The 576,716-nt window shown below is 42.8% G+C and overlaps 8 protein-coding genes and 1 long non-coding RNA gene across 22 annotated transcripts; 7 read left to right on the forward strand and 2 right to left on the reverse strand.

Annotated features, from left to right (window-relative positions):
- Positions 1-3,500: 3,500 nt before the first annotated feature.
- On the forward strand, positions 3,501-38,610 carry HBP1 (HMG-box transcription factor 1). The gene is made up of 11 exons (XM_054018610.1): positions 3,501-3,565; positions 11,390-11,582; positions 12,860-13,094; positions 14,355-14,487; positions 16,061-16,172; positions 16,263-16,375; positions 23,549-23,705; positions 25,226-25,370; positions 29,880-30,206; positions 36,014-36,155; positions 37,501-38,610. The coding sequence occupies exons 1-11, from the start codon at positions 3,551-3,553 to the stop codon at positions 37,516-37,518; spliced, it is 1,590 nt and encodes a 529-aa protein (XP_053874585.1). The 5' UTR covers positions 3,501-3,550; the 3' UTR covers positions 37,519-38,610.
- Positions 38,611-39,313: 703 nt separating this feature from the next.
- COG5 (component of oligomeric golgi complex 5) lies at positions 39,314-369,219 on the reverse strand. Its single transcript, XM_054018595.1, has 22 exons — positions 369,111-369,219; positions 367,610-367,749; positions 364,640-364,697; positions 352,585-352,639; positions 352,424-352,493; positions 344,195-344,315; positions 213,566-213,696; positions 134,860-135,025; positions 133,813-133,925; positions 133,638-133,715; positions 111,909-111,990; positions 109,037-109,241; positions 107,365-107,526; positions 105,583-105,682; positions 82,543-82,653; positions 80,659-80,721; positions 79,741-79,844; positions 76,520-76,757; positions 64,503-64,579; positions 63,832-63,958; positions 62,919-62,998; positions 39,314-39,588 (listed from the first exon to the last, which is right to left on the reverse strand). The coding sequence occupies exons 1-22, from the start codon at positions 369,214-369,216 to the stop codon at positions 39,474-39,476; spliced, it is 2,502 nt and encodes an 833-aa protein (XP_053874570.1). The 5' UTR covers positions 369,217-369,219; the 3' UTR covers positions 39,314-39,473.
- On the forward strand, positions 281,186-285,011 carry LOC128831876 (uncharacterized). Its single transcript, XR_008443863.1, has 2 exons — positions 281,186-283,537; positions 284,391-285,011. It is a non-coding gene; the product is annotated as an uncharacterized LOC128831876 (long non-coding RNA).
- Positions 311,317-320,729, forward strand: GPR22 (G protein-coupled receptor 22). Of its 3 annotated transcripts, none has more exons than XM_054018632.1 (3): positions 311,317-312,838; positions 313,898-314,960; positions 317,029-320,729. In XM_054018632.1, the coding sequence occupies exon 3, from the start codon at positions 317,053-317,055 to the stop codon at positions 318,352-318,354; it is 1,302 nt and encodes a 433-aa protein (XP_053874607.1). In that variant the 5' UTR covers positions 311,317-312,838; positions 313,898-314,960; positions 317,029-317,052; the 3' UTR covers positions 318,355-320,729. The 3 variants fall into 3 exon arrangements, with proteins under 3 accessions (XP_053874607.1, XP_053874614.1, XP_053874598.1); XM_054018639.1 differs by having other exon boundaries at positions 313,898-314,062; XM_054018623.1 differs by lacking the exon at positions 313,898-314,960.
- Positions 369,220-369,307: 88 nt separating the features above from the next.
- On the forward strand, positions 369,308-384,086 carry DUS4L (dihydrouridine synthase 4 like). 5 transcript variants are annotated; one of them, XM_054018659.1, is made up of 8 exons: positions 369,325-369,355; positions 370,006-370,178; positions 370,302-370,437; positions 370,722-370,843; positions 373,351-373,468; positions 375,199-375,321; positions 376,517-376,743; positions 379,749-384,086. In XM_054018659.1, the coding sequence occupies exons 3-8, from the start codon at positions 370,328-370,330 to the stop codon at positions 379,994-379,996; spliced, it is 948 nt and encodes a 315-aa protein (XP_053874634.1). In that variant the 5' UTR covers positions 369,325-369,355; positions 370,006-370,178; positions 370,302-370,327; the 3' UTR covers positions 379,997-384,086. The 5 variants fall into 5 exon arrangements, 4 of the variants coding, with proteins under 4 accessions (XP_053874642.1, XP_053874651.1, XP_053874634.1 ...); XM_054018652.1 differs by having other exon boundaries at positions 369,335-369,363; XR_008443862.1 differs by lacking the exon at positions 369,325-369,355 and adding an exon at positions 377,752-377,899 and having other exon boundaries at positions 369,455-370,178; positions 379,749-379,833.
- Positions 384,087-401,665: 17,579 nt separating this feature from the next.
- On the forward strand, positions 401,666-455,132 carry BCAP29 (B cell receptor associated protein 29). Of its 3 annotated transcripts, none has more exons than XM_054018713.1 (8): positions 401,666-401,804; positions 402,426-402,533; positions 413,544-413,644; positions 416,338-416,488; positions 421,313-421,448; positions 429,410-429,521; positions 450,460-450,560; positions 454,090-455,132. In XM_054018713.1, the coding sequence occupies exons 2-8, from the start codon at positions 402,442-402,444 to the stop codon at positions 454,126-454,128; spliced, it is 732 nt and encodes a 243-aa protein (XP_053874688.1). In that variant the 5' UTR covers positions 401,666-401,804; positions 402,426-402,441; the 3' UTR covers positions 454,129-455,132. The 3 variants fall into 3 exon arrangements, with proteins under 3 accessions (XP_053874688.1, XP_053874680.1, XP_053874670.1); XM_054018705.1 differs by lacking the exon at positions 401,666-401,804 and adding an exon at positions 401,815-401,904; XM_054018695.1 differs by lacking the exon at positions 401,666-401,804 and adding an exon at positions 401,851-401,938.
- A 6,857-nt stretch (positions 455,133-461,989) lies between these two features.
- Positions 461,990-494,703, forward strand: SLC26A4 (solute carrier family 26 member 4). The gene is made up of 20 exons (XM_054018746.1): positions 461,990-462,152; positions 463,871-464,010; positions 466,400-466,510; positions 466,967-467,151; positions 468,648-468,812; positions 472,022-472,174; positions 472,275-472,357; positions 473,728-473,875; positions 476,832-476,945; positions 477,583-477,660; positions 477,891-477,986; positions 479,791-479,897; positions 480,959-481,028; positions 482,518-482,610; positions 482,727-482,822; positions 487,529-487,759; positions 489,331-489,385; positions 489,729-489,874; positions 491,021-491,104; positions 492,198-494,703. The coding sequence occupies exons 1-20, from the start codon at positions 461,998-462,000 to the stop codon at positions 492,219-492,221; spliced, it is 2,334 nt and encodes a 777-aa protein (XP_053874721.1). The 5' UTR covers positions 461,990-461,997; the 3' UTR covers positions 492,222-494,703.
- A 3,747-nt stretch (positions 494,704-498,450) lies between these two features.
- CBLL1 (Cbl proto-oncogene like 1) lies at positions 498,451-513,328 on the forward strand. Of its 6 annotated transcripts, XM_054018788.1 has the most exons (7): positions 498,587-499,099; positions 503,805-503,836; positions 504,925-505,092; positions 505,500-505,600; positions 505,892-505,975; positions 508,610-508,683; positions 510,198-513,328. In XM_054018788.1, exons 3-7 carry the CDS (start codon positions 505,053-505,055, stop codon positions 511,237-511,239), a joined length of 1,341 nt encoding a protein of 446 aa, XP_053874763.1. In that variant the 5' UTR covers positions 498,587-499,099; positions 503,805-503,836; positions 504,925-505,052; the 3' UTR covers positions 511,240-513,328. The 6 variants fall into 6 exon arrangements, with proteins under 6 accessions (XP_053874735.1, XP_053874745.1, XP_053874763.1 ...); XM_054018760.1 differs by lacking the exons at positions 498,587-499,099; positions 503,805-503,836 and adding an exon at positions 498,451-498,492; XM_054018770.1 differs by lacking the exons at positions 498,587-499,099; positions 503,805-503,836 and adding an exon at positions 498,451-498,492 and having other exon boundaries at positions 505,503-505,600.
- Positions 513,329-526,809: 13,481 nt separating this feature from the next.
- Positions 526,810-549,859, reverse strand: SLC26A3 (solute carrier family 26 member 3). The gene is made up of 20 exons (XM_054016177.1): positions 549,729-549,859; positions 548,793-548,932; positions 548,545-548,655; positions 548,161-548,318; positions 546,791-546,955; positions 545,484-545,636; positions 542,984-543,066; positions 541,080-541,227; positions 540,833-540,946; positions 540,652-540,729; positions 538,965-539,060; positions 537,758-537,864; positions 537,067-537,136; positions 536,885-536,977; positions 534,893-534,988; positions 533,561-533,794; positions 532,460-532,514; positions 531,088-531,233; positions 528,494-528,559; positions 526,810-527,284 (listed from the first exon to the last, which is right to left on the reverse strand). The coding sequence occupies exons 1-20, from the start codon at positions 549,857-549,859 to the stop codon at positions 527,261-527,263; spliced, it is 2,268 nt and encodes a 755-aa protein (XP_053872152.1). The 3' UTR covers positions 526,810-527,260.
- Positions 549,860-576,716: the final 26,857 nt, after the last annotated feature.

Below are 576,716 nucleotides of genomic sequence, written 5' to 3' on the forward strand. Positions count from 1 at the left end.
GCTCTTGTTACCCCTGATTTCTCAGTGAACACTTTGGATAAGATTAATTGTAGCTTAAAGTTTCTATGAGCTCTTTTATGAAGCCTCTACCCACCGGAGGTCAGTAGGCTTTGGTTAACCAAAAATAGAACCGCTCTCTATAGAGCCGGCTGTGTGCACACCAATGTTCACAATAACTGAGGCATTTTACCAATATTCCCCCTTTCGCAATTCTCCACCAAAATGTTATACCAATAGAATAAAAACCAGCAGGATCTTATTAAGAGGGATAAGGCAAAGATGCCACATTTATTGTAAATATACTGATAAAGCAAAAGATAAAAGTAAACAACGTTGTTTGACTACTTATTTCTTATACATACACACATACACACACATATATATATATATATAGAGAGAGAGAGAGATTCATTCACACAATCATTCATTCAAGTTCTGTATAGGTGTTATAGTTACCAGCCTAGAAGTTGCTCATGCCAAGTTACTGGCCAGGTATCTTGGTCATGAGGATGGAGCCGAGTCTGTGTCAGGTGCACCTGATGCTCCTGGAGGCTGGCAGCAGAACCAGAGACTCAAAGTCATCAGTCTTTAGAGTCCCTTCTTATAGGAATTAATTCCTATGTTAGTCTATGGGAGCTGTTTCATCCTGCTGTTGCTGACTCAATCAGCAGATGGCACACATTCCTGTGGCTCCACACTGTCCAAAGTTTGTGTTTCTCATCCTTCCAGGTGATGGGGTGGGTCCCAGTTTACCCTCTGGGGGTTTCTGGTCATCCACTTGACACATTCTTCGGCCGGTGGATACTCCTTTTCTAGGCTGGCACCTCCCTAACCATCCATGTATATCAAGCATTCATCAGCATACATTCCATCCCTTAACCATATTTTAATTTATGGTCTCCACCACTTTCAGAGTGTGTGCTAATTCATTTGAGACTCCCGGCCCTTTAATCACAGAGGGTGGGGGTCTGTCCTAGGAGCAGTTGTGAAAGACACTTAACAGCTTATAGTGTTTGTTTACATTGTATAACAAAGTCAGTTAACTTGTTTGTAAGTTTTACATAGTAGTCACAGGATAGATATAATCAATGGTTTCTACAGACAGTAGCTTACAAGTTTTAACAGAAGACCCAAGAGATTTTTGTACTTGGTGAAACTGTTGGATTTTAAAGTGTGGGGGCCAAATTATGAAGGGGTCACTGTCACTTGGGGGAATCACTGTTAGTACCTTCTTTAATATCCCTACAAGGGGTGTGAATTTTTCACATTTTTCATAATATGTAGTTATACCAATATAGGTCTGTATTGTAGATCTGGCCTAAGTCTGAGAGTGATCCACTAATTAATGAAAGATAAGTGGACCAACATCTAAGTTGCATGCAGGGCCTGATCTGGTAGGCAGCTTCTGAAAATGTGGATAAATACTTAATAAGTGGGTGAGAGAATGATTCTGCAGTCCAGTGCTTAGGGTACCCATCTGGGCCGTGGGAGCCCCGGGCACCAATCATTCTTTCATTAGTTATCCAAAGTGGAACAGCTTTAAGAGAAGAGATTGAGAGAGACCCACATAAGAATATGCCATAGCTCAGTGGCTAGAGCACTCTCCCAAAAGGTGGGAAGACCTCTGTTCAAATTCTTTCTCTCCCTCTGCCCGAGGGGGGAAATTGAACCACATCTCAGGCAAATACTCTCTTGGCTAAAAGTTATAAGGTGGGGGGCAGCCAGGACTGTCTTTACCCGTACGTAGGGCTACCATATGTCCGGATTTCCCCGGACATGTCCGGCTTTTCGGTCTATAAATAGCCGTCTGGGGGGGATTTTTAAAAATCTAAAAATGTCAGGGATTTCCCCCCAGTCGGCTATTTATAGATAGAAAAGCAGCGGCCAAGCGCCACTGGGCAGCCAAAGCCCCTTCCTGGCTCCCCCCATCCCCTGCAGCCTTACCACACTGTCCGGCCCCGCAGCTGTCTTCCCCCTCCTCCCCTCCCCTGAACGCTCCGCCCCCTGCTCCTCCCCCTCCCCTGCTTCCCGCGAATCAGATCTTCGCGGGAAGTCTGAAAAGAAGCAGGGGCAAGCGGGAGGCAGCAGCAGGTAAGCTGGGGGGGGGGGGCGCGCAAGGAGAAGAGCTCCGGGGAGGCCTGGCCCTGGCCGAGCGGCGCCCGACTGCCCCAGCGGCTCGGGCCCCAGCAGCGCCGGCTGAGCACCTCCGGCCCGGCCCCAAGCCCCGCAACCCCGGCCCGAGCGCAGCCCGATTCCTGGGCTCGTTAAAGCCGGACCTGGTCAGGGGACAGGGAGGGGGCTGTGTAGGGCCCCAGAATAGCTAGGGACAGCCCTGGGAGCAGCCACCATCTCTTTTCCCTTTTGTGTATAATGAGGCAGCCACCTAGATCATTTTTGCAAGAATCACCTTAGATGCCTAATCTACCTGAGTTCAGGCACTGGGTTCTAGGGTGACCAGATATCCCGATTTTGTAGGGACAGTCCTGATATTTGGGGCTTTGTCTTATATAGGTACCAATTACCCGCCATCCCCATCCCGATTTTTCACCTTTGCTATCTGGTCACCCTACTGGGTTCCCATTTGTGGCTCATTAAGCAGACCTAGGTGCCTCCTGTAGCCTGGACACAGGCACCTGTCTTTATGAGCAGCTAGGACTTAGATCACAATGCTCTCATGCGCATCTCCCAGTAGCTAGCTTAAAATGGCTCTCTTCGATGCTAGGCATCTGTCTTTCCTCCCATATTGTACAAGGAACCTAGATGCCTACTTCAGGCTTTGGGGAGTGCAGTGGTGTTCCTGTGATTTTTTTGTTTTACACATCTAAAAGTTACGCAACACGTTGCAATGCCACAGTCCCTTTGTGGATTCCAACTCCATTGGTAGTTAGTTCTCTCCTCTCTTTGATAGCCGAGAGAGGGTCTTTAGAGCCTCAGTGCTTAACTTTTTCCACAAGGGCCCTCCCATCCCGTTTGGCACCATAAGAAAAGGCAGCATGCGCCTGCCTCCCATGAACCCGCTCTCCCCCCAGCCGGGGAGGCAGTGAGCAGCACTCTGGCTGGCTGCACTAGACCTAGGTGCTACTGCCCCTTCTGCTTAGTTTCTCTCTGCCTAGGCTAGAGCCACCCGCTAAGTCTCCTGGGTAAAGTTAACCAGAGGGGCAGATACACGTGTCCCTATGACTCTTGTTTACTATCAGCCGAGCGCTTCGCGGCGCATTTTGGGGCTTGTTGTCCAGCTGCCGCCTGTTTAGTAGCCCACGATGGAAAAAGAAACTACATCTCCCAGACTGCAGGGACTTCGCCACTGACCAATCGGAACGCGTCTTTAGGGTGATTGACGTGCCATTCTGTGCAATCGTCTGCGCAGGAAAGTCAAAACACACCCGCCCTTTGCGGTGGGATCTTGACGGGCAGGTCAAAAGGCCAATAGCAAGGGGCCGTGCCTTGAGTCGTGTCTGTCCTAGCCAATGAGGACGAATCCCATCGGGGGGGGGCGGGGTTTCATGGAGGGGGAGAGCGACCGGAGGGGGAATCTGCGGGGAATCTCGAAATGGCGACGGGTTTGGTAAGTGCTGAAAAGTTTTGGGCTGAGGCGAGAGGGGGCCAGGACGGGCGAGGGCGGCTGGGCTGGGGCAGGAGAGCAGGGACCGCTGTTGGGGGAGGCTGTTGGTTCGGCTCCCCGCCTCAGGGGCCGCCGGCTCGTTCCCCACCCAGCCGCGGGGTCCCGATTCGCGGGCTCCTGCCCAGGGCCGGGACTCGACTCCGCGCGACCCACATTCCGAATCGATGTGTCTGTCACGGGGGCGGGCGGGACCCTGAGCGCCCCCCGCCGGCGCTGCCGTGCAGGGGCCTCCGAGCGCAGCGACCACCCCGCGGGGAGCGCAGCGGGGCGCCACCGAAGTCCTGCGCAAGTTCGGCGTCCGGCTGCCTGTGCCAGCCCCCGCCGGAGGCGCGGAGCAGCGCTGTGTGGCCCCTGCACGGGGGGGCGATACCTGAACCGGAGGGGATCAAATCCGACAGACGGGCTGAGGGCCCCCGGGGAGCCCTAGTGCGGGTCCGCAGCCGCCGGAGGGGGGGGCGCGGGGCGACCCCACTCTCCCCATCCCCCACCAGGCTTGTTGTTACGCAGCTTGAATGAATGGGCCTTGCGCGCATGCGCCGTGCTGAGCAGAAGTTTATAAACAAGGGCAGCTTCCAGGCGCTGATCACATGACCGGGGGGGGGGGGGGGAGGGAGGGAGGATTGGCAGCTGCGGAGCCTGTTTCCTCCCTGCAGCCTGTGGCTAACAAACCCTCCAGCCAGGCCTTGGTCAGTCACCGCGCGACTCCCTGCGCTCGCCACTGCGGGGACAGCCTTACTGGCGTCGGCTTCTCTCAACCTGCCCACTGGGCTTGTGGTTCGTAGCCTACATCCAGGCTTCTTCGTCTTGTGAGTCAAGGACAGGCCTTTCTACTGCTGTGTGTTTGGACAGTGGCTGGCTGCAAGTGCTGCTGCAGTATAAATAAGAATAACCCCAAATCCCGTTCTGGAAGTTGGTGGTTGCCTAATGACCATGATCTAATTACATGTATTAGGGGCAAACAGAAGATAGTCCCGACCAGTAGTTTGTATAGCGCAGACCCTCCCCCCTCTTTATCTAGTCTAATTGAAACGGGCTAGATCAGATGATCAAAAATTCAGAGATAATCTGGAGAATGGGAACGTGAGAGGACGCGGTGCCATCTAGCGGCCCTGGGAGAGATGGCCTGCTTCTGGACCTGTGTGGGCTGAGGTGAATTATGAGCAAAATTTAGACAGAAGAATGTGAATGGAAATTGAGGGCCTTAAAAGAAAAAATTACTAGCTGGCTGAAAAGCTATAAATGCACAGGACTACTTTGGGTGGATGATAAGCAATGATTTCTTGGGGGAAAACAATTTTTGATGTTTGTATTTGAATTAAATACAGGTATAGAGTGTTAAACTAGCTTTTGACAGTAGCCTCTTCTGAAGGTGCAGAGAGATTATTTTCATTTTAGTTTATTCAAGTAGTTTAGGTCAGTGACTCGCAACCTTTCTAGACTACTGTACCCCTTTCAGTAATCGGATTTGTCTTGCATGCCCCTAAGTTTCACTGCACTTAAAAGCTATTTGCATACAAAATCAGGCATAAACATACAAACGTGTCTCAGCACTGAAAAATTGCTTATTTCTCATTTTTTACCATATAATTATAAAATAAATCTATTAGAATATAAATACTGTACTTACATTTGAGTGTATAGTAAGTATATAGAGAAGTATAAAGTCATTGTATGAAATTTTAGTTTGTACTGACTTCAACAGGCTACATAAAATGCGCTAGTGTAAAACTAGGCAAATATCTAGATGAGTTGATGTATCCCTGGAAGACCTCTGCCTATCCCCAGGGGTAGTTTACCTCTGGTTGAGAACCACTGGCTTAGATCAATGACTAGTTAATTCAAAGTTCGGAAACCAATTCAAAAGCTTGTTTTCCTCTTCCATCTGTGAATAAAAACAAGGTCTGAGAGAATGAGTTACCAGTTCTAAAATCTTGAAGAACATGGTGACCAGAAACAATCAGTTCAATTCACTAACTACAGATATTTCCTATTTGTTTAATAAACGAGTTAGTTTTATATGTAAAACATGTTTTCATAATTTTTTAATAAAATTTTATGTATCCAGTACAGCAAATGTAGTTTTATTTATCTTAAAAAACTATTTTAAAATGTTTCTGTGCATTTAATTGAGTTTTAATTCCCATCTAGATAGAGTTTGACACAAATCACAAGTAAAAAATTAATCGTCATCTAGGATGCATCATTCACTATTTTCTGACATGTAAAAAATTAAGAATCTGAATAAAAGTAAATTAAGTAGATTGCTCAAATTAATCTCTGTATATATATTTAGATATAGTTTTCTCCTGGTTAGCAAAAAAAAGCATGACATTTAGTGTGTATTTAGGTGCAAATCAACATGTTTTAATGGTTACCAACCAAAAAGAACTAACTTTTCTTTAGGAAAATAACTAAAAAGTACAATTGCAAAACAAGATTAAAATCAATTATTTAACTCAAGGTTTTCTGCTCGCTGATTTAAATTATGATTAAATTCAGTGATTTAAATCATTTTGATTTTAAATCAATCCACCCGGACAGTAGACGTTATTGAACATCCTCCTCAGTTATAATCAACTGAAAAATACTTCATCTTCCTTATATGATATGAATACTACCATCCTTCTTCTTTCCAAATATAGAACAGAAATATTTATTGTACGCTTCTGCCTTTTTTGCATCATTATGAACACTTCTACCATCTCAATTTAGTACTGAGCTTATACCATTGCTAGGATTTCTTTTGTTCCTGGTATACTTAAACTCCTTCTTGTACTTAGCCTTGCCAGCCATGGAATTTTTTCTTAGGTTTCCTTATCAACTTTACGCACTTCATAGCTTCTAAAATATGCAATTTGCTATCTATGTCTCCCTCTCTACATTTGTTATATATTGCTTTTTTATTTCAAACTGTTCCCTTTATATGTCCACTGAACCAGGCCATGATGGGCTATTAGCCAGGGTGGATTGATTCAAAAAGTAAAAGTTTTATAACAGTTATAACATGAGTTATCAACATCAGATGTCAACATATGTAAAGTAAATATTCTTAAATAAAACTTTAGGTTCTCAAGCAGCATTTTTCTTACTTTGCCTGTCTGTAAATTTTGATTATTGTAGTTGGAAATATTTTCTAATCAGTTTGTATGTGTGTGGTCAAATCAACATTTACTGGTAAAAATTGAATACTTCCAAGTCTAAAAATATGCTTAATCAAACACAAGTTATTGGGCTCAATGCAGGGATAATAGGATGAAATTTAGTGCCTGTGATACAGGAGGTCAGACAAGATGAATTAATGGTCCCTTCTGGCCTTAACATTTATGAAACTGTACTTCACACCTAGTCTCTTATCTAATATGTCTTCTAAAGCGTGGTGGTTCACTCGTACAAAAGTCAAAATGAAAACAGTGTCCCAGTCCTCAGAAGCTTATAGCATTTTTAATTTCTTGCAGTAGGTAGACATGCTCCCCTTTCCTGTCCAACTTCCTAAAGACTTCCAATGCCCCTTAAAATCTGGCCTATGAACTGCATGATCCTGGAGTAATTTGGGGGTTAAATAAAATGTATAAGCATGTACATGCAACTTTCATTTGGAGATAATTATGCTGTTATCCAATTCAAACAGGTAAGAGGATCCTATGTGTGGCATTTAAATGGTTTGTGTAGACTAGCACTTCTTTGACCCTCCTCAGAGAATAAAAGACAGCTTGTAGAATTGGATAATGCCATTGGAGTTCAGTATGTCTAATTCTAAAATACTCTGCATGCAGCATAATATATTGTTTTACTGGATTTTCTGAGACTTTGGCAGTTGGTTGAGGAAAAATAATGCTAAAAAGAAAACCACAGGATATAGTTTCACCCAAACATCCCGGCTCAATGTGGCTTTGGTAGATGTTGCTCATCTTTTGCCAGAAGTCTCACTAAACCCCATTTTTTGAATAGAGATACTTATCCATTTTAATAGAAGGTATATATCCCAATAAATAAACTCATTAATTGTTGTCAATTTCTTAAACATGAACAACTCAACTAATTTTTAAAAGTTGTGTTTATACAGTCATTCACATTGGTCTTTGTTGACCAAAGGAAATAAAATGTTGTTACAATGTTGTGCTACAATTCTGTATTTCTAGCAAATATATTTATCACAAACGTTTTTGAGCATGAAACTGAATTAAAAAGAAAACCATCTGTACTCTCAGGCTAATTACTGTTTATTCCATGGCAGTAACATCCTAGGGGAGAGAAAAAAGCATATGATGCCCAAATCAGACTTTAATCTACCAGGATAAAACATTGCAAAATGAACTTGGACCCATTTTTTTTCTTATTTGTCGAAGGCGTTTCTAGACTTTTGCATACGAGAGATTTTTGTCTGGTAAAATTGAGAGCTGGAAACATCAACTCATTTGCTGACTGGACCTCATGCACCCTGTACAGGTTGTATTGGTCATAGGCTTTGAATTTTATTAGGTAAATTTTATTATGAACTTAGCATTTGTTTTAGAGAAATATCTTCCCTGTGGAGCAACTAACTCCGTCATTTTGGCAGGGACAGAAAAATCAAGGAGAAAAAAACAAATCCATGGAAGAAGAGAAGGAGGAAGCAGAGAGAACACAAGGGACAGCAAAACTAGGTGGAAGGGAGGAAAAGAAGGGCATAGACAGAAAAGAAAGAACAGCCTCAAGAACGGATAGTACTCTGATTTGTTGTGATCCCTTCTCCACCTCCCCATGAAGGGCCAGACCCAGATGGAGGATGGGGAGAAAAAAGCCAGAAAGAAAATAGAATGAAGGAAGGAAATAGGGATGGTAAAATAAAAATGACATGATGCATGTAGCATTTAGATAATGATGTTTATGTACATAAATCACTTTCTTCATTTCACTGTGTAGTCCCCTGAAGAACGCCCAAAGCTCTGTTAGAACAAATTCTACTTTCAGCTACACAAGTCTGAGTTGAGTAATTAGATTATAAGTGACTTGGAAAATGTGACTGCATAGCTGAACAAATTTGGAGTGGGGAGCAAGGTGATGGCAAAATATTGATTAGGAGACTTGAGTCAAATTATTGCTTAATGCTAGACATAACTAGATCGACAAAGCAGGTATTTTTTTAAAATTGCATGCCACAGTAGCGATTCTCTCCCCCTTCCCCTCCCCCCCTTTTCTACCCCAGTTTGCCTTTTCAGGACTAAAATGTGTTGTGCAGCATAGATGTCTTTGAATTGATTTTTTCCATATATGAGTTCTTTTTAACCAAATTCAGGGTGTTGGCGCTTCCCAGCTGTGTGATATCAAATAATGGCTTGTCTACACTGGTAAAATCATGAGGCTGCTAATGGGTTCCTTAGACTAGCCAGATCTTTTAGAGGTGTTTAATCTCAATCATTCCACTAATAATCTGTCAACAGGTGTGTAGGACAGACCAAATAATTCAGTAGCAGAAGACCATTATTGGCATAAGTTGTCAAAAGACAGCTGTCATCTTGGACAGCTTTTGGTTTTGATCGTTATCATTGGGTTTGGCATTATTTATAAAGTACTCCTTTCTTCTTCTCCCTTCACATTGTATGAAAAAATGATTTTTTTCATATGATAAATCCTTCTAATTAAAGTCTAACAAATTGGTATTATGTACAAGATTCTATCGCTGAGCATTTGATTAAAGTATAGAGTTTTACTAAAATATGAGCATGCAGTTTTATAACTTTAAGTAGATGGTAGTAATCAGTAATCACAGCTAAAGCTATAGGCCATTTTCAGACATAGATGTCTAAAGTTAGGCATCCAGGCCCTGATCCGTCTGGTCCATATAGTTGATGAGCATTCATTTTGTTCACAGGTGAGATAGAATGAAGAAAACTGTTCCTCAGGGCAGCCTCCCTGAAACAAAGCATTCCACTATTCTGATGTTCTTCATTTCTACTGTCCTCATTGGAGATGCAGCAGGCCATGCTTTCAAGAAAATTCTTCCAATAGGAATACAAATACTAATTTTTACTGATAGCTTCTGTGTTTTCCTTTCTGTGACATTCGTGGTGAAACTGTTGTGGGGTTTGAACTGATGAGAGCTGAACAGCAGTAGTAATGTGCTTCCTTGCATTTTGCTATGAATAAGGGATAGCTATATGCCAAAGTATGAGGAGAAGTTTGGGAGTCCTTGATGCTGTTGACCACAAAGTGTTGCTGACAAGGATGTGGTTTCTAGTAAGGGTGGATAGTGTTGGTCATGTGGCTGTGCAATTTTTTAATAGTATTGTACAACTCTGATTGGAAAAAATGAAAAGACTCCCACTGACTCCAATGATAGCTGGATCAGGCCTTAAATGAAAGCTCCCCGTGGGCAGTTCTTGGCAATTGTTCTTCTGCTTCTGAAGTCCTTCTTATGCAGAATACCACGGGGCATTATTTTGCAATCCTTCTTGTTGAATGTATATGTGAGGCAATTAGAAGTCCTGTTTAGCTCTCCTCAGCTTGAAAGGACACAGATTCTACAGTAATATAAATAATAATAATAATAAATGGTGAAGGATACTCATGGCCCCAAAAGTGCCTCTGCCATCAGGTTTCCCCACTATAGAAAACATTAATGACTTAATAGACATGCAAAAACTGGCCATAAATGAAAATAAGACAAGTGTGCAATAGTGTCAGATCATTTAATTGTGGTAGCGGAAGTCTATTCGTAGTGTGGTTGTGGTTGATTTTCAAAGGAACAAATGGGAGAGTTAGGCTTAACTGTCCTGTATGCTTTTGAAAATCTTCCCTATTATTATTATTATTATTGTCGTTTTTTATTATTTATATTGTGATAGCATGTAGCAGCCTCTACCAGGTCAGGGCCCCATTGTTCTAGGCACTGTACATAGTAAATAACAGTCAGCCCAAAGAGTATATAATCTAGAAGACAGGGTGTGAGGTGGATGAAACAAGTTCATAGGAGGGTACGGTAACAAAAATAGGCTATTTTAGCACAGACTTGCTGCGTGCACAGTTGATAGCCAGTGAGTTACGGTAATCTCAACCACAACCTGCTTAACCATTATCAGATGGCAGTTTTCTATATACCTAGAGCAGAGGGAAGATAGTCTCACTTCTTAATAGATTATTTTTCAAATGATTATAGTGCATATGGGGTGCACATTTAGTTGTCTTGTGTCTTGGAATTTTCTTTGTCAGTTATCCATCTCTTTGTATTCTATTCTGTTATAAAACACCCATGATTACCTTTTCAGTAATACTTTTTGAAAGTAGTCACAAATTATGTTACAGTGGCTTTAGTCCATCATTACCTGAAAGACCAGTAAATAAACCAAATTATTATAGCTAAAAAAGAAAGTTTACTAATCTTTAGGAAACAGCAGTTGTGCAGAATAACCACCTCCTCCTCTCACAGTTGGTACTAACATTTAGTAGTATTCATAGATTCTAGGACTGGAAGGGACCTCAAGAGGTCATCGAGTCCAGTCCCCTGCCCTCATTCCTTTTATTTTAAATGTTACAGCACCAAGATTTTAGGAAATGAAGAAAGCAAGCTGTCTGTGTAATTAAAATGCGTAATGAAACTTACTAAAATTGGCTTTTTGTTCTCCACTACAACTAAGCATTTTGGTAATACAAGAAGTTAGATAAAAGTAGTAGATAAGATTTTGGATAAGGGAGGGCTTGGTGATAAGGCAACAATTTGTATGTGGAGCCACATGACACACCCAATATTTCATATTTTTTGTGTGTGTGTAATTTTGTGTCTTTTCAAAGTCAGAAAATTTGAAGCATCCTAACATGGTGTGGGAAGTGAAGACGAATCAAATGCCTAATGCAGTACAGAAACTCCTGTTTGTAGTGGACAAGAGAACTTCAGGGATGAGTGAGTCATTGGAGTTACTGAAATGTAATGAGAACCTGCCATCTTCTCCTGGATATGCATCCTGTGATGAGCACATGGAGCTTGGTAAAGAATTTAATAGCTTTCTAAAAGTTACATAAAGGGCCCAGTTCTGTAGTTGCTCCATGTGTGAAATTCCTATTGAAGTCCATGCAAGTTACACACATGGAGTAACAACAGAATCAGTCAAATTTTTCCTCTTTTTAGGTTTACTTCTGTTTTTATAAGTGCAGGAAATATGCATGGTACTATAGTTGATGTATCATGCCATCTTACAGTCCTAAGGCACAATGGTTTCCCTGTTTAGCCCATCCACCCCATTCACATACAAGCAGATGTTGACAGAAACTTGCTTTCTTAACTCTGGGCTGTAAGTTTCTGCTCACAACTTCCAGTGAAGTTCTTTTTGTTGGGGTAGAAGTACACAGACAAAGCTTCACATCTCGTCTCCCAGGTCCAAGTCCAAATGCAGATTCGGGCCTAGAGGAACATTTAGCTTCATTGCTATCCTGCTCAAGAAAAGCAGTATATAAATAATTGAATAATGTGTAATTAATAAAATATTCACATTCTATGAAGTTACACAGTAGTTCAGTACATGAAGTACAATAGTGTTATTAAATGACAGGAGTAGAGTGTATATTGACTCTATATTAAGAACTTAAATAACAAATGGGGGAGTCTGCTTTCGCAAGAATGTTTAATATGTAAAATGTGTAGGCTACTGGTCATATGTATGAATAACTGCTGCATTCATGGCTTCTGAAATATCTCTCTCCAGATTAGCTGTGAAACTTTGACAGAAATAGCCCTGGATGTTTATAGTTTTGTAGAGGCTTTCCTGTTAGAGCAGGTAGATTGTAGTGCTTGATATTCATTGAACATTTTAAGTGGTGTAGTGTAAAGACACAAAGTAACTTAATTTACTGATTCATCAGGCTCAGACGGATACTATTCCCCCCTCCCTCCCGCCCCCAAATGTTGGTCTAATGAAACCTTAAAAATACTGCATCTGCTATCGGAACCACTTTTGTATGTATTTATTTGTGTTCATAACTTGATCTCTGAAAGGATATGTTCAGTTTAATTTTTTATTAAAATTATTGCCTAAAAGTAAAAATAGGAGTTTAGAGAACCATTCTATAGGGTCCTATCTGCAGTCCTATATAAGTAATATAGATGTGATAAAGGAATTTGAGAAGCACAGATAATTGCTATTTAGAAGGTTTTTTTAAGTTACTGTGTCCCTTCTCCTTTTGTTCACCACAGATTCTTTTATCCACTATTGTTAAGTAAAATTCAGCCATGGAAATAAACATGATTTCTTGTGCACTTGTTTGTAGATGATCTTCCTGAACTACAGGCTGTTCAGACTGATACTACCCCATCTGCGCTCTTTCAGCTTGGTACAGATGTTTCACATCAAGAATATTCAAGGCCTTCATGGAACCAGCATACCTCGAATAACAATTCAGAAAGTGCTTATTCTTGTGAGAATGGGGTGAGCTGGTTGACAGAACTGGCAAACATAGCCACTAGTCCACAGAGTCCTCTCATGCAGTGTTCTTTTTATAACAGGTACAGGCATTCATTTTGATTTTTTTAGTTCTAAAATATGCAATATTGTTTATGGTGTTACAAACATTTCCTTTATTCCTCAGAGGACTCTGTGTCGCAACTGAAATTCTGAGCATTACTTATTTTAACCCTATTTTTGATCTTCCCATTCCTGCATGATAGCCACATTCCTTTCCCAGAATACAGCATGGGACTCCTTTTAGAGCCTATTGCAGCAGCTTTATAATTGTCTATATGGGATGAAGTTGAACAGTGCTAGGCAGTCTCTCACCACAAAGAGATCAGAATATACTCGTCCTGCTGTGCTGCTGTATGAAAGACTATAGGTATATCTGCGTTGCAATTGGGAGATGTGATTGTAGCATGTGCAGACATACCCAAACTAGCATTGATCTAGTTAGATCAAAGCATGCTTGAGTATGTCTACATGTGCTGCAATCATACCTCCCAGTTGCACTATTGACATAACCTTGTGTCACAAACAGTGGAAGCATAGCATGAGAGCCAACCAGACTTGTGGCAAAGGGTGCTTAGATTGAAAGCTGCTCTGCAGGTTTAGTTGGAATCTGGGGTGCTGGCGTGTTTCTTGTGGCTCTCCGGTCTATGCAGCACCGTCCTTCCACATGTGAGTGTGGGAATGAAGCAGCAGGAGAACTATGGCAATATATTGTATTTTTAGAATAACTTCTCATTTGGGTAAGGAATGATCTTGTCATTTTTTTAAAAACTTTCTGCATTGTTATTGCCATGCATACCTGGTTGTATTAGAAATTGGCTGAGATGCTAAGGAAAGGTATGAACCAAAGTCATAATTACAGGAGAAAAACTGAAAATAATTGTGTGATGAAAGTGTGAAGACTTTTATGGGGTATGGTAAATGAAGTGACTTACGGAGACAGATTGCCTAGTGACTGCATATATAGAAGCTTAAGAACCTAAGTTAAATCGCTAAACATGGGTATTAAATTGCTCCTACACAATGTGCTAAATGTCTGCCTATTTTGGATGTTCTGATTTAATGATAAATTCAACTGTGTGTAAGGGAAAGCTATGTGTGTATATGGCTGTGTGTAAAATGTGAACACAGGCAAGATGTTTATGCACAAAGTTTGGCTGTAGACAAAGAGTATTGTCTTTTAGATTGAAATTTATATATGAAAAATAATTGTAAAAGAAAATCTATTTAGAGTAATATTAGCATAATCTTGTGATGCCAAAATATCCAGTTTTATTTTAATAAAAGTTAATTTTTCATTGTAGATCATCTCCTGTTCATATAATAGCAACAAGCAAAAGTTTACATTCCTATGCACGTCCTCCACCAGGATCCTCGAAGAGTGATCCCAGCTTCTCTAAGCATCACTTAGATGAAACATCAGTCAGACATGAAAGGGTGAGTTGTCCTGAAATGCTTGTTAAAGTATGTGAAGAATCAGGACAGGCAGGCAAAAGTTTTCAGAAACAGAAGAAAGTACAAGAATAAAAATGTATACATTCCTAAAATCCTTCCTATTGTAAGCAAGGCTTTGGAGCGGAGCTGGAGCGCGGAGCAGTTCCGGAGCAGTGGAGCTGCAGGTTTTTGGCTGGAGCTGGAGCGGAGCAGGAGCACAGCTCCAAAGCCCTGATTATAAGGTTTTTTTAGCACCAGCATTGTGGCTGTACACGACACAAATATAAGTCTGTAATCTCTTTGGGTAACAATCTAAAACACATACAGAGTAGGTGTACTAGGAAATGCAGAGGAGGAAATAACAAGTTCTTGTTATTTAATTATTGTATTTTGAACCTACACGTGTTGATATTGTGAAAGAGGCGATGCCCCAGACCTTTAAAGATATGAACAAAGGACCAGCCTCAAGATTATGCTCTACACTGCCATTAGCGTCCCCGCTAATTTTTTACGTCCATGTGCGGAATGAATTTTGTTATGTGCACCAGTATGTGTGGGAAGGGGCTCAGGGCTGGGGCAGAGGGTTGGGGTGCAGGGGGGATGAGGGCTCTTGTTGGTGGTACAGGCTCTGGGAGGGCATGAGGGGATTGGGGTGTAGGAGGGGACTCAGGGCTAGGGCAGAGGGTTGGGTGCGGGCTCTGGGATGGGGCCAGGAATGAGGGGTTTGGGGTGCAGGCTGCCCCGGGGCTGCTGTGGGGAGAGAGGACTTCCTCTCTCCCCGGCCCTCTATCGCCACAGCAGCTCGGGGCTGGGTGAGAGGTGCCTCTCCCCGACTGCAGCAGCTCCAGTAGGACTGGGCCGGGGGAGGGCTCTCCCAAGCAGCTCCGGCAGGCCTGGGCTGGTGGCAGGGCTCCTCTCACCGGCAGCTCTGGCGGTGCTGGAAGGGGGCGGGGTGCCTCTCTCCAGTGGGGCTGGGCCGGGCTGAGGGAGGGGCTCCTCTCCTCAGCAGCTGTGGCGGGGCCGGGCCGAGGGAGGGGCACCTCTCCCCGCCTGCCTGCACGGCCTTGAGAGGTTGCTGTGCAGCTCTACAGAGAATATAGATTGCCATGTGTGCTTTTCAGCTCTAACTCCTGTCTGTTGGTCTTTAGGTCTGATCCTGTTCCCACTAAACTCTGTGGCAAAACTCTCATTGGCTTTAGTGGAAAGAGTATGACGCTCTGGAGACTGACAACACATTTAGCCACATTGTGGGATGATGGGATGCATTGGGTATTGCAGAAGTATTTCCTGTAGCTGACTGAGGAATGGAGTTGAAGGGTTGTGAAAAAAATGGTGTCTAGACCTTGGCCAGAAAGATGATGGCTCTGTTCCTCAAATAGACAAGCATGAAATTGAGCACCGGTTCAGATTGACTCCCCTTGCCTTGAGCCTTTGTATCCCTATTTCCAAGGAATCCTCATTTTACAATCCTCAGCTTGAAGTCAGTGTGTAAAAGTTAAGCACATGCGTAAATATTTTCAGAATTAGCCCTAAAGATATTTGTTAAATCATTTATATATTTTTGTTTTCTGAATAGGCAAGTAGTGAATCAGAGTCTGGTATTTTCTGCATGTCATCGCTTTCAGACGACGACGATCTAGGATGGTGCCACTCTTGGCCCTCAACTGTTTGGCACTGTTTTTTAAAAGGTAAAATAGCATTCATTGTAGGATCCTTTTTCTAATAACAGCTGCTTCTTTTGACAGAAACTTACTGACCTTTTTCTTTTCAAATATCAGGCACACGTTTATGCTTTCACAAAGGACACAACAAAGAATGGCAGACTGTTGAACATTTTGTTAGAGCTGAAGGCTGTGAAAATGAGGGCGATCTCCGAATGGGAACTTACAAGGTAGTCCTTTAATGTACTGAATCCTTTACAGTAACCGTAGTACAGTGCTTATATTGTGTGCAACATTACCCACGTCTTGTTGCATCCGAAGGGTTCTTTTTTGGTAGATGCAGCTGTGTGTTCTGCTTAGGTGTCTGTGTGCCCAGTGCACTGAAGCTGGATAATTTTGCCTAGCAGTACCCGTAGAAGACAGGTGCTCATAAACCCTCCCCTGGCTATATGAGTCAGCGCTGCCATGACCCCCCTCAGTTCCTTCTTATCATCTGTGGCTGGAGTCAGAGCTCTGTGTGGTTCACAACCTCTCTATTTCTTAGTGACTTTTTCTAGTTTGTATATAGTTAATTAGTATCCTTAGTATAGTGTTAGTTAAATTTCTTGTTAGTTAGCTTTAGTTGAAGTATTTTACTGGGGATGCCCTCACTAGGGTTTAAACATTATCTGTCATGTGGGGAAGCAATTCCTGTCAACAGTCTCCACACGCGGTGCTTGCTGTGCGTAGGCGAAGCCCATGTCAAGGAATGTTTGTTTGCAAATTGTTCACGACATGGATTCAGGTGGTGAGGGATCTTCGTCTAAAGCAGCACCTGCTTGAACAGTCCATGTGGCTTGCTTCAGCTCTGAGGCCTACATTGGATCAGAGGTTGCCTTTGGGTTCTGAGAGTGCTGTCTGGAGCTGGAGCAGACGGGGAAGTTGTTCCCCCTAAGGTGCGCCAAAGAAAAGATCACATAAGACCAATCGAGGCTGTTCAAGATCATCTGCGTCCTCCAGAAGGAGCGCAGACTAGCAGTGTGAATGCCAATGTGCAGATTGGAGCAGGTTCCGTCAACCACTCCTGGGTACCGTGCAGGGAGGTCAGAGAACCCCTTACCATTGACTACGGTTCCAGCCCCAGGGCATCCGTTGAGTCCGGTACCGACAAGGGCAATGCTGGCACTAACTGTTTCTGCGCCGGTGGCCTATCAAGTGGCTCCTCTGTTTTTCTGTCCTGAGATTGCCCTTGCTCCAGGCCTTTGCCAGGCTTGCGTTGTTTATAGCCCCGCTGGCTAGGCGGGCAGCTGAAACCTTTGGATCCATCGGCACAGCACCCCAGTGTTTCCCTTCTATAGTCAGTGGAAGTGGGGCTGGTGCCGGGCTCAGCATCAGGGAACTCCTTCAGCTCCCCTGCCATTAGTGCTGCACTCACCGCCCTCCACTTTGGCACCATCAGTGACCTTGGGACGTCTGCCAACTTTATGGTCAGCCATCGCTTCTAGCTCAGGAAACAATGGAGGCATATTTGGTGCTGGTTGTAACATTTCCACCATCAGCATCAGTTCCCTCTTCATTCTGGGCTATAAATGAGTCAGACCAGTTGCTCGCCCCCTCTGGGCTCGCTCCACCTTTATCTCCGGAAGCTCGGGATTCCTAGGTGTCCAGGTCGGTTTATTCCTTCTTTCCATTACCTAACCAGCATTGGGGGTGGAGTGCTATGGTTACCAGGATTGGTATGCGACTTGTGGTCAGGATGGGGCCCCTGGCCTGACACCTTCTGGCCTCCAGTGGCCATACCAGTGGCCTGTTCACCTAGTGGCCACCTGTTCGTACCAGTGGCCTCCCTGGAATCTGTGGGACGCTCCTTGGTTTCGGAGGTCCATCTCCTCATCTAACTCTAAAGCGAGATCACTGTTGATGTGCCACAGGCCCAGGCACCAGTGAACCTTCCCTTACAGAGCCTCCAGAGTCGTCCCATCCAGGTCTGACTATCCTGGATCAGGATCCAGCTCTGGCAGTTAATGGCTTCATCTTCATCCCTGGACAATTCCACGGTTCCTGGCTCTTCCTCTCCTTCAGTACCAGAGGATTTCAGGCATACCAGGACCTTTTGCGGCATGTGGCTGCTTCCCCGCATATTGAAGGAAGAATTCCTTCAGGAGAATACCCATAAGTTGTTGAATACTCTGCTGCTATCTGCTCCTTGGAGAGTTGCCCTCCCTATTAATGATGTACTCCTAGAGCCTGCTAGGGTTCTGTGGAGCAGTGGTTTTCTCAAATTTGTTTGATTGTGCTGCCCGCCCTTGTGTCTGTAGTAGTTTATGCCCCTCCACCCCCACAAGTATGTATATCAATAGATGTGGCGGCGGTGCTTCACTTGGACCAGTTTTTGCTTTGTTTTTCACTTGAGTTTTTTTTTCTTTCTGGTGCACGAATGAGCCAATGATCCATTGTAATAAGAGCAAAAGCAAAACCGCAATTGTGGTCTGTGCTTACGATTAAATGTGCACACTGTGTCATAGCAAATCAGTTAATGTACAGATAGCAATGACTTTGCATAATGCTATGCAAGCTTAACAGAAATCCGTCAAAATGCACAGCGCCATCTGAGGACCTGATATGTCTGGAGGAATTAGCTTTGCTAGTTATTCATTGCTGTGGGTAAAATGTGTGCAGTAAGGTTTTTTTCCCCCCCTAAATCTTCACCCCCTCCCCCCAATACATTCCAGCGGGGTCCACCACCCAGTCTGAGAACTTCTGCTCTGGAGCATGTTGGCTTCAGTACCTTCTATGAAGCGCATGGAGAAACGCTACTTTGTTCCAGTGCAGGGATTTCAGGTTTTGTACTCGCATAGGGCCCCAAATTCCCTGGTTGTAACCATAGTGAACAATAGAGCCCAGAAGGGCGGATTTAAGTCCACTTTCAAGGATGAGGACATTAAATGGATGGACCTGATGGGTAGGAAGATTTAATCTCCTTTTCTTGTAGATGCATATTGCTGTCCGAGTAAGACTTGTGAACTGGATGTCTGTGTCTTAAGTTTACAGACCAAGTGCCCAAAGCCTCCAGGGAAGAATTTTGGGTTTTTATTACCGAAGGCTGCTTGGTGGCTAAGACTTCATTGGAGTCCATGCTGGACATTGAGGATACTTTGGCCAGAGTGATGGCCTCAGCAGTGACCATGAGAAGGACATCCTGGCTGCAAAATTCGGGCATTGCTCCTGATGTGCAACAGATCATAGAGGATTTGCCCTTTGACAGCCAATATTCTGCACTCATTCAAGGACTCTAGGACTATTCTACCGTCCTTGGGGATGTATATCCCGGCAGTGCAGAGGCACCACTACAATGGGTGGCAGCAGCAGCAAAAGTATCATTCGTAGTACACATTTGGGCAGCCTTTTGTTTCCCTAGAAAGGAGCATAGGTCCCAGAGAGAGAAGGCATTCAGGTGTGGGGTTTGGCCAGTTGACATGCTTTGCCCTGCCCCCCTCTCCTCACCCCCCCAAGTGCCAACTTTCACTCTTCAGTCTGGAGCAGTGTTCCAGTTGTCGCTCCCTTCTCCCTGTCCCCTCCATTTGGGGACAAGCTAGCTTGCTTTCAAAATGCTTGGCGCTTGATCACCATTGTCAGGGGGTCTTAAGCACCATCAAATCAGGCTGTGCGCAGATTCACTCTCTTCTGGCTTTGGGAACAATGGAGGAGCTTCCTCCAGAACGCCACGGTCGGGGTTTCTATTCCCAGTACTTTCTGGTACCCAAATCCAAGGGAGAGGTAAGACCCTGTCTCAACCTTTGCAGCCTCAACAAATATGTCCGATACATAGAGTGACCATTTGGAACTTCGATTATCCTCCCTGTGCTGTCTCAAAACGACTGGTTTGTTGCTCTGGACATTCGTGGTTACGATTTTGCCAAGCCACAGAAAATTCTTTTGATTTGTTAGGGCTAAGCATCGTTTCCCTTTGGCCTCTCTTCTGCTCCTCAGGTTTTTACTAAATGGTGACTGTCCCTCCGGAGGAAAGGAATCCACATCTTCCCATATCTGAATGACTGGTTAATGAAGGACAGATCCAGAGAGGAAGACCTTTCTCATGTCAGCACTACACTGCGCCTCCTCGACCATCTGGGTCTCATCCTAAACATCTTGAGAGTATTTTTGCTGTATGACTTCATTCAGGCGATTCACCACTTTTGCCTTAGTCTGCAGTCTCAGCCTTCCATGAGAGTTGGATGAACCTGAGGCTCTTGGGCCACACATTTTCGTAGATGCAGGTGGCCCAGGTTGCAAAGTTGCATCTTTGCCCCCTTCAGATGTGACTCAGGACAGTTGACTATCCGATTCTTCACTTCTGGACTCCTTGCAGTGGTGGGCACTTCTGGAGAATGTTTGTCAGGGCATTCCCTTCATCTGGCCCTTACCAACCAGGTCTGTTCTCACCGATGCCTCCCTGATGGATTGGGGAGCACATCTGGGGTCGCTGGAAGTTCAAGGTCTGTGGTTGGAACAGGAGTCCTCACCATATATCAGCATTCTGGAGCTTCGGCCCATCTACAATGCATGTCACGCTTTTCTGGACTGTATCAGGGGCTCATGGGTCACATACTTACTGACAATACCACCATGTATTATATGAACAGGTAAGAAGGTGCATACTCCAGGATGCTCTGCCAAGAGGAAGTCAGGTTGTGACAGCTCTGCATTGAGGTGAGTATTGTTCCGATAGCCAACCACTTGCCCAGTGTCCAGAATCATCTTGCAGATCATCTCAGCAGGAATTTTTACTTGAGTCACAAGAAGTCCCTGAAGACAAGTATCCTCCACGTCATCTTTGCAGTGTGGGGCATTCTGACAATCAACCTGTTTGCTATGAGGGACAACAGGAAATGTGACCTGTTCTGCTCTCCAGGAGGCCTTAGTCCAGGCTCTCTGTCCAACGCTTTCCAGCTCAGCTGGCAGTCGGCTCCTGTACGTTTTTCCCTCAATCCCAGTCATCCCACAGGTCATCCTCGAGATGAAAGAGGACTAGGGCAAGCTAATTCTCATTGCCCCAGCGTGGCCAAGGCGGTTCTCTGATCTTTTCATGTTGTCAATTCAACCTCCCATACCCCTTCCTCTCCATCCCAATCTGGTCACACCTTATGTCCCCCACTCAGCTCCCTGCATCTCATGGCGTGGCTGCTTTCTGGCTGAGTGAGGAGGAAGTGCAGTGTTCGACAGCTGTTCCAGATCATATGAAGGGTCAAGTGGTCCCTTCACAGATTATCTCTAAATGGGTAACATCCTGTATCAAGACTGCATATGAAATAACTTCAGCTATGTCTCCTCAGTGAGTGTGAGCTCATTCTGCAAGAGCACAAGCAATGTCAGTAGCATTCCTTCGTGACATCTCAATATTGGAAATTTGCAGGACTGCTCCATGGTCGTCCATATGCACATTTATGAACCTTGATGCCATTATCACATCTTCCAGAGTAGATGCAGGTTTTGGTAGGGCAGTCCTGCAATTCTTGTTTAGGTAGACTCCGAACCCCACCTCCTGAGATCGGTACTGCTTTGACTCATCCAAGTGGAATATAAAGCTGCATCTACTCGAAGAATAAACTGTTACTTACTGTACCTGTGGTTCTCCCAGATGTAATGCAGATGTGTATTCCACAACCCACCCTTTGTCCCCTCTGCATTGGAGTACGGTCTTGGTGTTCAGTGCAAAGGAACTGAAGGGGGTCGAGGTGGCGCCGTCTCATACGGCCAGGGCAGGAGCTATGAGCATGAGGTGTAAGTGCCACCCCTTCCCCCCCGCCCCCCCCCATGGTGTGATAGATTTTTGTTACCAATCTGCCTGAGGCCACAGTTGATCAGGCTGGGGCCACAGGATCTTTTTTGGGGAGGAGATGACGAGGCACACCAAGTGTCTAAATTTTAAAGCCTTCTTGATAAAATAATAGCAAAGAGTGCTGGGAACGCTCCCACGTCACTCAGGGGAAGAAAGAAAGCATTAATGCCCCAAACCCTACCCACTTTCATACTCACACACGCACGACCCAGACTGGCCAAGTCTGGGTGTAATGTCAGAAGAAGAGGGGGGTGGGAAGGTGGAGGGGAGTGCTGTCCTGGGTCCAGGCCGTCCAAGGATCCGCTGTGCTCTCCAAGTTGCTTCAGCTCTCAGGAGGGTTTTAAGTCCTGGGCTCCTTTGGGGGGAGGGGTTCATTCTGCTCCTGGTGCTCTTTGTGCCAGTCCAAACCGGCTTTCTGTGGTCTCTTCAACTTTCCCCAAAACACACCGGTTTCAGGGCCGTGAGACAGTTCTGTTTGTTCCTGGCTGGCCTTCACCATCTCGCTCCTTTTCCTGGCCCCGCATTTTGTTCAACAACTTTCCTTTCTCACGGCTGGGCGGGATGGGGGTTGGACCCCCCCCCCCCACCTTCTGTCTTGGCAGGTAGCAGCTGGCCTTGGGTTGGAGTCAGCTTCTTATCTTCGGACTGAGCTTGCTAGCTGCAGTGTTGAGTTAACCTGTACTCTGCTTTCTTCTTTCTCCCCCTCCTCCCCTCCTTGGCCTCTCGTACTCCTGCAAAGGAATCTTCCACTCTCCACTCAGACACCTTTAACCCTCCCCAAAATGCTTTGTGATGCTTGCGACAGCGTTAGCAACCTATATGCATTCCGAAGAAGTGGGCTGTAGTCCACGAAAACTTATGCTCTAATAAATCTGTTAGTCTCTAAGGTGCCACAAGTACTCCTGTTCTTTTTGCGGATACAGACTAACACGGCTGCTACTCTGAAACCTGAGTGTTGATCTACCTTCCTAGGGGACTCCCTAAGGGGAGGGGGCCATTGGGTTGTGACAGTGGGTACTGCTAGGCAAAATTCTCTGGCTCTGGTGTGCTGTGCGTGCACACACCTAAGTGGAATACACGTCTGCATCACATCTCGAAGTACCACAGTTACAGTAACCATTTCTTGTAAAAGATGCATATTGAATCTGTCCAGTGCTTATCACTATAGTGTCTGAGCACCTGAACATAAAACAACTGAACATAGTACTTATAGATGTGTTCTGAATGTTGCATAATCTCTTATTAGCTTGTGGGGTTCTTCTAACTCTTTGGATGCTGGTATTTTTCAGTGTGCCAGAAAAATGATATGTTTGTAGTATCCACAGTATTAAATTTTTCTGAAGAATCTGAAGCATGGGGGGAGGGATAGCTCAGTGGTTTGAGCATTGGCCTGCTAAACTCAGGGTTGTGAGCTCAATCCTTGAGGGGGCCACTTAAGGATCTGGGGCAAAATCAGTACTTGGTCCTGCTAGTGAAGCCAGGGGGCTGGACTCAATGACCTTTCAAGGTCCCTTCCAGTTCTAGGAGATGAGATATCTCCATTAATTTATTTTTATTTATTTTATTTGTGTGTGTGTTTTTCTAGGACTATGGTTCTGATGGTTTGAAGTTGATATCTCATGAAGAAAGTATTTCATTTGGTGAGTCAGTATTGAAGTTGACATTTGATCCTGGTACAGTGGAAGATGGCTTGCTCACCGTAGAGTGCAGATTGGATCATCCATTTTATGTTAAAAATAAAGGTAGGAAAATATTGTATGTGTACAGCAAAACTCTCAGGAGTTATGTAATAAGTTCTTCTAAGACAGTATCTGTAAATCTCATAACCATCTCCCACAGTAGTTGAAAGCAGCAGTATTCCCCATTCACATTACTCTAAATTTGCTTGAAAGAAACACTGGAATTTGAACAATAAAGTTGGTAGAAATGTTGTATGTGTTGTCTCTTCTTGAAAGGTTTAGCAAATATGATAGAGAGCACAGAAAAGACAGAGAGAGAGAGCAAATAAGGGAGGCTACTTACACTTCCTATATCTAAATGTGACACTTAAGGCTTGGCTACACTTGCAAGTTAGAGCACATTAAATCAGCCCCAGGCGCCCTAACTCACGACCCGTCCACACTGGCAAGGCACTTAGAATGCCTGGACTCTGCAGCTGGAGTGCTCCTGGTAATCCACCTCCACGAGAAGCATAACACTTGCTGCGCCTTGGCTGAAACGCCCCAGCATCAGTGTGAACGAGGTGTTGCATTACTGCACTGTGATTGGCCTCCGGAAACGTCCCATAATCCCCTTAAGTCACGTGGCCACTCTTGTCATTGTTTTGGAATCGGCTGCAGGAATGCAGCTATGCCCTTTCAAAGCTCCTTTTCTGACAGCCAGCATGCGTATCTGCTCCTGGACAAAGCAACCATTAGTGTGGAATGCTGCTTGCTGTAAGTGTGAGAGAGAGAGGGGGTCTGCTGCTGTCTGAACTTACAAGACAGCATGCTGACATGCTCTCAGCCCCCCAAAAACCCACTCTCTCTCTCCTCACATACAAACACAACACACTCCTGTCACACTCCACCCTCCCCCCATTTGAAAAGCACATTGCAGCCACTTGCATGCTGGGATAGCTACCACAATGCACTGCTCTCTGTGGCATTGCAAGAGCTGCTAATGTGGCCATGCCAGTGCGCTTGAACCTGACAGTGTGAACACATGGCAGCGCTTTCCCTACTGCGCTCTCCGAGGGCTGGTTTAACTCACAGAGCTCTACATCTGCAAGTGTAGCCATACCCTTAAAGTTGGTAAAATGGTTACTTGGTTTGGTTTTCTGTTCTTTTTTTGCTTGGATAAAAAGCTTGTAAATGAAGTAAAAATGAACTATATCACATCAGTAATTACACAGGCAGAAGTTTCTGATTTTGCTTTTGGGGAAAAAGGTAAATAAAAACTTAATCTGGACTAATACACCGCTACCTCAATATAACGCCACCCAATATAACACGAATTCAGATATAACCTGGTAAAGCAGTGCTCCGGAGGGGCGGGGCTTTGCACTCCGGTGGATCAAAGCAAGTTCAATATAATGCGGTTTCACCTATAACACGGTAAGATTTTTTGGCTCCCGAGGTAGAGGTGAATTTTAAATCCAGTTTTGGGAAACCCAGTTTTTCTTTTGTGCTCTCTGCCAGGCGGGATTGGCAGTGATAGATCTCTGCCAAGACATCAGAGCTAGAGCTCACTAGGCTATTTGTCTAATTATTTACCCCTGCAGGTTGGTCGTCTTTCTATCCAAGCTTGACTGTGGTTCAGCATGGCATTCCATGCTGTGAAATGCATATTGGAGATACGTGTCTACCTCCAGGACACCCCGACGCCATTAACTTTGATGATTCAGGTGTTTTTGATACGTTTAAAAGGTAACTTCTGAATAAAATGGCTTCATTGCTTTTCTGAAGAAAAGTTGCATTAACCCTGTGGACATGTAAGTCTACTAATATGTGAAAGATGTGCCCCAGGAGGGAGAGGAATTGTTTATGATGGTACAAGAGGGTATAAATAGGAGAGTAAGACTTCAGGCAAAATGTCAGAAAACCTTTCTGATGGTGAAATCTGTTTGTCTATGGAATAGTCTCACAAAGAAAGTGGTGGCAGCCCCATTGCTTAGGACATTTCAAACTAGACCAGATAAAGCACTAGAAAATATACTGTATGGAAAAGTCCTACACTGGGTGAGGGAGTAGCGTGGGCTGGATAACCTAATATTTGCCATTACAGGGTGCATTAGTTGGCTATTGGCATATGCTTCATATACAGCCCACTGTCTTTAGCCATCCGAGCAGTTTCCCAGTAACCAAAGAACCAACCAATATGACATGGCTTTATTGCTCCTGGAAAATGGTTCCTTCATTTTAAATGTTGTCTGATCAGATTTTTGAGAATTCTGCAGAGAAGGAAGAGAGAAAATTGTTTTGATCAAACTGATTTTCCCATACTTCTTTCTTCCTAAATTCCCTAGCTGATTTGAACCCCATCTTTATCCCCATTACCCCAGCAGCTTCCCTTCCAGCGGCAGATTATGGTCCGGTGATCACTTTGATCTTTCAGTTTCTATTGGCACTGTCAAAGTTTCCTGTTCCATTTTTTTGGACTAATACTACTACTGAAAGGGCATCAGGATTGTTGGGGATGAAGGAAAAATAAAAAACTGCCTGTCCCCTGAGGCAACAGTTGTGGGCAGCAGGGCAGAGAAAGTTAAAAACAAAACACTCAAGGCCCCAGCTGTCCTGGGAGTGGGAAGATGGGGAAGCAGCAGGATCACTGGGAGACAGAAAGCTCCTTTCCACATTTCTCTGTCCCTCTTTGAGCTGGCAAACTAGGCTGTCAGCAGCTTACCCTACCCTCTTCCCCTTTTGCAGTTCTTTACTCTTCCAAGCAGATTTTGGACAATGACTATTTCCCATCCCAGAGCACTAAAGGGAGAGAAGAAATCCCCTCTGTAGACAAGCGAGTCACATGGTATCTGTCTGATGCTACTTTGATCGTCTGTTCAGAACAGCACTTCCAGCCTGTATCTCAGCCAGGAAGTACAGGCAGGTGATGGAAGTGCCCAATTCAATTTTAAAAATTGGGGTTTATGGATTATGCACATTTTTAAGTCAGTTTTGTGGTACAAGTTGGTGTTTTAGAGTGATAATTGAATGGCACCTCTTCTTTTTTTTTTTTTTTAAGGGCATAGGAACACTGTATTTTAGTCATTTATATTTTCCCCAGCTATGATCAACTAAAGGCCTTAGCACTTGAATGTCGCATAAGCAATTAAGAGTGTCCTGAAACGTGGTGGAATTAGGCAGTGTTGTTGTAGCCATGTTGGTCCCAGGATATTAGAGAGAGAAAGGTGGTTGAGATAATATCTTTTATTGGATCAACTTCTGTTTGTGAAAGAGTCGAGCTTACTCAGAGCTCTTCTTCAGGTCTGGGAAAGGTACTCAGAGTGTCACTGCTAAATACAAGGTGGAACAGATTGTTTAGCGTAAGTAGTTAACACCCTAAATGCCCCAATAGTAACTACGTGGGTGAAAGCAGAAAGTCATTACACTCTTGAATTAACTCACACAGGAAAAGGGTAAAAGTCAAAAACACCTTATCACCTGTGGGTGAACACTTTTCACAAAATGATGACTTTATACCTGGTTTCTCATTCCTCATCCTCAAAGGAAGCCCGCCCAACACTTTCAAAAGACAAGCCTGGGAGCTTAAATCCATAACTTCACTAGACACTAAAAATCATGGACTGAACAGAGACACTGGATTTATGGCTTATTACAGCAACCTGTAACCCACTAACAACCTTCCCCAGCTGTTTCCCTTCCACCCCTTCCTTTCTTCCCTGTGACTGAGGGGTGTTAACGGGCCACTTCACCTTGAATGGTCCCTTGAAATGTGTTAACTACTTATGCTAAACAATTTTTTCCACCTTGTATTTAGCAGTGACACTCTAAGGCCTTGTTTCAGAGTAGCAGCTGTGTTAGTCTGTATCTGCAAAAAGAAGAACAGGAGTACTTGTGGCACCTTAGAGACTAACAAATTTATTAGAGCATAAGCTTTCGTGGGCTTATGCTTATGCTCTAATAAATTTGTTAGTCTCTAAGGTGCCACAAGTACTCCTGTTCTTCTTTCTAAGGCCTTGGCTACACTTGCGAGTTACAGCGCTGTAACTCACTGACCGGCTACACTGGCAAGGCACGTACAGCGCTGTATCTCCCTGGGTACACGGCTGCAGGTACTCCACTTCCCCGAGAAGCATAAGAGATACAGCGGAGTGGCTACGACTCTCCCCAGTGAGTGTGTACCAGGAATCAACCTGCAGCGCTGTACTGATCACCTTGTCAAGTGGCCAATCCTCTCCATTGTTGTGACCGGCTGCAGGAATGCGGAAGTGCTGGTTTCAAAGCTCATACCACGGAGAAAAAACAAACAGTTTGCTGTTTGAGTGAGTGAATGAATGAGCAGGGGGCCCGGGAGTTCGGAACTTGCAAAATAGAGTGCTGACACGCTCCAAAAAGCACACTTTTCCCCCCCACACTCCCTGTCACACTCCACCCCACCCCACCCCCATTTTGAAAAGCACGTTGCAGCCACATGAATGCTGGGATAGCTGCCCATGATGCACCGCTCCCAACACAGCTGCAAATGTTGCAAGTGTAGCCACGCCACTGCGCTGGCAGCTGTCAGTGTGGACAGACTGCAGCGCTTTCCCTACTCAGCTGTACGAAGACAGGTTTACCTCACAGCACTGTACAGCTGCAAATGTAGCCAAGGCCTGAGTACCTTTCCCAGACCTGAAGAAGAGCTCTGTGTAAGCTACACTCTCTCAGTAACAGATTTTGGTCCAATAAAAGGTATTACCTCACCCACCTCATCTCGGTGGAATTCTCACACTTCTGCCACTAGAGGGTGGAAGATTATCATCTGTGAATTAAATCATGTACTGTATCAATTGAATTAAATCATGTATTGTATCTGTTAATTTTTCAATGAAAGTTGCTATATAAGTACAAAAGTATGCCTAAAGCAATTGTTTGTGAAGACATTGTTTATAATGTTAGTCTCTGTGAGTAGTGTGTTTTTATATTTGCTGTTAATATAAAAAATTATAAATGAACTACAGACTTTTTCTGGAAGGTTTATGGAGATGCTCTGTTTTTCATAATATTAAATACACTGAAGCATATTATGTATAATAAAATGTAAATGAGTAACACCTTTATATAGACTTCAGTCCTTCTTTAAGTGCAATTTTCAACACAACCTTAACGATGAAGTCACTACTGACTCTTCCATAATATGTATTATACAAAAGTCTGTATATATCTTAAATGCTATACTAAAACTTCACATAAATACTGATGGGGCTTAGTGAGGGCTCAGATTGAAGGGAAAAAAGTACTCTCCCAGATTTTGTCCACAAACCAAAGTCTTCCCACTTGCAACTTGAGAAACTAGAATCAGATGCCACTCACAGTAAATTGTGTAGAATAGATGTTCAAAATACGTTTAGCTATCTCTGCTGAGTACCACTGGCCTCCTTAGCTTAATTCTTCCTCATTGGGGTTTGAGTAAGGCATGTACATTAGTGATGTAGGAATCTAAGCGGTCATTTAAAAACAATTGTTTCTAGATGCCATGGTTGTAAGGAAAACCTTGAAAAGGTGAACTGATGCCGTGATCTTTGCCTGAGTCTGCTGACAGCCTCTGGCAGAAGGGGCCACTAAAGTCAGGGAGAAAGCTGCCAGGCCGTACATACGTTGCCAGAGCAGACCTGGCCCTTATTACCATGTGGTGAGCTTTGGTGTCCTGTTGGTTTCTGCAGGATTGGCTCCCACTGGTGGAGTTCAGATGCCCTCTGGACTCCACTTTTCCTCTCTGGTCTTTGGGCTCTGAGTCACTTTGTGGGTGAAGTAGTGGTTGTACTCTCCCATGTGCTATTCACTCAAGGTCCTCAAATGAGTTGTTACTGCCAGCAACCATCACAAACCAGGCCTTGAGTGCCTTGAGCGCTAACAGAGGCAAAAGCAGAAATAAAAGAAAGTTGTTCCAAAAGAAGGTGAAATGAGACCAGAACTACAACTGGCATACAAGGGGAGAGTCAGTAGTAAACAACAGCAGATCTTGGACAGTTGCCTCCCACCACCACATTGTGGTGCATCTACCAAAGTTGTTGACTAATCTCTGTACCAAGTCCAGACTAAGTACGTCACAGTTGGATGTATGCACGTTTTGGGTGAAGCACAAGAACTCTAAAAATGAACAGTGGAACAATTAATTAGGGATTGTTCAGGAATCAACATAGGTTTTAAAAGTAGAACCTGTAAATTTCATTCTAATTGATTTACTTTCTAATCAAGTGATGTATCTTTTCATTCTAGTTATGATTTTACACCAATGGATTCTTCTGCAGTTTATGTATTAAGCAGCATGGCTCGTCAGCGTCGCGCTTCTTTATCTTGTGGAGGATCGGGCAGTCAAGACTTTGAGAGATCAGAATGCAGTAAAAACTGTGTGGCTGATGGATCATCACAGCTTTCCTCCAGTTCTTTGTGTAGTAAAGCTGGCAAAAGCCACAGCTCAGGGACTGCAAGTACTATGAGTGCCACTTCTCCTAACAAATGCAAAAGACCAATGAATGCCTTCATGCTTTTTGCCAAAAAGTACAGAGTTGAATATACTCAGATGTATCCAGGGAAAGATAACAGGTAACAGTACTCAACTTCTTAGTTTTGACCATATAATTGATCTAGCAAAGTTTGCAAGTCCTATTTTTAAACTTATAGCAAATTAAGTTTCGCAAGTGAAATAAAATGTGTATGTATTGTTCCAAGAAACAAACTGAAAGCTGCTCACATAAGGCCAAACTTAAGAGGAGGCTTCAGACCTCAGTGAACTTGACAACTAGTGTCAGGGCAGAAACTGGTTTAATATCTACTTACTCTTACTGTACTTTATGTAGACTTGATCCTGCCTTCAGAAGCATTTCAGCAATGTTTGTGTGTGTGTGTGTGCAGTGCACACACACTTTGTACATTTTGGTAAGATTCGTTCAGGGGGGGAAAAGACTATGTTGTCCTTTCTGTGTTACAGTAGGGAAAGGGGATTTTTATATCTTGCCTCCCAGTCTCTGATTGTGTCTTGACATAAGATTGTAAGCTCTTTGGGGCAAGGAGTGTGTCTTTTTGCCTCTGTCTATACATCATCTAGAACAGTGTGGCCCTGAACCTTGATTAGGGTTTCTAAGTGTTGTTGTAATCCAAGCAATAATGTTTTAACTATTCCTATGCCATTCTTTTGTTTGCACTATAAAGCTTGAAAAATCCAGTTACCTAGTCACCAGTGGTGAGTAATAGGTAGCTATCCCTGGCAAGAAGGGTTAAATGGGTCTATGTTTTGATATGTGTGTAAATTTTATTTATTTATATATGTATATACACACACATACATACAAACAATTTATATATAATAAATGTTTAGACAAAGATATTGATTATATATAAATGTACATATCAGATATAAATAATATGTAAGTTTTATATCTGTATATGTACATAGCTATGTTTGTGCATATTATTTATAAAATGCTTGTGTTTTTATATACAAGTTCTGAAAAGAAATCTTTTGCCTTTATATGAGAATAGAATCATTTCTTATACATTACAGTACTAAACCTAGCAAAAACTAAAGGTAACAGAACTACAGAAATGTAAATTGAGAGGATTAATTGGCTGCCAGCTTATATACAAGATGATGGTGGAAATGCTTTGACCCAGAGTTAAGAAATTAAACCCTTCAGCACAAATAATCCCTCTGCTCTGCCATATGATAGAGTTCCATAATGGGTATGGAGTCACTTCAATGATGCATCTTTGCAAATGTGTCTGTCTTCAGATTCACTAAAACTATCACTGAGAAATCAAAACAGCCAATTAGAAAAACATAATATAATTTCATTTAAAATACTGGTTTCAAATGGAGCAAGCTGGAACTGCAGTTGGGTGAATTCCAAGGAAGTTTTAACATTTCCATTTGTAGACTTAGGCTGAGAAAAATAACTGAAGATTAACAAGTAACTGACATTCTGGAATGAAACACTTAGGGCCTCAATGGGAAATGCAGTGCATGGGAACACGGATATGCTTTTGTCTTTTAAAAAAACATAGTGCAGCATCAGTCATTAGCTTTGGGTTTATCGATTCTACAAACTTGTGACCAGCAAAACAGCCTTTAGGCAGACTAGTGGAGTGTTCACAAATTTGGATATGCAGAAGCAATCATATTTATTCAAATGTATACAACTGATCAGATCACTAAGAAAATTTTACAGTGTATGGTATGTTTAATTACAGCATAATCAAATCATTAATTTGTAAACTCAGGTTCTGACCTTCCATTGCAATAACAGCTATGCCATTTTTGTTTGTTTGTTTTGCTTACACACATTAAATAGCATATGTGAACTGGCTTTCCCAACTGGGTTACGTTTTTGGGGGTGGGGAAGGGGAACACAGTGTATCCAACCCATCAAAGGTTAGATTCATCAAGGAGCTTAGGCATGGGGATGTTCAGTGTCTCAACACCTAATTTTTAGGCACTTAGAAAATCAGTGAGATTCACAAAGCTTGAGTTAGGTGCTGAGGCTTCCTATAGAATGAATGGAGGAAGCTAGCTGCCTTAAATAGGATTCACAAAAGCCAGTGGACTAGTTGGCTCCCTGCCCAATGTAACCAATAGGAGTGTTTCTGCCTGACCCCAAGCTGGCGCGAGATGCCTCCCTCTGCTTGGGATTCTCAGTTGCAAAGCCTTTATTGGAGATAGGCACCTATGCTCTTTTTGCAAGCTGTCCCAGGGGAAGCAGGGAGGAGCTCTCTCATAACTTGTAGGCCCGGGCTCAGGGTAATTAAAGAGTTATAGGCTCAGAAGGACTAAAAGCTGGGTCTTCCACATCTTGGGTGGTTGCTCTAACCAACAGGCTAGAGAGTCATTCTTATGTGTTTGTGCGTGCTCTTTGGCACAATGACACTTTAATTAGTTAATCTAACAATGGAACACCTTCAACAGGAGAAATTGAGGGAAGCCAGCATCCAAATATCCCATAGTCTAGGGGTTAGGTCACTCACCTGACAAGGGGCAGATACCTGTTCAAATCCCTTCTCCCTCAGGCGGTGGGGATTTGAACCATGGTTTCCCAGGTCAATGCCCTAACCACTGGGCTAAAAGTTATGAGGGAGCTCCTCTGCCTCCTGCCCCACAGTTGCATTAGGCCAAGGAACATGTATCAGTCACTGGTTTATGGATCACACTGGGTGTAGGTGTCTGGCTGCCTAAAGCGAGGCAGCAGTGCACGTGCTCAGAGGCAGAAACAGCCAACTTTTACTGCAAAAACTTATGTGCCAAGTATGATTAGTGCATACAAGGTTTGGCAGAAGCTGAGCAGGGGGGTTTGTGAATACCTATGGGGCCTGATCCTGGAATGTAGGAACCTAAAAGGGCACTTAGACACCTAGGTCCTTTTGTGCCTTTAGCCCCAGTCTAATAAAATAGTGATCTGTGAAAACCCCAGTATCTAGGGCAACATCCATTTCATTCTAAGGCTTGAGCAGAATGCTCCTGATCCAAACCGGAGTTAAGATGATGCTTTAAGTGTTTCAGACGTCAGTAAGCTTGACAACCACCAGGGGTTTATTGCCATGTATCCATAAGTGGATTTTATCCTGTATGCAAAAAAATTGAAATAATTTTTGAGTGACATGTAAGTTTTGAAAGTGGAACATATCTGAAATACAGCCACTCGTCTTTAGTATAATTGATGGAAACAGATACATAGGTTCAGATAACTTTAAATGTGTAGCAGAAGCAAATTTAATGGCATGTTTAGTGCAGACTTTACAAGGACTAGATCCCAAATTTAGACCTGTAATAATTCCTTCCTCTTTTTAATTCATCATAAGTAACCATAGCTGTTTGGTTACATAATCAGATGCCTTACTAGAACTTCAAAAGGCCAGCAGATGCTTTTTGAGGCACCCTAAAGCCATGAGTGAGGGAACACAGGTTGCGGGGGAGGGGCAGTCTAGTGAGGGATGTAATTGGACAGGTTTGTGCATGAGTTACTGCTGTCTGTAGAAGAAATTTAGAAGAGGCTTAAAAGGTCATGGAACTTCACTAGCCAGATTTTTCATCAATCTCTGTACTAGTACTGGGTGGTGAGCAGCCATGCTCCATTTCCTCTTTCACATGAAGCTCTTACTTTTCCACCAGATTTGCTGAAGCTCAAAAACCATATAGATTCAATACCTGCGTGCGCAGCTTTGTCTCTTGGAGGTATCAGGTGTCTTGGGCATGAGAGTGTTTTACCGGGCTGCCCCGTACACATTTAAAAAAACTATTTAGGAAGGTTTAACAAGTTTATAACTCCTTGCCCTATAACTACCAGAGACAAAACAATAGTCATTATACCAGTAACCTTTGGTTTAGAGAAACATGGTAAAGTGCTAGAATCAAAAATATAGCGGTGGCAGGTTCCCCCCCAGAGGTCAGCTAGACTGTCCCCTCCGATGCTAAGACCAAGTATACCTAGACCAAAGCTATAAGCAAGTAATAATCATATAATGTTGTTGAATATTAATATTCAGTAGTCATGCCTGGGTTGTTAAATATGTGTAAGCAGCAATTTCATCCAGTTTAATAAAATGACCAGAAACAGCATGGGTAGAGTCAGGCTGCTCACCCATGCACATTTTCATGCCTTTGCACTGTAAATGGAAGGTCTGACCCCCTTTCTCATTGGCTAATAGCTAGACCTGTATTTAATGCCAAGGTCACTATTTGTAAATCAATTTTCCAGCTTCAGCAGGAGGAGAGGGCAGTATTTGAAACAAGAACTAACTTTTTTTTTAAACTGTAGTTTAGTTCCTTGAACTCTGGTTGGCTGAGATGTATATAATAACTGGTTCAGCAATCTCCATTTGCCCTAATTAAAGTGAGCTGCTGTAGCATGCTTCCCATACATTGGGGAATAGATAGAGCGTCAGTATCTATAGTTGGAAGCCCTGTAGCTTGAGGTGACGCCCTTTAACAAATTCTTCATTTAGCTGAGTCACAGCGTCCTCACTCCATAGCACTTGATGAGGTACCAGTACTAAATGGTCTGAGAGGGGCAGCTTTTGGTGCAATTGGACCATATCTTGAAACAGAGATATTTATGAAACATTCTAACTAAACTAGTGCATGTACCTGTAGAACTAACCCTGATTACTTAGAAATATGAACCCTATCATTGAAAGACACAAATTGACCTACCTGTGTGGATTTACCAGAGACAGACTAATGTATGAGCCTTTGGTCTCAGGAGTCTTCAAAGCATCTCGCAATACAGGCTTAGTGATTAGTAGAGATTAAATTGAGCTTCCATGTTGCTCCCTGGGTGCTGCGTAACCCATAGGGTTCTGGCTGTGATAGAACCTTTCAGAATTAGTTTGTCTCCTTGTTGGTGTGGAGCAGAGATGTGTGAAACTACCCAGACGTGCTTGACGTTGCTGTGCTTTTCCTGATTTTATTAGGGAGCCTGTAAACTGCTGTTTACGGTGAGCTTTTTTACTGATGTGTGTGTCACTGAGAATTCGAGGGGGAGATCATTCATCCCATGTTTTCATGAATCACTAATAAAACATTCTCCGTAATTTAAAGAGGATTTATTAAAATGGTGGGGCTGTGAATTGTATTTTGTCTGAACATCTAATCACCATCATTTTGGAAACAGTTAAGCAATATGGCACAATGAGGGGAGATGTTGTCCAATGGGCATAGGGCCTATTAGGTGTAAGGTAGACAAGTTTTTTTTCACATTAAGCTTTAGGAAATAATCAAGGGGCGAGTCATAACATGGTCCCTTACTGCTGTCCAGACTAGAACTTGTTCAAGAGCGTAACAGTCTGAGCTTCCCCTCCCCACACCGGCTAATAGTGGGGGAACTCTGAACTCATCTACCCAGTAGGTCAACCCGTCAACCACAGGGAATTCCATTCTAGTGCGTTTTCATTAAACAAAATCTTTTGTTCGGTTGCAGTCATAGCAAAATCACTAGCCTAATTATGAGGCAGCATCTTTTCAGCAAGTCCTACCATCTCATCCCATAAAATGAGGTGAAAGAGAACAATTTTGTAAATATTGTGTGGTTGTACATAACGGGTGACCAACCAGACCAACCAGACTCTTAACTTTCCCACTTTGTTAGATTACAGTATGTGATGTTCAAACTTACTTTTAAATGTCAAAATATGCCCTTCTAGCCTTACTCTGTTTAACAATAGCTGGGGTCTTCCCTGTGACTATTCAAAGAGACATAGGACAGTCAGAAATATGCTCACACACTGCAAAGAGGAAATTGTTCTTGTGTGCTTTCATGTCTAACATTTTCTTTCTGATGACAGCCTTTTACAAGAGACAAGAAATTTTGTGGGATTTATAAGAAATTCCTGCCTTGACCGTTCTGTAAACATTTATTTTGCAGAGCCATAAGTGTGATACTTGGTGACAGGTGGAAGAAAATGAAAAATGAAGAAAGACGGATGTACACGCTAGAAGCCAAGGCTTTGGCTGAAGAACAAAAACGTTTAAATCCTGACTGTTGGAAACGGAAACGAACAAATTCAGTATGTTTTGTCAAACACTCGACTGCATTACATAGTTTACAAATAAGTTCACACAGTCCCATGTTTTTTCTTTTTCTGCAGTATATAGTAATATAGTATAGTAGACCTCCTGCTCTCCTTTGTTGCACTAGCCCACATTTTCCTTTTGTTACTCTATAGCCTTTAACCTGCTGTTGCAGTTGCTGTCACAGTCTGTTCTGACTGGATGACAGAGGACAATTGTCCTGTTTCAAAGCTGATGCCACTGTGACTATGTATTGGGTGGAAGCCACTCACCCTCATGTTACTCCTTAAAAAAACCCACATGAATTCCCCTGGTCTGAAAAGTTTTTTCAAAGTCTATGGAGTCTGTAAGGACTTCGACTTCAAGAGCGTGAATGAGACAGCTTTCTCAGGAGCATATGCAAGTGTTGCTTTGGGGCTTAGACAGAAATGCTGCAAGAGCATGGTTGCTTCTCCACTTACTACTGTACATAGAGCCTTCAGTCCCTGGGCTGCAGAAAGCACCACCAAATCCCTGATGGTATCACCAGGCTGGCTGCTTGTATCTTTCTGGGCAATTTATCACTCTAGCAGCTACAATGGTAGAATTAAAATTAGAAATTGTGTAATAAGGCAACAAAACTTCATGTAATTCTATTAAAGCTTGCAGTAATCCATTATGGTTTAACTAAAGACTTCTATCTAGTAACTGTATTTTTCCCAGTAAGGTGGTCTTGGGAATCAATGTGAGATTGCCTGTGCCATTCTAGCCTTGGGCTGATAAGAGAGCTTAGTGTACATATGCTAGTCATGAGGACCAAATTAAACTCAGCTGCACCTGTGCATTTGAATTGAAATAAATGGATTGTGTGCATGGCCCTGAGAGCAACATTTCAGTCAGTCTTGGGTTGGCCTCAGCAAGGGGGAGAACTTGAACACACCCCTCCCTATGTGTTGAGATTTTTCCTGCTAATGCTTTTTGCGTGTGTAGCTACAATGGTGATGGACATCATAGAAATACCTAGGATGAACTACCCCCATGACAAAGCAGCTGTAGCTAGTGATTTGTGCAATTATTACACCTTGCTTGAGGTTCAGAGAGCAAACAAGCTGATTCAAGAAACTCTCCAAGTAACTATTTGGCTTCACCTGTTAGTCTAGGGCCAGAGTTAATTGTTAGCTCATTTTGCAACTACCCACATGTCAGCATGTTATTTTTTGCATGCACCTTGATCAGCAAATGCAAATATTTCTTTACGTTCTGTAAATAAATCTTTTTCACATCTCATATTACTTCTGCATCTGTATTTCTCTTTGATTTGTAATTGCTAACGTGGTTTCTCTTTTGTTACTGTTTTTACAGGGCTCACAACAACATTAAATCGGAATTTTACTGTTCTTAACTATATTTACAAAACGGCTGACACATGATGGAGAGATTTATGAAGATCAAGGTCTTACCATTTGTTGTGAATTTGTGAGACCACAAAATACTGGCATTATCAAGTCAGAAAATGATTTAACATGAGTGAGGATTTGCTTTTTGCAATAGAGCATTCAGTAAGCTAAAACTATCAACATTTTAAACCAAATTGCCTTATTTTTCTTCCAAACTTCATATATGTCTATCAGGTAATATAGGCTTGAAAATGGATATCCTGTGGTGCTAAGTAAATTAGGAAAAAGAAGAGGAGCTGTGTATAAATGTTTTATTTTTTAAAAATGTACAAAAAGGGGAATTTTAAAATATGTAACAGCTGTTTATACATTGATTTCTATTGCTGATTAATATGTATTGCACAAGCCATGTAATTAATTATGATTCTGGGAGCTGGGATTTCCTGAAATGGCAGAAAGCATTAGAGAACTCCTAGTCTGCCCCATGCCAACAAGCTACCAGATTGTGTGGTAAGTGGACAGTGTAGTGTACCATAGCAAGAGAGTTGCTTAGTGGGGTGCCACATATAAAAATTATATCCATGGTGTGATGTTTTTGCATCAGCTAACAATACTGTGAGCTATTATTTCCAATGGAAATAATGGCCTGGGCCAGGATGAAATGAATTAATAGCATTGCATTATCTCAAGAAAATATTGCAAATGATGATTGTCACCATTGTACTTTTAACTTTGTGTTTTGTCTCCTCTGCCACATAGTCTATGATTATATATTTTTTTGCCATAAAATATCTTTATGGTGGGGGCAAACTTTGCACTTATGTAGGTGCAACACTTGCACTTTACTTTTTTCCTCCAACTGTCTAAAATTAGGCCAGATACATTAAAATTACAGCTGCTTTTGCTGTAAACTTTTACAATCATGGCTGTTCGTTACTAAACAAGCAGTGTGGTTCTTTTTTAAGAATCACAGCTGCAAATTAATTGTTCATGATACATGTCTACAGGATGTTGCCCCTAAGATTTTTGCACACTATATTCTTGTATATTATTTCAAATAAATTTGTAAAACTTCTTGGTGGTGTTTTTTTTCATAAACTAAAGAAGACTAGTCATTAAGTCAGGCCTGCAGAAATACACATTTTAACTATTGCAAATCTGTATAAAGGCTTGTGTAGTTTCATAAAGAACCAAAGATGTAGAATATTTTTACTGCACACATCTTGTATGTTTGTTGCTTTTTAATTAGGAAGCTGCTTATTGAATTTTAAATATTGATTTCAAGATCAAACGATAGTAGATGCTCTTTATTACACTTGTAGCAAAAAGATAGAAAATCAAAATTACTTCAAAGCACTAACGATGCTGCAAAGAATCAACTCTACTTTATTTTGTAAATGAAATTTTTTTTTGTGATAAATAGTGCTTTTTACATGGAATGTTAGACAAACTGATCTAACTCTACTGAAGTTTAGAGCCCTTCATTCTAACATTATAAAAAAAAAGCTACCTTTCTGCATAACACTAATATTTAATCACGCTCTTTTTTGTGCCATATTTACAGGAAAATAGCTAAATGTGGAGGTATTATTTATTAGAATTCATTTACTGAAGAATATAGAACATTTGCGAAAGTCTTAATTTTTGTTTTTTACCTTCTAAATGCAGAAAGGATATTAGAAAATATTGTTCGAGAATAATTTTGTGTGAAATTATATTATTCTATTACAATAAAACATTTCCTACTGTTTAGACAAAGTTGAGGAATACAGAGTAGAAAAAGAAGATGTTAGAACCTTTATTAGACAGGGCCTTTTCTAATAGCACTTTTGAAAAGGATGGCATCTTCGAAAATAATTTATATTAACCCTATAAGCATTCATCTGTCAGTGCCCAATTAACAATACAGAATTTGAGTAGCATTGGGGTCGGATGCTGTTACTGAAGCGTAGACATTGCTTTCTTCAGCAGTTGAACCATTATGGGATAGACTGGTGCAAACTCCTTTCCTTCTCTTGTTCTTACCGACTGAACATAAGCTTCCAGTGCGCCTCTGAGTTAAAAAATAAAAATAAAAAAAATAGAGGATCATTTTCATTGTAAAGAAGTTAGATTAATTAATTAGTTAAGTCTATTAGAAGACAATTATTTGTGCAGCAAGATATTGGGACCCAAAGTAGATTTGCAAGCTAGAACCGGGAATACTAAAAAAGGTTCTTGACAGCATAAACACTGAACAGCCATCTCCGCTCTCTCGCTAAACCAATGTTTTCCCAAACTGTTGGAAGCTCAGCCCCTCCCCTCAAAAGTCAGGAAAATAAAATTAGTCACAACCAATCCTCCAATCCTGTGTGATGTTAGACATTTTCATTTATGATTCTTCACAATCCCATCCTCCCACACCCGTTTTGTGAAGATCTACTTCATCTCCTTTCAGCAGTGAAATAATTAGTGGCTGTTTCTGCCTCCCAGTGATTGCTTCAAGCTCTCTGTAAACTCAGGCAAGCATGAAGTGAATGTCTTCTTCTCAACCAGAACAGCTAACTATTTCTTTTTAATGAAAGACTCTGGAAAAAATTCGAGAAGGCTGTAGGTGGTGCCTCTCTGCTCCACCTTTTGGGAAATACCTCTTTTACTGATAACACATTTTCACATGTATGTGTGCATTTCTATTGGATTTTTCGTATGCAACTGTCATGCATGTTGCCAGGATAAGTATGTAGATTAAGGCCAGAAGAGATGATTATGATTATGTAGTCTGACCTGTGTAACACAAGCCATAGCTTTCACCCAATAATGGGGTTGAACTAGAGCATATCTGAAGACAGAACTGGGTCCTGTGGGCTTGATTTATCAAAGGTGGTTTATTAATATTAAATGGTATGCCCTAGTTTTTAAAATAAACTAGATTTTGATTTTTACTGTTAGACGAGAAAATTATTAACACTACTTAGTTGAGTATTTACCAGTAATTCAATTTACTGTCAGACTCCTCTTTTTCCATCCCACAAGAAAGACAGATGGAACAATAGTGCCAACTATCCAGTAGCAATAAAGTTGAGAGTGAGAATTTACCTCTAAGCTCCAGTCTGATCCTCCCTTTCCGTTAGACTTTACCATAGCAAAAAGGTAGAAAAGCTTAGAAAAATAAGCAGCAGTTCCCTTCCTCAGAGGGTGGATTAGGGAAGAGGAGCTGACAAACAGTTACTAGTAAATAATTTTCCCTTGTTATACATTTCTTTTCTCCGATTTAGTAAGAATCAACTCAAGGCCAGTTGGTTACAGCATGAACACTTTACCTGATAGTGCTATTAGCAAAATTCTGCCGAAAGGCAGGTTGAGCCGTCAGCAGGTCAAGCTTTGTGAATGAGTGAACGGCTGCCTTATTTCAGAAGCAAATGGCTTTGCCCTCACTGCCCAAGAAATACAACTGCCTCAGGGGATGAGGAAGGCTGCCCTGTTTGTAAACTAGGCAACAACCTCCTTTATCCATCTGTTGAGGACAGACTTAGCAGCTCTATTTTCTTTATAGCATCCCTCAAAACAAACCATTAGAATAACAAATTTTTTAGAATGCATTTAAAACCCACGGAATGCAGTTTTCTATTCTGAAACACAGCTGGGACAGGGCAAGAGGTAGAAATTAAAATAGGCTCACTGATACGGAATTCCTTGTTCACTTGTAATAAAGTCTAGGCCAGGGATTGGCAACCTTTGGCACACAGCCCATCGGGGAAATCTGCTGGCGGGCCGGGACGGTTTGTTTACCTGCAGTGTCCGCAGGTTTGGCCAATCGCAGCTCCTACTGGCCGCGGTTCGCTATTCCAGGCTGTGGCAAGCAGCATGGGCCAAGGGATGTGTTGGCCACCGCTTCCCGCAGCCCCCATTGGCCTGGAACAGAGAACCGCGGCCAGTGAGAGCTGTGATTGGCTGAACCTAAGAACACTGCAGGTAAACAAACCGTCCCGGCCCACCAGCGGATTTCCCTGATGGGCCGCGTGCCAAAGGTTGCTGATCCCTGGGCTAGAAGATGAACAACTATTTGTCAGGGAGGAGGGAGAGAAGCTGAGGAGGATGGGGAAGTTTTATTCCTCAACCCTCATAGCAGCCTTTAGGGTGATCCATTTGAGAGGGAACTTGCCTAAAGGCTCAAAGGGAGAGGAATCCCATTGAACAAGAGGGAAATCCTGCTGAGGAGTAAAATGGGCTATAATGGTTTCACAGCCCACTTTTAGTGTAGTTGATAGTGATGCTGAGGAGGTAGAAGGCTTCACATCCTATAAATACTGACCTGGACTGTCGATTAATCGCAGATAATTCACGCGTTTAACTAAAACGTTGAGTTATCTTAAGTGCCTATACACAAATGCAAGAAGCCTGGGAAACAAGCAGGGAGAACTGGAAGTCCTGGCACAGTCAGGGAACTATGATGTGATTGGAATAACAGAGACTTGGTGGGATAACTCACATGACTGGAGTACTGTCATGGATGGATATAAACTGTTCAGGAAGGACAGGCAGGGCAGAAAAGGTGGGGGAGTTGCGTTGTATGTAAGAGAGGAGCATGACTGCTCAGAGCTCCGGTATGATACTGCAGAAAAACCTGAGAGTCTTTGGATAAAGTTGAGAAGTGTGAGCAACAAGGGTGATGTCGTGGTTGGAGTCTGCTATAGACCACCAGACCAGGGGGACGAGGTGGACGAGGCTTTCTTCTGGCAACTAGCAGAAGTTGCTAGATCACAGGCCCTGGTTCTCATGGGAGACTTTAATCACCCTGATATCTGCTGGGAGAGCAATACAGCGGTGCACAGGCAATCCAGGAAATTTTTGGAAAGTGTAGGGGACAATTTCCTGGTGCAAGTGCTGGAGGAACCAACTAGGGGCAAAGCTTTTCTTGACCTGCTGCTCACAAACAGGGAAGAACTAGTAGGGGAAGCAAAAGTGGATGGGAACCTGGGAGGCAGTGACCATGAGATGGTCGAGTTCAGGATCCTGACACAAGGAAGAAAGGAGAGCAGCAGAATACGGACCCTGGACTTCAGAAAAGCAGACTTTGACTCCCTCAGGGAACAGATGGGCAGGATCCCCTGGGAGAATAACATGAAGGGCAAAGGGGTCCAGGAGAGCTGGCTGTATTTTAAAGAATCCTTATTGAGGTTGCAGGAACAAACCATCCCGATGTGTAGAAAGAATAGTAAATATGGCAGGCGACCAGCTTGGCTAAACAGTGTAATCCTTGCTGATCTTAAACGCAAAAAAGAGGCTTATAAGGAGTGGAAGATTGGACAAATGACCAGGGAGGAGTATAAAAATATTGCTCAGGCGTGCAGGAGTGAAATCAGGAAGGCCAAATCACACTTGGAGTTGCAGTTAGCAAGAGATGTTAAGAGTAACAAGAAGGGTTTCTTCAGGTATGTTAGCAACAAGAAGAAAATCAAGGAAAGTGTGGGCCCCTTACTGAATGAGGGAGGCAACCTAGTGACCGAGGATGTGGAAAAAGCTAATGTACTCAATGATTTTTTTGCCTCTGTCTTCACGCACAAGGTCAGCTCCCAGATTGCTGCACTGGGCAGTACAGCATGGGGAGAAGGTGGCCAACCCTCTGTGGAGAAAGAAGTGGTTCGGGACTATTTAGAAAAACTGGACGTGCACAAGTCCATGGGGCCGGATGCGCTGCATCCGAGGGTGCTAAAGGAGTTGGCGGGTGAGATTGCAGAGCCATTAGCCATTATTTTTGAAAACTCATGGCGATCGGGGGAGGTCCCAGATGACTGGAAAAAGGCTAATGTAGTGCCCATCTTTAAAAAAGGGAAGAAGGAGGATCCGGGGAACTACAGGCCAGTCAGCCTCACCTCAGTCCCTGGAAAAATCATGGAGCAGGTCCTCAAGGAATCAATTATGAAACATTTAGAGGAGAGGAAAGTGATCAGGAACAGTCAGCATGGATTCACGAAGGGGAAGTCGTGCCTGACTAACCTAATTGCCTTCTATGATGAGATAACTGGCTCTGTGGATGAGGGGAAAGCAGTGGATGTGTTATTTCTTGACTTTAGCAAAGCTTTTGATACTGTCTCCCACAGTATTCTTGCCACCAAGTTAAAGAAGTATGGGCTGGATGAATGGACTGTAAGGTGGATAGAAAGCTGGCTAGATCGTCGGGCTCAACGGGTAGTGATCAATGGCTCCATGTCTAGTTGGCAGCCGGTTTCAAGTGGAGTGCCCCAAGGGTCGGTCCTGGGGCCGGTTTTGTTTAATATCTTTATTAATGATCTGGAGGATGGTGTGGACTGCACTCTCAGCAAGTTTGCAGATGACACTAAACTAGGAGGCGTGGTAGATACACTAGAGGGTAGGGATCGGATACAGAGGGACCTAGACAAATTAGAGGATTGGGCAGAAAAAAACCTGATGAGGTTCAACAAGGACAAGTGCAGAGTCCTGCACTTAGGACGGAAGAATCCCATGCACTGCTACAGACTAGGGACCGAATGGCTAGGTAGCAGTTCTGCTGAAAAGGACCTAGGGGTCACAGTGGACGAGAAGCTGGATATGAGTCAACAGTGTGCTCTTGTTGCCAAGAAGGCTAACGGCATTTTGGGCTGTATAAGTAGGGGCATTGCCAGCAGATCGAGGAACGTGATCGTTCCCCTTTATTCGACATTGGTGAGGCCTCATCTGGAATACTGTGTCCAGTTTTGGTCCCCACACTACAAGAAGGATGTGGAAAAATTGGAAAGAGTCCAGCGGAGGGCAACAAAAATGATTAGGGGTCTGGAGCACATGACTTATGAGGAGAGGCTGAGAGAACTGGGATTGTTTAGTCTCCAGAAGAGAAGAATGAGGGGGGATTTGATAGCAGCCTTCAACTACCTGAAGGGGGGTTCCAAAGAGGATGGAGCTCGGCTGTTCTCAGTGGTGGCAGATGACAGAACAAGGAGCAATGGTCTCAAGCTGCAGTGGGGGAGGTCCAGGTTGGATATCAGGAAAAACTATTTCACTAGGAGGGTGGTGAAACACTGGAATGCGTTACCTAGGGAGGTGGTGGAGTCTCCTTCCTTGGAGGTTTTTAAGGCCCGGCTTGACAAAGCCCTGGCTGGGATGATTTAGCTGGGAATTGGTCCTGCTTTGAGCAGGGGGTTGGACTAGATGACCTCTTGAGGTCCCTTCCAACTCTGATATTCTATGATTCTATGATTCTATGATAAAAAATTAATCGTGATTAATGGCACTGTTAATAGAATACCAATTTACATTTATTAAATATATCGATTTCAATTACAACACAGATACAAAGTGTACAGTGCTCACTTTATATTATTTTTATTACAAATATTTGCACTGTAAAAATGATAAAAAATAGTATTTTTCAATTCACCTCATACAAGTACTGTGGTGCAATCTCTTTATCATGAAAGTGCAACTTACAAATGTAGGCTTTTTTTGTTACATAACAGCACTCAAAACCAAAACAATGTAAAACTCTTGTAGCTGGTGTCACAAGATATTTATGTGCCAGATGCACTAAAGATTCATATGCCTCTTCATGCTTCGGCCATCGTTCCAGAGGACACGCTTTAATTAATTAGAATGCAATTCAATTAATTGAGACTGAACTCCTAGGGGGAGAACTGTATGTCTACTGTTCTGTTTTACCTGCATTCTGCCGTATATTTCATGTTACAGCAGTCTCGGATGATGACCCAGCACATGTTCATTTTAAGAACACTTTCACTGCAAATTTGACAAAAGAAGATACCAATGTGAAATTTCTAAAGATAGCTACAGCACTTGACCCAAGATTTAAGAATCTGAAGTGCCTTCCAAAACCTGTGAGGGACAAAGTGTGGCGCATGCTTTCAGAAGTCTTAAAGAGCAACACTCTGATGCGGAAACTACAGAACCCAAATCACCAAAAAAGAAAATCAACCTTCTGCTAGTGGCATCTGACTCAGATGACGAAAATGAACATGTGTCGTTCCTCATTGCTTTGGATCATTATCGAGCAGAATCCATCATCAGCATGGACGCATGTCCCCTGGAATGGTGGTTGAAGCATCAAGGGCCATATGACTTGTTAGTGCATCTGGCATGTAAATATCTTGTGACGGCAGCTACAACAGTGTCATGCAAACTCCTGTTCTCACTTTCAGGTGACATTATAAACAAGAAGCAGGCAACATTATCTCCTGCAAATGTAAACAAACTTGTTTGTCTGAGCGATTGGCTGAACAAGAAGTAGGACTGAGTGGACTTGTAGGCTCAAGTATTACATTGTTTTATTTTTGAATGCAGGGTTTTGGGTTTTTTTGTACATAATTCTACATTTGTAAGTTCAACTTTCATGATAAAGAGATTGCAGTACAGTAGCTGAAGCAGGTGAATTGAAGAATACAATTTCTTTTGTTTTTCACAGTGCAAATATTGGTAATCAAAACAAAGTGAGCACTGTACACTTTGTATTCTATGTTGTAATTGAAATATATTTGAAAATGTAGAAAACATCCAAAAACATTTAAATAAATGGTATTCTATTATTGTTTAACTGCGAGATTAATTGTGCACTAAATCATAATTAATTTTTTTCACCACATGATTAATTTTTTTCATCGCTTAACAGCCCTAGTACTGACATTTCTGAAAGTCAAGGGCTCTAACTGAGCAAAGGCATAATGAGATCCGATAGTTGGAAGCTGAAGTGACAAATTCAGAGCAGAAATAAAACGATGAAGGCAATTAACCATTGGAACAGATTACCCAGGCCTGTTGTAGATTCTCCATCATTTGAAGTCTTTCAATCAAAAGAGGATGTCTTTCTAAAAGAGATGCTCTAGATTAACCAGAAGTCAAGGACTGGATGCAAGAATTGCTTGGTGAAATTCTACAACCTGGTCATGCAAGAGGTCAGACTAGATAATCATATTAAAGCCCTTCTGGCTTTAAATTCTATTGGTATAGAGAAAGTAAATTAGGAATTGTTATTGGCTCCTCCGAAATTAATAGGCAGCAGGTTTAAAACAAACAAAAGGAAGTATTTCATCACACAACACAGACAACCTGTGGAACTCCTTGCCAGAGGATGTTGAGAAGGCCAAGACTATAACAGGGTTAAAAATAAGAACTAGTTAAGTTCATGGAGGATAGGTCCATCAATGGCTATTAGCCAGGATGGGCCGGGATGGTGTCCCTAGCCTCTGTTTGCCAGAAGCTGCGAATGGGCGACTGGGGATGGATCACTTGATGATTACCTGTTCTGCACCGTGGCAGGCAAGCCAGAGGAAGTATAGCAAACCCATGCTGAGAGAGTGAGAGTGCTGCAGAGAAAGGCACAAAACGAAATCTGAGGGAAATCAGCACCAAGGAGCAGGGTATTAACTCACCTAGGGTATGTCTATACAGCAGCTGGGAGGTGTGATTCCCAGCATAGCTATACATACATGCAACTAGCTCTGCTTGTGCTAGCACTTAAAAATAGTCATGTGGCCATGGTAGCATGTGATGGCCCCTGGGTAGATACTCGAGTAGCCAGCCTGAGCCACTGCCCATGCCACAATGCCAGCACTGCTGTTTTCAGGTGCCAGCTCTGCTTGAGCTAGCTTGAGACATGTATGTCTACCCATGCTGGGAATCACACCTCCCAGCTGCTGTGCAGATATCGCCTTAGTCGCCTGAGAGAAACGCAGAAGCTAAACCATGAATCTAAACTCCCTCAACGAAGGTCAAAAATTGGGCATGGGGGTGAGCCCTACTGACAGCAATAAGCAGAAAGTTCTATTGAGAGAAGGAGACTGATCTGAAGCCTAGGGTCCTGCACTTACAGCTTGCTGGAGGGAAGGAAGAGAATCTGAGCACAGCACTGTAGCCCCTGAAGAGCTTGAGATTCAAGCCCTGCCAGGTGATCGCTGGGCTGCAGAGAGAGTCCAGTGCTTCATTTTATTTACACATCAAAGACCAGAGGGGGGTATTGTACTCTCAGTTGCTGGGCCTTTCACAGAAGGAGCTAGGTTTCCAAGAGCGGGACTTGCTAGCCAGCTAGGTTTGTGTATGGTCAAAGTACCTCATAGATAAGCTCTTGCTGCATTTTCCAACTCCTTGCAGATCAGAGGTCAACTAACAGTACCAGCGTCTTTCCTGTTGAAGCCATGAAATACACGAAGGCTAGGTCTACACTACCCGCCTGAATCGGCGGGTAGAAATCGATCTCTCGGGGATCGAATTATCGCGTCTCATCGGGACGCGACAATTGATCCCCGAATCGACGTTCTTACTCCACCACCGGAGGTGGGAGTAAGTGCCGTCGACGGGGAGCTGCGGAGGTCGATTTTGCCGCCGTCCTCACAGCGGGGTAAGTCGGCTCCGATAGGTCAAATTCAGCTACGCTATTTGCGTAGCTGAATTTGCGTATCTTAAATCGACCCCCCCTGTAGTGAAGACCTGCCCTCAGGCTGTTGAACATCACATACGCAGCCTTGGTATCCTCTTGACAATGTGGAAATCACCTAGAGTGGTATACACAGTGGTGAGCTGGAGCCGGTTCCCACCGGTTTGCGCGAACCAGTTAAATGTAGAAGCCCGTTTAGAACCGGTTGTCCTGGTTCTAAAAGGGCTTTTAAATTTAACAAAACCTCCAGCAGCTCCCTGCCCTGCCCCCGGCCCCAGCCCCCCTGGCTCTGGCTCCGCCTCTGCCTCCTCCCCTGAACGCTCCCCCTCCCGGCTTCCCGCAAATCAGCTGTTAGCGCAGGAAGCCTGGGAGGGCTGAGAAGGAAGCAGCAGCTTCCTGCAGGTGAGCTGGGGCAGGGGGCGTGAGGAGGGCTCCAGGCGCCGCATGGCTCTGGGCCGCCCCAGCCCTGACTCCAATTCCGGCCAGGCGGCGTGCCTCTGGCCCGGCCCCTGGCTCCAGCCCTGACTCTGGGCCGGCCCCCGGCCCCAACTTCGGGCCGGCCCCGCCCCTGACTCCGGACCGGCCAGTGGATCTGGCCCCTGGCCCCGACTCCGGGCCAGCCCCGCCTTTAGGCCGGCCAGCGGCTCTGGGCTGGCCCGCAGCTCCAGCCCGCGGCCCCGACTCCAATTCCGGGTCGGCTCTGGCCTGGGCTCTGGCCCGGGCCCCAGCTCCGGGACGGCCCCCGATTTTGGGCCGGCCCGTGGCTCCGGCCCCGACTCTGGGATGGCCCCCAATTCCGGCCCGGCGCCAGCAGCTCCCAGCCCTGACTCCGGGCGGCGTGGCCCCCATCTCCAGGCAGCGCGGTAAGGGGGGCAGGGAGCAGGTGTTGGATAGAGGGCGGGGGGGTGGATTATGGTCAGGACTCGGGGCAGTCAGAGGGCAGGGAACAGGGGAATTGAATGGGGACAAGGGTCCTGGGGGGGCAGTCAGGAAGGAGCAGGGGTGTTGGATGGGGCGGTGGGGGGCAGTCAGGGGCAGGGGACAGGGAGAAGGGGTGGTTGGATGGGGCAGGGGTCCCGGGGGGGCCATCAGGAATGAGAGGAGGGGTTAGATGGGGCGGTGGGGGGCAGTTAGGGGACAGGATGGGGCAGGGGTCCCGGGGGTGGGGATGGGGCAGGGGTTCCAGGGGGCGGAGGGGGGCTGTAGCAAGGCGGTGGGATACCCCACAGCCCCGCTGAGGGCCGAACCTCCCCTAATACCAACATGGACAGAGCCACAGGGTCCGGCACCCGCCCCTTAGAGGTCACGGCCCCGACCCAGAAGTATAAAAGCCCGCCTGCAGAGCTCAGTGGAGCCCACGGCGGCGGAGAGAGCAGACGTCTCTGGCCGAGCTCCCGCTTGGGAGACAGCCGCAGGCCGCAACCGGCCTGCTGACTTACCAGGCCTGCCGAGCCTACCTCTCGCCCGCTACCCTGAGGAGGACTGGCCAAGCCTACCCCGTGCCAGCTACCCCGAGGAGGAGCCAATGCACCCAGCACCCTGAGGAGCCGATGCTGGTGGAGAGCACCGAGGACACTAGGACGGCCCAGGTACCATACGAGGGGGAGTGTGGAAGTAGCCCGGGGGCAGCCGACCCCACTCTGGCTGCTACACTGCTAGAGCCGATGTCAGTGTGTTGCAGCCAGGATCCCCACTGACAGCAGTGGGTTTCCGCCGCTGCTGGGGCCCCGGGCTGGGACGCAGTGGAGTGGGAGGGCCTGCGTCCCCCCTGCCACCCACTCCTTGGGTGGCAGACTCCCCCTTTTCCCCTGGCCTAGAGAGGCTGGGACCTGCTACAAACTGACCCAGCCCCTGCTTAAAGGCCTGGGCTTCTGACTGACTATTTGCTTGCTGCCCCGCCCTGACCTAGGGCCTGGGCTGCTATAGACATTGTCTCAGCCACTGCTTAAGGGCCTGGGTTTTCCGAGCCACTGACTCAGCCCCTTTTTGAGGGTCGGAGCTCCAGACTGTGTGATTACTGCCCTGCCCTTATTGAGGGCTCGGGGCTCTTTTCTGACCTGTTGGCTCAGCCCCTGCTTACGGGCCTGAGCCCCCTAACTGTGTGTCCGTTGTCCCAGACCACCGCTTGGCCAGGACTGTTGGCGTACCAGAGCGAGGCGGTGGGATACCCCACAGCCCTGCTGAGGGCCGAATCTCGGCCAAGACTAGTACAGGGGCACAACCCCCTCGTGGGGTGAGGAGGAGGAGGGAACTGGTTGTTAATATTTTGGTAGCTCGTCACTGGGTATACATAATGCTGTATATCACACCACCATTGAAACAATCTACTTCGGATGGTTACTGAAAAAACCATGGCTTTCTGAAGAGGACTTTGATACATTAGGAAAAAAAGGAAGAAGCATGTAAGCAGGGAGATGTCCATGAAAGTAAATGGTTGAAATGCTTTTTCTGGGCCATGGTACAACGTGACTGAGATCTACATCAACTCCCTGGTCGATGAAGTAGAGGACGGCCTAGAGCACAACATTCTTGGTCTTGCCTACAAAGTTATCATGCACCTGGCTGGCAGCCATAAGCAGCCTTCTAATATTCTGATCACAAAACCAGATCCATTTCCCTGCCCCTCAGTAGATGAAGTCCTGGACCATGCATTCTCATCCCTGCACTATTCTGTCAAGCTATTGACTGAATGTTAGGACTTGCCACTCCACACACTAGAATAAAGATTGGTCAAGAAGTGGTCACCAACAAAACCATGCTGCCTTGCTTGTGGAGAAGCCATGGAATTTCAGTTCCGCCCTTCAAGGTTTCTAAGACTCTGCGTGCATTGTGGGCTTGAATGTCTCATGGCAGAAGATCAAGATCCAGAACCTCAGGGCTGGCCCACCAGCACAACCCCAGTCAAGCACCATGGGAAGTGTTGACGAATTCATCTGCTTACACTGCAGAGTGCGAACAGTTGCAGCAAACCAGATGTCCTCTGACAAATAGGTCTTGCTGCCTCCTGCATGAAGTCTGTCTCTCACTTATGGACACACAAAAGTTTCTGTGCTGAGACAACATTCAGGATCTACCGAAACTGCATACTGCCTGTACTGCTATACCTCTCAGAAACCTGGACTCTCTTACAGGCACCTTGGAGAGGCTAGCGGGATTCTATATGCACTGTCAGCATCAAATCCTGAACATACAGCGGTTTGACTTTGTAAGAAATGCCATTATCTCTGAGAGACCTGGCCCTCCTCCAGTCGCTCACTACATTAAAAAACAGCATTGCTTGCTCTTTGGCCAAGATGTACTAAAACACCCCAACACACCATCCTCTGAAACTCTCCATCGGTGTATGAAACTCTCCATCTTGACCCAGCCTGGCATTGTTTGTGGGGCTGCCCCAGAGATTTGTGGATTAGCAGGATAGACCCAGTTCTGGGAACTTAGCATCATATCAGGCATTGTAGAGGTGATCAATAGAAGTTACTGTGGCTGGTGCCATGGTCCTCAGTAGATTACACATTTTTGAGGGAGAAAATAGAGGAGAAGAAAGCACCACACAGTAAAAGGACAGCCTGAATGGAACATAGAGGGAGAGCAAATGAGGCACTGAACTGAGTAACCATGGAGCCTGGAGTAGTCCGTCACCACAGCTACTTGTGGTAACTCCTCTACAGAACACAGATAAGAAGGAAATGGTGGCTGGAGTACCAGGCAGTGCCTCCATTCCACTGCAGGGCTGGCGCCCCTACTGGAACCAATGGACTGAGTTTGGGAAAGTTCCTTCCCTGGTCATGCACAGGAGCACATCAGATGGACATAGGAGACAGAAGTGTTGAGAGTCTCTGTGTTAGGCTTAAAGGGGTAAAAAACAAGGGTGATGTCATGCTAGGAGTCTACTACAGGCCACCTAACCAGGTGGAAGAGGTGGATGAGGCTTTTTTTAAACAACTAACAAAATCATCCAAAGCCCAAGATTTGGTGGTGATGGGAGACTTCAACTATCCAAATATATGTTGGGAAAATAACACAGCAGGGCACAGACTATCCAACAAATTCTTGGACTGCATTGCAGACAACTTTTTATTTCTGAAGGTTGAAAAAGCTACTGGGGGGAAGCTTTTCTAGACTTTTGATTTTAACAAATAGGGAGGAACTTGTTGAGAATTTGAAAGTAGAAGGCAGCTTGGGTGAAAGTGATCATGAAATCATAGAGTTCGCAATTCTAAGGAAGGGTAGAAGGGAGAACAGCAAAATAGAGACAATGGATTTCAGGAAGGTGGATTTTGGTAAGCTCAGAGAGCTGATAGGTAAGGTCCCATGGGAATCAAGACTGAGGGGAAAAACAACTGAGGAGAGTTGGCAGTTTTTCAAAGGGACACTATTAAGGGTCCAAAAGCAAGCTATTCCGCTGGCTAAGAAAGACAGAAAATGTGGCAAAAGACCACCTTGGCTTAACCACGAGATCTTGCATGATCTAAAAAATAAAAAGGAGTCATATCAAAAATGGAAACTAGGACAGATTACAAAGGATGAATATAGGCAAACACCACAGGAATGCAGGGGCAAGATTAGAAAGGTAAAGGCACAAAATGAGCTCAAACTAGCTACAGGAATAAAGGGAAACAAGACGACTTTTTGTCAATATATTAGAAGCAAGAGGAAGACCAAAGACAGGGTAGGCCCACTGCTCAGTGAAGAGGGAGAAACAGTAACAGGAAACTTGGAAATGGTAGAGATGCTTAATGACTTCTTTGTTTTGGTCTTCACCGAGAAGTCTGAAGGAATGCCTAACATAGTGAATGCTACTGGGAATGGGGTAGGTTTAGCAGATAAAATAAAAAAAGAACAAGTTAAAAATCACTTAGAAAAGTTAGATGCCTGCAAGTCACCAGGGCCTGATGAAATGCATCCTAGAATACTCAAGGAGCTAATAGAGGAGGTATCTGAGCCTCTAGCTATTATCTTTGGAAAATCATGGGAGACGGGATAGATTCCAGAAGACTGGAAAAGGGCAAATATAGTGCCCATTTATAAAAAGGGAAATAAAAACAACCCAGGAAACTACAGACCAGTTAGTTTAACTTCTGTGTCAGGGAAGATAATGGAGCAAGTAATTAAAGAAATCATCTACAAACACTTGGAAGGTGGTAAGGTGATAGGGAATAGCCAGCATGGATTTGTAAAGAACAAATCATGTCAAACCAATCTGATAGATTTCTTTGATAGGATAACGAGTCTTGTGGATAAGGGAAAAGCTGTGGATGTGGTATAGCTAGACTTTAGTAAGGCATTTGATACGGTCTTGCATGATATTCTTATCGATAAACTAGGCAAATACAATTTAGATGGGGCTACTATAAGGTGGGTGCATAACTGGCTGCATAACCATACTGAGAGAGTTATTAATGGTTCCCAATCCTGCTGAAAAGGCATAACAAGTGGGGTTCCGCAGAGGTCTGTTTTGGGACCGGCTCTGTTCAACATCTTCATTAACGACTTAGATATTGGCATAGAAAGTACGCTTATTAAGTTTGCGGATGATACCAAACTGGGAGGGATTGCAACTGCTTTGGAGGACAGGGTCATAATTCAAAATGATCTGGACAAATTGGAGAAATGGCCTGAGGTAAACAGGATGAAGTTTAACAAAGACAAATGCAAAGTACTCCACTTAGGAAGGAACAATCAGTTTCACACATAGAGAATGGGAAGAGACTGTCTAGGAAGGAGTACGGCAGAAAGGGATCTAGGGGTTATAGTGGACCACAAGCTAAATGAGTCAACAGTGTGATGCTGTTGCAAAAAAAGCAAACGTGATTCTGGGATGTATTAACAGGTGTGTTGTGAGCAAGACACGAGAAGTCATTCTTCCGCTCTACTCTGCGCTGGTTCGGCCTCAGCTGGAGTATTGTGTCCAGTTCTGGGCACCGCATTTCAAGAAAGATGTGGAGAAATTGGAGAGGGTCCAGAGAAGAGCAACAAGAATGATTAAAGGTCTTGAGAACATGACCTATGAAGGAAGGCTGAAAGAATTGGGTTTGTTTAGTTTGGAAAAGAGAAGACAGAGGGGACATGATAGCAGTTTTCAGGTATCTAAAAGGGTGTCATAAGGAGGAGGGAGAAAACTTGTTCTCCATAGCCTCTAAGGATAGAACAAGAAGCAATGGGCTTAAACTGCAGCAAGAGAGGTCTAGGTTGGACATTAGGAAAAAGTTCCTAACTGTCAGGTTGGTTAAACACTGGAATAAATTGCCTAGGGAGGTTGTGGAATCTCCATCTCTGGAGATATTTAAGAATAAGTTAGATAAATGTCTATCAGGGATGGTCTAGACAGTATTTGGTCCTGCCATGCGGGCAGGGGACTGGACTCGATGACCTCTCGAGGTCCCTTCCAGTCCTTGAATCTATGAATCACCCAAGACTGAGGCTATGTTAAAAGGGTGTTAAGAGTGTATCTGAGACTCATATAACTTGGTTGTATTAAGAGCTTTCAAATGACCAGAGAACTGCAGGTGAATGAGCGCAGTAGAACTCCCTGAGGTGCTCATATGCTTTTATAGAACATGCTGCGTGTTCCATTTTTGTAACCATATACTAATGAGTCACCACATACCAACACATTCTGAACAGCCACTCAGACCATCTATATTCTCATATGCTAATACAGGAAGAGCGAGCCCTCTTCCCAATTAGAAAGCAGGCTGCAGGCATGTTAGCCAGTGATCAAATTATTCCACTCATTGAGCCAAACTAACGAGTGCCGGGATTTGGTCAACTTCCTGAACATTCTAAGCAGCCTCAGCTCTCATTCCCACTCTCCCCACTGGTGCTCCACAAAATTACAAGCCATCCACTGCCTGCAACAAGTGCACAAGAAGGATCACACAGGACTGCTGCTTCCACACATGGCTGGCATTGGGTTTGAGAACAGTGACGAGGCAGCTAGAAAGCTGCTGCTGGCTGCATCTCTAAGCAGCACTTCTAATGTGGCCTGTTGACCCCCTCTACACACAGTTTCAATAGCTGCAGCGCTGATTGGGAAGAGGCCAGTGTTGTCCCCATTCAGATTTTAAATGCCCTGGGGAGAAGGGGGAGAGGTAGAGGAGGAGGAGGAGGAGGAGGAGGAGGGAGTTGTTAAAATAACTATGCATTTGTTAAAAATGACTTCTGGTGGAAGTGAGGGGAGCCCAAATAAATCTGTTAGGCTTTAAGGTGCCACCAGACTCCTCGTTGTTTTTGTGGATACAGACTAACACAGCTACCCCTCTGCTGCTTAAGGAGCTGTGTGTTTGGGGCAGTGCATGCACATGCTACATGAGAAGCAGGGGTGTTCAAAGGCCTAGAGGTGATGAGGGGAAAAAAAACACTTCAGAAGAACGAGACACAAAATATTCATGTAAAATAGAGATGAACCGTTCTCCCCGGCAGCCAGGACCTTTTCATCACCCTGGACCCAATACACTCCCAAGGCGGGATCCTGGACTCTGAAGCCAGAGAAGGCATCTCTGGTGAGTGCACATTTGTAACTATAGTACAAGGATCAATTTGGAGCAGGCAAATCTACTGAGGGGGCTGCTGTGATCCAAGTAGCCAAGGCAATCATTGACCTTCTGCTAGCAAGGGTAGTGACTCTGGGAAATGTGCAGGTCATAGGGAACCCCATTGCAGCAAAGCCATCCACTATCTGTGGTGGGGCGATAGATGGAACACGTATCCCTATCTTGGCACCGGACCACCTTGCCAACCAGTACGTAAACCACAAGCGGTACTTCTCAATGGTGCTGCAATGGTCCTTGTAAACACCTCGCGCATTATCCTGCAGTATGTGCAGAACCTGGCTAAGAGACGGCAGCACAAGGACAATTGTGAGGAGGACATGGATACAGACATTCCTAAAAGCACAGGATGTGGCAATTGGGACATCATGGCAGCAGTAGGGCAGGTTGATACAGTGGAACGCCGATTCTGGGCCCAGCAAACAAGCATAGACTGGTGGGACTGCATAGAGTTGCAGATATGGGATGATTCCCAGTGGCTGCGAAACTTTTGCATGCGTAAGGCCACTTTCCTGGAATTTTGTGAGTTGCTTTCCCCCGCCCTGAAGCGCAGGAATACCAAGATGAGAGCTGCCCTGACAGTTGAGAAGCGAGTGGCGATAGCCCTGTGGAAGCTTGCAATGCCTGACGGCTAATGCTGGTATATCTTTTTTGAGATGAGGAGACCACATCTGTACGCAGTATTCAAGGTATGGGCGTACCATGGATTTATATAAGGGCAATAAAATATTCTCCGTCTTATTCTCTATCCCCTTTTTAATGATTCCTAACATCCTGTTTGCTTTTTTGACCGCCGGTGCACACTGAGTGGACATCTTCAGAGAACTATCCACGATGACTCCAAGATCTTTTTCCTGACTAGTTGTAGCTAAATTAGCCCCCAGCATATTGTAGGTTAGCTGAAGATGCATACAGTTAAAAAAAAACAGGACTGTTCATCATTTGGGATGCAGCAATTTTTAACTTAGGAACTAAACTTGGGGTGGCAGCTTCATTCCTCCTCGAAGGAAATTATGTAATTATAACTGTAGCATCTTGGCACAATGACATACAGCGATGGGTCCCTCAGCAATATTGATAATGATGGTAAGGTGCATGGCACACAGTGAACTCAGTCATTGAAGAACACTGTCAGATTTCACTCTTAACTTGCTGAGAGCACAAAATTGTGTCACTTCTTACAAAATGTTTAACTTATGCTGCCGAAAGAGAGGTTCCTTCCTGTCTAAATCTCTAGTTTTATTTACAGTATTATGAGACAGGTTACATCATCACATTATATAACTTACACCAGTCCTAACTTACAAAAACTAGTTTAGACAATGTGGCATAAAAAAGTTAAATAGTGATGCATCATTTTACCATGACAATTCTGTACCAGGAAGAGTAGATCAATTTATTCCTACCGAGCACATTGTAAAGATACTTGTAAATAAGGAGCAGTCAAAGAATTAGATCCTTTATGGGCTAAATGAATATCATGTAGCAGGCAGTACTGAAACAGAAACAGGATCATATTCATATAGAAATATGTCACTTGTGTATATTCCAAATGTTTAAGAAAAAGGAAGAAACCCTGTTTATATAATCTACAGAACCTGGTCTCTAAGGGATTAGACCCAATATTGCCCTATACTCAGCATCTTCAAATCTAATAAAGGACATAAAATCTGTTCATTAAGTCTTTTTCCATTTCAAAAGATCAGACGTGATACACATTACAGATCTCATTTGTAACAGCAGGCTACAGAAAGAGGGTTGGTGGGATGCTCTGCATATATTAATGTTTCATGAAAAATGCCATCAGATGTAAAAAAAAATCTAAGTTTAAGATGCCCTCCCACATAAAGAAGAAGAGAAGAGGATTTTAAAGCACCTATTAAATTACTTCACTTGCTTGCTCAAAAAGCAGCTTTCTTGGAATTCAGGACAAGCTGATTATATAAGACTAGATCTTTTTTTTATAAAACATTCTTTCAAAACATGAAGATTTATATCTAAATTAAAATAAATTAACAAAACTACGATCTGGATACTGTCCCTTAAAGGAATTTCAGTATATATCAATAAAATGGATTAATTAATTAATTTGTTAATGTTTATATACTTTGAATACTAAGGCCTCAATCCTGCCATCTGATTCACTCAGACAAACCCTTATTCAGACTGTAAGCTCCCTGGTGCAGAGACTATCTGTTTGTTCTGTGTTTGTGCAGTGCCTAGCACAATGGACTCATGCTCAATGACTGGGGTTCCTAAATACTCTAGTAATACAAATACTACTACTAATAATGTACATGGCCCCATAAAGGCACACGGATCACCATGAAAGATCAGATTACAGGATCAGGGCCATGAATTGCTTTACAAATAAGTATTATTGTTATTATTTTAAGAGCGAGTGCTATGTAAACTATAAGGCAAAGAGGAGATACCTATGGAAAATAGACTATTATGCCATAAAAATACACCAGTATGGCTCTAACTGTTTAATCAAAATATTACAAAAGCTATTATATGTAAACACAAAATAGTAGGAATAGGACTATATTTTATTAAAGCTTGCAAAATAAGTAGCTCAAATAATTGTGCTATAGTTCTGCCAACCAAAAACTAACTTATATCAAAGTATTTTTATGAACAAGCTTGTGTTGGTTGGGTGCTTTGCTTTTGTTTTTTTATACCATACACTTATCGGCAAATCAGGGCCAGTCGGTCTGCAATCTGATTGGCTGGTGCTAGGTTTGTCTGACTTAGCTGGAAATTTAAACAGTCCGTGCATGAAGAGGAAAACCAGTGTCTGTAACACAATACAACCTTGTGGACTGGTCACACTTTTGCACTTAATACCAGGGTGGACTAAATTAAGTTGTAACTCAGTTTCATGAATAATCTAATACTGAGGTTCACAAACTGATCTTTGCCACTGCTAATAGGAAGGGGGTCATTCTTGAGACAATTTCTCTATTAAGATATAGTCCACACTATGAAAATGTTTCAGAACTCTTGGTTCAATATCCTGGGCCACCTTTTGATCTCTATTACACCTGGTGTGACTACATTGGGTTCAGTGGAGTTAATAGGTTTACACAGTGTAAGTGGAATCAGAATTTGACCCATGACTGCAGCAGTTCAGAGCCTATAAAAGGCTCAATTTAACTTCCATTAAAGTCAATGGAAGGTCTACAGGAGCTGGATCTGACTTGATACTTTATTAAGTAATAAGAAACCTTGCTGAAAAGGGAGGGGTTTGATTTTTAAACTATAATAAAAGTATGTGGATCAACTAGTTTACAAAATACAATTTTAATGCCAATAACTCAGTCCCCAGGTATTACCCCAGGACCTAGGAAGACAAACAAGAAGGAATACAAAAATAGTTCATTAATAGCTATCAGCTGGCCATACTCACACTGTGCAGGGTTTAAAGTATTTAGTCACTCCATAGTGAACAGAAGGAACTAAGGATTTGATAACAAGCTGTGAAGAACCTGATAACCCTACTACAGTAATATTTAAAAAGCAGCTCTCGAGCAGCTGCAGTCATTACAAACTGAAATGGCAGTCAATGTACCATTTGTAAAGATGCACCAGAATTAATTTCCCACAAGTAATATTATACAATAAATTCTACATTACAAAGTAAAGGGACTACGAATTCTTCTAAAAACCATTACCCAGTGATAATCTGCAACAGTAATACATGCCCTTGGGATTACAAAATTCAAGTGTTTCAATTCTTCTTAGGCCTAGTCTATGATATGAAATTTAACCATGGCTTAACATGGTTTCAACAATCCCGTTAGCTGAACCAGGCCTGAAGGGGTTTAGCTGTAAATGCAGACAAGGAAAAACTATTATCAGCATAAAGTTAGCTAGCACAATTACTGAAATACTGTTCAGATACAGTTAAATGTCATCACATAGTTCAGATTTTAGCAGGGCTTCTACAATACTTATAGCTGGAACAAAATGCAATAGCAAGCCTGGCCACAGGCTTCCGTAGCCAGGGTCAACTGCCTTGTGTTCTTTCTGTTGGTTGCAAAGAAAGGGGCAGACTAATTTTAAGCGGGTTCTGTTGACTTTGAAAGCCCTTAATGGAGAGGCACCTCCTCCAAAAGCCTTGCCCTGGCTGGTGACAGTATAATAATACCATCTCCCCTGTAGGGCCTCACCATCACTCTATGGATCAGCAGGGAATCATGCTTTTGGCTGGTACTTTTGGTATGTAGCGTGCTCATCCTGGGCACCTATCTTCCCCATTTAAAAAAACACCAGCTTTTTGTCAGAGTAGTTTTTGTCTTGATTGCTCTTCCCCTGATGCTTTTATGATGATACACTGACTTGTTTATATTTTGCTCTGTTTTTATAATGTTTAACTGCATTATCGCGGACCCCCAGGGGTCTACAAATCCCAATTTGAGAAACACTGCCCTAGACGCTTTTGAAAATCTCATCTATACATAAAATCCCAGCCCCAATTAGGTCAATTGTCATTGACTTAAATGGATCCGAGATTTCACCCTAAGTGATCATCACCCCATAATGCTTCAGCAGTGGCGGGAGTGCTGTAGAACTACAACCTACCCTCAAGATTTCATGATTTTAGATAAAAGAAAACCTAATTTTTTTTTTAGCCAAACTGCATTATTACATTCATATCAGCCAATGTGTGACTTCAAAAGACTCCTCTATTTAAGACGTGAAGAGACATATTTTGCATATTTATTTTAGATGTTGAATACAAACATATAAGGCGGCCATACTGGGTCAGACCAATGGTCCATCTAGCCCAGTACCTGTCTTCTGATAATGCCGATGCCAGGTGCCCCAGAGGGAATGAACAGAACAGGCAATCATCAAGTGATCCATTCCCTGTGGTCCACGCCCAGCTTCTGGCAATCAGAGGCTGCTAGGGACACCCAGAGCATGGGGTTGCTTCCCTGCCCTTCTTGGCCAATAGCCATTGATGGACCTACCCTCCAACAACTTACTAGTTCTTTTTTGAACCCTGTCATAGTTCCCTGGCAACAAGTTCCACAGGTTGACTATGCGTTGTGTGAAGCAGTACTTCCTTTTGTTGGCTTTAAACCTGCTGCATATTAATTGAATTTGGTGACTCCTGGTTCTTGTGTTATATGAAGGAGTAAATAACATTTCCTTTTTCACTTTCTCCACACCATTCATGACTTCATAGACCTCTATCATATCCCTCCTTAGTTGTCTTTTTTCCAAGCTGAAAAGTCCCAGTCTTTTTAATTCATACAGAAGGTGTTCCATACTCTTAATCACATTTGTTGTCCTTCTCTGTACCCTTTCCAATTCTAATAAGTCTTTTTTGAGACAGGGCGACCAGAACTGCATGCAGTATTCAAGGTTTGGGTGTACCAAGGATTTATATAATGGCATTATGATATTTTCAGTCTTATTATCTATCCCTTTCCTAATGGTTCCTAATATTCTGTTAGCATTCTGACTGCCGTTGCACACTGAGAGGAACGATGCAGATAGAGTCACTTAGCATTTACATATTCTAAATGCAATCAAATATAATAAGGTGTAACATAGAAGAAAAGGAGAACAGTTTAATAGTTGTACACTAGTTTCCAAATTCTAATTCCAATTTTACGTGAGCCACCACATGACAATAACTCACAGATGCTTATGAAATAAATCTATACTAAAATACATCAACCAGCCATTCTCTTAAGTACCCTGTATCTGTTCTGTATGCTATCATTAGCTTAATGAAGTATAAATATTTACAGCAGACTTCTATTGACTATATATTTTAATTTCTGTTTAAAAAGGATAGGTAGATAAGTATTTCTTTTCAACACAAATATTGCTGGCTGAAATTTAAATGCCAGCCATTATAATTTCAGCAGAGGATTGGAATGTCCACGCACAAAAGTACACAGTCACAATGTTGCTTCCTAATCACATTGGGCTAGATTGTGAGCAGCCCTGCAAGAGGATTCCCTGCAGGGGCTAGGCACCTTAGTGCAGAGGTGGGAGCATTGTCCTGGCTAGCACCAATAGCAGTAAGAGACTCCCAAAAGGGGGCAAGGACAGGCAAGGCTACAGCCCCAGTACCCCTTCACGTGAATCAGTGGAGGTGGCGTAGCACAAAGAGCCAGCTCAACTGACATGCTCCTCCATCATGCATCCCTTGAAGCCCCAGGAGGGATTCTAGCTGCATTTGAAGTCCTGCAGGGCCGTGAAATGCAGCACTTCCCATCCCATCCTCCACTGAGCACAGGCTGCAGTGCCACTGTCAGGCCTTTGTAAGCATGTCATATGCAACGTAAACAAATCAAATGTTAACCTTTGCCCCTGAGTAGCATTTTATAATGAATCCAGTGTTCCAAAAGGACCCAAGGCTCAGATACTATGAAGTCACATGGTCAATTGTTTGCATGGTCTTGTCAAGAAAGAGTTATTTCCCAGTACTATTAGAGTTCTGAAAACACCTGCTACAAGGGACTCATCACTTGAAAGGTCCCATTGTGTCTGAATGTGTTTCAACTACCATTGCTGCACATAACTTTTAAGATTATTGGAACCGAAAAAGATCGGAGACTGAAAAGTACTCTTCTCTGTCTTTCCAATTTATTTTCTTTATGCACTTTTTGGACAGCATTTTGTACAGAATCAGTTTCACTGCTTCCCCATATAGTCAATTATATAGTCTATAATAATAGGTGAAAACAAGTCAGGGAGAGGACACAGGACTTATGACTTGTAGATTTTGTTAGCATGTTGGATAATTGATCCAGTGATGATCAATAGGTAGAAGCAAGTTTATAGAATAATCAGAAATATGTAGCTCCTTAGCTATGCACCGTTGTTGAATTTCTCTATTACATTTCTTAAAGGTCAACTGCAGGTTTTGAAAAAAACTGCAAAACTCTTTTCTAAGATTCTAAATCAGGAAAAAGTCCATAACTATTATGGGAAGATGTCATTAGTGCACTATATTAACAAAATCTGAGACAGTTACTACCTCCTATAGATCCTGAGCTGATGATTTCTCTGGCAGAATGAATGATACCACAACTATCATAAACAAAAGTTTTCCATTTTGAACACCTGTTTTAATTCCCTTTGTTTATGGCTGTGATGTCACTCGCTTCTAGCATCGGAAGCAGGAAGGCTGGAACCTAGATTTCTCAAGATATTAAGGAGGTAATTTTGTGAAAATATAGTGATTATTACATTCCTAAACCACTTTGTGTGCATTTTCCCTCTTTTAAAATTTAACTAAGGAGTATTTTGGGGTGGGTTTTTTTGGGGAAACTCTTTGCAGCTCACCTCTAAAGATGGGCAGAACGTGACACTCTTTGGAACAAATCCCCTACAGCTCACATCTTACTTCACAAGAGCAATCCTGGTTTTTCAGCTAAAATACTACTTCAGGTTAATACATCCAAACAGGAGAATAATTGTTTTTACCTTATGAGAATGAGTCTGTCCTTTTCAGATGGATGGTCATCAAGCCATTGGGAATAACGGGCAATGGACCATTCTGCTCTCTGATACACAGAAATATTGGCAAACCCATTAAACACTGGTATATAAAAGATATTTGCTATAATGTCAAAGAAATATGCACAATTGTCAGACACAAAGGCAAACTAAATTAAAGACAAGAGAAGCTGGTTCATCACTATCACAACTGCTAATCAGCAATAAAAATAAACAGTCTCTCATCCAGGGCCGGCGCAACCCATTAGGCGACCTAGGCCGTCGCCTAGGGCACTACAATTTGGGGAGCGGTGACTGCAGTGGTATTTCGGCAGTGGGACCTTCCGCCGCCTCTGTGGGGGGCGGCATTTTGGGGCGGGACCTTCCGCCGCCTAGGGCGGCAGAAAGACTGGTGGCGCTCCTACTCTCATCTAAGAAACCTTAGATGACACAAAGATGTAGATTCACTTAGAATTCTTACAGGGAATTTTTCCTCCATCTCCACTGAACGACAGATTTGAAGAATTTAACAACATAAAAGAAAACAACAAAACTCTTTTCATGGCCATATTTTAAGTTATGAATTGCTAGCTCTAAAATGAACACCAGGAAAACTCCTACATTTATCTGGAGAATAAAAAAAAAATTGTGAACCCAATTCAGTATAGCTTATCTGCAGGATGATTGGTTTTTTGTTTTTGTTTTTGACTTCTACAAACTAACCAAAATATAAAACCAGTGACCTGAGCATCCTCGCCACAAACTAATAATAACAGAACCAATAAACTGTATCCTGAATGTGGGTTCAAACAAAAGCTAATTAGAGCAGATGCACTGATGTATAGCAGAGTTAATCTATTAATGGAATATTTCAAAAAGGAAGATGGCTTGACCTGATTACCTGGAATGGTGATTTTAATTCAGGTGGTGATCTTGTAAATAAGAACTGAAGAATAATGCTGAATGGAATAATATCTCCCACAGCTGGACTATTGGCAATATGCTCACTAGTCTGGAACAGCAGTGGTCTGGAAAAAGCACAAGTTACACAATATAATCATGAAAAGAAAGGAAAAAGATACATCTTAGAATATTATTATTTATAGCGTGCCAATACTGTGCTAGGCCTTTTAGAGAGAGAATTATTTCTGCCTATGCATCTCATTTGTTTTTTGCCGCTTTGCATCATTGCTTTGTAATGCAGAATTTGGCAGGTGATCATTTGTACAAGAAGCGTATTATTTTAATTAAACAATCTCCCAACATTGCAATGCAAGTTCTATCTTTCTATGAAAACCCTCGGTCTGACTACACAGTTCATTATCATAAGAACTAACATCAAATACAATGCAAGAAGGTACAATTTAGCTGACATTAGCATGACAAAATTCACCAAATTGTAGTTACAGTATGAATAAAAATTAAAAGGAAAAACACTAATTTGTTGCTAATTTGCGTGTGAAGTTGCCAGAAGGTTTTTAATTAGAATCACAAGCAACAATAAGTAGGAAATTAATTTAATATTATTTGGCCACATTACCAATTGCTAGAGATCCTCTGATTGTAACTTACCTGAATGACCTCAACAGCCTATAAGACTTTCCTAGATCAGACACTCGCCTGCAGAGTGGGGCCACTGCTAACTCCATCTGAAGAATAAAAAGACTTTTACTTAAATCAAAATGTCCCCAAATGCAAAGCTCTGCATCTAATTGGTTTGTCTATAAACAATAAGTAGTGGTCGTGGGACGGGTCATCAGCATATCAATAATTGCCATGTTTGGCGTCAGGAAGAAATTTTCTCCACACGGCAGATTGACTGGGCCAGGGCTTTTTTGATCTCTTATTTGCAACACCACAACCATCATGCAGCAGGCAGTGGTTATGTTGGCTACAGACTTTCTGGTTCATGGAGCAATTATGTGAGAGATACAATGAACTTTCCCAATGAGTTTGGTGTGTTGTTTATCTCAATACGTTTCATCTTTACTGGTGGAGTAAAGTTCTCCCCGTATCCCACAATCTGGGCTAAGATTGGAAACAAAGGGGATAGTAGACAGACATTGGTGATCCTATTGATGGGGCCTTATTACTGGAAACAGATCTAGGGCTCCCTGACAAAAGTGGCTGATTCTCCTTCTGGTGAAAGGGCTTGTTAAGGGATTTATGATTGAAAACACACATCCCCACAAAAGACTTGGGCACAAGCCTACATGAATTAGAAGACGACTGCTGGGACCTATTGTCACTAACACACATTAAAGTGTGGTCATAGTCAAAAGAATGTCTCTGTAAAAGTGATAACTTCTTAACAATCTGCTCTGAGTGATCTCTGCTGCCTTCAGTAACAAAAATAAGGTAATTTTGTTTAAACACTTAGCACTGTGAAACTCTTACTGCCTTTGGAGAGTGAGCTAGTCTCTGTTCTGGTGTGTACATTGTTCACAGAGTACAGAGAACTGAGTTTCAGCTGCAGAATCTTGATTAATGGTGAGGATGTATAAGCCAAAAAGAACAAATTAACTTTCAGATTTTAGAGTTTAATAAAACAGAAGTTGAAAACACAATGTTTCTACACCTCTACCTCAATATAACGCTGTGCTTGGGAGCCAAAAAATCTTACCGTGTTATAGGTGAAACCGCGTTATATCGAACTTGCTTTGATCTGCCAGAGTGCACAGCCCCGTCCCCCTGAGCACTGCTTTACCGCGTTATATCTGAATTCGTGTTATATCGGGTCGCGTTATATCGAGGTAGAGGTGTATTAGTAAACTGAGAAAACATTGTATGGAGTCACTGAAATACAAATATGGAACCCCCACAATACCAATAAGTTGCAGCCAGAGCGCTTTTATCCAAACATGATGAATTTTCATTTTTGCCATTCGAGAAGGTGGAACTCAACAATAGTGGGATGGCAACTTAATTCTGTCTAAGTAAATTTTTAAATCACTAACTTAAAAGACTATTCAGATATCACACACTTGTATTTGACTTTCATTGGCTGATTCTTTCTATTTCCATGTAACATACAATTAAATTAAGGTTCAAAGGGGCAAAGCTAAAACTGAGTAGCCAGAGCAGGATAGTGCAAACAACCAGACACTATTTAAAGAACGGTTTCAGAGTAGCAGCCGTGTTAGTCTGTATCCGCAAAAAGAAGAACAGGAGTACTTGTGGCACCTTAGAGACTAACAAATTTATTAGAGCATAAGCTTTCGTGGACTACAGCCCACTTCTTCGGATGCATAGCTTATGCTCTAATAAATTTGTTAGTCTCTAAGGTGCCACAAGTACTCCTGTTCTTCTTTTTATTTAAAGAACATTACTGAACTAGCTTCACTGGTGGCAAGACATTTATAACAAGGCCTTTAATATTCTTGTTATTTCCAATCATGTACTGATATCTGAAACAGAACCATCAGATCATATGCTGACAAACAGATTTCATAAAGAACATTTAATTGTACATGCGGGATTCTTGGTTACTGTGAGCATGAGAGAACAAAGTAGGCATGGTAAACTGTGCTTATACTTTCAGACAGGTTCATTTCTCCATAGTGAAAATGATAAAAGAAAGCATGGCAGTTTTGATAGAATAAAGTAGTAATAACAGGGGGATTTTCAAAGGTCCAAATGACAGACATCTAACTCTCACTGAAAGTTAACAGGGTTAAGGGTGAGATTTCCCCAGCACATCTTTCCAGTTCCTGGGACTGGCTGGTGGTAGGAGAAAGCATCTGCCTTTCAATGAGAGAGCACCCTTAGGTGCTTTAGACAATTCCACCCTAGGCACCTAACTGCTGTTTGGACCTTTGAAAATCAAGATATATGGAGCAAACTGCTCCTTATGACAAGGAAGGGAACCAAACAAAGGTGACCTCATATTCCGCCTTTTCCTAACACATTTTCCCCCCAAAGTGGATTATAATGTGGAAAGATTTTAGTTGTACTTTTGTTTCCTACAGCAAAGCCAAACACTTACATTCATTAAAACAAATTTCAATTCTCTATATTATATAAGCTTTAGGAATGTCCCTAAATTCATATTTTTTGGTCTTAAGTATTTGAAAGAACATACTTTACTTTAGAATACTCTGTCCCTTAAATGTCAACCTTTATTCATTCTACTATTCATAATAATTCATTCTAATTATTACTATTGCCAGAACTAGACAAACTTAAAAGGCAGCAGATGGCTGCATCGTGAAACACTAGTTGCCAAAGAAATATTTCTTTGTAAGCTTGGAAGTCTACAGTAGACTCTAGAATTGAGTCATGCAAAGTGGGAATAGAGTGAAACTAATTTGGTAAAAATACACATAAACAACAAACTCAGATTCTCTAGATCTCCAGCACTACAGGGTCTGTACTGTACCTTGATGTATTCAGTTAAATTCAGAGGAGTAAAAGACTGTGCTTTTTAATTTGATTTTTTTATTTGTTAGACTGCATTAGATTCTTCAATGAGGAGTGTGTGAGCATATTTCTGCAATGAGGGGTGTGTCTCCTCATTCTTGTATTCACACTATGTCCAGTTTTTATATTTTAAATAAAGATTGCTGTTGGCCACGATAACAGGTGCTGGAGCAGGGCCTGTGAATAGTCTGGATGGCAGCAACACTCATTTCAGCCACTGAGGAAGGGCTTTTGTCAGAAGAGCTGCCCTTGGTCAATCCCAATACTTTTTTCAGGTGCTGGGATTGGCTGGTAGGAGAAAACATCTTTCTGTTTGTCCTACCAACAGCAGTTGTATCAATCTTCCTTCCTATAGCTGCTTATAGATACACCTTGTTTAGCTATAACAGATATATTATGATTTAAAGTTACTGTTTCCAATGTGCTGAGATGCACAGTTATACTGTATAATGCATTTGCAGGGCTTCGTGTATTTTGGGAGGGTCTGATCTCTTACACAGCAATGTGCTATGGACTTTAAAAACATAAGGATGGGGCACATTTTTGGTTCCTTCTTTTATTTTTTTCCCCAGGTCACAATTTTGGGAGGTCAGATGCCCAGATTAAATTAGCTTCACAGTTGGGGTTAAAATCAATGAGTATAAGCTGGTCTTGCAACCTTGTGAGAGCTGAGAGGTAGAGAAGATAGGCTTTCCCATGCATTAAGCACCAAACAAACATCCCAAGTCCATGGGGTCCACTCTCATGGATCTGCTAGCACAAGCTCTGGGAATTTCCTGGAGCAGAAGCTGGTATAGCTTGCAAGTCTGTTTAGGCCTTGAACAGTCAGGACCCTCAAATATGCGTGTTGAGAGGGATGTGGGATGCCAGTGATGGTACAAGACCTACCATTGCCTCCCAACCCTTTTAATGTTGGCCAAAATCCAGTGCTTTTAAAGTTTTATTTTGTTTTATGTAATTCAATAAACTTACAGATTCCTGGTCAACTTCTATATAAATTTATGTCTGATCTCAGAGACTCCTGCATGCTGTGAACATCTAACCCTTAAAAAGTCTGTTTTATATTACCCTCGCCCTGTGACCCTGTTGCAGCCCATGGCTATAGTTGGTCTATTATTTGTTGCACTATTCACTGGCTAGCTATATTGTAAAAAACGGTGTCACATGATTGTCTTGTCTGAGTGGATTATGTTCAGCAACCTAAAGGTGAAGTTAATACAACGCCCACATATAGCATGCATCTACTGATGAATGTTTTTAAACAATCTTCCATGGTGAAGTTGTTATTCAGTGACTACTGTGGAGTTTGCGAAACCTCTCATTACTAAAAGTTTCTTTTTTCAGCTGGAAAATATTAACATGAAAATATTTCAGCAACTACTTTTCCTCCTGCCTTAAAGAATTCCAAGTTTTCAAACATTACCTAAAAATGCTTTTCTTTAGCACTTGAGCAGCAGAGAATGTTGAAACAAATATTAGTGGCAGAGCAGAGGAAGAGGTTACCTACCTATAATGGAGGTTCTTTGAGATGTGTGGTCCCTATTTGTATTCCAGACGTGGTGCGCATGCCCACCATGCACCAGAGCCAGAAGTTTTTCAGCAGCACTGTCTGTTGACTCGCATGGTCGCCTTACATCACCACATGCTCCATGCGACATGCCCTCAGTTTCCCTCTTACCACTGCATAGAGAGTCCACAGCAGAATGGAAGGTGTGTGGGTATTGGAATACAAATAGGGACCACACCTCTCGAAGAACCTCCAGTTACAGGTAAGTAACTGTCTCTTCTTCCTCAAGTGATGGCCTCTATATGTATTCCAAATGCAGGTGAGTACAGAGCAGTGATCAGCTCTGAGATGGGTGCGAGGATGCAACGGATGCTGCAGGATGGCACATACTATGGTCATGTCTGTGGTTGCTCAGTGGTCGATGATGTAGCGCACTGTGAAGGTGTGGACAGAGCGCCATGTTGCCACATGGCAGATCTTGAGCCAGGGATGTCTGCCAGGGAAGCAGAGGTGGTCGCGTGCACCCATGTGGAGTGTTCCGTGATTCTGCTGGGCAGCGTCACATTGGAGCACGCATAGCATTCTGTAATGCACTTAGAGCTGCAACTGCATATGTGCTGCAAGGAGAGGGACTGTTCTCTCAACTGTTTTGCAATGGCTATGAAGAGGCATGGAGAGGCACAAATCCTATCCATATAGAAGGGTGCCCTCTGGACATCCAGGGAGTGCAGCGTCCTGTCCGCAAGAGTGCCGGGTGGTTTAGGATGCAAGACCAGGAGATGGGTGAACTGGTTGAAATGAAACTCGGAAATGACCTTTGGGAGGAACTTAGGGTGAAGACACAGGGAGACCTTGTCTTTATGGAAAACTGTATACAGGGGGTCAGCCATCATGGCTGCTAATTCACTGACCTGCCAGGCAGAGGTGATGGCCACCAGGAAGAGGACCTTCATGGATAGGTGGGCATGTGGCCCAGTAGATAGAATAGAGGCCTCAACCTTGTATGGAGGGATGGCCTTTAGTATGCCTCTTGTACAACACTACCGCCGTGGCGTACATAAACAGACAGGATAGCACCAGATCCCGATCACTCTGCATGGAGCCCATCCGCCTCTGGAACTGGTGTCTCTGCCACAACATCGTGCCCTATGCGGTATACCTCCCAAGGGTGCAGAACTTCATGGCAGACTCACTCAGCAGGTACCTCAAGGTGGGATGTGGGGACCAGCAGATCCGTCTGGCCTAGTGTCCAGGGCACATCTGGTTGTCGGCCAAACCGAGGAGGGGTATACGGAATGGACCACAGAGAATCCTGCCATGGCTGAGGAGCATGCACTGGTGGGCTATGGTGATCCTCAGTCATCGTGGGAGCCGGCGATGCCGGGAGATCTCGCTTCTGCTTCACCTTGCCCTCTCCCTGAGGGGGTGGCCCTGTGAGGTTATCATGTGACATCTCACCTGCCCAAGCCCGGCTTGGGGAGGAAACACAGTGCATCGCAGCAGTCTGCAACGGGGATCTGTTGCAGTGTTCATGAGATCCCTTGCGGCCACAGGCACCAACTTCTCCTGGCGCCGGTGGGTGCTCGCGCCCCGCTGCCCCAACTCCACCTCTGCCCCACCCCCATTCCAACCTCTTCCCCAAAGTCCCTGCCCCAACTCCACCCCCTCCCAGAACCTATTGGACTCCTTCCCCAAATCCCCACCCCAGCCCCGCCTCTTCCCCCGAGCGTGCCGCGTTCCCGCTCCTCCGCCCTTCTCCCACAGCTTGTTACACCGCAAAACAGCTGTTTCATGGCGGCAAACGCTGGGAGGAGAAGCAGGGACAGCGCGCTCAGGGGAAGAGGTGGAGGCGAGCTGGGGCAGGGGGGCAGCTTGGCTGCCGCCGGTGGGTGCAGAGCACCCACCAATTTTTCCCTGTGGGTGCTCCAGCTCCGGAGCACCCATGGAGCTGGCGCTTATGCTTGTGGCTCTCCTTGTGTGCCTTCTCACATCTTGGCAGTATTGATGGATCCAGGCATGAAGCCGAGGGTGTAGTGCTCACCGCTGGCGAGGGGCAGTGACTGTCGGCACTGATGGCTCGGGATCAGATTCCACATGAGGCCGGCGTGCCTCTGCCATGAGGAACTTGCAGAGCTGCAGAAGTCAAGCGTCACTGGTCCTTGATGAGTAGGACTTGCAGATATCGCAGCGGGCGACAAGGTACATCTTGCCCAGGCAGTAGAGACAACACGTGTGCTCGTCGCTCATGGACAATGAGCAAGGGCATAAGGTGCAGTTCTTGAACCCTGGGATGTGGGGCATAATCCCCCAAAGGGATCGGGGAGGCCCCATACGGGGCTACTATATACACTAACTAATTAATTTATTTACAGAAATAAGAAAATGGAAGCAGGAATAACTATCTACCTACAATGGACTGTCATTCTTGTAGAGGCTACAAGTGCGAAGAGAGGATTCTAACTTCAACCATGTGGTAAGAGGGAGACTAAGGGCACATTGCTCCGCACAGCCTCTTATAACCTCACAAGGAGCATGTGGTGATGTAAGGTGACCATGCAGGTCAACAGACACTGCTGCTGAAAAACTTCCAGCTCCAGCGCATGGTGTGGATGCGCACCACTTTTGGAATACAGATAGGGACTATCACTCAAAGAAGAATTCTAAATTATATGAAAAAAGCTGACCATGAAGGAATGTAGAATTGAATTTTCCCACCACATAACAATTCTAAAACAATAAGTATTTAAAGTAAATTTTTCAGCTGTGAAAACACCTCCAAGATACTGCACACTAAAAATAATTTCCTTCTTCTAGAAAGAGAGAGCATCAAACATTAAGTATACTTTAGTCCAACTAGTTTTTGCCTTTCTGCACTGCAACCCTGATTAAAGGTTAATGGTTCCTTAGCTTCCATCATAAGAGACGAGCAAGGAAGGATTTCTTGCATAAATAAAAATACTTTGCACTCATCTGGCCCCTTTTGATCCGAAGATCTTAAATCTCTTTACAAATGTTAATTAAGCTTCACCAGGCATGTGATATAACTAAATATACTAATAAATAACCATTTTACAGCTAAAGTGGGGCACAGAAAGGTTAAGTGTCTTTCAGTGTACCCATTTCCCACCCCACACAGGCTAACCAGTAGAAAAAAAGTATCTCGGTTGTACTAGTATTTACTAGCACTGACTTTGCAATAATCATTTATTTTATGGAACAGACACCATCTTTTTATTTGATTATTTCACTAAAGAGAGGGGCCATACTGTCCTCCTATTATTCAATTCTCCTTTAGAATAATTGGCTATGAAGATCACAGTGCATCCCCATCATTTCTAATGCCTGTGATAGGGTGCTTGGAGGGCCAGGTGGCCTAGTGATTAGTGCACCTGCCCTCCAATCCCTTGTTTCACTGTCAGAGGGGATGGTAGTGGTGCCTGGTTCCTGCCCCAGGCCAGGAGCATTTGGGCTTCCCCACTGCATCTAGGCCTTTGTCCTTTAGTAGGGCGTGGTAGGGGGACCTGGTCTTTCTCTCTCCACTGGGTCCCAGGTCAATACACTGTAGGAAGTAAACCCAGCAGGTTCCTCCCCATAGACAACCTAAATCTGCCACCCTGCTACTCCCCACTTATGTGCTACTTCAGTTTGGGACTTGGCCCCTATAGTCCAAACAGTGAATAGTTTCACAAAGTCCAAATGAGCAGGGCCTGCAAGACCTGCTGGTTCTCAAAGTGGAAGGTGGCCAGAGAAGACACTGCATAGTGGGTATGGCCCCTAGGCAGTATCTCTCAGGGTCCACTTTCTGTCTGACTTCATGAAGAAGGATTCTTCTCTCCTTCAGCCTGTCCACCATCCCTTTCCGGGGTTTCTGAGCTCCTTTTAACCCACTCCTCCAGGTAGAGCATGCTCATCAGGCCTGTAGGAGCAAGCCTACCTGGACCCAATACTGCCTTTAAAGCCCTTTGGACCCAGCATGTGGTTTCTATATACCCCACCACAGTGCCAAATTAGGATTTACTGGATGCAAGAATAAACTTTACAAAACAAGATGCAACCCCCACAAACTAATAGTTCCCTTGGACTTTCACCTACACTCAATTCCTGAAACTCTAGTTTAAATTACCGAATAACCGGTCATGACTTAAAATTGGTCTTTAATCTTATTAACAGAGTCTCCTTCCACACTGATTTAATACTCAAAACAATCTCTTAAACATTACGAATCTAGTCAAATCCTTTTTATGGGCTGCATAGCGATCTTAAAAATAAATACTGCTCCTTGTCTCCTATCTACGATGAGTATAATTCCATAATATCAATAAACTCCAGCTTCATTTGAACTACTAAATGCACAAAGACTTTCACAAAATTCTAAAGAAACCTTAGCAAAATGGAGTAATATCACTAGATGCATCAAAAGGTTTAAAACTAGCGTTGGTTGAAATTTTTCCATTAGAACATTTTTTTTCCAATCAGAAAATACTGATTCAACCAAATCAAAATGTTCCATGGGACAAGATACAGAATATAGAGAATGTCAGCCGAGTTTACGATGCCTGTAGCAACCCTTGGAGCATTGGACAAGAATTAGAAATACAATGAAACAAACAAAAACTGCACAATAAATAGAAGATTTATAGAACTATAACTACAATGAATCATAAAGGGATCAAGAAAAATTGGTTGCGCCAATAATGGTGGAAAACAATTGTAACCACTATGTTTGGGATGGCTATCTAACTAGTGTGGTCTCTTGTAAATGCTTCACCACGTATACGTACATAGCACTTAACTATGTTATATTATATCCTAAAGGGAAGGAAAATTTTGTCTGACTCCATCAGGTGATCAGTTTATGTTGTGTAGCATGAGGACTGATGGCCCTTGCAATTTTTAGCCTAGTTTGTGTCTGTGCAATTGTTATTTTTATTCTCATTAATGTTTACATTATTCCTTATGAGTTTAGAAACTTTATCTCAGCAGACTATCAATATCTATGCCCAAATATTGAGGTATCCTTGTTCCTTCCAAATAAATTCCAGAATATGTAGTGTTTAAATTTCGTTCTCTGCTTTACTGGCTCTATCAATCATTTAGAGTTGCATGCCATATAAAGGGCAATGTATGAGTCTAAAGCATATTTTTGAATCTAAGAGTGTCTAAGATCCATGGAGGTCACTGTAACCCGAGTGGCCTTGGTTTTGTTACAAAGTAACAAAACTCTTAGTAATGAGCAGGTCAAAAGGTTCTCCAGTGCCCAGCTGATACAACATTGGAAATATAAATGTCAAGAAAATGTCATCTAAGAGGGCTCGACTGACCCCAGAAAAACCACTTCCAATTTAACTAGTTCTAAAAGTGAAAGGAAAGCTTAGCAGCGCATCCAGGGTAGTGAATGATTTTTATTTTTTCAAAAACTCCACCTTAACCAAATACGTTGCTCCAGAAATGAACAGTAGTTAACTTATCAGTAGTCCCATTCTTGGATCTTGTGCAGATGGCTTCTATAAAAGTTCTAAGTCAGCATGAATTGCAGGCAATTCAACCCTCGAATGTTGTCACACTTTTAAATCATAGGAATTCCAATAAGTGGTACAATATAGGACAGTAATCCTGCATCATTGCAAATATTTTTAGGCATTAAGGTGCATCTTGAGTGTTACAGAACATTTCATGTTGATAGTGCTCATATCTGACAGCATGTCACACAATTAGCCAAAGTGCCAGAGAGCATCTATAATACACAATTTTATAACGCAACAATTTTATATGGCATTGTGGGGATTGTATAGAGGTTCTCAGTTCACTGGTGATATATATACTGGAGGACTTGAACTGACTGCTGATAAGTGGTAGGGCTGATCTTCCCCCCCGCTTGCAATGCTAACAGAAGGGAGAGATCCATACTAGAGTATCATTGCACCAAGCATTTTATTTTTACACTAAGTTTTCTATGGCCCAGTATATCAGATCGCCCCTGCCAGGCCTCCTCGCTAGCTGGGCTGGAAGCGCTGCCACCAGAAAAGCTGAACAGCAACTAAGCAGCAGCAGCAGGGGAGGCCCAGCCTACGACCAGCATCCAGCTATTTCTGGTTACAAGAACAACTTAAACAGGGAGAGGAGGTAGGGGGGAGGAAAGAGGAGAGGAAGGGAACACTAGACAGGGAAAGAGGAAGGACTCAGAACCAAGCAATTGTAGGTCTAGTTTAAAATCTTCTCCTGCAGCACAAAAGCACAAAGATCAGAGAACTCATCCCACTGCACATTCAGTAAATACAGATAACACAGTGGGAGACAGCGTGTAAACCCCCTCACACTGAGGTAACAACATACCACTGCCTTTTAGATAATAGGCAACTCTTACTGTAACCTGACTGATAAAAAAAGATGCATTTAGAAAGATAAAGAAAGGGGGTATTTTCATAATAATAATATATATTTATAAAGCACTCTATACTGTAACATCAGATATAAATACTTACTGAATTTAAGAAGTACATCAATATTTATGCAGGAGAAGGAATCAATTGTCCTCCTCGCCCCACATTTTAGGTCATTCTGACCCCTTTCCTGCTCCGACTGAAGTCAGTGGAAAATCTCCCATTAACTTCCTTGCTGAAGGATTGTGATGGTACAAACTAGTCGGTGAATCCAGGTGGTTTATTCAGCGGCATGTGGCTGAGGCATTTACACAGTTTAGCTTGATGAAGGGATGAGCCTTGAAGGCCACAAGACCTGGTCCCACCTGTTCCCTAGTAGTAGCCAATTCCACAATTAAGGGCTCTATATGAAACACTCTGTCACCAGCCTTCTTGGATTTGACCGTCAGCTATGTCAGCCAAGGCACCTGTTGAATGCAGCTGGAGGCAGAGGCTGTCTCTGAGATGTTTGGATCTTAAGCTGCACCTTAGAGCTTTGAAAATAAGGACCAATACCCTGAAACTGACCTAGAATTAGGATAACAAAGTGCTGAATATTTGTGTTATGTTCCCTAACAGGTTCACTTTCACTGTATTGCTATTAAGATGCTTTCATCTGAAAATAGGAAGTAGCTCACTGGAAACTGGAATTATCTACTTGATTGTGCTTAGTTCACCAGTCAAATATACATTAAGGCAAAAAATATGAAACAGAGAAATTGACTATGTCACCAGCAGAAACACAGACAACATTGTCATTCTTTCAGTATTCACAGTAAGATGCAGGCCTTTCACACTCTGTTTATGTTTATTTGTATGCTACAGTACAAACTAGGTCAGTCCATGACCATAATCAGTGCTGGCACTGTGGGACATAAAGCAATTAAGAAAGGAAAACCATCTTACAGGGAGGTGGCGTGGGGGGAGTGGTAGCAAATGATGGATCTAGCACTGAAGAATATTGTTCAGTATTAAACAGTTTCAAAATGCTGATGAATTTCAATGCACCTGTATAGGGTTTTACTGAAATTGCCTTATGATGAGAAGGGCCCTCATTGATTATTTAGAGGATAAATCTCTCAAGATTCAATTTCTCACAGGATGAAAACTTGCAGACCCAATTAAGTTGTATAGATAACAGGCAGCTTCAAAGGGGGGGAAAAGTGCTTATTTACCAAGTATCTACATGTTTCCATTAAAAGAGGGAAACAAACAAAACGGAAGCCAGCCCTGGTTAAATCTACCTGTGCAAAGTCAGCAGCAAGTCGCATTTTCCCACCTTCACCAAGGGGTCTCAGTAGACTGGCATTGCGAATAAAAAGTTCAATTGCTCTCTGAGCAATGGCTTCTGTGTTGTCAAAGACAAAGTCGAAACACTCGAAGTGTCTGAAGTAGTCGCTCATGACTCTTGCTATGAAGCCCTGTAGTTCTTTCATGTACAGAGAACAAGGGACATCTGGTTTTCCTGAGCTGGGTAATGATCTGCCAAAAATGTAAAAAAGATGCTAAATCCATTTTTATAATACAACTAAAAATTATTAAATTTCTTTTTAATTTTCTTCTTATCCCATGTAGTAATTTTCCTTGGTGGCATGAATTACAGCATCCTATTTCTGCTTGGAACAAAGGAGTGTGTAAATCCTCTGGGACTGCAGTCTAAAAGATCTCTCGATCTACCATTGCTACCATCAAGAGATAGAGGAAATCACCCCGTCCTATCCAGCTTGCAGGCCCTCCATCAGCCTGGAGTTTAAAGCTCTAAATCCGGCTCCCAAATTTAAGTGTCCCAGCTGTTTGTATAATATTCTAATAGATCACATAATATCAAGCTACATGTCACAAGGTTACTAGTGCAGTCTGTCCCAAGCCCAATCTCTGCAGAGAATTAGTCTCTTAGATTGTTCAAGTCCCACACCCAGGATTATAGGCACTCTCTTCTAATCAGTGAAGAAACAGAGCCCTGCAAGATATAGGACATGGTAATCAGTAATCGCTCTCTTTCTCTTTGAATTATAGCCAGGCTGTAGAGCCCTCCCAGACGTCAATGGGAGTTGAGAGCACATAACATCTTGCAGGATTTAGTCCAGTCTGAATCAAAAGATCAAACCAGAGAGTGTGCTAATGCCAGCAGCAGGAAAGGTTGCAGCAGGTAAAAAATATTGTAAAAGCCAAGTGGAAAAGCAAAAGGGAAAAACATCTTTGAAAAGATACTGTTTTCAACAGATTTTTTTTTTTTTTTTTTTTTTTAAAGAAAGGAGAATGGATGAACTGTAGCAAGATGTGCAGGGGAAGCAAATAGCACCCATTATGGCTCACCATTACTTGTGACTATGGAGCCTCTCACTCTAAGATAAATGGTGTCAGAGTGCACATACCCACCAGGACCAGGCTCTCATAGCAGGTCTCAAATATAGCTATGTCTGTCTTTGTGAAAGGCTTTCCAAACCAGGAGAGTCTGTTCAAAATCAACCTCCTCCTAAGAATGGTCATACTGGGACAGACCAATGGCCCATCTAGCCTGGTGCCGACATTGGCCAGTGCCAGATGGTTCAAAGGGAATGAACAGAACTGGGCAACTTTCAAGTCATCTATTCCTTGTCGCCCAGTTCCAGCATCTGACAATCAAAGGCTTAAGGTTACCCAGAGCATGGAATTGCAACTCTGACCATCTTGGCAAACAACCATTGATGGACCTATCCTCCAGGAATTTAACTTATTCTTTTTTGAATCCAGTTATAATTTTGGCCTTCACAACATCCCCCGGCAATGAGTTTCGCAGGTTGACTGTGTAGTGTGTGAAGAAGTACTTCCTTTTGTTTGTTTTAAACCTGCTGCCTATTTATTTCATTGGGTGACTTGTGGTATGTGAATGGAGTGAAGGAGTAAATAACACTTTGTATTCATTTCTCCACACCATTCATCATTTTACAGACATCTATCATATCCCCCCTCGGTCATCTCTTTTCCAAGCTGAAAAGTCTCAGTCTTTTTCTCTCTCCTCATACAGAAGCTGTTCCACACCCGTGATCATTTTTGTTGCCCTTCTCTGTACTTTTCCATTTCTAATATAACTTTTTTGAGACAGTGTAACCAGAACTGCATTCAGTATTCAAGGTGTGGGTGTACCATGAATTTATGATATTCACTGTCTTATTATCTATTCCAGGGATAGACAACCTATGGCACGCGTGCCAAAGGTGGCATGCGAACTGATTTTCAGTGGCACTCACACTGCCCGGGTCCTGGCCACCGGTCCGGGGGGCTCTGCATTTTGATTTAATTTTAAATTAAGCTTATTAAACATTTTAAAAACCTTATTTAATTTACATTTTTACTTATATATTATAGACTTATAGAAAGAGACCCTCTAAAAACATTAAAATGTATTACTGGCACGCGAAACCTTAAATTAGAGTGAATAAATGAAGACTAGGCACACAATCCCAACCCCTGATCTATTCCATTCTTATTGGTTCCAAACTTTGTTAGGTTTTTTGGCTGCCGCTGCATATTGAGCTCTGAATTTCATCTGTCATTTGTTGCCCAGTCACCCAGTTTTGTGAGATCCCTTTGTAACTCTTCATAGTCTGCTTTGAACTTAACTATCTTGAATAATTTTGTATTATCTGCATACTTTGTCACCTCACTGTTTACTATGTTTTCCAGATCATTTATAACTATGTTGGACAGCACTGGTCCCAGTTCAGATGACTGGGGGACACCACTATTTACCTCTCTCCATTGTAAAAACTGACCATTTAGTCCTACCCCTTGCTTCCTGCCTTTTAACCAGTTGCGATCCATTAGAGGAACTTCCCTCTTATTCCATGACTGCTTACTTTGCTTATACATTTTGTAATACAACTGGTCAAAAAATGAAAATGCGAAAATTTTAGAAATTTTGCAGCTTTCATTTTATAAGGTTCAAAACTGACCCCCATGATTGTTTTTTCAAAAATGTTCACTTAATTTTTTCATGGGAATTTTAATCTAAAACCTTACAGAAAATGTTATTGAAAACAGTTATCAGAATATTTTATTTACCAAAATCCATTTTTCAGTAAACAAATTTTGATAACCATTTCAGAGTTTATAATGTAGATAAAAATGTCTATGAAATTTTTAGATAAAAAAGCCACAAAGTTTTTTCTGAAAAACAAAACTGTTCACAAAAACTTTGGTTTTGAATAAAGCTCTTCTTACTTAAAAAACTGATTTTTTTTTTGACAAATTTTACTTTAAGATAGCCAAAATAAAAGGACAAAGGCAAGTGTGATATGATTTTGGCCACTCAATTCAATGGCCAGCCATGTTGCTGAGTTCTGTGCAAAAAGACAATCAAGTATCATGAGCTCCCAGACAAGTGATCCTGTTGCAAAGGCCACTGTGGTATTAACAGTATATTATGCATATAGAATATACTTTACCAAGACAATGCCATATTATGAAGATAGTAGCTGATTACCCAGAAAAATCTTCCTGATGCATAGTGATGATAATGGCCTCCACTGAGTCTCCTACCGAGTTCAGTAGGGGTTGCACAGCACTACCCATGAGATCATGGATTGTCTAAAATAAAGTGAGAGGACGAAATCAGTAATGAACAAAAAGTACATACACTGACACCACCAAAATATACTGATTTAAGATAAATTTAGTACAGACATTTGCCTCCTTTATGTTACCAGTGCTCTTTTATTCCACACTGGAAACATTTAAAGGAAAGGAAAATGGAAGTCTTACAACATTTAATTTGTTCAACCATTTCAGTAAGGTAGAAAAATAAAGGCCACTTTACTATTACTACTTTATTTCATAGTGGTGGTGCACTTTGACATCCCTTGTATATAAAGATACATATTTTAATGCAGACACGTAAGCCTATTATCCATTCCTGCTGTAGGCATGCCTCCTGTCCTCTACTTGTCATCATCACTCAAGTCAGGGAATATAGAGGGATGGGTCCAGACAGCCATCACCACAGAAACCCAGATGTACAAGGTTACTAATCACCCCGAGAGACAAAAGCACCAAACTGGTGAGGAAAGAGGGAGTGGAGGATCCAGTGCTTGTTGTGTGAAGATTGTAGGGAATTACATTTATTGTCAAAGCAGATGTATTGGTTCATCAGAATATCAGCACTCTCAAATACAAATACTACTTAAATCGAAATAGCCTACTCATCCACAAATAGTTACAGGAAGTACAAATTACAGATAATTTGAAATTAATGCATATTTTGGCCAGAAAGTAAGGTCTATATTGACAAAAAAAAATGCCAGAACAAGACAAAACTCACAAGTTAACTTACAGTACCCATTGTAAGTACGGCAAATACAACAAACGTTCGATCTAACTTTATAGCATGTTGACATTCAATTACCTTTAAGGCTGTAGCTATAGTTTGTTCAGCAGCTGCTGGGAATGAACTCTGGCTGGAAACTACCTAAAATATGTAAACAACTGTTAAAATAGTCAAAGCTTAGTGAATGATTAATGACCCCAGAATTTTGTTTGGACTGAAAACATATTTAGCTATTCCCATTACTGAAACACAAGTTGGCCATATTTATAAATAATGAACAAAATGTGTTATAGATGGACAAGATTTTAGAAGCTAGAAAATTCAACAATATGAAACCACTTTGTCAAAAAATACTTTTGTCCTTCTTACAGTATTTAACAGCACTTTGCAGCCCAAAAAGTTCAGCAGGTAAATCATAGTGACAAAATAATATTTTAATAAAAACATTCTGATTCTAGGGAGGGATTTTTGAAATGCAGCATCTACTTTTCAAGGGCAATCTGAAGATGCCAGCTTGTCACTGCAGTTATCCAGTCACAACATTTTTAAACTACGAAAAGTCTACGGGTTAAAAACAAAAACAATACCCAATTTGGTCCAAAATGAAGCATCTATATTTGCCAATGCTCCAAAATAATTATGGTTTACATGGTATGAAGAACACTGACATTTGAATACACCCGAATTCATTATCTGTCATTTTGCTTTCTTGATATGCAGTGAAGCCACATTCAGTTCCCACTGAAGCCAAAAGTCCGATTCCCATCAGTTCAACATCTGGATAGGCCTTTAATTTTTCCTTATGCCAAATATTCATTTTGAAATTTCTAATTTCCAAGACTTGTAGCTTGAAGTAAGAGACACACAACATGATAAAAGGTAAGTGGTCTGTTCTCCTACTGATGTGCGTGGGATTTATGGAGAGCTGTGCAACTGTAAATAATGGCAGGAATTCCTTGTAAGTTAAAATCCTACACTTTAAATAACTGCTCAAATCGCAGCTACAGTAGCATTTGGACCAGATGTCAAGGATCAAACCTGGAACATCCCACCAATTTCCTTACAGTTATCAATATGTTATATTTATCTCATTTAAAATAGTGTATTGACCATTAAATTCAAAGTTAAGAATGAATCACATCAGATCTCTCTCCAATATCAAAGCACACAAGATTCATTACATCAGAGTTAATCTACCATCTGTTTGCAAAACCCAGACAGGTTTTATATGCTTTTTGAATCTTTTTATTATTATTTTTTTCAAGTCAGCGTCCGCATTCATGATCATGTGTTTATTCAGACCAAGATTTTATCACGTTGAGCAGACACAGTTTGTTCTGGTTTATACTGACTGTGTAACCATACTGGGTCAGTAAACTTTATTGGATATGTCTACACTGCAATTAGATGCCCACGGGGCTAGGGCTAAGAGGCTGTTCAACTGCGGTATTCAGGTTTGGTTTGCAGCCCAAACTCTGGTACTCTCCCATCTCGCAGGTCTTAGCCCCTTAGCCTTTTTGCGTTGGAGGGTTTGGGAATATTTGTTCCATTCTAAATATTGTTCTATATCACTGAAAACCAAACTGTTTTTTATTAATTATTACAGCAAATTCAGTTGATAGTTTAGTCACCTAAATTCAAGAGAAAATCTATATTCTATTCAGTTCTTTGACAGTTTCCTAATTTACCACATCACAGGTAAAATGATACATAAGTACACAGACAAGCCAAAAATGTATGATGAAAAGCAGACATATGCGAATCCATCAAACAATATTCACTAGTTATAACACAAGCCTCATTTATGCACAAATCACAAACTTTGTTCTATGCTGCTGTTCAAATAATCTTTAAAAGGTATTTGTATAAGTTCTCATCAATGCAAGGCTGACTAAGCCTAAGAAAAAGCAAAGAATGTAATCAAAATTAATGGCAAGAAGTTAAGTATTGCTGAAAGCTTACCTTCAGCACTGATTGGTGTAACCTGTACAGTGAATTCACTACAGCCACATTCCTTCTCTGTCCTTCTGTAAGGGGTCCAATCACTTGGCTGGCATCTCCTTGGGTGGACAGCTGCATTAAGTAAATAAATAAGCAAGTGATTTTAAAAATAGTATTATCAGAATGTCAACTCCTTTCTCTTCAAATAAAGTGAGACCTAAAAAGTAAAATTAGTTAAGCTGAGTGTTGCCTTTACTATTCAAAGCGGACGAAGTAGTATGTCATTTGTAGAAGACAATATCTTCCATTTAACCCATGACATACCGTATAAATGCATACATATTACACACACACACCTACATATTACACACACACTCACTCAGCCCAGAGTCCCAGAAGACTTGTACAAGCAGGGAGCAAGGGCTCTCTCCTTCCTCTGCTTCTCCAACAGGTGCTGCCAAAGCAATCCACTTGGAGACACAGGCTCTCAGCAGTTTGCCCACTTCCATAAGCTGAGACAGTAATTAGAGTGACTTGTCAAAGGGCACACTGTAAGTGGCAAAACAGCAAATAGAATCGTCTCCCAGTTTCCTACTCTAACCACAAGCCAAGCTTCTCCTTTCAATGCAGATTTTTGTTGTAATATATGCTTTTAGAATGACATACACATTAGTAGTTCAAATAAAGAAATATAAATGTGATGAATTACAAAAAACAAGCAAAACAAAACAAAAAGAATAGGAGAGTGTGACAGAGTGCTGATTAGAAAGACTGCAGAATCAGCTCCCTGCCATGCCAGCCCCATTTAAGTGAATAAAGTGGCGCTGGCTGGAAAGAACCTGCCCTAATTGGGGAATGAGAGCCAGCTGACAGCCCAATTAGCCCAGGGCTATATAAGAGGCTGGGAAGAAGGAAGCCAGGGTGGTGGGACGGAGGAGAGTGAGGGAGTGCAGGCAGGGAGAAAGCCCTTCCCTCCCGGGTTCAGACACAAGGAACCCAGAGCTGTGTATGCTGTGAAGGTGGTGGGAGCACAAACTTGTAAATAAAGGCACCAGTGGTTCCTGAACCTGAGGGTCTCTGAGTGACTTTATCTGAGCATAATCGAGGCAGGAGCAGGAGGGCCAGCTGCACTCTGCTACAGAGAGATCATCATGTGCTATTCCTAACATTAAAGGGAGTCCTTGCATAAATCACCACAGAGCAAAATCAAAGTTTATTCCAAAATAGAGAACACTGTCCCTTCACATTTAAAGTACATGAAGAATGTTTTCTTGGTCATACAAATGATGCTGAAATCATAGTACAAGGATCAGACATATGACCATTTAACTATGGTCCCATAAGGATATCACAGGGAATGTTTACTATTTAAAATAAAGTCAAATTTGGAAACATAACTTGAAATTTTCTTATACACCCAGTAAGGTGCAGAAACACAACATTCTGTTAAAAGAACTACACTGGTTTAAGTTGATTGAGTGAATCTTAAAAAAAAAGACTGTCAAGCAATTACAGCAGGAATACTATTAATACAAAACTTCACTGAACTATGATTCTGTTATCATCTACATATATTCCAAGGCACAAGTTTATATTCAATTAAAGTCCCAGAGAAATAAGCCCAACGCTGAAGATTCTCCAGCAAGAAGGCATTAAAACCCCCGAACAAATAGTAAGTGACCTTTACTGAAATCTGTTCAAACAACCTATTCATAACTGCTCAGAAAATAGACAGTCAAAAATATATACATGAGTAAAAATTTTAATAACATTCTGAAAACATGTAGCACAAGCATAACAAGAGAATACTTCTTAAAGTGTTATAACACAATAAATCTTCATTAATGAAAGAATATTGCTTTAACTCATAGTTCTTCTAAGGATTTGAGCACTCAACATAAACATCAAAATAGCAAATGCATGCTGTAACAGGTTGACTTGCCTCTTTAAGGCCTTGGGCCAGCAACCCTAGTTAGGAAATAGCCACACTTGAACACGGTTCACCTGTTTCCCCTACAAAGGGCAGCAGGAAGCTGCAGAGAGAGAGGGATGCTCAGAGAGAAAAATACAATTACTTTTTTCGTAACGGGTGTTCTTTGAGATGTGTTGCTCATGTCCATTCCATTGTAGGTGTGTGTGGACCCCAATGCAGCAGTGCTGGAAGTTCTTTCCTCCGTGGTATCCATAGGGGACTAGCTTTGGTGACCTCTGGAGTGGCGCACATATGCCACAGTATAAGGGGCGCTGCCAGCAGGGCCGGCTCCAGGCACCAACTTCTCAAGCAGGTGCTTGGGGCGGCTGGTCGGGAGAGGGGCGGCAGGTCCAGATATTCGGCGGCAATTCGGCGGACGGTCCCTCACTCCGGCTCGGAGTGAAGGACCTCCCGCCAAATTGCCGCTGCAGATCGCGATTGCGATCGCGGCCGCGGTTTTTTTTTTTTTTTTTTGGTTTTGGCTGCTTGGGGCGGCCAAAACCCTGGAGCCGGCCCTGGCTGCCAGCTCCCCCCACCCTCAGTTCCTTCTTGCCAGATACTCCGACAATGGGGAATGAGGTCGGGTCATGGAACGCACATGAGCTACACATCTCGAAGAACACCAGTTACGAAAAAGTTAATTGCCTTTTCTTCTTCGAGTGCTTGCTGATGTCCATTTCATTGTAGGTGACTCCCAAAGCAGTACCACCGGAGGTGGGTAGGAGTTCATGGACATGTCGATTGCAACACTGCTCTGCCAAAGCCAACATTATCTCTGGCCTGCTGAGTGATAGCATAATGATTCGTGAACATGTGCACTGAGGACCATGTCGCAGCTCTGCGTATGTCCTGGATAGGGACCTGTGCCAGGAAAGCTGTCAAAGATGCTTGCGCCTTTGTCAAATGAGCCCTCACTGTTGGAGGGGGCACAGCCTGTGCTAACTTGTAGCAAGTGCGGATGCAGGTGGTGATCCAAGCTGAAATTCTCTGAGAGGACACTGGAAGACCACCTTTCATCCTGTCGGCTACTGCAAGAAAGAGCTGAGTCGACCTGCAGAAGGACTTGGTATACTCTAAGTAGAATGCCAATGCCCGCCTGACATCCAGAGTATGCAGGCACCTCTCCTCATTATTCGTGTGAGGCTTCAGATGTAACACGGGAAGGAAAATGTCCTGGTTGATGTGGAAGTGCAACACCACCTTCAGCAGGAAAGCTTGTAGAACACCGTATATGGGGGCTCTGAAGTAAGAGCTCTAATCTCGGAGACTCACCTTGCTGAGGTAATGGCTACAAGGAATGCGACCTTCTATGACAGGTGGGCAAGGGAACACGAAGCCATAGGCTCAAATGGAGTGCCCGTGAGCCTGGAAAGGACCAGGTTGAGGTCCCATTGAGGAACCGGATCCCAGACTGGTGGAAACAGTCTTTCAAGGCCTTTCAGGAACCTAGCCATCATGTCATATGAAAAAACCGACCTACCCTGGACTCGAGGGCGGAAGGCCAATGTGGCTGCCAGGTGAACCTTGATTGAGGAAAGGGGGAGGCCCTGATGCTTTAGGTAAAGCAGGTAATCTAGAATGCACTGCAGCAATGACTGGGTCAGGGAGATATTCTGCTCCACCACCCAGGAGGAGAACTGCGTCCACTTTGCCAGGTAAGTGGTTCTTGTCGAGAGCTTTCTGCTCTCCAGGAGAACCTGTTGCACCTGACAAGAGCAGGCCAACTCCTCTGGGTTCAGCCATGCAGCATCCAAGCCTTGAGGTGGAGTGACACGAGGTTCGGGTGCAGTAGCTGACCATGGTCCTGCAACAGAGGTCTGGGCGGATGGAAAGTGTCTGCGGGGACGCTACGGACAGGTCCATGAGCATGCCAAACCACTGCTGGTGTGGCCAAGCTGTGGCAATCATGATGACCCAGGCCTTGTTCCTCATGATCTTCAAGAGGACCTTGCTTATTAGCGGAATAGGTGGGAAGGCGTAAAGCAGGTTCCCTGACCAGGACAGGAGAAAGACATCGGAAAGTAAGCCTCTGCCAAGGCCTTGCAGGGAGCAGAACACATGACACTTCCCATTCTGTCTGGTGGTGAACAGGTCCATTCGGGGAGTCCCCCCCTCAGGAAGAGCATCCTGACAACCTCCAAGTGAAAAGACCATTCATGTGAGAGAAGAAGGACCTGCTGAGGCGATCTGCCAGCGTGTTCCTCATGCCAGGAGGGTGCGAGGCTTCCGGGTGGATCGCATGCTAGATGCAGAAGTCCCACAGACAGAGGGCCTCCTGGCACAGGACCAATGACCTGGCTCCTCCCTGTCTGTTGCCATAGAAAATGGAGGCCATGTTGTCCATCAGCACCTGCATCACCCGGTCGGAGAGGTGGGGAAGGAACACCATGCAAGCCAGCCGAATGGCCCTCAACTCCCTGACGTTTGTATGACGCGCAAGCTCTTCCCTGGACCACAGGCCCTGCGTGCACAGTGTGCCCAGATGCACCCCCCCGACCCGAGGTTAGATGCATCCGATATTAGTGAGACCATGGGCTGCGGGCTTGCGAACTGCACACCTTCCAGTACCATCACCGGGTCAGACCAACATTGCAGGGCAGTAAGTATCCATGGCAGGATTGTAAGGATCTTGTTCAGGTGATGTCTGGCCGGGGAGTAAACAAACACCAGCCATAACTGAAGAGGGCAAAGCCCGAGCCTCGCATGTCGAATGACATATGTGCAGGCAGCCATGTGCCCTAGAAGTCTGAAGCAAAGCCTGGCAGTGGTGAGCGGGTGGGCAGTGACACTTGCAATGGGCTCTGACATTGCCCTGAACCTTGCCTCCGGCAGAAAGGTTCTGGCGTGGGTCGAGTCTAGGACCGCTCCAATAAATTCTAGCCTTTGAACTGGAACCAATGTTGATTTTTGTTCGTTTATCAACAGGCCCAGTGCTTGGCAGGTGGCTCGTAACATCTCGATACTGTGCTGAACCTGTCCTTCCAATCAGCCCTTTATGAGCCAATCGTCGAGGTATGGGAAGATCTGAATACCTTGACATCTGAGGTAGACCACTACTACTGACATGCACTTTGTGAACACCCTTGGCGCCGAGGCTAAGCCAAAGGGAAGCACTGCACTGAACCAACCAGGAAACGCAGGAACCTCCTGTGGCCGGGGAACATTGAAATGTGGAAGTATGCAGCGTACCAGTCTCCGGGATTCGGGAACAGAATGATGGAGGCCAGAGAGACCATCCGGAACTTCAACTTCTTGAGATATTTGTTGAGGGTCTGCAGGTCTAGAATGGAGTGCAGGCCCCCTTTGGCCTTTGGGATAAAAAAGTAGTGGAAGTAAAACCCTTTTCCCCTTTGGTGCTCGGGGACTTCCTCCACCGCTCCCACCTATAGGAGGCTTTGCGCCTCCTGAATGTGGCAAATACTTATGAGAAGGGTCTCTGAAGAGGGATGAGGAAGAGGGGTAGAAGAGGGGTATAGAAATGAACTGGAGGGTATAACCTTTGCCACTGTGCTGAGGACAGGGCTCTGAACAGGGCTGGCTCCCAAATCTATGGAGCTGTTGCGGCTTAAATTCTTCCTCACCGGGCCTGGCATGTAGAGGCCCAGGGAGCACAATGTGGCCCTAGAATCTTTCAGGCCATGTAATTTAGCATCTGTTTGTTCTGAAAACAGGGCCAGGCTATCGAATGGGAGGTCCTGGATGGATTGTTGGACCTCCATTGAGAGACCCGACGACTGGAGCCAGGACACATGCCTCATCGAAATGGCCGAAGTCATGGTCCAGGCCGCAGAGTCCGCAGCAGCCGAGGCTGCCCGGAGGGCTGATCTGGTCACCGCCATGCCCTTGTCGAGGATAGCCAGGAATTCTTTCCTGGGCTCCTCCGGCAGCGAGTCCGCAAACTTAGCCATCAACTGCCATATATTGAAGTCATAGCAGCCGAGCAGGGCTTGATGGTTGGCACCCTCAGTTGGAGGCTTGAAATAGAATAAACTTTTCGACCAAATAGATCAAGCCTCCTTATTTTTCGGTGTTGAACCCAGTTGACCCTGCCTATCGCGCTCACTGGCCACGGATACCACTAGCAAGCTTGGGGCAGGGTGGGTATACAAATCCTCATATCCTTTAGCAGGAACAAAGTACACCTCTACCCTGACATAACATGAATTTGGATATAATGTGGTAAATCAGTGCTCCAGGGGGGCGGAGCTGCGCACTCCAGTGGATCAAAGCAAGTTCGATATAACGCGGTTTCACCTATAACACGGTAAGATTTGTTGGCTCCCGAGGACGGCGTTATATCGAGGTAGAGGTGTATTTTCTTTCTGTCCATTTGGTGATTGGGGGCAGGGAGGAGGGTGTCTGCCACAGGGCCTTAGTAATTTTTGCCACTTCCTCGTGCACTGGGGCCAATGGCTCTCGGTGCTGCGGCTCCGGTGACCTGTGGTGGCACTCAGCAGATCTTCGATGGTATCCCGGTGATCTACGCTTCAAGCTTAGAGAGCATTGCCACTCCGTAGACCTGGAGCGGGAGTGAGAGGATCAACATCTTGGAGACCACTGATGCATTCACGGCAATCCGTAACGGAGCTCTGACGGCCAATGACGGGGCTCTGGGGACCGACGTTTGGATTCTCCGGAATGGCGCCTTGAACTGGGGGACCGCTTGGACACTCCCGGCACTAAGGCTCTGGGGACTGGCGCGCCTCCGCAGGTCTGCGCCCAACCACCGGCATTCAATGCCCTGAGCCTGAAGAGTGCTGCCTAGAGTCAGGGGACCGACGCTGGTAACTCTGGCAGGTAAGCGAACCCGCATCCGGAGGTTAGTGGCGCTGTTCGGGCAAGCGCTTTGGGGCACTCCCCGGAGCGGGGAGTGGTGCCACACTGATGGAGAACGTTGGAAGGGGCCCATGGCAGGCTTACCCCTCGAACAGGGCACCTCCGAGGCTGGGACGAGGGCGGCTCCGGAAGGGACAATCTGTCCGTAGTGGCCTGAAAGGCGTCTGGTGTAGACGGCACCGCCAGGTGCTGAGAGTGTCTGCCACTACCCGGGGTGGTGGGCAGGTCTCGAGCCGAGCTCGACAGCTCGTCTGCCACTGGAGCCTGGCCACCAACCAGAGGCAATGAGCTGCCCCTTGCGGGACTTTATTCTCCTCCGGCTCTCTCCTTCGCTTTACGGGTTCCAGGAGAACATCCCCTACTGGCCCTTTCTCTGATTCTTAGTCGGTACCAGGGATGAGCGTCAGCATTGGTTGGATGTCGGTGCTGGCGGCGCACTCTGCACCGAGGCCGTGGTGCTTGGCGCAGAGTATGATGTCCTCAGCTCCAAGGCCTGTGCAAGGGCTGACTCCATAAGGAGCGCTTGGAAACGAATGTCCCGCTCCTTCTTGGTACGTGGCCTGAAGCTTTTACAAATGTGACACTTGTCGTTCATGTGGGCTTCCCCCAGGCATTTCAAACAGCTTCTATGGGGGTCGCTGACTGGCATGGACTTTTTGCAGCAGTCACAAGATTTGAAGCCTGTGGACCGGGGCATGCCCCATCCCAAGGCTAAGTCCCATATGGGACTATCTAACTATTTTCTACTAACACTAAGGGAACTATTACCTAAACTACTTAAAACAACTATATACAATCAAACTACCACTGTGGCGCTGTAGGAGAAGTAGCTTCCAGAAGCAAGAAGACATTCCAGCACCATCACTGGCGGTAAGAAGGAACTGAGGGTGGGGGGAAGCCAGTAGCATCTCTTATACCACGGCATACACGCAACACTCAAGAGGGCGCCAGAGCCAGTCCCCTAAGGATACATTGAGGGGAAAACTTCTGGCACCGGTGCACGTGGCGAGCACACACACCTACAATAGAATGGACATGAGCAAGCACTTGAAGAAGAACAAGCAGAGTCAATGGCTGATGGGAGTAAGTAGTCTCTAGTAGGGAACTTGGAGTTTTCAGAGAAACAGCTCTAGTCAGAGAAGGCCTAGAAGACCCCCAACAGGAAGTCTGGGGGTATGGACTAAATGGGGATTTGAGAACTTTAATTTTGAATATTTTGTGATACTAATAAATCTAGCCCAAGGGTTCTAAGTTGCTAAATATGCGAAGAGTTTGGGTAGAATTTAAATCTTTTGAAGGAGAGATTGAGGCAGGGCACAAGGGGGCATGAGGGAGGTGACCTACACGATGACACATGGTATGACTAAATTAGCCAGTATTTAACTAACATCCTACAAATATTAATTTTAGGCAACTTTTCATTCACATGCAAGTATGTAGTGATATAGCATTACAACTAGTCTGTCTTGAGTCCCTATCCACCACATTTCTTGCAACAAAATCAGTTCAATCCAAATTCTCCAGAATTAAGAGTCCATCTCAACTGAGGTTTCTCACATCTTCTCAAAGAGGAAAAAATGTACCTTCTCCTAATGCCTCAGAAATAGTCTGGCCCCCAAAAACTATCCTCAGACTAGCAGAAGTAAACTTGGTGCCTCAGATGTCGGCAGTTCTTTTCTTTCCTGATGAGAGTAACCATGTAATCTGGCTTCACTTCCATCTCACTCCCTGATATTTCAACTTCAAGAGACCTGACTGATTTTAAGAAATTTGCTCTGACAACAACATTTTCACAGATTAATAATAAAACAGACTTGTCTTGAGTTAAAGTGGTAAATCAGTGCGCTGAGGTTACGGTTTAGACTTTTACCAGCCATTTAGTGCTCAATCATCATCAACAAGGCAGGAAATGCAGCTAATCTGGAAAGAATAACAAACCTTCCAGTGAATGCATTTTTTTAGTCAGTTGTTATTAGACTTGCCCCGTCCAGCTGTGCTTGCTGGAGGATCAGCTGAGTCTTTTGAAGTAACTTTAAAATTGGACCCACACAGATAGAGAAAATTCTCTCTACCTGATGCAGTTTGGCTTTTAGACATTTTGAAACCACATGGCAATGGCTCCTCAGCTCTTGATGAAAGAACCTAACTTCAGGGAACTGATACAGGAAAAATAACCTTTCTGCAGGAACATGCAACTCATGCACTCAGCAACTGTTGTGCACAACTTGACAGACATCAACAAAAAATGCTTTAAAACAATATTTTTCTAAAATGATTTATTTTTTTAGTTCTTTCAGATAATCAACTTGATTTCAATAGAAGGATTTGCTGAGCCCTTGTAGATTGTAAACCACTATCAGTTTGAAGCACGGAGCTGGTAAATCTTTACCACAGTGAATAACATTTGAAACCCAGCTGTACTGGGTTCACTGAGGCTGCCTTTAGGGACACATGCTACGAGACAACTAAGATCCATTGGGGACATAAACCCCAACATTTGTAGCTTGGTATGAACTGTCAGCTGCTGTCTCCTGTCTATCCTTGCAGATACACCGGTGATTTCCAGGATCCTGTCCTGAGGCAGGAAGGCTTTGAGGGTTGATCTGTGTCTAGTGGGGCTTCTACATACTCCATTTGTTGCCAGATAAGTTGGGACTTTCAGTCATTTAACAGGACTCCAACATGCTTGTGATCACACAGACTGATTTTCTGAAACCCTCTGGGATGATGTCCTCGATCAGCCACTTTATTTATCTAGAGAAACACATGCACTACCATGTTATGCAGGTAGGCTATTATTATTACCACTAAGCATGTCATGAAAATACGTGGAGCAGATGCCAGACCAAAGAGCAAGAGAAGACTTTGGTAGTGCTGTTCCTCTTCAACACATCTTAGATACACGAGGCTATTTTCCAGGTAAGTGTCTGCAAGGTCCAAAGCATTTTGCCTGTTGCCTTCCTCTAGGACAGACATGATGCCTCCACCAGGGCAACCATATGGAACTCATCTTTGATCAGATCTTGATTCCATTCCCTAAGATCTAGGGTGCGCTAGAGCCTTCCCATCTTTTTGGCTACCTGAAATGATTTGTGTTGAAGCAGGTATCAGAGCTCTGAGAAAAAGCAGTTGCCAAAACAAAGGAGATACCAAAAAGTCGGAAGTGCCTAAGACAATAGGTAGAATATATGGTACAGCCACGTGGGACATAACTGGAAGGTAAGGTTTAAAAGGGAACCTAAAGGAAACATGAGAAGCAGTGCTGAGATGCAGAACAATGGGCAATGACCAACAAGAGGAGCACCTTTGCCATCATGGTCAAGAACTTGCTAGAACATTTAGAAAGCAGCATTTAGGCTCGTAGTTTGTGATGTAGTATGCCCATATGAACAACACTAGTGAAAGAATGTTAAAACTGGTGAAATGATTTTAGCTGTGCTAGCTGAAATTAGTACAACCTTGGGATGGCCTGAGCTGTTTTTAACAGAGTCTGATCTTGTCTTGCAAAAAATAAGGAGTATACTGATCAGAATGTTCCTAACTTTAAAGTGAGAGTCTTGTTATATGACCCAAATCGGTTCTGAATAACATAACGGTTTGGGGGAAAGAAGAGCTAGTGCCCATACAGCTGGGGCAGAAGGCTTCTTGAAAGAGACAATTAAAGATTCCTAGAAGAAACAGAAGGGAAACAAAATGTGAATGAGTGTGAGATTGAAATTAACAGGTGAGAGTCCAACAACTGTGCTAGCCAATACGTAGTCACAAAAACATTCAAAGAGAAAGCTAGGCTGGAAGTGAAAAGTTTTTTCTCAGACCTTATTCAGCAGAAGTTGAGGGCTGACAACTCAGTACTGGGTAAATCTGCCATTCACTAAAGAAGTCAGAGAAAGGCACTCTGTACTTTAAGACATCTGAGGGGATCTACCAGTTCCTGTGTGGAGCCCATGTCTACATACAGACAGGGAAAGCCATGCACCAGTGGCTGGGGACATGAACCAAGTCAAACCGAACATAAGCAGAGTATCCAGCCCTACATCTCCAGCTAACTGCCTTACCTTATTCCTGAGACTACCTTGGACAGAAGATAATGATTGTGGGGTCATACTTAAGTACTAAAAACCTAGTTCGAGTAACATCTAAGACTATCCTTCTTAGTATCCAGCCAAGAATTCTTTAAATACATAAAAACACAAAGTTGTAATCTGAAAGACACTGCAACCTGTGTGAGAAAAGACAGAATAACTGATAAATAACTTTTTACATTTTAATGGTGTACTTGAATAATGCAATAAGAAAATTTTGCCTAATTTGAGCCTTGGTTTCTGTAACTGATAACGAATGAAATGCTGCAAATTGAATGAAATGTGAATCTGCATTTTGGTAGGTTTTGTAGTGCAATGCAGGAACATACAGAATTGCATTATGTTGTCCTATGGGATTTTTTTAAATTAATTTCTTGCTTTTAACAGGTAGTAATGAAAAAAGAATTTAGTTTACTATGTGGGTGGAGTCTTGAGTTCTCTGTCTGGCACTATACTAAATGCTAACTAATTTGGACTTTTTCTGTAGGAAAAGTCAGCCTTCTGATAAAACTTTTCAAGAGTTTAGGACTTTGTTTAACTTGAATTTCAAGTGAATAATAGCCCCTACCATGTTTGACAGTGAGTCGGGAGGAGGGGCTAGCTTGCATTCTGTCTCGCTACCACTGCCCTCAAGGGTCAAAAAACCTGAGCAAAGAGGCACAGTCAGTCTCATATTAAAGAGCTAAGACCTTGAAGCAAGTATCTTCCACAGATGGTATTTTTACAGAACTCCATTTACTTTCTTTCTCCATCATAAACTACCTCTGAAAATCCCCTCTTTTAAAGAACTAACTAGTAGCATCATAATCTAGGAGGAGTGCTGAAGAGAGCTTAATCAAACTAAGACTGAAGCAGTGCCCTCCCAGCAGAGCATCTGATCTAGCTCTAGGATCAAGAGCATAATATTTTGTGAAAGCATGACTTGAACTCCAATTGTTCTTCTGATATTTTTCAAGAATAGACACATTCCTGATGGTCATGCTCTTACAGAATGAACTTAATCCATCCAGTACTTGGACTTCTGCTTGATCATAACAAGTTATTATAAAACACATAATCCATTTAGAAAGCTTCTGATTCAACAGGGCTAGGTCCTTCAATTTCTCCCCATAAACTATAAATAATTGGGAAGATTTACAATTAGGTTTAGTGATTGCAAAAGATGTCCTTTTATCATCTGATCTGTGTAATTTCACCCTGTGTAATTTCTCTGGCAAGAATAAAGAGTTTATTGGCATCAGTTTACCTATTTATAAGAAAATCTGCTGCCACTGAAAGCAAAAATTTTATGTGAGGTTTTAAATCATATTAACTTTGTTGAATACAGTATAAATAGAACTGGCCATAAGCATCTGCAACTCACTCTTTCTCCCAGCTGATGTTCTGGCCACAAAAAGAGCCATTAGCAAAAAGAGTAGGTAATCTCCCAGAGTTTTAAAAGGTAAAAGTTAAATTCAAGTGCCAAGGGTTTATGAGGTCCCAGACAAGTGAGAATAAGTTTTAGAGATCTAAAAATTTTTTAAAAGAGCTCATAACGAAAGAGTGAGAAGGGATCCAACAGCCTCAAATCCATAAATAACAATAGCTGCTATATGAATATATCGATGACAAAGATAACCCTGAATCTTTCAGAAACCACCAATATTCTAAGATATGGAGAACAGAACAAATCTCAGGTTTCTCCTAACAGTGTAAAAACTACAGTATAAGAAGTTTCTACTTCACCACATAGGATTCTCTTGTAGAAGGTCTGGATTCCCTAAGAAATGTTTTTACCCTTTCTACGGACTCAGAGCTTGGCTACACTTGCAAGTTAGAGTGCACAAAAGCTGCCCAGTGCGCTCTAACTCACTCCCCATCCACACTGGCAAGGCACGTAGAGCGCTCTGACTGCATGGCTATAGCGCTCCTGGTACTCCACCTTGGCAAGAGGAATAATGTCTGATGCGTCTTGGCTGAGATGCCCCAGCATCAGTGTGAATGAGGTGTTGCATTACTGCGCTCTGATTGACCTCTGGAAACGTCCCATAATGCCCTTATATCAAGTGGCCACTCTTGTAATTGTTTTTAACTTGGCTGTAGGAATGCGGATATGCCCTTTCAAAGCTCCGTTTCTGACAGCCGGCATGCTTATCTGCTCCGAGACAAAGCAAACATTACTTAGGAATGTTGCTTGCTGTCAGTGTGAGAGAGAGAGAGACGGTGGGGCGGGCGGTCTGAACTTACAAGACAGCATGTAGACACACTCTCAGTACCCCAAAAACCCACTCTCTCTCCCCCCACATACACACAACACACTTCCTGTCACACTCCACCCCACCCCCCACATTTGAAAAGCACGTTGCAGCCACTTGAATGCTGGGATAGCTGCCCATAATGCACTGCTCCCAATGCTGCTGTCAGTGCCACAAATGTGGCCAAGCCAGTGCACTTGCAGCTGTCACTGTGGACAGACTGCAGTGCTTTCCCTACTGCACTCTCTGAAGGCTGGTTTAACTCAAAGTGCTCTACATCTGCAAGTATAGCCAAGCCCTCAGAAACTTCAAGATACTGATAGGGAATCTAGCCCTCCTTTTGAGATGAGAGATCTGAAAATAATGGAAGAAAATTTATTTCTTGTACATGGCTAATGGATCTGAATACCGCACTGGCAAGAGTCACACTGGACCATTTAAAATCACCTGAGCTTTTTCTCAATTTATCTTAACATCTTTAGGACTGGAGGAAAGGAAAGGAAGGCAGATAGCAGCCTTCCTCTAATGGAAAAAGAAAACATTCCTCTCTAACTCCAGTTGTTTGCTTGCCCTGGAACAAAACTTCTTGGACAAGATATTCAGTAGTATCTAGTGGTTTTGGGTGCCCAAATGGTGAGACACATTGAAGAGACTCTGATTTTCATAAGATGTTTGGCACCCATCCTCTGAAAGTCAGCACCTTTAAGATATCTTGAAAAAAACAGGCACCCAAAAACTGAGGCACTCAAATTCACTAGTCACAATTGAAAATCTTGGCTCTTGCATTTGGTGTTTTGCCAGTCTGAGGTTTGCCCCATTGAACAAAAACAGAGAAAGCTATGGAGGAGTTCAGAGACAATTTGTGTTGATCCTGATACTTTTGACTAAAGCCATCTAATGAATTCTTCATACCTGCCAAATTAATCACTGAAGGATGAGTCCTGTTGTGATACACTATTCCCACAGGTGAATTTCCTCCAGCCTGCTTCTACTGGTTTCCTACACACTGGACTATTTAGAACCAAACTCCACAAGGCAGAGGAAGTGCAGAGACCCTCTACATAGCTGCTACATAGCCATCCCACCGAGGGCTACAAGACACAGAGAGCCTTTAAGCAGGACCAACAGAGTGGGGTGAATTCCACCAACACATAAAAAGCATAAGCAATTTATTTAATTACCATCTGTCTTTTTAAATGACTACTGATTCAGTCCATGCATTAATTCAATTTATAGTACTTCAATTACCATTTTTAAACTGAATAAGCAAATAAGCTTTACATTGTTAAGCTCTAACTTGCTATCTGGTGAGAGCTATTCCAAAATAATGAAAACTCCAAAGCCTCTGAAATAAAGTGATATACATTTAATCAAATGTACTTATTTAAATTCAGTGTGAATCATAGAGTTTAACTTGATATGAAACCAATCAAACCACATAATATGAAAAGCTACAAGCACTGTGTAATCATGCTGTTTTTCTACCTGTTAGCAAAACCACATGCTAGATTTAAAGTACAATTTTTAGTCCACTTTACCAGCAAGATAAAATGCAGTACATAGTACTCCAAGATGTTTAATGCCTAGTTAAACGTTTTCTGTATTTTAGCCAAGAGCCTCAAAAAATATTCCACATTTCTTATGTGAATCACGATCCAGCTAGCAAAGGAAAACATGAAGGAAATATATGAATATTTATCTCCTAATCTCTCTTTCTAAATCATTGCAAATTCAAATGAAAAACATACAAAATGTGAGTAAAGTTTTCAAAAGCACCTAAAGTTACTTAGGAGCACAAAACCTTGGGCTCTGAAATCACTTATCACATAGACACTTTTCAAAATGTTACCCATATGACTAATTACTCTTTCCTAATGGACCTCTGATTACTTCCAATTTAGGCCCATTGCTATCTTTAGCTTTTACTATTTTGCTAAATTAATAATCTTTACGACATTATTTTTAGTGTTAAATAGCTTGCCTGCGCATGATATTTGAGCCTGCATTATTTAATCCTTTTAATGTGACAAATATTGAATTCATGTTTGTGTGTTTTACCATTTAAATAGCAGAGATGCATGTTTTTCAATGACAGTCATGTCTTCCAATACTTATAATAGACATTATGGACTCTAAAAAAATAATATCTCAGACAAAAGTCGGGGGTGAGGGGAGAATAGTGCCTCATGGTACCGTTGGCTTGTGGCACAATCATTGACCAGTTGAAGCCTCCCCATAAATGTCACTTTTATTATTGTTTTTGACTGTTTGCAAACTCATTAAATTTCATTCTACATTCCAACAGTTCACAATATTCGACAGTGAGACAAGAGGACTCGATACATTTGCCTGGAACTGTCAGACAACTCTCATTGTTGGAAGATGTCCTGAATAATGATTCATCCTTAAACTGAAAAAGCACGATTCCATTCAATTCAATACCACACAATACAAGACATGGTTTAACTTTCATAAGACCACATAATAAAAGTGACAACCAGAAATTTATCTTATGTCATTATGTTAAGGGTCTAGCAATATTTCCATTACAAATAAAGTCTTTGATGGGCTCATAAATTTGCTCCAGCAAAAGGACCATTCTAAAACCAATAATTTTTCTGACACCATGGATCTTCACTTTTTGTGCAGAAAGATATTACCTTATATCATTATTGCATTGCCTAAATGTACCTTTGCTTAAACTTATGAATAAGTACTGATAGCTTAAACTGGTTATCAGCACAAACATGGATTCTGTAAATGCTCCACACCTCATCCGAACTATGAAGAAGTAATGAATAAGCCTTGCAAGTATCATCACATTCTGATGACACCTAGGAAACCACAGCACTTTTTATACAGGATCAAACTTATCTGCTCCCACCTGAATCAACAGAAAAACATTCCAGATCCAAAAATATGGCCAATGTCTTAATAGAACAACCCATGCACATACACTGAAATCTTACAGACTACCCTAGGGGTACTTAAAGGTAATTATTATAGGCCTATTTCAGGCCACATCAGTATTCTAGGAAGTCAGGAAATCAACACAGTACACACAAATGTGTAAAAGATAAAATCATCATAAAACAGTAAGAACTGAAATACATCCAATAGTTCAAAATTTTAAAGGAACCTCCACCTACAGTTTCACAACTGGAAACGGGCACAAAAGGAATAATTGGATAGTTATGTGTCCATTACATCATTAGCACTCACAAATTTGTTCCCACAAATGTTTGTTAATGTAAAATTCCAGGTGCAAAATCAGAGACCATTTTTAAAAACACAGATGCAATGTTTATGCAAAGTTGATGTTCTAGTAACCTCTGTAACTGCATCAAGATGTCAATAACCCAGGGTATAGAGGGCCTTACCAAACCCTTTGCTTTTGTTTAGACTTGTGGTTGAATGAGACTGGTGTGGACTGATCATCTGGCACAAGGAGGCCTCTGAACCCTCTGCCACCTATGAAAGGGTACTCTAGGCTGTCCCCCAAACACCCCAATGCATATAAGAGGTTTGGTGATAGGCCAAGGATGTGTTCTGAGATCCACAGCTGCAGTGTCTCTAAAACCCCAATGAAGAGGCTGTGAAGCTGATGGGCTGAATGAGCAAGAACTCTTTTGCCAATACAAGCTGCATCTCCACTAGAGGTATTTGCTGGCATAGCTATACTGGTAAACCCTTGTTAGTGTGGACAAGGCCTTAGACTTTTTTTCATTTCCCACAGAAGAAAACGGAATTGTGGTCCCCCTACAACAACATTTTTCAGTTTCACTAGTCTTGTTAGTTTTTTTCTCTCTCTCTCAAACTGTTTGACAGAAAAGGGGGAAGTAACAGGGAGTATCTATTAAGCTAGACACTTTCCACCCTATATCTTCCTAAACAGCAAAATCCTGACTGAACTCAGAGTTAAGGGTTCAAAAAAGCTCTTATTTCCATGAATTTACAAATACCCTGTTTTCTAAGAAACTACATAACTGAATAGTTTGAAAGTCAATCACTTGCACCAGGGTGTTTTTTATTCTCAACACTTTCTTTTTAAAAATCACACTTTCCTTTTACATTTTTGCTCTCCTTAATAATCTTAGTGGCTGAGCCACAATCTTCCATTACAAACTCTGGGTCAGTCACGGTTCTTTCATCATTGTAGATTCTGTATGAATACTTCTTGCATTCTCGGCTGTGAACAAAATAATCCACTGCACATATTTACCTCTTCATTCCCTTGATTCAACATGTCACACACTTTTTCCTATACAAATGACACTGTGAAATTCCATTTAAAGATGGTGTTGCTTTCTCGGTTCAGAATTTAAGCTGAAGTAATTGTTATTTTTGCATTCCACATTGGCTTTTTAGCATTTTCTTCCCTCAATCTCTTCTATGAAATGATATTTACACAATAAGTAAAAGCAGTGATCATTCTAGATTACGTTTAAAAAATTTAAACAAAAAGGAATAACAGAAGCCATTTTATTGGCTCTCACCCTCCCTGGAAGATAAATGAAGCCATAATTACCAAAGAATGAGAACTTTCTAAACTACATTAACTAGAGGCATATGCCACACCTTGTGACTACCAACTATTTGACTCAAGATAAACTGAAAAAATACTCAAGACTGAGATGAAGAATAAGATGCTAATTATCACAAAAGTTTCTGACGATGGATGAGTGGATATGCAGGAAGGTGGCTTCTACATTGATGCTCAGTAATTACTTTCTGGTTTTTTGACCATACTTTGAGACAAGATCAGCTTTTTTGCAGTAAATTTAAAAGATGAGACGATATTTTCTGGAGATGTATAAAAATGACCATATCCTCCTCAAGCTTAAAGGAAGAAAATAATTTGTTACGACCGGTTCTGAATGCTGGCCAGTAGGTCAAAGACATTTAAGAACAAGGTGTTAATGCTGCATACCTGTTAAAAATGGGAAATTGAAAACAAATCGCTGTTACTAGCAGCAAGGGCTTAATCAGTTGCAACAGTATTAAAGACCACATTTGAATCCACTTAGTAAAACCACCACAATGTGTTTCTTAAACTGGCAATCTTATTGGCAGCCTCAGTAAGGAGATCAGTGACAGAATGACTTTGAGACAAGATATACTCCTCACTCCAAGAGCTGGTATCTCTGGAGCAATACTGAAGTGCAATGGCAGGAAAATACACTGAGTCATACCTGTTCTGTGGGTAAATGAAGACTTCATTCAAGAACGGCAATAGTGAAATTGACTTTGAATTATATATTCTTGTTAATTTTAAAAAATGTATTTGGTGTTGAGATACTACAGTGATGGACACTCTAAAAATACCTTAAATGATAGACAGATAGCTGAGGAATATCTGTCCATCTGGATATTAAACTCACTAAAAATAGGACATTAAATTAAAGGAGGCATTAGGGTGCACTAGCATCCAATGCTACGTCAACCGTATTGGCATAAAAATGTGTTGGATTAAGGAAACCAATGTAACAGACTTACTATTCAAGATACCCATGCTATCAATCCAACAAGATTTTGAGTTGCCAAGTACTCATCAACACCCCAGAGTGTATAACCTGTGCTCTGTCCTGGGACTCAACTATGCAATGGTGTTAGAGATGTTGGTTGAAAACTGTGACTCAGTCACTTATGGCTGACATGGGCTACAGAAGGAAAGTTACATGTAGGGAGCATACCTCTGAAATATCCCTCATTTTGAGTGATGTTGCTTTTAGTTCCCATATTATATATGTTCCACAGAAACTTGGCATCTCCCTTACATTTACCATTTAACACCAGAAATAAAGAACTACTAAACTGAGGTTACAGAAAGAATTTTGTACTGAAGGATGGAATCCCGCAGCATTTTAGCTTTCCCACATGAATAATTTGTTTGTACCCCTCATTCTGGGCCTTTCTTTGACACATATTGTGTCCCACATTTGGGCATTGGCTATGATAGCAAGTGAAGTCCTGAAGCAAGTGAAGCAGTCACAAGGTTTTATTGCTTCACAGATTCTTAACTAACAGAGTTAAAAGACATGCACTAACATCAGAGCAACAGCACAGAACAGTTTTATTGCACAGCCTTGCCATAGACAAGACAGACACATTTTGCCAATCCTTTAAGTGAGATGCATAAGAGAAATTAGATCCTGCAGAAGTTGATAGCATAATTCTCTCCACCTGCCAAGAAAATCAAGTGGGTGAGTTGATTTTTACAACTCTGCCTCTGCATATTATTTTATTTGTTTGTTCATTGGTCAAAAGACAGCAGGCCAATTTGTACCTGACAGTTAAGTCTTGTGCAGGGGGAAGGCAGCAAGCCAGAGCCTCCATAGCATTGACAGCAAGATAGAAGGGGTAGCAGTGGGATTCTGATTTGAATTAATACCAGTGTCTGACAGGTTGATTGTGACTTTGGGGGGGAGAGGGGAATTGAAAGAGGTCCCTGGGTTCAAAAAGCATGAGAACCACATCTTCTCTAGGCAACTGAATTTTTATGCTCACAGTACAACACATTTTATCTATGTGCAATGGGTGGGTGTGTTAGTGTATTTTAATCCACCCACATGCACAGCTGAACAGAAATAGCACCGAAGTAAAAGAACATACAGTACTTACATTACCACTCACACACTGTGAACTAACTGAAATCATCACTCAAAATGAAGAAAGAATGGGGGGGGGGGGAAATCTATAAATACTCTAGGCAACAATCCTGCACTGGGGAAGGGGATAGACAAGATAACCCAACAGGTCTTTTCAATCTAATTTCTATAAAAATCTTTGGCTCTTGGGATTTACTTTTCTGCATTATCTAACATGTATACTGACAACGGTATGAATTTAGACCAGGGTTTCCCAAACGTACAAAGCTTTTGTCCTTTTCAGGGACAAATGTTTCACTACCCTTCTCCCCAAGACCTCTAGTTCTAACCATGAACACAAGAAACATGTCTAACTGCAATCAGACCAAAACACATAATTATGTTACCAAAAAGGAACTTTAATTATAAAGGAATTGCAACATTTTAAATACATTCAAAATTCAGTGCAGTAGATAAGCAGACTTGTTGGTGAAAATTGTGCCCCGGGAGGTCGAACTGAGGAAATACACTTCTGCTTCACTTTCAATCAACAGGTGATTGTGATACTTTCATTTTTTCACAACCAGCAAAAGAGAAACCTGACTTTCAGATAGGGTGACCAGATGTCCCGATTTCATAGGGACTGTCCCGATTTTTGGATCTTTTCCTTATATAGACTCCTATTACCCCTCACCCCTTGTCCAGATTTTTCACATTTGCTGTCTGGTCACCCTACTTGCAGAGAGTTAAGGACAAAGTGGGATGAGAACTTTCAAGGCTTCTGCTCCTAAAGCTGGGTTTTCCTCTTCCTTCAGAGAGAGCCAAAAGCTAAGTTCCTGGCTAGAGAAAGTCATGGCAGGGACATGTCGCTGGAGAGGCCTGTCACTGTGTCTTAGAAAAGTGCAGTTATTGCTGCCAACTCTACAGCATCTTATGAAGAGGTTGGTGAGTCACCTCTTTCCCTTCTGTGGGTCTGCAAGAAGTAATTCCATAGGTGGTTCTGAAATTCCCTGTGATACAGATTTATGAGTCCCTGATGGTTGCTAACCAGCTCCTCAGTTCCTTGAAGTCTAAAACAACAGGAAATGACTAAAAGTTTCCTCTCTGTGCTCAGGAAATACAACTACCAGATTTTCTGATTAACTTTCCTACTCTATTGTGCACAAACAGAAAATTCCTATTTCCAGCTCTGGAGAGAAGAGTTCAGATCATTTTAGTACCCAATAATGTCAGCCAGGCTGACTGAGTGTGCCGCCCAACATGAATTATATCAAAAGGTATTAGCAAGTGAAGATGGATGATCACTGTGGAAATCTGTACTTCTGCTCTTAATTCAGAGTCAATTAATTAATCTGTACTTCTGCTCTTAATTCATGTGAGACATCTCACAAGGAATTGCTCGTGAAGGAAACCCATGTCAACACAGAACAATGCAAAGAGTCAAGAATTTAGTGAAGTTCACTCCTTTAATTGCTTTATGAGTAAATCAGATCTCTTGATTTTTCAAGGTTTCCAGTTTGTTCCCCTAAAACTCCTCGGATTTATCTTCCCATGATGAATGCTCGGTTGCAAGATATAGCAACAAAGTTGAAGGCTTCATGCCCTCTCACCTAGCACTTCAGAACACAGTCTGGTTTCAAACTAATTGATGCAAAGCCACATATTAGCATACTTTTGCATTTTCTTTTTTTCCCTCTGAGTTGTCTTTGGAACAACATGCTGCTTTACTAGGCACAAAATGATCCATTTTCTGAATAACTCAGTCAGAAATGAGCTCCAACGAAGACTGGGCGGCGTGAAATATTGTCAGGGGAGGCACAGTGCCTGTTTGCAGCTGACATGTCTGGTGTCCAGATCAGTGATGTGGGCATAGGTATTTTGTGTTGTACATAGAATCATAGAATATTAAGGTTGGAAGAGAACTCAGGAGGTCATCTGGTCCAATCCCCTGCTCAAATCAGGACCAACCCCAACTATATCAGTAAGTGATATTGTTAATATGGCTTGTGCTGTATTGTAACAGTTAAATCCAGGCACACATACATAGGTACAAGTTTGCTGTTTTATTTGCAACCTACTTCTTGCACTAATATGCACTGACAATCTAGCTGGAGTTATAAAATCAGAACACAGTGGCTTTAAAGGGAGGTCCCATTACAGGGCTTTATGTTGTGTATCAATTTAAAAAATCATTTAAGTGTATTAATTATTTTCAAAATGTTAGATTTTCTTCATGACCTGCCATGGACCTCTCCCCTACCATGCCTCTTCACTCTCCTTGAGGTTGCCCAGCCCACACTTTGGGAAACCCTGATGTAAAGCATTCAGTAGAAATTGTCACTTGGCAACCAAAATATTTACCAATGCTTTTCAATTTTTTACAGCCCATTCAAGTACAGTACATGCCTGAAGGTAAACAGAACCCCAATAGCAGAGCTATTTTATAGTAAATTGCTGTGTAACAGTATCAGCAGGCATCCACTACCAAGTTTCTATTACTGAATGAACATTATAGTACAGTACTTGAATTTCAGTGAAATCTGATCCTGCCTTCAGAACTACAGCTGTTTAAGAAAATACCTCATTAACACATGTAAATAACCAAAACAGCCACTTACATTGTGTATAAAAGTTTTCCTATTGCAGGAAGAAGGTTTTTTAAAATTTAAACTGATGTTCGCAACAAAAGTATGAAAACACTGACATCAGAAATCATGGGGAAATTGTACATATATTTAAAAAAGCAAAATGGTTCCTATTACAATTCCAATCACTATACTTCCAAATGTTGGTTTCTTGCTGCTCTACTGTTCTGTTCAATTTCACGCTAGGTAGCAGTGCGTGGCAAATGGTCAGGAATGTGTGACATGACAGTAAACAAGCTCAAAACTGAGCACCATTTAAATACACATATGTGAAAAATATGCCCGAATTTTGATCCAAATAAGGGTCCCAAACTGAAATCTTTATTTGCATGTACTAGGATTTGAATATAACAAATAAGAGGTATTATATAACAGACAGACCATCAAGCGTTAGTAGCTATTACACTAAATTTTAATTATTTTAATTCCACTGCAAAACAACTAAAATCCTGAAATTTCAGTTTATAGTCAACAGGGCAAGTTCTGCTTTGACTTACATACACACAAATCCCACTGCAGTCAATGGGTCTCCATGGGTGTACCCAAGAGCAGAATTTAACTCAAAATGCATTCAATACAATGGAAAGTGTATTCAATAGTTTTATGTACTAGGATTCCGGTGCTGTTATTTTAATAAATCTGTGACAAAAAGAAAACATCATATCTTTAAAAACAACATTCTTTAGAAATTGAAAAATGACTTACAAGCTGCTCAGACTTTACACCATATAGTTGTATGGTCTTTGCCACATTTTTTGAAACAGCTAAACTGAGGTTTGGGTCCACAGCAGCCACATTTAGCTCACTAGAAACAAAGGTGATAGATATTAATTAAAACTAAATAGTCCAAATTGTAACAAATTAACTATTAATAACTAGTAACATGGTATGTCAACTTTGAGGAGAATAGTATATACAACCAAAATTCTATGAGGCACAATGGTTCAATTTACTGTTTAACAAATCTATTCAGGAATTTTATGAGCTGAGTGTATCACTTCCTATTCTGATGCTAAGAAAGAACTCACAGTGAGTAAACGTGGTACTGCAGCGTGTATGCTAAAATGATATTATTCCCCTTGGGTTCAAAGTATTGACTTCAATGCATTGCTTGGCAAGCAGAATTTGGTAGAGGCAAGCACAGAGTCATTCACCAATGAGGCTAGGGAGTAAACTATGCAGAGATTCCAAGGTGCTTTGTTTGTCACAACTAATAGGCTTTATTGTAAGCACAATATGCAGTACAAGGGACCCCAAAATAGATGGACGGCAACAAACTGAAGAAAACAACAAGAAATTATGGTCCAAATCACTCCCTGGGGAATCCCTGTCAGGAGGATGAGCGCTAACTCCTCAGCACTATTTCCCTCACGTTCCCAGAACCCCACAGACATCCATCTGCTAGGGCTCCATCTACAAGGCGCTCTGCAGAAATTTGGGGGCAAGAATAGAGATAGCTATCCAAGCAGCATTATCCTCCTATGGGTCATGCTGCCAGAGGTAATCCTCCAAGCACTGAGGGAGATGTGAGGATTCACAGAATTGGGAAGCCTCAACCTTAGAGAACTTCACAGGGCCCTAAACTTCACTAGCTAGACAACTCAGTTTTCCTGCCCTTTGTGAAGTTCCCCTACTTCCTCTGCAAGATGGGGCATCAGGGCCCATAAATATGTGCAGTACAGTCCAAACCAGCAATACCGAGTCAGGGAGCCGCAAGTGGCTCTTTGCAGCACATTATATTAAAACACTGTGTGGTTTACTGTGGCTCTTTTGGGTAATGTTGATTGCTAATTTGGCTCCTGAACCACTGAAGTCTGAGTATGACTGGTCCAAACCCTAAAATGAGATGAGCACCTGTAATTCCCACTGAAGTCAACAAGAGCAGTAAGAGTTCAACATTTTTCATAATATTAACACATCCAGTAAATTACATAGAATGCTATCTATTCATGCTAGTGTTTGGACCAGTCCTTGCTAAATAGACTAAAACACTGAAATCAGGGATTAATGAAAATGTTCCATTTGTGATTTAAACATTTCAATTTACTTTTTCTAACTGGGATATTCCTCTTCATCTACTATTCTTGTCATTTCATTCTTTATGCAACAGATTGTTTTAATCGGAGATTTAATTTATAGCCAAGCAAATATCATCTTCCCTTTGATACATTCAGAATAATGTAGTTGTAACACATTTACACTAGATTTAAAATGTCTCTTTTTTACTGCATTTTAAGCACAATCATGTGAATAACATTACTTATGTGCATGCTTGCAGAGAGCAGACCCCATATGAATATTTCAGAATTACTCCTGCACAACAAAATTCAAAAGATGAACCCTGATTTAATTTCAGTGCTAATAACTTCTATAATTAAAGGGGAATCAAACATTTACTGTTAATGAAGCTTCATTTCCAAAATTTTAATGTAGAAAATAAAAAGACATGGTGCAGATTACATGTTGCAATATATTACAACCACTTACCTTGCTATAGTTTTAATGATGCTGTCAAGTTCATCAGTGGAAGGAGGATTCCAACCCCCAGGGGGAAATACAAGGTTGATGGGGTCAAAGAGTCGAGATAATGACTTTGACAAATAAGCAGCTTCATAAGGTTGCAATGAGTCTTTCAAGGCTTTTTCTGAACTGTGGGCATAAAACAGCATTATCATTTTCTAAAGTTGAAATATATAGTAGCAAGTTGAGGCTGGGACTCCTCTGGAGCTTATAAACTCTGCAGGAGCCAGAACTATATGTACTGCCCAGGAGTTATTTTTTCCATTGAAGTAAATAACTGTTCAGTTAGCCTCCCTACATAGCCTCCCTGTGCACTAGCTCCCCCTGAGGCCTGTTGTATGAAACAACTTTGGTGTACCTAAATCATGTTATTCTTGAGATATACAACATTAGGAAAGTGTTCCAAAAGTGGGATCAGAGCCTTTGTTTGACACCACATATCTCATAACAGATGGCCTGAGCCCCACCCAGAATATGCTAAAAAATTCTCCTCTCACGTGGAGCTACCTGTATAAAACACCAGGGAGAAACGACCATTTTTGTGCTGGCTTCAATATTAAATTTTAAAACTACATTTAATATACTTCCATCATTACAATTCCGGTTAGTGAAAATGATTCAATAGTAGCTACTATGTAAACTCTACCAGGGGAATTATGACTTTTATACTTAGGAACGATAGGATAAATGTGTAGGGTGGGATTTTCAAAAGGGTTTAGCACTGACTTTTCTTGCTTTCACTGAAGCCAATGGCAAAACTCCCATTGACTTCAATCCGAGTATAGTTATGCCCATGCACAGCACTTTTAAAAATCTTATCCGACATATTTATCCTTTTGCTCATAAGTCATAATAGATTTATTCACCAGTGTCAAACCTAATCTTCTCCATATTTAACAGGAAAATCATGTACATTCTAGAATATAAAACAGATATGGTGAGAATCATTAGGAACTGAGTATCTGCCACTCTGTAGTGATTGTGGTACCACAAAATACAGGAAGACACTACAGTAATTGCATTTGCACCAGATAGGCAAATGGTGACTTTTAATAATTCCTATTTGCTGTCTACAGCTATACACAGATGTAAAGACAAAACTAGCTACAAAGTACTGACACAGATCAAAAACATGAACCTTAATGTGTCTTCATTTTATTTAAAACACACACACACACACACACACACACACACACACACACACACACACATATACACACACCATTTGATAGAAAGACTGCTGAAAAAGCCCTTAAAATTCTAGCTCTCCTGCAGAGGATTTCCTGCTTTGTGAAGCTGAAAAACCCTGAGTTCTTGTCTAAAAAAACTCCCTTGTTGCAGGATGGGTGCCGGCAAAGTGCATTAGAGGAGTGTGATTGGTAAAATGCTCTAATGTGTTGCACTTTAACTGCCCCAAGTAGACTCTGCTGGCGCACTCTGAAAGGTGCCTAGTTTATGTGCACAGGCACATTTTAAAGTATGCCAGCAGGGTCTACATGGGACAGTTAGAGCACAACACGTTAGAACACTTTACATATCACAGCCCTCCGGTGTGTTTTGCTGCACCATGCAGACAAGCCCTATGGCTCTAGGATTGTATAGTTATCTCGTTGGATACAGCAGTTTGTGCTAAACATACTCATAATCCTGTTTCTTTTGCATGAAAATGTCATGTGTATCTTCTTCCATCTGTTGCAGTTCAGCAAAGAGATCTGTATTTCCACTTGCATTAAAATTTCTTTGAATATTTTGACTGTATTGTTGTAGGCGCTTCCACAAGTCATTATAAAGTCTCAGTAATTTAGGGTATTCTCCTTCAAAAGCTTGCTTCAAAAACACAGAAGCTGTAAAACAAAACAATAAACAGCATTCATTATGATCTTCCAAACTAGCCTCTTTGATAAAAATGAATAACATGGATCTTAGCACTTAAATTGGTACATTCCTATACAATAAAACTGAAGTATTACTATATCTACAATTAATATCACTATCACAGTATATGCAAGTGACAAATATAAAAGTGTCTAAAACACTGTAATGCATCCCTCCACAATCTGAACCTTGAACATAAAAACCTTGCCTTGTACAATAATCATCTCAGCTTTGTTATATGGCATTTCATGACCAAATTATTATTTTATTACTGTTACTATTTATCAAGCGCAACAGTATGCTAAGTTGTATATATCTAAAGCATTTTTCAATGATAGTTTTGCAATGGAAAAATCTATACTTTTGTTTCATTTTCAAGGCACATATTTAAAGGGACACAGATAACTTGAAGTAGGCCCAAATCTTTAACAAACCTTAAAGTTATTGTTACAATCTGGTGGGAGAAGCTCTTCAGATTTAAATATCTGAAGTGTTCTGCTTTTACACATGCTACTTTTTTTTTAAAGAAGATTAAAAAACAACTGCACGTTTGTCAAATAAAGAATGATAACACGAGCTGTGTTATTTTCAGCCCTGGAAATCATGCCACAAAAAGTGGAAAGTGAAACAAATTTAGAACGGTTTAAAAAAAAAGGTTGATGATATCTGTGCTCTGACACCACCTGACTTTAGGGATTCCACCATCATGTTTTAGGTGAGTAGAAAATTGGCCCTTTAATATGGTGGCCTTCAGGGTCTGAACATATGCTTCAGTTCATCCATTCGCACCTTTACACTTCACCATCTGAACCATTCTTTTTACTCATATACATTTTTCATTTTAACCATTGTAAGGTCCATATTTTTTATTTCCATAGTAATTGGATATTTCATTGTGGTGAGCTGATGTCTGTAATAATTTTTCCCCACAGCACAAAAATAGGTGCTGGACTGTTATTCTTTTATTGTTTATACTTTGTCACACATTTATTTTCTTCTCTACGCCTAATGGCCCAGTCTTGCTCCCACTGACGCAAACATGAGTTTTATGATTTATGTCAGTGGGATCAAGATCTAGCCCCTACTCTACACATACAAAAGTAAAAAAACATAGCTGACTATTACAAGTTACTAAACATCTCCTATCCCTGGGGGCAGAAGTCAAGAAATTTGTTCGGCCTTGGTTTCCCCTAAAAAGGTATGGGCTTTTTGCTGTCCCATTTTATTTCACATGCTGCTTTAAAAGCCATTCTTCTTTTTAAAAACACTTTGGTGAAAAGTGCTTCTGCCTTTAGTTTAAAAAAAATATTCAAGACTTTTGGAGTTCTTTGCACTTTTCAATGTTAAATATGCAGTTTTCTGTAAACAAAAATATGTAAAAAAACCAAAATGACTACATATTGCATGCATCATTGCCTGAAAACTCACATATACTGAAAAAAACAGAACAGCATTTGCAGCATAAACATCCTACTTTCACCAAACTTTTATTTAAAAATAACTAACGAGTGTAAGTAGCAAAACAGTGGTGTTTTGATTAATAACTGTGTTCTAAATTGCTGACAGGATAGAAAAGTTACCTCAATGTTGAAATAAAAATTGTGCCTCTTGCTGTCACGGTTTTACAGTCTTAGGCCCTATCCTGCAAACACTTATGCACATGCTTAAGTTTAAGCACGAGACTCCTATATTTGCTGGATCATACGAACCTAGGTAACTGTGTTAAAGGTAACATATAAGACAATCTATAAAACAAAACAGTTTTTAATATAGTTGAATACATTTCCTTCAGGAATCACCAAGTTACTTAGCAACTCCTGAACAGAAACCAAGCAGCTACTTCCTCAAATTAATAATACTGCTATAGAACATCGTAGGCCCAATTTTTTAAAGGGATATCATAACGACTGAGCCCACAGAGATAAGCATATGCATGTTGCACCTCATTCGTATGTACAGTACCAAGATTGGGGATTTTCAAACTTCACATGAGTGTAAAGGGTATTTTTGTGACTGCATCCCAAGTACTTAACTTTGACAATTCAGCCAGTTGCATGTTGCACTGTTATTTACTGGCAACAATGTTTATGACTCTTCCTTGATTTAGCATGATATTTGTACAGCATATTTTGCATGTGTATTCAGAATACCTCACCAAGAATTACAAAAAAGCTCAGCTTTGCTTTAGGTACATAATGCAAGTGGCCAGATTTTCAAGATTGCTCAGCATCCAAGAGCACAATAATAAAATAATTGCTCTTTTAATTAGGTTAATGTTTATGGTTTTGGCTGACCTATTCACTTTTGGCCTCTGGAATTATAATCTGTTATTCCACAAATTTCCCCCCTTCACCATGCCATTGTCAAAAAAAGGATATTTTTATATTGGATGAGGAATGTTAAATAAAGCAAAGTACATATCTTCCTAAATGCACAATAAAAGTCTGGGGAAAAGTGTGATGATCATAAATACATCTATCCTCAGTTATGAAAATATATGTATGAAGAGTAACAGGAGAAACCACAGCTGCAGATCTGATAGCTGGAAATTACAAGCAAAGGTTTATTGAATTGACATATTTTCAAACTAACTCTAGAAGACATCACAAATCACACATGTTAAATACAACACTTACAGTCTGTTGCTATCTGAAATTGAGAGGAAAGAGTCTGAGTTACTGCAGTCCAAAATGTGTACAAAATATCTGACTGGCCTTCCTGGGCAGGGGGAAAAAAGAGAAGAAAAGTTCAAAATATGTCATAGGCATAAAAACTGCATATATTACATCACAGTGCATTTGCCAGAAAAAGATTCCCTGGCCATCCCAAGTGTTTTAATAAACTTCTACTTTGTATTTATTTTTTAGTACACAATATACAAAAAGCTGCAAAATATAAACATTATGGTCATCAGTAGGCAGGGACTAACTAGTGTGAGCAAACAAAAATAAATGCAGCCCTCAAATGCAGCCTTTTCCCTGGGTTTTGGAGGTCTCCTCTCAATGCACTTCTTGCTGGTAATGGGTCTTCTAGGGACAGGGCCGAGGGAGTGCAAAAATAGTCCAGAACCTCCAGAACCTAATGGGAACGAGAGAGCTATTCCCCCTCTCTCCTTGTGAAGCAGAGATCTATCCATACTAAAGCTTCTGAAGTATGATCACTCTGGTATAATTTCCAAGGGTTCCCATATGATAATTCAAACTAAGAGTTTGCAGTGAAACCTACAGTCCCCTCACCAGCAGGATTTGTTGCCAGGAGGGGATAGTGGTGTGCCCAGCTTCTGCCAGCAAGGCAGACAAGAAGGAGGGGAAGCAGGCATCGGTTCTGAAGTGATCAATACCTGGAGCTTTGGTGCCAAAGTGTCAATACCAGGCGATACATGAAGCTCTGAATGAGCTGGTACTGGGACATGGTACCTGGTGCCTGAGTGGGTGCCAGAGGGACCCTTCTTGGGCCATCCTTGTCTATGTCAGAATGAGAGGATTTCTACATTTTAGAGCTAGAACCCGGCAAAGATGACCTGGAACTGAGGGGAACAGCACTCCTTTCATCCACTGATCCCAGGCGTTTTATCAGTCACAGAGGAGGATTTCTGAGAGATATGACCCTCAGAATTATGAGCGGAAGAACAGTCAGGAGCACTTTGTGAAGACGACAATTCAGGATTTTCAGTCCCGACCATTCCAAAAAGGATCTCTCCAGCAAAGACAACTTCAAGTAAGCCTCTTTCACCTTGAGTGTTCTCTTGCAAGTGGCATATCTCTCAGGAACATGCCTTTTCCCAAATACCTGGTGTGCCCCATATTAAGGGGCAATACAGCCTCACAAGGAAGACAGCATTTAAAACCTGGGGTTCTTTATTCTCCCATAAAGGCTTGACCCAGTATCAGAGAAGTCTCAGAGAAAAAACATTTTTAAGGAAAAAATGAAACACTATGAAAGAAGTGATGAGTGAAGACTAAGGGTATGGTTACATTACATCTTATTTTGGCATAACTTATGTCGCTTGGGGAGATATATAAATCACAACCTGGAGTGACGGAAGTTACACTGACATAAGCATCGTTGTAGAAAGCACTAGGTCAGTGGAAGAGCTTCCCCTGCCAACACACCTTCTGCCACTCGCGGGGGCTGGAGTAGGTAAGCAGACTGGAGAGCTCTCTCCTGTTGGCTTAGAGTGGCTACATTAGAGAGCTCACAGCGGCAAAGTTGCATCGGTGCAGCTGTGCCACTGTAAACTCTCTAGTGTAGTTGTGCCCTAAATAAGTAACTATCTACAGGTATTCACAACTATTTACACACAAAAAGGAAATCATACAGTGAGTGAGAAGCTTGGACAGTCCGTAAGGGCTTGTTCGCACTTGACAGTTAATTTGGATTAAGGCAGGGTCTGAATTTAAAGCCAGCTATTCCTAAATAGCTCCATGTAGAGAGAAGCCCTGAATTCCACTTTGCAGGCACAGGCAGTAAAAAGGAACTGAAGGGTGGATGGGTGACTCCATCCTTTATGACTTTGGTGGGAGGCACGAGGACACTATGGATATGTCTACACAGCCAAGAAAAACCCAGGGCTGGCCCGTGTCAGCCGACTCAGGCTCACGGGGCTCTGGATACGGAGCTGTTTCATTGCTGTATAGACTACTGAGCTTGGACTGGAGCTGAGATCTGCGACCCTCCTACCTTGCGGGGTCATAAAGTCCAGGCTCCAGCCCAAGCCCAGAAGTCTATACAGCAATGAAATAGCTCTGCAGGCCAACCCCCATGAGCCCAAGTTGGCTGGCACGGGCCAGCCGTGGGTGTCTAGTTGCTGTGTAGGCATACCTTCAGGGCACATGCATGGCTCCAACAGATACTGCAGGCCAAAAGAATCTGAACTCCGCCAAGACTGTAATGCATATAGACAAGCATCTGAAGAAGCAGCTCAGAGTTGGGAACAAAATTATGTGACTTTTTTTGAATAATGAACAATTATGCAACTGCATAATTTCATCATGCAAACACAAGGGGTGCTGATTTATTTATTGTACATAAACTGTTGTAACAATAAATAATACAACAATAGATAAAGATATCACACGCTGTACCTTGCAAACAATCTACAGTAACTGTATAATGGACAATTCTAAAAATCATCAAAAAGTCCCATTTACGTGTTTTTATAATAGAGTTAGACAGCAAAGGGCTACATAATGGAGTTACCATAAGCCTTGAATAAGAGGCTATGCATAGTTGCACTGCTCCAGAATCAGACTCAGACATTCAAAATTCAGTTTCTGTTTCCTTTGCGCTCCAGGGGGCAGCGAGATGCTCCTGTCACATATGTGACACAGCTTACCAGCGTGGGAGAGGGATAGCTCAGTGGTTTGAGCATTGGCCTACTAAACCCAGGGTTGTGAGTTCAATCCTTGAAGGGGACCACTTAGGGATCTGGGGCAAAATCAGTACTTGGTCCTGCTAGTGAAGGCAGGGGGCTGGACTTAATGACCTTTCAGGGTTGCTTCCAGCTCTATGAGATAGGTATATCTCCATATATATGTATATTTTTTTACCTGCTCCTCCATGCCAGCTCACCCGTGTTAGCCCGTGCATAAGTGGGGTGGATTCCAGGGTCTACCCACTCCCAACCCATCTAACCCATCTACTCGGGAGAGGGAGTAGCAGCTCTATAACGGTTGCTTCCTCCCCTCTCCACAGACTGGTGATGCAGGTAGCCCACAGAGAGGAATAAGGATGTGTCTTATTCATCCATGTTGCCCAGTGTGGGTCAGTAGTCAGCTCATAATTCAGCATTAAGAAAATAAATTCTTGAACAGATATTCCAATTCTCAGATATAGATATGACTACGTTTGGGAGCCTTCATTTGTTTTGTCTGTTCTGCTCAACAGGAAGGACTTTTATGTATATAAATTAAGCAATTTACTTGATACTTATGTTTGCATTTTTGTAAAATGTTTAGTCCCCTTTTCTCTAGCAAGCAAAGATGACCGTTAATATTAAGTAATAATTCAAAAGCTGTAATGTATAAAAATGTCTTTGGTGTGTTTTAATTTGGTACAAAAGTATAAATGTCAAACTATTTACTTCCTCGTTTCACAGTTTTATATTTACCGTATGCAAACTGCTTTAAAATAATGGGTCTTTCACCACCACTGATACAGTAAATTAATTAGCTTTAAAATTCTCAATCCTAAATTGGAAAAAGATTGACAATGAAGTTTGTTAATTTAATTCTTAGTCTAAGTGAGTAAAAATTACTTTTAAATGGCTTCTTTTTACCGCAGTGACCACCACATAGACTTATAGACTTTAAAGTCAGAAGGGACCATCATCATCTAGTCTGACCTCCTGTGTACTGCAGTCCACAGACCCTCACCCACCCACTCCTCAATAGACTCTTAATCTCTGGGTGAGTTACTGAAGTCCTCAAATCATGATTTAAAGATTTTAAGTTACAGAAAATCCATCATTTATACTAGTTTAAACCTGCAAGCATGCCCCATGCTGTAGAGGAAGGATCTCTGCTAATCTGACACGGGGAAAAATTCCTTCCTGACCCCAAATATGGCGATCAGTTAGACCCTGAGCATGTGGGCAAGATCCACCAGCCAGACATTTGGGAAAGAATTCTATGTAGTAACTCAGAGCCTTCCACATCTAGTGTCCCATCACCAGTCATTGGAGATATTTTCTGCTAGCAGTCATAGATCAGCTAGATGCCGTTGTACGCAATCTCATCATGCCATCCCCTCCATGCACTTATCAAGCTCAGTATCTTTTGTTGGCTTTCTCAGCTGAGGGGCCACGGATTGAGTGGGGTTGGAGAAAGACAAGCCAGTGCAATGTTAGAGGTAGTCCTACAAGATCCTATTGTCCGATTCAGCTTGGTAAATCCTAGGCTGAAATAACATTTTTAGATATAGATATAGATATTTTGGTGCTGTCATTTGCACAACAGCCAACAGTATACCAATCAGGCATAGAGCCACCAGCTTCCATTTCTTCCTGTTGTGTCCCTCTGCCTTACGCAGGGGATGTATGGTGCTCATGGAATGAATCACGGCTATGTAGCAAATGAGGTTTTTACCTAAGATACCAAAATTCAATTGCATCCTATTAAAAATATAGGAAGAGAAACTGAGGAAAAATCTACATAGAGAATCCAAAGGGCATAATACTGCGACCAAAAGTTTACACTGATTTCACACCTACATTTAGAAAAAAAAACAGAAATGTATGCCCACTATAGGACCATTTTAGAACACAAACCTAACTATGGAGTCACTACCAGGCTTCCATAATACAGTAGAACCTCAGAGTTACGAACTGACTGGTCAACAACACACTTCCTTTGGAACCGAAAGTATGCAATCAGGCAGCAGAGACCAAAAAAAATAAAAAAGCAAATATTGTACAGTACAGTGCTGTGTTAAATTTAAACTACTAAAAAAAATAAAGGGGAAGTTTAAAAAAAAAAAAAAAAAAAGATGTGACAAGGTAAGGAAACTGTTTTTGTGCTTGTTTCATTTAAATTAAGATGACTAAAAGCAGCATTTTTCTTCTGCATAGTAAACTTCTAAAGCTGTTTTAACTTTTTGGGGAAAAAAAACAATGTTTTGTTCAGAGTGACGAATAACCTCCATTCCCAAGGTGTTCATAACTCTGAGGCTCTACTGTATAAGATATAGCGTATCACTAAATCCAACACTGAAATGAAATGAAATATAGCAACTGATTAAAAGTACATAGAGAACTATACAGCAGTTTATGGCACAAACTAGAGAACAGTTTATCCTACTCAAACTGCAGGGGGTATTGAAGTGGGCAGACTGTAGTTATCAAAACTGGTATCTGGACAAGACATCACAAATTCTCCGACTTGTGCAAGAAGTGCCACAAGATCTTCAATGACACAAGAATTCAGAAACCATTTAATTTTTGTTTTACCAAAAATCTACAATTTCTTTTCTTACAATATTGTTTTCTTACCTACTTGTTTGTGTCTGCTTTTCTTTTTTAAATGAGTGAAATCAAAGGAAAAAAATTAAATTATTAATTCAGTAGCTTAGAAAAAGACTATATAATACAATTATTCAGGTAAGGAGTTAATGGACATGCAAATATTTTTCTAAAAATAAGTTTAAGAAACAATTTGTCTGAATGCATTTCATTCAGAATGCTGCATTTTTAATCAAAAGTTATTTTCTTTAAAAGAGTAACATACAGTTACGGATCACAGAGACAATTCATATGTATTGTTTAAATAGATTATCATTTTTTAATCTTTTAGAAAGTAACCAACTCCACAAATTGGGCATGACTCAGAAGTGGGAAGGCTTTTTCTAGGTCAGCAAGAGAAAGACAACCCTGGGCCCCTTTAAGGATAGCCTCTCCCTGCCTTTTTTCAACCCCCCACTTGTGGGCAGTCAACTTCCTCATGCGTTGGGTTTGATGAGAGGGGCTCCTTGGCAGAACAAAAGTGTACAATTTAAGCTTATTGGCTCCCACGCACCCTGCAGTTGGGAAGAACACCCTCACCCCCACTGCTCCTTGGTAACTGGCATTAAAAGTAGGATTGGGGTTTGGGGCCTTGCTGTGGTCATCATGCTAGTAGCCTTTTTGGACTGGGAAAGAATTTTTCCCTCACTGCCAGATTTGGCTTGGGTGTTGTATGGTTTTCTTCCTTCCTCTTAGCAGCCCAGGCCCCCAGAGGATAGGTTAGGTTTTAAAATTTGTGTTGTTGCAAATTGGCAGGTGCCCAGAGCAGGTGCTTGTTCAATAGAGGGTCCGGTTCCCTGACAAACTAGAATGGAAGAGCAAACAGGAGAAGAGGTTACACTCCCAGAGCAGGCACTAGTTTAAATGTGGAATTTTCTTGAAAGTAGTATCCGAACAACCAAACACACACAACTTGCACAGGCCTCACTGCATCTGAGTCTCTCTGCAGCACATGCCAAACTCTCCTGCTGCTGCAACCACACTTGCTCCCCAGTGCTGTCCCTTTTGACCTCCTCAACAGATCTCCAATCCTTAAAGGGACAGAGCACTAATAACTATAACCTTGGCATTCCCTTCTGAGTGCTGCAAAGTCGTTTCCTAAAAGTGTGGGGAACTGGGTTGGGGCTTCTGTCTGACAGGGCAAGGAGATAATCCCTTTTCCTCAAACACTCAACCTTTGTACAGGGGGAAGGCAGTGGGGTCCCACCAATGGGACCAGGTTAAAGATGTGGAGAGGTGGGACTGAGGACAGCCCTCCTCCAGGTGGAATGGATTACAGAGGAGGGGGACCTGCATGGGATAAGTTATTGCCAGAGTGTTTCCCAGATGTGTTACTTAATAAAGTTATGGCCTAGTTAAACTACACTCCTGGCAATGTGTCTTCCTACAGCATATGTCAACCTGAACATTGCCAGGCCTGAATTTTACATACCACTAAGCACACAGTTAAGGTTCTTTTTATAAGAGGAAAATAATAGTGCGTGGGAGCAGAGTGGTTCTGACCACATTAGCTATGGAAGACAGAGCTGTGGAAGGAGGAGATATGCAAATAGATCTTGGAGGGACAATCCAAGCCAAAACTATAAAAAACCATTACTCAAGACACATACAGAATCAGCTTCATTAGATTACAAAGAACAACTTCTACAATGAAATGAACTGTCTACAGTGTATCATTATAGGTTTTCTAACATAAAATCCATTCCAGAACACAGATGTTAATATTTTTAATTAATTTATATACTGAAATTTAGAAACCAGGATTCCATTTCTTTCTTTGTTGAAAATTATACATGAGTGGAGAAAGTTAAACTACATACACCAGAAAAAAACCCTAATGCTTGCTTTGAAATCTAGTCACAGACAGATTAACATCTTGTGATACAATCCCTGTAGTAGAAGCAGCTGACAAGATGAGTAATGGACTGCATCCGATTATCTTCAGCTCCGTGGCAATCATTTTCCATCAGTTTCCTATCTCTTAACCAGCAAACCTGGAAGAAGGTCACCATTCTGTCAATTTCTTTTCTTTTCTTTCCCCAATGAGTAGGTTTTAAAAATGCAGGGAACACATGAATCTCTGTAAATTAAGAGGTCTGATTACATTACCATTGGCTGGTGTACAACTGGCTTACATGAACACTGCATGATTTGTCAAATTCCTTAAGTAATATAGTCTCCAAGAAGTAAATCATTGCATTAATGCATATAATACAGTGCAGTTCCCCTTTTCATGCAATCTATTCTTTTCTTTTTACAAAAAGAACTTTAACTGTATTTAATGGCATCTAAAATTCAGGGATAGTAATATTCAGGTCAACATACACCTCTACCCCAATATAACGCAACCCGATATAACATGAATTCGGATACAACGCAGTAAAGCAGTGCTCCGGGGGGGGGGGGGGGGGGGGGGGCCCTGCACACTCCGGTGGATCAAAGCAAGTTCGATATAACGCGGTTTCACCTATAACGCGGTAAGGTTTTTTTGGCTCCCGAGGACAGCGTTATATCGAGGTAGAGGTGTATTCATATATTTCTCATTATGGGACATATCTGAATCAAACTTTCAAAGCCTTATTCCTATCAACTGAAGAGCTATACATTGTCAGAGAACTGTATATGCATTCATTAAACAAGTAATTCCTGCATAAGCAATATTGTGGAAGGTTTACCATGAACTATACTGTATGCCAAACCAATTCTATATATTGAAAAGTTATTGTATTCTGAATATAAAAACACTGACTGTAACCTTCATCTATACAGTGGCTACTTTACACACCACCACTGGTGCCAAGAAACTCTAGTGCAGGCATAGCTGGCCAAGGGAGGGTCATCCCAGCATAGGAGGATCCTCCAGTGGTACAGGATCAATTTAGTGGCTCCTATGTAACCCCGGTAGTCAGTGTAAAAGGCATAACCAATGCTTCTCTGCATCTTGACAATCCCTAATTGTGGGACAACTGGAGTCACTGGCAAGCAACATAAATTAGAGGAGCTCTCCAACTGCTTTGGATTGGCCCAGTGCACAGTCAGTCAGGACTGACGAATTATAAAAGTACCTTTAAATGACACGTAGGCTACCACTACACTAGAGAACTTACAGTGCTGCAGTTGCCGCCGCTGTAAGCTCTCTAATGTAGCTGCTCTAAACCAACGGGAGAGAGCTCTCCCATCGGCTAAACTACTCCAGCTCTCCTGCCAACTTAGTGCTGTCCACACCGGTGCTTATGTCAGTGTAACTTATGTCGCTCGGGGGGATGCTTTATTCACGTTCTTGAGCAACGTAAGTTATGCCGACATAAGCTGTAGTGTAGACATAGCCCCAGACTACTAAATTACTTCTGAAAATGGGACATAGGCATTTTTGTAAATGTTATTCTTAGAGGTCTACATTCTCTTCTATTTCATCATATAAAGTCCAAGGAAAATTATCAGAAATTAGATTCCAGTTTCACCCCATTCCCTACCACTGCATTTTTCTCCCTCTTACACAATTTATAAATTAGACTCAGTCTCACAAACCTTCCTCGAATGAGTATTCCTTACTCATGTGAATACTTGCACTGAAGCCAATGGGACTCTGCATGAGTAGGGGGTTGCAGGATTGGGTCTTTTCTCAACAACACAGTTTACATTAGCACACACATTACACAGAAAAAGCTGGGGCATGGTGGGAACAACATTGGTTATGTTTAGGCCAAGAAACATAATATATAGTATGGGACAAATTCTGATCTCAAATACTTTGGAGTAACTAGTATGGGTCTTGCATCCACACATCTGATGGCAGAAGATGACTGTAAAAGGAGGTCTCTGTACCCTCAAGTATACTGTAACTTTCTGGTATGGGTCATGATTCAGCAAAGCACTACTGTCTCATTGTTCACCTGTACTCCCCCATCTGTCTGTATCAAACTGTTGTTTTTTGTCTTATACTTAAGAGTGTAACCTCTCCAGGGTGGGGACTGTCTTTTTGTTCTGTGTTTGTATAGCACCTAGCACAATAAGTTCCTGGTCTATGACTGGGATACAAACAATCACACACCACAAAAGCACATCCTTAACTTTAAGCATGTGCATAGTCCCATGTACTTCAACAGTATTTCTCAGATACTTTAAATTAAGCATGTGCTTACTTGCGTCATTAAATTGGGGTTATAATTAGCTATTACCATAAAGGCTTTTTCCACCTCTTATACTTTGATTTCACATGTTGCCTTGAAAATTACTGCCTTGGTATTACCCTTGTGTCCAGACAATATTATTGTGCATCTTCCTCCACATTAACTCGTTCTTCCCAGACGAACAAAGAATGCTACATCAGTGAAGAATAATTCCTCCTGGCACTGTCCCTCAGACAGTGGTAATTCATCTTACTGCCCAGCATGGCTGAGCCTCATAGGAGCCATAATCTGGACATTTACTAGGATATACTTAGGCTACATCTACACTTGAGATCTTACAGCGGCACAACTGTAGTGATGCAGCTGCACTGCTACAAGATCTTTCATGTAGCCACTCTATGCTGATTAAAAAAAGCTCTCCCGTCGACATAATTAAACCACCCCTAACGAGCAGCAGTAGCTATGTCTCCCGCTGACATAGCATTGTGCACACTACCACTTATGCTGGTGAAATTTATGTCACTCAGGGTGTTTTTTTTTTCCACACCTGTAACAGTCTTCTCTTGGGGAGCGTGTCCTAGCGCTCATGGCTGCAACTTCTGACTGCCAAGGGGGTTGTGGGAAGGAGAGCCCGGGCCCTCCCATTCCACTGGGCTCTGACCCAAAGCCCTTTGGGCTACCAGTAGTTTGGCAACCAAGGCTGTTTAAGACTGTCCTCCTTTGGCCTCTTCCTCTCGTCCATCCAGCCGTCCCCCCCCCCCCGCCCATGGGGTCAGCTTAGTCCAAGGCTTTCCCCTGGTGTGGAAACTGAAACCACAATAAGGACATCCACGTTCCACAAGATACTTCCCTCTCTGGGTGTCTCTGGGTTGGGTCCTCCCTTCCCTCAGGGATGGCCCCTTTGAGCAGCTGTTCGGAGTCTTAGGCGTCCCTCTGCTCTGCTGGAGCTTTGGGCTGCAAGTCTGCTCACCTCAGCTCTGCCACCCAAATGAGCTAATTCCCTGCCTTTTAATTCCTCCATCAGATGGAGCATTTGCATCAGGTGTGGCAGGCAGAGCTGGCTGAGCCCAAAATAATCCCTTAACACCTTGTTACCCAGTGTGTGGTTTGTACACCCCATCACAACACCCTTGAGCTACATAATTTTGCCGACATAAGGAGTAGTGCAGACATGGTCTTAGAGCAAGCAATACTGTAAATTAAGGTTATCTGAAGTAAATCTCTTTATTGTAAAACAAGATGATGGAGTCCTTCCCTGGAGACCGTACCTTGACACAGTGGGAAGTCCAATGACCCTGAGAGCTAAGCCAGTGGTAATTTAACTCCTCACAGTGTTACCCAAGCCAGACATGTCAAAATTAGTGACCAAACGAAAAGCTGTCCATATGTCCTCCAAGTTGGGGGTTGAGCGATAGGCCAACAACTTCCTTTGTAAAAATGTTGTGCTACAGAAATACAAGATAGCCATTCTGGCAAATAGCATGATAGAGAGGGATGGCAGGGCATTCTTCAGGTCCTAAGTCAGTGGTTCTAAACCAGGGGTACACGTACAGGGTCTTCCAGGGGTACATCGACTCATCTAGATATTTGTCTAGTTTTACAACAGGCTACATAAAAAGCACTAGTGAAGTCACTACAAATTCAAATTTCATACAATGATTTGTTTATACTGCTCTGTATACTATAAATTGAAATGTAAGTACAATATTTATATTCCAATTGATTTATTTGATAATTATATGGTAAAAGTGAGGAAGTAAGCAATTTTGCAGTAATAGTGTGCTGTGACATTTATGTATTTTTATGTCTGATTTTATAAATTTTTAAGTGAGGTGAAACTTGGGGGTACACAAGACAAATCAGACTCTTGAAAGGGGTACAGTAGTCTGGAAAGGTTGAGAACCACTGTTCTAAGTGACATGACAGCATGGGAAGGATTCAGATTCAGAAGATGGAGTATTAGTTTATATTTTAGTATGACAACAGAAACAATAAGAACATTTTAAAGATACAATATCTGGACATTATATAAAATTCTCCTTTTGACAGTCTTCATTATTACAATACAATGTATTGTAGATAGACTGAAATAAGTCTGTTCCTTTTATAGTTGGGAGTCATATTAGTATTGTAGTTGCTCAAATCAACTGCAAACTCCACATTTAGCTTAACGCTGCCTACTCAGAGGATTACAAGATTATTTTAGATGGTATGTACTGCAGGCTGGTAAAATCCAAGTGATAAAACTGCATTCCCACATGCTCTTATGAAACTGGCTTGATTCCATAGCTCAAAAAGTATAACCCATTTTTCAGTAGACAGCTTTTGAAGTGTCAATAAATTGCTGAACACCAGTGTCATAGAAGCAAAGATGTTTAAAGTTCTGCAGCCCCCACTACCATACAATAATATTAAGTATGACAAACTGATTTAAAGTTAGCTTTGAACACAAAATCAGAACAGCTTACCTAATTTAAAAAAAAAACATATATAAACTACTAATTAACTTTGACAATTACTGAAATGCAATCTCTAGAGCTCTGTTCTTAATATATCAAGTTAGTATTTTATATCAAATCCAGATTAAAGAAATGAGAATGAAAGAGTACCACTATATTCAGTATTAGAGGGTACCGAAAACATAAGATTTATTTTTTACGAGTTTGTCTTCATTACATCCTAAATAGCAGAGCCACTCATGACGTAAGTTCAGAACTTAATGAGTACAATAACCTCCCATCTGTGAATTATCAGATTTGGGTGTATTTAACATTGCTATTCTAACATCAAAATACTATACCCACTCTGATATGCTACTCCCAAGCAAGTTCACATTTCACAACCATCCCCCAACAACTTCTTTTTCCTGTGAAAACTTTGATATTTTGACTAGGATATGAAAAACATCTTTATTGTCAAGTCTCTTTGAAATGTAAAACAATACAGAGAATATAAGCTATTTTCTGCAGGCTCGTGGAATAAGGCTTTGCATACTGATGCACACAATGTTCTCCATCTGTAGTCAAAAGCCTGGCATACTGAAAGACAGATTTGAGAACATCACTCGGAAAACTGAAGATATTTAAAGTACAACCTAAATATTTTTTCCACCAATAAAGCAAGAGTGCAAGTGATTTAATAATTCTGTACAGCAAGACCTCATGGGACTGAACTAAGGAAAATCCATTTGCACTATTTCTATAGCAACATAATTGCCAAATGTTAGACTATGAACAAAAGCTATCATTTTCAGTAGTACAATTCATCAGTACAGAAACAGACTAATGCAAAACGTGTTCTGAATAAACCCTTGATATCTTCTACAGGTAATCAGGATTAAACTACAAAAAAGATTAGTGCATTTAAATTTCTGATGTTGTCTACATTATATATTGCAGGTAAATTTATTCAATAAACACCATCATGATTTTTTAAAAGAAATCTTTCTTTTACTGCAGGGCTTGGAATTTCATTACACTGAGTCTGATCACTTTAAGCCGAAGGTATAATGGTTTCTAGATTTCCAGCAGCGGTGCAAAATTAAAAAGGGTGTTTTTATGCAACTGAGAAAGTAATTAAAACTGTTTTTAAAATAAAACTTCCTGAACTAGAAAATAAAGGTTAAGAGTATATAGTTTTGAAACTCACCATTAGAACACTTAGGTGATTCCTAAGAAAATCTATTTCCAAGCAGTAAAAATAATAAGTTCTTAAATAATGTCCTGTGTCTTTTAAGTGCTTCAAAAACATTAATCCTCTCATACCTCTGAAAGATAAGTATAAACTGTAAAAAAATAAAATCTAATGCTTCAGAAAGTCAGTGGCCACCCAAGAGACTAACATTTTCTTGTACCCAGAAAACAGGTCCAGCATTGGCAGCAGTGTAAGATTTCCTACACTCTTCTAATATGCTTTCACCTTGATCTTGAGGGGGAAAAAAACAGTTACTTACCTTTCATAACTTGTTCTTCGAGATGTGTTGCTCATGTCCATTGCATTCTAGGTGTGTGAATGCCCACATGCACAGCTGTCAGAGATTTTTGCCTTGGCAGTATCCGTAGGGTTGGCAGTGGCACCCTCTGGAGTGCTGCACTTATGCATTGGTATATTAGGTACCGCCAGCCCTTCTTGCCAGCAACACTGACAGAGGGGTAGGAGTGCAGGTAATTGAATGGATATGAGCAACATATCTCGAAGAACAACAGTTACGAAAGGTAGGTAACCATTTTTTTTCTTCGAGTGCTTTTTTGTTGTTGCTTTGATTCCATTCTAGGTGACTCACAAGCAGTATCCATGGAGGTGGGCTCAGAGTTCACAGCCATGTGGCTTGCAACACTACTCTACCGAAACCAGCATCGTCTCGAGCCTACTGGGTAAGGGCATAACGAGACGTGAATGTGTGAATGGACGACCAGGTAGTGGTCCTGCAGATATCTTGAATTGGCAGTTGGGCTAGGAAGGCTGCCGCCAAGGCTTGCACCTTAGTTGAGTGGGTGGCTACAATCGCCGGTGGAGGTACTTTTGCCTGCTTATAACAAAACCAGATGCAGGTGGTAATCCATGATGAAATTCTCTGGGCAGACACCGAAAGATCTTTCATCCTGTCTACCATCACGACAAATAACTGTGTCAACTTCTGGAATGGCTTAGTCCTTTCAATGTAAAAGGCCAGTGCTCTCCTGATGTCCAGAGAGTGTAATCTATGCTCCGCCTCTGACTCATGAGGCTTTGGGAAGAAGATGGGCAAGAATATGTCCTGGCGCATATGAAACTGTGAAACAACCTTGGGCAGGAAAGCTGGGTGCAGCCTCAGCTGGACCTTGTCTTTGAAAAACGCCATATATGGCGGCTCCGAGGTTAGTGCCCTAATTTCAGAGACCCTGCGGGCACATATTATCACCACTAAGAATGAGACCTTCCAGGAGAGTAGAAGAAGAGAACAGGAAGCCAAGGGCTTGAAGCAGGGGCCCATGAGCTGCGCCAGCACAAGATTCAGGTCCCCAGAAGGGACTGGATCCCAGATATGGGGATAGAGTCATTCCAGACCTTTCAAAACACAGACCGTCATGTCATAAGCGAAGATCAACCTGCCCTAGAATGGAGGGTGAAAGGCTGAAATAGCAGTCAAGCGGTCCTTAATTGACGAAAGAGAAAAGCCCTGGAGCTTGAGATGCAGAAGGTAGTCCAGGATCAACTGCAGCGAGCCTGCTCAGGCCAAATACCCTGGTCCAAGGCCCAGCACGTGAATCATTTCCACTTAGCCAGGTAGGTCACACTGGTGGAGGGCTTCCTGCTGCCCAACAGGACTTGCTAGACATGGGCGGGACACTCCTGCTCTTGCACATTCAACCACGCAGCAGACAAGCTGTCAGGTGCAGCACTCACTGCCAAGTCTGGGTGCAGAAGACTGCCGTGTTCTGAGACAGCAGATCCGGCCAGAGCGTCAGCTGCAGTGTGGTCACCACCAAGAGGTCCAACAGAGTGCTGAACTAGTGTTGGCGAGGCCAAGCCAGGGCTATCAGTATTACCTTTGCCCTGTCTTGTTTGATCTTCATTAGAACCCTGTGGATTAATGGCACCAGCGGGAATGTGTACATCAGAGCCCCCGACCGTAGGAGTAAAAAGGCGTCTGACAGGGAGCCTCTCTTGATCCCCCAAATCGAGCAGAACACGTGGTATTTCCTGTTCTGAAAGACGCGAATAAGTCCACTCAGGGAGTTCCCCACTTCTGGAAGATCACACTGACCACACCCAGATGGAGTGACCATTCTTGGTGAGCTGAGAAGGATCTGTTGAGATGATTTGCTAACACGTTCCTGGTCTGGGGAGGTGCGCAGCCACGAGATAAATGGCATGCCGCACACAGAAGTCCCAGAGCCAGAGAGCTTCCTGGCAAAGGGCTGACGACCTGGCTCCGCCTTGCTTGTTGAAATAAAACATTGCGATGGCGTCATCCATCAGGCCCTGTACCATCTTGCCCTCCAGGTGGGACCGGAAAGCCTGGCAGGCCAAGTGAACCGCTCTGAGCTCCCTGACATTTATGTGGAGGGAGCGATCGTTCTGCGACCAGCAGCCTTGCATGCTGAACCCACCCAGGTGGGCTCCCCATCCCAGGTCCGAGGTATTGGAAACCAGGGTCACCATTGGGGACGGGGCCACGAAGGGAATGCCCTCCAGCACCGATCTGGGGTTCACCCACCATTCCAGGGACTAGATATGGTCCAGCACCCTGACTACCGGGTCTAGATCGTGCCTCTCGGGGGCGTGGACTGATGCCAGCCACACTTGCAGCGGCCAGAGATGGAGCCAGGCATGATGGACCACGTAAGTACATGCTGTCATGTGGCCTAACAACCTCAGGCAGGTGCGGGCGGTGGTGAGTGGGTGGTCCCTTATATGCGAGATCAAGCCCAACATGGCTTGGAAACGGGTCTCCAGAAGGAAGTCTCTGGCCCACGTGGAGTCGAAGACCGCACCTATGAACTCTATCCGTTGCACTAGTATGAGGGTCTATTTCTTTTCATTTATTAACAGGCCCAGGTCGTGACAGAACACACCAGATTGAGGCTCCTCTGCACCTGATTCCGAGATCTGCCATTGATGAGCCTGTCATCAAGATACGAATAGACCTGGACACCTCAGATAAGCAGCTACTGGCACTTTGTGTACACCCACGGGGCCAACGAGAGACCAAAGGATAGCGCCGTGAATTGGAAATGACACTAGCCCACCAAAAAACTGAGGAACCCTCTGTGTCCTTAAAAGATGGAAATATGAAATTAAGTGTCTTTCAAGTCAAGAGAAGCGTACCAGTCTACCGGATCCAGGGCAGGAATGAAGGAAGCCAGGGAGACCATGCGGAACTTCAACTTCTTGAGATATTTGTTGAGGCACCGCAGTTCCAGAATGGGTCTTAGGACCCCTTTTGTTTTCGGGATTAGGAAATAACAGGAGTAGAATCCTTTCCCTCTCATTTCCCGAGGGACCTCCTCCACTGCCCCCAGCTTCAGAAGGCTGTCGACCTCCTGAATGAGGAGTTCTCGTGAGAAGGGTCCCTGAAGAGGGACGGAAGGAGGGGTGGAAGAGAGGGACGGCTGAGAATTGCACGGTGTAGCCCAGAGATAATGCTGATAATGCATAGGCCTTTTACAGGCAGAATAGGGCTTAAAACCTGGGGACGGGGGCATGTCCCGTTCTGGGGTAAGTCCCCTGCCGGGACTTTACTAACTACTAACACTTAACACCTACTTACTCACTAACTACTGTAAACAAGTACATACAAAGAACAATAGCGAAGAGGTGAGAGAAAAAATGCTATCCGCTTGCAAAGCAAGGGGAAGGGAGAACCCAACCATCATGGGTGGTAAGAAGGAACTGAGAGGGCGTAGGACCACTAGCGCCTAATATACCAATGCATTAGCGCGGCATTCCAGAGGGCGCCACCGCCGACCCTACGGATACTGCTAAGGCAAAAATCTCCAACAAGTGTTCACATGGGCATGCACACACCTAGAAAGGAATCAACACTAGCAAGCACTCAAAGAAGAACCACATCTCAGGTTGAGGGATTAGTTCTATCTGCAAGTCTATCCAGTCCTTAGCTTCTCTAGTGAGACTGGCAAGAACAATAATTAATGCAAACAACGGTGGTGGTTTTGTTAAGTGTATTCTTGTTCACTAGGAACCAGACTGAAACTACCAACTCATTTCACGTTAGCTTTCACTCACCATCAAACCCAGCGAGCCACAGGGGAAGAGCAACACATGCCACTATCAGTCTCCTGAGTCAGCCACGCCCAACCCTCCCCCTCACTCCATCCCCCCAAGAAAAAACAAACAAAAAAACCATCTATTCTTAATGATGGTGCATTTTTAGACATTGTCCCACATAAAAATAAAAATAAAAATTAAATTTAAGGGAAAAGGAAAAAATTACGTTCAACACAATGTAGTTAGAATTTATTTCATATAAGCCCCTGAATCTGCAGTATAAATTTGTATTAAATTTACCTCCATGCAGGTACAAGAGTTTATTCAATTCCAGGATTGGGGCTTAGAATGCAAACACATTATACCTAAAGGCAGGGACTGTAGCTCCAATCCTGAAAACATTTATGTACATGCTTACCTTTAAGCACATGAGTATCCTCAATGAAGTCAATGGGCGTACTTGTGTTTAAAATTGAGTATTAAGTGTAAGATCAGGACTGATGTCTTTACTCATGTCTTGTACTGTGCCAGATACCATATCTGTACTTAACCAATTAGTAATAAATAATAATAATATTTAAGTAGTTTCTGTGCCCACTGGTGCTTCTAAAAAAAAATTTGCGGAAAAAATAGCAAAAAAATCATACCTATAGTAATTAAGGAAAAACTAAATAAAATTATATTTTCTCCAAACTCAAAGAAGGCAGTAATTCTACTGGCTTTTCAGTTTTTCCACTTGGGACCATTTGCAATTCTGTCAATAATGGAATGTGAAAACATTCACATCTGAAATGAAACAAGCTACATTTTTTTTGTCAATTTTGCAAAAAAATAAAAAATAAAAATGTTTTCAACAGTATTTTTGTGAAATGCAGATTTATTGTTGGTTTTTTAAAATTTATTTTTAACCCCTCCACCCTTCCCCCACATTCCTAGGCACTTTTGTGTAACTGAAATTTCACAATTCCAAAATTGACAATTAAATAAAATAGACTGCTTATACAACTCCAAAAATACCCACCAGGAAGTATGAGAAAAAAAGCCTTCCACAACATGCAAAAGAATAGCTCTTATGTGGCACTTTTAATCAGTTTCTCTTGAAGTGGTTAATGAAGGTGGCCAATATCATTATCCCCACCTTACACATGGGGAAACTATGGCACAGAGAGGGGAAGTGATCTGCCGAAGGTCACTCAGTATGCCAGTGGGAGCTGGGAATAGAACTCAAGTCTCCTGAATCCCAATCCAGTGCTCCAATAAATAAAATAAAATAATAATAATAAACCCCTTCAGCCCTTCGTCCACCCTCTTCCCAAAAAGTCAGGGGGAATGATGGCCTTTGCAGTCTAATTGGGTTGTTAACAAATCTGGGCACTAGCAGAGCAAAGGGAGGAAAGAAGAGCTGCTTATGGAGTGTTCTGTGATTGGCCCTCTCCTGTCTGAATGGAGGGAGCCCCATCTCAAGTGTGTCCACCCATCACAATTTCCAAAAACACAAAATGTTTTGTCATGCTGTTAAAACTGCTTTTCACTTTGTAATGCCACTAACTGAAATGTGTGAGAGTGGAGGATCTACCATATGTGAAGATCAGAGTTCAGTTTCAACTCTGTATCACAAGGAGCTCAATCAGAGTCTTACCTATATGATTAGGGAATGGGCTCTCATAAAAAGATAGGCCAGATACTGAAATCAATGTTAGCTTAGCTATGGGCCTCCACAGGAGCAGGATTAGTCACTAGCTATTGAAAGGGGAAAGAAATAGGGTAGAACAGTTGAAGTTACCTACGAGTTCTTTAAAGGTGAATCAAATCTATTTTTTAAATAAATACAAAATCATTATAAAGAACAGAATCATTAAGAGAACAAGCACAACAAATTAAATTATTTCAAAATGTATTTGTAATTTTAATGTTTAAACATCAGTTTTAAAATAAAAATTACTAATACATTTCAAAACAATAACATGTAAAATAAGTTTTTCATTCTTTTGCCTGAAAAGGCTGAGATTAACCCATCAAGATTCACTGAAAGAATATCTTGGCAGGTAAAAAAAAAACAGTTCACTTTTAGTTTCAATATTATTATTTGTCATTTTTAAGTCTACATATGTAGATGGAGGAGGGTAATGAACCAAAAAGCAACCAGTTTCCTTATTATTAAAGGGCGTGTGTTTATCAAGGCCGGGGTCACTTCTCTCATGTTTCTTCGGCTGGTGCCTATACTGCCATGGTTAGAACAAGAAAGCAGGTTGGAAAGGCAAAGTGGTAGTGCAGCTGCCACAGAAGATGACTAATAATAATGTTGACATCACTAATTGTAATTAGTACACAGAATGCAGAGTGGAATGTCATCTTCATATCATCTGGTGTGGGCATGCTGCCTTAGAAAATGGGTATAATGCTATTACATTTAGCTTGTTTAATTGTTTAGCTCAGTTTACTAATGAAACCGAACACAAAGAACATCCAACCTTCTCTCCCCTCTCTACATCCTTTTTCAGAGGACTTGAGGATGGTAATGCCAGCTGTGACCTGGTGGTGGCTCGGATTAGTATGAGCTATACAGTTTTCATGAGTCAGTGCAGTGATTATTTCTTACTGGCAATGTACATCGTAGTTCTTGCTCCCCCAGACAGCTGTCTGTACAGCTCAAACTGAGTGGATTTACATGGCTTCCCAAATTTTAGCTGTGACTAGTACTTGACTGCTTTTGGCTGAACACCATCAACACTGATTTGTGTGGCTTTGTTGCCTACACTCACCACATGATGCTGCACAGTACTTTTTCCCGTAGACCTCACACTGGGTGTTACCATGATAATGGCTAAGAAAAGCCCTGTATTGTACGGTATCAACCTGAGAAAGGAAGAAGTAAAAAAGCACCATACTATGCAGGATGAAGAGTTGCAAGAAGACCTGATACTGTATTAGCTATCTCATTCCCAGAATAAGAACTGTCCAGCTTTGTTTTATACTCCTCTATGCTGATCTCATAATTTACTGAAGAGGTTACTAATTGAGAAGGAGATATATATTTGTTTCTCCATGGTTATTATTTTTAAAATTCATTCTGGCACCATAGGCTCAGTCCCACATTATGAAATTAATGGGAGGGGAGGGTGTTCAGTACCTCAGAACAGAGGCTCAGCACTTTATGGATTAGAACACAGTATTTCATTTACTGGCCAGTCTTTCCCTAATTTAAGCCTACAAAATTCCTTCCATTCACTTGGGTATTCTTTAAACACTGAGATAAAGAAGTCTTCCCAGTCTCTCTCTCTCGCTCGCTCCCTGCCCAACCCCCTTTCCCTAAGCCTCCTCCGACGATTGGGAAAGCCCCCTCCTGGTCCAACAGCCACTCCTCAAAAGTAATGAGGGACACTGGGGATGGATCCAGGAGAGGGAGCTGCTACATATGGAAGATGGAAAGCTCATTTACATGAGTTCTCTTCGCATCCAAACTGCTCCACAACTTCCCAGTGTGCAGGACTGCTCCATTTGTTTGAAGGGTCATTTTCCTCTTTTAAGAGGTTGGCCTATTGCAGAGACAGTTTGTGAAGCCCAAGGGCCAATGGATAATTTTTGCAAGAGCAAGTTTTTAGTATGCAGAGATATTTACCTAAAGCTTATCCACTTCTTTGGGTTTAGAAAAAGAAAAAGAAAAGAAAGAAAGCTAGTCATTTCCTCTCAAGGAGATATTTCAAAGTGTCTGGCCACAGGGCAATGCTATACTCCGTGTATTTCAGAGTGGGCTTAAGTAATCGACAAGTAAGTTCACTGTGTTCAACCTTTATTATTTGATTTTACTGTTGAGAAAAATTTACATATGAATAATTTCCCAAAACCATTTCAAAAATTAAATCTGTATGAATTAATAAACCAGCCATATGCATAGAAAAGGAGATGTCTGCATGAAAACAGACAGTAAAACTTCTTTTGGTTTTGTTGTTTCCCATTTACTAACTCAGACAAAATGGCTTCAATATTGCTGTTCCTAGCCCTGAAGGAGACCATTAATCAAATTATTCCAAAGAAGACTAGAAAACAATACAAATGAATGGACAAGGATAGGTATTCATATCTGGGCCTTTGAAAGGAAAAAAACAGCCGTGATTATTTTTTCGGAGAAGAAATTGCCAAAAAGTAGAGAAACAGATGGCTGAGAACACTAGATACCACATGAAGACATATTTTCCTATGAAAACTAATGCACAACATTAATTACCCAAACTACACAGTATATTATGGGGTGACAATAATGATCACTAATAAAAACTGACAATGGTGTCTTATCGGTTCATTTAAAGAAAACTAACACAATTATTACAAGAAGACGTCTATGCCCTACAAATATACCCCACAGATCATAAACAGTCCATAAATGCACTTTTCTATGCTAGTCTGACTTTCACCACTGTCTCATTACTGAACTCTAAAACTGTAACTGAAAGGCTCCTCTCATCACATTTTCCTTAACAGAACCACTCACTGTCTTTGTAAGAACTTATTCGGGTAAATGAAAACTTTACCTTAACTATTTCCTCAATGAAACAGACATGTGAAACAGGGTCTCTCTTCTTTGTCAGTACTTTTTGCAAGTGCTGCACCTGTAAGAGAATTTGTTTTAAAGCTAATTTAGGTTTTCTAATGTGGTATATGCAAAAAATGCACTAATGTAGAAGAGGAAATATAGGGACTGAATACCTGTGCACAAGCTGCACAGATCTGATCCATGAGTTTCTCCATGTTTGTCCAGAGGGCTGCTCGGAAGGCTGCAGTGTTCCCTGGTGTTGGCATAACAGCTCGGCCAGGGCCACCTAAACATATTTTGAAGGCAACATATCAATCCATTTCAGGATTTAAAAATCAAGACCAACATTGTCAGCTGTGAGTGCCTAAATGAGGTTAAAACAAAAATCCATCTATAGGCACCTAAAGAAGTGGCCTGATTTTCAGAAGTGTTGAGCAGTCACAGACAGCTTGAAACAACAGCTTTGAGAGGTGTGAACAGCCCCAATCATCTCAATCAACTATTAACTCTGAAGTCTAGTGAGGATACTTTAAATGTCAGCATTATTATTAACTACTTCAGTGCTTCTCATCTCAGCAGAAACACAAAGCCAATGTACTTCTCCACTGTTGTAAGATGTACTGGCAGGGTGACATGGGACAACTAGTTGCTGTCAAGGATATAGGCACTCACCTGAACGCTTTTGCCTAAGGGTATTAGAATTACAAAAATAAGACATTCTTTTTAACTGAAGGAAATACCATTAAGCAACCTTCATCTTCCTTGAGAAGCCATATGCCATTATTATGGTTCTAACACAAAATTTGAATCCCAAACTGTGTTGTAGAGGCTTCAAATTAAAATCTGACATCTAAATCTGTTTTGCATTTGTGTTCTTCAATGCTCCATGGTACCACAGCTTAAAAAATAAGGGGAACTAAGTTTAATGATGCAGTGATCCCCCAAGTTAGAAACACTACTTTGAGATATTCCCATTTGACAAAAGTGTTTGAATACATTGGTCTGATTTGTTGCACTGCTTACAAGTAATATACCAGTCTCTGTGGTCCTCTCACAAATGCAAGTAAGGTAGAATCAGATTCCAGGAAACCTTAATGGTTTCCATGATGCATTCCAAAGAATGCTAAGCATTTTTCTCCCACATGACTCAGCACAATGCAATTCTGCCAAATGACCAGAAACTGTTATGCTGTAAATTAAATAACATGCCCATACTGTACCTCTTGTAACTGTCTGGGATGGCTGAGTCAAAACTTTGATATCCAAAGCATTATTGATGTTCTCCTCTAGAGATGCACAGTACCCATCCACTACATTAGAAATGGTATCCTTCAAAGTTCCAAGGTTGTGGAAAACCTGCAGCGCTGTTCCCACTTGAGTAGGATTCTAGGGAGATAAGGGGAAAATGTTAATCTCTAACTGTATAATGGTTTTATTTATCCATGATGAGATGTTATTTCAATATTAAAGTTAACGTTCTAGAGTTTGCTGTCTCATTTCATTTATCATCAGGTGATTGGTCTCCTTACAGGGGAACAGGACAGAGGAAAAAAAAGGAGAAAGGGTTGATTTACTTTGATGTTACTATCTCACTACTCAACAATGAGTTATACATAGGGCAGCATCAGAGGGAGAAGAGGAGAAAGGAAAGGAGATGAAAACAGTGATAATTATGGCAGGCTACCAGTTACAGATCCAATAGTTCTTGCATAGGAAAATTACTGTACAATATTGAGTATCACTGTATCTCGGCTATCTCCAGTTATGAGACAGTTAGTAATACTATAGTTTACATGTACCTGCTACACTTCTGTCTTTTAACTGTCAAACTGTTGATTAAACATTATCAGGGATTGAAAAATCTACTCCTCCACTCTCCCAGGGCAAGTAGGGAGCTTTCGTAGGTGAATGCCATCAATGTATTCAAAAATCTAAGCTTTCATTTTTAAAAATGAAGTTTCTTGCTCTTATGATTTTGACAATAAGTTTACAAATATGAACTGAGTGTGAACTAATGCCATGCTATCTTCCTAAGTCTGCAGACAGACAGCTCCAGTGCCTCTGTTGATGTTCAGAGCTTTCCCTAAATACAACAACGTGAAAACCAACCATAGTATTTTCAATGTCACTGCTGTGCTTCAGAATTCTTTGGTTAGGAATAAAACTGATAAAACCCCCTGCAGCCAAGGCAGGTACTGGAGCTATTCAGCTCAGGTTGGAGAACAAAAAAGTGGAGTCTTTGGGAAGGGTAGAGTATTGGAGACAGCCCCTCCTCTCCCCCGTCTCCCCCTCCCCACACAATGCTGCTTCTCCCTTCCTCCATTCATAGGAGACTGGTGGGTGGGGCTGCATATTTCAGATACCCAGTAGTGGGAGGTGGATCCAAAAATAGTTCCCTTCCATTCTATTTATTCCCAGTGCCCAGGGCTGGACTGAGGACAGCCAAGGCTCAGGACACCCCCCACCCCCCACATGGCCCCATGCAACTTGGCCCTACCCCTGTCCCTTCTTGGAATGGCAGTGGTAAGGCCACATAAGAGCAGTCATCTAGGAGACCACCACCACTCCTCTTTGGGCAGGCTGGATCTCCCCTTCCCAAGATCACTGTCATCGTCTGTCCCGGAGGAGGAGGGAGACTCAGCTACCACCCAACTGAACAAAGGATGATGGGGTGGTAGCAGTAAGGAGCTCCCTGCACAGACACATCCAGAGGAATGAGTTTCAAAATTCAGACTCCAATGAAATAAATGATGCAGTTCCTCCCTCTCAGAGCTATTGTTTCAGGTGCCTGCTGACCCAGGCAGACATCACTAAAGAAGATAATCTTGAAAATGTGGCTGACTATTTCTTCACAACCAGGAGGGCTGGAACCATAATTTTGAAAAACAAAAGCTGAGATTTTAATGTCAAATTACTCCTGGTGCTGAGGCCCCAGCAATGGGGGAGGGGGAAGGAAAGGGAGGAGGGGAGAGAAGCATTGACCATGAACAGGGGATCCCCACATCTTCATGGGTCTGTAGCTAGTAGGATTAGTCCTCTGACAATTAGATGTGTGGTAAAATTTCCAAGCCTTATGTGTGGGTGGGTTTGAGGGGGTGGGTGAGCGAGCAGGAGAAAATGAAAGACTGGTGGAAAAATAAGAAAAATGAAGCATGGCAAATACATATAGACAGATATTGGAGGCAGGGGGAGAACAAAGAGAGAAAACAATGTAGGAGGGTAGAGAATACAATAAATGGAAAAGGAAAGAGTGAGAATAAGAATGAAATAGACACTGAAGTCACTGATCTATAATAGGACTAAATGGACTAAAGATAGAAAGGAAAAGAAGGGAGTGATAGTAAGTAAGACTGAATAGTATTTGGTGAATAGGTTATTTGATTAATTTTACTAGTGATTGTTGAATAATTTATTCAACAATTTTTGTAGTATTAAACTTGTCCTATAGCTGGTTTAAATACTATTCATTTAATATATTATTCAAGGAATAAGATAATTATGTCTATTTGGGAAGGCTTTGGCAGGAAACTGCAAAGATTTGTAATACTTTTTAGCTGCTGGGTATGGTATATATTAATTATTGGGAGCCAGGGGACAGAACTACTGAAGTAGTCTGTTTTTTTTAAATACATCAAAGACCACCTAGAGCAAAGAGCTTCTTTATATGAAATGAATGTATAAATAAGTGTTTAACCAGCCATTTGCACTATGTTACATTTAAAAACGGTATAAAATAGAAACTTGATTGACAATGTTACAATTAAGTAAAAAGTCCAACAAACAGTACACAGCTCTCTTATTCCTTTAAACTGCTGGAGGTGTGGCCTTGGGGAGTCATGGCCACATAGGTATTTCACACAGGTATTTTATCCTGGGTAGCAGGAGTCAGGTAAAATATTCAAGCCCTGAAAATAATATACTAAAATCATTTTTTTCATTCATTTGCTTCACACAACACTCTTTTCCCTCCTCAAAAAGTACTCCACATTTTATTTTCCCCACGAGGGTTCAGAACACACAGCTGGGGCATCATTAATCCTAACTGAATTTTACTTTTTATGCATAGCTAGTTTCTAGGTTTAAGCATGAAAAGTACAAAAACTAGAGTCTCTTTTGGGAACAATTGTATTGTGGAGAGACAGAAATGTTGGAGGGCAAGGAAAATAAACAACAATTATACTAGCAGACTGGCATATACATCTCAGAATTACAGTGTTTAGCATAGATACATTATTCAATGGAAGCTGGAAAACAGTCTTGCAGACTTCCCACTGCCAACAAGTTTTGCTTTGGGGAAAAACAGGAGGGCAAAATTCTTCCATCTGAGAAACCATTAGGCATAGCTTCCAAATGTTTGTGGATCTGTTTGAGCAAAAAAAGCAGACCTACTTTTGCCAATGTCTTTACTATCACGAAGGTATATTCCCAAAGTACAAACTTGGCTACAGAAGTTTGCTGATCTATACTAAACACATGGTCACGCACAACCATATAGCTGGAATTACAGGGTGGTTATGTTCTTTCAAATGCCTTGTTCTGACCTGCAAACACAGAATGGACTCTTTGTATTATTTGAACATATGTGAATAGATAGATAGTTCTATTTGTCTACTATTAATCTATGTTTCTGCTGAGACATTATTGTCCTAACAGATAACAATAGACTATTTTGCAAGAGGTTATCCTAAAAACATTTACAAAAATGTTAAGTATCAGAGGGGTAGCCATGTTAGTCTGGATCTGTAAAAAGCAACAAAGAGTCCTGTGGCACCTTATAGACTAACAGATGTATTGGAGCATAAATCTGTTAGTCTATGAGGTGCCACAGGACTCTCTGTTGCTTTTTACAAAAATGTTATAACTTTAAAATAAATCACGGCTGCTGTAGCCAGAAAGTTCGGTAACAAATGCAAGTAGTACAGGCTACAGCATTTTATAGTACATCAGCAGCAAGGTAAAGCCTAATGTGCATGCCGCAGCAGTAAAGCAGGTGTTTACAAGTCTCATTTCACTGACTTACATAAACACAAAGCTTTAACCCCTCCAACATCTACAGAGCCGCAAAACTCCCACTTGAAACAGTCTTAAATAATGTTAGATGGCAGAAATTAAAGCCCTGAGTTGACCTAAGAACACCCCTTTCTATCCAAACTACTACTCCCTTTTTGGTGCTTCAGCATACCAAATATGGTAGACGTGCTGATCTAAAGTTAAGCTGAGTTATGAATACAGAAAAATCCCAGAAGCCATCAGTTAAACCTTTGAGCCAACTCCACACCTTAAAGAATGGTTCTATGGTGACAGATTTTAAAAAGTGACTGGGGATTTTGGGTGCCCAACTTGAGACACCTTGAAGTAGCCTGATTTACAGAGGATGGGTACTCAGAAATTTCTGAAAACAAGGCCCCTGCAAGGTGTCTCAAGTTGGGCACCCAAAAATTGAGGCATCCAAAATCAGTGGGTGCCTATGTATAAATAGCACTTACCTACCTACCAAGCAAATCTGCTCCCTGTGTGTACCAGTCGCAGTTGTTCACTTTAGTAACTAACATTAATTTTTACTGTTTTTCACTCCTGTTGGCACAGCAGAGCCAACAGTTAAGAGAGAAGTAAATGACACAGAATCGCCAGGAGATAATAAATATGAAACCCCATGATGATGTGTTTATGGTCATTTCTCAGACTAGAACCTCATTTTGTCACTCCTTTCCCTGTGGAGATAAGCCTGTGCAGCTCTGATGGTGAAATTTTGTTTGCAGTGTCAATTGCAAGGTCCTTAAACAAAACGATAGAGTTTACAACAGAAATTTCCGTAGCTGTTACCTCTCTCACACCTTAGTGTGGAATACAGTTTATTTTCTTTTGTTAACTGCCAACACAGCAGCTGACTACATTATGACTGTCAAACTGTAATGTTTATTAAAAACTCACCTAAAAAGTCACCTCTCTGGTTTACTAACTGAAGTATGATGGAGTTTGCCATAGTTAAGAAACATAGTTTAAGTTTACACAGGCACCTTTGACCAGGGGTTCATGAACTTCTTCACACAGTGTGGAATACATCTTAACAGAGATGATGTCATGGGCCTCCACCTCTCCTCTAAGTCATGATGGTGTTGGCCACCTTTACTATACATTCATGATCAAATAACATCCGTCTGCCAACTACAGCAATTGCTTACTTGAGAAAGCAAATTAGGAAAGTAGTGAATTCTTAAATGTCTTTTAAACCATATTCAGCAAATGGAAAGAGCAGAGGCAGCACCCTGTGACCAGGCAGTTCTCTGAGGAAGTGCTCCATGGATCACACTCTGGGACAGGGGTAGGCAACCTATGGCACGCGTGCCGAAGGCGGCACCCGAGCTGATTTTCAGTGGCACTCACACTGCCCGGGTTCTGGCCACCGGTCCAGGGGGCTCTGCATTTTAATTTAATTTTAAATGAAGCTTCTTTAACATTTTAAAAACCTTATTTACTTTACATACAACAAGTTATATATTGTAGACGTATAGAAAGAGACCTTCTAAAAACATTAAAATGTATTACTGCCATGTGAAACCTTAAAATTAGAGTGAATAAATAAAGACTCGGCACCCCACTTCTGAAAGGTTGCCGACCCCTGCTCTGGGAGCTTCTCACCCAAGGGAAGGAAGACTTAGCTAGACTAATTTACACACATCAGAAGGTTTTCTGCTTTACTTAGGAAAGTTCCACAAGTGACTTTGATTGAAGTTTTTATTATTTAGAAGAAGACAGATGACCCTGTTCAGAGAGGACTGTGGCAGGAATTCAGAGAAAGAGGGCTTTCATTGTAATCAGTTGTAAAACAGCTGACGTACTGTATATAAAATTTTATGTTTTCAATCTCTTACTAGCTAAGTGGCAAAATATTCACCCCTTCTCCAAAAGGAATAAAGATAATACAATACACATAAACAGAACTGGAAAACATAAAGGGCTTATTAAGTAAGTTCAACTAAAACAAGATCCATAATTAATAACAAATCATTATTCCACAATGCATCTATAACAAATTACTTGCCAACGTTCTGAACAAGAATAGCTACACATAATTCACACATAGCAAAATTCCACAGCATTTAAGACAACCAATATTAGAAAATAGTAACTGAGCCCTGGAATAGAAGACAAAAACTGGGAGAGCTAAATTAATTTAGAAAGCTAAGATGTTTTCTTGTGATTGAAACTAAATACATTTCAGATACAACCTTTCAGAATACTGTAAATGCTTTTGAAGGACAGTTTCCAGAATGAAACCTTACAATACTTTGGACATATACTTTAATATCAAATAACGCCATTTGATCCAAAACTTGCAATGATGAGAAGTATTTCAATTGCTTTTTTGCATCTGGTTCATAAAGGCAATTTTGCTTGCATGAAATACTATATGTAATTTCCATCACAACATGGCTTTACACAATCAGCTTAACAATTAATACAAGCCTCCTTTACACTTTTTATTACGATTCTAAATATGAGAACCATTTAGAAAGGAATTTTTAATATATTTTTAGTAACAATGGGACAGCCCAGCCTTCGTTCTGCAGCTGAAAATCTTCACTCAGCCCTCTAGTTACAATATTTAGTAATTCTCAACCTCCGTCTCAGCTTCTGCCACCATCCAGGGCACTACCTCCTCAGACAACACTGCCACCTCAGAATAATTCTGTTCTGGCAGGAGTATTTTTGTGTCCTTTCCATCAAAGTCCAAGAATACTGTTCCTACAAATACATGATCTCCACCAGTCTAGTGACTGGGGGTCCAGAGGTAGCTCCCAAAGCTATTCCAGTTGGCAATATGTTATTTTGCTTTCAAAACTAGTATATAACTAGAATAGCATCCAAACTCATGCCTAATGTTACTGTCGTTAGTGAGGATTAACAGTAGGACATAATTCTAACGTTAAGTTTGAAGGGGACAGGGTGTAACTAACTAATTTTTCTTTAAAGGAGACCCTTTTTTTTTTTTCTTTTTTGCTACAGCCACTGCTATAACAAAAGACAAAGAATACTAACAAAAAGTGGGGGGGAAATTCCAAAAGTGCTTGCAGCACTCATCAGAGGTGAAAAGCAAAATCCAATCTATTCCCAGTAGTGACAATGCCTTGTGGATCTAAATTACCTATTCAGTAATTCAGATACTATGGAGATAAGTGCTACAGAGAACTGTAAGAGAGACAAAAAGATAATGGAGCCTTCACTACCCACCGTTTACTCCTCATTTTCATAGCCCTCACTATGGCAAGTGGCTTTTGCAATTAAAAATGACAGCAGTAGTCTCCTTTTGGAGCCCACCAATCCACTTCCTTTAATCAGCCTGCAAGGGAGTATGCATACTTCAGTTAGCCAACCAGGGACTGGATTTCCTAGCCCTTGTCAATGTGAAGAGCAAGAGACCAAAAACTGTGAGAGAAATATAGTTATAAAGTAACTCATATAACTTCCAGAGTGGTGAAACATTCAAAATTGACCTTTTGGTCTGTAGATTAAAAGTAGCATTGTTAACTATTAAGATACATAGGAGAGGAGCATTATCCTGACAGGCAAAAAGTCCTCTCTTTAATGCATGTCGTAGTCAGACATCAAATACTTCTTTTGAATGTCTGGCAAGATTTTGGTTTTCTATGAACTTTCATTTCCTTCAGTAGTTTTTAATCTATATTTTTTTCCATTCATGCTGGGATAACTGAAATGACACAGCCATTAAAAATAATGTGACAACTTTAAAGAAAAAAATCAGCACAAAAATACAAAAAACAAACCAAACCAAAAATCACAGCAGCAAGGAGCCCCTGCTAAAGCTGGAATACAGGAGTTCAGGTAAGTGGGTTTGTAACTTTCATCCTGTATATGGCATGGTTCTTAAAGTTACTTTTTATTTATTTTAAACTAATTTAGAAAATCATGCTATATAGCAGGGGGAGATACAATTTACCTCTGCTCTTTCAAACCAGCTCTATGGGTTTCTTAAACAGCTGATGCATACTGGGCCATCACGGCAAAGCTAGGACTAGTAATTTGTAACTTTAGGGAATAGTTTAAATAATGGTAGCAAGGCATGTGATCAGAGGAGGATTAAGATTTCCTGGGGCGCTGGCCCAGAGCAAGTAGTGGGCCCCTCCCTACCCCTTCCACCTGCAGCCCCACCCCCATTCCACCCCCTTCTGCCTGCAGCCCCACCCCTCTCTGCCCCTTCCCTGGGACCAGCCTGCATTCCACCCAGGGTGTTCCCCATTCCGCCCCGCCCCCCACTGCAGCCCCGCAACCCCTTTTGCTCCTTTCCCCACCCCCCACTGCAGTCCCAAGACCGGAGAAGCTCTGTCCCCATGCCACTGCCCCAGGGCCGCAGCAGGGAGAAAGCTCTTCCAGTCCCAGAGCCGCTGCAGGGGTCTGGGTGCTGGGGCTTCCCCTGCCACCTCCTGCACTTCTGGGGGGGGAACAGGGTCAGGACAGGAGAGCTTGAGCGCAGGGGCTTGCCCTGCCACCCCGCGGCTTCTGCTGGGGACAGGTAGGGGGCACTGGAGGGGGCTTGCCCTGCTGCACCAGGGCTTCTTCCAGGGACAGGGGTTGGGGGGGGCTTCCCCTGTCCCGCAGCTGCTGCCAGGGATGGGGGCTGCTGGGGGGGGGGGAAATTCCCCATCTCATGGCTGCTGCCGGGGACAAGGTCGGGGGCTGCTGGAGGAGCTTCCCCCGCCCAGTGCTGGTGCTGTGGAGCGGGGTTGGGGTGCGTGGGTTTCCCCTGTCCCACCCACCTGGTGACTGAGGCTCTGGGCTTCCGCCAGCAGTGGCATATTTTTTCCAGGGGCGCACCAGATGGTCGGGGCCCCTGCACACAGGCCCCGAGGGACCAGTGGCTCATTCACCACTGCATGTGATTAGTCTTTAATTATTTAAATGCTGGACATCTGTCTAAGCATGATTAGTAAGGATATACAGTATACATTGGTGAAATTTCACAAATCCTAAAGCAATAGGCATCTTGTATCTAAGGCCGTGCGAATAACTGATTTTTTTGTTCACTAACTGACCCACCCCCCCAACAAAAAAAATTAGATTAATTTCAGGTCAACCGGAAATGAAATTTTTTCAAAGTGTTTTGTTCAACCCAAAACTAAATGTTTCATTATGTTTGAGCTTTTAAAAAAAATTATAAAACTTAAGTGAATTTCTAAATGAAGTAATTTTGAATAAAAAAAATCTAAACATTTAATTTCAAAAATATCAAAATGAAATGTTTTCATTTTTTCAGAAGTTGGGTGGGCTTTTCAACCTAAACAATTCAACAAATTCAATACAAATTCACGTGTTTTCATCAACTCGAATCTGCATTTTTCAGCAAAAAAAGTTTCATCTTAAAAATTTTGCCCAACTCCGCTCGCAACTGCCTTGTGACAGAGATTTAAGTAAATGATATTTAAAGGTGACCTTCAAATAAAGAGAAATTTGATAAAAGTGGAGCTATTGGAAAGTGAGGTTTCTTTCTGTTATCAGCGTTAAAAATCTGTGGGAAGGACAGTCTCAGCAGGATGAAAGAGGTACTAGCAACATTCATGCACGCATATTTCTCAAACTACAGCAGCGTTTCTCAAATGCGGCCACAAGCAGCTACCGGGGCTTTTCATGCAGCCACAGCCTCCTGGGCAGTGACGGGGGGCAAAGCAGTGGACCCTCCCCCAGGGTCAGCAGCAAGGATTGGGATCCGCCCCGCTCTGGAGCCACAAATGCCGGAGGAGTAGGCTTTAGCCCTGGAGTGGCAGGGAGCAGATCCAGCCATGCAGCTGTAGGCTCCAGCCCCAGCCATGAGGCGACAGGTTCCAGCCCCGGGCTCAACCCCGCATCGGTCCTGGCCACCGTCGCATGGCTGCAGGACTCCTATCCGTCAGCTCACCCCCCACCATCACCCCTGGCCCCTGCTGCCTTCCTACCCACCTCCTTATCCAGGACTTAATTTGTCCTCCAGCTTGCCAGTGCTGAGTAAGTCTGTTGTGAAAAGTTATATTTTATGTTAATATCACTTTTCACTTTCTCCCAGCTAGCTAGCAAGTCTGCTGCTGTGAAAAGTGATAAACATTCAAATATCACTTTTAACAGAAACAGACTTACTAGCTAGCAAATCTTAAAAAAAAAAAAAAAAAAGAAACAAAACAAAAAACCCAAGAACATGCAAAGTACCTTATCTGTTTCTATTCTGTTTAGGTCCAGTAAAGGATAGATACAACTGTACATTATTTTTATTATTGAGTCCGCAAATAAATCCCTACATAAATAAATTACACCTTTACCCCGATATAACGCGACCCAATATAACACGAATTCGGATATAACGCGGTAAAGCAGCGCTCCCGGGGCGCAGAGCTGCTCGCTCCGGCAGATCAAAGCAAGTTCGATATAACGCGGGAAGATTTTTTGGCTCCCGAGGACAGCATTATATCGGGGTAGAGGTGTACAATGATTTGGACATGTAGATGTGCATATTTATTGTTTTTCCTAAAGTTAATTAAGTATTTTAGGAAAAAATGTCAGAGCAGCCACCAGAAAGAGTTGGTGGCCGCACTCTGGGGCTACCAAAAAATTCATTGAGAGAACCCCTGGACTAGAGTACATCTGCAGATGTGACACACCTACAGATCATCTTTAGGAGCAGAGTTTGAACGTAGAAGAGAGTAAAAAATTGCAAATAAATTATTACAGTAAATCAGATCAAGACATGTTTATGTAGATAACAGACCTTACAAATACTAGTCAATTTCCATTAGGGTGGACTGACAAAAATGCATCATTTTTTAGCTGACAGGAAAGAAACTTACTTCTGAGGTTTATAATCAGATCAGTTTTGCAAGAAAGGTTGCTGTAAAAATGATGATGTTAGAGCCATTCCCTTTGGAAATAAAGCAAGTGCTTTTGCTACATATAAAGGTTTCATATTCAGAAAACACAAGTATCATGCACGTCTCCTAATCCACTTCACAGTAATGAACCAAGTGAGCTACAAACTATATATATACACATATATACACACCTACACACACACACAAATATATACAAATTAGACAACTATAAATGAATATGATCAGGCTAGTTAAAAATCCTAATCAGTGACTAAAGACAGATAATAAGGGACATAAGAAATACTAACCCCTTTGGGACAGAAGTTGGGATGTTCTAGATGCACAGTGCATTACTCAATAAAAGATTGTGTTATAACTGATGATGCAAAAGGGTTAAAGACTACACAAAGGAGGAGCATTTTTTCTAAATTAAATTCTAATACACAGAGGTAACAGATGAATTCAAGTTTTTAGAGAACCAAATCTGTTATTAAAAAGTTAAAATCTCTTTAGAGTGTTTGGGCACAAGATATAAAGACAAAGTTAATGCAAGCATACAGAAAGAATCAGAGTCGTAGGACTGGAAGAGATCTCGAGAGGTCATATAGTTTGGTCCCCTGCACTCATGGCAGGACTAAACATTATCCAAACCATCCTTGACAGGTGTTTGCTCTTAAATTCCACAACCTCCATAGGCAATTTATTCCAGTGTTTAACATCCCTGACAGGAAGTTTTTCCTAATGTCCAACCTAAACCGCCCTTGCTACAATTTAAGCCCATTGCTTCTTATCCTGTTCTCAGAGATGAAGGAGAATAATTTTTCTCCCTCCTCCTTCTCCTTGGAACAACCTTTTATGTACTTGAAATCTACCATCACATCCCCTCTCAGTCTTCTCTTCTCCAGACTAAACAAACCAAATTTTTTCAATCTTCCCTCATAGTTCATGTTTTCTAGACCTTTAATCATTTTTGCTGCTCTTCTTTGGACTTTCTCCAATTTGTCCATATCTCTCCAGAAATGTGGCACCCAAGAAATGGACATAATACTCCAGTTGAGGCCATATCACCGTGGAATAGAGTAGAAGAATTACTTCTTGTGTCTTGCTTACAACACTCCTGCTGTTACATCCCTGAATGATGTTTCCTTTTTTAGCAACAGTGTTACACTCTTGACTCATATTTAGTTTGTGATGCACTATGACCCCAGACCCTTTTACACAGTACTCCTTTCTAGGCAGTCATTTCCCATTTTGCATGTGTGCAACTTATTGTTCCTTCGTAAGCCAAGTACTTTGCATTTGTTCTTATTGAATTTCATCCTATTTACGTCAGACCATTTCTCCAGTTTGTTCAGATGATTTTGAATTTTAACCCTCTCCTCCAAAGCACTTGCAACCTCTCCCAGCTTGTTATTGTCTGCAAACTTTAGAAGTGTATCTCTATGCCATTATCTAAATCACTGATGAAGATATTGCACAGAACCAAAACTGATCCCTGCGGGACTCCACTCGATATGCCCTTCCAGCTTGACTGTGAATCACTGACAACTACTCTCTGGGAACAGTTTTCCTACCAGTTATGCACACACCTTATAGTAGCTCCATGTAGGTTGTATTTCCCTAGTTTTTTATGAGGAAGTTATGCGAGACAGTATCAAAAAGCCTTACTAAAGTGAAGATATACCCTATTGCTTCCCCCATTCACAAGGCTTGTTACCCTGTCAAAGAAAGCTATGAGGTTGGTTTGACACGATTGGTTCTTTACAAATACATGCTGACTGTTACTTATCACCTTATTATCTTCTAGGTGTTTGCAAATTGATTGCTTAATTATTTGCTCCATTATCTTTCCAGCTACTGAAGTTAAACTGACTGGTCTGTAATTCCCCAGGTTGTGCTTATCCCCCTATTTTTAGATTGGCACTATATTTGCCTTTTTTCAGTCCTCTAGAATCTCTCCTGGCTTCCATGACTTTTCATAGATAATTGCAAATGGCTCAGAGATCTCCTCAATCAGCTCTTTGAGTATTCTAGGATGTATTTCATCAGGCCCTGGTGACTGGAAGACAACTAACTTGTCCAAATAATTTTTAACTTGTTCTTTCCCTATTTTGGCTTTTGATCTTACCTCATTTTTACTAGCATTCACTATGTGAGATGTCCAATCGCTACTAAGCTTTTTGGTAAAAACAAACAAAAATATTATTTAGCATTTCTGCCTTTCCACATTTTTTGTTATTGTTTTCCCCCTAATTGAGTAACTGGCCTACCCTGTCCTTGGTCTTCCTCTTGCTTCTAATGTATTTGTAGAAATGAGGTTAGAAATTAAAAACGCTTTTAGCAAATCCCTCTAGACTTGAAATTGGTCAGCCCAGTATCATTATACTTGGGACACACTAGTAAATTACAGAGCACCACCACTATGAATAGTGATTCTAAACAAAATCATAAGAGCTATTTAAAGAGTTCAAACAAGTGCACACTTAGACAAAGTCAGCCACCTCAATTAGTGACAGTCAAAATGATTTCAGGGAACAAAATTCATTATTAAATTGCTGAAATTTTTAGGGTACCGGGTCAGAGTACATTGTCAGCTTATTATTTATTTGCAGATAAAACAGTTTATTAGAATAGCAGTTGAAGATGAAATTGCATTTCAGTAAAGTTCAGCTAGATCCCAAAGCCAATATTACACTCTTTTCACAAAGATTTCACATCTTTATAAAAAATTCTAAGTGTCAGAATGACTGGAAATGAACAGTTAAGGGGCCCACCTTATTTGCCACTGAAGTATAATCCTTCATTACTCACTAACATTCAACTTTAACTTTGCCCCCTAAAATTTGAAAAAAATATATGACAAATGGTCAAACTGACAGTTTACAAGAAGATAAAAATCCCATTTCCTATTCAAGGGATCTTTTTCCAATTATCAATTTTTTATTTTGATCCTTGCATATGTTTTTCCAAATATTGGGGGGCAAAGTTAAGTTGTCAAACTCTTGTACAGAAGGGAACATCAGTTTGAGGTGTTAGCTAGACTGCACGAAAGCACACTTTCAATCTGAATGTGTTTTTAACCAGTTGTTTTGTTTCTGAATTTCCCAAGTTTTTGAGTGAATACTAGAAGTTTAAACATAGTTGGTGTATAAGATCTACAGTAGAGGAATCCTTAAGTTTTAGTGGGACGCATTTGAAATTTGCACCAGCTTTTGGTATATGTAATTTCTCTTTTATTTGCAACGTTAAAAACATTAAGAAAATAGCAATAAGCCCCATCACCATCTCAACTTCTGGTCAGTATTTCCAATCCTCTGCCCCTTAGCATAACAGGAGTACGGCAATAGAAGCTCTCTCCAAAGATTATAGTTGAGAAAATTATATAGTAACAACAAATCACTAGAAAGCAAAGAAATAAGACTTTTCAGCACAACTAAAAAGCTTGCCAGAACACTTACTCCCTGTAACAGTGTCATCAGCATAACAGATGGTGAAGAGCTAATGGAACAGAAAGGCACCAAGAACTGTTGTAAAAAATTATTACATGAAAAATCAAGCAATATTCCAGAGTTTACCAAGTCTAAGGCTATAAACATGACAACCATTTTTTAAAAAAGGAGTCTTCTACCTTTAAAGACAGAGGCCAGTTAGTGCTCAAGAATTACAAAAGTATCTTAACAATATAACAATTGAACTCAGAGATTATGAATGCACAGGAGAGACCAGTTTGATAAATATTAACATGAAATAGTGAAATGATGGAATCGGACACAAATCAAACTTACTCAAGTGCTGCTCTCACCTCCCACACAACTTTACCAATTTTTAAAGCCCATATGAAAAAAATTCCAATTTAGCGTTTAATTTTGAGATTAAGTTTCTCTTTTAAAGATGTAGCTCTCATTTTCTGATGGAAGATAGAAGTAAGGCAGCAGTCTTAAGGTGCCACCATTGCCCTTCTGTTGGCCCGTCCCTGCAGTTGTAGATTGAAGTCCCATTACTGAAACACAGAGGTGGGAGAACAGAGGACAGGGCTGGGAACGTGGTGGCTGTCTGGCGCTGATGCCTGCTTGCTTTCTGCCCATGTCATCATTTAGGTACTCACTATAATCCCATAGTCAGTCAATTAGTGAAGGCTGGGCCATTTGAAGGTGAGAGAAGTTTTAAAATTAATGGCTAAAGAGGAATTAAAAACAAAAGTTTGGGGCTTAGTTACTTAACACTTTAAATGGGCACTGTCAACTTGATTTTTTCTAACTCATAACAATTTCCAGTTTCTGACAGGAGATCCTTTAAATAGTATGTCCTAAATATTTTTTTAAGTTTCTATTAAAATGATGAGGGTTTTTCCCTTCCCTTGTAGATGTTTATAAATATCTTTTCAGCAAGGGAGTAAGTGACTAACTGGCTGCACCGGTTACTGTATGCAAAGGAACTGATTTCTGGAAGGGGAGGTTACTTACCTGTAACTGAAAGTTCTTCAAGATGTGTGGTCCCTATCTGTATTCCACTGAGGGTTATGTGCATGCGCCATGCGCCCGGAGCTGCAGCTTTTCAAAATAGTAGTGTCCGTTGGCCCACGCATGTGCCCTTGCGTTGCCTTGTGGTTTCGCCTGAGGAAATAAAGGGTGGAACGGACCAACCACATCTTCAGTTCCTTCTCAACCACACATCTACCAGATCCGCAGCAGAGGAGAAGGAGGGTGGTATTGGAATATAGATAGGGACCACACATCTCGAAGAACCTTCACTTACAGGTAAGTAACCTCCCCTTCTTCTTTGAGTGATGGTCCCTATTGTATTCCACTGAGGGTGATTAACAAGTAGTACCTAAGTAGTGCGCGAGGAAAATGACGGAACCATGGAATGGAGAACTGCTGTGATAAACAAGGCATCTGTTGCAGAATCATGCACTGGAGCATAATGAGAAGAAAAGGTGTGTATTGAACTCCATATGGCTACCTTACGTATGTCCGCAAGGCACGTCGTGGAGCACGGCAGTACTTGATGCCTGCACTCTCATGGAATGGGCAGATATCCCATCTGGTGGGGACTGTCCCGATAGTTGATAGCAGAGCATAATGCACCCTGAGACCCACTTTGAGATTCTCAGGGTGGATATAGCACGCCCTTTAATTCTCTTGGCTATGGCAACGAATAGTCTAGGAGACTACAGGCTTCATCCACTGTAGGTGAAAGCAAAGGGAATGAAGCCGCTGTTCCTCATTTGAGGTGTGTGGTTTGGAAAAGAAGGCTGGCAAATGTGTGGGTTGGCTGAGGTGGAAGCGGGAAACCACTTTTGGCAGAAATTTGGGATGCAAGCACAGCAAAACTTTCTCTTTTTGAAATGTGGTGAAAGGGGTGTTTACCATCATGGGTCCCAGTTCGCCAACCCTCCTTGCAGAGCTGATAGCCACCAGGAAAGCAACTTTTATGGAAAGAAGAGAAAAGGAGCAGGAGGCCAGGGATTCAAAGGGAGAGTTCATTAATGACGTAAGGACTAGGGACAGATCCCATTGAGAAGCAACAGGCTGAATGGGTGGGTATTGACATACAAGGTCCTTCCAGAATCAAGCAGTCAAAGGGTGGATAAAAACCAAATGTTCCTCCACCTGAGGGTGGAAAGTAGTAATAGCTGCTGTGTGCACCCTGATGGAGTTGAGAGCAAGTCCCAAGGCCTTCAGATAGAGGAAATAGATCGAGTGCATCAGGATGTCAACATCCTCGGGGCAAGACCGTTCTGTTGAGTGGAGGAGGTGAAACACGCCCATTTAACTTGGATCAACCAGGATCATCTCATGAAGTCTTTCCTGTTACTGGAGAGGACATCACATACTGCCAATGAACATTCTAGTGCTAGCGGAGGTGTCCATCCAAAAACCAGGCTGTCACGTGAAGTGGTGAACAGAGAACAGGCAAACAGAGGGAGTTTGCCTGGGAACCATCAGAGAGGGGCTACAGTGAGTGCTGCATTGGGGGGCTGTGTTGTGAGCTGGTGGGGTGAGTATCTGAGTGTCTGTCTGCTGTGACCATTTCTTTGACTGGAGCTAGTTGCAGGAGCCATTTGACCGTGTTTGTTTGTTTGAAAAGTGTGAATTGGGAGTGCTTTGTTCCAGGTGGGCCTTAAGTGGTTGATTGGAGGGAAGGCTTTGAGCTGGGCCAATTGCTTAGAGCCAGCAGCCTTATAAAGAAGCAGCCAGTTGCGAACCAAGGGAGTTCCCACAGAGGGTTTTTTTTTGTTTTTGGCCTTTCAGGCTTCTGTGAACAGTAAATACAACACCTGAAGAGGCTCTTGGAAGGAAGACATTACGGATAATGAGCGATCAGCTCTTGTGACCTGCACAGGATGTGCCATGTTTGTCTTTCTCCCAGAGGACAGAAGTGACTTCATCTGTACAAAGTGCAAGCTGGTCTCCATATTAGAAGAGAAGGTATCAACCCTGTGTTGCATCAGAGAAAATGAAGATTTTCTGGAAAGAAGTCAGCGTTGGGTACTGCAGGCACAGCATGCTGAAGAATGTGAGAAGGCAGTGCAGAACGGGGAAGAAAATTGGCAGCATGTGACCTCCAGAAGATGAAAGAGGAAAATGGTTTGGAAGAGTCACCTGAGGAAAGGGATCAGAAGGAGACCCCATCGACCAGAAGGCAAGGGATGCATTGTCCTAGGGATGGGGGTTCCATGACCACCACTCCCAAGTGGAGGAGATGGGTCGGGGACTCCCTCCTAAGGGGGATGGAGTCATTCATCTACCATTCAGACCGGGAAACTCGGAAGTGTGCTGCTTGCCTGGAGCTAGAATCCAGGATGTGCCAGAGCGTCTGCCGAGATTGATCAAGCCCTCAAACCACTACCCCTTCCTACTTCTCCACATGGGCACCAACGATACTGCCAAGAATGACCATTGCAGACTATGTGGCTCTGGGAAGAAGGATAAAGGATTTGAGGCGCAAGTCGTATTCTTGTCCATCCTCCCTGTTGAATGAAAAGGCCCAGGTAGGAACCATTGAATTGTGGAGATAAATGTGTGGTTACGCAGATGGTGTCGGAGAGAGGGCTTTGGATTCTTCGACCATGGGATGTTGTTCCAGGAAGAAGGATTACTAGGAGGAGATGGAATCCAACTAAGAAGAGAGGGAAGAACATCTTCACAGGCAGGCTTGCTAACCTAGTCAGGAGGGCTTTAAACTAGGTTCGCCGGGGATGGTGATTTAAGCCCAGAAGTAAGTGAAGAAGTGGGATACCAGGAGGAAATACAAGGAGGACAGTACAACAGGGGAGGCTTCTTGATTCATAGTGAGAAAGTAGGGCAATTGGCTAGTCATCTTAGGTGCCTGTACACGAACACAAGAAGCCTGGGAAACAAGCAGGAAGAATTGGAAGACCTGGCACAGTGAAGGAACTATGATGTGATTGGAATAACAGAGACTTGGGTGGGGTAACTCACATGACTGGAGCACTGTCATGGATGGGTATAAATTGTTCAGGAAGGACAGGTGGGGGAGAAAAGGTGGAGGAGTCGCACTGTATGTAAGACAGCAGTATGATTGCTCAAGACTCCAATATGAAACTGAAGAAAAGCCTGTTGAGAGTCTTTGGGTTAAGTTTACAGGTGAGAGCAACACGGGTGATGTCATGGTGGGCATCTGCTATAGACCACTAGGCCAGGAGGATGAGGTAGACGAGGCTTTCTTCAGACAACTAACAAGTTTCCAGATCACAGGCCCTGGTTCTCATGGGGGACTTCAATCACCCTGATATCTGCTGGGAGAGCAATACAGCAGTGCACAGACAATCCAGGAAGTTTTTGGAGAGTGTTGGGGACAACTTCCTGGTGCAACTGCTGGAGGAACAAACTAGGGGCTGTGTTCCTCTTGACCTGCTGCTCACAAACGGGGAAGAATTGGTAGGGGAAGTAGAAGTGGGTGGCAACCTGGGCAGCAGTGACCATGAGATGGTCCAGTTCATGATCCTGACCAAAGGAAGAAAGGAGAGTAGCAGAATACGGACCCTGGACTTCAGAAAAGCAGACTTTGACTCCCTCAGGGAACTGATAGGCAGGATCCCCTGGGAGGCTAATATGAGGGGGAAAGGAGTCCAGGAAAGCTGGCTGTATTTTAAAGACGACTTATTGAGGGCGCAGGAACAAGCCATCCCGATGTGCAGAAAGAATAGCAAATATGGCAGGCGACCAGCTTGGCTTAACAGAGAAATCTTCAGTGAGCTTAAACACAAAAAAGAAACTTACAAGAAGTGGAAACTTGGACAGATGATAAGGGAGGAGTATAAGAATATTGCTCGAGCATGCAAGGGTGTAATCAGGAAGGCCAATGCACAATTGAAGTTGCAGCTAGCAAGGAATGGGTTTCTACAAGTATATATACAAGAAGGTGGTCAGGGAAAGTGTGGGCAGGGCCAGCTCCAGGCACCAGCTTACCAAGCAGGTGCTTGGGATGGCCACTTCGGAGAGGGGCGGCACGTCCAGCTGTTCGGCAGCAATTCGGCGGACGGTCCCTCACTCCTGCTCGGAGCGAAGGACCTCCCGCCAAATTGCCGCCGCAGATCGCGATCGCAGCTTTGTGTTTGTTCGGCTGCTTGGGGCGGCCAAAACCCTGGAGCCAGCCCTGAGTGTGGGACCCTTACTGAATGGGGGAGGCAACCTAGTGAGAGATGATGTGGAAAAAGCTGAAGTGCTCAATGCTTTTTTTGCCTCAGTCTTCACAGACAAGGTCAGTTCCTGGCTGCTGCACTGGGCAGCACAGTACGGGGAGGAGGTGTGCAGCCCTCAATGGTGAAAGAACAGTTTAAGGACTATTTAGAAAAGCTGGACATGCACAAGCCCATGGGGCCAGATCTAATGCATGCAAGGGTACTGAGGAAGTTGGCTGATGTGATTGCAGAGCCACTGGCCATAATCTTTGAAAACTCATGGTGATCGGGGGAGGTCCTGAATGATTGGAAAAAGGCAAATATAGTGTTCATCTTTAAAAAAGGGAAGAAGGAGAATCCAGGGAACTACAGACCAGTCAGCCTCACAGTATCAAGTGGAGTGCCCCAGGGGTCTGTCCTGGGGCGGGTTTTGTTCAACATCTTCGTTAATGATCTGGATGATGAGACGGATTGCAACCTCAGCAAGTTCGCAGATGACACTAAGCTGGCGGGGAGAGGTAGATATGCTGGAGGGTGGGGATAGGGTCCAGAGTCACCTAGACAAATTGGAGGATTGGGCTAAAAGAAATCTGATGAGGTTCAACAAGGACAAGTGCAGAGTCCTGCACTTAGGATGGAAGAATCCCATGCACTGCTACAGGCTGAGGACCAACTGGTTCTGCAGAAAAGGACCTGGGGATTACAGTGGATGAGAAGCTGGATATGAGTCAGCAGTGTTCCCTTGTTGCCAAGAAGGCTAACGGCATATTGTGCTGCATTGTAGGAGCAATGCCAGCAGATTAAGGGAAGTGATTATTCCCCTCTATTTGGCAGTGATGAGGCCACATCTGGAGTACTGAGTCCAGTTTTGGGCCCCCCACTACAGGAGGGTTGTGAACAAATTGGAAAGAGTCCAGCTAAGGGCAATGAAAATGATTAGGGGGCTGGGACACATGACTTATGAGTAGAGGCTGAGGGAACTGAGTTTATTTAGTCTGCAAAAAAAAGAGAGAGGAGGGATTTGATAGCAGCCTTCAACTATCTGAAGGGGGGTTACAAAGAGGATGGAGCTAGGCTGTTCTCAGTGGTGGCAGATAACAAAACAAGGAGCAATGGTCTCAAGGTGCACTGGGGGATGTCTAGGTTGGATATTAAAAAAAACTATTTCACTAGGAGGGTGCTGAAGCACTGGAATGGGTTACCTAGGAAAGTGGTGGAATCTTCCTCTTTAGAGGTTTTTTAAGGCCTGGCTTGACAAAGCCCAGACTGGGATGATTTAGTTGGGGTTGGTCCTGCTTTGAGCAGGGGGTCGGACTAGATGACCTCCGGAGGTCTCTTCCAACCCTAATCTTCTATGAGTCTATGATCTGAGGATTGGGGTGTCTAAGACTGCTATTGTGATGTGTGAGCAGTTCTGGAAATGTTGGGAGCGGGAGTGGAGGATGTTTCAACATGCAAAGAATCAGAAGAAGCCAGAACTGGTGAGGCCAGAATGAAGCAATCAGGATGACCATCGCACTCTTCCATCAGAGTTTGTGAAGGACTCGTGGCAAAAGTGGCAGAAGATGGAAGGCATAGTCGATCCAATCCAGCCAGTCAATAACCAAGGCATCACTCTGTGAGTCCTTCCCTTGAGGAGTACTGAATGCACTTGGTGTTGGTGTGAGATGCAAAGAGGTCCCTGACCAGAGTTCCCCATTGACCAAAAATGTCCGCAATTACCATGTCATGAAGTTCCCATTCGTGATTGGTTGCAAAGTTCCTTCTGAGAGCACCAACAATCTCGTTCTTGGTCCCTAGTAAGTAGGCTGCCACCAAGAAGATACAGTGTGCAAAGCACCATTTTCAGAGGCGCACTGCTTCCATGCACAGTGCTGGGGATCTTGTGCCTCCTTGTTTATTTATGTAGTAAACCATAGTAGTAAACCATGCCCAACATGATGAGAACATGACGAGAATGGATGGATGGTAAAAATGCATGGCATGCCTTGAATTTTGTCAAGACTGGTGAAGTAATAGTAAATCCGAAGAGGAGGACACTGTATTGGAAGTGTCGCGGACCCACCATGAACCTCAGGAACTGTCTGTGGGTCAAGTGGATGTAGCCATGGAAGCAAGCATCCTGCATATCGAGAGCTATAAACCACATGCCTTTTTATAGCGAGGGAGACCTGTGGAACTTTGGTTTGCGAATGGAACGGTTGAGGTGTCGGAGATCCAAGATTGGTCTCTATCCCCCTTTCATCTTGGGCAGCAGGAAATATTTGGAATAGAACCCTGTGCCCTGAAAGGCTGCAGGGACTGGTTCCACTGCTCCTCTCTGCAGGAGGGAGTTCACCTCTAGGGTAAGAATACTGTTGTGAGAGTGATCCCTGAAACGGGCTTGAAGCAGGTGGCGTGGAGGAGGTAGCATCATAAACTTGATTGTATAGCCATGTCAAATGACATCCAGGACCCACTTGTCCGTTTGTTATTGTGCTCCATGCTGGGAGAAAGAGTTTGAGACAGCCCTCTTCCTGACCTGTGGACCTTCAGACGCTTCTGTGGATGTTCGTATTCTTGCTGGTGATAGGAAATGGGAGTTCTATAGCACTGTGTAGGCAGCAGGTGGTAACATTTTCGTTTCAGCACTGGTGTATATATGTCTAGGAATTGCAGGGTGGCTCTATTCTTTCAGTGAGTGTAAGGAATCATCTGTCTTATGGTTGAAGAGATGTGGTTCATAAAGAGGGAGGTCCTCAATTGTGCTTTGTACCTCTCTAGAGAAGCCTGAGGAATGTAGACAGGATTCCCTCCTCATGACGATTCCAGTCACCATTGTACAGAAGCACATATCCAAGAATCAACCACAGCCTGAAGTATGGTCCTGGAGACCAACTTGCCCCTGCAAAATAGCTTGGAAAGCAGGCATGATCCTGCTGAGGTAATTTATCTTCAAAATCCGCCATCTGCCCATAGTTCAAAATGTCATATTTGGCATCCCCACTCCTCCCTCCCAGCGCTTACCGCCACTAAACAGCTGTAGCAAACTCTGGGAGGGAGGGGGGAGGAGCGGGAACATGGCGCACTCAGGGAGGAGGCAGGGAAGAGGTGGGGCTGGGGCAGGGATTTGGGGAAGGAGTCAAATAGGGGCAGGGGAGGGCAGAGTTGGGGCGGGGACTTTGGGGACAGGGTTGGAATGGGGGCGGGGCAGGGGTGGAGTCGGGGTGGGGCTGGAGGCAGAGGGGGGTGCCATTAGAAGTCGGGCCTATGTCAGTACCATCAGACCCTGGTTGACCAGCACATCATCCAACCCCAGTTCCGAACGAGTACTCCACGAAGGACAGGGTGGTTAGACGGGGATTCCTCCCGGGTTGAGCAAAACAGTTCTGAAGGCGAATATTGGGGCCACAAGCTCCAATATGGCCAATCTGGTTGATCCTGCTTTTGCTGGAGTGGTGCTCATGGATCCGGGTACCAGTGGCTACTGGGCTGAGGCAAGGGAGGGTACTGCCATGGTGCTGTCGGAACTCTCTGGTAATTATGCCTTCCGAATGGAAGCAGCAGACCATGCATAGTATCCGATTGCTCGGACTCAGAGGAATGAGTGGGCCATTAAAATTAATGGGAAAACACTGAAACAATCTGAAACTGAAAAGAAAACCCCAGTCTTGGAAAACTAAGACAGGAGGGAGTTTTTCCCACTTTGAATATCTATAGTGAGTGAAGAAGAAAAAAAACCTGAAAAATATTTTAAAAGGAAAGGGGCTTGAAGTTAAATCTTCCAGAAACTGAGAGACAATTATTTGGCGGGTGCTGTCCATGAAATGCAAGATCCCCTGTATGAGAGGGGGTATGCTGGGAAACTGTTAAGAGGCAATAGGTAACTTGTATTAGAAAAGGGATTTAATCTAATTTGAAAGTGTAAAGCCTAAGGTTGTGTCTTTCTTTTCTGTGTAACTTGTATGTATTTGCTCTCTCTTACTATTTCACTTTTGAATCTATGGTTTTTCAATTAAATAAAGCTTTTATTTATTTTTACCCAAGCAGGTCTCTGTTGAGTGCATAGAGTGTGGGTGTCAAAGTGAGCTGATAACTGGGGTGCTGTTCTCACACCTTTGGGGGTGACAAACCAGAAGGGAAAAGTCAAGAGTGTCTGTACTTAAGAACTTGGAGTAGAAAGATTTGGGTAGACTCAGGATTAGAAGGGCTCTAAGGATCACCCTGCCAGGAGTAACTAAGCTGGTGGAAGACAAAGTGAAACATTTATGCTTATGGACTGGCTGTTGGTGTCAGGGCTCTGAGTCACAGCAGCACAGTAATAAGGCACCCAAGGTTACAAGGCAGGTGATGACGGAACCCTTTGCTAGTCTGGGTGCTATGCCACTGATGTTTTGGGGATCGCCCAATATCCACAATGAAGAGAGAGTCTTACATAGCCTAAGAAACAGGGAACATTATCATTAGGTTTGTCTGCGGCTAACTAACAGCTGCAAGGTGGTGATGTGAGGTCTGTCCCTTTCTGATGCAATACCTTGTATAATATTGTATGCCACTTTAGGGCAACCCAAAGCATTAAAGCCCTGTTTTCTCACAAGAACACCACTAAACATGTGAGTAGTCCTACAGTGTGTCATTGTTCAACATATCAAGATGAAGCACTTATTCAGGAGGGGAGTAAGGAGGAATAAAAGATATGAAATCAGATTTTCAACCTGAGAAAAAAGCAAGAGGAATTACATTAGCTTCTCTGCATAAGATACATGCTTTGTCAGATTTTTGACTCTGCCATATGCAGATGTGGCCTAACAATGCCTGATATGTATTTCTCGGTTCACCTAATTACATTATTTCAGAACCTGTTAACAATCAACAGTCAACAGTACAAAACACAAATGGAATTAAGAGCCTGGAAAGGGCATTTAACAGCAACATATTATGTTATCAGGAGGGAGTCAACCTCACTCTAGTCTTAATTTTGAAGAGAGGCAGAGATACAAGAGTGCCAATTAAAATGATTGAGATAGATTACACAGAGATACAGATGAAGACAAAGGGTCAAATTCTGCTCAGCTTCACCTGTGCTACACCAGAGAATTAAGTGCAACTGAGAGAAGAATTTGACACCCATGGTTCATCTACTCATAGTTTGATCACAGATTTAACTAAATCTGCTTAGAAACTGACTTAATTAAATCGATGCAAACCATTTGTGTGGATACTCATTTTAGATGAAGACTGCCCTATTTCTATTTAGCTCAGAAGTTCTCAAACTGTGGATTGGGACCCCAAAATGGATTGCGACCCCCTTTGAATGGGGTCGCCGGGGCTGGCTTAGACTTGCTGGGACCCAGGGCTGAAGCCAAAGCCTGAGGGCTTCAGCCCTGGGCGGCAGGAGTGAGGTTGCAGGCCCCCTGCCTGGGAGTGAAGCCCTTGAGCTTCAGCTTTGACTCCCCTGCCTGGAGCAGTGGGGCTCGGGCTTTAGCCCCCCCTTCTGCCCCCCCAGGACAGTGGGGCTTGGGCAGGCTCAGGCTTCGGTCCCCCCTCCTGTGGTCGTGAAGTATTTTTTGTTGGCAGAAGGGGGTTGCGGTGCAATGAAGTTTGAGAACCCCAATTTAGCTTAAACTGGTTGTTTATTGAGGTTATTCCAGCTTAGCCCCCTAGTAGACACAGCCTATGGTGAGAGAAGGAGTTTTTCTGGTGCTGCAGGAACCCCCCTCCCCACCCGCATTTTAGCTATTGCTGACAGAAACACACTTCTGCCAACATAGCTGCATCTACACTGGGGTGTTGGCATAGCCACAGCTGTGTCTGTAGGGAGTGTGGTTTTAAATGTAGACCAAATCTTACTAAACTGATTTAGTTAAAGTAATGCAACTTTTTTATTTTGGACAAGTCCTCAGTGTCCATTCTCATCTTGGCACCATTACATCTAATCTTACTATAATCTTATCTGACTTTCTCTTCCTTCACTATTTTCCTTTCTTGATTTGCAATAAGTTCAAGCTCCTGTTCCTTACTTCACAACTCCACCATGCCAACATCTCATTTCATCCTTCACCCATTTTCACCCCCTGTAACCTTTTCCAATTGCACCTCTATCTATCCATCTCCCTCTCTCTCTCTCAACTTCACAGCTATTTTCAGTCCCTGCATTTAGAAGAATCTCCAGTTCCCACATTGCCATGCATCATCTTTGTCCTTTTTCAAATCTGACCTTACAGCACATTTTGTTATAAAGCCTCTCTCAATTAAACTCTTGACCAGTAGCACCCCATGCCTTTCTGTATTTGCCTGGTGATTTAATTATCATATTTGTCTGAATTATCCTTAAGCTTTACAGGCAGGTACCTTGTTCTTTTACATGTTAGCACATATTTCTGGACTTCACTCAGTTTTGAAGCATGCTCTGTGTTGCCCAATGCAGAAAGGAAGACATGTCCCTTGTCTTAAGGATTTTATAGCTTAAACAGATGGACAACACAGAACACAGCAGCAGACTAAAGCAGCAGCCTCTAATTGAAAACCTCCTCTTTCTGTGAAAAACTAAGATCAGTGTTACTAAACATTCCTATGTTTTCATGACTGATGTTCTGTTAGGAATATATCTAGCGTGACAATGTATGACATTTGATAATTGCTAAGGAGCCAAACTAACTCACATTTCAAAATGCCTTTCTTCAGTGTTCCAGGTAATGTCTTACATTTCACTAACCATCTATTACACGTTGTTAACAACAGATTGTAAGAATATGCTTCTGCAGATTCAATTGGCATTTTGCTTCACACTGGGTCTGATTGTGGAAAATCTAACTCATAAGCAGTGTGTGTGAAGTAACGTCTATAGAGGTACTCGTGTGAGTGTTTTGCAGGCTTGGGCCTTTTATTTTTAACTTTAAGATTCAAAAGAGTTCAGTTTTAATTCTCTCTATAGCAATATCTAGCTTTAAGCCAATCTTAAAACCAATCTCTCTAAAGGAAGCTCTAGTTTTAATATATTTTGGGCAATGTGCCAGATCAATGAAGATTAACCCTTCAGAAAGGTAAGCCTGGGACAAGGAATTAATACATTTAAATATCATTCAAAGGGTTCCTAGATAAAACCATCACTAAACAGATTACAAAGATTTTGGCAATTGACTGAAGTGATTATTCATACAAAAGTAAAGTAATATAAAAATTATGACCTTTCATTTATCACTTACTACTTTACCACAAAAAAGTTATATAAAAATCCTGTAGAAATTATACTATATTTACAAGAAGATCCATTTATAGAAGCTACTTATAAACCACTTTCTTACACTATCATAAAAATAGGAACAGAAATTATGGGATTTCCTGGACCTCAGTATAATAAATCCTTACAAATAAACACCGGAAAATGCAGGGCTATTTGTTGTATAGCATGGTAAAGTACAGTAAAGTACTTGCAAATACCCCATTATCCTGTCTGAGATTTTGGGCCTAATTCTGCATTTATGAGTCACAAACACCTACAGGAAATATATTTTTAAAAAATCAGTCACATAAACCATGTCTGTCAATCCATTTTCATTAACCATATACACAAGCTGGTAGCTGTGAAGAGTCTCACCTGTACAAAAACCACAGTACTGCAGATGGACACATTAGCCTGCCTATTGTACCACTATGTAGGACATATGCATTATGGAAGGCGAGAGGGTGGGGAGGATAAACCATTCTACAGCACAGCTGAAGGCAGACATGAAAGTCTGCATGATCCTATAATCTGTTTTTAATTCAACATGCACATTTCAATAAATGCAAACTGTCCCACCAGAGACGGTATGATCAGGATCCTTTCTACAATACAGTGAGTCTATCAACATTTCTATTATTTTCAGGGATTAATAACTCAGCAGTATAAAATTGAGTTTCAGCTGAAATGTGAAAGATCTCAGCTCCAGAACAGTTTAATTTAAAAAGAAAGTATCTATTCTGCCATTGATTAACTTAAACAGTGAAAAGAATGAATTTACTGATTTGAAATGATTTCTGCATCCTGACAAGTCCTTTTACAATTTTTAGACATGTTGATTTCCTCAATAAGGAAAGGTTTAAAAATTAGATTAATTCCTCCACTGATTTTTTTGTTTCCCAATTACACATAATTAATTGTTTCCCTGCATTTCTAACAGAAACCTGCTTGGCTGATTCATATCATTAAGACATTAATAAATCACCAGGGATGGATAGCATTCACCCAAGAAGTCTGAAGGAACTCAAATATGCAGAACTACCACCTGTGGTATGTAACCTATCATTTAAATCAGCTTCTGTACCAGATGACTGGACGCTAGCTAATATGACATCAACTTTTTAAAAAGGCTCCAGAGATGATCCTCACAATTACAGACCTAACTTCAGTACCAGGCAAACTGGCTGAAACTATAATAAAGAATAGAATGATCAGACATTTAGATTACTACAATTTGGTAGGGGAACCATCACCACAGTTTTTGTAAAGGAAAATCATGCCTCACTAATCTATTAAAATTCTTCAAGGGGGGGGGGGTCAACACACATATGGACAAGGGGAATCCAGTGGACTTTCACAAAGCCTTTGACTATGTCCCTCTGCAAAGTAAACAGTCATGGGATAAGAGGGAAGGTCCTCTCATGAATCAGTAACTGGTTAAAAGATACGAAACAAAGGGTAGGAATAAATGGTCAGTTTTCAGAATGGAGAGAAATAAATAGTGGTGTCCCCAGGGGTCTGTACTAGGACCAGTTCTATTCAACATATTCATAAATGATCTGGAAAAACAGGGAAACAGTGAAGCGGCAAAATTAGCAGATGATACAAAATTACTCAAGATAGTTCAGACCAAAGCAGATTACGAAGAGTTACAAAGGGATCTCACAAAACTGGGTGACTGGGCAACAATATGGCAGACAAAATTCAATGTTGATAAGTGCAAAATAATACACATTGGAAAACACAATCCCAACTATACATACATAATGATGGGATCTAAATTAGCTGCTACCACTCAAGAAAGAGATCTTAGAATCACTGTGGATAATATTCTGAAAACATCCGCTCAATGTGCAACATCAGTCAAAAAAGCTAACAGAATGTAAGGAACCATTACAAAAAGGATAGATAATAAGACAGAAAATATCATAATGCTACTATATAAATCCATGGTACACCCACACTTTGAATACTGCATGCAAAAAAGGCAACGGTACAGAGAAGAACAACAAAAATGATTATGGGTATGGAATAGCTTCTGTATGAGGGGAGATTAAAAAGACTAAGACTTTTTAGATTGAAAAAGAGACAACCACCAGGGGATATGATAAAGGTCTATAAAATCATGACTGGTGTGGAGAAAGTGAATAAGGAAGTATTATTTACTCTTTCACATAACACAAGAACTAGGTGTCTCCAATGAAATGAATAAGCAGCAGGCTTAAAACAAACAGAAGGAAGTACTTCTTCACACAACACACAATCAACTTGTGGAACTTGTTGCCGGGGATGTTGTGAAGGCTTCAAAAAAGGGATTCAAAAAAGAATTAGATACGTTCATGGAGGATAGGTCCATTAATGGCTATTAGCCAAGAAGGTCAGGGATGTAACCCCATGCTCAGTGTGTCTCTAGCCTCTGCTTGCTAGAAGCCGGGAGAGGACAATAGGGAATGGATCACTTGATTGCTTGTTCTGTTTATTCTCTTGCAAGAACCTGGCATTGGCCATTGTCAGAAGACAGGATACTGGGCTCGATGGAACATTGTTCTGACCCAGTATGGCCAGCCTTATGTTCCTATCTATGGGCTTGTCTACACTTGAAACACTACAGTGGTACACCTGCAACTGCACTGCTGTAGCACTACTGTGTGATACTACCTACACCAATAGGAGGGGTTCTCCTATCAGCATAGACAATCCACACCTCTGTGAGAAGTGGCAGCTAGGTCAAAAGAAGAATTCTACACTGGGGGTTAGATCAGCGTAACTAACCTCCTGCCCCAGTCCGAGCCCCCTTCTACACCCCAAGCCCTTCATCCCCAGCCCCACCCCAAAGCCCGCACCCCCAGCTGGAGCCCTCACCACCACCACCCCCGCACTCCAGCCCCAGCCCTGAGCCCCCTCTTAAACCCGAAATCCTTCATCCCTGGCCCCACCCCAGAGCCCGCACCCCCAGCCAGAGCCCTCACCCCCATCTTGCACCCCAACCTCCTGCCCCAGCCTGGTGAAAGTGAGTGAGGGTGGGGAAGAGCGAGCAACAGAGGAGGGGGCTAGAGTGGATGGGGTGGGGCCCCGGGAAAGGGCAGGGCAGGAGTGTTCGATTTTGTGCCATTAGAAAGTTGGCAACCCTACGTGAGACCCAATTCTGACAAAGAGTGAGGAAGGGCAGGGCCACACCATACCCACATCCCTTGGCAGGACAGTAAAGAAACTGGGGGGAGTAAAGGCCCTGGGGGTGCTGCTGTCTGGGCTGGGGGTGTGGCCTGTGGCTGGGCTCTAGAGGGAAGGGTGTGTTGGTGTCTGGGCTCAGGGTGCCCAGTGGATGGGCTCTGGGGGGAGGGAGGTGCTGGTGTCTGGGCCGGGGGGGTGCTCTGCAGCTAGACTCTGGGGAGGATGGGAGTACAGGTGTGGGGCCTCCGGGGGCCCCACACTGCCCCCTCCAACATCCCCCAACTGAAACTGAGTTGTCATAGGGGTTTCTTTAACTCTATTCCTTGGGGAATCTTTTATGCTGTTATCTGTATTGTTGACATACTTGTTGACGGGTATTTTGAAATAAATTACCAAAATAATTGAAACTGGAATGATTATATTGTGTTATTTTGATAAAGAAAATATCTTTATCTATCTATCTATATATATATAAAATAACATTTTAAAACATGTGCAGAATTTTTTGGCGCATAATTCCCCCAGGAGTAGCTCTTGCACATGGGTGTATTACTATATCTAAGCATATTGCCAAACAGTTATGGAAAGACACAAAGTAGGCATTACAAATGAATGCGATTGAAGGCTACGTACAGTACCTACAGAGCTTAGTAGTAATAATACCTAACCCCATTTCTATGGTCCTTTGCAAGTTCTAAGTCAGGAGTGAGCAAACTGTGGCCTACCAGCCCATTTAATCCGGACCTCGAGCTCTCACTGGGGAGTGGGGTTTGGGGCTTGCCCCACTCCCGCCAGGGAGAGGGGTAGAGGGCCATTCCGCGAGCATGTGCCGTGGCTCTGCGCAGCTCCCGGAACCAGCGGCATGTCCCCCCCTCTGGCTCCTATGCGTAGGGACAACTGGGGGCTCCACACACTGCCCCCACCCCAAGCGCCGCCCCGGGAACTGCAGTCAATGGGAGCTGCGGGAGCAGTGCCTGAGGATGAGGCAGCGCGCAGAGCCGCCTGGCCACGCCTCCGTGTAGGAGCCAGAGAGGGGGACATGCCTCTGCTTCCGGGAGCTGCTTGAGGTAAGCGCTTCCCAGAGCCCGCACCCCTGACCCCCTCCTGCTCCCCAACCCCCTGCCCCAGCCCAGAGCCCCCTCCCACACTCCGAACCCCTTGGTCCTAGACTGGAGCATCCTCCTGCAACCCAAGCCCCTTATCCCCAACCCCATCCCAGAGCCTGCACCCCCAGCCGGAGCTCTCACACACACACACACACCCAGTGCCCCAACCTCCTGCCCCAGCCTGGAGCCCCCTCAAATACCCTGAACTCCTCATTTCTGGACCCAACCCTGAGCCCTCACCCCCAGCCAGAGCCCTCACCCCCTCGTGCACCCCAAGCCCAATTTTGTGAGCATTCATGGCCCGCCATACAATTTCCATACTCAGATGTGGCCCTCGGGCCAAAAGTTTGACCTCCTCTGTTCTAAGTGCTTTAGAAATAATAACTAATTACATTTGAAAGATTTTTCATTAATATATGAGGCAGTATGGGGCACTGAATAGAGGACACAATTAGACATTAAAAGACCTGAGTCCAAATACAGGTTTTAACAATGACTTCCTGTGTGACCTTGTGCCACTATGCCTCAGTTTCTCCATCACTGAAGGGGCTAATGGTCCCCACCTATGTAAAGCACATTGAAATCTATTGATAACAAGAACAATATAATTGTAAATAACTTCACCAATTATTTTATTTTCAATTTCCAAATACTTCATCCCTTGAGAACAAAGGTGAGAAATTTTATCCAAACTGGCATTTTTAACAGTTAAAAACACCGCAAAATAGGACTTAATAATGAATGTACCCAATCAATCACAAGTATCGTGTCACTAGTGAAACATTATAATACATTAGGAAGGCAGTTTTGAGTTTCAAGGAAATAAATACATTGAGGGATACAAAGCAGAAAAGCAGAAACAATTTCCCCCCTCTCCATTGCAAAAGAAACTTAGGAATAATAAATATATCCCCTTCCTAGCGTCTTCCAATTCCTTTCTCCTTCCCTGACCCTACTGCAATAGTTGATGCTGGAATCTGGCAGGTAGTTTTACTTTTTAAATAGGTGATTATTCTCTTTGATTTGAAACACTTGTCATGACAGGTTTCCATAGTGCTTACCTGCAGCAGCCACTCCGTTCTAAAAATGTACCTTTGCAGAAAAAAAGGCCTAATTAAGTTGTGCAGTAGACTGCACCAGCAACACAGGCAGAGAAGCCAGGGAAAGGAGGAAACACATTTCAAACATGTTGGGATTTATTTTTTCCCCTAGTGCAAGTTGTAATTCACTAGGATAATGACAAGGTTATTCGTTATACCAGTCAAAGCAGGGTAATTCTTGGGCAAGAAATTACAGCTATACAGTAAACAAAACGTTTGGGGAATGGCAGCTTTTTCAATATTTTAAAGTCTATTTATACATTATGGAGAGGATGGGTGTTCCAGTGGCTAGAGCCTGGGCTCAGGAACCAGGTTCAATTCCCAGCTCTGACACAGATTTCCTATGTGACCTTGGGCAAGTCACTTAGTCTTGCTGTGCCTCAGTTCCCCATCTGTAAAATGGAGATCATAGTATTTCCCTACCTCACAGAAGCGTTGTGATGATAAATGCAATACAAATAGTGAGGGACTCAGATATTATGGTAATATGGACTATTTAAAGTACCCAAGATACACAGACAGACCAAACTCAGCTAAATCTTTATTGAATCCATTGATCTCTCACCTCCCGTGGGACTTAGGATTCCACAGAACAAATTGCACTTTTTCTAAATACTCCTGGCAAGAACATGCAGAGAACATAAAACTTGTATAGGGGACCTTTGGTAGATATGGGAATTGTGGAAGCAGAGAAAAGAACTGACAGAAGGGAACTGCAATGCATGATGGTTGTTAGCAAGAGTCAGGCTTCGTTAGCAAGAGACAGTCTTTGTTAGCAAGAGTCAAGCTAGCTGTGACCCTGATAACCCTGATAACGCGAGATTTGTAGAAGCGAGGATTGTGTGAGGATTGTGTGAGACGGGTGAGAAAGAGCTGTGTAAGAAGTCATTGTGACCTCAGTATAGATAAGGTGTAGAAGACCTTGTGTAGATAAGGTATAGAAACTAATTGTATGTAGGCAAGAGTCAAAACAAGTAAGGAAATGAGATATCAAGATGGCCTATGTATAAACAAAATGCAGCTGTCCCTCATTATTTCTGTAATGAAAGGTATAAATGCTTGCTGTAATTAGTTACCAGAGAGAGACCTGCTTGCTCTCTCCTCTGCACATGTGAGAGTTAATAATAAAGCCTCTGACTTGCTGTACCTAAACAAAATAGTGAGAACTCAGTTTTTCTCCGACAATTTGGGGGCTCGTCCGGGATGGCAACGCCCACTGAGGCAACGGCAGCTGCTACGGATCGTTCCCCTTCGAACCCCATGGCGCCACAATAGAGGTAAGAGACCTTTTGAAATCTCTATTGGGGTGTCGGAGGAGGACTGTCCGTGGGGCCGTCTGCCCCTGTTGGGCTCACGCCATCCGAACTTATTGACTGTGCAGCAAGGTCAGATGCTGAGCGGCGTAATAGGGGAATTGTTTGCCGCCCCCTGTAAGCATATGCTAGGTGCATAGGGTTTGCACCTGTATTGAGGAGTTGTTACTGCCTCAAGAGGGGTTTTTACCGCCTCAAGTGATGCATCAAGGTACTTGGGAATAGTACCTGGAGGTACTTAGGAGTAGTACCTGGTATAAGGCCTTGGTATGTGTGCATGTGTGTAGTCTGTGTGTGTGTGTGTGTACACAGTGTGAATTGAGTGTTACCGGAAGACGCCCAGAGTACTCTGCGAAGTCTTTTGGCTCGTGACCAGAACTACTCTAACGCAAGCCCGGTAACTAGAGGATCTTTTAGGAGATCCGACCCATGTAAGTTAACTCGGCCTGGCATCGTCCGGCGAGGAGGCTACCTGGGTCTAGGAGTGTGTGCACCCATCTTCCCTCCCCTTTTCCTCTCCGTGTGAGCCACTGACAGTCTGACCATCTCACTGGATGCAACAGAGTAAGCGGCGCTTTCTCTCTGAGATTAGCCGACGCTCTTTGCTGAAGGGAGGTGTAGGGGGTCATGGCTATCCTCGTTAGTCACTCCTGTGTGAATACCCTGTAGGGAGAGATCCTTAGTTTATGAGCCGCTAGCGCGGACAGGGCATCCTTCCCCCTTTGAGTGTGTGATTGGAAAATGAGTGGGGGACAGTCTAAGTCTTCCCTCTCACCCCCTAAGGGTACCCCAGCTTATTTCATGTACGTACATTATGGCCCGAAAACCTGCAGGTATTTAGATAATTGGAATCTTTACACGCGTGCAAATCCATCTAAACAATGTCCACTAGAAGGTACCTTTGATTTAGACAAACTTAAATACCTTAAAGAAACTCTGGCTTCACCAAAAGCCTCTGATACACAGTGGGAGCAATTTGTCTGTTGGTGGGAGGAAGCAACAAAGAGACTCCACGAGTCTCGAGTGCGGAGTCTAAAGGACTCCCAGGAAAAGTTAAAAGCCCAAGTGCAACATTTACAGCTTAAATGCAAGGCATCCAGCTGTTTAACCCCTAGAGCGATTCCTTCAGCTCCTGTGTATCCTAATCCCATTCAAGCAATTCCTTCTGCTCCCCTTTATCCCCAATTAGTTAGATCTGACAGTGAGGAGGAAACTGCTGAGGATATTTTAGATTTCTTCAGTAACATTCAGCAGCAGCAGCAGCCCGTGCTGCCTCCTCCCCCTGCACAGCATGGGTCTGCTAACGAATCTCACCCGGCAGTGCCAGTTTCACCACTGCATGTATCAGCTGCACACATTGTTCTCTCTTCCCCTGGGAGAGAAGCCTCCTCTTCACCACAAAGAGGTGATTCTGAGCCTCCCAGTAGCTCCCCTGATTCTAATCCCTCTGAGGAAAGTACCCGTTATCTTACTAGAAGTGTGGCACATGCACTCCAGGTTCCTTTAAGAGGCCTGGAACTATTTCTCAAATGCGTACTTTTCTTGGCATGACTGGGTACTGTAGACAATGGATTTTAGGCTATGCAACAATGATTAAACCCTTACAGGATCTGACTAAGTCAGGTACCCCTGAGCCTCTTCCTTGGTCTCCAGAGGCTGAACAAGCTTTTGTTGCTATCAAGCAAAGTCTGTCCAGTGCACCAGCCCTGGGACTTCCTGATTATGCTAAACCATTCACTCTTTTCTGTCATGAGCGTAATGGGTTTGCTTTGGCTGTATTAACGCAAAGGCACGGAGACAAACACCGTCCCATTGCTTATTACAGTACTGCCCTAGACGCTGTGGCAGCTGGATTTCCCCCTTGCCTGCATGCTGTAGCTGCAGCAGCTCTTGCTGTTCAGGTATCTGAATCTATTGTCTTAGGATCTCCTTTGATTGTTACTGTTCCTCATGCTGTGGCTGCTCTCTTGTTAAAATCTAAGACACAGCATCTATCCACTTCTCGTCTTACAAAATATGAGCTTGTCTTGTTGTCTTCATCTCATATTACTTTGGCTCGTTGCCCTGTTCTAAATCCTGCCTCCTTGTTGCCTGGGCCCAAAGACGGAGACCCACATGACTGTGTGTCTGTGACATCGGTTCTCTCTCGTCCAAGAGATGATTTACTAGATGTGCCTTTGCAAAATCCTGATCTTATTTACTTTGTAGATGGTTCGTGCTTGCGAGATTCTAAGGGCAAATTGGTTGCTGGTTATGCTGTGTGTTCTGCACATGCTGTTATTGAAAGTGCTTTCCTTCCTTCTGTGTTTTCTGCTCAAGTGGCCGAACTTGTGGCTTTAACTCGAGCCTGCATTCTCGCTCAGGATCAAGCAGTTACAATCTATACAGACTCTCGTTATGCTTTTGGAGTGGTACATGATTATGGGTTGCTCTGGAAGTATAGAGGTTTTCTTACATCCACTGGTTCTCCTATTAAGAACAGTCTGTATGTCTCTGCTCTTTTAGATGCTCTTTTATTGCCCAAAGCTATAGCTGTCGTGAAATGTACAGCTCACCAGACCCCTCATGATGAAGTTACCCGTGGAAATGCTTTGGCAGACTCTGCAGCCAAAGCAGCGGCCCTTTCTGCACCTCAGGCTGAATATACTTGTGCTTTGATTGAACAGCCTCCACTAGCCTCCCTTGAGGATCTGGCCAAGATCCAGGAAGCAGCACCGGCAGCTGAGAAACGTTTTTGGAGTGCTAATGGCTGTATTCTACACCCTGATCATCTTTGGCATGCCCCAGCTGGTCGCCTGGTTGCACCGAAGATGCTAATGCCCTATCTTGCTCGTGTATACCATGGAATGGCTCACGTGAGCAAAGGGGGGATGGTTGCTGCAGTTAACCGAGATTGGTGTGCATTCGGGTTCCCAGTCATTGCACATCACTACTGTCAACAATGTGTGATTTGTCAGCAGCATAACATTGGTAAAGCTGTTAAAGTTAGGCAGGCAGCTCACCCTCCCCCTTGGGGACCTTTCGTAAATATTCAGATTGATTTTATTCAACTGTCTAAATGTTGTGGCTATGAATATGTATTGGTTTTGGTGGATGTATTTTCAAATTGGGTTGAAGCTTTTCCCTGCAGGAAAGCAGATGCCAGGACTGTTGTGAAACTTCTGCTTAAAGATTTTGTACCACGATTTGGCATCCCTGTGAGTATCAACAGTGACCGTGGAACTCATTTTACTGGACAGATTGTAAAAGAGTTATGTGCAGCTTTGCAGACTCAACACAACCTTCACTGTCCCCACCATCCGCAGTCTGCTGGGACAGTGGAACGCCAGAATGGAATTCTGAAAAATAAACTGGCCAAGATTTGTGCTGAAACAAACTTGAAGTGGCCAGATGCCCTTCCTCTGGCACTAATGAGTATGAGGGCCACTCCCAATCGAAAGACTGGACTCAGCCCTCATGAGATTCTGACAGGGCGCCCGATGAGACTACCAACTGCGCCCCCACTGACCCTAGCTCAGATGGACATTCATTTAATGGATGACACAATGCTTAAGTATTGTCAGGCACTAATGAAATGTGTTAAGTCTTTCTATACACAGGTGAAAGAAGCACTACCCAAGGATCCTGTGCAGCCCTGCCACTCGCTGGAACCAGGAGACTGGGTCTACATAAAGGTCCATCAGCGAAAGACTGCCCTGGCTCCACGCTGGAAAGTTCCTTTCCAAGTCCTGCTAACTACCAACACTGCTGTGAAGTGCCAAGGACTGCCCACCTGGACCCATGCTTCACACTGCAAAAAGACCCCTCCGCCTGGAGAGGATTCTCCAGCTGCTGATCAGCCTATTTCTCCTGCTAACTCTGCTGTGCCTCCTGGACAGCAGGGAAAGAGGACAAGGTGAAGTGCTAGTAACCTCTCCCTTGTCCACTGACAGATCTACTGTGCCTTTGAATTCTTTTACAGGAATCACACCAGTACAGGGTGAAGTGCTAGTAACCTCTCCCCGGTATTATGGTGAATCACAACTGCTTTTGAAGAAGAAAAGAAGAAACACTCGCTCTGCTGAAACCACCAAAGTCCAGAACTTTCTAACTACAAAAGACATTAAGAACTGGCCCTGGTGGAAGAAACGAAGTATTGTTTATTGGCAAGGAGGGAACTGTGGGGAACGTTCCTGGGAATGTGGGGTCCAGTGGTGGGGTGGATTCTTTCCAGGATCAGGGCTTTGTGCTTATGGACAGGTACCTTCAGGATGCACTGCCCTCCCTAATTGGCTTTCAGATGATAAATATCAAAAACGCCTTGCCACTACAAAGACTACACCCACCACCACTAGTCCCTTGACCCTTGCCACCACCACTGTAACTTATCCAGATACAAACAGTACTACACATTCCAATGATGAGAAATTGGGCCAACTAGAGAAGGCCATAGGCCTTGTTTCTGGAGCACAACTAACCCAGGTACAGGCTGGAGTTGGTGAGTTACATGTTATCTCCGCCCTTAGTTTTATGACCCAGAAGTTACTGACAGAGATGGTATTGAATATCACTGAGGCTGGGAAGGCATTGCAGTGGGATCTAGCATGCTCAGAGATTCAGGATTTCTTGAATGACCAGCTAATGGCCATTCGGAATGATCTAGAGCACCAGGCTTGGCCCACTGCCCTTACAGACACGTCAGGAGTGCCATCTGACCTGTGGCCATGGAGACATACTTGGAAACTTTCTGGGTGGAAGTGTGGACGTTCTCAGTGCTCCTTCCAAGCATATGGACCGGTACAGGGGGTGTGGGCTCCCACATACCGTATCCTGCCAGGTCCATGGGGAGGATGCATATGGGATTGGGTAATTCATCGAGACATCTGGGAAATTAGACCACCTGGTATGCCCAATCGATTTTTAGTTAGTGCTCCTAGGATTACACCTGACATTTGGATGGGGTTAGGTAACCTGTGGACATTCTGGCCATTAGAATCCCCACAGCTTCAGTGTACACGTAAACTGAAGCCAGGAGAAGTCGTCACTGTCTATGACTACGTTTGCTGGGAGGGTAGGGGACAAGGAACTACCCTGACAGGACACTTACTCTTCCAAGCTAATGATAGCTGTGTGTATGTTAATGACACCGTATCCCAAGACATACATTTTAATCTCACTACCACTGCAGGCAATCATATCATTTACTGGCCTGCAGATAGAGTTTTTCAAGTAGCCCTTAGGTTCCAGATACCCTTTAATTGGACTAGCTTACTATCTGATAGATTTCAAAATTTGCTTTCATTGTTACCTGAGATTCAGAAAATCTCTGAGGTACAAGGGCAAATTCACATGCTTCAAAATGTATATCAAGTAGAAAAGTATGCCTTTCACACTGCTTATAGAGTATCTACCTTATGTACTAAATATGATGTATTGTGCTTTATGACAAAGGCTGTACAACAACCCCATTATAGTATTGCTATGGGAATGTTATTGCTTGTATTGTTATTAGTTAGTTTAGGATTATGTTATTGTTGTTGTAAAAGACGTAATAATAGTAATACCTTTCATGTTCATGCTAATCATGCATTATCATTGCATCCAATCAAAACCCCTAAGGTTGAAGCATCTAATTTAGAATCTGAAGTCCAGGACTTGATGCAAATAGAGATTTGAGAATGTTTGTTGTACTAGAAGTACAAAAGGGGGGGGTTGTGGAAGCAGAGAAAAGAACTGACAGAAGGGAACTGCAATGCATGATGGTTGTTAGCAAGAGTCAGGCTTCGTTAGCAAGAGACAGTCTTTGTTAGCAAGAGTCAAGCTAGCTGTGACCCTGATAACCCTGATAACGCGAGATTTGTAGAAGCGAGGATTGTGTGAGGATTGTGTGAGACGGGTGAGAAAGAGCTGTGTAAGAAGTCATTGTGACCTCAGTATAGATAAGGTGTAGAAGACCTTGTGTAGATAAGGTATAGAAACTAATTGTATGTAGGCAAGAGTCAAAACAAGTAAGGAAATGAGATATCAAGATGGCCTATGTATAAACAAAATGCAGCTGTCCCTCATTATTTCTGTAATGAAAGGTATAAATGCTTGCTGTAATTAGTTACCAGAGAGAGACCTGCTTGCTCTCTCCTCTGCACATGTGAGAGTTAATAATAAAGCCTCTGACTTGCTGTACCTAAACAAAATAGTGAGAACTCAGTTTTTCTCCGACAGAATGTTTAAGAGATTTTGGTCTCTGGTTCCCCTTACATCTGCATAAAATTTTAGTAATACAATATTTAAGTGATCTAGAAGTTGGTTACTGATTTATCAAAAATACAGCAACAAGTCATCAAATAAAATTTCTCAGAGTGGCACTATTGTTGTTTATAATATCCATCCATTAAACTCATTTGTAATGGAACTGGCACATGGAATTAATTCATGTATGACACCTGAAAAGTTTACTTGTAAAATTAGAGGATAACCTGCAGCTTTAAAAAAAAATAAAGAAGAAAACATCAGTGCTTAAAAACACATCTGAGCTTTTCTCCTAGTTCTACCCAATAATGGAGGCCATGGGGATTGTGAGAGGAAGAAGGAATTAAAATATATGCTGTGTGTAGGTTTATCTATCGTTTTTAGACCAGGGTGGACAAACTACGGCCCATGGGCCATATACAGTCCGCCAGCCGATTTAATCCAGCTCTTGAGCTCCTGCTGAGGAGCGGGGTCTGGGACTTGCCCCGTTCCCGTGCTCCAGCCAGGGAGCAGGGTCGGGGGTTGCTCCATGCACGTGCTGGGAACTGTAGCCAATGGGAGCTGCGGGGGCAGCACCTGTGGACGGGATGGTGCCTGCGGACGGGGCAGCGCGCATAGCCGCTTGGCCATGCCTCCGAGTAGGAGCCAGAGAGGGGGACATGCCGCTGCTTCCAGGAGCTGCTTGAGATAAGTGCCGCCCGGAGTCTGCAATCCTCTGCCCCAGCCCTGATCCCCTCCCACCCTCTGAACCCCTCGATCCGAGCCTGGAGCACCCTCCTGTACCCCAAACCCCTCAATCCCCAGCCCCATCCCAGAGCCTGCACCCCCAGTTGGAGCCCTCACACCCCTCTGCACCCCAAACTCCTGCCCCAGCCCTGAACTCCTCATTTCTGGCCCCAACCCAGAGCCCTCACTCCCTCCTGCACCCCAATCCCAATTTTGTGAGCATTCATTGCCCGCCATACAATTTCTGTACCAAGATGTGGCCCTCAGGCCAAAAAGCTTGCCCACCCCTGTTTTAGACCCTACCGGCCTAATACAATATTGGATAACCTATTTTTCTGATGAAATGAAACAAATATATTCTCCAAGTATCTGTAAACAATACATTAATAATTTAGTAGCTCTGACTGCATAATGAAGTAATTCTAATGTTCTGGCTGGAAACACCTCTTGGCTACAAACTAAAATGTCATTTAAACCATGGAAAGTTGCCAGAAGTAACTGATATTCAAGACTTCCCTAATTGCACAGTGGATCTGTTTACAGAAATCTTGAGTATTGCCCAGAAATAAATCTACAGCATATATCACTATTTTTTTTTTAACATAATCACATAAATCCCTGGGGTGTGTTATCCAGGTTTTTAACAATTATATGCTAAACAAGTAAATAGCTACTCCCAAAACAACCAATATTCTGCAGCACCAGTTCCAATACACTGCCACCATTGGATACAAAGAAAAGGTACAACACATGCTAACCTGAAAATTGGAGGAAGGCAGCAGATTTGCAGGACATTTGAAGGAAAATTACGACTTTTTCTTTGTGCTTCATAGAAATGCCTCATGCCACAGGAATCAGGAGAAATTAGATGAGTTACTTATATCTATATGTAGTATTATAGCCATTGTGTTATAAAATTTGAAGTAATTATTGCAAGTATAAATCATAGTTTAAATTTGAAAAGTGAGATACATTGTTGTGTAATATTTAAGATTTTATGAAGTTTATTTTTACAAAACATCTTATGTTGGTGAGTTGAAAGTATAAATGCCTAGACAGAAAAACTTGACTGTTTCCCTTTGAAGATTTTTAGGAGTGCCATATGAGAGCTTTTAAAAGGACACTTCACTCTACAGATGGGGATAGTAATTTCTTTTTGGTGCTAAGTCCTAGATCTTGCATAGCAATCTGTGCAAGGCAGCTCTTTACACTCACACAAAGTCCCTCTGAGTCAACGGTACTTCCCTGAGGGTACACAGCTCTTCCAGTGTGGATTGCTTTGAAGAGTCATGCCTTAAGTTAATAGCCTTTGTAAATACCAGCTAGTAGGATTTATGTATGTTAGGAAACGTTGATATTACCGTTAAATGCACACTAATTGTTTTACTTGGAGGTCTGGTCTACACGGGGTGGGGGGTGTCGATGTAAGATACGCAACTTCAGCTACAGGAATACCGTAGCTGAAGTCGTGATATCTTATTCTGACTTACCTCCCGTCCTCACGGCGCGGGATCAACGGCCGCGGCTCCTGCGTCAACTCCGCTACCGCCGCTCGTTCTGGTGGAGTTCCGGAATTGATGGGGAGTGTGTTCGGGGATCGATATATTGCATCTTAACAAGACGCGATATATCAATTCCCGATAAATCGATCGCTACCCGCCGATACAGCGGGTAGTCTGGACGTACCCGGAGAGTTGAATAATTCCACTAAGGAATTTATACTGGAAAGAGTCTTTTCTTGGAGATCATTCTCTATCTCAAAGAATATAAAAATCTTCCCTACTCTGATTAATAAAACAAAGTATTTTTCTAGCTGTCTAAACAGCAATTTCTTGGATGATACCCCTGTTTTAAGATTTCTCACTTCAAAAATGGATATTGAATGTTTATTTGGGGGGGGGGGGTTAAAATTTTTTTGCTTTTGTTTTTCTAAGTTATATACAGAAATTTTCTCTACAAGGCCTCTCCCTACCCCTTACTCATGCCATCTGGCTTCCTTCAGTGGCTTGTCCTACACAGCAAATCCATACCAGATTGACAAGACCTTGTGGGTAATCAGGATCCAGGGAAACAGGCAGCTAGAAGAGTCAGAATTTAAATTTGAAGCTTTATGACAGACCACATTGAATCCCTTCTGTTCCACCCGGAGAGAGCATATTGTTAAGCCCATCTACGTGTGAGTAGGGAATCAGACTGCCTTTAGAGAACTGCCTTCTACCCACATCAGTCTGCGTGAGCCATGTTGTGATGGTTATTGATATTGTTGTGAACTATTCCCAATACTTACCAACCTGGGGGATAAAAAACGGAACTTCAGAATCAGATGGTTGAGTTTGTTTATAGCAATGATACTCAGACCGAAGCTCCACAAGCTGCAAGTGGCTCTTTAATGTGTCTCTTGATGCTTTTTGCAGCACATGATATTAAAATCCCTTCTCTCTCAGCTCCATGGGAACTTCTTCTACGGCCCCTACCCGCAGGAGGGCTTGCACCTCCTGGATGAGAAGCTGCTCATGAGAAGGGTCCCTGAAGAGGGACGGGGAAGGGGGAGGGGGGGAAGAGAGATGAAGGAAACTGGAGGGTATACCCCACTGCTACTGTACGAGGACCCTTTGGTCCGTTGTTATGGCAGTCCAAGCAGGGAGGAAGGGCATTAAAGGGTTCAAAAATAAAAGGTGGGTTGGATCTTGGTTGCAGACTGGGAGGTTGCCCTCAAATGTCTCCTCAAAATGCCTGCCTATTTCTGGGCATGGCATGGCTAGAGCCAGACTGAGCCCCCTCCGCCGGCGCTTAACCCTGGCATTGCCTGTAGCAGTTGCTCTTTCTGTGGTAGGGCTCTGCTCTGGCCTGGCATGAACCTCTGTGTCTGCTGAGGTTTAAACCTTTTCCCTGCAGGGGCCGGAGTGTAAAGGCCCAGAGAACAAAGGGTGGACCTAGAGTCTTTCAGGCCATGTAACTTGCTGTCCGTTTTCTCCGCAAACAGGGCTGATCCATCGAACGGGAGGTCCTGGATGGACTGTTGGACCTTCGCGGAGAGGCTGGACGATTGCAATCACAATGCCCACTTCAACGGCACCGCTGATGCCATCACCCTGGCTGCGGAGTCGGCCGCATTTGATGCTGCCTGGAGGGAGGCTCTTACAATCGCCTTTCCCACAGGAAGCTAAGCAGGAGTTTAAGACCATACTGGACGAGGTGAGTCAGCAAACTTGGCTGTTGACTGCCATACATTAAAATGATACCTCCTGAGCAAAGCCTAGTGATTTGCTATGCGTAACTGTAGGTTGGCCATGGAATAATTTTTTCTGCCATACAGATTGAGCTGCTTTGCATCCTTGTTTTTGGGGGTCAAGTTGGTTTTGGGGGTTGAGCTGGTTTGCCCCTGCCCATTGGCAGCCAAGACAACTAAATACCCGGGGAAGGGATGTGTGTGTAAATATTCAAAACCCTTTGCAAGGATGTAGTATTTGTGTTCTGCCCTCTTAGAAATAGGAGGCAGGGAGGATGGGGTCTGCCACAAAACTTTTACAAGCTTCACCACCTCATAGTGGACAGGCAGGGTGACCTTTGCTGGAGCTGCCGCAGCCAAAACATCAAATAAGGAGTCTGCAGGCTCCGACATTTCTTCCGTCTCCAAGCCCAGGTTAGCAGCCTCCAGTTTAAGCAACTCCTGGTGTGCCTTCACATCGTCCTGCGGCACAGTGTGTGAAGGTCCTGCTACTGCCTCATCAGGCAATGAGGAGGAGGCGGCAAGCAGGGGGAGGGGAAGGGCAGGCTCCGTGTCCCCTGCCTGGGGTTCCATGTCAGGTAGAGGTTTCTGTGCCCTTGGACTGATCCCTCATCCGAGTCAGCGGGTGGGCAGGATACCATCGCTGACCACCTCTCTGATGCCCCTGAGATTGAGCGCTGCACCTGGGTCCCTATACTCTGGGGAAATGCCCAGAGATTACAGAATTACCAGGGCACTGCCCACTGGCCTTGTGACCACACATTTGCCACTGGGCCCTGGGGAAACCCCACTGGCTGTACAAGGAATGTCTGGCTTCTGGGCACCACCATCTTCTTGCTCTCAGAGCCCAAGGAGGAAGGGTCTTCCCTTGGTGACCAGGTCGGAGCCACCAAAGGATGTGCTTCCTCATTACGTCGGGAAGTCCCATGCCTGCCCTCTGGGGAGCACTACATTGACCCCTGTCACATGCCTGGCATCACTGTCCATAGGACTGGGAGTGCTCTGGGGAGCGATGCCTCCAGCTTTGGGGTTGGTGACGAGGCTCCGGTGACCAGGAGCGCAAGCTGGGTGTGGGCAAACGGTGCCGAGGTTCTGGGGACTGACAGCGCACCTCTGGGGCCCGGTGCTGAGGATCTGGGAACCAGTGCCAGGATTCTGGTGTTCAGTGCTGGAACTCAGGGAATGACCACGGGTCTCTGGTGACTGCAAATGCATCTCCAGAGGTTGCTGGCAAGGAGCTGGTGATCGGAATGGAACCGGAGTGTGGTGCCGCAGGGATGGGGATCTCCGCAGGGGCCCCATAGCAGGTTTTCCCCTAGACACAACTGTGAGTGGAGGGTCCCGGGGCCTATCTTCCCTGGGTGTAGGCGGCACCGGCAGGGAGAAAATGTCCTTCACCGCTTGGACAGCCTACGGCATGGTCGCACCACGAGGTACCGGGTGCCCCTACCACTCCCCAGAGAGGGAGGCAGGTCACGAGGTGGGCTGGATCTGTCAGGTGAGGCTGCTGCCTGGCTGCGTTCCGGTGAAGATGAGGTAGCCAGCATGGATTTGGCTCGTCTCTGCTTTTCCCCTTAGTCTTATGGGATCCTGGAGAGCACCCACTCCCAGTATGCTTTCTGTGCCTCTTGGGCGGGCACCAGTGATGGGGATCAGTGCCAGGAGGTAGTGGATGCTGGAGATGCACTTCTGACCGATGCCGAAGTGCTGAGCACCGAGTCTGAGTGGGTCGGCTCAAGGACTGACTCCATGAGGGGTGCTCAAAGTCATATGTCCCGTTCTTTCTTGGTCCGGGGCTTGAATCCCTTGTAGATGCGGTACTATCACGAATATGGGACTCTCCCAGACACTTTAAACAGCTCTGATGTGGATCGCTGACTGACATAGGCTTCTTACACTGCTCGCAAACACATGCATACCCCACTGCTGTCAGCAGAGGGACTTGTGTGTGCTCAAATCAATCAACAATGCTGGCAGCCTCATTAGCTCTCCTAGTGTCCCCGAGCCTCCTGGCAGCATGCACCAGATAACCCAAACTCGCAGTTTACCTTGTATGTCCTTGACTACTGAGATGCCCCCGGGGCCGGCTCTGGGTTTTTTGCTGCCCCAAGCAAAAAAAAAAGCCGGAGTGCCGCCGCCGAAACAAACAAACAAACAAAAAGCTGGAGTGCTGCCCCTTGAAAACTGCCACCTCAAGCATATGCTTGGGACACTGGTGCCTAGAGCCGGCCCTGGATGCCCCTATGTCTGGAGTTTTGATTCATAATCAGGTGCCCCTTCTACAGGGCCTCTACCCACTGGCCAAGCCTGGAAACCAACTACTTCCATTGAATGTGCCTGGGACAATGGTAGCACTAAGGACTCCAGTACATGTGATAACATACCATCAGTTAACATGAATGTTGTCTGCCTGCTCCTAGATGAAAGCAGACATGGCAGGATTTCATGGTAGGTCTCAAACTGGGACTCTAGAGTAAACAATGTCACCGATTTTAAAACTGGCTGCAGCTCTGTCACATGACGTCCAACATGGTTGTAAGTTCATATGATTCTTTACCCATCCTTGAGGGTGATACTGATTAAAGCTGCATAACCTTTTGTATCTTAATGGGAGTCCTGCTAATTATATTAACTTGTGCTTGTTCCAGTCCTCTTCCTTTAATTCCATCATGGTCATGGTCAGTACTTATGGCCAAGGGAACCTATTGGCAAAATGCAATATTAAGTCAGCATTATTCCTCCTTCCTGCTCATATTTGTAATTTTTTATTTTTGAGGGACATTTTCTTTCACTTTTATTTTGAAGAGACTAGAGTTGATGACCTATTCTGTATTGTGTTCAAATAATTTTATCTTTCTAGAATGAGTGGTACTGAAGCCCCACAGTATTTATGATTTCTTATGTTGGCAAGTTGGAGTGAGGTGAACCCCAGCTTCTTCTGGAATCATTCCAAAATGTGACAAGCAGATATGTGGTCCAATTTATCAGGAGAAGACAAAAGAGCCTTCTGCTTGCCTTGTTTAATTACCCTACTACCATTGCTCTAGGCGGTGATGAATCTCTGCTGACTAATCTTGTTTGCTGTCAGAGCATATAACATAACCCTGCAGCAGTTATAATACCCTATTGATCATCTGAACTTAGCCTGCTGAATCATTGCTCCACTAAGACCTTTAGGGTAATGTCAACAGTGCTGCTGGGAGCATGCCTCCCAGCATGGGCAGAGAGACATGCTAGCTCTGCTTAAGCTAGTGAGCTAAAAATTGCAGTCAGCGACATGGGCTAGCTGCCGGAGTACAACCCTGCCCAATCTCTTGGGTACATACTCAAGTAGCTAGCCCATACCGCAACATTCATTCTGCTATTTTTTGCACACCAGCTCAAGCAAACATAGCTCCTGTTTGTCTATCGAGGCCAGGAGGCACACACCCAGGTCCAGTGTAGCTATACTCTTTGTGCCTGCCTAGATGCAGCAACCTCAGGGACCAGAAAGCTATACTTTGGCGATAACTTGATGGTATAGGAGCAACTCTTAGAATTTACTGGCACTATTGATTGACTGAATGGGTCCTGGTCCTACAGGTCCACTTGAAAGCAGCAACGGGTCTAAAATTTGGCATATACTGAAATTCATCTGTTACAGATATTGCAACTGCTTGCAGTATCTTTGGGGACCATATGGTGTTCAGTTTACGTATCACTGTTTGCCAGGGATGGTATGCAACTCCAGTGGGGAAGGTTACCACCGCTCCTCCAGGAACTAAAAACAGTGGGGGATGATTATGACAAATCACTCAGGTTGTAAACACCTCCAGAGAGATACCACTCCCTCCAGGAAGGAGTCCATATACTGGTTCAACCTGTGTTTTACAGAGACCAACAGACAAAGAAAGGACTTTTGGCATAAAAAAGCTGAGTCTAAATTGACACAGGACCTTCTTTGGATTTAGCAAACAGACAGGACCTTCTGTCTTGGAAAGATTTTGGCTTACTAAGATCCGTTAAGACTGATGGGAAACCTCTGCTAAGCTTCTAGCATGTGTATAAGAACACTTGTTTTTATATATTTTCTCTGTAAAGCTTTTACTCTAAGAATAAATTTATTTTGCTTTGTGAATGTTGGTAACTGGTGTACATTGTTGTAGCCCCTAGAGAAAGGATAACAACAGGGTGCTGGACCCCAGTCAGATCTGCTGGGGAAATCACAGTGAGGCGCAGTAGGACTGCAAACCTAAACCCCTACCTGGAGGGAGAGAGACGCAGACCTCTGCCCAAGAGAGGTGATGGCTGGCAGCCTGAAAACTTAAGTGGGTGCCCTTGAGGAAGACCAGGAGTGTATGGGGAAGGAGGGGGGTGGTGTCAAAAGTGCAGTTAATACTGAAACTGTGATAATGGTAAAATAAGCTGAGCACTGTTCCTGAACTATGGTCTCTGGGGGGGATTATTTCAGGCTATTATCTTCCTCTTTGTAGTCATGATATGGATTGAAAATGTCTGGAATAAAATGATCCTGTTCTAGCTCAAATACCAGTAAAGAGGTGCACTTCACCAACAGGCAGTAGGGTAAATCTCCCAGGAAAACACATCTGATACAAGATTCATGTTTACGCGCCTAATATCTATTTTACATTACGGCACAATGCCAACAGTATTTTCAATGCTTTGTCTTGTTTCAAGTCTTAGACTTGAAAGCCAGAAATGATCCAGTGTTTGGTAGGACTCAGATGTGCACAATGATCAGTAACCCATAGGACCCTAACCCTACCCAACAAAATTTTCCAATCTGTTTTTGTTTAGAGTTCAGTCGAGTCTTCCCCTTAAATGACTGGCACCGAAGGAAAACATTATCCAGATTTTCTCAGACCTCAGCTGGTCCTGTCCAACATATCTTGGAAGCTTGTTAGTTTCATTTCACACTCGGACAGAGGATTTCCCAACCTTTGCAAGGATTTCCTGGTACAGAGTTCTAGACAGCTGGGTGCAATCTGGAGTTCCAAGACAAGACCCACATTGGACTATCATGCAGATTCACCCAACTGTGCTCACAGCTCTGGAACATTTGCACTTGCTGTTCTGAGGTTCTGAAATTTAAAGCCATTTTTATGCTAGCCCCTTTTAGAGAACTTGTAGTAGAACATTCTTGGGACTACTCCAAACAGATTCTTGTTTGGGACACCTGGTGGGCAGAAGGCACAGTTTAGTTTAGGTTGTATTTTTCTCAGAATGTGCAGGGCTGAAGCCTGAGGCCCTGAGCCCACCACCTGGGGCTGAAGCAGAAGCCTGAGCAACTTAGCTTCATAGGGAGGCCTGTGGCCCTGAGCAATTGCCCTGCTTGCTACCCCTTAGTGCCAGTCCTGGCTTTTATATGTAGAAAATAGTTCTTGTGGAACAGGTGGGCCATGGAGTTTTTATATCATGAGGTGGGGGAGGCTCAGAAAGAAAAAAGGTTGAGAACCCCGGGGCTAACGCACCTCTTTTGTGGCCCTTTCTTCATGAGGGTGGAGTCATTTGGGGGTTTCAGTTTGAGGCCTTAGAGGCCTTTGTCTACCTGAGTTTGAGGCCTTTGTCTACCTGAGCCTGTTAGGGCCATTGTTTAAGAAGACGAACATAGAGAAGTGGCTACATGCTGAGTACTAGTATGGAATTTCCAAGCCCAAATAATGTAATCAAGTTGCAGCTATTCACCTAAACCATAACTAAAGATCTTTATTCACTGGCAGTCTCAGTGTGCCAATTAAATTTTGACATCATGGGGAAATTAAAGCATGGTAAGAAGTATAGTTTTAATCTTTAAATCAAACCCAATGTCAAAAATATTTCTGCCTAGGATAATAACCCATACTAATTCTTTACTACAAGACACAGGAATTTCATAGAGCTAAATTAATGTGTCCTAAAATGAAGCCTATTGGTTATTTCCAATGTGTTCAGTCTTTTATGGATATAGGATTTTACTCTGCTGTACAGGTCATTCCTAGTTGTGGCATGAAAAATTATAAATTGTTATGCTTTTGAAAACCTCGGTTTAAAAAATTAGTTTTCAGGTAATTGTTAAATTGTTAAAAGTTCAAAAATTCAGAAATAAACCAAAATCTCCAGTATTAATCCAGCTTTTTGCACCTGCCATTCATGGTGTTCAAAGATGTTACTTGGTTTAATAAAAGTATTGTAATGCTATGTAAGCCAAGATGACAAGACCTACTCTAATTCAGACAAGATATGTGAATTTTCTAAAAAGGCATTTACAGCAAATAAATGAAAGTATGCTGTTCATGTATTCCTCCCCACACTTGTTTTTTTTTTTGTCCTTGACCACTCAGTATGATACATTGATAACTATTTTCACGTTATAGATAATAAAATACTTTATTTTTAAAAATATGCACAGCCGATGTCTTTGAGCACATTCTGCCATTCTGGATCAGACCCGAAGTCCATCTAGTCACTATCCAATCTTTGACAATGGCCTCACAGAAGGTGTAAGAACTACAGCTGATCAGAAATTTTCCAACTGAACATTTTTTGGTCAGAAAATACTGATCCATCGAAAGGGAAATGTTTCATGAAAACATGTCACCTTTGACGAAAATTTGTTTCAACACAAAAATTGAAAAAAAAAAGCATTTTGATAATGGAAATGTTGTGATTTTTCTACCTCAAAAGGACATTTTATTTAAATTGTTTTAATTTCTTATTATGTAATATAAAATGAAGTCAAAATTAGAATGAAACAAACCAGTTTGATTAACCCAAATCAAAATGTTTTTTTTTCATAATTTCAGTTTGCAAGAAATTAGTAATTTTTTTGGTTTTGTTCTGTTCAAGAATGAAAGAAAATTTTGAAATTACAAAACTCCTGCAAAAAATGTGGTTCCCACACAGCTCTAGTAAGAATCTGGAGGAACTTGGGAGTAATCTGCCACCTATAGGAGGTCTCAACCTAATTTTTAATAGTTAGAGATTGACTTAAAAACTCTGAAGCATAGGTTCAATATCCCTTCCAAAAATTATGGTATCTTTATGACAACTCTGGATATTCTTGTTACCCAAATAAATGCCTGGTCCCTTTTGGAAACTAGCTAAATTATTAGCATCAATGACTTCCTAGGGCAAAGAGTTCCAAGTCTAATTACATTTGTGTGAAGAAGTATTTCCTTTTATTAGTTTTTGAATTTTCCATCTTTCAGCTTCATTGATTGACCCCTTGTAATTGTGTTAAAGTGACAGGGAGAGAAGAATCCCACATTCTATGTTCTCTATCCTATTATTTTATATGCTTTTATTGTGTCCCCCCCCCCCTTATTAATATTTTTAAGGTATATAATTTCCATTTCAATCTTTTCAGTCTCTCTTCATATAAGACATTTTCTGTGCTCCTAATCTTTCTTGCCTCCTTTTCTGGACACCTGACATATATTTTTTGAAATGAGTGACCATACAGTATTCTAGACAAGGCTACATCTTTATTTATATAGTGACATAATATTTTCTGTGTTATTCTCCATCCTATTCCTTTTGTATCCTAACATCTTGTCTGCTTTTTTGACAGCTGCACACTGTAGATAGCTCATTGAAGACCTCTGCTCGATGACATCCTGGTCTCTTTTCTGAGTTAACACACTTAATTTAGAACTCTGTAAGGTATATGTGCAGTTTATATTTCCCCCCGCCCTTTATCAACACTGAATTTCATTTACTATTTTGCTGCTCATTCATGTAGCTTGTCTAGATGTCTCTGAAGTTCTTTGCAATTCTCTCTGGTCATGACTAAGGCTCCGTGTTTGTCATGGAGGTCACAGAAGTCACGGATTCCGTGACTTTCAGTGACCTCCATGTCTTCTGCAGTGGCCTGGGCGGATGGCCTGGAAGCTGCCTGAGCAGCTCGGGCAGCCCCTGCCCAGTCACACCAGCTGCTGCTGGGGCAGTCTCAGGCCTCCCGATCCCCAGCAGCAGGAGTTTGGGTGTGAAGGGGCTGAGGGCTGGAGTGCGGGGCAGTGCTTACCTGGAGGGGGGCTCCCCAGAAGAGTGACAGGGGCTCCCCTCCTTCAGCTCCTAGCTCCACGTGCTGCCTCCGCCCTCAGGCACCGCCGCTGCAGTTCCCATTGGCCGTGGTTCCCAGCCAATGGGAGCTGCAGAACTGGGGCTTGCAGCAGAACAGAGGCAGCACGCAAAGCTAGGAGTTGGAGGTCGCCGCTTCCCAGGAGCCAGGTATGGGACCTGTGCCAAGCTCCCCACCCCCCAAGCACCCGTGGCACACCCCCAGGCCCTGACCCCTGCCTAGCACCTGTGGCACACCCCCACCCCTGGGCCGTGCTGCCCCAGCACCTGCGGTGCCCCCAGGGCTGCCCGCCCCCAAGTTTTAGTTGGGGTATATAGTAAAAGTCATGGACAGGTCATGGGCCGTGAATTTTTGGTTACTGCCCATGACCTGTCCGTGACTTTTACTAAAAATACCCGTGACTAAAATGTAGCCTTTGCCATGACTTCTCTAAGCAATGTTGCAAATAGGGCGGTACGGTACACGATATGAGTAAGATATTTATAGCCGGTACTCCGTACTGGAAAGACAAAGGAGGAGCAGAACGGAGGGCCGCCCACTCCTTCAAAACTCTTAGATGTATACTATCAGGACCTGGTGACACATAGCTTTTTAAATTATCAATTTGTTTCAGGATCTCTTCTTCTGAAACCTCAATCTCTGAGAGTACCTCATATTTATTACCAGAAAAAAGTGGGTCTAGGGTAAGTATCTCTCCAACATTCTCTGCAGTGAAGATTGGTGTAAAAATAATTTAGCTTTACAACAATGTCCTTATCTTCCTTAATTGATCCTTTTAACCCCTGGTGATCTAACAGACCCATGAATTCTTTTGCAGGCTTTTTGTTATTGATATACTTGAAGAATTTGTTATTTGTTTTGACACCCTGATCTATTTCTCTCATATACTGAGTGCTGTAATGAATATAAATGAAATCCATGTAGAATAATTTTAAAAAATACAAAATTAGTTAACAGATTTCCCACTAATTTTAAAATAGCTCAACTTCAAAATGAGCTATAAGTAGAGATAAACATTACTATCATTACTCTCAAGAAAAAGTCTGAGTAATCAAATGGGCTTCACACCAAGGCTTGAAGGCAAACAGAGGCAGAGTCCACTGAACCAACAAGGAGAGTGAATTCCAGAACTGAGGCTTTGTCTACACTACAGAGTTTTGTTGACAAAAAGCAGCTTTTGTCGATAAAACAGTGAATGCATACACACTGTGATGCGACTTTTGGTGGGAAAATACCCTGTTTTGGCAACAAAATAAAACCATGCACCGACGAGTGCACAATTTTTGCGCAAAATTTTTGTTGACAAAGTGCCAGTATAGACACCATGCTTGACTTTATCGCTTTAATTGGCCTCCATGAGGTGTCCCTCAATGCCCATCCTGACCACTCTGGTCAGCAGTTTGAACTCCACTGCCCTGCAGCCAGGTAAACAACCATCCGCCCCTTCCGCTTAGAAGCCCTGGGAATTTTTGAAATTCCATTTTCTGTTAGCTCGGCATGAAGAGGTCTCATTGCATCTTCCCAGGTGACCATGGCGGCTTATCGCAGCAAACGCTCTCCAGCTTGGACCACTGCGGAGCTGCTGGAGCTGCTCAGTATATGGGAAGAGGAGACTGTGCAGTCCCAGCTGCGCTTGAGCTGTAGGAATTTTGATACCTACGGACAGATTTCTCAAGGCTTGTGTGAAAAGGGCTATGATTGGGACACACTGCAGTGCAGAGCAAAGATAAAGGACCTGAGACGAGGGAGACAAACCATTGCTCCAGTGCTGCACCTAAGACCTGCCAGTCCTAAAGGGAGCTGAACGCTATCCTTGGTGGCGACCCAACCTCCACTGCCAAGAGCCCCATGGATACTTCAGCAGGCCTGGAGGCAGTGGAAAGAGGACCTAACCCAGAGGACGAAGTCATTGATGAAGATGTGGAGTTAGACAACGATGTGACGCGCTCGGTGGGGTTGCCCGGTGGAGCAGGCAGCCAGGAACTGTTCACCACTCCAGAGGTGTTTAGCCAGTCTTAGCAGTTGCTCTTCAGCGAGCCAGAAGCAGGAGAGGATACAACTGGTACGTCACTGAGGTTTGTGTAGTGCGGACATGGGTTCAGGCTGCCTGTGTTTCTTTGTGCTGGACATTCCCCTGTGCAGCTAATCAATACAGCGGAACAGCATGCTGACGCACGCCAAGATCTCATGGGAATCCTTCAGAGCAGCGGTTTTCGGCCCGTGAGCCGCATGCAGACCATTTACCACACAGCTGCAGACCAGCTGTGTGCTAAAACAAATTCAAAATTTGCCACTCTGATCTGAAATGTGGCAGGGCTGGCTGAGGGGGAGAGAGCGTCTGGCAGCCTGCTGGAGCACTCCTGCCATGAGGGGGCTGGTGAGGGGTGCTCTGGGTACTGGGGGGGTGGAGTGCTGGGAACTAGGGGTTTGTGAGGGTGCTGCAGAACCCCCAGGTTTTAGCTTGCCCAGCCCTGCATGGCGGGGCCCCAGCTGCCTGGCCCCATGCCCAGGGCTCCGCTCCTGGCCCTAGTCAGCTGCACTGCAACCCTTGCCGAGTGCTCTTTTCCTCATGTAGAGCGCCCCACCCCCACCCAACACTCACCATGCTTTGGGTGTTCCCTGAGATGTGTACTTGCCAAGGGTCAGCGAGAAAGTGATTGTTATGTTGCAAAAAGTGTATTTAACTGAAATGTTTCAATGCTGTGTGTGAACTTAACAATCATGCTTCTGTGCATTGTTCCTTGTGATTTGGCAGATGTGTCCTTGAGAAACACCTCACACACACCAGCCGAGCATCTCTGCCAGATGAGAAAGCGCCCAAGAAGGAGCAAAGAAGACATGTTCCAGGAGGTACTGCACTTCTCCATTGCTGAGAAAAGGGAATACAAGGAGTGGAGGGAAGCCGAAAGGCAGGACAGAAAAGAAAATCATGGAGTTTGTTAAGGATGCTACTGAGCAGGTGATTAAAGTCATGGAGGAGCAAACGCAGATGCTGAAGTCCTTAATAGTGCTGCAGACTGAGCAGATGCATGGCCACACTCTCCTGCAGCACATTCAGAACTCTTTTCTGTGCCCCATACCCCAACTCCACCTGCACAGTCCTTTCCGCTTTCCAGGACTTCTCTGTTTCTCCTTCACTCCAGCCCCTCAAACAACTTTCAAAATGATAGTTGGACCTACACACAGCTCTGAAAGTCTGCCCTTCCCTGGTACCTCCTTTCCCACCAAGTGTCATATTGTGTGTGTGTGTGTGTGTGCGTGCGTTTCTTGTGCAATAAAAGCAAAGTTTTTGAACAGTAACATCTTTATTTGTTTCCTACAAACTGAGATAGCAGGCACCACCAATATATACTCAGACAGTTTAATAATTTGCTTACTGGAATGTAAGGCCCAAAATTTCACCATTGCTTCCTAGGAAAATTACATGTAATGTAACATTGCAGCACCAATCACAGATATACATTACTGGTTCTCATTTTCAAAGTGTTGCCTCAAAGCCTCCCTAATTGGAATTGCCTCGCTCTGGGCCCCTCTGATAGCCCTGGTATCTGGCTGCTCAAAATCTGCAGCCAAGTGGTCTGCCTCAACACTCCACCCTTGAGCAAATCTTTCACCCTTAGCTTCCCAAAGATTATGCAACGTACAACACGCAGCTATGACCATGGTATATTACCCTCATTGAGGTCTAACCTGCCATAAAGGTATCACCAGCATGCTTTAATGTGCCATGTTACCAGCTGTCCACATTTCCTGTGTAAGATTTCATGAGCCATGGCCCTAAGGGGTACGCAGGGTCTCCCAGGATCACTATAGGCATTTCAACATCCCCCACTGTAATCTTCTGGTCAGGAAAGAAAGTCCCTGCTTGTAGCTTGCTATACAGGCCGGTGTTCCTGAAGATGTGTGCGACATGCACCCTCCCGAAACACCCCACATTGATGTCAGTGAAACACCCACAGTGATCCACAAGCGCCATGGAGAAGTACCCCACCCTATTGATGTACTCTGTTGCAAGGTCATTCTGGTGCCAAAATTGGAATATGTGCACCATCTATTGTCCCTCCATAGTTATGGAAACCCATTTCTGCAAAGCCGTCCACTATTTCACACACATTTCCCAGAGTCAGGGTCCTTCGTAGCAGGATGTAATTAATTGCCCAGCACACTTGCATTAACACAGCCCCAATGGTCGACTTCCTGACTCCAAATTGATTCGCAACCGACCAGTAGCAGTATGGAGTTGCCAGCAACTGCCACATGCTTCTCTACCAATAGGTCTGCTCTTATTCTGGTGTCCTTGTACCGTAGTGCTGGGGCAAGCTCTGCACAGCTCCAGGAAGGTGGCTTTCCACATCCAAAAATTCTGTAGCCACTGCTCGTCATCCCAGACCTGCATGACGATACGATCTCACCATTCAGTGCTTGTTTCCCCAGCCCAAAAGCGACGGTCCACCAACTGCAGCTGTTCTGTGAATGTCAAAAGCAATCTAAAGTTGCTGCTATCCATATCACACAGCATGTCAGGCAACTGGGAGTTTTCTTCTGTTGAAACTTTGTGATTAGCTGCACTGCCATCCATGATGTCTTCATGACAGTTATCGGCGTATAGGAGAGCAGTGAAGGATCCATCACTTCTCACAAAGATGCCAGGGTGCACAGCAAACAAAGGCTGTGGGAAAATGCCACGAAAGAAAGCTGGAAGCCTATGGAATGCTGGGACAGAAAGCAATGCCTCATGGGACACTGGTTCTGGTACCAAGATGCGCCGCAATCCACTCCGCCTTTCCCCAAGACCTAGCCCACAGTGCATTGCTCACACTGTTGATGATAGTGCCCCAAGTGTGGACATGCTCTGCCGACAGACGGAGCGAGTGTGAACATGCAATGCTGATTTTTATTATAGCGCTTTTTGAGTGTCGACATAACTTTTGTCAACAAAACTCTTTAGCATAGACAAGGCCTATGTCTATATACGGACCTTACAGAGGCACAGCTGTACCACAGTAAGATCTCTTGTGCAGCATTCTATGCTCGCGGGAGATTAATTAAACCACCCCCAACAAGCAGCATTAGCTATGTCCCTCTTCTGCCGACATAGCGCTGTCCACACCAGCACTTTTGTCAGTGAAAGTTATGTTGGTCGGGGGGAGAGGGTTCACACCCTTGACTGACACATTTTGCTGACAAAAGTGCTAGTGTAGACAAAGCATGAGAGTCCAGCAATGAAAACACTCCACTACCAGCCCCTATATTCAACTCTACTGTTGTTCTAATCTATTGTCATGGATTAGAAAAATCCCAAAATATAAACAAGGATTTCAACTCTTGTGAAAATACACAAAGAGAACGTGGTATCTCCTGTAGATGGGACCTGAACAACATAGGGCTTGAATGGTAAATATTCTAAGAACACAGTAGTTGCCAAATAACATCAGATCCATGGTCAGTCTAGTTCAATATCCTGTCCTTAACCAGAGGCTTCTGAGAAGGTACATAATGGGCAATTCCCATAATGAACCATTATATAATAATGGCCTCACAAGAAATGTTTTCCTAACCTCCAGCAGACAGTGGTTGCTCATGAGGGTTATTTTATTTTATACTCCTATACAATCTAACTGTTGTTCAGGAATGATCTTTGAACTTTAACTGCTTGAGTTGGACGTTAACTGAGACTGGAGGCAGAGACCAGATGCACCACAGGGTAGAACCATTTGCTCACTGAGTGGAAGATGTTGGCCATCTCTTATGTCATTTTTGCTGACTGATTAATAGAGAAGCACTATTGTTGCCTGCAGAGATGGTTGCTCTGTCCTCCTAGCTGGAGCTGCCGAATTATGAATTGAAAAAACGCAGAAGGAAATGATTAAAGTTGAGTAGAAAAATAACACATTCACTAGCTAACATGTGAACCAGGCTTCACAAACACGTCTTTAATTTGTTATTGAAGGACTGGTTATATATTTTCAACTTATATGTGTGCCCAGCCTTATTTATTAAAAAATAAATTTATCCCCTGTTATATTGCTACAATTTTAATTACAGAAAACTGTTTTTAAGATACATTTTATTTATAGATGTTTTCTCTCTATATATAGGACTAATTCCTTTCTGAAACAAAAATTGTGAGGGTTTTTCTCCCAAAAATTAGTCAAATGAAAAATGTGTTATACTATTGCCTTTAATGAAAGATACAGGCACTACAGGAATTATTATTACACTTTGGTATATGTGAGACTTTAAGAATATATTCTAAATTTAGATGGTAGTAGGTATAAAAACGAATGTAGAAAGTATGCTGTATATTTTGTGTTAAAGACTACAAAAACTACATTATTACCAACTAACTTGAGCAAATACCAAGTAACTTGAGCTAAAATAAATTAAATTTTGGGGGTGTTTTTAAGGCAATAATGAATCAGACTTTATTGTGGCAGACTTTTAGAGTACCTCTGAGATTCAATTTCTATTTTTCAAGACTGTATCATCAAATAGCATAGAAAGATCATTAGTATAGTCATAAAGATATAAAGTAGGCACATGTGATTTTAAATGCAAAAGTTAAAATTTTAAATTTCATTGTGTGTACAGTTAAAATTGGGTAATATGTCATTTGTACAAAATGTTAGTCTAGTTTCTAGCCTCTCCAAAAACTTGAGTGATGCTATATTTAATCCGAATCAAAAAGTCTATTCACTCTCAACATTATTGGCTGATTCTGACAATTGCTTGGTGAATCAATGCAAGTTCCATGCATGATGCTCCATCATGATTAGGCACCATGTCAATACAATGTAGATTTAATTTATGAGCCACATACTTCTCACATTAAGATATTTGTGAAAACTCCCCTGATTTCAAAGGGAGCATGATAATGATCTAAACCAACAAAAGCCAAGAAATTTTCAATTAAAAGGATACTCCATTCTTCCTACATATGGAAAAATCACATATTGTTCCCAGCCTCTAAAGTATGATATGATAAGATCTCTGCTGCTGTGAATTGGTATAGCTCCACTGACGTGTGCTAGCTTACACCAGGAGAGAATTTGCCTCAGTAGGTGACTTCAAAAGAAAATATCAACATTAACTTTAAATTTCCTGATCTTTAATAAAGAAAAGCAAAAAGTAGAAATAAATATAGAAAAATCCTCTGCGACTGAATCCTTACCGACAGCCCAATTATGCAAGTGCACATGGCTAACTTTACTCACTTAGGGTATGTCTACACTACGAGAGTAGTTCGATTTTACTTAAAGCGAATTTGTGGAATCGATATTACAAAGTCGAACGTGTGTATCCACACTAAGGACAGTAATTCGACTTTGTGAGTCCACACTAACGGGGCAATTCTGTGGTCTGCATTATGCAGACCAGACTAGAGGATCATAAGGGCTCCCTATCTGGCCTCAAAAATCTCTTAATCTTATATGACATCATCATTTACAGTTTGCATTAAACCTGGCACAAACTGGAGTTAAAGATCTCATGAGCTAATGACGCTTTCCCACGACTATGAATAGAAAGAATATTGTTGAGTCTTCATGAAGAACCCTACTTTGGAACTATTAGTTTTGACTTGTACTGTTTTGTTGCTGATTGTATTTTATAGTACTACAACATATAGTTCTAATATGGGTACCCAACTGAAATCTAGGTTCTGTCCCTGAATTCTTCAAGTTATTGCTCTGTGAGAAATTAGTATGTAGGAATCATAATTTTATAGTTTGAACTATTTTAAAGACTTACTTTTTAAAAGCCAGACACACACAGGTTTTCTGCTTCAAAATCAAAACCTATCCAAGGAAAACTTGAATGACCTCAGTCCTTTATCCTGAGTGTTACATAAATGTGTCAGGTACAAAAGGAAAAACATTAAATGTCACCTGGGCCACCAACCACCACAAATGTATCAACTGCTACTGAAATCAGAAGACTGAACAGCTTTTCTTTTTATAACATAAAACTTGGTTTTATGCTATTCACCTCAGTTTTCATTTCTTACAATTACGAAGACTAACCACTGTAAATCAGTATCTTAATAAAAGAAAAGCAGCAAAGAAAAATAACAATCTGAGTATGTAATGAATTCTCAAGGAAAAACATCAGAAGAGTTCACCGCACAACAATATTTATAGAACCTCAAACAGAGTCTTTAATTAAGAAAAGTTTTTGCTGAATCTTGTTAAGAACTGAGATTAACGGATAGCAAGGATTAAGCTGTTCTCAATTAGATAGGTATACTGTACTATAAGTCTAGTAAGCACATTTTGCAATAATACCATAGTCCATATAAGTACAGTGAATTTTTGTATCGCCAAACCCCAAGTTAGTTGTTAAAGACATTTTAAGAACACATTAAAAAACAACAATGGCTACCAACTGTGTATTAGAATTTCAACAGAAAACACTAGTAAATGTTTGCATTGCTGTGTGCATCCTTCAATACTAAAGTAATTAGTGAAGACTTGTAAAAGACGTGCTATTATTTATCCAAGAAGCTTTGTCCTCAATCCCTAATCTCCTGCTAACTGCCATCTCCAATATTTGTTCTAAGGAACACATGGCCATCAGTCATCCCAACTAATGACCAACAGAACTACTGGAAATCAACAAGAAGAAGTATATGATTTGCTGACACACCTAGTATGTATCATATGCACAACAACAAACAAGTTGTGTCACGAATCTCAACTGAGGTCACAGGTCTGTCAGTCTTCTTCCCCAGAGAAAAATGTGAAGAAAGAAAAGATGGCAAAAACTTTCATTCATTTGTTGAGATGGTGATGTCAAGAACCACTCCTTTACTTCCAAAGTGTGGTTTAGAACAACCCTTTCATACCAACCCTGGGTCTGGGAGAAGTCACTGTAAGTTTACACACATGCATGAAGCAATAATTAAAAACTGCTATCTACCCTTAAAGCTCATCCTAACTATATAGCTCATTCAAAACCAGTCAACCAATAATAAAGCAGAGTTTGAAATATGAGCCAGCTCCATCGCTGTTTAAAAAGAATCCAGTTACAGTGGCAGAGAAATAAGCAGGCTGAAACAAAGAAGCCTCCATGATGAATTCCAAGATAAGTTATTTTTACACCAACAAATCCTCCCAAAATCAACTGTCAGGAAAAGACAATAATTTATGTTGGGATGTGTGCCTAGTGGTTAGAGCAGAGAAAATGGAATCAATAATCCTAGGTTTTGTTACTGGCTCTTCTATTGATTTGCTGCACAACTATAGCCAGCTCACAACTTCTCTTTGCCTTTATGCTTTTGCGAAATAGAGACTATAAATACCTACTTAACCCAACTGTTGAACGGGTTAATGTTTGTGAACCACTTTCTGAAAGATGTTATAAAAATGCAAAACATTATCGTGGTTGTTAATTTAAAATGCCTGTTCAGAATATAATGTGTGACATAATAGCCCCCATCATATTGGCAGCAGCAGCGGAAAACTAACTGCTCTCACTCAGACTAGGGAAAGCTGGGTAAAAACTGTGTATCAAGTATGTAATACTTTCAGAATACCTTGCTATTAATCCTTCCCTATGAGTTAGAAGAGATACGGTCTCCCTGGATTCCTCACACACACGAATGGTAGCTATATGCCCCACCTATATTCTTTTTGTATACAGAAAAATCTTACATTAGATTATTAATTTAATTGCAGTAGCCTTGGAACCCTAGTCATAAACCAGGACCCCACTTTGCCAGGCACTACACAAACAGAGAAGATCTCACAAAGGTTAACTTCCTGCTGCTTAAGTTTTTTTTTTTAAACGAGTATTACCTTGACTTCCCCAGATGGAATATTATAATGATCTGTGTAAACATTTAATTATGGTTGCCAAAAAGCAGACTGCATGCACTGCTCCCATTCCCTTCCATAAATGAATTGTCCGACACATCTGAAATGCCATCATTATAATATAGAACAGTACACATACAATAATGCCTAGCTCTTATATAGACAAAGATACAGATGATATTGCCATTTGAACTCCCTTCCATTAATTCATAGATTTTATATCATGTGCACATAGATCTTCATATGGATAAGTCACAAAACCTCTCCCATGGCTGTACATTCATCTCTCTCTCTCTCTCTCTCTCATCCCACCCACCCCTTCCACCACACTTAGTTTTAATGTATTGAATTATCCTCATAGCTTGTGGGATTTAGTAATATAAACTGTTGTTTTATGAACTGTTTGACATTTGTCTACTAGGTAAAAATATATTTAGCATTGTCTTGCTTCTTTATTATCTTTTGTCATAAACACAAATACCATGTTATGGTATACGTTTCTATAAAGTCTTTTTTGTTACATTAACTATTTGAAATACAACACGATCTGAATTACTGCCGAAAATGTTAAGAAAGAAAGTCATGGTTTCTCTAGTGTTGTACAATTTGTTCCAATGAGAAAACATTGATCTACACAGAGAAAGGTAGAGATGTAGCAGTGCCTAGGAAGAGTCTACCTAGTATACAATATATTTGCTAATAAATATTTAAAAGAGTATTTCCATATAGCAATAAATTTCCAGTTTCTGCAGTGTTTTGGTTTTGCTTTTGCTTTTTCTCTGGATCTGGGAAAACCTTTGTGTGTTACTGTAAAAATACAGTGCTGACACCACAGGAAATATGCATAGTGACTTCTAGAAGGGTGGTTCTTACTAAAACATAAAATATGTAATCTGAAAAGATAGTCTACCTCACTTGTGGTTTGCACATTTACAGTCCTTAAGTACAGGGGTTACATAGAGTAATACAGAAGTTAATGAACAGGACATTAGAAATTTATTCCAGCTATTCCAAGGCTCAAACACTCTATCATCAGTTCCTATGGAAACTAAAAGGATATTCTAGGTTAAATCAGTATCAGCTGATCATAGTGCAGAGAAATCTGTGGTTTATTTTAATCCATAGCTCAGAAGGTATAAATGCATTCTTAATGTTTCTTGCGGATTCTGAATTGCCCAAGCCTGGTAAGCAATTCAGTTCCATTAGATCATGCTTCAAGATAAACTGAACACTTTTCAGACCACAATAGTAATGGACAAATCTCATAAGGTTGGTCAAGCACTGTGAAGTTCACCATTCGAATGCTGAATATAGCTGTAATACATATTTAGAAGATGGTCTTTGGGTGCGGGATGAGTAATAATGTGTTTAAATTATTTATTTTACATGGTAGCTAACACGCTCTGAAGTTAAAGAAACAACCTTAGATTTACAGAAACCTCTTTTAGTAGTTCCTTGTATCAGATGTTGAAGGAGGTTGATTTTGGCAGTTCGAAAGGTTGTGTAACCCAAAACTAACACTGAAGATGAATAGTAAATTGAATAATGCAATATAAATAAGTACTGTTCTGCTAAAAAGAAAATAGTGCATGAGGATATAGGAAAGGTGGTAAAGATGTACAGCCAGCTGACTCTGGGTTCATCTACATAAACTGTGACTGTAAAACAGCAGATGCTAAATTGATTTAAGGCACTTAGTTCATCTGTTTTAATGTCAGCAGGGACCACTGCAATCACCTAGCTTACGTTCTGCATAACACAGGCCATTGGACTTGCATGACTTAATTCCTGATTCAGGTCCAAAATCACACAGTGATGACAAATTCACGACAACCCTTAGAAGTTTGTTCCAATGATTAATTACTCTCACTGTTAATATTAGTGCCTTACTTCTAGTGTGAATTTGTCTAGCCTCAAATTCCAGCCTTTCAATCTTGTTATACCTTCGCCTGCTAAACTGAAAAGCCCTCTATTATCAAATTCCTGTTCCCCATTTAGGTATTTATAATCCAATCAAATCACCCTTTAGCCCTCTCTTTGATAAGCTAAGTAGATCGAGTTCCTTGAGTCTTTCATGACAGGGCATGTTTCCCAACCCTTTAATCGTTCTGTGGCTCTTCATTGAACTCCCTTTAATTTTTCAACATCCTGCTGACACCAGAACTGGACACACTATTCCAAAAGAGCTTGCACCAGTGTCAAATACACAGGTAAAATGTTTCTTTGCTCTAAATAGTCTCTCTAATCCTATTCAATATTCCCCTTACATTATCTAACTGGGATGGCCCCACACACATTTTGCACTGAAATAACAAAAGGTGTGATTTAAAACAAATTTAATTAATTGGTGACAGTATAGACAAGCCATAAGTGACCCTATCCAATTCCTACTGAAGTCAATGGGAGTCTTTCCATTGACATTAATCTAATTAATGAGTTGCATCAAGCCTTTAATCGGGTTAAGGACCCAGTGCTTGAAGACAGTTAAGTTAAAATAACGGTTTCCTTTGAATTTAGTGGATAATGAGCATCACAAGCTTGTTTTTAAGACGAAGTGTTCTTTAGACTGAAATTCAAGTGACCATCATTTTGTGTTGTAAATCATAGACAAGGGTGGCAAACATGTCAGAGAAAGTTATGATGAACACCTGGATCATTTGACGGGATGTTGGCCAAAACCCTAATAACACAAAAGGATTTAATGTATTTGAGGAAGAAAGAACATGTATCCTCAACATGATAAAAGATGTTTTTTGTGGAATGTATTAGCTAGCACCTAGATTTCAACTTGACCAGCTAACACATGCTGAAATACAACTTGTTTTTCTCTAATGTGGCTAAGTCAGCTTCCACAGAGCCCCCTGTAGCCCACTGTGTCACTATTCACCCTGCCTCAGTGCTCTATCCACCTGAGGAAGACTCCCAGGCAGTAGTTTCTCTTGGCACCACCCAACTATGTTATGTTAACAAACTTAGACAATAGTCCCCCATGCAATATATACGGGGTCTTCTTCCCCTCCTGGGCTCAGATCTAATTTATTTCCCACTCTTCTCCAGAGTACTGATTCTCAGGGCTTTTCCCTCCTCTGAGAGTCTCCCTTCTTCTAGGGCCAGTCACAGGAGCCAGACTCCCTCTTCAGTCCTCTTCCAGGCTGTCTGCCCAGGAGTTACCCTTCTGCAGGGCGTACTATAGGAGCCAGCTGCCCTCCTCCAACTGAGTTCTCACGGCCTTTTGTGTTTTATGGGCATCCCTTTCCAAGCTGGGTCTAGTAACTGAACATGACCACATGATCCCTAGCCAATCAAGATCAGCTGATCCCACACGTCAGGCTAGACCCAACTCCCCTTAAAGGGCCAGACAGCTGATGACATGTATATTACAAAACAGAACTTGTTCATTAAAATAGGATGGATAACGTACTAAACACCTACCTTTTATCCTACACTTTTCCTTGACTAGGAAAAAGTTTGAGTTAAGGTGAGGCTTAACTATTCCCGGTTAGCTAATCCCAACCTATACTCAAATCACTTTTCCTAGAAAAACAAATCAACAGAGTCAAAGGAGTTAGACAACAGTTTGCAGCTGATAATACCTAGCACATTGCTTTCTATAGTTCTGACTCCCAACCTGTATAAACCAGGAAAATTAGGTGCATTTAGCAAACATGTTAATTAGCCTGTTTTTAAACCCCAGGTAGCATTTAGAGCAGACAGCTGTTTGGTGTTTAAAAATTGGTGAATTGGTTTTGGCCAACCCTAGGGTTGACTCTGTCTCACACTTTTTAAGCGCCAGTGTCTTTGACTACACTAGGTGCTAAGTAGTGTTTAAAAATGTATTAATTAACATGCTGTAGCTAACACACCTCATCGGCTAGTCTAGACAGCGCCCTAGCCTGAGCATGCCAGAGCTGTAGTGCACCACATTTGGAAAAGGCAAAAGATGTCCCACACATAACTAGTCCCGCCCTCGCCCTGCCATCCCTTTTTTAGTTAATGACAAGTGGCATTAATAGGTTGGGCATTAATAGGGAGTAGAGACTGCACTTCACAGTAGGACTCTGGCTAGTCACAAGACTGGAGTGCAAAGGAACAGGTGGATCAGAGCACTTTACACCCCTCTCACCCTTTCCACACATGCACAGGGACACTGTAAGCACATATACTTCTCACTCTGCTTCAAACAGCATACATCATGCGTGCACATACATGCACAAAATACCCTACTCCAGAGATTATTTATAACAAAGTAACAAACCTCAAACCTAAGCTTTCTCTCTGAGCTTGGCTGTCCCTAGGACATTCCCTGCAGGACCTCTCCTTACTAGGTTCTAATTTCCTCTGCCCAGATTGATACTCCAATCCTCCTAATATCTCTGCTGGAATTAACAACTTGCTGATATGACTGCACATTCATGCAAGGTTCAAGCACCTGACATTAGAATGACTTAAAAGACTTGACCTACATTCCTATGAAGTGTCATTGTGTACCACCTTATTACAGACACAAAAACTGAGATAGCTACTTTGTCAGGATCTCCTCCAGGGAACCAATTTAGCCAAATAACAGTGAAACGTAATGACTGCTGCTTAATGGGTACTATATTAGAAAAAGTTCTGACAGTGTTAAGGGATTAAATAATATTTAAATGAGGGTTAAACAGGTGTAAAATTCTGAACTCCACTCTTTTAAATAGTTATAGTCTTTTAAATAGAGTTGAAGTCCAATAAAGAAATATGTAATGTGAATGCCATTTTTAGTCTTGAATTTATATTCCATACAGCATTTTATTATAATTCAAATATTTTCAGATGTGTCATGAGAGTGGCATACACTCTTCATAAGGACAAGAGGTTGTCTTAATTTTGTGTTCTAATTAAGGGGATTCTATTGTATTCTTATACAAAATAAAGTGGAAAATTTATAATAGTTGCAATGTTAATTAGGGCAGATAAATGCATCATTGCAACAAGACCAAGTGACATTCTGCTATACATCACTCTGTATTGGGTGTAAGTAATAGAAACATGATATAATATGGTATCAATTATATAGGTACATGGTGATGTGAAGGCAAGAACAGCATGCAACTCATGGTTCATCCTCTGCCTAGGACTGAACATCAGTATGTGGAATATGGAACGCACTGCACTGCATGAGACTAGAGATGAAAAATAAAAGAGTCCACAGAAATTATAAAGGAAGTGTCTATAGCGTGATTAGTGAGACTATTTCTTCAAAGTGGTGCTTTCTCAAATCCTAGGTAATTTTCAGATACAATATCCATAGGATGACCAGACATCACATTTTTAAAGGGACAGTTCCGTATTTAAGCCCTCCTACAGGTGTTCCAACTTTTTCTTAAAAACAGGCAAATTGTCTCGTATTTTCAGTCTCCTCCCCCCACACACCCTATCAGTACTGGCGGGTCCTGCTGCTGGTTGGATCCCTGCTCGCTAGCTGCCTGCCCACCAGCAGTGAGTGGGGGGGGTCCAGTGGCCGACGATGGGGGTGAGCGCGCAAGGCTGGTGGTGGGGCAAAGTTGCAGCGCGCGGTGCCGGCCTGCTGATCCAGCATCACAGCCCCCGCTGCATGATAGCTGGACCTAGACACACAATCACCTTTATTTTTTTTTCTACAAATTTAGTTTGCAGGCATTACCAATACATGCACAGGCATTGTTATCATTGTCTTACAGGAATATAAGGCCCAAAATGACAACATTGCATCCTAGGAAAATTAACACCTCTGACAGAGATATACATTACTGGTGCTCAATGTCAAAGTGCTGCTTCAGAGCCTCTCTGATTCAAATTCCCCCCTCTGGGCACCTCTGACAGCCCTGGTATCTGACTGTTCAAAATCAGTGGTCAAGCAGTCTGCCTCAGCACTCCAGCCCTGAGCAAACCTTTCACCCTTAGCATCACAGAGATTATGCAACGTACGGCATGTGGCTATGACCATAGGAATATTATCTTCATTAAAGTCTAGCCTGACATAAAGGCAACACCAGCATGCCTTTAATGTGCCAAAGGCACTTTCCACAGTCATCCAGCACCTACTCAGCCTGTTGTTGAACAACTCCTTACGGCTGTCCATGTTTTCATGTAAGGTTTCATGAGCCACAGCTGTCAAGGTTACTTAGGGGCTCCCAGGATCATTATAGGCATTTCAGCATCCACTGTAATCTTCTGGTCTGGAAAGAAAGTCCCTGCTTGTAGCTTGCTTTACAGGCTAGTGTTCCTGAAGATGTGTGTGTCATACACCTTCCCAAAACACCCCAGAATGTCAGTGAAATGCCCACAGTGATCCACAAGCGCCTGCAACACCATGGAGAAGTACCCCACCCTATTGATGTACTCTGTCACAAGGTGGGTCTGGTGCCAAAATTGGAAAGTGTGCGCCATCTATTGCCATCCAGTTAGGGAACCCCATTTCTGCAAAGCTGTCCACTATTTCACGCCCATTTCCCAGAGTCATGGTCCTTCGCAGCAGGATGTGATTAATTGCCCTGCACGCTTGCATTAACGCAGCTCCAATGGTTGACTTCCCAACTCCAAATTGATTCGCAACCAACTGGTAGCAGTCTGGAATTGCCAACTTCCACACAGCGATCGACACACGCTTCTGTACCAATTGGGCAGCTCTCATTCTGGTGTCCTTGAGCCACAAGGTCTGGGGCGAGATCCGCACGCAATTCCAGGAAGATGGCTTTCTGCATCCGAAAGTTCTGAAAGAGCCACTGCTCTTCATCCCATACCTGCATGACAATACGATCCCACCATTCAGTGCTTGTTTCCTGAGCCCAAAAGCGATGGTCTACCCTATGCAGCTGCTCTGTGAATACCAAAAGCAATCTAAAGTTGCTCCTATGTCAGGCAACTGGGAGTCTTCTTCAGTCAGGAACTTGATGATTAACGGCACTGCCATCCACGATGTCTTCATGACAGTTAACAGAGCATAGGAGAGCAGTGCAGGATCCATCACTTCCCACAAAGATACCAGGGTGCACAGTAGAGAATGGCTGTTGCAAAAATGCCACAAAACAAAGCCAGAAGCCCATGGACTGCTGGGATACAAAGCAATGCACCACAGGACATTTAGCCAGGTCCCAAGATGTACCGCGATCTGCTCTGTCTTCCCACAATACCTACCGACAGAAGGTGTGGAGCTGGGCTGTGGGATAGGTACCCACATTGCAATGCTCACATTATCAATGATGGTGCCCTCACTGTGGACGCGATCTACCAATAGAGGGAGCAAGTGTGAACATGAGATTCTGATTTTTATTATGCCAACTTTTGTGTGTCACATCACTTTTGTCAATAAAAATTGGTAGTGTAGATATAGCCTTTGTTAATGTTGCTATTGATGATTAATTGATCTCATTCCCTGAGGCAGAAATGTAGCAGACTGCCTGCATACTGACATTGTTAATGTTCCTATTGTTAGTTAGCTGTTCCCATTCTCAGTCAATTCCCCCAGAAGCATAAAACCTGTAAAAGTTTTAAGGCCCCTACATTGCCAGAGTGATGTAAAGCCTTATAAATGACAGCATGGGAATCAGCTAGGAAGATCTTATGTGCTTTCTCACTTTTTTCCTGTGCCAAAGTAGCACAATGGGGTTAGATTACAGTGCAGGATTTATTTTACTTAGCCAATAAAATACTTTGAGGGCAAATAAAACATTTACCAGTCAATAAAATGTCAGGACAATCAGAACCAAGCACTTCCCAAAGTACGCGGCCAGGACCATAACAATGATTAGCAAAATTGTATGACTTTCATGTGTGAAAGTCTGAGCAATTTAAAATAACATTCCACTTTTTTTTTTTTTTTTTGGCTGTTTGGTGTTCTTTAATGTAGTTAAATGAAAATCCAGGATTATAACTGGAATGCAGAGTATTAGTTACTAAGCATTTGTAACTTAGTTTTCACATGTTTAGGAAATGCTGAATAGCTATTGTGTTTTTTTCTATATTGTAGTTTAAATAACTTACCAAAACAATTGAAACTTGTGTGATTATATTGCATTTTTTGACAAATAAAATTTGCAGAATTTGGGGGGGGGGGGGGGGGGATTGGCGCAGAATTTTGAATTTTTTTGGCGCCATATCCCCCCAGGAGTAAAAAGAGGAATAGAGTAAAGAATTCCTCTTTTTTGTGGGTTTTCTTCCCTTTCTTCCTTAATTTGTTTGGGTGTAGTTGGCAGAGGTGTTTTGGAGGGGTTTTTTGAGAAAAAACCATTATTATGAAAAGCTACAATGGTGTCATTTACATTCATTTAGATCAGAAAATAGTTATTTATTTTACATTTATTTATTGGATTCTCCTACATTATCACCAGTATCTGAATGCTTCACAAATATCAATGGATTTATTTTCACAGCATCCATGTGAGGTAGGAAAATACTATTATCTCCCTCTTATAGAGCAGGGACTGAGGCATAGACACATTACATAATATCCCCAAGGTCTCACATGATGTCTTCGCAGAGCAAGAACAAAACCAAGAACCCAAGAATAGTTTGTCTGCATCTCAGTCTAGGGTCTTAACTACAAAATAATTTTTCCCTAAGATGTACTGTCATTCTTCACTCCTATAAAAGGAAATTCCAGAGTCCCAAGACCTCTGCTAATGAAGGTTTCCCTCCCACTCTTAGTTTTTCGAATATTGTTGACAGTCCCAAAGTACCTAATGTGTGCAGGGTCCTGAAGCATCTCTTCTGTCTATAGAAAATCTAAACTAATAAGCTGTCCATAAAGGAAAAATTGCTAGAACTTCTGCACTTGCAAAAAGTTTTTTCCAGAAGCACACATGGACATACATGAATGGGATCAAAAAACAAATCAGGAAGTCATGGTCAAGGACACAACTATATTTAGATTACCCAAAACAAGACAGGAAAGATAACCTTATGGTTAAGGTGCAGGAATAAGAGTCAGAAATCCTGAGTTTCTTCCCAGCTCTACCTGGGCAAGTCACCTGACTTCTTGGTACCTCCGTTTTCCAATGGCAAAAAACAAACAAACAATATAGAGATACTACTATTAATTCTCTGACTCTCATGATTATTCACTGCTTGTAAAGCATCTGGAATTCCTCAAATCAAAGGCACTATGAAAGAGCTAAATGTCATTATCATCAGATGGCCCTGCCTGGTTTATTTTGCAAACTGAAGTTGTGAAGGATGCAGAGGACCACCCAGGTAGAAAGTTGCTCAGTCAAGTCCTGGTGCCATCTTACGGCCCAATCCTGCAACCCTAATATGAATAATTTCAATGACAGGTTGGTAGGGGACATACAGAACTGGGTCCACTCTGGATCTGAAATTTGTTTCAGGACTCAAAGTTCAGCAGGTGGAAGTTATACTTTTCTCATAGATTAACCACTGACTCCTTCAATTCAAAACTGAAGTGTATTTATGTGGGTTCTGGTGGGCTACCCTTGTATGTCGATGGAATCAATGTGTTTGCAGGCAGTCGTGAGAAAGAATATTGTTTAACCAAGCAACCACTCTATCAATGGCTTGGTAGCCATTATAATGATCTTTTGTCTATCTTTGTTGACAGTGCCCTGTTCATTGGCAACATTCTCGCAGGTCAACATAGTTTACTTCAGATGAACTGAGAGCAGAAAAAGCAAGAGTGACAGTGGTGAAAGTCTCATGCTGAGCCTGACCAATGCTAGTATTAAAACTTTTGAAATCTTATGCTATGTCTCTATAGGAAACAAAAGGTTTCTTCATCTCCATTATAACATCCACAATACTATGCACAGCAAAACTATTCCAGAAAGTTCACAAGTTGGTTAATCCTAGCTGGTACAGAGTAGAGATTTTCACTCTGAAGAATTTTCATGTTACTGAAATTATTCAGATCCCCATTGAGCAATATACTGCTGTGTAAAAAGAACAGTATCTCACGCAGACAATTCCAGGCTTTACTCACTAACGTTCAGCGTGTGTCACTGGCCTTGGATGTGCTGGGGATGCGTCAAGCCACAGCCTGAAAGTTGGACCAATATCCATTATTGATACAGATTGCTGATGTTTCCCTTCAGGAATGACAGGGTATCAGAATACCAGAAAGCTGTTGGGAGATCCCTGCTAAAGAAGCCAATTCTTGATGCTTGCAATTTTGCTAATTTTCAACCTGTTTCCAAACATCAGTTTCTGGTAAAAGGCCATTGAAAAGGTTTTGACAGGGCAGCAAGGGAGGTTCTTGAATCCTCACATTCCTTTGATATAGGTCAGTAAGGCCTGGGTATGGGATAGAAACTGCACTGATAAATTTTAACTGTGATCTCCCTCTGTCAGAGGATGACAAAGTGTGCATGATGATTCCTTAAGATCTGGCAGTAGTCTTTGATGTCACTGTTTGTGAGGTTTGCTTGTCTTTGTGACTCTTAGCAGGGATTGAGTGGCTCCATTTTTACCCTTCAGAAAGGACTCAGAGGACAACTGTGGGCAATTACTTCGCTATGCCAAGGGCCCCCTCATGCAGAGTACTGCCAGGGTCTATTTTTTTCTCCTGGAAAAAATATCCCCCCGAGATCAGGCTGTGGAATGAGTTCTCAAAGGGAATTCGGACTGAGGTCTTGGAGCAACCCCATGGTAGAAGCCTAGCTCCTCTGCGACCTTCACCTGCTGGGAAAGAAGATGGTGCTTCCCAGGAATCCAGCTTTGGGGTTCCAATTTTAAAATAAGCCTCCTTTTTCAGAGGTGTCCGATAAATGTGAAAACTCCATCTTCCCTCCCACAACTACAGAAAAGAAGGAGCTTTTGGTTTTTTCCCTTCAGAAGCTCCTGGATGCTGTGAGGGGGGATGCTCAGTTATCTACTTTTCTCCATGAGCTTTCTGGATGCTTATCTTTGCTGCTCCCTTTAGTCCCCTGGCTACTTCAACAAAAGGAAAGGAGAAAGTTTAAAGTTTTCCCACTACACAACCCTTCTTATCATCCACTATTTTGGGGTCCTTTGGCTTATAGCTTTTCCAAGAAACAGTATCAATAGCATGAATTTGATATTATTCTTGACAGGTTCACTACTGCTTAGGTTTCCATAGAACAGCTGCAGTGAAATTCATCAGTCTGGTAAATTTCACTCTGCTGTTGATTGGAAGATCTACAAGAAGTGGCAGAGGCAGTGGCGGTATCTGTTTGCAGACTCAGGAAGAAACAGTACATTACTTTATATTCAAGTCACATCTCTAAGGTCATCTTCATGGCCATAGAGGAATAGCTTAAATTCTGAAGAAGTTGATAGCTTATGCTCCCACATTAGCCACAGAAGAGAGAGATATCATTGTTTTTTATCCTACTCTTGGGAGGTGCTCAGATACAATGGTGATGTGGGCATCAAAATAAGATTAGGTTAGACAGACAGAAGATTGGAAAAACATCCTGCTCGACCCTAGCAAGGAGTGAATGGATTTGTCAAGCCCTGCTGCCAGTTAAGATCTCTATATCTTGCCACGGGTAGTAGGAATTATCTAAATGATTAAAGATAATAGCAGCAATTTCTTCACTGGACAGATAGTTGCTGAAATGTTAGAAGGGGAAGTTTCACCTTGTCATGTGCCTCATGCCATCATAAGTCAGGGTAGCTTCACATGGAGAATAGTACAATTCTAGGAGACAGGTGATGAATTTTTGGTGCTGTTACAATTCTTTTGCTTAAAAAGGTGACACCTATGTGTTTCTCATAGTTATAATTTTTTTACTCTCCCTTGCCTCATTTTCAGATGCATACTGATGAACTACTTGTAAGAGGGCTCATCAGAAGAAGGATGTCAATAAACTGGAGAGGGTTCAGAGAAGAGCTGCAAGAACAATTAAAGGATTAGAAAACATGGTTTATAGACAGACTCAATCTACTTAGTTTAACAAAGAGAAGATTAAGGAGTGACTTGATTACACTCTATAAATACCTACATGGGGAACAAATATTTAATATTTGGCTCTTCAATCATGATCCAATGGCTGGAACATAAAGCTAGACAAATTCAGACTGGAAATCATTTGTACATTTTTAACAATGAGAGAAACTAACCAGAGGAACAATTTACCAAGGATTGTGGAGGATTCTCCATCACTGACAATTTTTAAATCAAGATTGGATCTTTTTCCTAAATTATATGTTCTAGGAATTATTTTGGGGAAGTTCTATGGCCTATGTTACACAGGAGGTCAGACTAGATGATCACAGTCGTCCTTTCTGGCCTTGGAATCTATAAAACCTGGATTGTTTACATTAAAAAAAAAAAGAGCATTGAGTATTTGGCTTATAAAGGAGATGCATGGACTTTGCAAGCATATACATAAAAACACACACAGTCAAATTCTGGTCTTACCAGTCACAACTGCGTTCCTTTCAAAACGGGGGGAGAGGGGGAGAATCTAGAGATTTCTATTTCAAACACCACTCAAAATTATCCTCAGAATAATCTCAAAATACTATATGTCTGAATTAAGATCCTGAGAAATGATAGATTATCAACCTGTATCAAAACATCTGATCAAATCCTGTGTGTATTTTTCATAAATGTTTGAAGAGTGGAATTATATCTTCCTTTTTTATCACTTCCTTAAAAGAAATTAAATACTTTTTGTTTTGTAAATTTCAAACTGTCTTCTGATTTGGCTTCAAAATGAAAACTGTATAATGAACTGAGAATACAAGATTAAGTTCTAATTCCCATGGATCTTTAGTTGTTAGTTGGATACATGGAACAGGAGATGTTTACAATGCAGATTGCATTCAATAGAATGCCTTATCACCAGGTTATTGATGGATAATTTAACAAGCAATTTTTAATCATTTCCATGTGCAGTATATTGTGAGAAACAGAAAAATAATTGTCTCACACAATCATTAATTACAATTCTGTCCACAGTATCAACCCATTTCAACAGAAGCGCAAACCTTTTTCAAAATAGCATGTAGAATACAAATTAGAAATATAAAATGTTCTTTGCATATTAATTTGTATAATCTCAAACCTTTCAGATGTACAATAGTATTACTTTTTAATAATAAACACACATCTGCATATCTACTTAATAATTTTGCCTTCTTTGCCTCAGTCAGTGTGAATAAGCTTTAGCATATGTAAAGTACAGTAACAGACATGTAATTAAGTCTCCTTGTATTCACCTTGTGATTTATGTTCTTTAAGTTTCCAGCCCATTACATACAATTGTAAAGAAGCAGACCTCATTATAGACATTATCTAGCTAGCTTTTTAAAACATTATAGTTAAATTCCCTTCTCCCTCTGCAAGAATACTCAGAAATAAACTGTTCAGGAAATACCACTTCTGCAAAGGTTTTCATAATATGACTAGATACTTTGGCATAGTATGCTAAAGATACATTCAATACTTGCCACCTGGTCTTGAGAACAGAACAACATTCAAAATCAGCTAACTGAAAATACAAAGGGCTATAAATTCAACTCACACAGACATGAATCATGAAGGTTGCTAAGACAAAAAAAACATCTGTTTAATGTAGTAGGAACATAATCTAGAGTGTTTACTATTTAAAGAAAAATTCAGGACATAAAACCACAAACTACAACTACAGAATGTGTATATACACATCCAAATTATTCCGAAGTTATCACATTAGAAACTACAAATGCACTATCTTCAGCTGCACAGAGGCATGCCTGCTCAGAAAGGATCAAATAGAAAGTTGAGCTATTTCATGGCTTCTCTTATACAAAACACAAAAGAAAGAAGTAGGGAGAATCCCAACTCTCTTATGGTCAACATCCAGCCTTGAAATGTATGAAAAGTAAATATATCTGTCACATAAATACATACAACTACAATGATAAAAAGTTCTAAACAAAGACATAGTATCTGTTGTTCATCACTGTAATTCTATATTTCTCAGGACAATGGAAGGAAGCACAATCTTCTAAAGCAAATTATTCTCTTCATCAAGAAATCAGTGAAGCAAGCCAAGCAACATTTCATCATGACAGTTTCATCTTTCTTTTTCTTCTGATACAATTAAGCACTAATAAAGTTCTTCCAAACAATCCCCAGTTTGATTGGAAACTGGTCACTCGCTAAACCACAACAGGCATCTACTCTAATCATCTCTTGATTATCTTGATACAGTCTGAAACGTCTAATAAAACTATCAATTCTTCAAATGAAGTGAGACTAATTTTCCTGGGGTTTGTCAGCCCTGTGTTAGTATTTAAAATGAATAAAAAATTGTCAGATAAGGTCAAATCTGACATGTGAAAAGAACCCAAACTGAAAGGAGTAAACACTAATCTTAAAGATCTTTTTGCTATATTTACAATTAAGGCTGTCAATTAATCAGATAACTCACACAATTAATTCAAAAAAATTAATCGTGATTAATCACATTTTTAATCGCAGTGTTAAACAATAGAATACCAATTGAAATGTATTCAATATTTTTGGATGTTTTTCTACATTTTCAAATATATTTATTTCAATTGCAATACAGAATACAAACTGTACAGTGCTCACTTTATATTATTTTTTATTATAAATATTTGCACTGTAAAAATGATAAAAGAAATAGTATTTTGCAATTCACCTCATACAGGTACTGTAGCGCAATTTACAAATAGACTTTTTTTGTTACATAACTACACTCGAAAACAAAACAACCTAAAACTTTAGAGCCTACAAGTCCACTCAGTCCTACTTCTTGTTCAGCCAATCACTCAGGCAAACAAATTTGTTTACATTTGCAGGAGATAATGCTGCCCGCTTCTTGTTTACAATGTCACCTGAAAGTGAGAAAAAGCATTGGCATGGCACTGTTGTAGCCAGCGTTGCAAGATATTTACATGCCAGATGCGCTCAAGGTTCATATGTCCATTCATGCTTCAATCACCATTTCAGAGGACAATGCGTACATGCTAATGATGGGTTCTGCTCGATAATGATCCAATGCCGTAAGGACCAACGCATGTTCATTTTCATCCTCTGAGTCAGATACCACCAGCAGAAGATTGATTTTCTTTTTTGGTGGTTTGAGTTCTGTAGTTTCCGCATTGGAGTGTTGCCCTTTCAAGATTTCAGAAAGCATGCTCCACACCTTGTCCCTCAGATTTTGGAAGGAACTTCAGATTCTTAAATCTTGAGTCGAGTGCTGTAGCTATTTTTAGAAATCTCACATTGGTACCTTCTTTGTGTTTTGTCAAAACTGCAGTGAAAGTGTTCTTAAAACGAACAATGTGCTGGGTCATCACTGCTGTAACATGAAATATATGGCAGAATGCAGGTAAATCAGAGCAGGAGACATACAATTCTCCCCTAAGGAGTTCAGTCACAAATTTAATTAATGCATTTTTTTTTAATGAGTGTCATCAGCATGGAAGCATGTCCTCTGGAATGGTGGCCGAAGCACAAAGGGGCATACGAATGTTTAGCATATCTGGCACATAAAAACCTTGCAATGCAGGCTACAAAAGTGTCTTGCAAACGCCTGTTCTCACTTTCAGGTGACATTGTAAACAAGAAGCGGGCAGCATTATCTCCTGCAAATGTCAACAAACTTGTTTGTCTGAGAGATTGGCTGAACAAGAAGTAGGACTGAGTGGACTTGTAGGTTTTAAAGATTTACTGGTTTTATTTTTGAATGCAGTTATTTTTTGTACATAACTCTATATTTGTAAGTTCGACTTTCATGACAAAGAGATTGGACTTCAGTACTTGTATTAGGTGAATTGAAAAATGCTATTTCTTTTGTCTTTTTTACAGTGCAAATATTTGTAATAAAAATAAATATAAAGTGAGCACTGTACACTTTGTATTCTGTGTTATAATTGAAATGAATACATTTGAAAATGTAAAAACATCCAAAAATATTTAAATAAATGGCATCCTACTATTGTTTAATTGCGCAATTATTTTTTCTATTTGCTTGATAGCCCTATTTACAATAAAAAATTACTGCCTACTTCCTCTTAGGTATTGTTTTCAATAGGTTTTTTGCATTGGTGTAATACACACTAGGAAAGCCATACTGATAAAAGTCACAGTTCTGCTAAGACTCAGAGAGAGCTGAGTCCTGCAGGATAAGCTGAGGAGAGCCACTCTGCATTATGGGTTATATGGTAACAAGCCCTATAACCCTGGCAGTGGTTAACAGGTTATATGGTAAGAAGCCCTACAACCCCCACACTGGAAACAATTAAATGCCTGGTAAAGAAGAGCAGGGGCGATGGGCAGATAGAACTCCTCCCCTGTGTTAAAGTTTAAAAAAAAGATGCAGCCTGCCACTTAATTCCATGCTCTCATTTTGCTGCTGTGTCGACATCAAAACCTACCATAGACTGGCCTTAAGCAGGCAAGACATCTCAGTGTAAGTATAAGTATGAGACTCAGAGTGGTCTTTTTTAGCACTCCATTATCTAGCACAAACAAATATGGTAAAGGAGTATTGCATATAATTGATGGTCTCATTTGTTTTTTCTCCTTTTTCCTATTAACTTTCAATAGAATTCCTCCACTTTATATCTTCAAAGCAATTAAGCTTAAACCAAGTCTTTAACCCTTAAATGTCACTGAAAATGTAGGGAACATTCATGCTATTTTAACGTTTTTACTTATAATCGCATTCCTAATTTTTTAACATGACTAGAAAATTTTGTGGAAAAAAAAAAGCACACAAATGTCTTTTTCTAATATTCTTTGTTTCCCAAAGAATCCCAACTGACTAAAGAACTATATTAGACCAACATTCCACTTACGATAATTAAGGGGCTTTAAATTTAAAATAAAGGGTTATTTTAATTATAAAAATGTAAATTTATTTTAAAAATACTAAGGCAGGAAAATAGAAAAATGCAGAAAAAAGCATAGATGGTATTGTAAATAGTTAAATAACAACACATTTATTCAGGCCCTTTAAATTGCAGGTAATCAGATTTAGTATAAATGAATATAATTATGCACAATCATTCTGATACTCCTTAAAGTAGATTTTTATCTCAAAGTTTAAGATGTCTTTTAACGTTTTAATAGGAAAACTTCTGAATCAGTTCATTACACCAAAGCACAGCTAAATGGCAGCCGATTCTTTGCAATTCTCAGAAAATACATTTTTCAAATTCATTTGTAATGTTCAGTAACCTTCAATATAAAGCACAGAGCATTATGTTAATACAAAATATTTTCAATTAACAAACAATCCCCTTACCACAAAAAGAAGTTTGTTATTTTATGGTCTATAAAATATACATTTAATTTTTCTCAAGTTTTCAGGCCCTTATTCTGCAAAATCTTATTTTTGTGAGTAAACTTATTAATGCAATTAGCCCCATTAACTTTCTGTGAGAGTCCTTACGTGAGTAACAATTACTCAGATGAGTAAGATTTGTCAGGTTTGGTCTCTCAGTTTGACAAGCTTATAGTAAACAGAATAATTAGCTTCAAAGTTCCATATTTATCTTTGCTTTTGAAAATGAAAAAAAAAATGTATTTTACCTGAGTCTCTACCCCTTGTTCAAGTAAGCGTTTAGCCTGATTTTCAACCTCAAGTCGAGCTCTTGCAATAAAAAGCAGGTCATTTTCAATTACTTCTATTCCAGAGAGGTCTATCCCTTGCGAAAGATAATCTATAAAAGCAACAGAATTTAGGTAAAATTAAAAAATTCTGACATGTATGATCATGAAACATTTACAACATACAGGTATTTCTGACATTTTCACACGGTACTTGATGTAGCATGTATTCAAATAATTTATTGTATTAAACAAACTGAAAACCAAAGGAAAATTATTCACGAAGTGAGCATTACTACAGTAAATTCACTGCACTCATTTCATAGCTTTCCTGTAAACCCAGACATTTCCAAATACGTGGATATTATAATTGAAGTGCAGAAATCATGATTTAGTTTGCAGCCGATATGTCAAAGATGACAGAAAAATCTATTTTTAAATCAAAGAGGAAGGATGGTCAAATCTCTTTTCATTATTACAAGAGTGTTTATCTGTTGAAAAATAAAATGATGAGTGTTACAAAAGTCATCCTATATCCACAGTTTCCTTCTTTCTAATCCCATTTGAAAAAATGTCTCACCCAAATAAGGCATTTCCACATTTCTATTCTTTTATAGCTAACTTATCTAGAGGCCTGATCTTGATCCTCTAAGCAGATACAGGGCATTTTTATTTGTCTGTTCTAGTTCCCTTTGAGTACTTTCAAAAAAGAATACCAGGAAGACAACAAAAGCAAACATTGTATCATCAAGTCCTAATTTTACACTTTCCTTCCAGATTAGGCCATTATGAGTTTTCCATTTGGTGTGCGAAAATTGTTTCCTCCTGTTCACCAGTACTTCAGCAGATGATAACTGATCACTGCCAGTTGCTCTGTGGCACGGGTGCATACTACAAATGATACGGCAAACCATCTTTAACAATTTTACATCTAAATTAGGTGGAAAAAAATCTAATTTACACACATACACCCAGAATAATGCCCTAACAGATCATTTCTAATACAGATAGTACATATCATAGATACCAGGCAGATTATTTTTTAAAAGTATCTGAAGTATTCCCCTTTCTCTGTACACCCTGAAAACTCATATTGTGTGGCTTTCCAATACCCATAAACCGATTCACTGCCATCTCCCTCCCAAATTCATGCTGTCTTCCCTCCAAAACATTATGATATGCCTCCCTCAACTTATTTGTAGCCTTCTTTTCAAGCTGAGGGGAATGAAGGGAAAAGAGTAGGTTATCAGTATCTTCTCCCCTCCCATGCTGTACTCAGTGTTGGAATAGAGAAGGAAGCCATGCTATGCTAACGGCTGTCCTGGGCTCAGGAAGAAGTGGTCAGTGGAGCACCTATCCTGCTTTTCCTTCCATCAGGTACCCACATGGTACCAAAGCCGAGCAAGAAAGCATAGTTCAGCAGCCAGGGCAGCTCTCTCTTCCCTCCCTCCTATCTCCAAGAAGGGACAGCCTACCACAGGTGGGGCTGCTAAGTGTCTGCAGCCAAGTTGACAAACTGCTCCTGGCTCACAGAGGGTGTTGCTGCAAAGATTGCTGGCCAGTCCAGAGGAGATGATGAATAAGAATTAGGGAGCACAGCCCCTCCTGCCTGCAGATTTAAAAAGGCAGCACTCCATTGGGTTTCATCTGTAAATATTCAATTTTTTCCCCCCATGGAAACATATTCTGCAGATGTTGACGGCAGTGATTCTGGCAAACCCCTAAGAAAACTTCCTACTTGCCAAAGACAATTAGGAGAGTACATTTTTCAAGTCCTAAATAAAAACTACTGCCATTTCCTCACAAATCAGTCTTCAAATTAGGTTTCGTCATGCCAGCACAGTACATAGCATTTACAATACATCAGCAAATCAAATAAAAAATTGGTAGATCAGGGATGTTGCTACTGTGCTGAATTGGATACAATTACAAAAGAAGTCTTACAAATCCACACGCAGAAAGAGTAAGGAGAATACAAGTTGTATATGTTTATACAGTAAGATTTCTAAACTTAATATTGCTGAACTCTAGAGAAACATAAAAAGATATGAAAGTTGATCACTTTTTTCAATGCGAATTCTGTGGCAATAGCCTGGTTCTCATGTCTGCTTTACCCGAACATGATGCAATTTAAATATATTCACTGGAAATACCAAGCACACAGTGTAGCTAGCTAATCCGATACAAGGGCTAGGGATCACACTTGTACTTCTACTGTCTAAGCAATGAAGAAATAATAGAATGAAAATAAAGTCATTTTATCCTACAATAACTGAATATGTTGGCATGTTGTCTAATGGTCAGAAAGCAGCCTAGTATTTGGTAGCTTATGTGCGCACACAAAGTCAAATGATAAAGTTCTGAGCAAAAGCAAAGAAAATAGTTAAGGTGGGTTTTCCTTAAAATAAATAATCAAGGAATAATTGTGGTATAATACACCATAACCTACCAATCTGAAAATAATTGTTTTTTCATTGTAATTGACACTTAAAACTTTCTAATTTCTTAAAACTGTTATTAGAGAGACATAGTGGGTGAAGTAATATCTTTTTTTGGACCTGTGACACTCTTCACCCCATAATCACCATAGTGATATAATTATGACATGATTATGATGCATCTTGTACAAAATGCGTCCTGTAAAGTGTCAATAGAAAAGTTATGGCTTGCTGGATAGGATTATCCTATTTGTATGAATGTATCATTTTTGTATCTGGAGTTATGATTATTGACTATGTATTTGTATTTCAAATGTGCATGCACCTGATTAATACCCATAAAGCTTTACATACAGTCTGCCAGCACACTATGATTGGCCTATTCAAGTTGAATGGCACATCAACAAAGACAATGGGCCATGGAGAAAGCTTATCTTAACCTGATGAACTGTCAGTCAGCCTATGGATAATGGCTACCATGATTCATCAGAGCATGCAAGGGCTTGTGACCAGTTCACATGATACTGAATTCCATTTTGGTACCTGTATTCTTCCACAAACTGGACTGGGAACTTGGCTTGGAACAAAGGGATTCCCGCCATTTGGAATAAGCTATAAAAGGGGGAAGTGACATCATCAAGGGGCCTCACTCTCCACCTGGAAATACCAGAGGAACAAAGACTGAATTGGAGGAAGTTCTGGTCCCAGGCAGGAAAGAAGGAAACCTGCCTGTGTATGAAACCTTTGTGGACTGTTTATACTATTTAATACGGTGAGACACTGCTTAATTCAAATCCTATCTAGTATATTAGGATTAGATTGTGTTTTTGTTTATTTGCTAGGTAATCTACTTTGATCTGCTTACTATCACTTAAAATCTATCTTTCTGTAGTTAACAAATCTATTTTATATTTTTACCCAAAACAGTGTGGTTTGAGTGAAGTGCTTGGGGAAAAATCTCAGCTCAAGACCAAGAGCTGATGCACGTCAACTTTCCTTTGTAGAAGTGGCAGACTGGGTTACAACTCATATACTGGCCAGGCTTTTGACCAAGATAGGACGATACAGCTCCAGAGTCGGAGGCTGGGGAGTATTTTGGCTGGAGCCTCTCTCTTGTTGGTTCATGCAATGGCTGGCAGAGCATTCATGAACACAGCTGGGTATGGACCCTCCCTGTGGATGTTTGTGTGAGGGCAATCTTGGAGGGCTTTGCAGCTTGTCACAATGTCACAGTGTGAGAGGGAACCCAGATTGGTAAGACAGAGGGCACAGTGGTACCCCAGTTCCAGGTTGCATCCCTGGGGGGGAAGGGGTGGCTAGGGTGACCAGACGTCCCGATTTTGTAGGGACAGTTGCAATTTTTGGGTCTTTTTCTTATATAGGCTCCTATTACCCCTCACCCCCTGTCCCGATTTTTCACACTTGCTGTCTGGTCACCCTAGGGGTGGCCCGTCACAGGACCAACTTCTGTTGGTGAGAGACGACAGAAGTTGGTCCAATAAAATATCCTGGGACCGATATGGCTACAACACTACTTAAATTGTTATTATTTTAATTTATGATGTTATTATTTTAAATTCTTAAATTATTTCTTATGCATGGCATATATTATGGGATAATTTAATATAAAAGGACAAAACCGTCTTACTCCCATACATATTATGCAAACCTTAGTTTAAAAAAGTTGGGTTTTATTTTGACAGTAACTAAACTTCATGAGTGAAAACCTGGTCCTGTTAATGTCAATGAGAGTTTTGCCATTCATTTCAATGGAGACAGGATTTATTACATACATTTTAATTAGGGCTGTTGATTAATCACAGTTAACTCACGCGATTAACTCAAAAACATTTATCACAATTTACAAATTAATCGTGATGAATCGCCGTTTTAATTGCACTGTTAAACAACAGAATACTCATTGAAATTTATTTTGGTCTGCAGTGCTTTGGATCTTTATCGCACAGAACCAGTCGTCAGCATGGACGCATGTCCTCTGGAATGGTGGCTGAAGATTAAGGGACATATGAATCTTTAGCGCATCAAGCACGTAAATATCTTGCCACACCGGCTACAACAGTGCCATGCGAACGTCTGTTCTCACTTTCAGGTGACATTGTAAACAAGAAGTGGGCAGCATTATCTCCTGCAAATGAAAACAAACTTATTGTCTGAGTGACTGGTTGAACAAGAAATAGCACTGAGTGAACTTGTAGGCCTTAAAATTTTACATTGTTTTATTTTTTGAATGCAGATTTTGTGTGTGTGTGTGTGTGTATAATTCTGCATTTGTAAGTTCAACTTTCATGATAAAGAGATTGCACTACAGTACTTCCAATAGGGGAATTGAAAAATACTATTTGTTTTTTACAGCACAAATATTTGTAATCAAAAATAAATATAAAGTGATCACTGTACACTTAGTGTTCTGTGTTGTAACTGAAATAGATATATTTTAAAATGTAGAAAACAGCCAAAAATATTTAAGTAAATGATATTCTATTATTGTTTAACAGTGTGATTAATTGCGATTAATTTTTTCAATCACTTGACAGCCCTAATTTTTATGTTTTATACACTTTGGTCACTTGAACCCATGATCTGTTGTATGTCTAACACTTTCTTTAATACTTATAAACTGCATCTTAATTAATTTAGTTATGTTATTAAATGTATATTAAAAATCAACCGCACAAAACACAACTACAATATGATACTAAGTCCAGATTAAAGTGCATAAGTACATTTTATTTTATGGGCATCTTATTTTGGCTTTAAAACCAGGTCGGAACTCAATGGCAAGTTAATGATTTATTATTTATTTTTAATATCAAATGCTTTTTAGCCATAGATATTTCTCGTCTACTTTCAGAACTGGAAAGCATTTTTTATCAGTAAAAGCAGTTAATGTTTTTAGAGAAGCAGTATGGCTTAGTGGACTGGGATTGGGGACAGAAAATCCATTTTAATTCCCACTCTCCCACTGATTCACTATGTGATCTAGGGCAAATCTTTTAACCTTTTGGTTTCTCAATTTCCTCTTCTGCAAAATGGGGATAATCTTTACTTACCTTTCAGAAATGTTGGGAGAGTTTGCTTGTTAGTGCACTGCTTCTCAAACCTTTCATTTTGTGGAATATCTCTATAAATTAGAGACAGAAAAGATCTAGGAGGGGTGTTCTAGACCCTCTTCCTACCAATACAGGATTGTTCTGAACTGTACATTTATAGATGTTTTCTATAGAAAATAGTGCTTACATCACTTCCCCTCGAAGAATACTCAAAAGTCTAACAGATACACCTCTACCTCGATATAACGCTGTCCTCAGGAGCCAAAAAATCTTACTGTGTTATAGGTAAAACCACATTATATTGAAATTGCTTTGATCCATCGGAGTGTGCAGCCCCACCCCCCAGGAGCACTGCTTTACCGCATTCTATCCGAATTCGTGTTATATCTAGGTAGCTGTGTACCATGGTCAGGACATTGCCCCCATACCGCGCCCCACTCCAATATATACCTCTAGCTTTTTTTAAAAAAAAATATGACTCCACTGCTCTTCCTTACAATCACTGTACTATGCTAACTAATTAATTTGCCTCCTTGATGTTCATGCCCTAGAAATAATTAGATTTATGGCCTCACTTAGCAAAACTCTTTTAACCTTCCCTAATAAACCAGCCGCTCCAGCCCCCCTATATTTTGTGTTACTTTTATCAACTCATTTAACTCTAAGAATTTGTCTGACAATAACGTGCTCAAAACTGAACACAAAACATATCAGAAGTCACATGGGGAGTATTATTCCCCTGCACTGTGACACAATACAGCTGTATATGCAACCCAGCATAACAAACTTAAAACAAGACTTGTGTAGTGCCACACGATAAAGCTTGATAATGCAGAGAGAAAACCTACCCGATCAACACTGAATGTCTAATAGGTTTCAGTTTAACAAGGACTGGCTGACAAATACTTTTGTATGTGGGTGTGTGTTAAGAACTGAACAGAGAGAGGGACAGAGGACAGCAGAAAGGAACTCCTCCTGTAAAGGCTGCTAATGAAGTACTGTACACAATAGAGGTTTACAACATTGATTTTGCAGGGTGCAGCATGTCACTTTCCCCCAGATTACTGCCTACCAATTTTTTCTGTGAATATGCTGGCAAACCATAGGGTAACCTTGCTCCTGCATCCATTGAAGTCAATGGGCGTTTTGCTACTGATTTCAATAAGGCGAATGATACTCTTAAGGGTGAGGAAACTAAAGAGGTTCAGAATCTGTTCTCTGAAGCTGACACACCAAATTACTGCGTAACTTCAGGTAAAATGGGATAAAGGAGGCATGGTATAGCCAGGGCCCCTCATGCCTCACCATCACAGAACTTGCTGTGGATTCCTTTCATCGTAGGAAAGGAAGGAAGCACTACTGTGCTCCAGAAGCCAAGCTTTTGTTAAACAAAATTAAAATATGGCTCTGATCCTTGCTTCTCACAGGAAAGCCTGCAGAAGGGGCCAAAGGAGAGAAAGCTTCCCCTATTGTCTACTGCCCTTCCCAGAGAACCAACCACGGGGCTGACCACCAAACTGCCTGGATCGTCTTAACATATGATTGGAAGATATAAGCAGGAAGCCAGGGCCTCCTGTGGGAGAAAGTGTCCCTCTGCAGAAGCTCTGGCCCCAGTTGTTGACACCACACTACACCGGGACTGCACTTCCAGGACCCTTCCCTGGAGAGCCAGTTGGTAAGTAATAAAAATATTGTTTTCCCTCAGAGTTCCACTGGGCTGCTGGGTGGACGTGCATCCCAATTCCTGGTCCTCCCACTCTGACTCTGGCCCATAGCCCAGCCTCCACTCTTCATGTGGCCAAGGTGTCCTCTGTCCAGTCTGCATACTAAAGGTCACTGCCCCTTGCAGACCTTGACCTTGTGTTCCCTAGCCCTCAAACTTTGAAAATTCAAACTGAGCATAAACAGATGCACTAATGTCTTCTTGAGTCCACAGCCAGCCCAAACAGCAGCTCTGAGAAGTGTACCCTGTCCCAGTCATCTCAGTCAAGCGTGAATTCTGAAACCTAAAGATGGCAATGTAGAATGTCAGCTTAGGTACCTATTTCAGTGGTGCTCGTTTTAGAAAAAATCCAGATAGCATGCTTACCCCACAATTTCAAAATGCTCCCATGTCTCCCCAGGTGCCAGAAGTGAAAGCCAACCCCTGCCCAAATGCCAACACCTCCAACTTCCTCCCTGAAAACTTCTACAATGAAACTATGTATCGTTGTCAATATAAAGTTATGTGCAACATCAAAAACAGAAAGCCTGAGGACAATGCATTTCAATGGGACTCCAAAGCAGAAAGGTCAAAATGTGTGCAGGATTCGGGGCTAGATTAGCTGATGGAATTGTTTTTAGATTATTGCTGGTACTCTTACTGGTTGAGAAGGTCACATGACCTTTAAAAAGAAAAAGAAAACCTCAAGGGACAATGTCCCCACACTAGAAACATCTATAAGTGTTTTTCTGCCAGTGCTAAAAACAATGGAAACTGTAACATAGGCAGGAAATGTGCTTTGCCATCTAAACAGACAACATAGCTATAGACACATCTATCCCTTCTCTACAATAAAGCCTCTCCCACTGGTAGCACGAGCAGAGCTGAACTGGTGAAGAAAAACACTTAACTTTCTTAGCATAGGCAAAGCCAGATAGTAACAACAAACACAGCACATTTAGAATGTTTTTCCTAAAGGTAACAATGGTATATATACACATCTCAGCCTGGCAATTTTAGCTGATAGGAAAAAAATTTGTCCTGAAGAGTTTGAAAAGCTACCCCCAGTTACTTAATCCAGAGATTAACAAACCTTGAACTTGTGCTTCAGGCACTGTATCTCACTGTCAGTCATGTCTGCTCCCAATTTACAATCAATATCCATAGACTCACGGTCACAGAAGTTTGAGAAGAAGAGAACTATTAGTGGTTCAGTTTATTGCCCAAACAATATACAGAAAGAAAGGCTGGTCTTCCAGTGAAAGTAGTGGACTCAAGTGATCAGGGTTCAGTTCCTCTATGACCTAGCCCAAGTCATTTACTCTCTCTATACCTCAGTTCTCTATCTGTAAAATTAGGTTAATAATACTTCTTTTCTCTCATCCTTTAATTGTCTTGTCTGTTTAGATCAGGGGTAGGCAACCTATGGCACGCGTGCCGAAGGCGGCACGCGAGTTGATTTTCAGTGGCACTCACACTGCCCAGGTCCTGGCCACTGGTCCGGGGGGCTCTGCATTTTAATTTAATTTTAAATGAAGCTTCTTAAACATTTTAAAAACCTTATTTATTTTACATACAACAATAGTTTAGTTGTATATTATAGACTTATAGAAAGAGACCACCTAAAAACGTTAAAATTTATTACTGGCACGCGAAACCTTACATTAGAGTGAATAAATGAAGACTCGGCACACCACTTCTGAAAGGTTGCTGACCCCTGGTTTAGACTGTAAACTCATGTATACAAATGCAGCCCCAAACTAATTTTGGGCCTCTAAGGACTATTGTAATACCAATAAAAAATAAACAACACCACCACAGACTGGATGAGTGAACTCTTTGTTATTGATGATACATATTGAGCTTACTGTAATGTTTTAACACTGAGCATATATGAACATATTTTTGTCAGAGAGGTATTTGTAATAGTTTATGGAAAGTTGAAATTCTGTCTTAAAATTATAAGTTTGATGAACAATATACATAATGATTTATAAAAAACACAAATAAAAACCTTGCGTGTCCCATAATATGTTGACATTGCTAACCCAGTAAGTATCACACCTTATTAAGCTTGGAATGCACTGCTGGAAACATTTTGGGGACTTAAAATACAGACTACCTGATGAATCCCTTCATGAACAAAAATATTATATGCTAAAGAAAAATACACTGAGCACTAGGGATTAGTGACATTTATAATCTATATCAACCTGAGAAAGGGTTGGGACTTTAGGTCTCTTAAAGGAAGAGAGATTTTGGTCATTAGAATTCCAAATTTTCTTGGTTTACTAAATCTGAACAGCTTTTCTAATCTACCAAAAAAAGAGATGCTGCTTAATTATGTGCTTTCTTTAAACCAACATTTCCCAGATAGTTATATAACAGGAGTTTAGCTGAGCGAGATAACATGCTGTACTGATGTCAGGTTTATGTAGTAAAACAATATCCTGAGCCAAATAGCTGTTTTTGTAACTATTTAGATGACTCCAAAACTTGGAATCTTTCTATATTTGTGATTTCAGTTTCTGACCTCTAATGCTATCTGACAACCTCATATGATGAAGATATGGTGGGGAAAATGCAAGATTAAAACAAAACACTCATTGAGAGTTGTAAATAGAAAATCTACGAGCATAAAGACAGAATCCGTATGTGCTTCATACAAAGCACATAAGTGATGATGTACTTTATATTACAACTGTATTGATCTTGACCATTCACTAGAAGGGAGCAAACAGAAACGTACTAATAGCAATGGTGCAATAACAAAAGGAGAAACAGGAAAGCAAGAAGTAAACCAATATGATTAGATGACATGGCTTGAGAGCTTATTCAAGTCAAACAGAAATCCTTCAAAATTTGGATATGCAGCACCAGTAAAGCCAATAAGCAGGAGCCTAAAATTACAACATACAATATGGAAGAGGGAAATTAGAAGAGCTAAAATTGATTTTGAAGAGCAAATAGCTAAAAATGTAAAAACAACAGATTCTTTAGGTATGCCACTAGCGGGAAGTCTGTGAAATAATTGGTGGGTCTGCTGGATCAGCAAGGGTTAAAAGTAAAGACACTGCTGAAAATCAATAATTTTATATTATATATATATATAAATAAATGTGTGTGTGTGTGTGTGTGTATACACACACACAGACACGTCCTCCCCATCGACATGCACTGGACCTGCTCTTTTCTGGTAATAAAGATGAAGTTCTACGAGAGATTGAGGTATCAGAAGAGGAAGTGTTGGAGCAAAAATGATAATTTAAAAAGCAGTAAGTCACCTCATAGGCCCAGATGATATCCCCCAAGAGTTCTGACAGGGCTTAAGAATGAAGTGGCTGAGAAGCTAACAAAAATGTGAGAGTGCTTATTAAAACAGCTACTGAACCGGAGGGTTGGAGGATAGCAAACATTGTACCTATGTGACCCAGAGAATTTAGAGATCAGTAATCCTTACAGCTGGAACTGGCAAGTTGTTTGAAATAACAAAAACCGAATATTATATACTGCTATTTCAGATGTTTTAAGACTAATCAGCAGAATTTCCACACAGAAAAAATTGATTAAATTTTTTTGAATTTATTTAGAGCTCTAGAAGGCCTTTGACTAGGACCCTTGCAAGAAGCTACTAAAAAAGCTAAGTAGTCGTGAGTGTATTATAATGGATCAAAAACTGGCTAGGAGATAGAAAACAAAGGACAGGATTGTATGGTCAATTTTGATCATAGCAAAAAGTTAACAGCAGTGTGCCACAAGATTCTATACAAGGCCTAGTGTTTAATATATTTATTGACAATCTGGAAATGGGGGTGAGTAGCCAGGTAGCAAAATCGTCAGGTGGTACAAAGTTATTTAGGTTAGCCATGATTGGCGAGGACTATGAGGAACTTCAGAGAGACCAAAACAAGCTATGCAGCTGGGTAGCACAATAGTAAATATTCAATGTTGATAAATGTAAAGTAATGCATTTTGGAGAGAAAAAATTGAACTATTCATACACCTTATGAGGTTCTTAGTTAACTGTATTAACTCAGGAAAAGAATCTGTGTATTATTGTTGACAGTTGAATGAAGAGTTCTGCACAATGTGCAGTTGTAGTAAAAAAAAAGCTAACAATGTTAGAATGCATATGGAAATGGATGAAAAATAATATGGAGCATATTAAAATGCCATTATATAAATCAATGTTGTGGCATAATCTAGAATACTGCGTACAGTATTCGGTCATCCCATCTCAAAAAGAATTACAGCATTAGAGGGCATCCAGAAAAGGACAATGAATATATGAGGAAAAACTCTCATATGACGAGATTGAAAAGACTGGGATTGTTTACCTTAGAAAGGAGACAAGTAAGAGAGAACATGATAAAAATATGTAAAATAAATCAATAGTATAGAAAGGGCAGATCAGGAGCTTCTGTTCTCCCTGTCACATAACACAAAAACAAGGAGGTACTCAGTGAAATTAAATGGTTGCAAATTCAAAACTGATGAAAGGAAATACTTTTCCACAAAATGCATAATGAAGCTATAGACCTCAATGTCATCGGAAGCCATTGAGGCAAGAGTTTAGCAAAATTCCAAGAAGAACTGAACATTTATATGAAAAAGACTATTCAGTTATATTAGTTAATGTTTACAAATTTGGGAAGGGGTAATAAACCTCAGGCCTCAAACCAATCTTTAACTACAAGGATTAGGAGGAGATCAAATGTGGGGAGCAGATTACCCTACATCTACCCTACCCTACATCTGCCTACAGTGAGGTTTCTCGCACCTTCCACTGAAGCAACTGGTGCTGGCCACTGTTGGAGATGAGCTATTGGACCAGATGGACCATGGGTCTGTTCCAGTAGGGCAATTTTTTATGTTCCTAATAATAATGCTAAGTATAGGACTGGTTGCTGAAAGAGGAAGTTATTGTATGGTTAGTATTACAAACAGTATTTGATTTACGGTTCTGTCATATAGTTGAAACTCTTCAGGGCAAACAATATGTCAATCTCTGGAAGTACCATGTAAATTTATGGTGCTATGTAAGTTACTCCAAATAAGACAGATATCACAGTATGTTGGCATAATTTAGTTTACTACATAACAATTTCAAAAATGTAAATCCCGGGAACCGCACTGGACAATGATAGTAACTCCCGTGAATAATGGGCTTGAATAGTGGCCAGTAGTTTAATCAAGAATTGCAATAACATCAGTGCATTTTTACAGACTGATTTATTAGGAAAGAATTGTATTCTTTCGAGCAGTTAAACAGAAGAATATATTTTTTAGATATTTCAGCCTTAGCACACAATGCCTACGAGAAACAGCATTTCACTAGTGTACTGTAGAGACTTCGCTAATGGCATATTTGTTCATCAGCAGTACTACATATCTGCAAATTATGGGGAACCAGGATATAGAGTAGAAAATGAACAAAGGACGACATAACACATGAAAGCTTTGGGAACAACAGAGAGAACCACACATTAAAAAGCAACAACATGACTTAAAGTACTGTATTAAAGCTCGAGTCTAGTTGTCCTGTAGTCAGTCAGTTAAAATTATTGAAACTTTCATTATTCAGGTTAAAATTTTCCAGGCTTAGTCTCTTTCCAAAAGGTGAGTTTTCATTTGGAACTGTGAGCAAAAATAGTGCAGTCATTTTTAAGTATGAAAAAAAATTTTTTTAAAGAAGGACTTTCCTCATAAAATTCTTGCAGGTCCTCTCCGCTTTAAAACAGTTCTGCTGCTAAAACTTCTGTGCACAAATACTTGAAATATGGTATCAAAATACCCTCCTGCAACTAAAATGTGTAAGTGCTCCAATGAAAACTGGTTTTTGTTTGACCAAATTATCCTTTGAAAATTGCACTTCATGCATCCAATTGAGTTTTTAGTATTTTAGCAACATTTAGCATGGCAGTAGGGCTGGATTACTGGGGCTACACACTGCATGGGTTTGGCTGCTCCCCCTAGTGCTATGTGCTCTAGTCATAGTACCCCAGTAGAGGGTATGACAGCTGAGGCAGACTCAGGACAGTTTCTCACAGGTATTTCTAGTGGTGAGTGAGAGAGAGAGTATGTCAGTTGCTTAGGTCTCTGCCACCTGGAGCAGGATTTAAAGAAGATCTAGGGCATTTGTGACAAAACCAAACAGTTGGAAAATATACAATTCAATCTCAAACTGTAATTTGTACCAGTAATTAACCACATACACTTTATTCCACACTGTTAAATAGGTCCCTGCCATACACATTATTTTATCTTACCTGGCTGCTTCACTGTAGGGGAAAGACCTAAACTTGTCCTCATTGATATTAAAGAGCATCTAGACAAGGAGGAAATGGTTTTCTCCAGCATGGTGAAACAAATGGCTTTAGAAAACTCATATGTGTGGGGTAGGGGTTGTCATGCCTACCATACTCTTGGGTTTGTTTTTTTCTGTTTCCAAAATATGACTATCATTGGACTGAACAGAGAATTTATTTTATGTTATAAATATTTCCTACCTAGTACTGTTATCATCATCTATGACCAATCCCTCCCACAGTGGAAAGTTGTGCGTTTCTCACAGGAGGGTGCATTTCTGAGTTTATGCATGCATTAAAAGAACAAGAATAATATTGGGGGATGAGTGAGGAAAATTGATTATCTATTTTTAAGAGCATATGAAAATAGTGTTTTATGCATCTTGATGGAAGAGTTTATTCTTTTTGTTCTCTCAGTCTGGAAATCAGATGCCAGGCAGGATCTGGAACTGATGGAAATGAATTTACTTCTATTTTTATCATCATCACTGACTTGACAACGAGCACCATATTTTGGAGGCATTCCTGTGAAAATGCCATGATTCAGAAAATAGCTTAAAAGCATCAAGACAAACATTACTTAGGTCTAATTGCAAGTTATGCCTCAGAACTCCCACATTCACTTAGGCTAAAACAGAGGGGTTTGAACTTCTTTAGCTCCGCCCCCTTCCATTTTTTTCTAATACATGTAGATGCGTGACCTCATTGAACATTTATTACTTTCATTCACTGTACCAACCAGCTTCATATTCTTTTGCTAAGAGAGCTTTGGGGTTTTTTTCCTAACAGAGGCAGATCGGCTAGGAAATACCGCTTTTTTCCCCAGCCTTCCCTATCAGAATACTGCGTAACATACAGGATGGGAAATAAAACCCTTTAATATTATCCGTTTCTATGAGGTAACCCTGCTGGCACTGACTTATCCCAGCATCTTAAAAGGTGCTTCTGAAAAACAACAGGATACACATATATATAGCTTTATGAATGCACTAGGAAAACACATACACACAGTCATACAGAGTGTTTGTGTGCTAAGAGGGGGGCGGTGGTGATTGCATACTAGCACAAATTTATTTTAGTGTAAAAATCTGGCATTAAAATTATTTAATGTGTGAAACACATTAATTTGTTACTCCTTAAGGCTGGAGTAAGAGATATGGAATTACCGCTGGGAAAAAGAATTCCAGCCCCCCAAGGAGATCCCTAGCACATATCCCAGTTGTTCAGTCATTGACAGCTTACTATTTCATATATTTGAGGAACTGATATATGTGGGTACGATGCCCTCACTGTATGCTATGCAGTCTGTGATCCTGTACTTTTCCAAGCAAAAACAAACAACAGTTAATCTGCTTTGTAAAATTCTTTCTGTTCTACCACAAAGTCCAGGCACAATGTGTGAACTTTTTGATGTGCCATAGACACGATTAATATTATTATGGTGAAAGGATCTAATGGTTGCTGGCAGGTGAGTCTTGAATGCAAAGACAATCACTGATTTCATCAAAGCCAGTGGATGCACAAAGCACTTTCAGGCTCAACGGAAGGAGGAACAAGCTACGTTATGTAGGAAGAATAGCTGGGAGCTATGAGTCTACCACATGAAGCAATAGGCTGCGTGGCAGGTCAGAGCTGAGCCATGTGGACTGAGGGGTTTCCCAGGTTGCAACACACTGGTTAGGATACTGGTTTGCAGCCTGTGTGTGTGTGTGTGTTTTGGACAGAGAAAGCCTGGAGAGGACTTGCGAGCATGATTCTGAGAGGAAGAAGAGAGACAGGACAGATGTTGCTGGAGTGACAGATTTGGGGATTTCTGAGCAAGGAAACAGCCAGAAACAGAACTTTGTGTACATTTTTTCCTAAATAAATAACTTTTCACCAAGAATATAACTGACACATACTCCTGATTTCTTACTCTAATGGAGACAACCCAGTAAGGCCCTAAATTTTGGCTATCCACGGGGGCCAAAGGGACAACAATACATTCACACTGCAATAACCTTATTATGGTTAACAGCTGTAACTGAATGAGAAAAATGTGAAAAAGCAACTTTAGGAATTCTCAAATCTTTTCATAGTTTGAGCCACATTTTGCAAATGACAAGGGCAGAGAGATTAGATGCGGACAAGTGGCAGCAACTTTACTAAAACTTAAAAGGCAAATCAAAGTAACAACTATAGACAAGCCCATCTCTCACCCCAGCAACAAAAGAGGCAGTGAAAGAGTGACTGGTGCAGTTATACCACTGCATTGTTTCAGTCTGCTTGTATCCATTTGTTGTGTCTTGTCTTAGATTGTAAACCCTTTGGGACAGGGATCATCTTTTTGTTCCGTATTTGCACAGCACTTAGCATAATGGGGTTCTGGTCCATGACAAGGTCTCCTAGACACAATGGTAATATAAACAACAACAGAGGAAACAGCTGCCCCCAATGTGCTTACCCTACCTTTGATGCTCAAAGTTCAGATCACCCTTACTGTTCTGGGCCTTGCAAACCAGCTTCTATCTACAGTCTTGATGGGCTCATGCAATGTCATGGCTTAATCAAGGCCTGCAACCCTGCCAGTTTCCTTGCAAATCCAACCTCCTTTGGCACAAACAGTGGTCTGATGCCTAATTTACCCCTCAGCTTCCGGGGAGTTGGGAGACCCAGCCACCAATCCCAGTTACTCTAGCTCACCAATATTAAACTGACCCCAGTTACCAAGAAAAGTCACCCGTAATTTCAACCCTTTTGAAACACACCATACCATTAATTTAACTGAAGCACCTGAATACCCAAATGGAGAAGTTCATGCCCATGAAACACAATCCACACAATAATTTCAAAGTTCAAAAGGTATCTGTAACCCAAACAAACCTCAGATCCCTGTGATTATCTGATACACAGCACGTACCCTGTAAATATAGATGCATTTGACACAGCCAACGTAACCATTAGCATTTAAAGGAGGGAGTTTAGATATTTGTGGCGGCAGAGCAGGAAGAGGCCTTCTCCTGATGCTCCCAACAAAGGGAGTTTAGGTGCTCTCCTAATCCTGTAGTTCAGCATTAGCTGAGATGGTCAGCACTTTTTCATAAAGATATTATATGGAGGTATCCACCTCTCCTCTCATTCAGGATTGCATGCGTCACCTACTCACTCATTCATAGTCATGCAACATCACTGGGGCATCTACATCAATTTCTGAGATGGAAAAATAAAGTATTGATGTATTTTTGAGTTTCTTTTGTTAAGCATTTTGTCCTTTTTGAAAATGGATGTCTGTAGAAAAACGCTGTGAGCAAAGAGGAGTCAACACTGTGTGATCTGACATTTGCAGAGCAGAGTTTGGGAACCTTTGAAACAGAACATTAAATTTCTACTATTGTGATATTATGTGTAACAAAGTGTTCACCTCTCTTTTGCTATCCCGCTGCCTTTGAAAGAGTACACAAGGTTTAAGACCTAGAAAACTAAAATTCACTCCAGCTTTTTGAGAGAAAGAAAATCTTCAAGAATCGTGATCATCCAGGCATGCTCAACAGCTCCAAAACCATTTTGGTCTAGCTAAGACATTTTTCTGAGTTCTCCATGATGACAAATTACTGAGGAAAGATCTCCAACTCTGATGTCATCTAGTGACTGAATTAAACCTTTTTAAAAATTAAGTATATTTTCGGTCTACATCATGTAAACTCACAAGAATTAAAGAAAAAGTTGCAACACCAAAAGGCAAAAAATCAGATATGCAATACATCTCTAACATTTACATCGATAGCATAAGGCAAAACAAGATATTGTCATTTGCACTAATATATTTCTGTATCATCTGAAACATTTTACCCACCTTTGTAGCTTATATATGATCATGTTATATATTATTTCAAATACAATCAAAGATATCATCAGTTCATACTTGTGCCAGCATTCCACCACATTTTATTCTTCTAATTAAAGATTATTATTATCCATTAAAGATTCAAGATTAAAAAAACACTCCCTCCACAATCAACCCACTGTGGCTTCATTTACAGTAAAAGTGACAGCAATAATCTCAGGAGATAGCCAGATTTTCAAACTCATTCTGGAGTTATTTTAGAGATACTAGTGCTCTCCTGGAAGCTGAGTCAATGAACCCAAAATTAGAGCCTTCCAAATATCCCTCCAGGAATTCTTTGCAGGTATATAAAAGTCATATGCTTCACTGATCCACAGGTAAACCTAGTTGTCCCAACTGCCCTAAAACACACACATGTAAACAGACTTAATAGAAGTATGGATGCAAAGTCACGAACAGCATATGTGAGAGAACTAAGGAGGTAGCAAAGAGGGGGGATGAAAGAAAGAATTAGCAAAGAGGAAAAAAAGAGAGATAAGAGGCACCGGGGAAAATGGTAAGGGAATATATGAGAGGAGGAGGAAGAGATGGGAATGGCAGAAGAATAAATTAAAAATAAGGAAGAGAAATTGGGGATAGAGAAAAGAAAGAGTCGGAAATGGAAAACGATACAAAATCCCATCAGTATGTTCAGGCTGGACTTGTTAATTAGCAGGAATCATATAGTACATATCAATAATTTTCCACTTCAACAGTTCCCTCCCCTAACCAATTCAGTAGTGCGTTACTTACTAACCTATGCCCACTGCATTCCCACTCAAACTTCAGGAGAACATCCAAGACTGGGAAACAAAGGAACTGCCAAGCTTTTTATATAAATCTTCAAATTGCAAATACACATCACTCAGAATGTAACAAAAGTTCCTTGCAGAATATTTCTTAAATTCTAGCAGATGTACAATACACAATCCCTCCCTGAAACTATGCTTCATGTCAGTATGAAAGTAGCACAAAGTGGGGGGGGGCACTCACTTCTGCAGGAAATAACTGTATTAATGACATATTGCAGTCACATCATAAACTCATATCATAGCAATTATAATTTCCACCTAATTGGACTGCTCCATTGGCTGAAGAATGACTTCTTGTTTCAGGAAAGAGACAAGGGCTCATCTAAGCAAAGATATTTGCCACAGTGTTTTTGATTTACCAAAGCTCCTAGTATGACTAACTACTAAAAATAAGGAAATATTGCACGGTGTAATATATACTTACATGGTGGCCTGTCATGTGTCACCGGTCTTGAAACTAGGCATAGGGTTGCCAAGCAAGAGCCTTACCCTCTGTGCCACTGCACCGCAAGGTCAGATGAGGGAACTGCAGCTAACACTCAGGGGTGCTGGAACAATTTGTATAGTGGGGGTGCTTAAAGCCATTGAACCAAACTGTAAACCCTGTATATGATGGAAACCACTTCAAGCCGGGGGTGCAGTAGCACCTCCAGCATCCCTTGTTCCAGCACCTATGCTAACACCCCACGTCCAGAGGCTACATCTATTGACTCAACTGGGTCAGGTGACTAGTAGCAGACAGCTCATTGGACATGACCAGGCATAAAGCTTCCTGTTCCTGTCCCACCCCTTGTTTGAGCAACTAGTTGCCAGATCTGCTGCTGACCAGAGACCCTAAGACCAAGTTCCTGCTTCTTTGGCCTGGTTCTGCTCCTGTTTCCAATCCTTGTTCCTTTCCCTAATTCCAATGACTGATTCCTGCTTGACCCTTGGAGTGACTTCTGACTCTAGTTCCAGCAGAATCCTTGGCATGGCTACTGACACTAACCTTTGGTGTGGCTCCTCACTCTGATTCTGGATTGATCCTTCTTGTGAACTCCAACCGTGACCCAGCTCCCACCGCAGCTCTAACCAGGTCAGACCGCCCCGTTACAGGCCCTGACATTGGCCTGACAGTACCATTATTTGCATGGCTTTAAGCATTTTAAATTTATCATTTCACAGTCAAATGGCATTTTTGAGCAAACTTTGTATACGAGGCAAATATTAATATAAATTTCCATAAATTCTACACTGTGCTGAAACTAATGTAAACAATTATAAGAAAATGAAGGAAAACTTATGATCTATACCAAGATCTTCCAGAAATGTTAATAAATTCCCTTAATCTGTCCACTCTGAGACAGCAGGGAGATCAATGCAATTATTCTTGGTTCTAAATGTCATCAGATTTAATTACTAAGCAAAAATAAAACAAACAGGTACTTAATTGTTCAGTGCCTAATGAACTGCTACAGAAACAGGTATTGTCTAGGGGTTTAGGAACAAGATAGTTCAGTGGTTCCCAAACTTGTTCCACCGCTTGTGCAGGGAAAGCCCCTGGTGGGTCGGGCCGGTTTGCGTACTTGTCGCGTACACAGGTTTGGCCAATCGCGGCTCCCAGTGGCCTTGGTTCGCTGCTCCAGGCCAATGGGAGCTGCTGGAAGCGGCGCGGGCCGAGGGACATACTGGCCGCCGCTTCCAGCAGCTCCCATTGACCTGGAGCAGTGAACCGCAGCCAGTGGGAGTCGCAATTGGCCGAACCTGCAGATGCGGCAGGTACACAAACTGGCCCAGCCCGCCAGGGGCTTTCCCTGTAGAAGCAGCGGAACAAGTTTGGGAACCACTGAGATAGGGAATCAAGTTTTCCAGTCATAGTCATACCAACTATCTGCTGACTTGTGCAAGCCAGTTAACAAACACTCTGCCTTAGTTTCTCATCCGTAAAATAGGGATAACACTTACTGAACTACTACATTGAAAGGAAGAACAGGAGTACTTGTGGCACCTTAGAGACTAACAAATTTATAGAGCATAAGCTTTCGTGGACTACAGCCCACTTCTTCGGATGCATATAGAATGGAACATATAATGAGGAGATATATATACCCACATACAGAGAGCATAAACAGGTGGGAGTTGTCTTACCAACTCTGAGAGGCCAATTAATTAAGAGAAAAAAAACTTTTGAAGTGATAATCAAGCTAGCCGAGTACAGACAGTGTGATAAGAAGTGTGAGAGTACTTACAAGGGGAGATAGAGTCAACGTTTGTAATGGCTCAGCCATTCCCAGTCCTTATTCAAACCGGAGTTGATTGTGTCCAGTTTGCATATCAATTCTAGCTCTGCAGTCTCTCTTTGGAGTCTGTTTTTGAAGTTTTTCTGTTGTAATATAGCCACCCGCAGGTCTGTCACTGAATGACCAGACAGGTTAAAGTGTTCTCCCACTGGTTTTTGAGTATTTTGATTCCTGATGTCAGATTTGTGTCCATTAATTCTTTTGCGTAGAGACTGTCCGGTTTGGCCAATGTACATGGCAGAGGGGCATTGCTGGCACATGATGGCATATATCACATTGGTAGATGTGCAGGTGAACGAGCCCCTGATGGTATGGCTGATGTGATTACATTGAAAGGATAAGACTATATTTGTATAGCACTTTGAACATGAAAACCAATCTGAGTCAAATCCTGGTCAACTGAAGTCAATGACAAAAATTCCCACTAACTTCAATGGGACCAGGATTTGGCCTTATATAAATTGGAGTGAAATGGAACAGGGGTGTGTATTTGTCAATTCCACGGAAGTATGTGGTTCTCTAAAAATGAAAACACACACATGCTTATGTGCCTCGCTGAACCAGGGATATATTCAGATAAATTTGGGTGTGAAATGAATGTACATGGCCCATAGCAAACTAGGAGAGATGCTCATCTAAAATATTTTAATTCACAATGTCAATGACTAATGCCCTGTTCCTGCAAAGGCTTGGGAAATGTCTATACTACAAAGCCCATTCCTAAAAGGGTAGACACAGCATATGCTGTGGAGGAGGAGTTCTGCTGGCATAGTAATACCACTTCCCTGAACAATGTTAACTATGCTGACCGAAGCACTCTTTTGTCAGCATAGTTATATGTATAGTGGGGGTTTCGCCAGGACAGCTGTATTGGCTAAAGGGGGGGATTTTTTTCACACTCCTAGTTGACATAGCTATGCCAGCATAACTTTGAGGGCAGAGTAAGTTTAATACTCATCATTAAAAGTAAGCATGACGGTAAGTGTTTGCAGAATTGGGACCCAGGAATCTTCAATAACCTTAAAGTAGTGGCTGCTCACTTCTAGTTGTATTTCAACGGTTTCTTTTAGGAAAAAAAAAAATCTTTACATGATTCTTGTAAATCTCCTTTTCACGTAAGGATATACACACAAATGGATATTTTGGAAGATAGAGAGCCTGGTTCACCTCTAATTTACCTGAGTGTAAATCAGGAGTAACTTCAATTAAGTCAATGTTACATTGGTGTAAAACCATGTTACGTAAGTTCATAATCAGGTCACTATTGTAGATTTCTTAGTTTCAGAGGTTTCTGTTTACCAATTGCTAAAATACCCTGGTAACTGGTATAGTATAAGTCTAGATTAGATAATATCAGCTAAAGATTTCATGGGGTATAACTTTCTGATAGAATTAAATAAAAAGGATGAATCATATCATTATGTTGTCCTTGTATCAAAACTGTCACCATTTTCTGCTCTACACATCTAGTTATGACTTACATCCTACTTCTACCATTCTCCTCTCCTCATGGCTCTCTCTCTGTCTCTCTCCGTATACTTCCTTTTAACCCATACTCACTCTCATGCCTTCATCAAAACATTTAAAGCAGCAATTTATGTTCTGTAAATCAAGTTATGTTGGCCTCCTCAAGATTTTTTTAAAAATTTATGTCTTCAATAAAAAGAACACTTCATCTCCTCCCACATCTTGTGTGGCACATCACCAATAGCTTCCTGTAATTAGCTGCAGAATTACTCGATTTCACCAACTTTTCCGTTAACAGATGGTGCATACACTTTAGTCAGTCAGATTTACAGTACTTCAGCTACTTTTCGGCAGATTAAACTAACTGGCATTATCGACTGTTTCTGTTAGAGATATTTAAAACATTTTTGAAAATTTTAATTTTAAAAACAAATATGTGAAACTATCTTCTAAAGTAAAGGCATGAAAGTCTTTTACTCTCTGAGACCAACCTATGGCTGAAGTTCTCTTGGTTTCTTCTGGTCATAACTGAATACAACATTAATGTTGGGATTGATTTTTAAGAAACCTATGATGAACAACAGCTGATGTAACAGTAGTGTTCAGAATCTGATTATTTGCATTTGAAGTAAGTGCTGCAAGTGCTTCTCCTTTCAAATCCCAAGGTGGATATAAAGTTGATCAAGATTCTAAATCATAATAACCATCAGACACTTGTCAATGGCAGTCATTGACAAGAGTCACATTATTAATGCTTCAAATGTTCATTTCCAGTTTAAGTGGTTAATGCTGAAAAAACAAGGTAGCACATCTCATTCTCTCCCCCACCCCACACCAATATTTTTTTGCAGTAGCTACAAAGCAATAATATAGGTACAAATTTGTAAGACAAAAATCTTGTCCCTAGTGCTGAGCACAAATTACTGGGCTCTGTCTGGGAAGATCTGCAGGGACTACGGAAGCAGGAGAAGAAATCCTCCCCCCACCCCCCAAAAAGTGCCAACTCACTTTTAACAGCTCACAGACTTAAATTACTATTTGCGTGTGTGCATGCAAAAGAGAGAAATGGAGCCAGTAGATCAGCAGAGCTTTTCCTCGTCCCCCAAAATATCTCTCTGACTCTGATCAGGGAATTGTAGAATGGTATAGGGACCCACAAACCACTTACGCTGGCTCTCCAAGATCTGTTCCACCCACCACTGTGCTGCAGAAGCACATCAATTCCATTGTTTCAGGGCTTTTCATGCTCATGGATGTGGGGGACATGATTTTCTCCTAAGGAAAAACCACGTTCACACCCCTCTATATCCCATACCACTCACAATATACATTTCCTAATTTACGAGTGACCACAGATTAACATTTCACCCAAACATACAATTATCTTAACCATTGTGCTATATAATTATGGTTTTTTTAAGAGACATCGTTTCTCCTTTCATTAGGTTTAGCATGGTTCAGTATCAAAGCCCAATACTTTATAGGATAAGAATCATCACTCACTTACATTTTAATTTTATTATTGGGTACTGCAATAAGAGCTCACTATTAAAAAAATGTATTCTGTAGCTGAGAGTACATATTTATTATTTCCATTACCAAAACGTCTAGGTGCCCCAGTCATGGACTTGAATCCATGGAGCTAGGTGCTGTACAAACACAGAATAGAAAGATGATCTCTGCCTCAAAGAGTTTATAATTTAAGTATAATTTTATCACTAGTGATTAAAAAAGAGCCTTACTGAAAGAATATATTCATAATCAAGAAAACCACAAATGTAAGGAAGCTCTTCAATTGTTAAAGGCATAAATTGTTGATAAACAGGCTGAAATTAATCAAATGAATGATTATTTGAAACATAACTGTATGTATTCAGTTATATGTATTTTAGCAGCCGATTATGTCAAATATAATTGATACAAAAAGGTTGAATGGATCAAAAAATTTCCTGCTTCCAAACTGAAATATATATATGTTGTGTATACTGAAGTATGATAGTTATATAATTAAACATTTTAAAAATATATATGGGTTGATAATTTGGATTTCAAAGTGGTTCACATTAATTCTTGTGACTAACTACTTGATGCAACTCAAACGGTTAAAAAAAATGACAGTTTTTGTTAGTTTGTTTAGGGGATTTTGTTTTTTAAACACACTGCATAAAAAACCTGTGGATTCTAGAAAGAATTAAATGGTAACAAGAATGCCCTTTAGGTTAAAAAAAATGTATATTTTTACAGCATCAGTCCACCAATTGTTTATGGGGATTAGAAAGAATCTTCTTGTAGAGGTAAGTTATTCCATTATAATGTTTATTGAACTTCTCTCAAACATCTGATATTAGCCACTGTAAGAGATAGGCTAGTGAACTAAGCAGATCATTGTGCTGATCCAATATTGTAGTTCCTATGTACCTAACTGACAAAGCATGTCTTTTGCTACAAGAAAGCAAGAAAAATTTGTCCAAAGCAGAAAATTCATCAGAGTAAAATATCGGTCTTCAAGTTCATTCATGCTGCCGTACACAGGGGATTACTACTACTGAAAATTGGAATCGACAGGTAACAGCAGAAATGAGAATCTTATTTTATATTAAATATTTAAGACTCAATAACATTTGCAACTCTTATATAGCAAATGTTTTTGCTATCAAATAGGGACATCCCTGTTCAGAAGATAGGTATATAACCCACACAATCTAGTAAAGGTTTCTGAAGCCATTATTTCTATTGAAATGATAAAGAAGTACTCTATGGCTTACATGCACAATCAGCAAACAGACATGACATGACTTTGTGCAATATAAAAGCCTGACCTAAGCAGAAGCCACAACACTTTGTCATGTTGCTAAAAATAGCTCAATTGGCTTGTACAAGTAATGAAATATTAATTTCTAAAGCCAAAAAAAGGCATCAAAAAGTATGAATATTTTTGCCACTAAAACTTCACTAATGTTCTGACCACCTTTACCTGCTTCTTTTCCAACTGTGAACATTTGATGAGGGAGGTTTTATCTGTAAGAGTATTCGTGGAAAGTAAAAGCGCTGTATTGTGTGTACATGTGTGCATGACTATTCACAAGTGTATTTGTGCACAAGATGCCTCTGCAGCCAATCTAAAAGCTGTTTGTGGGCTGGAACGTTGAAGGGGAAGAAAGCAGAAGAGAAGGAAAAATAAACCCCCCAAACACACAATTGTTTAAAAAAATTAATTAAAAAATGAAAAGCATCGATGAGGTAGGTGCATGGCTGGAACTACCACCAGGAGAGATGTCAGAAGAATCTCTAATTTAGTAGTACATCAGACAGAGAAGCATGCCAAGTCATCCAACTGTATGCCTGAAGTGTCACCAGGAAGTAAAGAGAAGTAATAATCTCTCTTCTAGGATCTTGGCCCCTTTGAACCACCTTTCCAGGATGCCTACAGAGGTTTTCAGTTGTGCTGCATTCTCATGAGCTGCCACCACTGCCCAGCTCACTGAGCAAAGGGCTGCTTGAGTTCCCAGGCAATGGAGTTATTCTGAGCAATAGGCCAAGCAACAACATTACCTTCATCACATCCATTGTGGGAGAGGGCGGGGGGAGAGGCACATCTTGATGATATGAAAGACCTGCATGACCATGCTCACCCAGAATTGGGCTGATGTTGTGACTATGAGTGCGGGGGATCTTGAGCACCAAGACGAAAGTTAACAAGGCCATGTGTTGCTGGAAGCGCATGAACAGGCAATTCTGGAGGGCATACATCTACTGGCAATGCTCAAGGAGGCAGTGGAGGTGGGCCAGCATCTGTTGAGGCATTAGTGGAACAACACATAGAGCGGTACACCAGCTGCCTGGTGCACTGATGCAGTACCGCACTGAGGCACTGACCCAGCCTTGGACACATGAAACCCCAGCTCAGTTCTGGGCTCTTGAAGCACCAGGGTGATGTGTCTCTCTGAAAGGGATGCAAAGCTACTGCACTTTTCAGGTTTGGAACATTCTGAGCAGTTATAAAGAACTGTCAGTTGGCAGCAGTTTCAGGAATAGTGGGTGGAGAATGAATTTAGGAATGAAGTGGGCTGACTGCAGCTTATAACAAGAACCCTCTCACTGGTCTAACATGATTATTTTGCTATTACTTTACTGTTCTTGTTGATATTCTAATCCAATTAAAGACATTGTAGGTAATTAAAAAGCCATGATTGGCTGATTGGATTTGGGGAGACATTACACAGATAGTATTGGTAAATAAAATGACTTATTAGGACTGGCAGAGGCACGGGGAGCCTGACAAGAGACTGGTATAGCAGTGCCTTCAGAGAACTTGAATTAAAGCCACAGGGCCAGTGTGCAGCTCAGTCAGGGAGCTCCTTCACTAACTACAGCCTAAAGCAACTGACTGAAAGCCTCTAAACAGACCTGAGGCCCTGGCAACTAGCAATAGCAGTAGACGGGGAACTAATCTCAGCTACCAGTGCCTCAAAGTACCAATATCTTAGAGTTGTTGGAGTTCCTAGACTTTCTGTCACTAGAAGCTTCACACCAAAATCAGAATTCCATACTGAAGGTTTGATTTAAAAAAAAATCAGGTTTTTTTTTTTAAATGCTGCAGGTCTATGCTGTAGGGAATACTGGGAGAAATATTTGATTTTACAAACAGCTACTGTAAATTCTCTGGGACAAGGAGCAGAGTGGATAAAAAAATCTTTTTAACAAGTTTTAAAAATGGATTTTTTTTTGTTATTTAAATTAGATATAGTTTTTTTTAAATAACACTTAAAATTAAATGTGAAATTGACAACATACAAGATCTAACCTTATAATACTCTATTCAAAATATTTCAGTTAAATACCAAAAATATTAAGCAGTACGTTTGCTGCCAAGCTTTAAAACCACTGAACTGCTAGAAGTCACTGGATAAGCACCTGGAAGTGGTAAGCCAGAGTTTGACAGCAGGAGCCTCTTACGCAGGTGCAGAGAGAATATTTTCTTCATTTCAGTTTATTCAATTTAGTTCCGTTCAATGACTAGTTTAAAGTTAAGAAACAAATTAGGAGTTGACAATATAGGAAAGCTTGTTTCCCTCTTCTAAATTATGAATAAAAACCTGGCGCTAGAAGGTAAAATCTACTAGTTCTAAAATCCTGAAGGACACGGCAACCAGAAACAATCAGTTCAATTCACCATCTACAGATAATACTTCCCTTGTTTAATAAATCAGTTAGCTTTAAACGCAAACCATGTTTTGATAAACTTTTTTCTGATGTATCCAGCACCTTATAAGCTAGTCTTATTTAAAAAAAAAATTTAATTGAATTGACTTTCCATCCAAATAGAGCTTCACAAATCACCAGTAAAAAATGAATCATCTCAGTAAATGAGTCAGTCACCCTTCTCTAACATAATACAAAAGTAAAAACTAAATCTGAATAAATGTAAGTTAAGCTATATGGTTGCTTAAATAAATGTGTACAGATAGAGAGTATCCTCTTGGTTAGCAAAATAAACACAATTTAGTGTTAAGGCTATATTTAGTTGTAAGTCAACATGTTTTAATGGCTATTAACTACTAAGAATCAACCTTTCTTTAGGAAAAATAACTGAACAGTACCAATGCAAAATATGATTAAAATCAACAATTTAAATCAAGGATTCCTGTGTGCTGATTTAAATCAAAGCAACTTAAATCAATCCACTCTGACAAAGAGTGTGTCCCTACATGTTGGTAACAGTGCCTTGTACAACAGAGACCTGATTCTGACTGGAGACTCTAAGACTCTATTTGTAAACAAATAATAAACAATAGGACTGTGTAATAGGAATTGTGAAAAAAGTGTTTCTGAGTAATGAAAAATAATTTTACTCTGCAGAGTCTGATTAAGAATACTCCACTATAGTTATTCTGCTGATTTGGTGAGTGACTGCTGGGAATGAGTCAAGTATTGAAATGGCGCTAGGGAAAACAGGGATGTGCTGAAGGCCACAAACTCTCTAGGAGCAGTAGACATATACATAAAACTCTGTATCCACTAGCAGGAGATAAGACATAAAATTCTGTTTACTTTATGGAATTCCACTTCCTCACTTTCTGGTGCGGAATCACTGTAAAGAGAGGTACATAAAAATAGGCACACCCTTACAAATAAAACATCCAAGTGTTTGTATACCACTAGGAACAGGGAAAGGGCTTTGGTGGAATGCCTGGCACTGGGAGAAGGTCTGAACATAACTAGTGTTTCAGAAATAGAGTAGGAGAAAAATCAGATTGAGTATCACAAGCCCTGCAACAAGCTATACAGGAAAGTCAGATTAGTTACAAGGCTGAGGGGGGAAATCACACTACGTATAATGGAATACATACACTACTGAAAGAACATATCTGAGTGGAGACAGTCTTGAGTCAGAATCTGTAAGGACACAAAATCTGCATGGATACAAATAGTATTAACCAAAACACAAGAGTGCAGCTGAAACAGAAGTAGGGCTCAACTGATTTACAACTGGCCTTGACATTATGGAGAGAGATGTGGTATACACTGTACTAATGGACCTGGCAAAATCCATTACTGAAGCATAATGGCTTGTGACTGGAGGTCTGGAGAACCTGCCACACCCCCTTTCTACCTTACTTGTCTATTATGTCTGCAGCCAGTCCAGTGGAGACAGAACAGAGCCCTGTTAAAGCTGCTCCTCAGTAGGAACAGCAGGCTGTGTAAGAAAGAGGTACAGAAAAACCACACACAAGTTCAGCGTTTTGTTATCCCAACCTCCCTCACTTAACACTATGCAAGGGAAGAAGAAGCAATTTCCCCTTAAAAAAAAAAAAAACAACTACTGTTTCTTCACTAATGAATTGGAAAAAAAAAGCCACTATTTAACAAATGTTTTTGCTCAAATGATTGTGCAGCTGACTCTGCAGCAGGTAACTAAAAACTGAAAAATTTCCTGCCAGCATCACTGATCATGCTGGTACACAAAGCAGCAGAGAAAAATGAAGCATGTGGGTTTATGCTGCATAGGAGAAAATGGAAGTGCAGGGGTGTGTTCAACAGAAGAAGGAGAAGGAATCAGTATCTGCTAATCTTGAATGGGAAAATTAAAAAAGATGGCAGAACGTATTATGACCACATCTTTTTACTCTTAAATACTATTGGCTATTTTGAGGGAAGGGATAGGGAATTAGTAGTATGATTCTGTTTTACATGTTTAGAATATATTCATCATTTAGAAGTAAGGTCAAATATTGTACCTAAATTGAGTGGATCATTTTAACAGCGAACAGCACTTTTATCTTCAACATAAATCTGTAAAGATTTCAGTTTTAGCCCCCAAGGAAGCACTATAGTCACTTTTAAGAGTCATTTAGCAAAATTAATGAAAAATAGCCAGAAATCATGGCACAGGAGCAGAATATTTGAGTAATTCTACTACTTCCATATCTGCTAGGAGACACCTGTGTATTGAGCAACCATCCCATGATATTGCTATCCCAGGTCTGTTTGCAGATATATTTCTCCTTATTCTCTATAGCAGAGGGAGATAAACTACGGCCCATGGGCCACATCCAGCCAGCAGGACCCTTCCCTCTGGCCCCCGAGTTCCTGCCAGAGAGCAGGGTCAGGACAGGCTTGCAGAGGAGCCAGCCCAACTCCCCGGCTAGCTCCTGGCCTCTCCCCTTCTGCTCCTCTTCCTCCCTGTCACAGTTCCCAGAGCTCCTGGACAGCGTGGCTGCAGCTCCGGCCGAGCAGGACAGCTATAGCGCCGCCAGACCTGGTGCTCCAGGGCAGTGCGGTCAAGGGGCAGTGAGAGTTCTTGGGGGGCGGGGGCAAGGAGCAGAAGAAGTTGCAGGGGGCAGTCAAGGGGCCTGGGCCCTGCTGCCAGGGACAGGGACAGAGCAAGCCAAGGTCCCCTTCCACCCCCGTGCTTGGCCCCTGTTCCCAGCAGCCAAGCCCAGATAGGGAGCGAGCCCTGCCCAACTGCCAGATAGAGCAGCAAAACGAGCAGCGGAAATGCCCAGGGAAAAGGACTGAGCCCCCATTTCCCACACCCCACAGGTAATGTGGGGCAGGGAGAGCAGGGAGGATTGGATAGGGGGCAGGGGGATCCCAGGGGGGCGGTCAGGGGCTGGGGAGCAGGGGAGATTGCATAGGGGCTGGGGTCCCGGGGCTGGTCAGGGGATAGGGAACAGGGGGGATTGGATAGGGGATGGGCGTCCGGGGGGGGGGGGTCAGGGGGCAGAGAGGAGGGATGTTTGGATAGGATGCTGGAGTCCCAGGGGGCAGTCAGGGGTGGGGAGCAGGGGCCAAGCCACGCCTCGCTGTTTGGGGAGGCATAGCCTCCCCCAGACTTCCCTACCCAGCCCTCCATACAATTTCTGTACCCGATGTGGCCCTAGGGCCAAAACGTTTGCCCACCCCTGCTCTACAGTCCTCTCCTCTGCAGGTAATGAAGTAATGGCTCAAGCTGCTCTGATACCCCCCTACAGTAGGGTTACCATACGTCCGGATTTTCCCGGACATGTCCGGCTTTTGGGGGCTCAAATCCCCGTCCGGGGGGAAATCCCCAAAAGCCAGGCATGTCCGGGAAAATCGGGAGGGAGGGCTGGGCCGGGCGCGCGGTGCCGGGCCGGGGTTCAGGGGCGCAGTGCCGGGCCGGGAGCCGGGCCGCCGAGGGGGTGCGCTGGGCCAGGAGCCGGGGGGTCGGGCCCGGAGCCGGGCCGCCGGGGGGGGGTGCGCTGGGCCGCGGGGCCGGGCCGCCGGGGGGGTGCGCGGGGCCGGGGGGGTGCGCTGGGCCGCGGGGCCGGGGGGGTGCGCTGGGCCGCGGGGCCGGGCCGGGAGCCGGGCCGGGGGGCCGGGCCGCCGGGGGGGTGCGCTGGGCCGCGGGCCGGGAGCCGGGCCGCCGGGGGGGTGCGCTGGGCCGCGGGGTCGGGCCGCGGGGCCGGGGGGGTGCGCTGGGCCGCGGGGCCGGGAGCCGGGGGGTCGGGCCGGGAGCCGGGCCGCCGGGGGGTGCGCTGGGCCGCCGGGGCCGGGATCCGGGGGATGCGCTGGGCTGCCGGGGCCGGGATCCGGGGGGTGCGCTGGGCCGCCGGGGCCGGGCCGGGAGCCGGGCCGGGGGGCCGGGCCGCCGGGTGGGTGCGCTGGGCCGCGGGCCGGGAGCCGGGCCGCTGGGGGGGTGCGCTGGGCCGCGGGGTCGGGCCGCGGGGCCGGGGGGGTGCGCTGGGCCGCGGGGCCGGGAGCCGGGGGGTCGGGCCGGGAGCCGGGCCGCCAGGGGGGTGCGCTGGGCCGCCGGGGCCGGGATCCGGGGGATGCGCTGGGCCGCCGGGGCCGGGATCCGGGGGGTGCGCTGGGCCGCCGGGGCCGGGAGCCGGGGCCGGGAGCCGGGGGGGTGCGCTGGGCCGCCGGGGGCCGGCCGGCAGTGCTGGGCGGGCCGGGGGTGGTCGGCCGGGGGCCAGGGCCGGCACCCCAGGGCCCCAGCCGACCCAGGCTGGAGCCGCCGGGGGGGGGGGGGGGGGCAAGCCTGGGCCGCACCTCCTCCCCCCACACCCTCCTTACCTGCCCAGGCTTCCCGCGAATTAAATGTTCGCGGGAAGCAGTGGAGGGGGCGGAGACTTTGGGGAGGGGGCGGAGTTGGGGCGGGGGAGGGGGGGGTTAGGGGCGGGGCCAGGGCCCCGTGGAGTGTCCTCCTTTTGGAGGCACAAAATATGGTAACCCTACCCTACAGGAAAGTTGGCAGGACTGGCCCAGTAGTGGAGTTGCAAGCTGTTTACTTAGGATTGAGGAGGAGTTAGAGAACAGAGAAGGTTGAGCTCACCACTATCTTTTGTTGGACGAGGAGAGAGCAGGCAGCCATCAGTATTCCTAACCCCAGGCATTCAAAAATCATGAGTCAGGCTCCAAAAACCATGATATTGGCTTAAAAATCTTGCGATTTTAAAAAATAATAAATGATGCACTCTTTTTATTTGCCTTCTGGTTTCTGAACCTTTCAGGTGCACTCACTTTATGTTTTCAAACTTTCCTCTGCAACAAAGTACAAGTAAAGTCAAATGTACATTCTTTTTAAGGAAAGCTGAGATTCTCATGCAACTTCTTGATTCTAGCTGCTGAGGCATTAAGAAAAACTGCAAATACCACAAGATTTCCCATAAAAATCATGAGAGTTGGGGAACATTGAGCCATGGTGCAGCTACGGCACTGCTCCTCCCTCCTTTCCAGTAAAACAGATACCAGTTCCCCAGCTGGGTCAGAGCTGCAAGCTGATTTACAGGAAGGGAGAGGGCATACATTGTGAGGGACCTGTGCCCCAGAGCGCAAATGGAGACTGTAGTACCTGTGAGTACAAGTTGAGGATGGGGTGCACTATGGCAGCAGGTAAGTAGAATCATAGAATATCAGGGTTGGAAGGGACCTCAGGAGGTCATCTAGTCCAACCCCCTGCTCAAAGCAGGACCAATTCCCAACTAAATCATCCCAGCCTTTGTCAAGCCGGGCCTTAAAAACCTCCAAGGAAGGAGATTCCACCACCTCCCTAGGTAACGCATTCCAGTGCTTTACGACCCTCCTAGTGAAACAGTGTTTCCTAACCTCCCCCACTGCAACTTGAGACCATTGCTCCTTGTTCTGTCATCCGCCACCACTGAGAACAGCCGAGCTCCATCCTCTTTGGAACCCCCCTTCAGGTAGTTGAAAGCAGCTATCAAATCCCCCCTCCTTCTTCTCTTCTGCAGACTAAACAATCCCAGTTCCCTCAGCCTCTCCTCATAAGTCATGTGCTCCAGACCCCTAATCATTTTTGTTGCCCTCTGCTGGACTCTTTCCAATTTTTCCACATCCTTCTTGTAGTGTGGGGCCCAAAACTGGACACAGTACTCCAGATGAGGTCTCACCAATGTCGAATAAAGGGGAATGATCACGTTCCTCGATCTGCTAGCAATGCCCCTACTTATACAGCCCAAAATGCCATTAGTCTTCTTGGCAACAAGAGCACACTGTTGACTTATATCCAGCTTCTCGTCCACTGTGACCCCTAGGTCCTTTTCTGCAGAACTGCTACCTAGCCATTCGGTCCCTAGTCTGTAGCAGTGCATGGGATTCTTCCGTCCTAAGTGCAGGACTCTGCACTTGTCCTTGTTGAACCTCATCATGTTTTTTTTTGGCCCAATCCTCTCATTTGTCTAGGTCCCTCTGTATCCGATCCCTACCCTCCAGTGTATCTACCACTCCTCCCAGTTTAGTGTCATCTGCAAACTTGCTGAGGGTGCAGTCCACTCCATCCTCCAGATCATAAATAAAGATATTAAACAAAACCGGCCCCAGGACCGACCCTTGGGGCACTCCACTTGAAACCGGCTGCTAACTAGACATGGAGCCATTGATCACTACCCGTTGACCCCAACGATCTAGTCAGCTTTCTATCCACCTTACAGTCCATTCATCCAGCCCATACTTCTTTAACTTGGCAGCAAGAATACTGTGGGAGACCGTATCAAAAGCTTTGCTAAAGTCAAGGAATAACACATCCACTGCTTTCCCCTCATCCACAGAGCCAGTTATCTCATCATAGAAGGCAATTAGGTTAGTCAGGCACGACTTCCCCTTGGTGAATCCATGCTGAGGGTTCCTGATCACTTTCCTCTCCTCTAAGTGTTTCATAATTGATTCCTTGAGGACCTGCTCCATGATTTTTCCAGGGACTGAGGTGAGGCTGACTGGCCCGTAGTTCCTTGGATCCTCCTTCTTCCCTTTTTTAAAAGATGGGCACTACATTAGCCTTTTTCCAGTCATCCGGGACCTCCCCCGATCGCCATGAGTTTTCAAAAATAACGGCCAATGGCTCTGCAAATCTCATCCGCCAATTCCTTTAGCATCCTCGGATGCAGTGCATCCGGCCCCATGGACTTGTGCATGTCCAGTTTTTCTAAATAGTCCCTGTCAGGACTGAGATCCCCACTTTGAACTTTAGGGTACAAATGTAGGGGCCTGCATAAAAACTTCTAAGCTTAATTACCAGCTTAGCTCTGGTTCGGCTGCCACCATTTTCAATGGATTCCCTCCCTGGGAAACCTTGAAAAACCTTCACCAAATCCCTGGTGAAAACAAATCCAACCCCTTGGATTTAAAACAAGGGGAAATTAACCATTCCCCTCCTTCCTCCCACCAACTCCTGGTGAATCAAGATCCAAAACCCCTTTGGATCTAAAACAAGGAAAAAATCAATCAGGTTCTTAAAAAGAAGGTTTTTAATTAAAGAAAAAGGTAAAAATCATCTCTGTAAAATCAGTATGGAAATCAACCTTACAGGGTAATCAAACTTAAAGAGCTCAGAGGACTCCCCTCTAGTCTCAGGTTCAAAGTACAGCAAACAAAGAGAAACACTCTAGTAAAAGGTACATTTACAAGTTGAGAAAAACAAAGGAAAACTAACACGCCTTGCCTGGCTATTTACTTACAAGTTTGAAATAGGAGAGGCTTGTTTAGAAAGATGTGGAGAACCTGGATTGATGTCTGGTCCCTCTCAGTCCCCGAGAACGAACACACTCCCAAACAAAGAACACAAAACAAAAGCCTTCCCCCCCCCAAGATTTGAAAGTATCTTGTCCCCTTATTGGTCCTTTAGGTCAGATGCCAGCCAGGTTACCTGAGCTTCTTAACCCTTTACAGGGAAAAGGATTTTGGAGTCTCTGGCCAGGAGGGATTTATAGTACTGTACACAGGACAGCTATTACCCTTCCCTTTATAGTTATGACACGCCCCCCAAATCACAGATAGTGTTGGATGTTCGGTTCCACACTGGCTGTGATTTCTTCCTGGAGTTCTAGGAGAAAACAGAGTTAATAAGACACATGTACCTTTAGACATACTACTGATTATATAAAAACTAACAATATGTTTCATTCCAAAAACAATTGTTAACCAGTTAACTCTGGGAAACTTTCCCGGGAGAGTGCATCAGCCACTTTGTTAGAAGCTCCCGAAATGTGTTGTATTTCAAAATCAAAATCTTGGAGAGCTAAACTCCACCGAAGAAGTTTTTTGTTATTTCCCTTGGCGGTATGAAGCCACTGTAGCGCAGCATGGTCTGTTTGTAGTTGGAAACGCCGTCCCCAAACATATGGGCGTAGCTTTTCCAGCGCATACACAATGGCATAGCATTCCTTTTCGCTGATTGACCAATGGCTTTCCCTCTCAGACAGTTTCTTACTGAGAAATACGACAGGATGGAATTCTTGATCCGGTCCTTCCTGCATTAAAACTGCTCCCACGCCTCGCTCGGACGCATCTGTGGTTACTTGGAACGGTTTGTCAAAGTCTGGGGCCCTTAGCACAGGGTCAGACATGAGTGTTGCCTTAAGCTGGTTAAAGGCCTTTTGACACTCATTAGTCCACTGAACTGCATTTGGCTGTTTCTTTCTGGTTAGGTCTGTCAGCGGGGCGGCGATTTGGCTGTAGTGGGGTACAAATCGCCTATAATATCCAGCCAAGCCTAAGAAGGATTGGACCTGTTTCTTAGACTTTGGAACCGGCCACTTTTGGATAGCATCCACTTTGGCCTGTATGGGATTTATAGTTCCTTGACCCACCTGGTGCCCCAGGTAAGTCACTCTGTTTTGGCCTATTTGACACTTTATAGCCTTAACAGTTAGTCCTGCCTGCTGGATGCGCTCGAAAACTTTTTCCAGGTGCTCCATGTGCTCTGCCCATGAATCAGAAAAAATGGCCACATCATCGAGGTAGGCAACTGCAGATTCTCCCAATCCCGCTAGGAGACCATCTACAAGTCTTTGGAAGGTGGCGGGTGCATTTCGCAACCCGAAAGGGAGTACATTGAATTCATACACCCCTGCCTGGGTGACGAAGGCTGACCTTTCCTTAGCGGGTTCATCTAGTGGTACTTGCCAGTACCCCTTGGTTAAGTCTAAAGTAGAGATGAATTGGGCATGTCCCAATTTCTCCAATAGCTCATCTGTGCGTGGCATTGGATAGTTGTCAGGACGAGTTACAGCATTTAGCTTACGGTAGTCCACGCAAAAGCGTATTTCCCCATCTGGTTTGGGAACTAGAACCACTGGAGATGCCCATGCACTCTTAGAGGGGCGGATTATACCCATCTGTAGCATGTCCTGGATCTCCCTTTGTATAGCAGTTTTGGCATGAGGTGACTCCCGGTAGGGTGGGGTTCTAATAGGGTGAGCATTACCTGTGTCAATGGAGTGGTATGCCCGTTCGGTCCATCCTGGAGTGGCTGAGAAAATTGGTGCAAAGCTTGTGCACAGCTCCTTGATCTGCTGTCGCTGCAGACGTCCAAGGGTCATGGAGAGGTTCACCTCTTCCACGCCACCATCCTTTTTTCCTTCGTAGTAGACACCTTCAGGCCACTCCGCGTCATCTGTTTCCTGGGCTGTAAACTGGCAAACGTTTAATTCTCTGGAATAAAAGGGCTTAAGAGAATTAACATGGTATACTTTAGGCTTTATGTTGGAGGTGGGGGAGGCTATGAGATAGTTAACAGCTCCTAGGCGCTCCTGGACCGTGAATGGTCCTTCCCACGACGCTTCCATTTTATGGGCCTGGATTGCCTTTAAGACCATGACTTGGTCTCCTACTTTGAAGGACCGTTCTCTGGAATGTTTATCATACCAGGCCTTTTGCTCTTCCTGAGCATCCTTTAGGTTTTCTTTAGCAAGGGCCAAAGAATGTCGGAGGGTGTTTTGTAGGTTGCTTACAAAGTCTAGAATGTTTGTTCCTGGAGAAGGCGTAAACCCCTCCCATTGTTGCTTCACCAACTGTAATGGCCCCTTAACCTCCCGGCCATACACAAGTTCAAATGGTGAAAACCCTAAACTGGGATGTGGTACAGCCCTGTAGGCAAAAAGCAACTGCTGCAACACGAGGTCCCAATCATTGGCGTGTTCATTTACAAATTTACGTATCATGGCCCCCAAAGTTCCATTAAACCTCTCCACCAGGCCATTGGTTTCATGGTGGTAAGGGGTGGCAACCAAGTGATTCACCCCATGAGCTTCCCACAGGTTTTCCATGGTTCCTGCCAGGAAGTTAGTTCCCGAATCTGTAAGGATGTTGGAGGGCCAACCTACCCTGGCAAAAATGTCTGTTAATGCCTGGCACACACCTTTAGCCCTGGTGTTGCTTAAGGGTACTGCTTCCGGCCATCAGGTAGCAAAATCCATGAAAGTCAGTACGTACTGCTTTCCTCTGGGTGTCTTCTTTGGGAAAGGACCCAGAATATCCACAGCTACGTGCTGAAATGGGACCTCAATTATGGGTAGTGGCTGGAGAGGCGCTTTAACCTGGTCTTGGGGCTTTCCCACTCGTTGGCACACCTCACAAGACCGGACATAATTAGCAACGTCCTTGCCCATTCCCTCCCAGTGGAAGGACTTCCCCAACTGGTCTTTGGTTCCGTTCACCCCAGAATGGCCACTGGGATGATCATGGGCTAAGCTCAAGAGCTTTACCCGATACTTAGTGGGAACTACCAACTGCCTTTGAGGATGCCAGTCTTCCTGGTGCCCACCAGAAAGAGTCTCCTTGTATAAAAGTCCTTGTTCTACAACAAACCGGGATCGGTTAGAAGAGCTGAGAGGCGGTGGGGTGCTCCGCGCCGCCGCCCAAGCTTTCTGAAGGCTGTCATCTGCTTCCTGCTCGGCCTGGAACTGTTCCCTTGATGCTGGAGACATCAGTTCCTCCTTGGACTGTGGACTGGGGCTTGGTCCCTCTGGAAGCGATGCAGGTGCTGGGGCTGTTTCCATTGACTGTGAACCGCTGTCCGCTGGTGCACTATGTGGTATCTCAGGCTCTGGCTGAGCCTCTTGGGTAGGGTTATCTGCTGCTTCTGCCAGTTCAGGCTCGCTGGTGCCCTCTGGCGTTGGAGTTGTAGACGGGTTTGCAAGGGCTGGACTCAGGGCTGGCAATGGTTCTGGTGCTGGTTGCGTTGCCAGTTCCGGTTCTGGGACTGGCTTTGGCTGGGTCTCTGGGATTGGATCCACTACGGCTGTTGCAGTCGTTGGCAGAGGATCCAGTTCCACCACCTTTGTCTGGGTCTCCGGTAACACAGACGGGGCCCTGGTGGACGGCTCAGGAACAGGGATGGGGGTGAAAGCTTGCTTAGCCTGGCTGCGGGTGACTATTCCCACCCTCTTGGCTACCTTCACATGGTTGGCCAAATCTTCCCCCAGCAGCATGGGAATGGGATAATTGTCATAGACTGCAAAAGTCCACATTCCTGACCAGCCCTTGTACTGGACATGCAACGTGGCTGTAGGCAAGGTTACAGATTGTGACACGAAGGGTTGAATTGTCACTGTAGCCTCTGGGTTGATGAGTTTGGGGTCCACTAGGGATTGGTGGATAGTTGACACTTGAGCCCCAGTGTCCCTCCAAGCGGTAACCTTCCTTCCGCCCACTCTCAAGGTTTCCCTTCGCTCCGAGGGTATGAGAGAGGCATCTGGGTTTGGGGATCTTTGGTGTGATTGGGGTGTAATGAACTGTAATCGGTTGGGGTTCTTGGGGCAGTGAGCCTTTATATGTCCCAGTCCATTACATTTAAAACATCGCCCTGCTAAGGTATCACCGGGACGAGGTTGGTTGGTGGAGACTGGTGTGGTGGGGTGAGAAGGCGTCTGGGGTTTCCCTTGGGATGTGGGTGGGGCCTTGGGTTGTCCCCGGTGGTAAGGTTTTGTTTCGGCTTGCCCCTTCTGATATTCGCTCCAACTGCTACTAGTTTTTTTCTTTTCTGCCACCTCCACCCATTGGGCTCCAATCTCCCCCGCCTCAGTTACAGTTTTGGGCTTCCTATCTAGGATGTACCTTTCTATTTCCTCAGGAACACCCTCTAAAAACTGCTCCATTTTTACTAGGGAAAGCAGATCTTCCAGAGATTTAACATTTGCTCCTGATACCCAGGCATCACAATTTTTGTCAATGTGGTAGGCATGACGGGTAAATGACACATCCGGTTTCCACTTTAGGGCTCTGAACCGCCGACGGGCATGCTCGGGTGTTAGCCCCATTCTGAGTCTGGCCTTGTTTTTAAAAAGTTCATAACTGTTCATGTGTTCCTTAGGCATTTCAGCCGCCACCTCTGCTAAGGGTCCACTGAGCTGCGGCCTCAGCTCTACCATGTACTGGTCTGCAGTGATGCTGTATCCAAGGCAGGCCCTTTCAAAATTTTCTAAGAAGGCCTCAGTATCATCGCCTGCCTTGTAGGTGGGGAATCTTCTGGGATGGGAAGTGGTACCTGGAGGGGGGTTGTTAGCATTGGCTGGTGCATCCTGCTTAGCCTTTGCTACTTCCAGTTCATGCTTCCTTTCTTTTTCTCTCTCCTCCATCTCTTTCTCTTTCAGCTCCATAGTTCTCTTGTGAGCCTCCTCTTTGGCTTTTTCCAGCTCCATCTCTCTTTCATGGGCCTCCTTTTTGGCTTTTTCTTCTCTTTCTCTCTGCTCTGTCTCGAGTTTTGTTAATTGAAGCAGTCTCTGATGTTTTCTTTCATTTTCTTCTGCTTCTAGTTTGGCCAGTTCTATTTTGTTAGCTACTTCTTTGGTAGTCATTTTCCTGTTTTCTTGTGCTGGGTAACCCCCTTTGCAGTTGACAAACTGGGAAGCTCTCAGCTCTGGCTGCTGCAGAGTTAACAGTAACTTTCTAACTAGCTACTCCAGAGGATGTAAAAAGAAAAAAAAAAAACAATTCAGCTTGTAAATACCTTTTACCAGTCATTTGCTAATTGAACCCTTCTCTTAACAAAGGACCTGTAAAAAAAACTTAACACCTCTGCCTTCAGGCAAGGAGAGATAAGATATGCATCTATCTACTTCCAGCTTGGCTTTCCAAGCAGCTAGAAGGAAAAAAAAAATCACTGGCTTTTGGGTTTAAAATGATCCCACCGCTATTCACCATGTCAGGACTGAGATCCCCACTTTGAACTTTAGGGTACAAATGTAGGGGCCTGCATAAAAACTTCTAAGCTTAATTACCAGCTTAGCTCTGGTTCGGCTGCCACCATTTTCAATGGATTCCCTCCCTGGGAAACCTTGAAAAACCTTCACCAAATCCCTGGTGAAAACAAATCCAACCCCTTGGATTTAAAACAAGGGGAAATTAACCATTCCCCTCCTTCCTCCCACCAACTCCTGGTGAATCAAGATCCAAAACCCCTTTGGATCTAAAACAAGGAAAAAATCAATCAGGTTCTTAAAAAGAAGGTTTTTAATTAAAGAAAAAGGTAAAAATCATCTCTGTAAAATCAGTATGGAAATCAACCTTACAGGGTAATCAAACTTAAAGAGCTCAGAGGACTCCCCTCTAGTCTCAGGTTCAAAGTACAGCAAACAAAGAGAAACACTCTAGTAAAAGGTACATTTACAAGTTGAGAAAAACAAAGGAAAACTAACACGCCTTGCCTGGCTATTTACTTACAAGTTTGAAATAGGAGAGGCTTGTTTAGAAAGATGTGGAGAACCTGGATTGATGTCTGGTCCCTCTCAGTCCCCGAGAACGAACACACTCCCAAACAAAGAACACAAAACAAAAGCCTTCCCCCCCCAAGATTTGAAAGTATCTTGTCCCCTTATTGGTCCTTTAGGTCAGATGCCAGCCAGGTTACCTGAGCTTCTTAACCCTTTACAGGGAAAAGGATTTTGGAGTCTCTGGCCAGGAGGGATTTATAGTACTGTACACAGGACAGCTATTACCCTTCCCTTTATAGTTATGACAGTCCCGAACCACTTCTTTCTCCACAGAGGGCTGGTCACCTTCTCCCCATATTGTGCTGCCCAGTGCAGCAGTCTGGGAGCTGACCTTGTTCGTGAAGACAGAGGCAAAAAAAATCATTGAGTACATTAGCTTTTTCCACATCCTCGGTCACTAAGTTGCCTCCCTCATTCAGTAAGGGGCCCACACTTTCCTTGACTTTCTTCTTGTTGCTAACATACCTGAAGAAACCCTTCTTGTTACTCTTAACATCTCTTGCTAGCTGCAACTCCAAGTGTGATTTGGCCTTCCTGATTTCACTCCTGCATGCCTGAGCAATATTTTTATACTCCTCCCTGGTCATTTGTCCAATCTTCCACTTCTTGTAAGCTTCTTTTTTGCGTTTAAGATCAGCAAGGATTTCACTGTTTAGCCAAGCTAGTCGTCTGCCATATTTACTATTCTTTCCACACATCAGGATGGTTTGTTCCTGCAACCGCAATAAGGATTCTTTAAAATACAGCCAGCTCTCCTGGACCCCTTTGCCCTTCATGTTATTCTCCCAGGGGATCCTGCCCATCTGTTCCCTGAGGGAGTCAAAGTCTGCTTTTCTGAAGTCCAGGGTCCGTATTCTGCTGCTCTCCTTTCTTCCTTGTGTCAGGATCCTGAACTCGACCATCTCATGGTCATTGCCTCTCAGGTTCCCATCCACTTTTGCTTCCCCTACTAATTCTTCCCTGTTTGTGAGCAGCAGGTCAAGAAAAGCTCTGCCCCTAGTTGGTTCCTCCAGCAGTTGCACCAGGAAATTTTTCCCTACACTTTCCAAAAACTTCCTGGATTGTCTGTGCACCGCTGTATTGCTCTCCCAGCAGATATCAGGGTGATTAAAGTCTCCCATGAGAACCAGGGCCTGCGATCTAGCAACTTCTGCTAGTTGCCAGAAGAAAGCCTCGTCCACCTCATCCCCCTGGTCTGGTGGTCTATAGCAGACTCCAACCACAACATCACCCTTGTTGCTCACACTTCTCAACTTTATCCAGAGACTCTCAGGTTTTTCTGCAGTTTCATACCGGAGCTCTGAGCAGTCATACTCCTCTCTTACATACAACGCAACTCCCCCACCTTTTCTGCCCTGCCTGTCCTTCCTGAACAGTTTATATCCATCCATAACAGTACTCCAGTCATGTGAGTTATCCCACCAAGTCTCTGTTATTCCAATCGCATCATAGTTCCCTGACTGTGCCAGGACTTCCAGTTCTCCCTGCTTGTTTCCCAGGCTTCTTGCATTTGTGTATATGCACTTAAGATAACTCATTGATCGTCTCTCTTTCTCAGTATGAGACAGGAGTCCTCCCCTCTTGTGCTCTCCTGCTCGTGCTTCCTCCCAGGATCCCATTTCCCCACTTACCTCAGGGCTTTGGTCTCCTTCCCCCGGTGAACCTAGTTTAAAGCCCTCCTCACTAGGTTAGCCAGCCTGCTTACGAAGATGCTCTTCCCTCTCTTCATTAGGTGGAGCCCGTCTCTGCCTAGCACTCCTCCTTCTTGGAACACCATTCCATGGTCGAAGAATCCAAAGCCTTCTCTCCAACACCACCTGCGTAGCCATTCGTTGACTTCCACGATTCGACGGTCTCTACCCAGGCCTTTTCCTTGCACAGGGAGGATGGACGAGAACACCACTTGCGCCTCAAACTCCTTTATCCTTCTTCCCAGAGCCACGTAGTCTGCAGTGATCCACTCAAGGTCATTCTTGGCAGTATCATTGGTGCCCACGTGGAGAAGCAGGAAGGAGTAGTGATCCGAGGGCTTGATGAGTCTCGGCAGTCTGTCACATCGTGTATCCTAGCTCCTGGCAAGCAGCAGACCTCTCGGTTTTCCCGGTCGGGGCGGCAGATAGATGACTCAGTTCCCCTGAGGAGGGAGTCCCCGACCACCACCCTCCTCCTCCTCCTCCTCCTCCTCCTCTTGGGAGTGGTGGTTGTGGAACCCCCATCCCTAGGACAGTGCATCTAGGACAGTAGGTCTGAGAACAGTAGTACCTCACCTGCTGATTGCCTCCTCTTCAGCAGTCACCTCACAGCTCCACCCGCTGAAGTCGGGTCTTGATAAGGATCAGAGGAAGCCCACAGCGGTGACTGATTGGGAAGCCCGCAATCATGCAAGCAAAGAGAGGAGAAAATAATTCTACAAAGATGGATCAATATTTTTATAAGGGCTTTAGGACCAGCGGAGGGTTGCGTTCTCATGAATTATAGGATTTTCCTGTTCTTTTCCTCGCACCCTCCTAAGAAGAAAATATCCCAAAATTCAGAAGTACATGCACATGAGCTTCATGAACTGGGGACCTAGTACCCCCCAGGTCCAAGTTTGTTAGACTAATTCTCACTGGCAAATGTTTCCACAGGTTGACAACTATGCTTCTCTTTCACTGCACTGTGGAGATGCCTCATCCTATACCATGAGTAGCTTGCTACTATCTCTAGCTAGTGTCATTTTTACTTCAAAACAGGTGGTATGACTACAGAGCACAGCAAAAATCTGCCAAAGGTTTTGGCACATTCTGCTGAGTACTTGCTCATGATCTGTAAAATTATGCAGATCATTAACCTTACATAAATTCTAAGAAGCTGGGTCTTTCCAAACACATGCAGAATGCAGAGATTATCACTCCATAATACCATTGCCAAGGAAGGCAGCAAAGAAGGAACCACTAAACCTTCCTCCTGGCTACAGGTAAAGCGTAACTTATTTGCAATTACTGTAGAGGGTAAGAGGTTAGAAAAATAAAAAGGTTACCAAGGTTGAAGGGGCAGCAAAACCCACAATAAATTTCCAGTATGGCAGTAACTGCCTGCAGGAAGAATTGTTCTGTCTAGGTACTTATATGGCCTTCTACTCCATAGTATTTAAGCACTTACAATTAGGCCAGGGGAGAACCCATTTTTGGATAAAATAATAATGAGTTTGAAGGCAATGCTCATTAATTTTCAGTATGGATCAACATGCTAGATATGGCTAGAAAATCTTATTAGCAGTATGAACTTCCTGATAAGTTTTAACAATCCATTTGCTTACTAGTCTAATAAAAAGCAACCAAAATATTTTATGTGCAGAAGTGTGTGTGATTGTTTTGTTTTTGTCTGCATTTTACATTTTTAATACAAGCAAAAGCCCTTGTGTATATTAGAAAAAAAGTGCTTTTGCTGGTATACTTTATTTTGTTCAAGGAACCAGTATAAGCTATACCGGCAAAAGCGCGTTTTTTACTATTATAAATTGTGTCTAGAGGGAGTCTACCAGTACAGCTATACGAGCAAAACTTTTCTAGTGTACACTGGACTTAAGCTGAAGCTTTACTTTTGCATCTTAGAGTTGAAAGAGCACAACATCAAGCAGAGTATGCAATCACACTGCTCCACGATAAACATCTATTTATTTAAACTTCCAACCAAACACCTGGACCATGCATTGCTAAGCAAACAGAAGCTTAAGAATAAAGTACTATGCTATTCTGCAACATATTTTTGAAGATGGGCTACTGTTATCGTAGTAGACTTTAACGTCAGAAGGGACTATCATCATCATCATCTAGTCTGACTTCCTGCACATTGCAGGCCACAAAACCTCACCCACCCACTCTTGTAATAGACCCCAAATCTCTGGTTGAGTTATTGAAGTCCTCAAATCATGATTTAAAGACTTCATGTTACAGAGACTCCACCATTTACATGAGTTTAAACTTGCAAGTGACCCATGCCCCATCATGCAGAGGAAGGTGAAAAACCCACAGGGTGTCTGCCAATCTGACCCAGGGGAAAATTCCTTCCCAACCCCAAATATGGCAATCATTTAGACCCTGAGCATGTGGGCAGCCACACACCTGGGAAAAAGTTCTCTGTAGTAACTCAGAGCCCTCCCCATCTAGTGTCCCATCAGCAGCCAAGGGAGATATTTGCTGCTAACAGTTACAGGTTGCCTACAATGGCATGTAGCCTGTCTCATCATACCATCCCTTCCATAAACTTACCATGCTCAGTCTTGAAACCAGTTAGGTTTTTTCCCCACTACTCTGCTTGGAAGGCTGTTCCAGAACTTCACTTCTCTCATAGTTAGAAACCTTCATCTAATTTCAAGCCTAAACTTGTTGATGGCCAGTTTATATCCATTTGTTCTTGTGTCCACACTGACACTTAACTTAAATAACTCCTCTCCCTCTCTGGTATTTATCCATATGATATGTTTATAAAGAGCAGTCATATCTCCCCTCAGCCTTCTTTTGGTTTGTAGCTCTTCGCTGTCTGCCTGGGACTTAACTATCTTGAGTAGTTTTGTATCACCTGCACATTTTCCATCTCACTGTTTACCCATTTTTCCAGATCGTTTATGAATATGTTCATAGATTCAAGGACTGGAAGGGAGGTCGAGTCATCGAGAGGTCATCGAGTCCAGTCCCCTGCCCGCATGGCAGGACCAAATACTGTCTAGACCATCCCTGACAGACCTTTATCTAACCTACTCTTAAATATCTCCAGAGATGGAGATTCCACAACCTCCCTAGGCAATTTATTCCAGTGTTTAACCACCCTGACAGTTAGGAACTTTTTCCTAATGTCCAACCTAGACCTCCCTTGCTGCAGTTTAAGCCCATTGCTTCTTCTTCTATCCTTAGAGGCTAAGGTGAACAAATTTTCTCCCTCCTCCTTATGACACCCTTTTAGATAGCAGTTTTCAGGTATCATGTCCCCTCTCAGTCTTCTCTTTTCCAAACTAAACAAACCCAATTGTTGAATAGGACTGGACCCAGTACAGATCTCTGGAGAACACCACTATTTACTTCTCTCCATTCTGAAAACTGACCATTTATTCCTATACTTTGTTTCCTATCTTTTAACCAGTTACTGATTTATGAGAGGATCTTCCATCTTATCCCATGACAGCTTACTTTGCTTAAGAGCCTTTGGTGAGGGACCTTGTCAAAGGCTTTCTGAAAATCTAAGTATACTATATATCCCCTGAATTACCCTTGTCCACATGCTTGTTGACACCCTCAAAGAATTTTAACAGATTGGTGAGGCATGATTTCCCTTTACAAAAACCACGTTAACTCTTCCCCAACAAAACGTGTTCATCTATGTGTCTGATAATTCTGTTCTTTACTATAAGTTTCAACCATTGTTCCCGGTACTTAAGTTAGGCTTACTGACCTATAAGTGCCAGGATCGCCTCTCGAGCCTTTTTAAAAAATATTTGTGACGTTAGCTATCCTCCAGTTATTTGGTACAGAAGCTCATTTAAATGATAGGTTACATACCACAGTTAGTAGTTCTGCAATTTTACATTTGAGTTCCTTCAGAACTCTTGGGTGAATACCATCTGGTCCTGGTGACTTATTACTGTTTAGTTTATCAATTTGCTCCAAAACCTCCTCTAATGACACCTCAATCTGGGATAGTACCTCAGATTTGTCACCTAAAAAAGAATGGTTCAGGTTTGGGAATTTCCCTCACATCCTCGGCCGTGAAGACCAGTGCAAAGAATTCATTTAGTTTCTCCACAATGGCCTTATCGTCCTTGAGTGCTTCTTTAGCCTCTCAATCGTCCAGTGGCCTGACTGGTTATTTAGCAGGCTTAATGTTTCTGATGTACTTAAAAATGTTTTGCTTTTACTTTTTGAGTCTTTGGCTAGCTGTTCTTCAAATTCTTTTTCAGCCTTCCTAATTATATTTTTACACTTCACTTGCCAGTGTTTATGCTTCTTTCTATTTTCCTTAATAGGATTTAACTTCCACTTTTTAAAGGATGCTTCTTTGCCTCTCACTGCTTCTTTTGCTTTGTTGGTTACCCATGGTGGCACTTTTTTGGTCCCCTTACTATGTTTTTTAATTGGGGGTATACATTTAAGTTGAACCTATGCATCCAAAGAAGTGGGCTGTAGTCCACGAAAGCTTATGCTCTAATAAATTTGTTAGTCTCTAAGGTGCCACAAGTACTCCTGTTCTTTTTGCGGATACAGACTAACACGGCTGTTACTCTGAAACTTTATTATAGTGTCTTTAAAAAGTTTCCAGGCAGCTTGCTGGGATTTCACTTTTGACACTGTACCTTTTAATTTCTGTTTAACAAACTTCCTCATTTTTGTGTAGTTCCCCTTTCTGAAATTAAATGCTACCATGGTGGGCTGTTGTGGTGTTTTCCCCCCAAAGGGATGTTACATTTAATTATGTTATGGTCACTATTACTAAGCAGTTCAGCTATATTCACCTCTTGGACCAAATCTTCTGCTCCACTTAGGACTAAATCAAGAATTGCCTCTCTTCTTATGGGTTCCAGGATTAGCTGCTCCAAGAAGCAGTATTTTAAGGTATTAAGAAACTTCATCTCTGCATCCCGTCCTGAGGTGACATGCACCCAACATAGGGACAGTTGAAATCCCCTTTGAGTTTTTTATTTTTATAGCTTTGCTAATCTCCCTGACCGTTTCCTAAGGACTGCTCAAACAACATCATAGATTCTCCCTTTCTAGACAGCTCCAAACAGAAATGTGATTTTCAGTTTGGCCCAATCCCTTTCACAATGCTTTGTTCATGGATCTATTTGCCTTCTGCATTGCACAGTCCATAGGACTTCCATGAATTAATTCCTGTTTGTAAAAAAAAAAAAAAAAAAAAAGGTTCAATCTTGATTTAACAATTACAGTGACAGAGAATCCACCACCACGTTTGGTCAGTTGTTCCAACTATTAATTACCATAACTATTCAAAATTTGCACCTTGTTACAAGTCTGAATTTGTCTAGTTTCAACTTCCAGCCATTGGATCTTGTTAGAACTTCATCTGTTAAAGCGACGAGCCCCCTATTATAAAATTTCTATTCGACTGGTAGGTATGTTTAGACTGATCAAGTCACCCTTAGCCTTCTCTTTATTAAACTAAATAGACTGAGATACTGGAGTGTCTCACTGTAAGGCATGTTTTTCTATCCTTTAATCATTCTCATGGCTCTTCTCTTTCACACTCACCTCCCAACACATACTTGTATTATTATTGTTGTTGTGACTTCTTCATGCAATGCACATATATTCTCTGTAATTTTATTCTTTCAAAATGCTATTGTATTATTTTTTACTGGTCTTTGCATTTCATAATTTTTATTTCTCTCATGCTTAAATTTAATTATTTGAGTAGTGAGTTCTAAAATGCCTAACTGGAGTAATTATCCCTATGGTAACTTTTAAAAAAATATATATATATATCTCACATCTAGCTTTTTTGTTTCTGCTGGTGGCACACATCCGCACAATTGCCTCAATATTGGTGCACATAAAATTTGTTCTGCACGTAAGTGGAAAAAATTAGAGGGAACATTGATTGCCATACTTTATTTTTGCTTAGGATCGATGTCTCACTGAGAGGCTTATAATCACCCAGGTCATCCTGTTTACCTTTTTAAATATTGGCACATTAGCTTTTTTCCCGTCTTTTGGAACTTCCCCAGTGTTCAAAGACTTACTGAAAATCAACATGAATGATCCAGGGAGCCCCATGCATATAAGCTTACCTTTATGTTTTTTGAAGTGGAAAAAAATTAATATTTTTAACTGTTTACAAAATATACCAAAGAATACAAAAAAGAGAGTTAAGAGGAATCAATACTGCATCACTTCACAATGAAACTAAATAATCTACAGATCATGTTGTAACTCACGTTAGCATCAAATTCTCACCATTTTGTACAGCAATGGCACCTGTGTCTATTCTGTGTTCCACCGACTCAAAAATGTATCAATGTGTAAATGTTACATTTAAAATAATGTAGGTGGGTGCATAAGTACACTCTGGCAAAAATACACAGAAATTGAAAAGCTTGATATGGACAGTGCAAAATTCAGAAAAGTAATGAAGTTAGAAAAACATCAAATGAAAGATTATCCTTCTTTGGAAGGAATCCATTCCAGCAAGGAATTGAACTAGGGAACATTGAATTTAAAATGCAGTGGAGCTATTTAGGAGCTATTAAGCCAACATAAATTCTGATTATTCAGTTAATAACATATAGTGTCATTCTGTTTCAAACATCCAGCCATTGCTTCACATAATTTATTCACCCTAGGTTATAATTCTAAATCAGTTCTCTTCTTGAGATGTAGCTTTAAAATTATATAAGCTACTGCAGAGGTGAAAAGATGAAAGTTTAGGGGAGTTGTTATTATGTAGCACATGGGGTAGCAATAGACGGACCATGGACCAAATCCAGACTGCCAGATACTTTTGAATAGACCATGAAATTTTTTATTTACTACTTACTATTATTATTGTTGTATTATTGTCTCTGGAATCTGGGCCTTGACTATTCCTTGACAAAGAAATTTGGACCTTGACAAAAAATAATTGATCACCCCGATGAAGTGCTTACACCAATTAAAATTTCTTCATTCTGTAGAGGGTATGTTAAGTTCTTATAAGATTCTGAGGGCCACTCCTGCAAACATGTACACATAATTTTACTCACTGATGTAGTCTCGTTGACTCTAGTAGGGATACCACAAGAAATAAAGTTACTCACATGTATAGGTCTTTGGAGGGTTGGGCCTTTCGTCAAGTCTTGGTTTCAACAACACCAAGCACATATTTGAATATATTCAAATAAATGTAATGTCAAAATACTAAAGCAATACATCTTAGTATGCTGCTTGGAAGCAAAAAAATCCAACATGTTGTGCTACTTTCTTACCTTTCCAACTTTATTTTGAACCCTCGTTTCCTCAAGCAAGACAAAGGTCTGTAGTGCTTAATAAAGGACTATGTACATGACAAACAGTTCATTTTGAGATGTCTTACCACAAAAACATCTGAAAATTTTGTAAACAATGAGCATGTACTACACAATCCAAAAAGTATTTTCTCCAGAAAGTAATAAGGGACTGAAAAAAGGCGATTAGAATGAAAGTGACCTCTCAACTTTAATTCTAGCAACAACGAAATGATATTCCAATAAAGGAAAAGAATGACGAGAAAGAGAAAAGGGATCCTATGAAGCATCGATCAGGAATACTGAGCCTGCTAACAAGAGATAAGGCTATAAAGAGAAAGGTTAAGTCCAAGGCAGTCCCTGGGATGTAGCATAAGGGTGTGTGTGTGTGTGGGAGGGGTTATATTTACATAAAATTTTAATTATTAACAATTATTACATTAAATTGTAATTATTGTAATTAACTCCAGAATATAGAACACAAACCTCAAAATTACAATAACTCCCCTTCATAGAATAATGGTAACAAATTTTCAAGGGTAGTATTTTAGACCAATTTAACTGGGGAAAAACTAAATGAAATCTCTCTGAAGGAAAATAGGCTATACAGATGGAACTCTAGTACTGTGGGTTTTGCTTCTGGGAGATGCAGCCTGCACAAGATTCTATTATTTCATTACAAATCTGTTGTGTGGGGGGCGGAGGAAGAGTAACTGTGTTACAGAGATAAAAGAATGGCACAATTGTTGTAAGAACATCCAGTTTTCTCTATGTATTTCTATCCATCACCTTCAGTTTTCCATTTATTTTCCTCATTTATTGATTCTGACACTTTATCGAAGAAAAATTCTTTACCATTGTAGAGGACTGTAAGAATGACCCTTAACAGGACACTGCTAGTTTATTAACTGCAAGTGAATCATTAAATAGCCCTCAGTTTGAGAGGATGCAGAAAAACAAAGAAAGATGATCAACCTCCATCAGGAGAGAGAGGAGGACTGGCAGAAATAGCAGCTGTGCCACAGCTCAGATTGGATTTGTGTTGGCAGAACTGTGAAGTGAAGCCTGAAACATATTGTGCCTTGATCTATCCTGCCTCCTCAATAAAAGAGATCTAAGGAATTTAGCACTCATGTTTTCCCTTTCATTGAATATTTTATTTACCATGATTTATATACTATCAAATTTACAATGCCTGAAGTGCATCATTAAGTACATACTGTCCCTTAGAACACTGACATTTTCTAACACTTCACACTGATCTAGCATCTTTCATCTTGGTATCTCAAAGTGCTTCATAAACACTAATGTAACCGATATAGTGAATTTGATAACCCCATTACTATCTGAAAATTGTGCCTTGCGCCTATTGTAGTTACAGTAACACCTTTGATAACTAGAAAGTCAGTGAAGAAAAATATATTTTCAATTTGTTTAAACTGTACATTTGACAGCACTTCGTGCATAGTCAATTTCAGTAATCCTCTGCTCCCATAATCTATTAGCCAATTTCTCCCTTCCTGAAAAGGCCCTTAGAAACATCAACAAGGGAGGAAAAAGTCCTTATTTTTTTCTCAGGGACACTAGATCGATCGATCGATCATTAAGCTAATGAAGAGTGCTCTATCTAAAACTGAGATTTTAATAAAATCATTTTTTTTAAATTAGGTAAAATGTCTTTTTAAGCCTCACAGTCCTGTGAGTCAACTTCAGTATTTTCCATAGTAACATAATGAATGATTATGATCACATAATATATAAATATTCATCTCTCTCTCTCTCTCTCTCACATCAGTCATCTGAAAAAAATGAGGTAAACAGATGTGTTCAGTTGAAATCCCTTAAAAATAGGAGAAAGGAGTGGAGACAAAAAGGAAAAGGAGAGAAAATGCAAAGAGAAAAATGTAGAGAAAAAGAAGATAAGAAAAACAAAAATGGGTGAGGGCACTGAGGCATACAGAAAGAATACATCAGGAAGTGATACCAAGGGTAAAAATATTTGAGGTCTTATTATTTGGTGCCCTCACCTAGACGTGCAGAAGTACTACCAAATGTCTAGTTTGATAGTCCACTAGATAGAGCAGAATAGGTAATAATTTGCCTGTAATAATTGTTCTTTGCATGTACACTGTCCAATCTTAATTGCCACTCTTGGGTCCATGAATCTGTGAATGGGCTTGGCAAGAAACTTCCACAACTCAAAGCTTCAAAACTGAATGGAAAACTAAGATGTTAAGGCTGCCACTAGTTCTTCAGTGGTCAATTCCTTTGTGACTGAGGTCAGCAAAAAAGCTCCCTAGGATTGGGACTGCTGCTTTGATGCTCTCAATCCTCTCATGGTTGGTCTACACAGGAAAACTGACCAGAATAGCTATAGCTGAATAAATTAATCCGCAACAGTTATGCCGGTCAATTTCCCCATGTACACAAGCACTTGGAGACACCTCTCTGCATCACCTCCTAACTGTGATCTTTGTGTTGTGCTTCTCTTGTCTCCATTTCTTCAAAAATTTAAAATTTCTGTTTTGAATAGGTAGAAACAGAAAGCTTGTCAGCCATTCTTGGGTGAAGAGGGCTATAGAAGTTCCCTTCCTTCACACCCTGCAGAGCTCTACACAAGCTGCCAGATTACTTAACCCATCCATCACATGAGGGAAGAGGATTTGTACAAGCAGCAGCTTTACTGTAAAGAGTATTCTTTAAATGAATAAAAATAAACTACTCCATACTGGGGGGAAAAGACCCTGGTTAGTTCAAAGTGTATCCTGGAAGGCTCAACTTGTGAATAGAATATAAACTACAAAGTGAAACTGTAGAGCAAATACTGATCTAACCTACTCAAGGCATGATACAGTGGCTATACAACAGAGTAATTAAAAACACCAAAACATAAAATTATGTTAAAAGTTTCATCATCCAGGTGACTCACTCATAAATGTTACCCTTATCAATATATCAGCCTAGACATTCAACTAGAATAGCTAATATTCTGCTAGAAAAAGCAGTATGTTAGCCAGCCTCCCCCTCCCCCCCACCCCCCCACACACGCACACTAAATATAAGGGCTTTTTGTTTATTTACTTTTGGAAATTACACTAATAGGTAAAGGTTCTTCAATGCATGATATAAAGAAGCAACTTTGTTAATGGTATCAGCTTAAAGTGAAAGATACTAATTTAGATACTAATAATTAAGGGTTCTTTTCTGTAATAATTCACCGCCTTGCATCAAAGGTTGCATAAAGACTGTAAACAGAGAGGCTAGCATTACTTACATGCCATTTTCCCCCCCACACACACCTTCCCCTCCCCCCCCCCCTTTTAAAAAAAATAAGGGTCCAAGCTGTGGCTCTGCAAGGGAAACAAATTAGGAAAAAATAAATCTTTTCAGGTGATTTAAAAATGTAACCTGCAGCTGCACAGAATATTTCAAGTCAAGAAGTTTCTCTATTCAGAAGCTGAAGAAACACTCCTTTGCAACCACAGATGAAGGACAGAACCCACAATCCACACTCCTTATTTCCAAAAATAAAATTAGATACCCGTAGCCTATGATCAAAGAGAAATTTCCTGCTCTTTGTTAAAAGAGTTTTCTCTGCTCGTGGTTTTTTTAAACCATTGTTTCTTTAAAATCTGCCTTACCTGGCTGCAAAACCTCTTTCTGACTATCAGAAAGATAGCAGGGGCAGTCTGGAACCTTTTATATATTCTTATTATAGAATGAATACCTAAGATTACCTAAAGAAACATTCCACTTAAAAAATGTATTAAAAATGTCACTATATGAGTCCACACAAATTCTGATTTGCAAAATACATTTTTTCCCAGCTCTTTGAATACGTAAATATTTACAGACTTTGATCATCTATATCATTGTAAACTGGTAAAGAGAGAAAAACAAGTCATTCAAATGATACTGCCAGGGTATTTTTTCCATAATTTTAAAGCGGCACTCTGATGGATGAAGGGAAAGGAAAATCTTTTTCCCTACCAATTTTACCATTGTACAAAATGCTGTGTTTTGTAAAATTGCTCAGGAATAGTAGGCACTTGCATTTCTAAATAATCAATAATACTTAGCACTTACATAGTGATGTTCATCTTTAGATCTCAAAGCACTTTATTAAGAGGAGAGGTACCTCTCCCACAATTTTTTCCAAGGAAATCAACTTTCATTGGCCGAAAAGTGATGGAAACTCCTTGAAGAGTCTCAAGTGATTCATTTATAAAGTCAGATTCAAAGTTCACATAAAAGAGGTCACATCTAGGGTGAATACAGGAAACTACATTTACTAAATCAGCTGGGAGACAGGTGAAGCCAAAGGTGAGGTTGATGAGTGTTCCCAGGTAATAAAGAAGCACCTGTGGTATACCATTTTGAACCCAGCATCTATATGATCTGATAAGAACTACAAAATTTCTGATAGCTTACACTTTGAAAGTTCCAGCTGCCTAACCCTATACCAAAAAATGCCTCCACACAATAGCATAGTTAGAAGAAGGATTTTTGGAAGACAAAAGTAGCAGTAACATTTTCCATGATTGGTCAACTTTTTGAAGGTCTGCCTTTCAAAACCCAAGTGGACAATTTCAGTGATGCTGGATTTTGGAGAAGGATGAAGCCCAGTGCCTTTTTTCTAGATACTGAGGGAGGTCTCTGATTAGTTTTACTATTGTGCTCTACCCAAGGATGAGGAGGCTAATTTGGAGTTACCAGGATCAGAAGAGACCTGTCTTTTTGGATTTTCTAGGGAATTGTCAGTTCGGGGTGTCACCGGGAATGCATAAAGCAGGTTATCTTTCCAGCAACGGGACGGGGCAGCTGTAGCCAAAAGTCCTGGATCTGGACCTTTCAAGTCATACAGATGAATTTTAATTTTTCTGATGTTGCAAGGAGAGCAAACTGGGAAGAGTCATTCTGGAAAAACTGTTCAGAACCCACTCCCTTGGATTTAGTGGTTCTTGAATTGAACCGCTCATGTCTGAGATTCCATTTAGGTGGATCATCAAAGAGTTAATCTCAGTCTCTTCCCAACTGAACAGCAACATTGCTTGCTAATGAAGCAAATCATAGCTCTCCCCTTCAGTCGCTAAGATAGGCAACCTAAGAAATATTTTGAAAGCTTAACAAAAGGCAAGAGTACACCAAGTTAGATTGTACCAGAGCTGTACACATTTTTCTTACTGTGCAGACCAAACTCCCTGTACCACCATCTTCCTCCAGCATGCCCCCCATTTGAGCAGACCGGCATCAGTCATCAGAATCTCAGTGTGCCTTACAAAAATAAATGCCTTGCAGCAAAGGTCACCAACATAAAGAAGACTTAGCTTTTGTGGGCATACATCAATAATCCCAGTCATAGACTTTGGGAATGATGTCAGATGTGAAGCAGGAAAAAACAAAGTGGGTGCATACATAGTTTTGCCTAATGAGCTATGCCCAAATAAGACACCCCAGTTCCCAACAACTGCAGAAGCAACAAAATGACTTCTGAGTAATTTGGAAGCATTATGGACATTCGGTTGCTGGTTCTCAAACCTTTTCTCCTATAGAACAGTTTGTCCTTATCTTGCTTACACTTGAATATACAGATAGCTCACATTTTAAATAAAAATAGACATCTTTTTCCTAAGATTTTTATGAATCCATGCATCCTTAATGTGAATATTGCAACTGAGGTGGTAAAAATAAGTACCTCTGTGAATGGACATCTCTACCAGAATGTCAGCCAAATATGGGAAAAGGTGAATTCCCTTCTCCCTGAAATTTGTAATGACCAGACACCATTTTTGTGAAGACACTAAAGGCTGTGTATAAACCAAAAGGATCCTGATACTGATAATGCCAGTTCTTATGAAAAAAATCTGAAAAACATGTGTCAGATGGGCATTTAAAGAAAAGTATCGATGAAAATGATTGAAGTCTGATAATCTGCCATGGAAATATGAGACAAAATTAATATCAGCATTTCCATCCTGAGTGATATCTTTCTAATATATTTGCTGAGATGCTTCAAGATGAGGAGATGAAGGAGAAAGAAGAACTCAAATGGGACATTTCGATGAGAGTTCTGAAGTTGCTGAAAGGGGCATGAAGTGATACCAGCTGATGAACAGCACTTTCCATTCCTATTGCCAAAAAGATTCATTTTCAATACTTCAGAGGAGTTGCTGCTAATTCTGTGGTTGCAGCATAACACGAATCTTTCGCCACTCCAGACAGACCTGGAGTGCATGTGTTTACCAGGGGAGCAATATTTGGCAGTGGCAGTGATAATGGAATGGTTTCAGTTGAGTCCAACAGCCACAAGCTTCATAAAGGATGAGCCAATATGCTCTACTGATGGTGGACTGGAGCCCTGGCTCTGCTGGAGAGTCTGGAACATGGTTTGCTACAGGGCATTTTAAACATTCCCCCGCCTTGTCAGCAAGCTTGCAGTGACAGCAAGGAGCTTTGTTCTCCATCCTAACCTGTTTGGTTACCATTTTGTCCTCCCGATTGTGAAAGGAGACTTAACAAGCAACAGACGGCTTCCTCAAGCAAAACTGAAGTTGCCCAAAGAGACTGTATTCTGGCAGGATGAGAGACTGCATTGCTAGTCACAAATCCAGTTAAAAAGGAGGGGGAAAGCTTTTGTTACAAATTATTTTTTCTGCCCAGAGTGAGAAATTGTAGCTGTCTGCTCCTGCTGTAGAGGCAGAATATAGGGTTACCATATTTCAGCAAGAAAAAAAGAGGACGGGAGGAGCCCCGCCCTAGCCCCGCCCCTGCCCCTCCCACTTCCCGCCCCCCCAGAACCCCCAACCCTCCCCCCGTTCCTTGTCCCCTGACTGCCCCCTCCTGGGACCCCTGCCCCTAACTGCCCCCCAGGACTCCACTCCCTATCTAAGCCTCCCTGCCTCTTGTCCCCTGACTGCCCCAACCCTTATCCACACCCCCACCCCCAGACAGACCCCTGGGACTCCCACGCCCCATCCAACCACTCCCCACCCCCTGACAGCCCCCCCCAGAACTCCCAACCCATCTAAACCCCTCTGCTCCCTGTCCCCTGACTGCTCCGATCCATCTCCCCACCCCTGCCACCTGACAGCCCCCCCCAGAACTCCCAAACACTCCCCCCCTGCTCCTTGTCCCCTGACTGCCCCCTCCTGGGACCCCTGCTCCTAACTGCCCTCCAGAACCCCACCCCCTACCTAAGACTCCCTGTTCCTTGTCCCCTAACTGCCCCCTCCTAAGACCCCCCCCAACTGCCCCCCAGGACCCTACCCCCTACCTGTACCCTGACTGCCCAAAACTTTCTCCACTCCCCCCAAAAAGCCCCCCCCGTTTCTTGACTGCCACCTCCAGAACCTTCCTGCCCCCTGACCTCCTTACCCTGCTGCTCAGAACAGAGTGTTGGGCTCTGTGCAGCCGAGCCGGACACGTGGCTGAGCTCCCCAGCACAACAAAACCCGGTCCCTGGCCCTGCACAACAAAACCCGGTCTGGCCCTGCACAGTGCTGCCGGACTGGGCTGCAAGGGAGCTGCCGGCTCAGAATGCAGGGCGGATCCGGCTCCTCTACAGCTGCTCCTGAGTCCAGCCCGGGACTTCCCTGCAGCCCTCCCAGAATCCCGGACATTGTGAGTGCTTTACAAATTCCCCCCGGACGCTATTTTTAGCACAAAAAGGAGGACATGTCCGGGTAAATCCGGACGAATGGTAACCCTACAGAATACCTGGCCACACGATGGGTGGGTGAGCATTAGGAAAGGACAGTTACCTGTTCCGTAACTGGCGTTCTTCAAGATGTGTTGCTCAGGAGTATTCCACTATAGGTGTGTGTGCTCGCCATGTGTACTGGTGCCAGAAGTTTTTCCCTTAGCAGTATCCGTACTGGGGGAGCACCGCTACGACCCCTGGAGTGGCGCCGGTATATCGCGCCATAAAGGGGCCTGCATGCTCCCCCCACCCTCAGTTCCTTCTTGCCAGACAACTCCGACAGAGGGGAAGGAGGGTGGGACGTGGAATACACCTGAGCAACACATCTCGAAGAACGCCAGTTACGAACAGGTAACTGTCCTTTCTTCTTCGAGGGATTGCTTATGTGTATTCCACTATAGGTGACTCCAAGCTATACCTGATGGAGGCAGGTAGGAGTTTAAGACTAAAGTTTTAAGGTTACCCAGGCGGAGCACCACCCTACCAAACCCGGCGTCATCCCTTGCTTGGGAGACGATCGCATAGTGCGATGAGAAGGTGTGGACAGAGGTGTAGCAGCCCTACAGATGTCCTGAATAGGGACATGAGTCACATAGGCCGCATACGAGGCCTGGGCTCTTGTCGAATGAGCCTTCACAATAGGAGGCGGGGGAACACCTGCCAGGTTGTAACAGGTGCAAATGCACAAGGTGATCCAGCGGGAGATCTGCTGGGTGGACACCGGTCGTCCCCTCATGCGCTCGGCCGAAGCAATGAACAGCTGGGGAGACTTCCTAAACGGCCTGGTTCTGTCCAGATAAAAGGCCAGCGCTCTGCGCACGTCTAACATGTGCAGGCGGCGTTCGTCATTGGAGGAATGGGGCTTAGGACAGAGGATCGGGACGAAAATATCCTGATCCATGTGAAAAGCCAAGACAACCTTTGGCAAAAAGGCGGGGTGAGGGCGGAGCTGAACCTTGTCCTTATGGAAGACCGTATACGGCGGTTCAGAGGTCAGGGCCCTGAGCTCGGAGACCTGGCGGGCTGAGGTGATAGCTACTAAGAACGCCACCTTCCACGACAAGTGGGACCACGAACATGTGGCTAATGGGAGGCCCTGTGAGGTGGGAGAGTACCAGGTTTAGGTCCCAGAGAGGGACCGGGAGGTCTGGCGTAAGGGAATGCCCGATCTAACCCTTTCAGAAACCGGGCCATCATGTGATGAGAAAACACAGACAGGCCCTGCACCGGGGGGTGGAAAGCCAAAATGGCCGCCAGGTGCACCCTGATGGAGGAGGGCACCAGCCCTTGGATTCTAAGAGACAGGAGGTAATAGAGGACAAGCTGGATAGATGAGGAAGAGGGAGAGGAACCTCTATCCCTCACCCACATAGAGAACCTATACCACTTAGCCAGGTAGGTTCGACGCGTGGAGGGTTTCCTACTTTCCAGCAGGACCCTTCTCACATCCTCCGAACACCTCCCTTCCTCCTCATTCAACCATGGAGCAGCCACGCTGTCAGGTGGAGCGGGGCGAGGTTGGGGTGGAGGAGACGACCTTCCTCCTGCGAGAGGCGGTCCGGGCGGAGCGGCAGCCTGCGAGGGGGGGCTGCTAAGAGTTGCAGTAGGGTCCCATACCAATGTTGACTGGCCCAATCCGGGGCTATGAGGATAACCTGCGCCCCGTCCGACTTCACCTTCTGTAATCCCCCTAATAGGCAGGGTAAGGGCGGGAAGGCATACAACAGGGGCCCCGACCATGGGAGCAGGAACGCATCTGACATCGCCCCATCGCCCTCTCCCGCCCTGGAGCAGAATCGGGGACACTGGCGATTCTGGGTGGTGGCGAACAGGTCTACCTGGGGAGTACCCCACTGCAGGAAGATCCACCTGGCCACCTCCTTGTGCAGGGACCACTCGTGCTGTTCGAAGAAAGCCCTGCTCAGGCGGTCCGCGAGCGCATTGCTCTTGCCCGGCCGGTAAAAGGCCCGCAGGAGTATGTTGTGGGCTATGCAGAACTCCCACAGGAGCTGGGCTTCCTGGCAGAAGGCCCGGGAACGGGTGCCCCCCTGCTTGTTGACGTAATTCATGGCGGTCGTGTTTTCCGTGAGGACTCTTCCCTTGTATGTGGTGGCAAAAGGCCACGCACGCCAGGCGCACGGCCCTGAGCTCCCTGACGTTTATGTGCAGGGTCAGTTCCCTGGGCGACCACATACCCTGGGTCCTGAAGTCCCCCACGTGAGCTCCCCAGCCCAGATCCGAGGCATCCGACACTACATCTAGTGAGGGAGAGGGCTCTCGGAAGGGAATACCCCAGAGCATGTTGCTTGGGAAAGACCACCATTGAAGGTGTGCCACCACCGTTGGCGGCACCGTGACTACCTTGTCCAGGCCGTCCCTGGCCTGGGAGTACCAGGAGGCCAGACAAAGCTGAAGGGGACTCATCTGAAGCCTGGCATGTCACACCACATAGGTGCAAGCTGCCATGTGGCTTAGGATTTGCAAGCACACCTATGCCGTGGTTACCAGAAAGGCCATGACCAAGGTGATGAGAGCTTTGAGCGTCTCAAATCTGTCCCATGGGAGGGAGGCCGTGACCACCCAGGAATCTAGCAGTGCCCCTATAAAGCTTATGTGCTGAACGGGGATTAACGTGGATTTCTCCTCGTTTACCAGTAGGCGTAGAGCTGCGCAGGTGTCCAGCAGGAAACTCATCTGCTGCTGCACCAGAGACCAAGACCGGCCCTTGAGGAGCCAGTCGTCGAGGTAGGGGAAGATCTGCAGCCCTTTCCTTCTGAGGTGGGCCGCCACCACCGCCATACACTTTGTAAATACTCTTGGAACAGAAGAGAGGCCAAAGGGGAGGACCGTAAAGTGGAAGTGGTCCTGACCCACCAGGAAACGGAGGAAACGCCTTGACCCTCAAAAATGTGGATGTGAAAGTACGCATCCTGGAGGTCCAGCGCCGTAAACCAATCCCCCTGGTCTAGGGATGGAATAATAGAGGCCAAGGACATCATGCGGAATTTGCAACGAACCAGGAACTGGTTGAGATTCCGCAGGTCGAGGATAGGCTGAAACCCGCCCTTCGCCTTCGGGATGAGGAAATACCTGGAGTAAAAACCCCTGCCCTGGTATTCCCGAAGTTCCCTTTCCACCGCTCCCAGGAAGAGGAGGCGCTCTACCTCCTGGCGGAGGAGGAGGGCATGTTCCGGGATCCCGGCCGGCTGCCCGGACGGGGGACAGTTGGGAGAGGTTAAAACAAACTGCAGCCTGTAACCTTGGGAGATGGTGCTGAGGACCCATTGGTCCGACGTTATACAGGACCACTGCAGTCGGAAGGCCGATAAACGGTTCATAAAAGGCAACTTTATTAACTGGGTGGGGGGTGCACTGGCAACAGGCCTGGTGACGCCCCTCAACGAGTCAAAAACGCCATTTTCCTGGCAGTTTGGCCTTCAAGGCCCCAGGCCATGGGGCCGAACGGGATTGGCAGTGGGACCGATGCCTTTGTTCCCTCTGCCGCTTAGGCGGGGGTTCGTATCTGCCCCGAGCCGGAGGAGCAGAGGTTTGAGGCCTGGGCTTGTCCTTAGGGGGTGGGACGTAGAGGCCTAGCTTCTGCAGGGCGCTGCGGGAGTCCTTCATCCCGTGCAGATGGGTGTCTGTCTGTTCCGCAAATAGGGCCTTGCCATCAAACGGCAGATCCTGCATTATGGATTGGGACTCAACCGACAGCCCCGAGAGCGAGAGCCACGACGCCCGTTGCACGGAGACTGCGGAAGCCATCGAACAAGCAGCTGTGTCCGCTGCATCCGAAGCCACCTGGAGAGCTGCTTTGGCCGCGGCCGCACACTCGTCAATCAGAGCCCGAAACTCCTTTCCGTCCTTGTCCTGAAGAAGGGGCTCAAACTTGGGGAGGGATTCCCAGAAGTTAAACTTGTACTGGTTCAGCAGTGCCTGGTGGTTGGCCACTCTAAGCTGGAAACTTGCGGACGAATAAACCTTTTTTCCAAAGGTATCCAGTCTACGAGCGTCCTTGTCTTTTGGTGTGGGCGCGGACTGGCCATTCCACTCACAGTGGTGGACCGACTCTACCACCAAGGAGTTCAGAGCTGGGTTGGTGTATAGGTACTCGTGACCCCTTGTGGGGACGAAGTACTTCCTCTCGGCCTTCTTGGAAATGGGGCAAAGAGAGGCCGGGGTCTGCCAGAGGCCAGTGGTGATGTTGGCTACTCCCTGATGGAATGGGAGGGCCACACGCCCCGGTACCGAGGAGGCAAGGACATTGAATAGGGTATCGGAGGGGCTCCTCCATCTCCTTGGCCCAGAGCTCGAGGTTTGCTGCCACCCTCCTAAGCAGCTCCTGGTGTGCTTTGAAGTCCTCTTGTGAAGAGGGAGGCAGCACCGCAACTGAATCACCCTGCGCCAAAGAGGTGGATGGTGCGGTGCCTTCAGCAATCGACAGCATCGTAGACTCGATATCCAGGTCCAGTGCCGGAGTCTGTGCCAGGGGTTCGGCACCCACGGTCTGATCCCGGTGCCGGGGAGGTGACGCAGGGCGGCCCTGAGAGGCTCCCGCCATGGAGCGAGGACCCGGCTGCGCAGGTACCTGAGGCCACGGTGCCCACTGGCACCATTGTCCTTGCTAGGGAACGGCCTGGAAATGAGACGCATCGGGCGCCGGCAGGGCTTGTTGCTCCTGCGGCACGGCGCAGCCCGGCACGGCCCGGGGAGAGATGGCTGCGCGCCGACGCCGAAGTCCTGGAGGAGCACACGGTGCCGTAAGAACGACTGGAGCGGTCCCTATCATGACGGCACCTGCCCTGAGACTTCGACCTGGAGGAAGTCGAGAGGTAAATGTCCGAGGAGCTGTCTCTGGACTCCCTGCGGTGCCTATGTCCACGGCGCTTCGGTGCCGGGGACTCTCAGGACGCACCCCGAGCATGGCCTCTGTGATGGCGGTAGCTTGAGTGTGAGCGTCGGTGCCGACGGCGTCGAGACCTGTTCCTCTCAGACTGGCTGGAGGAGGAACGGCTCTGCCCCTTGTCACCTCCTCGACGGCATCCGAGACCGGAGGAGTGGGATCCGCTCACCGAAGAGCAGGGACGCAGAGTCAACGTGCATCACGGGGCTCTGCTCGGCACCTCGATCCAGGAAGGTACCTCGACTTCCGTCACCTCCGGGGAGGGCTGATGGGCGCCCAAAGGCGGCTTCCCACGGGATCGGTGGCCCGACTGAGGAAGCGCGCTCCCGGCACCGGAAGTGCTAGGATATCACACGTGGCCTGAGCTGCCTCCGGCGTCGAAGGCATGCGCACCTCAGGCGAAGCTCACGCGGACGGGACTGGACTACTTCGCTCAGTGCGAGTCGGAGGTCTATGTCCCGATGGGGATCATGGGCTGCCGAACTCGGGTCTGACCTCACCCCTCTCCTTCTCTCGGCGCCACTGAGTCTTCCCTTGTTTCTTAGCAGGGGAGCGGTGCTGGCTCGTCGACGGTGCCTCGCTGCGCCCCGAGGACGCAGTACCGGGCACGGAATCAGGACGGTGAACCAAAGGCGCTTTGCTACACGCCGAAGACGAGGTGCCCAGCGCGGGGTCAGCTCGACACGCTGGTGCCGGGGCCAATGCCGACTCCATTAGGAGAGCTCGGAGTCGGATCTCACGCTCCTTCTTTGTTCACGGCTTGAAGGAGCGGCAAATTTTACACTTCTCACTAATGTGAGCCTCGCCCAGACAGCGAAGACACTCAGCGTGTGGATCGCTTCTGGGCATGAAGTTGCGACAGGAGTCGCACGACTTGAAGCCTGAGCCACGGGGCATGCCCCGAGCCAGGCACTCGCGAAAGAAAGTTCAGCAAAGAAAGTTAGTGAAACAGGAAACCACTAAGGCTATAACGCTGCAGCCAAGGCTGAAGCAAGTTCCAACTACCTTCACTGGCGGCAAGAAGGAACTGAGGGTGGGGGGAGCACGCAGCCCCCTTTATGGCGCAATATACCGGCGCCACTCCAGGGGTCGCAGCGGTGCTCCCCCACTACGGATACTGCTAAGGGAAAAACTTCCGGCACCGGTGCACGTGGCGAGCACGCACACCTATAGTGGAATACACATGAGCAATCACTCGAAGAAGAACTGAATCTGTGACCTGTGATCAGCTTCAGACTGGTTCTGATCGCTGATGAGTGCAGGACTGCCTGTCAATGAGGCCTGCTAGCCATACACTTAAGTGAGAATATTCAATATTTGGTTTATCTTTTGACAATGTCCTTCATTATTCTGCTGGCAGTAAAATTCAAAAACAGACCAAACCATAACAAATAAATTCACACTTCTTTCAAATTACAATTAACAACTAAATTTACACTTGTTTCAAACCACTTTAATCATTTCACTAAGTCAATAACCAATAAAACTACCCTGAAGAAACATTGCTGCCAACTTCACAAGCAAGCAATAAAAACAGCATGTTCACTGGAATTAAAACTGCATTTCTTTCTATTTAGTTATTCATTCAACTGGTGCATTAGCCAAGACTCTGTACCAGAGATTAACATTAATTTACATCAGCTGGGTACATTTCTAAAAGGCAACTTTTAGAGTTTTAAACGTTCAAGTGGTGATGATTAATTCTGTTTCTTCAGTGTCTCACATCACTATTGAGCTCTGACTGTTCTCAGCAATTTCTTTTACAATTTATTTTTGACAACATATAAAGTTACAAATAAACACACAGAAGAGAAAAATAAACCAAAATCTCCACAACAATATCACGGAATATGGAATTGGCAACTAAAAACAAAGTTACAAAACAACAGATGAGCAATTTTCTATGGACCCTATGCAACCCACATCTGTCTCTGCAGCTGTTGGCCTGCTGAAGCTTTGGGACCAATTCCTCTCCCATGAATATCACTGGCAGACACCCCAGGGTACAGCTACACTGCATCTGGAAATAAGCCTCCCAGCCTAGGTCCACAGATTTGTGCTAGCTGGGCTCTAAAAATAGCTGTACAGAGGTTGTGGCTCACACTCTCAAGCCTGTCCCCTGACTACAGATCCTGAGCTCCAGCCCAAACTGCAACATCTACAACAGCTATTTTTAAAGTGCTAGAATGTGCCCCATTAACGAGAATCTAAGGACCCAGGCTTGCTCCCAGATGCAGTGTATATATGCCCACTTTGACTTCAGCAGGAGCAGGTCTGGGCCTCAAAGTGATTTTTGTAAAGGTGACTACCCACAGAGTTTGCGCAAGATTCTGAGAGAGCTTTTCTCTTCGTGCGGTGGCCATGTGCAACCACTCCTGGCATTACATGGCTTCTCAAAGGAGACTCATTACTAGCTTCTCCTTCAAAAATTTTTCCAAGACCTTGCATACTACAGATGTCAAACTGACAGGCCTGTAGTTACCCGGATCACTTTTTTTCCCTTTCTTAAAAATAGGAACTATGTTAGCAATTCTCCAGTCATACGGTACAACCCCTGAGTTTACAGATTCATTAAAAAGTCTTGCTAATGGGCTTGCAATTTCATGTGCCAGTTCTTTTAATATTCTTGGATGAAGATTATCTGGCCCCCGATTTAGTCCCATTAAGCTGTTCGAGTTTGGCTTCTACCTTGGATGTGGTAATATCTACCTCCATATCCTCATTCCCATTTGTCATCCTGCCATTATCCCTAAGCTCCTCATTAAAGACTGAGGCAAAGTATTTGTTTAGATATTGGGCCATGCCTAAATTATCCTTAACCTCCACTCCATCCTCAGTGTTTAGCGGTCCCATTTCTTCTTTCTTTGTTTTCTTCTTATTTATACGGCTATAGAACCTTTTACTATTGGATTTAATTCCCTTTGCAAGGTCCAACTCTACATGGCTTTTGGCCTTTCTCACTTTATCCCTACATATTCTGACCTCAATAAGATAGCTTTCCTTGCTGATCCCTCCCATTTTCCACTCCTTGTAGAATTTCTGCTTTTTCTTATCTCTCTGAGATGCTCATCCAGCTTGGTCTACACCACCTGCCTATGAATTTTTTCCCCTTTCTTGGGATGCAGGCTTCTGATAGTTTCTGCAATTCTGACTTGAAGTATTCCAGACCCCCTCCGCAAGTTCTTCAGTCCAATCCACTTCCCTAACTAATTTCCTTAATTTTTTTAAGTTAGCCCTTTTGAAATCAAAAACCCTAGTCACAGATCTATTTTTGTTTATCCTTCCATTTACTTTGAACTGAATTAGCTCATGATCGCTCGAACCAAGGTTGTCCCCTACAACTATTTCTTCTATGAGGTCTTCAATTCTCACCAAAACCAAATCTAAAATGGCATCCCCTCTTGTTGGTTGAGCAACTACGTGGTGAAGGAATCCATCAGCTATCTTATCCAGGAAAATCTGAGCCCTATTATTATTACTAGCACTTGTCCTCCAGTCTATATCTGGGAAGTTAAAGTCTCCCATGATCACACAATTCCCATTAGTATTTACTTCATTAAAAACATTAAAGAGGTCTCTATTCATATCCGAATCACATCCCAGTGGTCTATAGCACACCCCAAGCATTATCCCAGGGGAGGCTCTAGTAGCTTTCTTCCCCAATGTGATTTTTGCCCAGACAGACTCTGTCTTATCCATTCCATCACTTCTTATTTCTTTACAGTCTATATACAATGCTACTCTACCACCTTTGCCTTTATTTGCTTTTATTTCTATCTTTCCTAAACAGCACATACTCTTCAATACCTGTATTCCAGTCATGACTACTATTCCACCATGTTTCTGTTATCCCTATAATATCCCTATAATATCTGGTTTCACTTCCTGCAGCAGTAACTCTAGCTCCTCCATTTTGTTACCTAGGCTCCTCGAATTGATGTACAAACATCTTAATTTTTGCTGCTTGGCTTTGCTCACATTCTTTACCCGATTAGGCACAGACATTAGTGGGGCCATGAACCTCAAAGTTCACCACTCTCACTCTATGAGCAGCAGAATATTAATTTTGAAGGAAGGGGAAAGATTTGAAAGAGGCAGGAAAATGTGGAAGCAGAGAAAAGAACTGACAGAAGGGAACTGTAATGCATGACGTTTGTTAGCAAGAGTCAGGCTAACTGTAACCCTGATAACGCGAGATTTGTAGAAGCGAGGATTGTGTGAGGCGGGTGAGAAAGAGCTGTGTAAGAAGTTATGATGACCTCAGCATAGATAAAGTGTAGAAGACCTTGGGTAGATAAGGTATAGAAAATAATTGTATGTTGGCAAGAGTCAAAACAACTGAGGAAATGAGATATCAAGATGGCCTATGTATAAACAAAAATGCTGCTGTCCCTCATTATTTTTGTAATGAAAGGTATAAATGCTTGCTGTAATTAGTTATCAGTGAGAGACCTGTTTACCTCTCTCCCTCTGCACATGTGAGAGTTAATAAAACATCTGACTTGCTATACCTAAACAAATAGTGAGAACTCAGTTTTTCTCCGACAATTTGGGGGCTCGTCCGGGATGGCAACGCCCGCAGAGGCACCGGCAGCTGCTACGGATCGTTCCCCTTCGAACCCCATGGCGCCACAATAGAGGTAGGAGACCTTTTGAAATCTCTATTGGGGTGTCGGAGGAGGACTGTCCGTGGGGCCGTCTGCCCCTGTTGGGCTCACGCCATCCGAACTTATTGACTGTGCAGCAAGGTCAGATGCTGAGCGGCGTAATAGGGGAATTGTTTGCCGCCCCCTGTATGCATATGCTAGGTGCATAAGGTTTGCACCTGTGTTGAGGGGTTGTTACCGCCTCAAGAGGGGTTTTTACCGCCTCAAGTGATGCATCGAGGTACTTGGGAATAGTACCTGGAGGTACTCAGGAGTAGTACCTGGTATAAGGCCTTGGTGTGTGTGTGGTCTGTGTGTGTGTGTACACCAGTGTGAATTGAGTGTTACCGGAAGACGCCCAGAGTACTCTGCGAAGTCTTTTGGCTCGTGACCAGAACTACTCTAATGCAAGCCCGGTAACTAGAGGATCTTTTAGGAGATCCGACCCACGGTGGGCTAACTCGTCCTGGCATCGTCCGGCGAGGAGGCTACCTGGGTCTAGGAGTGTGTGAACCCATCTTCCCTCCCCTTTTCCTCTCCGTGTGAGCCACTGACAGTCTGATCATCTCACTGGATGCAACAGAGTAAGCGGCGCCGTCTCTCTGAGACTAGCCGACGCTCTTTGCTGAAGGGAGGTGTAGGAGGGTCGTGGCCATCCTCGTTAGTCTCTCCTGTGTGAATACCCTGTAGGGAGAGATCCTTAGTTTATGTGCCGCTAGCGCGGACAGGGCATCCTCCTCCCTGTGTGTGTGATTGGAAAATGGGTGGGGGACAGTCTAAGGATTCCCTCTCACCCACTAAGGGTACCCCAGCTTATTTCATGTACGTACATTATGGTACTAAAACCTGCAGGTATTTAGAGAATTGGAATCATTACACGCGTGAAAATTCATCTAAACAATGCCCACTAGAAGGTACCTTCAATCTAGATAAGATCATACATCTCAGAGGAGCTTTTAATCAAAAAAAAAGCCTCTGACACAAATGGGAGCAATTTGTCTATTGAGGAAAGGAACGGGTTAATTTGAAATTCAGCTTGGTCCAGAGATAAAGAGAAAGTTAATCTGCGTTCAAGGTCAAGAATCAATGCAGACCAGACTAAGTATAAAGAAAAACTGCTTTCGGCCCCAGCTGACTGTGAAAAAATATAGACATAGTCAAACCAAAGGCAATACAAGTTAAAGTGCTGAGATTACATTTGCAAAGCTTAACTGTCCAGTGAGATCCAACAGTCTGCCTTTGCGACCCTGGAGCTGGCGTGGTTTGGGGAAGCTGAAGAAGCCACAGGCAGCCGGCCTGGACTGGAATCACTGAAAAGACGCCCCAGGAGACCTCAGGGTGTAAAAGAACTGCCCTCCCAAGACAGGAAGCAAGTTGGAGATTGCACAGCACCTTCTCTGAACGTTATACACAGACGTGGCCAGTCTGGACGTACGTGTGTGAGTATGAAAGTGTGTCTACTCTCAGCCGCAGTAAGTCTGAGAACCGGAGAGGGATTTAGCATTCCTCTTTCCACCCCGGCTGACCGGGAAGGGTGTCAGGTGGATCTACCCCAGTCGTAGCAGGACTGGGCAACAGAGAAGTTGGAGAAAAGGGAAGAGTTGTGTACTTGATAACTAGAATTGAGCAATTAAGAGCATAGATCATGAACCAGGCAGCAACTCAAACCTACGCCCAGGGCAAGTTGCAAGCCTTGAGACAGGACTTCCAGGCAGAAAAGGAAGCACTGGCTAAGCAAGTACCGGTCCTTCAGGGACTTGTCAGAATTTAACCATTTGTGTTTGCATATGCTGTAAGAGCAGTGTGTTTGCCACAAGAGAAAATTGAATAGTTAAATGCCAATGGGCAATGCGTTTTGCCCAAGTGGCAAGCCTCACGGGGGAGGACTTGGGTAGCCTTGTGAGTAAGAAGATAAAGAGAAGAGACCAGGAAGGGTGGGGGCTAGTTAAGAAGCCCACCCTCCTATCTAAATTGGTAGTGAAAAAGCTGGTGCCCATGGAAGGGACGGTTCAGCGAGAAAAGCAGGATCGGGCCCAAGCGGGCAGGCAATAGATAGAGAGATTGGAGAACAGGTTGGAAACTTTGAGGGCATAGTGGAAGGAAAGGAGTAAGTAATTATAAGCATGGGGATTTCAAATCCCCAGGATAATAATTGAAATGGTAAAATGTGTGTAAGACAGAGTCTTTGTACCAAGGTGCAAGGCTCTCCTTTCTTCTGCAGAATAAAGCAACTCTTCCTTATCCCTGTCTGGCTGTTATTGGCTCTCAGCTAGGTGGACCCGATATTTTGGTGACAGTTAATGGCGACTCCGGTTAATGAATTTCTGTCTTATACATTTAGGTGTTAGGTGTGTGGATGGAACTGAGCCTCTCATTCGTAATTCCTCAGAGTGGAAGCCATCGCGTGCAATGAAGCTCTGAGGTTGAATTGGGATCCTTCTGTCCCGTCCCCTGTAGCGGTCAGTATTAGTAGAAATTCCTGTAATAGGATCCTATTAGGCCATAATTCCCTCTGTTCTCTGTGTAATTCTCTGTTAGAGTGTCAGCAGGCAGATGGGTGGGTCTCTGGTAAAACTCTCTAAGGATAGCCCTTTGGATTATATGTTAAGTAAATGGCCTTTACCCGGTGTTCAGGAAAGAATAAAGATTTGAATTTGTTTTTGGGTAACAAAATAGCAGATAAAAGATCTGGTAAAAAGAGAGAGAAGGACAGTGCCCCTGGCTCTGTGTGGTCGAACTGTCACTTTACTAGGGGTGCATGGAGATTTTGTAAGCACAAAAGAAACAGTTACACCTTGTGTAGAAATTGATGTGGCTAGTGTTGTGGAAATTGAATTGTGGATAGGATGTGCATTTTCCCCAGAACATGTGCAGTGTATATTGTAGCAGAGGTAAAAGAAATGCAAACCTACCAATATAGGTTGTGTTGTCTTTTTCAGATCACTGGGTGTTTGAAAGCAGGAGTTAGAAGTAAAAGGCAATCAAAAGTCTGGGAAAGTTAATTGTGACTTTTTACATAAGAATTTTTAAGCTGTGGATAGCTTTGGATCTGGAAGCAAGCCAGAAAGCATCTGTATTAATGCAATTTTCTAACTAATAAGGTAGAAGCCACTGAAACCTGGGCTGCCTATGAAACAAATACAAAGAAATATGGGGTAATTCCTCTGTTTTGTCTAAAATCAACAAGAGTATGTGTGTATATAAAGGAAATATTTTAAGCAATGACTGACTACCCAGAAGGGGTAGACCTCTGTTCTTTTGTCTTTCAGATCATCAGAGAAAACGGATGCCAGCTGAACAGCATTCAATGTACCATGCATTTACTGGTACAATAGGAATTATTTTTGTGTTCTTTGTCCTGTCTTGTGGTGTTTGTCTTGTGGCCAGAATTGTTGGGTTTAATATTTTCATAAGACAGTCTAGTTCAAAATTAAATAGAAGGGTTAAATCAAAAAAAGCAGATACTTGTTTTATTCAACTTGGAATACAAAAAGTGTTTGGATAAATCAGGAAAATGTGATATACTAAAGTGTAATACAGTTGCTTAAGTAAGAAAAAAAAACTTCATTGGCCAGATTTTTTTTTAATTGAAAAAAATTGTTGTTAAAATTTGCATACCAACAGTCTTTGGAAGCAAGGACATGGAAGGTTAACCCACTCCCCATATTGCCCATGGGATCCTTCTGGCTACCTCAGATTTCTAGCCAGAGGGCTGGGGAGGGAGGAAAGCTATTGGACACCTGAGGTTGTACTGAGTGGACTCCTCAAAAGTGGGTGTGCTTGTCCTGGTTTGTTGGTCCAAAGCTCTGTAATAAAGTTATTTTACTGGAAGGGTGTACATGGCATACATTGAATAATAAGACTAATGTACTGTATAATGGCAATGTGTATGTGTTCATTGTTGGGAAAAGGTGTATAAGTGAAGAGTGGAAGTTTCCTTTGTAGGTTAAAAGAAGCCAAGAAGGGGAGAAGGAAAAAGAACAGAATGAGTTAACTGAGAAAAAATAGCTAGCAAGCTCAGTCCAAAGATAAGATGCTGGCACCATCCAAGGACACTGCCCACAGCTAAGACTTGGCTGATAGCCAAGAAAAGGGGGGCCTGAATGTGCCGAAGCAACTATGAGATCTGCAAAACACTGCCAGGCATTAATGAAATGTGTTAAGTTTCTTTTCTCACAGATAAAAGAAGTGCTACCCAAAGACCCTAGCAGCCCTGCCATTCATTGAAACAAGGAGACTGAGTCTACGTAAAGTCTATCAACGAAAGACTGCTTTGGCTCCACACTGGAAAGGCCCTTTCCAAGTCCTGTTAACCACCACCACCACTGTGAAGTGCCAAGGACTACCTGCCTGGACCCATGCTTCTCACTGTAAAAAGACCCCTCCACCTCGGGAGGACTCTCCGACTGATGATAAGCCTATTTCTCCTTCTAGCTCTGCTGTGTCTTCTGGACAGCAGGAAAAAGAAAGAAAGAAAAAAAAAAAAAAGACAAGGTGAAGTGCTAGTAACCTCTCCCTTGTCCACTGACAGACCTACTGTGCCTCTGGATTTTTCTAGAAGAAGCAAAACCATTACAGGGTGATGTGCTAGTAACCTCTCCCCTGTATGATGCTAAACCACACTGTTTCAGGAAAAGAGAAGAAGGAACACTTGCTTCATTGAAACCACAAAGTCCAGGGATTCCTGACTACAAGAGACATTAAGAACTGACCCTGGTGAAGAAACAAAGAATTATACACTGGCAGGAAGAAACTTGTGGGACCCATGCTTGGGAATGTGGTATAGTACTACACCAAAAAGAAATGTATTAGGATATCAATGAACTGTGATTAACACTACACTAGGGACTGTTAAATTTTCATTACCCTTATCCAGTTTCCAGATTACCTCTACATACCCAATTGCTCACAGGGGGCTGCCATTAGATTAGCACAACAGAGGGCTTGGGTTATTTCTTCTAGAAAGAAGAGAGACTTGACCGGATCCCTGTGGGATGGGGCCAATAATGCAGTAGCAGTCTGGAATATTTTTAAGAACCAGGAACATGATGAGAAATTGGGCCAACTAGAGAAGGCCATAGGCCTTGTTTCTGGAGCACAACTAACCCAGGTACAGGCTGGAGTTGGTGAGTTACATGTTATTTCTGCCCTTAGTTCAATGACCCAGAAGTTGCTGACAGAGATGGTATTGAATATCACTGAGGCTGGGAAGGCATTGCAGTGGGATCTAGCATGCTCAGAGATTCAGGATTTCTTGAATGACCAGCTAATGGCCATTCGGAATGATCTAGAGCACCAGGCTTGGCCCACTGCCCTTACAGACACGTTAGGAGTACCATCTGATCTGTGGCCATGGAGACATACTTGGAAACTTTCTGGGTGGAAGTGTGGACGTTCTCAGTGCTCCTTCCAAGCATATGGACCGGTTCAGGGGGTGTGGGCTCCCACATACCGAATCCTGCCGGGTCCATGGGGAGGATGCATGTGGGATTGGGTAATTCACCGAGACATCTGGGAAATTAGACCTCCTGGTATGCCCAATCGATTTTTAGTCAGTGCTCCTGGGATTACATCTGACATTTGGGTGGGGTTAGGGAGACAATGGACATTTTGGCCGTTACAACCCCCACAGCTTCAGTGTATCCGTAAACTGAAGCCAGGAGAAGTTGTTACTCTTCATGACTACATTTGCTGGGAGGGTAGGGGACAAGGAACTACCCTGACAGGACACTTATTTTTTTAAGCTAATGATAGCTGTGTGTATGTTAAAGCCACTACATTGCAAGACATACATTTTAATCTCACTACCACTGCAGGCAATCATATCATTTATTGGCCTGCAGATAGAGTTTTTCAAGTAGCCCTTAGGTTCCAGATACCCTTTAATTGGACTAGCTTACTATCTGATAGATTTCAAAATTTGCTTTCATTGTTACCTGAGATTCAGAAAATCTCTGAGGTACAAGGGCAAATTCACATGCTTCAAAATGTATATCAAGTAGAAAAGTATGCCTTTCACACTGCTTATAGAGTAGCTACCTTATGTACTAAATATGATGTATTGTGCTTTATGACAAAGGCTGTACAACAACCCCATTATAGTATTGCTATGGGAATGTTATTGCTTGTATTGTTATTAGTTAGCTTAGGATTATGTTATTGTTGTTGTAAAAGACGTAATAATAGTAATACCTTTCATGTTCATGCTAATCATGCATTGTCATTGCATCCAATCAAAACCCCTAAGGTTGAAGCATCTGATTTAGAATCAGAAGTCCAGGACTTGATGCAAATAGAGATTTGAGAATGTTTGTTGTACTAGAAGTACAAAAGGGGGGGTTGTGGAAGCAGAGAAAAGAACTGACAGAAGGGAACTGTAATGCATGACGTTTGTTAGCAAGAGTCAGGCTAACTGTAACCCTGATAACGCGAGATTTGTAGAAGCGAGGATTGTGTGAGGCGGGTGAGAAAGAGCTGTGTAAGAAGTTATGATGACCTCAGCATAGATAAAGTGTAGAAGACCTTGGGTAGATAAGGTATAGAAAATAATTGTATGTTGGCAAGAGTCAAAACAACTGAGGAAATGAGATATCAAGATGGCCTATGTATAAACAAAAATGCTGCTGTCCCTCATTATTTTTGTAATGAAAGGTATAAATGCTTGCTGTAATTAGTTATCAGTGAGAGACCTGTTTACCTCTCTCCCTCTGCACATGTGAGAGTTAATAAAACATCTGACTTGCTATACCTAAACAAATAGTGAGAACTCAGTTTTTCTCCGACACTCTTATCATTTAAGAATGTTTCCACTTTGAAGCTATAGACACAATTACACCATCCCTAGGGAATCATGGCATAGGTGGGGGAGATGTGCTAAGTCTACATGGTACAGAACAAACACAGTAAAAATGTAAAGGAGCAGATTTCCCTTCTTTCTCAAAGCAGGTTCACTGTAGGGTGTTGGAGGGTTGCTATGCCACAACCAAATTACCTTAACCACAAACAGGTCCTCCTGCTATAGAGCCAACATTCACAGAATTCAGAGAACTGTCTAGGTATGTTTTGAACATTGGACATTAGGTTCAGCTTTTTTTTTTTTTTTTTTGAGATGATGCAAAATATCTTTATATCTTCTTTACACCAAGTTATTGTCAAACAAGGATGTTCTCAGAAGACAGTGTTCAGATACAAGAGTAGTATTTAACAATATAAAATGCTGAATTTCTTCTTTGACAATAACCTTACTTAGAAGGAATAACCGGGAAGTCTGTATCTACAGATATCATCATGACTACCCTGAATAGTGTATTTAAACTATTTCACTGCACAATTTTAATTTATTAAAGCTGTTTAGCTCACTCACTTCTGTAGTCTCAATTATTAGATCCCATAACTTCACTCTCCTTTGCTCATCTCTCTCAGCAAAAAGTCTATCTCACCAACTCCAATCCCTGGCTCATGGTACACAGCCATTTCCTCCTCCCATGCAACTAAATATAAAGTGATGCAAATGAGATCACTAATAAAAAGGGTCAGAAGAAAAGGGGAAATGGACCTATCCACAGGAGACTTTGAATACAGTAGTTAATGGACCATAGGATTGACATACAGAAGATATGTTTCTTAGAGAAAGTAATTACCACCCAGTCAGCACACCAAACAATAGATTATGATATGCTGAGTCATAAGAGTTTTTTAGTAAGATACAACCACAATGTACTGTACCTAAATTTCTATAGCCAGTTTGTGCAATTCAGAATGTTGGATTTTGATGTATGAATCCCTGTAAGACTTAGTTCCTGGGTATTTTAGAAAGTACCTCTCCCCTTACTTTATCTTGCCAGTTGATGTCAACTGGACTGTTGGAGCCAATGGCCTTTATATATGTACATCTGGAAGAAGGGCAGGCTCCAGGAAATTCAGTTCCCTCTTTGGCCCAAGAAAGCCTGTGTTTGATAAATTTCTAGGCTATTTACTCAGAGATGGGCAGATTCTATCTTTTGACACACTAGAAAATGCTTCAGAGCTTTACTATCATTTTTGGATAATTAAATTCACACTTTTTTAAATTATGCACAGTATTGTTGAGGGCCTACAGTAATTTAAACAGGCACCGTATGTGAGCTGGAAATAAAATTATATATGTGTACACACACACACACACACACACTTGTCATGTTGCCTATACACCACTGAGTTTGTCAGAAGGAAAAATTAAGTGGAAGGGTGTGACCTTACTTTTCCACTCAGGCTGAATTATTTATTAACACTAAAGCACTGAACTTGGCAGATGTCCTTTATTAATATCAGGTTGAAGAAAGAGAAATTTAAGCACAAACATGTAGTGAGCTCAAAAAAATAAAAGGTGACAAAATAAATCCATTTCCTGCATTTTCAAAAGGAAAGATGGGTCTTACTGTAAGACATGGAGCAGACCCAGGAGACCTCAATTAAATTCCTAGATCTGGCCTCGACTTCTTGTATGACCTTAGTCAAGCACTTCCTAACCTAATAGGGTACTGGCCTGTGAAGATAAATTAGTGAGTCTTTGGCCCGGTCTACAGTACGCGGTTATTTCGGAATTAGTCGAGTTAATTCGAAATAAAACTGATTCCGTTCACACGACCAAACCGTTTTTTGATTAAAAGGGCTCTTTAATCAGATTTCTGTACTCCACCTTGGCAAGCAGAATAGAGCTAAAAATCGAGATCGCAGTGCCGGGTTACAGGTCGAATTGCATCCACAGTACATTATTGGCCTCCAGGAGCTATCCCAGAATGCTCCCTTGTGACTGCTCTGGACAACACTCTCAACTCCGATGCACTAGCCAGGTAGGCAGTAAAAGCCCCGGGAACTTTTGAATTTCATTTCCTGTTTGGTCATCATCAGCACAGGTGACCATCAACACAGTCCACCATCAGAGGCAACCATGCAGAGTCCACCATCACAAGAGACCACGCAGTCCCGGATTCGCAGACGAGCTCCAGCATGGTCCGAACGGAAGGTACTGGATCTCATTGCATGTTGGGGAGACAAATCTGTTATTGCAGAACTACATTCCAAAAACAAACAAACAAAAAAAACCCTGCAAATACATACACTAATATCTCCAGGGCCATGATGGAAAGAGGCTACTCCAGGGACACACAGCAGCGTCGTACAAAAATCAAGGAGCTCAGGCAAGTGTACCAAAAAGCCAGGGAAGCTAACGGCTGCTCTGGGTCACAGCCCCATACATGCCGCTTCTACCGTGAGCGGCATGCAATTATGGGAGGTGACACCACCACTGTCAGAGGACACCTGCAAGGGGGGAGTTGCACGGAGTGAGGAGGAAGAGTCATTGGAGGACAAAGAGGAGGAGGACAGTGCACAGGCGGCAAGTGGGGAAATCCGTTTCCCCCCCTAGCCAGGAACTATTCTTAAAGCTGGAGCCAATAGCCTCCCCCCACTCCCAAGGCGGGCTCCCGGACCATGACCCTGGAGAAGGCACTTCTGATGAGTGAGAGCCCGATCAGAGACACGTGGTGTGGGGTGGAGAGAAACCCAGCCGTGCTGAGATTTTCACATTTAAAGGACTCATCCCTGCTCAGAGGCTCATCGGAGCCACGTGGTGGGTGCATGTGAAGCAATCATCCCAGAGAGCCCACAGGCCCTCCTTTTATGTAACAAACCCACCAGGCATTGCTTGCTATGGGAAAGGGGGCCCGGCAGTTTGAAAGCATTGAAATGAATGAGGAAGAAGCAGAACCCTGCATGCCCCTAGGGCTTACCATGGCTGCCTGCAAGCTGATTTCTGTTGCCCGGCCGAGTGCGATGGCTTACTCACACCAGAGTGGCAGGCCCTTCAGTATAAGAGGCAAAATGCAACCTTGTACAGAAAGAACATGTGCTGTGTACTATGAATTGCCAGTTTCACTGAGAAAAGTATCCCCTTTGTTCCCTAAAATGTATCTTTTAAAATACTACCCTCCCTTTTTCCCCTCCTGCAGGTGCGAATGTTTCAACGCGGCCCCTATCTACTCCGTCCCAGAGGCTGGTCCAGATTAGAAGGAAAAAACTAACTAGGGATGACATGTTCGCCGAACTCATGAAGTCCTCCCACACTGATAAGGCCCAGCTGAATGCGTGGAGGCAAACAATTGCGGAGTCCTGTAAAGCGTTAAATGAATATGAAGAGAGGAGGGACGCATGCGATGAAAGCAGGCAGGATACTATGGTCAAGCTCATGGGGGAGCAAACTGACAGGCTCCGCTGTATGGTGGATCTAATGCAGGAAAGGCAGCAAGACCACAGACTGCCGCTGCAGCCCCTGTATAACCGCCCTCCCTCCTCCCCAAGTTCCATAGCCTCCTCACCCAGATGCCCAAGAACACGGGGGGGGGGGGAGCTACAGGGACCCACACACTCAACCCCAGAGGATTGCACAAGCAGCAGAAAGCTGGCATATGCGAAAAAACGGTTATTCACCTTTTTATAACTGTTGTTCTTCGAGATGTGTTGTTCATGTCCATTCCAAGCCGGCGTGTGCGCACCGCGTGCACGCCAGCCAGAAGATTTTCCCCTAGCAGCGCCGTAGGGACGGCCTGTGTGCCCCCTGGAGTGGCGCCTATATAGGGGCCCGCCAACCCTCCACCCCCTCAGTTCCTTCTTACTGCCGATGACAGCTAGCTGGAACTTTGCTCACTCTTGTAGCAAGCCTAGCAGTGTCTCTATTAAGTGTATATAGTTCGTTTTTTTACTCATAGTTCAGAGTTAGTGTTAGTTGTAAACTAGTTAATAGCTGTTCGGGGGCTTCCCCCCAATGTAATCGTCGCCCCGTCCTGGGGCATGCCCGGGTCCCCAGGGTTTAAACTCTGCGTGGACTGAGGGAAGTTTATGCCGAAGAGTGATCCACACTCTTCCTGCTTGAGGTGCCTCAGGGAGAGCCACCAAAGAGACCGGTGCAGTATCTGCAAGGGGTTCCATCCCAGGACTCTTAAGGACAGAGAGCAGAGACTAAGGGTATGTCTACACTACGAAATTAGTTCGAATTTATAGAAGCCGGTTTTATTGAAATCGGTTGTATACAGCCGATTGTGTATGTCCACACAATAAAATGCTCTAGGTGCTCTAGTCGGCAGACCGCGTCCACAGTACGAGGCTAGCGTCGACTTCCGGAGCATTGCACTATGGGTAGCTATCCCACAGCTATCCCACAGTTCCCGCAGTCTCCGCCGCCCCTTGGAATTCTGGGTTGAGATCCCAATGCCCGGATGATGCAAAACAGTGTCGCGGGCGGTTCTGGGTACATGTCGTCAGGCCCCTCCCTCCCCCGTCACAGCAACGGCAGACAATAGATTCGCGCCCTTTTATCTGGGTTAGTTACCTGGGTTACCTGTGCAGACAACATGGAGCCCGCTCAGCACAGCTGAGCTCACCGTCACCATATATCCTCTTGGTGCCGGCAGACGTGGGACTGCATTGCTACACAGCAGCAGCTGCTAACTGCCTTTTGGCGGTAGACGGTGCAGTAGACTGGTAGCCTTCATCGGCGATCTGGGTGCTGGCAGCCGTGGGGCTTGCCTTTTGGCAGTAAATGGTGTATTATGACTGTTAGCCGGCCTATTACAAGTCGGGTCATCGCACATTAGCAGAGTCTTCCCTGAGCAGCAGCTCGTGCAATAGGCCTGAAGACCATCGTCATACACCGCCCCGTATTTGCTGCCAAGCACCCAGAAAGATGCCGAGGGCTATCAGTCACGCTGCACCGTCGTCTTAAGATGTAAAAAATAGATTTTCTCTGTATTCATTTGCTTCCCCCTCCCTCCGTCAAATCAACGGCCTGCTAAACCCAGGGTTTTCAGTTTAATCTTTGGGGGGGACCAGTCTGTGACAGTTGTTTGTGTCTCTCCCTGATGCACAGCCACCGTTCTTTATTTTAATTCCCTGTGCCTGTACGCCATGTCGTCACTCGGCCCCCCTCCCTCCTTCCCCTAGGCCGTCAGATACTACGTTTGCGCCACAGCTCGAGCCGCGAAGCGGTTCACGCCTTTTCTTTGAATTCTGGGTTGAGATCCCAATGCCCGGATGATGCAAAACAGTGTCGCGGGCGGTTCTGGGTACATGTCGTCAGGCCCCTCCCTCCCCCGTCACAGCAACGGCAGACAATAGATTCGCGCCTTTTTACCTGGGTTACCTGGGTTACCTGTGCAGACAACATGGAGCCCGCTCAGCACAGCTGAGCTCACCGTCACCATATGTCCTCTGGGTGCCGGCAGACGTGGGACTGCATTGCTACACAGCAGCAGCTGCTAACTGCCTTTTGGCAGTAGACGGTGTAGCATGAGTGATAGCCGTGGGGCTGGCAGCCGTAGGGCTGCATTGCACCAGCCCCTTCCAGGCGATGGTATATTATGACTGGTACCCGTCGTCGTCGTACTGGAGTGGCTGTCAATCATGGCCACCTGGGCAGACATGCTACTGTCTCGATGATGACGGTTACCAGTCATAATGTACTATTTTCTGCCAATTGCCCAATATTGTCTGCTAAGCACCCAGAAGAGGCCGAGGGCGATGCTGGGTGCTGGCGGACGTGGGGCTGGCAGACATGGGGCTGCATTGCTACACAGCAGCAGCCCCTTGCCTTTTGGCAGATGATGGTATATTATGATTGGTACCCATCATCATCATACTGGTATGGCTGTCACTCATGCTGCAGCGTCGGCTGCCACCTTAAGATGTAAAAAATAGATTTATTCTGTGTTCATTTGCTTCCCCTTCCTCCGTGAAATCAACGGCCTGCTAAGCCCAGGGTTTCCAGTTTAATCTTTGGGGGGACCATTCTGTGTGACAGTTGTTTGTGTTTCTCCCTGTTCCTGTACCTGTACGCCATGTCGTCACTTGGCCCTCCCTCCCTCCCTCCCTCCCTCCCGCCCTCCTTCTCCTGGTCCATCAGATACTACTTTCGCGCCTTTTTTCTGACCAGGCGCCATAGCTAGCACTGGGATCATGGAGCCCGCTCAGATCACCGCGGCAATTATGAGCACTATGAACACCACGCGCATTGTCCTGGAGTATATGCAGAGCCAGAACATGCCAAGGCGAAACCCGGACCAGGCGAGGAGGCGATTGCAGCACGGCGACGAGAGTGATGAGGAAATTGACATGGCCATAGACCTCTCACAAGGCACAGGCCCCAGCAATGTGGAAATCATGGTGTCACTGGGGCAGGTTGATACCGTGGAACGCCGATTCTGGGCCCGGGAAACAAGCACAGACTGGTGGGATCGCATCGTGCTGCAGGTATGGGACGATTCCCAGTGGCTGCGAAACTTTCGCATGCGTAAGGCCACTTTCATGGAACTTTGTGACTTGCTTTCCCCTGCCCTGAAGCGCCAGAATACCAAGATGAGAGCAGCCCTCACAGTTGAGAAGCGAGTGGCGATAGCCCTGTGGAAGCTTGCAACGCCAGACAGCTACCGGTCAGTCGGGAATCAATTTGGAGTGGGCAAATCTACGGTGGGGGCTGCTGTGATCCAATTTGCCAGGGCAATGAAAGACCTGGTGATAGCAAGGGTAGTGACTCTGGGCAACGTGCAGTCAATAGTGGATGGTTTTGCTGAAATGGGATTCCCAAACTGTGGCGGGGCCATAGACGGAACCCATATCCCTATCTTGTCACCGGAGCACCAAGCCACCGACTACGTAAACCGCAAGGGGTACTTTTCAATGCTGCTGCAAGCCCTGGTGGATCACAAGGGACGTTTCACCAACATCAACGTGGGATGGCCGGGAAAGGTACATGATGCTCGCGTCTTCAGGAACTCTGCTCTGTTTCGAAAGCTGGAGGAAGGGACTTTCTTCCCGGACCAGAAAGTGACCATTGGGGATGTTGAAATGCCTATCGTGATCCTTGGGGACCCAGCCTACCCCTTAATGCCATGGCTCATGAAGCCGTACACAGGCAGCCTGGACAGGAGTCAGGACCTGTTCAACTACAGGCTGAGCAAGTGCCGAATGGTGGTGGAATGTGCATTTGGACGTTTAAAAGCGCGCTGGCGCAGCTTACTGACTCGCTCAGACCTCAGCGAAAAGAATATCCCTATTGTTATTGCTGCTTGCTGTGCGCTCCACAATATCTGTGAGAGTAAGGGGGAGACCTTTATGGCGGGGTGGGAGGTTGAGGCAACTCGCCTGGCCGCTGATTACGCGCAGCCAGACACCAGGGCGGTTAGAGGAGCACAGCAGGGCGCGGTGCGCATCAGAGAAGCTTTGAAAACGAGTTTTGTGACTGGCCAGGCTACTGTGTGAAACTTCTGTTTGTTTCTCCTTGATGAACCCTCCAACCCCCCCCCCCCCCGACCCGGTTCACTCTACTTCCCTGTAAACCAACCACCCCACCCCACCCTCCCCTCCCCCTTGCAGAGGCAATAAAGTCATTGTTTTTTCACATTCATGCATTCTTTATTAGTTCCTTACAGAGGTAGGGGGATAATTGCCAAGGTAGCCTGGGATGGGTGGGGGAGGAGGGATGGAAAAGGACACACTGCATTTTAAAACTTTAACTCTTATTGAAGGCCAGCCTTCTGATGCTTTGGCGATCATCTGGGGTGGAGTGACTGGGTGGACGGAGGCCCCCCCACCGTGTTCTTGGGCGTCTGGGTGAGGAGGCTATGGAACTTGGGGAGGAGGGCTGTTGGTTACACAGGGGCTGTAGCGGCGGTCTCTGCTCCTGCTGCCTTTCCTGCAACTCAACCATACGCTCGAGCATATCACTTTGATGCTCCAGCAGACGGAGCATTGCCTCTTGCCGTCTGTCTGCAAGCTGACGCCACCTATCGTCTTCAGCCCGCCACTTGCTCTGTTCTTCCCGCGATTCAGCCCGCCACCTCTCCTCTCGTTCATATTGGGCTTTTCTCATCTCCGTCATTGACTGCCTCCACGCATTCTGCTGTGCTCTATCAGCCTGGGCGGACATCTGCAGCTCCGTGAACATCTCGTCCCTCGTCTTACGTTTTCTCTTTCTAATGTTCACGAGCCTCTGCGAAGGAGAAACATTTGCAGCTGGTGGAGGAGAAGGGAGAGGTGGTTAAAAAGGACACATTTTAGGGAACAATGGGTACACTCTTTCATTACAAGGTCGCATATTTCGGCTTGCAGGCAGCCATCGTAGGCCACAGTGTTTTGGCTTTTTTAACCTTCTTAACATGCGGGAAAGGTTGCAAACAGCAGCGCATTTCCCATATCAAGGATGAATTGGGTTGTCCATTTAAAATGGGGTTTCAATGTAAAAGGAGGGGGCTGCGGTTTCCCGGTTAACATGCGGCACAAACACAAGTAAACCACCCCCCCCCACACACACACACACGATTCTCTGGGATGATCACTTCACCCCTCCCCCCCACCGCGTGGTTAACAGCGGGGAACATTTCTGGTCAGAAGAGCAGGAACGGGCGCCTCTGAATGTCCCCCTTAATAAAATCACCCCATTTCAACCAGGAGAGCTTTCTGGAGATGTCCCTGGAGGATTTCCGCCCCATCCCCATACACGTTAACAGACTTGCTTGCTTTTTTTTTGTAATGTTTACAAATATTTACAAAGTTACACTCACCAGAGGTCTCCTGTGTGCCCTGAGGGTCTTGGGTGAGTTCGGGGGTTACTGGTTCCAGGTCCAGGGTCACAAACATATCCTGGCTGTTGGGGAAACCGGTTTCTCCGCTTCCTTGCTGCTGTGAGCTACCTACAGTACCTCCATCGTCATCTTCCTCGTTCCCCGAACCGTCTTCCCTGTGTGTTTCTCCAGTGAGAGAGTCATAGCACACGGTTGGGGTAGTGGTGGCTGCACCCCCTAGGATCGCATGCAGCTCCGCGTAGTAGCGGCAAGTTTGCGGCTCTGCCCCGGACCTTCCGTTTGCTTCTCTGGCTTTGTGGTAGGCTTGCCTTAGCTCCTTAATTTTCACGCGGCACTGCTGTGTGTCCCTGTTATGGCCTCGGTCCTTCATGGCCTTGGAGATCTTTTCTAATACTTTTCCATTTCTTTTACTGCTACGGAGTTCAGCTATCACTGCTTCATCTCCCCATATGGCGAGCAGATCTCGTACCTCCCGTTCGGTCCATGCTGGAGCTCTTTTGCGATCCTGGGAGGACTCCATGACGGTTACCTGTGCTGATGAGCTCTGCGTGGTCACCTGTGCTCTCCACGCTGGGCAAACAGGAAATGAAATTCAAACCTTCGCGGGTCTTTTCCTGTCTACCTGGTCAGTGCATCTGAGTTGAGAGCGCTGTCCAGAGCGGTCACAATGAAGCACTGTGGGATAGCTCCCGGAGGCCAATAACATCGAATTCCGTCCACACTACCCCAATTCCGACCCGCAAAGGCCGGTTTTATCGCTAATCCCCTCGTCGGAGGTGGTGTAAAGAAACCGGTTTAAAGGGCCCTTTAATTCGAAAGAAAGGGCCTCGTTGTGTGGACGTGTCCAGGCTTAATTCGGTTTAACGCTGCTAAAGTCGACCTAAACCCGTAGTGTAGACCAGGCCTTAGTGTGCTCCTGATGGAGGTGGCCTTATGGCCATACTCGGACCCTGAGCCTGTCGACCTGGCGCCCAGCACCTCATCCTCGGTGTTCAGTGGTCCAGCACCATTAGCAAGAGAGGAGGCCCGGTCTTTTGATTTGGTTTCTGGACTTGTCCTTCCCTCCTCCTCCACCCCCCTAACCCAATACCCCCATTCCACGGTCTACCTTCTGATTTCTCTCAATGTGTTGTGCAACAAATAATAAAGAATGGTTTTTAAACAATTGTGACTTTATTTCATTTCATATATATAGGGGGCGGGTAACTTCAAGAGAAACAAACACAACTGTCATACCATAGCCTGGCCAGTCATGAAACTGGCTTTCCAAGCTTCTCTGATGCGCAGCACGCCCTGCTGCACTCTTCTAATCGGCCTGTTGTCTGGCTGTGCGAAATTGGCCGCCAGGCGAGTTGCCTCAACCTTCCACCCCGCCATAAAAGTCCCCCCCTCCTTACTCTCACAGATATTACGGAGCACACAACAAGCAGCAATTACAATTGGAATATAGATTGTGCTGAGATCTAACCGAGTCAGTAAACTGCGCCAGCGCGCTTTCAAACGTCCAAAAGCACATTCTATCACCATTCTGCACTTGCTCAGCCTATAGTTGAACTGCTCCTTACTACTGTCCAGGGTGCCTGTGTATGGCTTCATGAGCCACGGCATTAAGGGGTAGGCTGGGTCCCCAAGGATAACTATAGGCATTTCAACATCCCCAACAGTAATTTTCTGGTCTGGGAAGTAGGTCCCTTCCTGCAGCTGTTCAAACAGACCAGAGTTCCTGAAGATGCGAGCGTCATGCACCTTTCCCAGCCATACCACATTGATGTTGGTGAAACATCCCTTGTGATCCACCAGTGCTTGCAGCACCATGGAAAAGTACCCCTTGCGGTTTACGTACTGGCCGCCCCGGTGTTCCAGGGCCAAGATAGAAATATGGGTTCCATCTATCGTCCCGCCGCAGTTAGGGAACCCCAGCGCATTAAAGCCATCCACAATGGTCTGCACATTTCCCAGAGTCACTTGATAGCAGCCGGTTAATGATTGCGCTGGTTACTTGCAGCATAGTAGCCCCCACAGTAGATTTGCCCACTCCAAACTGATTCCCGACTGACCGGTAGCTGTCAGGCATTGCAAGCTTCCACAGGGCTATGGCCACTCGCTTCTCAACTGTGAGGGCTGCTCTCATTTTGGTGTCCTTGCGCTTCAGGGCAGGGGACAGCAAGTCACAAAGTTCCATGAAAGTAGCCCTACGCATACCAGAGTTTCGCAGCCACTGGAAATCATCACATACCTGCAACACTATGCGGTCCCACCAGTCTGTGCTTGTTTCCCGGGCCCAGAATCAGAGTTCCATGGCATGAACTTGGCCCAGCGCCACCATGATCTCCCAATCGCCACATGCCGTGCTTCTAGGAACATCTGTGTCCATGTCCTCATCAGTATAATAATCGAGCTGTCGTCACTTCCTCGCCCGGTTTTGCAGGTACTGCACATACTGCTGGATAATGCGCGAGGTATTTACAATGGTCAAAACTGCAGCGGAAATCTGAGTGGGCTCCATGCTTGCCGCGCTATGGCGCCTTCACAGGTAATCCTGGAAAAGGGGCACAAAACGTAGGAGAGCAGAGTGGCAGCAGAATAGATGCTGTTTGGTTCATGATAGCCAAAAAAAGGTGGGAAATTATTGTCTTCTGTAGTTTTCACGGAGGCGGGAGCCCAGGACAGACAACATGGAGAAGCTCGGTAACGTGAGAAGAGCGGGAAAGCAGAGTTGGCGGCGGAAGCTGTGCTGCTTGGTTCACGATGGCCGAGCAGAGTTGGCAGCAAAAGCGATCGATGAGGAAGAGAATGAGTAGATACTTATAGAGATTACATAGAAAGACGAGAGGAAATGAGAGGTGGATTCATAGTACCAGGAGAGAAGCGGTGCACCATACTGCACTGTCTGCTGAAAGCAGTATTGCGTCTGCACGCCAAAAGGCGCAAAACAATTGTCTGCCATAGCTTTCACAGAGGGAGGAGCGACTGACGACACACACCCAGAAACACCTGGGAGAATGTTTTTGCCCCATCATGCACTGGGAGCTTAACCCAGAATTCCAATGGGCAGCAGGGACTGCGGGAACTGTGGGATAGCTACCCACAGTGCACCGCTCCGACATTTGATGCTAGCCTCGGTACTGTGGACGCACTCTGCCGAATTCACGCGCTTTAGTGGGGATACATAAGACCGAATGTATAAAATCGCTTCCGAAAATTCAAATAGAATAATTTCGTACTGTAGACGTACCCTTTGTAAGGTGCTCAGATATTATGGTGGAGGCCAAATAAGTAGACAGATTACTTAATTCAGAGAGTAAATCCATACCATCTCTTAATGTTCCAAATAGGAAAGGACAAAATTTCTGAATCTAGAGTATAGTATTACCAATGTGAAGGAAAGAAAGGAAGAATTAGTAATGGGTCAGGTCCCAGAGAACTATACCTTTCTTTTAAAAGGGGGGAAAAAAAGAGGGCTTGGGAAATTATAGACCAATGAGGCTAACGTCAATACCTGGAAAGATACTGGAACAAATTATTAAACAATCAATTTGTAAGCTCCGAGAGGATGGGAGGGGAGAGCGGTAGATATGCTATATCCTGATTTTAGTAAGGCTTTTGACAGTCTCACATGGCATTCTTATGAACAAACTAGGGAAATATGGTTTAGATTAAGTTACTATAAAGTAGATTAGGTAGCTGTAGAACTGGTTGAAAGACCATATTCAAACAATTATCAATGGTTCACTGTCAAACTAAGAGGGCGTATCTGGAGGGGGCCCGCAGTGGTCGGTACTGGGTCTGATACTATTCAATATTTTCATTCATGACTTCGGTAAGGGAGTGGAGAGTATGCTTATAAAATCTGCTTCTGACACTAAGCTGGGAGGGGTTGCAAGCACTTTGGAGGACAGGATTAGAGTTCAAAACGACCTTGACAAATTGGAGAATTCGTCTGAAATCAAAAAGATGTAATTCAATAATGACACGCACCAACTACTAAATTTAAGAAGGAAAACAAAGATACAAATACAGTAACTCCTCACTTAACGTTGTAGTTATGCTCCTGAAAAATGCGACTTTAAGTGAAATGATGTTAAGCGAATCCAATTTCCCCATAAGAATTAATGTAAATGGGAGGGGGTTAGGTTCCAGGGCAGCTTCCTATACTCTGCAAGCACTAGGGGCGGGGGGCTCAACCCTCAGCCCTCCCACTCCACCCCTTCCCCCAAGCCCCCACCCTTGACCCACCTCTTCTTCCCCCCCACCTCCTCCCCTTTTACTTTGCACACTGCGTCCTGGCTCCTCCCCTCCCCCCCCCCCGAGCGCCGCAAGCCAGCTGATTGGCACGTTCAGGAGGCAGGGGAGGGAGGTGGGAGGTACGCCGAGTCCTCGCCCTCCTTCTTGCCTGGGGCAATCAGCTGGCTTGCCGCGTTTGGGAGGCAGGGGAGGGAGGGGGAGCCTGCACTCCAAGTCCTCGCTCCTTCCCCTTCCCTCCTGCCTCCAAAATGCTGCAAGCCAGCTGATTGTCATGGGCAGGAGGAGAGGGAAGGAGGAGGAAGGCGCTGATCCACAAGGTCTGCCAGCAGGCGGGAGGCGCTGGGGGGGGCGGCGTAGGGAGGCTGCCAGCTGTGGAGAAACCAGGCAGCCAAACAACGTAAGAGTGGAGCATTGCACAACTTTAAATGAGCATGTTCCCTAATTAATCAGCAATGTAACAACGAAACAACTTTAACTGAGGAGTTACTGTAGAGACTAACTGGGTAGGCAGTAGTATTGCTGAAAAGAATCTGGGGGTTATGATGGAACAGAAACTGAGTATGAGTCAACAGTGTGATGCAGCTGCAAAAAAGGCTAATATTCTGGGGTGTAATAACAGGAGTGTCATTTGTAAGACATTGTCCCATTCTACTTGGCACTGGAGGCCTCACAGCTTGAGCACTCTGGCCAGTTCTGGGAACCACACTTTAGGGAAAGATGTGGGCTAACTGGAGAGAGTCCAGAGGACAACAATAATGGAAAAAAATTTAGAAAACCTGACCTCTGTGGAAAGGTTAAAAAACTGGGCATGTTTAGTCTTGAGAAAAGATGACTGAGGGAGGACCTAATATTAGTCTTAAAATATGTTAAGGGCTGTTATAAAGAGAATGGTGATTAATTGTGCTCCATGTCGACTGAAGGTAGGATAAGTAATAATGGGCTTAATCTGCACCAAAGGAGATTTACGTTAGAAATTAGGAAATAACTATCCTTACAGTTAGAAAATAAGTACTGGAATAGCTTACCAAGGGAGAGTATGGAATGTCTATCATCAGAGATTTTTAATAACTGGTTAGACAAATACCTGTCAGGAATGGTCTAGGTATTCTTGGTCTTGCATCAGTGCTGGGGGCTGGACTAGATAACCTCTCAAAGTCCCTCCCAGACCTATATTTCTATGAGTAAATTATTCTATATTCCACACAAATGAAAAATTTGATTATTCTGGACCTGAAATATAACATTTATCTGATTTCTATGATAACACCAACTTTTATTCCTCCCACCAAATATACTGTAACAGCTGCTTTACTTTAAATTTTCAAGATCATTAAAACTGGACTCTAGATTTGTATTAACTATACTAAGGAGCTTACATTAGCCCAGCCTTATTGTTATCACATTTCTTAAGTGTATATATGTTATTCTGAAAAATATTGCTAGTCCCTAAACCCATCAAGTTCTTAGATATAGATACACTTACAGACCACCAGGAAATACCCTGTTACAGTATCCTATAGTAGTCAAGATATATTTCTAATTATGATAATACTTTGATTATGGAAGAGAAGGGATTATGTTCACGAATTCTACAACCATTTCAATACAGTTAGGCTGCTGGCATTTTTTTCACATTGCCAACCAAACCAGTTTCCGACAATAAACGTATTATACATTAGGTGTCTACAGCAAACAAAATTTTTACAAGATAGCTTGAAGGCTATTTCACATAAAATGCGTCTTTACTGGAGACTACTTCCAGCCCATCCACATAAAGTTCTAAAATAGTAACCATAAGGGCAAAAACTCCTTTCCTCCCATTCCTTCCACATATAGATCAAATATATTAGTTTTAGTAAAGGGGAATTTAATTCTTCTTACATACAGTTGCCTCTTAGTATGGGCCATTTCAAAGACGATATCAGTGCTATTGCAGAATAAGTATACAAGCTACAATCTCTCCTGAAAGCATACAACATGAAAACTGGAGGACAAAGTTGGCCTGTTGTGAACATATGCATAGTTATCCTGAAGCCAGATGTATGTATGTGGTTTCTTAGCTTGGCTTTCTTTAAATGGGTGACTGGAATACTGTACTGTAGTTATAAGTATGATTACTTTAGAGAAGCCATACAGGGAAGGCATCCCAATTTTCCAGAGCACTTTTCATCAAGACATCCTGACCCGCTTTTGAAAATGCGGTGTCCTTTGTCACATGAAAAGAACACATGCAAAGTTATTTAAGTACTAACATTTGCACACAAATGACAATCAACTGCATGCACAAGTTTTAATACTTGAAAACTGCAAACAAAAAGAATGCTGAAAGCAGTCCATTTAAAAATTGTGCGCGCACACACACACACACACTAGTTACAGTATATAAACGTAGGGTCTACGTGAATGGACTCTAAGTGCACTTGTAAAGCAGAAAATAGCTCTCTTCGCCTACCACCTATTTTATTTTATTTTATTTTAATGTGGGGGGAGGGGTTGGATGCCTTGAAGGTTACTTTTCCTTTATGATTAAATCTTTCACCCATTCAAATGCTACCCTAATTGAAGGCAATGGGAATTTTGCCATGACTTCCCGTGAAAGTGGGATTTGGCCACAAACATCCCTCAACACTGATCTCCCTGAGTAAAAGTCTGTGGAAACTACTTTTTGGAGATTGAACAATTGTAGGGAAGTAATTCTGTGCAATGAGAAATTCATACTCAATGAAACCCCTCCCAACTCCAGAAGGGAGAATAGTCAATGTGTGTATTAAATATTATTACTGATCTCTAAATCCTAAGCAAGGTATGGGACCAGTGGGTGAAAGGAAGTAGGGAGGAAACAGTTGATTCTGGTACTTCATATGCTCTCATTGTCTACAAATCTATAGGTGTGTATGGTGTTTTTCACACAGATACAAGTCAACATAGAAGGTAGCATATTTCCCTTTAACTTAGAATATTTTTAAGAAAATTGTTTGAGATATTTTAACATACAAATAGCCCAGCTTAAATATGCATAGCACTACATTAAAACTGTATGATATATAATAAAGCTTAGTATAGTCTAAACTTAAGTATGTTGTTGTACTACAGCACATACATCAGTCTAGGCTACAGATTGTTCTGATAGACTAGAATAAAGGCTGAAGTTGAGACACTGCAATACCTTAGATCAATTTCCTTGCTTTTATGCATTTATCATAAGATTTTATTACTCATTCAATTCCTCACGTGTCTGTTTAGGGCACCTGTATAAACAGCTCAGGCATCATAATCTGCTTGAGCAACAGCATCATCACTCCAAAGATAATACTATGGTGGTGGGGGGAGAAGACAATTTACTGAGAATACTGAACATTTTAAAATGAAATATTAAATCATATGAGGAGATCGTACTCTATATACAGTACTGGGTATAAAGATGCTTCTGTTTCGGTTCTGAGAATACAATGTAAGATTATCACCGCTAACAAATAGAGATGAATGAGCTCCTAGATTAGAATTTAAATCTGGGCCGGTTTGACAGTTTTAATTACTTCTAATTATCATTCACAGAAAAAAAATCTTTGCCATCAATAAATTTTATTTTGTTGCCTGAAGGAAGGTATGGGATGCATTTGTCATTGACAGATATATGTAGAAACATTCTTAGTTACCATGGCTGATCACTGAACTTTTATTTGAAATCAGCATGTCTCCTGGATAAACTTTACACATACTCCAAAGCAAATCATATAAAGAAACGACAGAGAAAAAGAGGCCAATAGGACTTGGTTATCACTGCACCAGATTGTGATACCCTTACTTATGTTGAGTAGTACCTTACACCACAAGTCAGCTCACTGAAGTCAATGAGACTATCTGGAAAGTAACACACTCCTCATGCAAGTAAAGTGCATCACAATCTGGGGTAATCTGGGGCAGATGTGGTAATTAAAGACAAGTCTCTTGTGGCTTCTGAAAATGGCTAAAGGAATCTTTGCTGCTAGAGCTATTAGAAGGTGTATAACAGGAGCAGTTAACACATGGACTGCAGGCCAAATCTGGACCGCCAGATGCCTTTGAACGGACCCCAAAATCTTTTTATTTACTTACTATCATCATCATTGTTGTTTTTTATTATTATTTTCTCTAGAGTCTGGACCTTGACTCTACCAAGAAATTTGTCCCTTGACAAAAAATAATTGACTACCTTGGTATAAATGATAATTTATGCTTATACTAAGCAGAAAACTGGAGGAGGCAGCTTCCCATTCAGGACTGAGTCAGATATACCTAAGTACAGTTCCCTACTTGAAAAAAATATATATATATTTTTTAAATGTTGGCAATTCCTCTTGCAACCACTTGTTTGGTGGGGTCTCTAATAATAATTATTAAAGCTGATTTTAGTTTATGTAGGGGACTAGGAAGAGTGTTGTTTTTCTTATTGCAAAATAGCAAGTATCACAATGTAAGTACCTAAATTATTTTAATGGTCATCATACCCAAAACACGTTAAGGTGCTTGAAATATTCCAGTACATTGCTAAACAAAGAATTTGCACTTGCTTTGTAGTCTGTGGAAGATTTACTTTAGAAATTTCCAAGCATTGAGAAACTTGCACAAATCTTGTTCAAACACACAAAATGCTTAAATGAAATCACTGTAAAACAAACATCCTAGACTTTCAAATGTCGTGAAGTTTTTGCTCAGTTGAGCTCATTCTACAGCCAACACACATGCAAATGCTCTGTTTTATACTCTATCATTCAGCAAAAACAACAAGGAGTCCTTGTGGCACCTTAGAGACTAACAAACTAACTATTTGTTAGTCTCTACGGTTCCACAAGGATTCCTCATTGTTTTTGCTGATACAGACTAACATGGCTACCACTCTGAAACCTATCATTCAGCAGTACAGCTAAACATGAAAGGCTACAGAATACTGTCTTCCCCATATAGTATTAGAAGGGAGCAATTCCCACACACACGCACACACCTGGAAGCTGAGGTTGAGCAACAGCAGCTGTATTTTTATCTAGATTCATAACAGTTACATGCAACCTTCCAGAGCGCCAAGCGCTTTCACAATAATTAGAATTCACAATAATTAAAGTAGAGTTGTCAAGTCAGTACTGTAGAGTCCTTGACGAGAGAATGGAAAGCTCTCAATACCAGCCAAAGTGCTCAAAGTTAAAAAATAACAGTGGAAAAAATAAAATATCACATTTCATGGTCATTTTGTGTTTTTTAAAAGAAACAGTTTGTGAGCACACGTGCCCATGTCGCAGCACCAGCTACTAGTCTCAGGCATTTCTGCAGCTCCTGCCCCAGTTTCCCATCTCCCCAGAGTTCTTCAATACACAATCAAGGCCTGAGTCGTACAATAGCACCCCTTCTTTGGGACTAGCTTATTAACCTACAATAACTTAAAGACAATCTTTCTCTACCCTGCCTCTTGCTGGGTGCACATGTCCTGGGTCTGGCTGCTTCAAAACATAGTATCTCTTTCCAGTCTCCCTCCAGGCACAGCTTCTCCTTTCTGGGCAGGGTGACCAGATGTCCCAATTTTATAGGGACAGTCCCAATTTTTGGGTCTTTTTCCTATTACCCCTCCTATTACCCCCCACCCCATTCCTGATTTTTCACACTTGCTGTCTGGTCACCTTATTTCTGAGGCCTGTCTTCAACTGTCCCAATTAAACACCAAATCTCACACTCTCTTGCTGCTTCACTCATCCCCCTTTAGAGTCACAGGGTTACCTTGGCTCCCTATTCTGGGTCTGTAATCTCTAAACTTTCAGGCTGCTCCTTTCTGAAGACATACCAGACTTAGTCTCTCACAAGCTCAGCCCCAGCTCAGCCAACTGGTCATGGGCTGGCTCCAGCAGCACTCCCCCAATGCTCCTGACCCTGGCCATTTTCCCTCTCCTAGAAGGCTCTCAAGACCATTACGAAACCCAGGTGCCTTTCTTTTAATCACTCAGGTGATCAGTCCAGGAGTTCTGGCCCCAGCTCCCTCTTAAAGGGCCAGACACCCTGTGACACAGTCAATTTAACATTTTCTATGAAATCTGTAAAAATCGTAAAAATACATCCCAATAATCACTTGCATTTATATAGCAAAAACCCATCATTAATGTTTATAGGGATTTACCCATTTCTGAAAGGTAGTCTCTTCCAGAGTGGAATATGGAAGTCCTGAGTAGTAAAAAAACCTCAGTTTTACACAATGGAAGTGATTGGAGGCATGTAAGTACTTCCATAAAATGGAGAAGTTTCTGAAGATGTCTATTTGACAGACAGGAGACAGTCCAAAACTAATTGGTTAATTCAGGGGCGATGGAAACTCACTTTGAATGGAGGAGGAGGGGCAGGGGCTACCATTTGCGACTGGGGGTATGCAGCAAGGAGCCCAGCGTGCAGGGGAAGCTCAGGCAGTGCCCAGGGCTCTGGGTAGGGTCTCCCCTTGACCTTGGAGACATACAGTAGGCTGAGAAAGTGGAATGGCCAGGACAGTTACAGCAGAAAAGCATCCCCATGCTGGGCACCCAGAAGAGCCATGCATCTGACTCCCTGCTTTGTTGCTGCTTTTACACAATTGGCAGCGGCTCCTGCCCTTGAGAGGAAACAATCTCCTTCTGCCCCCAGTGCCCAAAATGACACAGCTCTGCTCAGTCACTGCTTCCCCGGCTCTGAGGGGGCAGGGCTAGAGAAGGAAGACTGCCTTATCTCACACCCTCCCCAGGTACAGAGGATATATTGTTGGGATGAAAATAGATCAGCCCACATAATATATACATTGTGGTGGCACTAGGCCCCCCTGACCACTCCCTGGTTCCACTGCCCCAGATCAACTGGCCAGTCAAATACTGTCAAAATCAACAAAAATGGTCAGATACTTTAAAGCACTAATTTATCAGAACAGTAACGACAGTAACAAAAAAGAGTAAGACTTCATTGTTTCCAACAGGCTTAGCCTTAGACAGATACTTATGCTTAATTACAAAAGCCAAGTTACTTAATTGAGTTATTTTAACTTAGAAAAAAGTAAAATGATGTTCTAAAAAAATAGAAAGAATGGCACCATGATCCAATCCAAGAAGTGGGCTACCGCTACGTCAGGGCATTCTTCTTTTACTATCTGACAATATTTTGCCGTGGTCAAATAGGCAGACAATTGACAAGCTTGTCAAGCCTAGGATTATGAATGCTTGATTTTACAACACTAATGCTCTTTGAATGTATTTTTTTATGTAATTTTCTAATTTAAAAGGAAAAAAAAAAAGAAAGAAAGAAACCCAGACCCAGAAATTCTCTCTTGTGGAACCAGCCTGGGTCATCAGCAGAGTTTGGACTACTAGATCAACAGCTCAGACACTACCACTTGAGATAATGGAATAACTAGTAGCAGCAGTAGACTGTCATCCTCTCTATGAACCAACAACTAAGAGGGAAGGAGGCATACATTTTGCCGCTGGTTTTCACAGATATTTATTTACAGCCGAGGAATGTAGAGACTCAAGACTCTTGGGTTCAGTTCCAGGTTTTGGAAAGGAGTGTGCTATAATAATTACAGACCTTGCTGCTCCTTTGCCCCCTGTATCTCTCTCTTCATACCTCTAATTCCTCTCCAGCCCACCCTAGCTCCTGGTCTCCCTTCCACTTTGCACCCCCACATACCTGAGTCCTGCCCTTTCTCCTAGCTCTTCTCCTATATACCATCCAACATCTTCCCTCCCGCTGACTTATGTTTCCCCCCACCCCATCCTCACCCCTTCACTCCTCCCCAGCCTCTGCAATACAACCCTCCTTCTCACTCCCTTCATATACAAGTCAGGTTATCTCCACCTCCTTCTCCATACTACCTGGGCTCCAGGACAAGAGGAAGGAAGGATTGTAACAGAGCACAAGAGAAACAGTCTTTGCATTCTCAATTCTAGTGCCAGCATCACAGCAGTCTCTAGCAGCCAGGAGGAGCAACTGCAGGAAAAAAGTCTCTGCACCCCAGGATGGAGCATGATCAGTGCAAATGGCATCTTCAGAGAATTTAACTATCAACATTGACAATCATTTACTGACCACATGTAAAGAATTTTCTTTCACATAACTTTGCCCAATTTAGATGAATTTTCATGCAGAGAACAAAAATAGCACCCCTGACACCAGCACAGCCACTCTCTCCTCCCCAAACAGTGCCAAATGTCAAGCCCTTTTTCCCCAGCAGGGAGGTATTAGAACTTGGTGAAACAGTTTAAAGATTTTTTTTTTTAAGATGACAAATCAATTTATTTTTCTCTAATCTCATTCCTACAAATGGCTGAGCCATTTTAGGTGAAAATTTTTCCAAAAAAATTATGCCTATGGTAGACATCCAGAATAGGAAATTTAGCCCGACTTATCCTTTGGCAAAGCTATAAGCAACTAAAAACAGGCTCTTATAATGGAAAACGTTAGTCAACCTTATCTATATCCAGCACTGCCAACTCCATCTATAATAATGACTAGTAGAGAAAGTAAATTGGGATGTTCTTATTCCCCACAGGGCGTTTTTTTCTTTGACCCCCTCCTTTTTCTGCTCTACACTTTTTTGGGGGTGGTATCATTCACTCACACTATTTCAACTACCATTTCTAAATTAATAGCTTGTAAAGCTCTCCATCCATGCACACCTGACCTCTCTCCTTACAATACCACTTCTCTGTAGATCTCTCTACAGCAAATTTAAGTTAGGACTGTCAAGCAATTAAAAAAATGAATCGCAATTAATCACACTGTTAAATAATAGAATACTATTTACATATTTTTTGATGTTTTCTACATTTTAAAATACATTGATTTTAGTTACAACACAGAATACAAAGTGTACAGCTCTCACTTTATATTCATTTCTGATTACAAATATTTGTACTGTAAAAAACAAAATAGTATTTTTCAAGTACTATAGTGCAATCTCTTTATCATGAAAATTGAACTTACAAATGTAGAATTATGTACAAAAAAACTGCATTCAAAATTAAAACAATGTAAAACTTTAGAGCCTATAAGTCCACTCAGTCCTATTTCTTGTTCAGCCAATCACTCAGACAAACAAGTTTGTTTACATTTGCAGGAAATAATGCTGCCTGCGTCTTGTTCAAAATGTCACCTGAAAGTGAGAACAGGTGTTTTCATGGCACTTTTGTAGCTGGCATCACAAGATATTTACATGCCAGATGTGCTAAAGATTCATATGTCCCTTCATGCTTCAACCATCATTCCAGAAGACGTGTCCATGCTGATAACAGGTTCTGCTTGATAACAATCCAAAGCATTGGAAACCAATGCATGTTCATTTTCATCCTCTGAGTAAGGTGCCACAAGCAGAAGGTTGATTTTCTTTTTTGGTGGTTTGGGTACTGTAGTTTCCGCATAGGAGTGTTGCTCGTTAAGGCTTTTGAAAGCATGCGCCACACCTCATTCCTCTCAAATTTTGGAAGACTCTTCAGATTCTTCAACCTTGAGTCGAGTGCTGTAGCTATTTTTAGAAATCTAATATTGGTACCTTCTTTGCATTTTGTCAAATATGCAGTGAAAGTGTTCTTAAAATGAATAACATGTGCTGAGTCATCATCAGAGAATACTATAACACGAGATATATGGCAGAATACAGGTAAAACAGAGCAGGAGACATACAATTCTCCCCCAAGGAGTTCAGTCACAAATTTAATTAACACATTTTTTTAACGAGCGCCATCAGCATGGAAGCATGTCCTCTGGAATGGTGGCCGAAGCATGAAAGAGCATATGAATGTTTAGAATATCTGGCATGCAAATACCTTGCATTGCCTGCTACAAAAGTCCCATGTGAATGCCTGTTCTCACTTTCAGATAACATTTTAAATAAGAAGTGGGCAGCATTATCTCCCATAAATGTAAACAAACTTGTCTGTCTTAGTGACTGGCTGAACAAGTAGTAGGACGGAGTGTACTTGTAGATTCTTAAGTTTCGCATTGTTTTGTTTTTGGGTGCAGTTATGTAACAAAAAATAGACATTTGTAAGTTGCACTTTCACGATAAAGAGTTTGCACTACAATACCAGTATATAGTGAATTGAAAAATACTATTTCTTTTATCATCTTTACAGTGCACATATTTGTAATAAAAATAATATAAAGTGAGCAGTGTCCACTTTGTATTGTGTTGTATTAGAAATCAATATATTTGAAAATGCAGAAAAAAATCCAAAAATATTTAATACATTTCAATTGGTATTCATTGTTTAACAGTGCAAATAACACTACGATTAATCACGATTAATTTTTTAAATAATTAATAATTTTGAGTTAATCATGTGAGTTAACTGCGATTAATCAACACCCTAATTTAAGCTTAATGTGATCAAAGCTGAACTCCTTATCTTCCCTCCCAACCCCTCTCTACTACACCAATGCTTTGTCACCACCACCACCATCCTCTGTCACTCAGGCCCATAACCTGGAGATCATGTTTGACTCCTCCTCCTCCTCCCTTGCCTCACACATCCAGGCTACATCAAAATCCTGATGTTTTTGTCTCCATAACAACTAAAATCCATCTTTTTTTTCCTCTCTCTCTCTCTATTCCTACAGCTAAAACGCCTCCATCCCCTCAACATCTTACATCTTTATCCAGCCTCTCCTGGAAGAGAGCTGAAATTGGAGTATCTATGGGAATTCATCTATTGAACTCAACAACAGGTCCCCAACACACCCTGAACTCTTCTGTAAGTGAAGCAAGTACATCTCTTGCACGTATTTTGTATGTAATTCACCTACTCCAAGAATCTGTTCTGTCATATGCAACTGTTCAAGAACAGTGCTGACGGAACTTGTGATCAGACTCTCATGGTCAACACGGCCCAGAGAAGTCAGAAGGAGCTGGGGCAAAGTCACAGAAGATGCTGTGCAGAATCTCTGGGTCCCACTGTAATCTTTGTCCACCTCAGTATTTTCTGAATGATCTTGCCCAGAGAAAAAAGTGGAAGAGTTCAAGTTACCTAAAGTGCCACAGATGTGACCACTTGAAAATTAGAAAGTTGCATCATCAGCCTACATTATATCAAAATAAATAAATACCACTGATGCTAATCTGAAACAAAATTAAATGCAAACATCTGAATTACACAACTGTATTTTTATATATGTACACAACAAGGGTACGGCAATTTTACAAAAATAAATACAATTAAAACTGCTAAACAGATAAAGCTGATATGCAATAGCTATATTTTAACATTCGATAATTTTTCAACTTTTTCAAGAATTACATCTATAGACATTCAGAATCATTCAAAAACATTTTGATGTGGAACATTAATAGCAATACATCATTTTAGAGTAAAAAATGCCTAAATTATCTCTGTTATCACAAGACAATATCCACTGAATATTATTTTGGGCCGCATAGCTTTAATTCACATCCTAAATTAATTTTAGCATTAGTCCTAATTTAGGAAGACAAGGAACTAGGTTATTCTCCTCCTCATTGTATGGATGTTAGCAACATTGTTTATACTAACAGAATAGAACAGCAAAATAAATTATAAATCTAAATATTTAAAAAGTGAAGACTACATAAAACAAAATTCCAGAAGGTCAAGGGCTCAGGAACAGAGGTAGAAAGAGTATGGAATGCAAGAAACAAAATATACACTGACAAAACATATGGTGCATTTACAAAAATTAGTCAAACATTTTTAAACAGGTTAGTATTTCCTTAAATTTAATTTATGTTGTCAAACTGCATAACTGTGCATGTACTGAACATGGTAATAGGATCTGGAAAAATCACTTTTTAGATTATGAACTAAATTGGGTTTTTACCCCCTCATAATAAACAATATGAACATTCTATGAGCATTCTAATTCAGATTATCATTATATTTATGTGGTGTCTACTTATCCTGAATATAATTTATTCAGATATAAAGATCTAAATGCTGACCTGCATATAAACATACTGGTTGAGTATGGTTCACAGAAAAGATGCAGCAGTTTTGTATCAGAGGTAGTCTTAGAACAAAGAACCTCAGAGACAGGATATATAACAAGACATACTCAAACAATTTGCTAGAGGCTTTTAAAGTAGTATACATTTCATCTAATTTTCCACCAGTGTTTTGTCATGTGGTACACATCGTACAATCAACAAAAGTAGAGAGAAATGGTAAAAATAAAACATATATGCCTAACATATTCCAGAATTATGCACAATTCATTTGTAAATGTAGCCTTTTTACAAAAGAATCCTTAAATAAAACAGAAAAAAAATCACTCCCATATATATGAAGCACAGTTTAAGCCAAACATCACTGACCAATCAAAATTAGTGAATGCACTGCATCTCTCTGCAGTGAAGAGAAGCGACAAGGTAGGCTGTCATTCTGCAAAAGCTGTCCATAGTAAGCTTTCCTCTGAGAAGTATTGCTGTTCCTTTTTAGAAAGGCTGAATCTAAATGTTGTCTCTGGAGACAAGAAGCCTTCAGTATGTTAAATTACTTTCATTATGTATTTTCAGATGCTTATTGATTCTACAATAGGACGAGTGGGAGACTGCAGCAGCCTCTAAAGCAGCACTACATGTTGTATACATTAGCAGTATGCTGAAACAATGGCACAACACAGGCACAAATTTTCATTAAGGTCATTTTTTGAAGAGATGCTTATGACACTCTTTCCCCTGTACTCTGCTAACAAGTGAACAAAATGAATCCCTCAAAACTGGAACTGCTTCATCTGCATCGAGAACTGATCAAATCCTTAGTGGAGGTAAGATATATTCCTTATTATGATATTCAGCAACAGCAGTGTTTAACAAACATATCTGAAGGAAAAAAAGATATCAGGTTCAACTTAAATTGAGCTTTTATCTTGTATTTCTTGCTTGACAATACTAATATTTTTCATTAAAAAAGTACAATTGTTAAAATGTTATTTTCTAAGGATACATTGTGGAATATTTAGAACTGTTTTGTTCATATAACGTAAAAACAGTGCATCTTAAGCTATAACAGTACTGCTAAAAATCCTTAATGCAGTCAGAAGATTCTTCTCAATACCATTTCCAAATATTGAGTCACATATGTTGTGAATGTATTCAAGTACTCCTTGAAAGACCATAGACTGTCTGCATTTTCTGATATACTTATTGCTTTTTGAAGGTTGAGTTACGTGACTAATCTCTGACTTATTCATGGGGGGGGGGGGGTCGGGAATGTTAGTTTTTGCAACTACCTTTTGTGTTACCCTAAAAACATTTAAATAATCTACATACTTCACCCAATGGAAATGTACTTGTAAAAATTTATTTGCACAATATTTTATATTTTATATATTCAAAGCAAGGAAATTCAAGGCCATGTGCAAATTAAACAAATGTATTCCCCATGAAGCAACTAAGGGTCAGTTAAATTAGTCATATGAAGACAAGAGGACACATAGTACGTGTAAGCTAGTTGCTCACAAGACCTGTAAAAATCATATTTTCTAGCTGCATTAGTAAATACTATCTTTTTGCCCAGTAATTTTTACTCTTGGCTTTTAACTCCACATTTAATATTTGCAAAATATGCAATCCATCCAACATATTTAATTTTAATAAGATGAAAAAGAGGGAAAGATTTTATTAGGAAATAGTGAAAATATGCTCACTGATTTTATATATCTTCTATAGGAATCAATTTTAGAGATCCATTTTAATTTACACATACTGCATAATTTTAATCAAATGATACCTTATAAATATATTCCTGAATAACTTTACTGAAAAATTATTAGAAGCAGCCCTATTTTTAACCTTTTTTTTTTTCCCCCCCTTTTTCTCACAAGGGCATGCCGCATCTAATTCAGTTTTACTACTGACAATATGAAGAATGCAATTGACTGGGCATCTTTCTAGCTGTCTGATCTACAAGCTACAGGATGTACTTATAATATAAACTCTTAAGAAATAAAGGAATTAGAATAAAACCATGGAACAGGTTCTATTTCTACGTAAGTGTTTAACACTTCAACAATATACATAGAAGATTAGTACATCTGCTCATATTTTCATGAAAAGAAGATTAATATAATGGTTTATTCCTAAAACAAAATGGTGAGCATTTCTTAAAAAGGGATTTATAATTTAAAACCAGATTTACGGAAACTACTGATTCAAGAAGAAACAATGAAACATGAATTCCCAAAAGGAGAATGTGCATACTTCATCAGCAAGCTAAACAAGGCTTTAATCAAGCTTTTTCTACACTACATATTAAGTCACTTCTTTGTCATAATGACTAATGGATATTTTTTCTCTTAATTTTATGACCTTTTATGTATTCTCCTTTAATGAAAATAAACCAAATTAAGCAGTCCATAGTTTCCATCAAAGCACATGAACTGGATTTTACAATGTAAAACAACTTATGTGACAAAGCCATCACTCTAAAGTAATGAGAAGTATTATAAAACCAAATGTGCAATTGTAACTAAAGGATGCCTAAATATATTTTTGAAGCCAGAAACTGGATGTCTCTGTTTTTATTTTCATTTATCCTGGAAAATAAAAATATGCTGCCATGAGATGCAAAGGGGGAATTTAATGTCACTTAAAAGAAGTTTTGTTTTTATTGGTGGCTTTAGAAAGCAGAACAAACAATATGCACTGGTCTCTAGAAATATTTCAGGAAATTAAGTCCTTTTGTTCAATCACAAAATTGTGCTCCTGAAGTGTGGGAACAAAAAAAAAAAAAAAAAAAGGAAACATTCTGCAAGGGATGAAATAGAGCACAGCTACAACTCAGCTGCCAGGTGAAATGCATGTCAAAATTCTGTCAGTGACACCATGTATCAATTTATGACAAGCTGCTACAGTGAGCTGAAAGGCCCTTGAGGCAACAGAAAACAGGTAGGTCAGAAGCTGCATGCACCCAACCTCTGTTTGACATTTACAAGGGAACAGAGCACTGTTCTTGAAATGTATTTTGTTAATTATCTTCCTATCTTGACATTTCTGCTTTTATTTAACTGCAAATCTATCTGATGTGACAAAGACCTGATGCTTAATCTGTTTGTTAGTAAAATCTGGCACATTTAAAATTTTCCATTTTCACAAGCTTTCAGCTAGCTTATTCTTACAGTTAAGATCATTGCTTGTTTTAGCAGAAATGACTCTAATCTTCTTCTGGCTTTTACCAGTTCAAGAGAATTCAATTTATCAAGTAACGCATTTGGAATCGTTTCCGTAATATGTCCATAGCTAATAAGACCACATACACAGAGGAAATAGTACTGTCCTGAAGCTATTTACAAACTTTCTTGAGGTTGCATAAAGTGAAAGTTGAACAAAGCTTTTGAAATATTTCTTGTTTCATTGCACACCTGAGGCTCATTCAAATTTTTTGTTTTTAAAAAGGCATGTAAAGTAGCTCTTGATGCATACAAAGAACCTTCATGATAAAAAGTTTGCAATTAACAGTACTGCACTATTGTGGCTTCTCAGAAGTGTAGGTAAATGTATTTGCATATTACATCAAGAGTGTGCATAATTCATACTTGCATTAAAAAAGCAACTCATTTTTATTCTCCCTAATGCCTTCCATTTACTGTATTTAGAGAAGAACGTGGTCTCCATTTAAATTAATCCTTATACCAAATATATTTTCATTTTAATTTTAGTGCTCAAAAGTGCTCAAAATTCCAAGGACCACCACACCAAAAGAAAAAAAAAAATATCCTTCCTTCCTTAGTTTATTTTATTTATTAATTTTGTTATAAAGCCATGGCTAGTTTTATACTCTGTTAAGAACACAAATGGTACAATGGCAGGCCTCTTAAGCAGATACTAAATTTCAATTTATTACCATTTGTAAGCCACAGAAGGTGCGGCCATAACATAAAAAAAAAAAAAAAAAAAAAAAAAAATCACACAGCAGTGATTAATGCTACATCACTGAGCCTTATTGCCTCAAAGCAGAGATAAACTTTCATTTCATGATGTAAAAAACAAACATAATACAAACAATCCTGTTGTGTCTGTCTCCTTAATTCCATCATCTAATTAGATTACAAATATAAATATGTTACTAAATACTCCTGATACACACAAGTCCATAAATCAAAGGGATAGTATTTCACCAATGTGGCTAATAGTAAAAGTATTTATATTTCCTGAAGTAAATATTTAAATCAGCATATGGAAATGCGATGCTTTGAAAATCTACTTCATTACAGATGAATAGTTTAAATGTAATTTTACAGTTGAAGTTATATATACAGTGACTTATAATATGAAAATATACATGCACATATAAATATACATATGCACACAGGCACACATATATAATATATGTGCACACAAAATTCTGAAAGAAAATTTAATGTATAAACATTTTAAAGTTTTATAAAATTTCAATGAACTCTGGAATTGCAAATCTTCTGTCAATCGCATTTTTACAAAAAAAGTTTTCAAAAGAAGGAGGTAAACAAACCTATGGAAGGGAAGATCTATTAAGTGATATTTCAATGGTTTACAAGCGACTCCCCTTCATTTTTCTGACCTCATTTTTCCTAAAAAGGTTTTTTAACATTACTTTACGTACTAAGTTTTAAATACATACGGACATTCTTTTAAAATGGCCCTAGACATGATAAAACGCAATGTACTAGTATAGCTTGTTCTACCACACGTGGCTCTCACAAAGGACACATCATAAACAAGGCCTTGTTTCTGTAAGCAAAGGCTTTTAACAAGTTTTTTGGGTTTTGTTTTGTTTTTTTTTTTTTACAATCATGTTTTGTTTTAAAAGTTGATGTTGTTCTAGATCCTCAGATTTCTTAGCCCAAATCATGCACAGATATAAATATATAAATGATTAGATTTTGATAGAATGAAATACTTGTTTTTTCTGTATTTATCTAAAATGATTTTAAACATGTCAGAATCAAATATATAACTATTTTCTCTCATCTTTTAGGACAAAAACAACTGCAACAAAAGAATGTGCTTCTCTCCCATTCCGGAAGTCAACATGCAGTCTGAATCTAACATTACAGTTCGAGATGCAATTGATGACATCAACACCAATATGTACCGAGCACTGTCATATCCATTAAGCTTTCAAGTTTCTCTCACTGGATTTCTGATGTTAGAAATTGTGTTGGGACTTGGCAGCAACCTCACCGTGTTGGTACTTTACTGCATGAAATCCAACTTAATCAATTCTGTCAGTAACATTATTACAATGAACCTTCATGTACTTGATGTAATAATTTGTGTGGGATGTATTCCTCTAACTATAGTTATTCTTCTGCTTTCACTGGAGAGTAACAGTGCTCTAATTTGCTGCTTCCATGAGGCTTGTGTTTCTTTTGCAAGTGTTGCGACCGCAATCAACGTTTTTGCTATCACTTTGGACCGATATGATATCTCTGTAAAACCTGCAAATCGAATTCTGACATTGGGAAGGGCTGTGATGTTAATGACATCAATATGGATTGTCTCTCTTTTCTCCTTCCTGATTCCCTTCATTGAAGTCAATTTTTTCAGTCTTCAAAGTGCAAGTACTTGGGAAAATAAAACTCTTTTGTGTGTCAGTGTAAATGAATACCACACTGAACTGGGAATGTACTACCATCTCCTAGTACAAATTCCAATATTTTTCTTCACCGTTCTAGTAATGCTAATTACATATACCAAAATACTCCAGGCTCTTAATATTCGAATAGGCACAAGATTTACAACAGGGCAAAAGAAAAAAGCCAGAAAGAAAAAGACTATTTCTTTGACCACACAACACGAGACTACTGATGTGTCACAAAGCAGTGGTGGGAGAAATGTAGTCTTTGGCGTAAGGACTTCAGTTTCAGTAATAATTGCCCTACGGCGAGCTGTAAAACGACATCGTGAACGACGGGAAAGACAAAAGAGAGTCTTCAGAATGTCCCTGTTGATTATTTCAACATTTCTTCTCTGTTGGACACCCATTTCTGTTTTAAACACTACAATTTTATGTCTGGGCCCAAGTGACCTTTTGGTAAAGCTGAGATTATGTTTTCTAGTTATGGCATACGGAACAACTATATTTCACCCTCTACTTTATGCATTCACTAGGCAAAAATTTCAGAAGGTCCTGAAAAGTAAAATGAAAAAACGAGTCGTTTCAATAGTGGAAGCAGATCCCATGCCGAATAATGCTGTAATACATAACTCATGGATAGAACCTAAAAGGAACAAACAGATTACTTTTGAAGACAATGAAGTAAGGCAGAAATGTTTAGTACCTCAGGTTGTCACTGACTAGATTTCAGTAAAGTATTCACCAAATCATCCAAGAGGAAATATATGAACAAACTGTAGAAAATACTGCCAAATAAGGGAAACTTTTTAAATATTGGCTAGACTGTAAATTTTCTATATATATATATATATATATATTATATAGATTAGGTCTTGTATATTCAATTTCTTCATTACTTAATATACATGTTGCATGGCAGTTTGTTAGCGTAATATCGTGTATATTTGTCAAAAAGATATTAATGTAAGTCATATTTTCTAAAAAATAAATAGCCTTAAAGCAGTGTACACTTTTAAAAACAAACATTTGTATGCCTGATTCTCTGTAAATATAAAAATATTTTTAAATAAGCCTTCCACTCCAGAAATACTTCATTTTCCAACAACATGCGAGATTAACAACTTGCACGATATAATATTTTAATTCTTATCTGTGGCCTCTGTTCTTCAGAAATAATCTGCAGCTTTGTGAAATCTGGAGATTTTGACTCCACGTTCAGATGACCTATTCATCTAGCCTGTAATGGCTCAGTGTGCACAACTGAAGCACATCCCTCAATTAACAAGGACTAAAACTATTACATTTTGGCAGTGGAAGCAATATTTTAAAGTTGAAGTTAGTCCAGAAATGGAAGAATAATTTTTAATGCAAAAAAGTTCTTATGTATACAAAAATTGTTTTTCTTTGTTTCCATACAATAATCTACACATCTTTGAATAATCCCATTCCCACCTCTTCTTCCACTGAAGGAAAGAAGATTAATTCAGGGCCCTGGAAGTAAAATGCAGTGAAATGGAGAAAATCCTATGTTCCAAGGTTGCCCAATAAATAAATAAATCAAAAACAGTTTATACAGAATTTGTTAGTCTGTTAGCGTTAAAGATTGATGTGATTTATTAGCTGGCCCTCCAAAATGTGAGGATCTCCAGGGGAGTCGCTACATATACAGTCAAATGTCTCAATTAAGCAGGATAGCATACTTTTCTCCTCCCTAAGTTTTCTAGTATCCTGTCTCTAGCATCCAGCACTATCCAGTCCTGATCACACAGTCATCTTGCCACACATCTATCTAAGACAGCTGTGGTAATATTCCTGGATCTACTTTTACTGTCATTATGCACTTGTACAGTTCCATTTCTTCTCCCTCCCTTTTCTCCGTCATCTTCAATCATCTCTTCAACTAAAATCCACATTTAAGAACCAAGAAACTGATAGAAGATTTCATCATATCTGGCACCAAATGCAAAAGTTAGGTATCGTGCTAATCAGATTGGTATAGTTGAAGGCTATTTGCTATCCAAGCTCTGAAGCCAGAAATTTGGAAGGAATAGCGCCCACATGCATCCCCTTGATTTGATAATGTTCCAGCAGTTAACTTCAAATGTATTAAGGAAAAGAAAAATCTATTTTACTTTTATTGTAGTATAATCACCTCTAACTGTGTATGAATTGCTGCCATTAACATAAGAATAACTCCTAATAATTAGTGTTAATGCAAGTTCCATGCATAAAAAGCAGAATATCCCCTCAACATGAGATTTTCTCTCTTGCAATATTGCGTATTTTCTTTTACCTAAAACTAACATGAACCTGGATGTATTCAGATGTACAGAGTAATATAAAAATCACTAAAAATCTCACTTTAAAGAAATCCAAGGCTATTTTCTCTCTAATTCATATCCTATACTTGCGTTGAGAGAGCTTAACTTCTTTTAGCAAAGTCCTGATGCACTCAGCCCAAGAACCAGCATGGAGACTGTTAGAAATCCATCCTCTTACTCCTTAAAGATCAACCACTTACAACAGATAGAACTTTCTCTAGGGAGGTTCTTTACATAAACTTTTCACATTTGTTTGAATAATATTCGAGCAGCTTTGGTATAAAAGCCAGCACATTACCACTCACTGTACTGGGCTGCACCCACTTAGAGGCCAAGTTTCATCCAAACTCATTACTTACCTGTCACCTAGAATGCTAAGTAAAAATCTACTTCTTATCCAAAACCAAATACAATAGCTCAGATTTTATGTACACCTATAGAGAGACACAAAAAGTTGTACGAATATTTTAAAATGTCTCTTTTTCATTTTCTGGAAGAAAACTATCATTTTAAAGTCACAATGTTCCTTTTTTTTGCAGATTACATCTTTCCACTCCTGCTACATCTAGCTATCTTGTACGCTCAAATATATGAAAGGGAGAGAACGGGACACTATTAAAATGTTAATATCACAACACGGTTTTTTACACTCAAATACGATATTTTTAAATAAAGACGTAATGTGTATTTTAAAAACTTGCAATCATCTGAATATGTAAATAAGCCTGTAATACCCCACGGACATATGGCGGAATTAAAACAGTTGTAAGAAAAGTTTTCACTTTCAAACGTACAAAGGGTTATTGACACTTTCAGAGTGCACTCTCTTTTTTTAAAGCTCAAAAACTTTAGAGCTCATTCATCATAAAGACAGCGTCAATGAACCGGAAAATGTCTTGCCGATAATTTCCCTTTTTCTAGCAGCATCTCCCACAATTCTTGATGTCTGGGCTGCTCTGGGCATTCTTGCAACTCATGGAGGTAGATTAGCATTTTGGTGCCACCCACTGGCCATGCCCCCTCTGCTTCCACTTGTGGCCAGATGAGTTATTTCAAAATTGTAAAAACTTGTATAACAATATTAGTAACAAATATTTCAGAGGTAACTGACCAACTAAGTTTAGTGGACCACAACAGGAAAAAAAAAAAAAAAAGGGACAAAGTAAAAATCTCACTCAGCATCTGACCTTATGAGCTAGTTAGGGTGGGTAGAACTGTGGAAGATGCATAAAAGGAATTATCAGTAAAAAAATTTCCATTCTACAGTCCAGCATCTTCCACAGTTCTTGAAGTTCTGGGAAGTAGAGAGCAATGAACAGATGTAGGGAAGGTTATAGAGAAGGTGGGAAGAAAAGGAAAACAGTATCCCTTCTCATTTATAACATTTGTTCAAAGGGCAAAAACCATGTCCCAATCACGGCCTGCACTAACTTCCTGCAATAAGACGCCTCTGCAGAGAACAGGAAATCTACCTTGTAGTGCTTGACCAGGTGGTTGCCTTACATGTTTCCACTATGGATGCACTAGTTCTTTCTGCCCATGAAGTCACCAGGGATCACGTTGAGTGTGCCCTGATCCCTTAAGGAACCAGAATCCTCAATGTCTTGTATGCTTCTTCAATACATAGTCTAATTCACCTAGTAATGGATGACTTGGAAGCTCTGGGTCCTTGGCATTTCCGGAGGAAGGATACAAACAGGGCACCCGATCTCCGAGTAGACTTTGTACATTTGAATCTAAAGCATGCCACTTCTCCTTGGTGGCCTGGGACAGAAAAAAGGGAGACCGACCTCTGGGGAAGCATGGAGGAAAGAGTTCACCTCTGGGATATACAATTCTGGAGTTCTGAGCACCACCTTGTCCTAATGAAACACACAGAAAAGCTCCTGCATAGGAAGCACTGACAGCTCCAAAACTCACCTGGCAGATGTGATGGCAATCAGAAAGCAAGACACTGATGTGAATGGTTCAAAGAGGTGGTTCATCAGGGCTCTCAGTACAAATGGCAGTCCCACTTGGGAAAGAGAGGCCTGATTGCTGGTTTGACTAATCAGACTGCTTTAAGGAATCAGGCTATGTGGGGGGGAAGGGAGAGGGGTATTCTGCCAAAGAACCCATGGATCCTGTGACTATCATGCTACAAAGGGCGGACACTTGACGTGCAATGGTGCTAGGTTGGGGACCTCTATCCAAGCCTTCTTGGAGAAATTTCAAGATCGCAGAACTCAAGGAATTCTGGCTATTTGCTTCATGTTCCTGGCACCAGCACAGAACTTGGTCCAGATAGAGGAGTATGCATTCAAGGTCAATACTCTTCTAGAATGCATTCTGATGACTTTGGAGGCCAGACCCAACAACACTAGCACTTCCCTTTCAACAGCCAGGCTGTTAAATGCAGATGGTTCCGATCCAGATGAAGAAGAGGACCATGTAAGAGGATGTCCTGTCTCTTTGGGAGCAGTACTGGAGGTCCTATTTCAGCTCAATTAGGTCCAAAACCCAGGCTCTCCTTGGCCAATGTGGGGTTACCAATATTATCGTCACCTGTTCATTTTATTTTCTGGACTACCTTCCCTAATGATAGGAAGATTGTAAACATACAGAGGAGGCCCTGAGGACATCAGTGCGATAGTGCATCTGTCCCCTTGGATTTGGGGTCCACCTCCCTGCTGAAGTACTGTGGTCTCTCCACGTTCAAGTGATTCATGAATAGATTGGTTGAGGGAAAGCCAAATAACTGGATGATTAACTTAAAAGCCTTCCTGATGCAGGCAACACTCAGTTATTCATCTTGATCAATCGGAGCAAGATCAGTAGGAGCTACCTTGAGGGATATATGAGAATGTACTATCCATCCAGTGCATGATTTCCATCACTTAGCTGTACAGCGTTGGGCTTCTTTTTCCTCTTGGTTGTTCACATAAGCAACCATCGTCATATTGTCTGACTGAATCAGAACGTGTAGCAACAGCTTGGCTGCTCTTAGTTCTAGATGGTTTATGCTGTCAGTCCGCCGGCTATCAGATGCCTGTTTTGGACCCCCAGTGAGCTTTCCAGCCCTCCAGGCTGGTGACAGTTGTGACAATCTGGAAGGCATAGAGGCTGACCACCATTTTAAAGGTGTTGATCATCTGTGCTGGAACCTTCACGTGATCCTTCATGCGTTTCAGAGAGTGCCCCCATATCTTTAAGATGAAGCCTTGAAGGGCCTGATGTGAGACTGTACCCATGGAGTGATCCCTATGTATGATACCAGGTTGTGGGGGCGAGGAATAGCTCAGTGGTTTGAGCATTGGCCTGCTAAACCCAGGGTTGTGAGTTCAATCCTTGAGGGGGCCACTTAGGGATCTGGGGCAAAATCAGTACTTGGTCCTGCTAGTGAAGGCAGGGGGCTGGACTGGATGACCTTTCAAGGTCCCTTCCAGTTCTAGGAGATGGGATATCTCCATTAATTTAATTTAATTTTTAATTTAGGTGGGGACTAGTGGCTGAAAGCTTAGTGGTTCTAGTTTCAGGCCTCTTGCAGTTCCAAAACAATTTGAGGAAGTCTTGAATCTTCTGGAACTTCTCTAAAAATGGATATATTCTTGCTATCAAGATATCTGTGTCCACTCCTAAGTGAGTTATTTTGGTCGATGGAATCAAGGAGATAATAATGGATAATAATGATATGGATAATAAAACCATGCATCTGCAGGAAATTCAACATCAGGGACATAGCTCTGTGTGTTGTTGCTGGGGATGGAGCTCTGATTAAAAGATGTCATCCAGGAGGGGTAAAGGTGGATTCCCTGTAACCTAAGTCTGGCTATGATTACCACCACCACCTTTGTAAAGACCTGCTGGGCTGAGGACAAGTCAAACTGGAGTGCCCGGTACTGACAATGCTTCGCACCACTAGCAAACCTCAGAAATCTGTAATGGCAGGGTCTGATAATTATGTGGAGATATATATCCACCAGATCCACTGAAGCTATAAAGACACTGTAGAGATTTCTTCATTTTCTTAATCCACTTGTTGAGCCTTCTGAGATCTAGAATGGTTGGATTCCCCATCATTCAGAAGTGTACAATGAAGATGGATTAGAACACTGATAATTTTTCTTCTGAGGGGATATTCTCTATTACTGCCATATCCAAGAGATGAGATATCTCATTCTGGAATAGATTGCACTTTACGGGATAATTCAAGATAGGAGACCAGATGAAGAACGGATGAAGTGGAGTCCGTAACTCGAGGGATCATCCCTGACTAACTATTTCCCTGGCTCATGGGTCCATGGTCAATGCAACCCATTTCTCCAGGAAATGGGAAATTGTGCCCCCTAGCTTTAGCTTCAGCTCCAGGCAGGGTTTTATCATACAGAGGCTTTGGGAGTGGCAGGGTTCGCTTGGGGCTTTCCTACAGAGCTACGGTTCCACAGCTTTTCTCTGGAGAACCTGTTGTCCTTTTGATAGTATTTCTCTGAGGATGAAGGCCAAAAGGAGCACCTTTGTCTGAAGGCTAGTCTGTACTCTCTCTCAAAGGCATGATGTGACAGTGGGAGGGACCATTTTGATTTTGCAGTATTGTCCACCACTATGTTGTCTAGCTTCTCTCTGAAAAGCAGGGCTCCTGTAAATTTGGAGACAGCACTTGCTTGGTGTGGCTATCCACTTTCCATGGACAGATCTATAGGTCCTGCCTGGTCACTGAGCTGGAGGCCATGGCTTTGGCTGAGAATCTCATTGTATCCAGTGAGATATTAACAACAATATGCTGTTGCCAGGGAAACTTTCTTTAACAGAGCTGAAGTCAGGGAAATCTCTACCCACAAGGGCTCTGTGATCTTCCAGCTAGGAGAGAGCTATGCCCTCGAAAAGCAAGTAGCTGCTAGGAACACCTGGAGGGAGGCTGAGGAGTCCACAAAGTCTTTTTTGAGAGAAGCCTCCATTTTTGTATTCCCTGGGGTCCTTAGGATAGAACTCCCCTTCTGAGGGGATAATCGTATCTTCTGCCAGGGACGCTATGGCAGTGTCAACCTTCAGTATCTCAGCAAAGCATCTGGCCACAAGCAGGAGCAGATGGCACATGCCAGCGTGGTGGTGCCAAAACACTAATCTGCCTCTGTGTGCTGCAAGAGTGAACAGTTAGCCCAGACATCAGGAATTGTGGGAGATGCTTGGCTGCAGTACAATACTTTATGGTATAAAGAAAGGGAGCATGGTCCAATAGTTAGCTCAAGGGAGGGACAAAGCAGGTCTACACTTAAGTGCAGCTGAACCACTGTAGCACTTAAGTGAAGATGCACCTACACTGACAGAAGAATGTCTCTCATCAGTGTAGTTAATCTCCCTCCACAAGATGCGGTAGCTATGTTGATGGGACAAGCTCTCCCATCAACATAGTGCTGTCTACACGGAGGGTTAGGTTGGTATAACTTCCTCATTCGGGAAAGTGGACTGTAAGTCTGTAATGTAGACCTGGCCTTAGCATCAGAGTCAAGTGTGTTCTGCTCCCATCTCTATTGCCAAATTTGCTGTGCGATTTCAAGCAAGTCATTTAAACTTCCTGTGTTTATGTTTCCTCATCTGAAAAATGTGAATAATGATACACTTTGATATCCTCACAAGAAAGGCACTATACAAAACCGCAAAGTATTAAGCATTTTACAGCCCTGTAAGTGTACATGCTTCTTTATAAAACATACCATAACACATGCGCTCCACAGAAAGCTTAAAATCTCAAAGACAAGACAAACCCTGGGGCAACAGTTCCAATAAGGAAAGTTTGTTCACAGATCATTGGGACTCTAGGAAGGGAAGAAGTCGATTTTAAGGAGGAATATGAAGGAAAAAAAGAGGGCAATGGAAGAACAAGAAGTTGGATGCTACTGCAACTGTTGGTGGCAGCATGAAAAAATAAAGCTAAAAGTGGGAGGAGACAAATGGAATATGAAATAAATATTATTGTACAGCGTGAAATTGGCTAGTACATTTTACACTCCCCTCACAAAAAGTCATTAGTTCAATTCAAATTCACACATCTTATCCTAAGGCAAGTAGGGTTAAAAGAGAAATAGAGAAAAAGTCTGAATAGGGATAGGAAATATTGGAGTCTCTAGGAGAACTAGCTTAGCCTTTAAGAACTAGCCCTTATTAAAACATTGACAGAGAAAATTACCATGTTTTAAATTTGTTTTCAAGATGACTAAAATACTGTCTAATGAAAGGTCACTACATGGTTGAACTCCTTAACTTTATTTACCAAGGCGTCTTCCCTCCCTGAATATTTAGGTAAACACACATACACACTTTTTATAAACACACAGAGGCACACACACTCTAAAACAAGAGTTCAACATTAATTTAGCAAGAAATTTAAATTTTAATTGATCTAATTTCTTTTAGATTACTTAAAAACAACATATTAAAGTAAAAATGGAATCTGGCATGAAGGCATTTTGCATGTGTACACATCATTTTTAAAGTTATTTTTAGCATGTAGAGAGCATATCTGCCATCTGAATAGACAGAATCACTGTGCTCTGTCAGACATTACTACAAAAAAAATTCTTATTCGAGATTTAGAATATACAAGATACATATTTACCTGGACAACTGGAATAGCTTTTTTGCTGTTAAGTAATGTGTGTATCACAACATGATGAAAATACATTGTTGTCTACAATTTTGTCAGACAGCAGAACAGTTGCATGGTTGAGTGTTCTCAGGTAAATATTTGTTTTCTGTGAACAATTCTGGTTTCCAACTCTCATTCCCTCTATTCTTTTTTCTTTAAAGACCTTATGGTTCATCTTTTTAAAATCTATGACATGTATGATAACATAGTATGTACATGAGAGTATTTCAATTTGAGTCTTGTCCTGGGGGAAAGATGCACTATGCACTTCTCAAAAGAACAGAGGCAATAACAGCAAGCAGGGATTTTCAGGCCTTCAGAAATCCTTCCTACCTTCTACCACCAGTGCTATACCAGAGCTACTGTCCTTTATATTGTCTTCTGTTCATCTTGTCAAACTTAAGGCATTCACTATCCACCTGATGATAAACATTCAGCTCCTCAGAGGAGTTGAATCCTTAAGTGATATGCTCTCTGTCAAAGTGAGCATGACTTGCACATAAAAACAAAAATCCCATATATAGCATCTTAACAACAAAATGTTAAGAGGTATAAACTGTATTATCAAGTTTCAGGTTAAGAACCTTTTTATCCCCCAAATTAACACTGGGTTAAAATGCCAAGAGTTCACTATCTATCCTAATAGTGACATCAACTGCACATTGTGTGTATTGCTTTATTTATCCACATCTGCAGGGAGGGGACTTCTCTTGTAGTTTTCCAGTCAAGAGGCTTCCTGTTTTGTTCCCCCACCATCGCCCAAGGGATACTGTCTGACTAACCTCAAATATACTTACTGCTTTGTGTCTCAGTATGTTCTTAATTACTACTCCCTAATCCAAAGTTTAAAACATCTAGATAAGAACTGTAACTGGGTTAGCACATTTTCTTTATTTTCATCTAGGTACTAAAGGGGCACTTAATTTCAGACAATTTTTTAAAGTTCTCTCTTTACTGGTTATTGTTACAACTAAACATGAAGATTACTGTAAATCAGGGGTAGGCAACCTATGGCGCGTGTGCCAAAGGTGGCACGTGACCTGATTTTCAGTGGCACTCACACTGCCCGGGTCGTGGCCACCGGTCCGAGGGATTCTGCATTTTAATTTACTTTTAAATGAAGCTTCTTAAACATTTTAAAAATCTTATTTACTTTACATACAACAATAGTTTGGTTATATATTATAGACTTATAGAAAGAGACCTTCTAAAAACGTTAAAATGTATTACTGGCACACGAAACCTTAAATTAGAGTGAATAAATGAAGACTCGGCACACCACTTCTGAAAGGTTGCTGACCCCTGCTATAAATGAAAGATCTGAGGGGGGCAACATTTTTTCTTGTGTCTGTCTATCCATTTTGTATATTGCCAGTTTTCTCAGTTCATAGAGGTCTTTCACACAGGCAAAAAAAAAAAAAAAAAAAAAGATGTTTTCCCACATCATAAAACCTCAAAATCTCTCAGATGCATATATAGGATCTGAAACTACTTAGCCTTTTAAAAAAAACTAGATTCCAAATGAAGAGTGTAAATGTATGAAATGTGTTATGTTTTCAGTATCCTTATGTTTATTTCTGCATTACCTTGTCTTAACAACTCTACACTTAGACACACTAATATGAACACTGCTATTGGCAGGCAGCATGTCCTTGTTTCTCTTATCAACTAGATTTAGGAAATACTCATTTGCTGTTCCGTTATCTCGCTATAATCTTTAACTTCCTACACTGCCTTGTAATGGTTTAACTTGATACTGCATCTGATAAACACCTCAATGTTATTGCTGGAACAACATCATTGCAGTAAAACTTGTCTTTTTGGCTGTGTCAGACTGCTATTCCCACAGCCATATTAGGCCAGTTTTGCTTTTAATTGTGCCAGGCTCTCCCACAGCCTGCCGTACATTTTGCATCATAAATTAAGCACTGGTAGTGGGGAAAAAATGCTTAATATCTGATGACAAATCTATTGCTTCACATAATGCTTAATGTATTGCTTCTTCATTACACCGTTATATTACTGTGCTGTTATACCATTCTCCTTCTTTCAACCCTGGTTTTAAAGATTTTCCAAACATCCGAGGGAGATATACAATGGAAAAGAAAAGGGAAGCTTCAGCTGTTGGGAAATTATCACCATCACCAGTGAGTATGAATACACTATCATCTACAAACCAACTGAAGTAAAGACATCAGAAGCAAGAAATTCAGTAGAATACTAGTCACACAATATGCATACCCTTGTGAAGCAAGAACTGAAAACAAATATAATAGCTTCAACCCTGAACAGGAAAGAAGGCATCACCTCTGCTAACAGCCGCTCATCCGAATCTAATGAATGACAACATCAACAACTAGAAAGGGAAAAAGGTAAAAAGACCTGATGAATTTTTTTTTCTTAAAGTGCTTTCTTATGCTCTGTGGTCTAACAGAAACAGTCTCAATACACTACATACCAGCCCCAAAGAAACTATCTGGTAGAAAAGAACTCATGAAAAATTAAGTGTATAGAAAACTTAATGTAACTATAATAACAATAAGATACACCCAGATGTGTCATTATGTTTCTTTGTTGCTGCTTCAGTCTTTAAACAAACGCTATTCACAAGACGTTACCATTTTCACTACAGGCAAGTGAACTCATTATAGAAAGAGATATATTGTACCTTAACAAATACAAACAGTGTCATCTAAATTATAAATGCATCTCTTCATAATCTGAAATTTGCATGGATAATTGTGTTAAGAAGATGTGATCATAAGGCGTACCATTCAGTGTTCCACCGCTTGCACCCATTATATAGGAATGAACATTTAGGTTTAATAATGTGTTACCAACTGTACAATTTAGTGCAAAATTACTACAAATTTTGATCCTATTATTTTACACTACTATAAATTATTTTTCAAACAGAAGTATACACCTTATCTGTAGTCTTACAAAAGCATGAAGATGACCACACAGAGAAGTCAGAGACTTCTTTAGAAAGATTCATGCAGACTTAGCAGCTTTTGCCAACTCTTGTTTAAAGTAAAGCTAACAATACAGAATTCAGACAAGGAGTTTAAATAAAAGGGAAACAAAAGTTGTATAATTTGGGGTTTATTGATTTTCTGAGACTTTGTTATGTTGCAATTTTGGGTTATATGTTTAAAAACACTGACTAAAGGCCAATAGCCTTCTATGATATGAATTAGAACAAATAAAGGTTTTTAAAGCCTTTGTCTGATATTGTAGACAACCTGCTATATAAAAGCCATTCCATTTATGTTCCCCAAACATTTGGAAGCTCCTTGTTTTAATAAGGTTAGGTGCTGTTCCGAAGTCAGAGAGTCTGCCTTTGACATATAAAGCATGTAACCAGATTGTATGCCTCTGGGCAGTGGAACACTGGAATTTGGCTGGTGGACAGATAAAAACAGACTAACTTACTTTTAATTGTAAAGGTTTTGCTTGTATGTTTGTTTTTGTCTTAAAATCTTTAAGAAACCTAATATGTTGATTAACTTTTGGAAGCTATAAGCCTGATGCCGCTGAACCAGACATGAAGAATTACAACCCCTGCTCTGAAGACAACCTGTTTATTTTTTAAAAAGCTATTTCAGACATCAGGAACTACAAAAATTTCCTTCCACGTGCTCATTAACTCATACCTCATATGGAATCACATTTATCCATCCTTTAGTTCAGGCACAGAGGACCTTCAAGAGACAACCAGGTCACTTTCAGTGTCTAACCAAGAAAGTATGTGGTTAGGTTTATTACATTTAGGATTAGTCTTTCGTCTTTTTTTTCCCCTCAGCTCGTTAGCTAGATCCTTTGAACCTGAATCTGCTCCCAGTGACGTCAATGGGAATTTTGCCACTGAAACTGATGGGAGCAGGATTGAGCTCTGATAAATGTTGACCCTCTTACGAGAGTTGGACCAAACAATTTTTTTTATTTGAAAAAGTATGACAGAATTTTACACACACACACACACACACACACACACACAGAGAGAGAGAGAGAGACCAGTATTTCAAAAGATTACAGCCTAAAAGCTAGACTGTGCTTTTAGATACTGCCATGTGCAAGGGGCAAAAAGTAGCTGTGCTGCCCCAGAAGGCAGCAAGAAAAGGGACCTGCTCCCCTTTGATTCCAGGGGCAAGAAGTCTTCTACTGCTCCTGACCAGTAAGAAGTTACTTCCCACCCTACTTTTCACATGCCCGTTCAGCATGCTAGCCAGTGCACTGGGAGCTGAGCAAAAATGCCCCTCAGAACTCTATTTACCAGCATGGGAGGAGGTGGCGGAGTAACATGCACTCAGAGCTTAACCACAGCCAGCTGACAGGATGCTGAACACATCTTGCCCTTAGCTGGACTGACCACAGAGTCATAGTAAGCATCATATCTGCCAGTTTGAGTATTCCCAATCATGTTTAAATACAAAACAATTTTCTAGTGTATAAGTTATTCACACATTCTTTGGCTGAAGTGTTGGGATTCACCAAAAGACATTTTTTTTCTATGCTGAAGGCATGTTTTCAACCAGATAAAACTGGAGAAGCAGCACCGTGAGTCTGTTTGAAAGAGACCATCACTAGGATGGCCTGGCAATTTTCCATTTATGTCCATAATTGATCAGGTTCCTTATGGGTTCTCACAGATTCATAGTTTAAGGTCTGAAGGGACCATTTGATCTAGTCTGTCCTCTTGTATATCACAGGGCATTAATTTTTACCCAGTTACTGTATTGAACCCAGTAACCTGTGTTTGACTAAAGCATAACTTGTGTTTGTGTAAAGCATGTCTTCCAGAAAGACATCTGTTCTTGATTTGAAGACATCAGGAGATAGCGAATCCATCACTTCCCTTGTTTCCAATGGTTAGTCATCCTTTACAATTAAAATAAATCAAAGATTTTTAACAGAATTTGTCTGGCTTTGGCTTCCAGCCCAATGGTTCTTGATATGTCTTACTCCACTATATTAGAGAGCCTTTTACCACCTGATATTTTCTCCCTGTGAAGGTACTTATGCACTGTAATCAAGTTACCTCTCAATCTTCTTTCTGATAAAGAGCTCAATCAGTTAGCTTAAGTCTCTCACTGTAAGGCATTTTCTCCAGGGCTCAACTAATATTTGTGGCTGTTTTATGCAAACACTTCTATTTCTCAATTTAATTTCTAAAATGTTGACACCAGAACCAGCATCAGTCTCAACTGTGCCGTATACAGAGGTAAAAATCAACTCCTTACTCTGACTCACTATTCCCACTGATATATCCAAAGGTCATGTTCGCCCGTTTTTCCACACCATTAAACTAATGTTTATGTTCAATTGCTTGTCCACTATGACCCCCAGATCCTCTTCAGAGTCTCTGATTTCCAGGATACAATCCGACTTTCTGTAGGTATGGCCTGCATTCTTTGTTCATACATGTATAACTTTGCATTTTGTTTGAATGGGCCCAGCTTACCAAGAGATCCTGATCGCTCTATATGACTGCCTGTCCTCATCGTTATTTACCACCCATCAACCTTTGTTTCATTCACAAAATTTTAATCAGCATCAATTTTATATTTTACCTCCAGATCATTGATGAAATTGTTGAACGTCAGACCTTCTACCAATCCCTATAAAACCCCACTAGAAACACCCCCAGTCAATGATGATTCTCCACTGACAACTAGTTTTTGAGATCTGTCAGCCAGCCAGTTCTTCATGCAATTAAGATGTGCTTATTGATATTTTATAGTGCTATTTTTAATCAGAATGTTGTGCAATACTAACTCAAATGCCTTACAAAAGTCTAAGTGCATTATATAATTATGCAATTACCTTTGCCAGGCAAATTTGTAATCTCAAAAGAATTAAATCAGGTTTGTTTGACAAGACCTATTTTCCATAAAGCCATGTTGACTGGCAATTATATTCCTATCTTTTAATTGTTTATCAATTGAATTCTGTATCAGCTTTTCTATTATTGCCTGGGATTGATGTCAGGCTAATTGGCCTGTAGTTCTCTATATCATTCCACTTGTCCTTTTTTAATATTGACACATTAGTACTCTTCCAATTTCTGGAATTTCCCCAGTATTTCAAGATTTATTAAAAAATTAATATCAGTGGGCCAAAGATCTCCTTGCCAACTCTTTTAGGACTCTTGGGTGCAAACTGTCCAGCAATGCCATTTTCAAAATGTTTATTCTCAGCAGATGTTAAACACCTTCCTTTGTTACAAATAGACCGGAAAATACTTCATCATCCTCTTGTAACACAAATACATCTCCCTCCTTCTTTCCAAATATAGAACAGAAATAATTATTGAATATTTCTGCCTGCTCTGCATCATCATCAATTTTACCATCTCCATCTAGTAATGGACCTATATCATTGCTAGGATTTCTTTTGTTCTAATATTACTTTTAACAATTCCTTATGGTCATTAGCACTGCCAGCCATGGATTTTCCCTGATGTCTTTAACTTCCTTTATCAATTTTCTACAGTTCATAACTTCTCATTTATATCAATTGCTATTTCCTCTGATTTTTGTTGCCGTCACCTAACCACTAAACCAGGATGGGGTTATAGCCAAAGTTATCCTCTTTCTTGATTGTGGAATTGTGGCTTTTTGCCCATCTAATAAATTCTTCTTATAAAAATCCCAATTTTCACTCACATTTTTCTATCTAATTTTTACCTCCTCTAATGGGTTGGCACCCACCTCTTGCATGCACCTTCTGGTCGAGTGCATGTGCCTGCAGTCTCTCAGTTTGTGGTGACCCCTGTCAATGGTTTCTCAGGCAGGTTTTCAGTGAGCGGCCAAGTCTCACACACTGCCTGTACGTGAAACAGAACAAACCCCTTCTGGGTTTGCAATCTAACTTGTCCTGGCCCTTTGATGGGCCATACCCCCCAGGGCTTCCTCCATGTCTCCACTGTCTTCCTGCAACCTTCCCTGTGCTCAGTCAGTCCCAGCAGCCAGCCAGGAGCTTTCTCTTGCTTGCCCAGGCCCTGCCAACACTGAGCTGTCCATGGTCCTGCTGCTCTTTCAGCAAGCCAGGAACACAGTTTTCTCTCTTCCAGCTCCAGGCAGCAACAGACTGACTCCGACCCTGAAGCTCCTTTTATGTGAGCCTGCAGGGCTCTGATTGGCTGCTCCCTGTAGCTTCTCTCTTTGGTTGCTTCCCTGGTAGGAGGACTTCTCTTCTGCTCCTCTCTACGACTGGATATCATAGGACCCTGAGGCCTCCAGGCCTAGTTCACCCCTTCACATCTCCCATTTTTTTCCCATAATTTTCCTCAGCTTTGATAATTTAGCCCTTTTTAAACACCAAGTTTAACTGGTTTTATTGATTGGGACTGTATTTTGTTTGCCCATATTGATCATTGGACCTTAGGCAAACACCAACTTCCAATTCAGTAGTCTCTCTCATGAGGTCCAAAATATGAATTTCCTCATGTTGGGTGAAATACCTTTTGTGTTAGAAAATCAAATTTCAGTAATGTCAATAATATCAAATTTCTTCTCATCAATTAGAATCTACTTGTTAGCCAGACACCTAGCACTGGTACATTAGCAAATGAAAAATTTCTTCTCTTCATATTTTTTGGTCGCATCAGTTCAATTTGTTCACTACATACTACGTTGTTTATAATGCATTTGCCTCCTTTGTGTCCTCCTGACTGCTCCAGCCAGTCTCCAATCAAGAATAGCCCCCTGCTCGTGAGATGCAAGCTGTCCCATTTGCACAACCCCCTCTCTCACTAGAATTTGGCCCAAGGTTCCATGGAACCAAAACCTTCAGCTTCACACCAATCATGCAGCCAACAGTTCACCTCTAGTACTTTCGGCCTTCTCTCACTTGTGTATTGCAAGATATTGTGGATCTCAAAGAACATCATTTGAATTTTCCTCTTCTTCAGCTCCCTTCCAAGCTCCACAAAGTCTTCTATAATCCACATAATTCCATGTAATGCTGTCTCATTGGCTCCAATGTGCATCACCACAAGCGGAGACTTGCCAAATGAATTAATAATCTTGTCCAATTTACAGTTACAGGTCATATTTTTGCTTCAGGAAGTGCACTCACTGCTGCACTGCCTTCAGAGCTGGGTTGCCAACCAGCAGCCATGGAGCCTCCTGGGAGGTTCCTGGAGATCTGTCTGACCTGGCCCAGGAGCGGCAGCTGCAGGGGAAAAGGAAGTCCCGTCCCTCCCCAGCACAGCCAGAACTAGCAGCTGAAGTCCAGCACACATTAGGCTTCCCCTCCCCTATAATAGCCAGATTTCACAGGGAAGATCAGATTTTACAGTTTGTGACTTGTTTTTCATGGCCGGAAATTTGGTAGGGCCCTAATTATAAAACACAACATTGTCTAGGCCAGTGTCCACATTTTCATCTATTATTCCAAGTACAATCATCTAAATGCCTGTCCTCCCCAACACACACACACTCCTCTCTTTCAGTAGATAAAAGGTTTCTGCTTAGTAATTTGAAAATTAAGAGTTTTGATGAATTGTTTCAGACTTTTCCCTACTGATCTTATTTGTTACAGTTTATTGGCAACTTACAAAATTTAAAAAGATTCTTTAAAAAAGACTTTTTGAAGGTTTACCATTAACCTCCATTTACAACCTGGGGATAATCCCTTTCCTTTTCTTCCCTTTCCTGTCTCCTCTCTCCCTGCACAGAACTATAGTCTTAATTCCTTCTCTCTCCTTTGTCGCATGTAGGTCTGGTTTACTCCAACTGACTTAGAAAGCTCTGGATTTAAAATTTTGACAGCTTGTCAAAACTTTAGAGCTTGTACAGTGCCTTCAGCACTTGACAAAAGATAAATCTTCCATTCTTGGACTAAAATTGAGACCCACCTCTTCATCTTATATCCATAATGATAAAGATTTATAAAATCACTGTGGCTATCTAGTTGCAAAATATTTTGCCAATGGACTCAAAAATAATTCACAGAGATCCCTAGTTAGATCCTACAACCACCACTCTGGCTCGAAGCCACTTTGAAGATTCTAATAATTGAAGTACTACACATCTTCTATCTGGTTAAACATGGGCATCCACGCCTTGGGGAATATTTATATTAATGGTTCTTTCAAATCCTTTGACACTCTCCAGTGTGAATATGGTTGCCCGGCTGCCAAGCATAGAAACACTTAAACTCAAACATTGTTTTAGAAAAAAATCTCGGGATAAAACTATAATAAGAGCCAATTTCATATGCCATCTGGGATACAATAATCCTCCAGATAGAAACTAGGCATTCATTAGCAGAAACACAGAAACAAGGGTTTTATATTATGTTTGTCTGTCAGATAAGGATTCTTTAAAAAAACAGCGAGAGGGGAATTTGATAATGACAGAAGTTTTACTTCAGAATGTCTGTAGCTATATATTCAATTACATTCACTATGTTTGATGAGTAGCCAAAAGAAACTCAAAAACTGTTCCCCTGAAATTAAGCTATTTACAGAATATTACTTTCTCTCGTTTAACATTGTGAATTTCTTCTCCATGTCCCTTATTTCCACCACTTTCTCTGCTCCTCATTTCTACTGCATCATTCACAACTCCTCTGTTTCAGTTGCCTAAAATGCCCCAGTTTTCTCCTTCATTTTGAGGGCCACACATCACTGGAACCACTGCTGACGTACAACCACTGCTGACGTACATCTAAGCTATTACTACAGTCACTAAAGGGTGTCATCAGGAAGCAAGTGGATATGCGATCATACTTTCCCACAGGGACGGAAGGTCCTGCAGACACAAGCACTACTAGCGTCTGATATCACAGATAGCACACAACAAAATGTAAATGCAACCTAACAAACTGTGACTGCAGTACCAGTGAAGCTCTCCACTACTGGTCTCACCCATCTCACCACAACTTGAAGACATCTCTTTACATCCCATTGCCTCCCTCTTCTCTTCTAGTATTTGTCTGTTCATTTCTGCTACCATTTCCTTGCTGAAGTCTTCATTATCGTCACACGTGAATCAGCGGTGTGATTTCTGAAGCTCCAGATTTTGTTCGGTTTGTACAGCATCTAGTAGAATGGGGTCTTGGTCCATGACTAGGGCTGCTACTTACTATATGGTAATACAAATAAATAATGATGAAGTAGCAGCATCTGGGGCCAGAGAAGGATGCAACATAGAGGATGCAGAGCCAGAGTTTTTCAGTAAGGCAGGGAACAATAGGAGGAGAGAGGAGACGGGAAGAAAGTAAAAATCCCTTCGCCCCACAAAAAGTGTGAAAATACACAACAGTAGTCTTCATTAGATTTACAACCATAGGGCAACAACTAAAAATACTGTGCCCGATACATTGAATGCTCTTTTAAATCCACTGTAATAAAATATTAACTTCTGACATGTTCTGTAAATTGGACATTAAGGCATTCCAACAACATAACCATTAAGATTCAATCTTTTTAGAGTAAAAAACAACTATTAAATCATGTCTTAAAATTTGACATAATACAGCGCTCTGATGAAGTCTTCATATTTGGGAATAAAACCCTATTGAATACACTGGATTTGAGCAAACAATCAAAGCATCTTAGAGCATCTATGAGAACCAAAAGCTTAATCCTGTGAAAAACAGATATCACAATCTTTTAGGGATGGAGTTGTGAGCAAGCGTCAAGAGCAGGGAAATGGAAACAAGGGTCAGAGTCAGAGGCCGGAGGCCAGAGCGAGAAGTGAGAGCTAAGTATACCAACTGAGGGCTTGTTTACACTTAAAATACTACTGCAGCTGTGCCACTGTAGTGCTTCAGTGAAGACACTACTTACGCTGACAGGAGGGGTTCTCCCATAGGCATACATAATCCACCTCCCCAAAAGGCAGAAGCTAGGGTCAATGGGTGAATTCTCCCATCAACCTAATGTGGTCTACACCGGGGGTCAGGTCATTTTAACTGCGTCATTCATGGGTGTGGATTTTTCATAACCCTGAGCGATGTAGTTATACCAACCTAATGTCTTAGTGTAGACCAGACCTAAGTATGAAAGCTCAATGATAAATTAAGTTGCTATATATACCTAATACAACAATTTAGGTCTTAATTATTCATGTGTTACTTGAATACTGATAAGTAGTACTTTGTGTATGGACAAACAAATTATTATTCATCACCATCCCCGAAAAGATTTAGATTTTTCAAAATATTTGGTATTCTTCCAAATACCAGTGGAGTCAGCTGCCTGAGAATTGAAAAACTAACCTGCAAGCAGTGCAAAGGAATTTAGAAATATGGCATTTGATTTCAGCTGTCCAGTGCCACCCTCCCCTATAATGAATATTGCTTAGCCTAATTACTTTTGACATAGTTTGTGGGTATTAAATTTTTGCAAAACGGAAGCAACATGGTGACCTATTCTGGAGTTAATTTGAATGTTAATCACATAATGAGTGCTTGAAACAAAAAGTACTTGGGTCAGAGAGGTGAACTAAAGCGGAAGGTCTTTCAGGAGTTTCTTTATCTATGATTTTATCTGCAAGAGCGATAAGGAAAGGCCTGTGCCTTTTCAATTTAATTTTCTAATCACAATGGTCAAAGACTCCAGCATGTTATTAGCCTGGCTCCCAGAGACCCAACTTCCCTGCAGTAAATTTAACATCAAGCAGTTTAATTTAAAAACCAAACAACCAATACATCACTGAGCTTTCCTGTTCATGCACAGGAAGGTTTTCTTACCCGATGATAATACTATTGCTTTGGTAAATTCTTATTTTATATTTTTATTCCCTCAGTAACAAGAAGTATTTTGTGCTCTACTGACTCTGCATATCTTTAAAAATTTCTAATTTCGAAGTTGTCTGTTTATTCCCAGTAAAGCAATTGATCCTCTTATAGAATTTATTTAGTGTACATGTCTTTTTATTTTCTTCTGCATTGAATCACAGCTAGAAGTTGTCACAGGACCTGGTTTTGTAGGAGTACCTGTCCACACTGCTTATACAACTACAACTGAGAACTTCATTCACTAAGACAGGGGTCGGCAACCTTTCAGAAGTGATGTGCCGAGTCTTCATTTATTCACTCTAATTTAAGGTTTCGCGTGCCAGTAATACATTTTAACGTTTTTAGAAGGTCTTTCTCTATAAGTCTATAATATATAGATTCATAGATTATAGGACTGGAAGGGACCTCGAGAGGTCATCGAGTCCAGTCCCCTGCTCGCATGGCAGGACCAAATACTGTCTAGACCATCCCTGATAGACATTTATCTAACCTACTCTTAAATATCTCCAGAGACGGAGATTCCACAACCTCCCTAGGCAATTTGTTCCAGTGTTTAACCACCCTGACAGTTAGGAACTTTTTCCTAATGTCCAACCTAGACCTCCCTTGCTGCAGTTTAAACCCATTGTTTCTGGTTCTATCCTTAGAGGCTAAGGTGAACAAGTTCTCTCCCTCCTCCTTATGACACCCTATTAGATACCTGAAAACTGCTATCATGTCCCCTCTCAGTCTTCTCTTTTCCAAACTAAACAAACCCAGTTCTTTCAGCCTTCCTTCATAGGTCATGTTCTCAAGACCTTTAATCATTCTTGTTGCTCTTCTTTGGACCCTTTCCAATTTCTCCACATCTTTTTTAAAATGCGGCGCCCAGAACTGGACACAATACTCCAGCTGAGGCCTAACCAGAGCAGAGTAGAGCGGAAGAATGACTTCTCGTGTCTTGCTCACAACACACCTGTTAATGCATCCCAGAATCATGTTTGCTTTTTTTGCAACAGCATCACACTGTTGACTCATATTTAGCTTGTGGTCCACTATAACCCCTAGATCCCTTTCTGCCGTACTCCTTCCTAGACAGTCTTTTCCCATTCTGTATGTGTGACACTGATTTTTCCTTCCTAAGTGGAGCACTTTGCATTTGTCTTTGTTAAACTTCATCCTGTTTAACTCAGACCATTTTTCCAATTTGTCCAGATCATTTTGAATTATGACCCTGTCCTCCAAAGTAGTTGCAATCCCTCCCAGTTTGGTATCATCCACAAACTTAACAAGCATACTTTCTATGCCAATATCTAAGTTGTTGATGAAGATATTGAACAGAGCCGGTCCCAAAACAGACCCCTGCGGAACCCCACTCGTTACGCCTTTCCAGCAGGATTGGGAACCATTAATAACAACTCTCCGAGTACGGTTATCCAGCCAGTTATGCACCCACCTTATAGTAGCCCCATCTAATTTGTATTTGCCTAGTTTATCGATAAGAATATCATGCGAGACCGTATCAAATGCCTTACTAAAGTCTAGGTATACCACATCCACCACTTCACCCTTATCCACAAGGCTCGTTATCCTATCAAAGAAAGCTATCAGATTGGTTTGACATGATTTGTTCTTCACAAATCCATGCTGGCTGTTCCCTATCACCTTACCACCTTCCAAGTGTTTGCAGATGATTTCCTTAATTACTTGCTCCATTATCTTCCCTGGCACAGAAGTTAAACTAACTGGTCTGTAGTTACCTGGGTTGTTTTTATTTCCATTTTTATAGATGGGCACTATATTTGCCCTTTTCCAGTCTTCTGGAATCTATCCCGTCTCCCATGACTTTCCAAAGATAATAGCTAGAGGCTCAGATACCTCCTCTATTAGCTCCTTGAGTATTCTAGGATGCATTTCATCAGGCCCTGGTGACTTGCAGGCATCTAACTTTTCTAAGTGATTTTTAACTTGTTCTTTTTTTATTTTATCTGCTAAACCTACCCCCTTCCCATTAGCATTCACTATGTTAGGCATTCCTTCAGACTTCTCGGTGAAGACCGAAACAAAGAAGTCATTAAGCATCTCTGCCATTTCCAAGTTTCCTGTTACTGTTTCTCCCTCTTCACTAAGCAGTGGGCCTACCCTGTCTTTGGTCTTCCTCTTGCTTCTAATGTATTGATAAAAAGTCTTCTTGTTTCCTTTTATTCCCGTAGCTAGTTTGAGCTCATTTTGTGCCTTTGCCTTTCTAATCTTGCCCCTGCATTCCTGTGTTGTTTGCCTATATTCATCCTTTGTAATCTGTCCTAGTTTCCATTTTTTATATGACTCCTATATAACTAAACTGTTGTTGTATGTAAAGTAAATAAGGTTTTTAAAATGTTTAAGAAGCATCATTTAAAATTAAATTAAAATGCAGAGCCCCCCGGACCATGTGAGTGCCACTGAAAATCAGCTCGTATGCCACCTTTGGCATGTGTGCCATAGGTTGCCTACCCCTGCACTAGGACATTGATATTTTTCCCATGCACTTCCCTAGTCCATGGTAGTAAATCCTGTCCAGCTAGAAGCAGGGAGGCTTTCCTTTTTAAAGCTTTGTAATAGGACTTGTTCAAATACCATGATGATAAATTGTTAAGACTGAACAAAGCCATGCTGACCCAGAGATATAAAATTAGCATGGAATAGAAGATCAGGACTCAACATCTTGTACAGAAATTATTCTTAAATATGAACTGATTAAAAACACTTCATTTTCCTTTTTTCCTCCATTATCTTTTTTGCATTGGTTTCCTGTTCTCAACAGGAAAACATTGCTGAATCAAATGATAACACCTGTAATAGCCTCTTGTTTTTTTGTCCATGGTGTACCCTTAGCTCAGTGACTTCTTAACTGCTATGGGCCACTAGTCAGATCCAATATGGCAATTTCTACGTACAAATACATATTACAGGGAATTTAGTATTTTGTAGATATCTAGAGAATCAATCTGTGCACACAAATTGGTAAAGAAAAATGACACTATATGCTATTTTAACTAAAGATCTTTTTTCATCCAATTTCAACATAGCATCTGATTGGTTGCTGTAGCTAAATAATCACAAAGAAATATTAGAAGAAACAGAAAATGTTTCAAAAAAGGGAGCATTTTTAATGATTCCTCCACAAAAAGATAGTAAATGCTTTACTTTTGAAGTTACATAGAAAATTCAGTTGTCCTATAAACGGTTTATTGTGCCAAATTTTGAGACTAAATCTAGTCATTCAAGTGCGAAAGATTTTAGACCTGTTTTAAGTGAAAATCTCAATACAACTTTAAATATGCAGTTGCTACTGACATCTCCATAGTAAAACTATACATCTCCTAATATGTCTTTGCTCTGCTTTGAAGTGCTGTGGAATACCATCACCTTAATAAAACCTTTCAAAGAGGAAAAAAATTATTTCTGGTTTTCCTCTGATAAAGAAGGAATTTTTTTAAATTATCTCCACCTAACATTTAGGACTTGCTTTTATTATTATGTTATTTTTTCTTCCCACTGAGTAATGATCTTTAAATCAAGACCAGCTGAAAACCTTCATAAAAGGAGACATCTGGTCTCAAATTCAGTGGTACAGTTGTTAGTTTGAATTAAGTAAAAAAAAAAACAAAAACATGAAATCAATGTTCTGTAAATGCTAAAACACAGAAATGGTCAGAAAAGCCTATGGGTATATTTAGTATCTAAGGACTCAGATGTGCAAATGCTATAGTGCACAGATTTAAAAATTTTATTAAGATGATGTTAAAAAAATAGTGAACAGAGTTTGAGCATAGAAGTTTCTGGTTATCAGGGAATAACATACAGATTATAGAGGGTGCAAAGTTTGGTTTAAGATAAGGTGGCATGAGGAATACATAATCTGCAATATCCCGGATTGGGGGTAAAAGGTTGATGGGTCAAAGTAGAGACATTGAGATATGAGGGTATGAAGTTCACAAAGTGGCTATGTTCAGGTGTGGATTATAATGAGTGGATATGATGATGGGGATGGATTGACCCTCATTTGGTGAGATTTAATGTTTAGGGAGTTTAACTACCCACTGTAGCAAGCACTTGGAGTGAAATCCTGGCTCTACTGAAGTCAAGGGGAGTTTTGTCATTGATTTCAATGGTGCCAGGATTCCACCCTCTGTCTGGTAGCAAGTGAGATTCATTACTTAACCAGGGCACACAATTCAAGTACCACACTTATGAAAGTCTATTAATACGTTTTCTCTAAGCATTAGGGAAAGATTGTAGTTTTTCAACATGAAATATGAGAACAGTGACACCTACGTGATTGTATTTATTATTTTTGTATTTATTATTTAGATTTCTGAAAGTCCTTTGACAAGGTCTTGCACATCACTTAAAGTAGTATAGAAAGATAGTAAGTGATACAGACAGAGAGCCTTAAAATAAAAAGTACAGAGCTAATACTCAGATGGTATAAACCATGGTAAATGTTAAAAAAAAAAACTTTTGAAAGCCAAATTAACACATTCATTTTAACTAATTATTTCATTCAAATTAATCCCACTAACTACTTGCTTAAGACCTGGTTAAAACAAAAGATGCATTGGTAAGATAATGGGTTTGTACTCTTCACTATTCTAACTTAGAACATTATGGCTGATACTTAAGCATTTTCATCCAATTGTTCTAACAAACAAACAAACAAACAAATAGACTTTCATTTGCATAATAGCATCTGTTAATTATAAAAAGACAATTATTATCTAATAATTTTTGATTAGAGTATGAAAAGATCAGCAATGACAAATATGCACAACAAACCTTAGGATAATTCTGAATGTTTAATTGTTCAGTCCTCCCACATTCTATTTTTAGAAGATGGAATTTGAATACCATTAAATCAAAGAAGAAATAACAACAGCTGCTAAGATTTTGTGTACAACAGCTATTACTAAGATCTGAGAGATTAAAATGACTTTCAGAAAGGCCACAGGTTTGGCTAATTATTTTTAAAGAAACAAAATACATTTAATTCAAAACATGATCTACTCTAAACCCAATGGAATAATGGCTTTCAAAAGCCAACATTATTGCTAAATAACCTTCCTTCTCTGCAGGTATTCCATGTAGTCACAGGCTGATATGAAATTAGCTACTCTAAATAAGTCTTTGCCCAACATGTAACTCATTATCAGAGGATTTCTCTTGTAATTAGTCAACTGTATCAAGGTAAGCCTCATGAAAAATGTATGTCTACATTACAATATAAGCCCAGGGTTCAAACTCAGACTCAAACCTAACACTCCTTCTGTCTACACACAAATCATGCTCCAGGGCTCGGACCCAGGTCCTAGAACCTTATGGGGGTGAAAGCAGGGACCTAGGGTTCAAGCTCTATTGCTTTGCAGTGTAGACACAGCCCCACTGGACTTGTGCTCTGGGAAATTGTCAAAAGTATCCCTCAGGTGCCAACTTCCTTTGTCCTTTGGATAGTCAAATTTTCCCACACTGCACCATCAACAAAGGGCTAGAGCTGCCACATTCTGGAAGGGAGTTAGGAAGTCTGTGACATGTGCCTTTGGACACGGGCCTACATAATGCAGTGTAGACATGGGAGCCCAAGGTTGTGATCCAGGGTTCAACAATTCCTAACCTAGGGTTGCAAGTGAGTGTAGATGCTCAATCCCTAAGTTAATAAACACAGAGTTTGCTAACTCGAGTTCTACAAACCTAGGGCTTACATTGCAGTATAAACTTGGTCTCTAATTCAGATCAGGAAATAGACAATTCTTTAATTTCATCTTAAAAAACAAAAAAACTATCAAAAACTAAAACTGCACTTCTCATGAGCAGAAACTTAAATGCCACTAAAATAACTAAGAGGACTCACCAAGTTCATTGAGACTCTGGGCAGCTTTTGTTATCTCTCTGCTTCCTCCTTGCAGCTGTCCTTGAAGTCTCTTACTTAGATACAAGATGCGTATTATTCTCCGCAGCAAGTCACAGGCTGCCTGTGTGGAAATTATGGCTTTAAGTGAATATTCAATGTTAGGTATATATAGATTTAGGCCCCAATCCTGGAAACTCTTGAGTATATGCTTGTAGTTAAATACAAAACACACAAACAAGCATTTGCAGAATCAGAGACCTAGTGGTTAGTTAGATGGACACTGATAAATAATGACAATTTTTTTATATATATTCTATGACTTTATACAACACTGCTCACTATTTGAACTATTAATGCTACTGTGCATGATGCTGTTCAAAAGCCTCTGATTTTATTTGCTATGCAAAAATGAAATATTAACACTTGATAAATAAGATGTGATGTAACTTATCAAGCCAATTTACCTTTATTTTGTATAATGTCTTTCACAGAAAACTTTACCCATGACAGTAAAAAGCAGAGACTGGCTTTTGTTCAGCTGATCTAAGTCTGACCAGAAGCAAAATAAAAAAACAAATATTGATTTTGTTTGTTTTGTTTTATCTCAGGAGATAATAAATCTTAAAGCTGACCAAAACAGTCAATATATGTATTGCCATGTACTCTCTGAATATCTGAAACACTCCATTTTGGGAAATAATTTTAGAATGGTTACTCTCAAACTCAGACCAGAAATAAGGCATAAAGTTGTAATGGGGAGAGTAATTAACAACTGAAACCATTTACCAAGGATCATAGTGGATTCTCCAGCACTGACAATATTAAAATCAAGTTTGGATGTTTTTCTAAAAGAAATGCTCTAGGAATTATTTTGTGGAAATTCTATGGCTTGTGTTATATAGCATGTCAGATTAGAGGATTATAATTGTCCCTTCTGGCCTTAGAATCTATGAAAACCTTTGTTCAGTCAATTGTTAAGTCAACTTAATTCATAATCTTGTAAAGTGTTTTGAGATTGGCTGGAAGGCACGAAGTAATATCCAAGTATATCTTATTCAGGAAACACAGTTGCATATGCTTTTGCTTTGCCTTTGTTAACATTGATCTAGGACACAATACTGTTGACTTCTGAGGCACTTATAATAGGTTCCTGGCTTTTTAACTGACTGTTCTCAGACAAATCTTGAGCCAGGTTTTCCTCTTCTAGGTAATAAAAAGCAGAAGGAGAAAGACCTTAAGAGGCACATCCAAGCCACAAGAGATCTATTTTCAGACAAGTTTTTAAATGAAATGGAGGGATCCAAGAAGGTTACTCCAGATGGTATGAGATGCAGAGGGGAAGGTTTTCTCACCAGCAGTGGTGAGATTGCATGAAACAACAGATAGGAGGTAGTACTAAAAAGTAGAGGAGTAAAAAAGCAACATGGAAGGTTTTAAAACAAAAGGAGAGCAATTATAAACTAGATATTGGGGAATCAGGTCAGTTCATATAGGTTTAGGTTGGTGGTGATCATGGCATATCGTACACGCAACATTCTGGGCCTGCTGAAATCTTAAGAAATAGGACTTAGAGATTCAGTGCAAGAAAAGACAAAGAAATGGTGTAGATTTCAGCAGAAATGGAATCCATGCAGTGAAAAACTACAAGGTTGTGGCAGTGGAAACTGTCAAATTTGCAAACATCAGAAACAAGTATGATAACAAAATTATGAATAATGGAGACACATAAGAGGTTTGTGAAGATGATGGAAGGTGGAGTGATTCTGGAGTATCTCTCTCTTGCTTAAGAGAGGATCTTCTGAGTCATTTAATTTAAGGAAGTCAAGATGAAATTAAGTTAAAAGTATTAAATATTTAATAAGTTAAGTAATTATCTGACAACACTGCAGAGTACATAATGTTTCGTAAATTGAAGTTTATTTAATTTCTTTGGAAATCAAACATGCAAGTACATATACATAGATACATACACCCACACAAATGAATGCATCATGTAAGAGAAAATCCAAAGTACTGCTTGTTAGTCACTCCCCACTCTGGATGCTAGCACAAAGTGACAAAAGCAAAGATATTTTCAGTTTAGTATCCTTCAACATCTAGACACAACAAGAAGAAAATGAAAGGGATGCCCCACTTGAACCCAGGCGATTGAAAACACAGTAAACCTCATCGCTTTTGGCACCACACGTCTTGAAGAGTAATTTTTTTTCAGTGTTGCCAGAGGACTTCCCCACATGACTCCCTTTAATGATAATGGAAGTCATGTGGGGATCATACTACTGTAACTTACTAAATGTTTGTAATTCATTTAATTTGCTTCTTTAATTAGAAAAATATTAATCACATATATTTCTATATTTTACAGTCTATGAACTAAATTTCAGCAACAGAAATGAAATAGCAGCTTTGTAGACTATAATGCGCTTCAAAAGTACAGTATGGTGCCAATATTTTGCTTTTTGACTTAACTAAAACTGAACATCCACAGAAAAATTCAGCCAGATGTGAACCCTAAGATCAGAAAATAACAATCTTTAGAAGATTGCTTATATTGCGTACTAAAAGCCTATTTCATTTTTATGAACTTATTAAGGCTACGTTTTAGTCATGGACAGGTCACGGGCAGTAAACAAAAATTCACAGGCCCATGACCTGTCCATGACTTTTACTAAAAAAACCTGCCAGGACTGAAAGTTGGGTGGGTGGCTGCAGGTGTTCGGGGGGCGGGGGGGGGACAGTGCAGGGGCGCTGCGGGTGCAGGGGGAGATGGCCTGTGACACCGCTGGTGCTCGGGAGGGGGCGGCACATAGACCAGGAGTGGGACCCCTGCTGGTGCTGGGGAGGAGGGTTGGCGGGGCTGGCAGGGGCTTCCTACCTGACTCCGCATCCCTGAAGCTCCTAGGCAGCAGAAGGGTCAGAGAAGGGGCCCCGCTGCTCCTGCTACAAGCGCTGGCCGCCACAGTTCCCATTGGCCGGGAACCGCAGCCAATGGGAGCTACGGGGATGGGGCCTGCAGGCACGGGCAGCACAAAGACCCTCCCCCCCTGGCCCCTCCGCCACCTAGGAGCTGCAGGGCCATGCCAGTGGGGCAGGGGAGCCCCCCAGCCCAAGTAAGCACCCTCACACACCTCCAACCTCCTGTCCCTAGCCCTGAGCCCCCTTCCACACTCCCAAACTGCTGCTGCTGGCCCAGGGGCTGCATGGCTGGGGTAGTCCCTGAGCCAGGATCAGCCGCTGCAGAGGTCACGGGAAGTCACAGAATCCGTGACAGACTCGCAGCCTTACTTATTATTCACTATTTCTCTCTCTCTCTCTCTCTCTCTCACACACACACACACACACACACACACAAAAACAGGTATAGCAATTGATCCCACAATGAATTATCAGACTGAAAAAATAAGTAATGGAAAAAGTTATATTTAGATATAAGAGCAAAAAAAAAGAAAACGTGAAAAAGTGTTAGTTCTGGAGTAGGCTGAAAATAAACCACCTACAATAATGGTTATCCTAATTTTGATAAAATATTCTCCCTATTATGATTACTTATGCCAAATTTTAGGTCAGAGAAAAGAATTCTTAAGAATGACAAATATGTAAACATTGCAGCTACAATGTATAATTTTACAAAAGCAATTTTACACTGATTTCTCCTACACCTTTCCTTTGACAGTGTTTTGTTCTACCCAAGTTAATAACTGTTAATATTTTAAAAGGTATTTATTCTTTTTACACTGATTAAAATGGGAGTTCCACTAGGTTATATATTTGGGGATTTCAGTGAAGAAAAATCTTAATTAACAGCTATGTAGTTCAGTGGTTTGAGTACAAATAAATGAATTGCTATATTCTTTTTATTCATATTTTCTATGGATTATATTATATTTATATGCTGAAATTTAAAGGCAGAACAAGTACTTCACACGTAAAGAACATCTGATTGACCATGTTCAAATAATATATAAGATATTGAGGTCTCCAAATATTTGGACTGACTAGTTCAACTGAAAGCAAAAAAAGAAGATTCTTTCTTCCTGGAACTGTTCCTGTACCAACATACTAATAGACAGGCATTAGCTGCTGTGGTTAAGGATTAAAAAAAAATCCAAGAACCTCTTATTTTCTAACCTCTTGAGCTAGTATTTAAATACTAAATGCTTTCATATTTTTTAACCAAGACCTTCCTCAGTAACCAGAGATTTGCCTATAGCTGTTCCAGTGCAAGACACAGCCCTATGAGCAATCAGAATATCTGACTTTTCTTAAGTGTTCTGCCATGTTCCCAGTTTTATTGTGTCCACCACCTTCTTGTCTTTAGAACAAATGTATTTAGTTTGTGTGTTCTTTACTGGAGAACTAAGTACAGAAATGGTTCTAATTTTTGTCTTGTTTTCTATATAAAATGTAAAATTCATACTATATGCAGTTTATCAGTTTATAAATGTGTGCTTGTTCAAAGGAGCTGTGGAAATGTTTGGTTAGGTAGGTCATTTTCTTTGCACTTTTCTTTCTAAGCTACATGTACTCATCCGCATATTTTAACGGTTAATCCCCTTTAGCTTGTGATATGCAAAGGCAAGACTAAGACCATGCTCAGAAGAGGATTTTATGATGTAAAGGAGGAAGCATGCTTTGTGATTCTGCTGAAGCCCCGGGAATTGTGGGGGCAGAGCAAGGCAAAGTATACCACAGCAACAAAGCAGAGAGGTTAGAAGTTTGACAATGATGTCATGAAGGGAGTGTTTATAAAGAGGTCTTTATACTTTAAAACAGGGGTTCTCAAACTGGGGGTCAGGACCCCTCAGGGGGTCGCGAGGTTATTACATGGGGGTCATGAGCTGTCAGCCTCCACCCCAAACCCCGCTTTGCCTCCAGCATTTATAATTGTGTTAAATATATAAAGAAGTGTTTTTAATTTATAAGGGGGGAGGGTGTCACACTCAGAGGCTTGCTATGTGAAAGGGATCACCAGTACAATAGTTTGAGAACCACTGCTTTAAAACACTTAAGGATAGCAGAATCCAGACCTATGCAGGCTGAGTAATACCTCCCTCTAAGAGTAGTCTCATAGAAATCAATGGGACTACTTGCAAAGTAAAGTACTACTTAATACGAGTAACAGTAGTAGAAACAAGCCCTTAAACATTCTGTGATTTAGCAAAGTCATTCTGCTGCAATTCCAAAAGGATTGAAACCTCAACTGTAGTGCTGTTTGCTTAGCTAAAAATCACACACTTATCAATTTGAAACTCGAAAGTGCAGTTCATAATAATATTGGAGATGGACAAAAAGCAAATGGACAGGAAGAAAAAGCAAAGGGGATAACAGCATCCATAACACAAGTAAATCTCTAGTTTTACAGATACATTCCTAGTTCATGCACCGAAGCTACTGTAAATGTGCAGAAACAGAAACTCAAATATTTAACAATAGTTCATTTACCTTTCAGGGTTTTGTGTTTTCAAACTATAAGCTGCATTTGCACATGGCAGCACCTCTCTCCAAGTTCTACTGTACTATTTTTCACTATTATAAAAACCCATTGTTAAGGTGTTTAACATCTACTAAAAAGTTTCCTTCCAGTCCCTCTCTCTTCACCAATATCTATATTCTCTGCAGGTTTCACTTATGTATTAAAGATGAAGATAACTGTGTGGGCAACATTTAGTACAATTGGCTGCACTTTGGCCATCCCTATATTAAATAAATTATTCCCCCAAACTCTTCATTAAATTGCAATTGCATTAAGGGAGAAATAACCTCAACAGAACAATACCAAAACATAAAGTTTGATATCAAACATAAGGAAATAGAGGTACAGGAGACCAAACAACCTGTACTCTGCCCTTGTATCCGCACCCACCTTCAGCCCAAATTAATATACACCATCCACCTAAACAGATACACCTTCAGCATTAAAATGAGCCACCCCACCCTATTATGCTGTCCTTCAATATATATTAACTAGGGCTGTCAATTAATGGCAGTTAACTCACATGATTAACTCAAAAAATTAATTGTGATTAATTGCAGTTTTACTCGCATTGTTAAATGATAGAAAACCAATTGAAATTTATTAAATATTTTAGGATGTTTTTCTACATTTTCAAATATATTTTGTTTTCAAATACAACACAATACAAAGTGTACACTGCTCACTTCATATTATTATTTTTTATTACAAATATTTGTACTGTAAATGATAAACATAAGAAATAAGTATTTTTCAATTCATTTCATACAAGTACTATAGTGCAATCCCTATCATGAAAGTGCAACTTACAAATGTAGATTTTTGTTACATAACTGCACTCAAAAACAAAACAATGCAAAACTTTACAGCCTACTAGTCCACTCAGTCCTACTTCTCATTCAGCCAATCGCTAAGACAAACAAGTTTGTTTACATTTATGGGGGATAATGCTGCCCACTTCTTATTTACAGTGTCACCAGAAAGTGAGAACAGGCATTTGCATGATACTTTTGTAGCCGGCACTGCAAGGTATTTACGTGCCAAATATGCAAAACATTTGTATGCCCCTTCACGCTTCGGCCACCATTCCAAAGGACATGCTTCCATGCTGATGATGCTAGTTTAAAAATAATGTGTTAAATAAATTTGTGACTGAACTCCTTGGGGAAGAACTGTATGTCTCTGGCTCTATTTTATCCGCATTCTGCCTTATATTTCATGTGATAGTAGTCTCGAATGATGACTCAGCACATGGTGTTCATTTTAAGAACACTTTCACTGCAGATCTGACAAAACGCAAAAAGGTACCAATGTGAGATTTCTAGATAGATACAGCACTCAACCCAAGGTTTAAGAATCTGAAGTGCCTTCCAAAATCTGAGAGGGAGGAAGTGTGGAGCATGCTTTCAGAAGTCTTAAAAAAGCAACACTCCGATGCGAAAACTACAGAACCCAAACCACCAAAAAAAAGGCAAATCAACCTTCTCCTAGTAGCATCTGACTCAGATGATGAAAATTAACATGTGTTGGTCTGCACTGCTTTGGACTGTTTTCCCCATCATCAGCGTGGACACTTATCCTCTGGAATGGTGGTTGAAGCATGAAAGGATATATGAATCTTTTAGTGCATCTGGCATTTAAATATCTTGTGACGCCAGCTACAACAGTGTCATGCAAACGCCTGTTCTCACTTTCAGGTGACATTTTGAACAAGACGTGGGCAGCATTATCGTCTGTAAATATAAACAAGCTTGTTTGTCTGAGCGACTGGCTGAACAAGAAATAGGACTGAGTGGACTTGTAGGCTCTAAAGTTTTATATTGTTTTATTTTTAATGCAGTTTTATTTGTATGTAATTCTACATTTGTAAGTTCAACTTTCATGATAAAGAGATTGCACTACAGTACTTGTATTAGGTGAATTGAAAAATACTATTTCTTTTGTTTTTTACAGTGCAAATATTTATCAGAAATAAATATAAAAGTGAGCACTGTACACTTTATATTCTGTGTTGTAAGTGAAATCAATATATTTGAACATGTAGAAAACATCCACAAATATTTAAATAAAGGGTATTCTATTATTGTTTAATCGCAATTACTTTTTTTAATCACTTGACAGCCCTAATATTAACTATAGCATATCTCCATAACAAATCTGATTGCTTATTTTCGCTTCTTTACAACTCCTCTAGCACTGACCTTCAGAATTAGAAAGTGGCAGCAACTGCAAGATGAGAATGGGAGAGGTTATATTTTCTATATTACTCCCAAAAACAGGGATGAGGCTAAAGGAAACAATTTTTTAAATCAATTAAATGAACAACATGGGGTTTAAGAGAACATGAAAGGAAGAGGTATTGGCTCTCTGAGGGGAAATACTGTTTCTAAAAAAGCATAGTTGGTTTCACTTGTGGGTCAGCAGACTCTAGAAGAGTTGACTCTCCCCTTCCATCCCCCATCGCCCCCACTACACTAATCTAATTACTACCAACTTTCGTCTCCTACTTTTCACAGTAAGGAAACTGAATTTTGCCTTGCAAAATGAAGCATTGCCCTTTTAACCCATAAATAGTTGCACCAATGCATTACAAGGATTTAAGTTCATTGAGGAATTGAAGTCTCTACCAAGATGTTTTTCTTCATATGGTAAGTGATTTAACTTTTTTTTTTTTTGAACAGTTTAAGAAATCTGGAAGCAAAATAATTATTTTGAAAAATAAAGCTAAAATAAGGTAAATTTATAATGTAATTTACCTGAAGCTTTGCCAGCTGTGCTGTGCGAGACACTATTTTGTTGTATGGATCAATGATTTTGGCTCTTATTCTATTAAGAAAGGAAATACTTTTTAGAAATGTAATATAGTGGAAAAGTTCAGAATTGATAAATACTTTTCATCACATAATGAAAGACATACCTGTCAACAGTACTTTGTAGAGCACTAATTCTAGTCTGCATCATTTGAAGGACACCTGTAAAAAGAAAGGCATTTTACATACAGTCAATTAGAGCATAACTCATCTGACAAAGTTGTAATTTTCCCACTTCCAATACATCTTTTTATATAAAGTGAAACACTGTATATTTAGAAATACACTGTACAGATCATAAGTCAACTAGTAGGTTATTTAAATGTATTAATCTATTATACACAATTTAGGGCCAGATCCTGAAGCTTTTTAGTCACAAGTAAGTCCCAAGAAAATCAGTGGGACTACCTTTAGATGAAGGTACACATTACTCCTGGGGGAATTCTGCGCATCCACGGATGCGCATAATTCATCTATCTTGCATAATTTTGTATTTCCACACATAAAAAACATTTTGCCTAAGAAGTGCTGCAGTTCAGCCTTTTGCCCACCACAGGATGCTGTGGCACCAGAACAGCTGGCATGAACACAGTTGGCTGTTCTAACATCACAGCAGGCTCTGGTGGGCAAAAGGCAGAACTGCAGCACTTAGGCAAAATGTTTTTTATGAGGGGAAATACAAAATTCTATGCCCAGTAGTGCAGAATTCCCGCAGCAGGAGAAGTTCATCACAGCACCTGCCCACGGAGCCAGGTTAGGACAAAATGGGGCACACAGGGTTGCTTGGGGGGGGCACAGACTGGGGTTCAGAATGGCTAGTGGGGGGACAGACTGGAGCATGGGCTCAGGAGCTAGTGGGGTGACAGCGATGAGCCCGGGGTTGAGGGAGGGAGGCTGCAGAGACCCAGGGGAATGAGGGGTGCTGGAACAGGGGCAGAAGTGCCTGACTAAATGGGAGAGGCTTGGGGTCAGCCAGGGTCTGAAAGGGGAGACTTCCCAACACCCATAACAATCCCACCCGCCCCCCAAGAAAAACCTCATACCCAACAGCCTCCAGGTTCTCTCCTAGGCTCCTTCCCTCTCCCTCACCTTTTCCGTTACCCCTGACTCCCCCAAGCCTGTGCTGCTTCTGACAGGTGCAGGAAATACAGTTCTGTATTGTAATTTAAATAAGTTACACAAAGTTCTGTATTAACATGCCTCATAAGGAATCTATTTGTCAAAAATACAAATGACCAGAATCTTTTTTTTTTTTGGTCTGTATTGTTACAGACATACTTGCTGACAGATATTTTGAAATAAATTATCAAAATAATTGTAACTGGCATTATATTGTTATTTTGACAAAATATGCAGAATGTTCAAATATTGCGTGCAGAATTTTTTATTTTTTTGGCGCAGAATTCCCCCAGGAGTAACACATCCACGATTAGTGAATTCGGTCCGTGGTTCAAGAATACCCTTGGATTCTTCGTAATACTAAGCTCTCAATAGCTACATCAGCAAGTAAGGCTCTTTCACCTTTGGTTGGCTAGAGGGGACTCCATCCCATCCCGGCAGACAATGGCCTGGCCTCAGTTATTTGCACATTCCACTATTCTTGGCTAGGTTACAGCAATGCCATATGACATGAAGTCGTCAGCACTCAGAAAACTCCAACTACTACAGAATACTGCAGGGCATCTCCTCAGCAACAGAGGCTACCACAAACACATCAGACCTGTCCTCTACTGTCTACACTGGCTTCCCATAGAAAATAGTCAAGTTCAAGGTCTCAATCCTTATCTTCAGGGCACTCCCTGGCTTAGGCCAGGGTATCTAAAAGACCCCTTAAATCTCTGGGATGAAGACTGTCATCAACAACTACACTCCTCTAGAACAACTGAACTCTACAATAAGAGCAAAGTTTGTCTGGGTAGGAGACAGAAATTTCTCTGGGGCTGGTCCGAGACCATGGAATGAACTCCTCCCGGAACTAAAGAGGATCGCAAACCTCACCACCTACTGCTCTAAGTGCAAGGTGCATTTCTTTGACCTTGCCTTCTCTAATACATAGCAACCTTTTAAAAAACCACCTTGCAGAACAAGACAGTCCACTGCATATGTTTCTTCCCCCTAAGGAGAGGATGAGAGCACAAACAACACGTGACAGAAGTGTAGTCATATTGCTTAATACACTATTGGAAGGTGCTCTGATACTACGGTGAGAAGTGCGGTACAAGAATCTATATAGAATACGGTGCTATTCAATGTGAGTAAAGATATCTCCATCTGAACCTTGCTGAAAATCAAATTATAAATCCTTCTAGACATGAAACCATAAAGGGCAAAATAAGTTTACTGATGCTTTAAAGTAACAACAGCTTCAAACGACAAAGAAAGAAGTCATATCCACGGCACCGTGACTCAACATATTTTCAGTTCTGAACAAAATCAGCATTTATAGTCTGCTGCACTCCAAGAACACAGTTTGATGCCCAGCACGGCTATTCAGATAACACAGTTAGAACACAACTGTGGGAGTCTGGGGTTTTGAACTTGTCATGCTTAGCATACAGATTTGCCATGTAACCAATACGCATGTTTGAACAATGGTAAGAGACAAGACACGTACAAAGGCAGAACTGACTTGGCATTGGCAAGAATACAGACAACCTGCAAAAATCATTAATTCAGAGAAGCCGATGCATAAGAGGAACCGAAAATCCAATCAAACAAGAACGAAGAACTGAAACATAAATGCCCAGGTTCAGGCTGCTTTAGTTAAGCGTAAGTCAACAATACCACTATGAGCTCCTGTTAAGTTGGCTACAGAAATTACCAGAAAAAGGCCACACAGGGATATATTTTTACTAACATGTTAGATAGCCATTTTAGCTGTTTCTTTTAAGAGGGCAAATAAAAAATTCTTGTTTGCAGATGTGTAGTTTATACCCTCTTCAAAACAAGAAAAGATTATAGAATAATTTAGCAGCAGGACATTACTCCTCAGTATTTTGTGTGTGTGTGTGTATATATTTTTAGTGTCAGGCAGGATATAAAGCAGGGGTGGGTAAACTTTTTGGCCTGAGGGCCACATCAGGGAATAGAAATTGTATGGCGGGCCATGAATGCTCACAAAATTGGGGTTGGGGAGCAGGAGGGGGTGAGGGCTCCAGTTGGGGGTACAGGCTCCAGGAGTGGGACCGGAAAAAAAAGAAATGAAATTAGAAATTAATGGAGATATCCCATCTCCTAGAACTGGAAGGGACCTTGAAAGGCCATTGAGTCCAGCCCCCTGCCTTCACTAGCAGGACCAAGTACTGATTTTGCCCCAGATCCCCAAGTGGCCCCCTCAAGGACTGAACGCACAACCCTGGGTTTAGCAGGCCAATGCTCAAACCACTGAGCTATCCCTCCCCCCCAAAGGTCATCGAGTCCAGCCTCCTGCCTTCACTAGCAGGACCAAGTACTGATTTTGTGGTAGTTCAGTGAGTTCAGGGTGCGGTAGAGGGCTCTGGGCGGGCACTCCAGCTAGGGGTGTGGACTCTGGGGTGGGGCTGGGGATGAGAGGTTTGGGGTGCAGGACGGTGCTCCGGGCTGGAATCGAGGGGTTTGGAGGGGGATCAGGGCTGCGGCAGGGGGTTGGGGTACAGGGGGAGACTCAGGGGTGCAGGCTCTGGGCAATGCTTACCTCAAGCAGCTCCCAGAAGCAGCGGCATGTCCCTTCTTCAGTTCCTACATGAAGGTGTAGCCAGGCACCACCCCTGCAGCTCCCATTGGCCACAGTTCCCAGCCAATGGGAGCTGCCAGGGCAGCGCTTGGGGCAAGGGAAGTGTGCAGAGCAGAGCCCCCTAGCTGCCCCTATGCGTAGGAGCCGGAGGGGGGCCATACCGCTGCTTCCGGGAGCTGCATGGAGTGGCCCCTGACCCTGTTGTCTGGCTGGAGTGCCAGAGCAGGGCAAGCCCCAGACCCTGTTCCCCAGCAGGAGCTCAAGGGCTGGATTAAAATGGCTGGCAGACCAGATCCAGCCCGCGGGCCGTACTTTGCCCACCCCAATCTAGATAGTACAGTATAAACTTCCACCATAGACCAGTGTAAACTGACAGAAGCCAAGCATTCTTCAGCACTTGTATAATTCACAGTGTATTGCAAGGTAAGGATAAACCAGGACCAAAACTCTGCAGAATTGACAAAGAAAGATGATGCTGGTCTGTCGCAGTTCCTCCAATATGGTGGCAAAGATGGGGATGTTCATGAATTCCTAGTTCTCCTACTGAGTTCGAAAGTTCCACAAAAACCACAGCTCTGTAGCACCTTATTAGCCCAATAGTTTATTATTATTATTATTTTAAAGCCAAAGCAAAACAAAGAAGTTCAAACAGAAACTGTCAACTTAAGCTTTTTACTTAACATTTATCTTTACATTGCAGTACAAAAAGAAATAATCAGAATGAACTGAAAAGGATGTAGAGGAATATTCAAGTACTCCCAACTCAAACTACTTAACTGTATAAACATAAAATACAATATTACACATTTTAACAAACAACCTTAAATCTGCCAGCCACCCTCCATCTCACAGGGATGCTCTTACTGTTCACAAATAGTAAATCTTCACACTTTTTTAGTCTTTGTTTACAAATGAATCCTCATATGTTGTATAAACATGTCAACTCTTCTCTCCTTCATGAATTGAGAAGTTCTAAATTGACTTGATGACTGGGATGTTCAAAGACCTGTAACATTTATTACAGTAGAGCAACAGTTCTGCTATAGTTAAGATCAGCTTTCTGTTTAAAGCTCGACTGTTCTAAGTGGTCTAAAATCCATATGGTTAATCGGCTTGCCTTGAAATGTGGTGTGCCTTAAAGGGGCAAAAGATACGGTCAGTAATCCAAATTTGGGATCCCCAAGATGCAGACTCCATCAAAAACAGCTTTTCTGAAATGTTGCACATTCTGACTTCCCCCCCTCCTCCCCACAGATAGAGATCAAACCAGGGCTCAGATCATCATACCAGGGTCTGAAATGCTCAATGGTTACCCCAACAGAGTGCATGGCACTCACCACCCTTTTGGAGGAAATCAAACTAAATAGTATTGAAAAAGAGTTTCTTTAGTTCATCATCATCATCATCACCACCACTTGTCGCTTCAAAGCCACAGCCAAGACCTGGTGTTGTCACTTATCTTGAATAGCTGTTCAGGAGAACGTGATGTTAACAGGGGGCACTTCATCAGGCTGTGTTCAAGTATTTGCCTAGATTCTCTACACTTACATTTGGGGTCATTCCTCAGCTTCCTCTTGGTCATATCACCAGTCTTTGCTATCTCAGCTCTTGCTCAATTTAGAGTACAACAGTGTTTTCCTTCAAGGTCAGTAGGGTGACCAGACAGCAAGTATGAAAAATCGGGACGGGGTGGGGGACAATAGAGCCTATATAAGAAAAAGGCCCAAGAATCGGGACTGTCCCTATAAAATCAGGACATCTGGTCACCCTAAAGGTCAGTACCTGGATGGAGTTCTTCTAAAGTAACCAGGCTCTTCAAGATCATTGGCATTTCCCACCATTTTGTTACTCAGTAGCCTTCCACACTGATATTCTCCAGTTAGGCACACTAAGATTTACATGCCTAATAGATGACACTGAGCATGTGCAGAGGGCTAACTATTTGGAAAACTACCTCTATATCATAGAAGATAGGAGGCTCTGAGAGTACATGACTGTCATCAAGTTCAAGCACTAAAAGTTCAAATCCAGGGTAGAAGTTAAACAACAGGCATAATGCTCCAATCTGCCCCTAAAAAGGGGGGATTTTTATTTTGGGGAAACTTAATCTGAGCATAGCAAAATACTGTATTCAGAAGGCATTGAAACAATTGGTTGTTGTAGTTTTAGAAAATAAACGACAAAAGCAAATGCTTGCTGGGAAGGAGGGTAATAAGGGGTGGAAGAGTAGATGGGAATAGGAGGAGAGGTTGCAGGGAGAGAGGAAGGATCACATGGAGAATAGGGCCACGGCACGTGTCTGTCCAACAGTCCCCTCCCATGTGTGTGCGTGCGTGCATCACTATTTGGAGGGCCCCAGTCCATCTACAGGGGTGTGACACCACATTTCCATGCCCCCCTCATGTGAACCAGGTTCTGGAGGGGGCTTCTTTACCTTGGGGAGTCTAACCCTTCTCCCTACCCCCTCCATGTGAGCTGAGGTTCCCTGCCACCTAGACATGTCTGAGCCCTGCTCCCTGATCAAGGATGCCAAATTCTGGGAGACCCACTGCTCATCTACAGAAGCGTGATCCTCCATCCCTGCCACCCCATGTGAGCCAGGGTCTGGGGAGGGAGATGGCACTTGGTGGGAAACTTAGAACAGGCATACTCAGAGCATACACCAACAACACACTGCTGAGACTGGGATGACGAGCAGGGAACAGGTTTGCTTGATACTCTCCAGCACTGGGGAGGGAGATGGCAGCATCCACTGACAGAAATGGAGCCGTTGACATGACCTGAAACAATCACTTTGAGACATGTAATCAGAATGGACAATGATAGACTCCTGAAAAAAGTTTTTTATGCAAGCTGACACTCAGAAAATGCAGGTATGGTCAACGAAAACACTTCAAAAACACCCATAAGCAGAATCTCACCTCATGCAACATAAATATTGATAACTTTAGACAGCCACAGACAGATCTGAACAGAGAGCAACTGCCAATAAAGGTTGTAAACACTTTGAGGAAGGCAGAGGTGAAAAAAATGATCAAAAAAGGAACAAGCCGCATGCCAGCTCCTTACTGGGAGCCTGCACATTCCTGTGTTGACAACTGTTCACAATTTTGCTCCTCATGGATCGGACTATACAGCCACATTGAGAACATACCTAATGCCACGACATCATCAGATCGGATAGCCATACATTCTCTTAGTATCAGAGGGGTAGCCGTGTTAGTCTGTATCCACAAAAACAAGGAGGAGTCCGGTGGCACCTTAAAGACTAACAGATTTATTTGGGCAAAAGCTTCCGTGGGTAAAAAAAACCACTTCTTCAGATGCATGGAGTGAAAATTACAGATACAGGCATAAATCTATATTGGCACATGCAGAGAAGGGAGTTTCCTTACAAGTGGAGAACCAATGTTGAAGGCCAATTTAGTCAGGGTGGATGTAGTCCACTCCCAATAATTGAGGAGGAGGTGTCAATACCAAGAGAGGGAAAATTGCTTTTGTAGTGAGCCAGCCACTCCCAGTCCCTATTCAAGCCCAAATTGATGGTGTTAAGTTTGCATCTCAGGCAATATAACCAAGGTAACATGTGACCTTCCACTAAGCTGCTGTCTGCGATGTGTGTATGCAGGAGAATAGGGCAGGAGACAGCAAGGAGCAGCTGCTTACATGTTAATGGCTTCTACAGTGCCATCTAATGGCTTAACAGGATGAGAAGGGGAGAGGGGCCCGGGGATGGTGGCGGTGGGGCTACATGTTGCAAAAAAGTGGTGGGGCAGGAGATGGAGAAAGAAGACTGGTGTATGTGTCTCTCTCATGTGGTTAGAGTTACTTTACCAACCATGTAATAAAACTGTCAAGATTTTAGGACAAACCATGGATGAGATTCCTCTCACCGGACACGTTAGCAACTACACAATGAAAACATTTCAAAGGACAACAATTACCGCATTCTACTGTAACAAAATGTAGACGGGTAGAAGGAAGGGGAAGGCACACTTAGGGAATCACACTGCTTAGTGGTTTGAGCATTGGCCTGCTAAACCCAGGGTTGTGAGTTCAATCCTTGAGGGGGCCACTGAGGGATCTGGGGCAAAAAAACAAACAAACAAACAAACAGTCAGGGACAGTACTAGGTCCTGCTAATGAAGGCAGGAGACTGGACTTGATAACCTTTCAAGGTCCCGTCCAGCGCTATGAGATAAGTATATCTCCACATATTTTTATTTTTTAACTCTGGTCTCCTAGTGGAAAGACCACTGACTAGGACTATTCCTAGCTCTGCTACCAGTCTGCTGGGTGACCCTGGGCAAGTCAAGTCACCCTTCTGTGCCTCAGTTTTCCCATCTGTAAAATTGGGATAATGATGTAAAGTTCTTTTAAATCTATTGATGAAAAGCACTATATAAAAGCTAGGTCTTCTGATTATTACCTAGCCTCAGTAGCACATTAGCTATAAGTCTAGGTGAGAACAATAACTGCCTAAAGGACCATTAATTCCTACCAACAAGCATTTCTCTTTCTGCTTAAAAAAATAAATAAAAAGGGAGGAAATTAAATTGCAAAAGATTTAGTTAATGCAGAGTTTAGCAGTGATAGCCTATGCCCCTTCAGAGTTCAGCAAAACTCACGCTTTTGAACCAGGAAATACAGAATTAAGGTAAATGTTCATGTAATCTTAACTCTCCCCTCTTAGAATGATACCCCAATATGCCCATAACACACCTTCCAACTCTACCTTTTCACTATAATGGACAGGTGCTACCTGCACATGCCTTATGCTCAGACACTGAAAACCACACTTGGGGGGGAAAAAAATTACAACCCCATCATGCTTGCACATAGGGTGCCACCTAAATCTATGAGCCACCTTTGAATTCCTGGCTCTCTCACCTTTTAAACGTTAGTCTATTAAAGTTTTCTTCTTAAAAAAGGTATTTGCAACCCTAACTCCACCTTACATGTTTTTATTCAGGAATTTAATGTTTTGTGGCAATAGGGGAAAAAATACCTCAGTGTAATGTTAGTGTATTTGCTTGGAAGCTGTGAGGTGGCCAAATTAGGCCTTTCAGTTTTTGCATGGCTAAAATTTCTCTCCCCCCACTAGCTCAATCCAGTCCACCCCATCGAACCATACCATTTGTCAAGCTGCACATTGTTTCCTAGGTTTTACCATCCATGTGCTCTGGAAGGTAGTAGAGGTAGGATACGAAGAAAAGTGTAGGGAAAAACAAACAAAAATTTAAAACAGAGACATGGAGAGGTTCACAGTCTTGCCTAAATGAATTTCCATGGGATGTAATGTGATCCAGACTAGAGTATAGGGAATGACAGTCAAGATTCTACTCTGATACAGACTTGCTGTAATGCCTTGGACAAATCATTCAACTTTTGTGGACAATGAGTTACTTCCCTATCTTACAGGGAGACCATTAGGCATAACTAATTTTTGCACCGCTCTGCAAAATCAGTGGACAAAAACCACAAGCCTTAATTATTAAGGCTATACAGGGTAGAAGTGCTGAAAATAGAATTTAGAAGCTTCTGGCTTTTTGCCCTCTGCTGAGTCCACTAGTCTATAGTGCCTCTATGCAGTGCCTTTCACCTATACCAGAGCTTATTAGGATATCCCCAGGGTATCTTTCAGGCTAGGCTTTCTTCATGTGATCCAAAGCAGCTATTGCAATTCATGGAGAGAGATTATATTGTTAAAGATTTTAATTCTATAATGAAATCTAGATTGAGTAATTAAGAATAACCACAAGCAACAGTTCTCATTAAGGCCAATTAAAATTAAACAAATTTGAAGTCCCTAGGCCAAGCCACTTTCCAGACTGACAAAGATTTTTTTAACTGTTTAAAATTAAAGTACTTTACTAACATCCCTCAAATATGCTGTATAATCCCAACCCCGACAAAGACCAAAAAGCCCCAGCTTTTTTTAAAAAAAGGTCTCTATGTAGATGAAGGAGAAAACTTAAATTTCAGGTGGGTTGACTGATAAAATTTTTATTTCATTGGCAGGGAGGGGGAGGAGGTAAAATGTTAAAAAAAGTAAAACCTTAACTTTGGGACTTTAAGGTTCGTACCTTTAAAAAAAATGTAAAATCAGAATTTGTTCTCCACTCCCATTACCCAAGTATCTGGCCCCATTTTGGTGTCTTAATATCTACATCCTATGAATCTATACCTAAGGCACGCCTACACACATGACCACTCAGGTTAGACACCCAAGTGGGTACGAATTCAGTGCCCAGGGAGCAGGAGGATGTGCAGCTTTGGGAATACTGACATGCAAGAACTAATGCACAGTTTCTCACTAAATGAGCGGGTGGGGAGGGGGAATAAATTAGAACAATCTTTATGAACACAATTCCAGCAACAGAGTCAAAGAGAGCAGCATATAGTACTATAAAGAAGGATGCAATTGCAATTACTGGTTATAGTTTGTAAGATAGACATTGAATTCAAAAGAAGGCAGCATGAACCAGGGGTTAGAGCACAGGACTGGAGTTGGGCAACCCAAACTCTGATGCCAGTTTTGAAACAGACACACTGTACGACTCGAACAAGCCATTTAACCTCTTCGTACTTTATTTTCATGAGTTTCAAAATGTGGGTAACTTATTATATATACTGAATAGGGGTGGTTCAAGGCTGAATTAATGTTTAAAGAACTTTGCCATCATAGAGCGAAGTCTCCAAGCAAGTTCTATTGTTAAGACTTCCCAATAAGAGTAGAGTGCCTTCAAAACCAAGCGTGGTTTTAGGGCATTTAAGTTCAACTGGGGACAAACTGCTACTAGGTGAGGAATTTAGAGTAGCAGCCGTGTTAGTCTGTATCCACAAGAAGTGGGCTGTAGTCCACGAAAGCTTATGCTCTAATAAATTTGTTAGTCTCTAAGGTGCCACAAGTACTCCTGTTCTTCTTTTTAGGTGAGGAATGTGACTGGGGGATGTTTATCAGTCCATTAATCAGACTATCAACACTTGCCCACTTCAATCATTTGAATGTGGAGTACAAACCATCTTCCTAAGCATTCATTTCCCTGGCAATTTAGAAAACACTAGCATTTTAAGGGTTGACACTGCTGAGCTCAGGAGAAGTGTTTAGCAATTTTGATACATAAGTCTGACAACTCATTTTTCTTCTTTTTTGGCAGAGACATTTCTCTGCTTGTCTGGCTGGCTGTAACACAGTAACTTTTGAAAACCACATCAGTTTAATTCCAAAATTTCAAGGAACGTTCTAGGCATCAGAGGCCAGAGCCCTTTTGATTTTGCTGAAAATTAGAAAACCAGAAGAGGAAAATGGGGGACACACATCCCCTGACATCCGGTTAGCACATTCATCAACTTTAACCAAGTCTATAATTGCTGAACTGGTTGAAAGCCTGTACTGAGAGAGTAGCTATCAATGGTTTGCTGTCAAACTGGGAGGTCATATCTAGTGGGGTCCTACAGGGATCAGTACCATTCAATATTTGCATTACATGTCTTGGATAAGGGAATGGAGAGTATGCTCATAAAATCTGCAAATGCCACCAAGCAAGACTGTTAGGAAGAAATTAGCAAGACTGTAAGGGCTAATGCAGTGGTTCTCCAACTTTTGTGTTGCTGACCCCTTTTATATAGGAAACCTCTGAATGCAACCCCCCCTTCTAAATTAAATACATATTTTTATATTTAACACCATTATAAATACTGAAGGTAAAGCAGGGTTTGGGGTGGAGGCTGACAGCTCGTGACCCCCATGTAATATCCTGACCCCAGTTTGAGAACCCCTGGGCTAATGGGACCCAAAATGTAATCTTAAAGTAAGTGAGAGTCTGAAACCTTATATCTATTTTGAAAAACCACATAATGACCAGTTTTTCATGCAGACATGATAGTTCCCAAATTAGGACTTTTGGGTCAGCAATTGGTATTATACCAGACCCCAATCAGTGGAGTCAAACTTCTGAATTTAATTTGGCAGCTTCTTACAACAAAAAGGAAGTGATGCAATTAAGACCACAAAATAACTACTTTGAGTTTTATTTGTAGATTAAATGACATTAGAAACATGTTGTCATGAATACTAACTTTGTGAATGGTGGAACATGTCGCTGTATGGTGTGTTAGTTGATAGACTGGAGGCTACTGTATGGAATTTTTAGAACAATGTGAGTTTTCAAGATACTTACAGAAACTTGATTGCATTATTTAAGTTGCTTAGAACATTCCTTCCATTAACAAATCTTTCTATAGTGTAATTACATTAAAAACGTATTAACAAAATACTCTCCTTACAGCTCCATCTGCTGACATTAAAGAAAACTGCCATGCGTTAATAAAGTAAGACCTCTGTCGAGTAACATTACTACTCAACAGTCTGATGCCACCTTAACTATGAAGCTATTAACAGTGTCTCCATTATACTAAAAATTAACCAGCATAAAATGAATTTATACCTTCCAGAGATCCAATCCCAGTTGCCTGTGCCAATAAGTCCTCATGTCTTGCAACCACCTGAAAAATGAGACCATCAATCATTATTTGCAAGGCTAATTCCAAAAATACAAACTCAGATTTTCTTTAAGCATATATCCATGAGTGGGCTTAGAAGAGAAAAGTAATTCTTAGGGTAGGAAGAATCCCTGAGTGATAAGAAACCTCTCTATTTTTTCCCCACCTGCTTTACAGACAAACCCCTCTACCTTGTAAACTCATTTGTGTCCATAATAAATTTTAAATCAGATGAGACTCTTCACAGTCAGCACCAAACTGATATAGTTTATGTTTTAAGGACACAAACATTTTATTAATATAAACTTTTTATTTATTCACTTATTTTTTTCTGAATTAATGTTCAGCATCTGGCCTAGCCAGGCAGATTACAGCAGATGATGTTTAAATTTACCCACCATCCAGTGATTAAACTTAGTCCTTGCCTTCTTCACATATTTAATTAAATCCTGGATTTTTCTAAACCCAGAATGCCAGTTGTGTCAAAATATGATATGTGGAAAAACATTTACAAGGGATAAATTGAGAAAAATTCAAATTTCTTATACAGTTGGGACATGAACAAATCATTTACACAAGTCTCTAGAAGAGAGAAGCTTCTAACTAGCCCAGTGTCACCACACCCTGTAAAGTATTTCCAGTTAATTCTACATTTAGGACAATCATCCTCTTAGATATGCACAAAAAGAAGAACAGGAGTACTTGTGGCACCTTAGAGACTAACAAATTTATTAGAGCATAAGCGATTCCTATGAGGAAAATCCCAGATTTACAGGTGTATTCTACACCTGATAGATATACATAGGGCCCTGCCAAATTCATGGCCATAAAAAATGCATCACAAACTGTATAACCTGATCTCTCCTCCCCCTCGATATCTGGCAAATTGTAGGGGAGGGGCAGGACTGGTGACATCCAGCCAAGGGTGCTACCCTGCTCTGAAGGCAGCGCCCCCACCAGCAGCAGCAGCAGCACAGAAGAAAGAGTGGCAAATCCTGCGATCCCCCACAACCTCTTTTTGGGTAGGGACCCCAACAGTTATAACACTGTGAAATTTCAGATGTAAACATCTGAAACCGTGAAATTGACTATTTTAAAAATCCTCTGACTGCGAAACTGACCAAAACAGACCATGAATTTAATAGGGCCCTAGACATAGATGCACTAGTGTTGGGAATGGCACTGGTTATGCAAACAAAGAACTACACCCCTTACATTTATAATTTTAGCTTTCTATTTATTACATTGTTTGCTAACTGCAACAATTATTGAATATTTCATATCATCCATTAGTACACAGTCTCTCTGTGTAGTTATTTTACACATGATCCCCACTTCAAGAAGCTCAGAAGCTATCTGAAAGTACCAAATAATCACTGTATCAGTTACCTGATCACTCAATAATGTAAATTTAGATTTGTCTTATGTTTATAACAGGTAACTTTTTAAAAACTGGTTCCCAATGAAAATGTCAGAAAGCAGAAGAGAGGAGGTAGTGCATCGAACAAGCACTGTGGTTAACTTTCTTGAAAGACACACACTAGGTATGACTAGGTAGCCCGTGGAAATGAGCCTCCTAGCCCAGGTTAACAGACTCAGGCTCATGCTAGCGCTCTAAAAACAGCTGTAGACACTGCTTTGAAATTGCACCTCAGACTCTGAAGACTAGGGAGGCAATTTCAAATGCTGCGTACACAGCTATTTTTAGAGCACTAGTGCAAGCCCAAGTCTATGGACCTGGGCTGGGAGGCTCGCTGCTGTGGGATATGTAGGCATACCCTTAGTCACTAGTTACTGAGAATGTGGGGAAACTTTAGGAGCATGCAAGACTGAAATACTGAACTTTTAAACCAGGGGTCTCAAACACGCGGCCTGTGTTCTGCAGCTCTTCCCTGCAGCCCATGGAGCTCCCCATACCCCCACCCGTTACTTCCTGTGGCCACCAAACTCCCCTCACCCCTGCCCCCCCGAGTTATTTTCTGTGCCTGTTAAGCTCCCCGTGCGCTGCTCCCCAATGTTCGGGGCACTTGCCACCCCCACACACCCTCCCCGGAGTGTCTCCCGGCACCCACTTGCTGCCTCCTCATTGCCCCGAGTCTGGAGCCTGCAGCACATGGTGACTCAGGAGCCTGCAGCACACCTTGAACCCGCTCTGCTCTGCAGGCTGCCGGCTTCCGGCAGGTCCTAGTGTCCCTCTTCACTAGGGCCAGGGCAGGCTGCCCTTCCGCCCTAGTCCTGAGCCTCTCTCTTCAGTGAGGTGCTGCCACCCTGGAGTCGCTCTAGGTAAGCAGCGCCACGCCGGAGCCCGCACCCCAACCCCCTGTCCGGAGCCCCCTGCCACATCCCACACCCTCCCACACCCCAACTCCCTGTCCTGAGCCCCCTACCACACCCTGCACCCCAACCCCCTGCTGCACCTCTCTCCTGCACCCCACACCCCAATTCCCTGCCCTTAGCCCCCATCACACCCCGCTCCCCTCCTGCACCCTAACACCCTGTCTGGAGCCCCTGCCACATCCCACACCCTCCCCCACCCCAACTCCCTGCTGCACTCCACACCCCAATTCCCTGCCCTGAGCCCCCTGCTGCACACCTCCTGCACCTCAACTCCCTGCCCTGAGCCCCCATCACACCCCGCACCCCTCCTGCACCGCCTGGGGGCAGAGTTGGGGTGAGGACTTCGGGGAAGGGGTTGGAATGGGGGCAGGGAAGAGGTGGGGCAGGGGCGGGGCCTCATGAAAGGGGTGGAGTGGGGGCGGGGCCGGGGGCAGCAAGGGGTGGGTGTCAGTGATACGGCCCTCGGGTCAATGCACTAGTCCTCATGTGGCCCTCGTGGTCATTTGAGTTTGAGACCCCTGTTTTAAACTATATTTGTACACGATTGCCCTGAAACAAATGACATACCTGGCACTTACTTGTAAGTGAAGCTCTTTATCCAGTTGACTGATTCCTTGAGCAAGTTTTGCTAACTGTTCAGCTATCACAGCTTGATGAATAGATTGAGAAGTATAAGTCTTTACATCAAAGTCTTCTCTTAAAAAATCAGCGTAACATTCTGAAAAATATATTTTAAGCTGTTTATTTTTCATACCACAAAAGTTACATACGTATTTAAGGATGTAAAGAACTGCAGGTACACTAGACCTACACCCCATGCTATTAGCAGGTGTGGTCTGGTTTCTATAATATAACTGGACATTGATTTAAGGAGCAACCATTAGCAAAAGTATCGAATTTAAAGGAGTCATGCTTGATCACATCATTTTTATTGCCGACGTCCTGTTGCCTAAATCCAAAACTGGATAAAGCCACCTTTTCAGGAATGCATTACACTAAAACTATACTTCCCATTTCCTCTTCAGAATTTTGTAAGCTAAATAAGATGAAGTTTTATCCAGAGTAAAACTACTGAGAATCTCAAATAGAAAACTGACAATTGCAACTGACTCCATCAAATCATATCACAATCTTGTAAACGGATTAATTTATATGGAACTAAATTAAAACCACCAAAAGAATTTCATTTGTGATCCACGTCAGAACTAAACAATGATTACAATGATTTATTACATCTCCTAACTCTTTTAGTTTATTCTAGCCATGATGATAAAAATTGAACAGGAGGCATACAGACAACTCTCATAATAGGATTTTGCTTTTTAAAGAGGAGACTGCAATTCCAACATGCAATCAATCCACATAACAAGATGACACTACCATCAGCACAATTTAAATACAGAGTTCTCCCTTCTTAGAGAGAGGAAGATGTAATCAGAGGACAGGCTAGGAACCTGGAATTCCTGAGCAAGCAAGCCTTGCATACAGAGACTAACAAAACATTGAGTCAGAAGGAGCCCCCTGCTGCCCCCCCAAAATATATACAGCAGGATCTCTTGTGTGTAAGGGCCACTAGCAACAACACATTCCTAACAACTCCATTTAATGCCACAATAAACCTGAAGCACAGGGACTAGAAAAACTCCCAGCAAGCGCAGTTACCCCCTCTTTCCAGCCAGCAGGACAGACAGTGAGCTTGGTGCATGGGGACCTGCAGGAGCAGCAAGACAGCCACGCAAGCAGAGACAGGTGCGACAGGGATCCCCTGCCACCAGAGCAAACTCCTCCGCAGCCTCCAGCTCTTCCGCCTCGCAGCCTTCGGTCCCTAGTCCGGCTGGCAAACCCAACACAGCCCGCACCACTAGCCTGGTGCCAGTCCCCTGCAGGGCCCCTGTGCTGCCCAAAGCCCTGTATACCCCCAGCAGAGCCCGACTGCCCGGCGCCCTCACTTCACCTCAGCCCTCCGCTGCCCAGGTCCCCCCGCTCCAGCACCCCCCACTCGTGTCCCGCCGCCCCCAACTTCACCATTACCCCGCACCGCCTGCTCCCCCCACGGACCCCGCGCCAGCCCCTCCTCACCGTCCCCCAGCAGCTCCCCGAGAGCCAGTCCCAGGGCAGGGGTACCACCGCCGCTTCCCGCCGCGGCCCCTTCCATGCTGGCAGCTCCCGGAGACCCGTACGTCATCCAAAAGCGACCGGCTAGTGGCCACGCCAGAATTCCGCGCCTCCGCGGTGTCTGTTGGCAGGGGCGGTCCTGGGGGGGTGAAGGGTCAGAGGGGAAAGGTCGTGCTGGCCTGGCATGTTCCGCCTGCCTCCCGCCAAGGGTGAAGTGGTGATTGATGCTACGAGAGGCGGGAACGGGAGCGGGCACAAGGGGGGAGGGGAGGGATGGGATGGGATGGGGACAGGACAGTGGGGAGCAGTATTAGGTACTGGGGAGAGGAGCACCCTGGCATAGCTCAGCATCGTTCCCTGCGCCCTCTTATTGCTCTACCTTTTCCCTCCCCACTGTCTTCTTCCCGTTGTTCCTGTCTCTACCCCCATTCCCTGTCTTTTCCTTCTGTCACTGACGATATCTTGTATACTTCTGTCGTATTCATGGGCATTGGATTTTTCACGACAGCAATTAGAGCTAAAATTGGTAAATCCTCTGTATAGTAGAGCTCTGGTCAAGTGTAGGTAGTCTCATGGTCTATCCAAGGCTGTGATCAAGTGTCTTGATGTTTTTGGTCTTTTGGCCTCCCCAGATGAAAACCTCGTCTTTGTTTGTGGGACCTTGAAATGAAAAAATTCTCTAAGTTATATCTCTTCCTTTCTCAAGCTCCGTGGCATAAACTAATTTTTCTGAGCATATTTTCTATTGTATTTCTAGGAGATTCAGTTAGCTGAGAGTCAAGTACCCATTTCTGTGTTAGTCATGGGTTGCACAAATGTAACAAAAATATATTTGTAGGTGTATTGCTTTCTGTTGCAGAATGTTAAATATAAGACACATACTAAGAATATACTTAAAACAGAAATAATGTAATCCATAAACTGAGGACAGCAGGACACTAACTTCTCACCAGGACATAGCCCCAGACCTTGGCGGTGGAACCAGCCTTTCCCACGCCTTCCCAACCTAACCACCCCCATCTTCCTTGTGAAGTTAGTGTAAATTCTATTAACCTTTTTGTTAACTAACTTTGAACAGTTATCCATTGCTGTATGTTATGAGAACTGGGAATAAGTAGTAAGATTCCTGTTTTAAAAATTGTTTTCTTTTTCCAGATTTTAAATAGTATTGAAAATCATAAATGATTAGTGACGCCATAGAAACCACACAATGTCAACGAAAGGATCCAGTAGATTTGTTTCATTCTGGGCACTTTGTAAAAATATGTGCCCCTATGGTCCGATATTCAAAGTAAGTAACACATCATGTTTAACTATACACTTTCAATGGATTCTCCATGTAAATATATGTTAAGTATAAGAATAAGTCTGGTTACTTTTTTTAACAGTTTGGAAAACATGCTTCAAACATGCATGTTTATTTGTTTATACTGTGGTAATACCTAGACACCCCACTGTATTAGGTGCTGTATGGCTAAAAGCACTTAGATAATTTAATTTTAAAATAGTTTATTTAGGAAACCAATGTATGTTTTGGGTTTGTTTGTTTCAATTTAAATGTCCATATACTTACAGGTTGGCTTTCAGAACTTTGGTCAGGAAATACAACTGTGATTTGTGTTATACACCAATGATAATTGCTGCTGATTTTGTCAGATCTGTGAAAGCTAGAGACAGTGAATTCACAACAAGCAAAGGTATTTATTTTATATGTTCTTGCTTTGTCAGAGGATTTTATGCAATAATTGATCTTAGTAGAGTCTCTGTAACTTGAAGTCTTGAAATCATGATTTGAGCACTTTAGTAACTCAACCAAAGGTTAGGGGTCTATTACATGAGTAGAGGGGTGAGGTGCTATGGCCTGCAATATGCAGGAGATCAGACTAGATGATCATGACAATCCCTTCTGGCCTTAAATTCTGTTAATCTAGTTGACCTTCTGTTTTCCGGTTGTTAACTGAAGGTTGATTATATTCCTCCAGGGTTCACAGGACTTGTCAATACTTGAAATGCTACAGCTTCACAGCTGCAGCACTGCAACTGCGCCACTGTAGCACATCAGTGTAGACACTACCTATGCTGATAGGAGGGGTTCTTCCATCAGCGTAGGTAATCCCCCGCCTTGAGAGGCAGTAGCTAGATAGACAGAAGAATTCTTCTGTAGACCTGGCACTGTCAACAGATCAGAATAGCTACATCTCTCAGGGTATGGATTTTTGACACCCCTAGAGAAGTAGCTATGCTGATGTAAGTGCCCAGTGTAGACCAGCCTTTAGCACCACTGCTGCTGAGGTACTAAGCTTTGCAGACATAAAGAGCATCAGACCTGACACTATGTCTACACTACCACGGTAAATCGACCTACGCTATGCAACTCCAGCTACGTGAATAATGTAGCTGGAGTCGACTTACCTTCGGTCGACTTACCTTACTCTTCTCGTCGGGGGTAGAGTACAGGGATCGACTGGAGAGCGATCTGCAGTCGATTTGGCGGATCTTTACTAGTCCTGCTAAATTGACCGCCGGTGGATCAATCTCAGAGCGTCAATCCCTGTACTAGTGTAGACCTGCCCTTAGTATTTCTGGGCTTATAAGTACAATAGCAAAGATTTTTGTAGTTCAAGGCTTAGAAGTTCCACAGGACCTTATATTCAAGGCTTCATTTTTTTGTGGTTTTAAAAATTCTTTGGGACCTTCAGCGCTTAGCTTTACGTGACTGATTCTTCTGGTTATCTGAACCTGCCAACTTTTTTGGAGGTTTCAGATGTCCTCTGATGCCTTTGTAAAATTAAGGAGCAGAACTCAGCTGGTGTAAATTTTTATTACAGTTCCATTGAAGTAATTGACAATTATACAGGGAGGGATAGCTCAGTGGTTTGAGCATTGGCCTACTAAACCCAGGTTCAATCCTTGAGGGGGGCCACTTAGGGATCGGGGCAAAATCAGTACTTGGTCCTGCTAGTGAAGGCAGGGGGCTGGACATTCAGCCCCTGCCCCAGTCTCTTCTCCTCCACTAGCCCTTATGAGCCCCTGTGTGATGCCCTCCTCCCCAGCAACCCATGCTGTCTGTCACCCATAGTCCCTGTCTCCTGACCTGGCCCGCTGCGAAAAAATCTGCAGGTTCTTTCTCTTCCCTCGCTGGCCAGGAGCTGCTGCTGTGTTCTATCGCCACAGCGCCATCTGGTGGGCAAAAGGCAGAACTGCAGAAGTTATTTGCTGCTGGGAGCTGCTGCTGTTCTTGCATCACAGCGTCCTCGGTGGGCAAAAGGTGAAACTGCAGCAACATTTCAGCAGAAGTTCTTTTTTGTGCAAAAAAATTAAAACTATGCATGGCTCATTAATTATGCACATGCAGTAGTGCAGAATTCCTCCAGGAGTATCCGTCTGTGAGATATGGTCTGTGGTTTGTACCATGAAGGCAGTGGAGAGTTTGGTCTCCAGCCATTAATTAGAGGATTAGGTTTGCAGTTTATAATCCCATATTTAGAGTTTTCTTTGGTCTTGTGGTGCTTTTGTGGCATGTGTTTAAAAAAATCAGATATGGATAAAGGAATATAATTAAGGTTGGTGCTAGAACCTTTATTATTTCTAGACTTGCTGACATTTTAGGTTTTATGAACTATAACCTTCTGATTTTCTTACTTTAAAAATATATTTAAAAATTAACCCTGAATGTCTTTACTTCTTAATTGGTTATTAAAATGTCACCATTATAAGAACCCTATTCTGAACACTTCCTAATGTTTTCTTATATTTTGTGTGTCAGAACATCCAAGTTTAAGGCAATATAAGAAATGAAGTCTGCATAGATCTTTTAAAAAAAAAATACTTGTCTCTCTTTCTGTCATTGGAGACTATTTTTATTCTGTAAAAAGAGTGGGATTCTAATTTAGAAATAAATGTTTCTGCTAAAAATTATTTTCTTGTGGCAACACACATTGAAAATACTATTGCTATTAGAAATTTATTTTCAGTTATGCAGGAAAGGAAGATATACAAGGGATGGACTTTATCCAGGAATAACAAAACATTCATAAATTTAGAATTCTTGTTTACCATTTTTTTTAAATCTTCTATTGTTATACTGATTATGTTAAAGACCTGATTATGTTGACTTACTTGAAGAATTAGTAAGGGTAAGTTTCGTATGTAGTATGCATTGTTCTTGTTATGGTATATTCTAAAGAGCTCTCTCTTTGACTAGGTGATCGCCCACTGATTGTTCAGTTTGCTGCTAATGAAGCACAGGTTTTATCTGATGCTGCCCGTATCGTCTGTCCTTTTGCAGATGGAATAGACCTAAATTGTGGCTGTCCTCAGAGGTAAAACTTTAAGAAGTTGAAAGAATGTTCCTAATTGTTTCAATCAGTATGAAAATGAAAAAATCACTTCCTAGTTTTCCAAATCCAAAGGAAATAGTGATAGATTAATGGTAGTCCTTAAATGTAGAAATTCTGATTTGTCTTCCCAAAAAAGCATTCAGAGAGCAGTCTTAGGACACGTGCTGCATCAGTGAGACAGTAGAGTCCAGGCATATTACCAATGTGCCATTCTTTGTGTCTATGTTGAGAGTTGACTTAATAGGGAATTAGCAACCTTTGGTGGACAATTGTTGAAAGATTCATTAACAATGACATCAAAAATGCTGCACACTGACTTCCCAGACAGGGAATGAGAGCTTCATTGCAAGTGACTTGGTAAGTATATTGAGGGAAACTTTGTGGCTATTCTCAAAATGTTGGGGTAAGTCCTGGTGCCTGAGAGACTTCTACTAGTAAAGAATATCCTTTGAAATAACTCTTCCTTCTGTATTAAGTCATGTGATTGTTTAATGTTCCGTGAATGCTTAGAAGAACTATTTGCATCTTTGATTAGGTGATAAATGTTTGTCAATGAGATCAGTGATCTGCTCCTCACTTAAAATCTTCCAGATTTTGTTCTTGTATGTCATGATCCAGTTCAGACTGAAAATATTCATGCACAATTGAAAACGTTAAAATATTTATTAAGTGGTTCAAGTTAGGCCTATTAAGTGGTATTGGCGGTGTTTTAGTCAAAACACATTTTACAAAGTGAAAACATCAACTATAAAATGTAGGGAAGCACAACCAAAGGTAACTTGTAATTAAGTGCAAGTATTTAATTACTCAAGTGGTCTAATTAGATTCTCATGGTTTGAAATAACAATTATCTCCTAATAATTTTACACACAGAGAGAAACTAATACATTTCTATCTTCCAACCCAGCTGTTTTGAAATATCAAATTTAGAGGTTTTATGTGATCAAAGCTGTATGGTTCTATTTTCTATGCACAGGCCACCCAAGAGACCAAGCTTTCAATTTCAAAACCATAAGAAAATCTGTGTTCTGTTTTTGGTTTAGGGGTTTTTATTTGTTTGTTTTGGTTTTTGTTTTTAATTTAAAAATGTGCCTATAAGGACAAATTATTTAAATACTAATAAATAGCTGCAATTAGGTTAGAGAAAACGGTACATCTGCCATTCTCATAGGTATGGTTTTCACAGTTAGACTAAGAGGGACATTATTTACATACAAATAAGGGCCTTTTTCCAACAGTACATTCTTTATCCTCATAAAAGTAATTTCTCTTTGAAAACAGCCCATGACTCTATATAGAAGATGAAACCTGAGAGAAATCTAACTGTTTATTGGCCCACATCACATTGTATCTGAGTGCCTCAGAAATGTTAATTTATTTTTCCTTATGATGCCCTTTTGGGGGCAAGGGGATGGGTAAAAATGTTATAATTTAGCTGATTAGAAACGGAATTGGAGAGAGACTAAGTAACTTGTCCAAAGTCACATAGGAAATCCTGTGGCAGAACCAGGAATTGAAGCTACGTCTCCCAAGACCTGAGCCTTAACCATAAGAATATCTTTCACTCATAGCCAGTACTATCTCTGCCTTCCTCCCTGTCGACAAAATAATTCACCAAATGTGTTGAGAAGGAAACTGAAATAGTGCATTATGTTGAAACTGATCTTTTATTGCAAATATACAATACAAACGTTGTTCTCTTTAACTTAAAGATGGGCAATGGCGGAAGGTTATGGTGCTTGTTTAATAAATAAACCAGAGCTGGTTCAAGATATGGTGAGACACGTAAGAAATCAAGTAGAGAACCCCAGATTTTCAGTATCGATTAAGATAAGGTAAGTTTAGACCACTACTATGTCTCAGGACAATGAAGCATGTTTATTATTTAATCAAGCAAAACAGGAAATGTGTTGGGTTAATATTACCTTTATAGAAAAAGTGCTGTAAGCATGGTCTGTGGAGACTCGCACTCAGCTTTTTAGTAGGTCAACCCTGAGATCTTTAACAACCCCAGCTGGTCAGGATCTGTTTTCTTTCTCATCCAAAACACATCTGGGGACATGTAATCCTACAAAATTGCAATCAGTGTTTCTCTGGTGCTACACATCGTCAAGTGTGCTTTGGTTTGCAAGAACACACTGATATCCAAAACAACATAAAAGGCATGCATTTTTTAAAAACTCAGAATTCAGGAGAAGTAAAATGATCACAAGCTAGTTGAATAGTTTTTGTATTGTTTATTCAACCATATCACCTAGTGCTTTGAACCAACCTAAGGAAGCTTGGGTAAAGTTACCCTTGGATGGGAGCTCTCAAAGGAACATAGGGGAGACAAGAAATGATGTTGGTAAGTTAGTGATATTCTTCCTCCTATCAGTTTAGAACTAGATCTAGTATGGTATTAATGGCATTGTCCAGCTGGAGAAGCTGTCTTTTAGATGAGGCATTAAAATAGATCCTGACAAATCATGATTGCTTAAAGATTTGATTACATTCCTTATCAAATTTCAACTTGAGTCATTCTGCCTACCTAAATTCCCACTCCAGTTTCAGTTGGAAAAAGATATCCTTCACTTCATTGACTTCTAAAATATTGTGATGTGTTGCCATGTTGCATTTCCGTGGTGGAGACAATGACTCCTGTGCAGCAAAGTTTATGTAATAAAGATCTAAAGTTGATTGAGATTTTTCAGAAAGAAAGGTGCTATATAAATGTGAGTTATTTCATTATTGGTACAGAATTATGCAAAATTATATATTTTTAAAAGGCTTATGGGTTTCTGGCAATTGTTATAAAGTTTGGACACCCTTTCAATTTTAGTGACAAGATTAAACAGGATAATACTAAATCAAGGGATATTAATTTATTAAAATAATGTGTTATATGATAAAAGATCAGTTCATCTTCCAACAATAATGTTCTTTTTTCATTAGTACAATTTTTGTTTATTCTGCCTTATGGTGGGATTTCATGCAGTTCAGATAACTGTTTGATGGTGAGGATAATTATTACATTCCTTGGAATTTTAGAATCCATGATGATCTAAAGAGAACTGTAGATCTCTGTCGAAAAGCTGAAGCAACTGGAGTTTCCTGGATTACAGTTCATGGGAGAAATGTAGAAGAACGACATCAGCCAGTACACTATGATGCAATTAAAATAATTAAACAAAATCTGTCTATACCTATTGTAGCTAATGGAGACGTTAAAACTTTAAAAGATGCCGAGAATATTCATCATATGACGGGGACAGATGGTAAGAACTCAGCATACTTTGAGTATTATTTCAGTAAATTTGCTAGGAAATGGACTTTTTAAAATACACATTTGTCTGTAAGTTGAACTTATATTTGAGTGTTTTGCACTCTTCAAGGAGAGAACTGAGATATGAAGTTAGTTGGTTCTGACAGCTTAAGGATTTATGAGCAGACACACTTAAAAGCTGTTACCAGCACAAAATTCTCTGTTACTCTCAGACATTAGGGGCACCCACCTTTACCCTTCTGTGGGCTCAAGATGTAACCCTCTTAATTTGAGCACCCACCCTTGTCCATTCCTAGGGCTCAGGCGTAACCTTACACTCTAGGGCACTCACCCTTACCCTGTTCCTAAGGCTCAGGTGTAACCCAGTTAATTTAGGCCCACCACCCTTTCCCAGTTCCTAGGGCTCTAGGCAAAAGGCATCTAACTTTACCCCTCCTTGGGCTCCAGGCTCTATGTCTCCAGGCTCCGGGCTTTCCTCCTCCTCCTCCACGTGAACACCCATTCCCTGTGGACTCAGAGCAAACACCCATTTCCTGTTGACTCAGGGCTTAATTTTTTGCAGGTTTACAGGGTCTTTTACCAGCAAAAGCGCATTATACAGTAATAGCCTACTTAACCTCTATTTATTAACAATCACCAAAACAGAATGCACATGCTACACATACAGTGCTTACCACTCCCATTAAGAGAGAGGAACTTTTCTTGATGGCCAGTCAAGCTCAGGTCATCTGGGAGACTCCAGTTTCTGCACGGTGTCATTGGCAGATGTTGAGATCTGTCAGCTGTGATCTTGGGGCTGTGTCCTGGAGTTGGTTCCCAAAAAACTTCCTTTTGGACCACAGTTTATATAGTAAAACTTGAGTCCTGCTTAGCTGTACCTTAACTAATTATTTTACTAAAATATTACTAACCAATCCTAACATTGTAAAACAGTTATTTAACCAATCATACTCTGCCACCTTAATTAATTTACACCTAGCAAAAATTAATTATGCAACAGACAAACAATCAAAGAACCAGACAGAGATCCTACAGATAAACAATAGAGAAGTGGGGACCATAAAGACAAAACAATAAAGAAATGAGGATTTCACAACCACAACTATCGATAAGTGGTTTCTTGCCAGACAGAATGCCATCAAACTAAGGTGGGTTTTTTTAACCATCCTAAGATCTGTTTCTTTATCTGGTGATAGTGGGTGCTATTAGGACAGGATCTCCTTAGCCAAATATTACATTGTTTTCATATAATTTAGATGGAATGTGAGGATGTGACTTCCTGCTTCTTAACTAATGGCTGCTGCTCTCCTAATATGGCTGCAGACAAAGGCCTTACAATATGGCTACCGGAAAAGGCCTTATCCTTACAAAGCTTTAGAGTACTACTATGCATAACTATGAATAAGTACCTCCAAGGCAAATTGAAAAAGCCCTTTATTTAAATACTGTATCCCACCCCTACACACAGAGAACCCTCAGACACTCATCATCCTAATATGAATGATTAATGACATTATTCGAGAGTTCTTTTTGACATATAACAGTTCCTTCTGTTCCTACAAGGCAGTGGTGGGCAACCTGCAGCCCATCAGGTTAATCCGCTGGCGAGCTGCAAGACAGTTTGTTTACATTGACCATCTGCAGGCATGGCTGCCCGCAGCTCCCAGTGGCCGCGGTTCACCGTTCCCAGCCAGTGGGAGCTGTGCGAAGCGGCGGCCAGCCTGCGCCGCTTCCTGCAGCTCCCATTGGCCAGGAACGGCGAACCGTGGCCACTGGGAGCTGCAGGCAGCCAGTCAATGTAAACAAACTGTTTCATGGCCTGCCAGCAGGTTACCCTGATGGGCCGTAGGTTGCCCACCACTGCTACAAGGGGTGCCTCAGTGGCAGCCATTTTGGCTCTTGCATGTGGGAGATGGATCTGTGACTGTGGCAAGTGAAGGGAGGAAGGAGGAGTACTGTCCAGCCAGATACTTGACAAAATTCAGGACAGTCAGTTTCAGCTTTATTGTTTCCTTGTACTCCCCAGTCAGTCTGTCTATGTCATAGAAATGTAGGGCTAGAAGGGACCTCAAGAAGTCATCAAGTCCAGCCGCTAGCCCCGAGGCAGGACCAAGTAAACATAGACCATCCCTGATTGGTGTTTGTCCCACCTATTCTTATAAACCTCCAATGATGGGGATTCTACAACCTCCCTTTGAAGCTTATTCCTGTGCTTAACTGCCTTTATAGTTAGAAAGTTTTACCTAAATCTCCATTACTGCAGATTAAGCCCATTACTACTTCTTCTGTGGATACAGAAAACAATTGATCCCTGTCCTCTTTATAACAGCCCTTAACAAATTTGCCGTCTTCCAGGTTCCCCCCTCAGTCTGCATTTCTCAAGACTAAACGTGCCCAGTTTTTTTCTCCTTTCCTCATAGGCCAGGTTTACTAAACCTTGTATCATTTTTGTTGTTCTCTCAATTATTCAGTTTGTCCACAGCTTTCCTAAAGTGTGGTGCCCAGAACTGGATGCACTATTTCAGCCGAGGCCTCACCAGCTAGTGCAAGTGTTCTTTAAGTCATTTGAGTTACACAAGGGATGAATTTGTTTCCTCGCTATGGGTCAATCAGTAGTAAATTTTGCTCAAAAAAACAGGATCATCCTATGTTTAGCTAATAAAAACAAAATATTACTGGAGGAACTGGGAAAGAACTGAGAAAGAAAAGTTCCCATTCTGTATATGCTGTGTTTTCTTTCAAATCCTCTATCATGAAGTGCTATTAAGCTGGGTAGGCTGGACCTCTAAATATCACAGGTAATCTTGGATTTGGACTGTTAAACAGAGTTTCCCAGGGTGCAATTGCCATATTGGCTTTCCAGCTTCTACTGCTCTCTAGTTAGCTCTTCACAAGTATTAGATACTGTGGTGATGGGTGCTATACAAAACTCAGGTAAACATAAAAAAGTTAAAAGTTAAATTGCATATTAACACTTCTCAAATTTTCCATTTGAAGGTGTAATGGTTGCTAGGGGGCTTTTAGCCAATCCAGCCATGTTTGCAGGATATGAAGAGACACCTCTGAAGTGCATCCAGGACTGGGTTGACATTGCTCTTGAACATGGGACTCCTTTTACGTGCTTTCATCATCATTTAATGTACATGATGGAACGGATAACTTCAAAACAGGAAAAAAGGGTTTTTAATGTTTTATCAAGCACCTCAGCCGTTCTGGACTACCTTAATGACCACTACGGGGTGTAATAGCTTTTAAAGTATTTTAATCATGTGAATATTGCATTTTATATTTTATAGTTGTGGGTACTTTGTGATAGTGATAGGTTTCCCCACGCTTATATTTATTAGTCAAAATCACAGTGCATTGGAAGATCTCATGCAGTGTAACATTACTGGACATTTCTGAACTGATCATATTATATTTTTATATTAACATTATTTTCAACTCAGGAAACATTCATGACTTGAAAATAGCTTTTATATATATATGGCAACGCATTACCATACACAGAATTGTGATGCTGTAAGCAAAGTGTCTTATGAGAAAATAAATTATATATGCAGTACCCAAGTGCTTTCAAAGATCACTCCCAATGCTGCTACCCTTACTCATGTGAGTAGAAGGGCCACAGGAACAGGCTCAAAGGGTATTAAACAGAATTATATAGAATTGTTCCTTTAATTGAGAAAAGCTCAACTGAGAAGGCCAGCTAGTATTTATCTAAAGTGAAGATTCAGTTTTTATATTTGGTTTTAATTATGTGGGCCCCTAAATCACAGAAGAGAAAGGCTTCACACAACTGCCCCTCTTTAGGGTCAGTGTCCCATTTGCTGCTCTGAAGGCCTGAAATCCCTTAAACTGGCATTGAACTTAGAGTTCCAGATTTTCCTAGCCAAGTGGAAGAAAATTAATATATTAATACAATAATATAATTAATATAATAAATAATATAATAAACCTCCATTAATTTTCAAGTGGAAGATATGTCTATTTAATGTTAAGTGATACTATAAGTCCAGAATGAATTGTTTTGGTAACTCAGGACTCAGATCGGACCTTGAATCAGTGCTTGAAATTAAGCATGTGCTTGTTTTGTCCCCTTCACTTCAAAATAGCACTTCACTTCTCTGCTTCAAGTTATACATGTGTTTAGGTACCTTGCAGACTTGGGGCACAAAATTTAAAAAGATTTGTTCAACATGCACTATGTACAGTATATGTTCCTAAGATCAAGTGGGTAAGGTGATATCTTTTATTGGACCAACTTCTCTTGGTGAGAGGTAAGATTTTGAGCTTACACAGAGCTCTTCTTCAAGACTGGGAAAGGCACTCAGGCCAGGTCTACTCTACAGACCTATCTCAATATAACTACATTGTTCGCATGTGAAAAATCCACATCCCTGAGCAACATAGTTATATCAATCTAACCCGCTGTGTAGACTGCGCTATGTCAGCAGGAGAGTTTCTCCCATTGACATAGCTACCACCTCTCAAGGAGATGGATTAGCTACGAAACTCTCCCATTGACTTCACCAAGACCAACTCCTCAGAGTGTTACAGCTAAATACAAAGTGGAACAGCTAAGGAGTTAACACATCTTGCAAGAGACCATTCAAGATGAAGTGGGTAGATATCACCTCTACAGTCATAGGATAAAAGAGGTGTTAGTAGGTTGCAGATTTTTGTAATGAGCCATAGATCCAGTGTCTTTCTTAAGTACAGTAACTCCTCACTTAAAGTCATCCCGGTTAACGTTATTTTCTTGTTACGTTGCTGATCAATTAGAGAACATTCTCGTTTAAAGTTGCACAATGCTCCCTTATAACATTGTTTGGCAGCTGCCTGCTTTGTCCACTGCTTGCAGAAAGAGCAGCCCACTGGAGCTAGCTGGTGGGGGCTTGGAACCAGGGTGGACCAGCAGCCCTCCCTATCAGCTCCCCATTCCCCTAAGTTCCTGTGCGGCAGCCGCCCAGCAGGCTATCAATTGCTGGCGGTTCAGCTGTCCCTTCCCCCACTGCCATGTGCTGCTCCTGCCCTCTGCCTTGGAGCTGCTCCCGGGAGCTTCCTGCTTGCTGTGTTGGGGCAGGGGGGGAAGGGGGCTAAAGTCAGGGTGTCCCCCTGCTCCTGCCCCCCCCCACTTACCCCATCTCCATAGAGCAGGGGGCGACACAACAGGGCTCAGGACAGAGGGAGCTTGCTCCCAGCAGCTGCTGTCTCAACTTGCTGATCTACTTAAAAAGGCAATGTACTTAAAGTGGGGTCAGCATACTTAAAGGGGCAATGCGCATCTCTCTCTCACACACAGGGTGTGTCTCTCTGTCTCTGTCTGCCATACTGTCTCCACTCCCTCCATTTGTGCTGCCTTGTAGAGTGTGAGGCTACATTAACAACAATGTGTTAACCCTTGAGGGCTCAGCGGAGTACTAGTTCATCATTTAGCAGTAAGGCATTCCCTGGGAAATATCCCACCCTCTGACTTCACCACCTCAACCAAGCTTCACAATCGTCATTGCTGTGTACAGTATTAAATTGTTTGTTTAAAACTTATACTGTGTGTGTATGTATGTATGTGTGTATTTATATATTAGTCTTTTGTCTGGTGAAAAAAATTTCCCTGGAACCTTACCCCCCCCCCCCCCCCATTTACATTTAATTCTTATGGGTAAATTGGATTTACTTAATGGCATTTAGCTTAAAGTCGCATTTTTCAGGAACGTAACTACAACGTTAAGCGAGGAGTTACTGTACATGATTTTTGGTGTCTATCAGTTATGAATTTAAGTTCCCAAGCTTGTCTTTTGAAAGTGTTGTGCAGGTTTCCTTTGAGGACGAGGACAGAGAAGTCAGTTACGGAGTGATTATTTTGTGAAAAGTGTTCACCCACCCCAAACACATCACCAAACTCAACCATTTAATCCTCACCCATAACAATTTTACATTCAACAACAAATAATTTACCCAAACCATGGGAACAGCCATGAGTACTGGGATGGCTCCCCAATACATCAACCTTTTCATGACTACCTTAAAGAAGAATTTCTGGACAAATCCACTACAAAATCAATGATATACCTGAGATATATTGATAATATATTCATTTGCTGGACAGATGACCAGAAGAACTCTCTGTAAGCTCAAAAGCTTGTCTCTTTCACCAACAGAAGTTGGTCCAATATATTATTTCATACACCTTGTTTCGCTAATATCCTGGGACCAACACTGCTACAACAACACTCCTAATAATATATGTTCCTGTATAGTGTATAATAATGACATGACAGAATGTAACCGGGTATAGCAGGGCCCCCTTTGCTCCTACCTCTGCTCTGCTCCAAAAAACATTCAGAGACCTTGTGGCTTAGCAATCACCGGTGCAGTTTATTTACAGCATGCACTCGCACCACACACAGCTTGGGGGTTTCAGCCTTAAGGACTCAATTTCTACAACCAAGCCACTCCTACTCTCCTTCCACTCTCTGACTTCCCCCTTTCCGTCTGTCCCCTTGGCTTTTTTCCTCTGAGGTGTTTATGCAGCCCCAGGCTAGTTAGGCTGGCAGCTGTTTCCCCTTTGCCAATTAGGCACAGGTTTCTCTAGCCAGCTCCAATCTACCTCCTGTAATTGGAGCTGGCGTGACAGAGGACTACTCCTGTAATTGGAGCTGGCGTGACAGAGGACTAGCTCAGCAGTTCATACCCAGCACCCTGTCACATAGAAATAGGATAAAATCAGTGCGAGTAAGAAGCAGTCTTTCTTCTGAATTACACCAGGAAAAAAAAAAAAATTAAACCTGGTTCTCTCAGCCAGGTTTTAACAATCTTGTCTTTTGTTCACCCAAGCATGATTGTCACTACGCACTGTTTTTTTCATAAGCAAAAGGTAGTGAAAATTAGAACAAGGTAGTAACATTCTGCACCTGGTACAAATTTGAGTCCAATGTAATGAAGATTTTGAACAAAAATCACGTTTCATATGGCATATGTTTATACAGAAATTCATGCCAGTAAGTGGTAAATTATAATGAATTAGGAGTTTGTTGACTTTCATACCTCTGGAAGTATCAATATAATTACTGGTAAATATAAAAATATTTTCTAATTGTCTGAATCATATATGTAATAATTTTGTAAGTGATTGGACCTGATTGGGGTGGTGTTCTGGTTCCCCCAACCCCAAGTTTTATTTTGGAATAAATGTTTGTAATGTGAGACACTTAAAATATGGCAGCAGAAAAGAGAGTCATTCTTTAGTTTTAATAAAGTATGTGCCACTGCTGAGACATTACAATAGCATTATGTAGGTTTATTTATTGAAATAAAGACAGTTTACAATTTTGAGTTTTTCTGTCAGTAGCATTCAACATTTATATTGTCAGCAAAAGAGACAAATCTGAGGATGATTTAACAAGAAGTCAATTGTTGAAGTCCTGCAATACTTGAGAGAATGAGATCCATTTAAGAGGTGCTCCCACGTGCTCCAGAATGGTTGTCTTTGGGTTTTTGTTTGTTTGTTTTGCTCACTCTACACATTTGTCATATGTTAAAAATAAACTTAGGGTAACAGTCTGCTGGTGAGATCTGCTAAATGGATCCAAAGCTGATCTGCCTTCCATACATATCAAGTGACATCAGTGAAAGATCTATAAATAATGAAGAGGAAAATCTCAGAATTTAGATTAACTGAAAAAAACTTTTGGATGGTGTGGCAAGTCCCCCCGGGATGCAACCTGGAACTTGGGTACCACAGCCCTCTGACTCACCAGCCTGGGTTCCCTCTTACACTGTGCTGCTGTGACAAGCTGTACACAGCTCCTGGTCCTACACTCCCACCAGCATTCACATGGGCAGGGACACACCCAACTGCAATAACATGCAGGCTCTGGCTAACCAGGCTCTGCATGAACCAACAATAGAGAGGCTACAGCCAAAGTACCCCCAGCTCATTGTAGGTGTTTACAACTTAACATATTTCAGTAACACATTGTGACATTCTGTACCTGGGGGGAACACCCAGCACCCCCATGTTCATCCTTGTAAAATGATTGTGTGGTATCCCATACAAAGTTTGTCATGTCGGGTGTCTTCGGAAGACTCATGATGCACTGATAGTAATCGTTATAGTGATGTTATAGGTTATAATTTCATATATGTTGTTATGAGGCTGAAAATGTATCCTCATGGCTTAAAATAACCCCAGGCAAAAACTCTCCAAGAGCAGAGAGGCAGTTCACACCTCATCAGGGCAGGTATTGGACAAACCCAGCCCAGCCTCACAGGAACAAAGGACGCTGGCCTAGCCAGCAACAAAAGACTCTGTTAGGCCTTGGCTACACTTGCGAGTTACAGCGCTGTAAAGCCTCCCCCAGCGCTGTAACTCACTCCCTGTCTACACTGGCAAGGCACTTACGGCACTGTATCTCCGTGGCTGCAGCACTGCATGTACTCCACTTCTCTGAGAGGAATACCATGTATTGCGCCGCCGCTGCAGTGCTGCGGCGCCAGTGTGGCCACCCAATGCTTTGTGACTGGCCTCCAGAAGTATTTGGCAGTATCCCACAATGCCTGTTCTAGCCACTCTGGTCATCAGTTCAAACTTTACTGCCCTGCCCTCAGGTAACCAATCATGTGACCCTCCCTTAAAATTCCCTGGGAATTTTAAAAATCCCCTTCCTGTTTGCTCAGCCAGGCGTGGTGTGGAGTGCTATCAGCAAATCTTTCCAGGTGACCATGCCTCCATGCGCCAAGCGAGCCCCAGCATGGAGCAATGGCGAGTTGCTGGACCTCATCAGTTTTTGGGGTGAGGAAGCTGTCCAGTCCCAGCTGCGCCCCAGCCGTAGGAATTACAATACCTGCAGGAAGGTATCAAAGGACATGATGGAAAGGGGCCATGACCAGGACGCTCTGCAGTGCAGGATTAAAGTGAAGGAGCTGCGGAGTGCCTACCGCAAAGCCCGCGACGCAAATGGCCGCTCGGGTGCTCCCCCCGCGACCTGCTGATTCTACAAAGAGCTAGATGCGATACTTGAGGTTAACCCCACCTCCACTCCGAGCACCACCATGGACACTTCAGAGCCGGGGTGGGAGGAGGAGGAAAATGGGAGTGAGGGTAGTGGGGCAGATGGAAGCACTCCAGAATCCCTGGAGGCATGCAGCCAGGAGCTCTTCTCGAGCCAGGAGGAAGGTAGCCAGTCGCAGTGGCCGGTACTTGGTGGAGGACAAACAGAAGAGCAGGTTCCCAGTAAGTGGGTTTTTTTTCGGGAAGGAATTTTTTTGGTGCGGGCTCTTTGGGAGAGGAGGGTTAGGCATGCATGCCTAGGTGCGGAATAGTGCATTCATGTGGTTTATCACATCACGGTAATCGGCCTCGGTAATCTCTTCGAATGTCTCATCCAGAACGTGTGCAATACGCTTGCGCAGGTTTATCGGGAGAGCCACCGTGGTCCTTGTCCCAGCCAGGCTAACGTGTCCGCGCCACTGTGCTGCGAGGGGCGGGGGGACCATTGCTGCACACAGGCAAGCTGCATATGGGCTAGGGCGGAAGCCGCATTGTAGTAGAAGACCCTCCCTTGCTTCCCAGGTCACCCTCAGCAGCAAGATATCGTCCAGGACGAACTCCTGTGGAAAATGTTGGGACAGTGTTCAGTGTAGGTGCCCCCTGAAGCTGTTGGCTCTCCCCAAGGCACAGAAACCCCGAGGACAGTACAGCCCTGAAACAATCAGTCCCCCTTACTCACCATTTTGAGGCTCCTGTGGGTTATGTGTGCTCTGTTTGGGACGGGAAAATTATGCTATTGTGTAGACCCTGTGTGTGCGCTCCTTAAGTGCAGGAGAAATCATTGCTCTGTCTGGTATAAACAATGCTGCCTCTGTTAAATGTTGCATTTTGCCTATACAGCTGCAACAACCTTGAGACCTCAGCTGTCCCTCTTATCGCCTGCTCAGAGACTGCAAAGACTCAGGAAGAGACCGCGAAAAACCAAAGAAGACATGCTGCAAGAAGTGATGCGGCAATCTATTAAAGAGAATGAAAAAGCACAGAACTGGAGGGAGAGAGAAAGCAGGATCCGCCAGGAAAACGCAGCGCACCGGCAGCAAAGCACGGAGCACTGGCAGCAAAGCACTGATAGGCTCATAAGCATCCTGGAGTGCCAAGCAGACACTATCCAGGAGTTCGTAGCCATGCAGAAGGAGCAGTACCACAAACGCAAATGCCCCCCCCAGCCCTTGTCCCAAAACTCTTTCCCTTGTGCCCCACTGTTACCTCCAACCCACTTTCCCCAACTTCTGAGTTCTTCATGCCACCAGCTGCCTCCAACACCAGTATCTTCACCACCCAGCCCTGAAAACCACGACCTTTACCCTCTGCACTCAACCCCCATCACTATGCAGTATAGCTATCCTGAAATGCAGCACTCACTGCACAGCACACCAGACAGGACATACGCGAATCTGTGATTGTACTGTTCCCCACTCCACCCCCTTGCCCTTTCTGATTCCCAAGCAGTTGTGTTTCTTTTCAATAAATAAATTTTCTTTTCATTAAATGGATTTTCTTTTCAATAAATGGATTTTTTGGCTTTGAAAACATTCTTTATTATTGCATAAAGTAAAAGATTCCTTAGCCCAGGAAATAAACAGGCACTGCAAGTCTGCTTAGCAAACACTGATTCCTAAAGATTGGAACTACTGCACTTCACTCCCGTGCAGGGCACCAGATATCACTGCTGGTTTTCAGCCTCAAATTGCTCCCTCAAGGCATCCCTAATCCTTGCAGACCCGCGCTGGGCCCCTGTAATAGCCCTGCTCTCTGGCTGTGCAAATTCAGCCTCCAGGTGTTCAACCTCGGAGGTCCATGTCTGAGTGAAGATTTCACCCTTCCCTTCACAAATATTAGGGAGGGTACAGCACGTGGATATAACCCCGGGGATGCTGTGTTCGGACAAGTCCAGCTTCCCATACAGAGATCGCCAGCAGCCCTTTAAACGGCCCAAGGCACACTCCACAGTCATTCAGCACCGGCTCAGCCTGTAGTTGAAGCGTTCCTTGCTGCTGTCAAGGCTCCCTGTGTAGGGTTTCGTGAGCCACGGCATTAACGGGTAAGCGGGATCTCCAAGGATCACAATGGGCATTTCAACTTCCCCTACCGTGATCTTCCGCTCTGGGAAAAAAGTCCCAGCCTGCAGCTTCCTGAACAGCCAAGTGTTCCGAAAGATGCGTGCGTCATGCACCTTTCCTGGCCAGCCTTTGTTAATGTCAATGAAACGCCCATGGTGATCCACAAGCGCCTGGAGAACCATAGAGAAATACCCCTTCCAATTAACGTACTCGGATGCTAGGTGGGGTGGTGCCAGAATAGGAATGTGCGTCCCATCTATCGCCCCTCCACAGTTAGGGAAACCCATTTGTGCAAAGCCATCCACTATGTCCTGCATGTTACCCAGACTCATGGTTCTTCTGAGTAGGATGCGATTAATGGCCTTGCAAACTTGCATCAACATGATTCCAATGGTCGATTTTCCCACTCCAAACTGGTTTGTGACCGACCGGTAGCTGTCTGGAGTTGCCAGCTTCCAGATTGCACTAGCCACCCACTTCTCCACTGGCAGGGCAGCTCTCAATCTCATGTGCTTGCGCCGCAGGTTGGGGGCGAGCTCCTCAAATAGTCCCATGAAAGTGGCTTTTCTCATCCGAAAGTTCTGCAGCCACTGCTTGTCATCCCAGACTTCCATGACGATGTGATCCCACCACTCAGTGCTTGTTTCCCGAGCCCAAAAGCGGCGTTCCACGGTGCTGAGCATGTCCGTGAATGCCACAAGCAATTTCGTGTCGTACGCGTTACGCGGCTCGATAACATCGTCGGACTCCTCGCCCTCACTCTCACTGTCACTTTGTATCTTAAGGAATAGTTTGACAGCCAAATGTGACGTGCTGGTGAGACTCGTCAGCATATGCCTCAGCAGTTCGGACTCCATTTCCCGCAGACAGATCGCGCTGCACAGAAACCGTTGAAAGATGGCGCCAAAGGTGGACGGGGAAACAAAGGGATTTCTGGGATGCAAAGCAATGCATCACGGGGCCTTGGGACAGGACCCAGAATCCCCTGCACCCACGCCCCCTTCCCACAACCCACGGCGCCAGAATAGGAAGAGGTGCTCTGTGGGATAGCTGCCCATAACACTGGTCTACAATTTTTGAGAAGTTGTCTGCTTCAGAGATAAAATGTGCTATTTATTATGTATTTTGATGTGCTGAATTCAAATATGACAACTAAAACAACTGATTGGCTACTGTTTCTAAGATATTTAAGTTTTTACATTTTATGTCTATGTATATTGTGTAGATAGTAGAGTTTTAATCATAAATTGTAAACCTAGGTCTTTTCATGTGTTTATGGTTGCTTTACATGATAATATTTCACCTGTCCTGTTTATGTAACACTTTAAAAATCAGCAAAAGGGTTATATAAATAAAATTTATTATGAAACAAAAGGCAAAAAACTATTATGTACATAGTTTAGTCCTATTCAGTGTCTATTCGGTGCTTCTTGGCTTGTCTCTTGTATTCATTAAATGGAGCATCTCTTGTCACTGTCCAACAATAGTCTGCAAGCATTGATGGGCTCCATTTGCCCTGATAGCGTTTCTCCACTGTTGCAATGTCCTGGTGAAATCGCTCGCCGTGCTCGTCGCTCACTGCTCCGCAGTTTGGTGGAAAAAAATCTAGATGAGAGTGCAAAAAATGTATCTTTAGTGACATGTTGCAACCAAGGCTTTTGTATGCCTTGAGGAGGTTTTCCACCAACAACCTGTAGTTGTCTGCCTTGTTGTTTCCAAGAAAATTTATTGCCACTAACTGGAAGGCTTTCCGTGCCGTCTTTTCCTTGCCACGCAGTGCATGGTCAAATGCATCATCTCGAAGAAGTTCACGAATCTGAGGACCAACAAAGACACCTTCCTTTATCTTAGCTTCACTTAACCTTGGAAATTTTCCACGGAGGTACTTGAAAGCTGCTTGTGTTTTGTCAATGGCCTTGACATAGTTCTTCATCAGACCCAGCTTGATGTGTAAGGGTGGTAACAAAATCTTCCTTGATTCAACAGGTGGTGGATGCTGAACACTTTTCCTCCCAGGCTCCAATGACTGTCGGAGTGGCCAATCTTTCTTGATGTAGTGGGAATCTCTTGCACGACTATCCCATTCACAGAGAAAACAGCAGTACTTTGTGTATCCAGTCTGCAGACCAAGCAAGAGAGCAACAACCTTCAAATCACCACAAAGCTGCCACTGATGTTGGTCATAGTTTATGCACCTCAAAAGTTGTTTCATGTTGTCATAGGTTTCCTTCATATGGACTGCATGACCAACTGGAATTGATGGCAAAACATTGCCATTATGCAGTAAAACAGCTTTAAGACTCGTCTTCGATGAATCAATGAACAGTCTCCACTCATCTGGATCGTGAATGATGTTGAGGGCTGCCATCACACCATCAATGTTGTTGCAGGCTACAAGATCACCTTCCATGAAGAAGAATGGGACAAGATCCTTTTGACGGTCACGGAACATGGAAACCCTAACATCACCTGCCAGGAGATTCCACTGCTGTAGTCTGGAGCCCAACAGCTCTGCCTTACTCTTGGGTAGTTCCAAATCCCTGACAAGGTCATTCAGTTCACCTTGTGTTATGAGGTGTGGTTCAGAGGAGGAGGATGGGAGAAAATGTGGGTCCTGTGACATTGATGGTTCAGGACCAGAAGTTTCATCCTCTTCCTCGTCTGACTCAAGTGAGAATGATTCTGGTGCATCAGGAACTGGCAGTCCTTCTCTGTAGGGTACTGGGCGTATAGCTGATGGAATGTTTGGATAATGCACAGTCCACTTTTTCTTCTTTGACACACCTTTCCCAACTGGAGGCACCATGCAGAAGTAACGATTGCTGGTATGATCTGTTGGCTCTCTCCAAATCATTGGAACTGCAAAAGGCATAGATTTCCTTTTCCTGTTCAACCACTGGCGAAGATTGGTTGCACAAGTGTTGCAGCATATGTGTGGGGCTCACCTCTTGTCCTGACCTCCAATTTTGCAGCCAAAATAAAGGTGATAGGCTTTCTTAACCATAGTGGTTATACTGCGCTTTTGTGATGCAAAAGTCACTTCACCACAAACATAGCAGAAGTTATCTGCACTGTTCACACAGGTATGAGGCATCTCTGCTCACTTTGGCTAAACAGAAATGTGTCCCTTTGCAAAATCAAACACTGACAAATAAGAGAGCACGACACTGTATGATTTCTAGAGCTGATCTAGGGCAATTTGTTCAGCAGAGTGATGTAAGCTTCATTATGATTGCATCATCCATGACTTCTAGGAATAACACGATGCAATTCATATCATGTATGACACAATACCAGCTTCAGATTGCATCATTCATTGTTTTGCCTAAAAAGCAAGTACTGTCCAAACCCAGTCATAGATTTAGTCACAGATCCAGTCAAAGATGTATTTTAGTCTTTCTGGTTTAAATTGAGATCCCTTCCCTTTATAACTCACTTATCCTCCGCCATTCCCAAGTCAAGGGTTGTATATACTGACCCAATAGCATATCTTGAAAACTAGAGACAATCAACAATTTTAAGCATCATTTTCGTTCTCAGTGACCCAGAATTAGTAAAGTTTGACTACATTTATTTCAGAAGCATTTTGGCTGTAGAGCAGTGTAATGCACCGCTCCCAATGGTGCTGCAATTGCCGCAAATGTGGCCACGACAGAGCGCTGGCAGCTGTCAATGTGGACAGACTGCAGCGCTTTCCCTACTCAGCTGTACGAAGACAGGTTTAACTCACAGCGCTGTACAGCTGCAAGTGTAGCCAAGGCCTCAGACTCTCAAGGGAGTCACCCTCCTTCCTTTGGTCAGTATGGAACTGCAATGAGGTAATGCTCACCTGATTCTGAATGAGGGGGGTGGGGACAAAGCCAAGAGGGAAGAAAGGACATGATAAAAGGGAGAGACATTTGCCATGTTCTTCCTCTCTCTTCCATCTACATCTACAGATACCACACCAAGTGACTGAAGCGCTGATCAAAGGGGAAAGCCTGGCTAAAGAGCAACCAGCCTGTGGTGAGAAGTGTCTAAGTTTGTAAGGGCACTGAAAGTGTTAATATTAGCTTAGAATGTGTTTTGTTTTTATTTCATTTGACCAAATCTGACTTGTTATGTTTTGATTTATAATCACTTAAAATCTATCTTTATAGTTAATAAATCTGTTTGTTTATTCTACCTGAAGCAGTGCATTTGATTTGAAGCATGTCAGAGACTCCCCTTGGGATAACAAGCCTGGTACATATCAATTTATTTGTTAAATTGACGAACTCATATAAGCTTGCAGTGTCCAGCGGGCATAACTGGCCACTGCAAGACAGAGGTTCCTAGGGTTTTGTCTGTAGGGTGACCAGATATCCCAATTTTATAGGGACAGTCCCGATTTTTGGGTCTTTTTCTTATATAGGCTCCTATTACCCCCCCACCCCCTGTCCCGATTTTTCACACTTGCAGTCTGGTCACCCTATTTGTCTGAGACCGGAGAGCTCAGGTGTGAAAAACCCAGGAGTGGGGGTTCTCACAGCAGAGCAGGGTAAGGCTGGCTCCCAGAGTCAAGGATTGGAGTGACCTAGCAGATCACCAGTCCAGATAACTCCAGAGGGGATCGACACACATACATAGCAAAACTTCATAACTTCACAGACAACGATAGCACATACAAACCAATGAGATATTAATGTTTAGTAGATCAAGACATTTAGAATGATACCTCACAAGGCATACTTTGTACAAAATATATAATTATATGACAGTGGTGAATATGGGGTACTAGGGTGTCACAGATGGATCCTGTTTTCCATTGAAATAAATGGTAAAACTATTGAGTTCAATAGAATCTGGATTCTTTATAGTGTTACTGTTTATACCCTTCTTGGAAGTTTCACTAATCAAATTTTGTACTCAACCGCCCACTACTTATCTTTAATTGCTGAGTTCTGTAACTCTTTGTTTTATGTACTCATCATGAGCAGGCCTGCTGAGTTCAGAGAGTCAAGAAGGGAGGATTATTAGCTGTGATTACTTAACATAATTAATTAGGCTTCTTTTAACATTGGGAGACTGTTCATTTAATCCATGGTAGACCATAAATCAGGGGTGGGCAAACTACGGCCTGCTTCCGAGAGCTGCTTGAGGTAAGCACACACCAGAGCCTGCACCCCTGACCTCCTTCTCTGCCCCAACCCCATGCCCCAGCCCTGATCCCCCTCCCACCCTCCGAACCCCTCAGGCCCAGCCCGGAACACCCTCCTGTACCCCAAATCTCTCATTCCCAGCCCCACTCCAGAGCCTGCACCCCCAGCCAGAGCCCTCACCCTCCCACACACTCCAACCCCTGCCCAAGAGCAGAGCCCCCTTCCACACTCAGCCCCAGCCCAGAGCTCCCTCCCCCGCATCCCAACCCCCTGTCCAATCCCTGATCCCCCTACCACCTTCCGAGCTCCTCAGGCCCAGCCCGGAGCACCCTCCTGCACCCCAAACCCCTCATCCTCAGCCCCACCCCAGGGCCCGCACCCTAGGGGTGAAAGTAAGTTAAAGGACTTACTGGTACGCCTGAGCCCCGGGGTAGCAGCAGCAGGGCTCAAGCCAGGGCCGGTGCTACCATTAAGGCAAACTAGGCGGTTGCCTAGGGCGCGAAGATTTGGGGGCGCCAAAAGCGGTGCCCCCAATTTTTTTTTACAGCGTTCCTGGGCTGGGCTGCCAGCGGCGCGCTGACACATGCAGCTCAGACTCCCTCTCCCAGCGCAGCGGCACCTCCACTTCTCCTGCCTCCCAGGCTTGCGGCGCCAATCAGCTGTTTGGCACCGCAAGCCTGGGAGAGGAGGAGAATTAGAGTGGGGGCGGCGTGCTCGGGAAGGAGGCGGAGCAGAGGTGAGCTGGGGTGGGGAGCTGCCGCACAGCTCCCCGGGCCGGGGTGGTGGGGAGCTGCCGCGGGGGGGGTGTCTCAGGGAGGGAGGGAGCTGCCACAGGGCTCCCCACCCCAGCTCCTCTGCTACGCCCCCTCCCCGAGCACGCCGCCCCCGCTCTAATTCTCCTCCCCTCCCAGGCTTGCGGCACCTATCAGCTGTTTGGCGCCGCAAGCCTGGGAGGGGAGGAGAATTAGAGCGGGGGCGGCGTGTTCGGGGAGGAGGCAGAGCAGAGGTGAGCTGGGGTGGGGAGCTGCCACACAGCTCCCTGTGGGGGAGCTGCCACGGGGGGCACCTCAGGACGGGGGGGAAGCTACTATGGGGGGGGCCTCAGGGCGGAGGGGGGGCAGGGAGCTGCTGCAGGGCTGGGGGGGGCCCAAGGTGGAAGTTTCGCCTAGGGCGCGAAACTTCCTTGCACTGGCCCTGGCTCAAGCGGTGCTTTGAAGGGCCAGGGCTCCCCACAGCAGCAGGAGCCCCAGCCCTTTATAGCGCTGCTTGATCCCCACTGCCTGAGCCCCAGGTAGCGGTGGCACGGCTCTGGCGGTGATTTAAAGGGCCGGGGCTTCCCACAGCGGCTGGAGCTCCGGGCCCTTTAAATCACCACCAGAGCCCTGCTGCCACTACCCTGGGGCTCGGGAGGCGATTTAAAAGGCCCTGCGCTCCCGCCACTGCAGGGAGCCCCGGGCCCTTTAACTCACCAGCGTGGGGAAGCTGGTTGGGTCTGGCACGGCATACTGGCTCTTGCTGGTACGCCATACTGGCCCGTACCAGCTTACTTTCACCTCTGCCGCACCCCCAGCTGGAGCCCTCACCCCTCCCCCCCACACACACCCAACCCCCAATTTCTTGAACATTCATGGCCCGCCATACAATTTCCATACCCAGATGTGGCCCTCAGGCCAAAAAGTTTGCCCACCCCTGCCATAGGTGCTGGAACTAGAGGTGCTGGGATTGCTGTCCCGCGCCCTGGCTTGAAGTGGTTTCCATTATATATGGGGTTTACAGTTTGGTTCAATGGCTCTCAGCACCCCCATTATAAAAATTGTTCCAGCACCCCTGTGGTAGACATGGAATGCTTGCCCCATATTGGGATTATTTTAATATTCATTACCTGCATATGCAGTTGGGTGTTACTAACTTAGGGCCTGAACCTAAAATGGTAAGCATCGTCTGTATGGGGCTTTGAGTTCTCCAATCCCAGACATCTGTGCCCACGCAGAGCCTAATTTAAATCAGTTGGGCTCCATGTAGGCTCAGAGTTTACCTACAGAAAGTAGCATGTGCAGTTGAGGCATTAGCTGATACCAATAGTAATTTAAGGGTTCTTGACTGGGCCCAGTTCTCCAACACTACAGTCAATGGAAGTTTTGCCATTAACTTAGGGTTGCCAACTTTCTGATTGCAGAAAACTGAACACCCTTGCCCAGCCCCTGCCCCAAGGCCCTGCTCTTGCCCTGCCTCTTCTCCAAGGCCCCGCCTCTGCTCACTCCACCCCCCCACCTCCATCGCTCACTCTCCCTCACCCTCGCTCACTTTCACTGGGCTGGGTCAGACGGTTGGGGTGTGGAAAGGGTAAGGGCTCCAGCTGGAGGTGTGGGCTCTGGTGTGAGGCCAGGGATGAGGGGCTTGGGATGCAAGGGGTACTCCGGGCTAGCGCCAAAGCGTTTGGAGTGAAGGAGGAGGTGCGGGCTCTGGGAGGGAGGGGACTCCGGGATGGGGGTTGTGGTGAGGGAGGAGGTGAGGGCCCCAGATGGGGGTGCGGGGCTCTGGGGTGGGGCCAGGGATGAGGAGTTTGGGGCTCTGGGCTGGGACCGAGGGGTTCAGAGTGCAGGGGGCTGCATGCTCTGGGAGGTAGTTTGGGTGTGTGAGGGGGCGCAGGGCTGGAGCAGGGGGTTGGGGTGTGGGAGGGGGTGAGGGCTCCAGCTGGGGGATGCGGGCTCTGGGGTGGAGCTGGGGATAAGAGATTTGGGGTGTAGGAGGGGGTGAGGGCAAGGGGTTGGGGTGCGGGAGTGGGTGAAGGTTGCATACTCCGGGTGGCGCTTACCTCCGGCGGTTCCCGGAAGTGGCTGACATGTCCCTGTGGCCCCTAGGCGCAGGGGTGGCCAAGCAGCTCTTTGTGCTTCCCCTGTCCGCAGGCGCTGCCTCTGCAGCTCCCATTCGCCATGGTTTCAGGCCAATGGGAGCAGCAAAACTGGCACTCAGGGAAGGGGCAGCATGCTCTTACCCCAAAATCTCTATTACAGAATAATAAGGAGGTGACATATAAATTACAGGTTCGACTCCTACCAGCATCTATCAACTGGGAGAGTTAGAAATCTGTGTGCCTCCCGCCCGTGTTGCATTGAAATAAAGGACAGACAGAATATAACTGTGACGTTATAGACATGAACTGTGACTGTATAGATCATTGTTGCAACCAGGGTCCTATGGTTGCACCAGGTCTTGTACAGAGGAGGTCAAGTGGGGTGTCTACGGAAAGGTTGTAGTTTGCTGGTTATGATTATGCTGTCTGTATATGTGTATCATTTTTGTATTTGAAGTTACGAATATTGGCTATGTACTTGTATCTCAATGTGTTTGATTCTAAATAGCCTCAGTGAAGCATTTGGTTAGCTTCTTGAGAAAGGACTATTCTCAAGTAAGTGCCCAATCAAGAAACACTTAACTGACAATGGACTTTGGGAGATGCCAATCCACATCTGAGCTTTCCTGGGAACGTTCAAACTAACATGTAAATAATGGCATCGGCCTGCAAAAAGCTGAATCGTTCATGGACATGTGACTTGCCCAGGTGGCTACAAACTCCATCTTGTTGCTGTGACTTTGCACAGAAGAACAAAGGGGTTTCCGCCCACAAGAGAGAGAATATAAAAGGCCCTGGATGCCTCTCCATTTTGTCTTCAGCTGGCTTAAGAGATAGCCTCTCGATCCCCAAAGAGATGCCTGAAAGAAACTGGAACAAAGGACAGTAACTACGGGGGTGTGAGTGATTGCTGGACCTAGACTAGGAAGGAGTCCAGTCTGTGAAAGAAGCTTATTGGAAAATCTCTGGGGGGGAGATTTCATCTGTAATCAGTTTCTTAATGTATAAGGCTTAGACGTGTTTGGTTTTATTTTACTTGGTAACTTCCTTAGTTCTGTCTGTTATTACTTGGAACCACTTAAATCCTACTTTTTATAGTTAATAAAATCACTTTTGTTTATTATTGAACCCAGAGTAAATAATTAATACCTGGGGAAGCAAACAGCTGTGCATATTTCTCTATCAGTGTTATAGAGGGCGGACAATTTAAGAGTTTACCCTGTATAAGCTTTATACAGAGTAAAATGGATTTATTTGGGGTTTGGATCCCATTGGAAGCTGGGTATCTGGGTGCTAGAGACAGGAGCACTTGCTAAGCCGTTTTCAGTTAAGTCTGCAGCTTTGGGGGTGTAGGTCAGACCCTGGGTCTGTGTTGCAACAGATTAACATATCTGGCTCAACAAGACAGGGTTCTGAAGTCCCAAGCTGGCAGAGGAAATGGGCTCAGAGGTAGTCTCAGCACATCAGGTGACAGTCCCACGGGGGTTTCTGTGACCAAACCCGTCAAAATAACCTTAAACAGAAAGAAGATTTATTAAGGGAAAGTTACAACAGGGGGAAGATTCACTAATGGGATCACTACAAATACCTAAGAATAGATTCCAGCAAGGAGCATAAAGCCCAGACCCTTAAACCGTCCCTTGGTTAAACTATTAAGTGCCCAAAAAACAATTACTGTCTCTCTTCTACTGCAGATGGAGGACACTGGCAACTGATGGGCCGTCTCAGAATCTCAGGAACATCGGAGGATCTGGCTCTCTACCGCCAAAGCAGGAGATCAACAGATCTGGGCTAATGGCAAAGCCTTCACTGGATCTTTTGGTAGAATACAGGAATCAGGTAAGTATCAAAGTCCTTGGCAGGTGTTAGTAGCCGAAGTCTTGATCCAATGCTCTTGATCCGATGGTCTTGTTCCGATGCCGCGCAAAGAAACTGGATGTGGTTGCCTCGATGGTGGACGGCAGTGTGTCATCGCTAACAGTTCCTTATATGCTCTCTGTGGCGCGAATTCCTGAGGCACACTCTGACAGAGACTGCCCCCAACCAGTTCCAGCCAGCTCTCAGTCCCTCAAGTTCTGGCAGGAAACAGAGTTTTGGCGGGAAAATGCCATGAAGAAAGGATACCAAGATGGAGTTCAAACCCTTCCTACCACATGCACCATCTTGAATTACAGCAACATTAATTATAATACATAACAAAGGTATAACTATACACCAATAACACCTTACAGCACGGAGCCTCCCTTGCCACCCCTGTGTCTAGGAGCCAGATATGCCGGCCACTTCTCGAGAACCACGCGGAGCCAGAGCAGGCAGGGAGCCTGCCTTAGCCCCGCTGCGTTGCTGACCGGACTTTTAAATGCCTGGTCAGCGGTGCTGACCAGAGCCACCAGGGTCTCTTTTCGACCAGAGGTTCTGGTCCAAAACTGGATGCCTGACAACCCTACATTAACTTCAGTGGTTGAAGGTTAGTTACATGGTCCTCTGCTCTTGCCAGATGGTATATGTGGGTTGACTTCTGCCCATACAGAATGTATTGCATGATGAATCCTGCTCATGTGCCACCTGAGGCACATTGCACATATGCTAAGAAGATCAGAAGCTTAGATGGCAGGCACTTAAGAGTAGGAATATACATATAACCTGCTATGATCACTATGCTGCAATACTACATGAATAACAATAAATTAAAAAAAATGTTTTATGCTGGGTCATATTATTCCAAATAAATCAATTGATCAGAGTAAAAAAGAAAACAAAACCAAATTCCAACATCAATGCTGTATTATACTTTTCCCTAATTTGAATATTGTGTATTTATATAGCATCACCAGTGGGCAAGGTATCACAGAGAGAGCAAATAAAAGAAGACCCACCACACTGAATATCTTAGAATCAAATTCAATGTAGTTTTTAGGCTGACTTCATTTTACCTGAGATCTAAAGATCAGCAGGTGCCAGTGACAGATACCATGTTGCTACCCTCACTGCAGGAAGCTCCTCGTGTTGCCAGGCAGTGAGTAAATACCTCTGGTACCCTTTAAGCTACTGTCCTGCTATTTGGAGAGGACTGGGTGGGAGGCAAAAAGTCCTAGTTCTAATCTTGGCTGTATCTGTGGCTCAGTGTCAAGGCACTTTTCTGTCTCTGTTTCTTTGAATGTAAAATGGTGAGAATATTTATAAGGCTTAATTACACACAAAAAACTACATTAAAAGGACATTATTACGAGTGGAAAGCCAAACACTCAAAAGTTAGGGAATGCCAGAATTAAGGTTATCTGTGCAACCTTAATTGAGCCCTCTTGTGCATATGTATTCTGGTAGTCTTTAATTACATGATCCCATGCTGTATACTCCACAGGACTCCTGCCAAAGGCCTGGTCCTGACACAAAGGCCACCCCTTTCCTCCGCCAAACTTCAAGTCCCTGCTGGGGCATCAGAGCATTTCAAATAAAATGTCTCAAGAATTTAACAAGAGCAAAACAATGTATATTACCTAGTCTCATTTCTAAAAACAGTTGAATGATTTTGGGTGACATTAAAAAAAATTAGCCTAAGACAGACACCCAGCATGAAAACAACAAGGAGTCCGGTGGCACCTTAAAGACTAACAGATTTATTTGGGCATAAGATTTTGTGGGTAAAAAACCTCACTTCTTCAGATGCATGGAGTGAAAGTTACAGATGCAGGCATTATATAATGACACATGAAGAGTAGGGAGTATCTCACAAGTGGAGAACCTGTTGACAGGGCCAATTCAATCAGGGTGGATGTAGTCCACTCCCAATAATAGATGAGGAGGTGTCAATTCCAGGAGAGGCAAAACTGCTTGTGTAATAAGCCAGCCACTCCCAGTCCCTATTCAAGCCCAGATTAATGGTGTTGAATTTGCAAATGAATTTTAGTTCTGCAGTTTCTCTTTGAAGTCTGTTTCTGAAGCTTTTTGTTCAATGATAGTGACTTTTAAATCTGTAACAGAATGACCAGGGAGGTTGAAGTGTTCACTTACTGGCTTATGTATGTTACCATTCCTGATGTCCAATTTGTGTCCATTTATTCTTTTGCGGAGGGACTGTCTGGTTTGGCCAATGTACATGGCAGAGGGGCATTGCTGGCACATGATGGCGTATATAACATTAGTGGATGTGCAGGTGAATGAGCCCTTGATGGTGTGGCTGATGTGGTTGGGTCCTCTGATGGTGTCGCTAGAGTAGATATGGGGACAGAGTAGGCAACGAGGTTTGCTACAGGGATTGGTTCCTGGGTTGGTGTTTCTGTGGTGTGGTGTGTAGTTGCTGGTGAGTATCTGCTTCAGTTTGGGGGGTTCTCTGTAAGCGAGGACTGGCCTGCCTCCCAAGGTGTGTGAGAGTGAAGGATAATTTTCCAGGATAGGTTGTAGATCGTTGATAATGTGCTGGAGAGGTTTTAACTGGGGGCTGTATGTGATGGCCAGTGGTGTTCTGTTATTTTCCTTCTTGGGCCTGTCCTGTAGTAGGTGATTTCTGGGTACCCGTCTTGCTCTGTCAATCTGTTTCCTCACTTCCCCAGTGGGTATTGTAGTTTTAAGAATGCTTGATAAAGATCTTGTAGGTGTTTGTCTCTGTCTGAGGGATTGGAGCAAATTCGATTGTATCTTAGAGCTTGGCTGTAGACAATGGATCGTGTGATGTGTCCCGGATGGAAGCTGGAGGCATGTAGGTAAGTATAGCGGTCAGTAGGTTTCTGGTATAGGGTGGTGTTTATGTGACCATCACTTATTTGCACTGTAGTGTCCAGGAAGTGGATCTCTGAGGTTGATGGTGGGGTGGAAATTGTTGAAATCCAGGTGGAATTCCTCAAGGGCCTCCTTTCTGTGGGTCCATATGATGAAGATATCATCAATGTAGTGCAAGTAGAGTAGGGGCGCTAGGGGACAAGAGCACTGTTCTAAGTCACCCATAAAAATGTTGGCATACTGTGAGGCCATGCGGGTACGCATAGCAGTGCCACTGACTTGAAGGTATAAGTTGTCCCCAAATCTGAAATGGTTGTGGGGAGGACCCAACATGAGAAATTCCAGCCCAAATGGTTAAAGATTGGCACAGTTATCTGCAACTGTAAACAGGGTCATGTAAGGGGAAACGTTCGGCAACTTTAACAGCGCCTATGTCTACGGTGCTGTGAACATGCTTTAAACATGCTCAGTATTATTGTTCTGCCCCCATCCCATCCTTTGGAGTTCCTATGGGGTGGGGTCCTCCTGGAGGAGCCAATTTTGGAAGAGCCAGAGGTAAATAGGCTTGACAACTCTGACTGAAGCTATTCCGGAAGATCCCCTCCCCACCATGATATAATGCCATTTTCTTAAAATATCCTATTCAAATCTTCTGGATTGCTTTAAATAGTCACCAGGAAAACGATATCAATTCTGGGAGACTCCAGGCCAATCCTGGAGGGTTGGCAACCGTAGAAGTAAAGGTGGGAAGGGATCCTGACTTGGGCATGCAGCAGAAGTGGCCTCTTTTGCCAGACCCAGCGACTGCTGCTGTCAGTGGCCAGAGACAACAGGGGTCTGGAGGCGGGAGAAAAGCCAGAAGCTGCGGGAGGGCAGAGCCAGCAGGGACTTGGGAAGGTAACCAGGGCCAGTCACGGCAGGGGTAAGGTGGCTCCATGTACATTGGGGGGGCAGAACTCCGTTGTGCTCCCGGCCCCTCCCAAAGCTCGCTCATTGGGCAGAAGGAGGCGCCTCCCCTTATGCATCGCTGCCCCCGACTCCCTCAGGCCTAGGGGCCCCGCCCCAGCCTCCCATTGGGCGGGGAGGCTGTGACCGAGCCCGGCTGCCCCGCCTCAGGCGTCAGTCAGCGGGTGCGGAGGCCAAGGCGTCGCTAGTCAGCCCCGCCTCAGTCAGGCCCGGCCGCCTCACGCTCGGGGGGCTGGAGCAGGTTTCCGCGGCTGCCCCGAGGCGCGAGGGAGGATTTTGTTCCGTGTGAGTCAGTGAGAGCCTGACACCTCCTCGCTCCATGCCAGCCCCCCGCCCTGCCTCGGCCGCACATCCCAGCAGCCTGGGCAGGCCCCGCTTCCCCCGGGTGAGCCGAGCTCCTTGCTCCGGAGCTTGCCCAGGCCGGTAGCGGCGGCGTTTCCTGGCGCTTGGCAGAGGCGTTGGCCGGGGAAGGGGTGGGGGGATCCCTGTGCAGTAGCGTTGTCTTGGGAACGGGGGGGGGGGTCTCAGCCGACCCCCGAGATGAAGGAGCCGCCAGCAGGGCCCGGGCGTTATTCCCCTCGTAGCGCGGCGCGCTGGGCGGCTGCCCGCAATCCAGTGCCCTGGCCCTGGCGGGAGGGGAGGCTGTTCGTGCAGCCTCGAGGCCGCCCGAGCTCCTCGGAGGGGGAGGCTTGCGCGCCTTCTCGGCTAAGTTACTTAAAATCCTCGTCCTTTACCCAGTCCCCCAACTTGAGGCCCCTCCCGGGGATGGGGGGAGCGTTTGGGCCTTAAATATCCGCTTTAACTTGAAATGGAGAAGCTTGGCTCAGCCTGAGCTCTGCTCATTGCGGGATTTATCCTGCGTGCCTCAAAGCCAACTTGCAGTGACTGCTCTGTCCTCCCCTGCAGGCCGTCTAGGGAGAAGATGACTTTTCAGTGGACAGCAGTTGCAACCTTTCTGTATACTGAAATAGGAGTGATTTTACTGCTCTGTGTACCGTTTATTTCTCCACTAAGGTAGGGATCCACTGTACACTAAATGGCCTTGTGTTAAGACATCTTATAAGGTTTTTATTTACATATTGCTGTTGTAACACACCTAACGTTGAGGTTCAGGTATATTTTCATTTCCACATTTGGGGCTGGTTGAGAACTGAATTCAATAGGAGCTACTTGGTGCTTAACTAGGGTTACCAGATGTCCCTGTTTTATAGGGACAGTCCCGATATTTGGGTAATTTTCTTCTATAGACACCCATTACTCCTTCACTCCCGTCCCAGTTTTTCACACTTGCTGTCTGGTCACCCTATGCTTAACACTCTTGAACATCAGGCCGCTTATTTAGGTGCCTAATCCCACACCAAGGAGCTTAACTTTAGGCATCTATTTTTGAAAATCATGGCCAGAACTGTTTTTTCCACACCAGTTGCTAATAATTATTTATTTCTAGTCATAATTCTAGTGTGCCCTCCTCTCTCACTTTCTGTTTCAATAAGAGGAAAGTCAGTCCATTTAATTTTATTTTCTGAATGCTCAGTTTAGAGGAGAATGTATGGGTTTTTTCATACTAAGCATCAGAGGGGTAGCTGTGTTAGTCTGGAACTGTAAAAAGCAACAGAGTCCTGTGGCACCTTCTAGACTAACAGACTTATTGGAGCATAAGCTTTCGTGGATGTTTCATCTGACGAAGTGGGTATTCACCCACAAAAGGTTATGCTCCAATATCTCTGTTAGTCTATAAGGTGCCACAGGACTCTGTTGCTTTTTTCATATTAAGTTATTAGTGGATAAATAGGCAGCAGCCTCTTTTCAGAGGAATCTGAAAAATCAGAGGTGAATCAGTAGCTATTTTCCTTGGTGCTACCGTGCACCAGGCATTGGGAATGGAAGGAAATATAAAGCACTCCTGCTTTTCAGTGTTGACTAGGTGCAATTTGTGAAGATTCTTCCAAAAGTAAAGAATTCTCCTGCTTGATGTATGGAATTTAACAGAGCAGTAAGAGAGGCACCTTTAAGCTTATATGAGAACCAAAGAAATTGGTGTTAGCCCCAGAAACAGGCCAATATACAAGTGTTTTAAAACTAATTTCCCCCAACCTTTAGTAAGGGGAGAAGCTGAAAGGGAAGTAAACCAGCCACCCTCTTTATGCAAAGTACCTCCTTCCTTACCTAATTTTCTTAAAACAACTTTCTCTCATACCGCTGCTTACCTTTGATCATGTAAATTTATATTTTCCCCTGTGTGGGAGAGCCCTATTAGCTCCAAAAATGTTGCTAGAGGATTAAACCTTAACATTTTGTAGAAAACTTACTATTGCCTCAGATTATAACGTAATCTTCTATGAAATGTGTTTTCTTTTCTGCGGCCTTAGACCCCAGCTCACATCATCAGAATGAAGAAGGTAACTTTTCCCACTAATTAATTTCTGGCCTTCTTATAGTAACCTGAGCAGGAGCATGACTTTTCCTGTCCTATTCTTAAAATACTCAACTACTTTCTGGGGTTTGAACTTGTCATCTTGTTAGTTTCTGTATTAAAAAAGTTCAGCTCTTTAGAGAGCCACTCCCCCACCTGCTTAACAACACTTCCACACGGCATCTGTTGTTGCTGCTGTGTATACATCCACTCATAGTTGATACTTCAGAGTGGAATGGGACATCCCATTTCCCCCACACCCTCTGAACATCTAGCATGGAGAATTGACACTATACCTGATCTCCACTAGGTTGGAATGCTGAAATGGTTCTCAACCTATGGTAGACCTTACAAGTGGAAATGTTATGGGTTGGCATAAAATATATTTAGATTAATTTTTTTATTCTAATGTCAAATCAAATTTAGAATTGTCAAAATAAGATTAATTCTAGTGGCACCATTCATGCAATTAGAGTTGTGACATTTATTTTAGGATTTATAGCTAGTGTAAAGTTTTGTATTCCCTTTGACGTTGTATCGGAATGCCTCCCTTACGATTTTAGAGAGATACTGTAGATCCCATGTGATCTCTTCATTTTGATCTGAATTGCACTTCCTGAAATTATAGTAACTGTAGTTATACAATACAATTAATTTTTTCACTTGCTGCCCTGAGTATGTAGCCACAGCCATCCAGAGGGGTTTCTTGCCCAGTCCCTGAGCATTCTAACTTCCTTTTCTTCTGCCTAAAGGAAGAGATGACTCCTAAATCCCTATTTCTTCACAACTCCAAGAGCTGATTAAGGGCCTGTTCCACAGTCCACTGAAGTCAATGGAAAGGCTCTCATTGGCTTCAGTCAGCTTTGGAGCAGGCCCTGAAGCAGAATCTATGAGAGTCAGGCCTCACAGATTACTCCCTGAGACAAAGCAGTGAAGTACGAGACAGTACAAATGGAAGCATGCTGGACAGGTGATTGGATTGCTGCTGAGTGGCTGCCTAGTGGCTGGAGTGAGCCGAACTGTATAATTTGGCAGGAAGATCAAAGACTTGGGAGTTGGAGGGAAAAGGAATCTATTCTAGGGGGCTGGGAGGAAGAGTTTCTTTATAGGGATGTGAGGGGCTGGGCTAGTAGGGAAGAGCTTTTCTCTGAGCGAGGTGGAAGCTTGAGGCAGAAGTCTTCCTTGAGGGGGGTCTCCCAAAACTTTGATAGATCTGTGCCTCATTTAGCTTCCACCCACCCATGCACAACTTTAGATCTTGTTCAGTTTGGATTTACACTGTGTTCATTAGCCAGATAGGTGTTTCTCCTTTAGCATGGGTGGGTCCTGTGGCATCACGTCTGCCAACAGAAGTATTGTCATTACTGCCTGAGTTCTGGAAAACAACTGCATGTCCTGTGCTTGTTCTGATAATGGTACCATTTCAGACAGCTATATTTATTTCTAAATGTATTTGTCACCGATCACATTGTGTGAGTAGGCTTTTTAGCAGGTTGCAGGGTACCAAAGATCAAGATATTTGGGCACAAACCTTTGCTAGCAGGGAGGTTTGAGCCTTGGAAATATTGTGAAGGCAACATGCTCCACGTATGGGAAAAGAAGTGACTTTCATCATTCTGGCTCAGACAGGAACTGAATTCAATGTCTTTTGGGTAAGGCTTTGAGGATGAATGAAAGAAAAGAGGGATGTTTATCCTTAGGCTTGGAAGACTCTCTGAAGATAGTTTTATTTTCTCCTCTCTGAAACTTTTTGGAGGGGAAAAGGTCAAATTCATTGCTTAGGTGATTAAGAAACTGTCAGGTATAGAGTTGCCAGTACTATGCAGTGGTGGGAGGCCAGTGGGGAAGGGGTTAAAGAGATCCTGTGGGCACAGTCAGCCCAAAGCCAGTGCCCCTGTGAGGCCCCTCAAACCTGGAGAGGAGCTCCTTCAAAGGGAGGAGCCAAACACAGTACAGGATGGCACTCTTAGAGAAACACAATGGGAACACCGATCACCCAAACCCCTTGGAGCAGGGACTGCTTACCAGCAGAGCTGCTAAAGAGCTTCAGCTGCTTGGACCCTCTGGGGAGGTGGAGGGACCATCTTTACTCTATCTATCTATCTAGATCTTGTTCAGTTTGGATTTACACTGTGTACATCAAATCACAGAGCATGCGGCCTGGGCCCCTAATGCACTCAAGGTTAGGAATCCAGCTCCCTTTGCAGAGATTGCTGTTATGCCCAGAAGGAAGGGGAAGCTGCCTCGCTAAGGCTACATCTACACTACGGGGGGGGGGGGGGGAGGGGGTCGATTTAAGATACGCAAATTCAGCTACGTGAATAGCGTAGCTGAATTCGACGTATTGCAGCTGACTTACCCCGCTGTAGGGACGGCGGCAAAATCAACCTCTGTGGCTTCCTGTCGACAGCGCTTACTCCCACCTCCGTTGGTGGAGTAAGAGCGTCGATTCGGGGATCGATTGTCGCGTCCCAATGGGACGCGATAAATCGATCCCTGAGAGGTCGATTTCTACCCGCCAATTCAGGCGGGTAGTGTAGACCTAGCCTAAGACTAACAGCCAGAGGGCTCCACCTCACACTCCAAATAGGCAGTACATCAATGCCTACAGCCAGAGAAGGATGTCTGGGACAAGAGAGGTGCCCACCCTCACCCCAAAGGGATGTCTTAGAAATACAATCTATGACATGGTGGAGAATGTGGGCATTCACTTCCTAAATCTGACACAAGGGTAAACTGGGGGAGATTGAAAGCCCATGCACATGAGAGATAGAGAACCCAAGCAGCATGGGTCCAGAGCAGTGGTGCAGGTGGCTGAGGGAGAGCCAGCAACAACAGGCAACTCAGTAACAACAGCTCCTTCAGCAGTTATTGCAACAGTTGGGTGCCCAGCAACAGCTGCAGATGAGCCAACAATATCAGCTGCTATGAGAGATGGTGACTAAGCAGAAGACCTGCAACAAAACTTGGTACAATAGTGACTGATGGGGCAGCCGGGAGTCCAGCAGTTGGCTGTGAGCCCAGGGCCAGTGCTGCCACTGTTACATATGAAGTTGACTGAAATGGGTCCTGATGTCAAGAAAGATTTCTGTGATGTCCACTTTAGAGCAGATGGCAGTGGCCTCCCAATGCCTCCAGAGCATTGGACCCTGCCCAGCACAGGCAGACTACCAAGAGCTTGATTCAGTGGCTGCACAGAATTATACACTGGTTAAGGCTGCCATGATGGACTTTTTCTATATTAGTGAAGAGAGAGAGAGCTGCTGCTTCCAGTCAGAAACATATCTGCGGGGAGCATGGCCACAGGGGATGGCTCAGAAATTGAAGGGCCATTTGCTGGCGGTGGTTGCAGCCAGAGGAGCAAATTGGAGCTCAAGTGGACAAGTTAATAGTGGTTGAGCAGTTCATATGAATAATCCCCACTGGGGGACCACCCAGGGTCTTTAACTGAGGTGAAGGAAAACTTGATGGCTGCTGAGGAACCTCCAGGGATTTGGGGGAAGGACATTCTGGGGCTAGAAAGCTGACCAGTCTGATGTGAAGCCCAGTCAGGAGATGTCCCTGATCAGCAGAAGATGTCAAGTATGCTCCCTTTCAGTTAAGATGACACCTCCTCACCCCAACTCTGAGCAATTCACAGCGACAGGCGAGGAACGGACTGGACAAAACTTAACCAGAGCAGTTGGTACCTGTCCCAGCTACTGAGACTAAGTACGGATTTAAATGCCAGACCCCTACAACAGGCAGGGTTGACTTTGATCAAGAGAATGAGCTCACACCATAGCATGCCAACCTGTTTCTTGTGTGGGCAGCTAGGAACCCAAGAGAATGCCCCCTTTTGGAGTAAGAGTATGCCGAGGTATGGACAGCAGAGAATAGCATAGAAGTAAGGACCCACCAAAATAACGGATCAGGAGGACAAAAGTGCAAGGTCTGTTGGACTCAGGATGTGGCCAGAACTTGGTACAGATTCCCTTAGTCTCACCTGGAGTCCCTTTTACCCCAACCATCTTCCTCCAGTGCATATATGGGGATGTGACGGCCTACTCCAGAAGACTATGGGTCGACATACGGATACCCTCCCGGTGGCTATATCCTCAACGCTGGTCTGCCACTGGCTGGGATTGGTGGTACTTTCGGGAAATTATCCACAAGATAGGAAAACCAGAGACCGCAACCACTGACACAGTCTCAACACCTGGGATTGGTTCTGGACTGGTAGGACTAGTTGAGTTAGAGAAGCAGAGGATCTCTAGGAGAGGAGTTTGAAGCCCACTGGACACCCATCCAGGATGCAAACAGGCAGTAGCCAGTGGATGACTGTTGCCAGAATTGGAAGCCCTGACTCGTGATGCAGATTTAGTCTGTGAATGGGGGACAGGGGGAATCCTACACCGAGTAGGGCTTACGATCAAATTCCTGCTATGAATGATGAAATTTTGATGTCCGAGGCAGTGGTCCCATTTCATAATCTGTGAAGTATGCCTCTAGCAAGTCGAATGCAATAAACAGACTGAGGAGGTAAAGACCCAGTTATTGGTACCTCCGTTATACAACTGGGCACTCCTACAGCTAGCTCATGACATCCTATCTGCTGGGCACTTTGGACAAGGTTTTCTCCCAGTCTCTGTATTGACTCATTCCTGCTGGACCAGTGACCACCATTAGCTCAGAGAATACTGGGCCTCTTGTCCATAGTACCCATTAACTACCCCAAAGAGCATCCCAAAGGCCCCTTTGATCTCATTCCCCCGATCAAAACTCCCTTAAGGCAAATCAAGACTGATATTGTAGACCTCCTAGAGAAAAGTGTGGTGGGATATGAACACTTGCTTGTGATCCTGCCCATCCCCACTAGACTACACAAAAGCAACAGCAGTTGCCATGGAACTTTGAGCAAGGATCCCCCCCAAAATACTGACCAATCAAGGGACCAACTTCACATCCCAGTTAATGCAGGAGTTATGCTCCTTATTGAAGATCAAGTCTACAAAGACTTATGTCTGCCATCAACAAACAGATGGATTAGTTGAGAGATTCAACAAAATCATTAAAGTGATGCTAAAAAACAATTTCTATCCTCTGATCCCAAGCATTGGGACCAATTACTTCCTCCCTTCTTGTTTGTCATAAGGGAGGTAACTGGAAGGTTCCACTGCATTCTCTCCCTTTGATCTGTTTATATGGGTGACAGCCTCGAGGAATATTAGACCTTCTATATGAGAGCTGGGAACAGCATGGCCAGATGATATGGCCCAGTATGTTCTCCATGTCAGGGAGTGCCTAGAGTCTGGGAGTTTTTGCTTGTGAAAACCTGTCGGGAGGGGGGGGGAGGGAGAGGGGGAGCTTGCAAGAACAAACATAACCAGGGTGCATGCCTCCTGACCTTCCAACCTGGATAATGAGTACTTTTGCTACTCCTTAGTATGGAATCCATAGTGCTAGCCAGATGGCAAGTGCCTTTTGAAGTGGTTTTTCAGTTGACCTTGTGGACAACAAAGTCTGCCTGCCTGGCAGGAGGGGGAAAAAAACAGTATTTCCCATGTGAACCTGTGGAAGCCTTGGAAAACCAGGGAAGGGATGTTTAACTCTTCTCACCTACCAGAACCCAAACTGGGGTTTCAAACACCCATTCACCAAGAGCCTGCACAAGTACAGATGGGTGCCAGTCTCCTAAACAAAGAGCCTGGGTTTTACATCTCGGTGAGGCCTTCTGCAATGTATTCTCCACTGCACCCAGATGGAATTGACTAATACACCACCATATCAAGACAACATACCCTATGCCACAAGTGGATGAGCTGTTGCAACATTTAGGAGCTCCCAAATACCTCACTACAGTAGATTTTACAAAAGGCAGATCCTCTTTGCTGCTGAATCACAAGAAAAAACAGCCTTCTTGATACCCTTCAAGATCTTCCACTTCCTGATGGTGCTTTTTGGCTTGCATGGAGCAGCCGCAACATTTAATGGACAAGGTTCTCAGACCTCATCAGCAGTATGTCATTGCATTTGAACAATATTTATAGCAACAACTGAGACGATCATGTGCAGCAAGTATGAGCTGTTTTTCAGTTGCTGGCTGAGGGGGGAGGGCTCCTGGCCAATCTGGCCAATCAAGAAGTTAGTTACTTGGGTTATAATGAGGGAGGAAGCCAACCCGAGCCACTGATTATCATAGTGCAAGTATTGTCAGCATATCCCGTTCTCTAAACAAAGAAAGAGGTAAGATGCTTTCTTGAACTAGCTGGGTGATTTGTCCCTGGCTTTTACCACTATCGGGGGGGCCCCTCTGATGGACCTAATAAAAGGTGGTAGTCCAAAGAAAGTCCACCAGAAGGACAACTGTTAAAAGACTTTTAATACCCTGAAAAAACAGTTGTTCCGAGGGCCAGTCCTCTTCACTCCTTATTTTTCACAGGAATTCATTTTACAGTTGACTCCTCAGGTTTAGGCCTGTCACAGGAGAGAGCAGCTAAAATACTTGTTGCCTGGACCCTCTGGAGGGATGGAGAGGCCATCTTTGCTTTTATTTTTATTTTTTAAAGTGCAGGACCCTCAGCCTGGGCCCCTGAGGCACTTAGGAGGTTAGGAACCTAGCCCCCTTCGCAGAGACTTTTTGCCTTTTGAAAAAACAGTCGGGTGAACCCAGACTGTCTTGTGACTTGCAGGATTATTTTGTTTACCTCTTTTGTTTTGGACTGCTATTATGCCCAGAAGCAGGGGGAGGGAGAGCTTCCTCTTTAAGACTTACAGCCAGAGGGTTGCACCGCACACTCCAAACTGGTATTACAGCAATGTCTACAGCCAGTTAAGGATGTCTGGGATGAGAGAGAGGCCCATCCTCATCCCAAAGGGATGTCCTAACAACCTATGGCATATGCATTAAAATGGTTGCCTATATGTACCACCAGTCCTGGACTACTTCTCTCCCACCTCTGCCCGAGAGTCTAATAGGTCTGAGACATAGCAGCCTATGGAGAATTTCAGCCCAAATAAATTTAGGAAAGCTGTGCATAACTGAAAAAGGTATTCTGAAAGTTAAACTAAACTATAGTGATAATCTGTAGAGGAAAGCTGCTGTATGGGTGTCATTACAGGTTGAATAAGAATATCTGGTTTTATGATGTATGCAGATATTCAGTGTGAATTACAATGAAAACATTAAACCCAGTTTCATTTATGCTGTAACTAGGATTTCAATTGTCTTCACAGTTGATGAATAATTCATTAACCCACAATACTACTAGGTCCCAGTATTCATTCAAATGTTAAACATGATGCTTGATGATATACTCTGGCTCATTTGTGCCATAATAATGGGATATATTGGGCTCTTCTAGTGTCCAGTTTATTTTGTGCTAGCTCTGAAGTTGATTTACAGCATTCAGGTCTCTTAAAATGTTATTCTGAAAGAACAAAATCCTTTTGATTTAAATTACATGTTTAATTATCTTGTTAACAAAACTGTCGTGGTAATCTTGCTGGATCAAAGACTACATTTAGCACTTGTGACAATACCTTAAGGCAGTGGCTTTCAAGTTGTAGCACTTTCAAGCGAAGCACTTCTAGATGGTCTTGTGAGCTGAGTCTGTCACAGCAGTTAAAGCAGGTACAGTTGAAGCAAGGAAGTGGTCCTATTGTTCTTGAAAGTTTCAGTTACTCAGGTCTTGTCTACACTGGCACTTTACAGCACTGCAACTTTTTTGCTCCGAGCTGAGCACTGCAAGTTTCAGCGCTGTAAAGTTCCAGTGTAGATAGTGCACCAGTGCCGGGAGCCGCGCTCCCAGTGCTGGTAGCTACTCCCCTCGTGGAGGTGTTTTTTTGTTTTGTTTTTTACAGCGCTGGGAGAGCTCACTGCTTTAACATTGCTAGTGAAGCCATGCCCTCACTTGTCTGTTCAAGCAGCGCTCCTGTGTGACTGTGCTTATTTGGGTTAATGGACAGATATTAAAATTCTGATAATAAGCAAAACTTCCTGTCTGGTGAGTATATTAAAAATACCAAAATACAAATATCTGGACGGATGGAACCACACTGCCAAGTGACCCATAACAGAGGAATTGCCATATTGGATCAGATCAGTGGTCCATCTCGTCCAATTCCTGTTTCACCAGTGGTCAGTACCAGCTGCTTTTGAGGAATCAAATGCATAGAAGTTTCTTCCTAATAAATCATAGAATATCAGGGTTGGAAGGGACCTCAGGAGATCATCTAGTCCAACCCCCTGATCAAATCATAGGATTCTATGATTCTCTCCTTTAAGAACCACAAATCTGCCTTAAATCAATTGTTTTAAATTAGCACAATTTCTGAGCATCTTCTGCATATAATGGAAATTTGTTATATTTATATGATATTTATTTGGATAATATTGCACACAATTTTTTTAATCCTTCATCTGAGGATTGATGAAGAGACTTCCCATTACTTTCAACAGGATTTGGATCAAGTCCTTGGTAAGCTGCAAACCAACAGAACACACACAACCTAACAAAATACAAATTTTAAAAATATTTGTGGATCATAATTATTTTTTGATGAAACCCTTCTGGCTCAAACATTGAATAATTCTCAGATGATAAACCACTAGTAGATTTGGGCCAAATAATGTAGTAATGTAAATTGGAGCATAGCTCCCTTGAAATCAGAGCTATGCCAGTTTACACCAGCAAAAAATAGGGTCTTCTGTCTTCCAGTTTCTCTCTTACTGGTTTGCAGTTCATTTAAACATTCCAGACTTCTTCTGTTGTACTTTTTGTTTTGCAAATCTGAAGTTTTTGCAGATCTTCCATTAATGTTGAATGACTAAATAAAACAAAGCAATGACATTCATCATCCAAGACCACTGGTTTTTTGTTTGTTTGTTTTTGTTTTTGCGGGGGGGTTCCATTTTCTGGAGACTGGCTTCCATAGTGTGTATATCTTTACTCTTGATCAGAGATGTTAACTCCCTCCCCTAAAATGTAAACCCATACATCTCTTCATTTTTAAGGAAGAACACGGTGCCCAGTGTAGTAGGGAATTGCTCAATGAGGTGGGGAGCTTTTTTTTTTTTTTTTTTTTTTTTCCATTGTTAAAAGATATGCCCTCTGGAAAGGAATCACTCTGGCATAGTGAGTTATAGCCACTATTTTTTGTCAGTTTACTTCATTTTAATGTGAAGATTTTATGCTTTACAGATAGCTTTTTCCTAACTCACTTGAAAAGACTATTTGCAGGTAGCTAAAAATTAAATGGCACGCTATGGATTATGCATTTTCCCCTGAAGTTCTCTATTCTGTAATGGGTGTAGAGCATACAAGTAGTAAAGCTAAGTTTGTAGGCAAAAGAATGTACAGTTGGAAAATAGCTAGTATTGTGACAGATTTTTTTTCAATATGAATAAACACAGTTTGTCTAACATTTTCTATTTTGGTTGAAGAGAAGTTAAATTGGCTTGTAAGCAAAGTTGTAGTTAGCTTAACACTATTAAATTATATTGCAGTTGAAAGAGTTGTTACTAGATCTTGATTGGTTATTATGAATTAAAAGTATTGACAAACTCTTGTGTAAGGTGGTTATCTTCTAATGTTCAATGTTTGGGTGATTAACACAATGTTATTTTACAGATGGCAGAAGATCTTTATGATTCCACTATGGAATAAAATAGCAAATTATTGGAATAAGGCATTCCTAACAATAATCGTTCTACTGATTGTTTTGTTTCTTGGTAAGTAGTAAATCTTTCTTCTTGTGTGTTGAAAATTTCTTAAAGGGTACACGGGGTCCATGGGCAATAGATAAACAGGAAGAGTACGAACTTAACGTGACTAGAAACATTTTTGATATTCTTTAAATTTCAGTTCAAACACTCTTTTGGAGGGGGGGCATTTAAACTTGTGTGTGCAGACTTAGTAACACATACACAATAATACAGTCTTGTGATGACGCAAGAGAACAAATGGAACTTCAGCCAGACCACTTCTTGTTGCCATCCCATCAGAAATTACAAGCCAAATATGATTAAGATAAGTAAGTAATTGGATGGTAGATTTCCAAGGAATGCTTAAGTGCTGGTAGGAAGATGCTTCAGTAGGTGGCACTCTTTCTGTGGGTTGACATTGTCCCAGAACGATGGGGAAAAGGCAGCGTTCTATTGGAGGTGCTTTTTCTCAGATGAGGCATAAAACTGAGGTGCTGGCCACAGCTGGTTTTGAGGGGGAAAAGAACATTGGAACCTTAGAATAGCATCGAAGTCTAGTGAAATTTGAGCTTGGGTAACATCTGCCTGGCTAAATTCATTTTACTTCTGTCACAAATAACTGTGCAGGGTTTCTGTGTGCTGATGAACATACGGTGTACTGTCTTTGGTGATGGAAGTGATTCTTTTGCATGAGAAGGAGAGGAGATAAGTTAGTAAAATACTTTGAGATGAAAAATGTTATTTAAATTCTAAATTACTTTAAACAAAGTGAAATTGACTAGTCTGTGGTGAATGAAAGAAATGCAAGAAGTAAACTTCATAAATATCAAAAAGCAAACTAGACTGGAAAATGTTCTTTTTAATAAACTAACTTGTAGTAATGCAAGTACAGACATCTAAAATATAAATAATATTTAAGTGCCTGTTCTAGAAGACCTCCAGAAACCTTAGCTAAATATTATGGAGAATGTCACTACAATAGAAAAAATAGAAAAGAAAATATAAAAGTGGTAGATTTTTATTTTCCTCCCTGAGCTCCAACTGGAAAGATCGTGAGTGAATTCTGGTCAAACATTTTTTGTTAAGGAAAAGCAGATTTGAGCTGAAATTAAATATGGGGTATCCTTGTGAAACCATAATTCAGCTGTCTTAAGGCAAGGCCTGAACATTCCCATGACATAAAAGGATGGAAATTTGTTTGATCTATTCAGTATGAAGTTTAACTGCAGAACTTCTTACGAGTTATGTGCATGTAGAAAAAGAAGGTTATTATAATGGAAGCTTGTATGTAGTGACATGCAGTTGCTTTGCTCTAAGGTGGAATGCAGCAGTAGATTAATAACACAGTATTGATACTTCAGAGTTTAGGACAGGAAGTGAAAGGTACCTTTACCTTGAAGTGATATTTTAGGTAACCAGAATTTGATGCTTGGAATCTATCTGGGAAACTAGGATTAATACCTTACTCTTTCAAAAAGTGGGTTTTATGATGACCCCAAGTTTGGTCTCCAAAATATGGCAAATCCAGCAGTAAATCATCACATATGATGATGATGGGGGAACTGGTTCAATAATGGATTGGAGGAAAGAATGTGACTTGCCGAATTGCCAACATCATCCCCTGCAATGTCTATGTGCTCCTGGGAGGTCTCCTATTCCAATATTAATTTAGCCCAACCTGGCTTAATGCTTATGTACACTTGAAATGCCACATCAGCACAACTGCAATGATTTACTGTAGACACTACCTCTGATGATGGGAAGGGTTCTCCCATCGGTATCAGTAATCCACCTCCCCTCTAGGCAGTAGCTAGGTCAACGGAAGAAGTCCTCCTCAACCAAGCACTGGCTACAAGGGGATTTAGGTCAGCTTAACTAAATCACTCAGTGGTGTGTATTTTTCACACCCCTGAGCGACGGAGCTGGGTCGATCTAATTTTCTAGTATAGACCAGATCTTAGTTTCAGATGCTGCTGATTGCAGCCAAGGCTGTTGGCCACTTAAGAAAAAGTTTTGTAGGGAAAGATGGTAAAATAATGTACTTTGCCCATACTGTATTTAGACACTATTTACAATAGCACAATTCATCTGAAAGGATTTTTTTATACATTAGTGAATGTGAATAAACTTCATTATGTTTGATTGAGTTCCAGTAAATACTTTTTTCATAGTTACAGTGTAAAGGAAATATAAACATTGCTTCTGTCTGATCAAATCTTAATTTAAACCATATATGCAACACTACTTAGCAAGAGAAATCCTTAGGGAATGGGAGGGAGATCTACTTTTGGTCTTCTCACTGCTAGCTAAGCAACTGGAATCTGGTCTGAGTTGAAGGTGTCAAAAGTCATTACCATCTGATGAGTCTCTGATAGGGTTTGTGGAATGATTTTTTGCCTTGATCCAGTTCCTAATGGGTAGGTACATATGTCAAAAGACACCATCATAGCTGGCACTATTGTATCTAGACAGAGGACAGTGATATAGCATGGTGACTGAACTACCTAATCACCCCAGAATGATTCCTTGAGGTGGGTCAGGCACATTTCAAGGGCCGTTGAAGTTGGTACTGCCACTACAGGGATTTGCCCATTCTGTGGACTGAGGAGACAGCATATATTTCTAGAGTTCTCAGTCTTATATAGTAGCCTAATACACTGTGCCACACACACCGTGAAAAAAAAAAAAAAAGACAAAACAATTTTTGTTTTTGTTTTCAGATGCTATTAGAGAAGTGAAGAAATACTCAACTGCACAAGGGACTGAAAAGGCTGCAAATATCAACCCCAATGCCTATGATCATATTCAGATGAAACTTTTTAGGTCACAAAGAAACCTTTACATCTCAGGATTCTCCCTGTTTCTCTGGCTGTAAGTGTAAAATTTGCTATTCCAATTTGTGGACAGTGTCTCTCATACAATAAATACTGTACAAGGCAGTAACAAAAAGATCAGAAAGCTGGATGGGCAAATTTGTAAGAAAAGGTTGAAAGAGATAAATATGGATTGCTTGGCTAAGATAGTATAAATGCTAAAGGGATTACTGAATGTAATGTACACAGCTACAATTAGAAAAGGAAAATTTGGTGTGACTGTTAGGAGAAACATCTCAGTCAGGAGGTTATTTGGCAGCAGGTGTTTCTATGGGGAAGTTGTAGGAGCCCAATTTTGAGACTTTAAATCTATACTAGATAGGATAATAGAAAATGTATTTTAGGGAACAAACTTGGACTTGCAGTGAGATGGGACTAGATAACCTAGTTTTTTCATCTCCGACTTCTATAACTGTTGATTTCCTTCTTGGAATTTGTCCGTTAAGAGTATTTTTTTAACTGCAGATTTGCAGTAAATAAGTTACAGCACCATTAAAATAATCCTAGTAGCGAGCATGTTGGTATTGAGAACCTAGGCTCAAATCTAACTTGACTGTTTCACTGAAGCTCAGCAAGAGCGTGGATCCTTAAGAGCAATATTCCCAGCCTCCACAGCATATGCTTGGCTATTGAGCACTTTTTGAGAGATGGCTAATCACTATATCCTTTTCAGCAGGTTTAAGTGATTTATGCAACTAATAACAGATCAGTGTAAATTTCTAAGTGAATGTTTGTGTTAACAAAGTAGCTAGCCCATTTATGTTAAGGAAAGATGGGCAGAGCCTACCTAGAATTAAAGACCCATCCACTCAATCAAGGGAGGGGGCCATAGGACCAAGGATCAACTAATTTCATGGGACAAATAATGAAAAGAGCAGGAGTGCGTGTCCTTGGTTTAAAACAAAGGCAACAGTTGGGGACATTGAGTCGTGAACCCTCTACTCAGTGCCCACTACTCAATAAAGCAGTCAAAGGAGTTGGCATATGCCACCGAGAGGAACTCTGCCCAAATACCTGAGACAAATAGGTACCAAAAGTAGGCATCACAGTTACAGAGAACCTCTTTGTCAAGTTGCTTCTTCCTGGACTGATGTATGTCTCTTGGCCAGTGCCAGTAGGAGGTTGACTAAAAGGTCCTGTTACATCATTGGGTCATAGACTTGGGAATTAATAAAGGAAAAGATGTGGAGAAAGGTGCAGCCAGAATCTCAGCAGGAGGTTGTGGAGGAGCCAGAAAAGAGGCTGCAACCTGGTGCTGCGGAAGTAGGCATGCTCTAGGGTCTCGCTGGGGACAAATATTGGGTTCCGTGAACTGTGCCAGCAGAATGCCTGTGCTCACTGCTCCATGGAGGAGCCCCCAGATTATGTCCTCAGTGGATCATGGAATCAAGGTGGAATAAAAGCTGCTGCAGTGGGAACCTCACCCTCTGCAGGGGGTAAAAGGTCTGACCACATTGTATTGAGGTGAGACATGATAGTGAGGAAATGGATGGTGTGGAGCATAAGCTGTTCTCGAGGCACTGTTCAGAGGTGGATTACCTGGATATCATTCAGCCTACTCAAGTGGGGCATGGAGGTGAGGGAGAGGCCCAATTTTTGAGGTCTGAACAGTCCTGGGAAAGTGATGGGCATGGAGAACCTTCTCACAGCACCCATTTGAGATAAGCAAGAGAGGCAGGAGGCAAAGCAGCCTTCACCTCCTGAAGCATCTAGAGGACACAAGGGATGGACAGCCCCATGCACTGGGCAAGCACCGTTGGATCCACCAGTCCCACCGACCACATTCCAGGAAGTCTGATTCTGATGACATTAGTCAAGCTGGTCCTCCAGCGCACCGGGGGAGCCATATTCACCTATGCATGAAGATGAGTTGTGCAGCAGGGGCTTGAGGAAGAGCTTGCCTCTTCTCCCTCCACAGCGGCCACAATGCACTTCTTTGCAGAGCTTCCGGGTCCGGAGAAGGTCCTGGTAAAAAGACCAGTACCTCAGAGAGATCTTGGGTGAGAGACCCTCCTCCAAGGTGGTTATGAAAGCTTCCACAATTGTTGCTAGATTGATAACCCTATAGATTGAAATATTTTCTTTTTAAATGAAAACTCTTATTTTAACCTGTAGAACAGATATAACACAAGTCACAATAGCACAGTCTCATTCCCCCGTCTTGCTTCTACCCTGCCTTTGAGGGACCACATCTAAGGATGAAAGGATGGTTAATCGTCCATGATTCAGTCCTTGGCCTCTGTACTAAGCCCTGGGCTCCAGTAGGCACCTACTGCGGGGGTGAAAGCCTGAGACACCCTCCCCTATTCAGCAGAAGCCAGGGGCATTGCGTGGAGAGGGGCACATAGTCACGTGGTCCCCAGATTTTTGCCAGGGCTTGCTGGACCTGCTTGGTCACCTGGTGCCGCCAGGCCCCCTCCCTGCATTGCAGCTGCTGGAGCTGGCAAACGGGGAGCTGCATCCGTGGGGAGAAGCAGCAGGGAACTGCAGGGAGAGCCGTTGCATTTGCTGCTCTCTCCCCCCACGGAGCTAAAGCAGCGACCCCTCCCAGTATCTCCCAGAAAAAAGCATAATGGGGGAATTACATGCTCTATTATTCGAAGTCTGAGCAATTGAAATGAAAACTGCCACTGTCTCCCCTAGGTAACCTTAGCTGATATCACCCTCCTGAGGGTAGTAGAGGCGGCAAGGGAACAGATGCTGCAATGATGCCAGCAGAATTAATATTGGAGTGGTGTGGGAAACTGTCCTACTATGGTGGAAGAAATAAGGCAGCCCTCCCCAGAAACCTTCTGCAACAGATTGCAGAGTACCTCTGTGAAACTTTCCTGGAGATCTCTATGGAGGATTCCCAGGCCATCCCTCTGCACATAAACCGCTTTTTCCATGGGGCTCCCTCTGCCTAGCTGGTGCAGCCACTGAGAAGCAGATAGCCACTGTACCTCATCATTTAAAAAAAAAATTAAACAGAGTATAAGAACATGACCCCAAAATATTAGTTGGAGTTGAATACTCACCAGAGATGCCTTTCCCGGCATCAAACTTGGCCACAATGCTGTTCTGTGACTGGCTGGATTGTTCCTGGGTTTCAAACAGCTCCTGGCAGTCTGGAGAATGGATCCCCTGCTCACTTGTCTCCCATTCTCCTTTTCCTTATCCTAGTCCAAGACCACCTCAGTGTTGCCTGTGGTGGCCCGGGACTCCGACTCCTCAGGTATCTACGCTGCTCTTTGGGGTTGTGGGGTCGTCGCTGGGAATCACATGTAGCTCGTTGTAGAAGTGGCATGTCTGTGCTGCAAAACCAGAATGACTGGTCCCCTGTGCCACCTGCAGTCTTTTTGTAGGTGTCTACATTTCTACGGCTGGATCAGAGCTGTACCTCTACAGCTTCTTCACACAGACCAATAAGATCCACCACCTCCTGTGTACTCCGGGCTGGAGCGTGTTTGGGACGTTGAATCGCCATGATCCACTTGGTTGGTGAGCTCTTCACACTGAACAGACAGGAAATGGAATTCTAAAGTTCTTGGTGCTTTAACAGGAGAGGTGCTGTTTCTTGTGTACCTGGCTATTGAGCAACAAAGTTGAAAACGTTCACCAGAGCAGTCACAGCGGAGTATTGTGGGATACCTCCTGGAGGCCAATAAAGTGGACATAAGCAAGGCACTGTCTACGCTGCCTCTTCGTCGACCTAATAACATTGATTTAAGCACTATGCCTCCTGCGGAGATGGAGTAGTTAAGTCAATGTAGCAGGCGAGTTACATCAGCAGAATGGACGTGGTAGTGTAGACACAAACTTCATTAGATCGATGTAAGCTGTCTTCAGTCGACCTAACTGTGTAGTGTAGACCAGGCCTAGAAGGTTAACAGGTCTGTTAATGCTTCTCCCCAGAACAAGGATGAGGCAACCACTTGGATTTGTGAATCCAGGCAGCCATCTTACAAAAATAATTTTCGCTCACTGCTGCCTTGGGCTTTAACTGAACCAGTAATGTATTGCCGAAAGGCTCTGGTAATGTAAGGAGAGAAAGATGCATCAAAATGAAGTGGAAGTTTGTGTGTGTTCAGAATAAAGAGGATCTTTGAGAACCTGAATTATACCACTTGGACTCAAGTGTTCTCTTGAAGCATTGGTTGGGAGGTGAAATTGGTGTGTGTTCCTGGTCAGAATTATGGGGAGCTGTCATATTTGGATATCTTGGGAGTAATCATCGCTATAAAATGAAAAACTCTCAGACTTTCTCACACTTTTGTGTACGTGTGTTTTTGTATTTTATTACTTGTTAATACAAAACAAATGTTTTAGATCCAAAATCATCAATAGAATGCATAGAAAGTAATATGCAAAAATTACAAATACATTTTAAAATGAAATTGAAAAGTGCTTTTACCCTTGCCTCCTACAAAGGTTCTTATACCATGTTTATTGCCATAATATCTTAGCACCTGAATCTTGAGTTCATGGTTCTGTTTCTCCTATGACATTAAATAACAGTACAAGCACCTTCAACCTTGTAAGCAATGGAGGTCCCTCCCCCACTTTTTAAATATGTGTAATGTTATCCTTTGGAACAGGTGACACTCAGAACTGGAATTCAGGTCCTGAAAGGTTTTTCACTTTTCCAAGTTCTAATTTTAACTATTTGTCAACATTAAGCTTATGCATGTGTCCTATTAATTTAAGATCCTAAACAGTCTCTCTTAAATGTATTTATAGAAGTATTTTGTTCACCTTTACATCTAAAATAAATCTTAACAGAAAGCAAAGAATCCTATTAGAAAAAGTAATAATGCTTAAATTCTCACTGTTTCTTCCTCAGTGTACTGAGACGTACTGTCACCCTTATTACTCAGTTGGCAAAAGAGTTGGGAATTCAGGTAGCTATGGAAATTCAAGTAGCAAATACTAATGAAGCTGCCAGAAAATACATGGAGGAGAATGAAAAGTTGCAACAGGTATTTTGATTGCCTTTTTAATTATCTTTTTAAAAGGAAATAATTACAGCAAAAACTGTCTGAGCTGTAAGACCCATTGGGTATGTCTACACTGCAATTAGACTCCCATGGCTGGCCCATGCCAACTGACTCATGCTCGTGGGGCTCAGCCTAAGGGGTTACAGTCCTAAAGCCCAGACTCCAGCCCGAGCCCTAAAGTTTACACTGCAGTTAAGTAGCCTCTTAAGGCTCCTCTCAGTTGTGGAGCTGCTTTTTGGGTGGGTTGACCTAACATGAAAACCATTCTTCTGCATAGTTCAGCCCACTACCTACCCATCATTTGTATGGCTCCGTCATATGATGCCAAAATAGTAACAAGGGTTCTTTGTCTCAAAAACTTTCCATCTCAGTCAGTGATGCGCTCCCTGGGTAAGTGCTCTCTCCTTAGTCTCCACAGGCTTGTGTAGGGGTTCAGAGCATGTTTGTGCCGCCTCCTGGCTGTTAGTAAAATGTCTGAGCAGAGAAAGTGCTCCAGACTCCCTTGCAACTTTGATACCAGCAGGAGGGGGTGGGCTGCATAGGTTTCAAGATTTCCATTCAGTTTACAGCAGCTGTTTGACCCTACCACCATGATTGCCACCTCATGCTTCTAGAACAGTGGTCCCCAAATTGTGGGGCATGCCCCTCAAGGAGGACACAGATGAATGTTCGGGGTGGGGGGCAAACAGTGAGGCCCAGGCCAGCCCCCACGTGTGCCAGGGAGGGATCACCATGCTTTCAGCCCCACTGTGCCTTCAGGCGCAGTTCCGCCCATAGACCATCTCTGCCCTCATTCCCTCTCCGTCCCCAGGCCAGCTCCATCTCAAGCCCCAGCTCCTACCCCATCTCCAGTTCTGCCCCCAACTCTGCTTTCAGCCCAAGTTCTGCTGCTGAGGAAGCCTTAGCTGTGCTGTAATGGAAGGGGGCATGGACGGATGCCCTTACTGGTAAGCGGGGGGTACAACTGTAAGAGTTTGCGCACCACTGTTGTCGAACAACGTGCAAGGGGGGATATGCAGGAACTATGAGTTTCATCCCCTATGATTTTAATTTAAAAAAAATCTAATTACTGTGATTCTATAGGATATCATAGGTTCAACTGAATTGGAATGCATGGAAGACCACCAAGGAACAATTTAAGGCTATAGGAAATGGTGTAGATGATTCAGTAGATGGCATTATTTGCTGTCCGTATTGAGCTAGAGGTAGAGGGACTATTATGTTGATGGAAGTGACATGTTTCACAAAACTAGAGAACGGAGGTCCTGACCACTTGTGATCATGAAAGGAGTATTTGGACCTTTACTGGTAGCAGAACCTCTACTCTTAATCTGGCCAAATTCCAATTTAGACAGTTACATTCTCTCTACTTAAATTTCTTCCATGGTTGAATTTGACTAAATTTGTATGGGTGTTTTACTGATTTTTTTTTTTTTTTTTTTAAACTACTATGCATTGTGGTGTTACACCAAATGTATACATCGCCCCAGAGGTGGTTGTATTTTAGTAGTGGCTGATGTGATTGATCTCTCTAGTTCGCATGTCTTTCTGCACAGGATTTTTGAAACACACATTTATATAGCTCTCTTCTTGAAAGCTGTTGTTCACTGATAAGAACAGCCATACTGGGTCAGATCAAAGTATCCTCTGGTCCATCAAGCCCAGTATCTCGTCTTTCAGCAGTGGCCAGTTCCAGGTGCCCCAGATGAATTGAACAGAACAGGTAATCATCAAGTGATCCATCCTCTGTCGCCCATTTCCAGATTCTGGCAAACAGAGGCTACGGACACCATCCCTGCCCATCCTGGCTAATAGCCGTTGATGAACCTATCCTACATGAACTTATCGAGTACTTTTTTTAAACCCTGTTCTAGTCTTGGCCTTCACAACATCCTCTGGCAAGGAGTTCCACAGGTTGACTGCCTTGTGTGGGGAAAAAAATATTTCCTTTTGTTTGTTTTAAATCTGCTGCCTATTACTTTCATTTGGTGACCCCTAGTTCTTGTGTTATGAGAGAGTAAATAACACTTCCTTATTTACTTTCTCCACACCAGTCATGATTTTATAGACCTCTATCATATCCCTCCTTAGTTGACTCTTTTCCAAGTTGAAAAGTCCGAGTTTTCTTAATCTCTCTTTATATGGCAGCCATTCCATACCCCTAATAATTTTTGATGCCCTTTTCTGAACCTTTTCCAATTCCAATATATCTTTTTTTGAGATGGGGCGACTACATCTGCATGCAGTATTCAAGATGTGGGTGTACCATGGATTTATATAGGGGCAATATGATATTTTCTATCTTATTATCGATTCCTTTCTTAATCATTTCCAACATTGTGTTAACTTTTTTTACTACCGCTGCATATTGAGTGGACGTTTTTAGAAAACTATCCACAATGACTCCAAGATCTCTCTTGAGTGGTAACAGCTAATTTAGACCCCATCATTTTATATGTAGTTGGGATTATGTTTTCCAATGTGCATTACTGTGCATTTATCAACATTGAATTTCATCTGCCAATTTGTTGCCCAGTTACCCAGTATTGTCAGATCCTTTTGTAGCTCTTCGCAGTCTGCTTTGGACTTAACTATCTTGAGTAGTTTTGTATCGTCTGCAAATTTTATCACCTGACTGTTTACTCTTTTTCCAGATCATTTATGAATATGTTGAATAGGACTGGTTCTAGTACAAACCCCTGGGGGACTCCACTGCCTACTGCTCTTCATTCTGAAAACTGACCATTTATTCCTACCCTTTGTTTCCTATCTTTTAAGCAGTTACCAATCCATGAGAGGAACTTCCCTCTTATCCCATGACAGCTTACTTTGCTTAAGAGCCTTTGGTGAAGGGACCCTGTCAAAGGCTTTCTGAAAATCTAAATACACTATATCCACTGGATCCCCCTTGTCCACATGCTTGTTGACCCCCTCAAAGAATTGTTGTAGATCGGTGAGGCATGATTTCCCTTTACAAAAACCATGTTGACTCTTCCCCAACAAATTCTGTTCATCTACGTATCTGACAATTTTGTTCTTTACTATAGTTTCAAACAGTTTGCCCAGTCCTGAAGTCAGGCTTACAGGCCTCTAATTGCCGGGATCGCGTCTGGAGCAATTAGGTTACTTCCACAGTTAGTAGTTCTGCAATTTCACATTTGAGTTCCTTCAAAACTCTTGGGTGAATACCATCCAGTCCTGGTGACTTACTACTGTTTAGTTTATCAATTTGTTCTGAAACCTCCTCTAATGACACCTCAATCTGGGACAGTTCCTCAGATTTGTACCTTAAAAGAATGGCTCATGTTTAGGAATCTCCCTCACCTCCTCAGCCGTGAAGACCAGTGCAAAGGATTAATTTGGTTTCTCCGCAGTGGCCTTATCGTCCTTATCGACTTCCAAGGTTGCCCAACACTTTGCTTGAATGAGGCTCATGTAATAGCATGAATTGATTAAATCAAAGGATTTAAATCACAGATTTTAATAATGATTTAAATAATCAATTTTAATCGTGTTTTGCTCGTTTTAATCATACTTTTTAGTTCTTTTCCTAACAAAAAGTTGATTCTCATTGGTTGGTAACCATTGATGTGCAACTAAAGATCGCCTTTACACTAAATTTGATGTTTCTTTTTGCTAGCAATACACATTTATTTAAGCAATTATATAGCTTAATTTATATTCAGATTCTTGATTTATGCATTTATTCTTTACTAGATGAATTTTTGTGATTTGTGTTGAGCTCTATTTGGATGGAAGTTCAAAATTGATTAAAATGCACAAAAACAGCATTTAATTATTTTATTAAATCTACCGTAAATATGCTGGATGCACTATTTTTTATGTATCAAAACATGGTTTGCCTTTCAAACTAATTTATTAAACAAAGGAAATATCTGTAGTTAGTAAATTTAACTGATTAATTCTGTTCACCATGTCTTTCAGAGTTATAGAACTTGTAAATCTCATCCTCTCATGTTTAGTTTTTATTCATAGATTGGAAGAGGAAAAGAAGTTTCATGCTTTTTCAGCTCCCAGATGGTTTCCTAACTCTGAATGAACTAATCATTGAACTGAACTAGTTCTGAATAAACTGAAATGAGGAATATGGTCTCTCTGCACTTGCAGAAGAGGCCACTGCTATCAAAAGCTGGCTTAGTGCATCAGTAGACTGTGGTTCCAAATTGCTTAGCCAGTGACTTCCACCAGTTCAGTGGTTTGACTTTCTTTAAAGCTTGGCAGCAAATACAAATTGCTTAATTTTATTTTTTAGTATTTAATCTAAGGCCTGGTCCCCACTAAGCCCCCACTTCGGACTAAGGTACGCAAATTCAGCTACGTTAATAACGTAGCTGAATTCGAAGTACCTTAGTCCGAACTTACCGCGGGTCCAGACGCGGCAGGAAGGCTCCCCCGTCGATGCCGCGTACTCCTCTCGGCGAGCTGGAGTACCGGCGTCGACGGCGAGCACTTCCGGGATCGATTTATCGCGTCTTAACCAGACACGATAAATCGATCCCAGAACATCGATTGCCTGCCGCCGGACCCTCCCGTAAGTGAAGACGTACCCTAAATGATTTTAATTCATTATAAGGAGTTTAGGCCTTCACATAAATGATTAATTTCAAATTTTAATTGTCAGTATGTTTATTTTTTAAAGAGACCTGTTTTCAATTTAACTAAAAATCCAATTTAAACTAAAACTGATTTTTATTTTTTCTTACTTTTTTTAATCTACCATGTCATATAATCAATTACACAAACATCTAGTATTATATTAGCTATTGGCCTGCTAGCTACTTTCATTATGGCTGTTAGCTGGGGATTAGCTAATTTGTTTATACACTTACAATTTAAACTTTTCAAAAAATATACTGTTTTAGGGAAAGTAGAAACAAAAGGTTTAAAATTTGCCATTTGAAGTAATCCTTTGGCTGGTTCAATACATGGTATTGTTAAGGAAGGAACATTAATGTATTTCATCAGTGTTGTGTAACATAAGGAATTTTGCCTGGCACTAACTAGTTGGATCTCTGTAGGAAAAAGTTAAGCAAGAAGTCAAAAATACAAACTTTGGCAGTTTTGTTTCACAGCTGAGATTCTGGTCAATAAAACACATTGTCAAAATAGTTATCTAGAGATGTATTCAAGCATACCTTCAATGTAAGTAGGCAGTAACAGCTTGTGGAGCCAGGAACCATAACTGTTTTTGGTAACTCTTACGTATGTGAACAAACTTTAAGATCAATATGTACTAGAAAGGATATACAAATTTATTGGTAATTTGGGTAGGTGTCTTGTAAGGAAATAAGATCAATAGAAAGAACAGTCTTTGTATAGTCCATGATTCTGTGTTCATGGAATTTGGCATTTTGCCAGACTACCATAGACTCCCCTGTTTTGGCTGGGAAATCTGCCATTTTGCTCTAGCCAGATGCCTGACATCTTGCATTTTCTGTCCTGCTGTGTTGTGGCTGCAGCTTCATCTTCCTCTTTCTGTGCTGCTTTCGCTACAAAGGGGACACACATTCTCCCCTCTTGCAAATAACAGAGTCAGAAAGCAGAGTAGCTCTCCTGGCTCATCAGGATCTTCCTTGCATATCTCTGGAGGTGTGTCCCCTGAGGGGAGAACAGTGGCAGCCAAGGGCCACGTTGGTGGGTTGCAGGTGCTAGGGAGAGCTCCATCCCGCTTGGGATGCAAAGTGTAGTGGACCTGGTTTAAGATTGTGTGCCCAGGGACCCAGACTATGACAGGAGGTTCCCAATGGCTCTGCCCCTGCACTAAAGCCCCACCCCCCACTTGAAGTGGTGGTGGAATAAGGTCCACTGCTCCCACAGAGAGATGAGAGCAGAATCATGGAGTCCCTTTCTTTGCCCGGCAGGAATGGCATCAGGGTCCCCCCCCCTCTTCTGGAGAATAGCAGTTGCAGCATTTGGGATCACTCTCTTGCCCCCAGAAAAGCAAGGGTGGCCCAAGTACTTACATTAGCAGCCAGGGTGTATCTACTTCAGTGGGCCAGGCCTGCTGCTGTCTTCCCCTCCTGTCACACACACAGTCCTCTGCTGAGGTAGCTTGCAGGAATTGGCGGGGGGAGGGGATTGAATTAACATTCAATTGAGGGAAAAAATGGGCAATTCTACACTCAAAGCTGGTGTTTGTGTACAGATTTGGGTTACCTCTACAACCTTGAGGGCTAAAAAAAACCCCTTTTTTACTGAAAGTTGAGATTCTGATATAGCCAAATGCTTTCAGGAGTTGGGTCCATAGGTATGGGCCTATAGTTGCCTATTCTTTTGTCCAGCCCTGAAAGCATGTGTATGTATTGGTCAGACTCTCTGCATATGGACGCACTTCACAGCCGAGGAGAAACAGAGTTATGCCAGTGCCCCAGCTCACTAGTGTAGCCTCTGTGGGACACAGTGCTCTCTCTACAGCCCAGCTCTGACCTCCCAGGGTCCCACTGTCAACCAGAGAAGGATGGAGCTTTATTCACTCAGCTGGGTACTTTGTATTTATTTATCTCAGCTGGGTACTGTCCCCACAGAAACCTTAAACACCCAACCATATTGGGAGTAACCTTCCTCAGCAATAAATTATGAAAAAACAAATTAACCTAATGAACACTGCCACAGAACTGAAGGACACTTCCTCTGAAATTGTGTGGTGGAGTATAAGGGGCCCAGGTTAGAGGTGACAAATCCATAATCAAACATATCACCTCTTACATTACTGACTACTCCTTCAACATTTTATTTGGTAGCTCCTCTTTCACTCATCTTGGATGATGTCACAAGATTTTCATCAAGGGCTCTTTCTCCTGAATACTCTGAGCAATCTCATTTGATCTCATGAGTTCAGCTCTTTTTCCTATGTACCTGACTCTTGTATCTACCTCTTTACCTTTTGAATGATTTGTATGTCCAGTATCCTATCTCCTCCATCCTCTGTTGCCCTGCACAAGAAAATGTGTTGCTCCTTTTCTTCACCTGAAAGCTTGCCTCTTCCCCTGCTCTCCTTAAATGGGACAGTTCACATTCATGTGCTTGATGTGGGAGGTCAGATGAGAGGACGACTGAATTTCTTTGAAGGGAGAATACTGGAGAGGGAGGAGTAGGCGCATGGGAAAGGAAGTTGTAGGAGAAATGAGGAAAAAGTCACAAGGCACAACTGTTATTTAATTGCTTGAAATATAAAGATTTATAATAGCCAGTACAGTAGGTACATCACTTTTATTTAGTGCCTACTACAGCTTTTGTGTGGACTTCCAGGTGCTTCGCATTTCTGGAAAGAAGATAAAGTTGTATTTAAGTACCTAAATATCTTATTAATATAAAAGGTTAAGTGATGACTTGATCACAAACTACAAGTATTACCAGGAGAAGAGATTTCTGATAATAGATGCTTATTTTATCTGGCAGAAAAAGGAATGATGAGATCCAATGTTTGGAAGCTACCCCTGCACAAATTCAGAGTAGAAATAAAGCACAATTTAACCGTGCAGGTAGCTAACCATTGGAGCTGCTTACCAAGAGATGTGATAGATTCTCTATCACTTGCAGTCTTTAAATCAAGACTGGATCTCTTATTTTCAAAGAGATGCTATAGTTTAGACACATTGTGGGTTTGATGCTGAAATTATTGGGTGAAGTTCTTTGGCCTATGTTATGCAGGAGGTTATAATAGACAGTCCTAATGGTCCCTTTCAACCTTAAATGTTATGACTATATTTATGGATGCTTCTGTTTGGGGGTTTTTTTTTGTTTTGTTTTTTCCCCCAGAGGTGCTAATCTTTTATAGCTTCCTTTTGACATCAGTGGGACTTGAAGACATCCAGCACATTGTAGGATCAGGGCCAATGTTGTTTGGTCATTTGTATTACTATCTAGCAGTAATTTAAACTAATACTAACTGAACTCACAATTTTTATTTTTTTTTTGGCTAGGCGTTGAATGAAAAAGGGAAGTGTGAAAATGAACAGGCTCTAGAAGAACACAATAAAAAACTAAGGAAAGAAACAGAAAAACTGAAAGCGGAATTAAAGAAAACTTCAAATGGTAACTTTTTTTTTTTAATTGCTTTCTTTTTAATGAGAATGACTTGGCTTTCTATGCCTGAAAGCTTGGTCCTTAAATTCAATAGTCTAAGAAATGTCCTAACAAAAATATCAGATTCATCATATTTATATATTCGAGTAATTTTGATTTTATTTCCTTTAAAAAAAAAAAAAATTTAAACTCACTTGATCAAATAATCCCTGGTGTAGGTCAGGTGAACTCCACTTACTTAAATGGAATTTGAGACCTTTGTAAGCAGGTGCTTTTGGCCCAGTATTTCAGGTACAGTCAATGTCACTTTGTCTTACAGTAAACGTGTTATGCAAAGTTGTATGTTGTAAACAATTGTAATGTAACTAAGGCTTGGTCTACACTACCCCCCCTAATTCGAACTAAGGTACGCAACTTCAGCTACGTGAATAACGTAGCTGAAGTCGAAGTACCTTAGTTCGAACTTACCTTGGTCCACACGCGGCAGGCAGGCTCCCCCGTCGACTCCGCGGTACTCCTCTCGCCGAGCTGGAGTACCGCAGTCGACGGCAAGCACTTCCGGGTTCGACTTATCGCGTCCAGACTAGACGCGATAAGTCGAACCCAGAACTTCGATTTCCAGCCGTCGAACTAGCTGGTAAGTGTAGCCAAGGCCTAAGGCACTAGAATTATAACCTTGAGCTGTTTTAATTCAGTGGGGTAGGTCTTGATATCAGAGTGTTATACTGTATAAGAATGCAATTTACAGGTACCAAGAACCTTTTATGTCTTGTAATATATAACTAGGCTTGGCAGAATTGCGATTTTTACTTTTTTAAAATTTTGGTGGATAATATTGATAATTTTAAAGCATTTTTTTGTTATCAATTTAAATTTTCACTTGCAGGAAATTATGGAGGGGTTAGACAGTAATGACAGAAGTTGAGATTTGTAGAGAGGTCAGCTGGGGCTCGTCTCTTTCCGGGCGGCGGGGAACCACACCACCTCACTAAACTCTTGTGGGCAATTAGTTCGGCCGTGGGAGTCTTCCTCTGCAGCCTTTGTGAGGGTAGAACTAAACACAGTAAGCCCCGGCCCTAGGTCAGGGTGGGGCAATGGTGAGTCAGGCGCTCAGGCCGCGGCTGAGCAACTACAGTATATAACAGTCAGCCCAGGCCCTAGGTCAGGGCGGGGCAATAGTGAGTCAGGCGCTCAGGCCCTCAGGCAGGGGCTGAGCAACAACAGTATATAACAGCAAGCCCAGGTCCTTGGCTCAAAAGGACCTGGGAAAGGGGAAGAATGCCACCCGCGAGTTGGGTGGCAGGGGGGACGCAGGCCCTCCCACTCCACTGTGTCCCAGCCCGGGGCCCTAGCAGCAGCAGAAGACCAGCTGCTGAGTCAGTGGGGATTCCTAGATTCTAGGACTGGAAGGGACCTTGAGAGGTCATAGAGTTCAGTCCCCTGCCCTCATGGCAGGACCAAATACTGTCTAGACCATCCCTGATAGACATTTATCTAACCTACTCTTAAATATCTCCAGAGATGGAGATTCCACAATCTCCCTAGGCAATTTATTCTAGTGTTTAACCACCCTGACAGTTGGGAACTTTTTCCTAATGTCCAACCTAAACCTCCCTTGCTGTAGTTTAAGCCCATTGCTTCTTGTTCTATCCTTACAGGCTAAGATGAACAAGTTTTCTCCCTCCTCCTTATGACACCCTTTTAGATAACTGAAAACTGCTATCATGTCCCCTCTGTCTTCTCTTTTCCAAACTAAACAAACCCAATTCTTTCTGCCTTCCTTCATAGGTCATGTTCTCAAGACCTCTAATCATTCTTGTTGTTCTTCTCTGGACCCTCTCCAATTTTTCCACATCTTTCTTGAAATGCGGTGCCCAGAACTGGACACAATACTCCATCCGAGGCCTAACCAGTGCAGAGTAGAGCGGAAGAATGACTTCTCGTGTCTTGCTCACAACGCACCTGTTAATACATCCCAGAATCATGTTTGCTTTTTTTGCAAAAGCATCACACTGTTGACTCATATTTAGCTTGTGGTCCACTATAACCCCTAGATCCCTTTCTGCCATACTCCTTCCTAGACAGTCTCTTCCCATTCTCTATGTGTGAAACTGATTGTTCCTTCCTAAGTGGAGCACTTTGCATTTGTCTTTGTTAAACTTCATCCTGTTTACCTCAGACCATTTCTCCAATTTGTCCAGATCATTTTGAATTATGACCTTGTCCTCCAAAGCAGTTGCAATCCCTCCCAGTTTGGTATCATCTGCAAACTTAATAAGCGTACTTTCTATGCCAATATCTAAGTTGTTTAATGAAGATATTGAACAGATCCGGTCCCAAAACAGACCCCGGTGGAACCCCACTTGTTATGTCTTTCCAGCGGGATTGGGAACCACTAATAACACTCTGGGTACTGTTTATCCAGCCAGTTATGCACCCACCTTGTAGTAGCCCCATCTAAATTGTATTTGCCTAGTTTATCGATAAGAATATCATGTGAGACCGTATCAAATGCCTTACTAAAGTCTAGTGTGACAAAGTTCCTTCTCTATCTTGGTGGGTTCTGCGCATATTGGCGGATTTTTCTTGCCTCAGAGGTTCTCCATGTGGGTTGGGGAACAGCCCAGAGACCTTCCCCTCTGGTAGAACCCACAGTCCAGGTCAATTGGGAGGTTTTGGGGGGAACCCGGTCCCACCCTCTGCTCCGGGTTCCAGCCCAGAGCCCTTTGGACTGCAGCTGTCTAGAGTGCCTCCTGGAACAGCTGCACAACAGCTACAATTCCCTGGGCTATTTCCCCGTGGCCTCCTCCCAACACCTTCTTTATCCTCACCACAGGACCACCTTCTTGGTGTCTGTTAATGCTTATACTCCTCAGACCTCCAGAAGCACGTCCTCTCACTCCCAGCTTCTTACACCCACACCACAAGCTGAAGTGAGCTCCTTTTTAAACCCAGGTGCCCTGATTAGCCTGCCCTAATTGATTCTAGCAGCTTCTGGATTGGCTGCAGGTGTTCTAATCAGCCTGTCTGCCTTAATTATTTCCAGAAAGTTCCTGATTGTTCTGGAACTTTCCCTGTTACCTTATCCAGGGAAAAGAGACCACCTTAATCTGAGGCTAATATATCTGCCTTCTATCACTCTCCTGTAGCCATCTGGCCTGACCCTGTCACACTAGGTATACCACATCCACAGCTTCTCCCTTATCCACAAGACTCGTTATCCTATCAAAGAAAGCTATCAGATTGATTTGCATTCCTGTGTTGTTTGCCTATATTCATCCTTTGTAATCTGTCCTAGTTTCCATTTTTTATATGACTCCTTTTTATTTTTTAGATCATGCAAGATCTCATGGTTAAGCCAAGGTGGTCTTTTGCCACATTTTCTATCTTTCCTAACCAGTGGAATACCTTGCTTTTGGGCCCTTAATAGTGTCCCTTTGAAAAACTGCCAACTCTCCTCAGTTGTTTTTCCCCTCAGTCTTGATTCCCATGGGACCTTACCTATCAGCTCTCTCAGCTTACCAAAATCCACCTTCCTGAAATCCATTGTCTCTATTTTGCTCTACTCCCTTCTACCCTTCCTTAGAATTGCAAACTCTATGATTTCATGATCACTTTCACCCAAGTTGCCTTCTACTTTCAAATTGTCAATCCTGGATCATGGCTGCAACACACTGACATGGGTTCTGAAGTGCTGCAGCCAGACTAGGGTTGGCTGCCCCCGGGCTACTTCCAGACTCCCTCTCTTGAGGTACCTGGGTCAGGGTGGTGTCCTCGGGGGGTCCAGCACCATGGGTTCCTCGGGATAGCTGGGAAGGGGCAGGCTCGGCACCTCCTCCAGGTAGCTGGTGCGGGGCAGGCGAACGCCGTCTTCTCCTTAGAGATGGGGTCGAGCGGGATCTGCCAGTACCCCTTACTGAGGTCGAGGGTGGTGATGAAATGGGCCTAGGCGGCCAAGCAGTTCATCCACATGGGGCATAGGATATACATCAAACCTCAAAGATGGTGTTACCTGCCGGAAGTCTATACAGAAGCGCCGTGTTCTATCGGGCTTGGGTACCAAGACCACCAGACTGCGCCACTTACTCTGCAACGGCTCGATGACTCCTAGGGCTAGCATGGCCTGTACTTCCTCCTTGACCTCCTACCGCATTCGGTGCAGCAGGGGCCTGGTCGTCTCCCAGATTACCTTCCTCGGCTTGGTCTGGATGGCATGATGGATCAGGGTCATGTAACCGGGTAGGCCTGTAAAGGTTCTCCAGAAAGCCTGCAGGAGACATTGGGCTTGCTTTCGCCGCTCCTCTGTGAGCGTGTCGCCCAGCTGGGGGCCTGCGGGGTCCTCTATCAGGGACGCACGGGGACCCAACTCTTGTTCTGGCAGGTAAGGGTTAATAGGCCCTCCCGCTTTCGTCGTGGTTTCAATAGATTCATGTGATATCGCTGGGTTGTCTTGTGCCGGTCAGGCTGGTGGACCTCAGAGGTGATGGGCCCCACCTTCTGGACCACCTCATAGCGTCCCTGCCAACGGACCAGCAGCTTCGATTCACTCGACGGTAGGAGGAGCAGGATCCGATCACTGGGCTCAAAGGCACAGATCCACGCTTCCTGGTTATAGGTTCATGCCTGGGCTTCCTGCATGGCTTTTAAGTTTTCGTGTGCTCCGGCCTGAGCGAGGTGCTCCTGGAGCTGGAGAACGTACTTCAGGAGTCCCTGGGTTAGCGACGGAAACTGCTCCCATGTCTTCCGCATTAAGTGTAATAGGCCCTACGGGCGACAGCCATATAGTAGCTCGAACGGGGAAAATTTTGTTGATGATTGGGGTACCTCGTGGATTGCCAGCGGTAAGGGCAGGAGTAGCTGGTCCCACCGGCGTAGCTCCTCTGAGGGGAATTTGCACAGCATTTCCTTCAGGGTCTGATTGAATTGTTCCACCAGCCCGTCAGTCTGTGGGTGGTAGACTGAGGTGCGTAACTGTTTAACTCCCAGGAGCTCACGTACCTGCTGCAACAGCCAGGAGATGAAGTTGGTGCCCTGGTCCGTTAGGATTTCCTGGGGCAAGCCCACTCGAGCAAAGACCTTCACTAGTTCACTGGCGATGGTTCGGGCGGTTGTGCTCCTCAATGGCATGGCCTCGGGAAAACTGGTGGCATAATCAACTATGACCAACACATACTGGAATCCCGCAGTACTTCTCGGGAGCGGGCCCACCAGGTCCATGGCCACCCGTTCAAATGGCATCTCCGCTGTGGGCATTTGAACCAAAGGGGCTTCGGGTACCTGTGGGGGAGCCACCAATTGGCACTCCAGACAGGAGCAACAATTGTTTCTCATCTCCTGGTGAACGTCGGCCAGAAGAACCGCGTCAAAATCCGGGCGAGGGTCTTTTCATGGCTCAAGTGCCCTGCGGCAAGGATGTCACGTGCAAGCTTTATTACTGCTCGGCGGTGGCACCGAGGCACCAGCAGCTGGGTCAGTGGTTCTTCTGTGCGGGGATCCCGTTCCACCCAGTAAAGACTGTCATGGCATAGCTCGAAACAGGGCCACTGATTTGCACGAAGTGAGTCAATCTGTAGGCCCAACTAAAGGCAGGATCTACTCTTTGATCGTGGCAAAAGTCGGTGTTAAGTCAGGGTTTGACAGCCGGCCCAGGCGGGGGGTCCCACGGGTTCCTCGGTCCCTCCTTCGGGGTCCAGGTCCTCCTCCTGCAGTTGGACCTCGGGGTAATGTCCTTGCAGTGCAGGGGTCAAGCGGAGGATCTCCTCAAATGCCAGTCAGTTATTCCCCAGGATCACTGGGTAGGCTATTCAAGGTGCCAGGCAGACTATCATCCGTCGTGTGACCCCAGCCACCGTTGGCGGGATCTGGGCACTGGGGTAGGGCCGCATGTCGCTGTGGATGCATTGCAGCCGGATCGTCCCCAGGTGGGGGTCGGCCCGGGGCCCAAGGTTTCAGATTAGCATCTGGCCACAGCCCAAATCAATCAGGGCCAGGGTTGAGTGGTCCCTGACAACTACTGGAACCATGATCTTGGGGACCTGTGGCAGCCGGGCCCAGGTCTCTCCCACACAGATGTGGCTGAAGCTGCATTCAGTCTCAGTGCAGTCATGCTGCAAATGTCCATATTTACTGCATAAAAAACAGGACCCAAGTTCTGGGCGACCACCCCAAGTGGGGGCTCCCATTGGGTCCCTGGGGGGATTCCGATGGTCCTCGGGAAACTAGGCACTTGGGCCGTGGATCCTTGTCGAGGTGGGAGTTCGGGGCATCTGGCCTGAAACCCTGAGCGAGCCTCTTGCCCGCGTGGGAGACTCCACACTTCGGTCTGAGTGCCCCCTTTCTTTTCGGGGTTAGGGCGCTCTGGCCCTGGGGTGTGGAGTCTGGTAACTGGCTGCACTGACATTTCAGCCGTGAGGCAGTCTTCCATCAATGCTGTGGCGGCAGCTAGCGTCGCTGGCCAATGGCGAAGCACCCAGGCCCTTCCTCACACTGGGAGGATGTGTATGAACTGTTCTAAAATATTTGTTCTGTGATCTCGTCTGCGGTCCTCCTCTCTGGCTGTAGCCACCGCTTGCACACTTCCTTCAGCTCTTGGGCCACCAACCAAGGTCTGGTGACTGTGGGGTAGGTCTGGCTCCAGAACCACTGCCAAAAGGTTTCTGGGCTGACGTCCAAGGCGTCCAGGATTGCTGCCTTTACCTGGCTATAGTCCCTTGCATCCTCTGTAGACAGCCCTCTGTATGCTGTTTGGGCTGTCCTGGTTAAGTACGGGGTCAAGAGAGTGGCTCATTGGTCAGGGGCCCACCCTGCAACCAGCACCGCTCTTTCAAAAGTGGCTCAGGGTCATCACTGCATCCCATCCTGGTCAGCCTCACTGCCGCAGTGATGCGGGGTGACCCAGCCGTGTCCCCTGGCTGGGGCTCCGCGGGGTGCGGCAGTGTTGTTGCCAGCTGCTGCAGGCATTGTCGCTGCTGTTCCTGGTTCTGAACCCCCAGGTGCTCTTGCTGTGCTCCCAGCTGCTGGATGAGCTGCTGCTGGAGCTGGGCCGCTTGCTGTCACTCCTGGCTCTTGGTCAGGAGCTTGATAAGTTTGTCCATATCCATGGCTCTTTCTGGGGTACGTTCCCTCCCCCAGACTGCTTCTCACAGGGTTTGAGGGATCGTGCCCACGTTTTCCATCACATGTAGAGAGGTTAGCCAGGGCTTGTCTCTCTCCAGGGTGGTGGGGAACCACACTGCCTCACTAAACTCAGGAAGATGTCTTGTGGGGAATTAGTTCGGCCGTGGGAGTCTTCCTCTGCGGCCTTTGTGAGGGCAGAACTAAACACAGTAAGCCCAGGCCCTGGCTCAGGGCAGGGCGAGGCGATGGTGAGTCAGGCCCTCAGGCCCAACCGTATATAACAGTAAGCCCAGGCCCTTGCCACCTGCGAGTTGGGTGGTAGGGGGATCGTAGGCCCTCCCACTCCACTGCATCCCAGCCCGGGGCCCTAGCAGCGGCAGAAGATCTGCTGCTGAGTCAGTAGGGATCCTGGCCGCAACACACTGACATAGGCTCTGGCAGTGCTGCAGCTAGACTAGGGTTGGCTGCCCCCAGGCTACTTCCAGACTCCCCCACTTGAGGTACCTGGGTCAGGGTGGTGTCCTCAGCGGGGTCCAGCATCATGGGTTCCTCGGGATAGCTGGCGTAGGGCAGACTTAGCAACTCCTGTGGGTAGCTGGCGCGGGCCAGTCCTTGGGTTTCCTGCAGGCTGCTGGGGTTTCCCAATCCCAAGCTAGGCCGGAGGCGTCAGGCCTCCCTGGCGGCTGCCCTTTCAGTGGGCTCTGGGGTTGGGCCTTTATACTTCCAGTGCCATCCCTGACCCTCTGGGGGGCGGGCTCAGAGCTCCCTGGCTCCGCCGTTTTGCTGTTGGGTGGGACTTGTCTCTCTCTGCGGCGGCAGGAATCACACTGCCTCACTACAAGATTCAAAAAGTTAGTTTTATAACTTTAAAGCACAAATTGTCAACATCAAATGTCAAAATATACAAAGAAAATATCCTTAATTTCTTAAGCAGCATTTTTCTTACTTTGCTAATCAAAATGTATAGATAGGCATCGATGGAAACATTTTTCATTAGTTTGTGTGTCCAGTGAAATTGACATAAACTTATATTTACTGATTAAAAATCTAATCCTTCCAAGCCTATGTATAATCTTCCTCCTCATACCAAAAAAGGGATGGTATATGAAAAGTTTATTCTGTGCAGTGTACCTTTTTAAACCATAGATACAAGGTAAGCCCTTCCTGGAATTCTGACTGTGTGTTTTATTTTTTTAAACTGTAGAGACATTAGCTTTTCTTTTCTTTTTTTTTTTTTTTTCTTTTTTAAAAGGGGGGATGATGTGCTTTGTAGCATGACACCATATGTTATCAGCTACCATGTTGAAGGTGTAGGCTGTCAGAACTGCTTTCTTGGTTAATTGCCAGTGAGATAAAAGCAGATTTTACCTGTTTGAAGATGTCCTATTTGGATCTTTCAAGGTGTGTGACATTTCTGAACACCCACCCATCTGAAATTAATGTTTTAGATAACATCACTTGTGACCTTGTAAAGATCAAATAGATGCAATCTAGTCCAAAAATATTTTCCCTTGACGATATACAAAATGCTGTCATCATAAAGTAGCAACACTCATGAGATCACAGAGCGGTCAGTGCCCTGGCTACAGTAGTGTGCCTTTGGAGTTGCTATTTGTGCAGTTTAGTAGCAAACGCTTAATGAATCATAGTTTTCCTTTCTAAACGTGAAGACAAATTAAAACTGCAGAACAGCTGTTTTTAGTTGGGCTTGATGTGTTAATACAGCAAGAATCCATTATTTTGAAACGGGGGGAGGGGGTCTCCTTTACCCTTTTCCCTGCCAGGCAGGTTTGATTATGGGTTCTCCGTCCCCTGCTGTTTCCTTACAGAAAGGGAAGAAAGGCTTCCTTTGAAGTGACAAGCTCGTTGAAAGGAGACTGTAAATGCATATGTGTATTTATACTGGCAGGGGATAGCCTTAATATATACAATAAGCTTTTTAGCCAGAAATGTAATAGAAAGCTAGGGTGAAAGTAGGTTTATCACATGCCATCCCAGCTGCAGTCCCTGCAGGGGTTTGGGGGGATGTCCTTCAGCTAAAGTGCACCAAAAAACAAGTCTCTACAAATTCAGTTTAAGAAGTTGTATTGTGAGGAATCCGTTTCTGACACTGTCATATGCACAGGGTTAAAATTTGGTTAATAACCCTGGGGAGACTCCTAGGCACCTCGATAATAATAAAGGTCATCCTGACAGGGTATGTCTCTACACTAGATTTTTTTTCCCTTAACCTTGAATTGGTTAATTGCTACTTAACTTGAGGTGCTTAACATGAATGTAAAAGCTAGTGTGGGCACACCCCACACTTTTGATCCAGGCTATATTTTTTTTCAATTTTTATATCAAGTTATCGAGGTATGTCTTTTGAAATTTCAGAATATAACTTCCTTAAAACTGAGCCGTGGAATGTGAAACTTCATGGCTTTTAAAAGTAAGACCAGTGTATTAAAAGAAGTTTTTCAATGCGTTATTTTTAATAATCTCAACTTTGATCTTGCTTATCTGGGTTGCGCTTCGGTGAGCTCTTATGACTGAAAAATCTTTGAAAAACCTTCCATTTCTTTGTATTTGCATAGTTGCAAAGTAATGTCTCTTTGAAGTTTCCTTTTACCTAATCATGACAGGCCTAAACCACAAACAAAATTAATGGAAAAACCCTTTATGGTTTTTCCTAGCCTTATTTTGGTAAAATCCGGTATGGTTTGGCTGGAATATTCAACTGCTTTAGAAGTCTATGTTTTTGCCCTTTGAATGGCAAATAAACTGTGTATACAGCATATTACACCAGACATTTCTTGCTGTAATATGAAGCTGTTCATGAATCACTTTGTACATAATGATGGAATCCTGTGAGTGGTTCATTTGCATTAAACAGTGGCAGTACATTAAGGCACCCTAGTGCTGCCGTACGTAAAGTTTCAGTCAGAGTTGCATTTAGAACTAAAATCCTTCTGTTTGACATTTTAATAATAGAATTTTGCATCCAGATCAACACTCTAACTTTATGGGAAAGGTGAACTTTTATGGTTTTGGTTCAATGTGAGATCTTTTTGAATTTTCTACTGGAATCCAAATACTGAAGGGGTGTTTTTTGGAGGCCCTGTGAGGAGCAGTCTCTTAATCATATGAAAATTACAAACTGGTGTGTGAGTTTAGAACACACCATTTTTTCTAGAGAAGATGAGGCCAGAATTCTATATAAGGGGTTTACCTAAATCTGAGGAAAAAGTGGGAGAGGAGGTGACAAAGATTTCAGACAGTTTTTTGTTGTTCTGGTTTTCCCATCCCCATTTAGGCCTCTTTTTTTTTTTTTTTTTTTTTTTTTTTTTTTTTTAGCAATGCTATGGAAGTGAAGGAAAGGGGGCTTTTATTTTTCTTTATTACAGACCCACATACTGAGGGCTTTACAGGCACCCAGCAGTGGGTTAGCTAGCACTTTCAGAACATAAGTCCATTTTTAGCATACCTGGACATGTAATTACATGTCCTTGGAGAGAAATTCTGAGATGGCAGTTTATAGATGTTCATACATATTATGAAGACTGTTTCACTACTATCTTAAAATGACTGAGTGCTGGCAGGATTTAGTAGTGGTGATATAGACCTGATGATCATGAGTGACTGACTTCTGGTATGATTTTCTGTATAAAGCCAAAAAAATGAATCCAGAAAGAAGAAAATATTTCTCCTTTTGCACACAGGTACATTTCAAGCCTATAATTGCTTATAATAGGAAAATTTTTATCTAAATTCTCAAGGGCCCTCAACCTGTCTGCTAGCACTGTACTTACTACTTTTTGCATGTAGACAAGTTTACTTATGGAAAACTTGTACATACAAATTTGCAGGGGAATGTCTCGAGGCTATTTCTGAAAATGTGAAGTTTCTTTGGTGTGTTTTAGTTTCCTAAATTTCAATCAATAGTGAGCATAATAGCCCTACATACTGAAACAACATAATACACTCTTTTGCTAGTGCCATAAATTGTCTAAAAACCCACAATGAAATAAACTGGTCTGAGTTTAATTTGCAGGACTTTCCTTTTCTCAGCTATCCTCTTCATGAATGGGTTAGAAAAGTCTTGCCTAGTTGAATATATTTAAATGACTATATATTAACCTCATCTACCTTGTCTATATATTAACCAGGCATTTGTCTTATCTATCCTTTCTCACTTATGGATCCTGTACGTTAGGGAACTATTGAAATGTGAAGTATTTGTTCATGACCACGGGACCTTTTCTGAGGGAAGTACAGCAGAATTGACCTCCTTTTCCTCCTCAACTCCCCTTGTCTTCTGCAGGCACTGCACTAACGTCTAGTAAAAGCTACAGCTTTATTTACACATAACAAAAAGTTACACAGATTGACAAGTATTAATCAAGCATTGCAGCAGAACAGATCCCTGCCAAATTCTTCAATAGCATGTGGACATCTCATGATAATGCTCCATTCCATATGATTTGCACCAAATGTTCTGCCTGTATCTGAGAGCATGACAACCCTTCTGCTCTTCCATTCCTATATATTTTCATTAAATATGACGCTTCTTCCATACCAGATTCCATCCATATCAAAGCTGTTCCACTACACAGAATAAGAAATCTAAAATAAGAGGACACAGAACCCCACTAACATGTTCTCTTTTTTTTCCTGCCAACCTTCCAGCCACAGTGAGCAAAAGGGGTAACATGTTTGTCTTTTTCGTTGTTTAATGTGGCATTCATGTTTTGCAAAATGTTTAAAGTGTGTGTGTTGGGGGGGGGGGTAATTTTGAACTTGATGATGGGTAAAATTTTCAAAAGCGTATTTGGTGCTTCGAAGCTTAAGTTTAAGTCACTTTTGAAAATGAGATTTAGGGTATGTCTACGCTGCAGCTGGGACTCGTGCTAACTCAGTTCAAGCTAGTGTGCTAAAAGTAGCAATGCGGACGTTGTGGCACTGACTGAGACTTGGGCTGGCAGCCTGGGTCCAAGCTCAGACAGCTAGCCCAAGCTGCCTACAGTATTGCAATCTCCACGCAGACATTTTTAACAAACTAGCGCAAGGTGAGCTACCGCAAGTCTGTCTGCCCACACTGGGAATATCACCTCCCAGCTGCAGTGTAGACATACCCTCAGGTGCTTTTGAACACATTATATTTACATAGAGACACACACACAGAACTAAAAAGTATTCAAAATAGTTCTCAGAGGCTGATAATGCGGGGGGAAGCTGCTGCTGAAACAGGATCCTGGATCCTTTAAACAGATTTGGTTTGTGTACAAAATAAGTGTAACAAGAACATTGTGTTGCTAGTTCTCTAAGTTTTATGGGGGGAGGTAAGGGATGGTTTTGGCCAATCTAGTTTTAAAATACACACACCATTTCAAGACCTATAATATTACAATCATTCATTCATTTTTTAATTTAAAATACTGTAAATTGATGCAAGATTGTTCAAGATTTGAAAGGTCTGAACAAAAAACAGGGACACGTGAAAGCATTTGATAAAATTTATCACCTACCAGTGAGAGTTCAGTTTGGGCATTATGTAGGTTTTTGTTTTAAAGAGGTGGGGGCAAACAACGCGGCGGGGGCATGTGGGGTCCCCCCCAGATGTACTGTTTGGCTTGTACTAAGCACGCTCAGTAATACTGCTGAAGCTGGCTACCCTCATTCTGTGCCTTCCCACCCCCGCTGTCGGCAGGCCTGGGTCATTTATGGGTTATGGGAGAACCAGGCTGAAGGGATGTGTGAAAATGCCCTTTACATGAAAACCTTCACAGGATCTCAAAACATTTTACAAAAGTGAGTAAACATTGGTTTCATCTACAAATGGGGAAATTGAGATACAGGAAGGTTAAGTGACCAGGTCCGGTCACATGTTGAGCTATTGGCAGAGCTAGATATACAAGACAAGCCTACCATGCTCCCATCTTTTTGTTTTAACCTCTAGACTGGGGTGGGCAAACTTTTTGGCCCAAGGGCCACATCGGGGTTGCAAAACTGTATGGAGGGGCCGGCTAGGTAAGGTTGTGCTTCCCTAAACAGCCTGGCCCCCGTCCCCTCACACTTCCCACCCCCGACTGCCCCCCTCAGATCCCCCAACCCTTCCAACCCCCCCTGCTCCTTGTCCCCTGACCGCCCCGTCCCATATCCAACACCCCCGTCCTCCTGACAGGCTCCCTGGGACTCCCACGCTTATCCAACTTTGCCCCCCCGGTCCCCTGACCCCCCCACCCCCTTGAACTTCCGCCCCATCCAACCGCTCCCTGACCCCTGGGACCCGCTGCTCCTTATCCAATCCCCCCGCTCCCTGCCTCCTTACCATGCTGCTCAGAGCAGCATGTCTGGCAGCCATGCCGCCTGGCTGTAGCCAGACACACTGCCGCGCTGCCCTGTAGGGGCGCGCAGCCCAGAGCGCTGCCCGCGCTGTGACTTGGCTGTGGGGCAGGGGGCACAACAGGGGAGGGGCCGGGGGTTAACCTCCCCAGCCGGGAGCTCAAGGGCCGGGCAGGACGGTCCCACGGGCCAGTTTGCCCACCTCTGCTCTAGACCATAAATTTATTAAGAGGCATCCTATTCAATACAGTACATGTCATAGCTGAGTATTTCTGGTTATATTTTTTCAAAGGGATATCATTAACCCTGGTGAAGAGGGCTTTTGCATGGTCTGCGAATCTACTTAAGCACCGTGTTAAGATGTTATGAAGTCCCTCCGCAAGGGACAAACTTAATTTAAATTTGATAAACATTTTATCCAATTGCTTGGAATTGCTCGCTCAGTGTAAAAACAGTGAAAATGCTGGGGGGAGAGGAGCCAAGTGAATTAGTTTTTAATGAAGAATTAACATTTCTGTGGGATGTGTTTCTGATTAGAGCACAGTACTGAGAGTCAGGAGATCTGAGTATTACTCCCAGCTCTACAACTGGCTTGCTGTTATGTCGGACAAATCACTTAGCCTGTTTGTGCCTTATTTTCCTTGCCTGGAAAACGTTTTGCAAATACACTTTGAGATTCTCTAAAGAGAGTGGCCTTTCACATAATCTTTCAAACTACGCAAGAGCAAAGTATTAGCTATTTAAAAAAAAAAATTACCTAGCAATCAATACTGATAAGTTTTAATTACTGCATGAATTATCTGGTAGCAAAACCGTTTCCCCAGTAGAGGATTAATAGTTTGGGCAGGGGAAAGGCCTAAGAATTGCTGTGATGATCTGGTTTGCCACTTCTGCAGAGAGGAGTATGTGGTAGGAATGTTACAGCTTTTCCAGTTATTAGGGTGGAGAAGCCCTCTTAGAACAATTCCACTCCTCTTCTGTGGCCCAGGCAAGAGCATCCTACCGTTGCCCAATTGAGTTTTTAAGGCTGGGAGTAGAGTACAAAGACTTTGAGAGTGGGAGGTGCTGAACATGTTCTTAAATCTACACTTTTCAAAGCATGTGGTTGGTCACCAGTCAAACATAAATATTTTCATAAGTTCATAAGGACAATAAGGATTTTCTAAAATATAATAGGAACAAAAAAAATCCTGACAATGGTATTGGTCCATTACTAAATGGCAATGGTAGATTTATCCGAAATAATGCAGAAAATGTAGAGGTCTTCAGTAAATATTTCTGTTTATTTGGGGTAAAACAGATGATATAGTCTCATCATATGGTGATAACACACTTTCCATTTCACTAATATCTCTGGAGGATATTAAACAGAAGCTACTAAAGTCAGATACTTTAAAATCAGCAGGTCCAGGTGACTTACATTCAAGAGTTTTACAGAACTGGCTGAGGAGCTCTCTGGACTGTTAATGCTGATTTTCAATAAGACTTGGAGCACTGGGGAAGTCCCAGAAGACTGGAAGACAGCTAGTTTGACAATTTTTAAAAAAGGTGAACAGGATGACCTAGGTAATTGTAGACCTGTCGGCCTGACATCAATCCTGGTCAAGATAATGGAGCAGCTGGTACAGGACTCAATTAATAAAGAACTAAAGAAAGGTCATGTAATTAATGCAAATCAACATAGTTTATGGAAAATAGATCTTGTCTAACTTAATATCTGTTTTTGATGAGGTTACAAGTTTGGTTGATAAAGATAATAGTGTTGACGTAATATACTTGTGCTTCTCTAAGGCATTTGACTTGGTACTGCATAACATTTTGATTAAAAAAACTAGAATGATATAAAATTAGCACACATTAAATAGATTGAAAACTGGCTGATAGTTACATTTTAAGACCAGTAAACAGGGACTCATCATTGAGCAGGTTTGCTTCCATAAAGGTCAGTTCTTTTTTCTAGTCAACATTTTTATCAGTGACCTGGAAGAAAACATAAAATCATCTCTGATAGTTTGCAGATGATATAAAAGTCAGGGCGTTTTAAATAATGGAGAGGACAAATCACTGATACAAAGCAATCTGGATCATTTGGTAAACTGGGCACAAGCAAACTGTTTTAATACAGCTTAAATGTATGCATCTGTTAACAAAGAATGAAGACCATACTTGCAGGATGGAGAAATCTATCCTAGGAATCAGTGATTCTGAAAAAGATTTGGAGGTTGTAGTGGATAATCAGGTGAACATGAACTCCCAGTGTGATGCTGTGGCCAAAAGAACTAATGTGATCTTGGGATGCATAAACAGGATAATCTTGAATAGGAATAGAGAGGTTATTTTACCTCTGAATTTGGCACTGGTACGACCTTGCTGGAATACCGTGTCCAGTTCTCCTGCCAACAATTCAAGAAATACGTTGATAAATTGGAGTAGGTTCAGAGATGAGCCACAAGAACGATAAAGGATTAGTAAACCTGCCTTATAGTGATAGTGTGAAGGAGCTCCATCTGTTTAGCTTGACAAAGAGAAGGTTAAGGGGTAACTTGATTACACTCTACAAATACAAACGTGGAGAATAAATATTTAATCATGGGTTCTTCAATCAAGCAGAGAAAGATATAATATAATCCAGTGGCTGGAAGTTGCACCTAGACAGATTCAGACAGGAAATAAGGCTTATATTTTTAATGGTAAGAGTAATTAACTATTGGAAGAATTTACCAAGGGTTGTGTGGCATATGCTGGCCATTTTTAAATCAAGATTGGATGTTTTTCTAAAAGATATGCTCTAGGAATTATTTTGGGGAAGTTCTATGGCCTGTGTTTAGACAGGAAGTCAGACTAGATGATCATTATGGTCTCTTATGGCTTTATAGATGCATAGATTCTAAGTGCCTTTATCCTTTATGTTGCTATAAGGATTTTTCTTTGGGCTTTTTCCCTTTAAAAAAAATAAATTGGAAATTAAATGCAAAACTTGTATTAAGGTAACACAATCCTAACATGCAAAATCACAGTGTAATCTTAGCTATATTGCACATTTTCTGTTTTATTCTGGTTAAATGTATTTTTCAATGATACTGTCATAAAATTCATATTGTAGAACATGAGGATGTCCAGTGCAGCTAAGTTAATGATTCAGACATTATTATTGTAGGTGTGGATTTACCATAGGGTTGATTTGGATTGTAATGTGTGGCTCACAGGGAGGTGTTCAGAAAAGGTGGTGAGGAAATAACTCTGCAAAGACAGCACAATTCTTCTCATTCTGTAGTCCCCAGCAGGGATCAATGGGGTTGTCCTTATTTCCCCACAGAGATGGAAGGGACAACCTGGCCTTTGGTTTCCTTCAGCTAGGATTGGGTGAGGTATTCCTGTCATGAGTCCGTTGTGGTCAAAACACTGAGACAGTGCAGTGAGTTGTTTGCTTTGTTGATCTACAGATATCTTCAGACATTTTGTTCATGTTTAGAGATATGGGTGTTTTTAGTTACAACCAAAGCAGTGTTCAGCTTCTTGTAAAACAGCCCAGTAGCTACTATTAGATCAAGTTACCAAAATATTGTATGAAAAATAGTGCAATGGCATTAGATTGTGAGATCCCTAAGTATGAAGAAAAACTACTAAATCCTGGAGTATGTTTCCTTTTTAGTTTTCTGTACCGCATAGAGAGGAACTTGAAAGTGAAGAGGGGAAAGAGAACATATGTTTACTTTTATTTGCAATGTAAATATTAAACTTATTTTATAAAGAGTAATACTTATTGATTTGATTCCCACGTGTGAGAGTGTCAGATATATCAGTAGCAGAAGAGAAAATTAAGTAATATAAGAAAGGAAGAAAAGTTCAGCTAAGATTGTAAATATAATGGAGACTCCACTTGTCAGATGTGCTGTTCCAAATGATGGGAGTTGTGGTGGAGAAGGTTCTTACATTAATGCTGGCAAGATGGTATTAAAGGACGAGAGGAGGCCAGTGCAAGACTAGCAGAGAGGGGGAGTGAAAGAAGGAATATAGAAACACAAGGAGTTAAATCCTGGCGCCATTGAAGTTAATTGGAGTTTTGCCATTGACTTCCGTGCAGTCAACATTTCATCCAAGGTCTATGAGGTAAGGCTGTGGAACATTTAAAAAAAGAGAGACCATGGAAAATTTAAAAAATAAGGTTGATTTTGAACTAGATTGTCAAATGAAGACCCAGTGGAATGCCTAAAAAATGTGGATGATGCAGTCATCCTTCTTCGGGTATATGTGAAGGTAAATAGTATCTTCATATGCTGGAGACCTAGGTCTTGGGAAGGTGTAGAAAAGGAAATTCCAGAAGTGAGGCATAAAGAAATGAGGCATGGATGATGGTTTCAACAGAGGAGCAGTCAAAGTAATAGCATAATAAGTATTGCCCCTGTTACAGACTAGTTCCCTTGTTCCTTCTCTTCATTAAGCACTTATGCTTTGTTCCATGTCTGCTATAACGGCATCTTGGTTTATGATTGCATCTGCAATTTGCTAGGCATGTTCTGGGGACTAAAGAAGGAATGGTCAATATCTTGAAAAAAGAACAGGAGTACTTGTGGCACCTTAGAGACTAACAAATTTATTAGAGCATAAGCTTTCGTGGACTACAGCCCACTTCGGATATGCATCCGAAGAAGTGGGCTGTAGTCCACGAAAGCTTATGCTCTAATAAATTTGTTAGTCTCTAAGGTGCCACAAGTACTCCTGTTCTTCTTTTTGCGGATACAGACTAACACGGCTGCTACTCTGAAACCTGTCAATATCTTGAGGAGCTCATAGTCTAAGGACACTGACGGGGGTTGAGGGAAGGCAATCAACAAAGGTAATTTTTTTTTTTTTTTTTTTTTTAAGGTCACCTTTTACATTTTGTTACTATCAGACTTGCTTTTAAAAATAGCTTTGTGGGTTAACCTCTTAGGCTAATAGTTAATAGCCTGTATTGCAATGTGGGTGATCTAATTCGGAGTCTCTCTTGCTACCTACACTAGGAGGTACTATACAGGCAGCACACTAAGGCCATGTCTACACTACAGCGACTATAGTGGGACAGCTATGGCACTGCAGCTGTAGTGTAGATGCTTCCTACGTTGATGGAAGTGTTTTTTTCTTTTGATATAGATGATCCACCTCTTGGAGAGGCGATAGCTAGGTCAATGGAAGAATTCTTCCGCTCGCCTACTTGCATGTGCAAGTTAGGTGAACCTAACTATGTCACACAGGGAACAAAATTTTTCATAGCCCTGAGCAGTGTAGCTAGGCCAATCTAATTTGTAGGTGTAGAACAGTGGAAAAGGAGTGCTCTTTATCACCCAACAATGGCATTTTGGCCCTGTTGATGAGCTTTAAAAAGTCCTGTTCAGCACATCTTAGCCATAAGGCTGCTGCCTGTACTGAAGGGCCTCAAGTGTTGAGATATACAGCAGGACTAAAAAGGAGCTTGGAGCTACCATAGAGAAAGAGAGGGAGTGGGGTTGGGGGGGAATTGTTTCATTCCTAATTAAAATGTTTTTGAATTCCATGGACAAAACTGCTTTGCCCTTCTGAAATCCCATTTCATTCCTGAGTTATAGTCTTAAGTCAAAAGGAGCCTGGTTTTGGAGCGATCTGCCACAGCACAAAGGAATTTCACATCACTTTAGTTACCTGGTAACATTTTTGCTTAGGAAAAGTCTAACACATTACTAAAATGAAAATGAATATGTTGCTAGGGAATATAGCACCTGGTCCTGCAAGACTTATTTGCTAAGTAGTCCAATTAAGGTCAATAGGGCTAGACTATTTGCAAAAGTAAGGCTTGCAGATACTTGCATTTAAGATGCTTGATGTAACATCTAGGTACAATAAAAATAAAATTAATGGAGATATCCCATCTCCTAGAACTGGAAGGGAGCTTAAAAGGTCATCGAGTCCAGCCTCCTGCCTTCACTAGCAGGACCAAGGACTGATTTTGCCCCAGATCCCTAAGTGGCCCCTTCAAGGATTGAACTCACAACCCTGGGTTTAGCAGGCCAATGCTCAAACCACTGAGCTATCCCTCCCCTTCAAGTGGTGGTGTATATTATCAGGCTGGTTACTTTCATGAGCATAAATCCAGTATGTATTTAAAATAATTCAAACTCCGATCACCTGAAACATGTCACATTTGTCTAAACGTGGCATATCATATAGTAAATCTTACTGCACAGTTGATCCTCCAGTAGATATGCAGTCCCTAATTCTGGGAACAGAAATATAAATCAAACTGGCCTACATTTAAAAAAAAAATCAGTTTGAGACACTTCAGAATGCCATTTTTTACAAATGTAAAATTATTGGTGAAATCTGACTATTTTCTGACTAAATACATATTTTCCTATCAAAGTTAAGTGAATTATATGACAAATTAGATTTTACTCCAAAAAGCAAATGGACAGAAAAGATACTGCAGCGCACAGAACATCTTCTCAAGGACCAAACATTTAAATTATTTGAACAACTTGACTTCTGGGTACCACTAAATAAGACATTTCTGCACACGGAAAACTGGATAGGCATGCAAAACACGCTGTCTCCAATAGAAATTACATTCAAACAGATCTTAAACCCTCCTGTAGCACAATTTGACACTATAGTGACAGTTCTCTAGGACGAACTAAAGAGCAAATAGATGACTGGGAAATTGTCTTGGGCAGTAATGGCAGCCCTAATAGGCAAAGGCAATTGCAAGAATTGTTCTGCTCCTAAAATGGGGGGACAGAAAAAAATCACTATACAGGAAGTCACGTCTCCATATTCTTGAGACTGCTTGGTACAAATAGGCTTCTAGTTGTAGAATGATGTGAGAGAGAGTGAATATAGCTCGCTAGCCCTTTCCTACATTCTGACACATCTTGGTTGAATGTAACAATAAATCTCCAAAATAGCTGCCCCAAATTATTAAATCACTGGCTCAAATCATTTCACACTGTCCAGGTTCGGACACAAACTAAATGTAATGTAAGACATAAAGCTGATCACATCAAGAATTAGACAGTCATACAGTTCAGTAGATGGTGCAATTCTTTATAAGGTCATCATCTGTTTATAAGTGTATTTCTTTTCTGACCAAATCTATAAAGGAAAGGGAATAGAAACTCATACAATATATTAAACAATATGAACTTCTTCTGAAACTTTCCAGTGTAATACTTTTGAATTTCATTTTCTACAGGTAATAACTCTCACAAACTACTTAAGTACCAAATATCTACTTACCTGTGATTGTTTAAAGTACAATGGCAATACTTCATATTTACACCAATGTGAGATCAGAATCAGACCCTTAGTTTTTTAAGTCAATAGACATAGACGAATGCGAGATCAGAATTGGAACGTATATTTCTGGTGCACGTTCTGTTAAAGATAGAATTGAAAATTTATTCTTGGACAGCTGTAGCATTATTGCGTAGATGTTTCTTCATATCAAAATGCAGTGACTAAAGTGTTTTAATAAATTCACTTCTATATCTTATAGCCCTTTCCAAGGCAACAAATGAAGTGACTGCAATTAAAAAGCAATCTGAAGGCCTTAAAAGAGAATACGATCGCCTTATGAAAGAACATGAACGGCTGCAGGTAGGTGGTTGTGGTTCACTCCATGAGCAGAGTGTTCTGAAATTGTACTAACAAAATTACACATGTTGGATGTTTCTTTTCCAAGAGCAAGAGAAATGATCAAACCCTTCAGTATATGTTACAATGGAAATTACTCCCTGAAGGACTTTTCAGCTTGGAAAAGAGGAGACTAAGGGGGGATATGAGATATATATAATCTCATGAGTGGTGTGGAGAAAGTGAATAAGGAAAAGATATTATGGGAACAAGTAAATAAAAGGACTAGGGGTCACCAAATGAAATTAATGGGCAGCAGGTTTAAAACAAATTAAAGGAAGTTCTTCTTCACACAGCGCACAGTCAACCTGTGAAACTCCTTGCCAGAGGAGGTTGTTAAGGCTAGGACTATAACAGGTTAAGGGTAAGGAATGGTGACCCTAGCCTCTGTTTGTCAGAGAGTGGAGATGGATGGCAGGAAAGAGAACAGTTGATCATTACCTATCAGGTTCACTCCTTCTGGGGCATCTGGCATTGGCCACTGTTGGCAGATGGGATACTGGGCTGAATGGACCTGTGGTCTGACCCAGAATGGCCTTTCTTATGTTCTTAAGGTTATAAAAATACTTAGTAGAATTCTGCCTTCTTGCAGGAATCTTATGGCAAAGCTGGGTAGTATTTTTCTGAGGTAAGGAAAGGAAAGGTGGCATCATCAGATTTCTAGGTTGATGTGCTATATCTTTGAGGTTGAGTTCAGGATTCATGTGAAGTCCTTCACTCAAGGACTGAGCCTGAGAGCTTCAAGAAGGTAATGGAAATTACAATGAGAGGGAGGGTTTGGGGTTGGTTTTTGATTTATGGTTTTAAACATTCCTCTGATGTTTGCAATCCAAATGCTGCAGCATTGTTAATGCTCGAGAACCAGGAAGCAAGAGACTACAAACAGGTCAGTCTAAACACACTGTTCAAACTGAGTGACGTGCAAGATGTTAACAGGAAGCCTAACTGGCAAAAGCTGAATAACACTTTTAAAAATCATTTCATGGATTTTTATTGGGCTTAGGGGTTCAGAGGCATTGAAATACTATAAAAACATGCTGGTAGCACTGCCTGTTAAGATTGCCAGACCCTTCCCATGTAAGACCCTGTTTTCAGTTGATTAAAAGTTGTCAAACTTTAATGTATGGGATGAAATTTTCCATTCCAGGTGTCTGCCTCGGGATAATTTTTTTTTGAAAGTTTTTCAGCCAAAATGGTTCAGCTGTTTCCAAGAACAAAGTGGTGGAAAATATATTGTTTTACAGTATTAACAAAATTCTGGTGAGCTTTCCTTTGAGAGGCTCTAGTGCCCCTGTGCTTTGGAGCAGTAACTGGAAATTTGGCATCTGATGGCTTTTGTGTCAGGAATGTACTGTGCTGTTGAGAAAAATTGTAATTTAGTCAAATTTGCACCAAACATTTAAAAAACATTCACATGTGACAGCTAAAACATCTGAAGATTCAGTCTTTCCTGAGCATGCTGCAGCCCCTCCGAGCACCTGTACTGACTAGACCAGGGGTCGGCAACCTTTCAGAAGTGGTGTGCCGAGTCTTCATTTATTCACTCTAATTTAAGGTTTCGCGTGCCGGTAATACATTTTAAGATTTTTAGAAGGTCTTTTTCTATAAGTCTATAATATAACTAAACTATTGTATGTAAAGTAAAGAAGGTTTTTAAAATGTTTAAGAAGCTTCATTTAAAATTAAATTAAAATGCAGAGCCCCTGGACCAGTGGCCAGGACCCGGGCAGTGTGAGTGCCACTGAAAATCAGCTCGCATGCCGCCTTTGGCACGCGTGCCATAGGTTGCCTACCCCTGGACTAGACTATGCATATGCAACCCCCACAGAGTGACTGAACATATTCCAGCCCAGAGCTTTCGGGCAGAAACTGGATTTTCTCTGTAATTGCAGCTCCCTGCTGCCTCAGGCTGGGCACTAGAACTGAATACAGGGAGCTAGCTTCTCCTGTGCTGTCAATGGCACACAGACCCAGAAACAGTTTTTTGCTGCTGCATAGGGAGCACGAAGAGGAAGCCACCTGACTTAAATACGGAGAGGACAAGAGCAGGAAAAAGGAGTGGGGGAGGGAGGGAAAGGGGTAGATAATTCTATTGACTCCTACATCAGCAAAATTTCCTGCCGAGTTTTAAGTGTAGAATCTTCATTTTGGGTGGTGATGTAGCCTCCAGAAAGAATACAGATGGCTTTCAGGAGGATATTGCAGTCTGTTTTGGGGTTTTGTTTTGCCTTTGTTAAATGTTGTTATAAACCTTTGATTTGCAAAATGAACAAACTTTATTTCTCAAAATGAAGAGAATATGGAACTCCATGTGTAGCTTGGGTGTCTTTTGTCACTTTTGACAATTGGTGGACTTAAGCTAAAATCCCTATGGGTTTGTCTTCACTACCAGGGTAAGTCGACCTAAATTATGCTACTCCATGTATGCAGATAATGTAGATGGAGTTGATGTAGCTTAGGTTGACTTACTCCGGTGTCTTCACTACGCTGCATTGACGGGAGATGCTCTCCAGTCGACTTACCTTACTCTTCTCGGAGGGGTCGACCGGAGAGCGCTCAGCCATCGATTTAGCGGGGCTTCACTAGACCCGCTAAATTGATACCCGCTGCATCGATTGCAGCAGCATCAATATCCCCGGTAGTGAAGACAAGCCCTTTCTTATATATAGGAAATCAACATGAGTGTTGAGGAAGACAGACTTTTTCCCTCAACCCAGAAGCCAGACCCCAATCGCCTACATAGCTGCATCCATACTGCAGCTTATGAGCTATAGCAGGGGGTGGCCAAACTGCAGCTCGTGAGCCACATGTGGTTCTTTTACAGTTAAAATGCAGCTCACAGAGCCCCCCATCCTCCGCCTACCAGACTGGGGGTAGGGGGAGCTCAGGACTTCTGCCCTGCAGCAGGGTGGTGGGGCTTGGGGCTGCTTCTGCACAGCAGAGACGGGTTCTCAGGGTTTCAGCCTCACGGGGTGCGCCTACCAGGGCTCAGGGCTTCGGCAGGAGCAGGGTTGAATCGCTAAGCCCCAGCAGGCACACCCCAGCTCTCAACCTTCTGAAGATTTGTCAGATCTGGCTCGGAGGGTCAGTAAGTTTGGCCACCCCGAGCTATAGTAATAGCTGCAGCCTACTGGCCCTTTGGGGGCATATGGTTGTAGCTAGTAGGTCTGCACAGTGTACTGGCTATATCTCCCAGCCAGCTCGCCCACCCACAACCCCTCCCAAAGTCCCTACGGAGAGAACTCCAGGGATCTTAGCTCTGGGATGTGAAGTCCAACTGTGCCATTTTTCATCTTCTTGGTTCTCCTCATGCAGTGGAGCTATAGTGTTTCTGATGCATTCTGAACTTGTGTGGCCACAGAGAGAGCCCAGTATCTCTTGCCCTTTCAGGATTTAACATTAGGTTATTCATCCTGAGACATCAGTTTCTAATCTTGCCAAATGCAAAGATTGTTCATTTGCTTCTTTCTGACTTGTCTGTCTTTGTTTGCAGGACTTCCTAGATGAAGAGGAGGACAAGAAAGACCAGTAGAAGCAATTCAGGAAAGACTACTTTGATATAACTGCATCAGTGTGAAGTCTCTTGTTCTTTTCTTTAGCCTCCTGAAGTAGATGGCACAAGGTTTGATTTTCTTAAGAAAATCAAATGCACTGTAGTTCACTACTCAGATTCTACTTATAGCTCTTGGTTGCCAAATATATTCTGTGTTGCAATGAGAATACAAAGTGATATATGGGATATGCCTTGAAGTTTATATTTCAGTTCTCGTGAGGAAAAATGTAAGCATATAAATGGAAATTTTCCATCTGCACTAACAACTCAGATGATCTCTATCCGTTTGCTCTCAAAAATGGTAAGAGATCATGCACAATAACACCAATTGCTTGTTACATTTGACTGGTTTTGTAAATCACACCAAACCATCAAAACATGGTGACTTTAACCCCTTTTTGCCAGTGACTATCAGGACTCCTATGAAATTTGATTACTTATGGGTTAAATAAGACTAAATATTTTTCCTTTTCCATTCTACTTGTGTAGAAGGATTTGATTGACAATCGGTTAAAAAAAAAAAGATTTCTAAATCCAACTTACACTAATTGTTTTTTTCCCATTGTGCCACACAGATGGGTGTGTTTCACAATTATCCATTTTGCATGCCTTTGGGTTATTCTTTTGGAGTACTTCAGAATTTTTTGTCATAAAAATAGTATTGGTGCACTTTTTATTATTCCCTGATTCATTTGTACAAGGATTTTAATCTATTTACTTTGTGTGTGTGCCACTGAGTTTTCTTGCTTTGGAAAGTGTAAAATTCTTTGAAGAATGTTCATGTATAATTTACTTATATTGATGAAAAGCAATTCATGGTTAAGGAGTAATTATACAATACCTCAAAATAAATATACATTGTTTTTACATTATCTGTTTTTTGCATCTGACAGCTAAATTCTGAGTAATTTTGCATTAGTGATTCAAATTTTGTACTTAGAAGTTGGATATGATTGTTATATTAAAGGGATTGTTTAAGCTTATGAGTTTGTGTGTTTGTAGAAAATATCCATTTTATCTGATAAACTGTCTCCCTTAAAATCAGAGTTTATAATTACCCACATGAAGAACAAAACATTTTCATAACATTACTATTTCACTTGCCTTGTCCAATAAATATGTATGTTTGATGCTGATAATGGTGTTTTTAAATTGATACAGACCAGAGGGTTCAAAAATGAATGTTAATGCAGAAGTTCAGAACAGACCATCTGAACACAACATACCATATAAGGAAGTATGTGCTCAGCAATGTTATTCAGCCTAGCAGGGAGGTTAGTGGCATATGCATGGGGGGAGAAATTTTTTTCTATATAGAAATTTAAAACACTTTTTGAAATTCAGGCAAAAAATGAAGAGCTGGTAATGCATCTTTGTTTGGTATATCTTTGTTTGTGAGTGTTTTCTGATAACACTTTAGAAAGTAAGGCCCCAATCTTGCAAGATGATCTGGAGGGAATTGGGGCTCTGTGCAGCCACAAAGGTCAATCCATGCCGCTCAACTTTTAAAATTGTAGTCTGCCGCTTTTATGGGTCCAACTAAATGCTTTTATGTTATCAGCTTGTCTATACAGTAAATATGCCCTGGACACAATCTTAAGATTAACATACAAAAACCTACATTTCAAAGAACCTTAAGTATAAAATCAAGTACCCAACAGTTTGAAAATGCCAGAATTTAGGGTTGCCCGTGTACAGTACCTATTTTTCCCTACTTTTATTTTCAGAAACAACTAAACAAAAACAGCTGAAATTAAAAAACAGCCTAAGGCAGACACCCAGATTTAAAATCTTTAAAAATTATGACAAAAACATAAGGAACTGAAAACAGGTGCTTTTGAAAGTGTTAGGGAACTTTAACTACTTACGTTTCTATCTGCTCCAACTGAAATAGTACCTAGTATTGTGAAAGATCCCAAAGTGTTACATGCAATAGAAAGGAATAAAGCACTCTTGCTGTGAAATGCAACTGTAGTTTTTACATTAACAGTACAGAGCAACTCTGCACTACCATTTAGGTTAGAATTCTTAGAATATCACATGTTTAAGGTGAAGAGGAGAGTGGAATCATCGTATATCCTGTTTTATATACAGACGCATACTGGGTGTAAATCATTCTCTTTAAAAGTTTTATAATTACATAAACTTTCCCCTCAGCCTAACAATTAAACACTGGCTGACATTGGAGTAGTTGTCTTGAAAAGAAGCCAGTCTTGAAAAGATCTGGAGGAGGACAGGACAGTAGCCATGCTTATCAATATAGGGAACGTGTTTCAGTAAATGGAGATTTTAAGCAACCCCTAATTTTCAAAAAGCAACAGAGGGGCCTGTGGCACCTTTAAGACTAACAGAAGTATTGGAGCATAAGCTTTCGTGGGTGAATGCCCACTTCATCAGACGCAAGGCCACAGGACGCTCTGTTGCTTTTTACAGATTCAGACTAACACGGCTACCCCTCTGATCCCTAATTTTCAGACTCTCTATTTTGCCTCCATCTCTTGTTTCTGTCTTAGAGATATTCCATTAATGGTACTCCATCAAAGTGCATGACAGTCAAATCTGTTAGATTCCAGCCTTCGTGTTAAGTCATTTTGACAACTGGGTTCAAAAAGGAATTAGGTCAATTCATGGAGAATAGGGCCATCAATGGCTTTTGGCCAAGATGCTCAGGGGTGTACCCTATGATTCAGGTATCCTTGAACTTCCAATTGCCAGAGGCTGGGACTGGAGAGGGGATGGATCACTTGAAATTACCCAGTTCTGTTCATTCTAGTTGAAGTGTCTGGCATTGACTGCTGTTAGAGACCCCATCTATACTGGGCTAGTTGGACCGTTGGTCTGACCCAGGCTAGCTGTTCTTTGTTCATTAAGCATTGCTCACAAATATCTGATACTTATTAACCTTTGAACTCAAGAGTTTCACACTTTCCATATTATTTGTCTACATAAAATTAAAACAATTTTCCATGTTTTCAAAATATAACCACACTTATTTGGAAAGAGGGTTATAAGCACATTACAAATATTACAGCAGGTTTAGTGAACACTGGCATTTCTAAATCTTATTTTTAAAAATTTTACAGTATAGTGCATGCAACTGCTTCACATTGGGTTTTTTTGCACTTTGGGAAAAAGTACTCTGTTGTCCGGTGGTTATTCAAAAAAAGTCCCAATTTAGCAATGTGGACAAAGAATGGAAGAACCCAAATTGACAAATATTTGGCTCTTGCAAGATCTTGATCATGTGAGAGAAGCTCAGATGCTCTTCACAGATTATCTCTGGTACTTTATAGTAAACTAGTCCATGCCAATATGGATTGAGTCAAAATTGCTTCCAGATTTAGCAATCGGTTTAACCCTGTGCATGTTAACAGAAATCACTTTGGGAAAAATTGAGTCCAAAGTGGGCAAGATAGACTCTGCTCTAATGATACTTAGCCTTCTGTGTTACACTGTGAAAGCGTTTTGAACATAGGACCAAACATTTACTGATGGCTGCATGGGTGGGTGATGGGTAAAGACAAAAGAAAAAAGCTTCCCCTGCTTTTGTGTCCCTCAGGCTGGAGCCCTGCACAATGGCAGGTAATAGGGACTTACTGCCCCCTCCTAGCACCCACGGGTGCCTGTCACCCCGAAAGGGACAGAAAAGATGCAGGGTCATGTTGCTCCCTCCTGTAGGCACTGGTTAGTGGAACTGAATGAACACAAAGGGGGGAACACACTGTGCTCCCCTAAAGGCTGGTGTCTCTGCATGCCTGGGTGATCCAGGAGTATACACCCCCAAACCCACCGGCTTGCTCACCTCCACTCCCCTACCTGGTGTGTTAGTAGCACCAAGTGCTTATAAACTTACTAGATTCTCAAAGTCTTGAACGTTAGGCTTGGCAGGAACTCCACAGGTGAAGAAACCAGGTAATAAGTTGAGAGACAGGGAGAGCTAACTCCGGGAATGCCCTGGTATGCAGGGGTCCCAGTCTTTAGGGGAGCTCCATGAGTTCCCTCCCTTCGTCTCCTTTCAGCTCCACTAACCAGTGCGGGGCAGAAACATGACCCTGAGTCTTTCCCAGCCTGTTAGGGGTGACGTGCACCCGTGGGTGCTAGGAGGGGCCGGTAAGTCTCTATCGCTTGCCATTGTGCACAGCTCCTGCATGAGGATCACTAAAATAGGGAAGGCTTTTTTTTTTTTTTTTTTTTCCTACCACGGACCCAAGCAGTAGCCAGGAAATGTGTGGCCCTATGTTCAAAATAGGCGTATCACAAAGTGCAAAGAATTCTTAGGAGGGGGGAGTGGTGGTGGTGGGAATCTTGCTCTAATAGTCCCTTCCTAAACTTCCCAGGGGTGGTGCCACTCTGCGCCACTCCCAGTGCAGAGCTGCATCTAATAGACCGGACTAAGCTCTGAATGTTCAGACATGCATATGAAAGGAATCTCTTTCCAGTGCACACATATCACTTTTACCACTTGTATCCCTTCTGTTTCGTACCCATAACTTAGTCACTAGGCGTTAACAAACCGAACAAGAACCTAACAATCTTCTAACTAAGGAATAGTAACGGAAAGTTAAACAAAAGAAATAAAAAGAGGATTTGAAAGAGAAGTGATGTAGGTTTCAAGTGACAAACGAAAGCCCCCTCCCAGCCGCCAGCGTTCGGTGCCACACTTGATAAAGGTGCTCTGTGAAGCAGAGTACGGAATGAAGGTTCTCTCTTGTCCCAGGTTTCCTCATTCACCTCCTCCACATTAACTTACCTCAGTCTTGGGGAGGGGGGTTATTTTGAATTAGGGTGACGTTTTTTGTTTTATGTTTTTCATTCCAAATTTTTTTTTCAAATACTTTTATTTGCAACACAGGTGGGGTTTTATTTTTCACATCTACTGTCCTCAATCTCACTATCCCTTCAATGTGCGATCTGCAAAGTTCAGAGCATCTCCTCAAGATGTCTGAACACCGTGGACAATCAGAGCTAAATTCATTCCTGGTTTATACCTCATGCACACTTCCCTGAAATCCCTGGGTTGCTTGGGCTGTGAACCAGGGCTGAATTAGTCTCCCTCTGATTTTGACCCTAATTGATGTTAGCTGAGGTCAGTCATGCCGATTCTTCTCCAAACTTCTTCCAGTGTTACAGGACATCCTTAACGAAATCCGTGGCTTTATTACTATCCTCTGCTGAGATCCCGGTTACGTAGATATCAAAGGACGCTATCAGTTTTGTGGGTATTTGGATGAGATCGTATACAACATACAGTGCCAAAAATTGAGTTTATGTAGGATGGTATAAACTAAGGAAATCTGTGTTGTTTTTAATGATTTTTCCAGTTCCTATTACTATAACCAGAGGGGTAGCTGCGCTAGTCTGTATCCACAAAAACAAGGAGTCTGATGGCACCTTAATGACGAACAGATTTTTTTGGGCATAAGCTTTCGTGGGTAAAAAAGGTGCCACCGGACTCCGCGTTATTACTATAACCGCCATTTAATACTTCACCTGGGGTCCAATACACTTTATGTGATCACTTAATCTGCATTGCCCTCATTCTAGCCCCTAAAAAGATTAACAATTGTGTTTGATCACGGTAGCTTATTGAAGTGAACCTTTAAATCTGTTTTCGTTCTACTTCATTTTTTATCATGAGTGGATTCTAAGTCTACTTAGAAAGTCTTTGACCGCACGTGGTGTCCCTATATCCTTGTAGTAAATAATGTTAAACTGAATCCAATCGCAATTCTCTATTTCACGATCCACTATTCCATTCTGGAGGCTGTATCAAATTCATCAGACCACGTCCCCTTAATAAGTTAAATACTTCTACTGCAAGTGTCCAAGGGAAGGACTCCTGAGTTATTTCACATTGACTGTTACCCAGATTGTTGTGTGTGGTTATTGTCCGTAGTGATATGTGTGTGATACACGCTTTGGAAGCTGACTGCTTTACTCACATGCTTAAAATCTTTGCTGAATCGGGGCCTCAGGCTGCAGATGGGGGAGCTGCTGGTATGGCTGGCAATTCTCCGTACCACGGAGAAGGCGTGCAGGGATAGGAGTGCGGATGGGAGCATGGGAGGAGCACAAGCCCCACCTTTTCCAAAGTGTTGTATGGACTGCAGAGGAACTCATCATTATCTCCCTCCCCGCCACAGGACTAGGCTACGGGGTGGTGTTGGAGGCCTGTGATATACAGAAGGTCAGATCAGATGACCTGGAGGTCCCTTCTAGCCTTAAATACTATGACTATACGGGCCCAGCCTCGGCTGGCATAAGCCCTCTCGCGTAGGCTGTACAGTCACCGTTCATGTCATGCATCTCCTCCCCCAGCAGCAGGGCTCTGGCTCCACACGCGCTCTGCGCTGGGCACTGCTACTATATGTATATTCACTGCTCCTTCCTGCGGATGTGGCTTCTGTGGCAGCTCGCGCGTGCCGCTGACACCAGTGTGTGTGTTAACACGCTCGGGGGCGATACACCCACCCTTGCTGAGCTCGAGTTCCCTAATGGTCCTGGTATGTGGGCAGCACCGAGCGCTTATGCAGTGGCTAGATTCTCAAAGCTTTGAACATTGGACTTGGCAGGAAATAGACTAGGGGTTGTTTTTTCAGATGAGCGACACGGGGAGCTAACCGAGCCGTTCCCCCCCTTTGGCAGCCACGGGGCAGTGTTTAGCCCACTGTGTATATGCAGCACGTGCGACTCTCTAACAACCAGGTCGGGAGCCCCGACACTGCCCACCAAGGGATGGGGACTGTAGGCGAGGGGCGAACAAGGACACACTGGGGACGTGTCGAAGCGGCTCAGGGAATTGCTTACTGGAGCAGCCCCAGGAGTAGCTGCCACCCCCTGGCTGTGGGATGGGGAGACAGAGGATGCAGCAGACAGACAGACCGCTCCCTCCATCTAGGTCTAGGTTTCCGGAATGAGAATAACCCCATTTCCCAGCTAATTCATTAATACTAATAACCCGACGCCCTCAGGTTCCCTCTCCGCTGCATGCGGGGTGGCAGCGCAGGTCGGGAGAGCAGGGGCAGGGAGCTCCCCACTGTGAGCAGCTTGTCCTTGAGGCCTCTCTCCCCTTCCCCCGTGCCCCGGAGTGGGAGGGTGCCAGTGGAGGCAGCAGGGGCCGGGGCAGGGCTTGCGAATGGGGGAAGGGGGAGGGCAGGCGGCTCCTAGCTCAGGCTGGAGCCGGGTGTCTTTGTTTCCCCATAAATAAAGAGTCCGGCGGCGGCTGCCCTATAAATGCTGCGGCGGGGCCGCCTGCCCTGCCCAGTGCGGGGGCTTCGGAGCCAGCGCAGGTACGGCCCGCAGCGGTGCCCTCCGCCCAGGGACACCGGGCTCAGTGAGCTGGGAGCCCCAGGGCCAGCGGGAAGAGGGGGGATCCTGGCCCGGAGCTCTGCGGTTCCTGCGGCCGGTGATTTCAGGACCCGGACAGCGCTGGGCTGGGCAGGGGCTCTACGGGCCGCAGGGCTTGTGGGGTGCAGGGTGACTCGCTGGCGGGGCTCACGGTGCGCTCCTGGGGGCGGCCTGGGAGCTCCGTGCTGAAGGGGGTTCGCTGGGCTCTGGGTCATAGGCTGGGTTCGCAGGGAGGGCTCCCTAGCGATGCAGCGGGCTCGTCACTGGGTGCAGGCTGGGCTCTTTTGCAGTGCGCGCTCGCTGGGCGCGTTGGGCGCAGGCTGCGCTCGCTGGGCGCTGGGCGCTGGGCGCTGGGCGCTGGGCGCTGGGCGCTGGGCGCAGGCTGGGCTCGGGCGCGCCCTGGTACCGGGCTGGGTGGGTGGCGGGCTGCGCGAAGTCCCCGGGGTGGCTGCGGGCGGCGCTGATGGTGTCCCGCTCTCTCTCTCCGGCGCAGGCAGGGCCATGGCAGCAGGCGGCCGGCAGGCCGGGCCCATGCCGGACCTCGGGCGCTATGTGCTGTCCCGGCCCATATACAGCGAGGCGGCCTTTCAGGAGGAGAACGAGAAGAGAGCGCACCTGCGGCCGACCCTGCGCGAGCGAGTCCAGGGAGCCTGCAGGTGAGAGCAGGGCCGCCGGCCGGGGGAGCGCGGAGGGGACACAGTCCGGGCAGGGAGTCCCGCGGACACTTTGGGGAGCCCGGGGCCGCGAGCGCGGGGTCACCTGCCTGGGGCCCAGCCTGTGTCTGGGCAGCACTAAGGGCCGGGCCGGGCGCGGAGGAGCAGAGGGGAAGGAGGCGAAAGGCTCGGCTGCTCCCGGGTAGCCCCAGCGCCTTGCGCGGGTCGTGTCCCCCGGGCTGGGGGCAGAGCTCCAGGGCAGTCCTGCGAGTGCGCGGCGGCGGGACTGACATCGCTAGCGGTACCCGGAGAAGCGCTGAGCTCCCGGCGTGTGGGAAGCAGACTCCAGCCTGTCCCTGCGGCGCACTTCGCTCGGTATTCGCCAGTCGCCGGGCTGGGAGATAAGCTCTGTCCAGGACACCAGGGAGAGTTTTCACAGGTGCTTGGCTCTCGCCCCTTCACTGCTCTATTGATTCCTTCTTCTCCTTCCATTGCTTTTGTGACCAGTTGAAATCTTGTTTTTATTTGACATAAACCACGCAAGTAACATTTAGGTGGTTTCCGGCTTGTTAAACCGCCAGATTCCGCTCTGTGTAAATCCAAGAGACTCTGTCGAAGTCAGCGGAGGCGCTCACATACCACGGGGATGGGTGCAGAGACTCAATAGAACGGAGTCGAACTTGACCCAACACTGTCCTTATTAGAAGATACATTTAGCACGTGCAGCGTCTAGCCTCTGGAGTTCCTTTGAGTGTGTGGAGTTGCTCAACCATTATTCTTTGTTCCTGGAAGTAATCTTGGCGGTACATAGAAAATGTTGCAATTACAATTCGATTGCATGTTATAGTCTGAGGCAGATTGAATCCTTTTTCTTTCGAGACTAGTTGTTTATACACACAAACAGTCATATCACGGGATCAGAATAAACTGGACCCAACTGAAGAAGCAACTTTCGATCCTATAGCAAAACTTTTTGTCAAAAACAACATTACTGCCAAAAACACATATTGCTCTGCCTGTAACTAACTATGTAATAAGAAAATAGCCTAAAATAATGTAAACATTAATAATCCTTCGTTCTTTTAACATTCAGGGGCATTTAGGGACACCTTTACTCATGGTGAGTAGCATTTTACTCCTCAGATAATACTTTCATACTAATGGGACTACACACAGAGTAAGGTGCTATGCAGTGTGAATAAGAGTGACAGACTCCGACCCTCTGAGAATAATCCAATATTTTGTTTGGAAAGGTGACCAATTCAAAATTATTTTCAAAGTAGATAATTTCTTATTTTAGAAACATGAACAAAAACTAAATGCTGTGGTAACTCACCCATTGGTACAAAATCTCTGTTGAGAAAGTCCACTTTGGTTACTGTGTGTCACCAAATACCAATGATTGGTTTTGCAAATGAAATATTTAAAATGTTATGATGGGTGAAACTTGCTGGCAACTGTCACCGTTTCCAGTCGTAAATACTAAGCATTATGGACCAAACCTGGGGTAACTCTTAACTTGAGAGTAGAATTTGGCACTATAAAATCAGTAAATAGTAAACAGCATTCAGACAATTTCTACAAAATATTCCCAATGTTCTTTTGGCTAAATATCACCTACTGAGATCTCTTGGTAGGATTTTTTTCCACTTTCCAATTATGATTTCACAGGGGTAGGTTGACAATTTAATTATCTGGAGGTTGTTGTTTTTTTTTGGCAGCTGTTCAAGAAAAAAGGCCTTTCAGATAACCAAGTCCTTTCTCCCTGTCCTGGAATGGCTACCTAAGTACAGAGTAAAGGAATGGCTAGTTAGTGATATCATCTCTGGTGTCAGTACGGGGCTTGTAGCTACTTTACAAGGTAAGGACCAGGCAGATTTTATCTGTTATTGAGGAGAAACTGGATGTACTATATTGACATTCCCATAATTATGTCTTACCCTTTTCTAATCAGTGCTTCAGTGTTAACCATGATTAAAATCCATGAAGACTAATGCTATTTTATATTGTATATGAATTAATATTTCACAATAAATCATTGATTTCCTTAATTTAGCCTCCTTTTTCTGTTTATGCAATATTGGCTAGCAGATTGCAATTTCCTTGAAGTTGTTATTCAAATATATTTGCCCTGTATCTTTTTGATTTTTTTTTAACTCTATGGACATAAGGTGAACATTTTAAAATTGAATTGTGTTACTCAGTTATTTGTGATTGGTTAAATAAGTCACTTAGTATTATTTCTGTTCCCCAACTGGCTGAGCACCCCAAACACTTGTCTATCCAAATGTAAACTCATGAATACAACTTTCTGTTAACATTTGTGCCAGTAAAGCTTGATTGCTCAAATGTTTGTAGTAAACAAAAACAAAAGAGGCATGAACCTGGCCAAATTTTAAAAATTGGAACAGATATTCACAGAACATAGTTTACAATATTCAGCTAGCTTTGTTTAATACATTTATTAATGATAGGGAAAGTAGATAAACAGAGAGGTGGTGACCTATACATACAGATGACTAAGCATTAGTTAGATTAATCATGACTAGACAGTTGTGAAGAACTCCAGAAGGAGGTAAGTAAGAGCCCCATTCTCGTCTCTGGACCTTCTGATACTGGCCACTTTCAAAGACAGGACTAGATGGGCTACTGGTCTGTTCCAGTATAGTAATTCTTTTGGGCTAGATTGTCCCTTCATCTAGACCTGCATGTAAATCTTCCCCATCCTGTGCAGACGATAAAGTCAGCTGCCTCCACAGCTCTGTTGCCCCCCTTCTGCCCCTCAGTGGGTTGAGTATCTGTGTATTACAGCTGCCCCAAACAAGATTAGGGTCTGATAGTGGCAGACATTATATAAACATAGTCAGAAACACTCCCTGCCCCAAAAGCTTGCCATTTAAATAGACTAGCTGGACAAAGGTTGGGAGAATCAGCCCCATTTTACAGCTAGAGAACTGAGACACAGATAATATCAGATGACTTGCCTAAGGTCACACAGGAAGCATATGGCAGAGCTGGGGAAATCTTCTGATAACCAGGCCAAGCAGTGGCAGTACTTTAACCACTAGAACATTCTCTCTCTCTCTCTCTCTCTCTCTCTCTCACACACTTCTTAAAGTTAGAATCCAGCAATACAATTTATTTTAAAATATACTGTTTAAATAAAATTTTGACTCACATGCTTCCTTCTGGCACAAATGTACATGGAGATAAATTAATACAAAAGTTCTGTGGCTTGGTTAGAGCTACATACCCTGCATATAATTCCCAGCCCAAGCTGGCTGGGTTCATAGTAGCCAGGAGATGGAACAAAAAAACTGAGCCAAAAAATTAAGCAGATGGCAGGGATCCTCAAATGCCTTGGTCCCCAAACCAGACAGATTCCATGACTCGTCATGTGTGCAGCTCTTCAGCCTTTCCACCAGTCTATTATTTATCCTGAAGTCCTGGTAGCCCTTTGTGATACCTCTGAGAGGGGACTCACAGACTCCATAGTGGCAGTTAGTGCTGACTGAAGCAGCATTAAATTTCTGCACATTTTACTGGGGATGCTCCACAGTTCTAGGGGTGGGAAGGGATATGACACTTCTCCAGATCCCCTTATCTCTCCTGCCACTTTATCAATGTAGCTGATAGGTCAAACAGATATGCCAAGGAAGGCAACATGGCTATACAGGGAAAAACATCTTGCAAAGGTGCTTTTCTTCTCTGCAGGGCCCCATCATAGCCTTTGTTACTAACTGGTTATTTTATTGGTAAGGAGCAAAATTTTCAAATATGGGTGCCTAAGGTTAGACATCTAAATCCATATTTAGATACCTAAATAAAAATGGCCTGATTTCCAGAGGTGAACTATAAATGGGCATCCATGTTTGAAAATTCCAGCCATAATTGAGACTTTTTTGGCACAAACTTACCCCTGGAAAGGTAGATCAGTTGCTTTCACAGCAAAGCTCCCCTGCCTGAACCTCGCAGAGCCCTTAAAATTTGTGCCTGTGTTTTGTGAAAACACAAATGGCAGGTGTAACACTTAATACTCACACCTGTAACTACCTGGTTCGCACTCTCAAATATGTTGAGGCACAAGCACTCAGATTTGTGCCCACAACTGAATTACAGATGCAAAATGTATTTTCAAATTGTGCCTGGCTGAAAGGAAGCTGCCTTCTTGAAAATTTGGCCCATTACTTGACCAGAGATTAGTCTGTTGTGAGATTTGTAACTAAAATTATGATTATATATGATTACAGGTTTGGCATTTGCTTTACTGGTTGCAGTTCCTCTTGGATATGGTCTCTACTCTGCGTTTTTTCCCCTCCTGACATATTTCTTCTTGGGAACATCAAGGCACCTCTCAGTTGGTAACTGCATTTGTTTAATTTCAGTTTCAGTCAATTATCTTTTGTTCACAATGTTTATGTTTGGCATGAGTATTAATATTCAGTGTGAGGCAGTCATTTTATTAACCATATTCGCTGTATTGAGCTTTAATGTTGGCAGGTTTGTGGGGCTTAAAACATATTTTGGCTCAGTACAGAGGGCTATGCATAATGCTTAACTTTGCTTGTTCCCATGCAAAGGTTTTCTGCTTATATTTGTGCTGAAGTTCATCAGTCCTGTGTTTTGCTGGACACCATGCAGAATCAAAACCATGGAGGCACAGAGAAGTTCATTCTAGATTATTTCATGAACAGGCATTTTGTCATCATAAAAACGTTTTAACTAGTTCATTAATGTAGAACTGCTTATTTTATCTTGCCAACACTTTGATTTTGTGATGTATGTAAAGTCATGCTTTATACTGTTCATCTTTACAGGACCTTTCCCTGTGGTCAGTTTGATGGTGGGATCTGTTGTGCTGAGCATGGCACCTGATGACAAGTTCCACATAATGAGCAGTAATGCTACAGGGCTTAACAAAACGCTGATAGACACTGTATCCAGAGATGCTCAGAGAGTAGTGATTGCCAGTACCCTCACATTTCTGGTTGGAATTATACAGGTAATAGAACTGCCTCAAAGATTCAGGTTGACGTTGCTTTTACTTTCTTAAATAATTGGCAAAAATGCAGCTTGAAATAGCTTATTAGGGCTCCCTTCCCATGGTAAAACACACAGGGGGGGAGGGGGAAGTCATCCTGAAATTTACACAGCTTTCAAATGACAGTACATTTCCCCCATCATGGCAGGAGCGCTGGAACAATTTTTATAGTGGGGGTGGCTGAGAGCCATTGAGGCAAATTGTAAACACTGTATATGATGGAAACCACTTCAAGCCAGGGTATGTGGCAGTACCCCTAGAACCTCTAGTTCCAGCACCTATGCTTCATGGGAAAAGGTTTGTGACAGCATGGCTGGGAGTGGAGGAGACAGAAACATAGCTGAGTGACTGCAAAAAACCTGAGGCAGCTATAGGGAAACCAAGTTCCAACAGCATATCAGGGGTCGGCAACCTTTCAGAAGTGGTGTGCCGAGTCTTCATTAAACTCTAATTTAAGGTTTCGTGAGCCAATAATACATTTTAATGTTTTTAGAAGGTCTCTTTCTATAAATCTATAATATATAACTAAACTATTGTTGTATGTAAAGTAAATAAGGTTTTTAAAATGTTTAAGAAGTTTCATTTAAAATTAAATTAAAATGCAGAGCCCCCCAGACTGGTGGCCAGGACCCGGGCAGTGTGAGTGCCATTGAAAATCAGCTCGCGTGCCGCCTTCGGCACACGTGCCATAGGTTGCTACCCCTGGCATAAATCTTAGATCATCAGGAAGGAGGGCCTATCCCTCTACACAGCTCTGCAGTTCTTCCTTTGTCTCCCTGGAAGGTATGCTGGTTGGTGTGAGGGAAGATGGTTCAATGAGTCCTGGTCAATACAAAAGGAACAAGGCATCTCTAACGTAGAAAATGCATAAGTAGACACCAAATAAGGTAAAAGTGGGTGAGAATTTGAGCTACATAGGACACAGATGGACATCGTGGATAGGGAAGAAATCCACAGCAACTATCACGCAAAGGAAAGAGTCCAAGGCACCATATAAATCCTGCTGTCCCATGACAGGTAGTGATATACCAAAGTTGTTCTTTTGTCCACTTTTCTGTTGAAGACCTCAGGAGCAGATTCTGCTGCTGCTCTGTACACTGTACTCCACTGAAATCAGCAGCACTCACCGTGGCTGCTCTAAGAGGCCCTTCAAGTTTTGCTTAATAAAGTAGTTTCAGACTTTTCAGATTCACACAGGGCCAGGTCACGTGTGATACCACTACTCACACTGAGTAGTACTTTACTCCACAGATAACCTGATTTACTTTAGTGGGACTATTTATGGTATAAGGTGCTAGTCAATGTGAGTAAGGATATCACAATCTGGCCCAATCTCTTGCCATTTGACCTGTTCTCAGCCAGCATACTGTATGGGACTGAATCCTGAGCATTTTGTAACATCATTGTTGCACCTTTTAACTGTTTAGCAAACTCTTATTTCCTGGTGATTTTTCCAGCTTGTGTTTGGAGCGCTTCAGATCGGTTTCATTGTGAGGTACCTTGCAGATCCCCTGGTTGGAGGATTCACAACTGCAGCTGCTTTTCAAGTTTTTGTTTCACAACTGAAAATAGTCTTAAATGTTTCAACCAAAAATTATAATGGGATCCTTTCCATAATATATGTAAGTATGCCCTGCTGATTTGCTTTTGGTTGATGCCACAATTTCTCCATAGCAGTCTCTCTTCCATCTTCTGCCTTTATTTCCTGCAGGGCTGATATCCATAATAGATTGAGGGAATATAGGGTTTTCTTCAAGGATTTGATCCTGCTCCCATTAAGGTCAATAGATTAATAGGTGTTTGGGTTTAATTGACTTGAATGGACCCCAATTCTGCATTTGAGGAAGGCTCCTTTTCTTTTCTGCTGTTCATAGGATGTCACAAGACTGTTATGAGGTCAGTTTAATTCACTTTCAGTGTCCTGGGAGAAGGAACAGGTCAGTGAGATGATAACATTTGGATACAATAGTGGAGCCAGATTAATACAATGGAGGCTGACAAAATATAGGATGATCGATGTGACTCTTTTTTAATTTAAGTGGTAGAGACCTGTCTTTCTGGAGGAAAAGGTCCTGCGTTCTGTCCTTGTTAATGACTATGATGTCTGTGTGGCCATGTGTTATAAAGGGTGCAGTCCTATGAGGTTAGGGAATTACTACAACACATTTGAGATATTGTACACAATTCTTGTATTATTTTTACAAGGATATCACACAGTTATGGAGGATGTAGCAGAAAAATTAAAATAATTGATTAAGGGACTTAAATGTATAGCTATAGAGAAATGCTAGAGATATTATAAATTAAATCTTCCCATCAGATCTGTGGGGTAGATCTTGGAGAAAATGGTCAAATGAAGAATTATCTTGACTGCATTGTAGTACTATTGATTTCCTGGATTGTCCCATATTATAGAACCTACAGCTTTTCCCACTGAAGCTAATGAGTATTTTCATTGACTTCAGGAGGAGCAGGACTGAGCTCAAAGGGCTTTAGACTGGCTATATGCTAACGAGTCTCCAAAGGGGGACAGGCTTTGGCCAAAAATAATCAGTCTCTATTTAAAATACTACTCTCCTGACATTGGTAGAAATGAAGGCCAGTTCAGGCAGAAGTGTATTCAGTTCTTTGCAATGTTTATGGAATGTCCAGTCTATTAATGTATGGAGTGGAATAAATTGGCATATGGATAGTGAAATTGAGAAAAAGAGAAAATCAGGAAGAGTATTTGGAAAATCTTCCTGACAGTGAGATGTGTTAGGCTGTGGAATAATCTTCCTAGGAAGTAATGGAAGCTCTAGCATCTTAGGACATTTAAAATAAGATCGGACATAACACTAAGTAATGTACTATAGCAGGGGTGGCCAACTGTGGCTCGTGAGCTGCATGCGTCTCTTTTACAGTTAAAGTGCGGCTCGCAGACCCCCCTCCATCCCTCCATTCTGCATCTACCAGACTAGGGGGAAGGAAGCTTGGGGCTTCTGCCCTGTGGTGGGGCTGGGTGCTTCTGCTCAGAGGTGGGGTGGTGGGGCTGGGTGCCTGCTGGGGGCGGGGAGGCACAATTTAAAGGTTCATCCCTCCCAATAGCTTGAGTCATGCCCCCCCAGGCATGCCCTCCCCGGCCCTCAGCGGCCCCTCCCTGCAACGCCCAGATGTTAGCTCTGTGGGGAGAGGCAGCAGCAAAAGCAATGGCTCTCCCTGCAGCTCCCAGCTGTTTGCCACTGCCTCTTCCCATGGCTGCAGTTCCCAGCCTGCTGGCTCCAGTAGCTGCTGTGCAGGGAGGGGTCCTGGCATCACCATGTGACTGAGTGGGTCCAGCAAACCCTGTCAAAAATCTGGAGGCCACGTGACCCCATGTGCCCCCCTCCCACATCACCGCTGGCTTCTGCCTAATGGGGAGGAGTGGTCTCGGTGCTCCAGCACCACAGGACAAGCCTGCTGTGGCTTGGGGCTTCAGCAGGAGCAGGGATGAAGCCCTGAGCCCAGGCAGGCGCCTGCCTTGGGGCTGAAGCCCCAAGCTCCTCCTCCCTGCAGAGCTGAAGCCCCAAGCCTTGGCAGGAGTGCCCCAGCTCTTGAAATTCTGAAGATTATTGTATACGGCTTGGAGGGTGAGTAAATTTGGCTGCCCGTGCACTACAGGGAGCAATGCTGTACTGTGATGGAGATGTACCAGATGACCTCTCAGGTTTTTCCATCTGTGTCTTTTATGATAGCCAAAGGGAAGTGCAACTAGGAAAGATATATTTTGAAAAGGAATTAGATGGTGCTCCCAACTCTGGTGAGCCTAAAATGAAGAGCTGCTGCTCTAGGTAACTCAGTGTCCTTGTAGTGTAACAAGTGCGTCAAGCAGCTCCACTGTGTACAGAGCACAGGAATGAATGAGTTCTAATCCCACCTCTGATAGTGACTTGTGTGGTCTTGAGCAAGTATTTTAACATCGGTGTGTCAGTGTTTCCCCGTGTAAAGTAGGAATAATAATAATATGTGCTCACCTACTTCACATGGGTGTTGGGATGGAATTAGTTAAAAGGGTGTGAATAATTAGTAGTCCTCTCTCTGGATCAACCTCCATACACTTAGTATTGAAAACATATTATTTTTACCGTTTTGTCAGCAGTTTAAAAATTTTTAAAAATCAGCTGCGCAAATTGCAGAGTGCAGTAAAACAATAAGGTCACATCCTCCTTTGCCTAGTGCTGCATGGATGGAGAGATCCTGCCCATTACACACTTGCTGTAGGAATCCTCCTGGCCAGGGCTGACTTCCAATGGAGTGTTTGGGCACCATGAAGTGAGGTGACCTTGGTTTTCCCTAGAGCAGGATCCATGATGGCAGAATCATACTCTCTGGCTATGGACAATGGAGATAGGGAGGCTGAGCAAATATTTAATCCACACTCTAGATTCCATGCTCCTTGGGCATATGGTGAGTGAGCCAGTGTTTTAGCCATGCATCTGCTAGCTCCTTCTTGAGCACCACGGATGGATCTTGCCTCCTATATGGGCAAGGAGGAAGAGGCTCCATATGTCCTCTTTCTTGCCCTGTGCTTCAACAAAACACAGGCAGAATTTAACCCTTGTTATGTAGTATTAATTATACAGAAGTTAAAAAGCATCTGATAAAGAAGAGATCAGTTATTCTCATAGTTGTGCTCCTTCACAACTCACATTCATAATCAAATTCCTCAGGCCAATGAAAATGAGCATATGGGATGGGACAGGTAGTCCCTGACCTTCTCTGAGATTTTGTGCCTGCTTCTCTATATGGGCTATTTTATCATTCTATTTAAGTGGTTTCACAGTATTTTGAATTTTCTTTAATTTTTTTTCAGACCCTCATCGAAATATTTCAAAGAATTGGTACCACCAACATTGCAGATCTCATTGCTGGGCTACTCACCATTTTTATTTGTATGGTAGTTAAAGAAATAAATGATCGATTCAAACACAAGATCCCTGTTCCTATTCCTATAGAAGTAATTGTGGTAAGCAAGTACCCTAAAAAGAAACACAGCAGACTGGGCTGATTGCAGGAAGATCAGAGCAATGTTTCAGTATTAAAACCATTGTTTTATTTGATTCCAGACAATAGTAGCCACAGGGATCTCATACGCTGCTGACCTGGAAAAAAAGTACAATGCAGGCATTGTTAAAACCATTCCTAGAGGGTGAGTGCACTTGTCTTCTGAGACACAGCTAATATTTTAAATGGCTATTAATGAGAGTAGTAAAAGAATAATTGTGAGAATCAGAGAGAGAGACAGTTTGATTCACAGCCAAACAATTCCTGAATTCTAGTCCTTGCTCTGTCACTAATTCCCTCCATGGCCTTTGGTAAGCATCTCCCTAGCTGTACAATGGGAATAATAATACCCTCCTTTGTAGAGCATTTTGAGATCTGTAGATGAAAATGCTATATTAGAGCTAGGTATTATTATTAATAATAATAATCAGTTAATGTTTATAAAGTGAGTATGTGAGTATGGAAAATGCTGTATAAATGCTAAAAGTTTTTAATAATTATATTTGATATTTACCTAGGACTCAATCTTGAAAACCCATACTTATGTGAGTAGTCCCACTGTAGTCCTTATTCATACAAATAGCCTAGTCAAAAGTACTCCTGGCATACTCACAAGAGTAAGGTTTGCACTGACCGTGATTTTCACCTGTAAGATCTAAGCATTTTACAACGATAACCTTCACATTCTGTTTGGTGTGCAAGCCTTAATAAATTGATATTTGTAAAGGTCTTTCAGACTCTTCAGATAAAAAGTGTCCAGTATAGAAGTGTGAAATATTGTTAATGTAATAGTGTTATTAATCATATAATGTCCAACATAACCAAAAAATACACTTCTTCGCTTTTTTACCACAAGGCCAAAGTTTAGTCCCCCAGATTTTGAAACCAATGGGGGTTTTGTCACTGACTTCAATGGCCAGGGCTGGCCTTATGGGTGGACACTGTGGGCGACTGCCCAGGACACCGTGGTCAGGGGGCACCATGGTCAGTTCCCCTCACATACCCCAGCTAGCCCAAGGCCGGACTCCAGTTGCTAGTCCCGGCCAGGCAGTGGAGGGACGAGACTTCTTCTTCCTCTGCACAGGTCTCTCTCTGAGCCAGGTCAGACCCATCTCTGGGAACCTCCCCCAGCTGCAGGAAGTTCTGCACCTCTGCCCCCTGCTTCGTGCCCCCATAGCTCCCCAGTCACAGGGGAGGGGTCCCTGTATGGGGAACTGCCCCGCCATCTGACCAACCCCCATGCCTAAGAGAAAATGGCGCCAAAATACAAGTTCATCCAGCGTGCCATTTTCCCTAAGGCCGGCCCTGTCAATAGGACCAGGATTTGCGCCATATTGAACAAGGTAATCTTGTTGTATGGTCTGCAAGTGTTCCCATCTTTTTGTTAATTTGCAATATTATTGTTCATGTTACAAGTAGTATGTATGTCCTGCTGCCTTGAAGCTTCTTGACAAATCTAGTAAACACAGAATTTGATCAAAATTGATAATGTAAATATATTTTCTTAAATATTAGGTTTTTGCCTCCTGAGCCTCCAGCTGTCAGTATGTTTTCAGAAATGATAGCAGCCGCATTTTCCATTGCTGTGGTCGCTTATGCTATCGCTGTGTCTGTGGCAAAAGTCTATGCAACGAAACATGACTATCCTATTGATGGAAACCAGGTATATGAAGCCCAATTAATTTAAAAATTAATTAAATGTAATTTGGGCATGAAGGATGCTTATATGTCCAAACTGGAAAAGAAATTATACAGATTTATTAGACACAAGTGAAACTCTCATATGTGAAATTAATTAAACTATTTGAAAAAGCAGATAAGATATGGTCCTGCGACACAGTGATATATAGAGATGAGACTGGTGTGAGTTACCCAAGACACTGAACCAGAGCCTCTGTCCTAGTTAATCTCCTCTGTGTTGTTCCAGTTACATCAAGGCACCGAAAGATGCTCTCAAGAGGAAATGGGGGATAACCATTACGTAGGAAAATTCTATGGTGATGTAAACCTGGAATAACTGACTTTATGTGGCCTGCTTCCACTTCTCTGCATAGAGAGTGTTCTGAGGTGGCTGGTGGTAGGGAGGGGCAATGCTGGGCTCGTGAACCCGTACCTGGAAGATCACTCCAGTCAGCATAAGTTAGGCCTGGCCTACAGTTAGTTTTTGTACAAATTTAACTCTTTCAATTGGGAGTATGATTTTATGCCTATATTATTAAATTGGCGCATCCCCTTAGTGTAGATACAGTTATACTGGTATTAATGTGTGTATGTCTGTACAGCTTACTCCTGTAAATGTATGGGTGTAAGCTGTGCCAGTGTCGGAACCTTTATACCACTATAACTGCATCCATACTCAGGCTCTGGGGTTGTATTGCTTTAACTATAGCCATTTCTAAACCAAGTTAGTTATAGGGTTATAAAAACTGTAGACAAACCCTGTGGTTGCTCAAACTGTCTCTATTCCTAGGATCAAGGGAGATGAAGAAATGGCTTAGAGCTACCTTTGTCTTCTCTATCCATGCTGAACATATATTGCATCCTTTGAATATGTGGGAAAATTGTATTCGCTACAAAAAATGAGCCAAGCATGTTGTTTAACTGGTCTTTCTGTCCTTTACAACTAATGAATAATGCCCCAATTACAATATATCTGATTTTTGAAATATTTTAATTTATTATGTAACCAAATTGGCCCTCTAAGCATGTGAATTATGAGTGGAGACTCCTCTATGTTGGCCATTGTGTATCGTGAGGCTATAATACGCAATGTTCACATTGGGAAACACTTTACATTAAGGCTGCCTAACATGTCTTCACTTGCAGTTTAATAAGGCTAAGTGGGCAGTACAGCTGCGTGTTTTCAACATTCTACCTGCACTGCCCTGTTCCAGAATACATTAGGTAGCGATTACAGTAGCTGAATGATTGGTAATCAAACAAAATTATATTCCTTCTAGTATTAATACTATGCCTGGCAAACATTCAACAACAGAAAGTCCTAGAAAGAAAGCTAGATTACTAATCTACTTAAACTAGATGAGTGAAAAATAATAACAGCATAAAAACAGGCAATGAAAGAAGGTTTGAGGGAGGATCTTTCATCAGTGATAATTAGGGCCCTACCAAATTCATGGCCATGAAAAACACATCATGGACCATGAAATTTGGTTTCCCCCCATGAAATTTGATCTTTTTTGTGCTTTTACCCATACTATAAAGATTTCATGGGGGAGACCAGTGTTTCTCAAATTGGGGGTCTGACCAAAAGGGAGTTGCAGGGGGGTCACAAAGTTATTTTAGGGGGGTTGCAGTATTGTCAACCTTACTTCTGCAGTGCCTTCAGAGCTGAGTGGCCGTTGGCCAGGTGCCCAGTTCTGAAGGCAGCGCCCCACCAGCAGCCGTGCAGACGTAAGGGTGGCAATACCATACCACACCACCCTTTACTTCTGTGCTGCTCCCTTCAGAACTGGGCGGCTTGAGAGTGGTGGCTGCTGACTGAGGGCCCAGCTCTGCACAGAAGTAAGTGTGGCAATACCATACCATGCCATCCTTACTTCTGCGCTGGTTCTGGAGGCAGCTCTGCCTTCAGAGCTGGGTTCCTGGCCAGCTGCCACCGCTCTCCAGCTACCCAGCTCTGAAGGCAGTGCCGCTGCCAGCAGCAGTGCAGAAGTAAGGGTAGCAGTATTGCAATCCCCCCTACAATAAACTTGTGACCCCCCACACCTCCTTTTTGGGTCATGACCCCTACAATTACAACACTGAAATTTTATAGCTGAACGCATGAAATTTATGATTTTTAAAATCATATGGCTGTGAAATTGACCAAAATGGACCGTGAATTTGGTAGGGCTAGTGATAATTTGTTTTAATAGACTCATAGATTTTCAAACTTAATAATAGTAACAGTCACTGATCTATCTCTAGTATCTTCTTCCAGAGCAAAGTTGTGTTGAAATCTGTGTAGATCGTCTAGGTCTGTTCTATTTAAGGATCTGGCTGCAAGATCCTACCCTGGTAGTAAAAATATAAACTAAGGGCTCATCTAAACAGTTTTTGTACCAATGTAACTATATTGGTTTAGAAACTGATATATTTAAATCTGTACAACCCCCCATGTATGGATGCTGTTATACTGGTATAAAAATGCTTATATTTAGATAGCTTATTTTGGTAAATTTATGGAATTAAGCTATACCAACATAGGCATCTTTATACTGGTACAACTGTGTCCACACTGGGGGATTGCACCAATTTCACTATATTGGTTTCTAAGATGATGTAGTTAAATCAGTAAAAAAACTGTGTGCAGATCAGCTCTAAAATACTTAACAGCAGCTGTTGTAATGAATCCAGTATTTTGCATAAGCCTACTGTACTTCTCACTTTACAGGCTCCTGTAAGGAAATATTATCTTTGCTGTGCAAACAGGGGTGCTGGAACAATTTTTATAGTAGGGGTGCTGAGAGCCATTGAACCAAACTCTAAACCCTGTATATGATAGAAACCACTTCAAACCAGGGGTTGCTGCCGCCCCAGCATCCCTAGTTCCAGCAGCTATGCATGTAAATGACATCTTAAAAAATCTACATTTACATCATCATCTAATTTTCTTCTAGGAATTTATTGCCTATGGGATCAGCAATGTGTTTGCAGGAGCTTTCTCTTGTTTTGTTGCTACCACCGCTCTATCACGTACTGCTGTCCAGGAAAGCACTGGTGGCAAAACCCAGGTAATAGGTTTATTTTACTATTAATTTTAAAGATATTTCAGTTTAATATTGCATAGGGCAAAGACTTCACATAGGGTTAACTCCAATATGCTTGTATGTATGTCCCTGGTTGGGCTGACAGTGGGATTTGAACCCAGGCCACATAGTGCTAAACTCATGAAATACCACTGCTAAACTAAAGGCCGGAATACTGCAAATGGAACCTGTGACACTCACCAACTTCTTATGTAGACCAGCCACTAGAGGGACACAAAGACTTTCCTACTATGGGTTACACTTCACATAAAACCAACTATACACTATTTATTTAATAGTAGGGCCATTCAGAGGGCAAGTAGCAGGTAGAATATGGTGCTGGTGTGGATTTTCTCCTCTTCCCTTACACAAAGTCACCCTTTCCCAAGGTACTAATTTGTGGTGATTTACATGGACTGATGAGACTTAATCACTTTATATAGTTGAATTGTTTCTGGATTTGGCCGTGTATACTTAAACATAATAACTATTTTAACACGTCTCCTTGTTTACAAAGAAATATAAAATTTACCAACATACGCATTATTCATAGTGAGTTTGAAAACATTGCAGAGAGTCTAAAAATACTTGTTTCATATCAACATTACTATTTTCTTTGCAGGTTGCTAGCATAATCTCAGCAGGGATTGTACTGATTGCCATTGTGGCTCTGGGGAAACTGCTAGAGCCCTTACAGAAGGTATGATGCTTTTCCTATCTAGTATTTTTACCCCGGCACCATTTAGGCCATATGCTCAGTTGATGTAAATTGGAGGAGCAGCTCCATTTGGAACTGTGCTGATTTATACCAGAAGGCTATCTGGCTCATAGTGTACAATTTTAATTTACTTAATAACCAGAAAGTGTCCCAAAAACATACAGTGTGTTATCTCTTCTGAATAACCCAGTTTTCACAATCTCTCTTTGCAGTCTGTGTTGGCAGCTGTTGTCATTGCCAACTTGAAAGGGATGTTCATGCAGGTGTTTGATGTTCCTCGTTTGTGGAGGCAGAATAAGGCGGATGCTGTAAGTCATTTACTTTTTTCTTAAATGTTTTGGTTCTAGTTCTCTTTTTGTGTTTTAACCCCACCCAATTTACTCATAGTTTCCACACTTTGTTAACAGAAACAGAATTTTGTAGTGTTAACACCAAAAGACTTTAAAACAGATTATCTGGTCCATTAACGCAGTTTTGTGTTAGTCTCCCAACACAAAATTCCCCTGAAGCCAGCAGATCCAGCCAGTGAAAATTTCCCCCTGTGTAGGAGGCACTTGTGGCAGCTTCTATATCACATTCATTCCTAGTCTCCAATCGGAAGGGGTGTATCTAGAGGAAAGGGGGCTTGATCAGGTATCCCTGGGTATTGGCCATCCCTTGCTGTTAACAACCAGCAAAGTTTAGAGTTGCCTTCTAGTTCAATCAGCTGAGCTGCAGATTAATGTAAAGACAGCCTGAAGTCACTTTTACCACCCCACTCTGGTCTTTTGCTGAGCACAGTTTGGCTGAATGAGAGAATCTGGCCCCTTATATTCAGATTCTGAACCAATGCATAACCAGTCCCCAAATGTTCCCATATAGCCTGCAACAACAACATTAGTGTGGACCATGCCTGGACCAATATCATCACAGTCTTCACCAATAAATGTTTTTTCTTGCTTGGAGCAGTAATAATCTGTGCTTCAATGTGTGCAAAGGAGCCCTTGCTGTGTCAAGGTATGTATACACAATTACATCTAGACTGTGCCCTCAGACCCCTATAATCTCATCCCAAGGCACCCTCATATCTCTTACTGGAGTTTCTGTGGAGCAGGTCCATGATGTGCTTGGGGGAATCAGGTATTGCATGGAAAGTATCATCTCCACATAATCTCTAATATGCAAAGATTTTCTCATGAATGCCTATGAACAGTGCCCTTCCTGTAGCCAAATCCCAAAGTCCTTACTCAATTTTTACTCAGTCTTTTTCTTGGGTAAAAATCTCATTGACTTCAGACTTTCTACCGAGCAATGGTAGATGAAAATGGGCTTGTATTTAGCGTTGATGCCCGATATACCCTTTTGGGGGGGAGGGAGGAGCACCCTTTAAATTTTCTACCGAGCAATGGTAGATGAAAATGGGCTTGTATTTAGCGTTGATGCCCGATATACCCTTTTGGGGGGGAGGGAGGAGCACCCTTTAAATTTTCTACCGAGCAATGGTAGATGAAAATGGGCTTGTGTTTATCGTACCCTTTCTGAGCTATGCCTGAGTAAGGAGTTCAGGAATTAGCCCAAGTAGGCAGCACAGACTTCAAAATGTGTGTCCCCCACCTTCCCCACCCGGTTTATGTGAAATACTATCCATTTGTGGTACAGATCCTTCTCCCAGAAATAAGCGGGAGCCCTCCTTTGCCACTACATATCTGAGGGCAGACTGTCATCCTACAATAAATTAGGTTCTTGGGGAAATACATTGCTTCAAATTCCTGGAATAAAAATAACAAAAATAGCTGCTGCTGGAGAGAAGTAAAGACAATGAGAAATTGTATCCTCTTTAACTGTACAAGGGATCACTGAGTCCCTGCTAGACTTCGTTACCTTAGAATAGCTTGATAATTTATTGCCTAAGAACCAAATACGAATAATAAACAAAATAAAGATGAGCAAAACTGGCTTGGAAATAAAGGAAGAGTTTAATATAGAAGTCAGCACATAGTTTGGGTATTTCGATCATCTTCAAGCTTAAATTCTTTTGTTGCTATTATTATTTGGTGTAGTGATTTTCTGCTCTGATCAGAAGCTATTTTCTTTTTTAATTCAGAGACACTGTGTCTGTGCTTTCCTCTCTAGATGATCTGGATTTTCACATGTGTGGCATCCATCATTCTGGGTCTTGATTTGGGATTACTTGCTGGCCTTGTGTTCGGATTACTGACAGTTGTGGTGAGAGTTCAGTTGTAAGTAACACAGAAACAGCAAGACCAGTCAGTGCTATACCATGAAAAGTAAGGGAATTTAGGGAAAAGGAGAGAATTTATGTCTGAAAATCAGTCATATTGACCATGATTTTGAAGTGAAAGGAAATCTACCCTTCTGTTTCTGTAAGAGTGTTCATAGATTCCAAAGCCAGAAGGTACTATGTTGTAGTCATATTGATGTAAAGGATACATGCATTATTTTTGTGATTGATCTACTCTATTTTTTACCTGGCCATCTGTCATTTAGGTACCTATAAAAGATCTTAAAAGGGATGGAAGCATTCAAAATAAAGTATAAGAAGTTATATGAGTAGCTATATTTTATCAATTACTATTCACTCAGCATAGAACAGTACCATTGGGGGGGAGGGGGGAATACACATGTTGAGACAGATAACATTTTGGCAAGTAATATTCTCAGCAGCTACTTATTCTGGATGTCATTATAAGGTACCTGTAGAGTAGAAGACATGTGCAGACATATGTGTGCTGTGTGACCATTCCTCCCCTTCCCCCACCCTTATTGCTGCTTTAAGATTCCATTCCAAGGTTCACATTTTAGCTGTTGACTATGGCTCTGGTGTTCCCCGCAATGCCTAGCACGGATGAGAGCAAACATGTGGAAGAATAAGTGAGACTGAATGGAGGTGATGGGTGACTTCACAGGATGTTGCTCCACTGCTCAGACACCTTATAACTCTCTCCCAGTTTTCTTGCTGAATATACAAGATAACACCTTTCCTTCCACCTGGAATCCAGAAAGCAAAGCTGACATCAAAGCCAGTCCATAGCTTTGCTGTCAGGAAGTGCTTAAAAGTGGTGCAGTCAGTACGCTTGAGCCACCATAGACCAAAGCGAATCACATCCAAGGAAGGGCCTGCTATATCCAAGGGAATCCCCTGCAGCGCCTGCTGCTGGGGCTATTCCGTTTGCTGATTCTCACCATTCTGTAAAAGGCTGTGTGTAACAAGTCATCCCATGTTATAAGTTCCTCAACTGAATGTTAATTTTACACCATGTTTTCTTTTTGTTTCTGTTAGTCCCTCGTGGGGTGGCCTTGGGAACGTTCCTGGCACAGACCTCTACAAGAATGTCAAGAACTACAAAACTGTAAGTGTTTCTGACTGCTTATTTTCCTAATGGCAGCCTGCAAGCCAAAGTGAGGTACAGAGTTCTACCTTGCAGCTCTATGGTAGGGTTACCATATTTCAGCAAGCAAAAAAGAGGATGGGAGGAGCCCCGCCCTAGCCCCACCCCTGTCCTGCCCTAGCCCCGCCCCTGCCCCTCCCACTTCCCGCCCCCCTCAGAACCCCCAACCCTCGCCCTGCTCCTTGTCCCCTGACTGACCCCTCCTGGGACCCCTGCCCCAACTGCCCCCCAGGACTCCACCCCCTATCTAAGCCTCCCTGCCTCTTGTCCCCTGACTGCCCCCTCCTGAGACCCTCTCCCCATCCTAACTGGCCCCCTAGGACTCTACCCCCTACCTGTCCCTTGACTGCCCCAACCCTTATCCACACCCCCAGACAGAGCCCTGGGACTCCCACGCCCCATCCAACCACTCCCCACCCCCTGACAGCCCCCCCCAGAACTCCCGACCCATCTAAACCCCTCTGCTCCCTGTCCCCTGACAGCTCCGATCCCTCTCCCCACCCCTGCCCCCTGACAGCCCCCCCAGAACTCCCAACCCCCCCCCCGCTCCTTGTCCCCTGAGCACCCCTCCTGGGACCCCTGCCCTCCAGAACCCCACCCCCTACCTAAGCCTCCCTGTTCCTTGTCCCCTAACTGCCCCCTCCTGAGACCCCCCCCACCCTAACTGCCCCCCCGGAACCTACCCCCTACCTGTACCCTGACTGCCCAAAACCTTATCCACACACCCCCAGAAAGCCTCCCCCGAACTCCCGACCCCCCCACTCCCTGTCTCTTGACTGCCCCCTCCAGAACCTCCCTGCCCCTTCTCCGACCCCCTGGCCCCCTTACCCTGCCGCTCAGACCAGCATGCTGGGGAGGAGGAGCAGGGGGGAGGAGCTCCAGACTGCCGGTGCAAACGGCCGGCTGGTGATCTGCGAATGCAGGGAGGGAGGGAGGGAATGCTCTCAGCTGCAGGGGAGAGGAGGGGGAAGTGGAGGAGGGGCTCTCTGTGGCTGTCGGAGCCCCATGTAAATGACATCATCCGGCTGGCTGCCCTGTTAGCCGCGCGCGCTCTGCATGGGTGGGGGGAAAGTCCGGACATTTACAAATTCCCCCCCGGACGCTATTTTTAACTCTAAAAGCTGGACATGTCCGGGGGAATCCGGACAAATGGTAACCCTACTCTATGGAAGCACAGCTCCTGAAGATAATGGATCTCAGTGTAAAAACTTCCATCTGGAGCCAAGTGGTCAGACCACATTGCATGCTGGGAACTATAGTTTCTGGGAGCTAAACCTTTATATTAAAAGTGAAGGTAGCTAGCAATCAGCTCCTTTTTATATAAATTAGGTGCCTACTTGGATTCTTGGCAAGTTATCAAAGTGATGCTCTATTAGGCTAAGTTTGGATGCTGCTGCTAATTAGGTAAATGTAATATACATGCTTGACCTTGAAATTATTTTGACAACAGGTTGTTGAACCAGAAGGAGTGAAGATTCTCAGATTTTCCAGTCCTATTTTTTATGCTAATATAGATGGATTGAAAAGCAGCCTGAAATCCACCGTAAGTAGTCTGTGATGATTTTGGAGGTTTGCTATTTAATTGGCTTTGGAATTTCTACAGCTGTTTGCCTAGATGAAACAAAAATAATTTTGATAACTTGGTCCTGGTTTCTATAGGTGGGGTTTGATGCAATTCGCGTGCATAACAAGAGGCTCAAAGCACTGAGGATGATACAGAAACTGATCAAGAAGGGAAAATTAAAAGCAACTAAGGTAAAGTTTGATTTTTTTTCCTGCTCTTTGTTAAACGGTTACTGTCATGGATAATAGCTCTATATGAAGCAAGATGGCTTTGTTTTGGTTCACATTGATGTGATGTAAGCTTCCGTGTATTTTATTTTTAAAATAAAGAAGAGATCGTTTTGACAGATCACGGTTGTAGGAAGTATGGACCCTATATGGGACTTGGGAAGCTAGGGGTGAAAACCATGTATCAGGCCACTGGAGGCAACTACCCTTAGTGGTAATCTATGCGGTGTAGCAAAGAGCATGTTTAGCTGTGTTCCCAGAAGGTGGCAACATTCACCCAAAAGACAGCAGACTGGGCTGTGTTAGATGTTCAAGAAGGCTAGATGGGTATATTTCTTAATGGACTCCCTGTAGAGTAAAAATATAATTAGGAAGGTCAAAAAAGAATTTGAAGAGCAGCTAGCCAAAGACTCAAAAAGTAACAGCAATTTTTTTTAAGTACATCAGAAGCAAGAAGCCTGCTAAACAACCAGTGGGGCCACTGGATGATCGAGATGCAAAAGGAGCACTCAAGGAAGATAAGGCCATTGTGGAGAAACTAAATGAATTCTTTGCATCAGTCTTTATGGCTGAGGATGTGAGGGAGATTCCCAAACCCAAGCCATTCTTTTTAGGTGACAAATCTGAGGAACGGTCCCAGATTGAGGTGTCATTAGAGCAGGTTTTGGAACAAATTGATAAACTAAACAGTAATAAGTCACCAGGACCACATGGTATTCACCCAAAAGTGCTGAAGGAACTCAAATGTGAAATTGCAAAATTACTAATTGTAGTTTGTAACCTATCATTTAAATCAGCTTCTGAACCAAATGACTGGCTAATGTGACACGAATTTTTAAAAAGGGCGTCAGAGGTGATCCTGGCAATTACAGGCCAGTTAGCCTGACTTCAGTAGCAGGTAAACTGGTTGAAACTATAGTAAAGAACAAAATTGTCAGATACATAGATGAACAGAATTTGTTGGAGAAGAGTCAACATGGTTTTTGTAAAGGGAAATCATGCCTCACCAATCTACTAGAATTCTTTGAGGAGGTCAACAATCATGTGCACAAGGGGTATCCAGTGGATATAGTGTACTTAGAGTTTCAGAAAACCTTTGAAAAGGTCCCTTGTGCAAGGCTCTTAAGCAAGGTAAACTGTCATGGGATAAAAGGGAAGATCCTCTCATGGATCAGTAACTGGTTAAAAGATAGGAAACAAAGTATAGGAATAAATGGTCAGTTTTCAGAATGGAGAGAGATAAATTGTAGTATCCCCCAGGGGTCTATACTGGGATGAGTCCTATTCAACAAATTCATAAATGACCTGGAAAAAGGGGTAAACAGTGAGGTGATAAAATGTGCAGATGATACAAAACTACTCAAGATAGTTAAGTCCAAAGTGGACTGCGAAAAGTTACAAAGGGATCTCACAAAACTGGGTGACTTGGCAACAAAATGCCAGATGAAATTCAATGTTGATAAATGCAAAGTAATGCACATTGGAAAACATAATCCCAACTATACATATCAAACGATGGGGTCTAAATTAGCTGTTACCACTCAAGAAACAGATCTTGGAGTCATTGTGGATAGTTTTCTGAAAACATTCACTCAATGTGCAGTGGCAGTCATAAAAGCTAACATGCCTGGGCTTTCAATCTTCCCCAATTTACCCTTGTGTCAGATTTAGGAAGTGAATGCCCACATTCTCCACCACGTCATAGGTTATACTTCTAAGATGCACCCTTGGGGTAAGAGTGGGCACCTCTCTTGTCCCAGATATCCTTCTCTGGCTGTAGGCATTGCTGTATTGCTGATTCGGAGCATGGGGTGCAGCCCTCTGTCTGTGAGTCATAGGGAGGCAGCTCCCCCTCCCTTCTGGCTGTAATAGCAGTCCAAAACAAAATAATTCTTCAGAGTGATGGGAATCATTAGGAAAGGAATAGATAATAAGACAGAAAATATCATATTGCCTCTATATAAATCCATGGTATGCCCACATCTTGAATACTACATGTAGATCTGGTTGCCCCATCTCAAAAATGATATATTGGAATTAGAAAAGGTCCAGAAAAGAGCAACAAAACTGATTGGGGTATGGAACAACTTACATACGAGAAGAGATGATTAAGACTGGGACTTTTCACCCTGGAAAAGAGAAAACTAAGGGGGGATATGATAGAGGATAGAAATCATGACTGGTATGGAGAAAGTAGATAAGGAAGTGTTATTTACTCCTTCTTATAACTCGAGAACTAGGGGTCAGCAAATGAAATTAACAGGCAGCAGGTTTAAAACAAAGAAAAAGAAGTATTTCTTCACACAAAGCACAGTCAACCCATGGAACTCTTTGCCAGAGGATGTTTGTGAAGGCCAAGACTTATAACAGGTTTAAAAAAAGAACTAGATAAGTTCATGGAGGATAGGTCCATCAATGGCTGTTCTGTTCATTCCCTCTGAAGCACCTGGCATTCATTGGCCACTGTCGGAAGACAGGATACTGGGCCGGATGGACCATTGGTCTGGTACAGGATGGTCATGCTTATGTTCAGGGGCGGCTCTATGTTTTTTGCTGCCCCAAGCATGGCAGGCACCTGGCTTTTGGCGCTGCGCCTGCGGGTGGTCCACTGGTGATGCAGATTCGGCGGCATGCCTGCGGGAGGTCCGCTGGTGCCGCACCATCAACATCCCCGCCGCCGAATTGTCGCCGAAGCCACGGGACCGGCAGACCTCCCGCAGGCATGCCGCTGAAAGCTGCCTGACTGCCACCCTCACAGTGACCGGCAGGCCGCCCCCCGCGGTTTGCCGCCCCAGGCATGCGCTTGCTGTGCTGGTACCTGGAGCCGCCCCTGCTTATGTTCTTATTATAATGCGAGTGGCAGGAAGCTCGACCCTTTGTTTTGATGTAATTGTTTATTTTGTGATACGTACTGAAATGGAGAGTGGAGATTCTTTTTCCAGCCGATGTTGCCCAGACACTTCCACATTCAGAAAAACTATCTGAACTGTGTACCAGGCACCACATGCCACAGCGTTGGAAATCTCTATGTTTGGGTGAAATATAGGTGGGTGTAGGAAAGGACCTGTGACTATTTATCCATTCACCAGCCTCAGATGATCACTGAGAAGCCCAAGGTGCACAGTTGTGTAGCATAGTGCACTCTGATATCATTCACTGTGATATGACTGTATTGATCATTCACCTCTTTTTTTGGTGATATGCTGGGAAGGGGAAGTCCCTGGCACTGGGATGTGACTGTGTGAGACACCCAGGATTAATCAGAAAGAGCAATGTACACATAGTGTCAAGCCTGGTAAGTGGACATACACCTATGATCACTAGAGAGAGGAAGTCAACTTGGCCCACAGAGAGCTGTAACCATCCAATGCTGCATCTAAATGCTTTGCAGTGTATCAAGGTGCAATAAAGATCAATGCTCCATCATAAACCACTGCAACTTGGAAGCTTTATAGAACATCATGACTGCTTCAGAGTCAAAATGCATCTGGTCAGTACTCATTAGGGAGGGGAGCCATTAACTGCTGATAACATGTTTAACTAACTGGACAATTCTCCTGATAATGGGCAATATGTTCAAACATGGGCACCTGAAGAGGATAATCAAATTGCAAATATGAGGTGTCAGTTTGAACCTCATCTTCAGAACTTGACCCATCTAGTGAACTCTACCCTAGAGTATTTTCAGGGCCTGGGGAAAAAAATCCTTTCCCTCCAGCACGCAGGCAGCAGTAGAACTCCTCCATGGCTGCTACTATAGCCTTGGGGTTGAGGTTGGAGTGACCATTGGCAGCTGTGCCCACAGTATGTTGGGGAGGGGAGAGAAAGGCCAGTGGATCTGGACGCAGTGCATTACCTGGTCCTTCCTTTACTCCTTCTCCTCATCCCTACATCTGTTTTACGAAGTTATAGACTGGCAGTCTCTTCAGAGCTGCATTCTGGTGCACAGAGAGTGTAAATCCCTTACACAGGCTCCTTATATTTTGCCTCCTATATGCAGAAGAATTGCATTGGTTTTCCTGCCAACAGGGCATTCCACAGCTGCTTAAATGGGGCAACATTTATTGTGCTAAGTGTAAAATGGCCATTTATACCATTAAGTGCTTATATGAGTGTCCAAATGTGGAATGTAGATGTCCCATTGAAGTCCCCACATTTGAAGGTTGGGAATAAGTGTCAATTTTTGCCAGTTATTATACTGCAGGATGCTAGATTTTTGATTTCTTTCAAGTTTATATGATGAAATTTTCAGGTAAGTGACAACAACTCTTGACCCTTGGATTGTTATTGCAATAAATGTAATACATAAAATTCAAAAATAAAAACATCAACCCTAAAGAGTCTATAGGGTAAGGTTCCTCAAGTGGAAGCTTGTTAGTTGTTTTCTGGACAGTGGTTTTCCCATATGGCTCTCCTCCCTTCATGAACAAAAACACAGGAAAGAAAATACACTGTATGCAGGGAGAAGTGCTAATTATTGGCTCAGTCTTGTTTCCATTTAAGTCATTTAGTGCAGGGTATGTCTGCACTAAGTGACTTAAATTATTATTGGCTTACTTAAATTATTAATGGCTTCCGCCATTATTGCTTAAATAAGCTAATACGGAAAAATTCCAAAATCTTTGTCCCTGATTAAGTGATATATTTCTTATATTGTCTGTTCTGATTAGAATGGCATCATCAGTGATTCTGGGACTACCAATGAAGCTTTTGAATCTGATGAAGATCTTGATGATCCTGAAGATCTTAAAATTCCAACCAAAGAAGTAGAGATCCAAGTGGACTGGAATTCAGAACTCCCAGTCAAAGTGAATGTCCCCAGAGTGCCTATCCACAGTTTAATTTTTGACTTTGGAGGTGTATCATTCTTGGATGTTGTAGCCGTGAGGACAATGAGAATGGTAAGTCTTTTTTTTTTTCCTGTGCAGTATTAGTCATTAGGGACAGGTTGGCTGAAATTAATTTTGAGTTTCCCAGTGTATGTTGGTTTGTGACACATCTTTCATATTTCTGTAACAACAGGTAGATTTTGGTCTATTTATAAATTAGAAACTAAAAAACTATAATAAAAACATTATTAAGGTCGTAAAGACAAGCACTTAAGCATTAGAAAATGCCAGAATTAGGATGTCCGTGCAACCTTAATTTGGGCTCCTTGTGCCTATGCATTGCTACTATCTTTAATTTACATGATCGCATCTTTTTCCCATGAGACCCCTGCTTCAGTCAGTGCACAGGATGGCCAGTGCTCACTTAAAGAGAAGCTATTCAATATTTTGTTTTATTCTCATTGTTCAATGTGTGGCCCCATGCCTTATTTCCTGCACACTATTCAGACCTTGCCATGAAGACAAAACTATTAACTTCCTCATGGACTTTTCTTTAGCACTCAGCACTATAGTATCTGATTACGCTAATATTAATCAATGTACGTTCACAACACCCCTGAGAGGTGAGGGGTATTATCCCCATTTTACAGATGGGGAGCTGAGACACAGAGAGATTAAAATGAAAAGTATCCACTAATTGTGGGTGCCCAATATGTGACACATAGGACCTGATTTTTCAGAGAATTTAGCATTATATAGCATTTGGTATGTTCAAAGCATTGACTTCAACTGCAGTTCCTGAGTGGTCAGCACTTCTGCAATTCAAATCCCAGGTTATTAAATTGGACATCCAGAAAATGAGGAACAAACAGTTGGTCTGCAAAAAATTCTTTTCTGTTCCTGTAATCCTCTGCCTTATTCACTATGCATCTTCCAACTTCTGCAACAAATGAGGCAGGGGTCCCACAGACCATCAACCTTTTTCTTTCTGAGGCTCCCCTCAATATGCTATAAAAACTCCATGTGTGCCACAACTGTTTTTTTCTGCGTATAAAAGCCAGGGCCGGCATTAGGGGGTAGCAAACAGGGCAATTGCCTGGGGCCCACACCAAATGGGGCCCCCACAAAGCTACATTGCTCAGGCTTCAACTTCAACCCCAGATGACAGGGCTCAGGGCTCCAGACACATGCAGTGGGGCTTCTATTTTCCGCTCTGGGCCCCAGTGAGTCTAGTGCTGGCCCAGCTTGGCAGACTCCCTGAAGCCTGCTCACGGCCCCCCAGGGGGCCCCAGACCTCTGATTGAGAACCAGTGCCACAGACAACCTTCTGTACTGCACAACCCCAATTCATTCCCAGAGCATATCCATAGTGTCATGCAACCATAATCATAGATGGCACTGTCAGCTTTGCCTTTAATAATCAAAGTCTGGCCACTGACAGAAACAGCATACTGGAGTAGATGGACTTTGGGTCTGGCAATTCCTATATTCCTATGAATAAAAGAACACATGATTCGGGATTGTGGTGCAAATACTCAAAGGAAAATGAAAAATGTAACTAATCTTTGTGAATACAAATACTGTTTCTTAAATGTGTGTGACTAAGAAAATGTTTATTCCAAACCACCCCCTTTTTTTTCCAGATAGTTAAAGAGTTCGAGAGAATTGATGTGACTGTATACATCGCATCACATCAAGGTAATCATATATGTATTATCACTAATGCACAGCATGAAGGATAGAATAAAAGTAATAAAGGATCTGTGGATTGGATCTCTGGAAGTACTTTTTTAGTAAATATAGTTAAAAGTGAACTGAACTGCTCTTTTAAACAAATAAATAGTTAAACTGTGTCTGGCTGTGTCTGCAGGCGTACAAAGGTGTCTTGGGGAGAAATGAATTTAACTTAGAGAGAACCCACTATGATAGAATTATAGGTCTATACATTTTATTGTTGATAATTGTTAATCTCTATTTTGACACTTATTTCTTCAATTATTTTCAAATGTATCAGTCTTTTATAACTTTGTTTTTTGTTCAGACAACATTATAACAAAGCTGGAACAATGTGGCTTCTTTGATGATAACATCAGAAAAGACATGTTCTTCCTGACTGTCCATGATGCTGTGCTTTACATACAGCATGAAATGATGCACAGGGACATCCAGGATCCTATTTTTGAAAAGGTGAGGCCCATATAGCATTTGTTTTTCTGTATCATACTCTAGCTATAAATAGTTTTCACAGTTTGTGGTAAAGGGAAAAAGCTTTAGGAACTAGATGAAGAGTTGTTTAAAAAAAGCAAAAGATGTTCATACAAGGTGCTTATAAACTGGACAGCTTGTGTTGTATATCTGATGGCCTGCAGATCTTTTCTAACTGTTGGAGGATTATTAATTACTATGTATCATTTATATTGCAGTAGTGCAGGTTGAGATCCCATTGTGATAGGCACAGCCAGAGATACCAGTGCCTACTGATGGGTGTGTGTGTGCAGAGTGAGGGCAACTGGCTTCAGCAGCATTACTGAGCATGCTCAGTCCAACCAAGCAACAAATCTGGGGGAGGAGGGGTATATGACCCCACATGCCCATGCCCCACCCCCCACATCACCTCTGCAACAGCACAAACATGTAGTGAACCAGTGCTCCCTGTAATTCCTGAGAAACTTTAGAACACTGAAGAGATTGATTCAAATCCTCCATACATTACAAGGAGGCCCTAAAGTTCTAACTCTGCCTCCATCCAGTGCCTGTGCTAACCCATTGGGGGCCCTAAGCAGGAATATTTTTGGGCCCCCTTACAACACACTAATAATTAATAGCCCCCCCCCCCCCCCTAGCTACTCAGGGCCCTAAACAATTGCTTAGTCTGCTTATGCCTAGCACTGGTTTTGCCTACACCCATCTTAAATATGCAGCCTTGATTAAGGCCATACTCTCCACCAGGGGCCTTCAAATTTTGTGACTGTCCTCACAAATACAGCAGTATGGGACCCTGAATTTTTGGTCATTTTTGCTTGTCATATCAGACTTTGGAGGAGTTACTCTGCAGTATTTATGTATTTAAAAAGGTTGCATACCATTTTAACTAACCTATGGCTGCATATACACAGACACTGAGTCATCACCAGGATTACAAGCATGGCCTTCAGCATCAAAAGCACAAGTCTGTACCCCAACAGCTAAAAGAATAATTTTGTTAATTACGAGTAAGCAGCAGGTTTTTATGAGGGGAGGCAGTAACACCAAGGCTTTTCATGGTAACATAACTTTATTGGTATGGTTGCAACATTCATTTTGTTCACAATACTTGTTAACTTTTCTCTTAAGATTTCACTGATGCAGGAATCTAAGGAACCAATAGATTTCTCAGAAACAGACAAGCTTGATGATGAACTTGATGTTCAGGAGGAGGTATGGATCTATCCTTTTAATTAAATAAAGCATGTGTCCATGATGTATGCATATTTATCTTAACTATAGCAGTATGAGTGGTGCTGATACATGGGGCCAGCCAAGAAAAAATAAAATAAATAAATAAAAAACAAAACACCATAGCCTTGTGGGCTCTACAGACTTTGGCTGACTGGCTGATCCAGGGAAAATAGTGACAACAAAAAGAGTGGGTTGTGGGATGCCCAAAGTTTGCCTTCCCTATTCACCTAGCAGTCAATGCTAGTGAGGGAAGTCACAATGAAGCTTTTTTGAAGTTGTAGCAGGTGCCATATGTATTCATGCTTCTCCAGCTCCAGCACCCACAAGATTTTATGCCTGCTTCTACCCTACAGAGGCTTAATGCTTTTATCTGAAACTGCTCTCCCCATCCACCAAGCACCAGCCAGTTCTAAAAGCCATAATTTACCCCTAATATTTTTAAGTTACCTCAAGTATCAAAGGGGTAGCTGTGGTAGATCTGTAAAAGCAGCAAAAGATTTGCTGGATCTGTAAAAGCAGCAAAGAATCCTGTGGCACCTTATAGACTAACAGACGTATAGGAGCATGAGCTTTCGTGGGTGAATACCCACTTCTTCGGATGCATGTAGTGGATGTAGTGGAAATTTCCAGTGGCCCCTGGAAATTTCCACTACATGCATCCGAAGAAGTGGGTATTCACCCATAAAAGCTCATGCTCCTATATGTCTGTTAGTCTATAAGGTGCCACAAGACTCTTTGCTAAGTTACCTCAGGGACTGAAAAAGAAACAGCCTGACTCCAGATTGACTGTTTTGTGAGGGTTCAACCTGCTACTTGACAACCAATATTTACTGGGTGTAGGTCATCTACCTGATTGACTACTGAGATGAAGCTGCCAACCAGAGAAATGGCTTCAAGTTACAGCCTCTTTTCAAATTATTTCCTGGTAGACTCAGTCAGCCAGCACTGAACCCCTTGGTTGTACAGTAATATATGTGCAAAAGTTGTTCTTTTTTTAAATATGGTGTGTATACAGAACTAATCACCCATTTCCCTCTCACCATCCCCCATCTTTTAAAACTTATTTCATTAGGCCATGCGCAGACTTGCTTCATGAAGGAAAACTATTACGAATATCTTGGACTCCATGGCAATATTCAGGCACCAATACTATATAAGCGTTTTCTGCACTGGGACTTGTCTTTGCACTTGAAGAAAACACTAATTTCTTTGTCTGAACTCCGTAGATCTCTATAAATCTCCAAATTTTGTCTATTGACATGTAATCCTTGAAACAATCAAGTCTGATCAGAAAAATGTGTTCATAGAATCAGTGTTGGCAAGATATGGGAGGCAGATCATCAGAACTATTACAGAAATTGCAGCTAGTTTTAGGGTTTGTCAGTCTGTGTCTATAACCCACTGGTATATCAATGCATATAGGAAAAAATAGCTTCTTTATGGTAACTCGGCCCCAGGGGTTGAGGAGATTGTAAGCTCTTCTTGGGGGCAGGAACTGTCTCTTATGTATTTGTATTGTGCCTAGCACAATGGAGCTCCAACCCTGATGGGAGGCCTCAAGGTGCTACTGTAATACAAATAATAAATTCCTCACAAAAGAGAAGCAATAGGTAGTAGCAGCCCTAGGCCCTGACCTGCAAAAGGATCTGTAATCCCATGCAATTAGTTTCCCAAGACGTTAACACGGCTGCATTCAACAACACACGTCTTTAAAATGTATCTATTAGTCATTCAAAATAATTCCTGGGTTTGTTGCAGTATTACAGTCTCAATATAAAAAATCCCTTATATAACAGAAATGGAGTACAGGTAAAATGTATTCACTCAAAACTGTTTACTATATTGCTGTAAAATGTTAACCATATATATGGATAAGGCTCAATAAGAGGGACTATTACTTAAGAGTCTTGATTCTTTAGTGCTATTTTTAGTAACTCAGGCACTCCTGGTTAATAATCATTACTGAAATTAAACCTATATAGATTGAACAGTACCTTACGCTACAAATAGTCCCATTGAAGTTAATGGAATTTGTGGACTAGGCTGCTATAAAACTGGAGTAAAGATCTGACAATATCTAGTTTGGTTTTTGAAATGGGATTATACAGTATCATTGGTTTAATGAAGAATTATCTGCATAAACTGTTTCATTCTTTTAATACTCTACAAACTGTTTCTATTCTTTTGAAAGTACACATTTTTTTAGAAGTTATGCTACAATCCCCTAGTGCAATAATTTACACAAATTAAAGGATTACAAGAAAACCTTTTTAACTTCTGTTTTTAAGGCTTTATATTGGCAATGTAAGAAATGATTGTTCCCATGTAATGATTATATGTTTAGATGAAAAATTACACAAATTGTTCATTAAAAATTAAATTAAATTGTAAATAAATTAGTTTTAAAACTGAAATTCCTTGTGGCAACTACCAATATACAATGTTGAAAAAACATGCCATAAAAACCATACGTAGTCCTTACAATACATAGGTTTCTAGATTAGATCACATTTATGTTCTAAACTTCGTGATCATTTTGGTATCTTCACATATTAAAATTACAGTGAAATAAAATTTGTAATTAAAGTATCACACAAAATTTCGACCAACCACACACACATTGCACACAGAAAATTACCACCATCACAACTGGCATTAATTGGCAGTCTCAGCTGGGAAGCCAAGCACTAAGTAGCACAGATTATATCTCTAAGAACCTTGCCGAACCTCCATTAAAGTCAGTTGATAGACCCCCAGTGACTTCACCGAGAGTTGGATTGGGCCTTTACCCAGAGATAGTCCTTTTTCTGGCAGAGCTGAAACACTGGCATAACAGTGTGATGCTGTTGGATAAACAAGGGGTTTTCAGGACAGTCAAATAGGCTACTACTACTACTTTCAAAAGCACAAAGGGCTCAATCCTGCAAGGTGTTGAGCGTTCTCATCCAATCCAGGAAAACACAAGCACATACTTAAATTTAAGCATGAGTAGAGTCAATGGGACTATTCAAGTGCTTAGTGCTTCATTGGGTCTGTTAGAGTGCTCGGCACCTTGCAGGACTGATCTCCACATTCACAAACTTGCTCAGAGCTTGACTCTGCTATTCTTATGTATGTTGATCTGAAAATGGTGGCAGAATTGAGTTTCAAATAAACTGCCACTGATGTCAATGGAAGTGCTGTGTGTAGAACAATGAAGGATCAGGCCAATTTCCCTCAGAAACATTACTTCTCATCAACTGCTGTCCATTTTATATACCTTTATATAAAAGAAACTGTAAACACTTACAAACTACGGAATATTTTGATTTAACAATTTTCAAGTTAAAGCCATTTGGGCTTTTATTTTTCTGAGGAACATGTAATAAGGAATATCACGAAATAATAGAGTGGTACTGGTAGAACATACTTGTCTTGCTAGAGATCGGCCTTCACTCTGAAGTTTGAATCCTGATCCCAACTTTCCTCAAATGTAAGTCGCTTTGGATCCAGTATTTTGGTTTGGCTCTGTCTCGCATTTTTGCTGCCTGAGCATTTAAGAAGAGTAATAATAAAATACAAGGATATTTAAAAATACATTTTCCTTTTAAAATATGATTTTTTTTTTAACCAGGATGAATTAATACAGAATGGGGGTATAGGACAATTATTCACACTCATGGGCTGCATATACACTTATTATGTGAGTCATGTTTGTATTTGAGTTTACTGGTACAGTATATTTACAGTTATCCAGAGAAGAATGTTCTCATGGGTTTCCATTACATTCTTAATTTACTACACCCATCCAAGCTCTAAGAACAACAATAGACATCATGAAGAAAATTTCAAATACCTCTGTTCAATGGGGATGGGGTGGGATGCAAGGGAAGACATCTTTATTTTTATATGAAGGATACCAAAGTAATGTATTTTACAATATAACTAAAGCCCTGCAGAACTTTGCACTCATGCATAAACCCTCAGAAGCACCGCTGGATATACTTGTTTTTCAAGCATAATACAGGAATGGCATTTTTCTAAGCATTTTGTGACTATTAATACTGTTAGATCTCTGTATGTTTAAAGGTTTACCTTGAAAGAGAGAGAGATTTTATTAATCTTTTTACCGTCTAGAAAAGGTGCTGTGTTTTACAGGAACGTTGTCAGTGACCTAAGGAATAAACATTGTGCATACTGGAAACCCCCCCCCCCCCGCATTTTATCTCTTTAATGTTCTCAGAAATGTTATCACTTTCATACCAGCTTCCCTCATTGTAGGGTCTTCAATGGAGACTGAATTGGGCAATAGTGCCTGGAAAGAATCCCACTGAATTGAATTTAGTGGGAATTGTTACTATTTTGACCTTAGCTTCTCATGTAAGTGTATTGTAAATTCAACTAACAGTTTCTCCTACTGTTAGTTTGCCCCCTAGATAGATCAAAACACAGGCCGCTCGTGAGCAGATGACTGGAAACAGCATCAGCCATGAGCCCCTTAAAAGCTGCAGAACAGCTGCTGTGGATTCGTGGCTCTGCAGTTGTGGCCACTCACTTTAGCCCCAGCAGTAGACCCTATGGTGATTTCTCAATGATCTTGTGCAGGAAATGTCTCCACACACTGAAACTCCTCCAAGGCCTGGCTGCAGGCAAGATTCCTATAATGGGCAGTGAGTATCAAAGGTCAGGGGAGGCTGAGCCTCCCCAAACAGCATAGCCCCACCCACCCCCAGGCCTCCTCCTGCTTCCTGCCAGCCCCTGCGGCTCTTTCCCCGTGGCTGGGACTAGTAGAGGGCTGGCCTGCAGCTAGGGACTCCAGGCGTCTGAAGCCGGTGCTTGTACTGCCTGTCCACCCAGCACTGGGGGCTGTGCCACCCGCCTGGAACTGGGAGTGCTTGGGGAGCTGTGCGGGGAGGGGGCCCTCTGAGCTCTGGCGGGGAAAGGGGGGGCAGGGTCTCAGGCAGAAGGAGCGGGCCAGGGGCTAGCCTCCCTGAGCCCACAGTTCACCTGCCGCCCATGGTTCCCATGGCTCTTGAGAGAGAAATAAGTGCTCCCTTCTTTATCCTCCCCTGCACTTGCAAGAACTCATTGCTCCTGTTATGTCTGCAGAGGCCTTTTGAAAGCTCCACATCCTGCCTACTACCCATAAGGGCAAAGCCTGGACAAATGACTGTATCCTACTGACTTTCTATACAAAGTTAGACATTGCAAATATAAGTTAGGGTCAGAGAAAAGTTACAAGAAGGCCCAGAGCAGGGATCGGCAACCTTTGGCACGTGGCCCGCCAGGGAAATCTGCTGGCGGGTTGGGACGGTTTGTTTACCTGCAGCATCTGCAGGTTCGGCCGATCTGTGCTGCTTCCCGCAGATCCCATTGGCCTGGAACGTCAAACCACAGCCAGTGGGAGCTGCGATCGGCCGAACCTGCGGACGCTGCAGGTAAACAAACCCGCCCAGCCCGCCAGCGGATTTCCCTGACGGGCCGCGTGCCAAAGGTCCCTTTGGGCTAGGGATCAGCAAAAAGAAATGGAAGAAAAATAACAAAATGAGAAATTTGGAAAAAAAGCCAGGCCAATGCAATACAAGGAAAAATATTCGAACACAGGTATACTGATTGGGTGGGATAAAAGTGGGAAGTATAAATACTGAAAGACACCAAATTGTGAGGAACAGACATCAGTGCAACGTGGCATGACCAAAAAAAGCCATTAATTCTAGATAGGGCTGGCTAACAATTAAATAAAAATAATTGCCATTAATCACAAGATTAAAAATATAGTTGCAATTAAATCGCAGTTTTAATTGCACTGTTAAACAATAATAGAATACCAATGTAAATTATAAATATTTGTGCATGTTTTTCTATATTTTTATATATTGATTTCAATTATAATGCAGAATACAAAGTGTAGCATGTTCACTTTATATTATTTTTAATTACAAATATTTGCACCGTAAAAAAGAAACAAAAGGTAGTGCAATCTACAAGTCAACGCATGAATGGACATACAAATGCTTAGCATATCTGGCACATATATACCTTGGAACGCTGGCTACAACAGTGCCATGCGACCGCCTGTTCTCACCTTCAGGTGACGTAAATAAGTGGGCAGCATTATCTCCTGTATATGTAAACAAACTTGGATGAACAAGAAGTAGGACTGAGTGCACCTATAGGCTCTATATAGTTTTATTTTTGAGTACAGTTATGTGGAAAAAATAATTCTAGATTTGTAAGTTGCACTTTCACGATAAACTGACTACACTACAGTGCTTGCAGGAGGTAAACTGAAAAATACTATTTCTTTTGTTCATCTTTTTTACAGTGAAAATATTGGTAATCAAAAATATAAAGTGAGCACTGTACACTTTGTATTCTATGTTGTAATTGAAAAGATAGAAAACATACAAAATATTATCATACATTTTAATTGGTATTCTTTTATTGTTTAATAGTGCAATTATTTTTTACCGAGTTAATTTATTTTGTTTAAATTGCCTGAATTAACTGTGATTAATTGACAGCCCTAATTCTAGGCTGCAGATGTACTACATACTTAAGGTAGCTGGTGACATTCCCTTAGGTGACTCCTGCACCTAAGGAAATATCTTTGTGCGTACACCGGAAAGATACTGGCAAACCACAGGGAGATCAGAGACGAGCTACAGGACCCCTCAGGCCGGGGCCTGGTTCAGAAAGCAGATTTGGAGCCTGGGGACGCGCTGCCTGTGAACCTTAGGGGGGCATGTGGCTCACTCATTGCCAGGCCTGCAACCTTTGGTGTGTTCCATAATTCACCAGCTGCCGGAGCCGCGCGATACGGGGAGACTCTCCTCATTCAGTCAGAGACCAGAGTCCGTGTCTAGATCACGTAGCTGCGGACAAAAGCTCGAAAGAGCCACTGGATAGATCCCGACGGGCTCGCACCCCCCCCCCCCCGGCCGGGCGGGGCCCGGCCCTTGTCAGACACGCCGCGGGCTCCCACAGCAGCCCGCCCCGCGCGCGGCCCACCAGAGCGCCTCGCACACCGCCGGCCGTAGCGGAGACTCCATGGTGGGACTCCAACTCCCGGCATGCCATGGGCCACGACAGGCCTTCAATGAAGAGTAAATGTCCCAACATGGGCCAGTGGCGCCCGCAAAGCATGCTGGTAACTACAGTCCCCGGTCCGGCCGCAGTGCACCCTGGGAGCTGTAGCATTCGTTTTGCCCACCGAAGCAACGTCCCCTGGGCCCACGCGGCTCAGTTCGGTTCTCCTTTGAGCAGACCCCCCACCCCCATTGACAGCACAGCTTCCGCTTCCGTTGTCCGGGTGCTTCCGGCCCCGCCCTTCCGGCGCGGTGACTTCCGCTCCCACAGTGCCCCGCGCCGAATCATGGACCACAATGGTGAGGAGGGGAGAGGGAGGGAGTCGCATTTATACCCGGCGGGCTTGCCCCGGGGCACTGCGCGGTGCGGCTCGGGGAGCCGGCCACGGGGAGACCCCCATGGGGAGAGGGCCTGGGGAGCGGTCTGGCGCCCGGGGCCTAGCGCGGGCTGGACCCCAGCGCCGCCGGCCCACAGTGTGGGGTGGAGGGGACTCGGCCGGGCCTCGCAGTCCCCGCGCCTCCCTCAACCCCCACCCTGACAGCGGGCCCTCGTCCCTACCGGGCCCCGCCGCGGAACAGGCGCCGATCCCCATTGCCTTCTTTCGGCGGGGCCCTGAGCAGACGGGGAAGGCCGCTGCGACTGTCCGCCCGGGGGAGCAGCCGTAGGCTGTGAGACTAGGTGTTGTGTGGTTTGTGTGGCCCCCTCCGCCGCCCGCGTAGCCATGCGCTGGGGCAGGGGGTACTTCAGCAGAACTCGCCCAGACGTCACTGCCAGAGCAATGTCCGAGGCTCGTCATTTTGGGCTGAAGGATCGGTCCACTTCGTACTAACTTAGCCAGGGACTCTGGGTCTTGGTGTGTAGTTAGCAGAGGATGGGAAACACCTGTCTAGATCTGCTCTGCTATCAGTATGTACTGTTTGTATAACGCGCTGCACTTTTTGTAACTGGTTCTCATCCATTGGTCTAAGAAGCAGACAAGTCAGTAGGGATTGCAGACTAATATAAAGGTTGCAGGTTCAAATCTGCAGTGTACTATGCTGCTCCTTTGGCATCGTATTCCATGCATTTTACTGGATGTGTGGGCCTGAGAGGAGCATTTAAAAATCAAGGTTTTGTCTGGGTAGTAAAACTTGAGGTTTATCATAGTGGCTTTGGTTAAAACTTTATTTTCTTGTTCTGCTTGCAGTATGCTATGTTGATGTCCTCAAAGTTTCTGGCCTAGAAATATCTGAATTGAACACCGTTCTTTACCTGGTTGCTGCAAATCCTCCTTGGATGCACACCTTTTGTAACTACTGTGTATATATAGCTTGGGTTTGGGGATTACTTTGAATGTAGCCTGGAGTTCATCACTAAGTCTAAGATTTAATCACAGGTATTTTTAGTAAGTCATGGACAGGTCACGGGCAATAACCAAAAAGTCATGGCAAGTGACCTGTCAGTAACTTTTACTAAAAATACTGCTAACTAACTCTTACCTGCTGGAGTGGAGGGGTGGTGTTACAGCAGGCGCTGCTGCTTCTGGGGGTGGGTGGCGGCCCAGGGCCCTGCTGATGCCACTTCTCCAGAGGAGGGCGGGTGATATGTGGCCCCGCTGCTACTCCCGGGGAAGTGGGGGGCCGGGCAGCCTGCTGCTGTGAGATGGCCTGTGGCCCCGCCACTCCAGGCCACAGGATGGCCCGTGGCTCCACCGCCACCCATCTGGGGCAGTGCCTGGGATCAGTTGCCTGGGGCTGCCGCAGTAGAGGCTGGTGAGGGTCAGCCACTGCAGCTGCGGAAGTCGTGGTGGTCCTGGAAAGTCACGGAATCTGTGACCTCCATGAAAGATTCGCAGCATTGTTCATCATGTACCGAAACAAGTGACTAAATAAGAAGCTACAATTCTGTTTGCTAACTGACGATTAATTAAAATGTGTTGGAACACAACTGAACATTTAAATTTATAAAAACTCATAAGCATAAGATTCCTCTTATGTGAATTTGAGTGGGCTCTGGTAGTTTTTATTTGGGTCAGAACTGTGACAAGAGACTCAGACATTCATAGAGAAGTGTTAATTTGTGGTGTGACTCCATTGACTTCTGAAGTCAGTGGAATTACACCAGACGAATGTGGTCCATAGAATTTGAGAGAGAGAGAGAAAAGATGTATTAGATCAGTCAGTCTACTTCAGGGGTAGGCAACCTATGGCACACGTGCCAAAGGCGGCACGTGAGCTGATTTTCAGTGGCACTCACACTGCGCGGGTCTTGGCCACCAGTCCGGGGGTGGGGGTGGGGGGCGGCTCTGCATTTTAATTTAATTTCAAATGAAGCTGCTTAAACATTTTAAAAACCTTATTTACTTTACATACAACAGTAGTTTAGTTATATATTATAGACTTATAGAAAGAGACCTACAAATGTTAAAATGTATTACTGGCACGTGAAACCTTAAATTAGAGTGAATAAATGAAGACTTGGCACACCACTTCTGAAAGGTTGCCGGCCCCTGGTCTACTTCCTGGAAGTCGCTACAGGTTTTTTCCTTACTGTAACTTTTTCAGTGTTTTATTCAGACTAGTTTTTAAATCCTCTAAGTGTTGGGGCTGTAACCATTTCCCTAGCAATCTCCCTTTTAGGAAGTTGTTTTTCTAATATTTGGTCTATAGTTCTTTATTTCTTTGCAATGTTATTTGTGTTGTTAGCACAGTTAGTGCACATGGGGTAAATTGCCCAATAAATAACCAGAAGAGTTTCCCCGTGTAAAAGCATGTGCAGGTACAGAGGGGAGGTACATGTGCTCTTTTTATCTGGAATATTGTATTTCACAAACTAGATAGGTTTTCAGATGGAGGGGACTTAACTTGCAGTATCATCCCGTTACTCTTGATTATAAATACATTCTCTACCATTCTAAACCGTTCTTACTTTTTCTCCTGTGTTAGCCATACTGATACATACTTGATTCTTTTATTCTTCTCTCAAAAAATACCTCATTCAGTTACTCAATGCCAAATTAAGCCCCATAATCATCTTTGTTACTTTTCTCAGGAAGTTCTGATCTTGAAGTACCAGAATGTAACTTTGTCTTGTATGTATCTGCACTGGCAATGAGATGGACTGGATAGCCTAAAATGTATATCTGATCTCTATATTCCATGTGTGCAGACACATCAGTGTTCTGCAGACAGGGACTATCGGGTTTTTTGCAGTGCCAAAGCATGCAACTCAGAATTGCTCCCCCTGTTGACCTCTGCTCTGAAATTGCAGTGCTCCTTTAAGTTGGCTGCCCAGGAATGCATCTGAGCAGCATCATACGCTTTATTATAAAAGGATTCACGATTTCCCAATATGAGGAACATCCACAAGCTTGATTTATTGCCTATGTGATGCACCAGTCCAAACTGCCTCTGTGTGTCTCATTACTACTTTGTACTCCTCCATATATTTTCTCTTGTCTTATATTTAGGTATTCTACTTAGATTGTAAACTGCTTGGGGCAGGGACTGTCTTTTTCTGTGTTTGTACAGCACCTAGCACAGTGGGGTTCATATCCATCACTAGGGTTCGTAGGTGCTACAACAATACAGATGCATAATATTTTCATGTAATGAGGACCCTGTTTATTGCCTAGACATTGTCCTTGCCCATTGTTTTGGGAATTGGCATGTGTCAAGGTGTCTCTTCTCTCCCTTGCACCAGAGATTTAAGATTTAAAACCGCTCTTAAGAGGGTGTGTGTGTGTGTGTGTGTGTGTGTGTGTGTGTGTGTGTGTGTGTGAGCTAGATAAGTTCATGGAGGATAGGTCCATCAGTGGCTTTTAGCCAGGATGTGTAGGGATGGTGTCCCTAGCCTCTGTTTGCCAGAAGATGGGAATGGGCGACAGGGGATGGAAAACTTGATGATTACGTGTTCTGTTCATTCCATCTGGGGCACCTGGCATTGGCCACCATCGGAAGACAAGATACTGGACAAGATGGACCTTTGGTCTGACCCAGTATGGCCGTTCTTATGTGTGTAGAAGGATTAGCCTTTAATTTTACATATATATGTTATCAGATGTGCTGGTAAAGCCTTGGTAGTTCTCTGTTTTCTGTATTTGGTCACTGATGTTCCAGTGATGTGTTAAATAAGATGTTATAGATTCCAAGGCCAAAAAGGATCAGTCTGATCCTCAAGTCTGACCTCCCCAGGCCATAGAACTTCCCCAAAATAATTCTTAGGATGTCTTACTAAAAGATAGATTATATCTTCATTTAGAAATTGTCAGCAATGGAGAATACACCATGACCTTAGTGAATTATTCCCATGGTTAATTACCCTCACTCAAAAATGTGTACCTTATTTTCAGTCTGGATTTGTCTATCTCAGTGGTCTCCAACCTTTTTATGCCCAAGATCACTTCTTGAATTTAAGGGCAACCCAGGATCTGCCCGGCCCCTTCCTCCAAGGCCCCACCCCACTCACTCTACCCCCCCACCCCCGGTCACTCGCTCTCCCCCACCCTCACTCACTGTCACCAGGCTGGGGTAGGGGTTTGGGAGGGGGTGCAGGCTCTGGGCTGGGGCTGAGGAGTTTGCAGTGTGGGTGGGGGCTCTGGGCTGAGCCTGGAGCAGGGGGTTGGGGTGTATGGGGGGTGTGGGCTCTGGGAGTGAGTTTGGGTGCAGGAGGGGGCTCCGGGCTGGGGCAGAGTGTTGTGGAGGAGGAGGGGATAAAGGGTGCTGGCTCTGGGAGGGGGGTCAGGGCTGGGGTTTGGGGTATAGGAAGGAGTTCAGGGTGGTGGCTCAGGGCTGGGGGTTGAGGTGCAGCCTCTCACCCAGGTAGCCATGCTAAGGCAGCCTCCGTGCTTGCCCCGGCCCCGCGCTGCTCCCGGAAGGGGTCAACATCCCCTTGCGGCCTCTGGGAGCGGGGGATGGTACATGGCTCCATGCGCTGTCCCTCTCTGCAAGCACCACTCCTGCAGCTCCCATTGGCTGGGAACAGGGACCTGTAGCCAATGGGAGCTGGAGGAGTGGTGCTTGCAGACAGGAGCAGCATGTGGAGGGTTACCCCTCCCCCCAGAGCTGCGGGGCACACTGGCCACATCTTGGAGTGGCGTGGGACCGGGGCAGGCAGGGAGCCTGTCTTAGCGGCAGCCCCGCTTCGCCACCAGAGATCTTCTAGGATCGACCAGTCGCTATCGATGGGTTGGTGACCACGGTTCTAGCTTCATCTTCTACCTATTGGATCATATTATACCATTCCTGCTAGAATGAAGAGCCCATTATTAAATATTTTTTTATGTAGATACTCTAATCAAGTCACCCATTAACCTTCTCTTTGTTATACTAAATAAATGAGCTCTTTGTGTCTGTCACTATAAGGCATGTTTTCTAATCCTGTAATCGTTCTCATGGCTCCTCTGAACCCTCTCCAATTTATCAACATCCTTCTTGAATTGTGGGCACCAGAAATGGACACAGTATTCCAGCAACAGTTTAACCAGCACCAAATACAGTGAGGTAAAACAGCCTCCTACTCAAGGTTCCCCTGTTTATGCATCCCAGGATCACATTAGTTCTTTTGGCCACAGCATCACATTGGGAGCTCACATTCAGCTGTTTATCCACTATAACCTCCAAATCTTTTTCAGTCACTACTTCCCAGGATAGAGTTCCCCATTCTGTAAGTATGACCTACATTTTTTTTGTTCCTAGGTGTATACATTTACCTTTAGCTATATTAAAACACATATTGTTTGCTTGTGCTCACCTTACCAAGCGATCCAGATTGCTCTGAATCAGTGACCTACCCTCTTTATTATTTACCATTCCCCCAATTTTTGTCTCATCTGCAAACTGTATCAGTGATGATTTTATTTTCTTTCAGGTCATTGATAAAAATGTTAAATAGCATAGGGCCAAGAGCCGATCTCTGTGGGACCCTATTAGAAACGCACTTGCTCAATGGCGATTTTCCCATTTATAGTTACATTTCGAGGCCTATCCGTTTTAATCCACTTAATATGTACCATGTAAATTTTATATTGGTCTAGATTTTAATCAAAATGTCATGCGATACCAAGTGAAATGCTTTACAGAAGTGTTGATGTAATATACTTAGACTATTACCTTTATTAACCAAACTTGTAATCTCATAAATAAAAGATACCAAGTTAATTTGATAAGGTCTGTTTTCTGTAAACGGTTGTTGATTTGCATGAATAATAGTACCCTTCTTTAATTCTTTATTAATCGAGCCCCATCTCAGCTGTTCTATTATCTTGTCCAAGATCATAAACCGAATATGTTTCTTTTGGTTTCCTTTGCAAATAGCATATACAAAACCATTCCTGAGGGAAGATCCTTGTTGTACAGTGGTTATTCCAAGGAGCCCTAATCATGAATTAGGGTACTACTGTGCAAGATGCTGTACAAACACAATAAAAAAGACAGTCTCTGCCACAAAGAAGTTACAGTTTGAGAGAGAGACTGATTCACTCCTAAATTGACTTCATTATAAATGTCATATTACTGCATAATTGCACTTATGACCAATACTGTTGGCATGACCTGACAGTTTGAAGGTACCATGTGAGCAGTAGATTAAGATTTTTTTCAAACAGGTAAATTCTGGTAGAGTAAATGAAGTCTTAAACTAGCTTTAATAAAATCAGTGTTTTCCTTGAAATGTCTCTGCTAATATCTAACCCTTTCAGAAACTAATGTATAAAATAAGTGGAAAATGACAGTAAACATTTTTCTCTTGTATAGACAATGATTTGCAAGGCACTAATAGTTCTGGATCGTTGGGTGGTCTTGATGTTCGCAGACGAATCCCTATAAAGCTCATCTCCAAACAGCCTAACAAAACCAAACCTGCACCACGCGCTCCAAGAATTATGAACAGGATGCCTTCAAAGGCACAGGCTGGTGATGAAGGTAAACTAATTTAAATAGCTTAATATTATAGAAGGAAAGGGTATTAATTTATTATTTTTACTGCAGTGGTGCTCGGGGGCCCTATTCAGTATTGGAGAACTAATATGTTAGATGCTGTCCAAACTTATAAGAATACCTGATAGAGCTCTGCCTCTAGGTGTTGCTGCAGTATACAAAAAGGTCTCTGTCTTCAGAGCGTAGCACTATTTCTGTTACTTTTGCTTGCAGAGTGGATTTAAGCCAGGCTGCAGACATTGGAAATGCTGTAGCATTTCTTGATGATTGTAATGTAGAATGGCATGTGTTTTTAATAGCAACTTGGGTCAATTAGAAAAATTATGGTATGTACTAGAAGTGTTTTTTTTCTTTTCTTTTTTTTTTCCTTTCCCCCTTTCCATTCCCCCCAGAAGAATTTGATTATAATGAAGAGGAGCGGTATGAGTGCAAAGGAGCTGACATGTTTGGGAATCCAAGAAGATTCCCTGGACACATATTTTGGGACTTTAAGGTACACTCATGAATTCAATAGTTCTGATACTATACATTACATCTGAAATCATAGGGTGTAAGCTAATTCTTACTATTCTCAGTTAGAGTGCAGAGCACCCTACATATCTTTAGAGAAATCCAATAAAAAATAAGCGCTACCACTGCTTTTTGACTTCCTGAAAATATATTCTGTGCTGTGTTTCTCAGATTGTATGTAGTTCTCTGTTCCTTATTAAATATTTGTGAACTTTCAAGCATATTGGTAATAACCTAATGAAATAAGGAGCCCTAATGAATGCTATTTTGACAGATAAACTTCCTCGGAGAAAAGGATGATACCCCAGTCCATTTCTGTGACAAGTGTGGATTGCCTATCAAATTGTATGGGCGCATGGTGAGTAGAGCTGTATTGATGGAAAAGCTACCCTACTGTGAACTAACATGAAGTCTCTACCTGTTTTTGGAAAAGTTCTCAGTGCTCCCATTGGCAGATGGGTAGTTAGCTAGTGCAAGTGTAACATCATGCATAACAGCTACTTAACTTTTTTTTTTTTTTTTTTAAATAGGAGTGTCAGCTTCCCACTAATTAGAATTATTGTAAAGTTAGACCCTGATCCAGCATTGAGATGCACACAAATGCATATCTGTCCCATGCAGAGCTCATTGACTTCAGGGGGGCTCTGCATGAGCAAAAGGGTATATTCCAATGCATCTCAGTATAAAACCAAGGCCTTAATTTGTACAAGAACTCTGAACTGTTCTTGTTGCATATATTTTCTGCTGATGTCCCCTTGCTTAAGGGGTAAAATAGCTTTGGAAGAGTGGCTGACATGCAGCTTGATCCTGCTGCCATTGTAGTCAATTTAAAAATACCTATTGACTTCAGTGGAAGCAGAATAGGCCGATTTATCCTTAAAGCAACTTCTTTTTTATGCTAAGCATTGTATCTTGCTTGCAGACTTTAACTGAGTTAGTAAATACTAGAAATTAATAATTTCTATGCCCCTTTAAAACAGTGATATAACAGAATGCAAAGAATAAAATTAAAATATTGACTACAGGTTAATGGGTGCTTAGGGATCTGACTTAGTGGCTTAATTTTTTAAAAATTAGCATTGTATTTTGAGCCACTAACCTTTATAGTTCTCATTCAGGACAACCAACCTATATTATTAAGATGCTCATGGGAGCTTTTTAAAAAAAAATTTTATAGATCGTGAAATCATTTGTGTTAAGTTGTAATCTTTCCTCTTACTCACCTGCTCCTACTAGCATCTGTGGAATGTTGAAAAGCGTTTCAGGAATGTAGTTTGATTAGGTTTTGCCTACACTATGGTTATGACCAAGTCAGGAGGAATTGTTACACCAGTTTGGCTTTTGACCATTTAAAAGTTGTTGTGCAGACTGGCCCTAACTATGTCTCTGTAATGGGGTTTGTAATGTAATTGGATTGTCCAGATTTTTAATTTGATTGTGGGAACATTAAAAACACACCTACGCTACATCTTTGAACCATGTTTTTACTAGCTTGGGAAGAACAATGTGGTAACTTGATTCCTTGAGTCATTTATAGTTGTTGTACAGATGAAGTCTCAGTTTTAATGCCAAGGCTCAGATCTGCCAGTTAAGAACTTCATAGGTTGCCCTGTGAATCAAGCTCTGCTGTGTAGTCTCTTCTTTCTTTTAAAACATGGGTGAATACCAGTCTATTTGGAGAACTGTACCCGTTAGCGAGACATGGACCTTGAGCACTAGCTGTTAAAGCCACTGTGTCCTGTTCAGTTGAGCCTTTGCTGATCTGTCACAGAACCAACTATTCCAACTGCCAGGATGGAAATTTTCAACTTGATTTGGAGGAGTGCAAGCTCCATCCATCCAAGTTAATGTGTGTACAGTTACATGGGAGATTGGCAGAAGAAGTGCACTGAGTCCTGCTAAAAGACTATGATTAGCGAGGGGAAGCCTAGAATGCCAGTTGCTAAAGCATGAAGTACCGGTACTGGTGTTACCAAGTCCCAGTAGCAGGAACAGCTGAAATATATGGCTGTAGTTTCCATAAAGAATCATAGAATCATAGAATCATAGAATATCAGAGTTGGAAGGGACCTCAAGAGGTCATCTAGTCCAACCCCCTGCTCAAAGCAGGACCAATTCCCAGCTAAATCATCCCAGCCAGGGCTTTGTCAAGCCGGGCCTTAAAAACCTCCAAGGAAGGAGACTCCACCACCTCCCTAGGTAACGCATTCCAGTGTTTCACCACCCTCCTAGTGAAATAGTTTTTCCTGATATCCAACCTGGACCTCCCCCACTGCAACTTGAGACCATTGCTCCTTGTTCTGTCATCTGCCACCACTGAGAACAGCCGAGCTCCATCCTCTTTGGAACCCCCCTTCAGGTAGTTGAAGGCTGCTATCAAATCCCCCCTCATTCTTCTCTTCTGGAGACTAAACAATCCCAGTTCTCTCAGCCTCTCCTCATAAGTCATGTGCTCCAGCCCCCTAATCATTTTTGTTGCCCTCCGCTGGACTCTTTCCAATTTTTCCACATCCTTCTTGTAGTGTGGGGACCAAAACTGGACACAGTATTCCAGATGAGGCCTCACCAATGTCGAATAAAGGGGAACGATCACGTTCCTCGATCTGCTGGCAATGCCCCTACTTATACAGCCCAAAATGAGCCTTGCCTCGCTGCTATAGGAAGAGCTTTGTGGTGCATTCTTTTATTTAAAGTTTTGCCTGTGTGTTTTGCATTTTCTTTTTAATGGAATTTACCTTTTTCAAGCTATTTTTGAAAGTGTCCCATCAAAGGTACTGCATATTTTGTTACATGTAGCTGTGTCATGTCCATTTCCCAGCATGCATTTCACAGACAACTTAAATGTAAGAATTTTATTTTCAGGAAGATACAGAATGAGAGAGCATGTTAATGAGGGAGGAATGTAGCAAAGCTTATTTAAAAATACATTCTATAAATGACATACTGGTTTACACATAATGGTTTAATGAAGCGATTGTTTGTATGTCTCTAGATACCTTGCAAGCATGTTTTCTGCTATGACTGTGCTATATTACATGAGAAGAAGGGTGACAAGATGTGCCCAGGGTAAGTTCACTAGTGATTGTTTGTTTATTAAAAAGGGAGATATTCTGGAATAATTTAAACTGCTTATTCTCACATATGTCTTAGTTAATGTACATCATTTTTGTTTGGTGGAAAATCAGCTCAGTAGGAAGAAGCAGCAAAGAATGCTTTTGCTGCACTAGAGGGGTTGTAGTTTGACAGTACATTGTCATCCAGACACTGAGAGATTCAGTTTAACTGTTGATGTTTAAATTAGGGAAGTCAAGCAGTTTTTAAAAAAACAAAAAAACCAAACACAATCTCACGATTAAAAAAAATAATAAATACCATTTATTTAAATATATTTGAAAATGTAGAAAACACAAAAATACTGATTTCAATTACAACACAGAATACAAAGTGTACAGTGCTCATTTTATATTGTTTTTTATTACAAATATTAGCACTGTAAAAAAAAACAAAAGAAAATGTTTTTCAAATCACTTAATACAAGTACAGTAGTGCAATCGCTTTATCATGAAAGTTGAACTTACTAATGTAGACTTAGGTACAAAAAATAACTGCATAAAAAGAAAAAACAATGTAAAACTACAAGTCCACTCAGTCCTACTTCTTGTAGGCTCTAAATTTTACATTGTTTTGAGTGGAGTTATGTAACAAAAAAAAATAGATTGCACTACAGTACTTGTATGAGGTGAATTTAAAAATACTATTTCTTTTGTTTACAAATATTAGCACTGTAAAAATGGCAATCAAAAATAATATAAAGTGAGCACTGTAAACTTTGACAGGTTTCAGAGTAGCAGCCGAAGAAGTGGGCTGTAGTCCACGAAGGCTTATGCTCTAATAAATTTGTTAGTCTCTAAGGTGCCACAAGTACTCCTGTTCTTCTTTTTACTGTAAACTTTGTATACTGTTGTAACTGAAATCAATATATTTAAAAATGTAGAAAAAAATCCAAAATATTTGATAACTTTCAATTGGTGTTCTATTGTTTAACAGTGCGATTTTAAAACTGCAATTAATTGCAACTTTTTAGTTAATCGCGTGAGTTAACTGATTTGATTGACAGCCCTAGTTTAAATAGTAAATAGAAGATACTTTAAATAAGTAGTTGACGTATTTGTGTTCAGTCTTCCCACTATTCTCTCCAATAGAGCAAATGACAGTTCACTAGTAATTAAGACTCACTTACTAATTGTGTACCCTAACTGTGTCCCTAATCTCAAGAACCCCTTCTCTTTTGTGCTTTTTGACACCTCTTCGAATATGATAGATTATGGGATGTCAGTTCTAAACTTCTCCTCAGGAAATGTTGATGTACTTTGTAACTATGCTTCTATAGGAGACTGTCTCTAATTTTGAAATATTGTAATTTAATTTGAATTAAGGAAATACAAGCCTTTCGTGTTGTGTTTGGCACTAAGAAATGTCATTTCTAATATGTAGAATTGTGGAATGAACATTTAGTCTAAATATTTCTAGATTCAGAACTGTTGGTGATGATAATAAACCAATCTTTTTTTCTAATTTAGCTGTAATGATCCCGTGCAGCGAATTGAGCAATGTGTGCGAGGGTCTCTCTTCATGTGTAGCATTGTTCAAGGGTGCAAGAGAACATATTTGTCTCAGAGAGACTTACAGGCTCACATCAACCATCGTCATATGAGAGCTGGAAAACCTGTTACCCGTCCTCCACTTGAACCTGTTCATCCTCCTATTGCCCCACCTCCTGCTGAAATTCCTGAGCGTTTCATAATGCCACCTGATAAGCATCATATGAGCCATATTCCACCAAAGCAGCACCTCATGATGCCACCACCTCCTTTACAGCATGTGCAACACGAGCATTATAACCAACCACACGAGGACATTCGTGCACCCCCAGCAGAGATGTCAATGGCTCCACCACCACCACGCTCGGTCAGTCAGGATACGTTTCGTATTTCCACGAGAAAGCACAGCAATTTAATAACTGTCCCTATTCAGGATGATTCAAATTCAGGTGCTCGAGAACCACCTCCACCAGCCCCAGCACCTGCTCATCATCATCCTGAATATCAGGGTCAACCAGTGGTATCCCATCCTCATCATATTATGCCTCCACAGCAACATTATGCACCACCCCCGCCACCACCACCACCAATAAGCCATCCAATGCAACATCCTCCCCAGGGAGCAGGTACTCCTCATATGGTTTATAGCCAAGCTCCACCACCACCGATGACCTCTGCTCCACCACCAATAACCCCTCCCCCTGGACACATAATTGCCCAAATGCCACCATATATGAATCACCCTCCTCCAGGACCTCCCCCTCCTCAACATGGTGGCCCACCAGTAAATGTAAATGCACCCCCTCCCCATCACTATAATCCTAACTCTTTGCCGCAGTTCAGTGAAGATCAAGGAACTCTCAGCCCTCCTTTTACACAGCCTGGGGGAATGAGTCCAGGGATGTGGCCAGCTCCAAGAGGGCCTCCTCCACCCCCAAGAATGCAAGGCCCACCTTCTCAAGCCCCACTTCCTGGACCACATCACCCAGATCAAACCAGATATAGACCATACTACCAATGATATTAACAGTAATTTGAACTGAGTATGCTATGGGAAGGATAAACTATATACAGCAGCCTTTTAATGAATCTGTTTTTGGGGTCTCTTTTTTTTCCTTTTTTTTTCCCCTCCCCCTTTCAAAGAAATACAATGGTTGTGACTAACACACTCTGGGAACTTGACTCTTGATTAATTTTTATACCTTGACCATAGGACTCCACCTTCAGATATACTGTAGTGCTAAGATAAGTGGCTCAGTAGATAACAGCTACATGTGTTTTTTTTTTTTTTTTTTTTTTTTTAACAGACTTTGTGTCCCTAGTGAGGTTAAATCTCTGAGAGATGGTCATTTGTAATATTATTTTCTGAAAAATTGAACACCCGTTGTACCACTCTATTGTTTTTGTTAAATCCGATGTTTAGTTTTATTTGTGATACTTTTTTGTTAACCTGTGTACAATAATTAAATTTAAATATGGTTGTAAAAATGCTGGGTTTTTATGTGACTTTGAGTACAGACACAATTTCTGAAAAAACATTTCATGTTTTGACACCAATACTTTCCCATCTGGCATCATAATAAAATGTTCGGTGTAAGAGACATTCAAGTTTACCTTAGCAGTAACAATTGTTTGTAGTAAAGTCTGATGATCCAAGTTTAAGGAGCTGTAAATCTGAAGTGCAGAATCTTGAATTTCATACAGATTTTTAAATTTTGAGGCAACTTTGGGAGCACAGAGCGAATGGTACATGAAAGACACAGTTTTGGTGATGACATGAAACCATGTGGTCTTAACATTTTAAAATCTTAGCTCACTTCTTGTTTGGAAAATTCTGGTTAACTTGAGATCTCATACACTCTCTACTGGTGTTGAATTCATGTCTTGTGCATTTACTATAAATGGATGGTTTCACATAAAAGGTGCCATTTACTGACTCACCACATTCATGCTATAAAGGGATATGATTTTTTTTGGGACTTGGTTTTTTCTTTTTCTATATAAAGGGTAATGTAGAGTAGGAAAGTATTCCACTTTGATAACCTGGAGTTAGGGATCTGACATCTCTTATGTAGATTAAAAATACATATGTATAAATCATGTCAAATTTTGTTGCCAGATTTGATTAAGTGGCTAATGGTTTACAGGATTTAATAATATGTTTTTAACCATGGTCTTAAATAGATTTGACACACTGTCAGGTCCCTTTAGGCCCAAAATTTAGGTTTTGTAAAACCTTTTTTTTTTTTTTTTTATCCATTGAAAACAGATGTAAGAAATAAATGTCCTATTTAACACTAGTTGTGTTAGTGCAGGAGAGCCAGAGAATGAAACTGTTTACACAGCTCTCATTGTCCAAGCGGAGTGCCTACTTTTTACATTGCAGTCGCATTAGTGTTGAAAAATAAATGTTAATTTTTAAAAGTTTTTTTTTTTTAAAGGGGGTTTAGAGGTAACTAAATTTATTTTTGACCTAGGTGTCTGGTCTCTCCTACCTCTAAAACAATGTAGGAAACCATCTGTTTACTGGAATTTTCTCAAAGGCTTAATTTACTTCCGTAAGTTTTGTTTTTGCCTTTCACCTAATAGGAGTTGTTAGCATTGAGCCTGTCAGAGCACCTGATGGCAGAACAATCCAAACTTTATAATTTTGCATATAAAATGAGTGGCTGGCAGTTAGGGCAAGGACTCTGTTAGGCTTGTGTTCTGTTCCTGAATCTGCCATTGATTTGCTGGGTGATGTCGGGCAAATCACTTAGGACCTGAGTTTTGAATGTAGGTGCATGCAAACTCCATAAATGGGTGTGAAAATCAAATACTTATTTTGCACAAATCGCTATTGTGTCTAATTGTCCAGTTGCCTATGCAGTTGTAATGTGACTAACTTCAAAAAAATCAGGCTTCTTTGCCTCTATTTCCCTATCTGCAAAATAGGAATAATACCCACCATTGTTAAATACTTTGACATCCTAGGAAGAAAGATGCAAGTTATTATAATATAGGGTTAGTTGAAACTTTACCATTTGAGTGTGAGGGGAGGGAGGGAAGAATGACTCAATAAGGAGTGTTTTGTTTCGTGGTTAATAAATATGTAAGGTAATTTAAAGGTACCCCCTCTTGTGTTACAGAATATTTTGTTCATTATCAAATCACTCACAAGCGAATATCTTCAAGCAGATTTCATTGTATACACAAAGGAACCTATCCAACAAGGTAATTCCCCTATCTTAGGGGAGACCTTGTCTTTCTAAGGTTTCTTAAGGAATTTTATTTGGCCTCTTATTAAAGACCAGCCTATACTAGACAACTATTTAATATTTTTATTGGCTTAGGTGGTTCTAAGTGCAGGCTTCATTATATATAGACTGATGTTTATAATTCTAGATACATAAGGATAACACAAATCTAATGAGTAGGTTACTATTGAAAAAGATTTGTATTCAGTAGAGAGCCCAGTTTTACTCAAACTTGCTTCCCTTTGACAGACTAAACATAGGTAATGTGCTGTCTATTGAAATTGTGGCAAACTCGTAATTTAGTGGGCTTCAGAAATGTTCAGCAGCCATCTGTATTCTTTAGGTGATTATGAAAAATTTGCTGATGTTTCCATTATGGGCCTAGCTTTAGGAATGGTCTAGGTTGCATTTATTGTGGGGCCCTATTCAATGCTCATTGAAGTCGATAGAAGATTTGGGTCACAGACGCTTTATCCTTAAGACCATGGTTTCGTACCATGCTGACTTGTTTTCCTTTAAATCACTGGTAAAATCCTCTTGTTGATTACTATTACAGTGGTCAGGCTGTTTTATTGAATATTTAAGGGCAGCTCACAAGCACATCACCTTGAATAAAATATGAAATGTACTTCCTTTTAAAAGTCAAGAAAAATTGGCATTTCAGAGCTTAGGGTTACATCAGTGAGTCTTTCCATTGACTTAATGTGAGTGGAATCTAGGTCTTTATGCTGGAGGTTGCAGTTTTCAGTAAATGGCCCTCATGTAAGCAGAAATCATTCTTACACAACACCCCTTGTGTATTCAAGTGAGTACTTGGCCAAAATCTGCTCACGTATTTACACCCCTGTAAATCATGAGTACACCAATGTAACAGAGAAGAATTGAGTCCATCATTTTTGCATGTTCCCAGCAGAAACAGATTTGCAGTTTAATTGCATTGGTGGGAGCCCAGGGTTACTCAGAAAGGAACTTTCAGAAAAACTGTTGCTTCCAATACTAAACTCAGAAGTGCCAGTTGTCAATAAAAACTTGTGTACGTGGTACACTTCACAGTCAAAGTCATAGTGACAAGTGCTTCTTACCCTGTGAATTCTTGAGATTCTTGGCTTGAATGAAATAAGTATTGTTTCCTTGTAAAGATAAAATTATCGAGGTGATTAATGGTTTAGTTTGATTCTGAATAACAAATGGCCCATAAGATCATATGTGCTCCATTCATTCACAATATGTTGCTGCCATTCAAAAATAGCTCTCATGTTTTCAACAAAACTCTTTGACTATATTATACATTTATTAGCCATTCTGAGATTCTATAATTACATATAGGCAAATAGAAGTGCTAGTGTGCCAATCATTTAGATTGAGGAGAATGAGACTTCCAAACTGTTAAATGGCTCAGATAAATCCTTTTAATTGGTAAGATGATATTTTGAAAACTTGGGATGATATTTTGAAAACTGTCTGAGGAATTTGGACCCACTTCCTTTAGTCAGCTTTGAAGATCTTGACCCCTTCTTATAATTGTGTGTTCTATTTGCCTGAAGGATTGGTGGCAATAGCACAGGATCAGGCTGAATGTATGAGTGAGTTCTTCACTCTTAGTTAGGGTGAATGCTCTAAAGCTCACTCTGTGCATGTATGTTATAAAGTTGTTTTCTTACTTTAAAAAAAAAATGAAAAATGTGATTGCCACTGTTATAACTGACTCAGGAAAGTTTTTTGAACTATGGCAGAGACCAATCCAATACACAGTATTTCTGCATCTTTCATTATATTGCTTTTAGGGGTGACAATTTCATTCTGACAAACGCTGGAGAGGAAGTACTAGTGCTTGTTTTGCATTACTTGATTATTTACAAATGTAGCAATACAGGAAACTGTATTTCTGTTCTCTGGTGCATACTTCCGGTCCTTCCAAAGTGCAAATTCAGCAACTTTTTTTTTTTTTTTTTTAAATCTAGTTCAAGTACAGCCTTTCTATATTCTAAATTCATGGGTTGTCTGGTTTTGTGCTAATTCTCAAGTAAGTTGTTTAGCTGTCTTTTTTCACTTTGGACACATCTTGGTGGCAGAATAGGTACAATGTCCCATCAGAAGAAGAGCAATGGAGTATAATCTCAAATGAGTATTTAATGCAGGGGTAGGCAACCTATGGCATGCGTGCCAAAGGCAGCATGCGAGCTGATTTTCAGTGGCACTCACACTGCCCGGGTCCTGGCCAACGGTCCAGGGGGGTCTGCATTTTAATTTAATTTTAAATGAAGCTTCTTAAACATTTTAAAAACCTTATTTACTTTACATACAACAGTAGTTTAGTTATATATTATAGACTTATAGAAAGAGACCTTCTAAAAATGTTAAAATGTATTACTGGCACGCGAAACCTTAAATCAGAGTGAATAAATGAAGACTCGGCACACCACTTCTGAACGGTTGCCGACCCCTGATCTAATGCATGGGAAATATGATTTGAACATCCAAGTTTCTAAATGTCAGAAAAAATGCAGTGTACAATGTACTATGCAAGACTTGTGTTCATTTTTATTTGATCTCTATGTCAGATTAGGAAATTAAAGGGTTATATGAATTGCGTTTCCATTTTAGCAGATTTAGTTATTTAAGGGGGTTAAAACAATTCTTGCTCAGTTGGTATTAATCATCTCAGTCTAGTAATGTTACACTGATAACTGATTTTGCAGGTAAATTATATACATTTTGTGCTTTTAGGCTATTTTGTCTATAGCAAAATTGGAGTTGAAATAATGCATTAGCTTTAGTCTTTCTTAGACTTGCATCTGAAGAAGTGAGGTTCTTACCCACGAAAGCTTATGCTCCCAGTACTTCTGTTAGTCTCAAAGATGCCACAGGACCCTCTGTTGCTTTTTGCATTAGCTTTGATTATTTGGGAACAATAAATAAAAATTGTGGGGTTTAGTGCTCCAATTTTATTCTTAAAATAGTAAGTTAGTCACCGGAAATGGTGAATTGTATCTTACTACCTCCGCAAAACTCATGGGTATTAATTCCATTTTGAATGTAGTTTTATTTGTTTGGTTTTATGCTAATAGCATCAACATGGATTGGAGCCCAATTTTGCTAAGCACTTTCATACTCTCAGTATCAGCAAAAACGAGGAGTCTGGTGGCACCTTAAAGACTAACAGATTTATTTGGGCATAAGCTTTTGAGGGTAAAAAATCCACTTTTTCAGATGCATGGAGTAAAAATTACAGATGGAGGCATTATTATACCTGACACATGAAGAGAAGGGAGCTACCACTGGAGAACCAGTGTTGACAGGGTCAATTCAATCAGGTTGTATGTGGTTTTTGTAGTGAGCCAGCCACTCCCAGTCCCTATTCAAGCCCAAATTAATGGTGTTAAATTTGCAAATGAATTTTAGTTCTGCAGTTTCTCTTTTCAAAAACAGACTTCAGGTTTTTTTGTTGAAGGGTGGCTACTTTTAAGTTTGTTATAGATTGTCCAGGGAGATTGAAGTGTTCTACTGGCTTTTGTATGTAACCATTCCTGATGTCTGATTTGTGTCCATTTATTCCTTTGCAGAGAGACTGTCCGGTTTGGCCAATGTACATGGCAGAGGGGCATTGCTGGCACATGATGGCATATATCATATTAGTAGATATGCAGGTGAATGAGTCCCTGATGGTGTGGCTCATGTGGTTGGGTCATCTGATGGTGTCGCTAGAGTAGATATGGGGACAGAGTAGCCAATGGGGTTTGTTACAGGGATTGGTTCCTGGGTTAGTGTTTCTGTGGCATGATGTGTAGTTGCTGGTGAGTATTTGCTTCAGGTTGGGGTGGGGGGGGCTGTCTGTATGCGAGGATTTGCCTGCCTCCCAAGGTCTGTGAGAGTGAGGGATCATTTTCCAGGATAGGTTGTAGATCGTTGATGATGTGCTGGAGAGGTTTTAGCTGGGGGCTGTACATGATGACCAGTGGTGTTCTGTTGTTTTCCTTGTTGGGCCTGTCCCGTAGGTCACCTGTAGGTGACTTCTGGGTACCCATCTCGCTCTGTCAATCTCTGTATCAGGCAATCCTTGACCAGAAGACTTCACAATCTAAAAATATTCTTTGGCATGTCACTTTCACACCACATTACTACATGTCGCTCTTTGGGATGTAAGATCAGTCAAGATGGCTTTAAGTGTTGAGTGGTCTTGTGGTTAATGTCTGGAGTGAGACTCTAAAAATCTGGGCTCAATTCCTGGCTCTGCCACTAACTTCTTGTGTGACCTTTAGTTATACTATTGATTACAAAGCCAGAAGGGACCATTGTGATCTTCTAGAGTGACCTTGGGCAAGTTGCTTAATCTCTCCATGACTCAGCTCTCTATCTATTAAATGGGGATAATAATTCCTTGGTCCGTTTAGGCTGAAATTCAGAAAAGCACTTAAGCATATTCTTAAAGTTACATGTGCTTAAGTGTTTTCCCTAATAGGGATGCTTTTCTGAATCAGAGCCTTAGATTGCAAGCTCTTTGGGCAAGGATTATCTGTTACTATGTGTGTGTACAATGGCAACTGCAAAGCAGGCCTGATCTTGGTGGAGGCCTCTAGGCACTAATGTAATAAAAAAACCAAAATAATCAGCAGCAGCAACATGTTTGCATAATTTAATTTTTCAGTTTAAAGTACAGTTCTGTTCTGAAAAGTGTAAAAAATTCTCTTTAGATTCCTAATCTCCATCACTATCGTATCTCTCGTGTAGTTTAAAGTTTCTCTCTCACAAACTCCCAAGTCCAATCTGCTCAATTTACAAATAGGAAGATGTTTTCTCCCTTTCTGCTTGCCCTGCAAATTTAGCCTGGAACTTGAAAGTCAAGCTGGGTCTTTTCAGGCATAAACATCACCATTTTCAGCTGTGGGGGCTTAGTAAACAATTATTTTGATATGAACTGTAATGGAATGCAGTTGACTCTCTCCTACCTATGTTAACCCTGCAGTGCTAGTGGGAATGATGGTAACACACTTTATTTTGATCAGGAAAGCAGCAATGACTGAATACACAAAGGCAGTGAGGCAATAGGAGGGTTTGAGTAAAAAGTTTATATTTTTACGTAGTCACTCTGCAGAGTAGAACCACAACTCCATAACTTAGGTGGGGGAAGTGTGATTTAGTAGTTTATTTAAATGTTTCTAAATGTGTTTTAGAGCCTCTTGATGGGGCTGCTTCTGTCTACCTACCTATCTATCTATATCTGCACTCGATCATAGAATTAACAATTCGAAAATATTTTGAAACTAGCCTTCATCTTAGAGCTGGGTGAGTCCCAAGGCAATGCACTCACCAAACTAATAATAAAATCACTTTTACTAATTCTAGTGACTCCATGTATGCATACACTTATCCATTTCTTGCTCACGCTGCCTTTAAATGCTGTTATCAGAGAGCCCATTTTGGGAGGGCACAAGAGTAGGGAGGGGAGTGATGAGACTTGTGGCGAAGTGTGCTCTGTGTGGGAAAGGGAAACTCCAATCTAGATTTAAGATAAGGCTAGGGAACAGACTATATATTCATAGATTCTAAAGCCAGAAGGAATCATTGTGACCATCTGGTCTTACCACCTGCATAACACAGGCCATAGAACTTCCCTGAATTATTTCCTATTTGAACTAGAGCAGGTGTCTTAGAAAAACATCCAGTCTTGATTTAAAAATTGCCAGTGATGGAGAATTCATCTCAACTCTTGGTAAATTGTTCCAATGGGTAATAACCTCACTGTTAAATATGTGTGCCTTATTTCCAGTCTCAATTTGTCTAGCTTCAACTTCCAGCCATTGGATCTTGTTAGACTTCTGTCTGATAGACTGAAGTATGAAATTTTTGTTCCTCATTTGTAGGTAAAGCCAGACTATGATCTAGTCACCCCTTAACTTTCTCTTTAAGCTAGATAGATGTTTGTTCCTGGAGTCTGTCACTATAAGGCAGTGGTTCCCAAACTGGGGTTCGCGAAAAAAACTCCCTAATGGCGGACAGAGCTGTCCCTAGGGACCCCAGGCAGCACGGGGCCAGCAGCCTGAAGCCCCTGAATATCCAAGAGCTAAGAAGATAAAAGCAAGCATTTCTATCACACTGAAGAGATTTAAACGTCAAGATTCCTTATAAGAAATGGAAAGGGAGGTGGATATTTTTTGCTGTTTTTAAAATTAAATAGGCAGCTAGTATTGTTTTTAAAATTATTATGAAGAACAAATTTAAGTTTTGTTATAACGTGTGTTGTTTGCCTGGACTGCTCAAGGCCTGAATGATTGTCTAGGAGGAACTCTTTGAGTTGTCTTCTTAAATATCTTCATGCTGTTTCACATCTGATATTCCTTGACGAAACATAGGAGCCTTGTCTTATTAACAGGCTTATTTGAAGTGATACAAGCTACGAAAGTGAGATCTTGGAAGAGGGTTTCCATTTTCATAATGTAATACAAATTCTGTAATGATAAATAATAATAGCGTGTAATAAGCATGTCATAAAAATACATTTTATATTTCCAAGATCACTGCTTTTATAATTTATACTCTGGTAAAGGAGAAAATCCCTGGAAATATTCATTTTTGGAGGGGGTTCGTGAGACTTGACATTTTATTGAAAGGGGTTCACAAGTTGTTAAAGTTTGGGAACCACTGCTATAAGGCATGCTTTCTAATCCTTTAGTCATTCTTGTGGCTCTAATCTGAACCACTTCAAAATTTATCAACATCCTTCTTCAGATGACGACACCAGATTGGATACAGTACTTCAGTAGTGGTCACACCAGTGCAAGACACAAAGGTAATATAACATCCCTACTCCTGGTCGAGATTCCCTGGTTTATACATCCAAGAAATGCGTTAGCTCTTTTGTCCACAGCACCACAAGTTTACCAAGTGATCCATATTGCTCTCTATCAGTGATCTATCCTCTTCATTATTTACCACTCCTGCAACCTTTGAGTCATTAGCAAACTTTATCAGTGATGATTTAATGTTTTTTTTTTTCCAGGTCACTGATAAATATGTTAAATAGGGTAGGGCCAAGAACTAATATTTGAGGACCCCACTAAAACACACCTGCTTGATGATGATTCCCCACTTACAATTACATTTTGAGACCTGTCAGTAAATCATAGAATATCAGGGTTGGAAGGGACCTCAGGAGATCATCTAGTCCAACCCCCTGCTCAAAGCAGGACCAATCCCCCACTAAATCCCCAAATGGCTCCCTCAAGGATTGAACTCACAACCCTGGGTTTAGCATGCCAATCCTCAAACCACTGAGCTACACCTCCCCCCAAACCAGTTTTTATGTGTACCATGTTAATTTGGTATCATTCTATTTTTAATCAAAGTGTCTTACCATGTCAGTTGCCTTACACAGAAGTCTAAATATATTACATCAACACTACTACTGTTTTCAGATATCTTGTTTTAATGAGATTACAAATTTATCAAGTTAGTTTGACAGGATTTATTTTCCATTAACCTATGTTGATTAGTATTAATTATGTTATACTCCTTTTATTCTTTATTAATAGAGTCCCGTATGAGGAGCTCCATTATTTTGTCTGGGATCAGTGTCATGCTGACAGGCATATAATTGACTGTGTCGTCCTATTCACCCTTTTAAAATATTAGTATAACATTAGCATCCTTCCAGTGTTCTGGAACTTCAGCACTATGATCCAGGTCCTATTCTTAATAAACAAGGCTTTAGATAACATTTTGTAAACAGTTGGAGAATTATGTTGTCATAGGCCTTGTCTACATGGGAAAGTTAGTGTGCAGTAAGTAACCATGTGAATTGACAGTGCACTAGCTACTCCACACAACTCCCTGTGTGGACACTTTCTGAGCATTAGAAGTGTCTTTGACTATCTTTACACTACAAATAAATACCTGCAGCTGTCCCGTGCCAGTTGACTGGGCTTGTGGCGCTTGGGCTAAGGGGCTGTTGAAGTGTAGTATAGACATTCGGGCTTAGGCTGCAGTCTGAGCTCTGGGACCCTCCCACCTTGCAGGGTCCTAAAGCCCAGGCTCCAGCCCAAGCCTGAACATCTACGTGGCAGTCAAACAGCCTCTTAGCCCAAGCCAGCTGGCATGGGCTAGCCATGTTGTTTTAATTGCAGTGTTGACATATCCTTTGTGTGTTAGGTTAATGCACTTTAATACTCCCAAGGGCACTTCTGGTGCTAAGTAAGAGTGTCCACACAGGAAGTTTGTGTGGAGCAGCTAGTGTGCTGTGAATTCTCACTGTTGCTTGCCGAGCACTAGCTTTCCCATGTAGACAAGCCCTTGCAGACACAAATATAACCTTTATGTATTTTTAGTGGTCTCATGATAATCCTCTGGCCCTATTTGAGATGTCTGTCACAGTATTTGATACACATAGATAATCTACCTGACTTCCTCCGCTCTCCCCCACCCAAAACCAAAAAAGTGTATCAGTTTATGGCTTAAAAATGAAAAACTGCTTTTGCTCGTTCACTATTGTACATTGCATTGGTCTTTTTGTGACTGTCTTCTGTTAAAGGATACAATCAATTAAAGTTGAAAGTGGAGTTGTAAATGAACCAGAGGGCTGTCTACCAAACATGAGTGATGCACAGCCATTTAGACACTTTTTGAAAAGGAATTTCCTTTATAAAGATCTGACAGCTCTCCAAAAAGGTAAAAAGCCACTAGGTTTGCTTTGTAGCTTATCATTAAATGAAGGAAGAAAGAAAGAGAGAGCAGAACACCATGTTGTGTCCAAGCAATGCTGACTTCAGAGGTAGCTCAATATTTAGTTTCCAGGAGGCCCCTCTTTGAAGAAATAAGCCACAACTCTGCTTCCTCAAGTGAACCATGTAAATGGCAATAAAACATGTTGTGTGTGGTCACAGCCAAGAAGTGGGAGACCTACCAAAGGAAACAATAGAATGAAATGGGTAATAATCGAAGGATGAATGGAGAAATAGCAAGAAGCCTAGAACTGGGAAGTCATATAAAAGGTAAAGGTACATGATGTTCCTATTGTCAATGCCAAAACTGGGAGTAAAGTGATAAGGAGTCAGAATGGAGAAGTAGGGAAACATGACACTGAAGCACAAGGCTGTGTGATTTAAATGGACTTGTGCCAAGTTGGACAATGATGAACAGTTTTAGGATGGAGCTTTATGCTCTGTTAATTTCCAGTGAACATGTTCCACTCAGATGGAAAGGAAAAGGGTTGTTGAAATAACACTGCTTGGTTCCTTGGGTAGGTGGAGGGTCATGATGTGAAGCTCTGCATCTTCTAATTGTGTTTTCATTCATGGCATATTATAGTTACTGGTTATAGTGAGATGAGCACTAAAGCTGATTTTGTCTGGGCTGAAGCTCTGAAAAGGACTCATTTTTCTTTACATGACCAAAACCAGCCAACATTAGGTGTTCAGACCTTTTTGAAAAGAAAGAATTAGGGCCTGCTTCTCTTGTCAGCTACACTAGTGTAACTCCAAGTACTTCATTAGTGTTACTCATGACTTTGAGGTAAATGAAAGGAAAATTAAGTCCAAAGTGCCTGTTTTTTCAGTATCTGACACCTCGTCAGTCACATCTGTGCACTGTGCTTGGATAATGCTACCACCTTGACTTGTCAATATTTTATACCCACTGTGTAAATGCTTACACAAAGGGCAAGGCAGAGCAGGGCTCAGGCCAAAAGTGAGAGCTTTAGGGTGAGATCTCTGAAGGTACTTAGGCATCTAAAAACAGGACTTAGATACCACTGCAATCCACGAAACTCCTACTTGGCTGCCACCTAACCCTGTGGATTCCTAAATTCACTTGGTGCCTAAGTTTTTTGCCTCAGCACATGCCACGCACTGCCTCACTGGGGATTGTAGTGCTGTTCCTTTGATTGTCTAGGCACCTAAAAGTTAGGGACCTTGGTGCTCAGTGTTCCAAGGTCCCTTTGTGCATCCCACCCTAGCTCATTGTTCCCTGAGTTGACTCCAACAGCAGAAATCTGGAGTGAATTTTAAAAACGCCATACTTAAGACAACTTAAAGCAAGAGAAGAGTTTTAGCTGTGAATTCTGGGCAGCTGCAATGAGCTGGTTGCTACAGGATTTGCAAGAAATACATTGTGTGTGGTGTCCAGTTACATATATAGTTTAACTGCTACTTGCTGGTGTGTTGTGGTACCTTCAATAGTACAAATAAAAATCATAAAGAGAACAGCCTAGGTAGGTGGCAAATGCCTCACTTGGATTTCATTTAGGCCGGCCCTCGGAAGATGGTAAGTGTGGCTAGAACAAAACCCAGGATGAGTCCTGAAATAGGTGTTAATATGCAGACATAACCCCATTTCAACAGTATGCTGTAAAGTATTTGAACTATGTATACTAGCCCTATTCAGTTCACTAAACACAGCTGAATGATACTAATTTTGTTTACACTGTTAAGGATAAATATAAAAACTTGTTTTTTTTAGATTTAAGATCTGTGAAAGAAAGAGGAGGGCCGTAAAAGTGTAACCACAGTTTTACAAATAATTGCAGTGCTGCTGTGGGTGGCTCCTTGTCCAAACTTGTGCTAAGTCTGTTCACGCATGGGTGTTCACGCATATTCTTCCAGATCATTCATATGCCTGGTGGTGGTCTGTGTCAGGGGGATGCAGAAGAAAGCTGGGGTCAGTTGGTCAGGATTTGCAATGTCTGCTTCCCCACACCTCCCTCGTGCCTTGTTAAAAGGTTTTACCATGCAATGAGTCAGTCGTGCTTGATATCCATGAGTGAATTTGCCTTCCAATGGTGGAGTCGGAGCAGCACAATACAAACCTGCATCTCCACAAGGTCTTGGCTCCTTGGGGGGATGGGTGCATAATTTCTTTTTTATTCCCCTCCCTGACTCTTTTTGGCTGTTGCTCCTGTCACAAGAGCCTGTCTCTTTCCTGGTTTTCTCTCCTCATCACTTGATAGTTGAGGGTTGGTTTGGTGAGAGTGTGCATGGGAGGCGGGGGATGAGAATGGTTTTACCAAACTAGACAAACTGGTGACTTGATCACTGTCTATAAGTACTGTACCTACCTGGTGAACAGAAATCTGATAGAGGGCTTTCCCACTGGCTGGAAGTTGAAGCTAGACAAATTCAGACTAGAAATAAGTGCCCATTTTTAATAGTGAGAGTAATTGCTGTTGGAACAATTGACCAAGGATTGTGGTGGATTTTCCATCACTGGAAGTCTTTAAATTAAGATTCTATGGTTTTCTAAAAGACCTGCTGCTGTTCAGTCACAGCTATTGGACCAGAAGCAAGAATTAATTCAAGGAAGTTCTATGGTCTGTGTGGGATACAGGAGGTCTGACTAGAGTCTCACAATTGCCCCTTCTTGCCTGAAAATCTATGACTATATAAGCCCACATGGCATGGGAAATGCAGTTTGGCTTTCTAGCAGCTCTGCAGCAGCAGCTCTTTGAGCTGGGTCCTGGGGCCAATATGTCTTTTGGCAGGAGAGTGATACATCCATTGGCCATACATCCAATTAGAATTGGAAAATGTATAAACGAGAGGAACAAAAATGATTGAGTATGGAGCAGCTTCCGTATGAGGAGAGGGATTAAAAAGACTGAGATTTTTCAGCTTGGAAAAGAGATGACTAAAGGGGGGAGGATATGATAGAGAGCTATACAATCATGAATGGTGTGGAGAAAGTAAATAAGGAAGTGTTAGTTACCCCTTCACATAACACAAGAACCAGAGGTCACCTAATGAAATGAATAGGCTTCAGGTTTAAAACAAACAAAAGGCAGTATCGGGGGTAGCGTGTTAGTCTGTATCCACAAAAACAACAAGGAGTCTGGTGGCACCTTAAAGACTAACAGATTTATTTGGGCATAAGCTTTCATGGGTAAAAGAAACCTCACTTCTTCAGATGCATGTGGTTTTTTACCCACGAAAGCTTATGCCCAAAAGGAAGTACTTCTTCACACGATGCACAATCAACTGGTGGAACTCATTGCCAGGGGATGTTGTGAAGGCCAAAACTATAATGGGTCTCAAAAAAATTAATAAGTTTAATGGAGGATAAGTCCATCAATGTTAGCCAAGATGACCTGGGATGCAACCCCATGCTCTGGGAGTCTCTAGCCTCTGACTGCCAGAAGCTGGGTGTGGACGAGAGGGGATGGATTGCTTGATTGACCTGTTCTGTTCATTCCCTCTGAAGCACCTGGGATTGGCCACTGTCAGAAGACAGGATACTGGGCTACATGGACAATTGATCTGACCCAGTCTGGCTGTTCTTATGGCTACAGTGCAGAAGAAGGCAAAATTTGGGAACAATGTCAGGTTAGCAGGGAAGTGAAAAGCTATCAAGAAACCAACTAGTGTTCCCTGTAGGCCCATATTTGGGCTCTAGCTTTTGTATTTATCAGTAGATGTGTGCCTCAGTCTTTGCATCGCTGTCATCTAATGTGATGCAATGGAACTGTAATGCCATTATATAAGTAGGCTTGGAAGGATTAGATTTTTGTTGGTAAATGTAGATTTCACCATACACATACAAACAACAGAAAAAATATTTCCATTGATAACTGAAATGTACAGATGGGCAAAGTAAGAAAAATGCTGCTTTTTAGAGTTGATGTAACAAGATTTACTTTGTATATTTTGACATGAGATGTTGACAATTTGTGCTTCAACAGTTTTATAAAGGTTTAACTTTTTGAATGCCAAAATCTGCTGTCATTAAATAATTTATTGTCTATCTCCCCATAATTTCCCTCAACTCTGAAAAATTTAAATAGGGAAAAAAGACTGAACCTCATAACTTTGCAACTGGGAAAATTATATTTGATAAAAATCTAAAAAGATGCTTAAAATAAATATCAGTATTATCTGTTGAAATTATAACAAAATATAGAAATCTAATTCTGCCAAGCCTATATATAGGTAAGACGACTATCTAGCACGTGGCTGGGTGGAGCTCTTTTTGGCATCTGGTGGAGCCAAATAAAGTGGAATTTTCACAATCCTAGGATGTAGCTTTAGCAAAGTACAGCGGCAGTTTACTATTTTCAATCCTCTGTAAACTTTTGGATAACAATAAACCAGTGTGCCACCTTGTTTGTTTCTACACAGATGTGTACACATAGAGCTATTAAAATAATTATTTAACCATTCACTATAAATGTTCTCTCTTGTCCTGTGTTTTGTTTTGTGCATTTTACATCAGTTTCAGCCAAATACAGGTATCTTCTCCTGTGTTTGTAAATTGCTGTGTATATTTGCTGCACTATATAAATATTTCACAATAACCATGTGAATCACTTTACACACATTTGTGGAATAAAATATCGGGCTGGTCAGTTTAAAGATAATTCAGTCTAGAAGGATATCTCATAGGACCCAAAAAGAACTTTAAATAAATTATGTACAAGTTGAAGATACAATGTGACAGTCAACTATTAGAATATACTATATACATTACAAGATTTCAAACGGTTATAAGAACACAGTATATACTCTTGTTACTATACTGGTTGTCTATAAACTGTTCGAATAATATACACATATATGTACACATGGTGTTAACATTGCTTAAACCACTGTTTCTCCTTTGGAAGAAGATAAGTCAAAGTATAAAATCAGAAAAACTACATAATTTTAGCCTATGTATAAACATATGTAGTGTATAACAAGCTTGTTCCAAAACTTGAAACATAATCACATGTAATAAAGTCCCTTATACAATGTATCAGCATATCTACAACTGTCTTCGTATGCTGTACATCTGCATTCATCTTCTGTAGCTGAAAATCTGGTTGTTGGATGATGTGATTTGGGATAATTAGAATTTTGTTTCTGTTGGCATCTGTGGAAAGAAACAAAGAAATAAATATCACTTCTGGATAAAGATGTTCTTATGTAACTATCTTTCACTAAGCTATACAGGAGGATTTTCCAATCTAAGAGCGCGCAGGGGGAGATGGGGTTTAACATTTCCAATCTCAATCATATTATCCTTAGTGGCAATTCTGCGGCCCACTATTTTGGGAATATTTCCCTCTCACTCCTTTACTGACTATCTTTCCCGATGCCATCCCTCCAATCACAATTACAGTCAGACCCCTGGCCGTCAAATCCAGCAGCTGTATCTGGCATTTGGGTAAGTGAGAATAATGCTGTGCGGAAGAAGAGGTGAGGCGCTCACTAAGCACAACTCCTGACATCCTTGTTTGGGGCTCAGTCAATGAAAATTTTTAAGGGCAGGTGCAACCTGAAATCACCTGTCCTTAGCTGAGCCTGAGTGTGGAGCTTTCAGCCAAGCAGGTTTGAGCTCCATCCCCTTCCTATACAGGCTCCAAGAGTAGAACTGCTCCAGCCCCAAGTTGTAGGAATATTCAAGGGCTGTGAACGCTTGGGAGGAGTGTTATGGTGAGGAGGAAGGGGGACAGATTCAGCATTGATAAGCAGTGCTTATCACATCAGCTGACCTCTCCCCATCTCCCAGTGTGGAAGTGCATCCGCCTGTTGCCAGCCCAGAAGGCCATGGATAATTTGTCCTGGCTGGGCCATAAACCTCCCACTACGGCTGTGGTTTGCCTTAAATAAAGTGCCAGCTACCAATCAGTGAAAAAGTTAGCCAAACTGGATAGCTCATGGGGATGGAGCCTTTTACACCGAGGGGTCACTTTCTGAGTCTGACCGAGGTGATCTGTGATTGGACATTATCGTCCTCCTGTTGGTGACTCATGGGAAGCAAATTGACCATCTCAGTCCCCATGGCAGTGCTGAAACCATAGCCAGAACTGGCTACCTGTGAGCTCAGTGAGCCTGAAGAGTGAGTGGGCTTGGAGTCTGAGCAACACTCAGACCCCTAGAGGTGGGTACAGGAGACAATGCTTAACACTGTGAGGCCAGTGCCTGTGCTTTCTCTTCTCTCTGTTGTGTCCCGGGAGCTGGTGAGGCAGCACCTTTCACAAGTGCTTGACTTCAGCCTAAATGTGTTTAGAAAGTGAAAGCGCTGTTGATCTTCTGTTGCTGCTGACATGCAGGGGGGAAGGGAGGGGGGCGGCCTTACCGTGTACGCCCGGTTGCGTAATTCGCCGTTTGTATTGATAATATAATGATCACTGCTTCCCATCTCCTGTAGTGAACAGAGGGACTCAGAGTTAGAAAATACCCTCTATTTCCCTCTCTTTTTAGCTAATTTCAAAGGTAATATTGCTCTAAAGACTCAGAAAATGTAACTCTTGAGACTCTTGGCCATAGTGTTCCCTCTGTCTGTGCGGCTGGAGGGGACAGAGTCCTAGTGGCGCAGGGGTTGGTGTGGTGGAAGTGCATTCTCTGCGACACTCTTCCTGCCCCTCCTTCCAGCCAACTCTGGTGGAGCTTGCTGTGCTCCACCGCCCTGTGGAAGCAGGATTGGGATGGGGGGTGGCGCTGCTCAGTCAATGGCCTCATCTCTTGCTTGCCCAGAAGCATCCCATGCAGAAATCTAAGTGGAAATGAGGTCTTGTCTACACACAAAAGTTGCACCAATTTAACTGACTCAGTTTAGAAGCTATTTAAATTGGTACCATTGGTGTGAACACCCTTCAGTTGGTTTAAGAGTGCCTCATATGGATTTAATTTGAGCTGATTCCTTACTGAATGAAGCTAAATTTATATCAGCTACTTTTAAACTGATGTAAGAGGCCACACATGGGGCTTGCACCAATTTAATTACATCAGTTTCTAAACTGATTTAATTAAATCAATACGACTCTTGAGTGTAGACAAGGCCTGAGAATCCAAATCCAAGCGTCATCTCCTCCCCTGAGTCCCTTCTGCAATTGCTGCTGTAGGGCAACCCTGGAGGAGCCAAGTTGCCAGCAGGGAGGGGAGATAGGCTGGTTCTCCAAGGACTTGGAAATTCCCTTTACTGTGGCTCCATCAGAGTGAAAGGCCACACCCCTGCCTTTATTACAGGCCTCTGAGCCCTGTCCCCTCAAGGTGATGGTTTCAGGGGAACTCCACTGCATGCAATTTCCTGGGCTTCCTGCATCCTCCATTGGGTGTCCTGGTAGGAGGGGATAACCCAGCCCCTTGAGACTATGTAAACAACTGCACTGTGAGCAATTTAAGGTGCAGGGCCTGCTCTAGGTTTTTTGCTGCCCCAAGCAAAAAAATTTTTGGCTGCCCCCCCCCCTCCCAGCCCTGGGCTCACCCCCCTCCCCCAATTGCACCCTCCTGCTGCCCCAGCCCTGGGTCACTGGTAACTCGCTCCCAGGGCGGGTCATTCAGCAGGAATTTTGGATGTGCACAGAACACAGACAGGATTGGTTCCCATATAGTTACAGAACTGCAGTAAAGTGGAACAATTTTCAGCTTGTGTGACTGGAGGATATCTGGATGCATATTATAAGACTGTCCTACATAAATGAGGAAAAGCTGAGGTGCCTTTATTATTCTTTTGTTCCATTATTTGTTTCTATGGGGAATGCACTATCACGGTCTTCCTTTTAAACAAATAAAACTAAAACTTAAAAAAAAAAAAAAAAAGCAATGGCTGTTGAAAATAGTCCCAATCCTAATAACCACTGGGAAGCATTTCTTGCTCAATTTATTCTACTTTTTCTACAGCAAGTTACAGTGGATCAGTATATTTGATTTGGGGGAAATGAAGTAACAGCTGCCCAAATTGAGCTTGAGCACTCCTGAATTTTGAGGGTGTTCAGATCTGGAAGGCAGGTACTAGATTCCCTTTCTGAATATTAGCTATATCGGGAGAGGAAAAGTCAATTTCTGCTTCCATGGTTCAGAAGTGGAAATCCTCCTAAGTGCCTGGTACTGTATCTAAAGCTGCCCAGGTCCAGAGCCTCCTCTCCCTTACTTTTCATTTTAAATTCTAGTGGGATCCACATACCTCCCTTGCTAGGCTTCAGATAGAGAGGTGCACCATCCATTTAGTCCCCCCAATTCCTTCTTTGGGGGAGAGCCGAGGGCTGGGGTGGCAGGAGGTGCGGGTGGGGGGGAAGAGCCCAGGGCTGGGGCAGCAGGGGGTGCGGGTGGGGGCCAGAGCTGAGGTGGCAGGAGGTGGGGGGGGGGAAGAGCCCAGGACTGGGACAGCAGGGGAGTGCAGGTGGGGGCCAGAGCTGGGGCTCCAGGGGGTGTGGGCGGGGGAGAGCCCAGAGCTGGGGCAGCAGGAGGGTGCAGGTGGGGGCCAGAGCTGGGGCGGCAGGGGGCATGGGGGGGGAAGAGCCCAGGCCTGGGGCAGCAGGAGTTGCGGGTGGGGGGAGAGCCCAGGCCTGGGGCAGCAGAGGAGTGCAGGTGGGGGCCAGAGCTGGGGGGAGGGGTGGGAAAAAACCTAGAGCTGGCTCTGTTCCTACCATTCACAGCAAGCTGCAGATTTCAGTTCCATACTCCTTTCCCACACCCTTTCCTGTTGCTAGTGGCCAAGGGAATGCTGGGAAATGTAGTTCGTTCCCTGCTCCAGGGCTGGCTCTATAGGCAGGGAGCTAACCAAGGAACTACAGCTCCCAGGGCCTCCTGTTGGTTCTCAGCTCCCATGCTGGATTCTTGCGCCCCTTGCAAATCTGCCGCCCCAAGCAACTGCTTGCTTTGCTGGTGCCTAGAGCCGGCCCTGTTAAGGTGTTACTCCAGAGAAGAATGAACACGTAGCACAGTGGTTACCTTCATGGGTTTGAACTTTGGTGAGCAGGAGCCGTTCTTTTTTACCAAAATGTGTAAAACAGCATCGTGAATGCTGATGAAAAACATGGAGGGCTTAATCTCCTCATCAAAAAATGCACATCTTTCCAGCTTGTCCAGGAAGCCCTCTGCAGGGAAACAGAATCAAACCACAAACCAGTGACTGACAGGCCTGCAGTCATTAAGACAAAAATGAATTCTCAGCATATCCTTTGAATGAGCACACAGAATTTTCTAAGTGGGTTAGTTTGGCTGCCACAAGGCCTGATTCTCCACTGCCTTGCCCCTTTGGCATTTGCTGTGCTAAATGGGCACCAAACAGTACATTCTCAGCTGGTAGCATTTCACATCTATCTTTTGTGCACTTTGCACAGAAGTGATGATACAAGCTGCACAGGAGAGGAGAACTGGCCCTTGTTGTTTTGTCTCCTCATTTAGGCCCCATCCTGTGGTGCCTTATGCTAACTTGTAAGGGCCAAAAAGTTTACAAGCAGTGTGTGGGGGGTGGAGGTTGGGGGTTGGAGAAACCCTACCTATGGGCTCTATGTATCCTCTGCATCATGCATAAGACCTTCACGGCAGGTCTCCGCAGCACACTGCGGCTGGGGCATGGGCAGTGTGTCCATGTACAGTCTGGCTCCATATGGCTGTAATTCTGCATAGCCAGTGTCCCCTATGGCCTGCAATATTGGGACATGGTTGGTCTGTGTGGGTTCCTGAGGCTTCACTCTTAGTTTGAGTTCCCCAGCTACCTGTACAGCACATGTTTATGCAGGCTCCCTTTGCTGTCCCAGGGCTGGGCACTCACTAGCTTTCAGGGGGGAAGACAGAGAGAGCATAGACAGAGGTGATATTTTTTTATCCTTCTAAGTCTGAATATTCACAAGTGAACTGAACCTCACTCTGGTGGGGTGAGGGAAATGGAAGGATGGGGAGATCTAAGATGGAGGAAACCATGAGGGTACAAAACCCTGACAGGGGAAAAATGGACCCATGGGTATTTAGGGTGGGTGCAGATATTTTTACACATCTGGGTCCCATTTCCTCTTATCCACCCTTGGTCACACTTACATGAAAGGCTGACTTTAGCTAATAAAAGCTTTATCTCATTTCAAGTCTGTTTAGTTTGGCTTGTTGGTTTTAGTCAATTAAAGTCAGTACTGCTGATGCCTGCAAGATTCTTTTAATTTGAGTCTGACTAGATGCTTTTAAAGATTCTTTTAGTATAAAAATTTGGTTTGCCCCTTCTAATTGTGTGGGGAAAGCAGTGTGTTGCTAGAAGAGGTATAACTGATACACAGCGACGAGCAATTGGTTGCTTCAAACCAAGATTAACAGAAATGGAAGAACTTACCTTGTGCTCCCACAATATACACATCCACATCAACCCGGACGAAGTCTTTTAAAGTCTGTTAAACAGAAAGCAGGCATTCCTTAGAGACTAACTCTTTTGCCATGAACTCAACAGCAATGACAGTGATTGTCTACAGCAGGTGTACAGTACAGTTGTAAGATAGCATTTGTATTTTGAGCACAAATAAATGGATTTAGGCTGCCATTGGAGTTAGTGACAAAATTTTCATTAACTTTAATGAGTGCAGAATAGGTTCTTTAGATTGATGCTGGACTTTGAAGCCAACCTTCTTTTGTAAGATAAATTTAAAAAGTTTATAATACTATATTTTAAGAAAAGGATCAATATTAAATAATATTAAGAGCTGAAAATGAAAATCTTTGATGGAAAGACAATGCCCCAGTGTGGTAAAGCATCATTGCTCCTATTTTATAGATGAAGAAACTGAGATTTCAAGAGTTAAAGGACAGAATTTTCAAACATAAAGCTCAAACAGAACTGCAATTCCTACTAAAGTTAATGGAAGCTGTGGGTGCTCAGTTCATATGAAAATAAGGCTACTATATAGGTGCCAAAGTGACTTGTCCAAGGCAACTGTGGAAGTTGATGGCAGAAACAGGAACAGAACCAGGTGTTCTGATTCCCCGTTTTATGTTTAAAATCTGAGACCATGATTCATACCTTATTGCTGTAAAACTTCCAGAACTGTTATCTGTTCAAGAAAGGAGTGTATAGCCATTGATATAACTGATTGGAAAATTTAGATGAAAATGAAAAAAAAATAGTTTTTATCAAAGTTTTCCATGAAAAATCTAAACTTTTTGTCAAAAAAATGAACACACATAAGTTTTTGATGAAAACTCAACATTTTCCATGGAAACCAGATACTTTTTGTGAAAAATTTCAGGTAGTTGCAAACCCAATTTTCTGTGGAAAAAAGGTTTTGATGGAAAATTTTCAACTAGCTCCAACTACTGAGTCTTTATGCAATCTATTACTGATCTCCTATGCACATACAGGTGTACCTTTAAGAAACATAGTACATTTACATTTTTTTCTACTTGTGAGCCCTGGCTAGTTGTTTCATGAAAGGCAATTTACCTGTTTGAGGACTCTCAAGGCAGAAACATCAAAAAATGATACTGCTCTGAAATCAAGAATGAGGCTGTGGATGTCAATTCTGGGCACGGTGATGTTGGGAGGAAGTTCTGCATTCCAGTCGATTTGAAATGGTAAGTCTGCCATGTTAGTGGGCTGATCCAGCTCCTCTATTTTATTGTTGTCCAATTCTTCATCAGAATCATTCAGACCATTAACAGTGCAAATAAAGGATTTCTGTATTAAAGAGAAGAAATGGCCACAGTAAACATTACAGCCTCAGGTGTTGTCCACCGATAAGAGCACACATTGATGTGTACACTTGAATAGTATACTGAGGCACTGGAGAGCTGAAGCCCTGATTGAATGCATCATCATTCACTACTTGTGCTTCACACTGGAAGGAATTCTACCTCCCTGTAATTAGGAGCCATTTTGAAATTTCAGTTTTTTCCAATTAATCAAGGATTTAGCACATGCACCATAGCCCCCTGAATGGTAAGACTCCTCTGACTTCAGTGGGCTTTGGGGCAGGCCCATAGAAAGTGTGAAGGATTTCTCCTCAGAGAAAACCAAGTACTAGTTGTGAGCAAACATTAACTATAGGTCAAAACTTTTTCTCCTTGGGATCTGGTTCTACATTCTGAGGGCAAACAAAGATCGTTCTGAAGAGAAGAGAACTTTGCCTAACATTAAGGCTGCAGACCGGGGTCCAGGGTGTTTATATTAACAAGCTTATTTTTTAAGCTTGTATTTAGTTTAACAAATGATAATATGTGGGAATACGTATCCAGCCTTACATTATATTGACATGAGGGAGGGTTTCAAAGGCACAATGGGCAGTTAGGTACCCAAGCCCAGACCCTCAAAGCAATTTAGGTGCCTAATTCTGCCCTTTGAGGATTTGGGCCTCAGCTCCCACTGAAAGTCCATGAAAATGAGATGCCTAAGGCCTGGTCTACACTGGGGGAGGTTGGGGGGGATCGCTCTAAGATACGCAACTTCAACTATGAGAATAGTGTAGCTGAAGTCGACGTACCTTAGATCGAATTAAAATTACTTACTTTGCGGGATTGATGGCCAAGGCTCCCCCGTCGACTTTGCTTCCACCTCTCGCCGAGCTGGAGTTCAGCAGTCGACGGGAGAGCGATCGGGGATCGATTTATCGTGTCTACACTACATGCGATAAATCGATCCCCGATAGATCGATCACTACCCACCAATCCGGCGGGTAGTGTAGACGTACCCTTAGTCTCCCGTGTGCTTTGAAAATCTTTCCCCTAATTTATACCTCTCATCTCTGCTAGATAATAAGCTACATAATATAACACTTACAGGTGTCATTTGCAGCTCTCCTTTCTTCAGCATCTTTCTGATTTTCCTCAAAGCTTTATTGCGTTTGCGCAACACCCGCAATGGATTAAAACCAACCTGCAAAATAACATCTTGATTAACATTCCAGATTTCTTTTTATACAAACAAAAAAAATCCCAGTATCCTCAGATCTGAGAGAGAACTTGATATTATTCTAAAAAGTGATTAGTGCTAGTAGATTCTTGGAGAGTGACCAAGTAAAAAAAAAAAAAAAACTCCAAACAAATCTTAAATGAATTCACTATTGTGAATTAAAATCAAGTACAGAACTGTCTTGAGAAAGATAGTTTGTTGCGTTTTAAGCAAATGATATGAAACTCTGAACCAGATTCTCATCTCACTTACACTGGGGTAAATCTGAAGTTATGCTTCTGGACACAGTGGTTCCATTGTTTAAAATGGATTAACATGGTGCAACTGAGATTAGTGTTGGGAATAGGCCACATCCCGCCTGATTGAATTGGCCTCATTAGCACTAATCCCCCACTTGGTAAGCAACTCCATCTTTTCATGTGCTGTATATTTATACCTGCCTACTGTATTTTTCACTACATGCATCTAATGAAGTGGGTTCTAGGCCACGAAAGCTTATGCCCAAATAAATTTGATAGTCTCTAAGGTGCCACAAGGACTCCCCATTGTTTTTGTATTCATGGGTTTGCTGGTATGAATAAGGGGCCTGATGCAAAGCCCACTGAAACTAATGGCAAGGTTCAAAAGGCTTGGGCTTGTGTTTACTTGGTATTGCCTCAGCGCAGGTGGTTGGATGTGACCTCTCGAGGTCCCTGCCACCTCTACATTTCTATGATTCCATGTTCAGGGTGAGCAGGCCTTGGGCTTCAGTATCTCCAGTATTCTCATAGGACTGGGATTATGTCATTGATAATGGCGTCACTGACCCTGAGGTTGTTCAAGGAATTATTCTCTCTGCAAGGCTAAATTGTCCACTCAGTTTGTCAGTTATTTATTTTAGGACTGAATTACTCATTAATAATAATAAATAAATTACCCTGTCCTCATGTATTACTTCTATCAATGTAGAGGGAAGAGGCTGACTGTTGGGAGTGAAAGGTATAAGCAAACTGGGTTGCTGTGGAGGGCTAAACAGTAATGCTGACGATGAAAGGGGGATGTCTATTGTTTTTAAACAACACAGCAGCCACCAAACATGTAATCAGTAAGATGTGGCCTATCATCCCTTATCACTTGGCTCGTGTGCTGTCACTTGCCCCCTTCTTCTGCCTGTCTTTTTAGACTATAAGATCTTTGGGGAAAAAAATGTGTCTTACTCTATATCTGGGGAGCGCCTAGAATTTCTTGGTTTTACTGCATTTTAAATAGTAATAATAATACTATCCTCTTGTGTGTCCTGTGTGATTGTGGCCTTTTTTTTTTTTTCAGAGGGACTTTTAAGAAAATATATAATTACGGTAGAAGTTCAGCACAACTGTAAGATAGGCTGTCATTTTCTTTCTTACACACACACACTCAGTATTTGAAATGAACGCTGAAGGCCAGGATGCCAACCAGAGTTTAAGATGGAAGCTAGCCTAAACATTTTTGTCTATAGAGATAATTAATGATAATAATGGTAATTGTAGTTGTGTATTTCTACTCTTTTTGGGCTCAGTTCTAGGCTAATTAAATCATAAACATGCTGAACGTGCAAGTTAATTATTAAGTTTTATTTATCTTTAATTTATTATGTAATTAGAATCATAGAATATCAGGGTTAGAAGGGACCTCTGGAGGTCATCTAGTCCAACCCCCTGCTCAAAGCAGGACGAATCCCCAACTAAATCCCCAAATGGCCCCCTCAAGGATTGAGCTCACAACCCTGAGTTTAGCAGGGCAATGCTCAAACCACTGAGCTATCCCTCCCCCCTCCCCTTCAAATTCATTCATTTGAACTCAAAGTAATTCATTTAAAGTGATTGCCAAGAAAAAACTTACAGAGGTGATAAGTTTCTCCTGAAAGAAGTCAATATTAGCAAAGAATATCGGGGCCGGACAGCTGAAAATCTTCACTCCCTCTGGCTCATATATCTACACAACAAAGTAGGGGCGTTACTTACAAGTGTCTATTGCACAGAAATGCATGCAACAGATGATGTAAATAATATACAGGCTCTTACGTCTACATAATCCTTTCTGTTTTTGTAGATGTTGCTTCTTCCAACATTAGCCAAAAGAGTGCACTTTGGACTGCAAACAAATACAAATCAAGTTATTTATACATCATGCTGGAACATAATGGAATGAACAATTGCTGTTGTCTTAAAAGTCTTATCTTGCTGTTGGAAAGCTGTACTGCCTTAATGGCTGATAAAATAAAATGATCTCAGCATTATGATAATTGTACTGGTCATGTAATCAATCTAAGAGCCTTTTACTCTAAACTAAGAAAGAAAATTAACTATGAAAAGTAAATTCAAATGGGAGAAGAGTATCTATATTGACAGAGTGCTGTAGCTTATTATGGGCCAGACTGTGACCCCCGTATTCTTACTGGCAAGCATTACGCACATGAGTAATAATTAGAATAATACTTAGCTATATAAAAGCTAGGTATAATTATTATTATCTAGATTATATAGTCCCATTGAAGTGTGATTCACATGCCTTTTCTCATTAACAGGAAGCAGAACACAACATTCCCCTTGACTTATAATATTTAGTATCCAGAATTATCCCCTAGAATTGATTTTGAGTGCAAAGTTGCAGGCCACATTGAGGCCTGGAAAATTTGGTCCTCTATGTTTTAAATGAGTTTATTTTCAACATGCAGTCTTGATAGGGTTTATGTTATATTCAACATTTACTTACAACTGTGTGCGGAACACTATGGTCAGGAGTTCAAATCCTATTGAAACTCCTAGTCCAATAGCAAGCCCCAGTATTACAGTACATAGGAAAGTCACAATCCATATCATCTGTAAAAAATATACACAATTTCAGATGTTAAATTACACTAGGAAGCAAGAGTATAAACACAGATAGGGAACCAGAAACTCCGGGTCTGATCTCGACTGTGCCTATGCTCTTGGGTAAAAATCCTTCTTAGTTAACAGAACTGAGAGAGTGAGATTTACCAATCTCATGGGTGTGCTGGAAGGATAACTTAGTTAGTTAATGCTGGAAAGTCTTTTTGAAACTGAATGCTGTATAATAGATGTGAAGTGCTGATATATTAAAAAAGCATGACTTTGTATACAAAACTAGTTGAATGCGCTTAAAAATATCTGGCAAAAGGACAAGGTAGAATGTAAATCATGATATTGGGAAAGGTAATATTTGTGAATATAATCTTGTGTCGAGAGAGGAAAGTTTAGCTACTATGAATGTATTTAATTGAAAACTGGAAGTATTTAAATAATAATTATAAGAACACTTGGAATTTTTTATCACAGGCCTCAAAGTGTTTCATCATGCGGGGTAAAGCTCCATATCCTCATTTTCGAGCTGGAAAACACTGAGGCCCACAGTAGCTATGTAACACAAAAAGTGAGTGGCACTGTTCGGCACCGAACCCAGATCTTCTGATTCTTAGAGGTATGCCTTGTCTACTGGCAATGCTGCCTTTCAGTCATTTCTTTAGCTTTATCATTAGCAGTAATTACCAAGCTAACTGTAAGTGATGATTCATTTACATAGCTCTCATTGGCAGTAATGGGAGCTACATACATGTATTGAAGTGAAAATAGGTCCATAAATGTGTAGCCAACAGGCCACATATTTACCAATTTTTCTGTTACTTCTTTATATAATTGATTTTGAATGGTGGGATTTTTTTAATGAAGAAGACTGATGAAATGGGTGAATGTGAAGATTAAAGAGAGAGAACTGAGCTAAAAGAGATGAGACTGAGTGAAAAAACATTTTAAAAAAATCTTGTATAAAAATAAAAATGCAGGTCAGAGATATGTTCAATGCAGTAAAGCAAGGCAAATAAACTGAATCTTTAAGAGAATTTGCAAAATAAATGCCTGTGCAATTGAATTTTATTCTTAAGTGTAAATTGGCTGCTACTTACACAATCATATTTGTCCTTTTTCCATAAAACACCTATTTCTTTGAACTGCATAAGCATCCCCTTTAAATTGCCGAGAGCCAAAGCTGCAAGGACTGACTGTTAAAAACACAAAAGAGAGCAAATGCCGAATGTTATAATTACAAGATTCTAGTAACAGACACAGAGCATGGGCCAGAGGACAATGGGTGCTTCCTGCTACATTGACGCTGTGGGCCAGGATGTGCCATTAAGCTAGAGCACTGTATTAGATGCCTTCTGCACCTCCCCTTTAAGATAGTGGAGCATGTGCTTCTATTTGTGGCTGGCCTGCTGCACTGGCCAGTGCAGAAGAGGATGGGGCCACAGCAGTGGTGGTGCCAGCCTTTGTGAGCAGGGAATGGTGGGTTATTGGTGGCACTGACCACACACAGCAGCACTCTCCATTCTGGCCTGGTGCAGAGGGGAGGCTCTGGGGGTGGGCTGGAAGATGGAGAGCGAGCCCACCTTGCACTCACCCAGCAGTGGTGACTCCTGTCCCCAGGACTGGACCTGGGACCCCACTGTGGGTATTGTGACCTGGCGCACAAGTTTACAGCGCCATTCAGGTTTGGCCCAGCACTCCTCTGTCATGACGGAGAGCTGGCTGGGCCAAGTTGGACTGAATGGCGTTATGACATTGCACACAGGGTCACGGTTCCATGCTGACACATGTCACAACATTTGGAACAGGGAGCCTGGCCCAGCCCTGTGGGACAGGAGCCACTACTGCCAGGGGAGAGTGGGGTAGCCCTGTGTGAAAATTTGTGTTGTAACCTTCTTTTGTCAGTTGCACAACATGCTTGAAAAGGTGCCACGTATACACCTAAAGGCTGCCGGGGGGTGGCAGGGGGCTGTTGCCCTCCATTAGCTCTGCCACTAGGTTTTTCATTGCCTCCTTTTCCTCCTTCTCCCTCCCCTATTTTCTTTAGGGCCCTCGCAAGGAGCAGTCCCTGGGCTCAGGAAAGACCAGGGCTGCATTTGAGCATGGCCCCTTATCTGGAGAAGCAAGTGGCCTGGTTAATCAGAATCTGATCTTATCTATTTGGGAGTTTGTGTGTTCATTTCTGTGATGTTTGGGTGTCCATGCTGACGTAGCGTGTCAGTCTGTACTAACTTCTCTGTAGGTTCCCTAAGGGGCTGGGGAGGAAGGGGAGGAAAGTTGCATGTCCCCATCAGTCCCATCCCTTATGAAAGATGTCCTATAGAATTTAACAGGCATAGGGTTTTGTGAAAGCTTCATAGGCTTTTGCAAAATTACTCTAAAACTCTATAGTGTTGACTGGAGAATGAGATCCATGCTATGGATTTTTGACCTTACTATAAATGTCTATATCATGGACATAATTCCCTATGTAATTATCAGAGGGCTCAAAACACCTCTAGAAGTGTTACCATTTTCTATTAAACTCTACTGACTATAGATCACTTCCTCCCCATACACGTGGGGTTCAGGGAAGGACCAGCTGACCCTTCCCATCCGTCCATGCAGGCAGGGACAAATTCACACTTGGAAAGTCCCCTCTGTGCATTGAGCTGGGGAAAACAATCAGGCCCTGACATAATCCTGCCCTGCTCCTGAAGTCAATAGCAAAATTCCTATTGACTCTAGCTGGAACAGTGTCAGGTCCTTGATGAGCAGGAATAAATCCTATGCAAAAGTAGAGAATACCTTCTGTAATGGTTCCAGGAGAAATCCAATGGCCACGATGACAATCAGGACAACGACAGCAGAGAGAAGACCAGCAACCTGTGGAAGAAAAGGATTTCACCATAAGTCTGTATCCTAGAGCACTTTGTGCAGCCAGTGCCATGTGGCATTCAGCTCTGTCAACATCTTGTATTTGCAATACCTGTGTTTTGCCTCCTGTGCTTTCCTGCACACCTGATCTTGACAGCGATGTACTTGCAGCAAATCCGCTGAATGCGCCACAAAAGATGTTACTCAGGCCAAAGGCAATTAATTCCTAACAGAATAATGAATATGAGGTTTTTTAAAGAAACAGTTCTGAAAAGATAGTTCATAAACCAAAGCATTTTTAAAGCTATGTTCATTTGCAATGTACTATGGTCATATTGATTTAAATGTTTCTTGTTTACCTGGTTGCCATTTATGGGGTAATCATACTTGACAGAATATACTTTAGCGACCGAAAAGGCAACTGCAAATCCAACAATCGCTATGGAAAAAGCGTCACCCACACAACTTTGGAAAACCCTCATATCAAGTTGAACAGGAGGCTTAAATCTGTAAGAGAACCCAAAAGAGAGAACTGTGCCTTAACGGGGTGCTTAAGAAAACAGTATGGCAAGCAAAGCATTCAGTGAGCTCGGTGACAGTCCATCTCTTGTGCTATTTTAACTGTGCACTTTTCTGTAGAGGTGGGACCAAAACATAATCTTGGCTCTAAATGCCAATGAACTTCAGGGATGTTTGAATCGGGATTGGGACTTTTCAGATTGAGTCCATTCCCTACTAATCTGCAATCAGCTCAGTTTGTAATTCAATTACCAGGCTCTCTTTACCGGAAGTCAAATCCTAAGGTGTCAAGCACCTGTAATGAGCATTATTATTTGTAAGATACACACAAGGCCCTTCCTAAGTCAAGGGCTGAATTGTTGCTGAGGCCTTGCACAGGTCCTCTGCACTGGAGTGGATTTCGCTCTATAGGAAAAAACTGCTGTGATTTGTTCTGGTTCTTTAAATAGTTAAATAAATATTTGCTAAGGAAGGTCAGTCACTAAGTTTAGATCTTTTCCTTATTTCCTGCTCCCTGGCTTTTTGGACTGGAGCTTTTGTAGTCCAAGGGCAATAAAAAGACATTCTTCAATGAGCTGGTTTTTCAGTGCCCTTAAATTGATCAGTCTGAAATCTGAGGGTCAGAGCCTGTTGAGCAGAAGTAGCTGTTCCTCTGCTGATTTCATCCACTGACGCACCAGTGACTGTGAGCACTGTCCTGCAGGGGCAGTCAGTAACATTTCTGTCAGCAGCAAAGGTTGCAGCAGTGTATTGTCATGTTATGTTTCTTTCTCGTGACACACTTCTGTGCTTATATTCTAAATGTAGGTATTTATGCCCTACTTGTCACGGGGGATTTAGAGATGTTATAGTAATCTAAGCAAACTGAGTCGTAATAATGTAATGAATGCTGTATGTGACCTGGTCAGTGGGGTGAAGTTATTAGATATTGAGTTACAAGACTTTTTTACATGAATGTATTGTTCTAGTTTAATAAGGGGTTGTGGGAAAAGCAAGCAGGAGAGCAACACAATAATTACAGATAGGCAACCTCTCAAGAAACACATTAGACAATACAGGACAATGATCTACTTCTAGGCTGTTTTGCCAGGCTGAAAACTAATAAATCAAAGGGTTATAAATAGATAACAAACCTTCTTTGGAGAGCAAGAGGGAGCTCAATTGTCAGGAACTATTGAGGGGGACAGGCTTGCTTTAAGCAGATTATTTGGCTACTGGATACCACTGTTATTGCTGCTGGAAAGAACAGAACTACAGGCACTGAAGACAGGTCAGGACCATTGAGATAATCATAGTTGATCACAGGGGACTGCAGCTCAAGGACTGGTCTGAGTACGAGAATTGCACGATTCCACTCTGAGATAGCTGACGGCCTGAGACCTGAGTCAGGGTATGCTCAGAGACCAGGATGGGGCAGAAGAGCAATTAGTTCGGTAACTCTGACACCCCTTTTCCTAGTATTCAACTGGTCATTTCACACAACAAGGAATGAATTAATTAATTCTCAGTTTCTTGGAAGAAAAAATGCTTTTCATTACTGAATAGCTCTTATCTATTGAAAATTAGTCTGTTGAAAGCTGTGATATTGTTGAATGCAAAAAGTTTACTTAACTGCTCAGAAGAAGTAAGTTTTATTAATGCAGAGTATTTAATTAGAAGGCAGAGATGGGTGAATTCTGTGGCTAAGAACTTGTTTAGAAAGCATATGGTGCTCCACCGGAAAGTTTCAGAATTATACTCTTACCCTTTTTCTAGTTGTCCAATGACATCAACTTGAAACCTCTCTTTGAAATTACAGGCATAGGATATACCTGTTGCTATGACTGTCTGTAAGGTAGCAAAATTATCTACATTAGGAATTTGCAAATAAGACCACAAAAAAGTCACTATTTCAAACCATCCTTTCGCTTCTTCCTAGCAAACATTGCCTCTTTGATGTGCTTTCTAATGTCCTTACTAGTGGTAGATTAGGCCTCCAAAACTAGACATTTTCCTGCTATTCAGAGCCGAGGCGTAGCCAGCATGGGACATTTGGGTGGGCCTCGACTTTGGGTGGGTGGGCAATGATGGGGGAAAGGGGTAGGAGGGATCAGGGAGGCAGGAGGGATTGGGGGGGCCCGCCTCCCCTCTATCTCTTCAGCCGGCCTTGGGGGAGCGATAGACACTCTGGCCAGGGGTTCCTCGGGTCCCCCTGCATGCACCCAACTCTGGGAGGAGACGCTGCTCTCCAGTGCACACGGCTTCTGGCATCCATCTTTGTCCCACCGCCCCACGCCGGGTCCAGCTCTCCAAGGCAGCAGGCCTGTCTTTTTTGAGGATCTCCTCTGCCACCGACACCAGGTCACCCACTCGCCCACCCTCCTCATCTGGTGCTCCCTCCCCTTCCGGTTGGGCGGGGGGCACCCAGTGTGCAGCGTCCTCCAGGTCTGGGCAGGGCTAGTGCTGGGGCCGGACCAGAGCCGGAGTTGGGGGGGTGGGCCTGGATGCTAAGTGGGTAGGCCATGGCCCACCCAGGCCCACTCATGGCTACGCTCCTGATTCAGAGGTAAGTTTTAGGTGTTACAGGTGTGTCTGTGTTCGTAAACCACCCTGAAATTCCAGCAAACTTTCTCATTAGTGGTGGAATACATCCTTACAAAATGGACATTTTCTGCTCTCCTTGAGTAAAAAAAAGTACTACAATAGTCTATAGTACAACAGCAGTGTTTCTCAACCCTTTCCGGTTGGGGACCCCTTATTCAGTGTTTTGTGACCCCATTACTCTTGCTTTCATAGTAAATGTAAACACTGTAGCCATGATACGGGCTATATACTTTATTTGTGTGTGTGTGTTTTAAGAAGCCGACGGAGAATAATGGACCTTGAAGAATATAGGAGACGGGGAGTGAGACAGTGGGAGAGAGTCAACTGCATGGACACGAAAGGGGCAGAGCTACTGCACATAATAGATCAAAGGGTTATAAATAGTTTGATCTCAAAAACACTGAAAGTTTTGGCCACCCCAAAGTTATTCTGGAAATCTGATTTATTGATTGCTTTAGATTGTAATAACATTTTTAAGCCTCATGACCCCCCTGCCAGTTGTGACCCACCAGTTGAGAAATACTGCTCTGCAGTTGTCATAGCTATAAAGGGAAGGGTAACAGCCCTCCTGTGTACAATACTATAAAATCTCTCCTGGCCAGAGACACCAAAATCCTTTTACCTGTAAAGGGTTAAGAAGCTCAGGTAATCTGGCTGACCACTGACCCAAAGGATCAATAAGGGGACAAGATACTTTCAAATCTTGGTGGGGGGAAGGCTTTTGTTTGTGCTCTTTGTTTTGGGGGTTGTTCGCTCTTGGGACTAAAAGGGACCAGACATCAATCCATGCTCTCCAAATCTTTCTGAACAAGTCTCTCATATTTCAAACTTGTAAGTATCAGCCAGGCAAGGTGTATTAGTTTTATCTTTGTTTTCTCAACTTGTAAATGTTCCTTTTGACAGAGGGTTTACCTCTGTTTGCTGTAACTTTGAACCTAAGGCTAGAGGGGGTTCCTCTGGGCTCTTTGAATCTGATTACCCTGTAAAGTTATCTTCCATCCTGATTTTACAGAGATGATTTTTACCTTTCTTTCTTTAATTAAAAGCCTTCTTTTTAAGAACCTGATTGATTTTTCCTTGTTTTAAGATCCAAGGGTTTGGATTGGTGTTCACCAGGAAATTGGTGGAGAAGTCTCTCAAGGCTACCCAGGGAAGGGTTATAGTACTTGCGAGGGAGATATTCTGGGGGGGGGGGGGAGGTAGACAGAGTTTCCCAAATAACTCATAAATAATTTGTGTGGTGGCAGCAAAACCAGATCTAAGCTGGTAGTTAAGCTTAGAGGTTCTCATGCAGGTCTCCACATCTGTACCCTAGAGTTCAGAGTGGGGAAGGAACCTTGACAGCCGTAGAGTTCCAGTAGAATGCTGTAGTGCTTGGTTTTAAGGGGAGTGTCTGATTTTACAGATAAATCAGACATAAAACATTTCATGAATAATACTTTTCTCTCTAAAGATATGTTAAATTATAAAACAGTGAAAGAAATGTAAAGCACATAATGATATCTCTGTCAGGATATAACCCACAATGGTTTTTGTCAAAGACAGAAAGAAGACAGTAGTTGAGAAAAATACTATAGTACGTAGAAACAGGTTTTAAACCCTGCTTTGTGTGGCACTATTGTCACTATATACTTGAAATAAGGAAGTGGAATAATCCTTACCACAAAGAGTTCAATTGGGATGGGCACTGGTAGTTTGGCTTTGTATCGCTCATTAATTTCTTTCACCACAAACACAATGACCAAGATAATGAGTGCTGTGACAAGATCTGCAATGTTTGTCTTCGTGATCTGCCCACCAATCTTTCCCAGAGTCTACAGAATTAAAAAGAGAGAGAGTGCTTTGAAATAGGCTGCCTTTGCTTGATGCAGTGAGCATCACCTTTTAAAAAAAATAAAAATATTTATATTTCTTTAATTATTATTTTAGTCAGGATTTAGTTCTGGTGGAATGGTTTGGACTGAGACTCCTGGCGAGTAAAGAATGGTATTTATCCACAGATAGACAACAGCAATGCTAACTTCTCCACAATGACCCTCAAACCTGACTTCCTGATCTCATCTCTAGTGGTGAGATGGTACATCTGTTTCCATGCTCTCCACTTAGCTTATCTGCTGAGACTGCTACCAGCAGGTGTGAGAAGTTGTGATACACATGCTTGCCAGCCAGGAACTGGACTGAGAACAACAAAGAGCTTATTACTTTTAGGACACCAGACAGCCATCTGGTGATAATAACTGTTGGCCACCACAAACCTGACCCAGAGTGATAATGATAACATACAGGTGAAGGGCTCTATTTCCCAGATCCCAGGAAGTCAGAAATTTTGGGGAAAAAATAACTGAACACATAAATAAATCTTCAGCAAGTCAGTTCTTTCTTTCTTTGTTTCTTTTGATTTTTAATCATGCAACCAGACCCCTGGGAGCTAAACCCAAATGAAAGACATCTACAATATTGCATTTATTTATATTCCAGTCCAATAAGAATTAGTAGCTATAAGAAAATGCCCGAGACAAAGCTACATGGACTCTGAAGGACATGCTAACATATTGTAGAAAAGGTCATATAATTAGCCTATTTGTGCACCCAACACAATATCTAAATATCATTATTTTGTGACAATAACACATCTTTTTGCAAATTGCTTCTTTTTTTTTTTTACTCTGAAGATTCGGTTGGTGTAACTACTTGGTGATCTAGAGTCTGATATACTATACTTGTCTATGTAACCCACACACCTTCTGGGTGTGGGGCTCTGTTCCATCTAGTGGCACTGAGACCACTTAGAGAGAGAGAGAGAGATTAATGACATTGCTTTACAGCCCTAGTTAAAGACAAGTGGCTTTTAGCTCATGCAGTAGAGACTCATGCATTTAGCTCCAGAGGTCCCAGGTTCGATCCCGCCTGCCGACGACCGGGGTCTGTCAGTATTACATCATGTTGTTAGCAACTGAGGAATACTTACACAGAAAATTGAAAGTGGTTCCTTACATCCAGTAACCGGTAGCTGGAGTATGAATTTCAGCTGAGACACCACAACATGGATAGCTGCAGCAGTAGTGAAACCACTGATTAATGACTGAGATAGATAAATAATTACGAATCCAACCTGTAGTGCTCCCAAAAGCAACTGTAACACAAAACAACCAATCATTTGTTAGATGTAGTTAGAAGAGAAGCACAATATTGTTGACCCCAAACATTCAAAAAACATGATTGGGATTGGTTTATGAATTGTGAGATTTTTTTTAAAATAATACATTTTTTTTTAAATTTTGCATTCTGGATTCTGAGCCTTTAGGGTTCCCTTGGTTCATGTTTCCAAGCTTTTCTCTGCAAACCAAGAGGATTAGGAACTTACTTTTAAAAAAAATGAAAGCTGAGATTGTCACCTAATCTCATGACTCCAAGATCTGGGGCTTTAAGAAACACCCAAATATTGTGAGACTTGCATGACAATGGGCAACACTGGAAGCATAAGTAACAGTCATTCCTACAGAAATCCTAAACCTCTGAGTTTTACTTTTGATCCAAAGTAAGGGTATAGCGACACAGCAAAGAAAAGCCTGCGGCTGGCCTGAGCCAGCTGATTCAGACGTGCGGGGCTGTTTCATCGCTTTGTAGAATTCTGGGCTCAGGCTGCAGCCCCAGCTCTGGGACCTTCCCACCTCATGCCAAGTCAGCGGGCATGGGCCAGCCGTGTGGGTTTTCTTTGTTCTGTAGACATATCCTAAATGTCCTTGCTGTTAAAATTTTCAGTGTATCCGTATTTCTTACACATTATAAATCTTTCATGATGTGGAAACATATATATGCATTCACTACACAGGAATGTGTTCTACAGTATTATTTCCAGAACAAAATGGAACTAAATATATTTGTCTTCCTCTCTGACTTCATCCTTATACTGTATTACTGTTATATGGAGCTTCCTTCAATATGACTGTTTACCTCACCAATATAATGGCTCCATTCTGTTCTCAGACCTATGGATATGTATCACTGCCCCTCTAGGAAAAATCTGGTTAATGATTTTGCAATAAGTGGGGCATTCTGTGCTTGGATAGCCTGTGGGATTGGGCCCATGCACAATAATTGTTTTTAACAGAAATGTAGCAGCATATGAAAGGTAGGGCCATCCTTAATGCCCTTGTCAATAGCCTGCAAGTCAATATCTGTAGAAGCTTCCAAATAGCTCACCCAGATGGCTCCTGGTCAATGGGACAAATTCATCCAGTTGGGAGGATGATGGTGGTGATGGTTTAATTTATAGTCCCTTGGGACTGGCAGCACGGAGGAAGGATAGATAGATAGATATCATTATGAGGTACCAACCTGAAAAATTCCAGCAAGGAGTGATACAGTTGCTGCCACCTGTATCTTCTCGTCATCTAGTGCCGTAGAAGTCGTTAAAGTGCTGTTTCCAACACTCTCCTCATCGACTAACTTCATAACTACTTCTCCCACCATTATGCTCAGAACAGGGAACGGACCTAATTCACACAAAGTAATGCATTAAAGCTGGGCGGGTAAAATATAAGTTTCCATCAACCACAATTTTATTTCATGTTTGAAAAAAGTTACAAAGCTTTCCCAAATGGAACAGTGTGTAATAAGTTACGTCTGGGGATTTTCATTTCTTTATTTTCCACATGAGTTACTAAAACGTAAGCTATGAAAGAGAGCAGAGTAAATACTGTGCAATATGACTTAACTTACCAACAGAGATATGTCTGGAAGTGCCAAAGAAAAAATAGCCTATGACCGGGAAAAAGGCTGCATAAAGTCCATACCCCGGGCGAACATACACTAGTAAAGCAAATGCTAGACCTGTAATAATAGAAAACACAGGGAAAGTTAAGCACATATTAGAGGTGGAAGTCTACAGGATCTCTCGACATGGACTTACATGGTATTTTGATCTTAGAAAGAACAAAAACAAAGCAAAAGCATTTCCCAAAGATTACCTTGCAGGACAGCCACCAGCCCAGTGCTGAGCCCAGAGACAAAGTCACTCAGGAGCCATTCCTTGACGCGATATGCCGGCAACCAGGAAGTTATAGGTAACAAACCAGTGGCAATATTCTTGGCCTTTTGTGGGGAACATCTGAAAATATGTGACAAACCACAGTTCAGTCAGCTAACATCTTTGAGTCAGTCAATAGTGAAACCTAATCTTGATATATAAAACTAAAGGATAAGAATTTAGATTTCAGCCTGTCAGAGGTATCCAGCATGGAACAACCTGCCTGGGCCATAGCCCCACTGTTTCAGGAATATTTTTAAGCAAAAGAGTGACACATTCCTCCATGGTGGGACTCCATTAACAAGAGTTACACTAGGGATCATCTGAGTTGAATGGATGGAGTTACCTCAGTGATTAACTGAATTGAATGGAGTTAAGGGATGAATTTGTCCCTCAGTGTTGAGAGTTAATGTTTGTTTTCTTCAGAATGGGAGAGGTTGATGTTGAAGAAACCAACAGCAAAAGCTGGGTGAAAGTCTTTATGAGACTAGCTGGAAGGAAGATTGTAAGACTCATAGACTCATAGGCTTTAAGGTCAGAAGGGACCATTATGATTTTCTAGTCTGACCTCCTGTACAACGCAGGCCACAGAATCTCACCCACCCACTCCTGTAACAAACCCCTGATCTATGTCTGAGCTGTTGAAGTCCTCAACTTGTGGTTTAAAGACTTCAAGTGCAGAGAATCCTCCAGTAAGTGACCCGTGCCCCACGCTGCAGAGGAAGGCGAAAACCCCCCAGGGCCTCTGCCAATCTGCCCTGGAGGAAAAATCCTTCCCGACCCCAAATATGACAATGTAGTTCAGAATATTTGAGAGTTAGGAGGTAGCTCAGGGGATCTATTTCTAACATCAATATTTACAAAAAATGTTTCTTACCTAAAACATACCCTCAGATGATCCAAAAAGGTTTTATGGTATCTGTGCACTTTCTTATGTTCTTCACCAAATGAGTTCTCTGAGTATACCGGTCTGGCCACAACATACTGGTTGCCTACAGGTTCAACCATTTTTCCTGAAGTGCTGGGTTAGGATGGAAGATTCTTATGTATAGCTCTTTGACACTAGTCACTTAAAAACCTGAAAATAAATAACAGAATGTGCCTCTTAAATAACTCAGGAGGAGCATTATGAAGTGCACAGATGAGTGGATTCCAAACTGAGCATTACTACCTTTGAAGATCAAAAGAAACAGGATTAAGAAAAATAAATTTTGTTTTGTCAGAGTGACCTCCTTCCCTCCCCCTCACATTGCTAGGGAGCACTTCACTAGGGAAAGAAAGCTATTGTTCCAAAAGAGACAGTCAGAATGTTGAGATTGGGTGAGGGTTAGCTTATCTCCTAATCAAGTGTTTACCAATAAAATCTACCTCAATCAAGGGAAACTGATTGTTTTTAATACAATTTCCTGTTGTTACACTGAGTGTGAGGAACACTATGGGCTGCCAGGAAGTTTGGGAGCTCACTGAATCTGACCTAGCAACCTAAGGAATAAAGATGTGTCCAAGCCTTTGGACTTTGTGAAAGCTTGGAACTGGAGTCAAACTTTTTGGCTTGGCTCCATAGAGACTAATGAATGGCTGTATGCAATAATAAGGATAACTTCCTAGATTATTTACTTTTAAGTAGATGTTTCCTTTACAGCTTCTTGCATGCTTCTTCCCCAGGCACCTGCACAAGTCTTCATCACAGTCATCCCCTCAGTGTTATTTTCTATCCTGTTCCTCATGCATACTAACATTTTATTTGTCTGCACTGAGCAGAAGTTTTTACTGAGCTGTCCACTATAATCCCTGGTCTTTCTCCTCAGTGGCTATAGGGAATTTAGAATGCAGCATTGTGAATGAGTAGATTATTATCATTCTTCCTAGTGGGCATTACCTCAATCTTTTCAACAATTAATTTAATCTGCCATTGGGCTGCCCATTCACCGAGCTTGGGTAGGCTCCTCTGAAATTCTTCAAAGTCTTCCTAGTTCTGATTAGCCTAAATAATTTTGTGTTGTCTGAAAAATGTTTCCACCTCACTGTTCATCACCTGTTCCAATCATTAGTAAATCTATTAGACAGCATCAGTCCTAGAACAGAACCTTGGAGCACTAGCTGTATAATCTTTCGCCATCTTAAAAATAGACTGTTTATTCCTACAACTTGGTTTTCTGTCTCTGAGCACAGAAGTTTCCAAACTGTGTTGTGTGGATCATGGTGGTCAGAGGAGAGGTGGCTGGCCACTTAGTGCTAGTTCCCCCTTGTTTCCAACTACTGAACTGCATTACAATACATTAAATAAATATCTAACATTTTGCTTCCATGTATGCAATTGTTGAAGTTGTCAGAGGTATGTTATATATTTGCAAATGGGAAGAAGTGGTCATGATTGTGACTGAGAGGACAGGTGCTTAGTCATGAAACAATCTCTGCATCAAAATCTGGTTCCCACCATGAAAAAGTTTGAAAAGTTTGGTTAACCCCTTTCTCATCCATGACAGAACTCTACATGTTACCCCATGACTATTTAGTTTCTTAATAGCCTCCTGAGGGAGACTTTGTCAATGGCTATTTGAAAGTCCAAATAAATTATGTCAACTGATTCTCCTAAAACCACTCTTTTGTTGATATGCTGTTTTTCGCCTTTGGCAATGGCTTGAGAAAGTATTTTCATAGATGATATAACAACTTTTTGCTACAAAAAAAAAATCAGACCTAAAAGGTTCTCCAAAATTTGAAACTAAGCCATTGCACACTCCACCAGACAAAAATAGTTAAAACCTAGGTCCAGCCGTAGCTGGTTTATTCTTCTAGATCCTGTCCCAAATTCCACTGAAGTCAACAGGAGTCTTTCCATTGACTTCAATGCCTATCTATCTTTAGTTTTATACTTCTGCCCATCACCGTAGTATCTGAGCAGTTGGATCAGAGCCCCAGACCTGAGGCTGATGGTGTTTAAATAGATGTGGTGTTTTATTTTATTCTTTCTTCATTGATCCTTAATCTGCATGTCCTAGACATGTTTCCAGATCAGAATTTCCCTCATCAGAGATTTTAGCGTTGTTATATTTCCTAATATATGAGAATCTGCATATGAACCTTTTAAGCTTCATGTTGCAAGGTCTAATGCTATTGGAATTCCTTCTTCAATAGTTCTGTGCTTTGTATGTCACACCTGATGCACTGTATTAATTCTTTGAAACACTCACAGAAAATAAATATTAAAACATTGGCTGTACTTATACATCTCTCAGACATTTTCCCCTGATGCTGCAGCATTTATGAATTCCTTAGTCAGCACTTTGGTTTTATTGCCCTTCTTTTATCTTCCAGAGTGCTAAATTAATTTACTGAGCTCAGAGTACATTGAGTATGTTTCTTCAGGACTCTCCTGTACTCAGTTCCACTTCACTATTCCAGTTGACTCTTTACAATAGCACAGTTGTTTTCTTAAAGTTTGTCTTGTTCAAGATAAGAGGCTCTCCCTTATAGAAACCCAAATATGTTAAGCCGCATTCTTATTAGATTTTGAACAGTGTCCCTTAGGTTTTCAACTACAGTTCCGGTGCCTTAAAATTCTTCCGTCTTGAAGGGGATTTCTTGCTCCTCAAGGTGCATGTCACTGAATAACACTGAGTTCTACATGACTACATATGTGCTTCCTTCTCCTGTATGTTGTATCAGGAATCTATCCAGTACCCCACACAGTACTGTCCTTCTACGCTTCCTCTGATTTTATCCCTGTGTATGTTCAAGAAGATAAAATCCCAGAACCACTTGCATTTTGCTTAGGAATTAATTATTTTAAGCTTCATTTTCCAACCCTCTTTATCATTAATTACTTTAAATATTTGAAAGAAAATGTAATGCTGGATAGTCCTGGAGGCTGATGTCCTCTACATAGCCACAGAAAATATGCAGCACCAAGAAGTAGCCTAATGTCAGTTTCCTAAACTGCCTTGCCAAGGTGTTTCTGCCTTTTAATCTTCCCACTGAGACTGCCCTCTAGTTCCAATTCTGTTAGTGGCTTTTGTAATGTGGAGGCCTGTCCACTGGGAACTAGACTCAGATTACACCAGTCACAGAACAGCCATCAAATGATAACAACTTTCACTCATTATTAGCCAAGGTTGGATTTGAACTGACAACCTAGAGATAATAGTCTATTCTACATAGGTTCTTGTATTGATCACATCACTCTGGTGTCTGAACACTTTCTAACAGTGCATTAAGCAATATGGCTAACATCTGTCACCTATACAAGACTCTATCCCACTACTAATCCCCTAAAATATCTATGAAGCCTTTGATAAAGCACATCTTATTGTATGCATGCTGTTATTTGAAACTGTTAAATACATAGCTGTTTGAAGTTTCTGTAGGATTTTTCCCCTCACGATATTACAAATATAATACAAATATATATAGTTCAAAAACCACCAGCAAATAAACAAATTCTGTAAAGAAGGCTTTTATCTTTCTCAAGAAATTATATAACGTAAAACATTTTGTTTATATGTCATGCTCTTAGAACTAATTTATGCATCATGCACACACATTGGTAGTTCTGAATCCTACCTGATGTGTTTTCTATGAAGCCCTTTGGAAGAAGGTATCCAAGAAATTCAAGGCATAAAGTTTCTCTGAGTCAGTGCAAGCAGCTACTGCTGTTCTTCATTTCAAAATTTCCCTATATACTGGTGGAAGATGTAGTCATATGGGGAGCTTTAATAACTAACTTCCATTAACTTTTACAAGAATATGAAGATTTCACTGTAGCCTTGACCATTGAGCCTATACTCAATCAGGATGATAAGAGTGGTTTCCTTAAGTTCTCTGTGAGATTGCTTAATGCTGTTTGGGGAATTGTTTTTAGTGGTTTGCAGAGTTTAATATAGACACATGAATAAAAACCCAGAGAAATTGCTTGTTGCAATCTTGTGCTCTTGTCCTGACACATCTCCTAAACAGAGACACGCCAGGTCAGTACTTGGATGGGAGATTTCAAGGAAACTTCTGAGGCCTGGTCTACTCCTGAAACATATGTTTTAGGTTGCTCTGGGGCAGGGGTAGGCAACCTATGGCACACAACCGAAGGCGGCACACAAGCTGATTTTCAGTGGCACTCACACTGCCCGGGTCCTGCTCACCGGTCCGGGGAGCTCTGCATTTTAATTTAATTTTAAATGAAGCTTCTTAAACATTTTAAAAATCTTATTTACTTTGCATACAACAATAATTTAGTTATATATTATAGACTTACAGAAAGAGACCTTCTAAAAACGTTAAAATGTATTACTGGCAGGCGAAACCTTAAATTAGAGTGAATAAATGAAGACTCGGCACACCACTTCTGAAAGGTTGCCGACCCCTGGTCTACACTATGGTGCTACAGTGGCCCAGCTGCAGTGCCGTAGCTCTGCTAGTGTAGCCTGTGTAGCATAGACAAGCCCTGAGTGTTGTAGGATGCAGTGGTGGTAATTCAGTAGGTGGTACTCTTCATTTCTGAAACAGCACGCCAGCAGCGTGACGTTGGAAATGTCAGCTTTTGGGGTTTAGGTGCCTAACGATGCAGGTAGGCACCTAGTGGGAGTTTCAAATGTGCCAGGGGGCCTAACTCCCATTGACAGTATCCCAGAAGGGGAGGACTCTTGTGACTTGGCCGGACAGCTGTGTCACAAAGAGGAAGGTGCATCTCATGGAGCAAGACCAAGAGAGCGAGACTACAGGCTGAGGAACTGCAAGACGAGGGCATCAGGCTGAAAGAGCTAATCCCCAGAGCAGCTAGGAAGAGGAGTAGAGGTCTCAGTAACAGGCCACATGTGAGGAGTAGAGGTCTCAGTAACAGGCACTTGTGAAAACTTTACTCAAGATACATAACAGAGGTCACGACCATTTATAGTTGTTAAAGGCCCTGTGATCTGGAGCCACAAAGGGACAAAGCACGGCTGAGCATTGCAATGCTTAACTTTCAGGTGCTTAGAAAAGCACAGGAACAACACTGCGACCCACAAAGCCCGAATTAGGCACCTCAGCTCCCTATACAATGGATGGAGAGAGTTAGGGGCTTGTATGTCTACACTGCAATGTAAGCCCAGGGTTCAAACTCAGGCTCAAGCCTAACCCCACTTCCCTCTACGCACATATTACGGTAACCCACGGCTTGGACCCAGGGTCCCAGGACCCTGCGGGGCTGTGCGGTCTGAGCTTGAGTCAAGCTTAACCCAGGGTTTGAGCCCTATTGCTTTACAGTGTAGACATAGCTCCCACATCTCAAGTCCTGGAAGTCCTCCAAAAAGTATCCCACAATTCCATGAGCCAACTTCCTTTGCCCTTGGTACCCCAAGATTCCTGAAACTACTATGTAGAAAATGGAAGAAATCCCCCTTGGCATACAGCAAAGCCCAGTGAGTCAGTGTTTAACCCTTCCATTGACTTTTGACCACCAAACTGCAAACACATCATCAGAGAGCCCTCCATGTTTGCAATGGAGACTGAACAGAACAAACCTTTTGCACAGTGCGCTGCTTCATGGGAGCTCAGCCTGATTTTGGTAAATCTCTGGTGCGAGGCCAGCAAAACTGTAGACTTTAGTAATGACCACAAATTCCAGCAAATGGCGAAGAAGCTGGCAGCTGTACAAATTTATCAGCATGGTGACCTGTGCAAGGAGTGGATTAAGTGGCTCAAGAGTGAGTACTGGAAAACCGGGAATCAGAACCGCACCTTGGGCAACTCACCGGCACATTTTATGAGGCGTTTGACTGGGCACTGAGCACTGCACCCAGCACAGAGCCAACTGTGGTGCATGATGACCTGGTCAGGTGGGATGGTGCCTTGCTGGCCCCAACGTCCAGTATTGGAACTGATGGGAGCCAGCAGTCAGTAACGAGTGAGGACTATGAGGTCCCTGTGTTGCTGAAACTGGTCCCAGAGCAGGCTTTGGAACAGGATCAGCAGCAGCAGCAAATTCTGGGTCCATACTCAGAGGAGCCGTTTGATGCACCCCCTGAGGAACAGCCCCCTGCAGAACCTGTAGCAGACACAGAAGCTGCCCTGAGTTTCTGTCACCATAGTCATGTTTATTAATACAGTAGTGAGCGGGATTTCTGTTCTATGAACCAATGCAAAAGTTATGAGAGGCCCCGGTTAGCAGCATGTATTTGCTAATTGCCGATTGTATGCCAGTGGCTTGGTGTTCCACCCTCCCACCATGTGGAGTTCAAAATGGTAGCTGGGAAAAGCAAATAGTAAACCTTTAAGGTGAGGTTTTAGTGGAAAGGCACAGATTTTTGCTAGGGCCATTCCTATTTCTTAAAAATAATAACCTTACATTGCCATGCCTGTAAGTACGTTGCTCTGTAACCATTCAATGGTCTATCAAGCCACCTGGAGACAGTGAACTGTGTAGGGGTGAGGGAGGTGGAAATATGTTCCGAATCTAGTCCATTTCTGTTCAAGGTAGTTCAGGCAGCCCATAGGTGATAAAATCATTTGTACCATATTCGACTGGAGTTTGAAATTTTGTCCAGAAATGTGCTGGTGGAGAGAGTAGGGAGCAGGAAGGCTGTGGAGTTCTGTGCATTTGCATGCAGCTAATCATGGGTGCTGATAACTGCAAACTTTTCCAGAAGCCAGAATACCAGATAGGTAGTCACATCTCAGGGAAGGGCATATTTTCCAGGGCCACCTCGGAAGCTCACCAGCCCACTCCACTCAGAGATTTGCTGTTCAGTCACTGTATGTTTGAATACCTTGGTTGCATACACTACATGTTTCCCATCAGTGGGGGGAGGGATAGCTCAGTGGTTTGAGCACTGGCCTACTAAACCCAGGGTTGTGAGTTTAATCCTTGAGGGGGCCACTTAGGGATCTGGGGAAAAAAAATCAGTACTTGGTCCTGCTAGTGAAGGCAGGGGGCTGGACTCAATGACCTTTCCAACTCTAGGAGATAGGATATCTCCATTTTAGGGTGGGAGGGATAGCTCAGTGGTTTGAGCATTGGCCTGCTAAACCCAGGGTTGTGAGTTCAATCCCTGAGGGGCCCATTTAGGGAACTGGGATAAAAATCTGTCTGGGGATTGGCCCTGCTTTGAGCAGGAGGTTGGACTAGATGATCTCCTAAGGTCCCTTCTAACCTGATATTCTATGATTCTATCAGCAGCTTAGAATAACATCTCCCTTTGCCAATTGTGCACCACAAGAACTGTTATGTCCTCCAAAACGTGGAAGACCTGAAAGGATAGAAAAAGTTTTTGTAGCACAGCCACTGATGGCAGCCTGCCCTCCCGCACCCCTGCAACCCAGGTAGCTTTGCAATTTTCTAAAATCAAAAAAGCAGCTTTGCATTTGTACCTCAGCACTATGCCTGCAATTCTTTCGCTACAATTTATCAGGCTGTGTCCAGGGAGCTTCTGTGGTCTGAAGCATCCCTCTTACTATATATTGAAGTTCAGCTTGTAAACGTAACATTTTATGTTGTGCAAGGATTTCCTGCACTGAGCTATTGATACAGTAACCCTCTGTTTCTTGTCCTGTTCCGGGCCCCTCAACCTCGGCAGGCTGCTGTACTTCCACGACCGGCCCACACTGCAGAAGAACCTGGGTCACTGCATCTTCATGGATCATTCCAAGAGGAAGTGTTTCCCTGATGAACTTTTGGCTGAAGTTCTGAACAGGGCCAACAAGTAGGCCCAGTACCAAAGACAGAGCGACTTACAGCTAGAGGAAAGGCACGGCAAGAGGCAAGAGGAAAGGCTCAGGCTGGCTGCACACAGCTTGAGGACAGGGTTTCAGCATGTGAGCAGGCATTGGCTTCACAGTTCCTGCTGCATCACTCACACCAGGGCCTGAGTTCCCTGTGCGGTACCATGTGATATAATCCAGACACAGCTTGGAAAACTCCATGGCTGGGTGGCCCATGCAATCAGCCCCCCATGAGTGTCTGTACAGAGCAACCTTACCCCATGCAGCCCTCCATATTGACCCCTGCCCCCAGCGCCGAGTGCATGGCAAATGGGGAAAGGAGAACAGGTGGCCAGGGGACATGCAATGGCAGGGGGGTCTGTCTTCTATGTAATTTCACTGTTCGTACTTGTTAATGCACTTGTTAGTTTTTTTTTCCCTATAAGGGTCTGTTGTTACTGGTGTTTTGGAGTGGTAATGGCAGCTAGCCTGCCTGGTAATGGGTGGATGTTGTACTTCTCTAATACGTGCGTGTGTGTATGTGTATATATATCTATATCTATATTGTGACAGACCCAGACCAGTGGGGTACAGGAGTCTAGTAGAGGGCAAATATACTGGTCACTGGATGAGTAGTTTTCTGTTCCCTGAGTGACCAGAGCAGGGGCTGCACTAGAGTAATCAGGAACCTGCTAGAACCAGTTAAGGCAGGGAGGCTAATTAGGATACCTGGAGCCAATTAAGAAGAAGCTGCTAGAATCAATTAAGGCAGGCTAATCAGGACACCTGGGTTTTAAAAGGAGCTCACTTCAGTTTGTGGTGTGAGTGTGGGGAGCTGGGAGCAAGAGGCACAAGGAGCTGAGAGTGAGAGGGTGTGCTACTGGAGGACTGAGAAGTACAAGCGTTATCAGACACCAGGAGGAAGGTCCTGTGGTGAGAATAAGGAAGGTGTTTGGAGGAGGCCATGGGGAAGTAGCCCAGGGAGTTGTAGCTGTCATGCAGCTGTTACAGGAGGCACTATAGACAGCTGCAGTCCACAGGGCCCTGGGCTGGAACCCGGAGTAGAGGGTGGGCCCGGGTTCCCCCCAAACCTCCTAATTGACCTGGACTGTGGGTTCTTCCAGAGGGGAAGGTCTCTGGGCTGTTCCCCAACCCACATGATGAATCTCTGTGGCAAGAAAATCCGCCAATAAGCGCAGGACCCACCAAGATAGAGGAGGAACTTTGTCACAATATATAAAGTTTTTTATTTACTCAAGAAAGTTTATTTCTATCACTGCTTCACATCATACAATGTACATTCAAAATAATAATGGTAAACACATGATCAAGGGCAATTAGGAATTAATAAGCAAAGACTATCCCTCAATACATTTATCTATAGCAATTCATACTTCAATCACTTCCTTACATCAATCCATACTGTGAATTACCCACCTCCTACCATTTCATAAGAGGTCATGTCATTCATAAGTACATTGAATGACACTAAAATTCCACACCCCTCCCCAAACACCCACCCTTCCTCACAATCAATGAGCCCCAATACCACCCCCCACAACAAGCACATTCATAAAGGTACTAGTCCCCCTCTTCCATTGGGCCATTCAAGTCCATAATGTGAGAGCACAAAGCATCCCTGACTTCTGTTGCCTGGGTGCATCCAGCTCCAGTTGTGGTAGGTGCTCTTTCTGGCTGAGTGTACTGATTCAGTGGCCCTTGGCTGTCATAGGTCCATTCAGGAGGAAATGGCTCACCTCTGGTTTCTCAACGATTGTGAAGAGCACAGCAAGCCACAGTAATGCGGCCAATGTTGGTGACACTGGACTCCAGATGGGTCTGCAGACATCTCCAAGGGGATTTCAATCTGCCAAAAGCACATCCATTCTGCACCTGCTCAAAGTGTAATTAAACCATATTTTGCCAGACCCTCTGAAATCAGAATACGGTTTCATAAGCAAAAGCAAAACTGGGCAGGTGGGGTCCCCGAAAATAACAGTGGGGACAGTAACTCCATTGATAATGTAATTTGGTGGGAGTGGTGTCCCAGCCTGCCCAGGAATGTAGACTCCTGATTGGTAAAAAAAACAAAACCCTGGCATCATAAATTTTCCCGGTGCAACCCATGTTGACATTCATAAATCTCCCTCTGTGGTTCCACGCGGGCCTGTGGTTTATGTACTCATGTGCTCTTTGAGGAGGGCGAACTATGAGCACACAAGTCCCATGAATGGTCCCGGCAGTTTGGAGACCCCATTCTCTCAAAGCCAGCAATTACTTCAGGAACGTCTTCGATGCCCGCCACTTTGGGGGTAAACCACACACCTAATTGCCTCAGAACCCTGCACCACCACTTAGTTAGGCAGCTGCGGGAGGAGAAGGTGGTACCCACCGTATAACTTTTAGCCCAGTGGTTAGAGCACTCAACCTGGGATGTGGGAGTCCCAGGTTCAATTCCCCCCTTCTGGCTGGCAGGGAGAAAGAATTTGAACAAGGGTCTCGCACTTTGCAGAAGAGCGAAGTAACACCTGAGCTATGGGACATTCTGATGGCAGGCTCCCTCTATTTCTCCTGTTGATGCTGTTCCACTGTGTAATTACTTAAAAAGTCATTGAGCCACAGACTCTGTAGTCTGTAGTCAGTGACTCTGTAGTCAGACAACCCACCTGGGAGGTGGAAGAGCCGTGGCCCGGCCCCCTGCTCCAATACAATAACCTCTGAATTTGGCCCAGTGTCTTAAGCAAGATGGCGTACATGCACAATTGGGTGATGGGTGAAGGAAGGGCTCTTGCTGCCACGTAAAGAGAGTATGACAAGCAGAATCTATGCCCCGTGCAGTTTTGCTGGTTCACAATAAGGAGGAAGTGGAAATTTCCAGTAACTAACTAGTACTCAGAGCCATCCCAGGCCAGATAATTTTTAATTCAGATTTCTTTATTGTACCCTGGCATTTCAAGTCATTTTTATGACATGCTGAGGGTTGTAAAATTTAGAAAGGCAGCAATTTTGGGCTGATGATTAAAATTTATATGTTTACATTATACCACTAGTGCCACCAAAGCAACGTGCAGCACTTTGTCTTTCATAATGCAGAGTTATGCAATCTTCACTGCCAGTATTACAAATTATGCCAGGTTATTCTGAGTACAAACAGCAGAATTTTTAATAAAATATTTCAATTATTTTACTTTTTAAAAATTGACCACATTTTTCTTAAAATGTGAACTTTCTTCATTTTCATTGGAAGCTTGCTTCTTGCCAACTTCACAGTGTGAGTTTCTCAGCAATAAAAGGTCTGTAACAAAGTTCAAAATTTGAACCATATTTGTACTGAGTCTGGCTACAGCAACATGCACAATCTGCACTACAACAGGGGCTAGTGGCATGTGAGATCACAATGAACTGAGAATCATAGCAGTGAGTGGAAGCCAAGTTATAAAGTAACCCAGGTCTGGTTTTGATGGTCCATGGGGAATCAGGGAGGGCAATACATTGGAGCTTGGCTTGCTCTGTGCTTTGGTATGGAACTGGTCACTCTAATGCTGTTTACAAAATCATAGACTCTGAGGCTGAAGGGCCCATCACAATCATCTAGTCCAGGGGTAGGCAACCTATGGCACACATGCCAAAGACGGCACGCGAGCTGATTTTCAGTGGCACTCACACTGCCCGGGTCCTGGCCACCGGTCTGGGGGGCTCTGCATTTTAATTTAATTTTAAATGAAGCTTCTTAAACATTTTAAAAACCTTATTTACTTTACATACAACAATAATTTAGTTATATATTATAGACTTAAAAAAAGAGACCTTCTAAAAATGTTAAAATGTATTACTGGCACGCAAAACCTTAAATTAGAGTGAATAAATGAAGATTCGGCGCACCACTTCTGAAAGGTTGCCAACCCCTGATCTAGTCTGACCTCCTGCACATTGTGGGCCACAGAACCTCACCCACCCACTTCTACAATAGGCCGATAACCTCTGGCTGAGTTACTGAAGTTCTCAAATCTTGATTTAAAGACTTCAAGTTACAGAGACTCCACCATTTACTCTAGTTCAAACCAGCAAGTGACCCGTGCCCCACATTGCAGAGAAAGGGGGAAACCCCCAAGGTCTCTGCCAATCTGACCTGGGGGGAAATTCCTTCCTAATCCCAAATAGGGTGGTCAGTTAGACCCTGAGCATGTGGACAAGACTCACCAGCCAGACATCTGGGAAAGAATTCTCTGTAGCAGCTCAGAGCCCTCCGCATCTAGTGTCTCATTTCTGGCTGCTGGGGATATTTGCTAAAAGCAGTTCCGGATGGGCCATATGCCATTGTAGGCAACCTCATCATCCCCTTCCCTCTATAAATTTAGCAAGCTCAGTCTTGAATTAAGTTTGTTTTTTGCCCCCACTGCTCCTCTTGGAAGGCTGTTCCAGAACGTCACTCCTTTGATGGTTAGAAACCTTCATCTAATTTCAAGCCTAAACTTGTTGATGGCCAGTTTATATCTATTTATTCTTGTTCCAACATTGGCCCTTAACTTAAATAACTCCTCTCCCTCCCTTGGTGTTTATCCCGCTGATGTATTCATAGAGAGCAGTCAGATCTCTCCTCAGCCTTAGTTTTGTTAGGCTAAACGAGCTAAGCTCCTTAAGTCTCCTCTCGTAAAGCAGGTTCTCCACTCCACTGATCATCCCAATAGCCTCTCCCGGAACATGTTCCAGTTTGAATTAATCTTTCTTAAACATGGGAGACTAGAACTACTCAGACTACTCCAGATGTGCTATCACCAGTGACTTGTATAATGGCAATAACACTTCCTCTCCATGTCATTTTAATACAGGCTAAGTCCTGGGAGGAATAAATAGTGCCAATACAGAAACAATAGGCCTGGATTTGCCTCACCCCTGGAAATGGTTGGAAGGGAGGGCTCTGGGGTGTAAAACTTCACAGCATTCCCCTGGCAGAGCTTTCCTTGGATTGGTTCATCTAAGGGGCAGGGTTTGCACCCCTGAGGAATAGCCAGTGGCTTTGGTCCCAACAGCCACAGATAGCCCAGAATCTAGGCAGACTCTGTGGGATCTGCAAGAGGCTAGGGCTATCACCCTTGGGCCCTGTATCCCAGCGCCTGCTGCAGCATCCCTCTGGCTCCTTGGCAGCACTGCTCCGTACAAGTCACACTGTCAGGGAAACTCCTCCAACAGCTGCTCCAAGGATATCCCTTTAATGATGGGTTTGTCTAGCATGGAGTGGGGCTGTGGGAGAGATAATGCACTCCGAGATATAAGCAGGGCTGGGGGGAGACGCTGCACAACCTCCAGCAAAGGCTCTGACCTGTCACATCACACATACTTGGATACAGCAGCTTGCTCATATTGTGTAGAAAATATGAATGTCTTCAATTATTAGCAGGAATATTTCCATTGCATTGCTGGAACTGGCTGCTTTCAGTCAATCATTTTTGTTCCCGTTGTGTTTTCATTGATAATTCTATTAACTTTTCTCCATTAATGTGGACCCAGCCCCGTGGCTTCTGATCACTCTCCTGGAAGAACAAAGAAACCCATCATCTCTCGCACATCTCACATGTACAATAAAGCCAAAGCAAAAAAGAAGAAGACTTCAGCCACATGAGGATGTGCTGGCTTCAGCAGGCCTAGTTACCAGCTGAGGGACTGCAGATAGATAGGGTGAGAGATGGTGGGCAGAGAAACTTGCTGCAATCACCCTCTTTGGGGGAGGGATCGAGAGAAGTTATCACAGCCCCTGAAGGCCATGTGGCCAAGGTGACTATGGAATGCACATGTAGCGCCGACAGACCCCGGTCGTCAGTGGGTGGAATTGAACCTGGGACCTCTGGAGTTTAGGGCATGAGCCAAAAGCCAACTGGCTGTTAGCTAAGGCTGAGGAGCAGACTCAATCTCTCTCTCTCCAAGTGGTCTCAGTGCCACTAGATGGGACAGAACACCACCCCCAGAGTTACACACAGATTTGCATTTTCTCCTTAGCAGCTTCTTTCATAGGCAGGGCTTCTGGATTATCCCAAAATACTGCTTCCACTTGACTGAAACTTCCAGAGATAGTGATAGTGGTGTCACTGCAGGTCCTCCCTCAGTGCGAATCACCCTTCTGGCAAGCAATACCGGATTTACAATGGCGCCACTCCCACGGTTGAAAGGGGCCCCGTCCCGCTCTTCTCCTCCCCCCACTCTCTCCTGTGGGGTCAGAGAAACTTGATGCTGCCGGCTGGTGCGGCTCCGAGGCAGCCTCTGCTGGCAGCAGCCTGGCTCCTCCCCTGCCTCTTTCCCCAGCGTGCTACATTCCCTCCCCCGCTCCCTGCCACCAATCAGCTGGATAAGCTGCTTACCGGCAGGAGTGGGGAGAGGAGGCAGGGGTGAGGCCTTGGGGAAGGAAGGGGCTGGAACTGAGGCATACCCCCTCCAGCCCCCAGCGTGAGCACCCCCACGACCCCAGCCCACACCCCCAGCCCTCTGCCCACCCTGACCACTGCACCCCCTCACAAACCCCCATCCCCCTGCACCCCCTCACATACCCCGAGCCCCATGCCCTGACTCCTGCACTCCCCCACACACACCCAGCCCCTGCACCCCCTCACACACATCCAGCCCCCTGTCCTGACCCCTGCACTCCCCTCACACCTCCCCAGCCCTGACTCCTGCATCCCCTCCCTCATGCCCCCCAGCCCCTGCCCTGACTCCTGCACCCCCCACACCCCCACCCCCATCCTGAGAACCAAACAGGAGCTGCCCCACGTGAGTGCTCCACACCCCAGCCTCCTGCCCCAACCCTGAGCCCCCTCCCTTGCCCTAGCTCCTGGCCAGACCCCACACCCCAACATTTTTTTACAATATTTGGAAAGATCATTAAGTGGTCCGTCGAGACCCTCCGTGATTTTCAAGTGGTCTGTGGAAAAATAAGCTAGACTACCAGAACAATCAAGGTACCTCACTTTATTTTCATTTACTTGCTATTACTTATAGGAGGAGGATGAAGAAAAAAAGAATGAAAAATGGGGGTGGGTGGAGATAAGAGAGAATGTTCTTTTTCTTGGCTGGGTCCCCAGGAGGAGCCCCCAAAATGAAGCTGAGCCCAGGGCTGGGGGGGCCCCACTAACTCTAAATCCACCACTGGGTGTCACGTCACCTGGGCTGGGGATGCTGTCAGGGCCGGTGTAACCACTAGGCGAACTAGGTGACTGCCTAGGGCACCAAGATTTAGGGGTGCCAAAAAGCGGTGCCCCCCAATTTTTTTTTACACTACAGTGGAGTCACATCTTACATGGGGGTTAGGTTCTAAAGTCACCGCGTAAGAGGAAAATCGCATATAGTGAAAATTACCATAAAGTACAGCATACATTAGAACAGGAGTCCTCAACCTACAGCACGCATGCCAAAGGTGGCACGCAAGCCGATTTTTTTTTAATGGCAGGCTGTGGGTCCTGGCCGCCGCTGAGCCTGCTGCCGGCCTGGGGTTCTGTTCACTCAGCCAGCAGTGGGCTGAGCAGGGCCAGCAGCGGGCCGGCACCTGCCAGCCGAGGTCCCGGCCGCCGGCCCTGCTCAGCCCACTGACGATCTGGGGTTCCGGCTGCCGGCCCCTTGCCAGCCAGGGTCTCGGCCACCGGCCCCGCTCAGCCTCCTGCCAGCCTGGGTGAACGGCAGGAGGCTGAGCGGAGTCGCCGGCTGGGACCCCGGCTGGCAGCTGAGTGAATGGAACCCCAGGCTGACAGCAGGCTCAGTGGTGGCTGGGACCCGCAGCCTGCCATTAAAAAAAAAAATCAGCTCGTGTGCCACCTTTGGCACGCGTGCCGTAGGTTGAGGACCCCTGTTCTAGTGTATACTGTAGTTTATGGTAGTTTTCACTATACGCAATTTTCCTCTTACATGCTGACCTTAGAACCTAACCCCTGTGTAAGATGTGCCTCCACTGTATTCATTTTTGAAAATTTATAATAAGCGATGCTCCGGGGGCGGGGGACGCAAGGTGAAAGTTTCACCTAGGGTGCAAAATATCCTTGCACCGGCCCTGGATACTGTGTCAGCTGATCCCCACAGTCTCCAACCTACCTGGGCAGTATAGCAGACATAGCGCTGCCCACTAGCTCCTCTCCAATCCCTAGCCCACCCACCACTTGCCCCCCCCTCCCCCCGCGCTTAAGGCTTAGCCCTCTTACTTTTAAAAATGATTGCTTGCCCCTCTCCCCGCCTCAGGCTTTTCTGGCAACCCTGTTGCCAGGTATCCAGTTTTAGACTGGAAACGCCAGTAGAAAAGGGGATCTGAGTGTCCGGTTAGCAGTGCTGACTGGAAACTAAATGTCCGGTTATAGGAGTAACCACATTAGCCTCCGCTCCTCCCACTCCAACACCCACCCAGAAGGCTGGAAGAGAACCTGTCCTGCTACTGTGGAAGGAGGGGCAGCTCAGTGCAGAGACAGACAAAGAGAATGGGCTAGAACCAGGTAGGTACCCACTCTATGTGGGCAGGGGCGGGGGGGGATCCTGTTTATCCCCTCCCCAGCCCTGCTGCGCTTGCTGTTTACCCCTGGCCCCTCCCTTGCTCCAGAGAACAACTCTAGCTCCTGCCCCACTGTGCTTTTACCCCCGGCCCCTTTTACAATCATTCCCCAGGGGGGCCCACAAACAGGGCAGGCTCTAGTATTTTTGCCGCCCCAAGCACACACCAAAAAAAAAAAAAAAAAAAAAAAAAGCCGCGATCAGCGGCAGCTCTACCGCCACTTCATTCTACAGTGGCAATTCAGCGGCAGGTCCTTGACTCCGAGAGGGAGTGACGGCCCCATCGCCGAACAGCCAGACGTGCCGCCCCCCTCTTCATTGGCCGCCCCAGGCACCTGCTTGCTACGCTGGTGCCTGGAGCCGGCCCTGTCCAGAAATATGTTTGGCGCCGGGCCCACAAAAAGTTAATCTGGCCCTGCTGGCAAGGATGGCAGAAAAAGGTGTAATTTACTCTCTTTTGAACCTGACCCTTGGTATCTATACTAGCATCCTTGTTAGCTATTTGTAACAGGCACCTGGAACTTGGGCTTAGCACACTTCTGTTATTTGGCTCTCCTCTATCCACTTTGAGCCATGCCAGGTTCCTTGCAGCACCACTGAGGAAGGGAATCACAAGCCCTTTTCACCTTGACTGAATTCTCACACCATTACCTAATCCCTGTTTGCACCTCTCTTATGGCTAGTCAGCTTCCTCTCTCTCTCTGAGGCATCCAACAATTTAAGTCACTATGTGCCAGATTTGTAAAGGTATCTAGGCACTTAAAGATACAGATAGGCACCAAGTGGGATTTTCAAAAGTTGTTAGGTGCCTAATTCCCACTGAAATAAATGGGAGTTGAGTTTCCTGAGAGTTTTTGAAAATCACACTAGGCGTCGATCTGTAGCTTTAGGTTCCTAAATACCTTTAAAAATCTGGCCTTAGGTCTAATTTCATGTATGTTAAATAAAAGCGACATTTATTTGACATAGTCTAGAAAATAAAGAGGCTGCCACAAAATAAGCAATAATTGTAAATAGTCAGAAATAGACAGATGAAATGCATCTGGCTGTCGAGCTGCAGAAAGGAGTGGGTTCTGTTTATTTGCTTAGCACGCTCTGGGCAGCTCCTTATTGATCCCATCTTTAAAGGCACAGTGATGCAATCAGGTACAATGATGCTTGCTTATGCAAATACCTTTAAAGCCACTACAAAAATACCATACAGTAAATATATAACAGACTCACGTGTACCTTGTCTGAGTGCAGACTTGCCATCATGCTCCTAATAATCACACTTTCATGTGCCCATGGGCTACCTATGGTGCACTATCCACAAACAGTAGGGCTGTATAATACTGCATATCTACAGCTACTTTAGCCCATGTTGTTCCTTAAGCCAAGTGAATTATATCAAAGATGGCCCTTAACTAACTTTTATATTCTATGAACATATTTGCCAATATTTCACTAGGACTCTTATCAACTCTTGGCTTTCTATCAGTTTCTGCTCATTTTGCAGAATGTGCAAAATGAAACCGGCTGTTTTTTTACTTCACAGAACAATGTTATTGTCTGTCTGGTAGAATTGGTTCACCCAGCTAAGCTCTCAAGAAACCAGATTGTAAACTCTTCTCTAGCGTGCACAGTGACCTTTGATCCCTTGTTTGGGTTATACATACTGAATCTACTGCCCTTCAGAACAGTCACAGGTGTAAGCCACTCACTCTCAAACTGTGCAATTTATGTGCAAAAGACTCATATTAGACAAGGCGTATAGCTTTAAGGTACAATTTTATTTTGAAAAGTGACTATGTAAAAATGGCACTTCCTTACTGAGCAGATCAGTTTCCAGTCTCGTAACTATTCACTTTGGTGACTAAAGTAAGGCCTGGTCTACCCTACAAGGTAGGTCCATGTAAGTTGCCTGGTGTCTACCTATGTGTGCATGTTTCTACACTCAAATATGTCTCTGCTTGAGGTCAGTGCCCCGTTACAACAATGCAATAAAACCACCTCCCCAAACAGTGTAGAGTCTTGGTCGACCTGTTGAGGTTGACGCAATGCCAGGGTAGCCACTGCATGACCTATGTCAACACTAATAGTCCTCCAGCAGCTGTCCCACAATGGCTCATTCCCTGCAATAGTGACCCTGATCCCATTTTTAGCTACATTGCTCAGAGGTCATGGAGACAGAAGCCACCCCTACCCTTTAACCACCCCCCCACACACGTGTTTTTGAAATGCCTTTTCCTGATTGGCCAGCTTGGCGAGCGCACCTGGAAGCTCACTTTTGTGTGCAACTGTCCCACCGACCATGCAGGCTCCACTCACTAGACAGCCTCCTGCCTGGAGTAGATAAGAGCTATTGGCTCTCCTGAACCTGTGGGGGGGAGGAGCTGTGCAAGTACAGCTATGGACCAGCCATAGACACTAAACATCTGCAAACAGATTGCACAGGGGATTCAGGCGAAGGGGTACAACAGGGATCAGCAGCAGTTCTGCGTGAAAATGAAGGAACTTCCCAGGGATACCGCAAGGCCAGGGAGGCCAACAACAGATCTGGGCTGAGCTGCAGACCTGCCGCTTTTACTAAGAGCTGCATGAAGCCTTCCAACCCCTCCGCCCCGCAGATTCTTTGGAGTAGCCCAAGGCACAGGTGCCTGCCATAAACAGCGAGGAGGCAAGGGATAGGCTGGATCCTCCAGAATCACTATTGGCATTTCAACATCGCCAATGGTAATCCACTGGTCAAGAATGAATGTCCCTGCTTGCAGCTTTCTGAACAATCCTGTTCTTAAAGATGCAAGCATCATGCACCTTCCCTGAGCAGCCCACATTGATAACAGTGAAGCAACCCTGGTGTGGGATGATGCCAAAATAGGGATATGTGTGCGGTCTATTGCCCCACACAGTTTGGGAACCCCATTCAGGGCCGGCTCCAGGCACCAGCCAACCAAGCATGTGCTTGGGGCGGCACCTGGTAAGGGGCGGCCAATCTTTGGGTGGCAGGGGGCAGCGCGGCGTGGCCCTTGGCGGGGGGCGGTGTTCCGACGGTGCAGCGTTCGGTGAGGGGTGTTCGGCAGCGCGGCGCTCGGTGGGGGGTGTTTGGCGGTGCTCCGCATGGGGGGGGGTTTCGGCAGCGCGGCACTCCTAGGGGGCGGGGAGGTGTTTGGCAGCGCGGCACTTGGGGATGTTCGGCAGCACGGCACTCGGCGGGGGTTTCGGCAGCGCGGTGCTCGGCAGGGAGTGTTTGGCGGTGCTCTGCGTGGGGGTGGTTTCGGCAGCGCGGCGCTCTGCGGGGGTTTCGGCGGTGCTCCGCGTGGGGAGGGGGGACTTCGGCAGTGTGGCGCTCCGTGGGGGGCGGAGGTGTTCAGCAGCACGGCGCTCGGGGGGGGGGGGGAGGGTTCGGTGGCGCGGCACTCTGTGGGGGGCGGGGGTGTTTGGCAGCGCGGCGCTCAGCGGGGCGTGTTCGGTGGTGCTCCGCATGGGGGGTTCAGCAGCGCAGTGGGAGGCGGGGAGTGTTTGGCAGTGCTCTGCGCGGGGGTGGTTTCAGCAGCGTGGTGTTTTGCGGGGGTTTCGGCGGTGCTCCGCATGGGCGGGGGGCTTCAGCAGTGTGGTGCTCCGCAGGGGGCGGGTTCATCGGGACGGCGCTCTGCAGGGGGTGGGGGTGTTTGGCAGCACGGCGCTTCGCGGGTGGCGGGGGTGTTCGGCAGCATGGCGCTCGGCAGGGGGTGTTGGTGTTCGGCACCGTGGCGCTCGGGGATGTTCGGCGGCACGGCACTCGGCAGGGGTTTTGGCAGCACAGCTCTCGGCGGGGTGTGTTTGGCGGTGCTCTGGGTGGGGGTGGTTTCGGCAGCGCGGCGCTCCGCGGGGGGTGGGGCTGTTCAGCAGCGCGGCGCTCAGGGGGGTTCAGCGGTGCGGCGCTCCACGGGGGGCGGGAGTGTTCGGCAATGCGGCGCTCGGTGGGGGGTGTTTGGCGGTGCTCCGCGTGGGGGGTTCAGCAGCGCAGCGGGAGGCGGTGCTCTGTGTGGGGGTGGTTTCAGCAGCACGGCACTCTGCGGGGGTTTCGGCGGCGCTCCGCGGGGGGGGGGGGCTTCAGCAGTGTGGCACTCCGTGGGGGGGCGGAGGTGTTTGGCAGCACGATGCTCGGGGAGGGGGTGTTTCGGCGGCGCGGCACTCGGCGGGGGGTGTTCGGCGGCACTCCGCGCAGGGGGGTTCAGCAGCGCAGCAGGAGGCGGGGGGTGTTTGGCGGTGCTCTGTGCGGGGGTGGTTTTGGCAGTGCAGCGCTCCGCGGGGGTTTCGGCGGCGTGGCGCTCCGCGGGGGTTGGGGGTGTTCGGCAGCACGGCGCTCGGCGGTGGCGTGACGGGGGTGTTTGGCAGCAAGGTGCTCGGGGGGTGTTGGTGGCGCGGCGCTCCGCGGGTGGGGGGGGGGTTTGGCAGTGCGGTGCTCGGCAGGGGGTGTTTGGCAGCGCTCCGCGCAGGGGGTTCAGCAGCACAGTGGGAGGTGGGGGGTGTTTGGCAGTGCGGTGCTCGGCGGGGGGTGTTCGGCAGCGCTCCGTGCGGGGGGTTCAGCAGCACAGCAGGAGGTGGGGGGTGTTCGGCAGTGCGACGAGGAGCGGGGGCTGTTCGGCGGCACGGCACTCGGTGGGGGGGTGTTTCGGCGGGGTGGGGCAGCGCTGGGGCGGGGGTGTTACGTCGGGGCGGCGCTTTTTTTTGCTGCTAGGGGCGGCAAAAAAGTTAGAGCCGGCCCTGACCCCATTGCTACACATCCATCCACTATGTCCTGCACATTGCTGAGCGTCATAGTCCTGCATAACAGGAGATGATTAATGGCCCTACACACTTGCATGAGAACTGCCCCCACTATGGATTTTCCAACTCTGAAATGATTTCCCACTGACCGGTAGCAATCCAGTGTTGCAACTTTCCAAAGTGCGATCACCACTTGCTTCTCCTCTGTCAATGCAGCTCTCATTCTGGTGTTCCTGTGCTGGAACTCTGGGGTGGGCTTGGTACACAGACCCAGGAATGTGGCCTTTCACATCCAAAAGTTCTGCAGTCACGGCTCATTGTCTCAAACCTGTATTACTACGCGATCCCACCAGCCAGGGCTTATATCTTGGGCACAAAAGCAGCATTCCACCATTTACAGCTGCTTCATGAAAGCCACCAACAAGCTTGAATTGTTTTTTGCTACATACCTTAACAAGGGGTCCTCCAAGAAATCCTTATGTCCCCCACTGTTGTGGTTCTTCCTGCAGCTCTGCATATACTGGAGAGTTGTGCATCCTGCATTTGCATCATTCATGAGAATAGTGCAGAGCTGTGTGGACTTTATGCTTCTCTCAGAGAGGGCAGACACCAAAAAGTCCTGTGCAGGTTTGTGGGATTTTTAAAAAATGGCATAAAAATTATGGGATAGGGATGACATTATGGGATGGAGAATATTGCATGCTGGGAACTTGATCCCTAACTCTCATAGACCCCTGGGTGAGTCATTTCTATCCCCCAACATGTTGTGGGAAATTTCCCAAAAGGCATTGCACCAGATGGTGGCACGTGGTCCATTGCAATACCTGCCTGCAGTGCACCACACTTTGCATCAGCATAAACACTCCTGGTAAGTACATGCAGCACCAACGCAAGCAGCCTAGTATGTATGTACCTGAGCAATACAAATTTCAGAGGCTATATTCTGATGTAACCTTCATGGAGCAAAGTTTATAGTGTAGACATGGCCAAGGTATTATTACCTTTACCCCTTAGCACTGCAGAGCCAACACATCTAAGAAGAAGGTAGATTCTATGCTTTCTTGTGTATCATCAGCAGATTATTTACTAAGTGCTAATGACAGGGCAAATCAATTGCAAATGTCCCTTATCTTTATAATGGCCCAAACCAAACTCTGGATCTCAACACGCTCCATCCCCAAACTTTGGAGTGTTTGAAATCAGCTATGGATTTGCATATTTGACCTGGATTCATCTCTACTAAAAGCCAGCTCTTCTCCTGGGATTTGCGCACACCACATTATAATGGGATATGGAGTATTTCATCTTTTGATCTCTGCTTCCAAGAATATTTATATTGTTTGCTAGCAGATAACCTTCCCATCTTAAACATTTTTGCAGCTGTGGTGAAATGAGCTCCCAGTCCCCACTGGGCAGAAATCTACTTCACAGAAACCACCAATATATTTTTTCAGTGGATTATCAGGATTTCTCTGTGGCTGATAATCTCTCACTTCTCACAAGCTCCGTTTTCACTTAAAAACGTATTTTTTATAAAATTATAAAGAAAGATCATGTTGCTTGGATTTTTTATTAAGATACTACAGTCACAGTAAATTTGTACTTAGAAGTGTACATTTCAATGTATATTATATTTGGCACTGTTCGAAGCCAGAAACACTAACTAGGGTTTCTCTACATTTCAGTAACTACTGGAAGAAATTCCTTGAATGTTTATATTGATCGATCTATTGTTATTTGTTATCTTACTTAAAGGTAAAATAGAAATAATGCAGAATATTCTGCTTGTGACATGAACCATTTCAGTGGTTAATATTTCTGCATAATACTGAATTTCACTGTAACAGTCAGATATCAATTTAAGACCAGTTTCTCAAGATACTACCAGAAAAAAACAGGTGAGAACCTGTATTGTATTGTTTTATCTTTCTGATAAAATGTCTTTCACCATAAATGTGAATAGAGGAAGATAAGGGAAAAGTCCAAGGGCTGAGTTGGTGATTAATGGAAGTTAATATGCTTGTCTTGGTCATTAGAAATACACAGAATTAGAGACATCTCATGATTCTGAAAAATTCTACTGTATACTGATGTAGTCACTCAGCCATTCATTTTGTGATTGTTTTCAGAATAATATAGAAAAAATTATAATACCATTATATAAATCAGTAGTATAACTTCACTAGGGTTGTAATCAGTTCTGATCACCCCCAACTAATAAAGACAGCAGAAATAAAAAAGTTCCAGTTCAGAGCTATGAAAATGACTAGAGATGTGGAAACGCTTCCATTGGAGGACAGATAGAAATTATTAGAACTGGTTTAGGAGATCAATAAGGGAATATGAGAGAGAGAGAGAGAGACATAATGAATGGTACAAGGCAGTTCATTTCATTGGTCCTGGGTACCCTTTCCGGTAATAAAAGAGCAAAGTGACATCCAATGAAATTAAAAAGTAACAAATTTAAATTTGATGAAAAGAAATACTGGTAGTTTTTTTTTTAAACATAAAATTCAGTTCCACAAGGTATGCAGGCAAAGAACTCAGGAGGATACTAAAATGGATTAGACAATTATATTTTTGGACCTTTGGCTTACATGGCTAGCCAGAATTTGGGGCTAGGATTGTTTCTGTTATGACAATAAATTAATGACACAAGTCAGATATAGTTTTAGCATACTCTTGTTTACTTGCAAAGAAAGTTCCCAATGTCCTGTCTCTCCGAACACAGTAGAAACAAACAGCAGCAGGCAGCTTCATTGCTCAGAAATCCCCAAGTCTGCTACTCCAGCAAGCTCTGTGCCCAAGAAGCTCTGTCTCTCTGCTTCCCCTTCGGGTCACATTCACAACTCCTCTTGTCTTTCTCCCTCCAAATCATACAGCATGCTACTGATATTCCTGCCATTGCAACCAGGACACCCCTCACTCCACACAGCTTAGCTCTACCCTGCCCTGTAGGCTAGTGCTTTGGATGCTCACCCCACATCCTCTAGCTGTTTTTTACTATATGACGGAGCTTGATTGCGCCTTCTTTTAAGCCTGAAAGAGGGCAGTTGGCGTGGCCATTGGCTTTAATGAGGTCTGTGATTGTCTTTGGATCCAAGAGTCACGGGCTGGTAGGCAATAGCACCTTTCGGTACAACATGAATGATAAAAATGTCTGCAATTATACTAGTGAAAATAAAAATGTATAAGGAGATAAACCCTCATGCTGCAGGACATAAGCCAACTGATAACCTCTTGAGGTTAGGGAAAAACTTCTCTGATGCTATTACAAAATTGTCCAATCTGGGGGTTTGTTGCACCCTCTCTAAAGTACTGGCCACTGCCAGGGATGGTATACTGCACCAGATGGACCACTGATCAGATCTGACATTTCAATTCCTATGTTCCTGGCCAAACCACCGTAGATTGTAATTGTGTCTGATATCACTAGCAAAACAAGATAAGGTCTAATCAGTTCTGCGATGAAAGACACCAAAGGAAAATCAGCTGCTGTGGAAAATGTTATTTCTCAATAGCTGACATACTTCCTACTGAGTCAACAATGGTACTTAGAGCAGGGGTGGGCAAACTATGGCCCGGGGCTGCATCTGGTCCTCGAGCGTCTGCTGAATGGGGTTGGGTACTTGCCCCGCTCTGCGCGGCTCCCAGAAGCAGAGACATGTCCCCCTTCCAGCTCCTATGTGTACGGGCAGCCACGGGGTTCCGCATGCTGCCCCTGCCCCAAGCGCCACCCCTGAAGTTCCCATTGGCTGGGAACTATGATCAATGGGAGCTGCAGGGGCAGCACCTGTGGATAGGGCAGCATGCAGAGCTACCTGGCTGCACCTCTGTGTAGGAGACGGAGGGGGGACATGCCGCTGCTTCTGGGAGCCACTTGAGGTAGGTGCCGCCCGGAGCCTGCACCCCTGACCCCCTCCTGCACCCCAACTCCCTGCTGCTACCCTGATCCCCCTCCCACCCTCCAAACCCCTCAGTCCCAGCCCAGAGCACCCTGCTCCATCCCCAATCCCTCATCCCCAGCCCCACCCCAGAGCCCTCACCCCCAGCCAGAGCCCTCACTCCCCACCCCCGCACCACAACCCCTTGCCCCAGCCCAGAGGCCCCACCTGCTGATGATTATAAAGAAGAGCACTTAGCTCAGTCAGGGGCAGCCTAGAGTAAGGAGAGGCCTGCAGGGGAGGCTTTCCTATGTTAGAACCAGGATGATGGTGGGATGAGGAAACCTACCTGGAGTCAAGCACTGCTGCAGCAGGGAGGGTTGTGTATATCCGGCTTGAAAGGCAAGAGCAGTTTGAGCCCAGAGACCAAGGCTAGGAAAAGACTTGGGGGGAGGTCTCTACAAAGAGGCCTGGGGACTGGAGAGGCAAAAGAAGGGGAGTACAGCTAAGCTTCCTGCTCATGTAACCAAGGATACTTGTATACACACTCTTTATGTGTTATCCACAGATACTGTGAGGGAACATCAGGGCAGAGGAGGCTGTGGGACTAGGGAGCAGTTGGTATATACACCATGATCCCCTGAGAAAGGCAGTTAAACTCCAATGCTGCCATTTCAACCTCCAAATGAAGAGAATAAGAGCGTGCACAGGGGCGGCTCTATGTATTTTGTCGCCCCAAGCACAGCAGTGAGGCAGCCTTTGATGGCATGCCTGCGGGAGGTCTGCTGGTAACGCGGATTCGGCGGCATGCCTGTGGGAGGTCTGCCGGTCCCGCGCCTTCAGTGTACCCGCTGCCGAATTGCCACCAAAGCTGCGGGACCGGCGGGCCTCCTTCAGGCATGCCGCCAAAGGCAGCCTGACTGCTGCCCTCACGACGACTGGTAGGCCACTCTCCCGTGGCTTACCGCTCCAGGCATGCCTGGTGCCTGGAGCCGCCCTTGAGCATGCAGCTGTAGTCAAGAGCCAATGACAGCACAGTTCAGATTCTGATTGTGCTGCTGGAGGCCAGATACTGGAAAGTATTCAGAAGCATTTCATAGCCTTATGCCCAGTGTCCAGAGAGCCACTATGTGATCATGTGGAATTTATAAATTCTGTAGGACCAGAAGGCTTGTATCATGAGACGCTCTTTCGGTTCCTGTGGAACATTTAAACTCCACCAGCAACTTAGACCTGGCGGGTCTCTCTGATCCTTTAGAATTGCTAAGACCTGAGTCAGTCCCACCAGGGAGCCTGTGAAATTTAAATGCTCTGCAAGTGACCCTGTGGGCTCCTCAAATATTTGTACATAATATCTCCAAATGGAATTATCTAGCTTTTAAAATACACCACAAAGACTCTAGGCCTCACTGTGGAAAAACTAATTAAACTAATGTGAAGTCTACGGATGGAGGCATTTTTATAACATGATGTTCCAAATAAAGGTTAGAAAATAAAACAAACATTCATTTTCTGTCAGGAGACCACACAAGAAAAATGTAGCTGCAGAAAGTGTTTGCTTGGAGGAAGTTAGAAGAATGCGTGTCCAAAATCAAGCTTGGTATGGAAAGCCAGTGTCTATGGTATGTAACTATAAAATTGTGCACTTTTGATGTTTAAAGATACAGCATGAAATTCTGAAACAATATTATAAAGTGAAAGAGTCTGGATGGCATGCTACATGTGAGACAGAGATATGAATCGATTTCCTGTTCTTTGTATGACTTGTCAGTGAAATCTCCCATAAAAGTGTGAGTCAGTTACAGTTGTGCATTGTTAAGAGTCATTGTTTCCACGTGCTCTTTTTTTATTCATGATTATAAAAGCATTTATAGCTTTCTAAGCTACACTGGTTTTGTCAGATAGTTCATGCCTTCCAATTATGTGTTCTTTTTATTAACTGCTTTTGTGGCCAAAAGGTAATTAACTCTGAACTATTGACTAACCATTGGTTCCAAGAGTCCCTGAAAGGGCGTTGTTGTTTATTTCTAGGGATGGACCCAAAGCAAAATCACAGCTTCAAG

Source organism: Malaclemys terrapin, chromosome 1 (assembly GCF_027887155.1).
Source record: "Malaclemys terrapin pileata isolate rMalTer1 chromosome 1, rMalTer1.hap1, whole genome shotgun sequence".
NCBI classification, from domain to species: domain Eukaryota; kingdom Metazoa; phylum Chordata; order Testudines; family Emydidae; genus Malaclemys; species Malaclemys terrapin.

What these genes read in the sequence shown, in the direction of transcription:
- COG5 (XM_054018595.1), bottom strand. Translation starts at nt 369,216, where the DNA reads ATGACGTACGGGTCTCCGGGAGCTGCCAGCATGGAAGGGGCCGCGGCG. An exon ending in CCAGAGTCTCAATGAACTTG is followed by an intron (nt 213,697 to 344,194) that starts GTGAGTCCTCTT and finishes TTGCTTTTATAG; the next exon opens with ATTATCTTTCGCAAGGGATA. An exon ending in GACAGACTCATTCTCATAAG is followed by an intron (nt 39,589 to 62,918) that starts GTAAAAACAATT and finishes TTTTTAACTCAG; the next exon opens with AGGCGCACTGGAAGCTTATG.
- SLC26A4 (XM_054018746.1), top strand. Translation starts at nt 461,998, where the DNA reads ATGGCAGCAGGCGGCCGGCAGGCCGGGCCCATGCCGGACCTCGGGCGC. An exon ending in GCTTGTAGCTACTTTACAAG is followed by an intron (nt 464,011 to 466,399) that starts GTAAGGACCAGG and finishes ATATGATTACAG; the next exon opens with GTTTGGCATTTGCTTTACTG. An exon ending in AACTTGATGTTCAGGAGGAG is followed by an intron (nt 491,105 to 492,197) that starts GTATGGATCTAT and finishes TTATTTCATTAG; the next exon opens with GCCATGCGCAGACTTGCTTC.
- HBP1 (XM_054018610.1), top strand. An exon ending in GTTTTTGATACGTTTAAAAG is followed by an intron (nt 25,371 to 29,879) that starts GTAACTTCTGAA and finishes TTTTCATTCTAG; the next exon opens with TTATGATTTTACACCAATGG. An exon ending in TATCCAGGGAAAGATAACAG is followed by an intron (nt 30,207 to 36,013) that starts GTAACAGTACTC and finishes TTTATTTTGCAG; the next exon opens with AGCCATAAGTGTGATACTTG.
- SLC26A3 (XM_054016177.1), bottom strand. Translation starts at nt 549,859, where the DNA reads ATGGTTGAACCTGTAGGCAACCAGTATGTTGTGGCCAGACCGGTATAC. An exon ending in ATAGTGTTCCGCACACAGTT is followed by an intron (nt 537,137 to 537,757) that starts GTAAGTAAATGT and finishes ATTTGTTTGCAG; the next exon opens with TCCAAAGTGCACTCTTTTGG. An exon ending in AGGAGAAACTTATCACCTCT is followed by an intron (nt 534,989 to 536,884) that starts GTAAGTTTTTTC and finishes GTTATTTTGCAG; the next exon opens with GTTGGTTTTAATCCATTGCG.
- BCAP29 (XM_054018713.1), top strand. Translation starts at nt 402,442, where the DNA reads ATGACTTTTCAGTGGACAGCAGTTGCAACCTTTCTGTATACTGAAATA. An exon ending in CCGTTTATTTCTCCACTAAG is followed by an intron (nt 402,534 to 413,543) that starts GTAGGGATCCAC and finishes GTTATTTTACAG; the next exon opens with ATGGCAGAAGATCTTTATGA. An exon ending in AAGAACATGAACGGCTGCAG is followed by an intron (nt 450,561 to 454,089) that starts GTAGGTGGTTGT and finishes CTTTGTTTGCAG; the next exon opens with GACTTCCTAGATGAAGAGGA.
- DUS4L (XM_054018667.1), top strand. Translation starts at nt 370,328, where the DNA reads ATGATTAGTGACGCCATAGAAACCACACAATGTCAACGAAAGGATCCA. An exon ending in TGAATTCACAACAAGCAAAG is followed by an intron (nt 370,844 to 373,350) that starts GTATTTATTTTA and finishes CTCTTTGACTAG; the next exon opens with GTGATCGCCCACTGATTGTT. An exon ending in TCATATGACGGGGACAGATG is followed by an intron (nt 376,744 to 379,748) that starts GTAAGAACTCAG and finishes TTCCATTTGAAG; the next exon opens with GTGTAATGGTTGCTAGGGGG.
- CBLL1 (XM_054018760.1), top strand. An exon ending in TCAAATTGTATGGGCGCATG is followed by an intron (nt 505,976 to 508,609) that starts GTGAGTAGAGCT and finishes GTATGTCTCTAG; the next exon opens with ATACCTTGCAAGCATGTTTT. An exon ending in GGTGACAAGATGTGCCCAGG is followed by an intron (nt 508,684 to 510,197) that starts GTAAGTTCACTA and finishes TTTCTAATTTAG; the next exon opens with CTGTAATGATCCCGTGCAGC.
- GPR22 (XM_054018623.1), top strand. Translation starts at nt 312,776, where the DNA reads ATGAATCCCTCAAAACTGGAACTGCTTCATCTGCATCGAGAACTGATC. An exon ending in TGATCAAATCCTTAGTGGAG is followed by an intron (nt 312,839 to 317,028) that starts GTAAGATATATT and finishes CTCATCTTTTAG; the next exon opens with GACAAAAACAACTGCAACAA.